Genomic DNA, 576,716 nt, shown 5'->3' with positions numbered 1-576,716 from the left:
AGGCATATGGGTGGGCTTTATATATACGAATAGTTAATAACCATTATATTCATACAACCAAGTACGACCAGGAACCAATGTATTTCAATTGTATTACAACTTATTTGTAAGTATGAAGTTCTTGGTGTGCTAACCTTTTTTTTGTTAGCATTTATGATAAACTATGATTAAAAATTGTATGCGTATGTACAATATTATTTTGTACACGAATAAATAATGCCAATACATATATAAATTCAAATGACATTTAGTTTATCATTAATACAAGCCATAGAAGTTTCACATTAAGATGACTCATTTTATGAGTCAACTTATGAAGCCCTATCAAACTACGAAGACTTAGGTCTATTTTCATTCTGTTTTTAATTAATCTTGAAATTGGTACAACAGATAAACGCAATATACATTCATGGAATGTATTATTAGATTATAAATTTTGTCCATACGTATAAAAATACTTAAATCGTGTTGTTACTATTAGCTACATTATTACTTACGATCAAAAATTTCTTTCCAAACTATATTATTAATATCTAAAATGTTTTCTTTATCAATCTGAACAAAAATTCCATTTTCATTTTTGCGTCTCAATAAAGCCACGTACAACTGACCATGAGAAAATAAAAGTTTTTTCAAGTATAATCACACATTATCAAAACTTTGACATTGAGACTTGTTTATAGTCATAGCCCATGCTACTACTAATGGGAATTGTTTTCTATACAAAATAAAAGGTAACGATGAAGTATTTCCAGTATTTAATGTGATTCTTGGAATAAAAACTTTATTACCCATTTTTTTTCCGTAACTATTTCGCCTTCTACCTCATACTCCAACAATTTAGTAATTCGCAATCGTGTACTGTTACATAATCCATCTGATATACTCAAACTTTGGATGAACATTACTATCGTACCTATTTTTAATTCAGGTTCACGGGGGGGCAAGCCTTCACGAATATTGTATAACATTTTAATGATAAAATTTGTATTAATATCATCTTATTTTTCAACACCTTTATAGGTTGTTGTATCAATGTTGTAATAAGTTTTAGTTTCTTTATTCAAATTACTAAAAATCTTATTGCTTAAAAAAAATATATTCATTATGTAATGTTAGTCTAACGTTATTACCAAAACAGTTGCTGTAATTACCTAATATTTTGGTACAGACATCATCTCTTGTCCAGGATTTAAGAATGTTCAATGTTTTTATGTCCCCTTCTCCTATTTTTAACAATAATTTAAAAATTTCTTTATCACTAGAAAAAATATTATTTCGTTATAGAAAAATTTCGAAGGAGTTTTATCAAACTTATAATTTAATAGTTTCTTCTATTATCATAGTTCTATAACAATTTTTTACAACTGTTAGGATTTGTTGAAAATCTCCTCCTTATACTATTAGTTTATTACCAAAGCCAAGTTTTATCTTACACAAGTGTCTCAACGTACTATCAACGATTTCTAGAGCGTTTTCCGAAATCATAGAAGCCTTGTCCCGTATAATTAAATAAACTTCCTTAACTTTTTTTTTAGTTTCAAATTCTTTAAATACACTCTCAATATTATCTAAGTCTAGAGGTAAACGGAAAGTTCTATGACTAGTCATACCTTTTGGTAGTAGTAGGGCGTCTCAGCCACAGCGACCAGTTTCGTGCTCAAGACGAAAGCAGGCCATCGTCCCAAGGAACATCTTTTCCTGCGCACGCGCGAGCCAACTCACACACCCACTGCTGGTGCCCTACAGCTGAGGGAGAAGAGTCGCGCGGCGCTATACATTCTTTCTTCTACTTAGAGCTCTCGACGTGAGCAGAGCGAAAAAGCCCTTTTGTACATAACAAAATAAATTCTTTTGTGTTCTTATGATTAAATCTGTCGCGTGTGCTTATTTCCCCTCGTGCTCCTTTTCTTGTGTAACAATACATCCCACAAGTGGTGACCCCTCGAACTGTTTTATTCATCGTGAGTGCAAGTTCGCGATGAAAAGTTGAGCCAAGGCGAGAATAAACTCTTCACGCACCGACATCTTTTAACGCTCTCCCGCTCGCCACGTGGGCAAGACGTCGTCGCCAGAAGGCTACATCCCGCCGTCAAGAGGTCGGCGCTCGCCAGTGCCAACGTCTCGGGCAGCAGGGCCAGTGAAAAGGGCACGGCCCCACCCTGGAACCGAACTACGACCACGCGCAAAGCCCAACGTCGTTACACGGGCCGCAACGTCTCGTGCCCGCCTGAGTCCCTATGTGCCCACCTCGCCGCCATTACAAGAGTTGGGTGGCATCCAACCACGCTCTCCATTAACAACGGAATTTACGTGGCAGGACACGGAAGCGACAGTCGAGCAGACGTCTCCTGTCCACTCCTGGCAAGCGCCAGCACACACCACTCCAACGCGCCCGGCTGACGCGCGTGAACCACGAGACGTGCTGCGAAGCAGGCTTTTCGCTGACCTCTACCCGGACGCGTACGCTGCCGTTGCCCTCGCTGCCGCGGCGGCCGACAGGTCAAGCGACTCTCCCGAGTCATCCCCAGACGTACACAGAGACGAAAAGCGCCACGCAGCAACCGTTGCCGTTGACCACGTTCCGGCTAACGACAACATTACACACAGCAACCCGCCCGCGCCCAGCCCAGTCCTTTCAGACTCCCGCGTCAACTCCAGCGCTAGACTCATGACCACCATGGAACTACTTCCGTTTTGGCCTAAGCACCCTGCCACATGGTTCACGCAGGCCGAGCTCATCTTCGCGAACAACAACACCACCTCCGAAGATGTGAAGTACGCTCAGGTCGTCAAAGCGTTGGGGCCAATCATCGTCGACGGGCTGTCGGACATCCTCGCAGCACCACCAGCAGAAAACAGGTACGAAGACCTTAAGAAACACGTCCTTGCAAGGTTCTCTGACTCCAAGGACCAACAGCTGCACAAGCTGTTCTCTGGACTGTCACTGGGCAAAAAGAAGCCCTCACAGCTGTACCGCGAGATGAAAAGCCTCGCTGGCAACAGCCTCACAGACGACAGCTTGAGGGTCAAGTGGCTGGACCTGCTACCTGCAGAGGCGCAACCTTTCTTGCGCATCTTTAAATCCACGTCACTTGACGAACTACTACAGGCCGCAGATGAACTCGTCTGCAACTCTTCGTTCTTGCGAACAAATCACACCTCCGCAGGTGTCTCGCCTGTCTCCTCAGGATACGCCTCGCCTGTCCCGCCACACCAACTGCACAACGAGATACTGCTCCAGGAAATCGCCGCGCTCAAGGCGATAATCACGCAGCTCTCTACAACCAACAAACAATTGCTCGAACTGCTCAAAAACAACAAGGGCAACGGAGGTGCCAGAGGCCGGGACAGGTCGCGCAGTGGAGGACAAAACCAGCCCCCAGGTGCTCACACCTGGTGCTACTTCCACAGGAAGTTCGGCGTCAACGCCTACTCCTGCAAGAAGCCCTGCACCTTCGTGGTACAAACCACCCAACCAACGGGAAACGCTTAGGGCTGCCTCCAACGCAGACGGTGGAGGTCACCCTTCCAACAGGGGAAGCCCGTCTGCTTATCAGGGACCACCACCTCAAGGTCGACTTCCTACTCGACTCCGGATCCGTAGTGTCGATCCTGCCCCGGCCGCCAAATTTCAGCCAGGCCCAACGAGAGGCATTGACCCTGTATGCGGCCAACCACTCGCCCATACACACTTACGGCAGCTGGAAGATCAACCTCAACCTGGGCCTACGTCGAAACTTCCAATGGGAGTTTATCATCGCCGACGTTGCCCAGGCTATCATCGAAGCCGACTTCTTGGCAGAACACGGTCTGCTCCCAGATCTCAAACACAAGTGGCTCATCGACCCGCTCACAGGTTTGGCTGTCCAGGGCATCCTGTGCGACACCAACCTGCACTTGATTGCGACAATCGAACAACTGGGACCAGACGACCCTGACGTTGCCAGCCTCTACTCGTCCTTGCTGCACGAATTCGCCGACGTCTTCGCGTGCAGCAGCGCACCAGCGGTTAGCAACCGCCTCCCAGTCCAACATCGGATCATCACCTGCGGCCAACCAGTCTTCGAGCGCCCTCGACACCTCATCGGTGAGCGACTAGCAGCGGCCAAAGCTGCTATCGCCGAGCTCCAAGACCAAGGAGTCGTCAGGCCGTCCAGCAGCCAGTGGGCTAGTCCACTGCACCTCGTGCCCAAGGCCAACAACTCCTGGCGCGTCACCGGCGACTATCGCCGCCTCAACAGCATAACAGTACCAGACAGGTACCCCCTCCCGATCATCGAGGACATGCTACAAGAGAGCCAAGGTCAGGTTTTTACGGTCATCGACCTACACAAAGCTTTTTACCAGGTGCCCATCGCCAGCGGAGACGTAAAGAAGACGGCCGTCACGACCCCCTTCGGCCTCTTCGAGTTCCTCGGCACGTCACTCGGCCTCAGAAACGCCGCGCAAACAATGCAGCGCACGATGGACCAGCTGCTGCGCAAGCTTCCCTTCGTTAAGGCCTACATCGACGACATCCTCGTCGCGTCACAGACGCACGAAGAGCACCTTCAGCACCTCCGCCAGCTGTTTACCGTCTTGAAGCATGCAGGCTTCAAGGTAAACCTGGCGAAATGCACTTTCGGCAAACCTCAGGTCATCTACTTGGGCTACCAGGTTTCGTCAGAAGGTTGCCGGCCACCAACAGCGAAGGTAGAAGCCATCAAAGTTTTTCCCAAGCCAACCACAGCGTCCGAACTTCGACGGTTCCTGGGAGTAATAAATTACTACCGCAGGTGTGTCCCCCACGCCGCGGAACTGCAGGCGCCTCTCAACGAGCTGCTCAAGGGCCTACCAAAAAAAGCTAAGCTTAAATGGACCACACCAGCATCCCAGGCGTTCGACAAATGCATGGCCAGCGTCATTGACGCCACTTGCACAACATTCCTGGCCCCAGACGCCCCCTTGGCGCTCCGCACGGACGCCTCGAGCACAGCCATTGGCGCGGCTTTGGAGCAGCTTCAACTGGATGAGTCGTGGCGTCCTCTGGGATTCTTCTCACACAAGCTAGACCCCACGCAGGCCAGGTACAGCACGTACGACAGAGAGCTCCTAGCAATCTACGCCTCTGTTAAGCATTTCGAGAGGATACTAGAGGGCCGCCCATTCACCATCTTCACGGATCACCGGCCCATCACCTTCGCTGCCTTTCAACCAGCACCCAAGGCTTCACCTAGACAAGCGCGTTACCTTGAATATATTCTCAGGTTTAACTCACGCCTGGTCTACGCTAAAGGTGAAGACAATGTCGTGGCTGATGCTCTCTCCCGGCCGCAAGACGACCCCGAGACACCGCTCCTTGAAGCTTCAACACTAGCTGCGAAACCAATCGAAGTAGCGACCACCGACGTCGCCCCAACGACTCAGCTGCAGACACCAGTCGCCACCGTCGCAATGCCCTCGATCCTCAGCCCAGCCGTCATCGCCCAAAAGCAGGCGCACGATGCAGAGCTCCTCGACCTGCTAGGCAACCCAACGAACAACTTGGTACTCCAACAACTCAACATTGAGGGCCACTACGTCTATGGAGACATCACGTAAGGCGTGGTGCGGCCGTACCTACCGGCGTCTCTACGGCGCACAGCCTTCGACGTTGTGCACGCTCTCGCACACCCCAGCGGCAAAGCCACGGCCCGCACCCTGAGTCAGAAGTTTGTCTGGCCAGGAGTGCGCAAAAACGCCTTAGCCTGGGCTAAAACTTGCGAAGCCTGCCAGCGCTCCAAAATTAGTCGCCACAACCGATCAGCGCTAGGCAGATTCACCGAGCCCGACAACCGCCTAGAACATGTCCACATTGACATCATCAAGATGCCTCTCGTCGCAGGCATGCAGTACTGCCTTACGATCATTGATCGGTTCACTCAAAGCCTTTTTCGATCACTGGATCAGTTTCTTCGGAACCCCGCTCTTCATCACCTCAGACCGTGGCGCCCAATTTGAGTCGAGCCTCTTTAAGGAACTGGCCCAGATAATCGGCACAAAGCTGTACCACACAACCTCGTATCACCCGCAGTCCAATGGCATGGTGGAGAGGTTCCACAGGACCCTCAAAGCAGCCCTGCGCTGCTGCCCGCAGTCTTGGCTAGACTGCCTCCCGACTGTGCTCCTGGGACTCCGCACAGCATACAAAATGGACCTGCAAGCCTCCCCAGTGGAAATGCTCCTCGGATTCTCACCCAGAATCCCAGGGGAGTTCTTCACCACCGAGGCAGTCCAGGCCAACCAGTCTACGTTCGCGCGGAGCTTGCGACAACTCCTCAGAGCCATCAGACCAGTGCCTGCCTTGAATCACTCAGCCCAGCACCCGTTCTGCTTCAAAGATCTGTCTACCTGCTCGCATGTCTTCAAGCGTGTCGACAGAATCTCAAAGCCACTGGAACCACCCTACACCGGCCCACATCGCGTTATTCGCCGTCTCAATGAGCGCAACTACGTCCTCGACACCAATGGCAAAGAAGACGTGGTGTCCACGGACACGCTCAAGCCGGCATACATGGAACAAGCTGACTCCTTCCTCGAGCAGCCCACAGCGCCAAGCACAGCTGCTCAGCCGTCACCACAACCCCTGCCGCCTGCACCCAACACCGCAGCTCAGCCGGAAGCGCCCAGCGCCGCTGATCAGCCCTCGCCGCAACCGACGTCCACCCCAACTGCCCAAGCCGCCCAGTCTTCAGCAACTCGCCATGTCTCGTTCCCGGCTCTTACGCCGGTCACTGGGGAGGGAGTGGATGTGGCGTCTCAGCCACAGCGACCAGTTTCGTGCTCAAGACGAAAGCAGGCCATCGTCCCAAGGAACATCTTTTCCTGCGCACGCGCAAGCCAACTCACACGTCCACTGCCGGTGCCCTACAGCTGAGGGAGAAGAGTCGCGCGGCGCTATACATTCTTTCTTCTACTTAGAGCTCTCGACGTGAGCAGAGCGAAAAAGCCCTTTTGTACATAACGAAATAAAGTCTTTTGTATTCTTATGATTAAATCTGTCGCGTGTGCTTATTTCCCCTCGTGCTCCTTTTCTTGTGAAACAATACATCCCACAGTAGTACAGAGGCAATTCCTGTCCAAGCCATTAAAAAAATATTCTTACCTCTAGAAAGAAAGTAATAAATGAGTGTTTTATATAAATAGTTTTCTTAAATCCTCCAGGACCATCTATGAAATATACTTTTTCATCTTGTTTACAAATAGTTAAAAAATTTTTTTGATCAAGATTTAAATTTATATTCATTGTACAAAACATTTTTTACTAAAAGATATTTCCTCAGTATTGCAATTTTGTATTTAGTTGCTAATGGTTGATGTCGATAAAGTGAAAGACTCAAATCAGTTACCTTTCGAAACTAAAATTTGATCTATACGTTATAAAGTACAATTATTATTATCATTATCGAAGTCATTCGTAAAATGTTTTTATATGCATTCCATATTTTATCTCCTTGAGTGTTTTCTGAAATCAAAAACTAAGCAAAAAATTGTCTTTACTGATATAGAAACAAAATAGTTATTGCTTCTTTAAAAATATTATCAATTTCAGAATTATTTCAATTTAATTCATTGCAATTGCAGTATTCCTGAAATTTTTGTATGTTATTTTATTAGGTTTTTTAACATCTTCAAATGATGTAGCCCCATGTAATTTATATAAAATAAGTGTAAAAAAAGCACTCATAATCTTTTAGAGGTTCTCTGTTTAGTCTATCTACAGCTATATTTTTTATTGTGATTTTCCTTTTTTTCCAAATTTTCAGTTTATTGTCGAAAATGTAATGTCCTGGAATGTTGACATATTTTAGTGATTTAGCATAATCGTCTATTTTATTTAATTCAAACCAAGCTACAAGGGGTGTTTCATAATTTTTTAGTACGCTTCTGATATTACGTTCTTTAATTATGAGTTTTTGTTTATTTTCAAGACGAACAGCTAGATTAACAACTGCATGACTTCTACCACAAATTGGATATTCTTGAAGTCTCCAAACTGCTTACATATCTAGCATCTACGTTACTACTTATTTTATCTCATAATTCTTCATGTAGTTTTTTTGATTTTCCTATTTTAGTGTATGCTCTGTCACTACCTTTATGTATGTAGTTATAAATATATTTTATGCTTTGTATTGATAAAAAAAGTCCCCACACCCCCATTCAAACAAAAATACATGTTCACGCTCTGACTTCCGTTACCGAGCGAAAATATAGTGTTGAGTAGTGTTGAGGTGTAATCCACAATAACGGAGAGTAAGAAAGTTAATTACCAGAGGGCAGCATGTGTTTGTAAAGTACTATATCATACCGCTGGCATATGTATATTTCATACGACGCCAAGAAACGACTTGAAATTAAATTAAACTATAGCTTGCTGAATTAAGAATTACACACCCGTTAGTTGTGTAAGTGATTAATGCCAGAGTTTAATCTGATGAGGTTTTTTACTATGCCAATAAAGATAGCTTATACGTGCATAGTAGTGCAGAGCAGTTATACGCACCATTCGTCAGAATGGTTGTAAAATGTAAAAAAAATTATCTTATTTTTTATATAATTTCTACCAATTTAATAAATAAAGTTTTGGCCTTTCTCAGCTACTGTCCGCTACTCCTAAGCTGCACGATACTATTTATCCAACAGTGAAGTATTTAACCAATTCAAAAGTTGGGGGATTAACGCATGAAGCGTGCAAGGGGCATGGCCCCACCAGTATATATATATATATCTTGCCTCGCAGTGTGCTCCACACAAGCTTTTACACGAGTTTCGGTTAGAATATTCGTAATCTTAAATAATTATACAGACAGCAATGTAACTTAGCGTTAAAATAAATCTGCACATGCACATGCCATTGTTGCGGAACGTATATCTTATTCGTGCTCTGTAATGTGCAAGTCCTCAATAGCTAAGTTGGCTGAGCATCTCAGTGTTATGAAATGGTTTATCATATTGATCCGTTAATGTCTTGAACTTTTAATTATTTTAATTTTAATTTATAAGTTAATTTTGTATTTAAATAATTTTTTAAATCTTGTTAGCAAGTAAAAAGAAAAGGTTGCGTAAATGGAATTTAAATAAAAGTATAATGTGGTAATTTATAACATATTCTGATCACAATCTTACTTCAACATGTAAAAGTAAGAAATTTATATATTATTTTTTACATTTTGCTACACAATCGACGTTATCTTCACCTATAATCCCGTCTAGATTTTTAAAATATATTTAATGTTTGTATGCACTATAACACTTATCACTTTCATACACCGAGGTTTTTAAAGATAATGTCTTGATAAACCATTCTTGTAGTAAGTATGCTTTTTGTAATGCACAAAATAGCTGTTTCTTTCGAAATACTGTTGTGCATGTGTAAGACATATGAGTAAAGGGTTATTGGTTTCTTCTAAGGAAGAACAAATTATTGACAAATCATAAACTTTACGTGCTAAGAGTGAACTAACGTAATTGGCTTAACCATCACCACGCACATAAAATCTTTTGCGATTTTTAGCAAGAGTAGCAAGATGATACTTAAAATCGTTTATTGTAATTTCACCATCCTACCACTCAATACCATGTACTTCCAGCGTCTGATGATTATAACATAATTTCACATTTTGCGATGGTTGATTGCAAGCGCAAGGTGGCTTCATGATCAAATGCCAAGAATGTTTTCTTGTAATAATACCATTGCAACTTCTTTTGGTATGTAAGTTTAATCCGCACCACAAAAGTCTTGGATATCTATGATGTAATCCATGATGTTAAGAACTACTGCACTTTTTTATAACTTTTATTTTCAGAAAAATATTTTTTATTTGATAAGTATCTATTGGTTGTGATTTTTTTCAAACATAAAAACAGTAATTTATCTTTTTCTCCTCGTCTTTGCCGTTGACTAGAAGCTTCTTCTTATCTTTGCTGTTGCTCACAGCGATTTTCCACAGTGCAAAGAACTGAGGAAAAATATGTTGAGCAACCACTATTTATAACTTCTCTTTATCAAAGCTACTGGCATCTTCCCATTCAATTTGAAAATGCAACTTTTTCATTTTCTTATCATTGTGAATGGCACGCATGGATTTCTACGAACCATTATGGTGTGAGCATACGCTTGCCAAAGATAGTAGCCCAAATGGTGAATAGTCCGACATATCAGTAACCTGAAAGTTAAATCGTTCCAGCCATTTCTCCTTTATTTCACCGATCACAAAAATATTTGAAGCATCTTTAAGATTCTATTGAATTACGTTGCAATTTCTGAGTAGTTTATATTACCTGATTGCCAATCTAGTCCATGATAGTTGAGCTCGAGCCATAAATTCAATCGTTTGTATTCATCACTTAATTTACGCCAAGAAAATAGTGGTTTGAAGAGAAAAACACATGGCTCAACATTGTCATCAAGCGAAAGAGTTGCCAACTCTTTTAACACATAATCATTACCAGGCTTCTTGAAGCCCTGCATGTCTACTACGTACTCCATCACGATAAAGACTAACTTGAATGACTGATGCTGAAGTATTTTAATCTCCAGTCAAGTCTAAACAAGTTTTTTTACGTCTCCATTCACAGGATTGTATTAAACTGTACAATAGTGTAAAATTAGACGATAGGCAGCTGTTCCTAGTGGGAAATTATCTTTTGACTCAAATTCTAAACGCACATTGACTGGCGCGCTTTTCAAAGCTTCATTTTGTTTTGAGCAGTCAATAACGATGAGGGGCATGTATGTAATAAAACTTTTTTTTACTATGCATGAGTTCTATTTCTTTACTATAGTATGAATTTTAAAAATTGTAAGCATACTGTACAGTAATGCAAACTAATTGCTATCAATATCGAGTTAATAGGAGTAGAGTATCACTACGAGCAAGTCGTTAGAGAACTTGGTTTCTGGTCCACAGATCGATAACCTGTTATACGTAGTTCTGTAGGTAAACTATTAATTATTCTATTAATCACTCAACGACCTTTTTTCGGTGAATGATCATCACTGTTCAAGAGCTTGATTGCAAATGATGCTCAAATTATAAAAACACTCTATTTATAACTTGAACAATCAGTTGTACGTGAGTTATTGCACAGTCAACATGAGTTTTATTGAGCAAAAAATAAAATTTTCCGTTGCAAATTTTGACACACTTGTTAAGCAAGACAACAAAGTAAAACGTCATGGGGATCTACTCCCCGACACTATTAGACTGCTACTACACTGTTTTTTGTGGCCCTTGAATCTGTGAAAAAACAAATAGCTTACTCAGTGTGATAACACATCCTAATGGATTTAGATTTGAAAATATATACGTTTACCCAAAATCACTGAATTAGCCGAAATATAAGTTTTTGAAGGAGCTATTAGAACCTATTAAGGATATTCATTTTTTTTCATTCAGTAAGCATGAAACTGTAATAGCGCTAATTCACTAATTTAATTTAATTTGTTGAGAATATTTAGACAGGATGATATGAATTTAAAACACATTTATCACGATTACGTAAATACAGACATCACTTTTGCAAAATTTAAAAACTTATGCATAAAATGTTGGAAAAACGGAAAATGAGTTTATCGTAATAGGTAAGGATAAAAGGATGGATTTTAAGAAGGGTATACATAGGAAAGGGTTTGATTGTTTCGCTATAAATATAACGCACACATCTTAAAACTATTTTAGTCTTTCAATATTCAGCGAATAGTCAACGTGTTTGAATTTCATGAAGAATAAGTTCTTCAACAGATTGAAAAATTTAGAGAAGCTATAAGGCATAATCATAGTTTGTTGAAATATAAAGATCAAATTTTGACAAAGCCATTGGTGAAACATTTACACCAATCATCGATCTGCTTCCAGAAATCCTTGAAGAAAGCAAGAGGAAAATTACTTCTCAAGTGTCTATACCTCTAGTTGATCAAAAAAAGTAAGATAAACGCATGCAGAAAAGAAAAAAAAATGCTCATTAATCTCCACTGTTACAGTAATCCATTATTTATGATAGTGACGCTGATTTTTCTGGTGACGATGCTACCAATCCACCCAAGTACACTATCCAAACTCACACGTCTTAAACACCTATGAGCCATAGCACTGATGACGTCAATGTTTCTCTGGTTAGAACTTCAGGAGGCTACACCACACTAGTTAAGTATGATGACACTAAACATGATTTATTTGATAATATTAAGTTGTATCTTCAAATATTGGATCAAAATAAATTGGACCAAATAGATCAAATTTATGGAATACGAAAAGAGAATGGAATTTATGCGCTAGGAAGTTCAAAAATGAGTTTTGATAATAATCAAATTCAAATAAATGGTAAAAAATATCCTATAACGGTTAGATTGACAGAGCTGCTTACTAGAAAATGTTTTAATAAAAATCTTATCACGAATAAGGATTTAATAAATTATCATCTTCTTTTAGAAACTTCAAGCGTACATAGAAAAAAAATTGACAAAAGTGCAAGTGTACGAAATCAGAATAGTAAAAAATTTAATAAAGTAAATGTGTCAATGTTTGATAAGGTGGTTGCAAAAAAACTAGACAATTCATTACCACAACTAAAAATTACACGTTTAAATACGCAGACAGACTATGCATATTTGGATTATCCCAATGAGCTAGTTGATCGCCTTCGACTGTTAATTGCTGAGAGATGAGCTGGTAACCCTAGCCACACAAATAGAATTCATCCGATTATCAAGGAGTTGCAAGAAGGTGGTATTGTATATTAAGCTGATACTAAATTTTGACGTTAATATCCACATGAGCGTTGACGTATACCGACGTAAGTTGGGTATAACTGAGGGTGGCGGTGTTTGAGGCCATTCGAGCATCTGATACGGACTTACTTCAGATGGCCAGTGTGATTTGAATAACAAGAAGTTGTGCAATGTTTCAAAACCAATACAGCTTTAGGATGCAGTAAATTATGCTTATTGGGATAAAAGACTTCAAATTATTGTTGAAAAATTTGACAATATTCGAACTGTCACAAAGAACTTTAAAAAGAATTTCCATTCATTTGGGCATTGAAAAAAACTGTTAATCTAGAAACTAAAAATATAGAGGGGGCTGTTCAGGAACTTCACAAGCCCGCTAGACGTAACTATCTTCGTCGAAAATTCAACGTGCGTGGCTTATATGAGACTTGGCAAGCAGATATTGTTGAGATGCAACTCTATTCTCGTGAAAATAGAGGCTATAGATATATGCTTACTGTCATCGATATATTTTCCAAGTATGCATGGGCTGTGCTAGTAAATAATAAAACTGGTGAAAATGTAATGGCAGCTATGAAATCTATATAAGTTGAAGGACGAGTACCAAAAAATCTACAAACCAATCGTGGAAAAGAATTTTACAACTAAAATTGTCAAAGTCTTATGCAAAAGTACAAAATTAATTTATACTCTACATATAGTAATCTTAAAGCATCGATATATGAGCGATTTAATTTTACTCTAAGACATGCTATGTGAAAAAAATTTAGCTTGTGGGGTAGTTATAAGTGTATCGAAATCTTACCCGAGTTAGTTACAGCATATAATAATCACAAACACCGAACGATTGCGATGAAACATAAGGAGGTGTCAGCTGCTAATAAAAATAGGTTTCAAAAAAATTTATATTCGTAGCAAAAGTAGAAGTGAAACATAAATTTAAAGTGGGTGATAAAGTTTGAGTGAGTAATTCTAAGTAAGTTTTTGAAAAGGGGCATACACCTAATTCGTTGAATAAGGTGTTTACTATTGTGAGAGTGGCACCTACGAAGCCACCACTACACCATTTGACGGACTTCCAAAAGCAGCTAATCTCTGGGGGCTTCTACGAGCAGGAATTGCAGAAGACTATGTATCCAGATATTTACCTTATTGAAAAAATTCTCCATCGACGTGGAAATAAAATTTTTGTCAAGTGATTGGGCTTTGACAAAACTCAAGACAAAGTCAAGCAACCTATCATATAACTATCTTTTTCAAAGAAATCTGCTGATACACGTTCTGGTAAAAATATTTGAAATTCTCCTCGTTACTCCACAGTAAATTTCTCGCTAAATTTGGTTATCACTTTCTTCAGCTTTGTTACCATTAAGCTTTCGCCTACTGGTAACTTGCTAATTTTTTCGGTTAAGAGAAATTCTCCACTGACTAATTTATTTAGTGTTGCCAAATCTGCCATCAATAGATTCAATAATAATGTGAATCAAGAAAGAACTAAATTATTTGTACAAGCTCATTAACAAAGTGTTTTTTCATAATGATAGAGAAACAGAAACAAAAAAACATTCCTTAGAATGAAACAAATGCAATATTTTACTGGGGCAAAAATGCACAACTTATAACAAATTGAAAGAAAAAAAAATTATAGTGAATGGTTTAATTAAGGCTATAAAAATTATTAATAATAAAACGAAATTATAATATACCTCAAAACTAAGGTTTGGTTCTTAAAAAAAATTTTTTCTGACAGTTCTGCCAACTCTGTACTTCTTTCGCAACTTCTTCCCTGCTTCTGCACACTTTCTTAATCACGAACTGATACTGCCGTCGATTTTGGATGATGATTGACGTTCTTAATTATACTGATCTCTTAAGGCTGCAGCTTTCCTTTATGCAGGAAATCCCTTACCACTTCGAGTGATTTTGTTACAGTCCGCTAATCTACATCTATCTCTTTTTTACTTAATATTTCTGTATGATTTTTACTCCCTTTTTTTTCCATACTTTATTGGTTGGATTGCATTGCTCTCCAGATATTAATAAGTCAGTCATATGGACTAACTCACTTTGTCTTATGATTTGTGCTTTATTTTGTTGTAGTCATGTATACATTTAACTTGTTGCTGCACGTATTCTTCATCTGTTTTTTTTTTAAATTTCTAGATTATTTCATTGCTCAATATTTTCCTCTTAATTAGTTATTTCTTCGTAATTTTCCTTCACTATCCTCTCTTTTTTTCCTATCCACTATTTTATAATGTCCCCAAGGTTTTTTATCTGTAGAAGTCATAAAAATATATCGCTTATCATCGTGGAAACTGAGAGCAGTTTTATTTTGCTTCACTGTATAAACTTCATGATGGCGAGATCTAATATTCAATTTGTCTCGCCCAATACATTTACTTATATCATGCAAGCAATTAATATAATCTTCAAATTCAACAGTAGCTAAATTTATAAGAAGATTCGAAACAACAAGTATCTCAAGGGAAATCAAGTTAAAACTAAAGGAAATTAGCAAACATTGAGAGTTAAACGTAACAAGTATTTTTGTTGTGGATAAATAGTCCATGTAGCGTCAAATTGTATATACCTTCGGTATGTTTGTATATACCTTATAGCTCAGTTCACTATAATATAAAAAAAAATCTTAAGTATGTATCTCATATATCGACGTGTGCGTGGAAGACTATCACAGCGTGACGTCACCCCATTCAAAATAACACGGTGTGACGTCACCCAGTGAAAGTCTTCCACGCGCACATCGATATGTAACCATACGGAACATTTTATTTGCATATGGAAAATCGATCGCAACTTCATTAAATTTATAGAGAACTATTAGTATCAATGAAAAACAATATTAATTACAATAATGCTTACAAGATGACGCATTTAGTAAGAGTGAGGATTACTTCAGTGATAATTTGTAGTTAATTTAGGACTATGTATATTAACAATAAGATAAAATTACCTACGTTGACTTTACATGTTGAAACTGTTGTAATTAAATTTACAATTGACACAGGTTCAGTAATTGCAGTGATATCTAAAAATTTTTATTTGGAAAATTTAGCTCACTATTCTTAGTTAAGATCGTCTTTCCACTGGGAAAAAAAATATACAAGCGTAGTGATGCGGCTGTTAGGCACCGTTAATATGACTGTAACTTATTACAGAAATTTTTTCAGATTAAAATTATTTGTATTGCGATAAAAAAGACCACAGATTATGGGTCAAGATTGGCTGTAAAAATTGGGCATGATTTGAAACGATAGCAATTTGGGTGGTTTTTGTATAAATTATATCGATGAAGTGTCATTAAAGTCAGAGTTATCGGAAGTTTTTTCTAGCAATCTGAGGTAATAACATGTTAAAAAGCTTGAAATCTTATAAAAGAAAAATGCCACACTGATTTTATAAAAAGCTTACACTGTACCATATGAGTTAAAAGAGTTAGCTACTGAGATCGAAGGGTGAACGAAGAAATATTAACACCAGTGAAATTAACCAAATGGGCTACTTCTATTATTTTTATTTCTAAAAGAAATGCCCCAATGAGAATTTGTGATAATTTTAAGTCACATTGAACTTTTTTATAAAAGTAGACAGACACCTGATACGTTGCGTTCAAGATGCTCTAGCAACCTGACGAGGCTATGTAGTAAAGTCTAAATTGTATCTAAAGCAAGCGTATTAACAAATTGAGCTTGATGCCGTATCACAAGCCCTAACAACCATTGAATTTTTGTTCATAAATGATTTACGACCCACTTATAGAAACTATCCAGTGTTCAAAATCGTTTGTAAATAAGTTGAAATTGATTGACTAAACGTTATCAGTGATAAATTAAAAGTTTTCAAATATAAGCTGTCAGAATCGTCATTAGAAAATAAGTGTATTTGGCAGGACCATCAGTTAGTTGTACCAAAATCCTTGCATAATATGATTTTATACAAATTACATAATAGTCAAATGGATAAAGCTAAGATTAAAGTACTGGCACAACTGTAGGAGTGGTGGTCCGGTAGGGATACAGATATTGAAAACTTAAGAAAAGGTGTAAATCATGCTAATGACACGGTGGCAATCCGTGTAAGGTTTAACTGCATGTCTAGGAATGGACAGATTTCCCGAGTATACGTATTTGTGTAAAAGGTTTAGGACTGATTCAAATCTCTGTATACTTAATGTAGTTGTTTGAAAAGTATTTATCGTGGGGCTTGCCCGTTTCAATAGTTACGGATAACGGCTTGGCTTATATTCTGAATAAATTTTGAGAGTTTTTACGCAAGAATAAGTTACTTATTACTTAGTCACCTCATTTGATCCTGCGAGCAACGGTACTAATTTTGTTTGAAGGTGCCAAAAAATAAAAAGCCATACCCAAATATCTTTTTTATTGCTGATTGACTTTGCAGATTCAAACGAGAGTAGCAGAGCTACAAATCAGTAAAAAATTTTTAAATAGATTTAATTTATTAAAACTAAATATTGCACGTTTTGAATTGAGTAAACAGGATGCTCGGAAAAAATATTTTCCAGGAATCAGGGATCATACTCCTAAAATAAATGATAATGTCATGGCAGAGCATGTAAGGCATAGTTATTGGGTGACAGCTGAGGCTTCAGATAGAGTAACTCTAGTTACTTATACGGTAAGAACAGAGAATAACTTCTGCAGAAAAAATATGTAGATCAACTGAATTTTTCACTGCTACACCATGTCGGATGAGAATGTTACACTAAACCATTCTTGCTGAACCAGCTGTTTATAATTCCGAGGACAATTCAGTTGCAACTCATAAAAGTACAGTTAAGTTGCCATTCGAGAAATCCATCGTTGTAAACTCTTCAGCAATAACTAAAGATAGTTAAGGGAATGTGTTGGAAAAAGTGAAACCACCTGACATTACTGAACTGCTAAGGCGTTTTCAGCGCAAATTCAAGTCAGTTGACCGATTAAATTATAACTGAAGTCATTCAAAATGACATTTTCCTTCTTAAAGAAAAATTATTGGAGAATATGTGAGGATCACCATGCAGTGGCAATAACGAGCGTCAATACTGTTACGAGCTAGCAAGTGCAAGTCTCTTAAAATTTGAGCGCAACCTTACGCAGAGCCTGGCGTAGCCGTCTCACCGTCACTCGCTTTACCCAAATAAATTTGCCATTATAAGTCATAATAAGCGTGTGCTTTAGATAAGCATGATTATTTCTTTACTTCAATATATTGCACAAGTCTTGTTCAGTAATGAGCAAATATAGCGTGCCCTATGTTGAGTTTTATCTTATTTTCCAGCTGTCTGTAAGTCATGTGATCCGAATATCTACCGCTTATAGACGCTTCATGTTCTTTTCCTCACTTCTGTCTATCACAACAGTTCATGAGTTAGCCATGGAGAGGTTTTTTAGAAATAAACACTGAGTACAAGATATGAGCATCATAGAATTGCGTCAGTGACTCAGTAAAAAAAACTAACTTTTCAATCTACCCTGCTAAGACGATAAATCACACCCCAATTTACTCACTTCAGATCATTATTAAAAAGATCAGGGTCAAACCATCGAAACGAGTAGCACGTAGTAGTATGCTACATTTGCTGGAGTAGCTCAAGCAACAGACATTCCAGCAGCAAGTCGTACAGGAAATGACAGGATAAAATGGACTGATACTCTGCAAAGAATTGACACATATATAACCGATAGTTTAGTTTAAGATAGCAGTGTGATAAGTGAAAAAAACCTTAAACAGTTCAAGACCACAGGTCATCAAGGTCATCTTTATTACCACAAAATATTAATATTTTTTCTTATATTCAACCATCGATTATTTATAACAGCCTAAACTTTCTCAGCTCTGAGTAATTGCATGATTTACAATCAAATACATTTGGCTTATTCATGCCCTCAGCTTTGTTGCCCAAGCATTAAGTCAAACTTATCCCAAAAATTATTTATAATAACCCAATATGCGGACAGTAACGTATCAATTTCAGTCCAGGTGAAGTACCTTACTAATATACAAGGCAAAGTAGCTAAAACCGTTGTAATCGCTATCCGCGAAGACTACTGAACCGACTTTGCTGAAATTTTGCATATTGGTTCTTGATGATTTCGAGATGGTTTTCGTATAGTTTCTTTCTTAAAAAATTAATAATAATAGCGATGAATAAACTCAAAATTTTTCTAAAATAAACCAGCTTTGCGCTTTAGTTCAGTAGGATTCGCTAGGTGATGTCAATGTAAAATTGAAGCCACGTGCAATCAAAGATAGTAAAAACTGGTTATAAGATGCCCCATTAAATTGTCGATTACCGTAGTCGTTCATTGGCAGTAAACCAAGAACAAAGTTCCTAATCGTGCAGCTGAGCATTCCGGCTACAGATAGCACTCATCTTTCATGAACAAGCGAAATGAATCGGTTTTTATCCTGGATCGTCAAGATAACCGAGTGCCATAGAAAAATAGGCGTTGGGAATGTCAACGCCTCCGGGGAAATACCAGCAGATGTATTCAACCAGAGCACAACCTGCTCCAACACTTTAGAGTTTAGTGGCTGTTTAACCATCCAGTCTGGTACTGTCAGGCAATTTCCTACTTCAAATGCAAGCAAGGAAAGACAGCACTGAAAAGTACGGGCACAACGGTCTCCTTGTTAGTGGTCATCCCAACGGCATACGAGTGAATCTATATACTTACAGTGAATCTATTCTTCACACCCACTTTCCTGACTAAGGATAAGTGGTTGGTTATCCGGGAAAAGACCTGAAGACGAGATATTCTCTGATCAGCGGCGTACTTCTCTCCACTACGGTCTCCGTACACAGAGACTCTAAGGATAAGAGTCGAGGTACCCGCAGCTGGCTCTCCATCACCAACAATGATAATAAGGAATAACTGGAAATTTCACCAGTGGCCCTTTTCAAGGCCATTATAAGTATTTACGTTTCCAACTTAACCATCAATCTCACCAGTTATTTTAAGGCTCGCCTAAGTTTAAATTACCTTGCCAACAAATACATTTTACTACCATTTCCATGAACGATTCGTCGACATAAAGGCTATGTAAAGCCGGCCACTATTAAACCAAATCCGTTATTTACTCGCAGTCATCACGAGCGGAGTTGTTCATCGCAAGGCTGGGATTCTCGGTGACCGACGACCCTATATTGCCCTCTTGACTCTGAGCATTCAACCAGGAATCACCAATCTTCTCCAAGGTCTGCGCTAGGATAATCTAACAGCCATGAAGAAAGAATAAACTTGAGATCACGGGACAGTCTCAAACGGGCAAGCGTCACGAACCAATCCCTCCCCCTTAGATCACCAAAATAACTAAGTCTGCAAAAAAAAAGGTGCTTTAGACTGCAACATCTTTGACGTTATACCAAGAGACGTTGGAAAGGAGCTCTAAAACTACCTCCAAAGCCTTAAACGTTGTAGTTTTTCTCCCGATCAGTGTGGTACTACATTAACAGGCCAGAGAAGATCATCCTTAGGTATAGAGGTTTGCTGGAAACCACAGTCAAGAAAGAGTTTACTTTAGAAGCTCACTGGTCCTTTTTAGGGTCATCAGACGTCAAACTACTTCACTAACAAATATGTAACAACCTAATAGAGTTGGGAAAAATAGCTTTTAGGGCTCACAAAAGTCCTAACTATGCCAAAAGTCACAAGAAGTCGAATTGGAATTAAAACTTGCAAATGCATCTAATGAATACAATTTTGGGCATCAAAAAAATGATGCTGAACACTTGTCGAGATTAAAGCAGCATGCAAATTAATAAATAAAGAATTAATTGAGTGAGAGATGAGCTTCTCACTGTAACCCTCATAGTAATCTCTTGAATCTTTCAGATTTTTGAATAGGTAGAATATGTATTTGTATTTTTGTGACAATAAAAAATGTAAAGAATAAGCTACAGAACTTTGCTGCTGTAGTAATAAAGTTGTGACATAAGAGAAGAAATTTTGTTTAATTACATATTTCTTGTAAGTTCTAAGTCTTTACATATTTAAAATAGCCCTGTTCATGGATTATGCGGGAGAAACTACAAATCAACGGCCTTTTAGGGCCAACAAATATTTTGTGGCATAAGGAATACACGGTACTTTTTAGCGTGATTACATTTTTTCACTTTTTACAGCTTTTTACTTGACCAGTTAAACTGTATAGATTTCGAACAAATATGTTTTTTATAAGAAGATTTTGTTTCTGAGAAGAGTCAGAATTAGATAAAAAATTTTTAACTAAAAACGTTTTACATTACATTTCAACAGTCTGTGGTATTCCATTTAGTGAGTCTTGGGCAAAGCCAAGTAAACTATATACACACCACAGGCAGAAGTAAAGAATGCTTAGATATCATGTTTATAACCCTTGGCTGTACCTCGGGTGACATTACGAACGTAGTTTGGAATATTCTTTCTTCAGGCACCCTAAATGCGTAAATAGCTGATTATTTTATACTTTAAAAAAGTTGGTTTATTAATGATCAAACTACTAGTACACCCAACATTTATTATTTTTCTCATAGACAATTAAAAAACAGTTGGTTCAGTTTCAACTAAGATCTTCTTACCTTATAAACTGTGTTATTACTATTTATACCTATAAGAAAGGTCGATATGTAATTTATCTAGTATCTATATTTGTAGCTGATTCCTATTTACCCATTAATTAATATTGTTATTTCTTAAAATTGCAAAACGGCTTATTCATAACCACTGTCTGCTTTTCCAGAAATTGTTATCATTATATAGTATTGTTCAGTTTTGTACCTGAATATTTGCCGACAAACCTTTTCTAAATTCAAATTGCGTCACGTTTGTTATTCTTGTATTAAAGTTGAAGTAATTTTCCGATCATACGCCTTTATCATCGCGTACATTTGCAATGCCCAAGAGACCGTTTTACCTTTACTCTTGTACCTTTATTTATCAATGTACTAGAATTTCTACTTTAACTTTTGTCTCTATAAATATTGCTCTGCGAGCATAGTATGTTAGTTAGCGCGCCGCGGCGGCAGAGAAAGCTTTTCTCCGCTTGCCTTCACTTGAGCACATTTTCATAATTTAAGCACTGTAAATATATTGTAAATATTTTTATTGCACATTTGCGTTATATTTATTTTCCGCCGTAAACCACTTCCACCTCTACACGACTGAACTGGATTGGGAGCAGCATAAAACCCCTTCCCTCGTGAACATTTTTGGTAGCAGAGCGTGGTTCCAGGGACCGACGGTCAGTGCAGGAGTGGATATGTGCTAGTGCTCAGTGAAGCCTTGAATTTTGCCTTGACCATTTGATGCCGTGTAGGTGAACGCGCTCTCGCGAAGCTGCAGTAGTGAGTAATTTAAGGAATCAGAGTGTGTGAATGCTCTCCGTGCTTGAATTTGCCAAGGCGGGCGGTCGTTAGCTGCCAACACTCAGCCCTATTATCAAGCGCTTCATCGCGACATCGACTGCGTCATGGCAGACGTCAAGGAACTCAAAATTTTACTTAAGCGTTAACAGGAGTTGTACAAAAGCATTAGCAATGCTTACGAAAACCTCAAGAAGCGCGGCAAGGATAAGTTCACTCGTGCAATCATCGAGAGCCGTATACAGCAACTACGAATAAACTGGGATGACTTCAAGGACACTCATCTCAGGATTCTCAACATTGCTCCAGACGATACTAAGGACATCGGCTATTTCGATGAAAACAGCTACGAAATCGCCGAAGAAGCTTACCTCGATTCGGCAGCTAATTTGGCTGAACAGCTCGGAAAACTTCCTGCATCGCCCGCATCAGACCCAGCTCCTGTTCCACCAGCTAACTCTCGCAACCTGCCGTCCATTGCTGTGCCCACATTTTCCGGACATTTCAACGACTGGCTCGAGTTTAAGGATCTGTTCTCTGCGATCATAGTCAACGATTCTCGACTTTCCAACGTCGAGAAGCTTCAGCACCTCAAGACGCATGTGCAAGGCGAGGCGGCTGAATTGTTGAGGACGATCCAGGTAATCGACGCCAACTTCGAGGCTGCATGGAAAAAGTTGGAGGATCATTATGCAAACAAGCGGCGCTTGGTTGCCGCGCTAACTCGCGATTTGCTAGCCGCGCCGGCTGTAAGCAACGAATCGCCGCTCGAACTCAAGGCATTGCTCAGTGGCACTGTAAATGCCTTGGCTGCACTTAAACAGCTTCAGCGTCCGACGGACCAGTGGGATGACTTGGTGGTCGCTGTTACAGCTCGGAAACTCGACGCTCGAACTTTCCGAGAATGGGAGTCATCGCTCAGCAGTACCCACGAGCCTCCTGCACTTGAAACGCTCGTGCGTTTCATTGAACAACGCATCTCGATGCTCGAGATCGTCGCGTCTTCTACAGAGAAGGCAACACGGAAGAAGGACAAGACGGCGTCTTCTACTTCGCACGAATATGCCGCCTTTACGGAGAAATGCCGCTTTTGCCAAGGTGAGCATTTCATACTACGCTGTGCCGATTTCAAAGCAAAATCGCCACATGAACGCAAACAGTTTGTTGAGGCCAAGAACATGTGCTATAATTGCCTTGGTGCTCACAAACTCGCAAGCTGCAAATCAAGCAAACGATGCCTAACTTGCAACGGGCATCACCATACGCTGCTGCACGAGAATCCTGCCACTACAGTGCATCTTGCATCTTCTGCATGGCCTGCTACACTCACGAAAGGGAGTCGCGTATCCTGTCATTGGATGGCATCGCCAGACTCTTTAAACACTACGCTGTTGCCTACTGCGCTCGTCCGAATTCAAGGCCCGGACGGACGCACACTCATCGCTCGTGCCATGCTCGACAACTGCTCTCAGCGATCCTTTGTTGCAAAGAGCCTGCTAAGTAAACTTCGCCAGGAATATGAAGAGGCCAGCATGGAGGTCATTGGCATCGGAGGCATCAAGACTCCGCGAGTTCATGGAAAAACTTACCTTACTCTCGCCTCCATGGTTAGCGACGGGAAGCTTACGTGCGAAGCTCTAGTGCTCTCGCTCATATCCAGCTACAGGTCAGGAAACTTCAAGCTTCCAGGCGACTGGAAGTATCTACAGGGTTTGGAGCTTGCAGACGACTTTCGAGCCGATCTGACGGAAATCGAGTTGCTGCTAGGAGCTGATGTGCTTCCACGAGTTCTTCAAGAGGGCTTACGCATCGGACTACCTGGGACACCCATGGCCCAGCGCACCATATTCGGCTGGACGCTTTCCGGTCCATTACATTATTGACATTTTCAAAATACAGACTCTAAGTTTGTTTTACATAAGTGCAGTGCTAGTTGTTAATACTCCGTTTACCCCGAACCGTAGTATGGCGGGCGGTATGTTCAGTTTTGTACCTGAATATTTGCCGACAAACCTTTTCTAAATTCAAATTGCGTCACGTTTGTTATTCTTGTATTAAAGTTGAAGTAATTTTCCGATCATACGCCTTTATCATCGCGTACATTTGCAATGCCCAAGAGACCGTTTTACCTTTACTCTTGTACCTTTATTTATCAATGTACTAGAATTTCTACTTTAACTTTTGTCTCTATAAATATTGCTCTGCGAGCATAGTATGTTAGTTAGCGCGCCGCGGCGGCAGAGAAAGCTTCTCTCCGCTTGCCTTCACTTGAGCACATTTTCATAATTTAAGCACTGTAAATATATTGTAAATATTTTTATTGCACATTTGCGTTATATTTATTTTCCGCCGTAAACCACTTCCACCTCTACACGACTGAACTGGATTGGGAGCAGCATAAAACCCCTTCCCTCGTGAACAGTATATTATGTTACTAAGGCAAAAAGTACAAACATGAGCGACCGAAGAACGTAGTTGTAGTATGTTTGTACCCAACTAGCGTAAATGGGGAGATTTCCCTCAACCTTTCCAGTGCCACTACAAGCGGCCCACTTGTGTGCTTAACACAACACTTTTACTGCGTTATTTTGGCATCAAAACATTTATAAAAAAATAACAACGATATTAATTCTTAAGCCTTTTTACCTAAGCTTTTGAATGGCAATAATTGTTTTGATAATTTTTTCTTACCTAACCTCGAAAAATTAGAATTAAAATTGAAAATCGATTTTCAGCATAATGTTCACTATTAGAATTTTTGTCTACAGCACAGATCAAACATTAAGGTCTTTCACTTCGATATAGATTATAAGAAAAAAGGTGTTTTTCTAAATCTACGAATAATGGAAGGTGAAGCAAAACAGTACAGTGAAGACTCAGAGTAAGAATGTATTAGTATCGACAACATAGAGTTGCAGCCCTACGAGACTAAACTCGTAAGTGACTACATAGAAGGCCGTGAAGTACTTTTGTGAGAAAAATGGATCTGCGGTACGTGTGGAGACTTAATATCATCTTGTTAATAAAGTTCTAGTAACGAGCTTAAAACACTGATCTTCAGAGAAGTTCAATATCAAAATAAATTTGGGAGATTCTAGGGTGGTTACGAAAAATATAGACAATGACTTATCTACAAGGCTGTTTTCTAAAGAGTGCAGTCAGTGTGTCATTTTAAAAGATAAGGTTTTAGGGACGTTACACAACTTAGCACTGGAGAGTCATAGTCTCTATGAACTAACATCATCGGCACCTGGAGTGTTTTTTGTTTACAATACTATGCATACTTGTAATATATATTAAAAAAAAAAATTTTTTGTTTTTGTTAATCCATAAGATCTTTATACTATCTACAGTATGTAATGAGTGTCAGTGACGGAATATGGTTGTAGAACGATTAATGACTTTAATAGACAGGATGTCATCGTGTACTGTAGAAAAATTAAGGATTTGGCAGCGTTTTCCTAATAATAGCAAACTAAGGTTAGCAAGCTGTTGCTTAACTCTTATTAATGCTGATTTTTTGGATGTGGGAGCACATATCATGTACACTTATTGTGATTGATGTAGGAAATGGGTGGCTGGCCGTCAGTAAGGGTTGCCATAGCCGTATAATATGATAAACGTGTAAGATTGTGTAAATTATATTTTTCTGTAATCAAACAATTGCTGTATGTATATACAAAAAGTTATGTTACTACGATTTTAATTTTAATTTTTTTCGCTTTTTATTTCTGGTGTGCATCCTAGTAAGATACTTAGCAGATAGTATACAACTCTCGTAGATTATGGTAGTCGTTTGGACAATGCATTTTGATCCATCGCATTCTCATTTGTGACAGCTGTATTGGTTCTCTAATATGCAGAAGTGAATGCAGTTTTGAGGTTTTGAACATAGTTTGTTATAACTAGTGCAATTGGATAGGCTATTTAGATTTTTAATATGGCAGTCCTTGGTTTTGGGGTTAAATCTAAAGCCTTTTAATATTTCTAATATTTAGTTGTCACTATAACTTATCTGTAGTATAAAAAAATAGTTACCTTTTTTCTAGAATCGTTGAGGTACATCTTAATGGGTAAGGGGGTTTGAAAACTGTGAAAAGTTGGAATTGTTTGATTGGTGTGGTAGGTAATACGTGTTTATATGGGGTAATATTTGTTAGTATTGTACATTTGATGCTATTAAAATTACTCATACCTGGTATATATGCTCCTAGAAGATCTTGTAAATGCTTAACTATTCATTCGATGTTTTGATTAGTAGCCGTATATCTAATTTAAGGATTCATTAGGGTAAACCTTACGTTTGATGATGTATAGCGATATTAAAAAGGGTATTTCTGTAAATATACTAATTATGATTATTGTTATTACAGTTATCTTGGTGGTTCGTGTCCATTTCTTGATATAAGGTATAGTGAGGTTTTTAAAAACAACTGGTTCCGTAAAAACAGTATATGAATAGCTATATCGTCGTTGAGGGTTGCCATAACTGTATTATCTAATAAAGTTATAGAATTATGTTTAAATCATACTTTTCTATTATGAAACAATCACTGCATTTATATATATGGGTGATGCTGCTGTAACTGGCTCAGATCGTGTGCGGTACTCATACTCACGTGCCATAATGAAATCCAAAACTTTAAGAACGTGAAATTGTGTTAAATGTTGTCTATGACTCTCCAGTGCTAAGTTGTGAAACGTCCCTAAAACTTTATCTTTTAAAATGACACACTGACTGCACTCTTTAGAAAACAGCCTTGTAGATGAGTCGTTGTCTATATTTTTCGTAACCACCCTAGAATCTCCCAAATTTATTTTGATATTGAACTTCTCTGAAGATCAGTGTTTTAAGCTCGTTACTAGAACTTTATTAACAAGATGATATTAAGTCTCCACACGTACCACAGATCCATTTTTCTCATAAAAGTACTTCACTGCCTTCTATGCAGTCACTTACGAGTTTAGTCTCGTAGGGCTGCAACTCTATGTTGCCGATACTAATACATTCTTAATCTGAGTCTTCACTGTACTGTTTTGCTTCACCTTCCATTATTCGTAGATTTCGAAAAACACCTTTTTTCTTATAATCTATATCGAAGTGTCAACTTTACTTGCCATATTATCTTATACCAATATATTGATCCCTTCATCGAGATAATTGATCATTTAGAGTCAAATTTTCCATTCCAACCCATGTCCACAACTCAATTTCACTCATAAAAACTTTTATCGGTAAACAATAAGGCTTATGTGCCACTTTGGCGTATAAGCATTATATATTCTAGCTATTGTTAATAAGATTTATACCTTAGTCACACCAATAATTGACAAAGATGAGTGAGCTTTCACTGTATACATTTTGTCCGCACATTTGCACCATAATCGCGGTTTTAACAAAAGTCAGTTCAAACTAGTAACTTTTTGGATTGGAAATGCTAACCAATGATCACTCTTAAAGTATAGGACTAAAATGAATAAATGCTTACGACAGTAGTACCTGAAGTTGTTACCTCTCGAATAGCCAGGCTCTTTTTTTTGTGTATTTCGCGCGTACAAACATTTCGTTTCCGTTTCGACCTCCCTTGGAATAACCACTCGGTGTGTGTGTAAAGATACGCAAACTATAGTTTCTTATTGCATTGGAGGCTAGTAAATAAAGTATGGGTGGACAAGTCATTGTAATACGTCTATGAGTCGTACGAGCACATCAACCATTGAAAATTCTATTCCGAACTTTTCCATTCCGATCCTACCTCACCTCTAAGTGTCGTTTTTTTTATTTTAGAGCAATCAATCTCTGCTAAACTTTTTTTTCATCACTGTTGGGCTAAAAGACAAGACACATGTCTCGGGGTTTCATCCAATTGGCCCTTTTTCGCTACATAAATGCAAAAACGAAGGTGCTGCTTCCAACGTTGGTAGCCAAGTAGTACACCTCATTAGGTGTCTTTGTCTGAGCTTAAATAAAAGCAAAAACATAGTTCCAATAATAAAAGTAAAAATCTTTGAATTTTATGCCCCGAATGAAAAGTTATAGTGATTTTATCAATACTGTTAAATTTTAGCGAAAATCACATTATTAGCGATATTAACGTTCTAATTAAAACAGCTGTTACTTTAGAATGAAGGCACAGAATCAAACAAAAATTTTTTTCAACTAATAGGTCTTGATGCCACCTTTCATTTAAGCCTAGTAAAAATACTTGAACTGTTGAAAAAGCTTAGCTACACGTGCTAGAAAGTGACAAAATTTTTTGAAAACTGATGAAAGCTGACTTTCGTACGACTTTTATTTTGCTCGTCTATACGGTTATATATTGTGAGCACATTTTTTTTTATACCTTACATATAAATTATATCATGTAACTAATTAACTTATATCATTTTTTAGCCAAAAACTTACTTGCACATTTTCATGAAAAAATATGATTTATGCCAATAGCTCGTGGTGTTCAAAGTACATGATACTTTATACTTATTTAAATTTTTCTAGAAAATACTATGCAAAGTGGATTTGTTATACTTTTTTGCTTGGATAGTAGCCAGTCTGCAGATACTATTTTGAAATTGATCCATATTATTTTATAGTTTATAATAGCTGTTATTTATTTGTGTTCTACTACTAGTCCTTATTTTGATTGTGTCCTACTATTGGGTCTTTTACCTTAGTGTTTCTTGCTAATACTATTCATAGGTCTTGAAAAGGGTCGATGTAGTTCGACGAAATGTCACTCTCTTTTAACCAAGTTTGTTTTTACTTATTTCATTAACTTAACTCGAAGCAAGATGTAGAAGGTTATGATTTTTTACATTACCAAAGTCCTCCTTCTTTATCTTTTTTAGCTGAGGGTATTATATAATTAGCATTTAACTTATCAAAAAGGAAAACATAAATACCTGTAACGGTAAGTAAGATTGATGGTGTACATAAAAATTACTTTTAAGCATCTATGAGATAACTTCCTATCATGATGATATATCCTTGTCTGGTAGAGCACTAGGGTTGAAAGTACAAAACCCGAGTTTCAATAATAGTTGTCACATGATGTTTTCCTCCTACGCCAAGTATTTGTATTGCGATTACATTTGCTACTGAAAATAACTATCCTTCAGTTCTTTCAAATGCATCCAATGGGGTGTAGTTTTTGACATTAGGTAGATGCTGTGTGTATTCATTATTTTCTTATTGAGTTGATTAAGTAAGGTGAATTTACAAATGTCGTAATTGTTGGCTTTATAAATTGGATGTTTGTATCTGCAGATGTTGAGGTAACCGTACCGAGTAGGTGGTGTCATGCGTCATCTCTTGTCATGCGTGACTGATGGGTCAGAAAATTAAGGTTGAATGAATGTTGCTGGGCCAGTTTCTGATTGGGTCCTTGGAAGTGGATGCATCTTGTATAATAAACGCAGAAGCTTATTTAGTAGTGTAACTTATACCTTTACAAAAAATCGGTTTTGCTTTAATGCCAAAGGCAATATTTTTGTTTTTGTTAGTTCATCTGTTCTCACACAGTTGATACAGATCTTTCATTTGTATTATTACAGTTTAAAGGTGTATGGTAAGGATAAGTGCTGAATGAAGATAGAATATTCTAGCAGAGCGTATAATATTCAGTAATTTTTTAAGGTCTTGTTATGTAAATGAAAAACTACTTCTAAATCGTTGATGAATATTATGAGTTATATGGTGTGTTTTTGTTGGTCCCAGTAAACTATTGAGATTAGGTGATCTTGAAGTACAGTGAGCGTATTATTCGTTTAATCTTTTCATTTTTTTTCCGTTATATTTTAAGAGCTATGCTCAACAATGTAAAAGCTGCTTTTGACCACGAATGCCAACTTTTTTTATTGATTGCAAGAGGATATCTGTTTTTTACTGTCAAAGTTGGCTGCTTGTCTTCGCTCTTGACTACCTCTAGCACATCTTTGAGTTCCTTGTATAATAGGTCTAATTAAGATAGGCATTTGTTCATGCTAAAGTCTAGATAATGATAAAAAATGCCTAGTCCGTAATTATGTAGTAAATGAGCCATTCCTAAATCATTGATGGTTTTTATGATATTGGCTTTAGTCCTGATTCATTTAGGATTAGTTGCACGTAAAAGCCAGTTCCAGCTACTCAAAGAGTTAGTAAGATTGAGTTGTTAAAGAGAGTAGTTCTCATCATCTTGCTTTTCTGTTACAAAATAATTTATTTGATAGGATGGTTTTGTTTCATCTAGATGTACAAGGATTCTTGCATATTTTTTCCAACGACACTATACCTATCTAGTATAACTATTAGCTTATAGAGTCTAATGTATATCTTAACTAATTTATTGGTATGGGGTTTATTTAGAGAAAATATTAGGTCTTCAAGTTGAAAGGAGGATTGTTTAATTTTTTGTTATGATATTTTTTTATAATGATATTTAAGACTTCAACGATTTCCTGACTTTAAATATTGATGTCAATTTTTAAACAACCTTTCCAACTAGGTCAGATGCTTCATAAGAAAGGAGTATTTTAGGAGCCCAAAACATAATTATCTCGTGCCTTACCAATCCGTTGGCTACAGTATCTGTCTTCATGTTTGGTTTTACTATAGCTATGCAATATGAAAAATTAGTGAGATTATTTTGTACGCGTTGTATGTGATTATTACCATTTGGAGTAAGGGATAATGGTCCAACTATGCCTATTGAGGGTTCAAGGGGTGTATCAACAATAATTATGAGCTTTTTTTTTAATTTAAGCTTTTCCGAGCTTTTAGAATTTTCCACGATGTCTTATATATTCAGTTGCATCGTCTTCATGCCAGGCTAGTGAAATTTTTCCTTGATACATTGGCACATTTTTATGATGCAGCAATGGCCACTACTCATGCTATCATGATTTTGTTATATTATTCAAACGTGAAAATTACTAGGCAGTTTTAGTTGCAGATCAGTAACATATAGGGATAGTACAGTCATATTCATGTAAGTGCTTCTTTAGTAAATCGTGGAGCGTACTACAGATAATTTTACCTGCAACCTTTCAGAAAAACGTACATTTAAAACTTTATATTGATCAATAATTTGGGCTTTATTTGATAGTATACTTTTGAGATCTTAAAACAACGATTTTTTTTTTAAATATTCATTCATGAGAATTTCACTAAATGTTTAATCATTCGTTTTAAAGATTTTTCAATCATTTTTTTTAGGGTTGGAATTGATAACAGATGTTTGTCAATAATATCTACTCTAAGCAAAAACCTTGATGGTGGCGCCAAAAATTCTCAACTTGCTGATGTGAAATATAATATGTTATCATTGGTATCTAAGACAGATTATTTTGTAAGGCAAATCTGTATTCTATCACTGGGTTTCTTCATAAACTCGGCATGAAAGAGGTTTGGAAGAAAAGTTTCTAAAGTATTTTGCTTCGATAGAAAAAGATAGGGACCTTCATTTGGCTTAGTTTTCAGTTCATCGCTAAGGTTTTACATGAATCAAAGGAGCAATAGGATTTGTTATACGCCCGTTGGTGAGCGTCGTTTCTTGTTTATTCTACCAATATTTGTTAGATGATGATTTTCGGAGTGAGGCCTTTTCTTTTACTTAAGGGCTTTTTTGTTAACTCCTTTTTGGTGCTATTCCTGTATTAATTTCTTGTGTGCTGCAGATAAGAGATCCATGTTCTGTAAGACTAGAAAAATCACTTAATCTTTGTCTTAGACTTAGTGTTTGATTGGCTAGGTCATCTACAGTATGAGACAAGCTAGAGCTTATTTCTAAGATGGATTATTTAACTAAAATGCTTGTTGAAGACTTTATTGGTGGTGCTGTTATTGTAGTAGATTCAATTAGTTTTTTAGAAGAAGGATCTGTTGACAGACTTCTAAAAGTAATGTTTATTTGTTCATTATTTGGTCTGATTATTCTAATTTTAACTGTTTCTTAATTTTTTTTAAGTTTTAGTTGTAATGTTACCCTTAATGGACAATTAGGACTTGACTTTGGAGTCCAATAATCACCAAGCCTCTATTCTTTCGGCTGTGCTTACTCCAGATGTGTCAGAATCACGGAGGCTTGAAGCAACCAAGTTTCATATGAAGATTGCTCTTGCTTTGGTAGTAACCTTTAAAAGTAACTTTAATTTTTGTTTGAATAATGTGGATGATGTTGGTGAGGCTACAGCTTTTAATAATACAGGATTACGAGGTAGGATATCTGCATCAACGTTTAGGCGTACAGGTTTTAGCAAAAAGTGACTTCTACGGCCAAAAACTCAAATTATTTCAGTATTATTGATAAATAAAAAACACTTTTAGGCAAGTCAGCATTAGCAATTACAAACCGAACAGTTTTTCATTGTATTCAGTAATAAAATACGCTCTTAAGCGAGCAAGCATTGGCGATAAGCGACTTCACTATATTTAAGTATTGTTCATAACAAAAGTTTTGTTCTTAAGTGAGCAAGCATTATTGGTAAAAAAGCCAACTGTATTTTTGTATTATTAAGGAATGAAAAGTTTTTTCAGTTGATCTTGCATGATTAATCAGTGATATATTTGTTATTTTACAGTTATTTTATACACAAATACTTTTTCAATCAAATAATCGTTGATGATTAGCAATCTGAATGTTCTTCAGTGTAGATTGTCAGTTGATGAAATGTATCTTTATGCAAGCAAGTATTGGCAGTTAGCAACTCAACTGTTTTTTAGTATAGTTAATAAATAAATTGGTCCCTAAGCAAGCAATATAACTGTTACAAGTATTATAATATTAAAAAATTTACATGTGCCCGAACAAGCAATGGTGATTAGAAAACTGAAGGTTTTTGTATCGGGCTGTCTATGCGATGTAAACACTAAGTAATTTAATGCTATTTAGTAGTGGTCGATGTGATAAAATTACTGGAATATGCACAAAGAAGCATTATGCACACTGTGATACGAAAGACGTAGATATGTGTGGGTGGATTTGAAATTAATACAAGCTTGTTATAATCAATTGACAAATTTATTTAGACTAAAAGTTTGAAGATCCATTTAAATTTAACTATTGTTAGGAAGTCCCATGAAAAATAATCTGTATCTATTATATATTAGCTGTTCCTTTATAAAAACAATACAGGTGTGCAGCTTTTAAAATATCAAATTCATATGAATTTGTATCATAATAAGATCAACGGACTTGTATTTGTATTTTTTTAATTAATTAACACACTTTAAATAACCACTTTAATTAAACCGTATTCTGTATACTATTCCATGTAAAGACCAGTTAATTTAACGACGCCAAAACCAGCCAATTTATTCCGAACTTTGCATGAAAATCTCTAGGCATTATCTAACAAACATAATTTTATACTTAACTTAACACACACATGCACGCACACGTGCACTTATGGTTAAGACCAGTTGCAGACTAACTTTTTACAACTGTAAGACGGTATAACTTGTTATTTAATAGAGTTAAGCTTCTAATATGTATATAATATACTTTCTGTTACTAAGTAACAGTAAGTCACTGATCATTTCCATCATGTAGACAGCAATTTTAAAGAACAGTTTGATTAATAATCACTGACGTTTGCTACCCTAAGAATATATTTTATTTATTAATATTACAAAAAAACTATTGGCTTTCTCATCCCCAATGCTTGCTTGCCTAAGAGCATATTTTATTTATCAATAATACTAAAAAACTATTGGGTTTCTTATCACTAATGCTTTTTCACTTAAGATCACGTTTTATTTTCTAATAATAAAAAAACAATTTCGTTTCTTACCAACAATGCATGGTCATCTAAGAGCTCGTACATTTATTAACAATACTAAAAATGATCAAATTTCGAATCCCCTATGCTTGCTTGAATAATAGCTCATTTTATTTATTAATAATACTAAAAACTGTTGGGTATTTAATCGCCGATGCTTGTTAACCTGAGAGCTTATTTTAATTATCAAGAATATTGAAAAACTGTTGGGTTTCTGATTGCAAATGCTTACATGCCTAAGAACGTATTTTATTTATAAATGATACTAAAAAACTATAAGGTATCTATCACTACTGCTTACACGCCTATCATCGTATGTTATCGATTGATAATACAATAAAAATGGTAGGTTTCTAATCGCTGATACAGGCTCACCTAAGAGCTTATTTTAATTATTAAAAATATGTAACAAACTGTTTGGTTTCTAATCGCTTACGCTTGCTCACTTAAGCACCAATTTCACTTATTAATAATACTGAAATCTGTTATGCTTCTAATGGCTGATGCTTACTTGCGTAAAAGAACATTTGTTTATTTACAATACAAAGAAACTATCAGGTTTTGAATCACCAATACTTACTCGTCTTAGATTGTATTTTATTATTTATTTATTAATACTAAAAAACTACAGTGTTACTAATCACCAATGCTTCTTTGCCTTTTAGCTTGTTTAATTTATTAATAGTAGTTAAAAAATATTGGATTTCGAATGCCTTATGCTCACTTGCCTAAAAGCCTATTTTATTTATTAATAATACTGTAATCTGCTGGGTTCCTGACCGCTGATGCATACTCGCCTAAGAGCTTGTTTAATTTATTAATAATACTAAAAAACAGTTGGGTTTCTAATCACCGATGCCTGCTCGTCCAAGAATTCATTTTAATAATAAATACACTAAGTAACTGTTGGGTTCTTAACCACCACCATTAATACTATTAATAAATAATACTAAAAATCAGTTGGGTTGCAAATTGCTGATGATTGCTCGTCTAAAAATACATTTTGTTAACGTGCTGCGTAATAATTTTGTAATTTAAACATATATACAGTAAAAATTGAAATTTTTTGGAAGGTAAAAATAATAGAATTGCTTAGCTAATCGAGTTATTAATACGATTTTCATGCTTATTTAAAAATAAACTATTTTGAGGCAGATTTTTATTTAAACTTGTTTGTATAATACAATAGGAAATTTTGAAGTTAAAAGTAGAAAAGAGAGAAGTTAAAAGTCTTAGAGAGAAACTGAAAGTAGAGAAAGAGTATAGAGAGAACTGAGTCTGTGACGAAAAAGTCAAGGTACAGTATGTTCTCTATCCCACCATCGAACTTTATTTTCTTGTGCACTCACTTTACTCCTGCTAACTCTCCTTGCTCTGAATCTGCTCACAACTTCTCTTGGTCACTCTTTATTCTCTCATATATGTTTCGTTGTTCTCTTAACAACTCTTTCATTTTGATGTCACGCTTTCTTTATTCTGTAATTACGTTACTTAGTTGTGAGAACTAAGAGAGCTTAAGACAGTATCATAGAAAAAACTTAAAAGTTTCCAGAGTGTGCTTAAAGAAATTGAGGAGTGATTTCACTATTTTACGTACAGTTCACATTCATTATGTTTTTTACATACGAATACATCAACGTTGTACATCATATACGGTAGATTTTATTTAACCGTAAGGTGGATAGGTATTTTCAACGACAGTCTTCAAGCTAAAAGAAGTGTTAACATCAGTCTCTCTTTCTCTTCCTATTTTATTTCTTGGAACAATCACAACGTGAGCATAGATGCGTGAGTCTTTTTTTTACAACTCAAAATAACCATTGTAATGTTATCTTATAAGTCATTGGATGTGACACAAAGTATCCGTCACATTAATAGTATTTAGAAGAAAGTAGTGATTTATCTCATGACACGTTTATTAGTCAAAGGTATCAATGTAGCTTGATTTCCGTATTATTCTTATTTTTAATGGATACTAATTTTGTATCCTGTACTTCATTTGATCTGCGTGCAAATATTATTTAAAATTAAAAAAGCCGTGTGAACATACTTGTGCTATTCAGGTCATACTACCCTTGGCATCAAATAAATTCAGTTAAAATCAAATGAAATCTCTCTTCTTCTCTGTCTCTCTCTCTCTTTTTCTTTTCTCTCTCTTTTTCTTTCTCTTTCTCCTTCTATTTTTCTGAGCATCATTTAATTTTTTTAGTGTTTTATCTACTTTTTTCTCTTTACTTCCTTTACAATCAAACGTGGCTTCAACACAAGTTCCAAACAAATTTTTTTTTTATTATTCCTTACTCTACCTGTTAGATACGCTGAGACTCTTTTTAATAAAAACTTTTTTCCGAAGTATAAATACCTGCTGATATTTTTTATGTATGTATTAGTATTATATTTTTTTTCAATTAGCTTACACTTATTAGTAATATTAATCAAAATATTAATTTCATCGATGTTCAAGGTCTCAGTTAGAATATTACCTGAAATTTCTCTAAAAAACTTTTAAATGAGTTTTTTTGGTTTTGGCTACCACTTCTTACAGTGTACAAATATTAACTTTTATACCTCTAGGAGAAGATTGCTGATCTATTTCTAGTTGCATAGAACATGCTTCTTGAGATGACTTTGATGAAAATGTACAATGTACTTGCACTTTTATCTAAAACAGTCTTATAAGTAAATTCATGCAAAAAAATTGAATGATTAATTAAACGATGGTTTTTTGCATTTTTATGATTGGGCTACACACTATTTCATAAACAACTACTGTAATTCATATTTGCATACATTCTGAATTAGATTTATGGATTAGAGTGCTGTTTTAACCTTGTGTAAGATTGTGATAGAAAAATAATTTTAAATTTTATTAGATTTTTTCTGACAATTCGCTACTAAACAATAGTATTTTTTACATGGTCCATTTAAGGAATCGCAAAAGTAAGCCCTATCATTGTCCTGTATACCATTAGTACTTAAACTATCTGAGGTTCTGACACGTAGTTTAGTTGATTCTATTTCTGTATCTATTGTTATCCTGACATGCATTTGTCAAAGATATGACCGTGGTTATCTAATTAAATAGCTAATATTCACAAAATGCTTTTAATGCATTATAAACTGATGGACTTAAACAATGGCGAAATAGCATTATGCAGTAAATCCATTGGTAATGTCCCAACCAACTACTGTGTGCTTAATTGCTTGAATACAGACTGTGATTGTAAGATTGAATCATTAACTGAATACGGTACTAATTTCAGCAAGTTCGTTTTTGTTAATATTTACTTCAGGATTGATCGTGATCTTAGTAGCCACTACCAAATTATTCAAATCATAAATAAGGTTAGGTGCTGACTCTTCAGGGTAAAAAGGATTTTCATGTGGATCAGACTCATATCCTCTCTGAACTTTTTGCATTTATTTTGATGTAACAACATCTAACAAGTTTTTTAATAACCCTTGATTTTTTTTATGTTAACAGTATTATTTTTTTACCTGTAATCTTACAAGAACAGTCTTGTATTCAGTTTTCCGAAGGTAGAACAAAGTAGTGTCCACGGGTTGAAAAAAATGTGCAGAGTTTCGGTACATTTGAATAAACTCAATCTTATTCTTGACGCAACATTTATATAATAGAAAAGTTGTATGGGATGAGTGACCATCAAGGTATAATACTACCAGAAACTCAACTTCTTTCATAAGTTAGATTTTTATAAATGTAAGTGATTCTCGTTGGTCAAACCAATTAACTAATATCCACGATATAACGATAGAACGAATTTATCTTATCCTTAATAAACAATAAAAAATGTGTATTGTAGAGTAAGAAACAATATTTGATAGCATCACACGGATGATATAAGAACTTGATCGACCACTTGATGAATATTTAAAGCTTCCCAATTTGTAAACGATACTAAAATTAAGTTTAGTGAAAAGACAATATTTTTAAAGCTGGGAGAAACTAATGATCCAAACTTGGATGTTACTTATAAATTGCTTATTTAAAACGTGCTTTTCACAGAGAAATTAACACTTGTCTGAATTTTGTATAACCCCCATTAAAAGATAAATTTTTTTTTATTTCACTATTAATGGAAATATAGAAATCTCTTTTGTTATTACGTTTTCTATTTCACAAGCGTTTAATTTTGAGCTTTAAGTTTCTTTGTGATTGGTCCCAATAAAATAGTATGTTACGTAATACAATGCAGATAAAGATGGTTTGAGTTTTTATATGCTTTCTGCATGCTGCATGTGATGATATGTTACTGATTCACTGTTAAAATAAATTTTGAGTAGTTAAACTTACTCCGATAGTATGCATTTGATTTGTCAGTCGATCCTATATGACAACTCATTGAAAATATTGTGTTGTACATCCATAACAATGGAGTAAAGAACGTCTTTTTTTTTTTTTTTTGCTTTTGCCCACAGTATAGTACACTTAACTTTCTGATTATAAGCATATTTTGAGGTATAAAAAACGAAAACACTAATATATATTTAATAATGAATATGTTCGAGAGCATAGTATAAACATATTAATGCTCTGCTACTTAATAAAAAAACCTTTTAGTACCATACTATTACAAATACTTCAAGTTCATGTAGACCATTAATAAAACCTATTGACAATGATGATTTCATCAGGAAAAGAAATTATTAATTGTATTTCACATTGCGTGCAGCCAATATGTAGCTATAAATGTGAGTACAGAAACATAATAATTATTCAAGAAGCTTTTTGCTTTGTGGGAAAATAAATACAAAAAAGATTACTGCTCGTAGAAGATAACACCAAAAGTATTATTTCTCATGTTTACTGTAAAAATAAATAGTTTCGGCAATATTCTATGAAAAATGCTCATAAGGTTTGATAGCTTGCACAAAAATTCCAACTAGTCGTAACGACATAATTGTAAGCAAAATTACATAGCTTTTAGGAGAATAAACATGGGAAAATTTTCAAGTTTTAATGGCTTAAACAAAACTTTTGATGAGGTGAAGTGTAATAATTAAAGGCGAAATTACATAGTTTTTAGGCGAAATAATACGAGAAAAAGTGTTAGTTTCGATAGCTTAAATAAAACTTTTGATATGGCAATACAATAAAATTTTAGTCAAAATGGCATAGTTTTTAGGCGAAATGTCATGAGACAAGATTTATAAGTTACAATAGCTTGAACAAAATTCCTAAGTAGGCGGAAAGTCACAACTTTAGACATAATGACATAGTACTTAGGCAAAATATCATAAGAAAAAGCTTATAAGTTTTGCTAGTTTGATCAATATTTTTGATTAGTCGAAATGTTATGAATATTAGTCAAAGTGACATAGATTTTAGGCAATATGTCAAAAATTAGACGTTACGACATGCATTAAGCGATCTGACAATTAGGCAAAATATCAACACTTCAATTGCTCTAAGTGGATGACCACTTACAATGTGTTCTAGAAAAGTATCGCCTAAAACGGGCGCTATGCACTTGAGCCCATCTACTGATAAGAATGACAGAAAAAAGTTTCAGTTGAGCCCAACTAATCGACAAAATAAGTTGCAGTTGAGCCCACCAAAAGATGAAAGTATCTAGATGAATTTGGTGTGTAATAATGTAAGTAAACATTAAAAATTCACCTTTCAAAAATACTTTTAATATTGTAATACAGTTACATGTCATTTGTCAAATATACATACGTATTTGTTCATAACAAAATAAATAATATACGTCGATAAGTATATTTGCTCACTGTCAACATTACACATTACTTCTGTAATAAGGAGAAACGCTCTTCACAAAAGTAAACAAATCCATTTTTCCTTTATTATATTCTTCTCTTGCTAATGCTAATCTAGCGTAGGGAAGAATCTCGCTCGCACTAGCTGTACGACGTTCAGGACGATCAGACTTTCAAATTTTAATTATATTTTCCTCTTGTAGCTCTAGTAAAGTATCGGGAAAGAGAAAAATGTTTGGATGTTCGTTGTAAAACACGTCATTAAAATGCGAGTGAAATGACTCGCATGTATTTGTAGTTCGTTCTGTGGTAATGTTCGCAGATGCCCATAATTTTGGAGGATACAACGCGGATGCTTCTAAATATGTTTCTGCTAAATGTATGAGGAAAGTGTCAATCTCTCGAATTACTACTTCCGAAGCACGAGTCATCAAAACATCAATAAAAGCTGTCTCGACTTCGTGTGGATCGAGAAACGGTAGACCAAAACACCAACGTAGCCAAAACCCCGCCTCCGATTTTTCATCACGGTACATAGTCGAGAGACCTACAGACTATTAAATTCATTTCAAATTAGAGTCGCTAATGCAATATTAGGCCTTACTTATATTAATACACAATTTACCAAGAGCCTGGATTTTTCTTGTCCACGATTGCGTGACATAAATTTTTTGGTAAAGTCGGCAAAAGCGACCGTCGACTTCGCCACATATTATACTTAATATTTTGTAAATCCTCTGGCTCTAACGACTCTTTAATGGAATCAGGCACTGTCTTACCTCGAATCGCAGAACAAAAAATTTTCGTAGGCCTCGTAGAAATATCATCACACGCTTTTCTTTTGCACGAATTCGAAAGGAATTGCACATGGAGATTTTTGTATTTTTGTTGGGCTCGTGATCATGCGATACCGATGTTTTTAGAAGTGTTTCACCGGTAACATCTGTGAGTATTGCCATTTTACAAAAGTTTTTTGTGCATCGCCACTTCTGTCCGGTTTCAATTAGGCGTGCTTTTTTAAATTTAAACTTTTTAAACACTAACAGTGGCTTCTCTTTACTACTTAGCATTGTAATCAACGACATGATAGACACAATATGATGTTTATTCACGCAACGTCAATACGCAACTGATTTTATTTACGAACAATGGTAATTTGGTCGCGCATTCGTTCTGTGATTCGACTAAGGTGCGTAACTATTTATTCTCTATATAACTTTGATTGTACATTCATATATGTACACATGTAGGTATACATCAATCTTATTACGGCCCTGATGTAAAACGAGTATCTATGAAATACATAATATTACGTTTCGACGGGCTCAACTGTAACAGCAATCTGGGCTCAAGTGCTATGCAGAAAAGATCGTTATAATGGGTTCAACTACAACATTTTCAATCACATAGGCTCAAGTGCAATCGGCTCCCAAAAACACAACGAAATATACGATGACAGACTGATACATAATGTTATTGATACTAGGGTGTGCTCAACGTTCCCATCCACGTAGTTCAATAAATGCTGGCTCAATTAATCTAAGTGAATAATCAAGTTTTTAGGTTAACAAAGTTTTTTGCGTGGCTATACTTAAAAAATTACTTCGGTGTACACTCGGTCAAAACTAACCCATCTTCTTATAATAAGGCATCATAGATTGTTGCCAATTCTTTACAAGATGGTTCTTTACAAATATTATTTTTTTTTTTTAGTTTACTACTCTCATTCTTATGTTATATTTTACTTTATTGTTACAATCTTTTTTTTTTTAAACAGTACCAAGTTAAAAAGTTACTATCATGAACCATACTTACCATCTGCTCTGGCCAGTTGGACAAGACTGACGATAGATTTGTACTCAACAAACAAATTTTTTTTAATTCTGCCAAAAATTCAAATATTTTAAAAAAATCATAAAAATATCAAATAAAGGTTAGAAAAAAAGCTTAATTCAAGGTCCGGAGTTGTTGTTTATTATAAAACGTTTTTAACGTTACATTATAATTAAGGCTTGATTTGCAGTTTCCTCAGACGTTTGTATTGACCTGCTAGACATAAGTTACCAGGTAAAAAAATTACTATTATTTAAAAAATATACAACTAGCAACAAGATTCTCAATTAGTGTAGGCAAGCTGCAGGGAAAGCAACTTACTCTTTATAATAATTCATTTTTTCATACAACATTAATGATAAATTCTTTCTATTACTTCATTAGTCAGATCAAATAGATAACAAACTAATTTTCATTTTGTAGCACTTGTATCTGTTGTTTGCTTTTGGTAGTTATATTAATGTTGTAAAGAGGACTTTTAAGAACGTACACTGAGATTCGTAATTCCATCCATATATTTCACACCTATTACTCTTAAGTATAAAATAAGATACTACATTATTGCAAGTAAAATTGTTGATAAGTCATCGAAAAGAAGACAACTGGAGCAAAGACTCCTCATAAGACAGATTCGCAGTAAAGAATATCAGATAAGTATCATTCATCATTGGGATCCAAAAATTTATACCAAAACAGTTTGCATGAATTTATGTATTATTTTTTTATTGCGTATGATTTGCATGAGTCTACGGAGTGAATAAACGCACAGCCTTTTGGTACCTTAATAGTTGAGCAAATAATTAGAAAACAAAAGGTTGTGAGTTTGATTCACACTTTGGAAAGATATTTTTCTAATTCTTGCTTATTTCTTGAAAATTTCTTTAAAACAAAATTAATAAAATTTCATTACGATCTTAAAAATGTTTGTTAGCAAAACAAACTTAGATGGACTGAAAGTGCTTGGTTAAAAATACGTGTACAGCACCTCTATCTAGATGAGCCTATTTATATCACGATAAATGTATCAAAAACTCAGAAAGAAAATTGCTTGTATACCCTCTCAAGTAATTATGAAACATCTTAAGTGTATCTTATTACATTTGACATTGTTTGATTTACTCGGTATTTAATGCATTTATTGAGTAAATAGATAATTGATACAGGACGCTGATGCTTAGCTGCTGAGATCAGCGGAGCTGTGTATTATACAATGAGTGATAATCCTATCAAACAAAACTACAATGATGGGTGTATCGCTTTTACTGAAGGATTTCTTCTTCCACTGCGTAAAACCTGTCCATTGATTTTCAAGAACAGTGGCATGCTGTGAGACCGTTACAGCAACAGGGTAATAGAGTGGCAGTAGGGGCAAGATACAAATCGCATAACCCGTCTGCCTCGTTTCGTAAACGATTTCAATTGCCGCTTGCCAGATTGGGCCGGAGTTCCAGTTCGATTTCCATGGGGTCAGTGTCATCAGGATCGAAGAGATAAACTGACAGCAGAGAAAGCTTGCTAACATTGCGAAGATGTTCCCATACATTCCGGGACCGGTATGAGCAAAAACTATGCTATCTAACGGCCAGGAGCCGCTCAGCTGTAGAAGAGTGGCATCCACTACAGCTCCGATGACATTGACCTGAAAATTGCGGTGTGAGGTTTCCACTTAGATCGTTGCTGGAGCGTGTTGAAATATTCATAGTTCTAACGGCTCCAAAACCGATCTCGAATGCTGCGAACGAGATTTCAGTGAGTCAGCTGATCCAGCCCTGTGGAGGAGTGGTATCGATGATGCAGTTCAGCAGACTGCCAACAAAAAAATGCTCGGGAGTGAGGACATCAATGTCATCAAGGCTGCCAGTCAATCGTGTAAGGGGGCAGCTATTGAAAACCACTCTGATGCGGATTAATGACATGACGCGGATGACGCTTCATGGACTTCACATTTACTCCCTACAGTCCACCAAAGTGTGGTGCCAGGAAGGGGAGATTAAAGTGCCATTTGATTCTTTGCTCTTGCTAATACCTCGACCTTTGGCCAACAAGATGTTGAAGGAGCCTGCATAATAAAACCAGTGCAAGAGAAGGCACAAGCAGGTGTGATCCGCTCAACTGGCAGAGGTCTTAGGTGTTGCATTGCGGGCCGTGCCCAGAGCCATGTGCAGACAATGCTTCCCTTCGAAAAACTCTTCAGATGTCGCTGCCCGCCAAAAATTTATGCCTTTCGAACAATGTAAGCACTGGTAACACGAAAGCCTCCATGTAGTGATTAGGCATGGGTCCAGTGAATAACCAACCAGTAGATGTGCGTGGCTTTTTCATGGTTCAATCTGATGAGGCTGAAAAGCCTGGCAACCTCAGATAGCCACGAGTCTAGAGGACCCGCGAGCCATAGTGGACCCTTCCACCAGATGCGCATACGATTGAGCGTGGACAGTTTTGTTTCCCGTGACGCCATGCCCATTTAAATCCGTTGGGGCGTGCCCCCACAGGCAGGAAGGCAGCAGCTCTTGGATTTGAGCCACATGGTTATTGACCAGCAAGTTGTTGGTGGGCTCTGACGATCAGAGCCAATGGAGCACGATCTGAGAGTCGCTCCAGACACCACTACCCTCAGTGAGGGCGGAATATTCCTGGCAGCTATGCACAGCAGTTTTGCAGCAAGCAGAGTGGCCCGCAGCTTTACTAGAGTACTGTATCGCTTGGACTAAGGTATTCTTCTTCTTATGATATCTGACCGTTCATTGTCAGCCGTAGTAGCACGCCATGCCACCGTTACGGTATCGGGGGGAGGGGGGGGGGTGGGCGACTACAGGCGCAAGATACAAATCGCACAGATACTATAAGGATTCTTTATTACTTTATTTCTCTTAGATATGAAAATTTGCTTCAAACAAAATCAAACTTTTTTTTTACTATGATGAAAAATATGTCATCAGTGTACCAAAACTGACTTGAAAATTAATTTTTTTTTTTTCATGTAATACCTACAATATTGTTAGGTGACAACATATATATGTATTAATTTTTTTTTCTTTTTCCTAACGATAAAATTTCAAGATTCCATAAAAAGTCGTGCTTAATAAAAGTCGTCCCTTAACAAAGTTGACTGTGTACATTGTGGCACTTAAAAGTGTCAAGGGCAATACACCACTAGCATATACGTATAACTCCTGCAGAGGCAAACGGCATATATGCTGCAGTTTAAGCATAACCATATATACATTGTTGTTGTATAAGGCATTTTCATCACTTACTATCCCTACACCCCTAATAGCTCCCCCTTAGAAGATCCCCCTTCCCCAATCATGTGTTTGTTCTTTAATTCTTCCTTAGTTTTTGATCTAATAAAGTAAGGTCTTACCTCCTCAAACTCCTTTCTGCTTCCGTTTACCTCTCCTGCATTATCTCCAACTCCAACTTAGCCACCCTCTCCACCTTACTCTCAGCTTACCATCAAACAATTAGAGCTTTGCACAATTTGGCGCCCAGCCTCCAAACCATTCTTACAGAGACAAAAATGTACAACATACTTTTGTAACCCATGGAAAAAAATTTACCTAGTTAATCGCTTCTTAATGTAATTACAATCTTTTCCATAGCTAACACATGATTTAATCACAGTAAACTTGTACAATGTACACTAAAAAATTTTTTGTCTGGATGCTCGAGGTAGCTCTTTATAAATCTTGTTCAATACATTGATCTAATAAAAAACTTCTCACATTCAATACAATTGTACTTTTTTCTGTGTCGTATTCTACTTTGTGTAAGATATAATTCATATAAATCGATGAATTAGGGTAAGCCTTATTGACAAATATTCCTTTTTTTACCGTATCATTCCTAGAATTTATCTGTTATCCTGAAAGATAAAATATCCTATAAAAAAATTTTTAAGACAAAATTTCAAACTGTGCTATTAACATCAACTATTTTCTGAGTTCACAGGATTAATTAGTTAAGTCACATAAAGCTTTACACTTTTTATTTTAAATAGTGTAGATTTTTCTAGACTGCAATTCAAATTATTTTTAATGTCAAGTTCAGTTTAAAATCAAAATGTAATGTTTTTATCAATTTTCTAAGTGTTACATCCACCCGCTTTCCGATGGTCTCCCTACAGCCCCCACAGCACCTCACATAACGAGGGAAAATTCTCTTTATTTCTCTGTGAACTTAAGGCAAAAATAATTAGTTAAAGCCCCCATGCACAACCCACTACCCTCACGGCCACCCTCCTGAGTTGAACGCCCCCCCCCCCCCACACCATCCTCTCCAGAAAATAAGGTAAATTTTTTTCAATTTCCCCTTTATTTTGAGAATCTTAACATTTTAAATCTCCTCTACACCACTCACTACGCTCCACAAAAGCATATAATATTTTCAGAAAACAATATAACTATCCAGTTTTCTGATGAACCCTATACCTAACCATGGTCTACCTATACCTCACCCTCGCTTAATACGGAAAAGCCATCCGTGATTTTAATCCAACAACAAATGTATAAAACTCCCCCATACACTGCTTAAAATTTTAGGTGTCTCTTTAAAATCCTTCCAAAGCTCTCAGCCCCCCCCCACAAAAACTTAAAATGTATTACAAAGATACTTTATCATAGGGTCCATATGAGTTACTTACCCCCACAGCCCCTCCATACCCCCACTTTAAGTTAAAATTTTTCGCAAAATGACTTCATCATAGAGTCAAGAGGTAATGCCACATCACCCTTTATCAAAAAATAAGATTTTTTCTTAGAGACCTGTTATTTTTATATTTGTCTACACGTCACCTCCACTGTTTAATAATTAAATTTGATGATGATTAAAAATTGATTTAACAACAGTAGTTTATAAGATGGAAAGTCTTGATAGTATATTGCATTAAATTACGCTGAATTTTTTCTATGTCATATACTTATTTTAATAGATATTTCTACATCCCCCACTCGTACACTTTGTTTTAAAAAGTCTGATCTACTATTTTTTAATTCCTACCATAAAATAAGGTAAAAAATACAATTTTTTTGTTGAATTGATTCTTCTGTATATTGCAGAGTATCCTGTTTCAGTCCACCATAATTATACCTTTATTTTAGTTGTCACCTGACGTCATCTGAAATTGTATGGTCTCATAGATATTGTTACTTGTAACATCATAATTTATATTTACCTTATAGAACTAAAAAAAAACTTTTTATCTATTATTTTCACACCACCAATGAGGGAAACAGACAGGCACACTGACTTTTTTGGTTGTAATTATATATCTATAAGAATGTAAATTTTTTCACATAATACATATAAGTATGCGGTATTGTGTACACCTACGTTCAATGATTCAAAATTTATATCGTGATGTAATAATAACAACCGTGGAAGTCATCGCTAATCAGTCTTAAACACAACCTTCAAGAAGGCCGTTGGAAGAAAAATACTAAAACATATGGCATTTACGTTCTTCTATTTATTGTTCTAATCTATCTACTACATCTGTATACACGTAGACAAAATTTTTATTAGTACGTATTTGCCTATTGTTATCAATATTTTGAGGAAATTACTTTTATTATTTCCAATAAAATTTTCAACAAGGTTACTTTTTGTTGATAGATTCAACAAAAAAAGGAAAATGAGAAAATCTTTTATTTTTCTAATTAATTTGAAATACTAGAAATAACAAATTCTTGCGTTGAATACACAGCGGAGGCAGAGCCCCACGTGTACATGTATACATATGCGTCTGACACTATTATTTTCATTTTATTGCAAAAACATCTCGTCAATCCCTCTAAAAATTGAGTACGATATTAGTTTTCTCATATTGCGTGATGCAAAAAAAAAAAAATTGGACAAGTTCTACTAACTTCTTTCTCATAGATTTTATTTTAATGTGACTTTTCATAAGGTTACGTGTTCAGTTAAAGTTTTATTAACATTTAATATCTGAAAAAAGGTGTTGTGAAACGATCTTAAATTTTGCATGTGATTTTCTAACATCATAATGAATATCCTGTTAAAATTTTAGGAATATTCTACATTAAACGCTATGTGTTATGAATGTCCTTATGTTGGTCCATGATCTTCTTCAAGCTGGAGAAATAAGTGCTTTTTTAATTTATTGCTTTAAGCTCTCCACTTATAAATAATGAAATTTCGAAATTCTGTTCATAAAATGATATCTTTCAATACGTTTTATGATATACTATATGAAAACAATTAGCCTATTTTTTTTTTTTTTTTCTTAAGGTTCAAACATAGTCAAAATTATTGAAAATTTTTTTGCAACGGACAGTATTAAAAGTGAAACTAAGAAAGATGCCCGTGTATTTTCTATAGCCTTGTATTGTTTGGTTCAGCATGATTCAGTGAAATAGAAAATGGTAACTGTGACCATACACCATCTAGAGAAAATCTAGCGTCCTACATAAGTATCAGGTCATAATAAATACGTTAAATGTGTATTACAACTTAAGTTTATTACAACAGCCCTTGACAGCGTTACTCGTAGATTATGCATACTACCCTGAACAGCTTCACTGAAAGATTGTGGAGATACGTTAGACAGTCAGTAATAAGAACCTAACTTCTCCCTTAAAAATTTTATAACGACAACCTGCAACATCACAAACGTCTTTATAAGATTTTATTCTTTCTCTTCAGCGTGGAAAGAGGTATACGGTCGTCAACCCGGAAAATTAATTTGCTCCCCCTTGCGAGAATATATACAAATATATATATTAGCTTACTTTCGTTGCCTAGCAAAATCACCAAAAGCATAATCCTCATCCATCTAACCAAGTCTTATCTCTCCAACAGATTTATTCTCTCTTTCACACCAGCCTGATTACATGCAAGACTCTCCAAGGCTTCATACTCTGACTTACCCTTTTAATTTTTTTATCACAATATAGCCCAGGATAAAGACATCAACACGTATGTCCAAGCAAATGACGTTGGAGTCAGCAGTACGTCAAAATAACACTCTCAGTGCACTACCCTACAAAATGAGTATGAAGTTTATTACTCTCCACAACTGGTATCATCTGTATAAACTTGTCGTCAACGAAGTAAAGACTATAACCATGCTCATTTTCTGATAAAATTAAAGAAGAAGCACCAGAAAGTAAGGGTTAACGGAGTAACGATTGACTGGAGCTACACTACCAAGTATCTTGGTGTCGCGCTAGATCAGCGACTACTGTGCGCTCAGTATATTAACAGCACTTGTGACAAGATAGAGAGTGCCTTTGAGCGACTATAATCGTTTTTTAATAACAAAGTTGTCTGCCAGAAGACCAAGCAGCAAATTTTTAACACTATCATTGGAAGCATTAGCACCTACGGGGTTCAAACTTGGGGCGCTGCAAGAAAAAATCGAGTAAAGGGCATCCAAGGCCACATCATTAAAATACTTCGCTCAGTTTTTGTATTCTCTGGTACATTAACAGTACACTCTAGGTTTTTCATTCCTTATGCTTTTTTTTGGATGCATTTCTATGATTCGCTAAATAATCACGACTTCAATTCACACGAGAAGCACTCAATCTGCTCACTAAACCCGTTACGGCCTTGACACAATTTCAACACTCACAAAAAATCGCAAGTACGTTTTCAAATACATAAGACACATCAGACTCACATGACACACTAACACTTACAGCATACTTAGTTCCTCTAACTCTATTCCAGCGCAAGCAAAGTTTAGAGCTTTACTTAGATGAATTAGTGCTCTCCTCCCAACCCTTTAAGAGCAAGCTGGCCTCCGAAATTCTTCGTCATTTTTCATTATTTTCCAGTTTTTTACTGTCTCTTTTGTCTTTTAGAGGGAGTAGTCCTCAATGCGTGGAGGTTAGTAAATTTGTAAAAATCCACGTAAATCTAATACTACAGCTGATGAAAAGTTAAAATATGGTTAATTAATACGACACTTACGGTAAAAATTCAAATCAATATTGGAAAACACAACATTCACTGTGAAATATTTTATTACAACAGCATTTTTAAAGAACCCTAGATTAAGATCTAGGGTAAGAATTTTTTTCAAGTGGATAATTTAACTGCTATAAGCAAGTTGTGATCGGAAGGTGCTAAAAATATATACGATATATTTTAAGAACAAATTGGAAAGTATCAAGAACTTTTAAGGCAACATGGTAAAAAATGTTATGACTGGCTTTTGTACACTGCTTTTTCCAATTTATTTTTTTGCTGAAAGAATTACGATATCCCTATGAGAATAACCTTTAACAGATGTTAAAGGTTTAGGTAACTTTAACATATTACAATCAATCACATGAACTAGTAACTGAGATTAGTAACAGGCAATAAAAAATTTGTTAAAATTACACAGTTGAAGCGTAAAAAATGAATACTGTTTCTTACTTTAATTATGCTTTCTTTTTTTATGTACTCATGTCATTTTAACAAAAATCATCTATACTTATGCATAAATAGCTATTATAATATAAAACACGCCATTAAATAAATTGCAAATCGCTTACACGTTTAGGATGCAAAACTACGATGTCTGGTTTTTTTTGTTTCATAAGACAGCTCTTGCATAATCTGTTGCTATTACACAAGAATACCACAAACAGTTTTGCAAGAGACATTTTCTAACTTGTAAGGTTATAAAACTGATTTCACACCACACCTAGCCCGATACTAATTCATAAGAATAAAAAATATAAAATTCTTGTAATCTTTTTCCTTGTATGCATTTTTAAATAATTGTGTGCGATTTTAAATATTCTTATATACATATACATTCTGATTCATTACTTAAATTTGGAACGGTATGTTGGCATCGAACACGTATAGAAGCTATCCAAACAAACGAAAAACATTTAACGTACACGGTAGTTGTCTTCCAAAATATAAGTATCAAAGGTATGAATTGCAACTTTTGTACATTTAAGAGTTCTTATCATTAGTTCGCCAGAAAATTAGAAAAAATCTGGAAAGGTATGTTATAAGTATACGATAAAGCCACCTTATTTCGTTTGAATCACCGTACATGTTTAGTTAAGAATGATAAGTTGTGGTTTATTACCAATAACCCAAAAGCTTACATCTGTAAAACCATACTATAAAATAAAAACTTGATGTTTTAAAATTGATTTTAAAACTTTGCGAGTCAAAAGATGTATGTTACAAAACTGTTGCTGGTTTTCACTGGGTAATAATTACTTATACAAAAGATATCATGTAAAACATAAGACAGGACACCGTATTTTGTATTTTAAATGAGCAAGAAATTTGCAGTTTATTAGATCATGTATTTTATATTATGATTACTAGTATTACATAAGTATAATTGTATTTTTTTTATAAGACAGTATAAATACAGGATGGAAAATTGCATTTATTTGTTTTCTTTTTTTTACTTTAACCAAGTAATCGCAAGAAATTCGTTATCGTTTACTACTTATTACAATTAATAACTCATGTAATTAATTCTAACATGTGAAACTTGCTTAGGTATTTACATTCTTTGAAAGTCCAAATTTTCAATCTAAATTGAATCCCAATAAGATACATATCTTTAATTTATTTTGAGTTTGCAGTTATCACAGATTTTGATCTGTTTTAAATGCTTGATTTAGGTTTCAAAATGTATTTAAAGTAGACTCAGTTCACCCATAAATAGTTAACTAAATAAGCTCGAATCAACAATGTTTTTAAAAAAAATGAAATGCTAGCGACAGTGTTTGATAAAAAATTATAATAAAAATTCATTCTCTTAAGTGAACAAGAATGGAGCTTAAATATGTGTAATACTCTTGGTAAAAAAAATGCAGTGAAATGGATTTTTACTGAGCCCACGTTTAATTAAAAGTAGTTTACATCGTCTAATGCAGTTTCTAGTATCAAATTTTTATCCAATTACTAATTCTTCAAGTTTCTTTAATGTACAGTTTTTAGCATTGTTTCTATTAAAAGAAACACTATAAGATTTTATATTTTACAAAATAACTGAAGCTGTGAGATGATTTTATTTATTTTTAATATACTAATAATGTACAGACCTATAAAAACGTACCATTGGCAACAATGAGGCTGATAACTCCCACTTTAATCAGCTAGACATTGTTGTGTTGACACCTACCGTAAAATATTATCAACTTCTTATGTAAAAATAGTATCAATCGATAAAATTTATGTGTTTTAGATAAAGTTTATAAAAAACTAAGTTTTGATGCTTAGCATTTACGTTTCTTAATTTTTTTATTCGACTTTTGTAATTTTTATTCAAGGTGTTCATAATTAATATTTTTAACATGCCATCTTCCTTACATGTATGATGTATGAACCACTTAAACGTTTATTAGTCCCTTCATTTGGTTAAACATGGTGCACTTTCTTAAAGTGAGAGACAACACACTAGAGATGCAAGAATTTTTCATTTTGCTATATGGGTGTGTAATGTACACTATACAGAATCCTAATTGATTCTTTGATAGTTTTTAACACATCGTATAAATATTACTAAGTCAATTCAAAAATTTAATTAAAAACATTTTTTTTTATTTTACTGAACTATTTACAATAATTACTTACGAACGCAAGCATACCAAATTTTTCATACGGTATATTCTGTTGCCACTCTATGACAGGTTTGGCAATGCGAAATAGTTCATCATCATATCCCCAAAGAAAATCTCCGGCTGAAACTTTAATAAATGCCTTAGCTTGGATAGTAGATAGGATTGCAGTCAATGATACTTGAGTTAGAAAACTCATATCTCTTGAAAAAGCCATTGCAGTGAATAATGGAATATTAGGTACAGTTATAACTTCATGGTCAGAATGGCCACTCTCCCAATGATAACTTCGCATTTCTTGATAAGTAATTGTCCCATCTAGGCCTATTTCTGGATTTACTCTGGTTAAATATTCTCTGTAAATATACGGCCCAACTTCTTCTACGTACAGTTTACTTACTTTCTCAGCTTCAAAATCATCTACATTTGTATAATTGAATAATCGAACACGATAAACGGCATGAACTTTTGGCCGTTGCCACCATTCAAAGCTCAAAGTTCCATTTTTCAATTTTAAGTTTGAAATTATCGAATAATTATAAAAGTTTGTAAACCAAAATACAATACATAATCCAGCACTAGATATTAGCAAAAACAACAAAATCCAAATGATCCAATTACGTATTTTAAGATGCATGTCTTTCAAGCTATAGTTTGATTCTTTTATACATTTTTTTTTATCAAAGCTTGATTCTGGTGGCATCACTGCAACGAAGTTTAATTAGCAATTATATGATAAGAAAGAGTTTACATTAACACCTTAAGATAAAGCTCTTGTTCTAAAACAATTATTTTAAAAGTTGTAAATGTTTTATATATAAGTTATTTACTTTCTTTACCAGATATTTTTATGATAAAAAATTATTGGATAAAAAAATTGGTACAATCCAAAAAATGTTCTTAATTTTTACTACAAGTCGAATACTTAAGTTCAAGAAAAATAATAAATGTTTGATACATATGTGTAGTACATAATGTAATACACAACTTGCTGAATGATTCAAGACTTCTCTTGACTGAGAAAAAATATTTTCCATTCCGTATAATCCTAATCATATTGATAACTTTAATCTTTTTTATCGCATTCCAGTTAGTTTGACCTCATATGCTACACATATGTAGGCTTAGATGAAGTAATGTTTATATTTAACATTAATAAAGTACCATTTTAAAAATACTCTATTATAGAGCTGAAACAAATTAAAAGTTTTGTCATTTTTTTTCAATTTCAGATTTTTGTGAAGATTTTGTTCATTACAAATAAAGAAATCTTCAAAATTAGACACGGTGTTGATTTTAAAAAGTATGAATCGTAGAAAAATTTTGTATGAACGTGTTTTGTGTCTATTCAAGTCCCTAATGTAATTCATGCAAAAAGTAACTTTTTTTAGAAAAAAATCTATAGTTAATAAATAAGTTGTTACCACTATTGTAGATAAGTAGTTAAAAATGCATCAAAATTTGACATTTTATTTGCATGAATTAATTTTCGTTTTAGATAGCGATATTAACTTATTCAAAAATATGTGCGTGATTAGGAAGTACAAAAATTTTACTAAGATTCTTTAAAGTCTACTGTAACAAGAAAAATGTTACCGTATTTTATTTTTCTAAAGTTAGACGCATGTCACATAAGGTACGGAAAATGTATATCCTAGCTTAATAATCGATTTTTGTGCTCTTAGTGTTTAGGTAAAGTAATTAAGTTATTAATATTTTGAAATCTTTTAAAATGTCTACAATTTTTGTGAGTTCTACGATGCAAAGTTGTTAAGTATAACTAGTTATATTAGATAGTTATAAAAAAGAATAGTAACCAAGGGAATCAGTAAATTGAAAACTCAACATAATGAAAAACTAAATCTGTCAACAATCATATCTGTTTCAATGCCAACTATCTTTCGAAAAAAAGGAAAATGGTTTATCTAACTTTTTTAAATTTATGGCAGGCTCCTTTAATAGTAAAAGCTGCAATAATTAAATGAGCTTTTAATTTCAAGAAGTTGCAATCTACAGATAGATAGACCAGATAGACCAACTACAGTCCAAGACTAAAATTTACAATAACGATATAAAAGTTTATGGCACACATACAATCGTAAGTAGAATGATATTCATCGAAATTTCTATCTTTAACTTTCTATAAAGAGGTGCTGCACAATTATTTCATTTGAAAAAATAAATTGATTACATAGCTTCCCTTCAATGAAAGAAAACGAATACTTCTGTCCTCACTAGCAGAATCAGATACTTCAATTGTAAAGTAGTACATGTTATTTAAATGCAATCTAAGCATTTCGCTTACTAAGAATTTTGCATTTTGAGGTTATGTTGACAAATGTTCCATAAGAAATTCTGACTTCATGAACAGAAGTTGCGTTTGTTGGACTTAAAATAAAATACTCTCATCATCAAAAATCAATTACATTTCTAAGTATTTCAAAACTTTTTTTTTAATATGATCTAAGACCACAGTAATCTCTTTCGACATTTTTTAAACAAGACAATACAAAATTAAAAACAGTTTGCTTATGTTATTCTAAAAATATCTTAAATTTTCGTTCTATGTTACTGGAAAATGTTAAAGATAGTCTGGATATTACTTAGTTTCTTATTTGGCCAATTGTATCTCGTTTTACTTTACTACACCATGTACCTAGTTGATAGCTATTTTATTGGATGTTTTACCATACTTAGTCTCATCAGTTTCGATCAGTTAAAGTATTACAGATGTTTGAAATAAGACACTCTTGTACACTACATCACATATTTACTTTTCAAGAATGACTGTGCTATGTTTTAGTTGAAGAGGTAAAAAAATTTAAATTCATAAGCTTGTTTGGTTAAGAAACTTTATGTCACGCTGCTCTACGGCACGTATTTTTAGCATTTTTGACAAGATTGCTTACAACTCCAAAAAAAAGCTGATACGACTTCCTTTTCCTTGAGTATAACCCTGGTTAATTTGTGGTGGTAACAATCGGCTAAGAATATTATCTGTACCGAGGAAACTCTAAGATTAGAAACCAACACACAAACAATGATTGTGTTTATATGTCAGAGGGCGGGTTCGTTGCCCTGTGTAAAAGAACGAAATTGCTCAGATTGCCAATTATATACAATACTTAAAAAATAATTATTATCAAGTCTCAAAATTTATCTGTTGGATAATCAATTAACTCCTGCACCATATACAGAAATTGTTTATTGATTATTACTTTATTGAATTCTCCTGAATACTCCCCTAATTTAATTAATTTAATAATTTAATATCTTTTTCAACTTATTCCATATTTTTCTAATCTAATATCTTTTTTATTTTATTCCTGTCCCTTTTTGGGGTCCAGATAATATTCTCAGTTTATATAAACGATTTTAAATCTTAACAGCTATTTTTCTAGTTTTTATCTTAAACTATAAAAAGGAACTCGCAATCTTACGTGGAGGGGAAGGTTTGCTTAAATAAGTACAATCAATTTTTTTTTAATTATCTTATATTTATTCAATCATATGATTCTAAGGAAATTATATCTTTAATTTTTCATGTATTAATTGTATTTGAGTAATCGCAATTATTTACGTTAATAATAAAAAAAAGTATATAATTTACTCGATAATTAACTTAAAATTTATCCGCCCTTTTAATAGAGAATTTTACATCAATGACAATTTGAATTTTTCCCTCCTTAATATCTCTGCTTAAACACGTTAGGTTAGACTAATACGAATTTTTATTACAACCACGGAGAGTTAGTGTTAGGTAACTACCTATCCTACTCAGTCACGTAAGGTTAGGTCGTTCTCAGGGCCCTTGGGTGTCTTGAGCACTGCTCAAGTCGTCAACCCAGGAACTTCGCCTAAGAACGTGGTCGCTAACCCTAGTGCCTCGACTACTTAGGGATGCGTCGTCTCCACGCTTAAAGTGGTCGAGCACCGAAAGTCCAAGTAGATACCGGTTAGTGGAAGTGTTACCTGTTGGTGGTGTACAAACTTACTTTTCAGCTATCAGCCTTCGTACTTCGTCTCTTTCTCTCCCTTTGTGCTCGTCGCGGTATTATACCGGTGCACGGGAAAATTCCAGGTCTGGGTGAGCAACGGAGTTTCCGCGTCCCAGGCTCGCTGGAAGAGGACTAATTAGGCATTGCGCACTGGTGCCTTTTATGCTAACGTTATTTCCTTTTTAGTAGCAGGTTTTTCCTTCTTTGGGTGAACGCGCTCTAGCGTTTTCTTAACGTACTCGACGCATATTCCCCGCGCGCGGCGTTCAAATTTGAGTTTTCAAATAGTAATTTTTTATGAAATGAAATGTATGTATGTTTAAAAAAAAATGTGTACTACTGAATTGTCTATGAGACGGATTTTTTATTACAAGAAAATATAATAAATAGAAGAATATAAATATAATGTAAAGCGTGTATTATAAATTCTAGGTAAAAGAAGTGCCCCCTTGCACTGACTACCTTGGGGTCCTAAGGTATTTATTTGTATAGAACTTCCCAAGCCTTATTGCTACATGTTACTTCTTACTTAACACTTACTGTAATTTTTGTTTTCGGACAACTAATGAAAAAAAAATTGCTTTCTTAATAATTATTCGTTGCAGTAAGTTCTCAGATATTGTTTATTGAAAAGCAAGAATAAGGAAGTGTCAAAAGATAAAAATTAAAACTTGTAAAATTCTTAATTAATAGGCACTTTAAAGTCTCAATTTAGTCATCTTTTTTTGGAATTACAAACAATGATGTTGAGAAAAAAAAAGCTTAAACATACTGCTAAAACACGTTTTGCAGCACAGTACAGCATAAGACTATTTCACTAAGCTGATTCTTCAATTTTTTTTTTTAACATTTTGATGTAAAATTTTGTGTCACTTTCTGGAAAGATAAATACATTACACAAAATTGTAAAATTTCTGATTTTTTAAAATACAATCACAGTTCTTCTATCAAGGTTTTAATTTTTTTTCGTTAATAATCCAGTCTTACATAATTTGGACAAAAACGTGAGAATCTGGACATCTAAGAAATGTTTGCTAAAATTGTCTGCCTGATTCGTTGAATATCTTTTGAGTGTAACTTGGTAATAAAATGTTCGTACTATAAACGATAAGGTACTGGAACCTCTTTAAGAAAAGGAAAAAAAAGAGATGAGAAATATTTTGGTTCTCTCATGAATAAATCAAGCTCAAAAGCAGCGGAAAGATATGAGACTTTAAAGCAGAAAATGAAAACTCCGATGCTAAATAACGATGTTACTCAAATAATGTCAGATAAACATTAATATTAATCGATATTTATACTATTAAGATTTTCTGTACAAAGCAAAAAAGCCATTTTATTTATAACATGACAATAATATACAAATTCTTGCAAGATGTGGCAACGAAAACTCCTGAAAAACTCATTATCTCCAGCTAATCATTGGATAAGATTAAAAATTTATTTAATCAATAAGGAGTCGGTGTTCTAAGAAAAAACGTAAATACTCTCTAATGTCGATGATTGAGTGATAATCTAATGGGTCAATTAAAGCTCTAATTAAATACTTCAATAAGTACCTAAGCAATGGCTTTAATAGAAGCTTAAATCATCTAGTATGTCATTACTAAAGCATTAACATAGTCATGCGTTCCTAAAACTGCTGAGATCAAGAGCTATCCAACGTCAGTCTTAATGCTTAAGACAATAGTTTCACTATAAAATTAGTTGTGAGAGAAATGTTTTCTCTTTGAACTTTCCAACATAGGTATCACCAGGTAAAACAAATCAGCTGATCTATAGAAACAGAGTATATAGTGTAATTAAAGCTATAACTATTATTACTAAGCATATGTTTTACCTTACAATATTTAAGAAAGCCAAATGAATGTCTGAAACTTATAGATTATGAAAAAGTTGTATTTTACTAGACTTTTTCGAGAGTTGTAAGAGCGTCTTCATTCAGTTAGTTAAATCAGTGCTATGTGTTTAGTATATATATATATATATATATATATATATATATATATATATATATATATATATATATATACAAATCCCCTTTCCCACAGTTTGTTTTGTCAGATACCGGTCATGTACATGTACAGATATTGTCACAGATGTAGATTGGCTCACCCAAGCAGGCACCTCTGTATTGGAATACCAGCACACAACTACCCGGTCGAAAATTTCACCAGGCTGCCTCGGTAGTTAGAGGGGGCCTAGATAGGCTGCCTAGGTAGGCCCAAGGTAGGTTTTGTAACGGTGGAATTGGTAAGAACTATGTAGGAAGCTTAGCTAGGTATCTACCATCTCACTCTTTCATATGCTGTAGCTGCAGCTACAATATATAGGTACAACTGATGCGAATGACAGCCATTTTGGAGCAGTGTGCGTGTGATAATTAACTGACATGTTAAAGGTTCTTTATTGAAGAGTTAAAAAGATTTTTTTTTTGTAAAATAAGTGAGACAGTAAAACGATCATTGTCATCAGGTAAGGAAAGGGTCAAGAGATATCGTGCTTTAAAACGTGCAATTGCAAAGGAGGAAGAAAAAGACATAAATGGCTCCAAAATTCGTGCAAATTATGATGGGAGTATATAAGCTATAGCGATTCCGGCCCAGGTGGACTCCAGTCACCAGGCGATTTCGGCCCACTCCCTCTCCGCGGCAAGTGGCCCCTCTTTTCGGGTGGAGTGGTCCCTGCTGCAGCCAATGGGCGAGCAGGAGCTGTGGCTTCCTCACATTCCTTGTGCGTGCGCTGCTTGAGGTTGCGTGCGCCAGCTGAAGTGCTGCTTGAGTTTGCGCGTGCTGTTTGAGTTTATGCGCAATGTGCATGAGCACCTGTAGCGCCGCGTGGGCCAGCTGGTGACGTGCAACGCAGTTTGAGTTGGCGCGCGATGCAATGTGCGTAAACCGTCTGCAGCGCTGATTTGCGCGTGCTGTTTGAATGTGCGAAACCATGTGCAGCTTGTGCACGTGGTAGTTATATGCATACAAAACTTTTTTTGTGTTAGCGAGCGCGTTGCATGATAATGTAGGATGTGGAGTGGTAGGGGAATAATTGTTAAACATTTTTTGTTTCATTTTTAAAATCAGTTTATATTAAATGAAAAATGTACATGATTTACAAAACGATTTTGTTCAACATGTTGTTCTTAAAATAGATAAAAATTTGGCGGAAAAAATTTATCAGTATTATTTATATTAAGCGCTTCGCTTAACCAACCACGTCGTAGCCGGTCATCCATGTAGGCTGTTGCTTTTGTCGGAGAAGGCGTTGATATGCTGCATAATATAAATCGCTGTCTTGCTTTGATGACTTAATTGATATGCTAGTCAGAAACCATTATTTTAATAAATGTACTTTGTGTAGGGCACAAAATAGTTTTTTCTTTTTAAAATGGTTTTGTCCGTGTGTAAGGCATACAGGAGAAGAGAATTTGTCTTCAAAATCTTTGAAAGTACGATGCATTTAGGACAAATCGTGAACTTCACGTGTCAGGATTGAACTTATGAACTTAGCTTCATCACTTCCGTAAGTATAAATTCTTTTCAGGATTTTGGCAATAGTTATTAGATGATACTTTAAGTTATTTGAAGTAACATCACTTTCAAACCATTCGATTCCATGGACTTCTACCGTCTGGTTATTATTATGATTTTTTATATCAGACGGTAAATCATTAAAATTGCAAGGTGGCTTAATTATCCAATGGCCAACAACGTTTCCTTGCAAGGACACCACTTAAAATTATTTCGGTATGAAGTGTCTGTCAGCATTATAAAAGCGGTAGATACTAATGATGAGATCCATGATGTGTTTTGAAATTGTGAATATTAAAGTTAAAAATTATTTTTTAAACATATTCTTTATTTGACAAGGCTCTCTTTTTCACCGTTGCTGTTACTACTTGTGTCACACGGGTAAAACTGAGTGAATAATAATATACAACCTGTATTTATAACTTTTCTTTATCGGAGCTAGTGACATCTGCCCACCCACAGCGATGCGTAAGATTGCGCAATCTCTCTCCATGAGCAAGTATGAGATGTAGCTTTACTTCTTTCCGAGTGCCTGAGCAGCTCTTGTGATTATAATCGGTCAGTTGAATAGCTTAGAAGCACAACTTTATTTTTAAAAATTATTTTTACATCTTATTTTTGAATTATAATTAACATTTTCTAACAGTTCTTTATTATTATTGGCAAAAAAATTTTTAATGAGGAAAAACTACTTTATACATCGAACTAAGCACATTTTTTTCATTTAATTTTAAATATATCCAATCCCTTATTGCAGAAACATTTCTGATAGCACATAAAGAGTTAATGTTAAAGGCATGGTATTTGCATGGCAAATAGGCTTCGTTAAGTTTTGCAAGCGCTGGGCATCCGTACTCCTCAATATTAACGACTCTAAAAGTGTAGAAAACATGAATGACTTGCACTTTTATTATATTTTATCATGTGTGCATATATACATACTTGCATGTTAGTATTTCTTCCAGGTATTTTTTTTTTTCAAGACCCTTGACGAAAACCGTTTCCGCGTCAACAAGTTCAGTTTTAAATACATTAAGCGCTCTTTCATAAGGAATGTTTCCGACATTCCAGCTTATACTATGGAAATTTGTTATCAACCAACGATTTTGTTTCTTGTCCGCATGTGATCAATTTTTTCACGCGAAAGGCGGCTTAAGCACTATTACAACTGCCATGGAATCCCTATTTTTCCCAAGTTCGACATATGAAATTTCTTTAAAAAGAAATTTTTTATTCGTAGTCTTAAAACCCTGGATATCTACAATATACTCCATCAGTAAAAGAGAAATATACCTTCTTCGGTCGAGGGTATACAAACAAATAAATATAGCGTTAATGTACATTACACTAAATACTCAATAAAGAATCCCGATCCTTTTATGAGAATTGAGCATAACTCTTTACCTCAATACGTCTTAAATAGATTTTTACTGTATATATTTTATTGACGTGCGTGTTATACTTTGAAAACCTAAGAATAGAGCAAGTCGAAAGCGACCTATTAAAGAAAATGATGTAGATGATTTTCGTGACAAAAAAAAAAAAAAAAATACCAAAGTCTTCAATTGGCGAAAAATCACGTCAAAGAAAAATTATTCGTAGTAGCAATAGCAGCAGCTGCAGCAGTAGTAGCAGCAGTAGTTGTAGTAGTGATAGTAGTGATAGTATAAATCCTTAAAATTAAGTAAATTTAAATATAAATTAAAAAAGCTCATTTTCATGTAATCTGTGAGCAAGTAAACTTGCAGTTTCAAGTTAGCTATGGCAACAGTACAATATTTTAAAGATGTGGCTCACCAGCTATGGAAAACATATCAGCAAACTATAAATAGATATGATGCTGCTCATATCTAAATTCAGTTAGATAGCAGTCTTACAGTTCTAAAGGATAGTGATTTTTTTTTTAGTAAAAAAAAATGACTTATCAACTTCTGAATTGCAAAAATTTCAATCAGCGATAGCTTTACTAAAAACTTTAATACAACTACTTTATGATCGCTTAAAAATAGTGGAAGCAGCAAAAACATTTATTAAGGAGTCTGAAGTTTTTGTATCAGACAGGGATCGTGACGTTGAGGCAGCAGTTACAGCATTTAAAAATGAACCTGAAGTGTTTAAACTAGAAAATAATGTATAATTCGCGTCAACTAGCAAGTTTGAAAATAACTTCACAAAATACGTTCAAGGTGAAGGTATAGCTGCAGGGTCATCTACATCAGCAGTAATACCGTCAACAACAACACTTCTAGTTGCTGAGAACAATAAAACAATAAGTCTCGAAGATGTTGATATTGCTTTCGAAAAACGAATCATGACAGCATTGATTGTTAATTTAAAACATTTAGATTTGAGAAATTTTTTTAAAGATGCAAGGAAGCAGTTTTTTGACCAAATACAACAGTCTCTGAGCAAACATGAAGCACTAAAAGTTAACACAGTGTTGTCATCTGAATATGTTACAGTAAAAGATAACATTGAAAGTGCCGATATAAGATTCTTTAACACAAAGTCACAATCCATTTATCAAACAACTGATTTAGATGATTGGTTTGATAAGAATGTGCAACAACCGATTGAGCAAAGTATGGATGACTTTGAAGATGCTGGTTCTGGCTGGTTTTTACATTCAATATTAAATTTAGTCATCAACATCAACAAATTGAATCATATGCGAGGTAGTTCATTTATAGATTTACCAGATTACATTTTAAAAAAATGCTTGGGTAAATATTGTTAACACGAACTATCAATGCTTTGAAGGGGCTACTTTATCAGCATTGCATCCAGTAAATAAAAATGCAAATTGTGTCTCAAATTATAGAAGATACGAAAACGAGTTAAATGTTAATGATATTGAGTTCCCGGTTAGCCCTAAAAAAATTTAGCAATTTGAAAAACAAAATAATGTTTCAGTTAATTTATATTTTTTTTTAAAAAAAGGTAATACTTATAATGTTTGTCCTAGTTATTTATCAGGAAACAAAAAAGAAAATAATGTTAACCTTTTACTTGTTGAAGATTTTTATATTGATGATGAGGAGGATGATAATACAATTAATATTGAGAACGATTTAAATACCGAGTATAAATATCATTATGTTTGGATTAAAAATTTGTCACGTTTAATACGCAAACAGTTGTCTGAACATCAACATGCCGCAAACATATGTGACCGATGCCTTCATTACTTTTGGTCTAAAGATAAATTGAAAGCCCATGAAGAAGATTGCAAAAATATGAATGGTTGCAAAATTATTCTACCTCAAAAAGAGAAGAATAAGCACATACTTGAATTTAAAAATTTTACATACAAGAACCGAGTACCTTTTGTTGTTTATGCGGACTTTGAATGTTTATTGGAATCTGTTGAAAAAAATCGTGCGTATCAACATCATGTAGCATATAGTATTGGATATTATATCAAATGCAGTTATAATGATAGTCAGAGTATAAAAGTTATAGACAAAATTATGTAAATCATGATGAGACACCTGCTGAATGGTTTGTCAATATTCTTTACCTTCTTGCTTTAAAACTGGAAGAATTGTGTAAAAATCCTATCAAGATGATTGATTTGACAACAGCAGAAAAGATGAAAAATCATGATTCACGAACGATACCGATAATTTTTCATAACTTAAGCGGTTATGATTCTCATTTGTTTATTAAAGAACTCGCGATTAACTTCCCAGGAAGAGTTCAACTTTTACCTCAGACAGAAGAAAAGTATATTTCTTTTACAAAATATGTTTAAGGAACTGATATTAATCTACGATTCATAGATACCTTCAAATTTATGCCGTCATTTCTCGACAAACTGTCATCATATTTAGATGAAATGAAAATTATCGAAAGTGCATTCTCAAATGATGATAACTACGATATGAATCAAATAAACTTATTAAAAAAGAAAGGAATATTCCCGTATGATTATATATCCTCGTTTGAAAAACTAGAGGAAAAAAAGATACCAACAAAACAAGATTTTTATAGTAGCTTATAGAGCATGCTAAAAGTATCTGGAATACTTTTAACATTCAAACACTTGGGCAGTATTCAGATTTATACTTGAAGACTGATGTGCTACTACTTGCCGAAGTTTTCGAAAATTTTCGAAACAATTGTCTCGAAGCATATGAATTAGATCCGGCTTATCATTATACAACACCTGGCTTAACTTAGGATGCCATGTTGAAGTATGCAAAGGTTTGAAAATATTTTTTAAATTATAATTCATTATAAAATAATAATAATATTAATGATGATAATTGATTTAATGTGAAACTTGAATTATTAACTGATGTTGATATGCTTATGCTTATTGAGCGTGGCATACGAGGTGGCATCAGTCAATGTTGTAATCGCTATGCTAAAGCAAATAATGCATACATGGAAGAAGGCAAACGCGATGATATGGATGAAAAATATCTAACGTATTAAGATGTCAATAATTTGTATGGTTGGGCCATGATGCAACCATTGCATTACGCTGGTTTCAAATTGATTTAAAATATTAATCCAACAGGTATTTTGAATGTAGAATATGATGCTAAAATCGGGTATATACTCGAAGTAGATCTTACTTACCCCAAAACTCTCCATAACGCACACAAGGATTTGCCATTCTGTGCTGAGCACATGACACCTCCAGGATCCAAACAAAAAAAATTGTTGACTACTCTGTACGACAAAAAACGATATGTAATACACTATCGGGCACTCAAGCAAGCTGTGAGTGATGGTCTCCGTATAACAAAAATTTTTAGAGCCATACAGTTTCATCAAAGTTCCTGGTTAAAAACATACATTGACTTAAATAGTCAAAAACGTCAAAATGCAAAAAATGACTTTAAGAATATGTTGTACAAATTATTTAATAATGCAGTATGTGAAAAAACAATGGAAAATGATCGCAAGCGAATTGATGTTAAACTTATCAACAAGCAGGCAAGAAGATTTGGGGCAGATGCATATATTTCACGTCCCAGTTTTTATAGTTGTGACATATTTGACGAGCAGCTTGTCGCTATACAATTAATGTGCACTGATATTTTTATTAAAAAACCAATACACATAGAATTAAGTGTCTTGGACCTGTCCAAAACACTTGTTCATCAATTTTATTATGATTTTATGAGAAATAAAATTGGGGATCAGTGAAAACTGTTGTATACCGACACTGATAGTCTTATTCTACAATATGATGCGTGAGAATATCAGAGAATTTGACACGTGGGACTATCCTATCAACAATGACTTCAATATGCCTTGTGAAAACAAAAAAATTGTTATGAAAGATGAATGCAATGGTAATATTATGTTGGAATTTGTAGGATTGTGAAGTAAAATGTATAACGTGAAAATTCAAAATCAAAAACTATTTAAAAAAGCTAAAGATGTTAAAAACTCCATTGTAGGAGCTACGATAACCTTTGAAGATTACATCAAGTGTCTGACTGAAAATTCTAGCATCACTCGAGAGCAGAAAATTATTAGATCGCGTCATCATCAACTATTCACTGAAAAAGAAACGAAAATTGCTTTAAGTGCACACGACGATAAACGATTTTTGCAACCTGGTTGTACCGATACTCTACCATGGGGTCATTATAGCATAGTGGGAGATGAATCATTCAATAAGAGGGAAATATCGATAGAAGGGGTAGCCATTCAGGTAGGAGAAGCTGCAAGGACTGGTCCTGTATTGGATCCCTCAAAAATAGACAGAACACTAGCAGATGAGCCTACAGTGGAGGGGTCAGTACCATATAAGGAGTCGTCTCGACCAGGCAAGCTCATTCTACACCTCAGCAGAGGTCCAAGTAAGGTTAAACTCAATCAACAGAAGCTGACATCACCTTTAAGTGAACCACCTCGTAAAAACCTGAATACAGTCAAGGTAACATATTTTTTAAATTATATATTTGTTTTATTTTTTAATTTTTTTTTCTTATAGTAAATATTTGTGCATATTCACACAGCATATGTAATGTTTAAATAATTTATGCTAACTTTCATGTTTTTTTTTTTTTTTTGATTGTTAAAAATGGATCTTGCAACACTCAACAAAATCACTAACAGTGATTTTCTCCCAACGAAAAAACTTTCCGAATTGATTCCTGACTAAAACTACATGGTGTCAAAACTAAAAAAAACTTATACTAAATTTAGACCCAAGATAGTTGCAGAACTTGCCGATCAATTTCAAATTTTTCTGCAGACTAGAACAAATGCAGCTTTGTTTGAAAACGAAGAATTCTATAATGAATTATTGGATGCTGTAAATAAATTTAAATTATTTATTGTATACAATGAAATACACATTATATTTTCTTATGTGTGATGTAAAAAAGTAAAAAATAAAAATTACAATTGTTTCTAAAATTTGAGAATTTATTTGAACATTCTTCCTATGTAACATTTTCATTCTTACTTGATACATACTACAATCTTATAATTTTTTAACTTAAAGTAATTTAAATATCTTAGTTATTTATTCGTCCAACTATTGTGAGTATTGTCAAAACCCAACCATATAACAAAAACTCGATTGCCACGCCTTTAAAGGATCTTCTCCATGAGGTTTGCATCAGGATGTTTTGTTTTCTGCAGTTCTTGCTCGTAGAAACCTCCAGAAATAGGTTGATCTTGATAATCTTTCAGACGATATGTCGTTGGATTTGTTGCTGCTACTCGCGTGATTGTAAATATTTCTGTCGACCAATTTGGTGTATAACCTTTTTCGAATGCTTGTTTTGTCTTGCTCACACGTACGTTATCACCAATTTTAAATTTTATCTCACTGCTATTTTCACATTTTTTAAAAAATTTTTTCAAGACTTGAACTTCATTTTCAGCAGTAACGTCTTTCGGTTCCAAACGAATTGTTCAATGCTTCCTATTGTTATATAATTTAACTAACGTTTGTATTAAATTTAACCACTTATAATTGCCTTGCAAACTAAATTTTTTCGACATCAAATCTTTTAAAGTACGGTTGCATCGCTCGCTCATTGAAGCTTTAAGGTTGCTGTAAGTTGAGTATAAATTTATTTTATATTATTTAATGAGATTTTAAAAGTTTGCAATATAGAATTCTTTGCCACGATCAGTTTGCATGTTTATTGGTACCCGTCCTTTTTTTAATATCGAATGCATTGCTGCAGTTACTTCTTCACCAGTTTTTTTTTTGATAGGTACAGCCCATGCGTACTTGGAGAAAATATCTATCACAGTAAGCATATACCAATATCCTTTGTTTTCTAAAGCGAAAGGCTGCATTTCTACAAGGTCTGCTTGCCAAGTCTCATCTAAACCACGTATGTTGAATTTTCGGCGAGGATGATTACACTTTGCTGCCTTATGTAGTTTCTCAACGATTTGCTCCATGTATTAATTGTCTAGGTTTAGATTTTCTGAGTCAGCTTGAATAAATGGGAATTTTTTTTGTAAGTTGAATATAAAAATTCGAAAGCTATCTATTTCTTCTTCAAGCTTTTAAATTACTTAAATCAAGTGAGCATAATTTACTGCATCTTGAGGCTGTTTCGGTGTTCCAGTATTGCACAGTCTTTCATTATTCAAGTCATACTGCTCATCTGTTATAAGTTTATATTCAATACCAGGAGGACCTCAGCCACCACTTCCGGTCCTATCCAATTTTCGGCCGAATACATCAAAACTCATTTTGAGGCTGAAGAAATATTTACACATATACATCAATATATACATATCCTTCCTCGCAAAGCTCTTCGATGATAAATAAAATTTCATTGTCAAGACTTGTATTTCCTGCTGACTTTTCAGCTGTTTATAAGCGTAAACGATCTACTAACTCATTAGGATCATCTTAATATATATAATCTACTTGTTGCGTTAATTGAGCAGTTTTATGATAAGGTAGCAACGAGCTGCCTTTTTTGCCGGTCATGATATCGAACATTGGAGCGATAATTTTATTGAACTTATTACTATTATGGGTTCGTATAGCTCCGGTTTTCTTAAACCCTTTCCTATAAACATTTGAAGTTTGTAATATTATGTAGTATTTTTCAAAATCCTCCCGTGTCAACAGAGACTCATTAGAATGCTTTTTGATAAGTAGCTCCATTATTCCAGGAGTCATTGGAAAATTTAAATCATTTATTTTGATACGATTATTTTCAAAGTCTATTTGCGAATCACCAAGCTTGTACATCGCATTTTCTTTTCGTACTCCATACTTCCAATCTAATAAATCTTTCTGATTTTCATCAAGTATTTGTAAATAAAAATTATTTCATGAATTCTTACTAATTTGCACTGAATCAACTGATTGATTCTGAATAGTATTATTTATATCTGTATCATCATCACTTTCACTAATGGCAGACTTGAATACTATATCACTTTCACTAAACTTTTCTCTGTCTTTTGGATGCTTTTCTTTATTAACTTTATTATTTCCTTCATCGTTTTTATTATGAAAATAATTATGAGTAACAGAATTACTACTGTTATTTTTTCGTTTTTTTGTTTCGGCAACAATTTCCATTAGAAGTTCTGTAATTGGTTTAAAAGTTTCACTAAGCACTTTTTCAGCCTCATTTTTCCCAAACTTCATTCGTCTGTACTTTTTTCTAACAAACTCACGTGCCTTTACTTACTGATGTAGAACGTCTTTCTCTTGTTTATACATAATGATAATCATGCTGACGATGATGATAATGAGGTTTCATTCAATGTCTTGCGACTGACTGTAATGATTGCAATAGGTATGTCCTTAATGTACAGCAAAATTATCAAAACCTTTTCTGTAGCAACCATTATTCATTATTTATCTTCGTTTATAACAACAAATCCATGTTTATCATCATTCTAGCAATTGGAGCATAAATTTTTAAATTGAATGTATGGCATGTCGGAGTTTACATGATCATTATACACATGCTTTAAATTGACTTCATCTTGACGGAATAAAACCAAAAAATTAACGTTATCCCTTACAAGATGCTTTGGGACTTCAGCATATAACTGACAAAGATAGAAGCAGTCAACATTTTTGTGTCTACCCATACAGAAAAAGGCCTTTACATTGTCTTGTTTTTCACAAGCTATATCATCAAAAATCATCATAGAATTTGGTAAAGCATCATCGGGCAAAAGTACAGTCTTATGTTCGCTGAAAGGTAAGTATTTTACACCCTCTATAGGCTCCAATAAATCTTTTAAAAACTTGTGTTTTGGCTGATGCAGCGATTTAGAATACTCATACACATTTTCAAACTTAACACCATTGGAATGCACGATTAAAGCCAAAAAGCTATTAGTTTTACCACAATTAGATGGACCGCAAAATACTGCGATAATATTGTCGAGGAGTAGTTCACCATGTCGATTTAAACGCTTTTCTTGTTTGACAATAGCGTCGAAATTCGGAACTTGTAATTTTATGGATTGTTCTTTGAATTTCATGTCTACTCCGTATGAAGGATGAGTGACAACCTTTTAATGGAATAGTATAACGCTTTTATATTTCGAGCTCCTTGTTGTAACGAATTCGTCCCCTATAAATACATTATTTGTTTTCTCAAACGCTTAGTCATAATTCAACCTATATAGACTAATCATCATCATGTATCATCATGATCATGCATCGTAAGAGAGGACGAGGTCTTGTAAATAAAATCATAAATTCTTTACCAGTAGAGATTTATTTGCCTGGATATCAGTATTGTGGGCCTAGTACTAAGCTTGCTTAGCGTCTTGCTAGAGGAGATCCAGGAGTTAATCCACTGGACGCCATGTATAAAGAGCATGATATAGCATACTCAAAAAATCGACAAGATTTAAAAGCCAGACGCGAAGCAGATAAAATTTAAGCTGATAAGGCTTGGCAAAGAGTTAAAGATTCAGATTTAAGTATTGGTGAAAAAGCAGCAGCTACCTTTGTGACTGGCGCTATGAAGCTTAAAAGTAAATTTGATATGGGGCTAAAGAAGGAGAAGAAGAAGAAGAAGAAACATTGTATTAACAAAAGGAAAAGAAAAAAGAGTAGCTTAAAAAAACAAGGTAGTGCTTTAAGTGCAATTATTAAAGCTGCTTCGCAAGACATATATACCAATAGCAAAAAAAGCTCAAGATGTTATTAGTAGTACTTTGAAAGGTGCTCGTACTGCTGTTAAAAAATTTGGTGGTAGAAAGATTGTTCCAATTCCCCGCATCTTACGCCTTTCTCCTCAGGTTGGCGGAGCTCTTCCTCTGATACCCTGGTTTGCTGGTTTGAGTGCAACAGGTGCTATAGCCAATGGAATAGCAGGAATTATTTGAAGCATCAATGCTACTAAGTCAGCCAAAAAGAAGCTAGCTGAGAGTCAGAGACATAATAAAATCATGGAAGCTATTGCCCTCTAGAAAGGTCTTTATCTAAGACCTTATAAAACTGGATTAGAATTCTATTTAAATCCGTACGTTGGAAAAGGTTTAAGGAAAAAAAAAAAAAAAAAAAAAAAAAAAGTTCAAAGCAGTCAAATTACCTGATCGAGCTCTGACCAACATAGATTTAATGAAATATTCTAAAATCTTAAAAATCCCACGTTTTCATGGGGTATTCATGAGACACAACTTATCTGCTGATGGCCCGCGGTTTTCTGAAACAGCTATAGTAAATCTTGATGATAAAAATGGACCTGGAACTCACTGGGTGGCTTATCGAAAACGTGATCATAATGTTATATATTTTGACAGTTTTGGAGATCTTCAGCCACCTATCGACTTAATGTTATATTTAAAAGTTAATAAGGTGAAATATAATGACAAGCGTTATCAAAAATTTAGCTCCTACAACTGCGTTCATTTGTGATTAAAGTTTCTTTCAAAACAAATATAACTTTCTTACATCAAGAGAAACCTCTTAGTTATACTTTGACAACGATAGAAGAAACATTAACATTAAGCCTTTCTGGTAATTCTTCTGTTTGAGAAGCACAGTATTTTCCACCTACTGAATTATCGCCAAAACACAGCTACGTTCTTGGCTTAGTAGAACTTTTGTCATTCAACTCAATTCCAAATATTGATGAAAATTGTAATAAATTTTACGTTGACAATCAAGTTATTGTACTACCAATCGGTAGTTATGAAATCGAAGATATTAAGTCATTTTTAATTGAAGTATTACAACCTCGCAACATAACTCTTCATATTACGCCAAACAATAATACGCTTTGAAGTGTTATCAAGTGCAGCCATACCATTGACTTTAGACCTAAGGATTCTATAGGTCGTCTATTAGGTTTTACTCAGCGAGTTCTTAACAATAAGACCACTCATATTTCAGACTTACCTGTAGCTATTCCAAAGATAAACGCATTAAGAGTTGAATGTAACATTACGAGATGAGCTTACATAAATAGCAACAAAGTGTACACGATTCATGAATTTTTTCCAGCAGTACCACCAGGATATAAAATTATTGAAATTCCTTTACAAATAATTTTTTTATCGATTATTTGACGTATTATTGATCATATTTAAGTACGTACAGTAGATCAGGACGGTAATTAAGTTAATTTTTGTGGTGGAGTCATGACTGTAAGATTGCATATAAGACCCTTTTCATAATGGGTATCATTAATAATTAATCAAATCATATAGGTAGCTCAATATGCACTCCAGCACTCAGTCAATGACGAGCTCTCAAACCGTTGAGATGTCAGAATAAACAGTCCATAAAAGCATGGAGACATCTAAGAAGACACACGGAAAGACCTTTTTCATTGAAAATCCCCTACTTCAATATTTGATCACAAGAAAAACTAGAAAAACGTTATATTTATTGCTTACTTACACAGAAATTTTTAGTCTCACCTTCAGTGATCTTAAATTATCTACTGAGTATACTGATTTTAGGACATCAGTACGACTAATTATTGGTGGTGGTACGGTTTTTTCCCTTACCATCAGTAGCTGTGAAAAGTAGATGCACCCAGTCAGTGTATACGACGTACTATAGTGCGCAGAGCAGTGCTTATTATATATTTTTTTCTCGTGGTATGCAATTTTCATGCAGGTATGTTATTTAAATAAGAACTGATAGTAACTGTTACGAATTACAACTCATTGAAACTTACAGCTGAAAAAAATTGTTATAAATTATTACTAACTGTTTATAAAAATTAATTACTGTCGCTGTATGACGTAATAAATTTGTATTTTTGAAATTAATTTTCGCAAAAAAGAAGCAAAATAAATACTAATCTTTAAAAAAAAAATACTCTTTCAGTCTCAAATTGGGACTTTATTATTTTTTATTGTTAGTTTTTATTTGTTGCCTTTATTTATAAATAATCAAATATATGAGGTCATGCTTGCTTTATCAATACCTTTACATTTCTGTAATTATAGAATTTCGACATTGTATCATGTGAAGACACAGACAAACACAATCAGCTATAGTATGTGTGTGTAGCTATAGCACGAACACATGTTCATACTGTCACTTTTAAATGCATACATACATGCGTGCGTGCGCGCACACACACACACGCGCGCGCGCGAGCGCATACGTGTGTGTGTAGTAAGCCTCTTAAAATCTGACACTGATATATTAGGATTATGCCTCTACCACGTGACCTCAGTATATATATGACTAATATAGAGGAGAAATAACACAGGTCTTACGGGAGGAATCTTGTTTTTATTTTTTTTTTCCCACTTAAAAAGATATTGAGCTAAAAAAGGTTGTTAATTCCATGTTACTGACATTATGATAGTTACGTAGTTATTTTTTTCCATTGGTGAATTCGTTTATGAAGGTTGAAACAGCGTTTTGAACGTATACGGAGTGCCGTTAACCCTTCTTTGAGCTATTTGTTTACTTCTGAGCACTAGCAACAGAAGCAGCAGTAGCGCTACAAAGTAGGGTTAACGGTACTCCGTATACGTTTAAAACGCTGTTTCAACCTTCATAAACGAATTCACCAAAGGAAAAAAATAACTACGTAACTCTCATAATGTCAGTAACATTAAATTGACGACCTTTTTTAGCTCAATATCTTTTTAAGTGCGAAAAAAAAAATAAAAACAAGATTCCTCCCGTAAGACCGGTGTTATTTCTCCTCCATATTAGTCATTTATATACTGAGGTCACGTGGTAGAGGCATCATCTCAATACTTGGAGAGTAAATAAACAGTACTTAACATTAAAATAATATAACCTAATAGTAGAAGAAGACTAACGTATTTGAGTGTAGGTTTTAAGTAGACCTGGTACGGAAAAAATCCTTACCAAGCTTTGACAAACACATAACTTCATGTGGTAGAGGATTTTTAGTAAGACAATAGTAAGAAAATACCGTACCTAGCATTAATATAATCTTATTTGCCAGTAAAAGAAGACTTTACATGTCTGATATTTTCAAGCGTAGGTTTTACATGGACCTGGTACGGGAAAAAACCTTACCAAGCTATTTAAAACTCGTAACTGAATGTAGTAGAGGATTTTCAATGAAAAAGGTCTTTCCGTGCAGCCAACACGTCAAAAATTAGCTCATCCAAACATTCAGTTTATAAAAAGTCTCGGTTTAAAAATAAGAAACCCTGGTGGAAAATAAGTTAAGTTCTTTTTTGTTGTATAAAAAATGGACGAGATTCTAAGTATTCAGTCTCCAGTCACATTTGATGAGTCTATTGTTCACTATAAGATTCATGCTCATCAGCCGTATGCATCTTCAACATATGGTAACAGCGATGAAATTCGAATTTCAATTCAACATCAAGATTTGTATCTTTTACCTTCCAGAAGTTCTTTATATGTTAATGGAAGATTGGTCAAAGCAGATGGAAATACAGCAGTAACAAATACTGTTTTGATAAATAACGCAATCTGCTACTTATTTGAAGAAATAAGATATGAGATAAATGCCATACAGATTGACAAGTGCAAAAATGTTGGATTAACAACCCTTATGAAAAATTAGTTATCACCTCGTCCTGATCAAAAATATATGATAAACGCTGGCTTGGTGGTGGAGAAGAAGCTGATGATCTTACTAATGATAATGGCTAATTTGATATCATGCTTCCACTGAATATGATTTTGGGTTTTGCTGGAGACTATCGTAAAATAGTTGTAAATGTAAAACATGAGCTTATACTTACAAGAGCAAGAAACGATATAAATGCCGTGTTGCAAACTCCAGTTAATGCTAATGCTGCTGATTCCGCGGCCGTAGAAACTTGGGAAGACTTTAAATTAGTAATATTGAAGCTTGAGTGGCTTATGCCATATGTGGTAATGTCAGATTCTCATAAAATTCGTTTATTAAATTATCTGCAAAAAGACAACTTTATACCTATGAGTTTTCGAACTTGGGAATGATATGAGTATCCCCTGTTACCAAGCACATCCAAACATATATGGACAGTTAAAACATCAAATCAGTTGGAAAAGCCACGTTACGTTATTTTAGCATTTTAAACCAACCGTAAAAATCAGAAAAATGTAAGCGCTAGTATGTTTGATCACTGCAACATAAGAAATGTGAAACTCTACTTAAATTTACAATATTATTCTTATGGTGATCTGAATCTTGATATAACACGTAATCGGTATGCATTGCTATATCATACGTATGCTAATTTTCAAAATTCATACTATGGCAATGATTGTACACCTTCACTGGGAAAACAGCACTTTCTCAATCGAATACCTTTAATCGTTGTCGATTGTTCGAAACAAAACGAGTCATTGAAAAATGCTCCAGTAGATGTAAGGCTAGAATGTGAGTCGCATACAAATTTTCCTGCCTATACGTCAGCTTATTGCTTAATTTTGCACAACCGTATCGTTCAATACAGTTCAATGAGTGGCAATGTCTAAAAACTTGTGTAGATATAAAAATGATTAAGGGCTTTGCTAGCATCAGTTTATTTTCAACCACAATGGATAAAGGTCGGAGCAACAGCTGGAGTAAAGAAGAAGCAGAAAACAAACGACGAGAAGTAGAGTGGAAAAAATTTATGAGAAGAAACGAGAAGAAAGACATAAAAGTTGATGAAATGAAATCTGTGGAAAAATCGAAAGATAAGGACTGTAAGATTGTTTGAAAATTAATGTGTTTATTAAGCTTTACTTTAATCAATATGTCACATAAACCGTGTACGAGTAATTTGACAACTAATGTTAAGTATCAAAAAATATCAACAAAGGATGATGAGAATAGAAATAAGAAATCCGTGCTGAAAGAGTTTGTCGATAAATGTTCAACCAACAAAGGATCTTATCCTTAAAATGAAGGTTACGAAAAAATATTTTTTAAAATTAAATTTAATATTATAATAGCGGAAGATGAAGTATTTTGTGAACATGCAAGGTTTCCAGAAACCGAGTAATGATTATGTGCTCAAAGAATTGTCTATCCTTTCGCTCAATACTAACTATGCAGAAGCACAAGTATTTCTTTCCAAAGCACCCTCTACCTTGCGAAAATTGCCACAAAAGTGTAAACATAAAAATTTTTACCTTGAACTTTGCTATCACGGACTAATCTGGGACGCAGGAAAAACTGAGTTTACGGCGATTGAAATTATTTTAGGGAAGAATCTTAAAAATTCTACAAAAACAAATGTCATTTGAGTTTAAAAAAAAAAGTCGCTTGAAAGATTTGGTTTAAAGGTCACTGATATGAGAAACTATCCACTGTTCGAACTTCTAAGATTGGTTACTACTTGCACACATCACAACGGGGCCTACAAATTCATGTGTACTCTACATAATGTGAAGCGAATGAAAAAAATTTACTTTAATATAGAATGGAGTGATGTTGATGATGATGACGATAATAATATAGAGCTGTAAGAATGCATTGTATTGTATTTTAAGAACAGCATATTTAACAAAACAGTTTTGTAAATCATGTACATTTTTCATTTAAAATAAACTGATTTCAAAAATAAAACAACAAATGTGTAACAATTATTTCCCTACCACTCCACATGCTACATTATGATGCAACGCGCTCGCTAACACAAAAAAAGTTTTGTATGCATATAACTACCACGTGCACAAGCTGCACATGGTTTCGCACATTCAAACAGCGCGCGCAAATCAGAGTTGCAGACGACTTACGCACATTGCATCGCGCACCAACTCAAACTGTGTTGCACGTCACCAGCTGGCGCACGTGGCACTACAGGCGCTAATGCACATTGCGCATAAACTCAAACAGCGCGCGCAAACTCAAGCAGCACTGCAGCTGGCGCACGCAACCTCAAGCAGCGCATGCACAAGGAATGCGAGAAAGCCACAGCTCCTGCTTGCCCATTGGCTGCAGCAGGGACCACTCCACCCGAAAAGAAGGGCCGCTCGCCGTAGAGAGGGAGTAAGCCGAAATCGCCTGGCGACTCAAGCCCACCTGGGCTGGAATCGCCATAGCTTATCTACTGATGGGTTATTGAGTTATTGGGTCAAAATAAAAATCCTGAGGGCTAAAACATTTGAAATATTCTCACAGTTTTATTAAGTTGACACTATTTTTTTTCTACTGTTTTTTTTTACATTGTAAAAATAATTAATTTAAAAAAAAAAAAGTTACCATTGTTGTAAGACATACTATTTTTTATTATCTTACTCCAAGAACTCATTTCTTGAAGTACAGTATATTACGCACACCTAGTGAGCGAGGTTAAGGAGCAGAGCAAAACATATTCTTGAAGCATTTTGGTTGGGGTTTGCGGAAAATATACTCTAGAGAGGTTGCCTAGGTAGGGATAAGCTAAGCCTCGTTACATCACGCCATCTGCCTCTATACTTTTGCCTTGCTAGGACCTCGCTAGGCTAGCTAGGCTGCCTAGGTAGGCACAAGCTAGACCCATGCTAAGCTTTCCGATCAGGTTACTGCAATACTGCATCTAAGAGTGTAATCAATATAGACGTACTTTGTGGTGGTCGTGGATCAGTGATTATTAACGTCTCGTAAATCCTTAGTTAATGAGTTCTCGCACTACTGAAGATTCTTTGCTTACGATAAATAAACTGAACTTATAGTTCTGACTTGGCTATTATAATAAGAATGCTGTTGCATCTCAGGAGATACTCTTACAAAACACGCTTTTTTCCATAATCTATTAGCACTAGTAAAAGATCGTATAATACTACGAGTGTCCTGCAAGTAATATAATGTGCCAAAAAGAAACAAAGATTAAGTTTATTCAGATTCTGGTTTTCTAGTTTTGCCAGTCTGAAGATTCAATTCAGAGCAAATAATTGATTGCTAATTAATCAGAGTATAGGAATAAAAAAAATGTCAATGTAACTGTTAGAATATAAGTAAATTTATATTAAATATGTAACTAGTGACATCTATTATACGGAATAAGCACTATCAGAGTTGGCTGCGATGGTAAAAAGTTTGCTGCCAACCGTAACCTTCAGAGCGCTTCTTTATCAGCGCCACTGCCAGCCAAGCTGTGAACTATCGCTGTTAACTATATATAGATATGTGCACGTGCGTACATCAGCGATAGTTCACAGCTTGGCTGGCAAGTGGCGCTGATAAAGAAGTGCTCTAAAGGTTGTGGTCGGCATCAAACTTTTGACCATCGCGGCCAACACTGAGCACTATGTGTGCAAGATGATATGTATATGTAACTTGTACAGTAATACAAGAAAGGCAGACAGGACATGGCCGTTGCCACGCACGCATGCTCTTGTAGAGTATCTCTCAATATCAAGATAAAAGATCTTGTAATCTTGATTTATCTTTATTTCTGTAGTTAACTATATTAAATTAAGTGTGAACAAGTGTTATACTATTGATCCACTGCCTCCTATAACATGTATTTAACATGGTAGCCGAGTTCATGGTTAGGACTTTTTGATTTTCACTTGTTGCTTCAGTGGCTCGTGATAATTAACTCCTACGGATTCAAGTGAAAGTGTCAATCCAACACTTACCAAAATTAAAGGATAGGGTCAATCTAACAATAACTAAAAATTTAAGAAAGAGTTTCGTAAAAATAATGAGAAAAATACTTATGGTAAAGAAAATTCTAGAAGATTCGGACAAACAAGAAGAAGCCAAAATGGCGGATGAAGTGATAACTCCGGTGTTTGATGAACAGATTTTGAGTGTTGAAAAAGAAGAATCTTGATAACTTTAAAATTGAAGAAATGCGACGTAGTAGCAACAAGAGCCATGATAAGGACAAATAAAGAAGAAGAGTGGATTGAAAAGGACTTGAAGGTGGTCAACGTAATATATAGTGGAAGTTCAAACTATCAGTTATAACTTGTAAAAAACAAAAAAACGGCGTACGAAATAATGAAGAAACAAAATGAGTTCAAAGTATCAATTAATGAGGTTAAAAGTGCTGGTGCAAATGTGACGGAAAAAAAATAAGCTACGTCACAAAAATGCTTGCTTGTTCATGAAATTATATTGGTGATTTAAATAATGTGTTAAAAGAATCTGATCAAACACTTTAATACGTGAAAAGTAAAATAAAAACTCGGTGTAGATCTTAGAGGACCCCCAGGAGAAGTGAAACTTCCAACTAGTGAGTTATTGAACTCAGTAATTTGGAATTCGTGTCGTGTTAGGTACATTTTTTACAAATTTTATAATTTGAATAGTATGTATTTAAAAAAAAAACAAGAAGATTACTTTCATTTATTTGATTTATTTTATACGTTGTCACACTATCATAATTACAGTTTTTAGGGACTGATGGTGCGAAATTTAAATTTGAAATAAAATGCTGTGGTTTATCAATTTACTTCATTATAATATGATTTTTACTTGGGTTTTAATGTTATAAAATAATATAAATTTCAATATTGCCGTTCACAAACGAAATCAAGGCGTGCGTACCTTGACATCATTTTAGTTATAATTGTGATAACAAGAAAAACCAGATATGTGGCACTCAGGGACTGCCAGGGTAAAGCTATTGCATAGCATTTTTCATCAACTTGTGCAATTATAATTATTTATTTATTTTTTATGCATGCAGTACTTTTTTTTCTGTGATATTAATTCAAGTTACACTTTTTGCCGTCAATATCAGTAGACCATGCAATTAAACTTTTTTTAGCGGATAAATATTATTTATTAAGCCACAAAAAAGTTTGGATGAAACAATTTTTAATCACTGCATTATAAAAACTTAAAGTAAATTAATGATCACAGTGATATAAAAATGCTATTTAATTTATCATGTATACTACTCAAACGGAATATTAATTAACCATTAATTGATCAACTATCAGCGTGAATTTTAATTTTCCCATTGATCGGGTTACGGGATTACCGAACTTATCACATTTACATTCTGTTTATAAGGATTTCTATTTTTAAATTTCGTGACGCCCGATTTCAGCACGCCCCCTACTCAGTAACGCCTGGCATTAGTTTCAGTGACGGTACACTTATACGGGCACGTTTAGTTTTCTTCCGCAGTCGAGAACACTGATACTCTCTCTGCTCAGCATTAATGTGTATTACCGATACACAAAAAACATAGGTACTAAATAGTACACGTGCTTGGTATAATAGTTTCTATTATATACATAATAAAGAATGGGTATACATCTTTACTTATACATGTATGTGTATATATATATAGTGTGTGTGTGTGCGCGTGCGTGCATGTGTGACTGTGCGTCTGTGTCTATGTGTATGAAAGAGAGCTGCTTTTTAGATCACTTATTTTAATATAAAAAATTTAGGTTGTTTTTATAGCAGAATTATATGTAAATTAAAAAAAAAATACTACATTTGTGATAGTAATTAAATGTATCTATAAAGGGTGTATTCCGTTATTGTCTCGAGACTCACAAAGGAAATCGGAACGCTCCGATATTTTCTCGCGAAACTAAAATGGAGCGCTCCGAAACCTACGATTGCGAGAGCGCCGACCGGTCCCGTTGATGGCAGCGCTCCCAAAAGTGCGACTATGTAGCGCAAAATTCAAATTGGCTGTATGGTGCAAAACGCAAAAAACCAGATACCTCAGCCCCTAGCTATTTAACCAAATAACCCAATCAGTAATAACACAAGCGCCTTATAACTCGATGACCTACAGCGCTTACTGGCCACTCTGTTGAGTAGTAAAATATTAATTAATAACATGATTGTGTTATTAATTAAGATTTAATTGTTGAGTAGAGTGGCGAATAAGCGCCCTGGGTCATCGGGTTATAGGCGCTTGTGTTATTACTGATTGGATTATTTGGTTAAATAGCTAGGGGTTCAGCTATCTGGTTTTTTGAGTTTTGCACCATACAGCCAATTTAAATTTTGTGCTACATATTCGCACTTTACACTTTCGGGAGCCTTGCGCGCAGCGCTGCCATCAACGCGACCGGTCAGCGTCTGACTCAGCGCTCTCGCAATCGTAGGTTTCAGAACGCTCCATTTTAGTTTCGCGAGAAAATGTTGGAGCGTTCCGATTTCCTTCGCGAGTCTCGAGACAATAACGGAATAACCCAAAGAGAACTCACTTATTTTCTTTCACTATTTTTTCATCACTTCCTTCATTAATGAATGCACTTCAGTTATTTATATGTAAAACATTTTATACACAAATTTTACGCGTACATATATTCACCAGCAAACTGCTACTCACTGTTGTACATAGGTACATCCATGTGTACATATATTATATACCTACATGTATACTTACGGGGTGCACATGCGGTGAGTGTGGCATTATAAAGATATGATAGATACCTACATGTATACTTACGGGGTGCACATGCGGTGAGTGTGGCATTATAAAGATATGATAGATACCTATACACCTATATAGTTTCTCACAAACAGCTGCTTACGTATTCGTCTGATTTTGGAGCAGCTCGTATAGATCCATGCAAGCTTCGTACAGTCGTTCCATATACATACACGTTAAGCGAACACTCGGCTGAGCTACGTGATAGGTGAAGTAGGGGGTGTTAGGTTTCATTTTTGTTACGGAATTTCTTGATTCGGTCGCCGCGCTCAAAGCCTACGATAAAAGCTACGCAATGGTTAAAAAAAAAAAAATTTTAATAAGTTATTGTGCCACCCTCTGAGTCTCTACCAATTAAAAATACACTTAACATATTTCTTAAATGACAATTTTTCTAATATAACTTTTTATCGTAGAGCCCTATTTGACTTATACTTATGACATCCAAATAAATTTTTAATGACAAAAGCTATGCTCTTTTTACGTATTTCCAAAGTCACACATTTTTACTTTTGTATACAAATTGAAGCCCCAAATGGTTGCAAAATAATAATATTTAATATTTACCGGCACCAGCTTTACAGGTCTCCTATACAAAGAGAGTTTCTATATACATGCACACATACATACACACATTCCGACTTTCTGCTTTATAATAAATTGGTTTCTAAATAAGTATATATCTATTTCTGTAGACACGTGCACTTGCGCTTGCTCTTTCTCTAACTTTCTTCTCCTCTTCCCACCACACATCAACTCTAATACGCATGCATGCTACTCCCGTGCCCCACTTACCACTCTTTCCTCGCCTCCAAGAAGCGGATGGGCTCTTATGCGTTGCATCAGCCAGTTTTACTCATCACTAGAATTCCAGTACGTGGCTATAGAAGTTTCCCTTAAAAAATATTTGAATTAAAAGAAAAGGAAGATGGAAGCAAAAACAGCTCAAGTACATTTGAAACTAAAAAAAAAAAAAGCTTGTTTCAAGTGCGGAAAATATGGACACTTCAAGACACAATATACGATAACAAATGTAAGCGATAATTCATGGAAGCAAGGTGGTGTGCAGCAGCAACGAGGCTCGCGACAATAACAACAGCAGTGGCAACATCGTGGCGGCCGAGGCCGAGGTAGTGGAGCCGATAGAGGCTTTAGTTTACATCGTCGAGGAGGCGGTTGGCAGCAAAATAATCCAAGGCATCCAAATGAAGACGGTAACGTTAGTAGTTTTAATGCGGGATTAGAGGAAGCACCTACTGAGTCGTGTGATGAAGTAACCAGCTGTGCTAGTGAGATTTAATGGTTGCTCTAAAGCGCATAGATAAAAATGCATAATTCACGATTTGATGATGACAGATCAAGGGGAAAAGATATTTTAGAAATTGTTTATCCCGATTTCAATGGACCTCATAGTACTACTGGTTCGAATGGCGAAAAATATGTTATGAGTTTTATCGATGATTACAATAAACCAGTTAAAGTGTATTGTATTAAATTAAAAAATAAAGTATACAATTGTTTAATTGAGTATGTCAAATTAATTTAAAGTAAGATAAAGATGTGATAATGGAAAGAAATATATATATATATAAAGTATATCTATTGAACCATCTTCACCTCATGCACATAATGTACAAAATAAATGCTAAATGGTACGGTAGAAAAATATAAGAGGGATATTATGGATGTGTCTAGATTTTTATAAAAAAAAAGTAAGGATTCATAAAAGATTTTGGCCAGAAATCGTTAAAACATCATCTTATTTGAAAAATAGAATTATTACTAATACTCTTGAAAATAATAAAATACCTTCTACAATTTTGTTTTAAAAAAAGCCTAGTATAAAATATTTTAAAATTAATGGAAGTAGAGTTTTTGTGACAATACTAGAAAAAAAAAAAAATTTTAAATGGAAAAAAAACCTTAGAAATTTTTTTAGGTTATGAAAATGTTGGTCATAAAGTTCTGATAAATAATAAAATAGTAGTTGCAAGACACATTGACACCATCGAAGATTTCACAGATTGTGTTGGATTAAAATCAGAAAATAACACGGTAAAGATAAGTTTAAATAAAAACAAAGTTAAAAACATAAATGGCAATTAAAATACAAACGGTAATGATAAAAATAAAAGTTTTAGTTTAAGACAGTCAACTAGGTATAGGAAAGAACCTGATATATACATAGAAGAAGACTTTGTGTATAGTTCTATTATTTATGTTAATTATACAAATGCTACGACACCTAATTTTTATAATGATGCAATGAGTAGTAATGAGTCTGAAATTTGGGAAAAACCGATGGATAGAGAGATAGATTGTTCTTTTAACAATAGAATTTGGATTTCTATAAATAAGCCAATTGATGAAAAAACTCAATATTTCAAATGGGCTTAAACTAAAAAGGCTAACGATAATTTTAAAGCTAGGTAGGTCGTAAGAGAATACTGGCAAAATGATTGAATCAATGATATTTACTAACCAGTTGCAATAATGCAAACTTTAAAAATGTTACTTTCTTATTGTTGTCAAAATGATTTAATTAATAAACACATGGATGTCAAAATGGCGTTTTTACATGGAAAGGCAAAATCTGAAGTATATAATCCTATGGAACAAAATTTTAAGTTAGGAGCAGCGCAATCAGTGTGAGTGATGATGTTAAGCTTAGAAACTTAACTGGAGCTTTTTTGTACGTAAGTGCGGGAACTACACTTGACGTTAGCTTTAGTGTAATTTGTTCAAGTAGATTTCTAAATAATCATGATAAAATACATTTTAAATATACATTTTTGAGGATTTTAAAATAATTATTTTTAACATATGATTAACAATTAGTTTATGAATAAAGTAGTAGTTATAATATTATTAGTTGCTTTGTTAATATTGATTGAGCTGACGATATAATTAATAGAAAATCAACGACAGGCTTTGTAATAAGAATGAATGAAAATATAATTTATTGAAAGTCCAGAAAACAGAAAAGTGTTACAAAATCATCAGCAGAAGCTGAGTTTGCAGCGTTGTCTGATTGCGTGAGTAAATTAAAAGTTATAAAAGATTTATTGCTTGATTGGAACATTAAAGTTTGCAATCAATTTAAAATGTATGAAGATAATTTTGATGCAATAAGTAAAGCTAGGTTTAAAAATTTTACTAAAAAGTCAAAATACATTGAAACTCATTGTCACTATATAAACAAAAGTTATTGGTTATTGGTTTCAGATAAAACCTCTTCTAGTTTTATTTCCATCCTGTATTTCAAATTCTACTAGTACCTTTAATGAACTTTGTTGTGTCTATTGACACTTTTTCAAATATTCTATTAGTGTGTCAGTAAGAACTAATGATTCCTTTTTTTATATTCATTAAATAATCTTTTCTTAGCATTTTGTACACTGACGGATGCTGTTCCGCATTTTTGGCCAAAAAAATCTTTCTTTGATTATATGGCACTTTATCTACGTAGCAAATAATTGGTTGTACAAGGATCTTATCAATTACTGTTAATAATATATCTGTTATCTATGTAGGTTCCCATTTATCTGTAGAATTTTTCCTTTAAAAAAATTGGGACGTCTAAAGATCCCCCCTCGTTAATACTTTTTTAAGCGATTTAAAAGCTGCCATAATATTTCTGGAACTTATTAACTAAGCAGATATTTTAGTGATGACTTTTAAAAAGATATTACGTCTTTTGTAGGTTGTTACTTTTATTTGGTCTACTTTTAGTTTTTTTGATTTTAAGTTACGGAAGTCAAGCACACCTTTCTCTAAGAAACCGTGAGACAAACGTGACTCACTGGCATTCACTGCTAACAAAGTGAACTGATTATCGCTTTTACTAGCATGTGTAAGATAACATCTACTAGTCATTACATTTGTTTATCATCTTTTACCTATTTGTATCCTCGAGATAATCTGTACTGCTGTCCCTACTTATGTTTACAGACACGTTCCTATTTTCTTGTTCATATCAATTAATCAGTTAAAAAGGATGTAAGCCTGACAATAGCATGAAGTTGGGTACAACACTTTAACTAAGTGGTTCTCTCTTTTATAGTTTTCTTGTGGTTAACTATGTTTTTGAGATTTCTCAAAGATTGTTCTGTTATCTGATCTAGCTAAGGTGCCTTAGACCGGCAGTGAAAAAAATTGTCTGTGTCCGGATACTAGAGATTAAATAGATTTCTCTGTGAATATATAAGGTTACTGATAAAGTTCCACCTGCTATATGTTTAAGTAAAATTTCATTTTCATCTAATGAGGATTCAAAATTTGCAGTATATCTGTGGCGTCTTACATCTTTCGCGCTTTAGGCTCTACTCACCAGGTGGCCAAGCCCCTAATAGTTTGCTCCCGTCAAGTGGCGAAATTCCCGCACGATTCATATATAAGCGCGATCGAGTCAGTCTAGCCCACACTTCCTCTGTGTCTTAGGCAGGGAGCACGTCATCAGCCTTACTGATGAGTCCTGGCGTGCTCCCGGGACGAAACACTTTTTTCTCTCTTATAGACAACCCCACACGATTTCTATATCTTGTATGAAGTCATTAAACGTATCAAGATTGTAATTATCCATTTCATTTAAGATACCATAAATTTTAAGGTCCGGCTTATCTCAACCAGAAAATCTCATTTTAGAAAGAAAATCCTAACTTCTTTTTTATGGCATTTATGTCAAGTTTTATAATTTTTGGTGAGTAGCATTATCTTTTCTTTCATAATTTTTATTTTTAGAAACGCTAATTTTATCATGTAACGTAACTGCCATTTTTACAGCTGAGTTTTTTGTACCAGAGTCTGTGTCAACGGTCAAGTCTGTTTCACTTATTTCTTTTCGTAATCTGCTCTTTTGTGGATCGTATACTAGTTAACGTTAATCTTCTCTTCAGGAGAATTTAGTGTGACTTGAGTCATTTTCTAAGAACATGCTTTTTTAAGGTTGCACCAACATGTATCATCTTTCTTGAAGGCAAAATTGATTTTTGCTAACTATTCTGTGATTTATTTTCATTAATTGCATTTTTAATAATTAAGTTGCTGTTTTATTAAATTGACAAAGCTGTTTGTTAATTCAAAGTTGTTTATGTATCTGAAAAATGGACTTTTAGAAAGTATGAATCTCGTGATGTTGTAATAAAGTGCTTTTTGAATACACTTGATAAAACCAGTACTAACGGTTTCCATACAGACACTGTTTCTTGACTTATCCTTTGAGTGATGGAACTATATTCTAATTTTGGTCATTCTTTATTTGCTATTAAGCCAACGGGGCGTTCTAGATCTCTGGTTATTACTGCTGCTTTCGTACGTATGTGGTCATAGATATTAGTTTTTGTACTTGTCCTACCTATTTTTAAAATGATTCCACTCTAACTAGTTGAAAAGTAGTAAATTGAGATGTGCCTGATCTTTTCTTTTGTTGCTATGTCCCTCCTTTTCATTTATCTTTCGATCTTTTTCGTTCTAGCATCATTTTCCTTAGTAAAGATACTTTATTTTTTATATCGTTTACTGTATATAAAAATAGTCCTACGGTATTTGCATCTGCATTTACACAGAATTTTCTAGATTTACACTAGAAAGTAAGATTATAATCTGTAATCGTATTAAAGATTGTCTTGAATTTAATTAAGGGGTTCATGGTCAGCTACGAGGATAATTTTGTTCCTTGGTAAGTAAGAGCAGAGATGACACATTCCATATAGAGCTGTTAGAAATTTTTTTTAATCGTAGTATATTTTATTTCAGCTCCATTCAAAGTTCTTAAAAAGAAAGCTACAGGATGACTAAATCCATTTTTTTCACCTAATATCACTCCAATAGAATAGTCAGATGCACCGTCAATTTGAAAGTTTGACTGAAAACATACAATTGAATTAAAGGTTTTTTGTATTTTTGTTATATAGTGAATTTAAAGAATTGTCTGTACAAATGATTAAAAAAACATACTTGTAATTAAATCTCTCAACATATGCAAGTGGAAAGCTTTAAAAGCTATTGTTTTTAAAGAGTGAGGAACACTTGCTGGTTGGAGAAGGAGACTACAGTTGAACGTAGAAGTCAGTCACATTTTTCCACGCACTTCAGGAACTCTACTGTATTTGGTTTATTTATTGTAACTCGACTTTTCTTTCAAAAATTTTTGTCCAATCGTCTACTATTTATAATAGAAAATTTACTAACAACAATATTTAAAATTATCAAATATGACGTCCAATGGCAGTTGGTTAATCATCAAAAACAACGTCTAATGGCGGCACTGTCATGTTTTTGTGTTCATCAGAAACAAAAACAACATTTTGGCCGTTTGGACGACGCCGTGGCCCTTATCAGGTACGAATAGCTATGAATTATAAAAAATGTTTTTTACAATACAAATTTTAATCACATACAACAAACTTAAGTTAAGTTGACCTCTAACAAAAGGAATGTAAAATTGTCATGGGGTCAGAATTTCATGTTGGGCTGCTGTTAATGATAACAACCAGTACATATTTGATGATTTTAAGTATTGATCTTTGTCAATTTTTTATGAAGAATAGTAGATGATTGTTTGTGGAAAGGCTGTTTCCATTGCGAGCTAAGCCCAGACTACGTCGAGAGCAGATCCTGGGAACAGATATTTGCAAGTTCTAATTAAAAGCAACATTTATTTAAAATCGATTGGTTTGTACATTTGCTGACTGAATGAAACATTCAGCTCAGCAGTGGCGCTTGCTTTGACTGACTGTGCTACACAGAGCATGGCATATATATATATATGTGCGTTTATGCGAATATTCGAGAATATTTAGTTTGCAGATAACAACGTTTGAATAGATTAAAAGGTATAAATCTCATTTGAAGTATATATGTATGAATGTATAAATGTAGCACTGTCTCTAGAGTATTGTTTTAATCCAAGTAACGTAATGTATGAAAGATAAGATAACAAATCCGAATGAGTAACAGTCATTTAAAAAGTCGGGCAATATTGTATAGCAAATAGAAAATAATACATTTCACGGCACATTTTTGCATAAGTTCACTTTAAACTGAACATAACACCCGCCTATTATGATTGAGCAAGGCGAAATCAGAATACATAGTATATGAGTCACAATAATACACTTGTTTGCACTTTTATACCACTAACAATGATTCTTGCCATTATGGCACTACTGTTTAAACATGCAATAGATCAGATAGCGTCCAGCCAAAAATGGTATACTGCGCCATAGGCGTTCCTGGGCGTAGGCCTTCTTGTAATATTCGAGGAAGTACATCAGCACCCAGCAGTATTTCGACTTTTGACGGGCTTTCCCGAAAGTCGTCAGCCAAACTTAAACCTTGCAGGTATCTCCAGTCGCTCGACAGCTGGTGCACTCCCCATCTATAATTACTGACAAGCGAGAGAATCAGTGTATTGAAAGTGAGCGTTGCGTTCTCGCTGAAGATAGATGTAATGGTAAGTCAAGCTTGTCCATGCACTTGTGAACCCTTGGCGCCACCAACATCAGTGATCTCGTGATTTTTTGATTGGTATGGTAGTTCAAGCCTTTTGGAACGAAAAATTGCTGTTAGTAATCATCAAGCATAGCACGTGATACGTACGTACGTCTATCAGGACCTTGCGTTTTTAACAGAGCAGTAGGTAAAAGTGTAGTGTTACCTGAAAATACACTCCAGTTGCAGGATAAACGATTACCTTTAGCGAGAGCTGCAGGCCAAGCTAAAATTGCGAGGTGCGTTGCAGTTAAAAGATTATCATGCAGCATTAAAGGATGTTTGCTATTGTATGTTTGGCATCTCTTGAGCGATTTGCAGTTATCAAGTTTGTGCACCTTGAGGCAATTGTAGCAAAGGCCCTTAACGTCAACTACCTGTTTACGTTCTTGCGGTCCGTCAAATCATCAACCGTTTCAGACGCTGGCATAAAGCGATACCTATCCCAAACCAGCAAACAACTACAGTAGCCAAGGCCCTCATCGACAGATGGATCTCCCAATATGGAACTCCACTCACGATCACCACCGATCAGGAAGCTCAATATAAGTCGGCACTATTTAAGGAACTCTCAAGCTCCTGGGCATCTCCAGGATACAGACAATGCCATACCACCCGCAGTCTAACGACTTGGTAGAGCACACTCATCGGACAATCAAGGCTACCCTCATGTGTCGACTAGACCAGCCCTGGCCCGAGACACTGCCACTAGTCCTGCTCAGCCTACGCATATCCTACAAGGAGGATCTTCAGGCGTCTCCTGCCGAGATGCTATACGGCACGACGCTGAGCATCCGCACCGCCTGCACGGTTTTCGTCCTCTCCAGAGCCTATACCATGACCGACGCCAATCGCCTCCAAGAAAACGGTTTCGTTAAGCCCGTCTTAGGTTAGGATGGATAAGGGTTACTTTCTTATTGATTAGTAATTTATAATCAAAATTCTTATTCTTATAATTCTGGGATATTACCAATTTTAACAAATCGAATCAGGGATATTATAGTTATAATATCTATCAGACTAATAATAATTTATGGATCTTGAAATTTTATAAAATTTAAATTTTGATGATAAAATATTATTAATTTTAGTTATAATTAAAGCTTTTACTAAAAGAGCTCAGTTTCCTTTTTGCTCATGACTTTCAGCTGCTATAGCAGCCCCTACTCCGGTATCATCATTATTCCATTTATCAACTTTGGTAACAGCAGAAATTTATATTTTGATTCAATTTTATAACTTAATACATAAAAATAAAATATTATTATTTTATATTATTGTTACTGGGATATAACTATAATATTAGCTGGAATATCTGCAAATTTTTAAAATGATTTAAAGATAATTATTGCTTATTCTACATTATCTCAGTTAGGATTAATGTTAGTAATTTACGGAATAAAATTTCATCTTTTAACTTATTTTTATTTAATTATTTATGCAATGTTTAAATCTATAATATTCACATGTTCTTGAATTATTATTAATTCAATAAGTAATTGTCAGGATACTCGTTTTAAAAGAAATTAAATAAATTAAATACCTATAACTATTATAATAATGGTAATTTCTGATTTTTTTTATGTGGAATGCCATTTTTTTCTGGGTTTTATTGTCAAGATTTAATCTAAGGAAAAATTTTTATAAATAATTTTTTTTTATTTTATATTACATATTGATTATTAAAACTATGTTTTTATTTATTGATTTATTTCATACTCCGTCCCTTACGGGTTTGGAGGAGTTCCGTAACATTTCGTACATTTAATACATACTTAATCTACGCTATGTAATATATTCACTTTTGCTTCAACTGTTCTTAATATTCTACTTTGTATTTTTTTTTAAATAATATTGAAATAAAACAAATTTAAAATTCAATACGTCCAATAGGTATACAAGCGAACGTCGATACACTTTAATCATTGCATCAATAGGCGCATATGTATAGATGGCGGTACTCTTCATACAAGCACTCTCTATTACCATCCATACATGCCCTTTCTCAATATATAAAATATAGAAATAACTTGACAATACAAATCCACATAATTTCTTTTTCAAGAAATTTTCCTTTGGAGAAAATAATTCAGAACGAGAAAAAATCCTCCCCGGGTGCGGATCGAACACACAACCTCCTGTTTACTAGACAGTTGCTCTACCACTTAAGCTACCGAGGAGCTGTGCATTCACTCGCACCGTAAGTTTAGATAAGTTCTCGTTTTCAATTCTTAAGCTGTCTTTCACCTAAGCTCGATAATGTAGGCATGTGACTCTAATGATTGTTGGTAAATTAGAATTCAATACGTCCAATAGGTATACAAGCGAACGTCGATACACTTTAATCATTGCATCAATAGGCGCATATGTATAGAGTACCGCCATCTATACATATGGGCCTATTGATGCAATGATAAAAGTGTATCGATGATCTTGTATTTCCCATCTAGCTTTTCCATGAAATATCTTCTCCACTCTTCTACTGTTAACTTTTTTGATATTTCTCTGCTTCGTTTTTTCCTGTACTTGTTTATATATTTCCACACTTTGCCTTCTGATGTTGCATTTTTTATCTCTTCTTCTTCTAATCTTTCAAACCTTTTCTTTTTTGCCTCACACCAGTTCCTATACTCTCTTTTTTTATCTATGTAATAACTTCTTTCTATTTTCTTTTTCCTGCACCTTTCCATTATTCTTCTTAAATCCTTCTTCTTCTCCTTCCATTCTTTACCGTGCCATTTTTTATCCCCTATCTTCCACACTCTACACTGTTTTTCCACCTTAGGTATTGCACTATCTATTTTTTCTTTCAATTCACTCCATCTTTCTTCAATCTCTTTTCCCTTCTGCTTCCAGTCTTTACACCTTTCTCCATACTGATCAATCAATTCTTGAGTCCAATCCCTCCTTGCCTTTATTCTCTCTTCTTTCTCTACAATTCCTACCTCTATTTCCTTTTCTAGGTATACTTATAGCGGCATATGATCTGATTCCGTTCTTTGTCCTATCTTCATTTCCTTAATCTGATCTAACGCTTCTTGACATCCTATTGCGTAATCTATTACCGACTCTCCTCTGCTACCAACGTATGTGAAGTCTCCTTCTTCTCCTTTTTGCCCATTTACTATGCTCCATCCTTCTTCTGTTATTTCTTTTATTAGTCTTCTACCTTCCTCATTGATCTTTTCGTCTTTCGACTTTCTTAACCTTACGTCCTTGTCGTCACTATCACTCTCACTATCACTTTCATTAATCCAACCTCCTTCTCTCCCAGTTCTTGCATTCCAGTCTCCTAGTATAAGTACGCATCCACTTTCCTTCGTTTTTACTTTTTCCTTTATAATTCCCATCGTCTCTGCTACATTTTGACTATATACTCCTATGATCTTCCAGTTCTGATTTCCGTGTTTAATCTCCTGCATTACTATATTATCGCTCCATACTTCATGATTTCTACTCTCCAATTTTTTGCTTATTCCTAATATTACTCCTCCTTTCGCTCTACCTTTTTTATGCTCTCTAGTCGCTGCTATACACTTCCACTCGTAGCTTTTTGGCAACTCTTTTTCTACATTAGTCCACTTGTCCTTTTCCAACCATGTCTCTACTAACATTATCACATCAAATTCACCTAAATACTTCCACACTTCACTGTCCTTATTTAGCACTCCCGCAATGTTCCACGCACAAACACTAACATTTCTTTTTTTCACTCTCTCCTCCTCTACATCTTCTTGTTCTCTTCATTCTTGGCTCCATTTTCTTTCCTCTGTAAAATCTCCTTTCCTTTCATTAAATCTAAGCCATTTACCATCGATCAAAATCTTCATATATCCAACTTCTGTATTTTTTCCTTTGTTCCTCTGCTCTTTTGACTTGTTTAAAATAAATCTTTGGATCTCTTTTTCTCTCTCTGTTAGATCGCTTTCTATGTAAACTCCTCTCTCCAGATGTCTTTTATTCCTCATTACTTCTTCTTTCATTTCTTTACTTGCCAGCCTTACTACCACCAACTTCCTCACATTTTGCCTAGCGTTTACACTTATCACTTTAGCCTTCTCTATCTTGACTTTTATTTATATCTTTTGTTCAATATGTTCTTCGACCTTCTTCTCCAGATTCTCTTCTTTAATATTTGCTCCTTTTATAACAATGTTCGGTCTCCTTTTCTCTCTCTCAGCTTTTTCTGTTTCCCATTCCAACTTGCTTATTCTTTCTTCTAACGCCTTTTTTTCTTCTGTCCACTGTTGCCTTTCTTTTATACACATCTGTTTTCCTTCGTTCCAATCTTCTTCTCTTCTTTCTAGACTACTAATCATGCTGTCCAACTTCCTTTCCAACCTGCTCATCTTATCGTTTAATTCTTTATTCTCCCGATTTTCTTTTGTAAAATCCAATAGAGTCTGTTCCTTTAATTTTGTATTTGTATTATTTCTTGTATTTATACTTGCTACAGGCGGCTTTCCAGCCATTTTTAAATTTTGCCGATAATGCAGTTTTCTACTTTACTGACATCAACTTCTACCGACTAGAAATTATATTTGCCAGCCTTACTCAACAAAGAAGTGATGTTCCTTACTGACCTCAATATTGCTTTTTTTCTTTTTCAGGGATCTTTCTTATCTACGTCTCAGATTACCTCTTTTATCGACCTCTTTCTCCAATTGCCACTTCTTTCTTTCTGTTATATCTTTTCTAACCTCACTTTCTTTCAAACTTCACTGCACTTTTTCTTTTTTTATTACCACTTCAACACTGTTTTTCTGTCCTCTTGTCTCTCGTTTTTCCGCTCTGTTAATGCCTTTCTTTATTATTTCCTATTCTTACTACCCACTCCTTACTTGCCTTACGCGTGTTCTCTTTACCCTGACACTACCACACTAATCTCACTTCATCCTTTCAATTTTTCATAATTATTCACTTTACCCTTTTTTCTCTGCTGCTTCTTCACTTTTTACACTTCCTCGTACTTTTTATTTCTTTTATTTTTACTTTCATTACTTTTTAATTACTCTTTCCTACGGAGCACTCTCTCGACACGTCCGCACTCTCTCGCATGCACAACGGAACTCCTAGAACTGTGTTAACAATTATATATTCTATTCGATTAATTTTTAATTTAATAAATAAAAAATTAATTTTTTAAGTTATTTTAACTGTAATGACAGGAAAATTATAAATTTTTCTATAATAATCTTAATAATTAATTCAATTATTTTTTAAAAATGTTTTTTTAATAATTTTTATGATTATTGAAAAAAATTTTTAATAATATTTTAAAAAATTGAGATTTTAATTTTACGTTTAGTTTCATCAATCTTAAGATTAAATTTATTTAAGTCTAAACATATTAAAAATAATTTTATAATATTTTTTTTTTTTTAATATATTTTGTGTATTATTTTAACTTTTATTTAAATTTTCTTTCATTAAAAATAATGAGAAAATATTATTTTTTAATTGATAAAGAAATAATTAATATCATTTTCGAAAATTTAATGATTAAAATTTTGAGATTAAAAAATTTTAAAATTCATTTAAATAATTTAATAATAAATTAAATAATAATAATTAGATTATTTATTTTATTGATAGTAATAATTTAAATTAAAATAGCTTACATCAAAATTTAATAATGAAAACATTAAGAAAATATTGATGTTTTTAAATATTTAAGAAGATTAATTTTTTTTTATATTGAAAATGTGTTTTCAAATATTAAACTATACCAATGAATAAAAACATGATGATTTCAAACTAATCATACAAATGTTGAAATATTATATTTTATTTTTGGAATATGATCTTGAGTTTTAGGTTTAAGATTAAGAATTTTAGTTCGATTGGAGTAAGGGAACCCAGGATCTTTAATTGGTAATGATTAAATTTATAATTCCTCAGTTACAGCTCATTTTTTTATTATAATTTTTGTTTGTTGTTCTTGTTATAATAGAAGGATTTGGAAATCATTTAATTTCTATGATTATAGAAATTCCTGACATAGCTTTTCCTCGAATAAATTATATGAAATTTCGATTGTTACCCCCTAGGATTATATTATTAATTTATAGAATATTTGTTGAATCTGGTACAGAAAGAGGTTGAACTGTTTACCCTCCTTTATCTTCAAATTTTTCGCATATAGGCCTTTCAGTAGATTTGTTAATTTTTTCTTTACACATTGCAGGGGGTTCTTCAAATACAGGATCTATTAATTTTATTTCAACAATTTGAAATATAAAAATTTTAAAGTTAGAAATACTGCCTTTATTTGCTTGAGCAATATTTGTAACAGCAATTTTATTGCTATTATCTTTACCTGTGTTAGCAGGAGCAATCACTATATTACTATTTGATCATAATATTAATACTTCATTTTTTGATCTAGTAGGAGAAGGGGACCCAGTATTATATCAACATAAATTTTAATTTTTTAGTTATCCAGAAGTTTATATTTTAATTCTCCCAGGATTTGGATTAATTTCACATAGAATTTGTAATGAAAGAATAACAAAAGAAGTATTTGGAATTATAGGAATAATTTATGCTACAATTTCTATTGGGTTGTTAGGATTTATTGTTTAAGCTCACCATATTTACTATTGGGATTGATGTAGATACACGAGCATATTTTACCTCTGCAACTATAACTATTGCTATTCCTACTGGAATTGAAATTTTTAGATGTCTAGCATCATTAAATGAAATAAAACCTAAATTAAATATTACAAATTTATGATTATTAGGATTTATTTTTTTATTTACTCTTGGGGCTCTAACAGGAATTATACTTGCTAATTCTTCTATTGATATTGTTCTTCATGGTACTTATTATGTAGTAGCTCATTTTCATTATGTATTATCGATAGAAGCTGTATTTGCTATTTTTGGAAGATTTATTTATTGATACCCCATAATATTTGGGACTTTAATAAATAAAATAATTCAAAAAATTTAATTTTTTTTAATATTCTTAGGAGTGAATATAACTTTTTTCCCTCAGCATTTTTTAGGATTAAGAAGAATGCCGCAACGACATAGAGATTACCCTGATTCTTATATATGTTGAAATATAGTTTCTTCAATTATATCCTTAATTTCATTAATAAGAACTTTAATTTTTTTTTATATTATTTGAGAAAGATTTATAAGAATACGTTCAATTTTATTTATAAAAATCTCTAACAACCCAATTAATTGAATATTTTCTTATCCTCCTGGATCCCACTATTTCTATAAAATCTCAAAAATTTCTATTTAACCAAATTAAATTTTTAATTTGGCAGATTAGTGCAACAAATTTAAGATTTAATTATATAAATTATTAAACTTCTAGAAATAATTAAATTTTAATCAATTTTTTTATCAATTTCTTCATGAGCAAATATAATATTTCAAGATTCTAATTCTTTCATTATAGAAAATTTAATTATATTTCATGACCATGCAATGATTAATATTGTAGTAATTACAATTTTAATCATACATATATTAACTTTCATATTATTAAATAAGTTTTTTAATAAATTTACATTTGAAGATCATTTAAATGAAATTATTTAAACTATTGTTCCAATTGTTTCAAAATTTTTTTAGCAATTCCATCTTTAAAAATTTCACATTTAAGAGACGAAATCTTTAACTTATATTTATCAATTAAAGTTTTAGGACATCAATGATACTGATCATATGAATATTCAGATTTTAAAGATTTAATATTTGATTCTCTTATAATTTCTTACATCGAATATTTTAATCTCCGATTATAAGATGTTGATAATTTACTAGTAGTTCCAATAAATTTAAATTTACGATTGATAAATAGATCTATGGATGTAATTCACTCATTTACTGTCCCAAGATTAGAAATATAAGTTGATGCAATTCCAGGAAATTTAAATCAAATTGGAATAAATCTAAACCGACCAGAATTATTTTATGGGCAATGCTCAGAAATTTTTGGGGTTAATCATAGATTTATACCTCTTGTATTAGAATCAAATACATTTAAAAATTGTATTAAATGAATTAATTCTAATTAATATTTTATTCAAAGTAATATTGACTATTTATGATTTAAAAAATCATTTCTTCAAAATTAGGACATCAAATGAATAAAAATTTAGTAAATTTATAGCAAAATTTGTCAAATTTAAATGATTAATTAATTAAACAATTTTTAATCCCTCACATAAGACCTATAATATGACTATCATTAAATTAATATTTTTCAATTTTATTCATACGAATAATAATTATTATTTTTAATGTTATTTATTTTAATGTTATAAAAAACTCTAATAATAATTGTCCTAAGATTAATTTTTCTATTAAATGATAAGCAATTAATTTTCAATTTTTGATTCTTCTTTATCTGTAAATTACTTAATAAATTAAATAAGAAGAATTTATATTCTTTTGTTTATTCCTATAATTTATTGATTTATTACTTCTCAAATAAATTGAATTTTCAATAATATGAATAATATTTTAACCAATGAATTTAAAATATTAAATAAAAAATTTAATTTTCTAAATTTATTAATTTCAATCAAATTATTTATAGTAATTTTATTTAATGATTATATAGGAATATTTCCTTATGCTTTTACTAGATCAAGACATTTAGTAATAAGAATATCATTATCATTACGATTATGATTATCTTTTATATTATTTGGGTAAATTAAAAATACTAATCATATGTTTATTTATTTGGTTCCTAAAGGACCACCAAATATTTTAATGCCTTTTATTGTAATTGTAGAGTCTTTAAGCCATATTATTCGATTTGGAACATTGAGAGTTCGGTTATCTGCTAATATAGTTGCTGGGCATTTGTTAAAAACTTTAATTTCTTTAACTGGTTCTTCATTAACAATAATATTCTTAATTATTATACGAATGAGACAAAGATGATTAATTATTTTAGAATTAAGTGTTTCAATAGTTCAAGCTTACGTATTTTCAGTATTAAGAGTTCTATATAGAAAAGAATCAAATTATAAAAAAACATTATTTCAACCTTTTCATGTAGTTACTTAAAGTCCTTGACCTAATTGAATATAATTTAGAATTTTTAATTTATTGATTATATATTTTTATTGATTTAACTTTATAGAATATGGATTAATTTTTTTTAAGCTTAATTCTATCCGTTATTGTCGCATATCAATGATGACGAAATGTAATTCGAGAAAGAATGTATCAAGTAATGTATCATGTATCATACACTCAAAGTATTAAAAGGACTATAATTAGGAATAATTTTATTTATTATTTCTGAAATTTTCTTTTTTATTAGAATTTTTTGATGCTATTTGCATATATTTTTATCCCCAAGAATTGAAATTGAAGAAAATTGACCCCCCAAAAATATTGTTATATTTAATCCTTATAGAATTCCTTTATTAAATAGAATAACTTTTTTATTTCCTGGAATCTCAATGACATCATGTCATCATTTATTAAATGATATAAACTTTAAACAAAGAAAATAAAGATTAATAATTGCTATTTCTTTAGGGCTGATTTTCTCTTTATTTTAATTAACAGAATATATATCTGCTTATTTTACTTTAAAAAATTCAGTTTTCGGGTAAATTTTTTTTATATCAACAGGATTCCATGGGTTTCATGTTCTAAGTGGGAACCATTTTTTTATTAGTTAATTTTTTCTAAATGAGTATTAAAAATTTTCAAAAACTCTCTATTTCGGATTTGAGGCTGCTGCATGATATTGACATATTGATGATGGAGTTCAATTATTTTTATATATTTTAGTTTATTTTTGATCTTATTAAATTAATTTAAATAGTATAATTGAGAACATTTAATTTTCAATTAAAAAGTTTAAATTTCCACGTAAATAATAATAAAAATAATTCTATTATTATTTTCAACCATATTAATTACTATACTAATATTAAGATTAAATTTTATTTTATCAAAAAAAAATTAAAAGATTATGAAAAACTATCAAAGTTTAAATGTGGTTCGACTTAAATTCTCATAATCGATTACAATTTTCGTTAAAATTTTATTTAATCTCGATCATTTTTTAAATTTTTGATATTGAAATTGCAATTGTTTGACTATTTTTATTTATTAATTTTTAAAATTATTATTATTATTCAATTTATCTTGTTAATTTTTTTTCCTTTATTTCAATTTTAGGGTTATATTTAAAATAAATTGAGTGAGCTGTATTTTGATTCAAATAAATAAATGAGTCTAATAAATTAGACTTTAATTCCGACTTAGGATTTTGATAACACTTATCCATTTATTGAATTATCTAATAATTTATTTAAAATATTAAATTGCAAATTTAAATAAGTTATTTTTTAATAATTAAGATTTAAAGATGTCAATAATTTAGTATTCATATAGTAAATTGAAAATTTAAATATCTTAATATCCTAAATAATATATGAAATATAATAAATTATTTTATTAAATTCCAAAAATTTCAATGTATAAAACAATTTTGTATACAATAATAATGAAATTAAATTATCAATAAATTTACAATTTATTTGCTTTAATTAGCTACATTATAAATTGAAAATAAAATCTCATTAAAATTTTTGACAATAATTGTCCTCTACTTTCTTTTCAATTAATAATGAAATTAATTTAATAATAATTAAATATTTAATTCTATCGAAAGAATCTTTAAATAAGGCTTTGCAATCAATTTTCAGATATTATTTTTGTTTTTTTATCCCTATAATATTTTTTCTGATTTTTTAAATTTTTTTTTCTAAATCATCTCTTGTTATAGTAATAGTGATAGAGTTAAATTTTTTTATGTTTTATTATATCCATCTATATATTTAATAAAATAAATATAAAAATTTTTATAAATTATTTTTTAATCTTATCATTTAACTCTTGCTTATTTTTATTCTCATCACTATTTATAATTAATTTACATTTTCTTAATAAAAAAATATTATCAGTTTTAATAGTGGAAATAATAATAAAAATAGTAAAATTTGGATAATTTTTATTTCATTTTATAAGTTTATTACTTTAAATATATACACAAATTTTTATATTTTTAATTCAAATTTTTCTTTTAGAATAGTAAGTACGAAACTTTCTAATTGATTATTCTATTATTTATTGTTTATAATTTTATCATTAGACATAATTCCTTCTTTCACAGGATTTATTGATGAATAAACACTAATAAACAATTTTTCTAAAGTTAGATCAATTTACTTATAAAAATTTAGAATAGTTATTTTTTTACTTAAATTTTTTTTTTATATACGAATTATTTATTATTTTTCTATAATATATTTGTATTCAATAAATTTAAATTTTAAATTTAATAATTTTAAAGTATTTAATGGTAATAATTTAAATTTAATATTCTTATTTATATGAATATTTATTTTTATTTATAAAATTATTTATAATTTTAAGTTGAATTAAACTTAAAACCTTTCAAGTTTTAAACATATTTATTAAATATAGATTTTATGAATGAAAATTTTCAATTCTATTATTAAAATATTTTTCTCAATAAAATAATTAAATACAATTTAATTATGATTATTAATTCAACTTAAAATTTAGTAAATTTATATTAAATTTAATATTCATCTCGTTTTTAATAAATATAGTATACATTTCACAATTTTTTTATTGAACAAATATTTCCAGATAGAATCCTACCCCAACGTTGACTACCTGGGAATATTTAATATGGAGACATTGATGACATACCTTGTAGGTGGAATAATCAATCTTTTGTAGTATACATTTCACAATTTCTTTATTAAATAAATATTTCCATCTAAAATCCTATTCTAACTTTGATTACCTGGGAATGTTTTGCGACTCATCAAGTTGTGGAATGACAGCTGGAAGAGAATACATTACTACGATCTGTTTGGCACTATTGTCGTTATCATTTAACTCCTCTGCAGCCTCAAGATGCGTTGGGTGAGAAGGATTAGAAAGTGAATTTTGTCTCTAGTAAATTATATCTTAATCATTCTCCAGCTATGTACATGATGTACTGAAAAAGTTTTGTTTTCATATAGATACATTGTCAATGTTTAAGATTATAAATGCCATATGTTTTGAATATCAGCAAGTATGTATATGTTAACTAAAGATGACTTATGTGGACAATTATATGAACAGCAATATTAATTACTAGTTTTAACAGAAGATTTCCGTAAATTTGTATCAGTAATTAAAAATAGTAACAAATGTATAAGAATATCTGAAACAATGAAATTATCATATTCATAGTCACGTTTTAATATTTCCCTATTAAAAATAAGTAAACGGTTAATAGATAAGAGTTTTTTAAAAATGTTGTCAAACATTGAAAATGGAAATATCGAGAATTTTGATAATACTAAAAATTGCAATACTGAGATTTATGCTTAAGAATACTCAAAAAATTTATTTAATCCAAACATCAATAGTGCAGAAACTACGATACATAATGAATTCACTTACTTTTAAAATAACAAAATTTTAAGTACTATAAAAGAAAATATTGTTACATGTTATGGGGTGGGCACTACTACTTTCTTAAGTATTCATAAATCTGACGATAACACATGCATTTATTGTTCAATAGATGTCTTCAATTATATAAAAGAAAACCACCACATAAATCAAATTTAAGAATAAGAGCAATAGTAATGTTTCTAAGGAACAGCCGCATCGATTAGAAACATCATCAGACTCCTCCTCAGGGGTTCGTCCTAACGTCATACCGACAGAGGAGCTATTTTCCAGGTCTACTCCTACATCTAACAGTAAACAGCTAGTTATCTGGAAAATGATCTGAAGACGAGATATTTTTCAGCCGTCAGTGACCGGCGTAACTGTCTCCAGCATGATCTCCATTCGCAAAGACTCCGAGGGTAAGAATCCAGCTAAACGACGCTGGCTCTCCATCATTGAGAATAATAATAAAAAATGACTGAAAATATTACTACTGGCCCTTTTCAGGAATATTGTAAATATTTACGTTCCCTAATTAACCACCAACCTCGTCGGTTATTTTTAGGACTATCGAACGTTAAACTACTCTGCCGACAAATTTATTTTCACTACCATTTCCGGCAACGATTTGTCGACTTAAAAATGACTATAAGGCTGGCCATTATTAAACTAAGCTAGTCATTTACAGGCAGACGTCACGAGCAGAGTTGTTTGTCACGAGGTTGGGAGCCCAGGCTACCGACGGCCATACTTTAGGCTCTCGACTCTAAGCATTTGACCAGAAATCACCAAACCTCTCTAAGGTCTGCGCTGGGCGAACCCAACAGTGAAGCTATGAAGAAAAAAAAGATCACCAAAACGACTGAGATCTACAGAAAAGAAGGTGCTTTAGACACCAACATCTCCAGCGTAATACGAGGAAATACTAGGAAAGACATTCATACAACCAGTGGTATACAAGCGAATGTGATACATCTAAATCATTGTATCAAGAGGTGCATATGCATAGATGGCGGCACTTTTAATACAAGCACTCTATATCCTCCATATATGCCCTTTTTTTCAATATCCAATAAACTTAAAACTTATAATATCAAATCACATTAATTCTTCTTGAAGAACATTTTCTTAAGAAATAAATAAGAATGACAAAAATATCCTCCCTGGGTGCAGATCGAATACACAACCTTCTGTTTACTAGACAGTTGCTCTACCAGTTGAGCTACCGAGGAGCTGTACATTCACTCGCACCGTAAGTTAAGATTCTCATTCTTAATTTTCAGAGCTTTCTTTCACCAAAACCCGACAAAAAAGTTATGTGACTCTAATGCTTGTCGGTAAATTAGAAATTTATACTACCAAATATTTTTCCTTATTCTTATTTATTTAGAAGAAAATTTTTTTTAGAAGAATTATTAAGAAGAATCTATGCATATGCACCTCTTGATATAATGATTTAGATGTATCAACATTCGCTTGTATACCATTGGTCGTATGAATTTCTAATTTACCGACAAGCATTAGGGTCACATAACTATATTGCGAGAGAGTTCTACAATTAGCTCTAACGTTTTAGACGTTGTAGTTTTTCTCCCGTTCACTCTGGTGCTACAACAGCAGGCCAAAAAAGATCACCCTGAGGTATCCAGGCAGTCACGTTTGCTGAAAACTTCAGTAAGTAAGAGCTTAGCTCATCAGTACTTTTTAGGGCCATTGAACGATTAACTACCTCGCCAAAAAATATATTACAATTCAACAAAGTTGAAAAAAAACAGCCTTTAGGGCTCAAAAAAGTTGTAACAATGCCTATAGTCGCAAGAGTGCAGACTGGAAGGAAAATTTCAAATGCTTTAAATGTATACAATTCTAGGCGTCAAGTAACTGACACAGAACATTTATTGAGGTTGAATCAGCAGCGTCAAAATTGACATATAAAGAATTCATTACGGTAGAGATCTGCTTTTCATTATAATCCTGACAGTAATTGTTTGGTAAAACACTTTACTAGATGTGGTACAAGAGGGTTAATTACAGCGTGAGAGGCGTCGTGAGTGTAAGCGGGACAAACGTCCGGTCGTCTCGGAGAGCAGTGCTCAAGTGCCCGAACGCAGAGGCGGCTCCCGGCAAGGCGGAAGCCCGTGAGCATGGCGGAAGTGCACGCAGCGCCTCGCTCGGCTGTCGCGCTCGGGCGCGAAACCAAACAATCCGCCCGCTTCGATCCTGGATCGAAGAACTACGTGCCGCCCGCCAAACCAGGGTCAATCGGGGAGTCTTCTGGAGGCAGCGGAGCCGCGGGAGGCGCTGACACAGGAAGCAAGACCATCTTGGTGATGGATCGCTCGTACACGCCAGTCACCGTCTTGAGGGCAGCAGCGCGGACAAAGCCGTCGGCTCCCGGGTGGACGCTGATTACACGGCCGATCGGCCATCGGCCGCTGGACTGCAGAAGTGTAGCGTCGAGGAGGACGACCATATAGCCAACGATGAAGTTCCGGCGAGGAGTAGTCCATTTTGACCGCTGTTGGAGTGTGTTGAGGTATTCTCGGCTCCAGCGGGACCAAAACTGGGCGTGGACCCCCCGAACGAGCTCGCAGTGGGCGAGCAATTCCAAGCTCTCCGCAGAGGGGCCGGGCAAAACGATGGAGTTAAGAGGGCCACCGACGAGGAAGTGCCCTGGGGTAAGAATATCGAGGTCTCCAGTGTCTCCAGATGGCGGTGTCAGTGGTCGGCTATTTAAGACCATCTCGATGCCAACGAGCACCGTGGCGGCGGCCTCTTACAAGCCACCGAAGTGAGGAGCATCCGGTGGAATGAACTTCTAAGCAATTCCTTGATCGGCGAGAGAGCCCGCGACCAATTCCCAGTCCAGTTTGGCTGTCAGCAAGGCATCGCGCAGCTCAACATCAGCGCGGCGAAAGCAAGTCGCGTTGTCGCTCCATATCTCGCCGGGCCGACCGCACCGTCCAGCGGATCGGTGGAGGGCGCCCAAGAAGGACGCAGCTGAGAGATCGCCGACCAGCTCCAGGTGCAGGGCCTTGGTGGCGAGGCACACAAAAACGGCGATGTAGCCTTTCGTGGTCTGGACTCCTCGTCCTCTGGCGAAGAGTACATAGAAAGGGCCGGCGTAGCCCACTCTGGAGCAGGCAAAGGCACGAGAAGGGGAGACTCGGGGCGACAGCAGTGGGGCCATGAGTTAAGTCGCCGGTCGCGCTCGCAGCCGGATGCAGACGACGCACCTGCGAAGGTGAGCCTTGATCCACCGGGGCCCACTGAGGAGCCAAGCGCGCTTACAGACCAAGGCACTGGTGACACGGTATCCACCGTGTAGCACCCGAGAGTGCGCCCAGGCGATGACCATGAAAGCGAGGGAAAAGCTGCCGCTGAGGATCGGCGGGTGCCACTCCTCGTAAGTCAGCGGCGAATGCTCAAGCCAACCACCGACGCGCAGAATCCCATCGTCATCAAGGAAGGCTGCTAACGGCACCAAGGGGTTTGTCTTCCGCAGACGTTTGCCCCGTCGAAGACACTGGAGGTCAACCGAGAATGACCTCACCTGGCTGAGACGTACACACGCGAGAAAAGCGTCGTGGAGTTCGGTTGGCGTAAGAGGTTAAGTCACCGAAAGCACGGGGCCCCTGCCCAAGCGGCTCCGGACGAATGGACGAATGCGTACGAGGAAGCTTAGTAGCATGCGTGAGTTGGAGAATTGCTCGAAGTAGCTGGCGTCGAGCTGCTGCACTACGCAGCAGATTGATGAATGCTGGTTCGGTGCGGGGAGCGGGTCTAGGGGCCACGAGTCGACGTCCTCGGCGAGCCAAGCGGGGCCCTCCCACCAAGTGTGCTGTGAGCAGAGGTCGGTCATATCGGCACCTCTGGTCGCGAGGTCGGCTGGATTTGACTGGGTCGGCACGTATCGCCAGACGCTCGACGGCAGGGTTTCCTGGATTTGGGCGAAATAGTTGTCAATCAGCACGTTGTTGGTTGGCCTGTCTGAACGCAGCCAGTGCAGAACGATCTGTGAGTCGCACCATGCGGGACAGCGGTCGACAGGTACGCGTAGCTCGTCGGCAGCAGCCCGCAGGAGCTTGGCGGCAATCAGTGCAGCGCGGAGCTCAAGGCGCGGAATCGTCATGCGCGCGATTGTCTCTGGCACCGGCTTGAGCGAGAAAATCGGTGAGAGCTTCGTCCGAGCCAGAAGAATGTGGCAGAGCGCCGGCCCAGTCTCGGACGCGAGGCGAGAGTAGATGACGGCTGCCATCACGCGGCGACTGGCGTCCGAAAAGCCGTGCAGGTGAAGCTCGGAAGAAGGCCCGACTCCGATCCAGCTCGGCAAGGTGAAGGTGGAGATGGCCTGAAGCTCGGCGATAAATGCCGCCCATCGGCGAGTCATAAAAATCAGGGCAGGCTCGTCCCAGCCTAGTCTGGCGCGCCAGAGATCCTAGAGCAAGAGCTTGGCATTCAACACGATCGGCGCGAGCCAGCCGCACGGGTCAAACAGACCCGCGAGCGCCGCGAGCATCGTCCGCTTTGTGCTCTGCGGCTGGAGTGGTGGAGGCGTCAACTAAAAGCAGTCCGATGGTGGATCCCACTTGACCCCGAGCTCGCTGACGAGGCCTTCAGCGCTGAGCTGCTCACAGGTCGGACGTAAGCGGACGTCCTCAGGCAGATCGTCGAGCAGCTCGCGGAAATTGGCCACCCACTTCCACAGGGGAAAGCCGCCGGCCTTCATGAGCCCGCTCGCGGAGGCGCCGAGCCGCGGTGACATCGTCGGCCCCGGAGAGAAAGTCGTCGGCGTAGCGGTCACACAGGGCGGCTGACACAGCTTCGGGCCAGTTGTGGCCTTCATCCTGGCATAGCTGTTGGAGAGTACGCAGCGACAGGTGAGGCGAGCACGACTCGCCGTAAGTCACAGTGAGCAGCTGGTAGTGGGTTGGAGGCTGGCTGGGATTGGCAGCCCAGACGATCCGCTGCAGGTCGACGTCACGGTAGTCGATTCAAATCTGCCGGAACATCATGCGGATGTCGCTGCAGAAGGCGATGCGGTGCCGCTGCCAGCGCATGAGCATTGATGGGAGCGCGGCTTGGAGTCTGGGTCCAGCGTGGACGACGTCATTCAAGCTGTGGCCACTAAAAGTCGGGTTGGACGCGTTGAAGACTACTCGGAGCTTGCGCCCGCGATTGTCATGCTGCCAGATGCCATGATGATGGATGTAGTTGACGGGCCCAGCTGTAGCTGCAAGCTCAGCACTGGTGAGCGGGCGCCTGTGGCCCATCGCGAGATAGTCAGCCATGAATCGACTGTACTCCACAGCCATGTCAGGGCTTCGCCGAAGCCGGCGTTGCAGGGCTGCCAAGGAGGCCTTTTCACTCTGAAGACTGTCGCCAAGAAGAAGCGAACCACTGCCCTTCAGCGGGAGGCGCACGATGTACCGTCCGTCCACGGCACGTCGGTGGTCTGCGAACGCACGCTCGCACTCGATGTCCTCATCTGAGCAGCGGTGAGCCTGAGGAAGATCCTCCATCTCCCAGAAACGCTGTAGCAGAGCGGTCAGCTCATTATGCCAAGGCGAAGCCACGTCGGATTGAACGGCTGCACAGACGGCTGACGTACCTGGAGCGAGCCCAACGGCACGGCCTGCCAATACCCAGCCGAAGACTGTGCGCTGTTAAACGATTTCTCCTCGTTGAGTGTAGCCGGGTCGTAGCAGCAAGTGGTAGTAGTCGGCGCCGATGAGGAGGTCAACGCGTTGTGGCGTGCCAAACGAGGGATCAGCGAGGCCCTCGCAGTCAGCCCACTGCCGGATCGCCTCGAGGTGCATCGGGGTGGAGGGGGATACCAGGCCGAGCCTGGGCAAACACAGCGCTGTCAGCGCGACCGGTGGTGCGGGCCCTGGAAGCTCGAGGCGGAGATGGGCCCGGACTCTAGACCGGACGGAGGACTCGCCGCCAACGCCGAAGATGCTGGCTTCGATGGTTTCTAGTCGTGCGTCGACCAGGCGCGCGAGAGTCGCAGAGATGACGGTGACCTCGGAGCACGCGTCGATCAGCGCTCGGGCCGGAACTCGACGACCAGGAGGACCACTCAGATGGACGAGGGCGGTCGGAAGCATGGCTAGTCACGCTTGAGGTGACGCGTCAGTCGAGTGCTCTCTCGATGAAGAGGTGGGCGGGTCCGTGCGAGGCTGCTTCGATGATGTAGAGCCGTCGGGCTGCCACGAGCGGCGGCAACGGGCGCCGTCGTGCAGTGATGCTGCTTTTGGCAATATTGGCAAGCCGACCGGGAGGGGCAGTACTTCACAGCGTACCCGGGTCAGAGGCAATTGAAGCACAGCCGTGCCTGGTAGACGAGCTCTCTCCGTGCGCGTACATCAAGCCCCTGGAACTGCGCACAACGCCCGGGATAATGGCCCTTGTGGCACGCCGGGCACGACGGCGTATTGTTGCTCGTGTCGAGGGCGTGGTAATTACGTCCTGATGTCGAGGAGTTCGAGCGTGCGGCTGTTCCGCTGAAGGGACGTGCGGGCTGCGAGGCTTCGACAGAGCTGGCGGCGCGGCAACGGCGCAGAAGAAAGTCGGTCAAGGTGGCGAATGTGGCGGCGTCAACCTCGGAGCCGGAAACGGTACTCTCCAACCATTGGAGCTTTTCCTCCCATGCACGCCTCGTCGCTGGATCCATGCTCGTCATTCCACACGAGACAAACCAATCGTCCCAGCCAGCTACGGGACGACCTAAGGCGCGAAGCTGGTCGCGATGTTTCTCCAGAGTGTCTAAGAGGCTCTGCAACCCATGGGCGGACTCGTCTCCGAGTGGCTTGATGTTCCGCAGGGCTGTGACATGGTCGTGGACGAGAAGGCGGCTGTGTTCGTAGCGCGCTTCAAGCAGAGCCCATGCCGTAGAGTAATTGGCCTCGGCTACCTGGACTGTATCGAGGGCCGTCTTAGCGTCCCCCTGAGCGAGCGACTTCAAATAGAACAGGCGCTCGACGTTGGTGAGTTGGCAGTCCTCGTGGATCAGCGCTCGGAAGAGATCACGGACGCTCTCCCAGTCTTCTCGTCTCCCGGAAAAGTTCGGAATGCTGATTCTCGGCAAGCGAGGCCCACGGCCCGAAGCTGGGTTTTCTGGGCCCGGAAATGGCCCAGGAGGGAGAGGTGCCAGCGCCAGGGAGTCTCTTGCGTCATAGAGGCAAGACCGTGCGTCGAGGTAGTGCGCTTCCACGTCAGCGTACAGCTGAGCCAACCGAGACGCCTTTTCCGGTAGCGGAGCTTCAATGAGCTTCAGATGGTTGACTTGGAAATCGCCCCAATATCCACCGAGCAATTCTAACCTTGCTTCTACCATGCCCGAGCTCCAGCGGGCTGGCTCCATCTTATGAATGGTGCGGGCCAGGTGGCCAACAACCTCGGCAAGAGCCGACTGAGCACTGAACAGCGCAGTCGAACCTTCGTCCATTCTAAAACATTAGTATTCGACGCTTGAGCGGAATATGCCACCGAGCCACAGCTGGCGGTGTTAGGGGGGTCGACAATTCGTGTCAAATTGGCAGGCAACGCGCTTGAGTCAGGCAAGATGGCCGCCACGGCCGACAAGGAGGCCGTCAGCGGATCATTGCAACAATGGCGGCTTGGTGAAGCCGGGCCACGTCTATACCACTCGTTAACTTTGGCCGTCAGCGACAATGCCTGCTTGCCGCCGTGGCTGGGCCAAATGACTGGACCGCGAGCTCTGTCAGCCGCGGCAGTCCCTCACAACATTTTACGCGTGCAGGGTGACACGGCTTCGACATTGCCGTGGCCGAACGACTGGTGCCGGGCCACGGGCACTATGGCAACCGCGGCGGCCATGATCGCGCTTTATTTGTCACTTATACTTACATTTCTTTGAATAATGTGGAACCACCGGCTGTCCTCTGGGCTGCTGGTCGCTGATTATCTTCACGAAATCCGGCTCTCAAAGGACCAATGTTTAGTGGAATACGTCGGGTGAGAGTAAAATGCTTTATTCAATGGTTTACAGGAGGGCTGATTACAGCGTGAGAGGCGTCGTGAGCGTGAGCGGGACAGGCGTCCAGTCGTCTCGGAGAGCGGTGCTCAAGTGCCCGAACGCAGAGGTGGCTCCCGGCAAGGCGGAAGCCCGTGAGCATGGCGGAAGTGCACACAGTGCCTCACTCGGCTGTCGCGCTCGGGCACGAAACCAAACATTTATGCTAACGGAGATCACGCTGCTCGCCATTCAAGGTTCATACATGTAAACAATAAAAACTTGATTTTATACAAAGAGAAATTGCACATTTTTTAAAAATTTTTTGAAGAGGGTAACAAAAATTTTCATATGAATTCAAGAAATTTTTCTCTTTTTAATTTTGTTATCTACGTAATTAGTTTAGGTTCAAGATTTTAATTTTTCATAAATTTTAATTGATACGTATCTTAAAGTCGTTGAAAGCCACTTTTCTTTCTAGGGATTTAGACAAATACAATATCTATAGCATTAGACAGTCTTATCTCTCATTATTAAAAAGATAGTAGTCAAGAATAGCAATCTTTTTCATTTCGATACTTACAAAAATAATTCTCTACAGTTTACAAATAGATTTTTAAAGCTATGTAAGGAAATTTTGTTCACAATCACTGACAAGGGTGATGAGACAATCGTCATTCAAAAGTCAGTTTACATCAAAAAAGTAGAGAAGAATTTGACAATAGAGTTTTTTAGGACACAATTTACAAGAAAACCTTCTTAAAGATTACTTAATGCAACTAAGAGTCTAAACTCCAAATGGCATTCTTTACGTATTATTAATGGTGTACACGATACCAAGCCTTTTGTTAATAACTTGAGTAGTAGCTGTTTACTTTCAAAGCTAGAATTAGTTATTTAAATAGATTGCAAGAAAAGAATCATTTAGATAATCACGGTGAAATTGTTCAGATTTCTATTCAATACCAAGAATTATACTTCCTTGTGTTTCAGAATTGAAATCACTGGTTAGGCGAATCTATTTGAGATTTTAACTTAACGTTGTTTTCGCATCTTTAAATAAGCTCACTGATTTGATGGACTGGGAAAATTCGTTACGAAGAAGGAAGATGAGTCTCATGTTTTTTATAGAACTAATTGCAAATATTGTAGTGTTTGCTTCGTTGATCAGAGTAAACGTCAGCTCTATGGCCGTTTACGTCAACACATTAGATGTGTTCACAATAATGATAAGAGATCTGTCATTGCCGTGTATTGTTACTTTGAGAACCATCAATTTTAATTGCCGTAATTTTAGACAAAGAAAGTTTGCTAAAATAATTTTTAACTCGAATTGTAATAACAATGTCAATCGAAAACGTGATGTTAGTAAATGACACTCTCAATTAAAAGTTTTATAAAGAGAGTAAGGAATAAACTACGCTGAATTATTTGTGACATCTGCACATGTAAATGACGTAATATACGTTTTGTAATATTTACTATGATCATTCTTACGTTTTTATATTTTTTTATACATAAACCTTAAAGCTTAGTATAGTTCACAGATGATTTCTGTGACTGTGATATAACTTCAACTTTTTCACATTTTTGACTGAGTATTATCTATGTATGTTTCAAAAAGGTGACTTATGCAGCCTCTACGTGCTTTAAAGACATATGTAAGTAACACAGTAGAATCACGTGGACGTCCGTATAGTTATCCCCCCCTTGCATATGATTATCCACATAAGTCACTTTTTCTAAATACACACACACACACACACACACACACACACACACACACATATATATATATATATATATATATATATATATATATATATATATATATATATATGTACATACTAGTGAGGCTCCGCCCCCCTGCACGCTCCAACTCCCTAATTTTTGAATCAGTTAAATAATTTGTTTTTTCAGTTGCTTTTCGAAGTTAAAAAAATGAACAAATCTTTATAAAGTGGTTTAAGAGTCGAAACAGAAGAAGTGTCAATTCAATAACTACCTTTTTTAAAATTTTAAGACAATTTTGTGTCTCGTTTCCAATTGCAGAAAATATCCAAGAAGATAAAATTTAAAAAACATTTTTAATCATTTTATTGTTAACATAGTGTTTCCGGAAAAAAAGGTCTAACAGGTTCTTTTTATTTCACTTTAGCATCTTTGTATGGAATTCAAATAAGGCCTAATATAAAGTACAGATGAGAATATTCAAAGAAGTTATAAAAATGAAAAAATGGTTGTTATACTCTCTGGCCGTAATGAATCTGTCTGATCGCAAATCGAGATTTTTAAAATTATACGAGGAAACAGATAAAACTTTTTTATTAATGACACAGGAGGTACAGGAAAAGCATTTATTTGTAGAACTTTCATATATATTTTTTTATTTCTCGTGGAAAAATGTTTAATTTATGGCATGGACTGGTATAGCACCAATATTTCTTGCAAATGGAATGACTAGTCATGGGACATTTCGTTTACGATTAGGCTTTAACAGTCACATTTTAACATGTAAAAAGTTCATTCTTGGAATTTGAATCTAAAAAAAAAAAATTAAAGAAGTAGATTTAATTTTATATGACGAGGCATCTATGACCCCCAAAAAAGCGTTAGAAATAGTTGAAACAACATTACGTGATTTATGCGATACGAATATCCATTTTGTTGATAAATCAATTGCTTCAGGAGGAGATTTCAGACGGATTCTTTCAGTTTTGAAAAATAGTAATAGGAGCATAATTATACAAAAGAGTATTAAATCATTATATCTTTGGTCGTTGTTTCGTATTTTAAAACGTCATATCATCTATATTCGTTCAATTCACAAAACATTATCAAAATTATAATCAAATATTAGACAAGGAAAAATAAAATTGTTTCAAGAACCAGGTAAATGAAAGCAACTGATGTTTATCCAGATATTTCTGGTAAAGATATCATCTTTTCAATAAGTAGCATTATACTCACTTCTCATAACGAATATACTTACTTTTTGGATAGTAAAATTTTAAATCCTGTAAAAGTAGAAATGAAAACATTTTACAGCATAGATCATGATACTAACAAGTGTTGATAAATCTCATAATGATATTGACATAAATTTTCCAATTAAATTTCTAAACAATATTCGTAAAGGCTTACCACCGCATGAGCTTAAATTAAAAATTGGAGCAATTGTTATATTGGTATAAAATTTAAGTATAGTTGATGGCTTACGTAACGGTACAAGATAACAAATTACAAAATTATTTTAATACAATACTGAAGCAAAAATAATAACTGGAAAAAGAGTGGATAGAGAGTTTTTCACACAAAATAACACTTAATACAGTAAATTCATGATCATTACCTTTTATTTTATACAGAAAACAATTTTCTTTAGTCCAAGCTTTTTTAATGACTATCAATAGATCTCCAGGTCGAAGTTTTAATAATACTCGGTTATATTCTAAAAAATCATTGTTTTCACATCGTCAATTATACGTCGCGTTATCAGGATGCAAAAATGAAAATGGAATTTAGATTGAACTTGAACGTAATAATAATTTTAAAATAGAAACTCCAAGAAAATATTGTTTAGAAAGAAATTGTAAATGTTAACTTATCGAAGAAAAAAAAAATTTTATTTCTTGACATCAGGAAAAGTATAAAATTGTCCGAAACATTCTTGCGTAGTTTATTTAAAAAATAAATGAATGTATTTAATCAACGAGACTATTATTTAAATATTAAAAATATTATTTAAAATATTGCTTCATATCAATGAACGTTATTTGACATACTTCTATAAATATGATTTCCATTTTTCACGGTAAAGAGGGCTACAAGCAAGGTCTATGGTTTAAATATTCTTTAAGATTATTTGTTGTTATTAATTAAGTATAAAAATGTAACGTCACGTTTTTCTACATTTTTTATAATGCAGTTAATAAGCTTTCAGAAAATTCAAGAAAAAAAACCAGCGCACTATAACACTACCTCAACGGTGGTGTGGAAATATGTTAATGTGCTAGAAATCGGGGGCTTTCTCAAAACTGTAAGGAGAGTTTAGACATAAGGTGCAAATAGTCATATAACTAGAATTTTGATTCTCTTGCAAAACTGTTGCTGGTAAATTGTGTGAAAAATAGCAGTTATCTTTAAAAGCGTCTGAATAACCGTTAAAAATAACAAAAACTGTTATAAAATTTTGAAACATAGTATACCACTTACTGCGACTATTTATAATTACTATTACCCACCACTTTGAAAATTTATTGCAACTTTCACACTAAGCATAGGTAAATTAATATTTTCTTAAAATATTTTTCGCAATAGTATGCGGAAAATAGGTGTTTTCCGCAATGGTATTAAAGTGGAAAATCGATTTTTCGACATAGTGTGCGACACAGGTGTGCGGCAAACACCTTTGCCGCACAGAGCGCGGAAAATGTTTTGCCACACACCGGAAAACATTTTGCTACACACTGGAAATCAAAATTCTTACCTATTTTGTACCTATTTTTCTCACACATTGCGAAAAAACTTGTACGCAACTCGTGCGGGACGATTTCCCGCACTCGTGTGATAGACTCGCACTCGTGGCCGGTGACGGTAACTCATACCTTGCGATCACACTCGTGCTACGCACTCGTGTGCTCAACTGGTACTCGTTTCTGTCAACTCCGGGCTCTCGTGTGAGTCAATCACTACTCGTGCGGGAAATCATCTTTTCCGCACTTGTTACATAAATAACTATTGAAGAGGCTTTTGTTGTAATCCTTTTTTGTCATTTAAGAAAATTTCTTGCTTAGTTTTTACTTTAAGATAACATTCAATGTAATAAAATTTAAATTAAGTACAACAAACATCACACGAAAGATTTTGATAAAAATAAAAACAATCGTGCACTTTTACGTATTATTAAAAACCTGTAACTAAGAAATAAAGGAAAGCTTCTCATCACGTGAGCTGTATTCAATGTTTGACATAATAGTTATGTTAATCGAAAATCTAAGTATGTCAAATGGTTTGTGCAACGGTACAAGGTTCAAAATAACTAAATTATTTGAGTATAATATTAAAGCTCAGATAATGACGGGAGAGGAAATTTAATGTGTTACAATAGTAATAAATATTTAATTGAAAAGTTAAAAAAGCAAATTGTTTTGACAAATATATTTTTTTAAGTTTTTTATTTACATTATAAATGATTCTTACTTGTGATAGCAGTGAGCTATAGGAGTTTTTAGGGGTTGTCTATAAATGCTGTGGAGGTGCTGTGGGGGGGGGGGCTGACGAAAAATCTTGTTAGGTAGAAATAGGGGGAGGGAGAGGGCTGTAGAAGATATGCGAGGTACTGTGGGGGAGTGAAGAATGCCTTATTCAAAGAGCTATATTATGTAAAAAATAAATAAATTTTAGACACACATACAAGGATATCAGTTCTGATAGTGCACACAAATGCAACAAAATGAGCTATGAAACACCTGTTTCAAGTTAAACTCGAGTACATCAAGTTAAACTCGAGTACATCATGAATTTTTCACTTTTTTCTTCATTTTACATTATTGGGCAGAACAGTTTTGCACAAATTCTACTGGCATTGTAAATCACATTTTAAAAAAGCCTTTTTTTGCCTCCTCATATTCTGTACAAAAAATTGGACAGCTCGCACTGCCGGTTTTTTACTATGTGTCACCTGTTGAACGAAGTATTTATTCACTATGAGCCATATCTCTACTGGCAGGGGACATATTTCATATTGACTTTGCTCAAGTTCTTTTTGTTTTTTTATGACTTCCATTTTAAAGTCTTTATGTCATCCTGTCTAGTATTGTATCTGATTTTTTAAGTTGTACTTTAGACTTTTGATTACTATTGTCAATAACATAATGAAAAAATTTTCATTTTACTTATTCTTTGACAATGGAATCTAGTTCCCACTTTTTTTATTTAACATTATGTTTAGCAGTAACCACTTTTCTCTGACTGGCCACTTAATTTATCATGTCTCATCATCTTAAGGTAAACAATATACTGTCATCACGATATATAACCTAACAAACTTCATGCGTGTATTTTTATTCAGTTTAAAGCGTTAATTTATTTTAAAAAATCAAGAGGGTCATACAAAAAACAAGGATTACGTCACATGCTGATTTCAAGTCGTCATGCGCAAGATAATGGTCAGATGAAGCAATTCAATTGAATCCAATTTGTCAAGCTTGTAAGAAAAACACTACAGGCTGTGCTGTATCCTCTTAGGATAAACTACAGATTTAGGAATGGTTAAAAACTACAGAATATAATAACTGCTCAAACTCCATATAAAATCTTCAATGGATATATTATACAGAGGAAAAGTATTGAATATTCTAATTGATCGCCAATTATTATAATTTACCGAAAACTGTTAGGAATAAGGAAATAGATTAAGTTAAAGTTAAGCACACTATAATAAAGATGAATGGATTAATATAAAGTACAACACCGGTGATAATGCATAAGTAAAAGCTAACATTATATCTGCAGGCTAGTCTTAAAAGTGGAAATACCAATAGTTCTACAAAATCTATCATTACAGCTAACATCGAACTTAGAATACGGCAAGGATGTAAAATAGAGAACAAAAACAAAATTCATGAAGTCAAAAAGTCTTCTGGAATGTATAAAGATCCCTTGACAGATTACAGCGATGTAAAACCGAATGTTGAAGTACTTAATGTATCAAAGAAAATAATTTGAATATGTTTAAAGCATGTATCAATACCGTTGCAAAAAAAAAACATCTGCCTTTTGGCATACGAGAATGTGAAAGTGATACGAATCTGCACGGAGAAAGTTCGAATGAATACTAAGTAGGTGAATACAGGAAATATAATTTTTTGATTACAGTCAATTGAAATCAAGATTTTTTGAGTAAGTGATTCATTTTCTGTACCCTCGCCCCTTTGCGACGTGGTGAATTGGAGATACATCCTAACACGTCACAGAGCTCTTGTCACCGGTAATAAGTGGCGAGAGTCTCGTGGGTAGCCATCTCTCTCTCTCTCTCTCTCTCTTGCATGTGGCTTGCTGAAGAGTACAAAATGCCGGTATCAGGCCCAGAGGCCATAGCAGTAAGAGTAACTATAGAGCTTGGTCTGACTCCCTTTCCGTTCGTCCTATACTCGTACCTTGAGCTTGTGTGTGTGTACAATGGTAAGAGAATGTATCTGTGAACGGCAGCTATTGATGTGTCGGTGTCCTGGGAGCTGGCGTAGTACTGTGTGGGCTGATAGTGTGTGTTGGGCCACATAGTATACGGTGCGCCTACGCGGCGAGACAAGGACAGACACTTGAGCTCGCTGCGAGGCTGGCACCAGAGTATCACAGCGCGGGCTGAGCAGACTCTCGCCTGCCAAATTACCGTAAGGAAGCGAAGCCGAAGCCTCAGTGTCCTATACACACACACACAAGCTAGCCCTCACACGGTTATCCAGGTTCGTCGGTGCCTTCGACGCCCGTAGCATCGCTCGGAGCATCACCGAGTATTCCATCGGAGCAATATTCTCTAACGTGAATACATATAGTGTTAGTGCTTTCTATCAAGTGCATAAAAGTGGTCGTTCCTAATTACCCTTTATGGATGCCATATAGAGTAAGCCCGAGTCCCCTACCGATAGTTACCAGGTAAACGACATTACTAGATATTAATTGGTGACAACAGCAAGCCACTACTCAGGAATCGTCGCCTTTGTGGTGTGCCGCATCTTTAGTGTAATCTCAATTACCGTTATCAACATAAATAGATAAGCAGTTAGTAGTCAAGTGTGTCTTGTTATCGTGTCTCGTCTTGAGCGGCGCCGAGTGCAGCTGTGACAGAGTGATGCCTCCGTGTTCGATTACTAAGTGCTTCTGAATAAAGTAAAAGGCTATCGAATTGCATTGCTGTACTGCACTACCTGTTGCTGCAATCGGTGTTGCACAATACTGGCTGTACCTGGTCTTTTTCCAACCCAGTCAACTAAACGTTGCACGGCATAACGTAAATAAAAGCATTAAAGGTAAAGTAATAATCACCACACGTTAGTCGCTATCCCCGGCTAACGTGTTACATCTTATATAAAATATATCCATTAATAGAAAACCTAATAATGTCTTAATTTCTTTAATATTGAATTCCCGATAGCAACAAAAATAAGATGTTCAAAATGACATATTTTCTGAAAAACTTATGTATGTATGTATAGAGATACAAAAAACAAAAACAAAATTGAATTACACGAGGCGAACAAATAATAAAAGTTCCTACATTAAAAAAAAATCGGTCAATAGATACTTAAAATATGACAAAGTACTCACAAACACTCACACTTTAATTCGTAGGGTCAGGAAATATATTTACAGTACGTTATCCTGATGTGTGATTTTCTGTCCATCATGAGGCTTCTTATGTAATAATGACAACAAAGCACTGTCAAAGCTTAATTTCTGGAAATCGTGTGTTTTAAATATAAGTTGAATTATTTCTTATTTATAAATAAGCTTACAAGTGAAGCTAAACACTGAAATTAAAAAAAAAAAAACAAAACAATTAACACGCGGCACTGGTGATTTTATTTTAGTGTTTGAAAAATAAAGTGGCATTAAATGCAAGCATAATTTTCACTGATAAAGGCCAATTTTTAAAAGTAAATGGTGTTAATTTGTTCAGCTCCCTTCCCGAAAGGAGAAGTAGGGTACCCTATTGTTAAAAATATTGTCTCTGCATAGGTAAAAGATATTTACTATTATTGATCTAGATTGATTTACGTATTGTAACGGAAAATTATAAGAAAAATACTGTAACGAAAACTTCAACAGCTCTTGTGGAACAAGAGTATCTTATGTATAGTACTGAACAGGATACGTAGTTTTACATTTTTATTACTACGTTTCCTTCTTAATTGTTCTTGAGCACTCGTCATGAACATCCATTAATATGCACTAATTGTACACTTTTTTACACAACGTCACCAGTGACACTTGAGTAAAAGGCGATCTTTTTTGCAACAAGGAGGCCGCTGCACTGGTTTACACAAATTTCAGTTTTTAATAGAAACTAAAAAAGACAACGCTGTCTTTTACCAGGGAGCACCAAGTACACAAGGTCACAAGGACCATATATGAAGAGGACCGATACATAAAAATCTTTTGTGCGAGGGCCATCAAAACCATCAGTACTGGCAGCTGTATCGACAAAAGAACATACATTGTTATCATGCGACCACACAGAGGTAGTGATGGACCAGGCTATCCCTTGTAGTAATGCATGCAGAAGGCTAGAGGAGACAATTTCAGAAAAAGGACGTAACAGGCTGCTAAGCACTGAAAATAAGGCGAGCGACGTAAGCACTGTCAGCTTTTTCAGTTATAACATCAAGGTGGATCTGGAGTACATCAGGAGGAAAAGAACGGAGCTGAATACTAAGCAATCAAAGAAGTATTTTGTTGTCACAATACTTGAGCTGGTAATTAAAAATATGGTGAAAGTGGTAACAACAACATACACAAAAATAGGGATGCCGATTGAAGAAGGCATAAAAGTAGTTTGGTACCTACTGCATAAGTTCAAGGAAAACTGTAAAGCGACAAAAAATCTCTTCGAACAATCTGATAATGATTTTATAAGCAAGACGAACAAGATCAGAAAAAAGGAAAAAGATTACATGCTCGATTAAATTCAGGTCTGTAAAAGTGTTCTGGCGACAAGCAGAATAGAAATCCCGAAGCTCTGACGGAGGACCCTAATCCACTTCCGAAATAAGAGAAAAGGCCAGGGAGAACTAGAAGTTTTTTTCTAAAATAATAATAGACGGCAGTGAGAGCGTCAAATAAGATGATGCTAAAAATAAGAGGAAAAAATGTTTGCTATGCTCACAAAATGGCAGAGCTTCACCGAGGTCCTAAAAAATGGGGTCCGATTTCAAGGTAGAAGAGACTGATATTACAGTAAAAGAAGTCATCACATTTAATAAAGGAGATCTCCTCCTAAAAGTTAGAGAAGTAAAGAATAGAAAGGCCCTAGTCAACAGTCTAGCCAAGACCGTTGAAGGGCTAGGATCAGTAAAAAGCAAAAAAGGGTCACATAAAGTCTCAAAGAACAAAAGCGGAACACCTTATATGGAACCAAGCTGCGCTGACTTACTTAAGTCAACAAAAATGGGAAGCAACGGGAATCGATGTGCCAGCAAAACAGAAAATGACCAGACAAAGGAAAGAGAAGACAACATCACTATGATGATGACACCCATTTGAAAGGTTACGTCATGTCAGCGGCCAACACTCTGTGGCCCCGGCTTAAAGTTTTACTGCGAAAGTGGATCCCGAGTCAAGTATCCCAGGAGATAGGCCTTGCTAGTTAAGTGGGTTCAATCTGTATCGCCACTAAAATTATAGTAAAAAACGACATCTTAGGTAGGCTGCAAGTACCATACAGAAAGGTAGTTCGTTCTTCCTTCTATTGTGTATAAAATAATTTGGGACGACCTCAGATAAAAAAATTATAATTTTAACATAATGATAATTCAATAATAAAAGAAACACTAGTTGTAATAATGATAATAATAAAAATAATGGTAATAGTTAGATACAATACCTTTGCTTAAAATGTACAATAGTAGTAACGATAACAGTTTACTTGTTTAATTTACTCTATCATTATTAATTCATATTATTAAAAAAAAAGGAGATTGGAAAACAAAAAATGTCTGATCACATATAACTGACCAAGCAGTTATGCATTTTTCCAGATGTCAATACTGTGCAGAACTTCTGACTGACTTAATTGATTCGTAAAGCGCTTAAATCAATGTATTAATTATTTATCCAACACTTTTTCTGGAGCCAACAGAATTATACAGAATCTGCATACATTATAAGTATTTATAAATATGAATAATTATACCTACCAGTTAACTATTAGTGATCAATTAGTATCTGACAGGCTTAACTTTTTAATATACTTACTAAATACAGTGAAAGAAGTTTTTACTACTAAATAATATAAAAAATCATTGATAGGAATGTCCTTTAATACACGGTTACATAAAAATTCTCATACACTATTAGTTATATTTAAATATGTTGACTTCTTACGTACAATACATTAGTCATCTAAGGTTATTATTTCAACAGAGGTATCAACACATGATTTTTTCATTTTAGTTTCACTGGACTGTTTGTCTACCAACTTACGGTTTGATTTTTTAGACACTGAAATGTTGTGCGTATTCGAAATACTCATTGATTGAGGTAAAGTTGATATTCTTGGCTTCTTAATTATTTCATTAGCATACTTTTTTGTATGCTCTGTTTGTGGGATAATCTCTAAATGGGAATGTTGTTGCAGATGAGATAGCACAGAAAAAGCCTGGTTTTTATCTGTATTTTCTAAGATTCTTGCTGGTTGGTGTGAGCTATAGATTTTTGATTTCGATTTTTGTACAGTGGATAACTCTTTCAATCGTTCAGAAAATGTTTCATCTACTGTGACCATCTTACCTCTTAGAGGTAATGGATAGGTACTAGTTTCTGTTTGTTCTGTAATTATATTTGGTGAGGGATTTCTGACTGATGATCTTTCCACCAAATTAATAACTTTAGAAGATAGATGAGGGCGTTGAATTTGTTTTTTAAGTTTATGCTGTAATGAAATTGTCCTTTCTTTATCTGTGCTTGTAGACCATTCGCTTGTCGACCCAACGTGTACTGATTCAGGAAAAACACTTTGATCTCCTCTATTGTTCTTAAATGTTTTTGCAGTTATATATGTTTCGTTACATGGCAATGAACCTGTCATACTCCTTTTATTAACATTAGATATAGAACGTTTCTGACTAGGCATAATTTTGACCCTTTTTGAGGAACAAATTGTCACACGTGGAATGCTGGTTTTTTCACTATCAGTATTCAAACTTTTGATGCGTTCATCGCTCAAACTATTCACAGGGCTCACAACAGGCGTTATTGATATACCAGGTCTTTCTTTCATACGATCAAAATTAATTTTTGGCTTGTAGATACTTGGTTCATGAGTCACTGAATGACTGGAAATAACATTTGTGTAATTCATACTTGAACTTGAAACAGTTAAATTATTTTGGTATTGTTGTAAGATATTCTGGTATATTTCTACTTGATTAAAATAATTAATTGCTGTGTCCATTACATTGACTCCGAAATTTGATCCAAGCATAGAACTTAAGATGTTTGCTTCAATAAATGCACTACTTGAGTATAAATTATCCGTTAAATACTTGGGATCACATATAAGTGTAGTTTCAGATAATGACGGTTTTATTTCCATTTGATTATTCAACACCTTTGATTTATAGTTCGATGTCTGTTGGGATTTGGTAGTAACAGATGTTTGAACTTGGTTTGAAATTTCATAACTAAATATCTTTTGTGTCTTTTGTTCTTCATTGATAGTCAATGCATCCTTTGTTGCATTGATGTTACCATTGAGGATCTATGACAGAATTTAAATTTTATTGTTATTATTTATTATTATTAAAACAATGTATAACATATAAATAATTAAAAAAATAAATAATTACACATACATTCAGTGGAATAAATGCATTTGTCTCATGTGGAACTCTTGCAACATTTTCAGCAGCGATTGTTTTACTTCCTCGAAGTTTTATTCGACAGAACTCTTTTGCCAAATCAAATACATTTCCCTGAATTTTTTGGTTCTGAACCATAAAGTAATAATGAGAGCGTTAATAAAAAGCATTTGGCATTAAAAAAAAAGTGTAAAAAACTGACCAGATTTCCTGTATATTGGACGTATGCATCTTCTAATATTTTTTGGACTTTTGGTAGTTCTGACACACGATACTCTGGTATATTCTTCATGTAATGGTATGTGTGGTAAATATCAAGCAGAGTATTTGTGTGATCACTTAGGGTAGTATAATGGTTTGTAGAAGATATTTTTTGTATACTTTGTGTTTTTATTCTGTTTCTTAAACATTGCAGACACAGAGTCAATGCTTGGACTGATAGTTGTTCTCTTTCTTTATCTCTTAAGTATTTTCTAAAATAAAAAAAAAACTTGAAATAAGATACCATTTACATTAATATATAATATTAACAAAACGTACTTGTCAGCATCAGGTGACTTTCGTAATTGCATGCACACCTCAAACAACATTTTACTGTCATTTGTTTCGTTTAAAACTTGCATTAGAAGCAAAACACACTTAGACATATGTGAAGCAAAACTTCCTGGTCTATCGATTTCATGGATCGGAATTCGCCAAATTCCCTATCAAAATAAGAAGTTCAATATAAAAAATTACAACTGTGTATTTTATACTCACATTAAAAAAATTCGTATTTTTTCTTTCAGCAAAAAGACCTTGAATCTTCTTGTTTTGATGAAACTGACAAGTATAAGTTCCTAATAAGAGCTGTTTGCATTTTAAAATGCTGCGGTTAGTTTTATTATTAAAATAAAAATATGCTAGACGATAAACAGATTTGTAGTGTTCTGGAAATCGCAAAGCACAATTTTCCAATCCTGCCACACAATACTTAATCAGTTGACATATTTCTTGATCCAATGCATACGAATCTATAAAAAATTTACCCAAATATATTAATGAATCTACACATAGATGTACATAGAGTAACAAATTGAAAATATTTATGACTATGTTAACAAGCTTATTGTATCGTAAATTTTTAAAACACATTTTTTTTTTTATTCTCATACAAAATTTCAAAAAAAAAGTGTTCAAAATGTATAACTGCCTACAGAAAGAACAAACATATTATAGTTTTATTGTTACTGCATATAAAAATAAAAATTATGTATGTACATATTATTTATACTATATACATATATAATATAGTTACTTGTGTGAGGCATTCAATATATACCCCCAAAACCCCCAACACCTCCCCTCAGACCACCTCCTGAACCCCACAAATAAGCTAAAATTCAACCGTTTCCACCGTTAAATTGAAATTCATCACTTTTTCTTAGAACCCTCCCACAACCCCCCACACAATTTTTCTTGTCCCCACACAGCCTTTCCACACCATATTTCTTATCCCCTTACAGCCTTTTCTATTAGGTATAAATCACCCCTGTTTACAATATATTTATACTTAGTTGTAGAAATGATTATTCATTTTTTTTCCTCACCATCGAGGAGGAAAATAGATGGACTTTATACATAATAATGAAATATTATATTCATGTTTTATTATGTAATAACATAAATAAATAATATACTGAAAATCGTCATATAATTATCATTAAATTGTTTTCACTTACTAATAAGTATAAGGTTCTCGGTGCATTCAACATTTTTTATTTAACTAGTATTTTAAAACGATGTAACATTCATTATTTCTTACATGTAAGTATATGGTACAACTACATATATAAAATAAAATGTTACATAATTAAAAGATAATTCATAATAACCATAGAAGTATAGCCTAATTTAGTAAGTTTAAGTAAATAACTTATTAGATTCAGCTACATCATAACCACAAAGAGACAGAACTCCCTGAACCCAATTTTAAATTAGGAACATATTTATAATATATATATATATATATATATATATATATATATATATATATATATATGTATGTATATATATATATACTTATTTTACGTATATTATTAATTTATACGATTTTATAATGTATCAATAATTTATGTTTATTTATATATGTTATCCTAATTGAAATAACCCATCTGTCCCTTACTTATTCCTTCGACATATACAAGTGATGAAATAATTATTGTTGGATTTTAATTTTATAAATCAATAAACCAAAACTTAATTTTGTAATTGCAATTTAAAATATTGAAAATGATAAAATCAACCAAACATTTTTAAAACAGCTATAATTTTTTTAATAACGTGTATACAAAGCTTTTATATTATTATAAATTTCGATTACAAAATTAGACATTTTTTGTACTAAAAAATAAAAAATTAAATTTTTTTAACGACAAAGTATCATCATAAAAAAAGAATGCATTATGTTATGTATACTTGTTAAATGACGAAATATTAATAAATAACATTACTGTTTATTTATTGCCATAAATATTTCCAAATTATCTATAAAAATTATCGAGTAAAGTCAATTATTTATGTAAACATCTCTTTCCAAACAATATTTTCTATTTCTGTATTTTCTTGTCTGTATACTTAAATAAAATCAATTATTTTTATTCTTGCATCTTAATAAAGCCACATATAATTGACTATGAGAAAATAAGGATTTTCTTAAATACAAACCTACTTTATCGAAATTTTTACTTTTAAATTTGTTTATTGTCATAGCAAACACCACAAAGATTAGGAATAATTTACGATACAAAATAATAGGTAATGTTAAGGTGTTTCCAGTGACTGAAGTTATTCTTGGAATGAAAACTCCATTTTCAATCTTTTCTCCAGTTATTATTTCTTTTTCTATATTATGCTGTAATATATTCGTAATTCGTAAGCGTATTCCATTTCACAGTCCATCTGATATACTTAAATATAACTGTCAGATTTATTAACTCTTTTATTAGTTAAGTTATCTATACAATAGTAAGTTTTTATTTCTGCAGTTAATTTTTTAATAAAGAGTGACTTAAAAAATACCCCGTTTTTGCAACCTCGAAAATCGTCCCAAATTGTTAATCAAATCATGATTTATCATTTAAACATTTACCTGATAAATTCTTAAGAGGGGATCAGCTTTGGTTTCTTAGATATAGGAGGTAGAAGATATTGAAATATTACTAATGACCGTATAAATCAGGTTTACAGTGAGTCTCACAAAATAAAAAGTGCTTTCGCGTAGCTTACTAAACCACTATATTATTATGTTTTTTGGGTCGCTGATTCCGAATCCGAGGTCAGATGACCTTCTTAACGGATGGTTCAAGGTTATTTGAAGGTCAAATCTGAATAAAATCCCCAAATCTAGAATATACTAGAATCCAACACTGATTCTCATAGCTGCAACTTTCGCAATCGCGTATAGTACATAATTCTAATTTACAATTAATTATAGATTTATCGAAAGCAAACGATTGCAATCATCACAGCTCAAGATGAACTTGATTATAATGAATATTATATTGGTCGAGGAATGTGTCTCGTTGATTTTTTGTGTATAGGACTTAATTTTATCATTGAAATTCATTTAGTCGTCTCTTTAATTTTCTGTATACAGACCTTAATGTTATTATTCAGAATCCTTTTGAGTTAAAGTCAATAACTAGTGTATTAGATAATTTGAGTCTCAGCTTCTCTATATCTGACTTTGAGAACAATTTTATACAGAAATGTGTATTTATTAAGATCCATAATCTTTTTTCATATGAGAGTTAATCTTATGGGCTCCTGAGATACATTCTTAAAGTAATTAAAGCTAACCTGTTAAATGTATAAATTATACTACTAATAAGTATTAACTATACATACAGGTACTGTAGTCAAAGACTTTTGTCTTTTTGTTGTAATTAACTAATCATCCTTTGCAGACTGTGCTACGACCGTGTTCAAAGAAATCCTGGCATTCAAACTTACTCTACATTGCCAGATCTGCCCATTTATAGAAAAGGCTTGAGCTCACATAATCGATGTACATTTGGGTGTAAGAACCCATCAAAATAATTACTGTCCCTAGCAATAAACGTGGGCTCTTTTTAATGAATTATAAGTCCCTTGTTGAGTCTAATGCCCATATGTGCTCTGAACATTTCAATGATGTCGATTGTTGACCTTTAGTGAAACAAATATTTGAAGAAATATCACCGACGGAGCAAAAGTTTGTAAGCGATATCATGTTCGAATACTATCAGAACCAAAATAAAAATGTAGGTAGTACATTCGATATCAATACACTTGAGACTATGGCAGGTGGGCCTTTTAAGTCTTTTTTCGGATTTGAAAAAAATAAATTTAATAAAATATGTGAATTCACTAAGAACTGTGAATCAAAAGATGTAGCTATTCTTTTGTGTAAAATTCGCACTGCACTTTCACATGAACAATTGGCTTATCTCTTTGGATACTAGAGTATTTCATCAATTTCTAACCATTTAGAAAAAGCTAGAAATGATTTAATTCAAAATTTGGTTCCTTACTTTCTCAATATTCTTAATCGTAAGACCATAATAGTTAATAATACTCCATTGGAAAGAGAATTGTTTGATATACCTGAAGATAAAAGCTGTATTATTTTTGATGCCACTTATCGGATAGCTCAAAAATCAAAAAACTTCGCTGGTCAAAAGCAGTTGTGGAGTGAGCAAAAGATATTGCCACTTGTTAAACCCATGGTGGGATGAACGCCAAACAGATCCATACTATTTGTCTTGGGTCCTTTTAATGCGAACCATAACGATGCACAGATTTTAAATGATTGCTTTCAAAGATATCATGAGCTATTATCCGTGCTTCATAAAAATGATGTTGTCTTAGTCGATAATAGATTTAGAGATGTAATGGACTTTTTAAGAGATGAAAAAAAGCTTAGAGCATATATACCTGGAGCTGGAGAACGCGATACGTTTGAAGCTAATCTAGCCAGATTTGTTACTAAGGTGCGATGGATGATTGAGCAAGTATTTGGGCGACTTAAAAAAAAAAAATTCAAATTGCTTGCTGTATCAGCTCATAATGCCACACTGTCCTATGACTTCGATTACCTGTTAATTGCTTGCGCGTTACTTAATTTATTCCACAAACCAATTCTATCTGATAATAAATATAAAAATGTTGGGGATACTATGAAATCAAAATTCAATGTACCGAATAAATTGAAAGTAGTTGTCACTGATCTTAATCTTTCTCAACAAAGAGTTCTATTCAATGACACTGCTTTCACTTCTTTGGATAACGAAGGAAATAATTCGCTAATGCAGTTTCCTTAGCTTTCATTGGCGAATTTGTATGAAGTTTGCCTAGGCCCTTATCAATTAAAAAATGCCATGTCACACTATCCCGAACATGTGGCGGAAGATATATATTTAGTACAAAAATTCAATCCTAATGCAAAACATAGATTTGCAGGCTTGGATTTTTCTAAGTAAGGCCTTAACGTTATCAATCCACTGCTCTTGAAAGTACATATGAAATCTCGCTATAGAAGTGAAAAAAGCCATTATATTTTTGTACTTATTGATCGAGCTAAGAGAGGTGGACTAGCTATCGTCGAATATTTTTGCACATGTTAGAGTGGTTCAGTTCAGTTGGATGCTGCAGCCACATTGCTACTATTATATGGTACTTGGGATACGGTCAATATAATGTCATAAGGGTTCCTAACCCAGATATATTGAATGTCTCTAAAACTATAGAAAAATAAATTTTTGCAGTTTATGACGTTAAAATAATATTTTGTTCTGATTATTTCTAAATGGATTATTGATTAGGCGTATTGAATTTTGCACACCTGACCTCAGATGCGTGATCAGCGACTATAACATCATTGGAGATCCAATTTTAAGGAATGTTAAAAGTTGTTAGTTCCCCCTTTCCCAATTTCTAATGATAATTCTGAAAATTCCTTATCGTGAAAACGAGTATTGATTTCTAATTTAAAAATTTGGAATTAGGCCCACAAAAATGAAGATTTGATAGTTTGTTCAATTATAATTTTTCTACTACCGTTTTTATTACTGGGAGAAGTTGAAAAAAATCACCTCATTTAATGATTAATTTATTTCCAAAACATTTATTAGTATTACATGAATCTATTAACGTTCTGTCAATTATTTCCAGCCCTTTATTTGGAATCGTTGGAGCTTCATCCCAAATAATTAAAAAAATTTCTCTTAATTTTTGTTCATCAGACTCAAATTCTAAAAAAGCACTCTCTACATTATTAAGATCTAAAGGAAGTCTAAGAGTTCTATAACTTGTCATTTTCTTTGGAAGCAAAATTGATGTTATGCCAGTTCATGCTATGAACATTTTTTTACTTTAAGAAATAATAAATTAAACTAACGTTTTATGTAAATAAGTTTTTCCCGAACCTCTCAAACTATCTATAATGAAAATATCATTTTTTTGTTTGCAAATAATATGAAATATTTTTTTCTGGTCATTATTTTAGCTTCAATACATCGAGTTAAACATTTTTTTCCTGTAACGTATTTTTACATCTAAATATTTTATTATTTTTCACTTTTTTTTTTTTTTGTAGGTAAACTAAAGCATTTACATGATTCATCTTCTGATTCTCATATTTGCTCAATATGTAAAAGAGCTGAACTCTTATTATTATCAGGCATACACTCCGTAAAAATTCTTTGTGTTTATTCCATATTTCATCACTTTAAACGTTTGCTAAAATTAAAAACCAAGCAAAAATCGTCTTCATTAATGTGAAAACATAACAGCAATGGCATCTTTAAAAATGTCATCTATTTTTTCATGATTGTCTATTAAACCCATTGCAATTGAAGTATCTTTCAAAGTTTCATTTGCTATACCTTTACATGTTCTAATATCTTCGAAGGATATTGAAACAGTTACTTTTTTTAATACTAGCACCCCCCTTCCCCCGTCGCGGCTTTACCTGAGACTCGCTGAATGGAGCACATGTATGTTGATGCATAATATAGAACGTTTTTAGTAAAAAATTTTACAAGTATTTTTGATACTTCTTAAAACAAAAAGCTTCTTATGGAAAACATCGTTAAGAGGAAAAAAATGTTATGATGCTGAAAAGTGCCGTACATTCCTTACCTCATAAGAAAGGTATTGGCCCTGAAAAGGGCCGTTGATTTGTACTTATTAACGTTGTAATGTAATAAAGTGTTAGTTGTTGAAGCTGCAAAGGTAAAAATATAGTGTAAAATTATATTTTCAGTTACTAAACTTCATTATATATAATATCTCTAGTTTTATTTCTAGAAGGAATTAAAACAGTCTGATGCGTCGATTACCAGTTTTTAAAAGCCGGACATTCAGTTGTCTATGTGGAAAACAGTTTGATCGTAAGCCTACACCCACAAAATTATAAGTCTGTCCTTGCAACTTGTTAATGGTCATGGCAAAAAAAACTTGGACAGGAAACTGCAAACGCTTGAACTAAAAAGATAAATTAGTTGGTATCATCTAAATTCTTGGAATAAAAGCTATTTATTCTAATGCTGGACCTGTCAAAATAGTAGCTTCTAGAACATTATTTTGCAAAGTTTCAATTTGCAGTCTAATTCCATTACACAGGTCCAGGGGTTAAAGATTACGTAGTAGCATAGTCGAAGCTCCAACTTTTAAATTCAACTTCTGGGGTAGAAATCCTGATGGAGTTAGGGAGCTTAAAAATTTCTTAGGATAATTAACAACATCATCAGTTACGAAACCTGAATCAATAGAAAGGTACTTTCGAGAATCAGCTACAATCTTTTGAAGAATACTGTTCCTAATTTCCTCTGCTGTAAAATTTTTCGGTGAAATTATCGCTCTCTCATATAACTATTAGTATGATTTGTTTGAAAAATTTTCAATGTCCGGGTGGACTTTAGAAATAAAATTATGGACAGTTGTAACCACTTTTCCAATGGATCGATCTAGGGTGATAAAACCGTTTTCATTTTGTATCATGCCATCGCCAATTTTAACAGCTGTGTTGGGAATTCCGTGTTTCCTCCACAAAGATGTGCTCTTACATTAGTACATAAATGAAGAGACTTTACATAATACCAGATAAATGATGATTCAAAACAGGCATGAATAATATCAGCTTTAGTTCCTCTCGGAATTACTGGTAACTGCTAAAATCACTAACAAAAACAAATGCAATGCCCCCCATTAGTTTCTGGTTTGATCTTAAATCTTGCGATGTGTTTTTAATTGCTTCAATGTGAGCACTGTGACTCATTGTGCACTCATCCTATACAATACGTGTTGTATCTTGAAGAATTTTTCTAAGTGGACCATTTCTGCGTATCAAGCACGTGTAACCTTCTCCAGAAAAAACACATAATGGGAGTTTGAAAGTTGAGTGAGCTGTTCTACCTCTACTCGAGAGAGTGGCAGCAATGCCAGAAGATACGACAGCAAGGGACAGTTTTCGAGTTGATCTGCTTGGGCCAACGTAAGAGTAATTAGGAAAATTTTTTCAGTACATCCAGGAGCATTCAGGAAAAAGACTTTTTCACTACTATTTCAGACACTATCAATCATACGATCAAAAGCCTATTGTTGGTCTGAAACTAACTTTGGAAGATTTTGCTCAACATAATTATGTAAATAATTATAATCATAACTACGTCTGATGAAATGCTCAAAAGGATCATAAGTACAGAGTTCACTTTGAACCGGTGAATTGAGCCCAAATACAGTCAAATTTTTTTCTGAAAGAGAGATGATCTTGTTTTTAACTCTAATTAAACTTCTGTTTAACATTTCTTCACAGAATTAGATTTCCAAATCGCTGAGTTGAATTCGTCTGGAGTGAAAAATATCTTCGTATAATTGTTGTTTAAGCATATCCCACAAAATTTGAGGTTGCAATAGCTCACAAAAAACTAAAATAATTGCAAATAAGTCACGTTATTTAGATAGATTTTTAGACAAAGCAGCAACTGCGAGTGTTTTTTCCATTGATCATCATTTTCCAATAAACCAAGTGCGTAGCAGGCAGCTCTAAAAATTGCGTAAGTAACACCATCAACGGTTTTCAAGTACTCAAACGAAGTTGGGCCTCGAACATATTACAGTAAAATTTTAAGATGGAAACACTCCGACTGTGTGGCATGAATCGTATAAGCTCTAACTATGGCTGAATCTTTTTTTACTCTTGGCCAGCCTGGAACATCTTTTCCTTGTATTCTTTTTACAAATTTGTTATGATCCCATCGGTAATAGGCGGCAACTTCGGAGTACAAAAGAGTTTTAGCAAAATCATCTATTACGCAAAGTTCAAAAAACACAATCAACGTTGTTTTTCCCCGATTTTCGAGAATCTGTTGGATGTTTTACTGATTGATGTAAGCTCTGATAATTTTCAAGGTGAACATCTAAATGGAAGACTGTAGGATACCGTGCATGAATCTCAAAATCAAAAAAATGCCAAAATCCCGCAGAGGAACTAATGTAGCATCCATTTGCATAGTTTGAAATTTCGTCAATATTTTCAACTGAAAAAGTAGCACGATCTGATCCTTTGTTGATGTATTTGCCAATATATTTAATTGCTTGCACTGAGTGACGAAATTCCACGTTAATGTGTGCATTAAAACATCGAGATAAGACGGGTGAGTACGGTACAACCCAACGGTTATCAATGTGTATATCTTTACCACGATTTTTAATTACTGAACTATGACCTTCATCTGCAGAAGCTCTTCTATGATAGGTCGGGTAGCCGTCATCTGCAGTTAGGCTTTCTCTAACATAACTCCGAAGATACATTTTGTACACATTCCATAATCCATACATGGTAAAGCCATTTTGAATTCGACGCAAGGTTCATGAACCATATTTTTTGAAATAATATTAAATAGCAAGAGATCTTGTTGAGAAGCTGGCAATTCAGCTAAAATAATTGTATCTATTCTATCCGGCTGAATTTTTGTTTTAAGCCATAAAAGTATGTGCACATGAGGTAGGCCTCGTTTTTTCAATTCAACACTATAGATCCAAGCATCAACTTCGCCGTATATTGCTTTCTTAGTGAGGAAATCTATAAGTTACCTTAATTTTAAGTGGAAGACCCTTGAAACAATGTCATGCCTGTCTGAAGGTTTTCGATTTTTGGGTAATTTATTTTTCATTTCCAACCACTCAGGGTTACATGTATAGGTAAAAAATAAACATGGACGCCTAAATGCACGTACGTAGGCCATTGAATCGTAAGTTTTTGCATCCACATATCGCGGTGAGCCAGTGAATGAGGATGATAAAATTGCAGGCTGTCCGATACTGGAGGGTTTAATGTTACTATCATTATTTATTGTATCTCGTAGATAAATGTCAATTTTAGCACGATCAGCAACAAATTGATTGAGTATGTTTTTATCATGAAGTAGATAATTTGTACAATCATTTTTCAACATAAGCCTATGAGAGTAGAATTGCACGCAAGAAACAGTTTTGTTCGGAAGACTGTGAAGTAGTATATCAACAGAATATTCATTTTCTCCGAAAACAAACATAAAATGATATTGCAAGGAGTCGTATAATCGGTGGAGCTCAGAACTCGCTCCAACCGTCTATGACGACCATGTAGAATAATGTCTCTAGCGCCTTTTTCCTCGTCAACTTTTAGTGCAGCAACTTTGTTTACTCTAAGCGCATTGTATCGTCCTCAATGCTCCCCAACATGGGTTCAGTCGACATGAATAGTCAATTTCAACTTTTCCAGTTCATCTAGTATTCAAAAATCATAATTGGATTTAAAATTTCTTATAAGAGGATTGCAACCATGCATAATTTTTAGTAATGATTCAAGCAAAGTTTTTTTTTAGGGCATTATCTGACCGAATAGAAATTTGTTCTGCTTCAGACATGAAATAGATTTGTAAGCACTGTAGACTTTTGTTCTGTTTAGGAAGTAAGCTGCCTATTAAGTGGTATACTTGATCTTGAATTTTAAAAGTTGGCATAAAGTTTCCTTCTCTGATCTCTTTTCCTCTAAACGATGTTATTTGAAATTTAGTATTGTAACGTCTGACAATATAAAGGTAATGTTTTGATAGGAGAGTTCGTCTATCAACAGACACCTCACCAATTCTGGAGGGTTTTCCAATGGATCAAGAGAAACTTTACCACCAGAATAACAAAGCCCTGGAGCTTTATTTTTTCATTTCTTAGCGCCACAATGAGAACAAAGACAGACGATTTCACTAATTTGAATTGCTGGAAGATTCAGGTCATCAATATTAGGGTTGTAATAGAAAGCGGATCTGTCACTTAAATGGTTATTCATTCGTCGATTTTGCCACTGCTGTTCTGATCTCGATGAATATTCTATATCAGTTCTATAGACTGTATCTCAAATAATTTGAAAAGTTATTTTGAATCATGATGTAAAAATAAATAAAAATTGTTGTGTCAGCCATTCCCCATGTAATAATGGATAAAAATGTATTTCGTTCGGCCAGTAAGACAGTCTGTAGAAATAATATTGTAACACAAATCGTTTTTCACTCTTATTCAAGTAATTTTCAAAATAACCAGTACTCCATCCTAAATCACCCAAGGGAAAAAATAATGGAAACACCATAGGATCAGTAAAACGAGATAGTTTACTTAAAAATGTTTGTTTAGGATAATTACCAGGTAATTCTTTTGGGTACACAAAGATCCAAGTTTTCTGGAACTCCAAAGTTTGAAACTTCAATAGCACCGCATTTTGCAATCAATGGTTAATTGTATGTATGTTTTTGCTGGCTAGTTTTTCCAAAAAAATTCATTTTACAATTAAGCACATCTTCTACATTTATGATTTGCTGTAAATGTAACTTTTTTGCTGTAGGATTGTCCTTTATAATGTTTGTCAAAATTTCAATATGTTTATTAAGAATCTTACTATCATTAATAGATTTTAACCATTAGATCAATAGCAATTTCATGATCATATACATATAAAGTAGATTTTTTTTTTATTTTTCATTAAAATCGGAGTTCAATGTGTTTTGAGCAACATGAAAATTTTGTTATTGAATTTCAATATTATATATACCTTTTTCTTTTTTTGGAAAGTGTTTTCTGAAGAAAAATGACACCATGAGTAGATTTTATAATATTTTATTACATATATTAATAAAATATAATATAGGCGTAAAATTTCAAATGTTTATTTTTTTAACTTAGTAAGAATACTGAAATCAATAAATTTTCAAACTTGCGGTTTCTTAATATTCCGAGAGAATGCAGTAAAAATAATGTAAATGAATTTTGAGTAATTCAAGATTTACGAAAATAAACTTTCATCTTTCCACGCCGAGGGTTGGCATGCGAAGCACGCAGAGGGACAAAGCCCTACTTGTGTATACAATATAATATACTTATTTTTTACAAAGTTATTAACATTAAATATTTATCTCTTGTTCCTCTCTTTCTTTTGCATTCTGCTTGGCTTCGCCTGGTATTTTTTTTATCTTCGACCCACTGTCTGATTTTTTTGCAGATATTTGTAAGAAACTCATACATTGCATACAACGCTAACCTCTGTGATTTTTAATACCTCTTTCATCTTTTGCTTTGTATATAAGATATATGTAAAAACATTTTATGTAAAATCTCTGCTCATTTTACTCGTGAATTTAATTGTAGTTCTTTTACAAATTTTACTACAATGTCATCTTTCTTAGCTGCCTTTTTGTTTTTCACCTTTTTGGATGAATAAACTACTTCTTACGCTTGTCTTGTTAAATATTAGGAATAGTTTTTTATTTTTTCTGTTAGTTATTTTCCTAAAGATTGCTTAGAATATTCTTCCTATTTGTCTTTCTCCATACTTTTAGTACTTTTCTAGGCCCAAAAGGTCTTTTGGCACTCCAAAATTTTCGAGTTCCTTTATTATCACAAATTTTTTCTTTTTTTCATCCTATCTCTTTTCATTTAATTCATTTTTTTTTTATTTTTATAGTTTTCCTTATCTCTCCTAATTTTTGACTTAAACCATTTTTTAAATGACCACCTAACAATTTCTTTTTGTCCACTGTACTTTTTTCCAATAACTTGTATGACCCACTTTACTTACATTTCTTTTTATATCAAAATTTTTTGCTACCTCCAAGATATCCTAAGTTAAAAAGTTTCACCTATCTTTCTGTTTTTTTTTTTCTTTTCTACACGTTTGCTCTTCTATCTATGGCACTTTTCAAATTGTTTTATTTTCCCTACTTCAGTTCAAGTATCGATTGCCCGTTTTTTGTAACTCTATTCTGATTTCGAATACATTACGATTCCTAGCCTAATATATTTAGTATATCACTTTTATTACCTTTATTAAATTGTAACACCCTATTTTTTGCCTTTATTGTGTGTAATCTTATCTTTGGACGCTCTAATTGCTGTATCGCTATTTGCGTTTCTTCGAAATAAATTATCTATTTTCTCCTTAAAATTTCATTAGATCACTATATTTCTTTTTAGTTTATGAAAACTACTTTAGACCCTTCAAACAACATGATTTTTTTTGTGGTACAACCCTTATGACCCAGCGTCGTGCCCAAAATGTCCCACAACAGCTATTATGTTCCACTTACACTGGCTCACTGTCAATGAGTAACTGTAATGCCCCCAAGGAGCCACTAATAGAGTCCCCCCGCAAGCCACCAATCCCTCCGCAAACCCCAGACAACCAACTGATTCACCCGAGAACGGCACTTAATACACCTCGTGATTCAAGCTATTCCTACGCAAATATCACGCTGCTACTATCACGCAACCCTTGTTGGCCAATATTCTAAAATGAGGGGCACAGAAACGCGTAGCTCTCACTGTCTCATGAACTTTGAATCAAACGAACTGTATACGTTAATATTCTCACAACTTTCCTGTTCCTCTAGACTCCTGGTTCTGGATGTTGACTCCAGTTCCAGTCTGCTAACGACCCATGCATCAACCCGATCACACCAAGTCGATGAAGACTCCACAGCTTTCTTTTCAGTCAAGGAGATTCTTAGAAGAAAGCCAGAACAAATCACGAGCCACAACAAAAACCAATGCTCCCAACTATAGGCAGAATTTTCTAATTGCCTAACCAAGGGAAAAACGAAGCCAACCCAAAAAAAACGCAACTGCTTGACCTTGGCTACTTTTCCTTGCTCGATACTTTGGGTAAAATCCCTACCAGCAACACTCGATCGATCCCCTGCTGTCGACCAACGATTACCGATTGTTTAATCACGTACTAGCGCTTACGTTAACTTATTTAAGTAGCCCTTAACCTTTGTTAGCTTATTTACTTAATCCACAAATTATACCATTGCTATCATTAACCTCGTCCTCATATTTCAGGTGATTTCATTTTACCAAGAGTGGAAGCACTGCCACAAGTAACCTTCTTGCTAACGACCAATAAACCATAACTTTCATGCTAGACTTACGTCAGCAATGCTTAACGAACGCACACGCACAATTCAGACCTGGAAGGAATCACACCATCCCAGCCATCTCATAAACATAAGGAGCAAGGATTTTGTGAAACCTGACTATTGACCTAGAACCATAAATGATCTTTTCAAATCCCTGCAATATTTCTATTGATATTTTGAATAGTCAACACTCCAAAAGTATCGGTAAAGTCTCTTTGAGCTTTGTCGAGTGAGCTATTGAAATTAGTGTAAGCAAACAAGATAAAAATTACCCATAATTGATGAAAATTCAGACTAGGCAACAACAAAAATTTCTTTTAATAGATCTTGAGCCCAACGAAAAACGTAACCACTTTTGGACAGAAAAAAATGTCAGCAATAGGTCCAAAACAAATGGTAAAAGTACTTTAAACATGTTTTTCGCTTCTACTGGAAAAGCTGTAATTTGGACAAATAATCGGCCTTGCTGTTTTTCCGCAAATTACCAAAAAGTGCCAATTTCACCCTGTTTTTTGGTAGTTCGTAACTAGAGTTCTAATTACTATTTTGTCTTCAAATTTGCGAAAAAATAGCAAAGCTGACTAGGTCAATCAGGACTCATTTTGTTCATCTTAAAATTGCGCTTTTTATTGTGGGAAACGTTTTTTTCCGAATAACAGTTTGCATGGATATTGACCGTGGGCAATATCCATATGGCAGATTCTCTAGGATAACGGCTTTCATGACGTCATGGCGGGCACAAACAGTATGTGCCTTACGATGCAGGGACTCAGAACCCCGTATTGGCAGCTGTTCAGGATGAGAAAGCGGGCCCGCAGGCGTCGTCATCAAGCGACTGCAGCTATATATATATCGGTGGGTAACTTGTTATAATTACAGTATCCTTTGTCAATACAGGGTGTGATGGTATCTCTATTAAATAAATTGTATTCGTACAAGGTATAAATTGTTGTGTTGCAAGGTATATGCAAAAACGTTACCATAATGCAATAGCAATAATATTAAAATTCAGAAAATTTGATTTATTGATTACTATTACGTAGAGTCCAAAACGAAAAGAAATGAAGAAATTTTTGAAAAATTTTTCTAAAGGTACTCGTCTTGATGATATACCCAATAATAATTTTAGATTATGTCATACAAAACTAAAATCCATATTTGATGATATAAGCAAGCCAAATATTTTCGAAAAAGTTATTTCGTATGCTTACACACCCAAATTTTGAAAAAATCCTACCAGGTTCACATTGTTATAACATTCTATCCTAAAGATGAATTAATTATTTACTACTACAGACATTGACAACCATATTTCGGCAGAAATTTTACTTGATTTATACATGAACATTCATACAAGAGTATCCATCGCAAATCACACATTTGTATAGAACATGTCATCATGAATGAAAATAGTAAACAAATTATTAAGACCAATGTAAATTTCTAGAATCAACACAAATGTATTATGTGAATAAAGTAATCACCAAAATGATAATTTTACTGTGTACTATTTGGTATTTTTATCATATAGTCATAACTTATGATTAATACTTGATTTGCTTTTAACAAGTACCATGAAGGGTATCAGAAGGGGGCTGGAAGAAGGCACTTAAAATGTGACAGGGGCCTGAGGGGATGAGGAAGGTCTTTATTTTCGTCAAATATTTATTATTGGGTCAATTTGAGGAATAAATTTTCATTTTTTTTTCCTTATTTTGAGGGGGGGCTGAAGAAAACATTAAAAATTTTGGGGGAATATAAGGGTAATTGAGGGGGGTTGGCGACAGCATTTGGTCTTACAACTATATTATACAAGATAAATACTAGTGGATCTCCCCCTCCCACGAGCTTTACATGACAGTCCCCCATAAACAGATTAAAATTTTGAGTTAAAAACTTTTGCAAAAAGTTAACCTTTTTGGTTTTTCGTTATTTTACTAACTAATACTATATTATTTTAATCATTATTATAATAAATAATACATTTCAAAAATTTTTTAAGAACTGTATTTCTTTTTCATTTCGTTACATAAAACCTAATTATTTCATGTTCACTTTATTCGCCTAAAAATATTTTTTAACGTTATTATAATTGTGTATGGTTATTTTTGGAATTAAATATTATCTTAAATGTGTTTCTCAATTTCAACAACTTATCACCACTTTTTCAATAAATTTTGTAGTATGGCATTTAATGAAAATGATTACGTAATATTAGTCCTTCAATAAAATTACTTTTTAGGCTAGACCAATGGATAGAAGTGCCTTATAATTTTGTCAGAGCAAACAGTGTAACCACTTGTAATGTCGAGAAAAAGTGCATCATATCTATTTAAAAAATAATTATCTTATTAACTATTTATGAAAGTCAACACGCGCAAACATCATTAAGTATTCATAGTACACGAGCATTGAACCATTTAAGTACGGCCACAAATGACCAAACAAAGCAGCAGCATATTGCGCAATCTAGTTACCTTATGCAAAAACGGTGCACCTACTTGATGATACTTTGTACCCTGGGAACGGTGCGTTAAATATATTAGCAGTGAGGAAAAGCCATAAAATTGAGGAATGAAACCAAAACCATCAAATAACCTTCAGCGATTTTTCATTGGATAGACCGATTTTTACCATTCAAATAGGTACTGACTTTATTTGCCGAGAGAATTATAAGCGCGATAATATCGGAACCAACTGACTGAGAAAACTAGGATAATTCGTGAACACGATGATTTCAAAATAATATAATAGCTGGGTAAAAGTATTAGAAGAAAACTATTATGGCATTGTTTTTAAAACATTTGATGAATAGTATTTTGACTCAGGGATGTAAGAAAAAGTTAACATTCATTAATTTGTAAAAAAAAAGTACGTCCACTATTATTTTTAAATACATATACGTCAAGAAAATAGACAAAAGAAAAATGGGTTTTTTTAATTTAGATGAATAATTTATTATTAAGTATTAATTTCTTGGCGCATTCCATTTTTTTGCGTTTCTATTTCTCTGAAACAATGTTACATTTATTATTTATCACATATATTTAAGTAACATAATGCAATGCTGTAAGCAAAGAAAAACATTACATTATTATTAAAAAAGATTACTGAGATAAGTCAACTTTATAATTACTAACGTATTATTTAAGAAACGTTGTTTGTTAATATTATAACATAAATAAACATGAATATGTATAAAGCTTATATATTTGCCTTTTTATAAGCGTGAAAAAGTAATTTAGAAGAATCATCACTTTACTTACATATGAATTATTGATACTTAGTATTTAAAAAAGTAGTAAAATGGTTGTAAGAGAATAAGAAAAATAACATGAGGGCTGTAGAGATTTTCAGGCAACAATAAAAATATCAATTTATAGTTGAAAAAAGTTAAATTTCACATTATATGCAGGGGGGCTGTGGGAGCAGTCAGAAAGCTATCGACAGATCGTATGGGGGCTGGGGCATCTTGTTATGTTGTATTTAAATCATTTCGTGATTCCTAATCAAGTAGTATCACATGTACCGTCTGATGTAATTTCTTAATAGCATTCCTATTTTACTTTTTTTTAAACTGAGTTTATGGTAAAAATCTACGGATACTATACAACATATCTCTTTAACAATCCATATAAATATTATAGTCTAACTTATCAACTCCTGACTACAATGCGTTAAAATCGGTGTAATAAGTTTCATTTCTCCTGTTAATATTAAAAGAATTATGTTATTTGAGAAACTGGTATACTTATAATGCGATGTAACTATAACTCTATCAGTCAAACAACTTTTTCAATCAGTAAATATTTTAAAATATACGATAATTAATTTCTGTTTTTATCCATAAAAATAGTTTTTACCCGTTAATAATTATTTAATAGTTTCTTTGATATAAAATCTTTTACATCTGTTCTATATAAAAAGTAAAATTTGACAAAAATACTTTACTAAAATAATTAACTTCTTCCGGTAATTTTTTGTTATCGTTTCTAAATGCTAAGAAAAAAGCTTTCTATATTGTTTCAGACTAAAAGAAGTATGGAAGTTCAATGAGTTGTTACCCATTTTGAGAGCAATACTGATGTTATGTCATCCAAGATGTTGCGTATGCAACGATGTTTAATTTTGAAATTTCTAAGAAATAAGTCATTAAATAAATTAATCATAATACCTGACTATGTGAATTTATGTCGCAAAGAGAGTAAGATCCCAGGGATCAGGCGTCACTCTCTTAATTCACACTTACATATTCGAAGTTCACAAAATCTTACTGCTATCAAGTCAATAAAAAACCTAATAGACAGAAAAAACCTTTCAGCAAAAAATCTGGTTTTTACATTCTAATCATACAAAATGATAAAGTAGAAGTTTAAATGTGGCAACCAAAAATGAAACAAACGTATATAATTAAATAGGGCATAACAACGGTATAATGAAACTACCATTTTTTTTAAAGTCTGAATATAGCTTATAACAAGATCAACGCATTTGACATACTCAACTGTTTCAACTGATCCACAAAACAAAAGCTATTGGCGAATATTTTTTGCCTTGAGATATAAAGGTAAGACTTGATGTTTTATGTAAATAAGTTTTTCTCTAATCTTCAGAAAAATGAATAAAAAAGATCTCAACATTTTTTTCGCAAATTGTATAAAATCCTTTTTTTGATGATCATTAAAATTCATATACAATGAGTCCAACATTTCTTTGATAAAAGATAATTCTCTGTTAATAAAATTTTGTGTGTCTTTGATTTGTTTCGGTATAGGTAAATTGAAACATTTACATGATTCATTTTCTTATTCTAACATTCAGTTTATGTAAAGGAGAGCATAATTGACTTTATTATCAACGAAATATTTTGTAGCATTTTTTATATTTATTTTGTGTGTTATTACCTTGAATGTATTTTCAGATTAAAAAGAACAAAAAATTGTCTTAAATATACAGTAAACCTAAAAGAAATGGCTTTTCTAAAAGTATTCTCAATTCGAGAATCACAATTGATTAAATTTGTTGCGGTTGCAGTATTTTTAAACGTCTTGTATTACTCTCTTTATATGTTGAATGTCTTTAAAGCATGTAGCAACATTTATTTTGTCTAAAACAACTTTATTTTTCCTCGATATTTAATTGACTCATTAAGGTAAGAATTATGTGTCTATCAATTAGAATTATTAGATTTTGAAATTTTTCATATGATTAAGTAATTAAAATGTTTTTGAATTAAGAAAATTAATTTAATCAATAACAAAGTTATGTCTTATCTGATGATTTAATAAATTTAGAAAAGCCAGAAATAGTTAATTTTACAAATAGTATAAATAAAAAAATTTTTAATTCGCATTGACAACGTTTATACTATTTAAAATTTTCTTAACTTAACTTACTTCCATGGTCATTGGTTAGCCGCTGCTTGCGCGCACGCAATTGCAAGATCTTACAAGGTTGACCGCAACGTTGTTCCTAATCCTACACGAGAGCACTCGTAGCGATGACAATAATTAGGCTCCTGCTTTTAACGTCAGATTCCAAGTCAACGGTCCTTTCTTTGTTGTTTCTCTTCGATTTAATTTTTAGGCGAGTTTACAGTGGCCTAGTTTTCTCGAACTTTTCTCACACAACTTCATCACCGAACTTAGTCTTACATTTGCTTAAATTGCACGCTTTTAACACATAGCGTAATCACCGAACTAACTCTCACATCCGCTTAAAAGACGCAACTGAACTCACTCTCCAACTTTTATAGTTATTTTGGAGCTTTTGATGAAAGAGAAAAGGCGAATATTGTTATGTGCAAGGAGTTTTTATACTCTTGAGTTTAAGGAAGACGCGTCAGGTTGGAGATCCGAACGACCAATCAAAGCTTAACCTAATTACTCTCGACTGACGCGAACACAGTCGTGGTGCAATAATTTCACTGTAATTGATGGTTAAAACTACTAATCTTTCGGAGTTTGCATTGAGTACAGGTTGCTGTTGAAATTGTGTATGATGTTTCTTGTATATCTACGCAGTAAAGAATATTAAAATTATTGAGTATTTACATTCTTGGATGTACCACTGCGAATTGATGTAGTAAGATGAGCGATTTATAAGATTGTTTGAGGTTGCACGCGTAGTTCGTGTTTTGCGACGGTTGCTTGTTTCAAAAGAAGTAAGTTATATGTCACGCGATTGCAGAATTAGGTATACCGCTCGATGGTTCTAGATTGCTTGAAAACGAAACTGAAGTAATAAATATTAAGTATACGACATGGAATGTCACAATGCAATATTTTTAAATGTCTACATCATTTATTCATTGTGCAAAAAAATCATAATGGCTTTATTACATTCAAGCTGTTAGTTGCGTTTGATAGTATTATACAATGTTCATAAGTATTTTTATCGAATACAAATTTTTGTTTTTTACCAAAGTAGAGAGCTATATTATTTAATTGAATTAACAACTATATGACATTTAAAACGAATTCTAAATTTTTGTAGTGCTCAAGCTGCTTTTATTAAACCTAAATGTATGGCAATAATACAACTAATATTTTATTTTTATATTTCTGGTCCTTTTCTCTTCAATTTTTGAATTCTGATGTTTGCTCCATTACTGCTCATAAATATGGAGTCATTTATATATATAATGCTTTAGTCAAACGCACAAAATTTAAGGTTAATATAGCATTCATATTGCCTCAATAAAAATTTCATAATAAAGTATAACCATTTATTGATCTACTAAAACATCTTCTGTCTAAGTTTTATAAGTACGTTTATCAGACATGTTATTTATTCTTTTATATTGCGGGAAACTGTCTGTTTGGAATGTAGTTTAAAGTGTAGTACGTTTGTAAAAGCTTTTGAAAACTTTTCCCTATCCATCTAACTAGAATAATCTTTACGAGGACAACGATCCGTATGAGAAACGTCAAGCGTATGTTTAATGACTGATTTTGTAAAATCAACATTACCGAAAGAAATTTTAGCAGAAGTAAGTGTATAAATTTATGTAGGTGTAGTATTTCTTAACCATATGTAGAGTTATTGAAATGTGTGCATGAGGTAGACTACGTTCTCAAAAGTTAATTGTATAAACGTACGGCAATTTTCACCAAAAACATAATTGTTAATATCATTTTAAATTGATAATAACTCAAATAAAACAATCTTACTGTTATATTTCAAATATCATTCGGAGTAGTGCTTTTTAAAAATTTGGATAAAAGTAACTTTAATTTTTGCTATTTATGATAACACGTTACTAATATAAATAATTCCGGCTTACTGCATTTTTTCATTATAGCTATTGCATCCTAATAGTGCTTCTGCATACATCTTAGATTTTAAATATATTTAGAATTTATAAATAAAATACATTCCTGATCTTTTTCCCAGATTAATAAATAAATAAATTATAAATTTCTCCTATGTATCACATGCTTTTTTTGCGTCTTGAAAAACGTGGTAAAATATAAAAGAAAATGAGCTAAAAAAAATATTTATGAATTCATAAGGTCGGTAAAGGCCGGTAGGGTATTTTGGTAAGAAAAAACATACAAGTCTGAATGACGAAGACAACATTTGCATTCAATGACAATGTTTTTAATATACGTGTGACTACCTAGCTGTATTCACTAATATTCATACATGTATGTATTAGTTTATTTCCAAAGTTCATTTTTTAACGTAGTTTGTTAAAAAGTCATATGTATACATGTACATGTATAAGTAGGTGTCGTCGTTTCAGCAAGATAGTAGAGTGCCAGTAAGATTCCACTAAAATAATGTGGTGAGATGTAGGGGTGAGTGGTGGTGGTTAAGAAAAATTTGGCGTGAGGCAGTAGGGCCGTATGTGAGGGGCTGTGAAGTGCTGTGAGGTTTTTTGAGTAGTAGTAAGTATAAAAAAAGGAGGCTAAACCAAAATAAGGGAGAAAAAGACAGAATTTTAGTTGTCTCGTAGGGGGAGGGGGCATTGAGAGCTAACAGGGTATTTGGGGGGGGGAGTCGCAGGGATTTTTCAGGGTCTGTATTAGATTTTAGGGGTTTGTGTAGAATGCTTGAAACAAATAACTATATGATATAGGTATACATGTACTTTGTGTGCACACCCTAACGGGTTAGTACACTTTAATACAAATAAGAGGTATAAATATATACATACATACACTTATATATGTATATATACATATAGACACTCATGTATACTAGTGGGACTTTGCCACCCTGCGCGCTTTGCGCGCCAACCCCCCATTAATAAATCATAATCCTTCACATAGACTTTGAGGTAGGAGGCAAAAAGTCTTGAATCAAAAAAATAAATTTTGTTTCAAATAAAAAATTATGAATTTTGTAAGTAATCATAATAATTACATACAAAATGTAATAAATAACACCTAGATAAGTTAACTATGCTTATCATAAAAGCTTTAGTTGGTCTGGGGTAAACTAAAGAACGGTTTGTAATAGACGTAAATAAAATATGATTATATAACTGATCATATTATATATTAAAATAATAAAAAACATTTTACGCAGACAATGGCAGTGCATTAAGACACAAAAAAAATTGAGTGGGGGTCATTGGGAAAGGGAGGCTCGATCTAATATTGATAAGGTTAAAAACACAGAGAAATAAGATACTTTTAAATTGTGGGTAAGCAGTAGGGTGATAGTAAGGGGTCTTTTAAGTAGTAAGGAGTTGTATAAAATGCTTTACACATTCAACACATTTAATGATGTGAATTATGAAACTTGAAACTTGCTAGTAAAATATTCTATAATTGTTATAATATTAATAGATATTAGACATTTATTATCAAATACTTCTATGTATATGGTTATAATCTATAATGTACATCTGTTTGCCTCCTGGTCAGTGTGAAAAAATATAATGTATAAAAAAGTAAGGCTTGAGGTCATATTATATAGTCAAGTTATGAAAAAAATCAAACGCAAACAATAAAAGTGCATTGCAAACATATGTGAGAGGCAGTGGGGAGCAGTGAGCGTAAAGAAAAATTGTGTTGGGGACAATTAAGAGGCGATGAAGGGCAGTTGGGGGCGGTGGGGACAGAGGAGTCATCCAAATTCTTATTGGGTTAAAAACATGTAGAAATAAGACAAATTTTTCCTTAATTTGTGGGGGCAGTGAAGAGGTAGTGGGGTGATCTTTTGGGGGGAAGCGGTAGAAGGGCAGTGGGGGGGGGGTTATGTGGAATTCCCCACATGCTTAACTCTATAATATAGGAGGATAAATATGTAATACAAATTGACTTATGCGGACTCCACGTGCTTTTAGAATGTACATCAATAACATTGACAAGTTATGTGGACCGTCTGCATAAGTACGATTTTGTCCTCATAATAACTTTTTTTTAACTTATGATGTCTGCATAAGGCACCACCTAATAAAGATACATATATATGTACATATATATCTGTGTTAATTGAAAATATTCATCAGTCCATCCAACTATATTGTTCACAGACTATGAACTTCAGACTTACTGCACCCTTCCTGAAATTTACAACGTTAGTTGGTGTACCTAAACGTATATATTTTACAATATATACGTGTCTATCGTTATCTCTCGTCCACTCGACACCATAGGCTTGTGCATATAGATGGGCATGTACGTAAATCCAAGCGTGTGTTCTACAAATGATATTCATGGCTAAAGTCTTGCCTCACCAATCAGCTCACCTCTACTTGAATCTATATATTTTCTCTACAACACGAGATATTTGCAATCGCAACGCGGCTTTTCGTTGCAGTGTATTGTGTCCCTCTTTTTCTGACCCCAGGGAAAACATTATCCTTATTCTTAACGCTAGAGCAAGCGCGCGAGAGCCAGGGCGTCGACAACAATCCATTTTGTCGATTTTTACGCCAAGCTTATGATTTTGAGTATACCTGCGTATTTACGTGTTTTGATTATCAGTCACTTGACTGTTTTGTTTGTATAGTTAAAGAAACAAGGAAACAACAAGTAAAATCGCTTACAGGAAAAACACCATTTGCGATAAACGTAGCATATAGTATACCTGCACCAACTCCACCATCTTCTTTTCTTTTTTCTTTCTTCAAAAAATTACCGTCGTAGTCATTAAGACACCGTGTATAAATCAATTTCCATGGTACAAAAAACGCGCTGCAAGTTGTTGCACTCGGTTATTTGGCTCCCATCAGCATGGCTTTTCTCTCCAATAGTACTCGCTTGTGTTGTTCCATTGCATTCCAATTGCCATGGATCACTTTTTGTTGCAAACTGTGAGTACTGGTGAAATTAAAAGCTGTTTTTTTTTTTTTTTTTTTTTTTAAATCTTAGCGGAGACGTACTGTTTCACTGTATTCTTGAAAACCACCGAGGTCCTTTTAATTCGTGAAATAATCACCAATTTGCGTTCTATGCATGATTCTCATTTATTGGCGTACCTGTATACAACAAACACTATGTTTTATCGCAAACCAACTATGAAAAGTATGTTTAAAAAGGATATACAGCTTCTCTAGCTCAATCTTTTAAATGAGCAAAAAAAAAACACGTAACGCTTTCATCCTCGAAAAATCGGCAAACAGCCGTTTCCACGACGACAATAGACCCAACTACAAAACAACAGTATCGAACATACACTAAAAAAAAAGGGTAGCAAAAAAAAAGGTGAAGCCCAACAAAACTTTCCTCGCACATGTACATCCGATGATGCACATAATAGGCAAACACGAGTATACCAACTCGGCTCGACTTTCGCATCGTCAGCGATGTCCACCAAAGCGAGTCTTTCTTTCTCGCTCTCTCTCTCTAAACAGCAGTAGATGGTGGCATTAACGGCCAGCGATAGGTATATACACACAGCCAGCCGATTGGCTGCGAAACTTTCGCCGTGGTAGAACCAGCTCACATACTGTTGCTGCAGGCATTTACGCATCTGGTATATAATGTCGTATAGGTATAGAGGTAGTGAGCAAACAACGAAAGTGCGTATGGCATAGATGACCCGAGAGAGAGACAGAGAGAAAGAGAGAGAGAGAGAGACACGTTGGTATGGGCTGGCACATCCTGGCACTCCCTCAGAGAAAAAAAAGGAGGACGAGGCGTAGTATACGGGCTATAGGAGGGACGCAACTCTGCCTCTTGTTCTGTCACTCGACGCTTCTCTATCGTTCTCTCTTTTTTACTGCCACCGAGCGCAGTTGTGACGTGTGTGTGTATTTGTGTATACATGTACGCATCACATTGCGACAACGACTACATATTTATTGCATGTATCACATGTGTAAGTATTCGTCACAGTCCACTATTTGCATAGGAAGAGCATATCCTGCAACGAGCAAAGTGCAGTGGTGGCTCGATTGCTGCCAGTGGGTACTTAAATATGTACAACAACAATTTGTGCCCTACATGCGCACGGGGCAAAAGGAGAACATTTATTTTGCCACACTTGGAGGACTAAAGTCTGCGTTTTGCCATCCCTGCAGAGACTTATATGTCAGGCATAAGATGAGCATCTAAAATGAAAAAATTACAAGACAGATCAAAGAGTTCATAGTAAGGGATGTGATGCATAGTTTAAGAAAACTTTTTACAATCATTTGCATCAACGAAAAAACGTAACAAAAAACGTGCGATTTACATCCAACCTCCTCAACGTGTACGTATAAGTGACATCTTACAACTCTGAGTTTGATTAAATCTACAGTTGACATATTAGCCACTAGGACAATTTCTCGCCTATGAAAAACCGTGTCCACTTTACGGAAAAACTCTTGTACCATAGACGAGCGCTTCACGACCATTGCACTGCACGTAGAGGAACCTTAATTTCGCCTTTTCGCGGATCTTCCTGACAAAAGGAGAAATATGTAAAAGGAAGCTTTTAGTCCCACTGCTTTTCCAAAGCACAAGTAGGAAAAAACTGAATGCAGTCCCAGAAAAGGCACCTTTGATACCCCAAGAAACCTTGTCCCGCCTACATACTGCCTAGATTTTTCCCCAAAGTGCACAAAAGCTTCGAGAGGCTGTTGTACGGTACGCTTTTATGGTCACTTTCGCCATCTCTCAAGTTTTAGTTCTTTCGCACATAGCTGTATCATTTAACTGACTGTCCGTTTCACAAGCTTGTTTTTTTTCTTCGCCTAGTATAAACGGGCCAAAGGAACTTTGCGTTCACATTGTTAATGATTTGTGGAATAATTAACAAACGCTGCACCGAGATGTCGTCAAAATTAATGTCGCTTCAAACATTCCCCTTTATGTAGCTGCTACAGTGATAACGTGAACTCAAATGGGCTGAAAAATCTTTGCGTCAGAGTATACAGGACTCTCTGCAGAAATACATACCCTCTTACTTTATTCCGGATCAACGAGATGACTGTATGTGTCTCGAAAATAATTATACAAACAACACGCTGAGATTCTGAGCGAACACCCATGTGGATATAAAATTGTTTGTAGTCGGCGGTGCGTGTTTATTATAGGTATCTAGGTAAGATAGATGTGATGTGCGAGTCTCACGCTCTACTTTGGTGCTCTTTTTTTTATACTCGTGTACGTACAGTTGGGATTATACTGTAGGTAAATTATAAGTTATAGGTACAGCGACGTCGTCGAAGATAGGGATGATTCAATGATTTAGAAACTTTTCGGTTTGGGAGTTTTAGGTCCCGATAGTGTTGGCTATATTTATATATACATAGGTCATAAAGAACCGAGGGTGATAACGACAATTTACTGGAGCTCTGGTTCTCCGATCAAAGACAGTATACAGAGGGACAAAAAAAAAGAGCAAAAGAAATGGCTTTGCAGCTTCAATTTGGGTACCTATACTTAATTAACAAATAAATTCATGACCAAGAACGTTCTTACCATTATTATGCACAAAGAGAATAAAACATTAACTATCAAAATAAATCTTCAAAATGCATTTATTATCTACGATAAAGAATCACAAGTGTATTTCAATATAAATATAAGTTTATTGCGCTTTCGTTTCAATTTTTGAAGTGAAAACTTCTTATGGCACGTTGGGCACTTTTGTGGGTGAGCATTTTCAGCCGTTCTCACGACAGACGAGATTTTACACAGATATACTCCGCGTGTATATGTATACTGTAGGCGCTCTTTGCATGGGCATTCGTTCGTGCTCTCGCGACAGACGGGATTACATACCTATATGTATACTCAGAGTGTATAGGTATGCGAGAGCGCTGCATGCTATACGCAGCAGCGTATTATTCATTTATTCCACGCTCACAATTTATGCTTGATCGCACATAGCGCCGCTGCCTGGATCTCACCGCGAACTACTTGGCGCGAGAATTCAAATTCAAAATCGTATGATTTTTTCAGCGGACAGTAGGCGCAGAAATTCAAATTCGAAAGAAATCTTTGTATGTATTGGCTAATTAATGCCTAAAAATATTGGATAATGTTGTATGATTACATACATAAATAGTATACCAAGAATTCTTTCGAATTTGAATTTCCGCGCCTACTGTCTGTTGAAAAAATCATACGATTTTGAATTCGAATTCTCGCGCGAAGTAGTTCTCGGTGGGATCCAGTCAGCGGCGCTATGTGCGATCAAGTGTATTTATATATTAACCAACATGAAATCCGGGCACTTGCGAGAAGGTCGAGTTAACTGGTTAGATACCTAGCGGATGGTTGGAAAAGGACGGAGAGCCGAAGTGTACATGTGTGTGAGAGGGTCCCCACACAAGCATGAACTGTGAGCGTAGAATAATGCTCAGACCAACGCTGATACGCAGTCTTTGCATGGGCATTCGTTCGTGCCCTCGTGACAGACGAGATTGAGAGTTTTTTATATTTATTTGTAAATGAATTTTAAATGGAAAATTTATTTATTTAAATATTTCATTTGACTTGTGTTGCTGCTATGGTATTGTGTTCAAAAAATTGATAAATTTTGTATTTACTATTTATTAATATTTACTTATTTAAATAAAACCACTTCCTTTAAATATAGTTTCTATATTATAATACATCATGTCCATTCAAAAAGTGCCCACATTGCTTTGATAAACTTGATTTTTTATATACAATTTCTCATGTCGCGAGCGCACCTAAAAATGCTCACCCAAAAAAGTGCCCAACGCGCCATAAGTTCAAGTTTTCACTTCTGCCTGCACTCCCGGAGTGCTACTTGTTTATTTTATCGGACTTAAATTAAAAAAGGGTACAAATGTTTCTCTATACAAGACAAGATACTCAATAAATTTTCAAGACAAGACGAGACGTCCCGAAAAAAATTCTCGTCTCGCACAAGCTGCGTATATATAAAATAACTAAAAATAAAAAAACCACACCACGAACGCAAAATCAACCTAATCCTCCCTCAATACTCTTAACTCACTTATTTATTATTTTTTTTTTTCTTAATCATCCTCTCGTTTAAAGCTCGTCAGTGGCTTCACGTGCGCGCGTTTGTATGTATACACTCCCGACACTAAGCGAGCACGGCCATCTGACCTCAATCGAAATTCGGTCGATCGATCGACTTCCTCCCCCCCTTTCGCCTCTCTCGCGCATTAATCTATTCTGGGCTGATGCGTCGTCCACTCGCTTTTCCAGGATATCAACGTAATGGCGCTCCTCCCGTTTTTCAACCTCTCCCCTCTGCTCCGTCCCTACTGGCTTTATATCTAGTTATTTTGTGTCTCCTGTAATCTATATCCTTCTTTTTTTTCCCTTCATGACGCGAGTAAGGCTGTACAGCGTTTGAACGAAATTTATACTCTCCCTTAATGCTCGATAAACAATAGTATTGTACGGAGGTTGTCATTTATTTGTCATTAAAATGATTCCGAAATACTTTCTGCTCAAGGTCGAACACCATCACTGCTCAGCTTCTGCATTAGTAACTTTTACGTAGAAAAAAAGAATAATACGTCACGTCACGGAACCCCGTCAAAATTTTACTTTGAGCGCATGCCAAGCTTACGAACTACAAGTATATATAGTATTACAAGTGACAGTTAATACTTGCATTATTTGCGCTGGTGTATAAGTACTTTAACCAATGTAGATCAATCCTTCGCAACTGTACCGCGGCTTCTTGAACAAACGAGCTTTGGGGATTAGGACAAAAAAGAAACCTTCCTAATACTCATCCCCAAAGCTCGTATTAAACATACCTAAATTGAAAAATCGGCGTCCACATGTGCCACTCACCCTTGTCTCATCGTCCCCAGTTTCGTTTAAGGCGCAACTCCTTGAAAAATTATCTCAGACGTAAATTAAGTAGACACATCCAAAACAATCTTTTGTACACTCAGTTTATATATATACATATACACATACGTAGATTTTTCTTAGCACGCAGCTTTTATACGTAAGTAATATTAGACAACGTGCATCCACGAGTCATGGACTACAAATTCCTCGATTGCGTCACTCGCACGTGCCACCGTTACTATGCGTATACACATTTAGGAGCCTCGTTTCCTCAAACAATATATTTATATATATAGATATGTATACATACACACATATGTATATGTATACATATTTTATTCTTTCTATTTATACCTTAAATCTATGTATACTTACTGTACGTAATTTTTCTATATATTTATCTGAGGGCCAGACATGGCATAGCCCCAAGGCCTCAATACAGCTTAATCAAATCAAATCAAATCAAATCAACACACACACACTTTCTCTCAAACACACACACACACGTGTGGGTGTGGTTGTGTGGGAGTGTTCATGCAAAGGTGACTTATGCGAACAATTACATGTACAAGAGGATAATTATAAGGACAAAAGAGTCTTGTGCGGACGTCCGCATAATTCCACCATTTTATATATATGTAAAAAGCACAAAAAGTCTACGTAAGTCACTGTCTATAAACACACATCTATCCATCCATCCATCCACACACACACACACACATACACACACACCTTTATGTAAGGTGACTTACGAGGACTTAACGTGCTTTAAAAATATATACTAACAACATCGAAAAGTTATAAGGACAGTCCGCATAAGAACAATTTTGTGCTCATGATAACATTTTTTCACATAATAATGTCCGAATAAGTTACCATCCATATAAATATGTATATGTTTATACGTAGTGACTTAAGCGGACTTTACGTGCTTCTAACATATTTATTAATAACATGGTAGAATTCTGCGGACATCCACATAATTCCACTTTTGTCTTCATAATAACCCTTACATGCACGTGATTGTCCGCATAAGTCACTATTCATAAACATACATTTATATATATATATATATATATATATATATATATATATATATATATATATATGTCAAGAAAATTATGAAGTCAAAACTGGAATTAAGCGGACGTCCGCATAATTCTACCATGTTAGTGATATATATTCTAAAAGCACGTAAAGTCCACGTAAGTTACTTTCTATGAACACACACACACGCACGCACGCACGCACTCACACTAGTAACAGCAGTAAGTTGCTTGTGTTGCCGCTTATTTATTTAAAGTTTAATCAACCTATTTAAATTAAGTTAAATTAAACTAGTAAAAAGAAAAAAAACTGACTTAGGGTGAGTTTAGCAGTTTAAAATCGAACTATACTTTTTCACCCTCCTTCCTCCACGCTTTGTGCGCTGGCTCTTCATCACCAGATCATAGTTAAGGCCAAAAAAATTGTATTTGATGTGCTCATCTTTCATTCGCTAAAATTTTAGAGCAATACGCAAATGTTAAGAGCTAAATATATTAACTTTCTTATTAAAATAACTATGGAAGATTAAAACAAATTTTCTCTTCGGGAAAAGAATAACCTATGATTATACTATAGAATTCCAAAAATGTGGTTCACCATATGCACATCTTCTTGTAACAGTACAACCTGACAATAAAATAATTTTACCTGAATATATTAATGAAATAACATCAGCTAAAATACCTTCAAATATTGAGAAACTTGCCAAATAGGTTATTAAACACTTGCTTTACGGTCCTCTCACTAAAAAAAACCTATGTTTAAATACATTGAACAACATACATATTAAAAATTTTCCTAAACCATTGGCTAACATAATATTGTTTAAAAAAATGGTTATCCGGAACATATTCGAGAAAATAATTATTTGGATAATCACGTATATAAAAGTAATGATAAACATAAAACTACAGTTGATAATGGTAAAACCGTGTGATAGAGTTTTGTTAATAAAATATAGATGCCACATAAACGTTAAATATTGTGCATCTATTTAAAGCATAAAATACATATACGACTACATTCACAAAGGTTGTGATAGAGCTTTCATTCAATTTAAAATTAAGTAATTCTAATCATAAAATCCTAGACAAGATAAGAAACTATGTTGATGGTAGATATTTAAGTCCCATGGAAGCAACATAAAGATAACAATAATACTAAATTCCTAGTAGAAGTAACAAGGTTGTGAATGTTGTTGTTGACCTTCATGGGACACGTGAAGTCATGGCAAACGCATCTAACAGCTTGGATTAAGTTAAATATAATTGATAGTTTTACGAAATCGTTGAAGAATCTGAATACCTTAATAAACTATATTTTTAATAATCCACTGAAAATTTGGGTAGAAAGAAAAATGAAAATAAAAAATACTGCAATCGGTAGATTTAATACAGTATCATTAAAAGATCGTAAGCTACTCTTTTTTAAATTATTATTATTAAATAATAAAAAAAACAGCAACTTTATTTTGAGATTTAAAAACATTTAAAGATATAAAGTATAAAACATTCAAAGATACTGCGATTGCCATGGATTTAATCAAGTATGACTCACAGATTGACTATATTATCGAAGAAGCTAGTACTTGCATGCTTTTTCATTAATTAAGAAAATTTCATGAAAGGTTTATAATATTAGAGAATATACAAGGTGATCAAATTTGGAATCAGCACAAAAACTTTTTTTGTAAAGATGTTTTTCAAAACAAAGAAAACTATGTTCTTCTGCACATCAACAACATTTTTAAACTTAAAGATAGATCATGTAAATTATTTAATTTACTTGTACCGTTTGAAATTAACCTACAAAACAATAATAAGGCAAAAGAAGTTGCAATCTGTAAACGTACGTTTGCCGTTTTGGTTTCTACAGTAATTTACTGTCAGCACTTTGGCTAAAAGTTGTGCCACCGTCTTGTGTTCCTTGTTACATGAGGTGGCGTCATCACATCAGTGTTATTCTTTGAAGCATCGCCTTCCTACTATGGAATCTAGTAATGACCCTGACTTATTCGCATTATTGAAGAATCATATTTATATCAATTTTATGTATGTTTTGAAATTGGTACGTAGAAAATATGGTTATAATGTTGGAAAGCTTTTACATTTATTTTACAATTTAAGCTACGATTTGGAGTGTGCAAGAAAGAGATGTAAGTTCTTGTCGTTATGTAAAACTTACAGTATTATACCTAGTCATTTGCATAATAGTACAAAGTCTAGTGACCACTTGTATTTTCATAGTAAAACCCAAAAATCATCACTAAGCCGTGTAACTTCAGACTTTAAGATTAAAATTTTGAAATTGGATATTAAGGAGGCTTGGGCGTTTGGTGTCGTATCTTTTGAGGGGCCCCTGTGGGGTACTTGTCATACAATTGATTCTTTGTAATATTTTTTTATAATCATTTTGATTATACACATGTGTGAACAAAGTAGCAATAATATGCGGAAAAGTCATTGGGAAAATCGATATTAAAAAATTTATTAGTTTTCTTAAGGTACCTTGTGTAAAGATGACGGCCCTGCCACGATAAAGCTGACAACACTGTACTCTCTTTGTCTCATCTGCTATTATGTACCTATACTTGTGTTAGACTTAAATTTTCCTGCTTGTATGTTTATGAATGTACAGCGCATGCGCACTTACAGTACCTGAACAAAACAATTCTCATGTTCGATGTTTTCCTCGCTATTTTCTCAAAATTTAACGTGTTGATCCTATTCTTTTTTTTAAATAATAGATTCTTTATACTTTAAAGTACATGTACCAATTTAATGTGTGGGCTCACAGCTTTTTATTGCGGTACGGTAGTCTATTGAATTTCGGGTTCAAAATCGCCCAAGCCTCCTTAATGACTTATACATACATACAAATTTTGTTATCAAAGATCTCGATCACTTAAAGAGAAAATTATTAAATTATATTGATTATGAGCAGTTCAAATTATTAGAAAATTATTTCTTTCATAAAATTATTATAAAAACAAAAAAATTAGATTATGATTTGAATAAAAAATTGACTTAGTTTTATGTTGACAGACACAATATTTATATAAATTTTAACAATAAGTTTACAAAAAATAATAACCATCTGAAAGATTTTGAATTGACTTTTGACAAACATAATATAAAAATATCTGATATTGATACTATAAAAAATACTTGGATAAAAAATATTACTAATACCGTTATTCCTACAGATGTTATTAGCACACTTCAATTAGGAAAACAATTTAACTTTTGGTCTGAGATCGATAATAAATATGCTTTAGAAACTTTCAAAGCATTAAATAATGGAAAGTTTTGCAGTGATAAAATTAGAGACAAAATTCTTAACATGGTGTGTAATGTCAAAAACAATAGTAATAACAAAAAGTTAAGTGAGATTGATTGTTTGTTAAAATTAAATATTAGCAATACTTATAAATTTTTTAAAGAAAACAGAAAATTGTTAGTATTCAGTACAGATAAAGGGAGTGCCCGTGTCATTATTACAAAAGATATGTATACACAAAAGGTTGAAGAATGTCTCTTTGATAATTTGTTGTACCAAAAAATTCAAAAAGATCCTATAAAAAAATTGGAAAAAGATGCTGACAGTCTATAAAGATACTTAAATGAGCAAAATATTTTTGACACGTCAAAACCCCTGTTTAACATCGTTTCCGGTAAAACAAATTTGTCTAGATGTTATGGCCTTATAAAATTACATAAACCTAATTTTCTATTTCGAATAATTGTTTCAGCTATTGGTTCGCCGGTTTATAATGTATCAAAGATTTTCTCAGATTTTTTAATAAAAAATATACCGACTTCTAAATATAATTTAAAAAATAGTTTGCAGTTAAAGGATTCTCTTACAAATTTCATTGTTCCCCCCAATTACACCTTTATCAGCTTAGATGTTACAGCTCTATTTAATAATATATGTTTCGATGCTGTTAAAATGGCCATTGAAAAGTTTTGGCATCACATACACAATAAAATTAATTTATTCCTAACAGATTTTTTTAATGTTATAGAATTTATAATGAACAACAATTATTTTCAATTTAAAAACAACTTTTATTTGCAAAGGAGGGGCTCTGCTATGGGAAGTCCTATCAGTCCTGTCCTTGCAGACATAGTCATGAGAGACCTTGAAACTGCATGTCTTAATTTGTGTCCTTTTAATTTTCCAGTTTATTTCCGTTACGTTGATGACATTTTACTGTGTGTTCCTGTTGATAAAGCTGAATACGTTTTGAATGTTTTTAATAGTTATAGTCATTTTTTGAATTTTACTATTAAAAAATCTGAGAATAATACTATAAACTTCCTTGATATGACTATCGTAGCCAATAACGATTCGTCCATTTCTACTAATGGGTTTAGAAAAGACACTCATTCTGGTTCATACTTAAATTTTTATTCACATTATCCTATTTCACAGAAAAAAGCAATTGTTTCACATTTAGTAGATAAAAATTACAAACTTTCTTCACCTGAATATTTTTTAAACAATTTCAAATATATTTATACAGTATTGCTAGCAAATAACTATCCTTTAGATTTTATCGAAAGTTGTATGAAGAAAGGATTATATTTTTTAAAGTCCATTAATAATAGTCAAAATAATATTACTCCTGTTAATAATGCTATTGGCTCATTAGTTATACCTTATTGCCGTGAGTTAGATTATAAGTTAAGTGTATTTTGTTCAAAAAGTTTTATTAATGTTATTTTTAAGAGTAGTAATAAATTGCTGTTTAATAGAATGTATGGAAAAGACATATTGAAAAAGTTGAATAATCTTAAATGAGCACAAAAGTGACATAAAACATAAACGTGAAATGTCTGCCTTATATCAACATCACTTAGACACATGGTACTCTTTTAATTTTAGTGACAACGAAATCAACATCATAGATATAGAACAGAATTATTATAAGAGATTATTGTCTGAGATGATTTTTATTGAAAAGACAAACAATTTCAATAGAATGTTAGACTGTAATAATTTAAATAAAGTTTTGAAACGGTATATACACTTATTACTTAAGTAAATTAATATTTGTGTTTTTATATCCTTTATTGTTATTTGAATTTACCGCGCGTTTTCACTGTATAGATTGAATACATATGTAATACATGTTGGTTTTGTCTATATATGTATGTAAAATTTGTATTTGATAATTTGAAGATGTAAGGTCAGTCAACTATGTGCCCTCGTTGGGTACTGACGTTGTTTGAATCTTCGAACAAAATAATATTTTTGTTAGTCTCTAATTTGTAACTGTATTTAAAATTGTTTATTATTGTTCTTAGTTTTTAAAATGTTATTAGATAAGATAACGTGGATGTATTGTTACCTCAAGTTAATTTATTTCGTGTATATTTTATAAAATTAGGACTTGAAAAGGCTCCTACCCAAAGAGGAGAGAAACATCGTCAGGGGATATAATAAAAAATTATATACAACAGCAATAGCCATTGGTTTTATTATTTGATAAATTTTGTTTTGCTCGCTGTTGTTGGAGTCATAAACATGATAATTGTTTGATTGTATTTATGATTAAGGCTTTACTAGTATTAGTAAATAAACTAACAACATCTAGACCAATAAGAGTGTAACCAGGTGAAATGACAATAATTTTCAATTTGTTTTTTGATTTCTAACTTTTTTTTATGTGTGATATAAGTATGCGTGCATGCTTCGATAGAAATGTAAGTTTTAGTTTTTATAAGCTTAGTTGTGTTCAGAGAAAATTAAAGAGCAGTAAATCGAAGTGCAAATTTTTAATTAAATGCAAGACTTATGACGTTTTTCCGAGACATATCACACAATGTACTAACAAACTTAAATATGTTACTTTCTTTAGTTTCCAATCAAACGTTAAACATAAATTAGCCATTTGTAAATTACATAAGCTAATTTGAAATAACAGAATTTCAGACTTTTACACAAAAACTAATTTAAAAAAAAAATTAAATAAAACAAATTGAGAACAAAGGATTCAGTCATGGCTGTGAATCTTATATCATAAATTTATTCATTGATTTTAACGAATTAAAATTCAATGGCATATTTGAAGAATATCGTTATAAGTTAGATAGAAAGTTCGATGCCCTTTTCTCACATGAAATATCCAAGCGCATAGGTGTATACAACACACTTTCAGCTGCGAGTGTCAGTGACCCTGGTCCTGTATGATGCCCTAAATTTGTCAACAATGAAGGCATAAGTGAAATAAAACAGAACTGGCTATGTAACCTTTTTAACACACCGCTACCAGATTGTGTCTCAAGCATATAAGAGTTGGGCAGTAAATTTAATAATAGACATAGTGTATCTACTCGTTTTTCTTTAAATCATAGAATTTTCCAAGACAATTTGAAGCGACCACGAGTATTCCTTGAAAATAATAAACACATTTCATTTACTAAAGCGGACAAAAGTAATGTCACTGTTGTTATTGATAAAAAAACTTATATTATTGAAGTAGAAAAATAATCAAGTGATAATGAATATTATTTACAGCTAAAAAATAATCCTTTAAATTATTTAATTACAGATACAAAGAATTTTGTAAGCAAGTGGGATCAATGCGGTTTTTTTGATGGATTAAATAACTCTAATGAAGAAATTGAAAAAAAATTTATCTAAATGCTACAGAATAATGAAAATACACAAAGAAGACTTTTATAACCGTATCATTATCTTAACATTAAATGCACTAACTTATGGTTTTTCTAAACTTCTTTCTGATTTTTTTATTTAAAATATTCCGCTGGCAAAACCGCACATTAAAAATAGTTATGAATCGAAAAATAAATTAAAAAATATTATTATTTCACTTAGTTATAATCTTATTAGTCTAGATGTAGGTAGTTTATTTACTAATGCTAGTGTAGCCTTACTTATAAATGCAACTAAACATTTTTGGAAATTCTTAAATAGTAAAATTAATGTTTCTTACAATGAACTATGCACAAGTGTATTTTTGATTTTGAATTCGACTTTTTTCTATTTCAACAACAAATTTTATCAACAAGTTTTCAGCTCTCCAATGGACAGTCCCTGTAGTCCGGTGCTGTGAGATCTTGTATTGCATTTGCTTCAAATTTCATGCTTAGAGAAGTTATGTTTTGATGTTCCATGGCATGTACGGTATGTGGATGATATTCTTATATGTGTGCCTACTAAATATATCGACTATACTAAAAACTTTTTTAATAGCTATTGTCCAGAATCACAATTCAATGTTGAGACATGTAATAACAACAGCATTAGTTTCTTGGATTTTGAAATAATCATTCAACAAAATAACGCAGTGCTAACTAGTTGGTACCAAAAACCCACACACTCAGGCCGATACTTGAATTTTCTCTCCCACATTCCAATACAACATAAAATAGGTATCATTTACACATTAGTAAACTTTTCCATTAAATTAGCAGACACTCCATTTCATAACTATAATTCAAAATTAATCAATAAATTTTTACTAGCTAACAACTTTCCTCAAAAATTTATTGATAAATTTTCAAACAAAATAATAAATACCTTAAAAAACATAAGCATGATTGAAAAAATTTAACCAAGCCATTAGATGAAAATAATGTCGTTTGCCATATATTATTTGCGGATTGCAACTGCTGCTATATGGGTTAAACATCGAAAGCTATGAAATTAAGAATGGCAGAACACAAAAGAGACATAGAGAAAAAAAGCATACATCTGCACTATCACAACATAGCATTGAATTTACACATAACTTTAATTTCGATGAAATAAAAATTTCAAACACAGAACAAAATTATAAAAAAAGCACCTGTTTTCCGAAATATTAAATATACGTTATTTCAATAATAATATTAATAGACAACAAGATACAGAAAAATTGAAAGATTGTTACAAGTCTCTATTTAAGTCAATTAAGAAAGGAGGCTAACTATGTACATGACTTGAGGGCTTCTTTCATTTATGGTATTAGAAAAACATGATCTGTTTACGTATGCCTCACGAGGAACTGCTTGCAATTCTTATTTGATTGTATTCCGTGTATATACTATGTCATTTGTGTATGTGTAAGGTATAAAAGCAACTGAACTTGAAACTCTGACTACTTTACAATTTTACATCTCTTTCGTAAGAGTCAGAGGTATGTTATACACTTTAGTTAGTTTGCATTTAGTGTACTTACGAAAATTTGTATTTAAAAAATTTTGTATTACTTGTAGATTTTTGTACCTGATGAGGGCCACGATATTGTCTAAACGGCTGAAACGTCGTCTTATATCTTAGTAAATACAAAGTTTAACAGTACCAGCATTGGATGTTGTTGTGAATTATTTACTAACTGTCATTGGACGTCTTATTTCAAAATTAAAAGTAGCTTGCTAACAGAGTTTAAATGGAATTGCTGTGCTTCCACCAGGGACGAGGATAGAGGAAGAGAAATGGGAGGTATAATTTCGGTAGTCCGAAAGTCATAGAAGTTAAGGAGGGAAATAATTGAATAATGGGGCAAAGGTTCAGTGTAAGAGGAGTTGAAAACAAAGAAAGTTAATTGGAGATATGTGAGAGTCTATAACCAGAACACGAAGGAAACGTTAAAGATACTGGAATAAAAACTAGACATAGAAGAAGAAAGTCACTTGCTAGTTGGGAGGGGGGTGTGAGAAAATTCGGAGGAAGTTGGCATCTGGGAAGAAGAAGAGAAGTTTAACCGCATAATAAAGGAGAAAGTCAACGGCTCGAGAAAATCAGATAATAAAACAATTAACACAGTGGGGAGGATACTAATAATCGGGCGAGAAAAGAAGGAATGGTTTATTATAAATGACAGTTAAGGTGAGACAGGAAGCTTCGCGCAAGTGGATGCAAAAATAGAGTCAGTCATAGACTACGTCACAGCGGATGAAGAGGCCATGGATGGCATAGAAAAGATGAAAATAGATTTGGTAAGGGTGTATATTTCAACCACATATCGTTAGTGCTGGAGCAAAATGGAGTAAGGATGACTAACCAAGAAAGAGAAAAATATACAGAAAACGAAGAACAACAGTGGATAGAGAAGAGGATATGGACAGAAGAGCTAAGGGAAAAATTTTTAATAGAGTGTAAGGTCTGGATACCGAAAGCGATGACAAATGAGGAAAGGTGGATCGACATAAAAAATACAGTGAAAATGGTAGTGCTAAAAGTGAGAAGTAATATTAAAAAGTGGTGTCTAGAGAAAAGGCCATGAAAGGATCGAGTGTTGACATGCAAAAAAAAAGCTAAGAGATGGGTCAGGAGTTGGAAACTCAAGAAGTTTTCAAGAATAGAGTATATTAAAACAAGAAATAAATGCGAAAGATAGTGCAAATAAAAGAAAAAAGAATTTAATAAACAAGAGTCACATAAGACTAAAAATATAAAGACAAAACCTTAAGCTTGAAAATATATAAACAAATTTAGATAGAAAAGAGAGCGAGTAGATAACAATATCAGTATGCAGAGCTAGGAAAAGCACTTCATGGAAAAACTGGAAGCGACCTACAAAAACAGTGAGACACACTTTTACATCCACAAAGAGCACCTAATAAAAGAGAGGGACGAGACATCTAGAAAGGAATCAATCAAATAAATCATAAACTTAAAGCTAAGAGAAGCACCAGGAGAAGATGAAACTTACAAAGTCTGCAAAAATTTGTCAATGGAGGTAGGAGTAGCGCTGTGGTAATTGTACAAGCAAATATGGAAAGGTGAAGGTATCCTAAATTGCTGGAGAAAGGGAGTAATTACATCAATAAACAAAGAAGGAGTGAAAGAGGAGGTACAAGATTATAAAGCCGTGACGTGGACGTCATGGACGCAGTTTTTGTATTGAACCATATAGTGGACAGAAAAATAGAAAGAAAAGGAGGAAAGCTTTTCTGCTCCGTCACAGATTTGAAAGAAGCCTTGAATAGAGGGGATAGATAAGTACTACGTAAAGAGCTACAAAGAGCAGAAGTAAGTGTAAACTTAAGATCAAGAACTACGGGAACATACACCAAGACAAGAAGCAGAATTCAAGTAGGAGAAAAGAGGTCACAGCCCTTCTGGATGACCAAAGGTCTGAGACAAGAATGCTCACTCAGCCCAACGCTATTCACTTCATATGTAAGAGGCCTAAAAGAACACTTGAAAAAAAAAGTAACAGGATGGGCAAGAGTGGGAAAGATCTAGATCTGGTGTAAAAATGCCAGTTTTTTTATGATTATTTGTAACAAAAAAGTTAATATATTTGCCTTACCGGCAGTGTAAAAATAATGTATGAGAGAAGAAAATCTGGTAAGTCCAATAAATAAAACAATTAAAAAGCCATACGTAGAGTGACTGTCTTTATTTCAGTGAAAAACCATTGAAGCTTCGCCCCTCAAGGAAGCCTCTTAAAGACATATCGACCGCCCATCCTTGGAATACCCAATGCACCCATAATAATACTTATGATAGAAACAACGTAATAACAATGCTAATAATGATAACGTAACCATAAGGACAAATATACTTGATGTTAATTATTGATAACGTGTACCCTCAGGCGACCGAGCATTGTCACTTTGTAAACTTACTGTTGGTTAGTAGTATTAAGTGAACAAAATGTGCTTATAAGCGACAAACTGTAAATAAAAGTTATCTATTAAAAAGTTCTTATACTTAATTGACAAAATATATCCTTAGGCAAGGTAAAATCAGCAATTAGTAACTCTGTTACTTTTGAGAATTCTTAATTTATATGTGTCCTTAGGCAAGCAATCATCGGCGATTTTAAGCTGCAGTGTATTTCAGTATATTAAATTGACAAAGTATATCTTTGGGCAAGCAAAAATTGGCATTAAAAATCTAACTAGTTCTTGTTATTATTATTTATTGATAAAATGTGCCTTTAGGTGAACAAGCATCGGCAGTTGAAAACTGAACTATTTTTTAGTATTATTTATTAACAAAATGTGCCCTTAGATCAGTGATCATTAAAAATTAAAAACTATACTGAATTTAAGTACAGTTGATTAACAAAATACATCTAAGGGCAAGCAAGCATCAGTGATTAGCAAGTCGATTGTTTTAAGTATTATTTATTCGTAAAATGTACCTGTAGACAGATCAGCATCGGTAATAGACAATCCAACTATTCTTCAGAATTATTTCTTAATAAAATGTTCAGTTTAGCGAGCAAGCAGCGGCGATTATTAACTTATATGTGTTTTAGTATAGTAAACTACCAAAATATATTTTCGGACTAGCAAGCATCAGCGATTGACGAGTGGACTGTTTTTAGTATTATTGATTTATAAAAATTTGCTCTTAATTGAGAAAGCATCAGCAGTTAGAAACAAAACTGTTCTGCAGTATTATTTATTTATAAAAATTTGCTCTTAATTGAGGAAGCATCAGCGGTTAGAAATAAAACTGCTTTTTAGTATTATTTAAAATAAGAATTTACTAAAAAATATCCTCAGAAGAGCAAGCTTGAGCGATAAAAAATCTAGTTTTATCGCAGTTTTTATTGTCAATGCTTGCTTTAATAAGAACATATATTATTAATATTATTCAAAAATACTAAAAAGCGATTGCGATTGTAATCACCTACGCTTTTTCGCGCGATGATACAGTTTGTGGACTAACTATACTTAAAAAACTGTTAAGTTCCTATTCACCGATGCTTCTTTTCTAAAGGCATATCATACTATAAAACTATTAGATGTTCAATCACCAATGCTTGCTAAGCTAAAATCACATTTTATTAATAAATAATACCTAAAAATAATTAGCTCTTTAAGCACTAATGCTTGCATGCCTAAGTTCTGACTTTTTTACTAAATAATACTAAAAAAAAGTTAGATTTCTTTTTGCTAATGCTTTTCGCCTATGGGCTTATTTTATCAAAAAATCATACTAAAAAATGTTGTGTTTTCATCACTGATGCTTGCTAGCTTCAGGGCACGTTTTGTTGATAAATAATACAAAAAACCGTTGGTGTTTCTAATCACCTTAGTAAGCTTTTTCTCTAAGGGCACATTTTACAAATTAACAATTCTAAAAACCGGTGGGTTTCTAATTGCCAATACTTGCTCGGCTAAAGGCCCATTTTGTTGATAAATAATACTAAAAAATGTTAAGTTGTTAATTGCTTATACTTGCTTGCCTAAAGTTACGTTCTATTCATAAAGAATACTTTAAAAACTGTTGGGTTTTCTATCACCGATTCTTGTTCACCTAAGGACACATTATAAAAATAAATAGTACCAAAAAAAAGGATTTATTATTGCTAATAGACATAAGACTGTTATTTAAGTGAGATTTTAATATCAAATCAGGCTGACGTATGAGCTAGTACACTAAAATATAATTTCATTCTTTTGTTATAAGATGGAAAATGAAACAACACAAAAAATAATTCATCAACACAAATTAATACTTTTTAATAGCGTTGTTTCTTGTGTTGGTACTGAAACTTAAAGAATTAATTATGTTACTTATTTTAATTAATAGGAATTCGTTTGAAAAAAAAACATTGCAAGATTTTTAAATCTTAAAGAAAAATTTCAACCATTAAAGATGTTTAAATATTTTGTTTAATTTAATAAAGTAAAAAAAAATTTTTAAATAAAACATGTGCACGATTCGGAAATTCTAAAAACATGATTAACATGGGATGGAATAGGTATTGGACTGTAACGTAAGTGATATTTAGATCTCATATCACGACTGTCATGTCAGCCATTAATACACCAAAATTTTTTTCTGATACTACCTTCAAAACTACGTTAAAAGTAAGATAGATGAATAGAAATTAAAATAATTTAAAAAAAATCCTTAATTAACTTGTATGAATACGATTTTGTAGAGCAATATTTTTTTTTCATCACTTAAATTTCAAGGTTAAATCGTGCGTTTTAAGTAAACGGAAGGGAAACTTTTTTAAGTTAAATGTGTGCAAGATGTGTGCAATAAACTTATCGTAAAATTATACATATTGATTAACATTTTGAATTGTACAAGATTTAATCGTTATTCAAATCATTTAAATCATGTGGACAGCCCACTGCCACCAGATACGTATGCAGTTATGTATCAGTTTTGATCCAGATAAAATGTAAAATTATATACACACAAATAATCGCCATTTTTTTTTTTTTTTTTAATGTTTCACATAGCAACCGACTTTGTAGTGTAACAAATTAATTAACCAAAATTACATGAAATAGCTGTAGCAAGGGTAAGAGTGCCAGATTGCTATTAATTTAAACTCAATTAAAACAACGTCAAGGTTGAAAGTAAGAAAAAAATATACAAACGATTATTAGTAATATAGAACTGGAAAGCAGTGAAAGTGAACAAAAAAGCAAAAATTAATAGTTGATTAAAAATAGTAATACCACTAGTCTAATAAGTTCATTATTTTTCATAATTCTTTGTTTTCACGCAACGGCTAAGAAAAAAAGAACTGTGATTACTACGAGCGAAATAAATGATCACCAAAATTTCAGTGTAAAAGAAAATTTAAAGAGCTGTAATAAGAAATAATACTACTAGTAGATTTTACCTTCTGTTTTTTTAAGCCAAAATCTTATTTGTCCATCGCGGTAACAAAAAAAGGAAACTGTAACAAATCTCATTATCAAGTCGGTGCTTCACGTTGAATAAAAATAACAAAATTTACCAAGTGCTTATTACGAGGTCGTTTTATCGGCCATCTTGGCTTCTTTTTGCGGTCTTCTCGGGTGACGAGGCTGACGCGGTCAACGCGCCGGCGCGTAGCTCGTACGCACACACACACACACATATAGCCATATCTCTTTCTCTCTTTCCTTTATTCGTTTGCCGTCGGGTGCGAGGCACTGCGAGCGAGTCCATTGTTTATTTTGGGGACTCACTGCTGCTCGTACTTTGGTCGTCGTCAGCGTATTCTGCTGCTTGCCTCTGCAGGCTATTGTGATAACACCGCTGCTACTGCTCGTGCTTTAGTCGTCGTCAGCGTGTGCTGCTGCCTGTCTCTGCAGGCTATTGTGCCAACACCGCTGCTGCTGCTGGCTCCACGGGTCCTTTCGTCGTCAGCGTGTGCTGCTGCCTGTCTCTGCAGGCTATTGTGACAACACTGCTGCTACTGCTCGTGCTTTGGTCGTCTTCAGCGTGTGCTGCTGCCTGTCTCTGCAGGCTATTGAGTCGGCACCGCTGCTGTCAAGTCCTGCAGGTCTTTCGAACTCAAAATAACTACGAATACTTGGTCCTGTTTACACGGTTTGTAAAATTGTATATTTTTGGTTTGTAACATCAGTTCCTTATAGTTTTTCGTTTTTTTTGTTTACTGATTGACTTGAATATATTTTTGCGAATTCAACTTTATGTGAGCACGTGTAAAAATTAAGAACACTACCGTCGTTTAGTGTTATTGTTGAATTAGTTAGCCTTTGTCTGACTCAAGTTTGGCTACGGTGCGCGGTTTGTATTTATTTATTGAATATTTATTACTTAAATTGAAATTTACCTTATCAAAATGGATAACCTTTATGAGGTACAACTTAAACTGTTTAACAAAATAAAAGGTTCCTTTACGAACTTTAAGAAACTTGGCCAGGTAAAAATGACCAGGGTCAGGCTGACTCTAGGCTTCAACAACTCAGAGATTCTTTTGATTATTTTAAATTCACTTATAATGATATTATGAATATAAAACCTTTACCCACAACTCATAATTATTTCGAAAATGAGTGCTATAAAGTGAAAGAGGATACTTTTTATTCATTTCAGGGTGATTTTAACGATTTTTTTAATTCGCTCAATGATTATTCGAATCCAACAGGCACCTTACCTCCTCCCAATGCCAATGCAAGTTTGTTTCAGAGTTTCTCTTTTTTACCTTTAATAGACTTGCCATCTTTTGATGGTGATTTTGCTAGTTAGGAAAATTTTCGCGATGTTTATAGGGCTATAGTCCATAGGAAGCAAGAATTACCAGCTATTATTAAATATCAACATCTTAGGGCGCATCTAATGGGTGAAGCTTCAGACCTCATTTAAAATATACCCTTGTCTGAAGAGAGTTATATACAGGCCTGGGATACCATAACCCGGTATTATGACAATAAACGTCGTCTCATTGATACGTATACAACTACTATTCTCAGTTTTCAAGCTATGAGAGGCAGTTCTTGCTCTGAAATGAAGCGCATATCTAAGGAGATGATAAGTTCTGTTGATTCCTTAATATCTTTAGAGAGAGCAGTAGGAGGTGCTGACATATTTATCGCTCTTGTAGTTAGTAGATTTGATTTTCAAACGAACAAGGATTGGCAAAAAATGTTAGGTAGTAGCAGTAATCCTTCTCCTCTAGGTCAACTACGAGACTTCATTTCGGCACAAATCATTACAATGGAATCGTTTCCTTGTAAACCTGTAAATAAGATTGTAAATATTCGCGCAACTACTCCGTTTAAAAATATGGGATCTTCAAGTAGTAAGCCTATATCTGGTATTACTGCACATCAGACAGTTGTTTCAGATTCCATTGTTTACCAATTTCGTCATCAAAAACATCATCTTGTCTCTTGTGATTCATTTAAATCACAGAAGTGGAGCGATAAATGGAAATTTCTGAAGTCCCATCGTCTCTGTGTTAATTGTTTTGGTCCTCACCTTAACCGGAAGTGCTCTGTTAATAATAAGTGCTCACACTGCAACCAAAAGCATCATACCATTATGCACAGAGGGAAAAAGTCCAGCTCTACATCTGTCTCTGCTAAAAATGAGCAAACAAAATCTGTAAATAACTTGACGAACTCTTTTACTGTACAAAACCAAGCTCAGATTTCTTCAGAGTCTAGTGTGAATGTACAGTCATGTAGTAGTAATAAAATCGTCTCACCCAAGGTGCTTTTAGCTACTGCTCGTGTTTTCGTGTATGCCACTGATGGATCTCGCATATTGGTACGAGCTCTTATTGATCAGTGCTCACAGAGTTGTCTTATTACTAAATCTCTCTGTGATATGCTGCATTTGAAACCGAGATCAGTTAGTACGACTCTGTCAGGAGTGGGTGGACTGATTTCCATGGACGCTAGTAAATCAGTTGCTTTCAAATTTAGGTCTCATTTTGAGTCTGGTTTTGAGCACCTTGTTGATGCGTTAGTCGTGCCAAAAATTTCTTCCTACCAACCACCTCTAGGTAGTCGTTTGGCAAATTTAGATTATGGGAAGGATGTAATTCTAGCAGATCCAGAAATTTACAGTTTAGATAAAATTGATATTTTGTTAAATGCATCTGTCCATGCAATCATTATCGGTCAGGAAGTTCGCAAATTAGCCCCTGACTACCCAGTTGCCTCTGCTTTGCAAATTGGTTGGTTGTTATCGGGTCAGATGCCCTTTGGTTCAGGATCCAACTTGTCACAAAAATCAAATATTATGGTTGTAAAGTCTCTATAAATGTAAATAGTTCAATGCCTTCTGTAAATAGTCTTGTAAATAGTTCTGAGTCTTTTTATGTGACTCTATTAACTCGTTGTTCCAAGTGGGAACGGTTGCTAAGAGTAACAGCATATTGCCTTCGTTTTACATACTGTTGTTTACATAAAGTTAAACAAAGGAATTCATATTTACCTATAGCTGGAAATCTTAAGCCCCCTTTACAGGCTATTTTGCAGTTTATTGACTTGTATTCTTTTATTGAAGTTGACTCGATTCACCTTTCAACATCAGAAATTGATTGTGCTAGACTGTGTCTAGTTTATCAGCATCAGATTGAGTAGAGCCTTACTTAATGATGATTCCTCTGAGCTTGATCCTCTTACTCCTGCTCATTTTTTGATCATGAGGTCTTCATTTCTTGTGCCAGAACCCGATATTTCTTCTGAAAAGGTATCGCCACTTAAACGCTGGAAGCTAGTGACACAATCTCTCCAAGTCTTCTGGAAAAGGTGGTCACTTGAATACCTTTCCACTTTACAAAGTCGTTGCAAGTGGTTGAATCCTCAACGCTCGGTTAAGTCTGGTGATCTCGTGCTCATAAAAAACGAGTCTTCTCCACCTGATAAATGGCCTTTAGGCATGGTTGTTGAAGTCTATAAGGATGCCAAGTCTCTCGTCAGAGTCGCCAAGATTAGAACCGTTTCATCTAGTTTTGTAAGGCCAATACACAAACTAATATTATTGCGTACCGTATCTGAACTTTAGTCAGGACACAATAATAATTAGTCTTATTTAGATCAATTTATTTTCTTTTTATTTACTATTATGATTATTAAATCTCATATCTAAAAGTCACAAACCATGCGAAAATAAATACAAAATTATCAGTAATTTGTTTATTATGTTTTTTTATTTTATTTTTCGAATTATTTGCTATTGTACGTGGAAAGCGTTCCACTGCTTTATTCACACGGTACTTAATTGTATATTATTCCATCCGCCTGTCCACCAACCTTGGGACTGTGTAAAACATCAGTATTACTGATTGTTACCAGCTGAATGTCTTTATATTAAAAAAAAAAACTTTCATTATTTCGAATTTTTGTAAGTGAAATGCGATTCACCCTTTTGTCCTTCTAAGACTTGTTATTGATATACATTTGTCACACTTCTGTCTATCAACCTTGGGACTATGTGCAACATCAGTAACATTGTACTGATGTAAATAGAAAATTTAGTTTATGAGATTTGAAATCTCGCGCTTTAGGATATTCTCTTACCTATAAGGGCCAATCATAAGCGTGCGCGCGTCTATTAATACACCAATGGACTCTGTTTATACTTACCTTTGTCCAGCAGCTTGCTGCTGCTGCGGTTATCGTTAGTCAGCCTCAAACGCCCTTTTCGGTAAGTCACTTTGCACTCGTGTTATAATTTTCACGTGTATCGTTTTATGTAAGATTTTTGTAACGAAAACGATTCACAATTTCGATTGACACGTAATTTCTCAGTCTGACTCAAAAATTAGTTCTGCCTTTTTTTTATCTTGCATGTAAGCAAGTATTATGGCTTGTTAAAGTAAAATAAAGTAGAGAGATTGTTTTTTATAATAAACGGCTAAAGTGTTTAAAAGTGTGTTGCGCATTTATTATTGTGGCCTTTTATTACATCCGTTTTCACGCTCCCCCAAATCCGGCGTGCGATACAAAAAATATACAGTTTACTATCTTACTGAGTTTCAATTTTGAACACATTGATTCCGATTGAGTTCGTCCTCGCAAGTCCACCCCCTCCCCCAATCATACAGTCCACTACAAGGCATCAAAATTAAACAATATTTTTTAGTGGAATTAACGTAAGACATACATGTAATGATAGATTTGAGTAGTAAACAATAAAAGAAATAAATTATTTGTTTAAAAAAGTATTATTAACCAACTACGCTTAAATTTTTTCCAAACAGAAATCAGTTGTAAGGCTGAGTAAAGTGAAAAAAAATAATTTACAATATTTAATTCATTAGAGCTCTGCCTCCTCCATGCTCTGTGCGCCAAACTTATGTTATGTACTGAATTCAATATTAAAAATTATTTTTTTTTACTTCGCTCAGTCGTAAAACTGATTTCTGTTTGGAAAAAAATGTAATCATATATATATATATATATATATATATATATATATATATATATATATATATATATATATACACATACTAATAAACCAAAATGCATATGTAGAACATTACTAATGAAAAGGTGTGTTGTCATTACTCATTTAACTTAACAATTAACAGAAAAATTTTGTGCAAATCCTTAATTTATAACAGAAAATTATATTTAAAAAACTTACTCGACTGTAAACAAAGATTTGTTCTATAACTGGGACATACGATCTTACGTAAAAGGAACTGATTAAAGTTTCAGAAAATTCCCAGAAAACAATTAACATGGGACATGCCTAATATAACAAATTAAGTATTTTACACGAAATTGCAATTCATTTAAGACAACATAATGCACAAATACCTATTTTGGTAAAGTATACGTCTGCGTTAGTAACAGTTTCAAAATCGTATGTTGTCACATGCTTAATTTTTGGTCAAGTTACATTGTGATTAAGGAATATGGTAAATTTTATTTGTTCAGATTTTCTTTGATACTGAAAAGCTTACAAATCTATCAATGAAATGTGTGGTTCCCACAATGTGTTAAGTCTTTGTTTGATTAAAAGTGATAAAGAGTATCGGTAGGTTTTTTAAAAATCTATTTGTAACGTAACAACGATGAATACACAAGGGATCCTAAATATAAGTAAATAAATAATGTTATAAAATGTTGTTTAAAATTATGTTCATATGATGTAACGAAAAAAAAAAAAAAAAAAAAATTAAAATTTAATTCAATGATCAATAAAACAGTTTTTAAGGTAATCAATCTTCGCTAATAAAGTATAATTACCACTTAACACTTGAAAATTGTGCATGTAGAAAAATAATTAATACATCAATGATATTAAAATTCGCATGTAGTTGCTAATTCATAAAAACTGAACACGTATTAGAAAAAACGGGAACCTGGAAGAAAGTCAAAAAGTCTTTTTTTTTTTTTTTTTTTTTAATTGTTAACTTATCTCAACGGTGCAGTATTGCAAAAACCTCAGACACAGACAAGTACAGCTAGTAATTGCTCAGAAAGCTTATAAAACAACACCTGTCACATTACATAAGAAAATTTGCATTTAAAGTAAACTAAGAAAGACTCTAGAAGAGCTAAAGTTTAAAAATGCAGTAACTTAAATAAGAAATGCTCACTGCACTGCACGAATCTTGAAAGTAGTAAAGAAGTCATTATGACATCATTTGTAAAAATATTCAGCACAAGTATAATATTTTTGGATATCGTCTGTAATATGAGTTGCTACACTTGAAGTTTTAGTTAGTTTCGTACCGGTAACCATTACTCAAGCTAGTGTCGTTTTATATTTCTTTTCCCTTGAGCTGTACTAAACGTTTTTTATAAAGAATTGTCTAGAATAAAAGCTACGAAATTTTTATATATTTGTACAACAAAGAGGAGCACGTGCAGAAAAAATGTGTTGTTAAACAATATTTCAAAAAAAAAAAAAAGAAATGTCTGTTTATACTTAAGTGAATCATTAATTGTTTGAATAGTAAAAATAAGTAGCATTCACAAATCAACTTATTTTATATCTGCAAACTCTCTTCACTTGCTCCTTTGTCATCAAATAATATTTAGACTTAATTTTGGTAATGTGGAGCATAACTATTTATTCATAATTAAATTACATAACTCAATATTTCGCTGTCCCTCTGACAGCCTATTCAGGATTAATATTCTACAATCATACAGAATAAAGAATAAAACTTAGTGGAAATTTAATACATAATATTTATAAATACAATATACCATGCAGATGCCAAGACAACACGCATTATGAACACCTATGGTGCCTATTACTTCGTCCACATATCGCAACTCTTTAATTAGTTCTAATAACAGTCAAGTTCTATAAAATTTAGTTATAAACATAAGAATCTTTTTAGAAAAGTCACATTCAGACCACACTGAAAAGTAAAATATAATAGCGAATCAAGATCGGTACACATACTTATTTTACGTGACACAGAAAACAAAGAGCCCTGAAGGCGGCACCACCAAGGATGTAGAAAGTTATGTGGAATTGTAAACAACTTATTTATAACAAATATGAGAATTTCTAGTGTGTTTAATATAAAAATTTACTCTTGTAACCTATGATTTTATATTCATTTTATTTTTGATTTGACAGAGAAAGTTTTTATAAGAATTGTTAAGTTTTTGTATATCTAGTTGTCTATTAACATTGTTATTATTGAATGTTATAAAAATCATTTCAGGAAATTTGCATTTGTACCTATTAGGCTCTTAATCAAGAATCACTTTTCTCTCGGATTCGAAGTACTGCGAGCAATGTATACAATGACAGTAGGGACCAACCTTTCGTCTTTATTTTTTTTGTAACGTTTGTGTTCACGCAACCGTACACGTAGGTGCCTCTTATTTTGGCCAATGTAGCACACTCCGCACCCGCATGTTATCTTATAAGACTATGCCACTTCTGTATAACCTTTTCATTGGCCAGGTGCATGTTTTACTCTATCTGTCTTTGCGCTACTATTACACTGAAAACACACAGCACTTTCTTACACCCATATTTCATAAACGTTTAAATAATAGAAATCACAATAATCATGTTTTATTGTACGTATTTATATTTCTTTTTGCCTTCTGCTACTGAGAGTGTGCTCTGGATCAAAAAATAACGAGGCCTTGTTAATATATTGTTACATTCAAACATTTTACAACCGTTTTTGGCACCACATAGTTTATTTTTTTACATTTCTGTAACTGCAATTTCATAATATCAATGCCATGTATGCATACGTCATGATAACATCTGTAAATTAGACGAAATACTGTTATTCTTTCCTTACTTAAGGAAAAATGACAGTAATTTGGTACCCCAGGTTTCCTATTTTCGCCCCTACGCACGCTGGTGTCGAGTCATCTATCCCCTCCCATCACTAGCATCTGGCCAATAGAGTCTTTCCTAAATCTGATAATATGAGTTAAGTTACCCGAACCCGTATAGACCACCCATATGTTGTTTTTGACAAGGCCTTACGAAAAGTTGTCTCCTTTTTGTATTAAACACACTAGAAATTCTGATGTTTGTTATAATTAGATTATTTACAATTCCACACAACTTTCTACATCCTTGGCGGTGACGCCTTCAGGGCGCCTCGTTCTCTGTGTCACGTATAATAAGTATGTGTACCGATCTTGATTGACTATTATATTTTACTTGTCAGCGTGGTCTGAGTATGACTTTTCTAAAAAGATTGTTATGTTTATAACTTAATTTTTAAGAACTTGACTGTTATTAGAACTAATTAAAATGTTGCGATATGTGGACGAAGTAATAGGCGCCATAGGTGTCCATAATGCGTGTTGTCTTGGCACCTGCATGGTATATTGTATGCGTCATACTGTATGTATTTTGTTTATCTAAGTTGCATTAAACTTCCACTAAGTTTTATTCTTTATTCTGAATGATTGTAGAGTATTAATCCTGAAGAGGCTGTCAGTAGGAGAGCGAAATATTGAATTATGTAATTTAATTATGAATTAATAGTCATGCTCCACATTACTAAGATTGAGTCTAAATATTAACCTATTTTATATCATCATAAGAATAAAGGGTCAAACTGTTGTGCAAATACATACAGCTGGATTGTACAGAGACAAGCAAATTGCATTAGTCAGCTGCATCAAAAGTTGTTTAACTTGAAGCTTGTATACTTCATGAGTAGCATAATCTAACTGATAATAATATATTTTGTACTAAAGATGGATACAAAGCATAAGTCGCGGTTTCACGTTATTATTTTTTAAGTTTGTGTAAACAGGATCTTATACATACAAATCTAAACTATAAGCTAAAGGTATACTCCACTTCGTAAGAACTTCTTTTATTAAAAAAAAATATTAAGCAATGGAAAAATCCAAATTTTGAACTGGTTTCACAGTCAAAAAAATAAGGCAATCAGTTGTTGTGTGGTTAGTGTGTAGTTAACTTTACACTTTTTTAACATTCTGGATATTACTTGTATAATTGGTATATCGACATAAAAATTTATTACAAAGGATACATTACCTTCATTGTCTATGATCTTTTTTTTTTCTGTATCACTCTCTAGTGACTCAGTCTCACTATCACTAGAACTGGAACTGTTAGAAGAATCATCACTTGTACTAGTATTTCCACTACTAAAAGAAGTGGACTCCGATGAAGTTGTATGTGATGTAGTACTTTCATGAGAACCTCTTCGATAATATACGTTTTTAACGTTGTTTCTTATATTTTCAAGATTAACTGTACATTTTTCGTTTAGCTAGAATTTCATTAATTTTATTTTTTTTAAATGTATTCGGAAGGAAAACTAATACGGTACTCTCTTAATTAAGATTACAAAATAATTTAAAAAATAAAATGTATGTAACTAGTAATAATAAAAAAACATGCATTCATATGGTGTAAATAAATTATCACTACATAATCCCAGATCTTAAACTAACTATGACTTTTAATAAAAATTTCGATAACTAGTTTCCAAAAAACAGGCGATTTAGATCAAAAGTTAAATGTATATCGTAGTTTAAAAAAACGTGAGTAAATGCAGAAAATACCATTCTTAAGAGAAAAAATTAAAGTAAAAAAAAATTCTGCTAAAAACGGGTGCAACAGTTACAGAAACGAAATGAGTCATAACATTACTGAATTGGTTAAAATTTGTACAAGTTGCAGTCGTATCTACTTCAAATAAAATTTTGGCAAATTTTAAAAAACTTTGTGAAGTACATCTGATATTTTATTCGTTACATGAAAATCAGACTCTAGTTTTAAGAAATTAAAATTTGTTTTTGATCAAAATTTTTAGGCAATGTTAAAAACGACGAGGATTACATCTTTAATTTTTTCTGCCGTTAACATGCATGTTCAACTGACGTTACGAATTTTTCAAACGAACATACAATGAAGTAAAATATTATGATTGACTTATTTTATAAGAGTATACTACTTTCTTACAATCTTCTGTAATTTGTTTGCTAAAAATTAATTTTTTTCATTAAAAGTCATATTTCCACAAATATTGGAACTTAGGTGGAAATTTTTAGAAACCAACTCTTTTAATCTAAAATATATAAAAAATTTTAGGATAACTACAGCAATTAAGATGCAATACAAATACATTTTTATTTTCTAACATTATTTAATTGACTACGCAAAAGAATTAAAGGGTGACCTTCCAATTAGATGACGGAAAAAGTAAGTTAACTATGAAAGAGGATCATTTAAGATTCATAAAGTGTGAGCAGTTAAAAAAAAATTGTAAGAAGATTTCCCGGTGAAAATCTTATGAAAGAAAAATACAACTAAGATAGTCCAATTTAATAATCATTGTGTTACAACATTATTAAATTGAAATATTACTTTAAGTATAATCAACATCAATTTGCTAGCTGAAGCTTTATATATTAGTATGCAAATTGCAAAAAAATAAAATAAAATATTTTAAGCTATTAAAATTAGTAAAATCTGAAGCTAATATCATTGTGGGTATTGTCTGTTTGAGCCAACTATCAACTACTATAATAGCTGAGATTTAAAGTTTTCATTGTATTTTCTTTCGAAGAGTTTTTTTTTTATGTCTAACAAATCAACAATGTGAGAAATCTTTGTATCAATTGCAGAGATTCTAAAATTTTACTATTTAGTCGATCGTTGCCTGTATACAGAGATTACACCAAAGAAAAGAGGAATGTGCACCGTCTAAGCGAGTTTTTTTAATAAGAAACTTTATAATAAAATTCATTTATCTTAATTTAGAGTGTATTTAAGCCTTATAGTAAAATGTTTGGATTTTAACAGAAATTTAGAAAAATGTTATTAACTATAAAATCAAATTTTTTATGAATCAAAATCATTTAAGAACACGTTATTTTTGGCAGCACATGAAAATTTTTTATGTTTCTTAAGAAAACCTAGCAATCCAGTTGTACCAGAATTTTTAATATTTCTCTAAGTATATACTTAAAATAATGAAGTTTTGTAATGATTTTTAGTACATGCTACCGTCATTTTAGATCAAGTGTTCATTTTGGAAGAATAATTTATAGTCCCATAGAACAGTAGATATGATCATTTGATAAAGAATAAATTCAAACATTATGTTAGATTATGATTGTACACATACAAGTCATGTAAGGACATTGTTTTACTCGCTAATACCATAACACTTTTCTTCATTAATGTTTCTTTACTCTTTTTTCTTGATGACCACAGTAGCGCATTAAATAAGTTTTGTTGATTTCAAAAGCACAATAAAATACTTAATTTTTTTTCTGTACTAAGAAACCTTTTGTAACAGCAAAGAGATAAAATAAATTATTTTATCTCTGAGCTGGGAAGTCCATGTTAACTTCAGATGCATCTGTAAAGAGGGAGTAACACTATTTTCGAAAAGCAGTTAAAAATATTCTTTTGTTAAAAAACAACGTTAGGGAAAAGAGGTAACAAGGAGTTCAGATGTACAGAGCTTAGCTTATGGACAAATTCATGCGATTAGATAATATAGAAAAACATTTAACAAATAAGAATTTCTTAAAAGTAATTTAATAATTAAATAAATACTAAATAATATCATTTCTACTAACTTCGATCCAATTGAAATATCATGCAAAGAAATTGTTATATTACCATATGAGATCTTTTATCAGACTTTTCAGATCCTTCTAATGCTTTTTTGTCATAAGAATTGAAAGATTTCCATTTCTCTCCTTCTGTTTTGTAATGATCTGTGTGGTTAATAGGATTTTCGCTTAAATAGTGCAGTTTTTTCTTTTTTTCTTCAGGTTCATAAGTTGTAATTCCAGCATCTTTAAGTTTCAGTTTGCTGTCTTTTTTTTGTTTTTCAGAATCTGGTTTTTCTGCAGAGACTATTGCACAAACTTTTGTTATAATTTCGTCAGTCAGCGTAACAACATCTTGCATAAGGTCAATGTGTAATATATCATTAGAGTTCAACCTATTCAAATCATTTATTGTGCATGACCTAGTGTTACTAAATTTTTTTTTATTGCTAGGACACGATAATGAAATAGCATTTAATTTATCACCTTTTGATAAATTTAAATTACTGCCCTTATTATCGATTGAGTTTTCATCAAATTTCAAGCCGTTGCTTGCAAATGGAGACTGCAAGCAGTTTTTAAGATTACCCTCAAGAATAATGGCTAGAGATTTCTTAAGACTTTTACCTTCGTGTTGCTCTAAATATTTTAAAATACTAGCATGAATCCTGTAGTATACTTCTAAGGCCTCAACTGCTAAATTTTGAGGATTTTTATGAATTATCCTCTTTGGATACTGAGCTTCAATTTCATATAATAATTGACTAGCCTGCAATAAGAAAAAAATTATTAGAATTTAAACACAACAATCCAAGACCATAATTATAAAATTACAGCAAAATCAAAACTAATAAAAAGAGTAACATTATGAAAATTGTACATGTGAAAGAGCATCGAGTCATTTATCACGTACTACTTCAACTGACGTGTGCCCCCAACGTCTCTACTGATATTCTTAAGGTGTTTGAGCTTTCGAAATAGTTTTGAAAAAAGAGATATCATATTTATTATTCTATTATTCTATCTTGTTTCCTTTCTCTCACTTACGTACAATCCCACACAAAAAACTGTTGTCTAAGCTATTAGTAAGGATTAAAATAGTCATATGGCTTTATCTCCACTATCACAAAGGTAAATAATTTATTCACAGAAGCACTTTCTTAAGTCGTATACTTTGGCATACTTTACTATCAAAATACGAGTAATAAATGCTTCCATGTGAGACAACCGTATCCAAACTAGTCTGAATAAAGTTTACTCAGGACTTAACCAAACTTTAGATAATAATATTACCAGTGACAAAGTTAAAATGTCTTAGGTGATAGAGTTATGTAGTTGTCAATAATTTTGATTTAAGATTGTTCTTTAAGCTTTTATAGTTTTCTAAAATTTTCTTGAATGAAATGTGCAATACCTATTTAGAGCGTAAAGTAATACTGTAAATTAATTTGTACCTTACAAAATATAAATTTAAATGTATTAAAACAGTAGAATGAATAGTAGAATAGAATAAAAGCAGAATAGATAGTAAGACTTGGCTGATAACAAAAGTTTTAGAGAACAGAAAAAATGCAGCTACTCAATTACAAACTTAAAAAAGACTTTTTCTATAGACATTTAACGCTGCAAATGAAAAAAAAAAATTTTCCAAGCAAAATTTATTGGATTTTGAAGTATGGTCCGTTATATTAGATCCATCATTTTTAATTTTTAACTTCGATTCAAGATTTCGAGGCAGCACTGCTGAATGATAAGTATTTTAAAGAAAGAATTCCAAAAGTGTAAGAGAAAAATGCTTAATACGGTTATTTTTACCTTAATCGCCATCTAGCGCTAAAACTTGCATCATGCTCACTATAAACTAAAACTTTTATAAAAAGAAATGCAAAAAGCTATAAAAAAAATTTTTTTTTGAACGGGAAATTCCAGCTGAAAAATTCATTTAAACTTTTTTACCTCAAAATAAATGTTTCAACCAGCTCAAAAACACTTTTTAAAATATTTTCAAACGATTCAGCGTGGAAAAATAAGCATCATAATGTACTTTCTGAAGCGAAAACTTCTTTAGGTGCGTTAGACAATTTTGGATGAAAAAAAACACTTGGTTTTGTGTCCAATCGCTCTCATTAAAAAGCAAGGCAATGCCTGCAGAGAGTAGTGTGTGAAAAAAAATAAAGTGTTGGCGACAAGGGTTCAGAGTAGAGGGGAAGTCTGCTCTGTATTGGCCAGCCGTAAAAAAGAAGAGAATAGCTTGGTGGCACGGCGAAGTGTGGCAAAAGATGGTAGTATGGGTATGCATATGGCTTAAGTACTCTCTCCTTGTCTAACGGCAGCTGCTGCGCAGTGCGCATAGTGCGTATTTAAATTTCGATTCACACCGCATTTGTACGGGTTAATGGCGTACGTAACTATCGAGTCAGATAATCAGGTACCAAGCTACCAAGATAACTTTTAACTATGTGTAACTACGTACTATATTGGTATACATCTTTTTGCCATGTGTCGATGTGTATACTGTAAACTGTATACAGTTCATGTTACTACAGTATTACTGTATAAGTGTAAAGTGTAGATCAAATAGTATTAATTACCCATGCAAGTCCAATTGCGTATAAGGATTCCAAACGGTCACGTGACTCACGAAATATATATAGTCAGTTGGAGTAAAAAAAAGTTTTAAGCTAATATGAAAAAATTTATTAAAAAAACAGTTCGCAGTCATGGGACTGCCGACAGAAGTGAAAACTTGAAACCATGAGTTATATTTTTACTTAAGTTCTGAAATGAATAAGTATCCAAATTATTTACTGTTTTGGAAACAAGTATTCTAAAATTATGGCATTTATATAATCACATGAGTCATGATAAGACATATGATAATATGCATATCTCCTCTTAAACATATTTTAAATAATGAATCATAAATGATATTGAAATGTAATCTTGGTAGTTTAGAGCATGACTATTTATTATATAAATATAAACAACCAAGTTTGCATTTCAATATTATTTGATGATAAGAAATTAAGTGAGTGGAGTCTATAGATAGGGATAATATATTATAAAGTTTATTACATGATAATACAGGTATTTCTAAAGCAGGAAATTCTGAAAATTATGCAATTTGTCATGAAAATATTTGTTTTAAATTTTACTACAACAGATACTAAGGAATAAGAAAAAATTTGTTGAAAAACTTAGACAATTTACGTCCAATAGAGGCTTATTGTCATTTTTTAATAAATTCATTTTGAGTCCTCGACATGCAATTTATAAATATTTGAATTAATTTTCCAGCAGAAACCCTAAATACTTACGTGAAAGAAAATAATGTTTCGATTGTTTTTCTTTTAAATAATTGAGTTTTCTGAGAAAGCGATTAAATAATTTGTAGAAAACTAGTTAACTACTACTGATAAATTTGTTAAAAAAAGAGAGTAAGATAATTAAACTCGCAATTAAATATTAAATTATACCTTTATAATTTAAAATAATTTTAATCTAATGTAAGATATTACAAAGCATAATTTTATTAATAACAAAGAGTAATGACGTGACGACAGGGAATCGCAAATATGTATGTGTGTGCGTATGTGTATGCTCAACAGCTTATAGTAACTTACTAGTCACATATATATATACCACGAATTGACGCGCACGTGTGCAACTCATTGGGATTCCAAGAGGTCACGTGACTCTAGCGATATATATGTAGTAACTTGTATATATATATATATATATATATATATATATATATATATATATATATATATATATATATATATATTCTATGTTATATAGTTAACTCAGTGGGGCATTCCACGCAAACTTCCCACCGGCCCCCATTTTCCCCCCGCCGCCCCCCCCCCCACCAACTCCCCACAAAATAAGGTAAAAATCCGTTATTTTCTTGCTTATTTTGACATATCATAGTATTCCTCAAAACCCCCAACAGCACCCCACCGACCCCCCGCACAATTTTTCATGGTCGCCCACCGCCCCACCACAAAATTTTATATGAATAGTATAGAAGTATGGTATAAGTCTTTATTCAAGCCAGGGGGTTCAACCACGTATGGCTTCATGGGATAATAATAATGTATGTTTTAATATTTAATCAAATAGTTACAGATTACTGCACCATACTATAATCAGCTAAACTTAAATACAATTAATTGTATTTTGATTTACTGGATCCCTTGGTTTCTTTGTAAGCATAAAGTTTTTAATGGGATGACTTTTTTTGTTAGCATTTTGTGACGTTACATTTTGCCAGCCCTGTCAATGTGTTTAAGTCTATTACCACATTCCTACCAAATCACATGGAAATATTGTATAGTATTTTTTCTAAAAACATCCCACATTCCCCCACCTACCCCCTATGGCCCTCCCACTGACCCCCACGAATTTTTTCATGGCCCCCACCGCCTCCCCACACCACTTTTTTGAAACCTGACCGTAATCATACCGTCTTTACCTATCTTTAGACAAAACTGTCTTATTGCCAAGATTTATTTCATCGTCAAGAAGAAATTTAAAGTCATAAATTGATTCATAGAGGGTTGTTGCGCAAAACATCATTATTTATAGAACTAAGTTCGTTTAAAAACCAATTTATATGGAGTTAACAATATTTTGAAACCAAATAATACATACACATATATTGGTGCGCATAATTATTACATCATCATCACTTGTATAGTCCATTATTACACAATTTTTCTTTTTACGTACATAAACTTAAGTTAAATTTAGAGTATCATTAATATAAACAATGAAAGTTTCGCATCACTTTATAAGTCATCTTATAAAGCCTCATGAAACCACGCAGACTTACGTCCATTTCTATTTTGTTTTAAATTAATGCTGAAATTGGTACAATAGATGAACACGATATACATTCATGATATGTTATATTAATTAATAAATTTTACCTACACATAAAAAAATAATAATAAAATTATGTTACGAATATTAGATACATTATTATATTTAAAAATTTCTTTCCAAACTATATATTGAATCCCTAAACTGTTTTCTCTATCGACTTGAACAAAAATTTCACTTTTATATTTGCATCTTGATAAAGCCACGTATAATTGACCATGAGAAAATATTGGTTTTTTCAAGTATAATCCCATATTATCAAAATTTTGACTTTGAGACTTATTCATAGTCATAGCAAATGCTACAACTAATAGGACTTGTTTTCTGTGTGGAATAAAAGGTAATGATGAAGTATTTTCAGTATTTAATGTAATTCTTGGAATGAAAACTTTATTACTAATTTTTTCTCCCGTTACTATTTCGCTTTCTACGTTATACTTCAGTAATTTAGTAATTCGCAATCGTGTACCGATACATATCGTAATCCGTTTGATATACTCAAATTTCGAATTAACGTTACTATTGTACCTATTTTTAATTTAAGTTCATGAGGTGGCAAGCCTTTACGAATGTTGTTTAACATTTCTACGGGAAAATTTATATGAATATTATCATCTGATTTATCAACACCTCTATATGTTGCAGTATCGATGCTGTAATAAGTTTTAGTTTCCCCGTGTAATTTACTTAAAATCTTATTAATTAAAAAAAAAGTATATTCATTATGTGAAGTTAGTATGACGTTATTGTCAAAACAGTTGCTGTAATTACCAAATATGTTGGTACAGACATCATCTGTTATCCAGGATTTAGGAAAATTAAATGTTTCTATGTCCCCTTCTCCAATTGTATTACACAAGTCTCTCAACGTTCTATCAACGATTTCTAAAGCTTTTTTCGGAATCATAGAAGCCTCGTCCCATATTATTAAATCAACTTTCGTTAATTTTTTTTTTTCAGTTTCAAATTCTAAAAATACACTTTTAATATTATCTAAGTCAAGAGGTAAACGATGTTCTATGACTGGTCATACCTTCTGGTAGCAATACAGATGCAATTCCTATCCAAGCCATTGACAAAATATTTTTACCTCTAGAAATAAAGTAATAAATGAGTGTCTTATATAAGTAGGTTTTTTCGGATCCACCAGGACCATCTATGAAATATACTTTTTCATCTTGTTTACAAATAGTTTTAAAAATTTTTCTTTGATCTTCATTTAAATTTGTGTGCACAACATCGAACATTTTTTTACTGAAAGATATTTCCTCAATATTGCAATTATTTATATAGTTTCTAATGGTTGGTGTCGGTAAAATAAAAGACTCACATGATTTACCTTCTGATGCCAAAATTTGATTAATATGAAGAAGAGCACAATTATTATTATCATTATCGAAGTCTTCAGTGAAATATTTTTTATATTTATTCAATATTTTATCTCCTTGAGTGTTTTCTGAAATCAAAAACCAAGCAAAAAATTGTCTAAACTGGTATGGAAACATAATTGTTATGGCTTCTTTAAAAATATTGTCGATTTCAGAATCATGTTCAATTAAACCCATAGCAATTGCAGCACCCTGAAATTTTTTTATGTTATTCCATTATGTTTTTTAACGTCTTCAAACGATGTAGCCCCATGTAATTTATTTAAAATAAGTTTTCAAAGAAAGCGTTTATAATCTTTTGTAGATACTATGTTTAATCTACCTATAGCAATATTTTTCAGTGTAACTTTTCTTTTTTTCAAATTTTAAGTTTATTGTCAAAAATGTAATGTTCTGGAATGTTAACATATTTTAGTGATTTTGCAAAATCATCTACTTTATTTAATTCAAACCAAGCTGTAAGGGGTGTTTGATAATGTTTTATTACATTTTTGATAGTATTTTCTTTAAATATGAGTTTTTGTTTATTTTCAAGATAAACAGCTAGATTTACAACTGTATGACTTCAACCACCAGTTTTTTTATTTTAGATAATAACTTGAATGTTTCAAGATAACTTGATGTATCAGGAATCACAAATTCCTACTACAAATTTGACGTGGTGACGTCAAATTTTTCGTATTCCAATATATATCATTTTCCAACAATTATTTTACTGTGTAACTGAAAAAGTTAAGAATAAATAAGGATAAATACACAAAAATTGTAAAAATGTATTTCTTATAAAATATTCGGAACTTGGGGGGTTGGCGCGCAGTGCGCGCAGGGGGGCGTTAGCCCCACTCGTATATATATATATATAATAGTTTTTTTTTAATTATAGTGCTTTACGTCCGGCTCCTGTAAAGGGCACTTCTTAGGGCACTTAGCACTTGGGAGAAGGACGGAAAGGGGGATGGGAGGCCTCCCATTACTGGGAGGGGAGTAGAGGAAAATTAGGCAATTTCGCTGCGAGAAGGTCGCCTACACCCTCCTTAAGGAGCATTGCATGGTAAAAAAGCACATGTGAAAATTTATAGAGGTACTTGATCGAAAAAATCGCACTGGCCGGAAACTGAACCACGGTCTCTCGCGCGCTGACCCACGACGTAGCCAACTGAGCCACTGCGCGATTTTATTATATAGTTATCCCAGCGGGGCATTCTACACGATCCCTCTACAGCCTCCCCACATGCCCCTCACAAAATAAGGTAAAAACCCGTCATTTTCTCTCTTATTTTGACACATTGCAGTTTTTTTCGAAACCCCCAACAGCCCCTCACGCATTTTTCGTGGCCCCCCACCCCCTTGCCAGTCCCGCTACTTTTAGAGAACCTAACAGGGATCATACAGTCTTTCTCGGATCTTGATGAGTATACAGACATGTACGCGTCGTATATGGATTTATCTATCATTTTTAATCTGCTTCATTATTAAATTACTTTAAGACTATCTAAACTATCTCATCACCAAGAAAAAATTTAAAATCATAAATAATTATAGGGGTTCGTTGCGCACAGCGTCATTATTATTATGTATTAAATTATAAAGTTAACTGTTATATTGTATAGTTAACTGTGTGGGGCATTCCAAGCAACTTATCACCATATAAAATCATTTATATTGAAAGTTAAAGGACTATATATTTATTTATGTTTTACTCAAAGTCATTCAATGAATATATAATTTAATATGTTATAAAAATAATATGTCATATAGATTTCATCTACATATTATAGATATGCAATAATATCCACTTGATGATAATTTTCTCTGATTATTTCGCACTGAGGCACTCGTATTTTCTAGCATTTACGACCTTGCAACTAATTAACTTTTAATCTGTATAGTGGTTAAATATAACAATAGTAACGACGCATTACATTACCGTTGTTACTATATATGTCAATGACGGCTAGTCGGTACCAAATGAAACTCGATATCATCGAAAGCCCGTCGTAATATTATCATCCCTCAAAACATTGGCTGCAGAAAGCTGCAGTGCAACGTCGACCTTTTAGCTGTTTTCGATTGCAGACAAGAAGCTGGAAATTACTCAGATTTTGACCGAACAGTTAGTCAAATTCATTTGTTTCGCTATCAAATAGTCAATGGAACGCGAAAAGTAAGCTACTCTTGTAAAATACCCCCAAAAATTATTGGTTTTTTTTGCATCAATACCATTACCACGACTCGTCAGAAATTCGAAACCACCAGGTGGATGAAAATAAAAATTTGCACTAGAGTTTCCCACCCCCTGTGAGTACAAGTCTCAACTTTTGACCCCTAATCCAAAAAATCGTGGATGAGAGAGAACCAAATTAGTATTCCTAACGATATGCCGAATTAACGATATTACGAAGGAATTTTAGCTGAAATAATTGCATCAATTTGTTCATGTGTAATAATTTTTTTATCAGGACGCAAAGTTATAAGAAGGTGTGCATAAGGTAGACCACATTTTTAGAATTCCGATGGTATAAACATATGCTAATACTTCACTGAATATATATTATTTTTAATGATTTCATCCAAAACTGACATTAATTTTAAGTAAAATAGTCAAACAGTTATGTTTGAAATATTATTTGGTCTTGTATTTTTAAGAAATTTTAATGAAATTAACTGTATTTCTTTCCATTAAGGATTGCATGTTACTATTATAAATAAATCTGGTGTACCTCATTTCCTTCTTACAGACATTGCATCTTGATAATGTTTTTACATACATCTTGGACTTCTAATGTATGTAGATGGGAGTATAAAAAGAATTCCAATTTTTTCCTTTGTCTCAAAATGTTTAGAAATTTTGGATGCACTATTAAAAACTGCGTCTAATTAACGTTAATAACATTCAATTTCTAATTTTTTTCATTATATCTTCGATAACTCAAACGCTTGTATTTAATCACAATGTAAGAATAAAAATAAAACTGTTGTGTCAGCCGTCTCCAATACAATAATGGATTAAAACGTATTTCGTTTGGTCTGTAAGACAGTCTGTAGGAATAATATAATAATAGTTAGCTTCTATTTCTTATTTAATTAATTTTCAGGCTAATTAGTACTCCATCCTAAATCCCCTAGAGGAAAAAATAATAGAAACACCACGGGATCAATAAAATAAAATTGTTTATTTAAAAATGTTTCTCTATGACGATTATCGGGTAATTCTTTTGAGTATACACAAAGATCGAAGCTTTCTAAAAGTCCAGAGCTCAAAATTATAATAGCACTACATGTTGCAGTCAATGGTTTATTGAATGTATGTTTTTTCAGGGCAGTTTTTCTTAAAAAAATCATTCTACAATTTAGAAGCTTTTGTATATTTATAATTTGATGTAAATGTAACTTTTTTGCTATTGAATTGTCCTTTATTATGTTAGTCAAAGTTAAGATATTTTTTTTAAGAATCTTACTATTAATTATAGATTTTAGCCTTAGATCAATAGCAATTTTATTATTACCATACATATGTATATACACGTGACTATTTTTTGGTTTCTCATTAGGATCACAATTAAACGTGTTTTACGCAACATTGAAAGTTTTTCCTTGAAATTTACTATTTTATATGCCTTTTCTTTATTGGGTTTTTTCCCTACTTTTAAAAGATGTAAAACTGAGCACACTATTGTAATACCTGATAAGTATTCTAAAAGTTTCATCATAAAGTAAAAGTACTTTTAATTATAAATTATATTTACTTAACGGACTAAGACGAACTTTTCTCTTTCGACAACACGTTTACTTTTTCCTTTCTTTTGGCCGAACTACTGCTGAATACTACATAGACTTATAACTCATTTTACCATAAAACCCAGGATTTATTGATAAATCATTATTTTCATTTAGAATACATCCAAAATTCGATTTAAATTTTCATTATTAAATGTATTATTTATTATTTGTACTCAGATTTTTTTCTTGTTTCAGATTAAATTTATATAAGATTTCGTAGTTTTCTTTCAATACCACCATAACACAATCACTTAAATATGCCAGAATCCACAGTTTCTGAAAATTGAATATTCAATTTTAAATAATATGAACAATCACCAAAATTTAACACGTTTATAGAATTTTTAACAACAATTGCAATCAGTAGATTTATTATATCCGCAAAAACTTTGTATTTCAATTGACGAACCATAAATTTCTGATTTAATCAATATTTGAAAATAATTTTAAGAACTCTTACATTTTTGAAATATTTATTCCCAAAAATAAAGTTAAAATAAAAATTCATTTTCTTCCGAATATTTAAAACCATCATTAATCTTGTTTTAAAATTAAAATAGTCCTTACTATACAAAAAAAGAGAAACAATTTTATTGTTGAATAAGTATCCATTCCCATGTTTTTGATGTAAACTAGTATCTAATGAGTTTTTAAATTGTTAGGTTTAGTACGATAAACTATTAAGTTATTATAAGATTTTTGTGTTTGTTTAATGTTTAACGTCTTTTAATGTTTTTCTGAATAATAATTATCTATTATATTATATGATTTATCAGAAAATTTTTTTATTAAATTTGTGTCTTTAAGTTATAGTATTGTTAAGTAATTGGTTTAAATTTCTTTTTTTATTAAAACTTTTCAATTATGACGACAAATTTCTTTTTGTTTTCTAAATGAATTTCGTAAGATATCATCAATTAAATTTTTTGTTAGATTTTCAAAATCGTACAAATCATAATAACTAGAATTATTAATTCTATGAAAAAATTGATTAAGTATTGATTAGTATTTGAATTTTCAGTTGTATAAGTATTGTTATTAAGGAAATTAACCATAACGTAAACATTAATTGAATCTGAGAAGCTGTGAATTTCAATACTAATTCCATTTGTCCTGTTTTTGACGTTATCTTAACATAATTCATTTAAAAATGTTGATTTAAGTATATTTTGAAGAAAAATAAAACCATGAAAAAATTTTATAATATTTTAATAAATAAGTCAATATAAATAGAGTATGGACATAAAAATTTCAAATATTAATTCTTATACTTGGTAATGAATAATAAACAAACTTATTATTACATTGCTGGTTTTTAAATACCTTAAAAAAATGCAATAGAAGTAATATAAATAAATTTCAAGTAATTTAATAAGTACAAGAATAAACTTTTATCTTCAGACGCCAAGGGATGGCAATAAAAAAGGTTCTTATTTTTTTTTTTTTTTTTTTTTATAATCTTTCATCGAAAAGTAACCTAATCAAAAATATTGGCACATTAAATTTAAAGATAAAATATTCAAGTATTAGAATTTTTATAATTTAGAAGTTAGTCAGATAATCAAAAACACGAAAAAATTAGAAATACTTTTGACAAATTAATTACTTATTTTTTCATTTTTTTTACCGGGTTACAATGACAGCTCTTAAACCAAATCACCAGGGCCATCCACCCACAACCTATGTGTGGGGGTGTATTGCCGCACCCATTTTCCAACCCTTCTACTAATATGTTATACCAAATCCATGGGTACAATGCGAATATCTCTGGTGAAATATCTTGCAAGTCAAGCTGGCATTTTCTGCACCAATAGTGCATGGAATCCATTCGCCTTTTCCCAGAGAGAACTCCATAATTCAGGTCGTCCACTCCTCGCTGGTTAAGCTGGCGCTCTCTGCCGAAGCATCTGATCCAGACTAATAAGCATCCCCGGAGAAGCCCCATGTTTCAGGGAAGGTGGGCGATCCCTACCTGGCGCATCGGATCCACTAACTCCTACCTTAAGCCCTAACACTGTTTCGCATTAACCCAGGCCCGTAGACCTGTGAGGTATGGAAAAAACTCTGCAATTACTCTGAAGGAAACTTTCACGAAAAAACCCGCTCCGAAACAGCCGGTGTTAAATGAAAATTTCCCGATGAAAACAATTTTTGAAAAAATCTGCATTTACCGGGAATCAAACCCACGACCACTAGAACAGCGTTTTATCAGTAACAAGTACGCTTATTACTTAGCCAACGCCGCTTAAATTAATTTGTTTTGTACAAAGTGACTTAAAAATTATTAATTGTGTTTTTTTTAATGAATTTTTAGTGCGTCATTTAAAAAAATAAGTAGCAGGATTTGCACTTGAAAAGAAATAAAGAGATGAAAACAATTTTTGGCTTGCAAGACAGATTAAATTTTAGATATGTGTTCTTTAACGTAGCTCTTTACCTTTTTAATGTTGAGCCAATGCAATCATACTAAAATCCATGGTAAAATAAAACTCAAAGAATCCACAGTTTAAAATGTCACTCTAATAAAATGGAGAAAGTACAAAATTGCATAGTAAAAAAAAAAGATATTACATGTTTAAGTCCAAACCAAAGGTTAATATTGATATGTAAGATAGCGGATTTATATCTACACGTATAATCATCGAACTGGCAAATCGATGTTTTTAGGTGTGATAGTCAGATGTCGCACAAACACATAGTCTAGGGGTAATGGAGGATATAAAAGAAAAAACAATACGAGTGGTAATTACAATTGTATAATCCATTTAAGTGACATAAAAATTCCTGTTAATAATTTAATGGTTGTTTCTTATCATAAGTACTTATTAAAAAAATATAACTGTCACATAAATGTAGAATATTGTGCTACTATCTAAAGTATTAAATACACTTTCTATAACATTCACATCTTTAGTAACAGGGTTTTTTATAAATGAGAAAGAGAAAAGAAATTTGAAAATCCTGACATAAAAGATAAAATAAGCCAATAAGTTGATGGAAGTTACTTAAGTCCCATGGAAGTAGCATTGAAACTTCAATAATTTTCTCTTTACGGTAGAAGTCATTGAGTCTACCATTGGCCAGTTCATTTAGAAAATAAACAAGCAATTATTTTCAAAGAAAACAAGGTAGAGGAATCAATTTATTATTAGAAAACTCCTTTGACATCATGGTTTGATTTGAACAAAAAAGATAATTTCGCAAAATTTATAAAGTACGTATAAAGTAAATTTATAAAATTTTGAAATATGGCTCATTTGATAATAAAGTAAAAAAATAAAAAAAACTAAAATATTTCCAAAAAAATTTCACCATATTTAAAGTAAATGTTGTTACTCCAAAAGATCAAAAAAGGTTTTACTAAGAATTAATACTTAACAAAGTTAGGAGGTAAAATATCATTTTTTGACTTGAAAACTTTTGATAATACTATTTGAGATACGTTTAAAAAAACAGCTATAACTATAGCATTAGTAGAAAATGATTGACAGATTAACCACATTATTAACGAAGCTAGTAATGTGGTATTACCATTTTAAATACGTAATTTTTTATGGTACATTATATCCGAAATTAAAAAAAAAAATACGATTCGGCTAAAATATAAAAAAACTTTCGTTGAAGTTTGTAAGCATAAAAAAAACAGCTCTTTGAGATTTAATAAAATTTTCAATTCTAATAAGAAATTTTGCGTGAACTTTGGTTTATCAGAAACAATCACACATACAGCAGAAAATTCTATTAATGACATAACTGAAAATAAAGTTTACAAATAAAAATTCTGGGAAATGTTTTTAAAGTTAAATAAAATTGAAAACAAAATTTTTTCATAGAAGTTCCTGGTGGTTTTGGTACAACTTTATTATATGAAACATTGATATATTATTTTATTTCAATAAAAAGAAAAATTTTATCTATGGCTTAGACAGGTATAGCTTTGATTTTATTACCAAAAGGAATGATATGGCACCGAAGTTTACTGTTGAATTTAAATTCAACCGAAAGTGCTGTTTTACAGTTAGAATCTAATAAAAAAAAATTACGTGAAGTTGATGTCATAATTTGGGACGAAGCTTCTATGATACCAATAAAGCCTTAGAAATAGTTGACATAAAAGATTTGTATAATACAAACACACCGTTTGAAAACAAATAAGTAATTTAAGGAGGTGATTTTAGTCAAATTCTACATGTAGTTAAATATGGTAATAAACTAAGCATAATGTAAGAGACTATTAAATACTCAAAAATTTGGAACATATTTCAAATTTTACATTTAAAAACAAATATTAGATCGATAGTTAATAAAATTTTTGTCGTTTTTATTGGATATTAAGAATGAAAAAATAAATAGTTTTAAAAAAAGTGAACAGTTGAAAACTAACGATGCATGTTCAAAAATTCTTAAGCATGTTAATATTTCTTTGATAAATAGTATAATATTAAAGTCTCATAATAAATACTTTTATTTTTGTTCTTATTTTTTGAACAACAAAAATTTATAAAACATGAAAGTAGAAAGAATAACTTATAATAGCATAGACCATGCTACTCATGAAAAAGTTGATAGGACAGATGATAATGTTTACATAAATTTTCCAATAGAATTTTTAAATAATATGCGAGGATTTTCACCACACGAATTGAATTTGCAAATTGATACTTCAGTTATGTTTATAAGAAACTTAAGTATTTCCGATGGCTTTTATAATGGTACAAGGTGAAAAATAACAAAATTATTCAAATATCACATAAAAGCAGAAATAATTACAGGTGACAAAAAAGGATGTCAAGTTGTTATACCAAAAATAACATTAAGTACAAGTAGTTCATCATCACTTCCGATTTTGTATTAGTTTTTTCGATGACTAATAACAAATTTATATGTTGCCCTTTCGAGATGTAAAAATTCAAGTAATGTCTGTAGCGTCTCACATCTCTCGCGCTTCAGGCCCTACTCGTCAGGTGGCCAAGCCCCTAATAGTTCGCTCCCGTCAAGCGGCGAAATTCACGCACGGCGGCAACGCACCCCGCACCACACGATTCGCTCATCGCACAACTCGTTCACGCACGGCGGCAACGCGCCCCGCATCTCTCGCAACGGAGCGTGGAAGACCCGGAGATCCAACGAGACTCTCAACTCACTTTCTTAGCATCTCTCTCCCTCTCATGCCTTCACACCCTCGACTTTCATATCGTCACTTCCTCCCGTTACACAATCGTCGTGACTAGGCGGGGAGTGATGTGGCCCCTAACATCTCTTGCACTTCAGGCTCTACTCACCAGGTGGCCAAGCCTCTAATAGTTCGCTCCCGTCAAGCAGCGAAATTCCCACACGATTCATATATAAGCGCGATCGAGTCAGTCTAAGCCCCACACCTCTTCTGTGTCTAAGGCAGGGAGCACGTCATCAGCCTTACTGATGAGTCACATCGAAAATTATCATGCGTTTGCGATACTTGTAAAATTGTATTTATCTAAAAACAAAATTATATTAGACATCAAAAGGAACACAGTTTATAAATAACAAATATATGTATATACTGTAATAAAAAATTTAAGAGATCAACACATCAAATAGATATGTGAAAATTCACAGTAAATATAAAATTAAACAAACTTGTACAAAATGGGAAAAAGGATTTTCAAGGTTAGAAAACTTAAAAAAAAGTATGGAAATTCACAATTTATAAATTTATAATGTGCATCGTTTTCGAAATAAACTACTATTTTGGTACAAGAATAGTTTGTTTTTCTTTATTATTTTAGGATATTATTATAAAAAAAGTGAGATGGAGGAGAATGGAGGGGGATGAGTGGGGGACGCGTGGAGGATAGAGGGGGATAAAGAGGGATGTCATTGAATAAATAAAACAGCAAGAAAATAAACGAATAACAAGGTATTTTGAGGACGATGGGTGGGGGATAGAGGATGGTAAGAAGCTTAATACACTTAAAATAACTATATAAAATAGGAAGATATATTTATGTAAGATCACGTGTGCAGCTTTACGTGCTATTAAGATATATAATAGTTAACATTTAAAAGTTATGTGGACAGTCACGAAAGTACGAAATTGTCCTCCTAATGAGACTTGGGATACCTTTCCCGAATGACATCCATTTAAGTCACCTTTGTTCAACACATACACACGCACGTACACACCCACCCACACACATGTATGTGAAACAAAAAAATAGTTGAGCTATGGTACTTAGCACAAGTTGTAGCTTGCCCAAAGATTAACAAACAATTTTCTTCAGGAGAACTTAGTAAAATGTTACCAATGTCGAAAAATAGTGTAGATTGGTAACCGTGGCTATGACTGTTGGAACATAATATTTCGAGACTAATTTTTATATTTTTCAATTGAACATTAAAGTAACATTTCTTACAACTGTACTGTATTTACGAAGTTGCTAGTCCATGTTTAATAAGGAAGCAGACAACGTTTTTAAATAACTCTAATAATTAATAAGCAATAGATTTACAAAAAAAATATCTTAAATTTTCCCTGCTAAGATACGATAAAATGTTTACCATAATAAGATAAAAGTAATAGTGTGCATTTGGGTTCATCATTCATTAATATTTTAAATAACTTTTAATTTTTAAGCTATTAGTGAGAATGGCTTAAAAATTATTGTCACGATTGGCGAATTTATACTCTTAAATAAAAAATAAGAAAAAAACAGTGAACAGTATTAGCTTGGGTACCCAGGCATGAAGTTATACTTGTATAAAATTATATTGTAAACATGTATAAATGGAAATATACCTTCTATAAAACGATATTGTGTTTAAATTCAAGTTTGGGAAAAAAGTAGTAAACTAAAAAAATTCGTTTGACATTAACAATTTTTTAATTGAATTAATTTATAATCAAACCTAATTAATTAACGAATAGTAAACGAATATTTATATATTAATATCAAGTTACAAACAGTACTATAATATGTAGTAACTAAATTTCTTGTATCAGGACCTCTTATAGCTCAGTGAATAAGGGATTCGGTTTGTGTACAGGAGACCGCTAGTTCAACTTTCAAGTTAAGTGTGTTTCAGTAAGACCGTCAAGTAGCAGTATAAAGAGGGAGGTGGGGTAAAGATGAAATTAAGTAAAAAATTCACTCCATTTAGGTATATTCTCAAGGTCGAAATTCAGAAATCGTTGATTAACTCTCGAGCATGACGCACTTATAGAAGTCTAACTTCAAAAAACAGAACATTGTGCAATATGAAACAAATTTACCAAAGTGATTTTAACAATAACGAAAAATAACCTATGCTTCAAATTGTTGTAAATTGTCTAAATTGTTATTTATTGTTTGTTATTTACTAATTGGGCTTTACAGTTACTCAACGCATGAATATACAACAATCGAGGTCCATAAGTCAAATCAATACAATCTTAATAATCACGATCATAAAACTACAACACTAGGCCAGTCTAATAATCAAACTGTATTTAGTTTTTTTTTTTTTTTTTTTTTTTTTTTTTTTTTTAACAATTTTTAAATAAGCTGAGTTCATTGCATTTTAGCATCTGTATCATGTCACTACATTTTGTATCTTATACAGTGTAACGTAAGAACGTCCTCTTTGAACTCCATATCAATTGTGCCACCACCTTCAGCGGTACGAAGATATGAACAAACACAAAGTTCTACAACTTTTTTAAGCTGGAGATGTTATTATCATGTGAGTTTTGTCATAAGAAAAATTTATTATTAAATTTAAAAAAAAGATTTCATTTCACTATAAATTCATCCAAAAAATCTGATACTGTTACTCTCCTAATAACAAGATAACTTCGAATTTCAGGGCAATGAGCTAGTCTTACATTATGAGTATAGTAATGAGTGATTTTACATGTTTTATTGTCAACTCTGTGGATAGACATGTAACTAATTCTAAAATAACAGTTAAATATAGGGTTTTTCAGAAAACAATGCATAATGTTCGTTACTAAGATAAATTGTTGCATTAAACACATGAGATTTCTACAAAAAAGTAAAGCCATTTCTTGTTCTAAACAGAATATAATGATGGGTAGTTGATTAACTAATGTCGGACCACCACTACCGATGAAAGTGATTCTAATAATATCTCTTTTTGTTTATCTAAAGAAGAATATGACAATGACAGTTGACCTTGCATATTGCAACTCTTAAAATTCGTGACGAAGTCGCAGCGTCAAGCATACGCACGCAAATGTCTGGCTGTAGTAAGCCCATAAGCTTTAGGCTTAAGTGCCTGTGTGTGTGTGCTCTGGGCGTTCGGCTAATGCTTCTCAGGCTATGAGTCGTGCGCTCATGCTCAATGAGTGACGCTGACGGGCTGACGGGACTAAAGCATGGGAGGTGTGGCTTATTGGTTGGTTGTGGGTAGGTTGCTCATGACAGCGCAGAGCCATCACTGTTGATGAAGTAGAACATTCTAAAAATGTGAGGACCAGACCGATGGAGGTGCCGGTACGATTTAACGGTCAAATCATTATGCCAATAAGGGATAAGAAATGATTAAATAATCAAAAGAATAATAAATCAATAAGAAATCGCTGATCGACGGTACTTGATTGATTGAGAGTTGCTGGTAGGAGATTTCCAAGGTATTGAGCAAGGAGAAGTAGCTGGCCTTGGGCATTTGAGTAGAGTTGGGTGTAATGGAGGGAGGGGGCTGCGAGAGTCATCACAAGAGCAAGGCCGTAGCTGACATCCAAGACCAAGAGTCCTAAGAAGCTGGAAAGAAGTGAAGACATCAGTGAGTACGATTCATGTTTTTGTACAGCAACTGTAGCATGCGCAAGGTGCATGAGACAGTGAGGGCAGCGTGTTTTCTGTCCTTCTCTATAGGTTAGTGGCTCTCTGTGGTCACGTGTTAGTGGCTATGCAACGTAGCTAACGGTGACTCAAGTCTTGAGGCACACTCCGTGCCCCCCTGGAGTGAACCAGGTAGTGGCTACGGGTTAGTGGTTAGTGGCTCCAAAGTTCACGGGTAGTGGCTTCTCGAAAGCATTGTAGTGGCTCGTTGCGGGCATTATAGTGGTTTTTTAAAGGTGAGCCAGTGGTATTAGGAAAAATTAACAGTTGTTCACACTTTGAGCTACGACGCCAGGTCACGGCAGTAGTACTAGAAGGGCCAGAGCTGCACAGTTACCTGTAGAGCGTTTTGCTTATGTGCATGTACCTAGATAGCCGGGTACAAGGTTACAAACTAAATGGCAGTTTAATAGATAAGTAGTGTTACACTGATTATATGCCTTGTATTTGTAGGGATGTTGGCTTTTTGATCCTATTGTTTTCTGAGCTCGTCAAAATACTTGTGTAACTTCGTCAAAATGGAAGAGACATCATCTTCCTGGACTGTAATGACAAATCTTGTTATTCTATTATTCTTCGCTTCACATAGAACAGGTTCAATTTTTGGAGGCTTCCAATTGTACTTCCAACTACTTCGTGAATGGGGCGTATGTTGTTAAATAATGCTGTACTAATTAGTTATGTGGCCAGTAAGCCCCCACAGTTGTTCGATGATTGGTACATATATTATTTTTAATTTTATTTATTTACGGAGTGGCTTGTAAAAGCCTTGGTTTCCTTCGTGATTGAAAATCGTGGTATAAACGAATGAATTAATGAGTAATGAAGTAGCCTGTAACCACACCTCATACTAAAACATACTAATTTATCAACATATTATTTATCAACACAATATGTTAAGATAAGTATAGAATTAGTGGATTAAATTTCTCATTTTGTAGGGTTGTTGCAGGTTTATTTTTAATGCATGGGTGGAATTTGGCGTATCTAATGGTGAGTAAAATTTCAATCCTATCAAGTAGCTAAAAGAAAACAGTGTATTCAACATGTGGTGTATCTACAGTGTGCTTTATTTTTTTGGTCAACACGGAGTAACATACTCCGAACACTTCTTATAGGATAATTGTTTGAACTTAGCTATTAATGCCACGCTCAGGCTATTTTTTTATGCTCGAAGAGGAAGCTGTGACGGCTGTCACATAAAGAACACACATTAGCTCTTAGTTTTTTTTTTTTTTTTTTTTTTATAAATTTGCTATTGCAAAGCTAATATTTTGTAGACATTAACACAAAAGAATTAAAAAAAATAAATGCTAAATTAAAAAAAGAAGCCGTGTGTCTCTCCAAAAAATTTCAAATTTGTTGGTGTATTATGGTTGTTCTACTCGACACGCACACAATCAAAATTCGTTACTTTATGTTTTTTCGGGTAATAAAAATGTATTTACGTAGAAAATGTATTTGCGCAATATAAATAAGTTCTGGCCTTGGAAACATAGGTCAAAGCCATAGGTATCAGAAAATGTGTAAGCAAAAGTATGTAAGTATGTTCTAAGAACATTTTTAAAAACAATAATTATTTCAGATTCTGATATTCCTTTTTTTTCCAAAAATAAATACCAATTTAAGTAGTGTATTTATTTTTAGATTTTATTATAAACGAGTACATATAGCCTCGGTACAGTAAAACACATTACTACATTATATTGGTACACATGCCGTATTGATTACATGATACAATTATGGGTTACATGTTCACATTGTTGGATATTACAGTTGTGGTTTCGTTGGTACGGTAATAATGTCACTTAGACCATCTCAAGAGCAAATGATCTAAGTGGTAGGCCATTATTGCTGCGAGAAGTCGCCCATGCCTTCACGAGGAGCATTGCGTAAAAAACCACATGCTCGGGAGTGTCGCACTGGCCAAGAATTGAACCTGCAGTCTCCCGCGTACCGTCCCACAAACCAGCCAACCGAGCCACCACGCGCTCCTGATATTTCTTTTGTGATAGTAAGGAGATCATCTTTTAGTTTACTTATTTGTAAATATATCATTATATTCAATATTATTGTATTAAGTAATGCATTCGACATTTTTTCGGATTCAATAATGCGCCCTACATGAAAGATTTTCCCACACTCAATAAACTGTCTGCTTGATGGGAAACAGTTTTGTAGTAAATATACTTCTTCTAGCTGTATGAAGATCTATAGAGATCTAATTTTAATTGCGTAACCTACAAAAATAATACTATTTGAATTATATCCTACACTACTTGGAATAAGAAGTGCTACAAAAAATGCATGATTTTAATTGCATTGTTACGTCCGAACTTTTATAAGTAAAGGGCGGAACTCGTAGATTCGTTCTACAAACAAACAAATTTAATTTTTGTTTGTCAGGAGTCAGCCATCGCATCGGCCCAAAGGCCTTATATGCTTTAACTTACAGCAATCTTTTTTTTGTCATGGTTGACTCGGCGTAGTGGTGTTAAAATTCATTGAGCGATGTGTATGAAGTGCTGTACGCTGAGCTGGCGTTGACTCACTGTTAGAATTCATGTCGTATGTCATACAGTAGTAGCGTATTTCATTCGTCTTTTTATCTCACGTTTTTGTTAAGGTCTTTGTCATACAGTGTCTATTTTATTTTTCCTTGATATTCAATTTATTCATTAAGGTAAGAATTATGTGCCAATCAGTTACAATTATTAGATCTTAAAATATTTCATATAACTCAGTAATTAGACTGTTGTTAATTTAAGAAAGGAAATTTAATCAACAACCAAGTAATGTCTTATCTAATGATTTAATAAATTTAGAAAAGCTACAAATAGTTAATTCTACAAATAGTATAGATAATAAAGTTTCAGATTCGCATTCACAATGTTATAGAATTGATAGTTTTCTTAACTTAACTTACTTCTATGATCATTGGTTAGCTACTGCTTACGCGCACACAGTCACAAGATCTTACAACGTTGACCGCAATGATGTTCCTAATCCTACGCGAGAGCACTTGTGGCGATGATAATAATTAGGCTTCTGCTTTTAACGTCAGAACCCAAGTCAACGGTCCTTTCTTTCTTGTTCCTCCTCGATTCACTTTTCAGGCGAGTTTACAGTGGCCTGATTTGCTCGAGCTTTTCTCACACAGCTTAGTCACCGAATTAAGTCTCACGTCTCACATCCACTTTAAAGACGCAACAGAAGTTACTCTCTAACCTTTATGGGTTATTTGGAGCACTTGATGAAAGAGAAAAGGCGAATATTGTTATGAGCGAGGAGTTTTTATACTCTTGCGTTTAAGGAGGACGCATCAAGTGTAGGATCTGAACAACCAATCAGAGCTCAACCTAATTATCCTCGACTGACACAAGCACAGTCATGGTGCAATGATTTCACAGTAATTGATGGTTAAAACTGCTGATCTTTCGGATTTTACATTAAGTACAAGTTGCTGTCGAAATTGTGTATGATATTTATTGTGTACATCCACAGTAAAAAATGTTGAAATTGTTGATTAACCACATTATTTGGTGTACTGATGCGAATTGATTTTGTAAGATGAGCGTTTTATAAGATTGTTTGAGGTTGCACGCGTAGTTTGAGTTTTGCGACGGTAGCTTGTTTCAGAAGACGTAAGTTATATGTAACGCGATCGCAGAATCAGGTATACCGCTCGATGGCTCGAGACCGCTAAGCTTTTGCTTTTTATAATTTAAAAATGAAACTTTGTGATTCGAAGTAAAAAATATTAAGCATGTTATATGGGATTCTACAGCATAACCAAAAAAAAAAAAAAAAATATATTAATTATATCTTACACTACTTGGGGTAAGAATAAATACAAAAATTAGTTATAATCTTGTATATTTATAACAAAACAATAAATTTTAGTCAAATTACGCAATACAATTGAATATATGCAATATGGATGGTATCGATTACATGCATGGTACAGTTGATAAGGGCCTTCTCTCCTAGCTTCACATATTTTCCACGAGGGTGCGTACTACCAGAGTTTCAATCCGAATTCCAATAGGATTCAAAAAAAATGAATAATAATCGCGATTATGGTTATCAATTTGAGAGTTTTAAGAATACTAATGTTAATATTTAATTAATAATAATATTCTAACAATTACTTTTTTTTTTTTTTTTTTTTATCGGGTTACTGCGACAGCCTATTGGCTCAGTCACCGGGGCCACCCACTCACCACCTATGTGTGGGGGTGTATTGCCACACCCATTAAATCTTCTCTTTTAATTGATACCATAAAAATCATAGCATGGGCACAGTGGAAGTATCTCCGGTGTAACACACTTTGTCAGTTAAGCTGACACTCTCTGCACCGGGGGGAAGTGCATCGGGTCAACTCGCCACTGTGTAGCCTGGGTCCGAAGCATCGAAACCAGGCTAATCAGCATCCCCGGAGAAGCCCCATGTTTCAGGGACCACTCCTCGCCGGCAAGGACGGCGATCCCTGCCTGGCATCGGGCCCACTAATCCCTACCTATTAGGCCCTAACACTGTTTCGCATTCACCCAGGCCCGAAGACCTGTGGAGCAAGGAAAAAACCCTGGAATTACTCTGAAGGAAAATTTCACGGAAAAACCCGCCCCGAAACAGCCGGGGTTACATAGGAACTTTTTCCGGTGAAAACAGTTTTTGAAAAAATCTGCACTCACTGGGAATTGAATCCACGACCCCTAGAACAGCGTTGTATCAGTAGCAAGCACGCTTACCACTAGAAGCCAACGCCACTCCTATTCTAACAATTATTATTTTTCAATCAGTATGGCGATATCAAAAAAATTTTCTCTAATTTTCAAACAACTGATGTACCTTAATCGACTGCTAGATTAAATAACATTCTGTATGAAGTGGGAAGCACTATACTTTACTTAGGTATAGACAATAGGAATTTATATATATATTTATGTGTATATATATATATATATATATTATACTTATGTATTGCACCAAAATAACACGTGGGTTGAAGTCAATATTAGTTATTAAAAAAATGACATGGTCAAAAAGAGCTAAAAATTCTTAATCATTTTCTTTAGAGACTATGTAATAAATTTTATGCGTGTAAAATTCTGTCTTCCTCTCTCCAGCTTTTATCAACCATGCGGTCCAAAAAATTGGGTCTTCAGCCACACTACCCCGCAAAGTTAGTGACCTTCTAGGACTTCCACGACACTTTCCCTCAATACCACGGTCTGCCACCATGTTCGTCTACCTATTCAAGGCGAACGTTTCAAATTTTATAATCCATGTCCATGTACTACAACTGTACATGTATAGTGAAAGTTTAAGCACGCGCTTTAAGAAAGTAGCTGAATATGGCAGCAGACCGCGGTGATAGAAGAAGGTGATGTGATACTCCTAGAGGATCACTAAGCAAAATTTGATAGAAAAGCTACCCCTATTCAAGCTGTAAACTAATCAGTGGTAAAAGTAATGGGTACACAGAGATTAGTTTAGGGCTTAATTTGTGGTAACGTTGGATTACAGGCTCTCTATGTAGATGCACTCTGAAATAATCTGTGGAGTTGAAGTATTTAAGTATAGATTGAAGGACAGTTAAGAGCACAGATAAACATTCTTATTTAATATTTATTCAGCTTCATTACAGTGGCTTTCATACTAGCCTCTTCCACACATGTACATATAAGTTTGTGAAGCACTATTACTGTCTTTTAGTGGTTACGAGGCGAAAAGCGAGGTCTGAGAGAACTCTGTTTCACCATGCTGTTGTAACGTAACTGGCTTGAACTTTTTAGGCTTTTCATCTCCCTTTCTCTCAAACACAAGTATCTGCCAGATCTTGCTCTCCTATTTTCGTCACCTGGGCTGAATTGCAGCGTAGGAGTTGGTTGGAAAGCCATACCACCGACCAATGTCACTTTTATTAACAGAAGGCGATGTTTGTGCCACAAAAAATTCTGGGCTCAAATTTTTGACCATAGAGGCCAACGCTATAAGATACTTCCTCATTTATTCCATATTAACTTTAAACAATCGATTTAATACCTACATTTGTGTGTTGTTGTAAAAAAAGTATAATGTTTATCAGTCCTTACGTGGGAACTATGGCTCATATGATAACAAACTATTTGCACAATATTAAATATCTAAATTACAGACAAGTTTGTTAATTGTTAATTTTTTCCAAAATAATCAAGATTTCAGTGTCGAGTAGCTGTTTAAGGAATGAGATTTATCTGAATTTATGGAGCAAGAATACATACCCCCTAGTAGCTCAAGGTTAAAGCTACTGTCTGATGAACAAATACTTGTGTGTTAAATTTGCAGCCAAAAAAGGTTTTTATTATGTTTACTTAAACCTTTTTTTAAATCTCTTTTTAATTAATAAATTTATATTTTTAATCTTGCAAATACTTTGTTACCAAAAAAAATTTATATTAGGAGTGCTTTATTCAAAATACCTGTACAGTACCTTAATTTTTACTCAAATCTAATGGGCTTAATCAAATTAAAATTATAGTAAAAAAGCTGCGTAGTGTTACTATTGTATAGCTAGTTTTAACTTTGGCGGAAGACCTCCATAATAATAGCAGAATAAACTAAATAGGGGGAACAATTTAACCATCTTAACAGTGTGAAAGTAAAATGATAATAGAATACTCTCACAGCTAAAGGGTACTTAAGGCTTATATTCTTATGCAAGGCATTGATACAATGTTTAATGTATTAAAGATGCTCAATACTTTACAAGACATCAATATTTGTCAATGGCTTAACATGAGTCTACTCCTAAAACGAGCGGAAGCTTGTTATAAGTTAAGAATATCTTATCCGTTTTGGTCTGATAGAGAGGGTATACAAAAAAGTGTAGCCAAATATGCCATATTCAGGAGTGTATGGGCAGTAGAAGTGGAAAAAACGAAAACAAAAATTTACACGCATAGATGTACACATTACTGCTTGGCTTGTTATTTTCCTACATAGCCTTAAAAATGGCAAAGCCAATCCATGGCTTTCGAGCGCTTTAATAATCGGATAAGTAAGTACAAACTTTCATTTTTTCTAATAAAGATTATGTAAAGCATGCACGTATTGTGGTGCTCATTATCATTATATCTGACAGCTTAAAGTGGTTAAAAACGAAATACTGTACAGTCAAAATACATTGAGTCCTTGAAGTGTCTGTCAAGTCTGCCCTTTTCTCTCACCAAGCGCTCCTCTCTCGCTCATGTATACAATGAATAGATTTTCTTTGGGTACGTTTTTTTGTACTCGGTTGGTTGGTTGATTGCTCAGCCTATTATGCCACTCTGTTCCTTTACATGTCCCAGATTCTAGATTAGTTCTACGGCTGAACAGAACTACACAGAAAAGGATGGTTATAAGCTACGATAAGACTTGTAGATTCATCTACAATTGTTTATAATCGTCAATTGCGATGTATAACTATGTATATAATCTTGCTGGAATTCAAATATGCTCTGCATAACTAACTCTTCTTACAAAAGGATATAAGCTTTGCTCCACTATACAACTGCAATCTAAAGTCTAAAACACCTAAAAGAACCGAGTGGCATGATGGCCTGACTAAACGACCAACCGTCCGAACACAAAAAAAAAACGTATCCTTTGATACTTTCAGAAGTGAGCTTTTTGCCTTCTAGTATATGGTTTACAGAATCAATCACATGGCACTTCTTAAATATCAACACAACTCTACCAGAATTAAATATGACAAAAATACTTTAAACCCTCGGGCTTAAGCTTTTGATCCAAGCGGATGAATTCTATAAATTTCCATGTTAAATCAGAATGGCACTGACTATACAGTGCACCTAGGTATACTTAAAGAAGTTATTAACAGCATAAGAGACTTCACACGCAAATGCAATAAGAAAAGAAAATAAGTTAACAATGAAAATATTCAAATAAATAAGCAGAATAATGCATTAATGTATATTATTTTCTTGAAAAAAAGTCTTTTAGCTGGATGTATAGCATAGTAAATTTATACATCATTTTACTTTTTTCCACTGATATTTCTCTTATTTCCATTATTTCTTTGATCTTTGCTCTTATCACATTTGCATGTAAATGCTCTAAGCAACTGTATTCGCCATTTTTACTTTTAACTGGAAGTCATAAAAATGTGGATACATAGGGTAGGTTTGGTTCTCACCGTTTATTCGCTCTGTCTGTTCATTTAGTTCGTACAGTTCGCTCATATCCGTGACTTGTAAAGTGATTTCTGTCGTTTTGTATTTCTTTGTTTGTGTCATCAATTTCGAGATAGCCTCTGAGGATCATAGTAGTTACAAAGGTTCTAAATAGTCGCTTCTTCTATTCACATGTGAGGTTATTAAAAAGCAGACGTCACGTTCTACAAACGTAAGAAACAACTAAAGAGAAAAAATCATACAATCAAAATGAACAAAGCAATTAAGCCGAACGAAAGAACGATAATAATATAATCAAACGTGCTTATTGTTTACTCAGTCCGTTGTGATATTAGAGGATATACTACTGGAAGTAGCATAGAAATGCTTTATAGCGTGACGAGGCAGAACGTAGTTCAGCAGTAGATATTTCTCTTTAGCTGAAACACGATTAATAGAGATGTTTCGTTTCATCCGTGTCAATAAATCGCTTTTCAAGTAGAGTGATGTAACTGCTATGCGTCATCAATTACGTTCCAGTTGAAGAGGTAGCTATTACTAAAACTTGGTCTGCCTCGTCACTTTTTGAAGCATTGTTAGGATTCCTCCCGTGGTATATGCTCCAAGATTATGGCTTAATTGATGCACCTAGCCTGAGGCAATGTACTGTATCTCTATGGTTTATCCCGATCACTGCAGTGAAATTTTCATTAACAGTAGCGCTGATATTGGTTGTGATGTAGTGGATGAAACATAAAGTATAAATGTATAAGAAAATGGACCTGTATGGGATAGAGAGGTACTCAGCATATGCTAGTGTTAGAATTATCAACGTTAAAAATATGCTGCAGGGCACTACCCATACTCCCATTGTTAGGTAAGAGTCAATGTTTGCACACACATATGAGCTAACATGGGAAAGTACGTGCAAACGGATCTTTGTATTGTAGAGCCTACAAGTGTAAACAGTTACAAGTCGATAGTATGTAAAGCAAGCGAACTGTTTCAGAATCAGTCTGTGTGTAACAGCCAATTAGCGTGAGCATACAATAAAAAGTATTTAATATGCGGACAGTACAGTTACATACTAACAGTCTTTTTTCCTTAGTTAATGCCCAAGCAAATACACAACAAAATGTCAACAAGAATGGGATTCTCATAAGTGCGAGTGATCAACAGTACAATCTACGATACATACAAATACAATCATAACAACAACTATCACGTACGAACAGTCTCCATGATAATACGTGGAGCCCTTTGTTCTGGAAACCATAGAATGGTACAGATGGCTACAGAGACTGCAAGGAGTTCTTACAATTATGAAGCTAACACTAGAAGAAAGGGTGTAGCATCTACTATATAGGCGAGACCGTATTTGATAATTTGTGCAACAATAACGGCTCGAAAAGTCCTTAAGAAAAATAATATGACACTCTGGAACAAAATTAAAGGAGTTACACACCCCAGCCATACTCAAGATCACGGAAAATTTCAAATTTTAAAGCAGGAGGCAGTTACCAGGAGAAGATACACAAAGTTATGCAAAATCATCCATGGTGATACATTTACATTTATTACGGATTACAGACCACTTACACAAATTTTTGTCAAAACCAAGAATTTCCATGTTACAGTGCAATAAGAATGCAACATTACGCAATTTTTTTGCAGAGTTTTGAATACAATATTATAGTATAAGAGTCAGAAAATAATGGCAACGCAGATAGACTATCAAGATAACCTATAAGTAAAACGGAAAAAACATTGGTACCATTAATTTATTTTATATTAGTACTTTAAGGACTCAATCCACGTAAATTTACTTTAGAACAAGCTGAACAGATGCCAAAACATCAAGTTGTAATAACGGAGGAATTATGAAATGTAATTTTACAAGAAAGACATAACAGTCATGGGGGATTAGAAAAATAAAAAGTCTAGCTCAAGAGCACTGCTAATGATCAGCGCAAAAACTAAATCTATTTGTGTGCAGGACAAATCTACAAGTTCTCCCCTTCACTCAGAAGTGCAGACGTAAAAAATTAGCATTTTTTGTGGGTGTTAAGTGACGACTTGCGTTGACAAATAGCTTTTTTATTTAATTATATTTTATTCCCAATCTATTCCCGATGATAAAATTTTAAGACTCTTAAAAGAGTCATACTTAACGAAAGTTGTCACCTAACAAAGCTGACCGTGTACTTCGTGGCTTTCGAAAGTGTCAAGTAACAACCGAAGCGAGCAACGAATCCTAAACATATAAAGTTAGCAAGTACCAGCCCCATAGCGTGTAAGACAAAAAGTTTCAACTAAAGCTTCACGCATGGTACATTTCTTCGCGCGGCATTTTACTTAGTAGCCCACTGCCACTTATCGAGGACAGTATTCAATTATACAAGTAACTTGCTAAACATTTCTGTTAAAGAGTGACTTATTGTTCTTTTTTTTTCTTAATCGCTTTGTACGATTAATATGTACCAAATAGAAAATCAATTAATTAAAAACAAATCGAATAAAGTAAGAGTGAGTAAAATTATTCAACTAATTTACCCGAAGAGGCTATAAATAGAGAAAAAGACACCAGACGTCGGATTGACACTAACGGAGTATGATACACAAAAAAAGCGATATCTTAACTTACATTTTACAACCATGGAAAATAAAACTAGTAATTTGATCTTTTATTATTTTAAAACATTCATATATATTAAAAGTCACATTTTACTAAGGAAAGTAAACAACCGAATAGTTGGACGTACTGCTGATCTCACGGCCCGTCAGAAAGCGGAGACTTAAGTCCACAAACATCCAGTTATTACTGGATGATAATGTTAAATAATTACGATTAAGTATTTAACAAAAATTGGTAGCAGAGTTCATGGCCTCTAGCTATTTCTTTGTTTATTATATGTTATCTTACTACTATTTTAAAAAAAACAATAAATACCATTTAAAGAAGCATGTTTATGAATGATTCATAACACCCCATACAGTACATTGTGCGCGGACACGTATATGCTGTGCCTTTGCGGAGAGCATGGTGTATGCGATATTTTGTTATAATGTAAAAAACAAAAGTAAATAAAAAATAATAAATATAATACTACATTAATAAATAAACGGAAAAAAAACAAGAAATACTTGTCGTAAAAATAGCAAGAAAAAAATAAGAAAATATTGTGTTTTAAATAACAGTAGAAAAATAAAAATTATTGATCTGCTGTACTACACATACAGGTATACTTTTTGACATTAGATCTACTAACTAAAGTGGTCTATAAATCCTACCTTGAATCTGCTCATCAAAGCGATTTGTTTTCTTAGTCCTGCTTCAATAGCGGACATTCTTAGTTCAGAATCTGCTGGTTAGAGCGATCTTTTCCTAATTAACAAGAACACGATAACACAGTGATAGATGAAAAAAAAAAAAACAAATAAAAAAAAAATTATAAATAAAGATTTTAAATCCAAATAATACCAGCACATAATTTCTTTAATGTAGACAAATAATGAGAAAAACAAACGAAGTGGCAAAAAACTTTACTTACAAAAACTATTAACCGAAAAAAATTTTCTAGAGGAAAAATTAGATTTTATTAATAATTAATTACAACATAACTATAACTCTAAGACATTAAACACTAATTTACTAAAAAAAAAGGTCAAAACAAAAGTAGTATATAAGCTACAGAAAAATAATTTTTATAATTCAGAAATTAACGTTCAGCAGAAATGCAATAATTTGTAAATTCGATCAAATACACAAATTGATAAATTATTTGTTTTCGCGAAAAAAGAGTTTTTTAAGACCCTCAAGAACGTATAAATCCATAGGCTAAAGATCACTTCTATGCACACAAATATAAGAAATTTATTATATTATCACACAAATATAAAATATTTTATTAATAAAATATTTAAGCGTGGACCGTCGTGCTTCCTCCTGACTTAAAGGGGAAAAAGTGTCGAGTTATGTTACATACTCTCTCTCGTGCAGAAAGAGCTGTCAATTTTACATCACGCACTAGACGATACTCGCGTAATAATGTGGATATATAGCCACACATGACATGTAAGAAATCCCTACACCGTATTATCTCTTCCAAGCTTAAAGCAGAGGGTACCACAAACGCGCGCTTAATTGCACTATCTTGCTTCAGTTTCTAGACATTAGACATTGTACACTATTCGTTACGTCGGGTGGCGTACGTTTGTAAAACTAACTGCAATTTTGATATATATGCATGTGCCAAAGCAAAATTTATACTGGATATATATATGTATATGTCTTCCTATTTTATACAGTCAACTCAGTGGGGCAATTTACACAAACCTCCCACCACCCCCCATTTGCCCCCCAACGCCCCTCCCACAAAATAGGGTAAAAATCCATTATTTTCTTGCTTATTTTGACATATCGCAGTTTTTCTCAAAACCCCCACCAACCCCTCACAGCCTCCCACCGACCCCCACGCATTTTTTCATAGCCCCCCACCGCCCCCCCACAAAATATTATATGTAGAGTAAAGAAAAATAGTATAAGTATTTATTCAAGCAAGGGGGTTCAACCACGTATGGCTTCATAGAATAATAACAATGTATGTTTTAATATTTAATAAAATAGTGACAGATAAGTGCACAATACTATAATCAGCTAAACTTAAATACAATTATTTGTATTTCAACTTATTTGATCCAATGGTTTTTTTGTAAGCATAAAGTTTTTGGTGGGCTGACTTTTTTTGTTAGTATTTTGTAACGTTGCATTTTGCCAGCCTTGTCAATGTGTTAAAGTCTATTACCACATTCCTACCAAATCACATGGAAATATTGTATAGTATTTTTTCTCGGAACATCCCACATCTCCCCACCTACCCCCTATGGCCCTCTTACCAACCCCCAAGAATTTTTTCATGGCATAATTATTATATTATCATTACTTATATAGCCCTTTAATACACAATTCTTCTTTTTACGTACATAAACTTAAGTTAAATTTAGAGTATCATTAATATAAACAATGAAAGTTTCGCATCACTTTATGAGTCATCTTATAAAGCCTGATTAAACCACGAAGACTTACGTCCTTTTCTATTCTGTTTTTAATTAATGCTAAAATTGGTACAATAGATGAACACAATAAACATTCAGGATATGTATTATAAATTGATAAATTTTACCTATACATAAAAAAATAATAATTAAATCATGTAACGAATATTAGATACATTGTAATATTAGAAAATTTCTTTTCAAACTATATTTCCAATCCCTAAACTGTTTTCTCTATCGACTTGAACAAAAATCCCATTTTTATTTTTGCATCTTGATAAAGCCACGTATAATTAACCATAAAAAAATAAAGGTTTTTTTAAGTATAATATAAAGTATTATCTCACATTATCAAAACTTTGACCTTGAGACTTATTTATAGTCATAGCAATTGCTACAACTGATGGGAATTGTTTTCTATATACAATAAAAGGTAATGATAAAGTATTTCCAGTATTTAATGTTATTCTTGGAATGAAAACTTTATTACCAATTATTTCTCCCGTTACTATTTCGACTTCTACGTTATATTTCAGTAATTTAGTGATTCGCAATCGTGTACCGTTACATAATTTGTCTGATATACACAAATTTCGAATTAACCTTACTATTGTACCTACTTTTAATTTCAGTTTATGAGGTGGCAAGCCTTCACAAATGTTGTTTAACATTTCAACAGGAAAATTTATATAAATATTGTCATCTGATTTATCAACACCTTTATATGTTGCAGTACCGATGCTGTAATAAGTTTTAGTTTCCCTATGTAATTTACTTAAAATCTAATTGTTTGAAAGAAAAGTATATTTTATATGTGAAGTTAGTATCACGTTATTGTCAAAACAGTTGCTGTAATTACCAAATATTTTGGTACAGACATCATCTGTTATCCAGGATTTAGGAATGTTAAATGTTTCTGTGTCCCCTTTTCCAACTCTTAACAATAATTTTGAAAATTCGTTATTACTAAAATGGATATTATTTTGGTATCTCAAAATTTTGAAGAAGTTCCATAAAAATGATAATTTAATAGTTTCTTCTAGTATCATAGTTCTATAACCATTTTTTATAACTAGAAGGATTTGTCGAGAATCTCCTCCTAATACTATTAATTTATCACCAAAGCAAAGTTTTGTATTACACAAGTCTCTCAACGTTCTATCAACGATTTTTAGAGCTTTTTTCGGAATCATAGAAGCCTCGTTTCATATTATTAAATCAGCTTCCTTTAATTTTTTTTTTCAGTTTTAAATTCTAAAAATACACTTTCAATATTATCTAAGTCTAGAGTTAAACGAAAAGTTCTATGACTGGTCATACTTTTTGGTATAAATACATATGCAATTTCTGTCCAAGCCATTGACAAAATATTTTTACCTCTAGAAATAAAATAATAAATGAGTGTCTTATATAAGTAGGTTTTTCTGGATCAACCAGGACCATCTATAAAATATACTTTTTTATATTGTTCACAAATAGTTTTAAAAATATTTCTTTGATCTTCATTTAAGTTTGTGTACATTATATCGAACATTTTTTTACTCAAAGATATTTTCTCAATATTGCAATTATTCATATCGTTGCTATTGGTTGGTATTGGTAAACTAAAAGACTCACATGATTTATTTTCCGATACCAAAATTTGATTAATATGTAGAAGAGCACAATTATTATTATCATTATCAAAGTCTTCCGTAAAATATTTTTTATATTTATTCCATATTTTATCCCCTTGAATGTTTTCTGAAATCAAAAACCAAGCAAAAAATTGTTTTAACTGGTATGGAAACATAATTGTCATGACTTCTTCAAAAATATTGTCGATTTTAGAATCATGTTCTATCAAACCCATTGCAATTGCAGCATCCCTGAAATTTTTATATGTTATTCCATTATGTTTTTTAACGTCTTCAAACGATGTAGTCCCATGTAATTTATTTAAAATAAGTTTTTTAAATTTGAAAAATAAAAAAGTGAAGAATAAATAAGAATAAATACACAAAAATTGTAAAAATGTATTTCTCATAAAATATTTAAAAGTTGGGGGGTTGGCGCGCAGTTCGCGCGGGGGGCGTGAGCCCCACTAGTATATATGTATATTTGTAAAAACTTATCAAAAAAAAAAATTTTTTTCTTTATTATTCATATTCATGTATGTGTAGCATTTCGAATGTATAATTATCGATATTATTTATATTTGTATGTATTGAATTATTTCTTTATCCCTTATTTTTTTTATGACCCCTGGAAAGAGCCTTATGAAATGTTCTTCTGAATTAAATAAACAAAATAAAATATAATAATACATTTCGTTTTTTCTCTTGAACGTGATTAAATCTATATAAAGAAAGAAAAATAAGATAGAATATAGTATGAGAAAAAAAAAACACGCACACAACCTTAATTACACAACAAAGGTAATAATTAAACAGTAAAAAGGGTATAGAAAGAAGATAAGCAAGCTGATGCTAAAACTCAGCTGCAGAAAGTGCGCGAAGCAAGGCCAATCAGTAAGCGAATATTATGAGCATGTAAACCTACTGCTGAGCGATGCTGTAAAGGCCTTAATGGAAGATAAGGGCAACACATACAACGTTAATATGATAACCCCTATAAAAAACATGGTGCTAGACATAGTCATAAAAGAACTACCACCTATAATAAGCCAGCAGATAGATGAGATAGATGCGAAAAAACCTACTTCCGTAACCGACGCCTACGATGATGCGTTAAGATTGGAAAGCCGTATAAGAGTGGGTATACTTCCAGACACACGATACCAAGGACTACCTCGTAATCATTAAAAAATTATTTAAATAACTTATGTCAACATCAGAATAGCTACCCTGATCAGCCATTCTTATGACATCAAATAGGAAAAGTTAATAAATAACAGATCGACAATCAGAATTATGAAGCTAATAGGCAGTATGATAATTATCAGAATGATAATAGGTAATATTAACCATAAAGTAATGGACATAAATACCATAGAAATTATCAGAATCAGGAAAGAGATCGAAATTTTTGAAATCATTCGAGGAACTCTAAATATTATAAGAATAATTTTGGACGATACAATAACGAAAATCCTAACGATTATTATGTTCAAAGAAATGCTAATCTTAACCCTAGGAACAATCACAGATACCGAGGCAGAGGTAAAAATAATAATAGATACCCCCAAAATGATAATAATAATAATAATCATTTTAACCATTAAAGTTTCAATCCTAATTATCAGAATCAGAATTTTCAAAATCAGTACCAACCAGAAGATGACCTTTTGCCGCATCATTCAAACTCTTAGGCAGCTCAACCCAATCGTCGTTCGAAGGTGATCCCTCACAGACAGAATTCAACCTCTACACCGAATGTTTTAGCACAAGTAGTGAACATAGCAACACAATCAAAACCGTTCACATCGGTACGTGCCAGGGACTTGGCGTAGACGACAAGCCGATAAGCATAAGCTCGATAAAGAAACCTATTTTTAGGTTGTTTATAAGAAATCTGATAGTCACGGAAATCTAAAATGAAGGGTTATAATTGATTTTCAATAACTTAATAAAAAGAATCCATTGTCTAATATTGTAAATATTATGGACCAGCTGGGGTGATCCCTATATGTTTCAGTTTTTGATTTAGCAAGTGGATTTCCACAAATTCCTATGACTGAATATGATACGGGCATTACCAATACAGGCAGATGCCCGAAGGTTTGAAAAATGCACCTGCCGAATTTCAACGACTAATGGATTTATTGAGTATTGAAATGCTAGTGTACTTGGATTATATTATTAGTTACGCAAAAGATTTATTAGATCACGACCATAAAGTTAGATTACTTTTTAATCGGTTAAGATCAGCAAATATAGTACTCCAGCCAGATAAAGCTAAATTTAAGCGAAAAGAAAAAATATTTATTGAGCATACAGTAAGTCAACGAGGAATTGTACCAGACCTAAAAAAAATACGGGTCGTTAGAAAATTTTCCCAACCAAAAACTGTGAAAAATATAAGTTAATTTTTAGGACTAGCAGGATACTATAGACGTTTTATTGGAAAATTTTCGTAAATAGCCGAGCCATTATCAAATTTATTAAAAAAGGGAAAGAAATTTGAATGGACTGACGTGCAAGAAAAGAGTTTTCGAATACTAAAAGACCATCTATGTCGAAAGCCTACTTAAAATTTCCCAACTTTAGTAAATCATTTAATTTGACGACAGATGCCTCTAACTACGCTATAGAAGCAGTATAAAGTCAAGAAAAAGATGAATATGACTATACTGTCACTTATCTTTTAAGTACTCTAAATTAAGCTAAAATAAATTATTCTACGACTGAAAAGGGATGCTTAGCTGCACTATATGCAATGCATCATTTTCGTTTGTATTTATTAGTAAATAAATTCGTTTTTGTAGCTGATCATGAGTCATTACATAAGATGCATACAAGAAAAGATTCGGGTCAGCATTGGATGCGCTGGATGTTTAGATTTACCGATTAATTACACTTTTCAAAAAAAGGCAGCAAAACTCAATGGCAATACTGATGCATTATCTAAAAACACAGAAGGAGGATTTCTGAATGCAGAAAACAATATAAATAATGGATTACCATTATTCAGAGTGATGATGATGGGTCGAAAGAAAACAGAGGAAAAGAAAAAAAATAGAGTAACAAGGCCAGAGAAAAGGAATAGTGGAAACATCCAATTTGAGGACGATATAACCTAAAGCATTGCCAACAACCTTGAAGAAGACAGTAGAAGTAGCAAAACCTAGAAGTATAACAAGATTAGAAACAAACGCACCTAAATTGGCCAGGAGCCCTGGACGACCCCATAGTTTCAAACGAACAAGAAGCAGCCAAAGTAAAATCATAGTGTAATTGCTCAAAGGACTCGAACAAAAACATTTCCACAATCACGGACATCATGTACATCTAGACCGAGTATATTATGAAATGTCATTCAAAAACATCAAAAGATTATAGATTATTAGGAGTAAATTTTTCAAAATCAGTAGCATCAACATCACACGCTAGCGATACAAATGAAAAAACTGTCAGAACAAAACCTAATAGTTCCAAAAATGATAAAACAATAAAATTACTTGACAGAGATATTATTAACCTTGGCGTATTGTCAAGGACAGTTATATTTTCCAAAAACGATCCGGGTAATACTGAAGAATTGACAGGAAAAGATACACTGCCACTAGTATTTGACCCTAGACACAGTAAATTACGAGAAGAATTGATTGAAACGGAAGTAGACTCCAATACAAATACTGACCCATGCTTGGACGCGACAAATACTGAAATCTCCGTTACATCCATTTTACTAAGCGGAGGTTCAAACGTTAACGTTTTAAAAGACCAACCTTAAACCATAACAAGTAATATCGATAAGAACACTTATCAAGAAATACAAATGATAACAAAAAAAATTTAACCAAAGTCATCAAAAATAATTGGACAAGTCTAACAACGATGATGAACCCGAGTAAGCTGATATGAATTTCTTATCAGTAACCGGATTTTCTGACATAGAAAAGCCGGATCCTGAAATTCAGGACATATTCATCATAATGAACATCTAGAATTCCGATAATTTTGAACGTACTGAAATAGTGCTACATCCCAAGTTGATATAAATTATATTAATACTAAAAGCTATCCATACATCAAATTCAGATAAGACGTAATGTAAATATAAAGCAACCTCATAAGACAAGAGGAGCTCATACGTCATTTGTATAGGTGTGTGTAACAGCTGTAAGGTAAATGTTCAATAATATGCTGACATATGGTACAGCCAGTCCCCTTGTAATAATGAACGTATGTATTAAAATCGTATTGTATGTATGAATAAATCAATCGTATTATATGTATGAATAAACAATTTACTTGTGCACTGATTGTCCACTTCTAATAACAGCAATTTTAAAATTTTTAACAAACACTCTATTTCATTAGATTCAAAATTGATTGTAAAATCTCCAGAAGGAATAATTTCAAAATTTGTAAACTAACGGTCACAATTAAACTTGTATTTAGCATTCTTGTATTGCTGATGCAAGCTGTCATCATCACTGACCCAAAAAACTCAATCGCACTTGTCAGAAAAATGCAATTGGTACTGTTGTATTGTTATTTCCTAATACATGAAATCATAACATGTAACATCATCGTGCAAGCCTACTGTTTTGCTGTCAACGTGATCTGCAAGGACATCACTCATTGGTTGATTTAATTAAACCAAAGGCCTCTTTTACTTGCTCTGACGCTATAGAAACTCACGATCACGAAAAAAAATCGCTATTTTTACGTCCGTCACCTGTTCTTTAACGTTTTAGTCTACTTTCGACTCTCACGACTCACGAGTACCTTATACACGTAAGGCTTAACGTGTTGGCTGAGGCAACTCAGGTGCAGTTCGAGAGTGTCAATAAACCACTTTTAAGTAACTACTGGGAATTACTGCACAGAGCATTAAGGAACTCTAAGGCAGCAGTACCAACAGTCAGTGATAGATCTAAGTTTTTGATCAGTAGTATAATTAATATTGAAATTTGTTTATTGATGTGAATGGATTGTACCATAGAGAATGCCTGTTTTAAATTGTTGTTATAAGAACTTTTTAAATTGAACATTGATAAAAATCATCCGTCTTACTTAAAAAATTGTTTTTCCTTGAATAAAAAAAAACAAATAAAAGTCACGAGCTGAATCCTAAGAGACCCAGGAATAACATTAAAATAAAACGGTTAGGACCATCCTTCAAACAAATCGGGTCATAACAAATTGGCAAACCTTGTGCGTTTTTCGAATCTTAGTTTTGATAAAAAAAAAAAAAAAAAAAAAATTACTATTATTTATTAAATGAATTAAGTATGAATAAATAAGAGGAAAAAAATTAATAAAAATTCCTGGAAATAGTGGAGAAAACTCGTCAGTGGACAACTATCTTATACAACAGTTTTTGAATATATTATAAGGATTAAGTACGACTAATTCATTATTGTGCAAAAATCAAGAATCTTAACACATACTTTTTTATGACGGATACTCAACTCTCTTAAAAGACTTTTTACAAGATGTAGAAAATGGACGAACTCTAATAACAGCCACTTAAGAACTAATGTACCTTCGCACAGTTATTTCTAGACTTAAAGCCAAAGCTCGAGAGAGTTTAGTAGGTTTTATATTTGCAACAATTAACCAGATTAAAAAACCTCAAACTTACCCTAACAGCCCTTTTGACTAAATTGAATAATGACAAATTCAAGACAACACAAAAACCATAACCTGAAAAATTAGCACTACAAAAGTTTATCAATGGTTTACCTGACTCGTGGAAATTAACTATAGCACTCTCGAAACCCGAAGATATCCACGAAGCTTTAGAAGCTATTTTACGTACTAAACGCATTTGTCGACCAGTATTCAATCAGGCCAAGGACGTTTACAAGGCCATGCCCACGACTTCTACTACTACGACTCCTGAATCTTCGGTACCGAACGTTACCAAAATTCCTGTTCCTGTCTCTACTCAGTTCGACCACCAAAAAAAATTCGCCAGCGTTAATGACCCATTGACCCACAATAAAAATTATTTTCCGCATGCCTACGATAAAAATGATGTCAAGATGACTCAACCAAAATTGGACGAGTATGGTCGAAAAATTGTACATCCCGCACTTAGCTACGCACCTCAACGACAATTAAGTACTTCGCCACCACCCTGAAATAATAAACCTCATTACTATTATAACCCTCTAAATTTCCAAGAATTTCCATATTTTCAACCACCACCCTTTTATTCAACTTACTACCCACAAATGTATTATCCCTATCTTCATACTCAAGGCTATACTTACCATCAACAAGCTCTATTTTAATACTACAACCAAAAACGATACCAAAATTATAACCAAGAACGATATCGAGACTCTAACCCTAACTCTCCAAAAAAATGAGAACGAAACTCGCCGGTTAGACGCGATAGTGAGTTTGAATCTAATGACGCATACGAAATCAATAATGGCAATGAAATCTACAGAGCCTTCCACGCAAGAACAATAGGAAATTCACCAGCAGTTAAGTTAAGTTGCAAAACATTTCGGAAAGATTCAGAAATTTTTATATTAGATTTAGGGGCAAAAGTAAATGTCATCAGTCATCATGCATTAAGGAATGGGACAGAAATTAATTATGATGTTGAAATTGAATTGAAAAGAATAGCTGAACAGTGAATATAGACTCTAGGTACCGTAACGGTAAATTCATTTGATACAAATCACGAATTTCATGTTATGAGTCTAGAACTGCCAATAAATAATGTATATGTTTTAGGGGATCCGTTCTTTACACAAGAAAACGCTAGAATCGATTATGGATTAAATGCATTAATAGTAGCAAGCAAACCAATCAAACCTGTACCCTTTCTATACCAAGATAATAGAATCAACACTATAAAATTAATAAAAAAACAAGAAAAACCCTAAGATTGAAAACTAAACATAATTTCGAATCAACTTTTGAAAAATTTATTTTTTCATTTTACGATGAAGATAAGTGAAAACTATTTATTATAATTCTCAAGGATTTAAATTCAATAAAAACAGAAGTTATAGTTTACCAGACAGAACAAGAGTAGCTATTAAATCACCTACTAGAAACAAGATTACCAGCCATGCTTATCTTCGTGAAATTACTACCGTACCCGAAGTGTATATAGGCGAGGCAGTAGTAGATTGTAAAGAAGGTCACTGTTATACAATAGCTATAAACACAAGAGATAAGCCGACAAAAACAGAAATACCCGCGCAAGAACTTGAGCTTTTTGATATCATAAAATCTAAAGACTTTTTCGACATTGACTTCGAAGAAAACAATTTAAAGGAAATAAAAGATTGCATTAAATTTATTATGGATAAGATAAAAAAAACCTTATCACTCAAAAGCTAGTCTATAAGAAATAATAAAAATTGTAGAAAAATATGCTCACTTATTTTACATTCCAGGCAACCCGGCTCCTCGAACTTCTATTATGACACATGAAATAATAGTACAAAAAGATACAGATTAGTAATAGATTACCGTAAACTAAACAAAAAAACCATCCTTGATGCTCATCCACTACCAAACATTCCTGAAATGTTAGAGCAAATCAGAGGCTTTATTGTTTCTCCGTTTTTGACTTAGCCAGTAAATTCCATCAAATAGAAGCTGACCTTGTAGATAGACATAAAACTACTTTTAGTACATCTAACGGTCGTTATAAATACGTAGGGATGCCACTTAGACTATGCAATGCACCTGCAACATTTTAACAACTAATTAACGTAATTTAATCAGGACTGCAAGGCATTGAGATATTTATATTTCTTGATGACATAATTGTATGTTCAAAAACTTTATGAGATCACGTGACAAAAATTACTTATTTATTTTGAAAACTTTCGAAATCACAGTTAAAATTACAACTTAACAAATGTGAATAGTTAATGCCCGAAGTAATTTATTAAGGACATAAAATAGGAAGCTACAGAGTCAAACCAGATTCAACAGGATCAGAAGCTATTGAAAAATTTCCGAAACCAAAAAATCTTACGAATGTTAGACAATTTTAAGGATTAGCGAACTATGACCGTTCTTTTGTAAAAAATTTTGCAGGAATTGCAGAGCCTTTAACGTCTTTGTTAAGAAAAGGAAAGAAATTTGAGTGGACAGATACTCAGCAAAAAAGCTTTGAAGAGTTCAGAAAAATATTATGCAAAGCACATTTGTTAGCTTACTTAGATTTTAATAAGCCATTCATACTAACAACAGACGCGTTTAATATAGCTATTGGGGCAGTATTAAGAACTGATTGGGAAAAGACCGCCCAATTGCGTATATGCCAAAAACTCTAAATAACGCAAAAAAATTATTCTACAACAGAAAAAGAATGCTTAGCAGTAGTTGTAGCAGTCCAATATTTTTGACATTTCTTATACGGCAGGAAATTTACGGTTTAAGAAGACCATGAACAACTATCCTAAATTAAATCTATCAAAGATCCTATGAGTAGGCTACATAGATGGAGAGGAAAATTTAAAGGTTGTAGCTATACTTGTAAGTACAAACCTGGTAGACTAAATACAAACGCGGACGTCTTAACAAGATATCTAATATAATGGAATGGAGACAAAAGTGATAAATATAATTCTTCGGTTGAAGAAATATCATTAAAAGCTCGTTTGCTCCTATAAAACCTAAACAAACTAAAACTTTAATAGGTCGCCAAAATCTGTCAAAAATCAATCAACCTTCTTCCAATACCATTGAAAGCATACATTTACCACTTAAAGTAAAAAAAAACTAACCTAGAAATATACTTTTTAAAGTACCTCGGGGTATGTAAGGCGGTTAAGATTAGTAAACATGGTAGTTTAGCCAGATAAAGTTAAATTATTGCGAAATAAAGCAATATTTCTTAGGCGTGTCATAAGTCTACGAGGAACTAAACCATACCCTAAAAAAATACAAACCATTAGAAAATTTTTTTAACGTAAATCTATGAAGAACAATAGACTATTTATAAGGTTAGCAGCATACTTTGGACGTTGTATAAAAGAATTTTTTTAAATAGCAAGGCCGTTATCAGAACTATTAAAAAAGAGAAGAAAATGTAAGTGGGCCAAAGTGCAAGAAAAGTGTTCTCGAACACTAAAAGACCATCTATGTCAAAAGCCTATTTGACGATTTCCTGACTGTAGTAAATTATGTAAGTTAAATTTAGAATCATATGACTACGCTATTGGAGCCGTATTAAGTCAAAAAAAGTGTTTGACCATCTTATCGCCTCTCAAGAACCATAAATGAAGCAGAAACATATTATTCCACGATTGAAATGTAATACCTGGCTACATTATACGCTAAGCATCATCTTTTCCTAATTAATAGGAAATGAATTAGTTCTTAAAGCCGACTATAAGCTATTAAATCGGATGCACACTAAAAAAATCCAGGACAGCGCTTAAAGCACTGCATGTTTAAATTTACCGATTATTATTATACCTTTAGATAAAAGCCAGGAAAACTCAATACCAATGCAAATGCATTATCTAGACTATTACTGAGACTATTTTTGTATGCAGAAAACAATGTAAGAAACGAGTTACCATTTTTAAGAGTGATGATGAAGGGTCGAAAAAAAAAAGAAAAATGAAAAATAGAACTATAAAGTTAGAGAAAGGAAAATATTAGAAAATCTGATTTAACGACTATTGATGTTTAACCATTACCAAGAACTTTGAAGGAGGCATTAGAATTACTAAAAACCAAATTCATGACCAATTCAGGAACTTACGTTTACCTGAAGGTCCCGGATGACCCCTTGGTTCAAAAACAATCATGGAACTACCAAAATTATATCATAGGGTGAATGCTGCAAGTACTCGAACAAAAACATGCTCAGAGCCACCAACATCATCTGCATCTCAACTAAATATATCAAGGAATGTCACTGAACATACATTGAAAAATTCTAGCGCAGTAAAAATGAATTTTTCAGAATCAATGGCCTCAACATTAATCGCTAGTCTTACGAATACAGAAGTTACCGAAACAAAACCAAATAGTTCTGATAATAAAGAAATGCCACAATAACCAGTGCGAGGTATAATTAATTCATATAATTAAAATAAAATAAATTAATATAAAAATTAATCGTGGCACATCATGAAGGACAAGTATCATTTCTGCAAACGATCCTAGTAATACTGAAAAATCTTCGGGAAAAGATACACAACTACTTGTGTATGACCCTAGATAAAGTGAAATATGACTGAAACAGAAATAGACTCAAATAACGATATCGATTCAGACTCAGACGCGACTAATATTGAAATCTCCGTTACACCTATTTCGCTTAATAAACGTTTAAATGACAACGTTTTTAAAGACCAACAAAAAACTACGACAAGTAATATTGATAACATTACTTATCAAGAAATACAAATTTAAACAAAGAAATTCAATTTAAGTTTTTAAGAATATTTGAATGCTACTAAGAATGACGATGAACCTGAACTAGCTAATACAAACTTTATATGAATAATTAAATTTTCTGATAAAAATAAGCCAGATCCTGAAATTAAAGACATATTGAACAAAATGGACCCTTAGGACCACGATAATTTAAATGATTCTGTATTAGATAACAAAAATGCAAATAAATCAAGATGAGCAACAGTCTTTGTACCCCTATTTTATAAAGGTTATAGTTTACGAAAATATAGGGAGAGTTAGAAACAATTAATTACTTTTCGTACTTAGGAAAATACGCCCTTAAGTTCTTGTACACCAATGCAAACGAATACGGCTACCACTGCAAAAAAGCAGACGATCTGAATCACCTTTTTTTGCAACAAATAACAGAAAAAATCTGGAATAACTTGAATGACACTAACAACAAACAAAGTGCAATAAAAATAAACTAATAAATCAAAGTACTGTACCTGATTTCATGCTTCTATCAGCGTATAAATAACCGTTTCAACAAATTAATTAGGCCCAAAAAACATATGGAAAAGTGTACATTAGCCTTAGTGATAGAAGTATTACTAACAATTATAAGAACGTACAGAAGGAAAATCTAATTAACATTGCAACTACCACCAGATGTTGCCTTATATACAAAACAAATAATATAGTTCATTATATTAGCAAAAGTTGTCAACCAGTAATAGCTGTCTTAGGACTGTTCAGGTTAAACGATGTTCTGGACTAATTGTTTGGAATTAAAAAAACTAAAAGTAGGCCGAATGTTAACAACGTCTTATAAAGCACATAATATACTGTCAATCGTTATTAGTGAAAAACGTAAATATTAAATAACTTCAGAAGGGCTCACAAATGCTTTTAAATTTCTTAAAAAAATAGTATTGAGGAAAAATCTTAAATCTATCTGTATTGTTAGAAGAGGAGATCTTACACGCCAATAAGAACCTGAATCAATAACAAAAATGTTATTGACAACATTTGATAGAATGCCTCTACAAATTACGGTCTGTTAAGGTCAGGTTGATTAAAAAAAATCCAAGAACGTTATGGAATAATATAAACGCTACATAACAGCCTTTTTAGAGGACATAAAAGAATAATCCAAACTCATCGGAATTGATTGGCCAGGCATGAGACATCTCATCCTCAATTACATCTAATAATGCAGTTAGCGTCAAGAAAAAAAAAATAAAAACATGTAAATACAAAATAACCCCTAGTACTTACAGGTACACTTATTGAAGCTTTTGATAAAGTTTTCCGTAATACTGTCGGTAAATCGAGAATGACACCACATGGTAATAACCTCTTGCTAGAAATACAGTGCAATTTGACTAAGGACATTATATCAGTCTCTGTACCAGGTATAACATCAAGCACGATTGTCAATGCACTCGTACAAAATCAAATATTAATTTACGGTGTGCCTACAGCAATTTGATTAGACAGATATTCATGTCTAATTTATTGGAACAACTTATGAGAACCCTTAGAGTCAGTCATCTAACTACATCAGCATATCATTTCTAAACAAATAGTTCACTAGAGCTAAGCCATGCTGCCCTAGCTGACTTTATAAAAACTTGCTCTAAAACTTATGACTGAGATAATTGAGCCAAATTTTAAGCTTTTATATGAAAAATGAGTATACCTGCAACACTAAACGTCCTATGAACTAGTATTTAGTAGAGTAGCAAGATTTTTTCTAAAGACACCTAAATATGTAGTATTACGAACTTATCCATTGTATTTGCAAGATCTCATTAAACGACTTTAAAAAATGAAAATTAAGGTAAAAAATCAACAAATGAAAATTCAAATACAAGAAATAACTAGATATCATAAAAAAATTAGGCCTTTAATTGTAAAGCCAGGAGAACGTGTAAGTAAAAAAAATGCGTTTCTATCAATTCAGTTTCTATATAATGAACCCCTAAAAGAAAGAGCAGTTTGGTAAGAAAAAAATATATTATTTGAGGAAATAAATTGTAAAACGATACGTAAGCACACATATAAGTTGAAACTAGTTTTCCATTAATAGTATCCTTGTAAGAATCATATTCTTCAAGTGTTTCAGAAAAGAACTTTGATGCGAACTTTGTTAACCGTCTTAATTATAATAGTACCTGAAGATTGCGCAGATTTAAATAATGCCAATCATGACAACTACAATATTGCATTACTATTAATGAACTCTGCAATAAACAATGAACAAATTGGTATGATAAACATGAAAAAAACTACCTAAAAAAAAGTAATATGGCTTGCTCTTAATAAATTTAAATTAGAACACTCATTCACTTAAGGTTTCAATTAAACCTTTTAACTTTGTGTTGTACAATTTATTTTTTGTATTTTAACTGATTATATAAAATTGGATCTTTTAAACTTAAAGATAATAAGATTAAGAAATCTTAAAGCAAAAGTATTAAATAATAAATACTTTAAGAACCCGTGCGAGAGATAACGTTTTTCCACCTTCTAGCATGAGAACGGAAAGATAAACACTTTTTGCAATTACTAAAAGTATGACTAAAGGACTCTTTGGCTTAGTTACAAAAGACAATATCGATGTTATAAACACCAACACCAGTAATAAGCATGTCGATCAAACCAAACATATTAGATTGTACGCCATGAGTATAATTTTCAACAAGTTCCTAACGTATTGACTTCAGGACGAAATTTTACTCATGACAGATATCTGATACATTTATCAACTTATACTTGAAAAACTGAAGTAACCTTAGATCATATAACTTGTTCTTATGAAGATCTGATTGACATTTTGAACACTCTACAGAGAGGTCTAATGCATTCAAAGTTATTTTCTTTAAAAATTTTAAGAACCATTAATTTTAAGATGTAAAGAACCCAGCAGAGAACCTAGAATTTGTTGATCTACAAGAGAATCTTTTTGCTGGAAAAATAAGCACTGTAAGCGAATTAGAAATTAAGCATCAAGATCATATAACCACGGTAACATTACGTTTTAGACCCGTACATTAAACCCCTTATCATATATAATCTTTATAGACTACATCCAGTCATGATACCTCAACCTGGGCAAAGTGATTTGCCCACATAAAATCATCATACTATTACTTAGCAGTAGCAGCAGACCATCATTTATATTAACCATTTAGCGAAGTTACGTTGAACCAATGTGAAGAAACAGTATATAGTTATGTATGTTCAGCTGTGGAACCATTAAAAGGACTTTACTCTATAACTGAATGAGATTTTTATCTCATTACGACCTGGATCATAAGTGTTTGAACACTGTAAAATAATGTTTACACAGATAACAGAAAGTCAATGAATGTACTTTTTAGCTGATAACTTATAATTGTTCTCGACATTTTACGAAGAACAATGAAGAATTATCTGCTGTTATATATATATATATATATATATATATATATATATATATATATATATATATATATATATATATAAATGATGGGTGCACGCGAAAAACACATGAACTAACCTCAAGTAGTAAACATAAGATCATCACTCAGAGACAATTTATCTATCAGCTAGATGTTTAAATGAACTTGGACTCGACTGTTTTACATAAGCGCGTAAGAAACACCTGTGTCTTTCATGACGGTATCAAATCGATTCGAGAACTTAATTTTAATGAACAAACATGGACAAGTACAGAATTAAATGTATAAAACATAATATACCAAATTGAGAAAATACGAACCCAGTAACGGGAGAAAAAAAATAGATCCAGAGTAATTTAATACTACTATTCTTTTCAGGCTTTATGATGAACTTAAGCTCTGACATTAAAATAACAATACAGGCCAAAATTGACATGGATCACCTTCAACATAAAGTTATTGAACAATTAGAAACCGAAGAAAACATTAAAGAAACGCATTTAGTTTCGAATCTACACATTCATACACAGCAAACTGTAACTGTTACTGATACTAACGACTCATTTATTAAAAAATCTGGCAAAACACTTAATAAAAGAAAAGAAATTTTGACACATTCTGCTTTCGAGATAACATCCATCACTGGTCAAGCAGAGAAGATTTTTTCAAGATCACCAAAAGGTAAAAAAAATGAAACACCAAGTATTTATCTAAGAGACTTGTGTGTCTTTTACCATGGGATATAGAAAAGAGGAAAAGAGAAAAATTTTTCTTTAACCACTTCTCTCTATTGAAAACCCTAGAATATTGTTGTGCCGTTAGACATTGACAAAGAAGACTGCCTCTGAAAGTGAAAGTGCTATTTTAGCATTGCAGAATGATAAATCTAAATGTCCCACAAAGTACGCTAAAACCATTAAAAAGAGTGCAAAATACAAAATGAAACAAAAATGAACTCATTGCTTTTATCAACAACATGTTAGGTTAATGACATATCTAAGACACATTATTATATGCAGAAGAGAACGATTACAACAGACTTTGGAAATAAGGTGAACTTTTAATAAACATAGCAATTAAATCTTAAGTTGTATGTGTCGTAGTTTTAACTTGAAACTATTCATTTATAAAAACTAACGATTCCGATGCACAAACCTGAGTATGACTCTTATTCACTAAGATTCATATGCAGAATAAACTTTAACAACATGATTTTACGTGTTAAATATGTACATACACATACACACTTATTTAATTAAGCGCATACAATGATTATCAATTTTATTTACAGAAACAAAATTATTAAGGACAATCAAGACACAAAAATAGTCGAAGTAATGGTTGATGGACGCTGAATTAGCATATAATAGCGGGAAAGTAACACCTGACTAATGTTAAAGGAAATTCTCAAAACTTTCGGAGTAGTTTGTTTCATAGAACAGAAACCCTGTGCTATCAGTTACTTGAGTTACGAGGCGATCTCTTGTGTACTACAAGAGATGGAAAAAGCGAGATAGCAACTTACAGTTGTGCCAAGATTATAAGTGCTAATTGATGTCGAATCTCGAGTATCGGACGAGAGTACTAAACTGACCACAACTGTAGAAAACCCTGCAGATGGTCATGGAGAAGGAACAGCTCCAATATTATGATGTGTAAGAGCAAATCATAATGAAAAGAAGATAAGTATGATTACAAAAAAAAATTCTACAGTGTCATTTGTGCTTAGAAACTTTTTCAACACAAATATAAAATTAATCATATCTATTTGTTATCCAAATAACAAAAAGCGGGAGGATGTTATCCTCCTTCACATAAGATATAAAATGCTGCGTAAGTGCAAGACATACGACACACAATAGTATATTGCATAACTCAGCAGCCAAAAAGTTTGAAAATAGAAAAATCAGAGAACACAAGTACTAATACACATATGGAGAACAAAAATAGATCAATGCACCCGATTCAAAAACATGAGTGGTGAAATGCCCTTCTTCATAAATTAATGGCCAAAGTGCCAGTAATGATAACATCAAAGAAATGGACGAGGTTTATGGTGACATTTGGCTCGTTAAACGATGTAAGATACTATCCATCAGATAATGAATGGAATGATGGAAAAACCATGTACATAGTGTTTGCTACGTATGGGAATAAGGATTTAAATATGAGAGTCCATGACGAACTTGAAATTCATGGAGTGTGATATTCAGTAAGTTATAATCGTGAAAAATCGAAAACGATAATCCATACTTCGTGTAGAAATATTTTATATAATGCAGATATTACAGTTCATAGCCTTTTACGCCAATTACAACGAAATATGCAGAAAACTTGTCACATATACAAAATGAGCCTCATCATAGTAAAATACAATTAGCACTACACATTATGTCTTGAAACTGATGTCACAACAAATCTCGAAGTATTAAAGGAATTACCTATAGGACAACAAAAAAAGATAGATAATCAAATAACCTTGATAACCCAAGAATGTAAAACGACAAAAAAGCCCTATTAGTAGACAGAAGTATAATATAGGTGATGATTTGCAAAAATAAATTTATTTTTCTTTTTCTCAATGATCAAATTTTAAGAATCTCAAGAGTCATCCTTAACGAAGATCATCCTTTAATAAAGCTGACTGTGTACTTTGTGACCCTCAGAAGTCTCAAGTGACAACCAAAGCAAGCTGATAAGCCTAAACGGACAAAGTCAGCAAGTGCCGGCCTTATAATAAGGATGACAAAGAAGTTTTGACTAAAATTTGGTGCAAGGTGCATTTCTTCTAGCAGCGTTTTAGCTAGTTGCTTTTTACTGTTCATCGAGTGTTGACTAATTTTTGATTAATTTCGTCAGATGTGCCACTTATCAATTAATTATCTGGAACCTGATACCTTTTATTATTATTATTGTAAGTGTAATAGAGTCTAAATGAACATATAGCAAATGGAGTTTAATTTATGTTAAGTAATAACAAAATTGCACCTAACCGATAAGTAAATCAATAAATATATATGAGAAAAACAAAAATAATAACAGGACATAATAATTATATTGTAAAGGAAGACCAAACAGGTATGTAAATTTCTAAGGGAAAAAAATTAACGTAAATTAATTTAATATCTATGTACCTTTGTACACATATAGTCGCTCCCTCTTTTTTTACTTTTCTTAACTTGTAAAAACCTAATAGATGAACTGTCTGATGGTCCTATAGCCTGAAAAAAGCATTAGACTGCAGTCCATAGCCTTCAGTTTTTAAGTATAGGCAAATGATAATCATAGTCATTAAACATGTATACTATTAAATAAAGCAACTACAACTAAACTGACAGAATATGGCCATCTGGAACACAGAAAGTAGTCATATCTTTAACATTGTCACAGCTTTTTTTGATTTTATAATCAGACCGTAATAAGACATTTTTTTATACATTGTGTAATCTACCTTAAAATAAAAGTAGTAGATAAATTTAAAAAAAAACAATTAATCTTGTTAGATTGTTAAGTTTGTAAATCTAAACTTAACCACAAAATCCAGATAATGGAAAATCATTTTTTCTACTAAAAAACATTCTTTTATCATCGCTAAATAAACTCCTAGAATTACAAGTAGTTATCAACTCTTTTAATCGATGTATTTCAAAATTTTTAAATGGCTTTTGATTTTTTTTAAATATATTCATGTCGTTTTAACTGTTTTTAACTTTTTTGATGTCGACTTTTTTATATTCATGATTTTTCTTAGAAAACTGCTATCATTTTTTAAATATATTTAATACATGTGTACCTGCCCCCTGCACTTTTTACTCGCAAACCCCCCACAGCTCGAATTTTAAATGATAGTCTACAATTACTGTACGTGAAATAGTTACGTATGTGGCATTTGAATTTTCTGTAATGCTACATGCTTCATAAATCTATATGAATCTTCAATGATCAATTAAATTTTGTTTAGTTTTAAACAGCTAACATAAAGTTTACAGGAAGTATAAATGAAAATATGTCAATTATACTCATTTTTTTTAAAGTAATTGTAGGCTAACAGCTATCCCAACAATAACAATGAGAGATATAACATTGAATCTATAAATCATTATAACTTTTTTAAGTATGTGACTTTTTTAAGTAAGTAATTTAAAATGTTGTGAAGGGGTTTTTTGAGGAATGACAAATGTTAAAATTTCGAATTGTTTTCAAAAATTGGTACTGTTATAGTGTTGCATCTAGCTGCCGTTGGATTTAGAAATTTTTTTTTTTTTTATTCTTTGTACATTGAACATAAATTTTGTAATTCAGTCATAAAGGATATATTAGTAATGTATAACTTATGCTTACAATTTTTTTTCTACAGGACTCTCCTTTAAATTTTATTTTAAAACTTTAACTTGATTTTTGATCATTTTTTTGTTTTATACAGATATCTTTGAAATTGTTGTAATAATATCATAAATGTATAACTAACTTATTACTATGACCCTCCAAAGCAAAATTAAGTTATATGACAAACTGAACCTTGTTATTGAAAATTATACAAATGCTTTTTTCTCGTAACACACATGCTTTAAAGATTCTAGAACAAAACAAATCATTTAAGAATTTAATTAACCATTTAAGTGTTCCATCATTAAAAAACAGCTGCCTAATGTGCCATCGTATTGACCAGAAGTAATTTGCTTCTTGCAGTAATTCAAAACAACGCCATTTAAAGGGGAAAAGTTGTCGAGGCCGACTAACAAGAATACACAGAATCTTATGGACAATGATCTGTTACAAGCGTTCATTTCAACAGTAATGTATATTTATCAACTGACGTCATTTTTTTAGGTGTTGAGTAGACTTTCCAGCCGAAACATACCTACTTCACAATACCTTATTAAAAGGAATTTTTTTTTCTCTCATGGGTGTATTTTAATATTGTAAGTATTGCGATTCCTCTCGAGTATCAATTTATTTCAAAAAGTACTTTCAAATCAGCACATGCAAATTATCGATAAACATCTTATCACCTGGTTCAAAATTTCAATACTAGTTGGATTACCAACTCGTTAATTACATGCAACATACACAGTTATTTGATTTGTGTCAACCGATCTATGAGGGAGTTGACGATACTGCATGAAAATTAGAAAATCATGTTTATCATAATGACTATAATATAAATGATAATCGTAACAAAAATAATAACGACAATAACTACAAAACTATTTTTTTAAACTAATTTTTAACATTTATTTTTTCATCTAGTTTTTATAATATTAATGAATCACAAGATCTTAATAATAATGTGTTTTAATTTTTAGTTTTATCTAACGAATAATGTACACCTTAATATGAATATTCTTAGCTTTTTTGTTTTTTTTTATTAGCATTTTTTTTTTTTTTTTTTTTAAATCATTTTCTGGCATTTATAACATAAAAAAAAAATTATTTCAAGTATTTTTTTTCCAAACTTTCAAAAAACCTTCATCTTCATAAGTCATCAAACAGTATTAATAATAAGAAGCGATTAGAGCTTAAAGAAAAGTTGTCAGATTACTGATTTTTCTTTTAAATAAACAATACACTAAAGTAAATAGATCGTTATCCAAGAAATTTAAATTTTATTAGAAGTTTTTGGGTCTAAAAGAAATACTAATATTTATAGAAGTTACTAAACTTCTTCTGTATAAAGTATAGTATTAATTTATTTCCATGTGCAGATTTACAATAGTCGTTTCACATTCTCCTCTACAAGTTACCCTGTCTGAACTCCAAATTCATAATATACAAATAACTTTTAATTTTTAATTTTGCACAGTTTATATTTTTTCTACAATTGGCACTGTCTTAACATGTAACTCTAACATTGAAGTTCACAATAAATTTCATAATTATCAATTTTATATTCATACTTTAAAGACATTTTTTTTTTAAGTTTGACAGTACAGCTAATTTTTCCATTTTTTATCTTTATATTAAACTCTTAGACTATAAATTACTTTACATACAAGAAAAAAATTTTTTTTCTTTTAATTTATTTAAAAATTAACTTGCCCATTCTATCTTTTTCTCTTTTGAAACAAATTAAATTAGTTTGAACTCAGTTCTGGACTTGCTAGATTGTCAAACTCTCTACAATATAAGCACATTCCTTTGCTTATCTTTCCTTTTAGTAGTTCCCATATACTCAGAGTAGACTCTATAATTTTTTACCTCATGTTTGATTCCTCCTTTTTGTGTTGAGTAAATTCTGTCAGTCTCCCATCATTTGTGCCTTTTGGCTTCAATTAAGCACCTATCTAAAATGTTTGCTAATTCTGCTATCTATACATCTAGTAAACCTTTCAGGAATTTGATTATTACCCCATCTTCTCCTGCTGCCTTACTGTTTTTTATTTTTTTCAAAGCAGCCCATACATCTACTCTTGCTATTTTCCTATTCAAGTCTCTTAGCTCTTCTTCCTCTTCTGCAACCCTTACTATTGATTTTTCGAATCTTTGTGTTTCTTTTACTCTTTCATCTTTTGCTTCTTAATTCTTAAAATGATCTACCCATTTGTTCTTGTAAATTTTATCATGCTTTTCTTGTTTTCTTTGGCTTAAAAACATTTACAGCCTTCTAAAAATTACTTATGTCTCTGCTTTTCTCAATTACACTTGACTTTTCTTTTTTCCCGTCAAACTAACTCAAGTTTTTTTCTTTTGGACTTTATCTCTTCTTCTCAATGTTTTTGCTCTTTTACCCTCCCCCCGTTTTTTCACTATCATTTTTAACTCCTTAGCTACCTCCCAAATATTTTTGCATAAAAAATCCCTCCTTTCTTGCAAACCTTTACCCTGTGATACTATGAATATTTTTTTTTCTTTTTTCTTTTTCCTTCATTAAATTTTTGTACGTAACAGCTTTTTCATTTTTCCATCTTAATCTCTCCTTAACTTCTCCATCCCTTCCTTTATTTTTCATTTCTTGGTTTGTCTGACTTTTTTTGTTCTATCTCAAAATACAACTTATACGTAAATGGTCGGTTTCTAATCTGAGTAATACTTGTAACTCATTAACCAAACTACCATTATCTTTGTCTAACTCTAGCACTATGTCAAAAATAAAGTTTTTTCCTTCCCTAGTATAGGTTGTTTTTCCCTCTCAATCTTTTTCTGCATTTCCGTTTTTTACAATAAAGCCAAATTTATCACAGAAATTCAGTAACAGCCCCTCTTTATGATTTACCATGGTGTCTTCTGAACTTTTATTTCTTTATTCATAGCCTATTCATACCTATTCTCGCATTTAAGTCTCCGATTATCGAAGCATTCTCATTCTGTTATCTCAAACTAAAACGTACGATCGCAAAAGTTAAAGAGGGCGCGTGTGTAGACCGAGGGGCTCTATACATACACACATACCTGTATGCATAGACAGATACATACATACAACGCTTGCGATCATTTCTACCATACAATACTCCCACTGAGAAATATGCGAATCATTTAAAACTAAGGCCAATGAAACTTCTTTAATATTCAAAGGATTTTACTGATAATGCCTGAGTTGGAATATCTGCTTATTAATCATTAGAATATACGAACTCAATAATAAATAATTCATTAGTGTAATTTTCTCGAATCAATAATTATTTGATATCGCTATGTTTAGTACGATAATGGTAACGTAAGTCTTTCATGATTTCTATTGCACTTTGGTCATCGACGTACAATGTAGCTTTTTTGACTTCATATGATATGTCTTTAATAAATCGTTCTGCCCAAATAATTTCTTAAGCTGCAGTACACGCAGCTATAAATTCAGACTCTGTATTCAAAAGAGCAACGGTATTCTGTTTATGCAAGCACCATTATAGTGAGATACATATTATAAAAAACGGATTTTTGCGTTACATGATCGCTCGCATAGTCAGCATAGCTGAACACTAATATTTTCGTAAATTAAGCCATATCCTAATGTTCCTTTTATACATTTTTTATAATACGTTCAATCGCATTGCAGTGAAGTTTTGATGGATTTTCGGCAAAACGGCTTAGAGCTCCCACTGCAAATGCGATGTCTTGACGTGTAATCGTTGCTTAAAACACCAAACTTTCGATTGCCTCTTTATATGGTATATTCACACTGCCTTTACCATTATTTACGAAAATTAAAGTAAAACTATTGAGATCAGCTGGTACACGTACCCTATTTGTATTTGTGAACTTATTACATCCCAAGTTGATACAGACGAATTATATTATAACTAAAAGCTATCCGTCCGTCAAATGCAAATAAGACGCATTGTGAATATAAAGCAAGCTCATAAGACAAGAGGAGCTCATACGTCATTAGTATGTGTGTGTGTGTGTAACAGCTGTAAGGTAAATGTTCAATAATATGCTGACATATGGTGCAGCCAGCCTCTTTGTAAAAATGCACGTATGTATTGAAATGGTATTATATGTACGAATGAATAAATTGTATTGTATGTATTAATAAATAATTTACTTGCGCATTAATTGTCCTTTTCCAATAACACCAATTTTTCAAATCGTAACCAACACACTACTTCATTGTATTTTAAATTTAATGTAAAATCCTCAGAAGCATTAATTTCGAAATTTGTAAACTTACTGTCACAATTAAACTTATATTTGGCGTTCTTACATTGCTGATGTGAGCTGTCATCATCACTGACCCAAAAAACTCAATCGCACTTGTCAGAAAAATGCTATCGGTACTATTGTATTGTTATTTCCTAATATATGAAATCATAACATGTAACATTATCGTGCAAGCTTACTGTTTTGCTGTCAACGCGATTTGCAAGGACATCGCTCATTGGTTGATATAATTAAACCAAAGGCTTCTTTTACTTGCTCTGACGCTATAGAAACTCACCATCAAGAGAAAAAATGGCTATTTTTACGTCCGTTACCTGTTCTCTAAGGTTTTAGTCTATTTTTGACTCCTGCGACTCGTGAATCCCTTATACACGTAAGGCATAACTTGTTGGCTGAGGCAACTCAGCTGCAGTTCGGGAGTATCAATAATATCAGACTACACTAAGGAGCGAGGTACATCGAAAGAGGCCCGCCGAAAGTGGTTCTGGCAATAGCAGAGAAAGCAGAAACCGCAACACGTTACAGGCCACGAACTCATTCGTGTAATTAAAGTGATCACTGGGAATTACTGCACGAAGCATTAGGGAACTCCGAAGTAGCAGTAACAACAGTCAGTGATAGATGTAAGTTCTTTATCACTAATATAATTAATACAATAATCCATGATGTAATCTGTATGGACTGTATTAAGGACAATATCTGTTTTTCATGGTTGGAATAAAAGAATGAAAAATATAACATTAATTAAAACTATCCTTATTATTCAAATAATTATTATCACTTGACTAAAAAAACAAATAAAGCTCACGAGATGAATCCTACGAGACCTACGAATAATATTAAAATAAAACGGTTAAGACCATACTTTAAGCAAGTCCGGTCAAAACGAACTAAATTTACTTACAAATTTTTTTGCATACGTTTTTTGATGAACAAGAATTGATTGATCAGGCAAAAAATCAAATTCAATTCCGAAGAACATTTTTAAATCGCTTATTTTATATATCGAAATCACTTTCAAGATATTTGAGTAATTCATGTACTTTTTCATCATTGTTAGAAGCAACGACTCTATCTTTAACATAAATGATTAAAACTAATTGATCTCCTGGTCCTTTGCTTGTAAAAACACAAGGATCTGCACTGGTAGGATATAAATTAAATCTTTTAAAACAATCAACAAATTTTGTGTTCCAGCACCTAGCCGATTGCTTCAATCAATATAAGCTTTTTCTTTATAGACAAACCTTATTCGTACCATCTTCCAAGCCTTTGGGTTGTTTCATGTAAATTGTTTCTCCTAAGTTGCCGTTTAAAAATGCTGATTTGACATCCAATTGTTTTGTATAAATATTCTGCGAGGAAATCACAGCTAGAAAAGTATGAATCAAATTACATCGCACTTTAGGGCTTAATACATCTTTTTTGTCAATATCTCTTTTTTTAAGATACTCTTTTATAACAAGCCTAGCTTTAAAATTTTGATCTCCACATGTGGAGTTGTTTTTCATTTTATACACCCAAGGATTTTATAAAATTTTAGCATTGGAAGAAGCATGTACTAAAATCTAAGTTTTATTTTAATTGAAAGCTAAAATTTCTTCATTTACAGCTACCTTCCAAGCATCTGAATTTTTACTTTTCATCACTTCATCGTAATCACTGGGTTCTATGTGCGTGATAAATAGTTCATTGATATTTTCTGAATTAAAAGTATAATCATATACTTCGTACAGAATTTGGTTAGGCACGCTTATTTTTCTACTTCTATTTAAAGAGTAAGGTGAATGACCTAATTATAAAACACTTGATAAACATGTTTTCGATATAATAATTAATTTAAAGCAAACAAATGCTTTAATTATTTTTTTTTTTATTGCCTTTGTCACTGTCTTTGAAAATGAACGAAAATTTTTTCCGGTGATAAATATTTAATTATTTCTATGAATTATGGAAAAAGCTTAATAAAAGTAGTGACAGAGTCTACGAAACAGCACTTTTATATCACGTATCACATCGAGGCAGATCGCCAAAAAGCTGGCAAAAATTTAATTCTTCAAGTTTTGAATTTGCCATTTTTTGTGATGTTTACTTCTTCTTGATACTCAAGAGCATATAAATCAGTAAGAACTATAACCCAAAAAAACTTAGTCTTAAATGTACGCAGCTTCCAAGTAAGAGAATTTTGCTTTAACCGAATGTTTTCGATTTTTTATGTGATTTTTGTTTTTTCAATTGATTGTAAAATTTTTCGGTTGAATTTAACTATTAGTTTTTTGTTATTTTTTTTTTACATTATTATATATGATATAGAGTCGATTTTCTTATTGACTTATGAAAATAAATAAGTCTTAAGGTATTTAGTATTTTGAAAAAACGGTATATTTATGCAAGTATTTAAAGAAAAAGCAGAAAATCGAAAAGGTTTTTCTCGAGTTTTCACGGGCTCTCTAGCGATTTCATATACCTGAACATACCTAAAAAGTCAATGCATCAAAAAATCTTGCTCATAATTACCCCTCTTTAAATAACATGAAAAATAATTTCTTAAGTAAGCGCAATAGTCCGAGGGCTAGGTCTTTTATGGTGTACAACCAGTCTGTACCCGATAAATAAAGATTTTTTTAGATTCTTTTTTAGGGTATATTTTTACACAGAATCCGAATTGATAATTCACAATTTGTTTAAAGTGGCACAATTTTTCTAAAACGTAATTGATTAAACAATTATCAAAATATTTAAAAAATTAAAATTTTAGTTTCAAACTTTTTTATAAGAATGTGGCATACATTAAGAAGAAAATGTCTCTTGTAATTTTTTTTGTAAAAAGCTTATAGAAAAAGTTTTAAATCTTTGAAGTCCCTAATCGGGTATTTTTCATCAACTGTAATTGTTAATTCCTTTTGATAGAAGTATTGTACATAAAAGTATCAAGAGGACATTTCTACTTTAAATTAATTAATAAATCAAAAACGTAAGTTTTTCAAAGTATAAATAACAATTTTCTATATTTGATAAAATAATTGCCTTTTTTTAACAACCACGTACCTAAACTGACACCACGCTACTGGGTATAACCATGTAACTTCAAATTTCGCGCTGTTTGATTGGATTAGAACTTGCAAAGGTAAGATGCAGTTGCATAGTGCAAAAAAAAAATCTATTAATAATCTGCTATGATTTTATTGTTATATGTAAACTAATATTGTCTTGTCTATTGTAAATTTTCCGCGCACATAAATACTATTTAACGATAAACAAAATGTAACGGTCTAAACTCCATTATGCTTACCTAAAGATCACTGAAAAATCAATTGCCAAAAAGAAAGTCGAAATTAAACAGATATTAATAGATAATTTTAATGCTCCTAACGACTATTTTACAAGAAAAACTCTTTAGGATAAACTAAGCTCAAGATTTTACAAGAGATACAGTCAAAAATGGAATGCATTAAAACGTAATAATAATCGATTTTTGTTAAAAAGCAAGATTAGTAAAATACCGGAATAGATCTTACATTTGACAGCCACCCACGTGTGTTTAATTTAATCTCTCAATATAACACGCATTTATTGTTATCATGATTAAATCATAGTAAACAAAGAAAACGCAAAAAGAGGAATAAAATCAAAGGCATTTAGCTAAAGTTCTGATCGTGGTAAAAAACGGAAAACAAAATCTCTTCATAGTTCAAATAGTGTAAACGCCTTAACAACTGCAGCATCAATGGCCTTACGTTCTGATGAAAATAACGCTGCTGCAAAAATGTTAAAGGAAACCACAGAAGTCTCACTAATCTTAATTTTAAACTTTATACGTGTCGGGAAAAAATTATATCATCTACTTACCTGTACTGTAATAACTTATCAACAAAAAATTATTTCTGACTTTCAATTTTGATTTTTTTAATACACATATAGAAAAATATCATTAAGAGGTCACGGACGTAAAAATAGCCATTTGTTCTCTTGGTAGTTAGTTTCTACAGCGTCAGAGCAAGTAAAAGAGGCCTTTGGTTTAATTATATCAACCAATGAGCGATGTCCTTACAAATCGCGTTGACAGCAAAGCAGTAGGCTTGCATGATGATGTTACATGTTATGATTTCATGTATTAGGAAATAACAATACAATAGTACCAATTGCATTTTTCTCACAAGTGCGATTGAGTTTTTTGGGTCAGTGATAATGACAGCTCGCATCAGCAATATAAGAACGCCAAATACAAGTTTGATTGTGACAGTAAGCTTACAAATTTCGAAATTAATGCTTCTGGAGATGTTACAATCCGTTTTGAATACAATGAAGTAGTGTGTTGGTTACGATTTGAAAAATCGGTGTTATTGGAAAAGGACAATTAATGCGCAAGTAAATTATTTATTAATACATACAGTACAATTTATTCATTCGTACATATAATACCATTTCAATACATACGTGCATTCTTACAAAGAGACTGGCTGTACCATATGTCAGCATATTATTAAACATTTACTTGCAGCTGTTACACACACACACATACAAATGACGTATGAGCTCCTCTTGTCTTATGAGCTTGCTTTATATTCACAATACGTCTTAATTGCATTTGACAGACGGATAGCTTTTAGTTATAATATAATTCGTCTGTATTAACTTGGGATGTAATAAGTTTACAAATACAAATAGCGTACGTGTACCAGCTGATCTCAATAGTTCTACTTTAATTATCGTAAATAATGGTGGAGGTACTTTAAATATAGCATATAAGAGGCAATCGGAAGTTTAGTGTTTTAAGCAACAATTACACGTCAAGACATCGCATTTGCAGTGAAAGCTCTAAGCCATTTAGCCGGAAATCCATCAAAACTTCACTGCAATGCGATTAAACGTATTATAAAAATTATATAAAAGGAACATTAGGATATGGCTTAATTTACGAAAATATTAGTGTTTAGCATTGCTAACTATGCGAGCGATCATGTAACGCAAAAGTATGTTTTTTATAATATATATCTCACTACAATGGTGCTTGCATAAACAGAATACCGTTGCTCTTTCAAATACAGAGTCTGAATTTATAGCTGCGTGTACTGCAGCTTAAGAAATTATTTAGGCAGAACGATTTATTAAAGACATATCATATGATGTCAAAAAAGCTACATTCTACGTCGATGACCAAAGTGCAATAGAAATCATGAAAGACTTACGTTACCATTGTCACACCAAACATAGCGATAACAAATAATCATTTATTCGAGAAAATTACACTAATGAATTATTTATTATTGAGTACGTATATTCTAATCATCAACAAGCAGATATTCCAACTCAGGCATTACCAGTAAAATCCTTTGAATATTTAAGAAGTTTCATTGGCCTTAGTTTTAAATGATTCGCATATTTCTCAGTGGGAGTATTGTATGGTATAAATTATCGCGAGCGCTGTATGTATGTATCTGTCTATGCATACAGGTATGTGTGTATATGTAGAGCCCCTCGGTCTACACACGCGCCTTCTTTAACTTTTGCGTGCGTACGTTCTTGTTTGAGATAACAGAATAAGAATGCTTCGATAATCGGAGACTTAAATGCAAGAATAAGTAGAAATATGCTATGAATAAAAAAAAAAAATTCAGAAGACACCATAAAAAATCATAAAGAGAGGCTTTTACTAAATTTTTGTGATAAATTTGGCTTTATTGTAAAAAACGGAAATGCAGAAAAAATTGAGAGGGAAAAACAACCTGTACTAGGGAAGGAAAAAACTATATTTTTGACATAGTGCTACAGTTAGAGAAAGATAATGTTATAATCAAAACATTCGGCCTACTTTTAGTTTTTTTTAATTCCAAATAATTAGTCCAGAACATCGTTTAACCTGAACAGTTCTAAGACAGCTATTACTGGTTGACAACTTTTACTAATAAAATAAACTATATTATTTGTTTTGTATATAAGCCAACTTCTGGTGGTAGTTGCAATGTTGATTAGATTTTCCCTCTGTACGTTCTTATAATTGTTAGTAATACTTCTATCACTAAGGCTAATGTACACTTTTTCATATTGTTTTAAGGCCTAATTAATTTGTTAAAACGGGTATTTATACGCTGATAGAAGCATGAATTCAGGTACAGTACTTTAATTTATTAGCTTATTTTTATTGCACTTTGTTTGCTGTTAGTGTCATTCAAGTTATTCCAGATTTTTTCTGTTATTTGTTGCAAAAAAAGGTGATTTAGATCGTCTGCTTTTTTGCAGTAGTAGCCGTATTCGTTTGCATTGGTGTACAAGAACTTAAGGGCGTATTTTCCTAATTACGAGAAGTAATTAATTGTTTCTTACTCTCCCTAAATTTTCGTAAACTATAACCTTTATAAAATAGGGGTACAAAGACTGTTGCTCATCTTGATATATTTGCATTTTTGTTATCTAATACAGAATCATTTAAATTATCGTGGTCCTAAGGGTCCATTTCGTTCAATATGTCTTTAATTTCAGGATCTGGCTTAACTTCATCAGAAAATTTAATCATTGATATAAAGTCTGTATCAGCTAGTTCAGGTTCATCGTCATTTTTAGTTGCATTCAAATATTCTTAAAAACTTTAATTGAATTTCTTTGTTTTAATTTGTATTTCTTGATAAGTAATGTTATCAATATTACTTGTCGTAGTTTTTTGTTGTTCTTTAAGAACGTCGTCATTTAAATGTTTATGAAGCGAAATAGGTGTAACGGAGATTTCAATATTAGTCGCGTCTGAGTCTGAATCGATATCGGTATATGAGTCTATTTCTGTTTCAGTCAGTTCCTGTCATATTTTACTACATCTAGGGTCATACACAAGTAGTTGTGTATCTTTTCCCGAAGATTTTTCAGTATTACTAGGATCGTTTGCAGAAATGATACTTGTCCTTAATGATGTGCCACGATTGATTTTTTTATTAATTAATTTTATTTTAATTATATTAATTAATTATACCTCGCACTGCTTATTGTAGCATTTGATTATTATCAGAACTATTTGGTTTTGTTTCGGTAACTTCTGTATTTGTGAGACTAGCGATTGATGTTGAGGCCATTGATTCTGAAAAATTTATTTTTACTGCACCAGAATTTCTTGATATATTTAGTTAAGATGCGGATGATATTAGTGGCTCTGAGTATGTTTTTGTTCGAGTACTTGCAGCAATCACCCTATGATATCATTTTGGTAGTTCCATGATTGTTTTTGAACCAAGGGGTCATCCGGGACCCTTAGGTAAACGTAAGTTTCTGAATTGGTCATGAATTTAGTTTTCAGTAATTCTAATGCCTCCTTCAAAGTTCTTGGTAATGGTTAAACATCAATAGTCGTTAAATCAGATTTTCTAATATTTTCCTTTCTCTAACTTTATAGTTCTATTTTTTATTTTTCTTTTTTTTTTCGACCCTTCATTATCACTCTTAAAAATGGTAACCCGTTATTTATATTGTTTTCTGCATACAAAAATAGTCTTAGTAATAGTCTAGATAATGCATTTGCATTGGTATTGAATTTTCCTGGCTTCTATCTAAAGTTAAAATAATAATCGGTAAATTTAAACATGCAGTGCATTAAGCACTGTCCTGGATTTTTTTAGTGTGCATCTAATTTAATAGCTCATAGTCAGCTACAAGAACTAATTTATTTCCTAATAATTAGGAAAAGATGATGCTTAGCGTATAATGTAGCCAGGTATTACATTTCAATCGTGGAATAATATGTTTTTGTTTATTTATAGTTCTTGAGAGGCGATAGGATTGTCAAACACTTTTTTGGAATCAATACTGCTCTAATAGCGTAGTCATATGATTCTCAATTTAACTTACATGATTTACTACAGCCAGGAAATTGTCAAATAGGCTCTTGACATAGATGGTCTTTTAGTGTTCAAGAACACTTTTCTCGCACTTTGGCCCACTTACATTTCCTTCCCTTTTTTAATAGTTCTGATAACGGCTTTGTTATTTAAAAAAAATCTTTAATACAACGTCTAAAGTATGCTGCTAACCTTATAAATAGTCTATTGTTCTTGATAGATTTATGTTAATAAAATTTTCTAATGGTTTGTATCTATTAGGGTTTGGTTTAGTTCCCCGTAGACTCACGACACGCCTAAGAAATATTGCTTTATTTCGCAATAATTCAACTTTATCTGGTCAAACTACCATGTTCACTAATTTTAACCTATCAAGAAGTAATATAACTTTACTGTTATAATCTACTTAATTTTTTGCATTATTAATATTACCTACATACACTAACATTTTAACATGCAATAAACCTCTTGTAATGCCCATTACGTATTATAAAAGCTGTTTCATAATTATTATGTTCAGCCATTTAAATTTATTGAAATCCACGCGACAAAGTGAAAAATATATGGATCACCCCAACTGGTCCATAATATTTTCGATGCTAGACAATGGATATGCATCACTAATAGTCTTTTTATTAAGTTATCTACAATCAATGATTACCCTTCATCTTGGGTTTCCATAACTATTAGATTTCCTAGACACAACCTAGAGAGGTTAATTAATCGGCGATGATAAGGGCTCAATTATTCCGTCATAAAATTTTTTTGCTACATGTTTTTCTAAAACTTTTTTATTTAACGGTGGGTGACGATATTATTAAGTGTTAATAGGGATGTTATATTCTGTCGGGATTTTATGTGCAACAAAATTTGTTAGGGGTAAAGAGTATCCCAGCTACGAAAATATTTTTGGAAATTTAGAAATCAATTGATAAATTCGGTCTCGTTTTTCCAGGTTTAAGAGACCAGTACGCACAAGTGCTTTAAGGTCGTTTTTTTTTTTTTTTTTTTTTTTTTTTTTTTTTTTTTTTTTTTTTTTTTTTTTTTTTGCACTTTGGAGAAGGAAGGGAAGAGGGATGGGAGGCCTCCTATTACTGGGAGGGGGGTAGGGGGAAATTAGGCAATTATGCTGCGAGGAGCTCGCCTAAACTCTCCTCGAGGAGCATCGCGTGGTGAAAAAGTACATGTGAAAAATCACAGATGTACTTGCCCGAAAAGTCGCACTGGCCGGGAATCAAACCACGGTCTCCCGCGTGCCAATCCACGACCTAGCCGACTGAGCCACCGCGCGCTCTTGTCGTTTATTCTATTTTGTTAATTTTTTACATGTGGTCTCTCATATTCATTACTAGTATCGAGATCGAATTCCAGTGTTATGTATTTAAAGGGTAGAATTTCTCTAGGATCTATTTTACTTGTAACACATCGTCATGTCCTACGTGGACTCGTGGCAAGTATCTTTCAGTTAAGTTGGTATAAATTAAATTAATTTTTACTATTCGACGTGTTTGAGCCTTAATCGTATATTTCGGTAATTTATAAGTGTGTTTTTGTCCCTCATTAAGGCAATGTTCTTCCACACTAGAAGTCTTTTTATGATGGTTAATGGCATAGGGACAGAATGTATTTTGGTTATCTGATTAATTTTTTTCGCTGTGTATGCCGAGTGCACTTTGTTTTTTTGTTAGAATTAAGGGTAGTAGCTAAAAGTTAATTCTCTGCGCTTGATTTTTTAACTTTATTGCCATCTGTTTTTTTTTGTCTTCTTTAAATTACTCCATTTTTTCAGAGGTTCTAAAAAGGAATGGGATTTATGACGTTGTAACGTCAGAGTCACACATTTGAACCCCTTTTTCTTTTCGTTATTAATTATTCAGGGCAATGACTAAAATATATTTGATGATCGCTAAAATTTAAACGTTTAGAACTAGATGTCTCTGACTACGCAGCTCTGTAAACTATGTACAAATACAAAAGGATAAGCCATTGTGAAGACAGAGACACCCTTTTAGTATCTGTCCAGAACAGCGTAACTCCGCTCATGCCTTTTGGACTATAAATTATAAAGTTAATCATCGCCTTAAAACTGCGATGTCAACAGACAGGAACAAATGTTTATGTAAAAAAAGGGGTTACTAATTTGTAATAGACTGTAGAAACACCCAATTGGAGCTAATCCAGTTTAAACAATCAGATTTTTATCATTATTCTTCCAACAGCTTAATTCACCTTAATTGTTTGTACGAATCATTCCATCCTCAGATTTACAAATTCCGATATAAAAATGGTACTTATTCAAACTTTGTAAGGGAAAGCTAAATGCAACAAGATAAGAAATGAAAGACGCTCCGCTTTCTAACGATGCAAGCAAGACAGTGGAAACTTGAAGAAGTCTTGATTGAAGAACTAACCATCGACGTTTTCCTGTCAAACTTCATAGACAGCAAGATGTTGGAACCATATAAAAGGCCATGCGTTTGGGAAAGAAATCAGAGATCTTGTCTGAAGACAATCTCTCTTTTTTTTCTTTTCTTTCATTTTCTATGATCATTCAATCCGTAAAATTAGGTGCGATTTCGTAATCTTACAATAGAATTCATAAAACTACTCGTACTAGCGAACTAGAGTAATGGCCAACGGGACCCCATGATCTAAGTTCCTCTCTAATATATGTGTGGCTAAGCTTCGAAACTATCTAACCCTAACCAACGGCAATACAGTGGAAAGCTCGAACGCACATACAGGACGTCGTAGTGGAGAAGGAGCTCACCTCTTTGCCTACTATAACTGTTGTTGTTTGATCATCATCTTCATGTATACATTACTGCTAAGATAGCTCAATCCCATGCAAAAGACAAACCCAACGGGAAGCCGGATAGTGTACACGTGACAGAAGCAGTGTAGCACATACTTCTGATTAAAACATAAGTATCAACCACAGTACCTTTACTCGATTGCAACAGTATTCTTTAATCCTTATAATTTTTTAAGCTATTAGGCGCAAGCTCAGGCCTAAAAGTCATTATACTTGAGTTGCGTCCTTCCAATATAACAACGTCATCATCTAATACTATGGCATCATGATAATACGATAATGTGGCTCGTTATTCTCTACTAAGGTTTTGACGTAACAGACACAATGGGTCTTATTTTATCAAGTTCATGGCAGCACCATCATCAAGCATAAGTTAAATAAAGCGATTTATCCCTTTCAGAACAAACAAACTTATGCTTGCAGGCTCGTCATCTACGCCAAGTCCCTTGCATGAACCGATATGGACTGTTTTGATTCTGTTGCTATATTTATTTATTATTTGCACTGAAACATTTAGTGTAGGTATTGAATTTAGTCTTTGAGGGCTCATATTCAAACAATGTGAGGGTGAGCTACCTAAGAGTTTAAATAATAAGGAAAACAGTCATTCCCTGGTTGGTACTGATTTCGGAAATAATGCTTAAAATTCTTTTGGTTATAATTATCATGATTATAATTTTAGGGATATCTATTATAATTCTGACCTTTTTCCCGATATCCGTGATAATTTAAAGAATTACAGTTAGCATTTCATTAAGTATAAAAATCGTTAGGATTTTTGTTGTTATATCTTTTAAAATTATTCTGACAAAAATTGAGTTCCTTGACTGAATCTCAAAATTTCGATCCTCCCCTAGTTCTGATAATGTCCTCGGTGATTCTACCTATCGCTATGTTGTTAATATTGTCTATTATTATTTTTCTAGTAATTATTGTACTCTCTATTAGCATTTCGATTTTAATTGTTAATTTGGCATTCGTTAACTTGTCCTATTCAAAGCGATTAGAATGGCTGATCGCAATACCTATTCTGCTGTTGATATAATTTATTTAAATTATTTCTAAGATCACTGCAAGGTAATCCTTGGTATTGTGTGTCAAGAATTGTATCCACTCTCATTTTGCTTCCCAATCTCAATGCATAATTGAAGGCATCTGCTAGGGTATCAGGTTCTTTTGCATCTTTCTGCTGGCTTATTATAGGTGCTAAATTTTTTATAAACATGTCCAGCATCATGTCCCTTATTGGGATCATCATATTCGCGTTGTATATATTGCTCTTATCTTTAATCAGAGCCTTTTTAACAACGCTTAGCAGTAGGTCTACATGGTCATAATGTTCGCCCAGCGATCGGCATTGTCGTTGATGCACTTTCTGTAGCTAAGTTTGATGGTAAGCAACGGTTTTTTCTGTCACATATATTTTAAAAAAATGTGTTATAAATTCCTTAAGGTTTTCGAAGTCTTGGCTGCTTACGTTTATACGTCCATCACCTGTAAAATTTCGTAAAACTATCTTTTTCTATAGATTTATTTGATCGTCTTTTACCCAACCATCTTTTTTCTTAATATGTTTAATTTAGTCCTTGAGCAAAATATTATCTCATCCTTAATGAAAATACATTTGATTGCATATTACAGCGAGAACTTGGCATTAAGAGACTCTATCAGCGTTGTAGCTACTGTCATATCCACATCATCTTGGTTATCATGTTTTTTGACCATTTTTAACGTTTAGTTATTATCTTTATTAAAGAGTTTATTTAGTGTTATTTTCTTACTTACTTTTATACTATATTATATCTGCAAGTGTAACATCTGAATAAAATTTACAGGAGTTTAACTACTTTCTCTTGCTTTAATTATATTTTCCAACTTTGGGCGTTTTTGAGGGTCAGGTGTGTCCTCGGTAGGAAGAAAAGGATTCGCCACATAAGTGTCATCGCTTCGTGGCTACCTTACGTCCTTTGGGCCCTACTTTGCAAGTCGCTCAGGCCAGAAAATAGCCCCGGAGACGACGGCACTTATCCGATGAAAACTACTATTTCTTACCATGGGCACAAAGTGCAACTGTCGGTTTGCGCTCTCGGATCACACTTTGCACCCTTATAATCACTTTGGGCCCACGAGTAGAAAAGTTTTTTACGCCCTTCGGGCCCAAAGTACTTTTCTGCCCTAAAGCCTCAAGTGATTGACTAGGCACAAAGTGTGCCCACTGGCGCAAAATTACACTGTGCGCCCTCGGTATGAAAAACATTATACGCGACTTAAGCACCAACCTACAATAAGCGCACCCTTTGGAAGCTTATGTTTGTACTTTTTTCTCTTGTGACGTAATGTACCATTTATCATGTTGAAAAAAAAAAAATTTATTTATTTTTATTTCATTTTATTTTATCCATTTGTCTCAATCAAATATTTCATTAAATTCTTGCCATGCATTATAGAAGACACGAAGAATAAAGAAACAAAGAAATAGTAAGATACACACACGCACACAACCGTATACATATGTATATAATATACATGTATGTAGTAACATTTTTTATTTGAAATTCAGTTTATTGTGCCAAGAGCATCTCACCTGAATGGCAATTTTGAAAACACAAACTATTTATATTTGTATTGACCTTGGGTCAAATGCTTTCACCCATTAAAATTTAAGCATCTTACAATATTTTAATTGCATCATGCATTTTACATTGTAAACTTGTGTATTAAGGGTATATTAAGACGACTAATTTCTTATTTCTTTAGAATTATTAAGTAAACAATTTTATTTTATTCTTTTGTTAGTTAAACATATTTATTTTCTCGTTTAATGATTAATGTATTTTTTTTTTATATTTACAAAACACCACATATAGTATGCTTTTTGCAAAGGCACAGCATATACACACTTGCGCACACTGCACTGCATGGGGCGTTCTACGTTATTTATTTACATGTTTCTTTGAAATGTGTTTATTTTTTTTTTTAAATAATAATAAGGGAACGTAGCATGAATAAACAAATATTTAGTAACCACAGCTATGCTCTGATATCATTTATATCAAGTATGCTGCCCTGTGGTTTATTAAGGGGATATGTAAATGGGAGCACATAACGCCCGTCTATAAAAAGTACTCTATCCTTAGATTTAAAGATGGTATTGGCTATATGATCATCTGCCTTTTTGCCTCCATTCTGTACACTAGTGTTTTATCTTATTTGTGAGAGTTCTTCCAGTTAAGACCCGATCGCACCACCTTGGCTACAAGCACCAGCTCTCTTGATTTGGTTGTCTCCTGGGCTCGAACTGAACTGTATAAATTCAGCCTTACTATGCAAGCAGCTAGGCTGTTAAATGATACCCTCCCTACGATACTTACTAAATATGCATCCAGCTCATTTCAAAGCAATCTTATTATGCACTTCAAGTGGCAGCATCCTCACCTCTCACACTAGCTTTAACTGTCAGTGTCCTAGCGTTCTGCTGTTTAGCGATCTGGTACTTTTTATGTGTCCACTTTTGGTTAAGCTTATTGATACTTCGTTTTTAGTTTTATTTTATTTATTTTTTTTTTAATTTAATTATTTTTGTTATTGGTTCAATTATTTTTAGTTACTTCTTCTTTTTAAAAGAAACATGGCAGATAGTAACATTAAATGTTAATAAACAATACTGCTTGTTAAATTTTTATGTACTATTAAATTTTTTATTAATGGTAAGTGTATGTTTAATTCAAGCTTATATTGCGTGAAAGATATAATTTCTTCTTTATGTGCGATCTTTTTTAAACCTATTCTGTATTTTTAAATATATATTGATGATGTAATAGTATGTATACCTAATAATAAAGCTGACAATACTTTAAATATTCTTCCTTTTTTTCAAACATATTTCATTTACAATAGAAAAACTAAAATGAAATTTTCTTAACTTTTAAATTCATACATTATATTGAAATAATACAGAAAATGTGACTACCAATTAGTTTAAAAAAAAATGGGCATAAAAATATTTATTAAAGTTTGTTTTTCACATTCTTCTGCGTTACAAGCGATTGGTATCATTTAGCTACTAATTGACCGAGCTATTAATCTTGCTAATTTTCTTTTCCCCAAAAAACTTTTTTTTTAAGTCGTTGTTATTTTACAGGCAAATAATTATTTGAGGAAAGTTGTAGACAAATATGTCAGACTATAATTAAACTAGATTAAGTACAATTCAGCAAACTTTGAATGAATAAAAAAGTTTGAGTTAACACAAAAAAAATAACACACTAAAGCAGTACATAAAAAGTCATAATTGGGTCGTAAAAAAAATTTTCAACAAACATCATTATAAACTTCTTTTTAATTATTTGAGCAAATTTGAAAATATTAATAATCAAGGTAGAGATAATATTGATGACCTAGAAAAGATGATTACTGTTAATTCTTCTAAGTGTAAACATTATGGTTAATGCTATGAAGGCCAAAGTAATAAAAAATTTCCGTAAAGAATTGCAAAACATAAAAAAGTTTCAGCAGCTTTTATGCACATCAAAAATAGCAATTACGCCTATGATTTAGACTCGGTGCGAGTAGTGGACTGAATATCTTTTTTATTAAAGATTGGTGACACAAATAGCGGAAAGAAGAAAACTTTATTATCTAAATACAATCAGAGATACAAATAACTTAAGCAAATTTTAGAAATATTTTGTAAAACACTAAGTTAAAGTTAAAGAATAGTTCTTGATATCATACTAATAACGTAAAACTTTCAAAGTCACGCTTTTTTGTACTTTTTTCTTGTGTACTACGTGTTGTGTATTATCTTAATAATTGTACCCTAACATTACACGTATAAATTTCATATTTTTTCTCCTAGTAAATTTTTTGCTTTATTTTACTGTCTAAGAAAATACTGATCAGTAAGGTTAATATGATGACATTTTCACTTGTTTTTGTTTGATTGAGTAATCTTAAAAGAACTTTTAATGTGCAGTCGAAGCATTGGCAACAACAAAAGAAAAATAAAATTTTGGAAACCATTGCTCTCTAACTCGACTATTATCTTCTTTACATTTTAATTTTTCGTTTTGCTACATGCTTACAGAATCTGTATGAATCTATTTTTATGAATCAAATTTTGTTTAGTTTTTAACGATCATCATAATGCTTACAGTGAGCATAAATGATTATATGTTAATGACACATGATTTTTTTCAGTATTTGTTATCCAACCATAGCATTCCAATAAAAAAAATAAGAGAGATATGAGTAGATCTACAAATTGTGATAACTTACTGATTTGTTATTTAAAATATTGTTTTTAATTTCTTTGGGGCATTACAAATATTAAAGTTGCACCTTATTCAACTGTCATCACTTAAATTTTTTATCTTTTTTCTTATCCTGTGTACGTAAAAAATATATTTTGTAGTTTCATAACAATTGTGCGTTCACAATTCATAATAACTATCAGATTCACCTTTAAAATTTATTTTAAAATTTTAATGTGATTTTTATCTACTGTCTGTATAATGTTAATACTTTTTTTATGGCCATAATTTTTTCAGGAATATATATTCCTAACTTTTCGTTTAGGTAAAATATTCAATATTTTCATAAGTTCATATTAGAGGGCTAAAGCTAAGGGCGTCGTAGTGGCCCTTTTTATGAATATACATATACATATATAAACATACTATACAATCTGCTACTACCAGATTATAACTGAATATATAAACATAATAATAATGTTACACTATATTTATTGTATCATACAAATTTATCATTTTTATAAGAAAAAACAAAAAACTTAGCACTAAAATTTAGAACTTACAAATTACGTGAAAATGTTAATCGTTTGTTATTTTTAATGATAGATACTATTTATAGAACTATTTTTTTAACTTATTGATGTAAGCACTTCTTAAAATTTTATTAGTTGTTTTTTATAAGAATGATTTAATTTTATATTATTTGTTATGTAGGAAATGCTTAAAAAATTCAGTGATAAATTTGTTAATTTTTTTTTTTTTAAAGCAATGTTCTAAGTTTTAGCTGTTTTCACTTTGCACCCCCACAATTTTTTCTTCCCTTCCGTAGCTCGATAGAAACTTTTGTTCGTTTTGTTGCTTTTTTTTTATTATTTTTTGACATTTATTGCATCAAAATTATTTTTTCTTTTGAATTTTTCCGTGAATCACTATTTCATGTTCATTCGTATAAGTCATAAGACAGTATTAGTATAAGAAAGTGAAGAAACCTGGAAAATTTTTTTTCAGATTATTGACTTTTCTTCGTCCGTCAGCAATACGCTAAAATTTATCAAAAATTGTTTTTCAAAATCGAATGTAACTGCATATTTTACGTATTGTATATATATATTTATATAAATAAAGTTTTTCATATGATACATATATTTAAATAATTGTTCTTCTACTTAACTTGATCTTTTAGTTGATTCACAATGTAAATGTTGTGCTCGCGGTAGTATTTAAAGGAGTCACGTTTAACAAATAAAGATTAGAAATACGTAACACAAAAATAATTAAATATTTAGTAATTTTTTCTATTTTTCAAACGAATTCTAGCTACAGTTTATATGATGGAGTCTTGCAAGTAAAATACTCTGAAGGAATTGCCGATACTGTAAATTGCACGTTCAGTCTCAACAAATTATTGTTTTTTATTGATTAAAAAAATTGTTTTAATTGAGTTTTTTAGTAGTTTGAAATCTTTATAAGAAATACATTCGTTTAAATAAATTGTTTTAAACACAAGTAATGCTTCAGAGAAGATTTTTAACATAGTTATATCTAAGTTATAATACAGATAAAGATACACTATTTTAACCAAGACTCTAAGTGCCTTGAGTTTCCTGCTATGGAGTTCTTGTACGTATAAAAGCTATGTAAGTTATTTATATACTTTCTTAAACCAAAGTTCATTCTTCTGTGTCCAAACAAGCATATCTTCGATAATTTCCCTTAATTTAAAATAAGTAAGACTGAAAAAAAAAAATGTATTTATAACGCTAAATTATGAATTAAACATGATATTGAACGAATCAAAAAGAATAGACGTAGCAGTAGTTTAAATGTACAAGTTATCGTTTCTCCATTCAATTTTAGGCTTTAATTATTCTTTAATAAAAGAAGACTGCTTACTGGAACCAGGAATGGTGACGGCGGGCAGAACAAAAACGCCGCGAGGCTCACGGTCCGCCTTCCCCAAAGTACCATTCTACAAAGTGGAAGAGGACCAAGAGAGGCACGCAGGCGACCAGTGTCCCGACGGTTATCCCAACTCTGCTTCCAGCTAGAAAGGACTTCTATGTCTGAGTCGTTCTCCAGCCTCAGCCCCAGACCCCTCTGGCAAACTTGTTCCCCAGAATGCTCCGGGAGCAAACCCGTCCCCCTCGTTAGAGATAGATATAGATATAGGTAGACTAAGAGGCAAGCATGTCAACTACTAAGCCATGAAATTTCTGTTCCTACAAATATACTGATAGAAACTATCATACTAACCACAATTTTTAATTAAAAAATCCTTACTGAAAATTGTAAAGCATAATAATACTTATTAAAATTTAAAACAATGACACGAGAAAAAAGAGATTTATATAAAATATAATTTTTTAAAGTCACATTCGAAAACATGTAAACATCACTGTTATGAGATTTAGTTTGAAAAAGCAAGGCAATCAAGTAACATAGTTAATTTTAAAGTATAGTTACTTTACATTCTTGTATGACTGTTTATTTAACTCGTATGTAACGCAAAAAGAGCACTACATGTAATTAACTACTGCTTACAGAAGTAATCTCGTTTGTATAAAAGAAAAAGTTATGCAGTTTCTTAAAATTCTTATCATCTTATTAATCAGAATTAAGGTATCTGCAATACTACTGACCATAATTAACATCACCATAGTTTATTACTTATAGTTCCAATTGAACCGGTCAACATTTAAATATAAATGTTATGATTAAAAATAAACCATACATACGTTTGAATAATATTTCAAAAAATTTGGAGGTTCCTCTTTCTTTTTTTCTGCAATTTTAGCTAACATGTATTGATACAGCCATCTTTCATCTTGTGGTTCATCAATAGCTTGACCGGTCAAATAAACGAGTTCAGCAGTTAAAAAGCAATCTCTTGATTCATCAAGCATTTCTTCTTTCTGGGTTTCAAAAGTTTTAAATTTTTCCATGCTCAAGGAATCACTTTCTTGTTTTAATAAGCGTGAACAAAAAGAATGAACAGTATATAAGAAATGTCCAAATTCAGTCCATATAGTTACATGTAACGGTGATAATTTTACTGCTTGCTGATAACTTCGTCGGGATATTTTAGCTTTCATCAGATATTTTTCTTCATTTCTAAAACAAATATAATTCAAAATTAATTTCACTACAAACAGTGGCACAAAGAAAAATATATTATATAGACACGCGTTATTTTCTAAAATGCCAATTATAAAAAACTTAGAACATATTAACCAAGATTTTAAGTGTCCAAAAAGAAAACCACTAAAGCTTCAGCGACAAATGCAGAAGAAAGTTGTACCTTCAATTTTGTTAATAAGTGTGCTTTGTGTTAAAAGAGTAACTCTTTTCAACTACAATTTTGCTGCCTTGCATTGTATGTACAATTTTTGATCTACGTCTGTATTATTATGCAACTCTTTTACTCTACTGACCTAAAAACATTAACGTTTAAGACATTAAGTGCTGCTAAAATTTTTTGTACTTGGTAAAACTGATGTCAACAAAACAATATGTTAACACAATTTTTTCTTCTGCAATAATTTGTATTAAAACTGGTATATTTAATTTCGTACGTGATGGTACCACACTGTGTTATGTTATCATCCACTGATAAGAAAAAAAAAAAAAAAAACTAATTTAACTTTATATTTTAAAACAAGGATCACTCAAAAAACCATGGGGGCTAAAAATAATAAAGGGTTGCTGCAGAAAAAAAAATGAAATATCTCTTTCTCGTTTAATATAATGAAGGCAGGTGACATTTTTTAAATTTTTATAAAGAAGCTGAAAGAAAGTCAAAATGCCAACGTCTGTGAAACAGTAGACAAAGATTGTTTTTTTTTTATACTGAAAAAACTAAGATCGAATCGAATTCCAAAAAAACTAGTTTGTTAAGTTAGTATATAGGCATACAATCAAGTTGTAACCGTGTAGATCGGTTACACGCGCCCAAAAACTTCAATATGAATCCGAAAGATAGAGGAGTAGGCGAATAAGAATAAGAGCGAGAGAGAGAACAAGAGAGACAGAAAACTATGAGAATATTAGGTGAAGAAGGAGAGTATCAGGAGATACAATATATGGTCGCCGCGGGTAACAAAAGAAAAGGAGAACAATAGATGGAAAGGGAGATTTGATTACGAGAAAGGTAGAGGGGAGATGAGTCATTTTTCTTGGAGATAGGCTCCGCAGGACAAGCAGGAGTCAGTGATTCTTCAACAATTTTGAGGCCAAGAACTCTGGGAGATTAGCGAGGCAGCTCACGATCATTTCGGTTTAGCCAAGGCCGCGAGATAGTGCAGCAAACTAGGGCGACGTTAGCATAGCTCGTCCCCGCCTCGACGTAGTGACAACTACGGACCTTTGGATGCTGTCGGCCATCACGAAGCTCCAAGGCAAATTATCCCAAGGATGATATATATATATATATGTATATCCACCAGCCCCATGAATTTGCGAAGATTCACACTAAAACGACAGTGCAGTTAGCGGTGATTGAGATCATCGTCGGAAGAGAAGAAGCCTAACATCAATCAATAATAAAATTCGAGGTATGCAGATTAGCGCTAGCAAAGTTCTCTCTCTCAAGCGTCTATAAACAAAATACACGCGATTATAAGCTAACTTTCTTTGTATTACGAAATTATTTTTGTTTTGTTACATTCAATAATAAATGCAGACCAGTGGGCGAAATTAGCCTACAATGTTGTTATTAATAATCGATCGGTCTATCATTAGATTTATTCCCTCAACATAATTCACCTGCAAGTTTAAATTTATATAAGTTGTTTTGCTCACTTAGATGTTGGAGGTAAGATTGTTATATTGTGATTAAATCTTTATTTACAAAAACGATGATAAATTCATTTAAGAAATTAGTTGGATGTGATCTAAGCTGTCAGTTACATCTGAAAATTTTGAAAAGTCTTTGATGGCCACCGTAGAAGCCAAGCATTTTTGGGAGCCACGAAGGACAGTTGCAAATGGCGCTCGACGAAACAATTCACATTAAAATTTTTTTTTTTCTTGTAAATCGTATAAATTTTTCCCATATCAATAGAACCATATTAACTGTAGATTTTTTTTCTGTTTCTTATTCCCAGTAAAGTACAATTAAATTTGTGTAGTGAGCATAAGTTGAGGATTTAAAATGAAGTAAGAAAATTCTAAATAAATAAAGTTAAATTGAATGGACGAATAAAATAGAAAATTATACAATAATACAGAAAGCTATGAAAAAAAAAAAAAAAAATTTCATTTTTTCTTCAAGATGCGAGCATACTTGTGAACAAGTATATTTTTGGATTTCAAAGAACGTGACTCAGATTTTTCGTTACGAAGAAGGCCTTGAAGTGCCAAAGTGCGTGCCGTTAAATCTTTCCCTGTATTATTTCCCTTGGTAACAAGTACAGATTGAAATCAAAACAAAGCTAACTGTTGTTTTCGTTCTCACTTCGGGTGCTCATGGAAAATTTAAGCGACAAGGTTTGCGAACGTGTGAATACATTTTATAAGGAATTAACGAGGGAAGGGATTGAAAGCACGCTAAGAGAATATCAGTTAGTAGTCGAGGGAGAATTGAAGGAAAAATTTAGTCAATTATCACGTTTCATACAAGGTGAATCTGTATATGAAGATTTCATGCAAGGGGAATTTGACAAAAGAGAATTTGAAAGCCGTCGATCAATCTTATTACAGTCTTTCTTTGATAGATTAAAAATACATGATTCAAATATTACGAAGCGTAAGAATAAACTAAGTCACGAAGGGTTAACTAATTTATCTAATTTAAATAACAAATCCAACATGAATCAAGACAACGAGCAAATTAAATATATAATAATGATAAGCCCAGATGGCGAGGAAATAAAACTACCCGAAGAGTTAGTAACGAAATTTGCAACCGTTCCAGATGTAGACAGAGATGACTTAGCAAGACAATCGTTAAATATAAACATTCGGAAAGAAAATGAAAATATTGAAAATAAAAGGGACAAACCGCGTGATATAGCTAAAGTAGTTTCTGCATGGAATATTAAGTTTCACGGTAAAAACGACGAAGATGTTGAGGATTTTCTGACAAGTGTAGAAGAGCATAGATTAATGTCAGCTTTGTCAGAAGAAGAATTAGTGAGAGCAATTCCAACTTTACTTAAAGAAAACGCAATTAAACTTTATAGAAGTAAAAGTAAAAATTGGCTAACAAGGGAGGACGTTACAACAGGCTTGCGCGCGAGATATTTAGGTAAATATCATTCAGAAAGAATAGAAGATAAAATACGAGCACGTTTCCAAGGCCCAACAGAAAATGTCGAAGACTATATAGCGGATATGGAGGCGATGTATAATAGAATGAGCGATCCGCCCTGCGAGCTGAAAAGAGTTGATAGAATTTTCTGTAATATGAAGCCCGAATTTCACCCATTAATATGCAGTTACGTGGACTGCGGATTAAATATATTCAGAAGGAAAGCAATCGAGATAGGCGATGCATTTAACGTGAATAAATTTACAAAAAGTTCAAATAAAACAGCGATAGCGTCAGTAGAAGTAAACACGGTTGATGAAAACAAAAAACTTTTCAATGATATGAAACAAGCAATTAAAAATTCGTTACTTCAAGAATTACGATCCGAATTTAAATCCGCAAATAATAATAAGCCTGACAATAATCATAATAATTTTGGACAGAATAGAAATTTTCAAAATCAGAACAACAATAACTATCAAAGTAGAGGATATAACAATAATTATAGAGGTAGGCAATCCGGCCCACCCAATGCTCGAAATAATTCGGTGATATTTACAAATTCAAATTTGAATAACAATGATAATAATAATAGTCGCTATAATAACAATACAAATTACAATAATCAGAGGCAAAATCAGCCGTATAATAATGGGAGGAATAATTATAACCAGTATAGGGGAAATTCAAGACAAAATCACCAAGAAAATCAAAGTCAGAATCAAAACCAGGGCCAAAACCAAAATCACCGCCAAAATCTTAATCAAAATCAAAATCAGAATCAAAATCGAAATGCAAATAATTTCAGTAACTCTAACAGTAGGAACGCTAATAACGAGTCTAGTAGAAATAATAATAATAATAATCAAAATCGAACGAACGGACAGGGAAACGAAGCGAAAGCCGAGTAAAAGAGACGGATACGTCGGCTTCAAGAACGAAGGTCTCACAACACGGAAATAATATAAACAAGTCACCCGAAAATCTTATTATTACGCGTATTTATACAATGCCAGATCCAAGTAGACCAGCGGAATATTCCAGATACTGGCTCGAAGTCAAGGTTGAAAAACATATGTTGACAGCTCTTGTAGATACGGGTTCTGCGCGCACAGTTCTAGGCGGTAATATGACGAATTTAGTAGAAAGCATAGGCAAATTAAAACCTTCTGTATACGATTGGGCCGAGGTCGCGAACGGTTCAGCGATACAGGTTGAGGGTGAAATTTCCACTTTAATAGACATTAAAGGTATAAAAAAAGTGGTACCCATTTTAATAATACCTGAAATACCTATTGATTTTATTATTGGCTTAGACACTTTGCGTAAATTTTCTATGATTATAAATACGGGTGATAATTCGTTTTCGTTGGTAGATCAGAGACATAAACAAAAGCATTCATTTCAATTAAGTGCTTTGCGTCCAGTAGAAGAAAATATTTTGATCAATAGTATAGGTTTAGTAAAAATTAAAGAATGTGAAAAGAAGTTAATCGATGATTTAGTAAAAAAATGGCTACCCGATGATCAAAATGAGAATGAAATTTTGCCGGCAACAAATTTAAGCGAGCACAAAATAGAGCTCTTAGAAAAAGTTAAGCCAATAAAGCAACGATACAGAGCAGTATCAGATAAGTTGGAAAAGATTCAACAAGACGAATTAGATAAATTAATCAAAGCCGATGTCGTTGAAAAATCGAAAAATCCGTGGAATAATCCGGTCGTAATGATAAGAAAGAAAGACGGTTCTTATCGCACTTGTATTGATTTCCGCGTTGTAAATAAATTAATCAAAAAAGACGCTTACCCGCTTCCATACATGGAAGTAATTCTGAGAAAGTTAAGAAATGCCCGGTATATATCATCAATAGATTTAAAATCGGCGTATTATCAGATTCAGCTAGAAAAAGAGTCACGTGAAATTACCGCGTTTAAGATTCCCGGTCGAGGACTATGGCAATACAAACGAGTGCCTATGGGTTTATCGAGCTCAGGTGCAGCTTTTCAAAGGCTATTAGAAGAGGTAATTGGTGATTTAGAACCACACGTGTACAACTATCTAGATGATCTTATTATTGTAACAGAAACATTAAGAAAACATGTAGAAGTATTAGAAGAAATTTTCCGTAGAATAAAAAAAGCTCGTCTTACAGTAAATCAAAAAAAAAGCTAATTCGGACGGTCAAGCATAAAATTTTTAGGTTTTATCGTTAGCGAAAACGGCATATCAGTCGACGAAGAAAAAATAGAGGCGATTCGGAATTATCCTAAACCGCAAACATTGCGACAGCTGCGCAGGTTTACGGGAATGGCCTCATGGTATAGAAGATTTTTGAAAGATCACGCAAAATTAGTAGAACCATTAATAAAATTAACTAGAAAAAACGAAAAATTTTTTTGGGGAAAAGAACAAGAGGAATCCTTTATAACAATCAAAAATTTGTTGTGCGAAGCACCAATGTTACATATGCCTGATCCGAACAGCGAGTTTTCCGTTCAAACAGATGCTAGTGATACAGGTCTTGGGGCCGTATTAACACAATGCATAAATAAAGTGGAAAGAGTAATATGTTACGCGAGCAGAGGTCTTAAAAAGAATGAATTAGTTTTTAGCACGACAGAAAAGGAATGCTTAGCAGTAAAGTGGGCCGTAGAAAAATTCAGACCGTATATTAAAGGAACGTCTTTTACGGTAATTACGGATCATAGCGCACTCAAATGGCTATTTAGCAAAAAAGATCCAGTTGGTAGGCTAGGACGATGGGCTCAGGATTTAATGGCGTATGATTTCAAAGTAATTCACAGGAAGGGATCGAATAATGTAGTTCCTGACGCACTTTCCCGCATATACGAAACCAAAGAGAATTTATCAATATGCTCAATAAAATTTACAAACGAAATACAAGATACGTGGTATAAAAAACGGTTCCATCAAATTAAATCTCATCCGCGTAGATATCGCGATTGGAAAATTATTGGGAATAAAATATACAAATACCAGCCAGACGAAGAGATAAATGAGATTATAGAAGATTTAGATGCGTGGAAATTAATAATCCCAAAAGAAAATCGAAAAAACATTCTAATAGAAAACCATAATGAACCAAACGCAGCCCATGCAGGCGTTGAAAAAACTTATAAGAGAATAGCGTTATGTTATTATTGGCCTGGAATGTATAAAGATGTTGCTACGTTTGTAAAAGAATGTTTAGTGTGCCAACAATGTAAATCCGATCAAAAAGGGCAAGTAGGTTTAATGGGCACGCGGGAAACAGAGCGACCGTGGCAAACAGTTGCGATAGACTTGATGGGAGAATTACCTAAGAGCAAAGCAGGTTTTAAATATTTATTAGTAATACAAGATTTATTCTCACGTTTCATTTTTTGTATTTCTCTTAGAAATAAAACAAGCACGGCAGTTGAAAAAGCGGTTAAAAACACGTTATGTACTTTAATAGGTGTACCCAATACTATTATATCCGATAACGGTAAAGAATTCATTAATGAGAAATTCGAATTGTTTTTGAAAGAGAATTCAATAAGACACGAACGAATACCTGCATACCATCCACAAGCAGACCTCGTTGAACGCGTAATGAAAGATATCAAAACGAAAATATCTGCGTATATATCAGAGAATCACAAAGAATGGGATAAACACATTTATCAATTTCAATTTTCGTTTAACACAAGCGTTCACAGTACAACTGGAAAAACCCCTTCATTTTTAGTTTTCGGTCAAGAGTTTAAGCTTCCTAAACATTGGAAACGAAAAATCGAAAATAGCGATCAGGGGGAACAAGACGCAAGCGATTCAACGGAAACGCGAATGCGGTACAATACGCGTAGCCGCGCTAAACAATCACGAAAAAACAACGAAAGAAAAGACGAAACAACAGTTAAGCAAACACAAATACCTAAAAAAAAAATAGAAAACTGGTCAAATCGAATGAATAAAATGAAACATATTCATGATAGTGTATTACCAAAAATTGATAGAGAGAAGGATAAACAAGAAAAATATTACAATCAAAATAAAAGAACAATTGATTTTTAAGTCGGCTAATATGTCTGGAGGAAAAATAAAATTTTATCGTCATCAAAAAAAAATATAAGTGCTAAACTAGCACCCAAATTTATCGGTCCATTCAAAATAATCAGAAAAGTTAATAAAAATATAGTACTACTGGATGAGAAAGACAAAAAGAAATCTAGCTCTTGTCACATAAGCGATTTAAAAAAATTTGTAGGAGAAACGCCCAAATAAAAAAAAAAAAAAAAAAAAAAAAAATTTGCGATTAAGATAAAATGTAAAATTTTTTTTTTGGCGTATTTAATATTAACATTGGAAAAACGAGATACTATAATTTTTTTAATAGTGCATTTTAAATTTTATTGATATAGTAAAAGTGTAATAATTGCGTAACATATCATAAGAAAAACAAGTAAAAAAAAAAAAAAAGACAGACATTATAATAATGAATAAGGAAAATAAATAAGTGACTATAGACAAAGTGAATATTATGGTAACACGAAAACAAAGTGAAGTAAATTTGAGTGGAAAGTGAAATTGAAGTTACGTATAGTTTTAAGAATTAGTCTTTAAGTATTGTTTTGCAAAACAAGAGCGTTTAGTAATAAGTATAGATTATAAATAGATATAAATATATGTAGAGAAGTGATTGCGCCGACCATATCATTAACCTCCTACGTTCGGTACTAACCGGGGGGGTGTTGTAACCGTGTAGATCGGTTACACGCGCCCAAAAACTTCAATATGAATCCGAAAGATAGAGGAGTAGGCGAATAAGAATAAGAGCGAGAGAGAGAACAAGAGAGACAGAAAACTATGAGAATATTAGGTGAAGAAGGAGAGTATCAGGAGATACAATATATGGTCGCCGCGGGTAACAAAAGAAAAGGAGAACAATAGATGGAAAGGGAGATTTGATTACGAGAAAGGTAGAGGGGAGATGAGTCATTTTTCTTGGAGATAGGCTCCACAGGACAAGCAGGAGTCAGTGATTCTTCAACAATTTTGAGGCCAAGAACTCTGGGAGATTAGCGAGGCAGCTCACGATCATTTCGGTTTAGCCAAGGCCGCGAGATAGTGCAGCAAACTAGGGCGACGTTAGCATAGCTCGTCCCCGCCTCGACGTAGTGACAACTACGGACCTTTGGATGCTGTCGGCCATCACGAAGCTCCAAAGCAAATTATCCCAAGGATGATATATATATATATATGTATATCCACCAGCCCCATGAATTTGCGAAGATTCACACTAAAACGACAGTGCAGTTAGCGGTGATTGAGATCATCGTCGGAAGAGAAGAAGCCTAACATCAATCAATAATAAAATTCGAGGTATGCAGATTAGCGCTAGCAAAGTTCTCTCTGTCAAGCGTCTATAAACAAAATACACGCGATTATAAGCTAACTTTCTTTGTATTACGAAATTATTTTTGTTTTGTTACATTCAATAATAAATGCAGACCAGTGGGCGAAATTAGCCTACAATGTTGTTATTAATAATCGATCGGTCTATCATTAGATTTATTCCCTCAACATAATTCACCTGCAAGTTTAAATTCATATAAGTTGTTTTGCTCACTTAAATGTTGGAGGTAAGATTGTTATATTGTGATTAAATCTTTATTTACAAAAACGATGATAAATTCATTTAAGAAATTAGTTGAATGTGATCTAAGCTGTCAGTTACATCTGAAAATTTTGAAAAGTCTTTGATGGCCACCGTAGAAGCCAAGCATTTTTGGAAGCCACGAAGGACAGTTGCAAAGTTAAAAAAATAAAAAATAGAAAATAAATTTTTTTTTTTTAATGCCAACCTCAATGGGCTCACTCAATCAACAAAAAACCACTAAGTAAAGAAATTACTTTCCAGAATTAATATTGTTACAAAGTTCTGACAGTTCTAACTTTACATAAATTAAAAAGAAATAAAATACGATTAATTGCAGGATCAGAATAAAATACAGATAATCAATACAACATTGACGAATACTCACGTTTTTCTAAGTTTCATGTACATGTCAGCCAGCACCACTATGATTTTGACAAGCAATATTATTACGGTAACAACTTAACTTATAGTAGCCAATGCTAAAACTAACTTTCTCTTCCAAACGTATAACCGATAATATAATCCGAAAGTATAACTATGCAAGCGGCAGCACAACATGAAAACTGAGCCTATAGGCATATGCATCAGGTCAGACTAATTGTCATGAAACTATTGTAGTATTTATAATCAAGCTGAGCGATCAGTGGCTCAGTCGGATAGGTCATAGGTCAGCACACCAGGGACCACGGCTCGATTCCCAACCAATGCGACTTTTTAAAGCAAGTACCACTGTGAATTTTCACATGTGCTCTTTCACCATGCAATGCTCCTCGCGGAGGGTTAAGGTGACCTCACAGAAAAATTTTCCGATTTCCCCCTACCCCCTCCCAGTAATGGGAAGCCCCCTATCCCTCTTCCCTTCTTTTTTCTAAGTACTAAGTGCCCAGAGTCGTGCCCTCTTTAGAAGCCGGATATAAAGCACTATAATAAAAAAAAAAAAATTATGATCAAGCATATCCACATACATCACACTCACACTCACGTGCACGCTCACACACACATAAATTTTAACTATACACGCATGCACGCACGTACGTAAAAAAATGCATATACGAGACTTCTTATATTATACAGTAATTTGTGTAGGTCTTTCCACAAATGCTTCAGCCACCCCTACTTCAACCACCACAGCTAACCTAAGAAAATCCCCACAGCCTCACCAAACAAGAAAAAATTTAATACATTTCGCCGCTGTTTTAATCGATTAAAATTTCTAATTAAACCCCTCACCTACCCTCTACCATCCTCAACCCATACGATTTCCTTGTTCCTCCGCATACCGTCACCACCCCCCTCATATACTATCTTTCTTACCATCTGTGTTCTGAGTCAATACATACATACATACACGCACACACACACAAAAATTAAATAGTGTATATATATAATGTATGTGTGTATGCATGTATATATATATATACAAATCAAAAATTTTCTACAAATAGTATTTGTTAGTATTTTTTTCTTACAAAACGATAAAAATATATTAAGTATTTCAGAGGGTAGTAGTCACCATTATTTTTAAGATGAGAGGTTTCAATCTGAGATTTCATAAAGAACGGCGTAATGAAATTTTTTTTTTTTCAACTTCTTTTTCATCTCCATTCATTGTATGTTCGGTTTATGATAGGTGCTGACTTGGAACAGGCACAAAATAGTGCCCAAACATAAAAATACACAGTTTCACCACTATGTTTTGGCATGAAAAAGTGTTAAATAAGAAATTGTTTTACACTTTAAGGTTTTTGGGGTCGCTAATTACGAATCCTAGGTCCGATTTATAAAATTCAGAATAGTGGATCGGATACGGCAACCAACATTTTTCAAGACTTAGAATTTCTAAATTTTAAAAAGTACTATCAAATTATAAGCAAAAATTTACGTTTAAAACATATTTTTCAAAATTTTCTTTATCATCTTACGGATACAAATACATTAATTAAAAGGAAAGTTTTCTATTAACTACATCTACACTAAGTAAACGAAAAAAAATTTTCAAAAAAACATAAAAAACTTACATTATTATTACTTGTAGTTTTGAGAGTCGCTAATTACGAATCCGAGTTTCAAACTTAGAAATGGTGAATCTGATATAGCGATCAACATCTTTTAAATTTTCTAGTTTCTAAAGTTAAATAATCCTATCTGTTATTACGAAAAGTTTCATATTAATCGTTTTTCAAATAAATAATCAAAGCAGACGTATTCAAGAAAAGCATTTATCAGCTTTTTTTTCTCTTTGATACACGTATGTATAACGGATAATTCGGATCATTTGTCGTTGGACATGCGAGACCTATAAGTCTGAAACAATTGTTGTCATACTTACAGTGAAAGCAGGAGAATCCAAAAAAAAAGATTATGTTCCTACTTGATCAATACATTATTTAATTCGAATATAACCTTTTTATTTATTGTGTAATTAATTCTCTGTTTACTAAGTTACTGTATTAAACGTTTGAGGTATTGGTTATTCCTTTATTGAATCAATGATTTTTTAAAGTTATGTATGAGAAAATTTCCATTATACTCGTAGTATTATACACTCACCACACATGTACTACATTGACCATTGAGTACTACACTTAAATTATGTTCAGTACTATCTCGTATTAAGAAACATTCTAAAGTGATGCCATTGACGCTCACGCACCCCTGGTATGTTGAAGTGCGTCTCCTATCTACAAATGGTTTTCCTATCTTTTTGTTTGTATTGTTGCCATATTGTTTTTTACTTTTCTTGTACACAGGATTAATTTTATTGAATGCTTTTTGCGACGCATACGCAAGTAGTTTTGAAAGTTTCTTGAGTTTGTGCTTCTGATAGTTGCATACGATAATGTCAAGCTGTACAACAAAAGTGCATTATGATAGATGCTGCAATCCATTCAAACTGGATTTTTATGTGAAACAAAGAGCTTACTTGAACCATCATAAGCTGCAAAAAAAGGATTTCCTTATGAAAGTAATACCCATTATCTGCATCGGACGTCCAAAGAGAATTTAACAAAGATTTTCAGAATTTTGCTTCTCTGTCTGAAGGGAACAAAGTAATTTTATTTTTGTGGGTGTGTGTAATATGTAAATAACATCAATGTGTAATTTAATGCAAAACTAAAGACTTTTGATAAGGTTTAAAATAATATACATTTTCAATTGAAATAATTTAGTTAATCGGTGAATCTATACTTTTCTTAAAAGTAAAACAAGATTCAAAATAAGTTAAAAAATATGTGATGATTTGCTTCGTAATTAGTTTATTCATCCTACTAATAACAAGTATGATCAACAACATTATTAACAAAAAAAACGATTTGAAAGATACTTTGAAATGGTTGGTGAATATTTTTATGTTCTAGTATTTTTTACATTCAAACACTTTAAAAAAAATTTGCAAAAGTTTCAATTGAGGGACATTATGCAGTAGTAGGGCTCCACCTTGAAATGACTGCACAAATTTTTTTTCACTGTTGCAGGATTGTATAATGTAGAAATAAGAAGTTGAAAGAGGGGGAAGCATATTTTAAAGGGTATTGTATATATTATGATAATATTGTTTCACTATTAAATTATATATTACTTATGTGCGCATGTGCCAGGATGCAAACAGGGACTGATTTATGCACATGTACTCACACTTTACAGCACTGACATCATCAGAGTCTGGTCAAGCCCTGCATGGTTTATGCACACGTAGGAAAAATAATTTAGCGATAACGATAAATACGTATAAAATAAAAGTAAATAAAAGTAAGTGTAGTCATTAAAAATAATTGAAATTGGAATCAATAAAAACAAATAAACCTAAAAATGTCTTTCATTACACTGAAATTTTTATTTTTCATAAAAGAAAATAAACCAATATCGTCAAAAAATTTCAAGATACATTTCACGACAATTCATTTTCAACACAAGGTGGAGCTCTACATCTGCATATTTAACCAGTTTGTTACTAAACAAAAGTTTATACTATTTTAAACATGATTAACATGCTGTTCACGGCATCTAAATACTTTATAATTCCGTAGATATGAAATTGCATTCAATATAAACCATGAAATTTGTTATTTATTTACTATAATTATTAATTAAGCTACGCGAAAGTTGAAAAATTATTAAAATTAAAAAATTATTGTAAAATACTTGAATTCATGTTCATTCATTGCGATAATTGTTGGTTATTTAATTATTATACTTCAAAATAAAAAATTACTACGTAAAATTACTCTTTTTAAGTGCGTACAGAGTACATATTTGACTTGTTTAGAATTATTTAATTAGTGTGCATATTACTGATATCTAAATTATATTGATATATAATTTTTTAATGCTAAATGTACATTTACTAGTTTTCTTGCAAAAAAAAAATTGTTCTAAAAATCTTAAGTGGGATATCAGGTGAGATTTAGAAAAGAGTTGTATTTACACTTATAAAAAATTCATTTATTGTATTCGTATACTATGGATATTGTTACTGCATTCACAGAAACTTTCCAATTCTATATTGGGGATTCAGAATTGACAATTAGTATTAATAATTTTATAGAAAAAAGTATGGAGGATCCTAAATTATGAGTACCTATAAATCTAGTAATTGATGAATTACAATTTATAGATCATATCGAAATAATGTGCCGTGACAAAGAATGATAAATCATGATCTGAGAAGCAAAATTATAAAATATTTGGTCTTACATTAGAAAAATAGACAAAATGAGCGATTAAATATCATTTTTAACTTTTTACTACAATTGCTACATTAAGGCTGCACTCCACACACCTTTATTCTTATTTTGTCTTCCTTCTCCTCTTGTTTTTTTCTTTTCAAGTCCACGTTTTTATATTAACCTAAACACCATTCATGTACATATATGCCAAGCACAGTAGCTAGTACTTAACGACGCACGTTTAAGGATAGCCTGAGTGAGATAACGACGCAAGACCTGGTCTACATCTCCTTTCCTCCTTATGCGTTAACAAATTAATCCGTATCATTCGGTGAAATTCCTTTTCTTCTGTGCCTAAGCTATTCGTAAAAAAGGTGACGTAGTTAAAGTTGACGCTCGAGCTAGAATGTTTGGTTCATATAATGGCCAACGTTTACTCAATAAAATTTAACAACAGCATGCTGCACCTCTATCCTTCTCTTTTCTTGGCACTCTTACAATATCAAGAGCCGGCTTGCCAAAAAATTACGTTGACTGTAACCTATTTTTGACGAGCAAACGCTGGAAAAAGTATCGGTGCCATATGATATTCCTTGGTAAGTAAGCATTACCCTAAAACCAACCAACGTGTATGTAAGGAGACAAAAAATAAACAGAAAGTCATACTGTCTTCCTACCACGAGATGATGCAGATTAATTTTATGAACTTATGTAAGTCTCATTGCCTCTGGACATTGTGGCGATCATAAGGAGGCAAAATTTTCGTCTACATAACCCCATGGCTTCCTTTGCAAGCAGTCAGTCCCATTCATTTGATGGTCAGGCCAGCTTCGGTGTACACCTAAGGTAGTAGCCAGACTAGATACATAACCTGGAGAATACGGTCCAAGCATTCAATGGTCAGGCCAGCTTGGGTGTATATCTAAATCAGTAGCCAGACTAGTATACTCACGACCTGGAGGGCCCAGTCAGTACATAAAGGTGACCTGGAGAGTCTGGTCAATCCGTTTTGATTCAAATTCAATCCAGCCACCCAGATCTTCCCTCGAAAACTACTTTTGTACCCTTTTTTAAGCACCTCCCATAGTTTTTTTGCGTAAAACCTATTGTTGCGTGCAATTTTTTATGGTGGCCAGGCAAGTTGTGAAATTAAAAATTAACTCAACAAACAATTGACGTATTAGCGCAGCATTGTGTGCCAGTTGGTGTAAATGCCGACAGCCAAGCAACTAGCTTGTTTTTTTAAAAATTGATAACAAAGTTTCAACACTACGTTAAGTGCCAGTTGGTATAAATGCCGACGGCCAAGCAACTAGCTTTTTTTTTTTAAATTTATCTTTAGCGCTATGTCGTGTGTCACTTAATAAAAATGCTAGTGTCCAAATGGCTAGCTTAGTTTAAAAGAGAAACAACTGGGAAATTTCAAATAAATGCCTGGTTACGTCATATTACATATGAGAATGAAAATAAAAGCATATGAATTAGAAATTGTCTGTCATTTAAAAATAATTATTTGTTTTGTAAAAATATTTTTAAACATGCAGTTTGCTTATAACTATAGATTATCTAAACAAATACTAAATTAATTGAAAGTAATTTGACTAAAAATAAAGCTAATAGTTATACCTACTGATTTATACATTAGCTGTATTGATTCTTAGTATATTATTTAAAAACGCAACTTTAATAATAATTAATATACATCGATTTTCAATGTCAATCTCGAGTAAACTAACATACTTCTGTAATCTCATGAATGAAAAATAAATTGTCATAGTACAAATTTTGAAATGTACAATAGTGTTAAAAATTGTTACCTAAATGTCTTAATAATAATCAACCATTAACTTATGAAAGCATAGTATTTAAAAGAATGTTTTACTATTATCCTTTTATTCTACTGAAAAGTTTAAGTGAAGATGTCACTGATCTTGTCAAATCATTTTATGTTAGAGGTGATGTTTTTTTACAAGCACGAGTGTCATTGTTTAAAAATGTTTTCAAACACGAGATGGTACTACACTCGACTAAAGTTTAGTACTCCAATATCAATGTAGTACACGTATATTATAAGTATCACACTATTTGTATAATGGAGACTTGATATACATAACTTTAAAAAAATCATTGATTCAAAAACGCAACCTATTACTTCTATAATTTAAAGAACCAGTCCATTTCTAACCTAACCCTTTAACGTACAGCCATACATGAAAATGTTATTTTTTATTGAGTATGGAGATTATGTATTTTTGATATCGTTAAATCCAAAACACTCAAAAACACTATAAAGTCCACCAAAATCATAGGAAAAAAAAAATATATTTTGGTCTAGGGGTCCAACTGTGTATAATGTATGTTTATTGGTTAGCTAAATTCAAATTTAAGATCAGTTTTACCCCAACATTTACGGATTTTAACCTAACCTCAAATACACTCCAAAATTTTCCAAAATCATAGGAAAAAAAGAAAATATTTTGGTCTAGGGGTCTAACTATGTATATTATACGTTTTTTGGGGCTTTTGACCTCACGTAAAAAAAAATTTAAAAAACTACTAACATTCTTTATTATGATGATCTGAAACTATTTCAAACCTAAAACCTGGTATTTTATGAAATCTAACATTAAATGTGTAACTTGAAAACCCTTATGTCCCAAGATTGAACTATTAGGCCTAATTCCTCATTAAAATAACGATGCAGTATTGCTTATTCTCTCATTATGAAATCTTTTGTAACTCAGATTTTACAAATCATAGTTAGATAACAGTATATATCAAACAATACTTTCTCTGTGTGTCTGAATCCAGAGCACCTCCTCGCGTTGACAGCGGGGTACGGAGCAGGCCAGCACGTCATTTGGGTGAGTCACAGAGTGAGTAATTTACGATGCAGGGTGTCGCATACCCAGAATTAGTGGCTGGTCAGGGTGCGAAAGTAGGTTCGCTGGCGTCGTCATCAAGCGACCGCAGCTTAACATTGGTTACGGTCTTGGCTAGTGATAAGTTTAGAGTAACGAGACAAATCAATTTTAACAGAACATAATTGTTAATCTGAGTGCAATCTATTGAGTTGTGTATGCTCAAAATTTGATAAAAGTTCTCCGCGAAAAGTTATCAACGATGGTATTCGAAGAACTTACAAAGACATTTTTGGTTTTGGTATGGTTGATATAAAGATAAGAAATTAGGCTCCCAATATTATCTGTAACTGATGTAGAATAATGTTCTTCATGTGGGAAGAGAAAAAAAAACAATAAGAACATGAGGGTTTCTGTTACAACGATTTGGAAACGTCCTTCAGGTGAAAATGATTATTTCTGCTGTTGCAATTAAATCCCGGGGTACAACAAAAGTAACAAAACCAGAAATTGTGTAAATTTAGGTTCTATCTATTGAAGCTTTAGTATTAGCTATAGGAAAGAATAGAAGTACTTCTGATTCTAGTCATATGCATCCACATGAAATAACTGATAAAACGAAAGTTGACGAACAAGTAGATATAGAAGACGAAGGATCGTTCAAGATAAAATTAATAGTTCTATGGATGACGATAATTACAGCCCAAGCTCCAAAAAGCCAAAACTAATATCGCAAGTCAAGTTGAACGATTTTGTAAGAAATATAGGATTACTAAAGGATGATTCCAAGTTTCTAGCATCCTGTCTCAAAAAGCAGAATGTGTTGGAGCCAAAAACAAGTTATTTTTTATAGGAACAGAGAGGTACAGTGCTGTCAGTTTTTCACAAAAGATTAAAGTCATTCTCTTGTTTATTGTACAGACATAAAAGGTCTTATCAATGAATTGAAACCTAACATAGAGATGAATCTTAGACACTTTAGTGAAGAACAGAGAGAATGTTTTCACCAATATATAAAAGTCATGAAAACACGGTATCAGAGCCGGTGAAATGTTAACATGATGGCTAATTACTGTGGGACGCTAAACAGAGCATCAACGAAAAATCGGAAACAAAATCGTTCTTCGTTAAACGTATCATTCGAGAATGGTATAACTCGATGTAGCTCCAAAAAAATGATGACTAATTAACTTAATAAACTTGTGCATTGACTTATTACATATATTTAACCATACAAATTTGCTTTTTTCTATATTTATGTTTATACATTATTTTATTTTTTATTTATACTCATTTATTTATATTTTTATGTATTCATACGTCTTTACAAAGCTTTCATGGCTGTATGATGTACAAAATCCGATCACGCAACTTCCTTGCGATGTATATTAAGTACTGCTAATGCTGACGTTTCCACAAAAATTATAGTTATACGAACCCCTATAACTTTTGAGAATATTTAGTGTAAATTTCGTAAGATCTACGCCCTTAATAGTTTTGTATTGATAGAGTGAAAGTTACTTTTTTAGTATTTCAAACAGGAATATAGAATTGTAAAAATTTATAAAAACGGGGCTTAAAGAATTTTAAAGATATATATTTAATGTAAGATTTGATAAGTTATTTGCTTTCAGATTTTGAATAGCTTAGGATGATCATGATCAAGGAAATCAGTAGTTTTTAAAGTATTTCTGGACGTTAGGTCAAAATCCTGACGTGTAACGTGTTGAAGTGTAAGTGATCTTTTTTTAATTGAAATTTTTTTTTCCTATGATTTTACTAGATTTTGGAATGTTTTTGTGGTTAGGTCTAAATCCTGTTGTGCTGGGGTAAAACTGACCTTGGATTTGGATTCAGTGACCCCATAAAAACGTAGAATGTACATAATCAGACCACCAGATAAAAGAAAAATTATTTTTTGTATGGCTGTATCATTATTCATGCATATTTATGTTATTGTATGAAGTAAAATTTAGTTTTTCTACCCTTATTTCAACGAAATAAATGATAAAATAAAACAATTTTATGAAATGAATATTAGGACCGTTATTTTCTAACATGTGTAAAAAGCTACTATTATCATACATTTTGTTGTTAAAAAAAAAAACTTAAACAATATTTAGTGTTTTTAGAATGATTTTAATTAATATAATTAGTTCATTCTGTTTTACTTACATCTCTTAAGTTAAAGCTCTGTCAACTGATTTTAAGTTTTTTTTTTTAAATCGGTCGAAACAAAATCTCAAAAATATATGACCTTCTGAAAGCAATACTATGTTATGCGAGACTAAGGCTTGAAAAAAGTTTTTTTTACGTTGAGAAACAAAATATTAAATGATTAAAGAAGAATTATTGTTTAATTTTGCCTTCGGTTTAAAACCGAAGATTATAGACTACAGTTTCACGCTCGTTCAAAGGCTGCGGGACAGCAGATAGTCCAACTATTTGCTCGTTTGTATATTAGGGAAAGAAAAAACAAAAACAAAAGAAGTATTAGGCTACGTCAAATATAAATGCCCACATACCTTTTCTTTCCTTTTTTGATTTTATATGATTCTTTACTGCTGCTTCTTTTAGTATTATCGATTTTTTTTTGAAATTCAACTAATAAAATATTCTGTACAATCTGCTATACTTCTTCTTTTTTTATTTAATTTCACGATAAATTACAATAAACTTATCAAGCAGTTATAACAACTTAGATAGAAATATTGAACTGATAGTTAAGAACTACACTCGATGAGCAATAGGAAGCTACTAACTAAAATGCCGCGCAAAGAAATGCACCTTGCGCTAAGCTTTAGTTAAAACTTCTATGTCTTACATGTTATGGGGGTGGTACTTGCTGACTTCATGTGTTTAAGCTTCGTGGCTCGCTTCGGTTGTCACTTGACACTTTCAAGAGCCACGAAGTACACAGTCAGCTTTGTTAGGTGACGAATTTCGTTAACTTTGACTCTTTTAAGTCTTAAAATTTTATCATTGAGGAAATAAATATGTTATTAAATTAAATAAAAAACAAAGATTTTTTTTTATTCACGCAAGTCGTCACTTAACATAAATTAATGTTTTCTACCGTAAAGTTCTTTCTAATTCTCCGGATCATTGACAAAGAAAATTTTATTATGTAATTAACATATAGAATGAAATATTTTCTTTTGATATTTGTACAAATTCATGTCAAAAAACTAAAACATTGCTTTTTTAACAGATATTTCTCTGTCAAAAGACTTTTGAGCATAATCAATTCATTTCGATATAGGTAAATTAAAGCTTTTACATCATGTATCTTCTGATTTAATGATTGGGTTAATTTTTAGAAAATTAAAAGTATCTTTATTATTAACCAAATCTTTTTTATGTTTCAATTTAAATCGGTGAAATATTCTTTATGTTTAGTAAGTATGTTCTGAAGCTGAAAACTATGGACAAAATTGTCTTAACTAATAAGAAATCATAACAGTTATTGCTTATTTGTAAAATTGATAAATTTAAGAACTATTCCTGGTTACACCCACTGCAATTGCAGTATCAACAGCAGAAGCGCTGACACTTTTTTAATGTGGGTTTGCACGGTAATTTTTTTTTCTTGTGTAGATTGTTGTTAAAAGAATTTTTTTTCTAATATTGGGTATTATTTCTGGCGTTAAAAACTGTTGACTGACACAATGATGCATGTTCTTTACCTAACATAATTTCTTTCCAAGTACAACATATTCCTAACAATAGGAAAAAACGCGATAAGTAAATAAAAAATAACAAAGCAAAGAATTACTTACCAATCGATCAGAGTAAGTTTTATTCGCCTAAAAAATAGTATTAAAATTATCTTAAATAAAAAATTAATATATAAAAGTCATCACCTAATACCTTTCCCGTCTCAAATTATTTTGTTCGGAAAGCTTAGTAAAAGTAATCTGAGTAAGTGTAAAATCAATTTATGGTGATTGTAAAAACTGAAAAACCCTTATGAAAAAATACCTCGAAAATTTTCAAAAAAATTCAAACTTTTTACTCTTCCCTTCTCAAAACCATCGTCGTCCCTAGTGAAAATTATAGCAGAATTCGTAGCCTAAGTTTAAGGCATATAAAGTAAATATGTTAATATCAAAAGGTAATGTAATGTTATGAAATGTAACATCTTATCCCATTAATAAAAAAAGCAAATTCTCAAAAAACGTTGTAATAGCTAACAAAAAAACTACACATCCGATTTTGCTAAAATTTTGCATACTGATTTTTGACACTTCCTAGATGGTTATCAAATAATTCTTGCGTTAAAAATATTAAAAACAATAGCTATAAATAATCTTAGTTTTGCAAAAATATGCTAGCTTTTTACTTAAGTGCGGAACGATCCACTAGGTGGCGTCGAAGTAAAATCAAAGCTACCTGCAATTAACATAAGTGAATCTGGTTATAATCCTCGAATAGATTGTCGATTACCATAGCCGTTCACCAGCGGTACATCAAGAGCAGAGTTGTTAGTCATGCAGCTGGAAATTTCAGCTATCGACAACAACCTTCTCCAATGAACTAAGTGAATCACGTCGAATTCCACCCGGAACCACCAAGATTACTAAGTGCCACAAAAAAATAGGCGTTGTGAAGGCCACCATCTTCGGTATAATACCAAAGACGTCCAGACAATCTGCTTTAATATTTCAGGGATCCGTGATTGTTTCTCCTGCCGATCTAGTGCTACCTGAACATATTTTGCTGTAACAGTCAAACAGGTACAACAAGCCTGAAAAGATCGGGCACTTACATCATCTGAAAATTTCTTCATCCTTTTCCTTTGTTTCGTCCCAATGGTATGCCCACAGAGGAGGTATCCTCCAAGGCCACTTCTCCAACAAACAGTGGACGATTAGTTATCTGGAGAACAACGCGAAGACAAGATTTTCTTCGACTAGTGGCGTAACTCCCTCTTGCATGGTCTCCAAACGCACAGACTCTCTGCTTAGAAGCTACCTACAGCCAAATCTCCATGATTGAGAATAATGGTAAGGAATGACTGAAAGTATCACTTCTGGTTCTTATTAGGTCCATTCTAAATATTTACGCTTTCTATTTCACCATCTTTCTCATCGGTTCTTCTAAAATCCATCCAACAGTTAAGTACCTTGCAGAGATGTCCCAACTACCAACAACCCTGCATTACCCTCTGGACTCAGCATTGAACCAGAAATCATCGATCCTCTCCAAAGTCCATGCTAAATGGCTCTAACAGTAAAGCTATAAAGAAAAACTGAATTTGATTAAACGAGACAGTCTCCAAACAGGCAAGCATCACAAACCAATCTCTCCACCTTAGATTACCAACATGTCTCAGCTCTGGAAAAAAAGTAAAGTGCTTTTGACCCCATCGTGTCCAGTGCGGGCATAATACCATGGGACGTTGTGAAATAGTTCTATAACTAGCTCCAATACAAAAGCGGCGTTAGCTTAGAGATAAGCGTGTTTATTACTGATACAACGTCGTTCTAGGGGTAGTGAGTTTGATTCCCGCTGAGTGCAGATTTTTTCAAAAACTTTCATCACCAGAAAAAGTTCCTATGCAACCCTGGCCGTTTCGAGGCAGGTTTTTCCGTGGAATTTTCTTTCAGAGTAATCCCAGAGATTTTTCTACGCCCCACAGGTTTTCGGACCGGGGTAAATGCGTAACAGTGTTAGGGCTATAGGTAGAGATTAGTAGATCAAATGCACCGGACGGGGATCGGTGGTCTTACCAGCAAGGAGTGGTCCCAGAAGTATGGGGCTTCTCCGAGGATACTAATTAGCCTGGATCTGATACTATCGCAGAGAGCGCTGGCTTACGTATCGAGGAATGGATATCCTGAATTACGGAATCTTTTCTGGGGGAAGGCTACACAGTGGCGAATGGACCCGATGCACCACTGGTGCAGAGAGTGTCAGCTTAACCAGCATGGTATTTCACCGCAGATATTTCCACTGCGCCCATTGTATAACATAGGTATCATATTAACTAAGATATTGGTAAATGGTTGTGTCATTCAACTTCCACACATAGGTGGTGAGAGGGTGGTCCCGTTGACTAGGCCGATAGGCCGTCATGGTAACCCGGTAAAAAAAACTAGCTCCAACGCTTCAGAAGTCTTAGTTTTCCATCCGATCAGTCTAATGCTACAACACAGCAGGCCCGAGAAAATCATCCTGAGGTATCCAGGCAGTCACGTTTGCTAGAAACTTCGGTCAAGAAAGAGTTCGGCTAAGTAGTCCTTTTTAGGGCCATCGGACGTCGAACTACCTTGTCAACAAATACAGCCAACTCCACAAAATTGACAAAAAAACAGCCTTTAGGCTCAAAAAAGTTTCAACGATGCGTACAGTCACAAGAGGACAAATTAAAAGGAAAACTTCAAATGCTTTATTCGTGTACAATTTTAGGCATCAAGAAACTGAGCAGGATTTTTATTGAGATTAAAATAGCAGCGTCAAAATCGACTTATAATGAATCCATTAAGTAAAGCATCATTTTCATTTTGTTGATAATCCTATAGAAAATTTCATTAAATTATTATCTTAAATAATTAGAAAATAAAACTTATAAAAATTTTCAACTATCAGAGACACACATAATATACGAATGATAAAACGGATAATTTAAAAGAAATGTCTTTTTATAAAAAAAATGTTTAATTCTAGTTATTCATAGTTAAACTACGATCAAAAATATATTTTCAAAGCAATGTATGAAGAGAGCATAAAATTTTTTTAACGATGGTCTAGAAGGATCAGGTAAAACATCCTTATGTTAAACAATCATGAACTGTTTTATTTCCGAGGGATGTATTTTGTCCTTTTCTTCAGTTTAACCGATGATGGCACTTTTGTAATTAAAGTACGATTGAAGACACTGGAGGTTTAAGTTCGCTGAATTGATTAAGTTTTTTCTCAATTATTTTTATTGTTTGGTTATGCGATAGACTACTGTGAGCCACCTATCTTCAGCCCAATTAATATTTTTACATGACACATGTGCCAGAATTGCATGATCTCTGGTTTGTGTTTTTTTTTAAAAAACAAATATCCTTCACTGGATATTTATGCTTAAGAAACTGCATTAAATATGCAGCGTTACAAGGTTCATGAATAAGAACACTAATTTTTTCCTTATTGCGATGTACTGTTATAAATCTTAATATACGTGTGTTTTCTTCAGTGTAGTCAGCTGTGGTTATTCTAGGTACTTTAGACTCATCTTTTTTTAGTATCTCTAACATAGGCATCATTTTTAATACATTACCACTCAATTCAAAGTTATCTTATTGTTACGAACAGAAATCCTGTTCGGAGAGTAAGCGGAACAGTGCGGATCTCAAAATTATCTTGTACACGAACGAGCGACTAGGGACCAGTGGGGGGGCCAGATAGGGTCTAGCATTTGCGTTAATGTGGGAGCGGAGGGCCGCTAATCAGGGTATCGTTAATTCGTTACTTGTTGTCACGCCAACCAAAGTGTATTCATGCAATCCCATGCCCTAAAGTGGCTTGACTCTGATGAGGATTTAAAATATCTCGGTAGGAACGTCAAGAACGACTACGCCGTCCAGGCAGTAGGTGCTCTGTCTTAGCAGTATAAGTAATAAATCGATTACAATTTCGGACACAGACACTGGTCGCAGTCGGTCGTTCGTCCTATGTATAATTCAAGTGTATGCGTATATTAAAACGCTGGCGCCGACACTCAGGATAGCATGTATATACCTATAGGTATAGGCGTATGAGATAAAGAGAGAGAGCGTGAGCATAGGGTCGCGGTGGTGCGAAGAGGGAGCTCGCGGCGTGCGGGTGGGACAACTCAGTACTGTGTGAACCGCAGAGATAGGTAGGTGTCGGCGTCTGGCCTCTTTGTATTTTCTTTCAATAAAGCCAACATTGTCTTAATTCTTGTTTGTCTTCTTCGTTTGAATCTGACTCCGTCTTCCTCGTTTCGTCGTCAACAAATGGTGCCAAAACCCGGGACCACATGGGATAGATAGGTAGTTTAAGATCGAACAACGACGAAATGAAAAGGCAGTTGGGCAACCAGGAGAACGCGGGAGGCTAGCTTGACGACGCCATCTTGTCTGCCAAGCGGCCGACAACGATCGCGGACAAGCTGCAACGACTGCTGCAGGAGCGGGGAGACCCACTGTGCAACTTTGTTGGTCAAGGCGGCGAAGTCAGCGACACGGACGATGACCTCGAGGAGGAAGTTTGCCAGCACCAAGTCCTTGGAGGCCGGCCAGTCGCCGAGTCAACATGCCTCGCCCAAAGGGCTGAAGCAGATAACCAAAAGTTGTTCGAGCAACTGACCGGCGTGTACGAAGCGACTTTGCGTGTGCTACAAGACCGTTCGAGCGCGGAAAATGAATCACGATTATTGACGCGATTGAACGATGCGAAGTCGTTGCCTGTGTTTTCCGGAAATGCCTTAGAATGGCAGCATTTCAAGCAAGTGTACGAATCGAGCACTGCAGCGGCAGGCTTTACTGATTCAGAGAACGTCGCGCGTTTATTCACGTCAGTGCAAGATGAGGCAAGAAAAGTCGTTAGCGGGCTGCTCGCGACTAGGCGAGGCGCGGACGTCGTGATGAAAACGCTCGCCCTCCATTTTGGGAACGTGCATGTAATAGCGGCTAAAATAACGCAAGACCTGTATGATCTGCCGCCTTTAGCAAGTGGTAAAGTTACCGTCCCTCAGTTCGCGTCGAGTTTATGCAATGCGGTTGTGGCCTTTGACAGCCTGAATTTAAAAGGCCATTTGTATAGCCCTGATCTCGTCAGGAACGTAGGGGAAAAGTTACCCACGGTATTCCAATACTCGTATAATCGTTATGTTGCCAAACACCCAAGCGAGAAAACTGAGCTCAAGCGGCTAGCGGAATTCTTACATCGCGAAGCGGAAATGGCAGTATCAGGCGGATTGTTTGGCCTTCGGTCCACCGAACCACGTTATGCCAGCGAGGAAAAACTTCCCCGAGCACCTCGACAACAACGAGTAATGGCGACTGTACGCTTCGATGAAGAAGACAACGCTAATCTCCCCGAAAAATCTCCCGCATGTGCCGTATGCCAGCGTGACAACCACGACATGGCGGATTGCCTCGAATTTGCGCGCGAGTCTATCGGGCGGCGATGTTTGTTGGCGAAACGTATGGGTCAATGCTATAAGTGTTTGGGAGGGGGGCACCTGCAGGGGGCATGCAAAGCAGCTCGGTGCGTCCATTGTGCGGGTCCTCACCATGCGTTGTTGCACCGTGCAAAGGCCAACCAAGCAGACAGGGGTCGGTCGAAGGCGCAGACGAACATGCAGCATGGCAAACCGGAGAACGTGTTGCCGACGTTGTAACTAGCACGTCCTTACGCTCTATTAAAAATATTACCCGTGACAGTTAAAGGACCTTCACGCGCAATCGATACGTATGCATTTTTAGATGACGGGTCCACGATAACCATGATTACCGAAGAGTTGGCCAAGCGGATCGGGTTGCGCGGAAAGCGCGAAATCATACATTTTCAGGGGGTGAAGAGAAGCGTCGATGAGGCTACCACGTGCCAGCGCGTGTCCTTCACCATAGAGGGCGTGGTTGATAAGTTACCGATAACAGACGCGTTAGCAGTATCATCAATCGCTTTACCGACGCAGACGTTACCACGCAAGCTGGTCCGAAAATTAAGCATCGAAGTAGGCGTATTTGTCCAACCTTACGAGAACGCGACGCCGGCGATCTTGATTGGCCAAGACAATTGGGACTTGCTGCTAAGCCGTGAGACGCGCCGAATACCGAAGTTGGGAATTGCCGCTGATTTGACACAGTTGGGATGGGTAGTGCATGGTCAAGCGCGCAACGACGCACGTAACAACAGCCGAAAGAGCGATCACGAGCAGGCGTTAGTGGCAAGTGTGTATGAGCGTTGCGGGGTGTGCGAAAGGAACGATGGCGCGCTTAACCAAGCAGTGCGCGAATTTTTTCGGTTGGAAAGCCTGGGAGTGCGCGAAGTGGAGCGAGTCAATCCAGCACAGGTGCGCGCGATCGAAACGTTGCAGCGGACGAACCGACCGTTAAAAACGGGTTAGGAGACCGGGCTTTTGTGGCGTAGCGACACAATCCCTAGTGCCAATAGTCGCTCAACGGCGCTGAAGCGGCTGTATAACGTCGAGCGACGATTAGATCGAGACGCTGATTATGCACGCTTGTACGATGCGGAAATGCACCGTCTCGTCAGAAAAGGTTACGTATGCGAAGTAACCGCGAGAGTTTGGTACCTTCCCCATTTTGGCGTAGCCAACGCGTCAAAGCCTGAGAGAGTGAGACTAGTCTTTGGCGCGGCGGCTGGGACGGAAGGGCTGAGTTTGAATGACCAACTCGATGCAGGTCCTGATCTTCTGCAGTCCCTTCCCAGCGTGTTAATACGCTTTCACCAGTACGCCGTAGCCTGCAAATTCGATGTAAAGGACATGTTCCACAGAGTGCGATTGCGTCCGGAGGACCGCGGCACGGTAAGATTCGTCTGGCGCGGGTCAGACCGAGATAAATACCCGCAAACTTATGAAATGACGCGACTAACATTCAGCGCGAAGTCTTTTCCGTGTAGCGTGCAGTACGTAAAAAGCGCTAACGCACAACAATTCGCGTCAAGCCACCCCAAGGCAGCGCGTAGCATTGTCGTAAATTCCTATGTCGATGACTATCTCGTAAGCCAGCCAACCCTCAAAGAGCTACAGACCTTATCCCGTGACGTCGCGATGATCAACCGGTTTGTGGATTTCGACATGCACGGCTGGGCATGTAATGCGGACTTGCGTGTCCCAGAGGCGCAAGAGGCTACACTGGGACTGCGAGAGCAGTCCATGACTCTGGGCAACAAAGAGATCGAACGCGTGCTCAGCATGAAATGGGAGCCCGCAATCGACTCTTTAAGTTTCCTGCTGGGGTTGAAAAATGTACTAACAAAGTTATTAACGGGGCAAGCGCGACCCACGAAGCGTGAGTACTTGCGATTTATGATGTCCACATACGTCCCGTTGGGTTTGCTCGGACCGTACACGCTTAAATCAAAGCTGATATTACAGGCTATCTGGCACACTGGAATCGGGTGGGACGCAACTCTGCGGGACGAGGAACACGAAGAATGGCTGACGTGGCTTGGAGTGGTAAAAGGGTTGGGAACGTTGCGCATCGCGCGGTGTATCACTCCAAAAGGAGCGAAGATCAGGGTCGCGCAGCTGCACGCGTTCGGAGACGCAAGTCTACGAGCGTACGCGGCATGCGTTTATTTACGATGCGAAACAACGGACGGCCGGGTGAACGTCACCTTAATAATGGCAAAATCTCGAGTTGAGCCGGACAAAAAGATTTATCTCCCTCGGCTAGAGCTACAAGCGGCACTATTAGCGTCGCGCTTGATAAAAACGGTTCAGGCCGAAATCGAAATTCCGTATTCGCGCCCTATATTATGGTCCGACTCACACAGAGAGTTGGTTTCCTGTAAGTATACAGTGAACGAAATTTGTACACCTACAGATGGCGTGCCGTCCTCACGAAATAGAGTGAATGTCCAGCGTACACTGAGATTTCTCGTGCATGCGCCCTACTACTGCGCGCTCGTCTGTGTTCACTGAGATTCCTCATGCATGCACCCTACTACTGCGCGATCGTCTATGTTCACTTGGATTTTTCGTGCCAACGACTGTGTTCACTGAGATTTCTCGTAAACGCTGTAAAATACTGTTGGCACGTATCATCGTTTTTTGTGAATCTTACGTATCTCGTATTTTCATTCGTTTGCACTATAAAATATAAAAAATTATGGGCTATTGTTACGAATAAAATTCATAAAAATTCAATCACAAAAATTTATTAAAAAATACAAAATTATACGTTAACTTGAACACATACTTGAACAAAAAAATTCACATATAATCTTTCTGTTTTATGATCGACTAAACTCATGAATAACTATTCGGGCTCACTACTTCACTAACTACGTCATTGCGTGTACGAGAAATCTCAGTGAACACAGTCGTTGGCACGAAAAATCCGAGTGAACACAGACGAGAGCCCAGTAGTATAGGGTGCATGCATGAGGAATCTCAGTGAACACAGACGAGCGCGCAGTAGTAGGGCGCATGCACGAGAAATCTCAGTGTACGATGGACATTCACTCTATTTCGTGAGGACGGCACGCCATCTGTAGGTGTACGAATTTTGTTCACTGTATACTTACAGGAAACCAACTCTCTGTGCACGCACGGTGCTGCATTGGATCCACCGAGACCCTCGCGTCCGACAGGTTTTCGTCACCCACCGCTTAGGGGAAATCTCCAAGCTTACCACGGGTACGACTTGGAGGTGGGTTCCGTCCAAACGAAACCCTGCCGATCTTGCTACGCGAGGGAATCCGATGGGCGAGCTCGATGAGAAAAAATGGTTTAACGGCCCCAATTTTTTAAAATTATCCGAGGCCAAGTGGACGTTGGATTGAACGCTGTCAAATGCGGAAAGACAAATTTTGGAGGCCACGGAGAGGCGAGTCGAACAGGTCACCGCCGTGCCCGCCGTTCAAGCGTATACTCCTCTAATAGCGCGACTGTTAGGTTGGGAAGGGCGAATCGTTGCAGCGCAAAGAATTCGATGGATGTACTTAAAATGGGCAGGGCGAGCGCCGATCATGGATCCAGGGCGCGAGCGACGGTTAGCGAAAGAGTATGTCTGGCGGGTCGCGCAAACGGATAGTTTTGCACGAGAACTTGCAGCTACAGAACGAAAAATGAAATTACCGCGCGATACGCTCCGTTCATCGACGCTCGTGGCCCCTTGCGCATTCGAGGACGAGTGACGCGGCTTCAAGGGGCCGAATTCAACCGCTCGAGCGATGCACATCAAAATCGCGTACGATTTATCAACGAGCTCGGCGATAATGGCGCTTCTGCGAATGGCAGCGCACCGAGGCTGCCCCGCGGTATTGTATAGTGATAACGGCATTAACTTCCGTGGAGCATGTGCGGAACTTCAATCGGAGGTAGCCAAGCTAAAAAAAGATCGGATGAAACGTTTCGCGTTGGCGAATGGTTTGCAGTGGCATTTTAATCCCCCAGACGCTCCCCACATGGGAGGCGCTTGGGAGCGGCTAGTCTATTCCACCGAATCCGCGCTTCACGCGGTGCTTCAAGACCAGGTTCCCTCCGGCAAAAGTTCTACGTACAGTTCTTGCCGAAGCGGAGCACACGATCAACTCAAGACCACTCACCCATGTGTCCGTGGACCCTGGGGATGCGGAGGCGCTGACTCGGAACCATTTTTTAATTGGCACATCGTCAGGAGCCGTCAATTTCGCGGTTTACAAAGAACCCCATCCATGTACTAGAAAAGACTACGAGCGGGCGCGCGTCTTATTGGATCTGTTTTAGTGGCGCTGGATAAAGGAATACCCGCGAACACTGCAGGCGCAGAACAAATGGCGTCAAACCACCGACCCGATTGAGCGTGGTGACGTTGTGCTCATCGTGAGCATGCAGAAGTAGAGTACAAGAAAGCGGGGGCGGCCGGTTTTTGTACGGTGGGGAGTGTTGCGAACAGGAATCCTGTTTGGAAAGTAAGCGGAACAATGCGGACCTCAAAATTATCTTGTACACGAACGAGCGACTAGGGACCAGTGGGGGGGCCAGATAGGGTCGAGCATTTGTGTAAATGTGGGAGCAGAGGGCCGCTAATCAGGGTATCGTAAAGTCGTTATTTGCTGTCACGCCAACTAAAGTGTATTTATGCAATCCCGTGCCCTAAAGTGGCTTGACTCTGATGAGGATTTAAAATATCTGGGTAGGAACGTCAAAAACGACTACGCCGTTCAGGTGGTAGGTGCTCTGTCTCAGCAGTATAAGTAATAAATCGATATGACAGAGTTACAGAAATGGTGGGCAAATTTGATCACTTAGCCGAGAAACTTATAACAAAATTTGGAACAACGGTGGACATAATATACTTGGCGAGTCGGGGAACGACACATATACCAGATGCGGCATTGAGAGCGATTTTTGAAGCAAAAATTTTGGCAGAGCAGCTGAGACCAGATCTACAGTTCCTAGTAAGAGAAAATACAACTACAGAAGAGAAAATTGGAGACATCTTAGAAGTAACGACCATGGTATTGAACGGCACAATAATATATTACATACGGATCCCACTGGTTAAGAAAGAAAATTTGGACCTTCTTAAGATATCGTTATTCCAAGTGGAACAAAAAGGCTTGAATACTACGGATTTAGCGGCATACTTGCAGCCAACATACGAATACATAGAAAGCAGTGTTAGTGAGAGAAGATTTACGTCAATACCGCAAGAGGTGATAAAAATATGTAAAAGAGTACGAAGAACATGAATATGCACACAAATGGAGCCAACACAGAAGGTCAAAGAGGACCACCCCTGTTAAATACGTATCATATTGAGGATTGCAGTGAAAAAACCAGAAGAATATCTGATAATATTCGCCAAGTTAGAGGGCACATTTTGGACACGTCTCCATGCTAAAAACCAACATGCCTTTACCACCACGAGAAAGGACAAAGTCCACATACAGTGTGAACACACCGAATATAAGACACTGAAGGTGGTGGATTCTGGGGTGATCAGCTTAGCAAGAGACTACATAGCTCAAGCATTGGATACAAGACTGGATCCAGGACAAGAGGAAGGTGAAAATCGCTTAATGAAGCTTGAAAGCGCGAACCTAAACTTGAAAGATATAACACAAAAGGTGAAAGGGACTGAAGGAGGTATGTTATTGGAATTAATAGAAGCAGTGATAAAAAGAGATGGACTACAGGAGCTCGATTACCAGGAGCACGGACTTGATGATAGGATAAAAACAGGTACAAAACTTGCGCATATACTCCAACGGGCACACGAGTTAGTACAAACAAAAAAGGAATTCTCAAATTGAAAGGAATACGCACTGATGGCAGCGGAAATAGCACTCGGAGTGGCAGCCAGATCCTTTGAATTTTTAAAATGGGGGGGTCCAATAATATTTAAAGGTTTGAGAATGATTGCAGGGGGACAGGAGAGGAATCGCGGGAACACCAACTCGGTACTACAAGACTTGTCAACTCAGAGGGCCATGGTTAACGCACGAAAGGTACAAATTCTACTAGGTGAGCAGGTAGGATCAGAAGGCAGAAGACAACCAGCTCAGTTAACAACCAATCCACGATGATCATTGAGGTCGACGATGTAATGAAAAGGGTTATGCATAAGATGTGTACAGATTTAGAAAAAAAATAAAAATAAAATTAAAAAAAATAAATAAAAATGAGAAAAATAAAAAAAAACTAATAAATAATAACCATACAAAGAATATAATTTTACAACAATAATGTAAAGAGAGCAGTGCGAACAAAAACAATTATGTATACACAAATAACTTAGAATTCACAGACAACATGATACAAATATACTCGCACACACAAACCAGTATGGCCATCGAGGACGATGACCACGTGGCCTCGGGCATGTGACATACAGTATCTAGAGCCTTTACAAGTTCACGCCCAAGACTCACTTCTCACGGCGCATGAGCAGCGAACACAGAGTATAATGAACACCTTTTGGCAGCGGGCCCGAGCGTTATCAGCTCTCCCCCCACTTTCTCTCCGATCAGCCTCCGAACCTAACACCTCGCACGCAACTGCTCTCACTTTGATCAACGAATAAACGGATACATAACTTTTTTTCAGGTATATTCTATCCTCTTACACTCCCAAGCTCCATGATTCCCACGTAACACTCTGGCTACCTGTACTGCATGTGGTAAAGCATGGAGGGGGTATGGCTTAGCTTCGAAGCAATGCACCGCTCGCAGGTTCGCTCTCTCCTTATTACTTACTCTTACAGTATATGCTAAAAATACCATTGTTATACTCAGCTGGATACTCGGGCTTCAGTTATGTGACTATGAAACCATACACATACACACGCACACACACACACACGCGCGCGCGCACACACACATACACACACACACACACACACACAAAAGAGAGCTACATTTAAAAATATTTAACATGAGAAGTTACATGAAATTTAAACTGTATTCCGCAAATGCTGCCAGCACTTAAGTTACGTAGATTATGGTATCGCCGCATGGTCAGGCAGCGCTACTGTCAACCTATACTAACCAGCGGTAAGCAACAAAATAAATGACGAAAATTGTTGGAACTCATTATTCCCATACGTACTATGTAATATCAATATATGTTTATGTATAATCAGTGGTGTTCGATTCGTAACAATAAATTTTTTTCGAAATTTACGTGTTCTTCGGTTATTTTTGCTATATAAAGCTTTAACTTATTAATTCCAAAAGACGAAAATTGTTAAAACTCATTACTTTCATAAACACTAAGTAATATTAATAAATTTCTATGCGTTATCAGTAGCGTTTAGCCAGTTGTTATAAGATTTCCTTGAATTGCCGTACTTTTCCGTTATTTTCACGACATAACACTCGAAATTAATAATTCCAAAAGACGAAAGATGTTAAAACTTATTACTTTTATACTACTAAGGAACATCAATAAATGTCTCTACATTATTAATGGCGTGCAGACTGTGATAATGAATTTTTCCTAAATTTCCGTATTTCTCGGTCTGTTTTGCGACAGAACATATGAAATTTATAATTCCCGAAGACGAAAATTGTTGGAACTGGTAACTTTTACATGTATTAAGTAATGATTATAAGTTTCTTTGCATTATCAGGGGCGCCCAGCCAGTGATTATAAATTTTTCTCAAATTTCCGTATTTTTCGGTCATTTTTGCGGTATAACACTCAAAATTAATATTTTTGGAAGACGGAAATTGTTGAAACTTATTTCTATTATATGTACTCAATAGTATTAGCGTACGTTTAGGCAATTTTAGTAGCGTGGAGCTTGAAATATCAGATTTCTGTGAAATGTAGGAATTTTTTTGTCTGTATTTTTATGACGAACTAAATAAACTTTTATTTTTTTAATTACTTTAGTAGTTTGAAAGGCCGAAGCGCATGTTTTACGCTCATACATTCGAATTAATCTTTAAACTCTTATATTTTGATAATGGTACATTTCTATGATTTAAAAATTGACGGAAGCTTTTCTCATTATTTGTTGAAGCGCTTATTTTAATTGAAAAAATAAACAAATTATTTTTTTTCTTATTTCGTTGCACGCAACGTTGCAAACGTTGTCAGAGTCATTCGATAAGTCTATATTTTTTAATCAGTCAACTGTCAGAGGCAACTCAGAAAGCTCGAAATCAATTCTTAAAAAAATTGTATTTTAAATTGCAAGAAAAAACTACAGAGAGAAAATAACAAAAGATGTCAATAACCAAATTTTTAAAACAAACGACTAATTCATTTTAAATAGAAGACCAATTTTTGGAAAACCCTTAAAATCGTTATCAAAGGACGTTGTATGATTATTAAAACCTTCATTAATTTTTGCACATTAAAGTATTTTGGCTTAATTTACATAAAACTTGAGAAGCGAAGTTAACTTAAATGATTTTGAGGCAAAATCAGAAAATGAAGAATATTTGTTTTAAAATTTATCACTTAAGTATTAACTTTTTAATATTTTAATTTATTGTCATTATCAAACTTATTAACTTATTTTTGCGTAAGACTTTAATAAAATTGTACACAAAAAATAGTAATTTAAAATTGTTATCAGATAGCTTTTAATAGACGTTTTTACCATATTGTATCCACCATTTTTAAATGTCCAATTATAAGTCTACTTTTGTGTTAAGTAACTACAAATCCTCCTAAAAAAACAGTTTGGTTTAAAGTACTTGTCTTTATCAAATTTTGTCCAGATTGGTTAAGTAGAAGATTGTTAAGTAAAAGATATTTATTCAAAAATAAAAATGTAAAGCTCAGTCCTGCTGGAAAATTGTTAGGTTTTGGCATCAAGTAATTGATTTAGGTATTGCAAAACTTTCAAAATAACATCACTAACAATATAAAGGTATTGTGAGAACCCAATTTTCAGTGGAACATTTTCAGAATCCAAGCAACTGCAATTTTTCTCAAAAATGCTGGGTTTGTTGACATATTTTCACAAATATTTTAATATTCAGAGCTAGTAAAAAAAATTTTGCAGGAGTGTTTTTACGTCTTTAATCAGCTTAAAGATAAAACTTATATAAAATAGAAATCCTAAATTTGTCATATGTAAATTAAGATGAAACTTATACTTTTAATTCAACATTCATGAAAAAATACAAAATGTTGATGATTTTTACTGTCAACTAAAACATAAGTAGTCCAAAGTACGTACAACTTAAATACCAAGTTTCGTTGAGATGGATTCGATAGTTTTTATATAATTCATTATGCAATTTTTAAAAAATTTGATTCAATACTGCAGCTTTTAACATGATTTATAAAAGCTCAAAAATTTCTTACATAAGTTTTATAAGCTTTATGGTACTTCAGCATCATTAAAAAAAATTTTTTTATTTTTAAAATTATTGTGATTTTTTATATTCATTGTTAAACATGTAGTTCTGATCTCAGTTGTTTCCATTATTTCTTAAGGGTCAGTGCATAAGCATACGAGCAGAAATTAGTACGTAAATTCATTCAGTTTTTAATTAATAAGTTAATTATCAGTGCCAACTTCATGCAATAAAATGATTAATTTTAATTTAAACCACCCTCAATTTTTTGAGATTAATACGGTGTGCGGTTTAGTTGATCGAGCTTATCTTTTATCTGATAAATCCTACCTCAGGAAGCATATTCTCATAGCTAAGAGGAATTTTATACGATAATTACTATACAGAACGTTTTATACAAAAATACATCGAGAAAAGACTTTGCCACATAAAAAATACTAACACTGATAATAATAACTTATCAAATGAAAATTTACATGCTGAAAAAAAATTTCTATTATTTACAACCCATTACTTTTTAAGTTTTATTCAAAAACATTAAAAATATTAGACATACAATTTGACTCTATTATTCAAGATAAGTTGGACAATATCATCAATATTATTCACGATAAAATTGATCATCTCGATCAAACCAACTTTGCGTATCATTTCGCTTGCGATTCTTGCTCTGCATCATATGTAGGTAAAACAAAGAGAGTATTAAAACAACGCTTGAATAAACATAAAAGTACATCAAAGTACATAGTTTGCAAAGAAAAATGAATTTGTCATCACTTCATAAATGCGTTAATGTAATCATAATTTTAATTTTTTTGAAACCAAAATTTTAGACCATGAACCAAAGAGATAAAAAAATTTGTATAAGGAATGTTACACATACACTCCAATAAGCACACAATTGGTCGAAAAGAGGACACCTACTTTCTCTACAATATATATAAAAATTTTGTGAGTGATCTCTCTTCATTCTACATTGTGGATATGTACGCGTGTTCTCTACATTCATTAGAAGCGTACAGTTATAGACTATATTCACACACGTATGTACACACATGTTTGACACTTACATTATTCGTTTCAGTTGACTAACAGTCTGTAACGATTGCCATAACGATATAGACGTGAGTAATCATTTAATTTTAAAAAATATTGATACTTCTATTCCATATTTAACTAGTTGGAGGTATATGTTGGATTTATGTTCAGCCACACACACAATATAATTATTTCAAAAAATTAAATAGTTAATCACGTCTATCACGTTATGACGATCGTAACAGACTGTTGGTCAACTGAAACGAATTAAGTACTAACCCCAACCCTCAAGAAATCATGTTTTCATTTTTTTTATTTATTTATTGTTTTAATTAATGTCTTAGTATTGAATGACATAACTAGATGGATTTATGAAAAAATTCTACCACATTTAGATGTGCACAAAGCTCACGATTAAGAACAATTTGGGCTGTTGTAAGCTTAAATATCTTTATAATCATCAAAGTTATCAGCCTTTAGAGTTTGTAAGTGATTGCTCCGAGTGTATCCATAGCATTGTAAAACAAAACAGTTCATCCCTACCTTTGAAGGCCTACTATACTTGTATAACTTATGTATAGATTGTTGTACTGCAGCTAAAATAAGGACTGGTGCTCTACAACTAAATTGTGTTACAGTACTTCAAATTTGATCTAGTTTAAGCAATCGCATTATCTCGGCTTTCAGAGCACGTATTTGGCTGATCTTTAGAGCAACTCTCATTATAACAGCAAAAAATTTATTTGGAACTAACAACGAGCATTTTCATAGTCTATTTGTTGAAAACAATATCAACTAACGGTTAATTATTTGAAACCAACAAAAATTTTAAACTTTTCAAATGTTTTAACTACTACAAGTCCGAACGTATAAAGTAGAACTGTTAAAAACAGAATTATGAGAATGTCCTACCAGTAAAAAGAAGAAAAAAGTTTAAATCGCACATAAGCTACAAGAATCAGGCACAGATCAGTGGGAAATCTGCATTCTAAAAAAATGCATATGCACGAAACGTATTTTGGAACCCACAGCGCGCAAAAGTCAGTGCATTCTAATGTTTTCAAATTTCTATTGTTTTTTAAAATCATTATCATTTGTTGATATTGTTATAAAAAACCTGTGGAATGTTGTTTCTAACGTAAGAACCAAAAAAAAATAATTACCGACGTTGTTCAAAGTATTTTTTCAAATTTCTTAAGACAATTGTTACTGCAGAAGAAATTTTTCGCTCTGATCAATACAGTTATTCTTATCTCAAAACGCTACGATAACTTGAAAAAAAAAAATTTCAATACGTGCTTCACATACCGAAATAATGCAGTTTTAAAACCTAGACTAGATTCAAAGTGATCAATCATATTCTCGTCGTGGAGCACCAGTCTTCATCTCAGCTACAATAAAATTATCCATGCACAAACTTTCTTAATTTTTTTTACAAATAAAAACTGATGCATGTTGTACACAAGCACTACAAGGAAGGTAGGTATTAAAAAATATGGATGAACTTTTTATTATAAAATAACATGAATACAATCGTTGCAAACCCAACAAAATTTGAAGCTCGATAACTTTGTTTATAATAAAGATATTAAAACTTAAAGAAGCTCAAATTGTTTGTAATCGTGATCTCTATGCATATATAAAATGTAAGAAAAGTATTTCTTAAATTCACCGAGTTAAGCAATTTTTAGAAAAGCCGTAATTTAAAAAAAACTAATTAATACCATTTATAAGAAACGAAAGAAAATTTTTTTAAGATACCGAAGTATCAAATAGGTTGTAGAACTAGTGTAAAAAATTTGGGACGTATGTGAAAATACGTTGCAAGCCATAACGTTGAACTTAATTTTTTCAAAATTGTTAATTACATAATCTATTTTGCAAAATTGTAAAACCGATCTTAACGACATTTAATACGGAAGTTTCCGTAATTTAGACTGATTTAATCTGAATTTATAGTAAAAACAAGCCAGATGTATTTTTTCTAGAGCGTTGAAGTTTAAGTACGTTTTTTTTTGCAGTTTTATCTAATTCTGCAATCGAAAAATTAAAATTTTATGATTTTTATGAGATTCATATTATAAGCTCATTGAAAGACAAAAAAAGCACCCTCTGCAACATTTTTCCTACTAGTTCTGAATATTAAAATAATCGTCCTAATTCGCCAAAAAACACGGCATTTTTGGAAAATTTTGCAGTTCTTTAATTCTTTTTCTTTTTTTTTTCATTTTCACACGAATGTAGGTTGGCACCAAGCCTGCAAATTGTTTAAATATTACAGAATGAATTTAATATCTAACTCAATTACATCACGTTAAAACCGAAGCTCCATGGTTCGCACGAAAGACTCGCATATTAGGGAAAAAGAGGGTAATTGCGGAAAAAAAACTAGGTATGTAGAGGTTATAGACGTATGATACGAAAAAAGTATGGGGTGTATGTGAAATATTAATACTACTACTGGTGCTGCTGCTATTGACACTGGAGGTGGTGATGGTTTCTTTGGAATCCGGTGTGTGTGTATATACTATGTAAGTTGCTGCATACCCCCAAACATCACGATTGGCATCTTTAAGGAGCGGCTTGCCAAACTTGAGGTTGCCGTTCGCGTGTGCGGAGAAGTGGTGACATAGTCCTATCCAGTGACTTTAACTCCAAGGCCAGCGCTTGAAGGGGGGCCGAGAACCAACTTAAATGGGTGGGTGGTGCTATAAATGGCCACAAGGCTGGATCTCATCGTCTTGAACTCCAGTAGTGCAGCAACATTCAGACAACCCAGCAACCAGGGCATGATTATCTACCTTACACTGGCGTCGTCACAAATGGCGGCGTGGGTGTCTGACTGGCAGATTCTGGAGAACTTCACAGCTAGTTACCACCAGTATGTCATCTTCGTAGTTAGCAAGGGCCATGGTGCAAGCTCCCAGAAAATAATTCAAAAACACGTCACCAGATGGAACGTAGCGAAGCTCAACAGAGACTCAGTGCGGGAGGCCATGGTAAGCGCACCCTCTCCTATTAATTGAAACAAGATCACAAATGCAGCAGAGGTCAAAGCTCTCGCGAAACGTGTCAAGGAGAGGTGTGAAACGTGCATGCCCAAAATTAACACCAGGCAGGGATAGCATTCATGCTACAAATGGATCGAGAAAACCTACGCGGAGAGGCACAGCACCTATGCGATCTTGAACAGCAAAATAGAAGTCACCAAGAGACGGAGGTGGCTATTGCAACGTACAAGGAAGTAAAGAAGGTCTTAGATGGGGCGATGAAGGTGAGAAAGAACCGATGCTGGCACGAACTCATCGCTGAGGTGGATAGAGACACGTGGAGACTGGAATACCAGATCACGATAAAAAGACTGCGTGGCTCAGGCCCGATGATTTACCCGTGATAAACTAAGATCGATGGTCTCGGAGACGCCAGGTCGCAAGGTCTCTGGTCCAGACGGGATACCTACCGAAATTCACGAGTTCATGGCTACAGAAACATACCACGCCTTGCTAGACATGATTATGATGCTCCTTTTTAAAGACAAGAAAAAAAACCTCCCTTCTGGTCCTCTCAGATAATCAGTATGGGTTTAGAAGGGAACGTGATGAGAGAGGCATGGAAACCCTGACATAAGACGAGATAGCATTGCATGTCAAAGCAAGACCCCAAGAGGATATCTACCACAGAATCTGGTGGGCAGTTGCGATAGTATCAGTGAGGCTTCGGGATTACAGTTTCAAACTAGCGATCCAAAAGACAAAGATGGTAGTCTTTGCCAGACAAGAATGGTTCGAGAAGGGGGGACTTCCACTTTAATGTTGCTGGTTAGACTAGTTGCGCAAGCTCGGTGGTGCGCTACCTAGAAATGTGGGTCGACTCTAGGCTAACTTTGTGGAAGCACATCAAAAAAGCAGCCGACAAAGCCGGAAGGATTGCGAGAGCGCTTGTACGAATAATGACCAATGTTGTGAGCCCACGAGAAGCCAAAAGATGGCTTCTTGCGTATGCCCTCAACTCATACAGCTGTATGGTGAGGAGGCATGGGCAGATGCACTGGAAAAACGGGACGTTCGAGAGCGTCTCACTATGGTACAACAAATCACATCCCTGAAAATTACGTGCCCCTAACACTCGGTCTTCTCCACCGCAATCATGGTGACGGCATAAACGATACTCATTGTGTTCCTTGAACTGGAGTGACGAAAGAAATTTTTATGCTTCAGTGACAAAAGTGACGGCAACAGGCAGGAGGAAACCATGACAACACGGCAACATGAATAAGATCGGGCTGGTGTGGGTAGGTGGACGCACCAGCTAATACTGGAATTGCGACCATGGGTGAAGTAAGGGCACAGATATGTCAATTTTTACCTTACCTAGTTCTTATATGGGCATGGCAACTTTAATGCTTATCTTCATCACGTGAAATTAATAGCATCACCTAGATGCACTTTACTGCCCAGCGTTGGATAATACCATCGAACACATATTTTTTGTGTGCAAGAGATGGCACCATAAGGGCCAGCATTTCACAGACAGGCACGGTGCGGACCTCACTCCCAAAAATATTATCTCTGAGATGCTTCGCACCGAAGCAGATTTGAGGGCTGTAAATAGCTACGGCTGGTCGGTCGTCTGTCGGAAAAAAAAGAAAGCCGTCCCACAGGGTGCAGGCGTTGCCGAGGAAGCTTTCTGAGGCAACAAGGTTCTCACAGAAAGATAATAAATATATATTGCAGACCCACACGGTGCTAAGTACACTTACTTATCAGCTGGGGGGAACCTCAAACGTTCAGTAGTGCTTGGAAAGATTGCAGCTTTCAAAGAAGCGCTAGAAAAGGTTGTTGGTCCACGGAAACTCTTAGTCCTTTCCAGGACTCAGAAGGATTGGCACCTCTAGCAACTTGTGGCAAGCTTGCTCGCTAATGCTGTGAGATACGATAATCTCCCTGGAGGCTTTAATAAGGAGTAATGCTAACACAGTTACAGGGTGAAACTGGAGGAACGCGGCATGGGGGGAGGTGAGTGGGTATGAATACTATTACTACAACTACTACGACTACTACAACTACTGCTACTACTCCCGGCTGGAACTTTTAAGCTAGTTTCTCTATACCAGGCGCTTTCCCAGGTGGCCGATAGGGGCACCCTCTTAAGATCTGAGGTGAAACCGGTCAGTTAGGGCGGCTATTTGCGGTGGCGGTGAGGGGCATAGATAGGGAGGCATGCGCAGCACGGCGTTGGCATGCGTGTCTGTATCTTTGTTGACGTAAGCATTGTGCTCTCTGTCTTCATTGATGTGGATGCGGGAGCCAGCGCTGCTTGTGCTTTTTGCTTTCTGCAGCCGCCGCGCGCCGTAGATGACACATTAATGCTTGTTGCGGGCCAACAAAAACTAGCACCCCGTCGTGTATAGAAGTAAGCGGTGGTTATAACGTTCTTCTCAGATACATGTATTACACTCTCACTAAACAACACACAGATTCACTCACTAGTTGTTTCGGTTTGCGCTAGGCAGGATCTCTCTCTGGATGGTGTGGGGGGCCTGGCAGCTGGTGAAGCCAGACGATGAGGCTTAGGTAAGTCTGGGTAACCGCCATTGATATGGCTGCATGCCTCATAAACAAAAAAGACATGGTGGGCTGATTAATCTAGACTTAGTACCACTGAAGAGGCTACATGGCGGCACTTTAAGTGGCTTTTATACGCCAGCTCGTTTGGTCGGATTGTCTGCGCCGGTCGTGGGATTGTATACCTGCTGCCCGTCTTGCTGGGATGACTGTAGTGTACCAATATATACATACACTAAACCCAATCACTACTCTTAAACTTCCTACACAACGCCAGGATAGTCTTCACGGGTGAGACTGAGGAAAAGTGGAAACTCCCAGCCGGCGTGAGCAAGTAGCACCTATCTTCAGCAACGAATTGGGCTGCTGTACTGATTTTAACCATTTTCAGATGTTTATTTTCGGAAAGAAGGGGAGTGTTGACTTTCACCGGCCAACACGATCTCAAGAAGAACAAAAAATGAAGAACATCAATGTCAAACATGAACCCCAGGCGGTTACTTTTCCGAGGAAATCCGCTGGCAGTTCCAATTCAGTGCAAGCCCGGGTGACTGCTGCTAGCCCCACAGATTCTGAGGGGGGGGGGGCAAAGACGTGTCTCACGGCCAACAGAGACTGTTAAATGTTCAATGGCCTTTTCTTACAGATGAAGTCTTTGAAGTATAGGCAGTGATATCAGCAAGGGTAGTAATGTGACGGTCTTCAGCATCCAGACTCAAAATAAGCTTGAATCGATGGAAAAAAATGATTCTGAGTTCAAAGTGAAGTCACAGCGGGAGATTAAACAAGTTCAATCGACAACAAGAGAGATTGAAGAGACGCTGAAAGCAATTACTGATAAGTACGGAATACGGCAAACGCTGTAAAAAATGGTCTTAACGCTGCGCTTAAACACATGGAAGTAGCAGAGGTAATGAGAAAAGGCGCACTTTTGAATGAAAAAATGTTCATAAACAGTTGGAAGGATTGCTTCAAACCGCTAAAAATTAGGAAACAAAGGCGAGATAATTTCCGACGACATGGTTACAAAAAAACCCTGAACACTGCCCTTAAAAAAATGGAGCGAGTTAAAAGAAACAGAAGCCCACCAGACAGCTCCGAAAAACGCCAACAATTCATATTTTAAAAAAAAAGGAAAAAAAAAAAAAAAGAAAATAGGCAGAAGCCAACAGGAAGAGGTTCTTCTGAACGACAAAAAAGACCAGAAGAAGAGAGTAGACCCAACAACAACAGCACTGGTGAAGATGGCCGAAGGACAGACCTTTGCTAATGTGCTGAAGTCAATAAAGGCGAACTTTGACCCTGACAAGGCCAATGCCGCAGTTAAAAGTGTTGTTACAAGAAGGAAAGGAGACACACTGATAAAAGCCAAAGGTGTAGAGGATGCGATTGCATTCTCACAACAAATTAAAAAGTCGGTAGCTGGAGAGGAAACTATCAAAATGAACACGAAAAAAGTGATACTAGAGGTCCAAGATCCGGACGCTATTGTCGAGGAAGACGAGGTTAAAGAGGCTTTTGTCAAGACTTTTGGACTAGATAGCTAAAAGCCTAAAGGAGCTCTCTTAAAATCAAACATTAGAGGACAGAGGCTGGCGTTGATAACAGTAGTCGAAGCAACTGATAGACAAGCAGAGAATGAAGGCAGATTAAGAGCTGGCTTCATAAGCTGCCAAATCCAACGAAGAATCGAAGTAACAAGATGTTACTAATGCCTGATTTACAGACATGTCTTAGGCAACTGTAAAGAAGAAAGGAGGTCCAAGCTTTGCTTCCGGTGAGGAAGCTGCAACCACCGGAAAAAAGAAGTTCAGTGTTTTCTCTGTCCAATGACGGACAACAAGCACGAAGCCAGCAGTGGGAGCTGTTGAGGAAAGCGCTAGAAGAAACTAGAAAAAGGCTCAAGCAGGGCGCAAATAAGGCGGAAAGGCCTTGCGTAGAAAGGTGGGCTAATGTGGACCTACGCTGCTCTAAGTACTTGTACCTATCAGCAAGGAAAAGCATCAAGCTTATAGTGGTGCTTGCTAAGTTTGCTAACTTGCCTACTATGGAGCACTAGACAGGGTGCTGGTCCTCAGGGACTCTGAGTTCTTTTCAGGACTCGAGAGGATTCGCACCTTTAGCAAATGGTGACGAGCTTGCTCGTTAATGTTGTGAGACTCGATGGTCTCCCCACCGAGTCCCACACTATCGCTGTCCCTGAGGTGTGTCTCAATGCATTTCCCCTCCCTCTACAAAAAAAAACTACTGTTACTGCGACTGCTGCTGCTGCTGCTGCTGCTGCTGCTGCTACTACTACTACTACTTTATAAATAATAAATATATAGAATAAGAGAAAGGTGGTGTTTTTTAGCTCCGTACTTATTACTGTGAGAGATTCGAACTATTAGCGTTATTAATATTGTTGAACATTTGACGGAATTCAATTTTTTGCCATAAATTTATATAGATTTATGAGGTATGTTGTATTACAAAAAAATTGAAAGTTATATACAATTCTATTTAATCAATTAAGTTGTGTGACTCTTATTTTAAGATGTAACAATGCGAGCCATGGGAACTTTATTTTCATCGGCAATACCATGACCCACTTGGTTTTAGTAAACTCACATGTATTGTTTTTTTTAAGCAATATGGTGCGTATTTTATAGTTTTTATTTAATTTAAAAAAGTAATTCATAGCTATAGACAGTAAAAAATTTTCATGTTTTTTATAAACTAAGGCATACGATTTTCGAAGCCTTATTTTCTTGCATACAATTAAAAACACGTTATAATAATAAAATAAACACATTTCGTTGGTTTAAATTTTCTGAATCGAAGATTGAATATTACTTTTTGTTAAGCCACAGCATCACACAGTTCTACAGTTAAATGGAATTCTAGCATATTATTACAACAATTCTGATTGATTATGTATTTGTTAATATTCTGTTAAACATTTGTACTGGAAATAAACTCAAGGGCTACATCTATGCGAAAAAAATGAGAATTAGATTATTACTTACATATCAGGATAAAAATTATTTAACCATGTTTCCATCTGAGTACTAGTTGACATGGCTAAGCCGGCCCAAGAGTTAAGTTCTTCTGGGTGTAAACATAAGTCTAACATGTAATATTTTATTGCATTTTCCCACGACTGATTTGATGAGGCTTTGAAATAATGATCAGCAATGAGGTAATATATGTATGATATGCCATTGCCAATTATTTTTTCTACTCTTGGAATATCTCCTCGATTTCCAAGTAAAAAGGCATTCATATCTTCTAGTTTGTAAAATGGGTCACTATCCGATGGAACTAAATGACATATTTTTTTAAACAAGACAACTGTGTCTAAATTTATAGAATCATTTTTTCTTGATACAAATGATGGAAAATTTACTGGTTTATAAAACTCGAACAATAATTGACTTTTCTCCCATGTTAGGGCTATAGTAGTTTTAACATGCTCATCAAGGTATCTAGGTTTTGATCGTATACCACTAATAAACTTTGATGGATGCCCATACAAACAAAAAATTACTTGTTCTAGAGGCTGTCTCAATTTTTCTTTAATGTGGGAAAACGGTGGAAAGTTTAATTTTGGGACGAGTAATTCCATTATAAAAAGTAATAGTTTCCCATTTTTCATACAGCACAATCCATGTCGACCCAAAAATTTATGAGCTTTGAGCAAAATTACAATAGATGCTGGAATATCTTCATTGTCTTCATCTTCATTCTCCTCAGATACTTTAAAAAGAGCAGTAGACTGTAGTTCATTTTTAGTTACTGATGTAGTTTTTGCTCGACGTTTATCATCTTCACTAAAAGAAGTAAAATATTAATACAATCGTGATTATTCAAATACTTTTTTTACTTACAATTGAAGGATATGGTGTAATAAGATCCATGGTAAAACGGTGTCAATAGGTATATTAAAACTTCTTCCAAGTAAATCTAATTGATGACAAAGAATATGAATCAAATTTTGCACTAAACGAGTTCTTTGGTTGAAAGGCAAATATTTCACTGCAAAAAATAAGCTTAGTTGAATTTTATTTATTTTTATAGCATTTATTATATAAATTAGAGCTCTTATGTTTTAATTACTAGTTAAAAAAAAAAAAAAAATAAAAAAATAAAGTGCAGTTAAGTAAAAACTAAATATTTTTGTCATTTAGTAATAATAGAGTTAGCTTGGTGGTGATTATACTAGACTCGAAAGCGACGCTCCTAAAAAAGTTGGCTCTCTGCTTGAGATTTTCGATTTTTTTCAATTTGCTGTACGTAATTCCATTACAAAAATTAATTGCACATAAAAATCTCAACTCTGTTATAAATGCATGTATTAAAAAAATTTTAACTGTACAGATATTAAAACAAAAAATAAATGCAGCACTTTGAGTAAAATGCACAAAAAATTTCGCATAAAATTGAAAAATGCATGATTGTGGTGAGTGAGTGTTATTTGTAGTTAAAATAAAATCACAGAACTGTTACGATATACTTAGAAGTCCTGTAAAATGCATTTAAATAAGAAGCCTGTTAATTTATCATGTACTATAATAGTGACTCTCAAATGTATAAAGTTACATGAGAGTCAGACAAAGTTTATTTAAAAGTCACAATTATACTTCTGTCTTACTTTTTGTATACTTATCGAATAAGAACTCAAAAACTTGTTTATTAATCTCCGAATTTCATATCTTATCACTACATGTGACTGTGTGTCATAGTAAAAAACAGTAGATAGATACATAAAACTTTTTTGTTTTAACGGTATCTAACTTAATTATGTTTAGGTAATCTCTCCCTCATGTATCTGTACCTCTTCCAAAGACTAGTTATTGACAACCAAATTAAAATTTCTTTACCTCCCTTGACTCACTGTAGCCCGACTCTACCTGTTTGTCTTTCATCTTTTTTTTTCTAAGTAAAGTTTTCTTAACTTAAATTTTAAAAGAAAGAACACTACGACTATTTAGTTTTACACCTAAAAACTTATGTTCACTTAAGTAATGAATTTTTTTTTCTTCACTGGGTTACCACGACAGTCTACTGGCCTAGTCACTGTGATCGCCCAGTCACAATCTATGTGTGGGGGTGTATTGACACACCGATCCCTTAATTAATATCGTACCTATCATATCATGGGCACATTGGGAATGTCTCCGATAAAACACCTCGCACGTTAAGCTGAACATCCCACTCGCCACTAAGCACCTTTTTCCTGAAATTCCTGAAAAAGACTCCATATTTTAGGACGTCCACTCCTCACCGGTCAAGCTGGCACTCTTTGCCAAAGCATCAGATCCAGGCTAATTAGCATCCCCACAGAGGTTCTTTGTTTCAGGGTTAGTCTATTGCCTAGAGACAGAAGAAATACGATTAAATCTTATGTTTCGTAGAAAAGAAAGAATTGGTCATTCCCCTACAGAACTTCCCGAGGAAAAAGGAAAAAATAGTTTAGTCAAAATCAGAAGTCAGCATCTCTTATTTATTCAACAATTTATAAACAAACCCCAATTTTTTATTTAGTTTTTCGGTTACATCTTAAGTTTTGTTAAAGGCATTTCACGACCGTCAATAACTTTGTTATCAAATTTTCTATTAATTGGATACTTTTTCAAATCCATTATTTATTGTTAATAAGACATTAATGGCAAAAAATTGCAAAAGAAATCATTTCACACCAAAAAACTTTCGATTAACGTAGAAAAAAAATATTATATCAATTTGAAGGTAACTGTAAGAAAATATTGATTGTAATTTGCAAAACAAAAAGCTATTTGTAACATTGCAAAATAATTACTAGTTTTGTACAAATTGATATTTTTTGAGTAAAACTTTGAAGTGTTTTTGAAAACTTCATGGTCGGTTTATCAACATTTTCCTGCAGTAAGAACATTGCTTTAAATTTTAATAACAATAATAAAAAAAAATTGTTTTTTGTAAATTTTTACATTTTTTTATAAAAATATTATTTTGCAACTGAAACAATTGCGAATGTCTCCGTCAATTTTACATGCTTCTTTTCCCAACAAACGTGAGTGCCTTTCCCTTATGAACACGAATTTATTTTTAAAAAATGCTCTAGCTCACTCTGAAGCCAAAATACAAAAAATAAGAGTTTTTTGCAAGAACGGACTGATAATTAAATTTAGTATAGCAAAAAAATTTGTGTATCATCTTCATGTATTTCCGCATCACACTATAGAAGCGCATTATCAACTTCATTAAAAAAAAAGCTCAAAAAAAAATTTTAAAAGTAGCATTGTAACAGCCAGGGCAGCTCAGCGCTCTCATCTGTACCCCTCACTAGGTGGCCCACCAGATGCAGTGCGCTCAGGGCAACAACGCGGGCTGCAGATGGCGTTTGAATTCAATGACTTGTTATACACAACTATATAGTAACAAATATAATGTAATGATATTGTTGCATAACATGTTTAAGTAACAAATTACAAACAAAAACTTATCGGGATACAAAATTCATAAGTTCAAATTTTCGTGTACATTAAATTTCAGCTTTTTTGGTACATAAAAATTATGCTTTTAAAGGGGATCTATTTTTGCAATAACTATCATCTGTATCACTATCTGTTGCACTCTCCATTATAGCATACATACAGCCGTCAACATTTTAAAGCAGGGACAGGGACCGAAACACACGTTTCGCTCAGTTTTGATAAATTATTAAAACCAAAACGTATATTCAATATGGTTTCATTTCTTAACAACCAAGCAAAGGAGTTATTTAATTTTGTTTTGTTTTTTAGTCACTAAACAAAAACGTACTTCAGAAGAAAACACTTTAGGTTTTTTTTGTCTCTTGATAATGAAACAAAAGTTAAACGGAGTTCAGTTTCGTTCCTTACACACGAAACAAAATATAATGAGAATTAAATTCGGTTTTAATAAACGAAACATAAGTAGACATACTTATGTTTCATTGTACTTGATTTCCAAAAAACCATAACATTACTCAAAATTTGTTTCGATTTTTTTTAACGAAACAAAAACTTATAGTAAGAAGATATAGTTTCATTCCTATTTTATTTTTATAATATAAAAAACTGGCACTCTAGGAAGACAGAAGTTAAAACTTTAAGAATAACGTAGGCATTTTTGAATAGTCAGGATGTATTTTTTGTAGGAAATACTTTTTACGCGTTGCTGGGCTGGGCAGTGCCCTAAAAAACCGCAAGAGGGGTGTCGGGAACCCCGACACAAGCAAAACTGCTTTACATGTGTGGCGACGAAACATCCGACATCAATGCTTTCAGTAAATTCAGCGGATACACTTATAAACATGTCAAAGGACACATACATACACACACATGTATATATGTTCCAAATATCTAACAATTTATTAGCAAAGATGTCAGGAAAGATTAAGTTCTGAAATAAAATAAGTGTACAAAATGAATTTATAAAAAATAGTATAAACTATATACACGGTACATGCAGCTGCCAAAGCAGAAATTTTAGGTAGGCGACCAGTAGGGCCTGCTAAGGCTCCCTCTTTAGCCTACTGAGGTTCTACGTTGACAGCGTCAGAGGGCATTTGGTAGGCCCTAAGTAGGCTGTCTTAATCGACGTGACCTAACCACTTTCAATTTATAAATATAGATATGTCTATATAAGAATACATATTGTATTATAATTAAACTAAAGTCCTGCTTCACATAGAAGAAATTATTTTCAATTCCTTCATACATTAGATTTTAAATGAATAAAGGAGTGAGTGTAACCTTTGAAATATCACTCACTGTTAATTGAAAATTAACAATATAAGTGTATGATTTGTGTGAGTTAACTCTTAAGTACTTTTTAATATAAATCAAGTAATAAATACAAATTAACTGCTCACACTGCAACTTACTTTTTTTTTGTACGAAAACACATTGACTTAATTGAATGACAGATGAACTTGACTTGATAGCAGACAACTGAATTACAGTATACAAACTGTTGCATATAAAAGATTTTTAATGTAAGTATGGTTTTTAAGTAGTTTTCGACACATAAATTCTTTGAAGCAATAAAAATTGCTTATATAACCGGTACTTTGAAAAACTTGTTTTGTTTAAAACAAATTTAATGACGACTGATATTGTCATTCTCATGTTTATGAGAAATCTCATTAATCATGTCAATAGCAATGAATATTAATACTAGTCACTTGTGTACTTATATATAATTTTAGGCTACAGTTAACACTGTAACTATAGCTGATATAACTATGTATACAATGTGTAAGGTAAGATAAAGGTAGCTTATGAAGACTGCTTAATAAGTATCTCACGGAAGTTCCCTGACGCGCCTAGGTGTGCCCTCAGTAGACTACCTAAGTAGGGCCTCACGAAATAGAAAGGTGACGAACTGTCATTTCTGACTAGGTGCATGTATAAGTATATACACGATGTTGTATACAAAGTCAACGAAAGATCAGCTGAGATGGGCCCTCGGGATGGCAAAATTCAATCGCTTCCGAGATCATACAACTGACTCTGGATACAGTGGCAGTGCAGCAGCAGTAACAGCAGCTCTAAAGATATGAATACACACACGTTATGCTGCTACGACAGCTGAGTAAAGTGGGGGAAGCATGTCAACCTATAGATTTTCTCCAGTGCTTTACTTAAAGTAAGTCACGGGACACTTTGGAATGAAGTCCCTACCGTATGCAGGGTTTAGACTGATAGAATTAGATTTCACACCATTGAAAAAAAAATTAATTCCTATAAGCGAATAAAAAATTGGATTAGCGAGATAAAAGTGGTAGAAATTGCTACAACCAAAAACGAACCTCTGAATTTGTCAGCAAAGTTTCCAAAAAAAATGGTAAAAGTGCCAAAAGTTCCAAGAGCCGGAGACAGTAATGGATGGAAAAAAAGTTTAATACAAAAACGATGCACCTTTCCAAGCCACTCAAAAGTAGCTTTGTTGAAATTAATTTCATTTAATAGTTTTTTTGCAAATTGCAAAAAACCGCAAATTTGGCCATTTTTTGAAAAATTCATAACTCAGTCCCATTTGGATATGAAAAGCTGAAAATTTGAAACGACTTTCTTTTCGTAGTCCTTAACATATGCTCCAAATTTCAAGATGATACAATTAATAGTTATTGTAAACCGTCGTGTTGAAGAAAAAATGGTCCCTTCGAAAAATGGCTCTAAAAAAGTTTTGAGACTACTTACGGCCATTTTTCAAACGCGCTGCTCTTCGTCAAGAGTTAGTGTTCAACATGCTAAAATTTCATAATCCCATCTTGTTTAGCAGTACTGTTAAAATTGCATCGAAAAACAGTGATTTTCGCAGGAGGCCGTCGGCGGCGCGTGGTGGGGCAAGCCACCGAATTAGGCCACGCCCACTTCCTCGCTGAGCGCTCGGCGCACTTTCGAGCGTGTAGGTTTAAAATGACTACGCGTTGTAAGACCAACGATATCTCCGGAACTAAGCATCAGAAATTAATGTTTTTTTTAAATCTGGGGTAGCTTTCAATAATAATGAGATTTCAGTAAAATGTGATTTGAGATAAAAAGTATTTGTGTAGGATGTTATGTAATTATTTCATAAACCCTTCGGCGAAATATATCGATTTTATCACGTGTCTTTTCGACATTTAACGAAACATTAGTCATCATAAGTGGGAAGCTATTAAAGTACGTGTCGAAAAACGCATTATGAAACTTATTTTCTGTATGTACAAATTAATATTTTTATAATCATTATAATAATGATTATAATAGTAATAATAATAATTATTATTATTTATTGCAATGCTGACAATAATTATGACATACATACAGTCAGGAAATGAATATATGTAATATCTATTACAAAAGTACTAAAATTTGCAACAACTAGTAGAATAATTTTCAGAAGTACCGTTTTTCTATGATTACTATTATTTTTATTAATATGTCGATACGCGCACTCTCAATATTATAGAAAGCTACCCCAGATTAAACAAATAAAATCAATTTCTGATGCTTAGTTCCAGAGATATCGTTGGTTTACAACGCGTAGTCATTTTAAACCTACACGCTTGAAAGTGCACCGAGCGCTCAGCGAGGAAGTGGGCGTGGCCTTATTCGGCGGCTTGCCCCACCACGCGCCGCCGACGGCCTCCTGCGAAAATCACTGTTTTTCGATGCAATTTTAACAGTACTTCTAAACAAAAAGGGATTATGAAATTTCAGCATGTTGAACACTAACTCTTGACGAAGAGCAGCGCGTTTGAAAAATGGCCGTAAGTAGTCTCAAAACTTTTTTAGAGCCATTTTTCGAGACCATTTTTTCTTTAACACGACGGTTTGCAAAAACTGTTAATTGTATCATCTTAAAAATTTGGAGCATATGTTAAGGACTACGAAAAAAACGTTAAATCAAATTTTCAGCTTTTCATTTCCAAATGGGACTGAGTTCTGAATTTTTCAAAAAACGGCCAAGTTTGCGGTTTTTTGCAATTTACAAAAAAACTATTAGGTGATTTTGGCACTTTTACCATTTTTTTTGGGTACTTTGCTGACAAATTCAGAGGTTCGTTTTTGGTTGCAGCAATTTCTATCAGTTTCATCTCGCTAATCTAATTTTTTATTCGCTTACAGGAATTAATTTTTTGAAAAGTCTAATTCTATCAGTCTAGTTAGCATAACTTATCATCTACGTGCCACGCGCTTATTTTTTCTACCCCACCTTTTTCTATTATTTTGTTTATTAATGCAATAAAAATATACATGTATACTCATAAATTCATTTGCCATGTATATATTTGCTAGCGGCTTAGCCTGAGACTCACTGAATGGAACACCACAGTGTGTTGACACATAGTGTAGAACGTTTTTAGAGGGGTAGTGTCACAATGTATAGTCAATGTGTGTTTTGAAATACATTATGTATTTCAAAAAAGACAAGTGAAAATAAATGTGGCAATGCCACACAAGGCGAAAACCCTCTACATATCTATACGTATAAGTATAGTATAGTATAGTATAGTATAAGTCTTTATTTCAGCCAGGGGGTACAACCACGTATGGCTTCAAGGGATTATTACAATGTATGTATTAAAAATAAAATATAAACAATTAGTTAATACAAGTTAGTACGCAAATTAATAGGTAAATACATAAAGAATGTGAATACATTTGAGTTAACAATTAGTGTTTAAAAGAAAGAACAAAAGAGAAAAATTAATTAAACAATTTCATTCAAAGATAAGAATTAGAAGTTTATAATCTAGGCAGAAATCTGGTATTCAGTATCCCACTCACTCTTGTCTTGGTTTAGGAGAAACGCAAATAGGAGAGTTTTAAAGCTATTTATTTTAGATGCGTGAAATACAGTTTGATGAAGTTTATTTATGAAAATCGATGATTGAACAGCAAAGGATCGTCTCATAGATTCAGTTCTGGAGTAAGGTAAAATGAGATAATCCATGGGAAAACGAGTAGACCGTCTAAGATCTGTAAAATTAGATGTTAATCGATAAAGGGACATAATATATGATGGACATTCATGCGCTAAAATGTGCAAGCGAATCAAAGACAGACAGCACAGTGCTGGAGAAATTACAGATAAGAGAGTCGAGATTGATTTGCGTGCTATCTGTCACATCCAATGGCTCTAGAAATGGAAAATGAAAGTTTGAGAAAGCTTTTGTAAGTTCAGTTGTTAAAACATTTAGGTTTATTTTATTGAAATTACGTGCGAAAAATTTTTTGATATACGGGTGTGGTTTGAACAAGGACAAGGTGAGCTCGATAAAATCATGGCCGGCTATGAAAGGTGAATCAGATTTTGAGTAATTGAGGACGGCATCAGAGCTATGGACAATAAACAGATCAAGCCAGGTGTGTGTAAAATAATCATAGCGAGGGGAATGGTGTGTGGGTTCTGATTGCACTAAAAACAGTGAATAGGAAGCTATGTATGATTTAAAAGATCGAGTAAGTATAAGTATAGATACGTTCAGAAGTTATATTGTACGTCAACATTGAGTTGGTGATGAAATCTACGTTGCAACATTTACATCTTCACGGATCTTAAAATACCCACTTTTGATTTATAACTAAACAACGGTAAAGCTACAGGTGATTTTCTTGAAATATGATGATTTAAACAGACTATTTTACATGATATTTGAATTTTAGCAAAGTCTAAAAGTTTTTTGAATTACTATCTATAAAATACTTTTTTCCCAATAAGAGTACGTGTTGAATACGTATTTAATTTCTCCAAAACCGTAGAGATAGCGTGTCTGAAATTTTAATATGTTTTTCTACCTATAATTGTTAGCTTATACAAATTTTTTCAAGGCGTTCTTAAATTTTTAGATTTGGGGACACCACCCCCTTCATTAAAAATTTTACATCTATTTCTGACACTTCTCAGAAGAAAAATCTTCTTACTAAAAACATGTTTGTTTGGAATCCATGTAGTTTATTTTGGCAAATAATAAGCAGTATAAAGTGAAAAAAATTTAATTATGCTAGAAAGTACCGTGTGCTTCTTACGCCATAAAATAATTCTTGTCCCTTACGTGCCGTTGATTTGCATTAATGATAGACAATGTCTTTAAGAAGAGGACTGGATTCACTGCTATAATGGACGCATTTCTGGAACAGAAGAAATCTTCTTAGCACGTCTATTAACAGCTGCTATTGTCATTTGAGAATTTTGAGTTTCACAATCATCTAAACTTTCGTTCGGTCTTCTAGATGACACTTACTTTGCGGCAGTTGTCTTGCGAGACAATCTCGATTTTGGCATTTTGTATTTTATGTATATTAATTATACGAATAAAAATAACAAAATACCTTATAGTTTCAATGGAGGAGAAGCTAAAAAAACAAAAAAAAAACTGCCAAATAATAGGACTATTTTCTATCTGTATTATATAGTTGTATTGACGAAAGTGAGTCTCAGCTCCCCCCCACTGCCCCTCAGCTTCCCCTTGCTCCCCCTCCACCTCCCCCCAATAAAATACTTATTTATCTAATGTTTTACCATCACAAATGTTAAAAAATATACGCAATTTAGTACCTAAGTCGTACCTCGTTTTTAGGGTTTTTTAAGTAACTGATCATAGGTCTCCCTCTGTCTATTCGCTTCCCCTTACTCACTATGTGTCTCTAAAGTACCATTGTTTGTTTAACTTGATTTAACTTTAACATTTCAAATCTCTTTCTGGTCCATGTCTACTTTACCCAAATATAAAATTTTTGATTACTTGAGGACTTTATTAAGTAAAAGACAGAATTCAGAAGGAGGTATTATTAAATAGACGAACACAATTAAGCTTTTAAAACAATAATTCATTCTGTTAGCTTAATGTTGTGACATTTTATGTGTCATTCTAACCCATCTATTCTTTTAAAACCCTTTCCACATTTTTCACATATTTGTTTTTCATGGTTTTTATGAATTAACATACGTCTGTTTTAATGTGACGATCTTTAAAGTAACATATTTTTGAATTACTAAAAAATTTCTAGCTAAACAGTATTTTCAATTTCTGATTTATTCTCAGATGCAAATTGAATAAAAATTCTTTTTGGATGCTTACATCTTAATAAAGCAACGTATAATTGTCCGTAAGAGAAAAAAGGTTTTTTAATATACAATCCTGAAAAATAAAAACTCTGTTTTTCTGATTTTTTAATAAATATAGAACATGCTAATACGAAGGGAAACTGTTTTCTACAGCAGACAAAAGGTAATGATAATAAGATGCCAGTATTCAATGTTATTCTAGGAATATAAACTTTGCTTTTTTTCTCCCATAATTATTTCTGCTTCTATGTTATACTTAAATAATTTTGTTATTTTTAATCTTGTGCCTCTACAGAGACCGTCTGATATACTTAAAGTTCTTATTAACACTACTATAGCATTCATTTTTAATGTCAATTCGTGTGTTAAATTCAATTTCAATGAAAGACCCTCTCTAATATTAGTTTGAAATACTATTGGAAAATAAATATTTATGGTAATTTAATTGTATTAAGTTAATCATATGTTTTATCAACTCCTTTGTGAGTCACGTATTCTGCTGTTGTGAACTAATTTTCAGCTTGCATTGATAAATACACAAGTAATGTCGTTAATTTGTCTGCTCAATCTGTTAGTGGGGGGTTGGCGCGCGGAGCACGCAGGGGGCGTTAGCCCCACTAGTGTATGTATATATATATCAAGATTTCTTGCACACCACATACGCTCAGAAACGATCAAAATTATATAAGGTATAAGATTTTAAGAGATGTGTTATTACTCGACGATGACTATATGCTGATGTGCGTGTCACACGTTACTGAAGCCTACTACGAACTTTTACTGGTTAAAGTTACTCCATAAAATTTATTGCGGAAGCGGCTCAGTTAATTTAAAGTAGCATTCAAAACATAACCACTTACCCTCTAGTGGTCAAAAGTTAAAATTTCTTTTAAGAGCTGTTCTGCAGTTGGTTTTTATAAGAAGCATAAGCAAATTTATATTGAAGTTATCAATAATTTTAATAGCCTATGAGACATTAGAAGTTGTAACTGAACTTCTGTCAAAATTTGGGATTGACCGGTTCAGTATTTTTTAAGATTTTTGCGAGTATACAACGAAAAGCCGTCTCTTTATCTAACAGTAAGATTTTTTCGCTATTAAAAGATTGCACTTATTGGCAGTTTGGTAGCTAAGAATAACAAATATTTATTTTTGACTTATCTTGCTTTTCCTCTAAAATATCGTTTTTTTTTCATTTTTTTTAGTTTATGCTGTAAAATAATTAAATAATAGATTCTAAATGTATATCATAATTTTCTAATCATTCAATACTTTTTTACAATTTTAATAATTAATTTTTTTTCTTTTTTTTTTGTTTTGTATTTTTAGCCTGCTTTTTTCGGAGTTGCAAGTTGTTAATATTTGACTCACCCAAAAAGTGCACCACGCGCTTAAAGAAGTTATCATTTAAAAAATGGAATTATATAATTTTCAAGATTATTAAAACTGTCAACGTGATGAATTATGTAGAACTATTCAAGAGTCTGTATCTGTCATGCATGGCTTGAACTAAACACTTTACGCATAAGCTACGCCTGTAATTCTCATATGATGTAAGCTAGCATCATACAGTGTACTTGTTTCGATAAATACTATCAACAGAATAAATTCACAATGTTACTATATGAATCCATGCGTTTTATGCAGCATTTAACTTATAAAATTGAAGTATAAATGGTATTTATGCTGTACATACTTGATTTCTTGATTGATAGAAGTTGTCACTATACCTATCAGTATACTTTTTTTACATTATAGTGCTAAACTTTCACCTTTAATAAAGGGCACTACTCTGGGCATTGAGCCCTTAGAAAAAAGAAAGGAAGATAAATGGGAGGCTTTCCTTTACTGAGAAGTGGGTAGAGGAAAATTAGGCAATTTTGCTGCGAGAAGCTTGTCTACTCTTTTCTCGAGGAACATTACGTGGTGAATAAGCACATGTGAAAATTCACAAAGGTACTTGCCCGAAAAAGTCGCACTGGCCAGGAATTGATTTGCTATCTCTCGCGTGCCGACCCACGACCTAGCCGGCTAAGCCACCACGCGCTCTATAAGTTGAGATATAGCAACTGCACGGGACATGAGACTCTCATGATGAGAAAGAGAGAGAAAAAAAGAAATGTGCGTGCCGGACTCCTGCTAGACTGTCAGTACCAGTTTCACCGTTGCCGGTCGCACAGCGGTAGTTGTGCCCGCGAAAGCAAAAATATGTAAGTACACAGAGGCATACCTGCATTGCTACCAAAATAATATACCAATATCAAAAGCGTAACGGGACTTAAAGCTTATATACTTATATACCTACAGCTACAGCGTGATAGAACGTGAAGTTTAGACGTGACAGACTCGTGGTTTGACCCCCTCTCCCCATCTGAAAAAGCCCAACGTGCCTAAAAATGTTTTTACTTCAAAAAAAATAGAACTTATTTTATGTATAGATAGTGTACTTATGCCCAAACGCCACATTTTTTGAATAAATAAAAAGAAATAGATAGCATGGTTGAATACCTGACAACAAACAACTTTTATTTTATTTAAGTTTATCGTGAATAAAAAAATGCCAAAAATATAAGATTGGTTTCATCAGGTGAACTATAACTCTGTAGTTTTGTTTTGCTTCGTTTTATTCTCATCAATGAGTGTTTATACATATACATTTATATCTCTATATTGTAAAGTTGTATAGACAAACATGAGTCACAGCCTCCCACTTTTTCTCCCGCTGTCTCTTAATTACCAATCACCACCTCTTTACCTCCCCCTAAGAATCACGTAATTATTTGCTTTCTCTAACAGGATTATTAACTTAACGAAAATTGGATTAGGTTCCTCTGCTACTTCTCAGCTCTCTCTCTACTCTCCTTCTACTTCCTCTTAAATATTATTATTATTATTATTATTATTATTAAGCTTTAAGGGTGTTTTTAATCACTAACTATTTAGTTATGCCTCATTCACGCCCTGCCTTAATACCAGCTTTTAAAAAAAAACTATACTGTATGTTTCACCAAAAGTTTTTCTAGAAATTTTTAAATGAACTACTGTATTTCTTGCTCAATAACTGGATTATTTAAAAAATTTTTTTCATCTGCCATATAAGCTCTTAAGCACGATATTTTATACATTGTTATAATTTAAGACGATTTTTAAAAATTTCAGGTGTGAATACTAATTTCTTACGTTAAATTCTTTTGAGCAAACTTTTCGATGTATTATATTTTGAGCCACAGTATTTACAGGTGAAAAAAAAGGCAACATCACGGTAGTCAAATTTTTTTTCCTAACCACGAGTTTTTTCTTTGGAAAGTAACTATTGTGATGTGTCTTACTCGCTTAGCTATAAGCAGAAAGACGCGGCACATAACTATTTTCCTTTAGGGCTAAATGGATAAAGCGCATAGTTGGCACTAGAATAAGTATGAATGAGCAAGATTAATATTTTAACGCACAGTTGCTGTTTATATTTTTACACAACTCAATATAATGAGTACATAAAACTACACTGCTTAACTATCCGACCTGGACTAACTTTATGCAGCATTAGCCCTGCTGGTGCAAATTCGACAGTTGCTGATCAGCACAATGCATTTACGCGATAGAGATAGGATACACAGGAGTAGGACTACCTTACTGGCGCAGTGGTGATATGTTGACGGTAACACTGGATGCAAGCACCAGGAGATCCGATCGGCAGGTGTCGGCACTTGGACCTAACTGTCCTTGGCAGCGTGCGTGAGAGGGTTATTGCAGCAGCCCCCAGTCGTTAACAAGTAGTCGTTGCCGCGTCTCCTGTTGTCACTTGGTGCCGTAAAATACTATTAACAGCAATTTGCACACACGCCCGTGAAAACGCACGACGACTATGTTTACCTCCTAATTACACGTCCTGACGGCAAGCAGACCAGAACGAAAGTATCTCTCTTGCCAGCTCGCCGATTCGTGCTATCTTCGTATCCTAAGTACCTGCATGTGTTAGTATACACACACACACACACACACACACACACACACACCAACTGCTGCGCACAGTCAAGAGCTGGCCTTGATACCCATAGTAAAGATGGGTGTCGGTATATGGGCCTTGGATAAGGTAGGATTAGTGTGCATTGTACCGCCTCTCCTCTTGCATGCTACTGTTAAGAATACACTTGTACCGTGACGTGGATTTACCACGTCACACTATATATAACTTTAGTTACTACAAATACAAGAAAGTTTCTCTACTAAAACATGTCAAAAAAAAGGAACTTTAGTTCAGTTTCAAAAAATGTCTTAAAAGAGAAAGAAAACGTTTTTCTACACTGCAGTATGATAAGAAAGGTTTATTTTTTAAAAATATTTTTTTAATTCATTCTTTTTTCAGATTTTCGCAATTTTCACAATTATTTATGTATATAAAAACGTAGCCCTTTATATTTACACTGCCACAATACTAGTATGAGGCATGCCTCAATTCTACACAATAAAGTAGAAAATTCCACTACTGTCGAAATCTGGTCGCCAACTACACGCTTCAAATGATGCTTAGCGGATCTGACTGCTAATTCCCATAAACCCCTAAAATGTGGAGCAGAAGCCGGAATAAAGTGCCACTGTGTACCTGATTCACCTAATTCATAGGGAAAATTAGGGTCCTGACTACGTTCTACCAACATTCTTTTTAACTCAGTATCAGCACCGATGAAATTCGTGCCATGATCACTGAATAAATCTGTGCAGTGGCCACGTCTAGAAATAAATCTGCGAAAGGCAGCTATAAAGGCCTCCTTTGTATAATCCTCCACAACTTCAAGATGTACTGCACGAGTTGACATGCAGATGAAAACTGCAATGTAACCCTTGAAAGTTCCTTTACCCTTGTGTTTTGTCAAGCGTATTGGAAAGGGGCCAGCATAATCGATCCCTGATTTTTGAAAAGGAGAACTCTGAGTAACACGAGAACAAGGCAAGTCTCCCATTAACTGAGATTGTGATTTAGACTTATATCTTTTACAAGTGATGCAACGAGTAAGCTCAGCTCTTACAGTCCGTGTACCACTTACAATCCAGTACGTTTGACGGAGTGTAATGATCGTCAACTGCACTCCACCATGTAAAGTTAATCTGTGATAATAGTCAATGAGCATAAATAACAACTGATCTCTATCTGTTAGTATCAAGGGATACTTGGCATCATCATCAAGTAAGGCTCTACTCAATCTACCCCCAAATTTTATCAATCCACAGTTTATAAACGGCGTAAGATTAAGCAAACGGCTAGATCGAAGTAGTGGTAAGCTATCTTCTAAACTACGATCTTGAATTTGAGTTAGTACCTTGAACTTAGCGGAAAAGTGGTATTGTTGATGCTGATAAACTAGACACAGTCTAGCACAATCAATTTCTGATGTTAAAAGGTGAATCGAGTCAACTTTAATAAAAGAATACAAGTCAATAAGCTGCAAACTAGCCTGTAAAGGGGGCTTAAGATTTTCAGCTATAGGTAAATATGAATTCTTTTGTTTAACCTTATGTGAACAACGGTATGTAAAACAAAGGCAATATGCTGTTACTCTTAGCAACCGTTCCCACTTGGAACAACGAGTTAATAGAGTCATATAAAAGGACTCAGAACTATTTACAAGACTATTTACAGAAGGCATTGAACTATTTACATTTATAGAGGTTGGAGAAATCGTTTCTACTCCAAACTCTGGATGGTAAGGGTGCAATTCATGAAGAATCTTAGGGCCCTGAAACCATAATATTTGATTCAGCAATTGGCCCAGAAGAACACCTCTAGAAGCTACATCAGCTGGATTTTGCTTTGACGTGATGTAATGCCACTTAGCATATGAAGTCAAGTCATGAATTTTTTAATACCTATTAGCTATGAAAACTGGCCATTTGGAAGGAAGTCCATTGAGCCAATATAGTACATTCCTAGAATCGGACCACATGTGAACTGGCACTTCTTTCAATGAATTAACATCAACGAAATGACTAACTACTGTGGATAACAATTCTGCAGCACGTAGCTCTAGTCTTGGAATACTTAGCGTTTTGATCGGAGCTACTTTCGTTTTGGCTAATTGAAGATGAACAAAAATCTCACCCTCGCGTACAACGCGTAAATAAACAGCCACTGCATAGGCGTTTTTAGAAGCGTCGGCAAAACCATGAAGTTCGAGAGATTCACAATCTAGTGAAAAATGATTCCATCCAGGTATTCGAACTTCGTTCAACAAAGGTGTTTCATTTAACCAATCAGTCCAGGTTTTAACCAAATCAGGTGACAGAGAATTATCCCAAGACACTTGCAACAACCAAAGAGATTGAAATAGTATTTGAGCAAAAATTATCGTTGGAGCCAACCAGCCTAAAGGGTCAAAAAATTTTGACAACTGCGCTAATAAAGTACGTTTGGTCCAGCGAACGGGTGTGTCAACGTTTACTATAACGCAAAATCGAAACTCGTCAATACTAGGATTCCAATGTTAGCCTAAAACAGAAACAATTGGTTCATCATCGCTTAGGATCTTTGGCTTACTAGATAAGTGGCTTTTTGGTAACTCAGCTATTAACTCAGATAAATTGGCTGACCATTTTCTCAGTGGAAATTGACCTAATTCACACAATTAAATCAGTTGCCGACATTGAATCTTAGCATCTCCTAACGTATAGCTACCAGACAAACAATCATCTATATAGAAGTCTTCACGAAGAACTTGAGCAGCTATAGAATGAGATTCAGTGTAATCCTTGGCAAGTTGCCTTAAAACACGTGTGGCCAAGTAAGGTGAACTTGTCAAACGATATTTAACAGTGTTTGAGACGTAAGATCGAATAGGTAAAGATGCATTAGGTCTCCGTAAAATGGCCTGAAACTCATGATCATCTTACCACTAGAAGATCCCATATTTTTAAAAGGAGTAGTTGCGCGAATATTTACAATATTATTTACAGGTTTACAAGGAAACGATTCCATTGTAATGATTTGTGCCAAAATTAAGTCTCGTAGTTGACCTAAAGAAGGAGGATCACTGCTACTACCTAACATTTTTTGCCAATCTTTGTTCGCTTGAAAATCAAATCTACCAACTACAAAAGCGATAAATATGTCAGCATCTCCTACTGCTCTCTCTAAAGATATCAAGGAATCAACAGAACTTATCATCTCCTTAGATATACGCTTCATTTCAGAGCAAGAACTGCCTCTCATAGCTTGACAACTGAGAATAGTAGTTGTATACGTTGTTCAGTTTTGTACCTGAATATTTGCCGACAAACCTTTTCTAAATTCAAATTGCGTCACGTTTGTTATTCTTGTATTAAAGTTGAAGTAATTTTCCGATCATACGACTTTATCATCGCGTACATTTGCAATGCCCAAGAGACCGTTTTACCTTTACTCTTGTACCTTTATTTATCAATGTACTAGAATTTCTACTTTAACTTTTGTCTCTATAAATATTGCTCTGCGAGCATAGTATGTTAGTTAGCGCGCCGCGGCGGCAGAGAAAGCTTCTCTCCGCTTGCCTTCACTTGAGCACATTTTCATAATTTAAGCACTGTAAATATATTGTAAATATTTTTATTGCACATTTGCGTTATATTTATTTTCCGCCGTAAACCACTTCCACCTCTACACGACTGAACTGGATTGGGAGCAGCATAAAACCCCTTCCCTCGTGAACATTTTTGGTAGCAGAGCGTGGTTCCAGGGACCGACGGTCAGTGCAGGAGTGGATATGTGCTAGTGCTCAGTGAAGCCTTGAATTTTGCCTTGACCATTTGATGCCGTGTAGGTGAACGCGCTCTCGCGAAGCTGCAGTAGTGAGTCATTTAAGGAATCAGAGTGTGTGCATGCTCTCCGTGCTTGAATTTGCCAAGGCGGGCGGTCGTTAGCTGCCAACACTCAGCCCTATTATCAAGCGCTTCATCGCGACATCGACTGCGTCATGGCAGACGTCAAGGAACTCAAAATTTTACTTAAGCGTTAACAGGAGTTGTACAAAAGCATTAGCAATGCTTACGAAAACCTCAAGAAGCGCGGCAAGGATAAGTTCACTCGTGCAATCATCGAGAGCCGTATACAGCAACTACGAATAAACTGGGATGACTTCAAGGACACTCATCTCAGGATTCTCAAAATTGCTCCAGACGATACTAAGGACATCGGCTATTTCGATGAAAACAGCTACGAAATCACCGAAGAAGCTTACCTCGATTCGGCAGCTAATTTGGCTGAACAGCTCGAAAAACTTCCTGCATCGCCCGCATCAGACCCAGCTCCTGTTCCACCAGCTAACTCTCGCAACCTGCCGTCCATTGCTGTGCCCACATTTTCCGGACATTTCAACGACTGGCTCGAGTTTAAGGATCTGTTCTCTGCGATCATAGTCAACGATTCTCGACTTTCCAACGTCGAGAAGCTTCAGCACCTCAAGACGCATGTGCAAGGCAAGGCGGCTGAATTGTTGAGGACGATCCAGGTAATCGACGCCAACTTCGAGGCTGCATGGAAAAGGTTGGAGAATCATTATGCAAACAAGCGGCGCTTGGTTGCCGCACTAACTCGCGATTTGCTAGCCGCGCCGGCTGTAAGCAACGAATCGCCGCTCGAACTCAAGGCATTGCTCAGTAGCACTGTAAATGCCTTGGCTGCACTTAAACAGCTTAAGCGTCCGACGGACCAGTGGGATGACTTGGTGGTCGCTGTTACAGCTCGGAAACTCGACGCTCGAACATTCCGAGAATGGGAGTCATCGCTCAGCAGTACCCACGAGCCTCCTGCACTTGAAACGCTCGTGCGTTTCATTGAACAACGCATCTCGATGCTCGAGATCGTCGCGTCTTCTACAGAGAAGGCAACACGGAAGAAGGACAAGACGGCGTCTTCTACTTCGCACGCATATACCGCCTTTACGGAGAAATGCCGCTTTTGCCAAGGTGAGCATTTCATACTACGCTGTGCCGATTTCAAAGCAAAATCGCCACATGAACGCAAACAGTTTGTTGAGGCCAAGAACATGTGCTATAATTGCCTTGGTGCTCACAAACTCGCAAGCTGCAAATCAAGCAAACGATGCCTAACTTGCAACGGGCATCACCATACGCTGCTGCACGAGAATCCTGCCACTACAGTGCATCTTGCATCTTCTGCATGGCCTGCTACACTCACGAAAGGGAGTCGCGTATCCTGTCATTGGATGGCATCGCCAGACTCTTCAAACACTACGCTGTTGCCTACTGCGCTCGTCCGAATTCAAGGCCCGGACGGACGCACACTCATCGCTCGTGCCATGCTCGACAACTGCTCTCAGCGATCCTTTGTTGCAAAGAGCCTGCTAAGTAAACTTCGCCAGGAATATGAAGAGGCCAGCATGGAGGTCATTGGCATCGGTGGCATCAAGACTCCGCGAGTTCATGGAAAAACTTACCTTACTCTCGCCTCCATGGTTAGCGACGGGAAGCTCACGTGCGAAGCTCTAGTGCTCTCGCTCATATCCAGCTACAGGTCAGAAAACTTCAAGCTTCCAGGCGACTGGAAGTATCTACAGGGCTTAGAGCTTGCAGACGACTTTCGAGCCGATCTGACGGAAATCGAGTTGCTGCTAGGAGCTGATGTGCTTCCACGAGTTCTTCAAGAGGGCTTACGCATCGGACTACCTGGGACACCCATGGCCCAGCGCACCATATTCGGCTGGACGCTTTCCGGTCCATTACATTATTGACATTTTCAAAATACAGACTTTAAGTTTGTTTTACATAAGTGCAGTGCTAATTGTTAATACTCCGTTTACCCCGAACCGTAGTATGGCGGGCGGTATGTTCAGTTTTGTACCTGAATATTTGCCGACAAACCTTTTCTAAATTCAAATTGCGTCACGTTTGTTATTCTTGTATTAAAGTTGAAGTAATTTTCCGATCATACGACTTTATCATCGCGTACATTTGCAATGCCCAAGAGACCGTTTTACCTTTACTCTTGTACCTTTATTTATCAATGTACTAGAATTTCTACTTTAACTTTTGTCTCTATAAATATTGCTCTGCGAGCATAGTATGTTAGTTAGCGCGCCGCGGCGGCAGAGAAAGCTTCTCTCCGCTTGCCTTCACTTGAGCACATTTTCATAATTTAAGCACTGTAAATATATTGTAAATATTTTTATTGCACATTTGCGTTATATTTATTTTCCGCCGTAAACCACTTCCACCTCTACACGACTGAACTGGATTGGGAGCAGCATAAAACCCCTTCCCTCGTGAACATACGTATTAATGAGACGACGTTTATTATCATAATACCGGGTTATGGTATCCCAGGCCTGTATATAACTCTCTTCAGACAAGGGTATATTTTAAATGAAGTCTGAAGCTTCACTCTTTAGATGCGCCCTAAGATGTTGATATTTAATAATAGCTGGTAATTCTTGCTTTCTATGGACTATAGCCCTATGAACATCGCGAAAATTCTCCCAACTAGCAAAATCACCATCAAAAGATGGCAAGTCTATTAAAGGTAAAAAAGAGAAACTCTGAAACAAACTTGCATTGGCATTGGGAGAAGGTAAGGTGCCTGTTGGATTCGAATAATCATTGAGCGAATTGAAAAAATCGTTAAAATCACCCTGAAATGAATAAAAAGTATCCTCTTTCACTTTATAGCACTCATTTTTGAAATAATTATGAGTTGTGGGTAAAGGTTTTATATTCATAATATCATCATAAGTAGATTTAAAATAATCAAAAGAATCTCTGAGTTGTTGAAGCCTAGAGTCAGCCTGACCCTGGTCATTTTTACCTGGCCAAGTTTCTTAAAGTTCGTAACGGAACCTTTTATTTTGTTAAACAGTTTAACTTGTACTTCATAAAGGTTATCCATTTTGATAAGGTAAATTTTAATTTGAGTAATAAATATTCAATAAATAAATACAAACCACGCACCGTAGTCAAATTTGAGTCAGACAAAAGCTAACTAATTCAACAATAACGCTAAACGACGGTAGTGTTCTTAATTTTTACAAGTGCTTACATAAAATTAAATTCGCAAAAACATATTCAAGTCAATCGGTAAACAAAAAAACGAAAAACTACAAGGAACTGATAATACATACCACAAATATACAATTTTACAAACCGTGTAAACAGGACCAAGTATTCGTAGTTATGTTGAGTTCGAAAGACCTGCAGTACTTGACAGCAGCGATGCTGACTCAGTAGCCTGTATAAGTTGGCAGTAGCACACGATGAAGATGAAAGGACCCGTGGAGCCAGCAGCAGCAGCGGTGTTGTCTTAATAGCCTGCAGAGGCAGGCAGCAGCATACGCTGACGACGACCAAAGCACGAGCAGTAGCAGCGGTGTTGTAACAATAGCCTACAGAAGCAGGAAGCAGCACACGCTGACGACAACTTAAGTACAAGCAGCAGCAGCGGTGTTATCACATTAGCCTGCAGAGGCAGGCAGCAGCACACGCTGAAGATGAAAGGACCTGTGGAGCCAGCAGCAGCAGCGGTGTTGTCTTAATAGCCTGCAGAGGCAGGCAGCAGCACACGCTGACGACGACCAGAGCACGAGCAGCAGCAGCAGCGGTGTTGTCACAATAGCCTGCGGAGGCAGGCAGCAGCACACGCTGAAGATGAAAGGACCCGTTGAGCCAGCAGCAGCAGTGGTGTTGTCTCAATAGCCTGCAGAGGCAGGCAGCAGCCCACACTAAAAACGACCAAAGCACGAGCAGTAGCAGCGGTGTTGTCACAATAGCCTACAGAGGCAGGCAGCAGCACACGCTGAAGATGAAAGGACCCGTGTAGCCAGCAGCAGCAGCGGTGTTGTCTTAATAGCCTGCAGAGGCAGGCAGCAGCACACGCTAACGACGACCAAAGCACGAGCAGTAGCAGCGGTGTTGTCACAATAGCCTGCAGAGGCAGGCAGCAGCACACGCTGACGACGACCAGAGCACGAGCAGCAGCAGCAGCGGTGTTGTCACAATAGCCTGCGGAGGCAGGCAGCAGCACACGCTGAAGATGAAAGGACCCCTGGAGCCAGCAGCAGCAGCGGTGTTGTCTCAATAGCCTGCAGAGGCAGGCAGCAGCACACGCTGACGACGACCAAAGTACGAGCAGCAGTGAGTCCCCTACATAAACAATGGACTCGCTTGCACCCGACGACAAACGAACAAAGAAAAGAGAGAAAGAGATATGTCTGTGTGTGTGTGTGAGTGTGTGTGTGTGCGTACGGACTACGCACCGGCACGTCGACCGCGTCAGCCTCGTCACCCGAGAAGACCGCAAAAAGAAGCCAAGATGGCCGATAAAACGACCATGTGTCTTACACACAAGGAAAATGTCCTGCACCTATATTTCACCTCCCCAAATCAATAATCAATGCACAACACACTTTTAAACACTTGAACTGTTTATTATAAAAAAACAATCTCTCTGTTCAATTTTACTTTAACATGTCATAATGCTTGCTTACTTGCAAGATAAAAAAAGGAAGAACTAATTTATGAGTCAGACGGAGAAATTACGTGTCAATCGAAAATGTGAATCGTTTTTTGTTACAGAAATCTTACATAAAAACGATACACGTGAAAATTATAAACACGAGCGCAAAGCGACTTACCGAAAAGGGCGTTTGAGGCTGACTGACGATAACCGCAGCAGCAGCAAGCTGCTGGACAAAGGTAAGTATAAACAGAGTCTATTGGTGTTTTAATAGACGCGTGCACGCTTATGATTGGCCCTTATAGGTAAGAGAATATCCTAAAGCGCGAGATTTCAAATTTCATAAACTAAGTTTTCTATTTACATCAGTGTAATGTTACTGATGTTTCACACTTTATATACGTGGCATCACTTGATATTACATCCTGAAACAACAGATGACTGTCCAATGAGAAGTTCATATATAAAAAAAGCTATTTCTTGGATTTTTCACTTTCACTTGTTACCTGTGACTGCAATAATAGAATTAGTTGTCTTCTTATGATAAGGTACGCACACTTACAATATACCAAAGTGAAAAATTAACCTGAATGTGTGACTTTTTCAAATAATCAATGAAGAAGTCTTTATTGACATTATCTTATAATAAAGTCAATATAGAAGAGGACTCTTTAAGACGTAAAAAATAATCACATCAGTTATATCTATCTATTTTCTTGAATTTTTGACAAAAATTCAAAACGGACAAAGATTTTTTTGGTTTCTTTTTCAATTCTCTCTCAGAGTAGATTATTTTACTCCTGAAAATATTTTAGATAGCGTCTTCGCAAAGAATTTTGTATTATAATGAGTATGTCAAAAGTAGGGAGAGAACAAGAATTGGTTGATGATGTAGCTTCTAAAATATTGCAGAAACTTTTCTGGCCTACTATCCGAATGATTTGTATGAATAGTAGTGTTTATCACGTTCCCGTGATATTTTATTAGTGTTTCAAAAGTTTTACAGTCCTAAACACAAGTAGATATTTTGACATCCGAGCACTATATCTTATGCGCTCGAACAATTTAATAATAAGCTTTCAGAGGTAGTTAATTTTATTTTTCTTAAAAGTTCCAGAAGCGAAGTAAATTCTATCTTTTTTTATAGAAAAAAAATTTTTCATTCATATAAAATATGCTAATATAAAATCCATATAACTTATATCTGTGGTAATTTAATTAATTTTAATACCGACAAACAGTATTTGTTTTGCACGCTGGTGTAGGGTTTGTTTATCGATGAACGAAACGATTGGCGTTAGCGATGTGTTATTAGTAAATTATTTGTACACATATTTATATACCTAGTGTTATAAGTAAATCATATATATATATATATACACCTTTTCGACTATGGCACTTTTTAAGCTGAGCTGAATACCATACACATACTTAATTAGTGTTGTGATTAAATGTTAGTGGCTGCGGGGAGGGGGACAATAGAGTACCTATGAGTTGTACAAAGGCTTAATTCGCAGCGTTAGTCCACGCAACGCTTGATTTTCAACCAGTTGATTTTATGATGCTGCATACTTATGCATACGTAAACACTACCTATATAGGCTATTTAAAGAGTACAGTATATACATATATGGTTGATTCCACCGTAACTTACTTAGACTGTGTCCTCGTCTATCTTGTGCGTATTTAGTGCTATACGTCTGGCTCCAAATGAGAGGACTACTCTGGACACTGAGCACTTAGGAGAAGGAAGGGAAGAGAGATGGAAGGCCTTCCATTACTGAGAGAGGGGTAGGGAGATTTAGGCAATTTTGCTGCAAGGAAGTCACCCTTCTCCTCCTCAAGGAGTATTCCGTGGTGAAAAAGCAAATGTGAAAATTCACAGAGGTAGTTGCCCGAAACAGTCGCACTGGCCGGGAATCGAACCACGGTCTCCCGCGAGCTAACCCACGACCTAGCAGATTGAGCCACCGCACGCTATGTACCATGTTTACGTGCACGTTTTATATGTCCATGGTGTTTAGTACCAGAGTTTTAAAGTCCCAAGGGTGTTATCACGTAACTTTTTTTGGCTGTATGATCCTGTATTATAGAATAGGCTGATATACTGAAAAGGAGTTACGCAATCCAGCATGATAAGCGTACTACAAGCGCTGCTTGGGTAGTTAAAACTGCAACTGTAACTTGTTCCTTTTATATTATTTTGAGATTTTTGCAGGCTTCATGGTAATTGCAGTGTTGTCTGTATTTTATTCTGTCAGCCTAATTGATTGTTTACTTTGATTTATTACCTAATTTATTGTATTTGTGCAGTTAAAAATCATAGTTAACACCTAATACAAGCTGAACTCTAATTATCACGAAGTCTACCAAAATTTCAAAACAATGTGAATATAGCAGGCTATAATTCCATTTTCAACCACCAGAGCAGCGCTAGCAATACAGTTATGCTGAATACCCCACTAAAGGTCACAGTAGCCACCTGTTGGGAATATGCCTGTACCACGTAATATGATGATACATTTATGATTACTACAGGAAAAGTAGTACAGGGTTTACGAGAGAAATTAAGTTTTTTTTCCACGGTGAAAAAGTGACTAACACAAAAAATTGTTGGAGTTCGTATTCCTAAAATTATGAGAATTAGGTTATTTTTTTCATGTGATGAAATTGCTTATTGAGGCCAAAAACAGCGTTTTAAAGTTAAGAAGTACAGTTTATCCTAACATCAAGCTGTTTTTTTACTTGTTGAACAGGTGCAACAGCGACAGCAGCAGCAGCAGAGACGATACGCACAATGTTAAGTTAACTGTACTTTGTACCGTAGAAAAGATGTTTTCGGCCTTAATAAATGATTTTATCATATAAAAAAAGACCACATAACTTTCACAGTGTTGAAAATATACTCTAAATAAACTCAAGTTTAGCTTATGGACATCTAAACTTTACAAATAGCAAAAAATTGTCTATATTAGTTCATTAATAAATAAATAATCAAAAATTATAACTTAAAAACGTGCATACATAATTTACTACAACAATATATACGTTGGTCTGCACATACGACTTATAGAAAAAGTCATACAGAATATGGCTTCGAACTTCGGCCAATAAGATTCCGCCTGCGACACAAGCACGCCGCTTAGCCACACGGCTATAATGAAATGGTACACATCAAGAATTGTCTACGTATCGTACCAATAGTTTGATTTATTTTAATTCATATCATAAAATTGACTTCATAATTTTTCTAAAAAAATTTTCATGTAAATGTATTCAGTTACAATTAATGGTATGTGAAACATTATTTTCTTAGTGTATTGTCAAGCATATGATCTACAATAAACGTTTTCATCACGTTAAATTTGCCAATTTTAGGTGTACATTTATTGTTTGACGTACGATTAATCATAACTATATACATTAACGTACAATTTTTTTTACAAAAATTATAAAGTTAATTTTATAATATACATTGAAATAAACTATAGTGTTGATACGATACGTAGACAATTCTCGATATAAACTATCTCATCACAACCATGTGGTTAAGCGTGCTTGTGTCGCACTCGGAATCTCTGTGGCTGAAGTTCGAGACCATACTCTGTACGACTTTTTTCATAAGTCGTATGTGCAGACTAAGTAAGATATTGACGTGATAAATATATATGTATATTTCTGGTAAAAAATGACGAGCTTTCACAGCCCGAAAAAATCGAGAGGCGAGGACAGGAAAGTACACAATGAGAAGGCCCGACATGTACAGTGTATAAAACAGACAATCTTTATTTAACTACAAGACATTAACATGTGCGAGAATGTTTGTTAAGATCAACCGTGGTCCACAGGACGTAGCATGTGCTGTCGATGCGTGAGCCAGTGCCAAACTGTCGTATGCTTCAATCGGTCGAAAGAGTGATTCTAGTGGTTTTCAGGAGGAGGCACCAAAATACGGTCTTGTATGGGTTATGTGTTGGCCTTTAGTTGGCACTTTCTAGCAGACCCATAGCTGCCGTGTTAAAAGCCTTAAGAGGAAGGTTTCTAGGACGAAGAATCAACACCTTATTAACATAACTAAAATTGGTTTTTATTCACTAGGTTAATATTACAATGCTTCTTGTTAGAAGCTGTACAGATGTGCTCACAATGGCAATCGAGAGACGGCGCAGCTTGTCGAAGCAAGGACCGAGAGACGCATGAGCAGTAAGCGCAGAGAGAGGGGAAGCCTCTACTCTAATCTGACGGGATAGAGTCCCCACACTTGCTGTCACGAAGACCGAACGTGGAATCAAATGCTGCTTTCGACGGTGCGTCGTGTTGGAAGGCGCGGTGGCCTGCGTTATATATATGTTCTTAAATTATAAATTTTTAATAATTTTATATTATTTAATAATTACAAAAAAACGTTTGCTAATTGTAAAGTTTGAATAAACATTAGTTAAACTTGAATCAAATATTTTAGAAAAAATCGAAATTTGGGATTTTTTCATTGCTCATGTTTAGCTAACGTCTGGCTAAACTTGAACTTTGGTGAAAGTTTAACCAAATGTAAAAATTTTTACGCAGAGCCTTTATGATGAATATTTGGAAAGCTTAATGTTTACAGATAATAAGTCAAAAATTACTTGAAAATATTAGAAAATATAAGTATTTCTGCTTTGATGTATATTTATTTAAAAATTTCGATACTTAAAACGATTGAAGCAAGTTCTTAACTTAAGTGTCCAAAATCACCTGACCAGGCTTGAAAGTGGTGTGTAGTGTTATACTGTACGATTTTCTCAACATATATTGATCAGTGTAGACGGTATCATCCGTGTGATAACAGTAAAACTGAGGGCCTAAGGTATTTTTAAACAATTTTTAAAAAACTCGAAATTGTATATGATTTCTTGTTTTTTTTTCTACTTATTCAAAAATACTTCAGGCCCTTAGTTTTACTGTTATCATACAGATGATACCATCTGTACTGATCGATATATGTTGAAAAAATCTGACTTTTAACTAATTTTTATTCATTATTTGTGAAAAATTTACAGATGTACTTTACAGCTATATTTATAGCTGAATTTTATACATTATTATAACTGTTTTATAGATAGTGATAGCTATAATTATAGCTATAAATTATAGGCATATTAATAGCTATAAATTTTTGACCGAGATATAGATTATAATTTTACTATTTTGCAAAGCTGAGTATTAACTTTAGAAAGTACAATTTATTAATATTTTATAGAAGCCTTAAAAGTTATTTGAATACTTAATTCTTATTTAACACATAAAACTTTTCTACATTTTTTTTTTTTTTCAAAGTATATTTAGAGGGTTACAATAACAATAATTAGCAAAGGGACTTTTTTAAGTGTAATAGAGAAAACACAAGCAATTCAGCCGCATTAAATGAGCTTATCTAAATACAGGACGAGAATACAAAAAAAAAGTGCTTTTTTAGTGCATAGAGCGTACAGTCTGAAGCGTTTTAATAACCATACAATTAATTAACTCAGTGATTGACTCTTAAGAGTACGGAATAATTATGTTTTAAATGCTTCAGTTTATAGTATTCTGATTAATTAAATACCTGACTACCGAACGTAGTCACTGGGTTGTTGGCACTTCTGTTAAAGAATAAGCAATGCATAACATAAATTCAAGAAACAGGTTATTATATTTTTAGGGCTTATATTAATCAATAGTTTCTACAGTAACTATTAACTCTAAATTGCATAGATTTATTTGGTTTTGGGTGTTTTAGTTATAACTAATGAACTGAATTACATTCAAGGGAAATATTTTTGTAGGTACTGAGCGTTTTTTAAACCAATACACAGTAATTACAACGATGAACTTGTGAGACTTCTAGGAAGTTGAGTTTTGAGCGTTTATGTTAATAAACACTTAAATATTAGAACTTCCGATCTATGTCTAAAGAAAAAATCATTTTGTTACGAGATCAGCACTTTGGGCAAAAAAACAAGATTCAGCATTTACAAGGTACTTAAAAGTGAAGATATTAGTAATCTGTAGAAGTAAGTTTTTGTTTTTATAAGCATTTACAAAAAATCTGAAATTACAGAAGCCAAGCTCTTTCGTATAGTTAGCATTCATGGAGTTATTGCTACTGTAACTGTCGGTTCCCCCTTGAAAAAAAACATTTTTTGTGCATAAAACAAATGATTGAACCGTGAATGTTAATGAGAGAGGACGGGGTGTAAGAGAATTTACATTATAAGAACATATCCGTCTATAACATATGCGGTGACTTACGTGCTGATAAAATCTCCATGTTTCTGTTATGATTTATCAATACAGAATTTCATCACGAATCTTTACTACTTTGCTAACGCCTTGTTCAAGTATACCTATACATCTAGTTTTCGTAGCACATTTTCAATATTACACGATTGGTTTCTTAGGAGTATATTGTATAAAATACACTGACATGTTGAAAATTGTAGCAGAAGAGAGATGTCAATAAACAAAGTCAGTGTCCCTCTGTAGTGCATGTACTATATGACTCAGGTAGTACGGGTAATAGTGATACATTTTTTTTTTTTTTATTCAAGTATGCTAATCTACGAAATATGAACACTGGCTTGAGATACACAAGCACGAAAATTAGTGAGATAGATGAAAACCGACCAATAAAAAAACAAGTCACGTTGCGCACACATTGTGGAAAGCTTCTAAACACTGTAAGTGTATATTATACTGTTATGTTAACGGTTAAAACTGCTGCTCTCCTTATCGCTGATTTTATACATAGCTAATGACCCTTCTTTTTTTCAGCAATGAATACGAGAGGTGTGACGGTGTTCAGTCATCATTCATGGAGAGAAATGCGAGAGCTTGCTGAGGAGGACATTGTATACTCACTTGTCTCGAGCACTAATGAAATTCTGTCCCCGATAAATCACACGATACATCCATGTATCATCTTATACACGAGTAAATGAGGGAGCGCACACGCAAGTCGTAGTATGGTTGCGTTAAGTACATACAGTAATATACCAGAATGCCTTTCAGGGATCACATGAGTTCGTGCCGCAGCAGAATAGCAAGGAAGCCGTGGATTAGATAAAAAGAATAGTGTAATCAAGTTATTAAATGTTCATAAACACCATACATATTTGTCATGTCTACGGACGTCGATACATGCAGTCGTGCAGACAGCTGAATTTATAGGTGTCTATTTACATGAATATTTGTTATAAGCCTAATTCAGGTGGCACTGCTAAGTGGGAGTAATTGTTCCTCACTGAGATCGCCAGATTGCATGAAGCCTTATGGAAAATTTTTTTAATCAATTGAAAAAAATTTAACTGAGAAAGAATTGACCGAAGAAACCACAGATTTGAGTGTATATTATGCTAGAGAACAGTTGTAAATTTTGTTTGGGGTTGTCATGTGTACTATAAGATTGGAAAAAATAAAAACATTATTGCAACTACACAACATGTATGTGTGCCTATATATGCTTGCACTTGTGTAAAGTATAAAAGACACGAGTAGTCCAGGGAAAAATTATATTAATGTGTAAAAGTTAACGTAACCTGCCATTTATATTTATGTTTATTGAACCCTGTGTTGTAACAAATGGATGAATGCAAGCTGTATTTGCGTCTTTTAAGCTTTACACTAGAAAAAAGCATGTAGGTACACTTAAATATGTTGTTTTAACATAGTCGCAATCCATGTTTTTATTTTTTTCAATCTTGTAGGATATGAGACAACATCTAACAAAATCAATCTTAATAATCTTTTTTTCAGTTCATTAGAAAAATTTCCTATAAGGCTCCGTGAATTCTGGTGATCTTAGCAAGAAACAACTACCCTCACTAGGCGGCGTCACCTGAATTAGGCGCATAGCGAATAGTGTTCAAGAACACTCGATCCTCCCACTCTTTTCATCAAATTAAAAAAGACTGTGCACATTTGACAACCTTGACTTTTGGCTGCCTTTTGATTCTTTAATGACTCGATCTTATGGCACTTTTGCACTTTCCACATTGCAAGGAGAACTCCCTTACAGTAAGTGCTCGTTTTTTCTTTCCCTATGTTTGTGTGTTGACACTTAGCTGGAACTCTGGTAATGTGCCAGTTAACTGTAAGGACCCCACTACCTCCATTTTTTTCTCATCTCTCGGTGTGTTTAGTACCAACAGCATAAAATTGTCAACTGTTACCTTCAATAGACGATAAATTCATGTAGGGTAATCCACTTAAACTCTGATGGACAAAAAATAGTTTTGATCTAAACCAATAGAACAAAAAATTTTGTTTTATACAATTTAATACTCTAAAAATAGTACATTGACAGAAAATATGACTACTGCGATTGTTGCATGTTTGTGTTCAAGTAGCAAACAGTGCTTTTCGTACCTAGGGCACAAAGTGTGCCCACACACCTGGACTTTCTGCCCACTAGAAAGGCTCTGCCACATTTTTTATCCAAGGTACGAAAATTTCAGGTAATTTATAAATTTGTTAAAAGCACGAAAAAACATCAAACACAAAAAAAGTAAATTTTCATTTTTTTAAATAATTTACAAAGCATAGATTTACCTACTTAACGAATTTTTTTAAAAAAATAGTTTTTTTATTCGATGGACTCTTGAACAATAGAATTCAGGTAATAGTTTTTTCAGAATCGTTTTTGTACACTATTAGAGGAAATAGCAGTATGCGTAGCAGTGCGGCTATTGACAATGCTTAGCTATAGCTAAGAGCGACGCAGACGGATTCACTGAGCACTGTTTGCAGTCATGCCTAGTAGAGCTGTCCCGACTGATTTTCACTTTAACACTGCTAGCCTTACTCGTACGTATGTTTATAAGAAGTTAACTACGTCCCGAACTTTTTATGACCACGGTTAATTCTTTTCATGTACGTACACTCAGTGGAACTCTGTTCTGTCCCGGACCCCATTTCGGAACTATGGCGTGAAGTACTGTTCAATAATAGGGTCCAGGACAGAACAAAGTTCCACTGGCTGTACGTACAAACATCAGTACGTACATTGATACATAGACTCATACATACTTACAAACATACATACATGCGCACATACACTTATACTTCTAAAAGACATACATGATACATACATATTTCATCACAAACAAACAAACGCTAATATTATTTTATCTATTGAAGTGAAACTTCTCAGGTTGGGCTGCAAACAGCCACGTGAGGGGAAACGCGTTAAGAAAAAAACGTAGCTACCCACCCTGCGGCCCAAGCCCTTTCCTCAATCTTCTCTCTTAAATACTCCCTCCCGCTTCTCTTCTCTCTCTCTCTCGAGTGTACGCCAGGCGCTCCCTTCCCCTCACGCTGCTACTGCACCTATATATACACATATATCATAGGTATGTGGTGTGTATATTTTTACGCTACGACTAAACCGATGCGCTTGCTCAAGCTGAGGTATAGGTATGGAGAAAAGATGAAGAAAAAGAAAAACAGGTATACATACATATACTAAAGGCAAAGTATACGTATGTATATTGTATACGTATATACGTATTGCATGCCAATCATTACATGCATGTATGTAAAAAAACGTGTATAAAGTATTAAGTATGTATAATACAATGAACTAAAATATCTTCAAACAAAATTCACCAACCAATTTTAAAATTAGTGACATGGTCGTCCATTTTCATTTATAGAGAAAGAAGAGATTAGAAACTGATACGACCAATGATTGATGCTCTCCCTAAAAATTAACGATTCAAAACGTCTAGAATTAGCATTCAGAATTGAATGATACTAGAAGCAAAAAGGGTCGAATTTAAACTAACGTTTTTTCTGCGATGCTCGTGTATAATAATAGTTATTGCGACACAGTAACCCATCAGAACAAACCCTCGATATCTTGAGTGAATTTCTGAATAGAGCCACTGTGCCGCCGCACAATGGGCAAAAACAAGTGAAAAAGCACGCAAAAAAAAAAATCTTTTTTCTTAATGTTGTAATGTTTATTATTTTTTCTAGATATGTTAAATAATAAGAAATAAAAAAATATTTTAGAAGAAAATGTATGTAAACTCAATAAATAACAAGAGCTTATAAGAAAATTAATATAAAAAAAGGTTTTTAAGTACAGCTTTTTAATACCACGTATGAACTTTCTTTTCATAGTCTATCCAATATTCGTGATTAAGACGAATAAATTTTTGTATTATTTTGTTGAAAAGTCTACTAGGTGTTGTAAAAATTTGAAAGTTTCATGTAACTAAATAAAAATCTAGTTCACTAAAAGTGCTTCCATCAGCTGCTTTTTTAAATGAATACGTTTAAACGTGTTTGTACAAGATAATTTAGTTATTGATTATGTGTAAAAATTACGAGCGTAACCGAGGCACTAGACTTATTACGGCTCCGAATCATGGTCCTCATCCCAATAATCATTATTTTTTATTTTATTGAAATTCAAACAGTCCTACCAAAACTTTCCTTTTTTCAGGATTACCGCAACAGCTCTTACGCCTAGTCGCCGGGGCAACCCACTCACCACCTATGTGTGGGGGTGTATTGAGGCACCCATTTCTAACCCTTTCACTAGTGTCATACCTAATTTATGGGCACAGTGTGAGTATATCCTGTGAAATACCTTGCCAGTTGAGCTGACATTCTCTGCACCGATGGTGCATAGGATCCATTCACCACTGTGTAGTCTTTCCCGGAAAGGACTCCATATTTTAGGACGTTCACTTCCCCCTGGTTAAGCCAGCGCTCTCTGCCAAAGCATCGGATCCAGGCTAATTAGCATCCCCGAAGAAGCCCCATGTTTCAGGGACCACTCCTCACCAGTAAGGCCGGCGATCTTTGCCTCGCGCCTCGGATCCGCTAATCCCTACCGATAGCCCTAACACTGTTTCGCATTCACCCAGGCCCAAAGACTTGTGGGGCAAAAAAAACCCTCGGATTGAAGGAAAACTCCACGAAAACCCGCCCCAAAACAGCTGGGGTTACATAGGAACTTTTCTCGATGAAAATTGTTTTGGAAAAAATCTGCATTAACCGAGAATCGAACCCACGACCCCTAGAACAGTGTTGTATCAGTTACAAGGACGCTTACCACTAAGCCAACGACGCTCCAACTAAAACTTTACTTATTGTCTATAGATATAATCCATTTCGTTGTACTACGTAAGTAACTAGTTAATAGTTATCAAAGTATTGTGAGTGGTCAACTGCTTAGATGTACTGTTTATAACGGGTAAGGCTAATGTTTTATTCCATGTCTTAGCTAAAATTTTATCAAAAAATTGCTGAAGAGCGAATGATGATTGTTGTTACGATTGTTGTTTAATAACTAACCTTGTGTTCTTAATTACGGTTTTTGTTAAAAACTCACTTTCAGAGTGTAACAAACGATATTATTATGAAAAATATCTAATATAAAAACTGGATGAAGAAGTTCTGACTAAAGTTAATAAAATAGAGCAACATGCACATCAAAATGGATTGGAAGAAAAACACGATGCAGCAGAACTTTTTATTAAAAACTTAAGAATGCGTTGGAGCAACTCAAGAAGAATACGTGAATAGTTCAAAAAAAACAATAACAACTGGTAAGATTCTCCATGGTATGTGTCGAAAAAGAGATAGTCCATCGAAGGAGGCCACGTTAAAACTCCATTTACAGATTTGAGCAAGTCACAAAAACGAGGGCGAACTGCAGGTTAGTAAGATCAAAAGATTTCATCTATACGTACTTAAAACTCAATTTTAGCAAAATATAATTTATTATTAGCATGTAATTTAAAAATTTTTTATTAGATTGACGTTAAGAAGAAAGTTATATATTATCATTCGCTACTTCGAGTGTCTTAAAAAAAGATGGAAAAATAAGAGTCGCTACATTACTAAACAAATCACTCAAATCTCCAGACAGAGCAACTAAAAATTTGAACTCGTATCAAAATACATCCAATAGTTCAATAATTTTATTATGTGTAGGGCAAATGTCTGAAGAATCATTGTAACATTGCAACAAAAAATTGAAGGTCTACAAAAGTAGTTTCGGTAGACAAAGTTCCAGAAAACAGAATTTAGAAGATATTTTTGATCGATTTCTTTCAATATCTGATCCCTATATATGCCACTTAAGATCGCGCAATGAAAAAAAAAAAGAAATCTATTGCCTTACCTGGAAAAGTGATAAACTAACTTGAGTGCTCATTAATAGAACAAGACTAATCAAGTACCATAATGTCAAAAATACGACTCATTAAATACAACTGTTGATAGTAATTTTGTCTATATTGTACACAATATTCCTTATTTTTTTATTACTAAATTTATAGTGTTTTTTACTAGTTACTCAAAACTAAATTAATGTACGAGTGTGAAAAAAAAACCAGGTGAGGGTCTCGGGACCCCCGCCAGAAGTGAAACTTCTAACTTAATCATATTAAACTTGGTCTTACAGAAACTAAGAAAATTAGATTACAGCTAATTTTAATAGGTCTTTAGGCATCTGATAATTAAATAGTAAAAATTTTATTATTATTACGTATTCAAGCACGCACGTGCATAAAATACATGGACTTATGTAATATGTGATTCGAAAATTTTAAGCAAAACGATGTTTACTATGATATACGTATTAATATATGTACGAAATTTTCACCACAGTGCCCCGAAAAAAGGTACTTTTGTCCAGTTACGCAGGACAAAAATTTCTTTTATGTAAAATTACTATTCGTGCATTTGATATGTACAATCAATTCTTGTTAGAATCATTGCATCGACAAATTAAAAAATTGAATTTTTGCTACTCTAAAAGTAAAAAAAATTCACTTTATATTATTGAAATTAAAGAAAACAAAAAACATATAGGTTTTTTTTATTGTAATATAATAAATTTTCATTTAATTCATTTTCTATTACTTTTAACAATTTAATATTACAATTTACACGTTCTTGTAACTAATTTCTACTAACCTCAAAATTGATAGCAAGAATATAGGTTTTGGTCACGTGACAATTATTCTTATAATGCATGATAAATAATAGAATATAGATTAATTATAGCTATGATACGTACGATGTAGCTTTGCCTTTGAGATATGACTTGTTATTTTTAAAATTATTACAATTGTTTGTATGAATCCATGTAACATATATTCTTGCACTTCAACAATTATTTTCTATATGTAGAATTATTTTTGGCCTATCTGGCTTCCTTTTCAAAGTGTGGCTTTTTTCCGAATTTTAAGAGGTTACGTTGTGACAAAAATTATTCAAAGATTTTGTAAATTTCCATACTAATTTTTCAAATACGGCATACTTAGAAAAGAATATTTTTTTATCCGTTATTTTCAAGATTCAGTCACAAAAAGATATAATTAAGGTTATGTTTGTGCATAGTCCAACCCCTCTATATTTTTGCAACCTAATCATGTTGTTCTTCTCTGAAAAAAAACGTAAAAATTGTTATTTTTAGCCAATTTTTCTTGCTTTTCGAGATACAGCGTTTTTTCTTGTTTTCAAAAGTAAGGTTGTATAAAATATGTTTAATACTTTATGCGCGTTTTTTATATATATGTATACATATGAACATGTATGTAATGACCAGGACGTAAAACTCATATATATATATATATATATATATATATATATATATATATACACATACGTATACTTTGCCTCTAGTATATGTACAGCTGTTGTTTTTCTCTCCTATTCCCTTTTTCTCGATAGCTATACCTCAGCTTGAGCAAGCGCATCGATTTAGTGTTTATTCGTAATACTCGTAATAAAGAAACATATATACTAAGAAACCTATAATATATGTATACATATTTATTATAGGTATAGTAGCAGCGTGAGGGGAGGGAAGCAAGTGGCGTATATGCAAGAGAAAGAGAGACAGAGCAGTACACGTAGAGTGGCGCATGCTGCGTAAGAGAGAGACGGAGCGGGAGGAAGTGTATAAGAGAGGAAATTAAGGAGAGGGCTTGGGCCGCAGGGTGGATGGCTACGTTTTTTTGTAACGCATTTTCCCTCACGCAGCTGTTCGCAGCTCAACATAAGAAGTTTCACTTCAACAATATTTTTAAACTTATACATTACAAAAATTAATCGGAAAATATGTGTGCGCGCTTTTTTCACTATTTTTGCCCATTGTGCGCCGTGTGCTTCTTATAAAAAGGGGTATCCCTTTCGCTTACACCTAAACTGGAGAGACTTTCCGGGCAAGCCAACGTATGTTTCCATCCTCACATTTTCTTACCAATTGACGGCTATGATTGCCTAAACCCTTTTTGCGGTTGTATTTTATTGTATTAATTATTAATAAGCGGATAAACTGAAAGGGTATTCAATCTTTTTACTTCAATTCTATATTTTAATTTGCATTGTTATAAGTAAAAGGAGTCAGTTTACGGTTAAATAATAAAAAGATGGATATAGCTATCTTATTTATTTCTATGGTTAATAACATAAACAAGGGCCTTTGCATAAAAAAATGCAATTTTGTACACAATATCATACGTAAGATTTTTTCTCAAAGTCTCCTGTTTTACAATATCATGTGCTACAATTTTTTCGTAAATACTTTGCGGACTGTTATCATTCAAATTACTTACTTTATTTTTTACATCGTTTGGTGTATGGTAATCAATTTGCGCTTCATGCACACTACTACCTTTTCTGAAATAAAGTCTATTAATTCCTGCGCTACGATAGGCATAGAATCTGATATTTCGCTGAACGAGTGTAAGTTACAATTAATGCAACGTACAATAAATTTGTGTAAATACTTAAACGTTACTTCTTTCCACACTAAACTTGAATGATACTTCTTTGCAGCTCTCTTGTCTTTACATTGTCGTCTTATATCTTTAATCTCTATGGCTTTTACCTTATAGCTCATCGTAAGCTTCGAGGACCAGTTGTATCCGTAAATCTTGATATCTTGCAAGTTACTGTCATCCATCGTAAAGTATTTCTCAATGTCAGAAAAGGCTAATTTTAACTTGCTCCAACTAGAAACTGTAGAAGAAATTCCTTCAAAATATATGCCCAAAAGACGAACGATAGGTTCCCAATCGTGGTCCAACAATTTTTCGTATTCAAGCCCAACAATCATTTTTTCATCAAATGATTTGTTCAAATCGTAAAGCTTGCAGATAATCTGAGGGCGTAATGATTGTTAATGCTTCCTTCAGGCTAACAGATACAAAGCTTCTATCTTTCAGATTCTCTTTTTCACAAGATCCATATCCTCCTCGTTACGATGTATTAACTGTCGGATGATTGACCAGAGACTGACAGCTGCTTTTTGTTGAGGCATAAATGTATGCTACTCATTGTTTGAAAATGCGGGAGTAGTAAAAACGCTTGTAGCTGGTAAATCACGTTTGAGCTTGTCAAAACTATACCACCTAGCAGTTTAAATGGTATTACTTGAAAAACAAGTAGAAACGCCAAAGCACAAAATGCTGACTGTAATTTTTTTTTACAAAACATTCAGAGGTAAGCTTGTAAAATACTGACATTTTTATCACTTAAAATTTATAACAGTCCGTAGCTACATTTGTTGAAATGCGCAGACTACGAATTATAAGCATAAAATCACAATGATACATAACAAAAGCCTTAATTTTATATCAACGACATTTTACTAAAACTATTTAATAAGTATTTTATCGGACATCCACCACTACCCGATTCAACGTTTATATTTCTTTTGTTCTATCTCAACAAAATAAAAGATCTCGCAATTTCGTCATTTTTTTTTAAATCATCGGACAAATCGTCAAAAAATTTTCTGAAAACCAATCCATTACTGATGTAAAACAGAAACATTGAACAAATATTATACGGTGTATAAGGTTGTACACTACAGCTATCAAAATAAAAGCCATTACCTTGTTCATTAGCGTACATAATAACCCAATAAGTATCTGGCTTTGTATGATTGTCAGTGTTTATCACAAGTGTTGTCAATTTTGTCCACACCCATGGAATCTGAAGTGCCGGAAATACACCCACAGTATGCAAAAGGATTTGCCAGAGAGGTAATGCAGTATCTGTAGACTGTCCATGGTTAATTTATGTTGTTTTTTATGATTTGTTGTTAAAATTGTGTTCACAGTAACGATAATTTAATTTGCAAACATTATTCAAAGCATATCGATATTTTCTATGATCTGGCTTCAATGCATGGTGTATGCAGTACCCCTCCGTTGATAAAGCTTTGAAAGGCAGACAATCAATCTCGTATTCCAAATCTATAAAGTAACAATTCGTAATTTTGTGCAAACCATACTACTTTTCATAACTTCTGACGTTAACTTTGCGTGTGTTTCTTCTAATATAATTTAGAGTTTTGAAAATCACTTTTCAAGGTACTTTACCCTCGAAGAAATCAATTCCATGTATACGTCGGAATAACCAAATATTTCGTCGTTACGTCTTTTTACTCAATTTTTGCAAGCGATAAGAAGATATTACTACCTAATGTGCGGAAAAGTCATTGTTCAATGCAATGGCAGCAATTTCTTTTGGCATCATTACGTCTTTTTTCACCCTGAAATACTAAATGTCTACTACGAGGTCCATTGCGATTTATGAATAGTTGAGCGTAGAAACAGAAACTAAACCAAGAGATGATTGTCGCACCTAGCAGTAATTGTAAGTGTATGTAGTTAGTGGTGCCATCTAGCCACCTAAGTCAACCATGATTTGATGCGACGCATCAATTTCGAGAATATTCTCGTACTCGGCATACACTATACAGTTAACAGTAAAACTTGGAGCGTCGAAAAATCAGATGTCCGATTTAATGCTACAGTGTTGAATCAGGTTCCAATAAGAACATTTCTTCGCCGATAAATTTAGTGTTAAACCAAAAGCAAAGAGATAGTAACCGTTGTGGTTAAATAAATAAAATAATTAATTATTACTCGTGGGTATAAAGTCATTCTACTTGCGTCTTGGTCAGTATAGAAAAATGTATGAAAGTATGTATATAAAAGTATGTACAAGGTCAGTGGAGGGCATTGGGGTGGACTATTAAAAAAAAAAGATACAAGTCAAAATAACGGAAAAGACGACCGCATATATTTAAAATGTTAGTAACATTTAAAGGATAAAAATTAAGGTCTATAATCATCAGTAGAGTATTAGTTAGATTCTGCAAAAGTATAAACAATATTGGAACTTATTACCATAATTTGTTTTAAGATGAGGAATAAAACTTTTTTGACCTTATAGAATGAATAACTACAAAAAATTGAAAATAATATAAACATTACCATTACTATATAATTGTTACAATTATCTTACCCATGTACATAAAGCAAAGTCACTAAAACCGTTGTAATCGAGAACCACGGAAACTACTAAACCGATTTTGCTAAAATTTTGCATAACGATTCTTGACACTTTCTAGATGGTTTTATTATGGTTTTTATCTTGAAAAATTTAATAAAAATAGCAATAAATAAGCTCAAAGTTTTGTAAAAATACGCCAGCTTTTTACTTAAGTTCAGTAGGATCCGCTAGGGGGCGTCAACATAAAATCGAAGCTACCTGCAACAAAATTAAATAAGTGTGGTTATGATACGCTGGAGTGTCGCTAAAATTTCTGCAATCGTCTACTGGCAGTTCATTGAGCTGCATCTAGAATGTAGATGATAGTCTTGCAGCTGGGTATCCCGGTTACCGATGACGCTCTTCTCCAATGGGCAAGTGATCTAGGTCTACTTTTACCCTGAACCTCTAGGATTGACGAGTGCCACCAATAAAAAATGTATTCCAACCGATGATGTCTCAGGCGGAATACCAGGAGACGTGTCTAGCCAGAGCACATCCTTTTCCTGTTCCAACACTTCAGAGTTATGTGGCCATACCACAATTTGGCCTGGTGCCATCAGAGAATTTTTTCACTACAAATGTAAGCCAGGGAAGACAGCCCTGAAGAGTACGGGCAGCCAGAACTGACAACTTTTTAGTGGTCGTTCCAACGGCATACCTACAGAGACGGTATTTTCCAGGCCCACTTTCCCGACTAACGATGAGCGGTTGGTTATCCGGGGAACGATCTAAAGACGAGACATATTTTGGTCAGCGGCGTATCTCCCTCATGTACGGTCTCCGTACACACACTTCGAGGGTAAGAGTCAAGCTACCAATAGCTGGCTCTCCATCATCAAGAATCATAATAAGAAATAACTAGAAATTTTACCACTGGCCCTATTCGGGGGCTTTTCAAGTATTAACGTTCTCTACTTAACCATTAATCTCATCGGTTCTTTCAAGGACCACCTAAGTTTAAACTACTTTGCCAACAAATACACTTTTACTAAAATTTCTGAAAATATTATTCGTCGACTAAAAAACTACATAAAGCAGGCCACTATTAAATCAAGTCAATTATTCACTGGCAGACTTCACGAGCAGAGTTGTTCGTCGCAAGGTTGGGAGCCCCGGTGACCGACGACCCTATATTAGCCTCTCGACTCTAAGCATTCAACCAGGAATCACCAATCGTCTCCAAGGTCTGCACTAGACGAACTTAACAGCTATGAAGGAAAAAAAAACTTGAGCCAACGGAAGTATCTCATGGGCAAGCATCACGAACCAATATCTACTAATCTCTCCACCATGGATCATCAAAACAACTGAGTCTGCAAAAAAAGGTGCTTTAGACACCAACGTCTTCGACCTTATAACAGGAGACGTTGGGAAAGAGCACTACAACTAGCCTTAAAGCTTCGGACTTTGTAATTTTTCTCCCGATTAGTCTGAATTTTCAACAGAAGGCCAGAGAAGATCACTCTGAGATATCCAGGCAGTTACACTTGCTGTAAACTTTAGTCAAGAAAGAGTTTACTTAAGAAGCTCACGGGTCTTTTTTACGGCAATCGGACGTAGAACTACCTTGCCAACAAATATATTAGAACTTAACAAAGTTGACAGAAAATAGCCATTACGGGTCACAAAAGTCGCAAGACGATGAATTGGAAGGAAAACTTCAAATGTATCTAATGAATATAATTTCAGGCTTCAAGAAACTGACACAGAAAATTTATTGAGATTGGAACAGCAGCCTCAAAATCGACAAATTAAGAATCCTTTACGTGAGAGATCAGCTTTTCATTTTACCCTCACAGTAATCTCTTAAATCTTTACAGATCTAAATTCAGATTTTTAAATAAGAAGAAAATATATTTGAATTTATGTGGCAATAAAAAATGTAGAGATTAAGCTCTAGAACTTTGTTGCTCTGGTAATAAAGTTGTGAGATAAGAGAAAAAAAATTTTTTTAACATGTATTTTTGGGAGTTTAAAATCTTAACATCTTGAAAAAAAAGCCCTTTCCGTAAATTACACGGGAGAAACTGCAAATCAACCGCTGCTTATGGCCAACGATTACTTCATGGCATAAGGAACGCACGGTATTTTTCAGCATAGTTATATTTTTTTTAATTTTTACAGCTTATTATTTCACCAAATAAACTATATGAATTGCGAACAAATATGTTTTTAGTAAGAACATTTTTGTTCTGAGAAGTGTCAGGAATAAATGTAAAATTTTTAACTGGAAACGTTTCACATTACGTGTCAACACACAACGGTGTTCCATTGAGTAAGTCTCGGGCGAAGCCGAGGCGGGGGGGGGCCACTAGTTTACGTTTCAAGAGTAAAAAAATCTTATATCTAACCTTTTTCCACGAAAATATTGTGGGGGCGGTGTGAGGTTAAGAAGAAATCGGTGAGGTAAAGAAAATATATAGTGAGGCTGTTGGGGGTCTGAAAAAAGTGAGCTAAGCTGAAATAAGGGAGAAAACGACGGAGTTTTACCTTACTATGAGGAGGAGGGTCAATGCGGGCCTGTGGTAGGTTTGTATGGAATTCCCTACACAAACAACTATACAATTTAGGAATACATGTACATACTTACAGTACCTCGTACTATCCACAATTCTACAAGCTACTGCTAAAAAGCTAAAAAATGGAAAACACAGAACCTAACCAACTACACACATTGTAGAGGGTATCATGTTGAAAACTTTAAATAATCGATTTTTTTCTACACTTGACAAGCTGGAATTAATTAGATGGTGATGTGTTCAAACGTATTTTTAGGCATCCTAACTGGTTAGACCATGTATACAGTCTTTTGGTTTAAAGTGCAATAAATAAGTATCTGCAAAAAATTATTTTTTTATAAATAGGTATCGTATAGGTACATTCATTTAAGTTTTTTTATACAACTAGCAACCACAAAGCCAGGATAAAAGGACTTAGCACTATATTAATCAGTGCCTTATAAAGAATACTAACTTACGACTACTTTAAGTCGTTAAAATTACTTGTAAAAATTTCGGAGCATGGGATACATGATAAGCTTATTACAATTCAAATAAATTAAATAAAACCATAAAATTAGTTTTTAAGTTTTAATCTATGTTTTATAAAAAAGATTATAATATAATATGCAGTATACATTTAAACTTTTTCTTAACACGCACAAAACCAGAAGTTTTTTTTTCTTGTAGATTAGTTTGAAGGTCTAGAGCTCACGACTCCTCAAATTTGATCGGCTAGAAAGCTAGCAGGCTTACTACTTAGCTATCCAAGCTTTTAGTAATTAATAACAATAATAATAATGATAACAATAATAATAATAATAATAATAATAATAATAGTAACAATAATTATAATAAAAAGTGATGAGATAGAAGTAACTGGACACGAGGTAGTAATATACCTTAAACAAATGTGATATAATTAAGCATGCAACCAACACATCCATTATAGTATACTAAAGCAAGTCATATTAATATCTACGTTGCATATTATAAGAAAAGTAGAAAGAATGACCATAAAGATAGTATGTAGTATGTAAACCATAGTAGTTAATAACAAAATGCGTTAACTATTTTTTCTGTTTCCTTTACTATAGTCTTTCATAAAAAAGCCTTACCCAATAAGAGATTTCTGCATCAGTTTGTTTGGGGCTAATTTGAGATTTCACGAAACAAAACTAAAGCCAAGACTCAGAAGAAACCTCGTACTCAATCCAATAATTGTCCAAATCTAAAAATTTCTGATACTTAACTAGTACATGAGTGGCAATTTTCGTTGACGTATCGGAAAAAAATTTCATTATCTATGACCTACATGTATTACACCACAGGACTAGGAATTATTCAAGACTTAGGGAACAAGTTTTTTTGTTACAGAATTTGTTGTCAAATTTAACGTATAATTCAAATCTTTTTCTTTATACAGCAGACGTAGGGCAAATAATCTATTGTGCGGATAATCTATCAGAAAAAACAGGGACTCAAAAAATACTAAAATCGTTTTGATTTATCGTATAAACAATATTACATAACACAAACATGTCACGCTACAGCTCCTTTACCTGTAAAAAAAAGAAAAGGAGGAGGGAGAGGTACTGAAGCCAAGGATACTCGCCTCGTACGTCTCCTCGGTCTTCCGTCCTCCAGATTTCCGTTCCTGAAATGAAAGGGGCGTTTGTGCATTTTCTCTCTCTCTTCCCGGGGAACGAAATAAATAAGGGGAGGAAGCACAATTACTTTAAGAAATTTGTTTATTCACTTCTACCAATTTACATAAAGCTTTAATTGGATGGCACTTCAGCGGTTACGCCTCGCTGTACCAGCGACGAGCGCGCGTCTCGGGTCCTATGGCCAGAAAGGGCCTCCTCCCTATCACACCTGGCTCTTGTCACTCGTACACCCACACACGCTTACTCTCACAAGCACGTCCCTCTTCTGACTCTACTATATTCTCTCTCTTTCTCCCCTTACACTCTTTTCCTCGTCCGTTTTGGTGGCCGCACACTAGGTCACGATACTCGAGCTTCTATCCCTCTCTCTTTCTCTCTGTTCTTCACCGTTATCCCTTTCGTTATATGTCTTGGGTTTCTCTCTCACTCTCTCTTTCTCCCTTCCTCTCGACTACACCCTTCCACCTTACACACCTTGGACGGAGACGCGCGAGCACTTTCAGTGGCACCCCCGAGCATGCACCTGCGATTTTCTCGTACCCTTGTACACTCTCTCTCTCGCTCCCTTACACACGTTTACTCTCTCTCTCTCTCTCTCTCTCTCTCTCTCTATCTCCTTTTCTCTTGTTCTTTCTACCCTATCATCTACTCCTGGACCGTGTCCGATGTCCTACCGGCGCTCGCGAGCCCTAGCACGACCCACGAAACAACAAAAAGAAGGGGAGGGGGGGGAAACACACTATTTCGCGCCTTCTCGCAACTCGTTCTCGTGTTATGTCGGCGTCCCGCTGGTGCTCGAGCTGCCTGGAGGTTCTTGGCTGATGGTCGTCGTTTCTCTTTCTCTCGTCCTGAACCTCTGCCTCTCTCTCTGGGTGGCCGCCGACCCTGAGCGCGGATACAGCAGCTAAGCCTCTTTCTCTCTTGCTCGTCCTAGCTTCTCTTTCTGTCTCTCTCTCTCTCTCTCTCTCTCTCTCTCTCTCTGCTCAAAAAAAAAACTTTCGCTCGAACCTCTGCTCACGTTGGCTCTCGACTCGAGACTGGATCAGCTTGTCTCACCGCAACTGCAACGCCTACGTCTGCAGCCCTTTTTTTCTCTTTTTCTCTCATACCCGATAGCTGCCGCCACTGCCCAGAGTTGCACGCGCGACTACTCGTGCTAACTCTCCGCTGTTGCTGCTGTGTCTGACGCCGCAACGTCCTCTTCTCTTTTTCCAGGGAGCCAAAACAGAAAAACAATTCTAGGAAGGTAAGCCTATGCCAGTGTGACGTCATACGCGTTGCGTCAGCGAAAGCAGTGCGAGCATGGAGGCTGGATTTGTCTCGTTACAAACAGTACCACAATAATTTTACTCTGCTATAAAAATTTGAGTTAAAAATAAAACCACCGTTATAGACGATGACACCACGGCAACGAACGTGTTACATACGATGTACATGACGCATTGGACGTGGTCACCTCGTCACCGTCATAATCACGCGATAGAGGAGGGTTATTTTATACTAGTTTTGTAATAATTAATTATCTCCTATTTAAAAGAAAAATCCTAATAGAACCCACAAGTTGCTGAGATTCAAGACCATTGCCTGTACAGTTTGTTCCATAAGCCGAATATACACTTCTCTTGTACATGGTTTGAATAATAAATGTTATAATATTTGAATATGAATTTTTGATTTTTTTTAATATTTGCATTATTAAAGAAAAATTTAGGTCATTCGTGTTGCAAAGTTTAGATAAACATTAGTTAAATTTGAGTCAATTATTTCAGCAAAAACCCAAGTTGGGGATTTTCTCACTGACCATGCCGCGCTTATGTTTAGCCTAACATAAATTTTCGCAAAAATTTAGAAAAACTTGTAATTTTCTAGAAAACCGATGACTTACATTTGTATTTCAACCATGATTCAACACTTTGGAAACAATACAAAATAATAAATCTTCTTTTTGATTTTAGTAATAAATTCACACTGAATCTGCAACAAATTTTCACTATGCCAATATTAAAAGTACGTACATGCATAGTAAGACAACAATGGAGGACCTCCAAAGACAGTATTAAAATGGCTAAAATAAAAATAAAAAAAACATTTTAAACGTACTTCCATAAGAGATGGCGAAAAAGCTTATTAATACAAGAAGTCTATAACACTCATAATACTTTATGCTGATGGTAATGAAAGCAGATTTTTAAGTTGTTTTTTTTTCAACATTTTTAAAAATTGTTTTGTAAGGTTCTTCTTCAAGTTTATGAACGACTTCACACAAATGATTCTTTCATTGTATTCTGCTGTATTATACGTTCAATAATTATGTCAAATAAGAAATCACATCTTTTTACGTTAAACAATCACTAATCAACAAAAAAATTAAAATAGTAAGTATTAGAAAGAAAAATCAATTTTGTGATGCTATAAAGTAATGAAATTATTTGTAACTGAGTACTATTAAGATGGAAAAAAGAGAAAAAATGCTTAAAGCAATAAAGTAATGTGTGGGTGCGCTCAGGTTAAACTCGTTCGGTTCAGTCTAGCAGGGTAAAAGAGCAGGGACACGATGTGGTGAAAAAACAGAACACAAACACTTAAAGCCATATGATTAAGTTTATTACTTTAAACTCATCTTGTCTAGTTTTTTAATATTACACTTTTTTACACGCAACGGCTTGTTAGATTCGTAAAAGCTTGCAAGCTCGTAAATACATCAGAACCGTTCGACTGCCAGACGAAGGGAAGTAAAGGTACGGTGCAGCTCTTATTATTATTGTCGTTGCGATGAAAAGCCGCGCAGCAGTTATCTATTAATTTTAGATCTGCTGCGCACCGAGGAAAGGTGCAAAGCTCGCAACTTAGAGAACCCAAGAGTCAATTTAGGAGCGATCTCAATAGTAACTTTTCGATATATTATTTTAGATATTCGTAATTTTTGTCAAAATTTATGAGTTATCTCACAACTGATAAGAATTTAACTGCATTATCATTTTTGCATAATTCATTGTTATTAAGATTTTTTTTTATTTTAGTTAAGTATTTTTCTTAACAAGCTTTAATTATATTTAAATTATGGAAATGATAAGCTTTGTCCTTTTTTGCGACCATAATTCATTATTCTCTGTATTTTCTTGATATTTGGGACTCATAATTTAAAGATATTTTGTTTCACGTAAGATGCTTTTTAAACAAGAATACCCTACTTACTAAGGTTTATTAAATCATGGAGTAAGACGATTTAAATGCATGTCAACTAACTTTAAATACGTAGTATAGTTACGAAAGACAGGTCAGTTTCCTTTTTGTGACACACACACGCGCGCTCACGCGCTCACTCGTATTTATATATCTAGAATATACGCAGCGAACCATTGACTTAAGTATAAGCCCAAAATGAACATTAGTCTAAAAATTCATCCATTGCCAAAACTACACGCAACATAGTATAAATACTAAAATTCGATGTCAACAGTGGCAACATCGAAAATTATAAAGTATAATCGTACAGTCCATACATTTAAAGTCTTGATGTAGCATCACTGTTGATAATTCTAGCTGTAAGAAAAATTTACATCTAAATCTCGAAAGAAATATTTTAGGTATGTACTGCTCATTTTCACAGTTAACAATACGGGTAAGCGTAGCAGGTTATTATAAGTCACGGCATAATCGAACAGCACATATCCAACATATTTATTTCGAGATTTGGGATGTAAATTTTTGTTACATCTAAAATTAATAAGTTTAGTGGTGCTACATTAGGACTATTGATGTATGCAGTGTCTACTTCAAGATGCTTGATGTCAGCAATATTTACATCAGATTTCAGTGTGTGTACTATCTGGCGTATGGATATAAGATAATTACTAAGACAAATGTATTGGGTTCTAAAAGAATCATTTGAGCCGTGTGACACTAAAACGTTTATATCTACAAGACAACTGGTTAAATATTACTGGCTCTACAAAATCCTGTTAATTTTAAATAATCTTAATAACAGATCGCAATAATTTGTTTTGAGTATGTAACTAAAACTCAAAGAAGTTTTACAACTAATGTACTTGCTAAACATATATATTTTAATAAATCTTATTTAGATAAATCAGTAACTTACCTACGAAGACATCAATCTCTTTAATGCATGTATTTAATTTATCCAGCGAGTGAAGTATAACTTGCAACCATTTTTGATTATCTTCTTCGTCTGCATTTAAGCTAAGGAAGTCTAAATAATAATGCCATGCTTCATTCAGACATACTTCCGCCCATACGAAGCAATCCTAAAAAATAATCTTTTTTTAAACTAAGATAAACATATTATTGTGCATCTTAGTTTACTGAGAACTTTTGAACATGAAAACCAATAAACGTCACAAAGAAAGACATTTATTATCCAATAATAAGTATAATTATTCTATGTATTACTAATGTTTCTGCGTACTTAGGTAACTGTAAGCCAATAATTCAACAGAAGAATATTTAATGTCATAATTATTGTTAGTGTAGCTAATATTATGAATTCAGTTGATAAGTTATGTTGATATGATCATTTGTAAATTAATTAAAAGCATACTAAGAAATACAAAAACGTTAAAAGGTAATGCTAGTGTGTTAGGTAGACATGTAAAATCTACTAAGGCAAATCTAAAAAACCATGCAATATCAAATTTTTTATAAAGAATTTCATCGAAATAATTACGATCAATACGTACATGTAGCGTTTCTCAAAATATTTTTTTTGACCTTATTATTCTCAACGTCCAGAATTTTTATGTTAATGAAATTAAAAAGTTGTGTCATAGTTTTTATGTCAAACTCATTCCAACTTAATGTTTGAGTATGTACAATTGCTTTTATGATTGTTTGTTCTTTTCTTAAGATTCCTAAAAGACTGCTGGATGCAACGCGCTTTATTACTGCTAAAATTTAGTCAATAAGCTATACTATTAATATTATTAAAATCCTTTGGAAAAAAGAAAATTTACTTACGTAATAAAATATTCTTCTGAAAGGTATTAGTGATTTTTTGTGATAGTATTTTTTTGGTTTAAAGTTATTTTAACTACCGATTTATATGTTTTTCATGATCTTTTTCAAATACTAATTATTTATTAATAAAGAAGATAATTATTAGCCATTAGGGATGACTTCAAAGTATCAACGTTTCTTTGGTTGAATTCCAGTCCGATAATTTGATACTATAGTCAACTAACGTTTACACTATTACTTTTTTTGAAGCAAAAGGCAATAAAAGTAAAAAGTTAAGCAATGGCCCAAATAGGCTGATTTTCAGTACCATTCATTAATTATTGAGTTATTTTAAATAACCAGCTTACAAACAAGGCTATAAACTTGATCCTTTTCTTCGACTTCTACTGTTAATTGTAAGATATTATTTAATTTGTTACAAAAAAATTAGATATTATTCAAAAAGTGTATTTGAACGCAAGTTCAGATACCAAAAACATAACAATAGTGAGAACATACTTAACGATAAAAATTTTCAAAAAGTTTTTTTCAGACGTCTCATCCCCAAGTCCAGTAAGAAAGAACTGGCAGGTCTGTTTGCAACTGATGATCCAAGGGTTGAGTTCTGATATTTTTTATTAAATCAAAAGAATGTTTCGTTAAACACTAGTAAGACTTCTTTACTAAATTATGCAAAAAAAATCATTTATTTCACCATGATAATGTTTTCAATAGGCGATAAACGCCTTTATGATAATGTTTTTAAAATTTTTAGAGAAGAAGCAAACAACATCTTAACTTATTCAATTGTCCATAGATCTTGTAAACGTATCTTACTAGTTTTAAACACAACATTCTTTCAATTTCACAATTATATTTATCATCAATCTTTTGGATTAACTATGGGCGTTCATTATGCTAATGATACCTTTAATTGCGTTCCGTAATACTTAAATAACTGTACATTAAACATTTTTAATGAATTGGACAATGACTTACTATATATATAACATGAGTTTGTGACGGTGTATGTGTGAGAGGGGGCGCCTGGAGGTATTGGTCAGGCCGCGAGAGAATCGGCGGTAAGACGATGACGCCATGGTGGCAAATAGTGGGGAAGAGGCGAGCGTTAGGAGAAAAGAAGGAAAAAGAAAGTAGTCGTCGAATGTACCCAAGAGAGAAGGGTCCTCGTCCTAATTATCGAGTCGAAGAGGTTGGCACCGCCGTCCATCCGACCCGTAACCGGCAAGTCCGCACAACACCGTTGTCTGGGAGCATTGTCTGGTGAGAGCCAAGGCCACTTCCAAAAGAAGACGGAAGAAAGGCCGAGCCGAGAGGTGTCCCGAGCAGTGCCCCCCAACCTGCTCAAAAGAAAAACCGGACCTCGCCAACGTGCTGCCCCAACCAGGGCAGGCCGGAGAAGGGTACGAGAGGAAACGCGCCAGCGGGGCGCTAAACACCGTCGAGCCATCTTCTAACATCGAGCCTAACACGCCGATTTCCACGGGACCGCCTTCCAGGTCACCCTCCTCAAACTTGATCGTGACATGAGCGTAAGCCTCCGACGTTCTTAAAATTTAAATATTCGAAAAGCATTAAGGGACGCGAGAGCCAAGACTACGGTCGGCCTTGTAAATTCGTTTTATTTCTATACATTGTTTTTTATTAAGTTTTGGCGGCCAAATGCGTAAATCGCCTAAGCCTCAGTCGAACAAATGGCAACTCTATTGTAAAAGTTTATGTTTCAAATGAATAAATGAGTTTAAGAAATTCATTATCATCCCTCTATTCTGTACAGCCCTGTTTCTCCCCTTTTATCAAATTTGATTAAAAGAATACATAATCATATATATTCACCCACATTTGATACCTTGACTATATATAACTGTTTCAAGTTGCAAGAATAATCAATTTATAGTTCTTGATTGGAAGTTAATGATCCAAAACAACAACTCAATAATTACTAAATGGTAATAAAAACCAATTGTTGCTTAAATTTTCATACTAACCATCCTTTGCTTTAGAAATTTTAAGATTTTACACGTTAGTCAAGTACATTAATTAATTAATTTTTAAGATTTATGTAATTATTAACAACATAAACGTTGCAAGACTAAGTTTTAGAGTGAATACATGTACAGATTTAGAAAAATCGAAAAATAGGCTCAACTGTGTTCTCCTTTCGTAGTGTGGTGAGCTTATATGATAAAACTGAGTATAAAAGTAGTCACAATAAGTCAGGTCACACAGAAAAAATGTTGACAAGTAATGTAAAAATTAAGAATCAGGGATCTAGCCATAGTAAAGCGTAAAATGACGCAAGATATTATTTAACCAAGAGTACACAGCAAAGTCAAGAAAAAAGAGGAAACCAGTAGACAGTGGATGCTTGGGAACCTAAGCAAAAAGTTATACGTTTATAAAATTATATGGCAAATAATACAATTATCAATATATGTATACGTCGTATGAAACGATTTTATGTACAAAGGTAGTGCAATTATCGTTGGAATAAGAATATCTACGTTAGTTGGGTGTGGTTTAAATAAATACTTTAATATTTAATAACAGAACAATTTTAATCAATATTTCATGGCACAGTACAATATGAAAAATATGGCGGCTGGCTAGTACAAGACTGTGATCTTTCTTCGAATCTTCCGATGGTTTCAAAAAAACTTCGTAAGAAAATAAGAAATACCCTTATTAAATAGCAGAGAGTTCAACTGTACCCTCTTTTATACGTATAATTTTAAAAATTGACAGTTTGACATGTATCCTTATAAAAAATCACTTAAAATTGCATTTATAAGGTTTGTATAAACCCTCCTCCCTTTTTTTTATGAAAGATCACTTTTAGATAAACCTGTTTCATTTTCAAATAGATCTATAATTGTTTATATTTTTTTTAATAACACAAAAAAGAAGGGGTTAAGTATGCGTAAAAGCGTGTATGTAAGTTTATCCTTATAAGAAAAATAATTTTCAGAGTTGCAGGATATATTTGCGGTCCTCCTACCTCTATAAATTTTGGGAAAAATTGTGAATGAAGAAAACGCTATAAGAATCAATTATTGTATTTATACAGTACGAAAACGTTGTTTTTTTTTTATTTACGTTAATTCTGAAGCAACATGAAAAATTGTATAAACAACAATTTATTTGCTTTAAAAGTAATAAATTAATAAGAAATAAAGAAATATTTCAAATTTTTAAAAAAAACATGTACCAAAAAAATTTATTTTATTTAATAACTTATTTATTTAATGTTAAATGAAACTAAATGAATGAGCCCACAATAAATGAAAATTTCCATTGAAAATAAGTTACGAACTGTAAAATAAAATGAAGTAATCAATTTTCCATTGTCAGGCCCGCTCATAGCAGAGTGGGTAAGGGGCGCTCAGTGTTTAATAGGACAGGGGTTCAAATCTCTTTGTAAACTGTTCAACTTTCGTTACACTTTTTCTCAAGGTCACCAATCTGAAATCTTCGATTTACTCCGTAGAGCAGAACGCACCTATAGAAGTATAACTTCAAAAATAAGGCCATTTCAACGCATTTCATGCTAGATTGTTAGTGGGAATCATCAACGCAGCCGCGCCAACGACTTTAGCCACAGACGTCAGTGTCGCAAAATGACATTTCTGCACATAATATACATTCACATACCGTTACCATATGCAAGATGAAGCAAAAGGGTCAGGTCAAATAGTTCAGGATCTTGTGCATCGTTTCTGTTTTTCATAAATACTTATTAAAGAAATATATTATAGAAAATGTTAAATAATATTGTAGATTTATTATTTTCTACCGAATCTCGAACTAGACCACTGATTTACAATTTCTAAATTATTAAAAATAAAACTTGTTTTCAGTTCAAAAAAATTTTCATACTTTTAGTTGAAGACAAGATACAAATTAACGATGAATAAAAATGTTGCTTAACATCGTGTTCGTCCTAGCCCATCAGTTTTATCCTGCATTCACCAATGATAAATAAATAAATACTATACACAAAAATTGGATTCTGCTGCACCGTCATCTGTGGCTAAAATGGTTGTCATACCCATAATGATGAGATTTACTAACGGTCTGTGACACAACGTACTATATAGATGTAATGACAAAAGTAAGTCTCAACTTCACCCCTATTGCTCCTCAACTTCTACAAAATTAACACAGTAACTTACTTATTTTAACCCAATTGTATTTTGCAATTTCAATTAGCAACTTTATTTTCAACTAACATAACGTCAGTGTACTTAGCACAATACTAGACCCTTATAGCCATTTGAAGAACTGTTTTTTCAAACACAAACATTAATGAACGTATTTATAAACATTCATAACTTCTAACCCCTCACATTTCTACTACTAAACTCTCGCTCTTTCCATTAATTCATAAATATTTAGATTATTTTCGAAGTTCTCACTTCTTCGGTAGGTCACATGTGATGCACCCCGTTTTTTTTAGTCAAGCATTTCTGTCATAATGGCATGTTTCAAAAAATTTAATGTGATTTTGTTTTTATTTGGTTTTAGTGCATGGTAATAAAAAGGATGATAGACTAATAAGCAGTGCACTAGATTAAAACCAACAAACATACACGTGTCGTTATTAGGCTACTTATATTATTTTATGATCTTTTTATCAAAACTTTTTTTTAATGACATCAATGTTATTTTTATATTAAAACACTAAGTTTTATTTAAATTTCTAACTTAAATAGTAGCTATTGATCTTACTTCTTTGCAGTGCAAGGATTAAGTGATAATATATAACAAAGAAAGTTAATTATCATCAATTACTTATAATCAAATTAGTTAAGACATCACGCGAAAATTATTTCTTTTTTAAAAAGTATTTGACCTAATTAGGCTGTACATACAATATTCATAATGACAATAATCTCAAATTTGCATAAGTTTTACTTTTATTGTAAAATAGTTTTTTATGTATGTACATTACAATAAAATGTATATTTTTGATCACCGATTTCTCTACTATTTCTCTAATGTGAATTATAAATGCTCTTTTTCCATTTCACTAAATATGTTCCGATTGTTGAGCAATTTGTTGTAGTCAAGAAAGAAAATGAAAATGATTGATGCTGTGAAGGTAAAATTACATTACCATCTTTGGCTTAAAAATAACACGCATGTAGCAGCCACTAAATAAGTGCTTGTACCTCCTCCGTTTTATTTGCCCGAATTTCGGATTCTTGCCAATCAATAATCAAATAACCCTTCCTATCCCCTCGATAACACTATCCAACTTTCCTCTCCACTACCTCCTGAATTACTGATTTATGTACACGATGGCAGTGGTGGAGACGGCAAAATAAGTTTATAATGTCGAGATACATGTGTATATACATAAACACACACATATATAAATATATATACATACACATACATATAGGGAACTATGTGTGGACATGAGACCCTATGTTCGCCAAAATTTGTTAAGGATTTGTAAGTTGTTTAAGATCGCAAAAGTTAACTTGAAACATCTAGCTTTTTATGCCGAGTGGAATAATGTGATTATCTAATATAGCGTAGCCAATATGGGAGTTGAAAGTGGTAAACACAACTCAAAAACAGCACTTTTACTTAATTTACATGTTTTCAAGGTATTAAAAAAAAGTTTTAAAAGGCCAATGCAACTGACTTCCTATTTCCGGATACAAATGTAATCTTTTTTGTTGCTTAACGTACAACTATTGGTCCCTAACCTAAAAATATTCTTTGAAATGTCGTTTTCCCATTATTTATAAATACAAATCCCCTATTATAAATACAAACTAGTAATAGTGACAAACTTATTTTACAACCTTACAAAAAATTTATATTAAATATTGACTATATTATATGCCAAAAAGAAAAATTTTAATGTAGTAAGAAACAACCGAATCATTATCATCACTCAATGTGGCATACCAGTAGTAGATCGAGGACTACCGCACAATGATTAATAAAGTAATTTTCATTATTGCTTTTTTATCCCTTTTTAAGTTACCTAGGTATCGTTATCGCTTATTGTATTCTACTCTTCATACTCTTTAATTTAATACCTATTTCAAGGAGGTTGTAAGAGAAAAGATAATCCTCAATTCCGTGTCAGTCCCAGCGAAATGCAGGGAATGTGCCTTGCCAGAGCACAATTTGCTCTAGCAGCTGGGGGTTCGATGGCCATTTTTCTAACCATCCTGGAGCGACCAGAGCAGACTTTTTTACAACGCTAGCACGAGAAAGCAACCCTGAGGAGTTTAGGCAGCCACAACGGCCTCCTACTCAGTGTTCATCCAAACAGCATACCCACAGAAAAGATATTCTCCAAATCCACTTTTATGACTAACAATGAGCAGTTAGTTATCCGAGGAACAAACCGAACACGAGATATTTTCTAGCCAGTGGCGTAACTCCCTACAGCACAGTCTCCGTACGCAGGGACTCCGAGGGTAAAAATCAAGCTACCCGCAGCTAGCTCTCCATCATCAAGAATAGTAATAATAAATGGCTGGAAGTATCACCACTGGTCCTTAAGGGCAATTAAAAGTATTTACGTTCCCTTCTTAACCATCAATCTTTTCGGTTCTTTAACAGGCCACCTAAGGTTAAACTACCTCGCCAACATACATTTTTACTACCATTTCTGGCAACGATCCGTGGGCTTCAAGACCACATGAAGCATGCCACTATTGAACCAAGTCTGTCATTCACTGGCAGACGTCACGAGCAGAGTTGTTTGTCACAAGGCTGGAGACCCCAGTGACCGACGACCGTATATTACCCTCTCAAGGCATTCAACCAGGAATCAAGGATCCTCTCCGAGATCTGCGCTGGGCAAACCTAACAGCTATGAAGAAAGAATAAACTTTAGCAAACGGGACAGTCTCTAACGGGCCAGCATCATGAACCAATCCTTCATCCTTAGATCACCAAAATAACTGAGTCTGCAAAAGAAAAGAGCTTTAGACACCAACGTCTTCGGCGTAATAGCCGGAGAGGTTGGTAAAGAACTATAAAACTAGCTCCAAGGCCTTAGACATTGTAGTTTTTTTCTTAATCAGTCTGATGCTACAATGACAGGCTAGAACAAATACTTTCAACTAATGCGTATTAAACTATTTTAGTTATGTTGAGTATGAATACTCTTTTTTTTGACCATTTATGAATGCTCTTATTAATCAACAGTTTGTTACAATTAAGAAAAAAGTTTTAAATAATTGTTGTTGAGGAGGTGAAATAATGTTACTACATCTAGGTTAATACAAAAAACGAATTTAGCAGCTACTATTTAATGATAGAAAACTTTGACAGTTTATTGAGATTTATTAAAAATTATTTGATTTTGCAGCATTTAATCCGAAGCGATTGCAAAAAAACCAAACTGTAATTTAAACTAACAAAGCAAAAATCGTCACAATTATTCTTTTACTTGAACAAAGTCAGTTTTATTTTTATAACAATAATACAGTTAAAAAATAATGTCAACATTCAACAAAAAAAAAAATTATATTAAATATTTAAAAATAGAAAAAAAATGTCGGGTGGAAGAGAATTGCAGCTTATTATTATCAATTACAAAAGTATATTAACTAAAAAAATAAAAAACTTATTTTCTCTGCAAAATAAAAAATTTTAAAAAATTAATTAATAAAACATAACTTAATGGCAACCTAATGCAGCCAAATTATTGTATTATAATCTACAACGACTAATAAATTTAACATTTGTAATTTATGAATAAAAAAGCCAAACAATATTCCATATCAGCCGCACTCAAATAAGTTATTATGATTTCTAGATTAAATCGTATTTATCTCAGTGTTTTCTTTAGAATATCTGGCCAATACCACAAACATTTCACAAAATATCACTGTAATAAAAATATTATAATTCATAAGCATTGCGATTATTGTATTTACTGTTAAAAACTAAATAAAACGTTAACTATTAATAAACATGTGTATTATATAGTATATTAATGTATATACATTATATATTAAGTGATACTTAAAAATAACGTTTTCGGTGCGCTAAGTTTTTTATTGATAATCTGGGTGATGAACTGTGTACAAAATATAAATTTTTTATTTATCTATGTATGACACGATACTTATTCATACATTAATTCAAACAACTATTAATTATACTGTACTACAAACCGCTAAAATATTGCCACATAAGGATTTCAACTTACAGAACTGCTTATTTATTGTTAGACGTATGCATGTATATAAAGAAGTTTGAAAGTTCATTGTATTTTTAGTAAAGTATAATAAAATAAAAAAAGTCTCCTCTTTTAAAAGATAAAAAATAAACAACACGTATAGAAAACTTGAAGCAAAAGATTTATTTAAAAACTGTTCTCTTATCCCGATCGAAATTTGGCTAAAGGGGAGAGAATGACTAATACCAAGTATATAATTAAATCTGAGGATAAAATAGCATCGCTAAAAGCTTCGTATACTATAACAGAAGAAATATGATCAAGAAAACATACAATAATAAGAGATACATCTGAACAGTTTCTTATTATTTTACGTATAGCAAGCATGAACTGTCTCATAATAACCGAATAGATAATATTTTTTATGCAACCACTTTAGATACCGCGTAAAAAGCATAAAATAATAAATATTGTGGGGGTTTCCGCGCAAAGCGTACAAAAACATGGAACCTTTGAAGGACAGATAAATACGTGTGCGTATATGTTATCGTAAAGTCTACGTAAGTCATATATATAGTTGTAAGAGCAGGCCTTTACACACCAGTCCCCGGCGCCCCCCTCAGTCCCTCCTCCACCCCCAAAATCCCCCAAACAATAAGAAAAAATTAGATTACTGTCAATAATGTTTTATGCAAAAAATTATAGCCAAAGACCCACTAAGCCCCCCCTGGGCCCCACAGCCCCCACACACAACTTTTGAAGCCTCCCCCAGGACCCCTTTACAGCCACCTCCCCCTCAACAAAATAAGGGAAAATTCCGTTAAGTTCACCGTTATTTTGACCCATTAAACATTTCCCTTTTTTTTGTAAGGCCCTTTACACCCCCTTCCTCCTAACCACCGCCCATTTTTAAGTGTACCCCACCCCACCTCCAATCCTTGCACCCCCACACTATATATTACCAATCCAGCACCCCTTGCAATACAAAGGATAATTCTACAGATTTATATCAGCTCAGTCTATAGTCTATAGTACATCGATAGGCTATTGTATACACAAACTAAACATGAGCTGAAACTAGCTGTAGCTAGCAATCGCAATCGGCAGCTCCTACAAATTACAGTAAACTAGCTCTTAGCTGTTTCCAGTCATCTATTTTTTCCACACCTCCCAAAAGGCAAATAAATCGGTTTTATACTTGGTAATAACGAGTACAAAATACATTAAATACATTCATTTTTTTATATAAACATTGATAAGTATGAAATCTGAGGAGCGTTGACCTTTTATTTGTTTGTAGTACTTCTATTTTACGGAGAGTTTTAAATCATTAGAAGTAATCGTATGGCATGATATGATCGCAAATATTAATTAAAACTCAAGGAGTAAATAAATAATATAAACCATAGAAGTTATCACCAGTAGCCTTATAAAACAACGAAGAGAAAAAACTCCCTGATGTTCGATTAAAAAAAAAATAAAAAAAAATAACCATCAATATATCTAGTAATTAAATAATAGTTCATTCATACTTCTATGCATTTTCTTCCAATTTATTTCTCTTAAAAAAACCTGTCTTTCTTAAGCCTACTACTATTTATGTAAGCAAATTTTAAAAAAACCTACGTAATGCGTGGAAGTTTTTATTTTATACATAACTCTAACTTTCTCTAAGATAAGATTTTTACTACAGAATCTTGAAATTTGATTATTTTAAATTATTGTTTTTTAATACGTATACGAAGTCATCACAAAAATGAACCAATTTTGCTAAAGAACATTGAAAGATGGATTTTATTTTAAAAAATGTTATGAATAGTTATACTTAATCAAAATTTAAACTTTTATGATTTCTAACAAAATTTCAACATTATAAAACATAAACTCATCATGTTATATGCTACTACTAAATAATGTTGTTTTAATGTCTGTGATAATTTCCCATTCGTTAATTTTTTTCTTTTCATAAAGTGTACTTTCGCTTAATCGAAAATTTCTCCCCAAACAACATTTTCTGATTTTGAATTATTTTTAAGTTTAATTTGCATAAATATCCCTTCTATGGTTTTGCATCTTAATACGTATAGTTGCTAATGAGAAAAAACGGGATTTTTTAAGTATATATCGACTTTATCGAAACTTTTCCCTTAAGGGTTGTTAACTGTCATAGCGAATGCCAAGACTAAAGAAAATTGCTTTCTGTAAAGTATGAAAGGTAACGACGAGGTATTATATTACCTGTATTTAAATTGATTTTCGGTATAAATACTTCATTATAAAGTTTTTCTCCTGTGATAATTCCAGCTTCAATATTATACTTAAATAATTTTCTAATGTTGATTTTTGTGCTGTTGCACAAACCGTCTCCTATACACAAATTTCATATCAATATAACTATTGCTCTAATTTCAAAATCTTAATTCATGCTGTAGCAAACCTTTACAAATATTGTTTAATATTTCAATAGGGAAGCTTATAGAAATGTTATCATCCGATTTATCGACACCTTTGTACGTGGTATGATCCATGCTACAAAAAGTTGTCGTACTTCTTTTCATTAGATTTAAAATTTTGTAACTTAAAAAGAAGTGTATTTATTATAGGAAGTTAGAATAACGACTGACAATTTTTAGTACATATTTAAACATACATCATTAACTTTTCATTTTTTAGGAATGATCAGTGATTTTAATTTTCCGTCTTCAATTTCTAAAAGCAATTTAGAAAAATTTCTTCGACTTAAAGAATGTTTGTGTTCAATTCTAAAATATTAAAAGAACTTCAAAAAAATTATGACTTTATAGTTTTATATATAATTGTACTTCTATTACCATTTTTGTAACAAGAAGTGTTTGACGAAAATCTCTTCCTAAAATTATTGACTTATTTCCAAAATGTATATGAGGTGTATTTAAAAAGTAACGAGAATTTTTTAATTTCGCCGGTTTGGAGAGTCCACCTGTATACAATTTTTTTTATTATGATGGTACACATGACCCTGAAGTACGATAAAATTTTCAGCAATATTCACTGCTTACTTTTTCAGTGGCAGCCGCTAACGTTGGACATGTTTTTCGAGTACAGCGATTTTCGTTTGTGAAAAAAATGGATCAAATAAATTGTATTCAATTTGGTGTGAAAAATGAAATAAAGTGTAGTGAAGTTTGTAAAATGTCAACAAAGGCATATAGTAAGTCTGCTATGAGTAAAGCAAGGATTTACTAGTGGTATAAGTGTTTCCAAGATGGCCGCGAAAACGTTGATGATGACAAACGACCCGGACGCCCAAGCACACCAACAACGGATGAAAACGTGAAAAAAATGGCATAGTGCATCATGAATTCTTGCCACAAGGTCAAACAATCAATAAGGAGCATAACCTACAAGTTCAACGCCGTTTGCGTGAAGCAATCCGAAAAAACTCCCGGATTTGTGGCAAAACAATTCATGGCTTTTGCACCCCGATAATGCACCTGCTCACACTTCATTGCTTGTTCGTGGATTTTTAGCCAAAAACAAATCTGTAACGATGCCTCAGCCTCCATATTCGCCAGATATGGCTCCATGTGACTTTTTTCTATTTCCAAAAATAAAGAGAACATTTAAAGGCCGTCGTTTTACAAGCATAGATGACATTTAAAGCGAATCGCTGAAAGAGCAAGAAGCTATTACATAGATCGAGTTTCAAAAGTGTTTCGAGGATTGGAAAAAGCGTTGGCACAAGTGCATCATATTCGAGGAGGATTATTTTGAAGAGGATAAAATAGATATTGATGAATAAAAAAATTTTTTTTCATAAAACGAAATTTCTCGTTATTTTTTGAACACACCTCGTACGTGTGTTGCATAAATCACGCAAAGTTCTGCCTACTATCTTTAAAGCTTTTTTTTCGGAATCATGAAGCCTCATCCTAAATCATCAAATCGATTTTACATAATTTTTTGTTTCAGATTCAATTTTGAACAATGCAGGCTCAATATTATTTATATCCAAAAGTAAGCGAAAAGTTCTCCGACTGGTCATACTTTTCGGTTGTTGTACTAACACAATGCCAGACCATGCCACTGACAAATTTTTTTTTCTTTGTAATATGAAGAATAAATTTATGTTTCATATAAAAAAGTTGTTCTTGATTCTTCAGAAAAATGTATAAAATAAATCATCTTAACATTCTTACGTACAATTTTAACAATCTTTCATTGTTCATTGTTCAGCTGAGCGAGCATCAAATCGAACGTATGTTTACATAATGCAACTTCTTCTGCGTCATCTTTGTTATGTAGGTCAATTTTAAACGGTACAGGTGAATTAATGATTAAAATTATTTGTCTTTAAGTTTAAAAATTTTGTTGATGTGCAGAAAAACATCAATTTTAAAAAGTTTTTATATTTGTTCCAAATTTTATCATCTTATATATTCTCTAATATTAAAAACCATGCAAATAACTTTCTTAACTAATGAGGAAGCATGCAAGTCCTAGCTTTTCAAAAAATGTAGTAAGTCTGTGAGTCATACTCGATTAAACTCATGGCAATCGCAGTATCTTTGAATGTTTTATATTTTATGTGTCTTCAAACTTTCAAATAGAGTTGCTCTATTTTTTTTATTTAATAATTATTTAAAAAAGAGTTGTTTATGATCGTTTGATGATATTGTATTTAATCTACCTGTTGCATTATTTTTTATTTTTCTTTTTCTTTTCACCCAAATTTTTCGTTAATTATTATAAATATAGTTTTCTGAGGCATTAGAATGCTTCAAAGATTTTGAAAAATTATTAATTTAATTTAACTCAAACCAAGCTGCTAGATGAGTTTGCCATTTCTTTATTATATTCTTAATTTTTTTCTTTGAAAATTAATTTTTGTTCATTTTAAAGGTGCACAGCAAGATTTACAACCTTGTGACCATAAATTGGATATTCTTGTAATCTTTGTGCTACTTATATAGGACTGAAATATCCGCTATCAACATAGTTTTTTATTTTATTTAGAATTCCACCTAATCTTCTCATTTTACTTAATCTTAAATTGAAGTAAAGAATTCCTTTATTAATGTAGTTGTATATCTGTTTAATGCTTTGGATAGATGCACAATATTCAACGTTTATATGGCATCTATATTTCATTAACAAAATTTTATTACACGGTACTACCATTGTCAACTGTTATTTAATGTTTATTTTATTTATTTATTTTTAGACCTTTGTCCAACTTCGTTGGACTATAAGTCGGGTTTGGCGTATACATCTTTTTGTTCTTCCCTACTAAAATCTTATACTAGTAAATTTCAATTACAAAAAAACATGAATCTTCTTTAACTTTACGAAAAAAAAATTATAAAAACAAAGAAAAACTATTTTATCTATTAAAAAAAATGCGATCAAAAAGATTATAAAAAAAACAAAAAAAATCGCAATACAAAAAACGACTACAACTTTAGTTTTATTTTACTTATTTTATTATCATTATTTCCGTTAGTGTCCTCTATAAAGTCTTTATAATCACTAGAATTACTTATTAATTTGACTTATTACATATTACCCTTTCCACAACCCTTGAACCATGTGATTCTTGCTTCATTATTTAACACAATTTCACACAAGGGCTCTTACCACACACCTACCTTGATTTTGTCACTTTACTTTATGCTTTGATACTCTTGAATCTGCCACACAAACCCATTTTTAATTTCTTGCTGTTAAGACAAAGGCACTAGAACTTTTCACTTTCACTATTTCTCTTCTCTACAGCTTATCTTTTCCTGGTGAGTTCGCCCCTCCTCTATTCCTCCGTAACTGTCGACTGGAAGGAGCTCTTCTCGTACGTCTCCCTCATTTTAAACTTAAAATCTTTTATTCCTCTCTCAAACTCTTCTACCTTATTCTTTATCTCCGTCTACTCTTCCTCGTTTTTTTTCCATCGTTGTTTTTCTGCACCAAGTCTTTATTTTATTCAACGTTTCTCTCAGCTCTGCCCTCTCTTCATCTTTTCTTCTTTTTCTTACCTTCATTTCTTCTAGGCTTTTCTAAACTTCTGCCATTTTCTTTTCCATTTCTACACACCTGACTGAAACTGTACATGGTGCGCCCTTTATGTGGAAAATTTCCTACTGGTTACTCGGCATCTTCTCCCAGACTTCTTTCAGCCACCTGTCGTTTAACCTTTTGCTCTCTATTTCTACTATCTTTGTCTTTTCCAGTAGTGTGTAGTTTGACGTATTTTTGTCTAATTCCAGAATCCACTTAACATACCTTCTCCTAGTGCTGTTCATGCCATCTTCTAATTTCCATCCCTATACTTTAGCTCCATATGGTGCAGTACTCTCCACCAGTGATCCAAACATAAACTTTCTTCTTCTGTAGTTAGTCTTAAATAGTCTTTCTCCTACGCGCTAAGTGCTCTTCATTGCAATTACTGCCGTTCTTTTTCTCTCTTTTAAATGTGTTTCTGCTCTACCATTTTTCTGCAAGGTGTATCCCAAGTAATTAATTTCCTTAACTTCCTCAATTTCTTTGCCCTCCCAGTACCATTTCCTTCTGTTTACTCCTTTCCTGCTTCTTTTGAAGACTAAAATTTTTGTCTTCTCTACACTTAGTTTCATTTTCTTCTTCTCTAGAATTTTTCTTTAATCTTTTGAGCATCTCTTTGAGGTCCTCCTCGTGTTCCGCAATTAAAATTATGTCAGCCGCATACATTTTCAACCATATCTTGCTCTTTCCCACTTTTGCCCCTCCGGTTACGTTTTTCCTTAAGTGTTCTTCGAAGCCTCTTACCTATACGTTGAATAGCGTGGGGCTGAGTGGGCATCCTTATCACAGACCTTTGGACGTCCAGAATGACTGTGACCTCTCTTCTCCTAGCTGAACCTTGCTTCATGTCTCAGTGTACGTTTCCAAAATTCTTGCTCTGAGATTCACACTCACTTCGGCTCTTTCTAGCTCCTTACTTAGTTTTTCTTTATCCACCCTATTAAAGGCCTCCTTCAAATCTGCAAAGCAGCAGAACAGCTTACCTCCTTATTTTCTATTTTTCTATCCACTATGTGGTTCAACACGAAGACTGCGAACTCAAAAACCCCCTTTCCACTCCGGAAGCTAAACTGATTCTAGCCCAGTTTATTTTCCACTTCCTTGATCAGTCTTTTGTTTAGTGTGCTTGCATATATTTTATATTATGTGTCCATTAACGTCACACCTCTGTAATTCTGTACTTCTTCTTTCGCCCTTTTTTTATATTGGTATAGTAACCCCTTCCCTCCATTAATTCGGGATACCTTAACCTCTCCATGTTCACTTGTACAGTTCCCACAGGGCTAATCCTACCTCGATTGGCATTTACTTCCATACTTCATTTTCAATTCCGTCTTCTCCTAGTGCTTTTTTTAGCTTTAAGTTTACGATCTATTTAATTGATTCCTCTTTAGATGTCTCGTCCCTCTCTTTTAATTGGTGCTTTTTCTGGATGTGAAAGTGTATCTCACTCTTTTTATAGGTCACTTCCAGTTTTTCCATGAAGTGCTTTTCCTAGCTCTGCATACTGATATTTTTATTTACTTTTTCTTTTTTCTTTCTGAGTTTATTTACATGCTCCCAAGCATCTTTTGTTCTCATTTCTTATTTTAACAAACATTCGTCTTGAAATCTTCTTGAAATTCTTGCTTCTAATCCTTCTTTTAGCTTTTTTTTCCAAGATTCCTATACTCAACCCTTCCATGGCCTTTCCCCCAGACCCTATTTTTTGATATTATTTCTTTTTGGTACTGCCCTTTCCACTTTGCTTCTTATGGCGATCCATCTTTCCTCGTTCGACACCGCCTCTGGTAACCAACCTTTACATTCTGTTATAAGCTTCTCCTTTAGCTTTTCTGTCTATATCCTCTTCTCTATCCACTATTGCACTTCATTTTCTGTATGATTATCTTTTTCTTGTTTTTTTATTCTTGCTTCCTTTCGCTCCAGCTCTAGCGGCATGTGGTCTGAATTTATATTCTCACCTATTCCCATATTCTTATTGTCATCTACGGCCTCTTGATTCTCTATAATATAGTCAATGACTGACTCTCCTTTTGCGTTCACGTGTGTGAAACTCCCTCTCTCACCTTTACTGCCATTGACTATAAACCGTCTCCTCTTTTCTAATCAATTTATTAGTATCCTCCTATCTGTGTTTATTGTTTTATCATCTGATTTTCTCAAGCCGTAGATTTTCTCTTTTATTATATCGTTGTACTCCTCTCGTTCCCAGATGCAGCCTTCCTCCACCGTCCTTGCATTTCAATCTTCCCTGATTAGCAGGTATCCTTCTTCCTCTATGTCTAATTTATCTTTCATTATCCAAAGCGTTTCTTCCGTGTTCTGGTTATAGACTTTCACGAATCTCCAGTTTACTTCCTCTATTTTTATCTTCTCGTAAACTAAACTTTTGCCCCACTCCTTCTGCACTACTTCTCTCTGTTCCTTTTCCCTTTCGTTTTCTCTTTCTAGCTATTCCGTTTGTTTCTACGTTCCCCTTCATTGAACTCACTTTTTCGTTCGTCCCAGGGGTGCCATTTTTTGTCCACTAGCACTATTCAGTATCCAACTCTCGTCACCTTTTCCCTCTTTCTCCACTCTCTGGCCCATTGTCTGACTTTCATCTGGATTATCCTTTCTTTTGAGTAAGGTCGTCTTTCAAGTACACCTCTCTTACTTGATTTTTTTTCTTCTGCATCACTTGCCTTTTAGTTTCCCAATCACGTAGCTTCACCAGGATAATTTTCTTTTTTGTTTCTATCTCCTTTAATTGTAGCCTTTAGGCCCTGCATTAACATTCCTAGCTAATCGTTTAACTGCTTTTTAACCTCCTACAACGTCTTTTCTTCCCTAATTTTCAGTCCTTTTATGACTATATTTAGTTTTCTGCTTTCTCTATCTTTCCTCTTCTGCTCTTCTTTTAGTCTTTGCAGTCTCTCATTTATTTGTTCCTTGTCCATTAGCCACTTCTCCCTGTCCTCCTCTCATTGCTTTTCTATCTTTTCCAGTCTTCCTTTGTATTCGTTTCTCAGATCCTTGATGTCATCCTTCGTTTCTTGTGTATCCTCTTTCACGCTTCTTACCACCTTGTAAACATTTCCTAGCTTCTCCTTTATTTCTAACAAGGTATTAGTTAGTTTATCTTTCACCGCTTTATCCATTTCTTCAACCTTTTTTGCATCGCTAACCTTTAGCTTGAATTTCTTCTTTCTTCCTTAGCTAATTTAGCATATCCTAGCTGCCTCTCTTTTTCTTGATACTTCCGTTTGAGGTTGTGGTTACCAACTCTTCCCCTGCTTGTCCACTTTTCACTTTCTTTTGCTTACCACCTGAGATTTCTCTTTTTTCTTGTGCTTCTTTGTTTTCACAGGCTTCTTTTGCCTCATTCTTTCTTTACTTCTCCCTACTTATTTAAGTACTGCCCTATCTTTGTGAGCCCCGATGTGCTCTCTACCGCGGTTAGCGCTAAACTCTAATTTTCTGTTCATTTTTAGTCTTATATACTCGATTACTCAAAATATTATTTTTCTTGATACGTTTGGGATAACGATTTTTTAACGATGTTATGTTAGCAAATGGTTTAGGAAAATTTTTGATACATCTGTTATTAGATGTATTCGAACATAAGCTTTTTTATTGTGAGGACTGTAAAGAATGTGTCTAATAACCAATTTAGCCAGTTTCTTGTAATTTAAAGGTATTTTAGCTGTGTAATTTTATTAATATGTTAAGGTAAAATTTTTTTATTGTTAGGTTGTAGAGTTGTAAAAAAATGATCATATGGTGAACTAAGTTTTTGAAATTTTATAGTACAATCATAGTTTATTACTTTTCCGAAGAGAATAATTATTTCAAATCCCAAATAATTATTCTAATAAGAAAGTAAATACATTCAGGTCTTAACATTTGCGTATCGCTCTGAAATCTCAGTGAAGGAAAGGTGAGCGCATCAAATACAATATTTTTGAACTTAACCATGATATGGTAATGGAGAGTCAGCGGACGAAGGGCACAGGAGGGTGAAAAAAGTACAGTTATAAGATTTTAAATCTTCTAAGCTCACCTTAAGTCAGTTTTTCTTCTTTTACCAGTTTAATTTAACCAAATAAAAATAGGTTGATTAACCTTTAATTAAAAAAGTGGCAACACAAGCACCTTTAACTAAGCTACTCACTGCTGATACTATATTATTACTCTGTTAATGGGGGGTTGGCACGCGGTGCGCGCAACGAGTAAAGCCCCACTAGCACACACACACACACACACATATGTTTGCCCTTCTCCACGCTTTGTGCATCTACCCCCAATACTCTATTTTAAAATAAGTGTTGTGTGATTTCGTAAAACAACTTTATTTTTAGTCTTAAATTGTGAGTCACGTGATTTCATACTTGAGAAAGTAACTTATAGTGCATGTAAGTATTTCGTTCTACAATATACTATATAGAGCATTATTTTAATAGCAAATAATAAGATAATACTGGTTGAATATCTACAATTTGTATACTTAATGTATCTCAGATCTAATACGCTAAGCATGAATCTTGAATAGATCCTATTCTAATGATACTTTTTACTCAGGATAGTATAATAAAGAAATGCAGATGCTTTACTTAAAGATTAAATCAAACGATACTAGTCCAGTATACATTGAACAAAATAAAGAAATACAGTCAAAACTTTTAATGCACAGTAATCAGGTCTCAGGTCTTTACCGTAATTAACTAACACAACGAGTTTCAGCTTTTTGGCAATCCAAGAAACTTCTCTTACACCTAATAAACTTATCGTTAATAATGAAAAAGTACTTATTTAATGATTATTTGAGGCTTTTATCTTATTTATACATAATGACACAATCAGAAGATGACACGATCTCGCCAAGATACTTTCAAATGTCTTGCACCTAAGAAACTTTAACCGGTTAACAAAAAAATGAACGAATCTTATTTTTTGTAATCTAAGGGGATTTCTATGCGATTGTACTAGTTTTTTGCTACACCAATCAATAGATTTCAAACAAAATCTCATCGTTTTCTTAATATTACATAATAAAAAAATTTTTAACTTTTGGTACCTAATTTCAGCGTTGATTCAGCACTGATGTTTTTAATGGAGGTTACCACATCATATAGTTATTTAATATACCATTTACCAATTCTCCTAATACTACATTTGAAGTCCATAGCCATTAGCATGTTATAGGCATCATCAACAAATAAAGATAGACTGCTCATTCCAACCATACGATTTGTAAGTATACAAACGATGTTATTTGTAAAAGTTGACCGTAACATAGGTTTTGTTCCTTATGTTACCCTGAATAGAAGGATCATCACTTTCGAATCCATACCTAAATGGATTAAGTCGACTACTTACTATGAACGAATCTCGTTGTGGTGGCACCATTAATACCGTAAGAGTATAAGACCTGATCCCGAATAAAAATTGAAAGAAGGCTAAAATCGGGGCCAAGCTTGGCTGCCACGTTACCTACATTAAACACAACTTAAGCCCATGAGAGTAAGAGAGGTCTCTTCAGTGCTACTTCTGTATGTCTCTCTTTCACTCTCATGGGCTTAGGTCATTCTATATTGCTTATTACATGATACATGTGATCACAACCTAATGCTTACAAATACTATGGATCCGGAATGGATTATAATCATATAAAACGACTGAGGCTAATTTCCATCCAGGTAATTGCATATGACAATGGTAGAAATTGCACAGATGACAATATAGATATAAATGTTCCAATTGAAACTCTTAATAATATTCATAAAGGCTTACCACTACATGTTTTGAATTGAAAAGTGGGTGCATTTGTTATGTTAATGGAAAATTAAGTATATTTAATAAATTGTGCTATGGAACTAGCATTCGCATAGCTTAATTATTTAAATATAATATTAAAGCGAGAGAGCAGTCGTAGATTAGTTAGCCACTCAAATCCTAGGCCATGCAAAAGGGTGCCACGGGGGTCACACCTCACGGACGCCCTTGGTAGGGGCGGGACCAGTTGGAAAGTGAAGGGTCATAAGGGTGTTAAGAGGAATGGATACTACCGCAAGGCGACTTGAATGAGTGCGGACCTTGAATGAGTGGGAAAGAATTGTGGAGACGAGGAGCGGAGAAGAGGAATAATAAAAAGGGGTTAAATGAAAAAAAGGGGAGTAAAGGTTACGGCATAACTGGGTACTGGGGACTGGGGACTTAGGATCAACACCTTCTACACAACGGTAGTAGAGGTTGCCCGTGAAAATCAACTTGAGTGGTGTACGGGTGAAAAAATATAACTCTTAAACAAGAATAATAACTAGAGATAAATCGGGCAACAAAGTTTCTATACGAAAAACCACATTGAATTTGGTAAATAATTCATCTTAACCGTTCATATAGTACAGAAAACAATTTCCTTCAATTTTAGCTTTTTCTATGACAATTAATAAATCACAGGGCCAAAGTTTTAAATAATTAGGTTTAGTAAGGTGTATACAGAGTTTCTGAATAGAACAGATGAAACAATAAATATATCGATCCCAGTAGTAGACTTAATGGAGTGCGAGATTATTAGAACAGCTGAAATAGCTGACACCGATGGGGACGACGAAAAAGCATCAGGTTAAGTTTTAATATGAATATTAAGAAAAAATGAGGGATTTGAGAAAGGGACAAAGTCACTTAGACAGTGTAAGGATAAGATAAATCATATAAACAAAAATGAAAAAAAAGTAAAATATAAGGGTAAAAGTAAGCATGGCAGTGACGTCGATAATAACTACGAAAACGTTCGAGGGATCACAATCGAGAGATATTAATTAGCAGAAAAGTAAGAGTAGACGAGATAGTTAAAACAGTTAATTTGTAGAGTTGTAACGAAAAAAATAAGAAACTCGTGTGAAAACTTATAGAATTCAATCCATACGTATTGGAATTCAAGACAGAGCCTCTAAAAGCATCGTAAATGTAAAAATCCAAAACAGCGAGAAGATACAGGTATCATCCAGCCATAAAGAAGCAGATAAGAATATAGATAGACAAGCAGCTCGAACAAAGCATAACAGAGCCATCTAAATCACTGTATAGTTTGAACATATAGATCATGCCAAAACACGCTGGACTGAACAGTAAGAAACGCTGGCACATAGTAGCAGACTTTAGGTAGTTAAATAAGATAACAATAAGCAGCTGCCATCCACTTCCATTTTAGAGCAATATACTCAAACATTAGGCATCAGCACGCCACATAATAGTTGTTGACTTAAAACGAAGGCTTTTTCAAATCAAGATACATAAAAACGACCCCCATTTCTGAACTACATGGGCGTTATCAGAATGAAGTAATTCATATGGGTTGTACTTACTTGATAAATACCTTCATAAATGCCATGACTTGGGCACTAGCAGATTTGCAGGGACACGAGATAAGAGGTTTATCTTACCGATATAATAGCGTTTGCTTCTAACCTTAAAGAACACTGAAAATGATTTATTAAGCTCTTACAACGGTTGTCTAAAGTAAACCTAACAATTGAGTCAAAGAAATACCAATTTCCAAAAAGTAAAGCAAAAGTTTTAGGGCATATCGTGAGAAATGGCCAAATCAAAACCGACCTTCAAACGATGAAAGCTGCAAAAAAATATCCAAAGCCTACAAATGCAAAAAAAATGAAACAATTTCTTGGAATCATTGGATATTATAGAAGATTTATTAAAAATTATGCAAAAATTGAACAACAACTCTCCAAACTCTTAAAAAAAGAAACAGAGTTTAAATAGAAAGCGTAGCAGGAGCTCACTTATAATAAACTCATTGATGCATTACATGAAAAACTCGTACTAGCAGCACCAGATTAAAAAAATCCATTTTAGTAACAACAGGTGCCTGTGATTACGCAATAGGGATAATTCCGAGCCAAGGAGAAATTAGAAAGAATGGACCATGCGAGTACGCCATATGTTGCCTTCGTGAGAGAAAACTGCGCTATTCTACTTATGATAAAGAGCTGTTAGCTATAGTATTTGCAAAAGAGTAGCTTAGGCTATATTTATTTGGACCAAAATTTTCAGCCATTACTGACCATAAGCCGTTCAAACACTATCATACTTCAAAAAAATCCGATATAAGATTTGATAGATTAAAGGCAAAGATGAGCGGCTAAGAGTTTGACGTAATGTATCGCCCAGCTAATTCAAACAGAGCACAGGATGTGCTCTTTCAAAATACAGTAATAGAAAAAGGATCCGGAACTTTTGCACCGAAGATTGTATGAACAGCAAAAAAGCAAGTGATAAAGGGATGTTGCGACGTGACTGTACCATCGGCACAAATATTTAAAGGACGGACAAGAAGTGAGAAAAATATAAATAGAAAAGATACGAAATGGCAGATATAAATATTCGATTTAGACGATTCAAATAATAAGGTTAAAGAAAGAAGCCCCACATATTTCCCTGGGTGTGGTTAGTAATTCAGATAAGTTAACTATCAGTAAGCACAGCGATGCAGACTTAAAATCAGAGTGGCCGGTGTTTTGTACAAAAGTAGTGTAGATCCCAGAAGAGAATAAAAGGAAAAATATTCCAATAGAACCTTCAAGAAATGATAAAAAACAAATTTTATCACAGGGCTCAACTTATGTGAATATTTAGAGGCATATGTTGATTAAAACGGTAAACGGGACGAATTCATGACTTAATAAATGTTTGCATATAATAGATCCGAGCATGAGAGCACAGCAAACACGTTGTACAAGTTACTCTTTGGGTAGAAAGCTCATATTCCTTTGAGCTTTAGACATTTAGAAACATATCAAACGAACGGCAAATGCTTTAAACAGATTACGGATACTCTTACACTAATGCAAACAAAAGCAGTGTTGAAACAAATGCAAATCAAGTGTAGATCAAAATATTTTTATGATCAAAATAATATTAAATTTGTTGTATTCTCTGATGATAGGAAGCTGAAAACAAAATTTTTTATGGAGGGAGAAATAGTGTGTGTCTTAAAAGAGCTTCAAAAGAAAAATATGAAAATAATTATCAAGGCACATACGAAATAAAAGAGTTACATTGCAAAAGTCTTGATGTCAAGTAACAAAGAAACGACGAAGTGAGAGTAGTGCTAGTAGACAAAATTAAAAAAGCATGTGTCTTAAAGGTGCAAAATGAAGATAGTGAGAGAGATCTAAATTAAAGCATAGAGTGCAACAAGGGAAGAGAGAGGAACAAGGAAAATAAAGAAATACGTAGCTAGCCCGGGAATAAGCGTGACTTACGCAGTTGCCGAAGTCCAAGCACATGTTCAATACGAGAATGTACGTGAAGCGTGAGGGACAGAATTTGTAGAATGCATACTTACGCAGACAAACATTAAATTTTGGATTGGCCTATTTCTGCGAATAGAATAGGAGTCAGAAACACGAGACAAATTGTTAGTATAAATATGACAAACGGACAAGGATTATAAGGTTTCTATCTAATTTTTGCGGCCCCAGACAGGCCACAAAATTTTTTTCACGGTACGCAGTAAAACAAAAGAAGGATTTTTCTTTACTTATTAACTACCAAAAAGGAAATACATAAATGTAAAGGATTAGAACAAGAAAAGGCAATGATAACAAGCAGTCCATATAACAATAGGTGATTAAAAGAACAAAAAAAATATTTTCGTTGTATGAAAGAATTACGCGTGTAATTCCCTCTCGATAATATATACATGTAAATATATATGTATGGATTTTACGTATTTTTTTTATATTTGTTGTATTCTCTGTTAATTGGATTGAGTGTTAGGTAATTATATGCATGCCAAAAGGTTCCCACTGCAGGACGTCCCCCAGGCTTAAGTATTGTAGTGCTTAACGGGTCGACAGCACTTGCTCCTATCTCCTGTGTACACCATGGTTTGGTAAGTTCTCTGTTTGTTTTTACTACGTGTTTGCTCTTTTCTCTTCTTTATTCTTTTTTACATCATTTTTTTTCGATATGTATTTTTTAGGGTTTCGATTTCTCTCTTTTTACCCAGATGGCCCTCCGACGCATTGCCACTGCCACCGATGCGCTACCTCTATTGCAGCGGGGATTGGCTCTTGCGAGATGCACTGCCATGCGGGGTTGCCGTTCCTTGGCGACGTACAAGAGAAGAACAGATTTTTTCTCCTACCTCACATTGGGAAAGTATAGTGGCTGAACTACCACAATGGAAGAGAGGTCCTGATACTCGTTTGCCGTCGGCTGTAGCTGCTATGCCACCACTCTGGTAAAAATTTCTGGTTTGTTAGAGATTTTCAACTTTGCATCATTATCTTGATTAAAGGTTGTGATAGTACCTAATTAGACTTGTCACCCCTAAAGCTATACATAGACGTTCCTCTTGGTACAATTATAGTCTTTGATATTCTGATGAAAAAAACTGATCAAATAAATTTTTATTATAATCTTAAATATATCCTGCTTTATATACGGTATCAGTTGTCATGACAGATTTCAATTTGCCTATAATGTGTTATTTTAAGAATAGAATGAACAGTAAACTAATAAAAAAGTTTTAAAAACTCATAGTTTGTCCATGATTTTCAATTCAAAAGTTTATTCAAGTACTGTTAGTTGATAGACTCATTAAGCCTCCCTGCTTCAATAAACATCCACTTGAATCACACACCTGGCAAAGTATTACTGGCTTTTTTTGTTAATTGTGCTCCTGCATGATACTTTATCTTCAATACATTCAATCGTCAGATAACTTCAAAAAAGTTTGTTTGACCGATGTCAATGGTGAGACTCGTCAACCCTACCTGATTCGACAATCATCGACTAAATAGACACATCTAGCTAAGTTTCATAAATAAAATTTGATGATTGTGTTCATATACTTAGTTTTTGAACAAAATGAATAACTTAAACACAAAGAATTATGAATAAGCACAATCATAAAAAAATCTTAGTACTATGGACCGGCTTAGAGTGAATGTTTGTCGAAGCAGGTAGGATAGACGAGTCTTAGAGTAATAGTCAGAAAAACTTGGCCCAATTTTCTGAAAATATTAAATGACTCGAAATCAAACTACCAGCAAAAGCTCAGTTAGAAAAAATAGCCAGTAGTACTCAGCCAGTTGTGTAATTTCAGTGGATATTTATCAAAGCAAGTAAGCTTGACGATCCTCCCCACTGACAGTACTCAAACTTAATAAAATTTTCTAAAAACTTTAGATAACTCAAAGGTAGACAATTATGCAGGAGCACAGATAGCAACAATCTAATAAGCCAATAATAATTCACCAGGTGTGTACTTTTAGTACATGTCTGTCGCACACTAATTCACACAAAACATGTAAGATGTAAGTATTGATTTGTATAAGAACAGATAGATGAGTGTACGTGTATGTGGGACTGAGTGTACCATTACTTACTGGACGTAGGGTATGTAAGTATTTCAATGAAACACAGGACAAACATAAAAGAGGCAAACAGTACTGTTGTTGACCCCTGATAGTGATTGACAGCAACTTTTATTTTTAAATGGGGCCTGTATATATGTACAAATTACACAGAGGGTCTATCACTCTAAGGGTGTCAAAAACTGTATCGTTTACTCGATAGACCTCACAGCTTTTGATATTATCTCTGTTTTTCCTGTCACTAAAATAATTTTTTGGCAGTATAAGCTAGGACTAAAGTATACTTTTTATGAATGTAAAACTTAGCCACATTCTTTCTTATCTACGTAAATGCCTATACCTCTAGAGATGTGTGCCAAGACATATTGTATTATATCTATATTATTAAATAGCAAAAATATAGATTACCAATTACTTCAGTATAAACGTTGGCAGATATACGCAAATGCAGCAACTATAATGATTTTAAAACTTGAAAAAATGTGAAGCGTGGATCAAGAATTTCAAAGATCATAACTGCGGCGTTGTCCGGTGCCTAACTGATGACTACTTTCCGCTCCCCGACCCCCACTCCTGTTTTGATAAATCTAAGAGGCAATAGTCAAAAAGCCAAGGCCGTTTTGCGTTTATTCCAAAAATACGAGTTATGCATTTATACTACCTACAGCCTTACACTTATTGTACCAGCGTTGTACGTCAGCTTCATAGCATGCTGCGCAGTGGGTGGAAAATAGAAAAAAAGGTCAAAATTAAAGATTCACGTGAGTTTGACCAAAACGAAATTTGTAAATTGGTATGGATTCCCTAAATTATAGTGGATAATTTCAGCTACCGCTTTTTCGGTTAAGTACCTCATGGTATTGTCAGTAGTTAATACCATACCAATAACCCAATAAGCTCCAAATTTTTGTTAAAATTCGCTTAAAAGGCACAAAAATGATATTTTACGAATATTTTTCATTATAAACGTATGGAAATCAGTATTCAGTATTGAAAAAAGCAGTAGCTATAATTATCCGATATCATTTCAGGAATCCACATCAATTTACAGATTCCATTTTTGTCAAAAAATTACGTTAAACTTTAATTTTTACCACTTTTTTATTATTTTCTGTCAACTGTGGGACGGACTGTAGAAGCACAGAAAAATTAAAAAATTCGTTTATTAATAAGTGAGCCAATAAAAAAAATATTAAAAAATTAATAAGACACAAAACAAAAATTTTTTTATAGTTTTTTAAAATATAAGGACCTATACGGTAACAGGGCTTGGAATATCAACTCAAAATCATAGGTACTATTTGCACAGATTTTTCTTGTCAGCCCATCACCTTGTCTTTCACTCTATCTACCGTGCAAGCTAGTAAAATGTACTACACTGCACACTCCTTTGTTGTTAAAAAATTTTTCCGCTTGCCTCAATAACGATACAACTTCACTTAAATATTAATATAACGCGCCATACGATATTCATGAATTGTAATGTAAAAGTACTCGATAGAAATAAGTGTGTTAGTTCGATGCCGAAAAAGTTTTAGGTATCACGGATAAGCCACGTAATGACTACTATTTGGTTGTGAGACTACTGTGCTGTGTAATAACAGGTTATTCACAGATAAAGCGGTGCAGGTGTAATTTTTCTTAACACTATTAATAGTTTTAAAAAATAGTTTAGATTAGATCGGAAATAATCTTCTTTGGTATGGTATGGATTTAAGTAAAGCTCGGAATAAACTCCATCATCGTGGCCCCACATCCAAGTAAAATTTTTCCCCTGATCTCCACACCCATAAGGACTGATGATTCAGATTGCTCTATCCTCATCCTTACCAGAGAATAAGACCAGAGTATCGGAAGAATCAGCAATGGACGCTCCGGAGAGACACCGACAATAAAGGTCACTAGCACACGCCGCTAATTATTGTAGAAAATCGTGGTCAAGCTTGATTATGGAGGGGTACCTACGCTTCTCAACCATGCATCAACGGAAATTTTTATACATTCCTCACTTCTGCTTGACCGAGAAAAGATCACAGCATACCACAGAAGTGTGACTTGGTGTGTGATGACAACATTACAAACCATCGTAACGTCCACTCCATCTTACAGAACTAGGGAAAACAGTTCCAATTCAGCTTCTTCATAGCACAAAACTTAAGAAATCAAAAAGTATGGGACCTAACGATACTGTATTTTAAAAATCTTACGTTCACACCCTTTAAAGCTTCTGCAGGAGTACGTCAAGAAAACTGGAAAACAACGTCAGACACCATACAGCATTAGATTTGAGTCAAGCCACACAAATCTTTTTGCCTCACACTGTATCCTTGTTCAGAGACATGCAAGATGTTTATCAAGGAACGGGTCAAAGAGATGCTGGCAAGAGCCATCATTGAGCATCATTTTTACCTTACAGTTTAACAGCTCTCCAATCATTACTGCCCAAGAAAAACAGCACATTTCGTTTCGCATGGATTGTGGGCGACTAAATTTCATCACCGAAGATACATCACAGTATGTAACCCATATACATCATGTGATAGAAGATATTGGCGCTGCAGTCTGTTTTTTTAAGCTCGGCTTCAAAATCGATTATTGGCAAATCACTATGGCACCAAACTTAATACAGTAAACTGCCTTAACTACCCACTCTAGCATCTATTACCAATTTCAGGACATGCCATTTGCCCTTAATACGAGCAGCTGGCTTTAAACGTACGTATTTGGCTATTCTGACATGACCACACCCTTAACTGACAGTGCTAAGCTTAATCACAGCAACGAACAAAAATGCTTCGTCTGTAACATTAAAAAATATCGGCATTTCCTAGAGGATCGACCATTTATTCTAAGCATCAACAACGAAGGGCTCACCTGGCTGCAAACTGCGAATCCAGAAGAAACATCTGACAACCTGGACCATACGAAGGATACTCCCACCAATAAACTTTCAAGCAACACCATCCGCTCTTATATGATGCAGAACCAATATACCTTCTTTGCTAAATAAGATCCACCCACAAGGCCCTTCACTCTATTTACAAATCCAACCAATCTCGAAGGCTCTAGAATAGTTCTGTACCAGCTTCCCATAGAAGCGAGACAGTCCCTATCCTGTGGCAGCCCACGTATCCAGAGACGTTTACTAAACTACGCGTTTCTTAACTAAGACTCGCCCGTACAGAGGAGACTAATCGCCACCCATGCTTGAACGCCTGCTTTGGCACAACAGCATCAGCAGCATGACCTCTTATAAATACTTGTCTTTAAGACCCACGCACCAACCCTACGTCAGACAGTAGGAATGGCTCAAACTAACCTACTAGGCTAAATCATCTCAAGTCAGTTCAGACAAGTGCCTTAAGTGCCAGTAGGACCACACAGATGCCTAAATAAAGCTCCAGTTTCTAACCAATGTTATAACGTACGGCCATGTAAACAAAAGTGAAGGAAAGTTCAATAAGCCTTAATGACAAAGATACTCAATAAAATAGTATGCGTCTGAGTGTACATAAAACCATGGATCTTTGTCAATAAAGTGTGGATAAATGAATGATCACACAAATCAATAACAAGAATGATACCTAATTCGATTGGTGTAGCTTTGCCATTGCTCCAAAAAAAATGTTACAAAATCTTTAAAACACGGATGATTCTGACCATCTGACATGTTATTTCATTAATTATTCATCATTACAACAAACACTGACTGTTAATAACTATCGATTTTATTTCAAACTTCACACCTAAATTCAATTTTAAACGTCATGCCTAATAGTATTACCTACCGTTCGCTAGATCGTGACCACTTACTGCAAGTCATAAAACGGCTTTCACTGTATATGATGTAATGCACGACTGCTGTAAAAAGATCCTCGGTGGATTACCCTATATTTAATTTATCACTTGATCTTCGCTCGGTCAGCGATCCACGACTAATACGACAATGACTGAAGCAGTACAAATTTAATAAATACAACTGTACAACAAAACAATATCCTTGCTGTGTTTTCGCTCTCACTCCTTATTTTTTTAAATTTCCTTCTCCTATTATCTAATAACTGACAGAATACAAAATTAATTATGCTGGCGACTAGCCTATCTTGCCTGCTGTGTATGATCACCCACGTCCACTCTCCTACCAGCTTACACCACAACTCACAGTCCCCTCATCACTTTTTTATCTTAATAGTCGACTCCATACCTCCAAGAATAACTTAAGCCTTCGCTAAGTCTCTAATTTATATTGAAAGAAAATATGATACCTAACCTCTTGAAAGTTCGACACTGTCTCCAGCGGCCGAGCCACTCAACTCGAGCTGCTACCGCAGGGCAAAGTATGAATAAACCCCCGTGGACACAGGCTTGTCACTCAACTCAACTTTTTGCAACGAGTCCAGCGCTTTACTCGTGAGCTCCACTCTTTAAATCAGCGTTTATATTTAGATTTTATTTAAATAAATTAATGATTGTATGTGTATATAAAACTTTCATCTTTGTATTATTTAACTTTCAATTAAATTATATGAATAGCAGTATGTGAGATAGCGACAAGGTTAGTGCAGTCTCTTAGTTTTCCCTCACCACTGTTTACTTTTTCGTATCGCTGAGGTAATGAGCTGATCTCTAGGACTGTGCGAACTGGGGTGATCCTCTTGGTAAGGAGTTAGCGAGCCAGCGGATCTTCAGGGTTATACGAACTGAAAATGCACGATTTTCAATTTTTAATAGATTTCTGGTTCTCAGATCGATATTTATAGTTTTTTTAGTACTCGTCACAAAGTTGGTACCATGAGTTACAGTATCTTTATCTAAATGGGGTGCTTAGTACCCTTGAAATCCCGCTGCTACAAAGTATATTGACCACAATGACAATGGCCCAGAAAATAGGATGTGTGAAATGATTTGCTGGTATAGCTCTACGCAGTAATGAAGCCATCGAAGGCACGCTGTTTTGCAAGGTAGCGCTAGGATGTAATGATGATGCCGTAGTGTGTCTGACAACAAGTTGATGTTATCCTCGTCAAAGTCAGAAAGCTTTTATACTTAGGCATAGGAAGATATGAGTATTATCACCCCTAGGACGTCTGACTGACCTGCGATTAGGACATGGTTCCCAGCGTTCCAGCTTTCAACACTTTTATCACTTATTACAACTCTCTTTTTTCACGTAATCCTGGAATTTCTTGTAGATCCAACGACCATAAATTTTCTGGAGATCTAAATAAGTTCTGCTATATTTGTGCAGATTGTGTTGAAAATGCTACAGATAAGAATATAACAGATCGAATTAAGCATTTATACGAGAAAAGTTTTGATATTAAAATTCTGCAGCTAAACGAAAAATGAATCCCTAGTGTCACTTGTAGCTCATAATATAATACGATTAACCATTTGGAAAAACACCAAAACAAAGATAGACTGAAGTTTTTGACTCCAACACTATGGAACAAACCGTTAAGTATCAGTCATTGTTACTTCTGTGAAAAAATTGTAGAAGGTCTGAAAAAATACAGAAGGATAAAATTGTATATGCTTCAGTTAAAAGTGTCTAAAAACCTAAAGAAATATTAACTTAAGGTTCACAAGTTTTAGAGATCCAAAATAGTTTAACTAGCAGATTAGATGGCATGAAAGAGAATGTTTCTTCAGAAAATGAAACTGAAATAGATTTTGAAAAAAAAAAAGATTCATGACAATAGTACCGATTTGTGTGGTAAAATAAATGAGGAAAGTGATACTAGTAGCTTCATTATTTGCATCATAATTGAATGCTATAAATATGCTGACGAAAGGTACAAATGTTTTAGTGTATCAAAATCGAGAAGAAAGCTTTCAAAAATATAGCACAAAAGAGAAAAATTTGTAGTACTGTATAGATGTTAAGGAATTTATTAATGAATTTAAATAAAAATTTTACAAAACCAATTAATAAAGTTTATTTGTTGACTCCTTAAAGCGGAGTCTAAAAACCACCCTCTCCATAATACGAAAAAGTATGCTCCTTTGCCGTTAGCTCATCCCACTATGCTGAAAGAAGATTATTCTAACTAAAAAACGGTTTTAAGGAAAATTAAATATGAAGAACATAAGTAGCAAGTTTGTGAGGACCTCAGCATTTTATCTACGTTATTAGGTCAGCAGCCTGGGTTTACTAAGCAACCATGTTATGTATGCATGTTTGATGTTGAGGACAGAAAAATTCACTATAAATAAAAAAATTGGCTTCAAGGACATCTTTCAAGCCTGGAAAACAAAATGTAGTTAATACAGCTCTCGTTGAACCACATAAGATTTTGATTTCTCTTCTACAAATCAAACGTTGATTGATGAAACAATTTGTCACAGCTTTAAATAAAGATAAATGCTTTGAATATTTGGGTCAAGTATTCAGTCATACAAATAATACTTAATTATAGAAAGGTATATTTGACGGATCTAAAATAAGAAGTTTGTTTAAAGACTGAGACTTAGTGAAAAAAATGAATAATGTAAAGAAAGAAGCTTGGTTAATATTTACAGATGCATCAACGAAATTTTGAGATAACACAAAAATTCCAGAATTCAAAAGTACAGTAGCAAAATTATAAAAAACTGCGATAATTTAGGATGTCTAATGAATTTAAGCTTTATTTCATGGATTCACACCTTTATGAATTTCCAGAAAATTTTCGTAAGGAGCAAGGAAAAAAATTCTACCAGGATTCAAAGAAATTTGAACGATGCATTCACGGGCAGTGAAGAGTGATTATGTTTGCAGATTATTGCTGGAAGCTAAAACTGTAAACTACAAGGAGGGTAAAAGAAGACGAAGGAGCCAATTGCATCAATTATTCGATGACAAACATAAGCACAAAAAATAAAAACATTTAGTTGGTTGTATAGCTAACTTTTAGGTTTTTTAAATAATGTCAGAATCAAATTGAAAAACTTCAAAAATTTATAGCAGACTAATATTCAACATCAACAACTACAAAAAATAGTTAAATGAGACCCTCAACACAGAAAAGCATTAGCTCCTTTGGAACATCATTAGCAATAGTAAAATATGCTCTGGTTTTTCCAAATTTGCCCAGAGGATAGGGGTTAACAGTACAATTATTGACACTTTAAGGTAGTGATTGACCTCTGTATAATTTGAATATCTATATATAAAGGCTCTATTTAAAAATGCATCTGGCTGTCAATCACTATCAGGGGGTCAACACTGTACCCATTACCCCTACGTGAGAAGCTCAATTTTTTTGCAGAATTGTATTTAGCAAAAAACAATACATCATAAAAATTTTAGTCGCACCTTAAAAAACCGTCTATAAAAGACCTTTGCAGGTCACATAGCGAAAATAAGGAATTTTTAGGTTTTTTCGATTGTTTTCGAAAACGCAGGTCAACAAAAAACAAAGATGTAACTAATTATTTAAATATACTTTTCCAACGTATGTATTTTTATAAAACATGGATTTACAAAAAAACAAGGGTTTTCCAGTTTTCTTTTGAGAAAACTGTACTTTTTACTGCAGATTTGTTATCAGTCAGAAAAATATGATAAAAAAGTATACTTGGAGCATTTGCATACACCACGTATTCCTTTTTTTTTTTTTTTTTTTTCGAAAAAACTTGACAACTTTTTGTTAAGAATAAGGAATTCACCGGTTTCTTCAAGTTTTCTTAAAAATTAACTGGGAAACGTATATTTTTTGAAACAGATTCGTGTTTAGAATAAAAAGTACGATGGACAAGAGTAGTCAGACACACCATTTTTTTGTGGACCTGTGAATTGTATAAAAATATCATTAGCAGTAAAAATAATAGTGATAACGACGTCAATAACGACAAAGACGACAAAAACGACGAAGACGAGAATTCAAAGAAAGTATTCAAAATTCGAATCACTTTTAAGACGTCATGATCGTATTACATTTTTCATAAAATAAATTTTAAAATGCATGAACAATTCTCCTTGCTCTTCATTGAAATCTCTAAGATTTTCTGGAAAAGAGTCCAGGTGAATGTCGAGGAAAACTAGTTTGAGATTTATGAGACATCCTAATTTTCGGAAACTCTTAATCATGTTCTTCACAATTTTTTGATATTACTAACTCTTAATGTTTCCAAGGAAATTTTCCACGACATCTTTGAAACCAAGCTATGCTGCTTTTTTAGTAGCGGTCATAATAGTAGCAAAAATTTTATCTCTCAATAAACTACTGGTCTGTGGTCTATTAAATATACCTTGTAGGACTTGAGCATCCGACAACTTAGGAAAAGCACGCTTGATATATCCAAAGAACGGACATTCCTTGTCTAGAGCCTTAACAAACTGTTTTATCAATCCTAATTTAATATGTAAAGGAGGCAGAAGAATTTAACTCGGCTCAGCTAATGGCTGCTTTGTGGCATTCTTTGAACTAGGCTGTAGAGATATTCTAGGTGTCCATTCCTTCTTAACGCAATGGTTTTATTAATCTCAATTATTATATTCACAGAAGACACATAGATACTTGATAAATCCTGACTGCTGACCCAGAATCAGTGATAAAATTTTCAAATCCTCGCAAATCAACCATTTGTGCTCTTCATAACTAGGTTTTCTCAATACTATTGTTATGTTTGTATATTTTTCTTTCAATACAGTAGAGTGAGCAACTGGAATTTGAACGCATTTATTGGAATTGTACAATAAGACACCCTTGAGACTTCTTGCAGAGAAGTCTATGAACACCCGCTACTTATCAAATTTAAAAGCAGCTGCTTTTAGTTTATTAATTAACCCTACTTTATCACGACAATAAACTAGATTAAAGTCTTGAGTAAAGAAACTCCTGTACTCTTCATCTCTATAACGATAAAACGTCACTTTGGTTGTTTGGGTCAACATATTTCTTAATTTCAAATCTGAGGCCAGTAACTCAGCTGACTTTTTGGATAAACCCAAGTGCCTTATTGATTTATTGAGATTTTCTTGAGAATACTTTACATTTTTCTCAGATTTTTGGTCGTGTGGAATGAAGTCGTCTTCAGAATTTTCTTCTTCATTTTTTTTTTCTTTTTCTTCGCTTCATTTATCGTTGTCTATTTTATCTTGCATTTCGTCATAAGAATTCGTGCTCTTTTTGGAATTTTCTGTAACATTAAATCCTTGTAAGTTAGTGACAAGCTTCTCACTTGTGAAACCATCACTATTTCTCTCTGATGCAAAAATAGTTCTCATAATCGTTGAATTGTCGGGATAATCGATTCAGTCATTTCTTATTATGCTTAATGACGAAAAATCAGCCGTAAATCATTGAGGTCACAAATCAGGGCTTGCATTCTATAAACGGCGCAGATCAGAACTTGACTCTCATCTTCAGAGTCTCTGCGTACGGAGAGCGTGCTGGAGGGTATGTCACTGACAGTGTAAGACTATTACCCCACTGCCCAAATTTCTCATGGTTGCTTTCCCTGGTTCATGGTTGAGATTTGGCTAAAGCTGGTTGTGATTTGGCCAGACATCTCGCAGTATCACGCTGGAGATGATAACGTTTAGAACGCCTTTTTTCGTATCTGCTGGTCTTCTTGGCGATCCAGGGTCGAAATCAGCGGAGGTCGTTTGCCCATTAGAAACTATCAACTATTTTTCAACATTTCTTGCAACCATACATGTATGAAGAAGCAGTTGGAATATGTAATGTATTTATGCAATGAGAACAGCGTGGCGCTGTAGCACAGTTGACTGTTGATCTGATTGACACGCAGAGTACAAAGATTTAAAATCTCTAACGATGTACAAAATCTTCTTCATAGAATAATAAATATTATTGTTTCTTAATCATTAGTAGATGATACTACGTAATTCATATAAAACATAAAAAAATTATCAACAACAGGCGTAAAAATTTTAAAGTGAAATTAGACTCAAGAAGCTCTAAAATCGAAAAGTATCAAGTAGAAACTTTCAAGATGAAATATCGAAAAAATATATGTAACCGTGTGACGCGTTACCAAATGCCACATAATTTTAAGCAGTTGAAAAATTTACGCATTCCAAATACAAGTGCAAATGTTAGTGAGAATTAAATAGAAGAGACTTTTTAACGTCAAAGCCTTGTACAAAGAGAAAAAGATAATTATAGTAGCTGTTTGTACATCACTAAATACTTCTGTTTACAAAACAATTAAATTCATCGACAAATAACTATTAATGTATACTGGCGAGGGTTCTGCAATACTTAAAAATACTACAATAAGATTTCTATAATGGTGAGCGGAGATTTTAATGATAACTATTCTTCCGAAACTGTTGTACCGTTAATTCAACTTTTGAAGGAGAAATTTAACATTAATATGAGTAGTAACCCATTGCGATTGACCACTAAATATAATAAAACCATCGATGCCGCCTAAGCTCGTTATAAAGAGAAAGTCAAATCGTTGATTTCTATTTTACATTTTTTGTACTAAAAGCCTATAGTTACTACTGTTAAAAGCCAAAAGGAGTTTTTACTATCAATAACAGATTGTCATGATACATGAGTATCCATAAATTTCATATTTTTTAAGTAAAATAATGTTTTAATAAGCAACTACCAAATAACTACATTATTTAAAAAACGAGTTTCTTGTTAAAAAATCTGGATAAAGCTTCGCTTCTTCCATGGGTCCCGTGACCCATACATTGTTTTTCGTAATTTTAAAATTGGTTGAGTAAGTTTTACGGTCAGCAGCTGCAACGTTTTGTAGAACTTTGATTTATATATTAGTAAGATATGATAATGCAGAATATACTGGTCATACATACATTTTTCGTTGACGAAAACAGATTATTTATTCAAATAGACAAATAATCGAAATTTATACATAAAAGTACTATCTAAATTATAATTTGGATAGCAACAACTTTTGGTTCATGAAGTTTGAAATTCGATTCAGGTAGGCAGTATCCCAGAAATTAAGATTCTATATACGAATTAAACATACCACACTGGTGCGGTACTTGATAAGGTGGTTCGGACAGAGGGATATAGGAGGATAATAAGTACAATGGTGATTAATCAAAAGAGACGTACATCATAGTAAAATACAATGAACAAACGCAAACCCCAAATTAAAAAAGATGAATATCAATGAGTCGTCGCGCAAGCTTGATGCTAAATAAGCTAAATAACGTTACTTGAGGTCCCTTAAGTAAATCAGAAGACGACTTTATAACTCGGGCCGATGTTTCTAGAACTATTCTTTGATGAAAACCCCGAGTTAATACGACGAAGCAAGAAATCTATTAATGATTATAATACTCAAACCAAAGATAATAACAAAGAATTCCGCACAGTAGTCTGTTGTATGTAATGGATACGTATCCGAAATACAAATATAAATTGAACTTGTACGTAGCCTTGTGACACTGACGCAAGACAGCAAACTTTGTGCCTCCAAAGAATTTTTTAATCCAGTTTTAATACTTCAAACTCGAAAGAAGAGAGAAATGCAAAATAACATCGAACAAAAAAAAATAAAGTACCAACTTTATACAGATGTATATCCAGGAGTCCCCACAAATGACTCGCAGGTATGACGCACTCGGAGAGGGGACGACAAGGCACTGACGCGTATGGGACAAAGAACTTCTCGTCGTTACGGATATATACAAACGAAAATCACTAAAAACGAATGCACGAGAGCTAAATTGTAATCAGCAAACTGATAACGAATATCCAACCACCTTTTGTAAATCTCTTTCTACCTGAGATTAAGGTCAAGGTGAGACCACTCTCCAATTAACAATTAGACAATTAGATAATTTACGTCCCTTTTCTCTGTGGTCGCAAGACCAGCAAAACCCGTGTCTCAACAAAAGTAGAGACTTACCCGTTTTCCTATCGTGGCCGACCAATGACCCACTCCCCAGCTTAGTAAGCAAAAAACTAAAACTCTCACTCTCTTCGACCCATATCCCAACCAGTAATGCCAGACGGTACTGCAAAATCGCACATGCGCAGAAGAGCTTCATGCTCATTGGCCAGTACATCAGCGCGCCACCTAAAGTAGTCCCCACCAGAGCTATCTCTCTAGTCTCCCCACTTCAGCTTCCCCCCTATGGTTAACCCAAGCCTCCCATTACAGCTTATATACTACCTCTGTGCAAATCAGGGGTGAGCTGTTGATAGCTGAGTGGGAAAGCGCTCACAATAATTTGTTCATTTTTCCTTCGAATCGCAGCTGTGTATTTTTTTTTTTGCATACATAATTTAATTACATACAAGCTAAATACGTACATGTAATAATTTATAAAAAAAACTCTATTGATTTATATATTAAAGTGAGTATGGACGAGGTAAAATTTACACATTTAATTAATTACGTTGACTAAAAGCAATAATTATTTTTTGATCATTTTTTTATTTATAAAGTATGAAATTCAGAAATCGAGATACTTCATGCTCTATACGTAATAAGTACTTTGATAAACTTATTTAAGGAAAAATGTAAACGCAACGAAGTACCTCAATAACAAAAATGTCATACGTGCAGTTACGCTGAATGTTCGTAAAATAAAGAGAATCGTCTACTGTTGAAGCACGCCAAGCGCAACGCGAGACAACAAATTTTGCGCGATCGATTACACAAATTTACTACTCCATATCAAATTTTGCAAATCTATTTTTAACCTAATAATAAATAATAATAATGTTAAAAAAATATGGTTACTTTTTTCACACATTTTCACAGTTTTTTCCATTTTCATAAAACATATAAAAAAGAGCATGTATCTAAAAGAATTTATCAGAATTTTAATTTATCCATTTACAAGAATGACACTGATTAGAAAAAAACTCTTGTATGTAATATTAGGTTAAATGCAAAAAAATGTGTATTTTTTTAATCACCATGGGTTAAAAAAATTACACAGTTTCTACACTACCCTTGAGGTACTGTCTGTAGCGCATTAGGTTGTTTCGGTTACACGTATATACGAGTTTTACATGAATACTCACATGTTAAGCTTAAGCGTTAAAAAATTACGTAATAATTGTATGACAAGATTTTGCTTTATTTATTCTTGATATACGTGTAACGTTGGTACCTTCGCTGATAGCGATATTATAACCATTTTTGTTAGTTAAATTAATGCGAAATTAAAGCCATGCATTATGCGCGTAAAATAAATCTACTGAGATTAATAGATAAATATATTGTGACTAAAACTTATACAAATTTGCCGAATTGAAAAAATCAAAGTGTTGGTCCGTTGGTTGAAAATCTAGATTTGTGATACGTCGCGCTCCACAGACTAATCGCAAAAAACACCGTGCAATAAGTAATTTTATACCAGTCTTGTTACCTTTCTCATCTTTAAGCTCAGTAACGTCAGAAAAAGCTCTTTTTGCTTCCGCATTGGAATGCGGAAGAGAAAAAACTGCTGCCACTAGTGATTTTAATGATGGGAAGCTTAAGACATCGCCGTTTGTAACTGTAAAACTTTTTTTCATAATTCTCTGACGTTACATTTTAATAAGCTCTCGCGCTGTGAAGGTTCGAAAGATGAAGGCAATGTTCTCCATTTAAAAGCTATAGATTGGTAATCTAAATTTAGAAGATATTTGTTTAAACAATACACATCCGTTCAATAACCATTTCTTACTGAATTTAAAGCCACCGATGGCTCTACAAAAATTCGTAGCTTCAAAAACTCATTGTGTTCTAAAAATCGTTTTTTCATTTCCTCTACCGAATTAATGTAAAAATTTAAACAGTCTTCGCGTACCTCGTTGGCATGATCCATCGACATTTCAGCAATAATTTCCACGGCGTAAGGTCCGTAATAAATGTCTTGGCATTTTTTTATTTGATTGCAAACGGCAAAATCGGTTCAAAACAGAAGATCTAATGATTTTTTAGTAAAAAAATTAAACCCAATTTGTTTTATAATTTTTTAAATCGACCAATGAAGATTGTGAATCATTATATCTTTACTTTGAAAAACTGCACTGAAAGAGTTAAAAAATTGTAATACAATGCTCATAAATAAAATGTCAAATTTAATTTGCGGATCACGTAAAGAAGTCAAATCTTTTTGAACAAAAATCAAAACTTTTTGAGCATTTGAAACTTTGTCATCGTTTGCGTCAGCTACGTTTATTGATTTAGTCTTATTAGATTTAAATTCTTGATCAAATACTCCTGACGTAAAATAATCAATTAAAGCGGGATAATCGATTTAAACTCTATTATAACATTTTTGCGCTTCTAGCCAACGCGTACCCAAAAACTTTTCTAGTTTATTTTGCGGTAAGTGACAAAATTTAAGACATTCGCGAAGCTCTTCGAAACGTTTCGAAATATGTGCAAAGTAATTCTCAATTGCTATAAGTAACTCTTCAACCGATGTTGGGATATTGCTGCTACTATGTTTCGCAACCAATGCAGAGAAGTGGAAAATGCAATTAAGCAAAATTAATATTGGTACTTTATCTCTTAAATACTTTAGAAAGCCATTATTTTTATCAGTCATAACACTCGCATTATCGCAAGCTAGGCCACCTAAATTTTTAAACGGAATACGATTGTCATTCAAAAATTTCTCAAAAGCTAAACACAAATCTAAAGTAGATGCTTGTAAAGGATTCAATTCTGAAAGTTCTAACGAACGTTGCACTACTTTACCCATTTTAAATCATCATAATACTGAACAGAAATGCACAAAAGCTTAGAATTACTTATATCTGTACTTTCATCGACAAGTACTAAAAAAGGAACATTATTTAATATCTGAATTACACTCTTGAATTCACACGGATACAAAATTTTTTTCATCACATTACCTGCTTTTGTTCTTTTGATTTGTATATTTTGCACTACCTCTGGACCAATCGCTACTTTTTTTAACATAGGCACTAATGTATCAACTAATTGAATCGCGACATTTTCCTCGGCAACGAAAAAAGCAACGTTCATTTTGGAAACTAGCGTTTTATTTTTTAAAGAATCCCCGGCCGGTGTGACGGATACAAAAGTCCCCCAATTTTTTGGCACGTTAACGCTATCACGATGTAATCCACTCCTATCATGCCGATACAGATCGGATTTATGATAAAATGAATAATTTTGTTTGCAATGTATGCATTTAAAAGTTTGAGTTTGTGTCGCGTGTTTGAAAATAGAATCTTTCAATTCTGGATCGCGCGACCAATCTAGCTGCCACAGTAAGCATTTTTTTGGGAACAACACTTTTATCTATCTCACTTTGACGTTTACCTGCTACTTTCAACAACATTAAAAAAAAAAACGAGGAAAAAATGTCGAATTAAATACTAACACGAATAACGAAATTTTCCGTCCAAGCGATGCAATTAATGTAGTATATAAGTCGACCGACCGCATGTGATATACAAGTTGAAACAGTGAAAAAACAAAGCACTAGCAGAATAAGCACTAACAAAACAGAGTAACGATACTTTTATGACACATGCTATTAATTAGTTCATTCGTACAAAACACAAACCACCACTATAAATAGCAAAAACATAAAGCACTAATACAAAACGTGAGAAGTAATAGAAACAATAGACAAGAAGTCAATTACATGTGCACGATCTTTTGCAAACTCAGCAAGAGTGCAAGCCCCAAAAGAGTGCAAAAAAAAAAACAGTAGCGTCCAGTAACCCAAAAATAATGTAAACAAACAATATCTAGTACTACTGTAAGACCAATGTTGATCATGCGCATACAAAGCCGTGGTGAATGAACGTATCTATAGATATTTGATAAATCCTTATTTAACCTCAACTAAAACCGATTGTTTCGAATTTAGAAATAAATGAATGCGTGAACGTAACTTCTTAACGCTTAAGCTTAACATGTTAGTATTTATGTAAAACACTAATGTATGTGTAATCGAAACAACCTAACGCACTACAGACAGGACCTCAAGGGTAGTGTGGATACTGCCTAATTTTTTAATCTCATGGTGATTGAAAAAATATACATTTTTTGCATTTAACCTACTATTACATACAAAAATTTTTTTTCAATCTGTGTTTCATTCTTGTAAATGAATAAATTAAAATTCTGATAAATTCTGTCAGATACATGCTCTTTTTTCTGTGTTTTATAAAAATGGAAAAAAATTTGTTGTCTCGCATTGGGCTTGGCATGCTTCAACAGTAAACGATTCTCTTTATTTTACGAACATTTAGCGTAACTGCACGTATTACATTTTTGTTATTGAGGTACTTCATTGCGTTTATATTTTTCCTTAAATAAGTATATCAAAGTACGTATAGTATCATATTACGTATAGAGCATGACGTATCTCGACTTTCGAAATTCGTACTTTAGATATAAAAAAATTATCAAAAAATAATTATTGCTTCTAGTCGATATAATTAATTAAATATGTAAATTTCACCTCGTTCATACTTACTTTAATGTATAAATCAGTAGAAATTTTTTATAAATTATTACAAATATGTATTTAGCTTGTATGTAATTGAATTATACGTGTGCAAAAAGAAAAAAGACAACGCAGCTGAGATTCGAAGGAAAAATGCGAGCGCTTTCCCACTCAGTTATCAACAGCTTACCCCTGATTTGCACAGAGGTAGTATATAAGCTGTAATGGGAGGCTTGGGTTAATCATAGGGGGAAAGCTGAAGTGGAGAAGCTGGAGGGAGAGCTGAGGCGGGGACTACTTTAGGCGGCGCGCTGCTGTACTGGGAAATGAGCATGAAGCTCTTCTGCGCATGTGCAACTTTGCAGTACCGTCTGGCATCTCTGAATTCCCCAACCTCCACGCCTCTGAATTTTTGCGGCCCTTCCTCTCATATTTTCTCCCACCATGTGCCAAATGTGTATCCCTCTCCTTTGAACGCAACAAATGTTTAATTTTTTAATGAATTTTAAAATCAGAATATTTACATACATGGAGACTCCCAGAGTACTAGCCCCACTAGTAAACAAGCTGTATTCCGAGGAACAGCAAGCTGAATGGCATCATTTTTGTCAGTATTTTTAGTGGTGTCTTTACTATGACAATAAATCATTACATCGGACATGTAGGATGAAAATGATATAATTAGTTCAAATATATATGTATATATATATATATATATATATATATGTATATATATGTATATATGTTATTGAAGATAACATAGATTGACTCATAAATTTTTAAAGAAAAATATTATTTGAATGATTTTATTGCGATCAAGCTTTGATATACCATAAAAATAAAAAATGTTTTTTAAAGAAATTAAATACCTCAAACTGTTGGAGTTTGCACAAACTTTCTAAAAGTATTCGTAAATATTCATCACGTTCCAATGGTTTTTCTTTACTTAACACAAACTGATTTAATTCTTTTGAAAAGAAAAATGTGTCTTTTAAAATGCAAACAAGTTCTTCATAGTTTTTTTCTTGGTATAGATACCTTATCTTGTAAAATTTCTCGCTCCTGAAAGAAAATTGTGAACGTTATAAAAATGACATAAGCTTCAATATAAAATTAAAACGCAAACAAGTACCTTATTATCGATAACAGCATACGCTTAATGGTTTTTTGGCTTATGATAGAGTTAACTTTACAATTACACAGATCAATCGAAGATTTAAATGACACAGATTGCCACTTTTGCATGTACTGTAACAACTAGAAAATTATGTGAATAAATTAGATATAAAAAGTATTACAAATATTTTCAGTTGTTAAGACATATTACTAAATATTAAAAAGATGTGACGAAATTATAAATTATGGGATGAATTGAACAAATTCCATACTTATGTTTCTAATAATTAATATTTTTTTTCAAAAATAACGTAAAAAAGTAAAAAAATGTACATTGACAAGCTCTATCACAGTTGAAACTAGATATTGAAAAATGCTATTTTCTATTACTTAAAAAACGATATATGTTCTTCTTACTGTATCGTAAAAAAGATTTCTCTCTGACTCTAATTAATAAGTGTATCCAGCACGTCCACGTAGAAATATTTTTCTAAAAATAAGTTAAACGGAAGCTTACATTTAGTTTGAATAGTAGAATGTGTAACTTTGTAGAAACTAAACAGCTCCAAATCTAAAAAGCTCTGTCACTTTATTATTTAACTTATACATACAAATGTAAGTGCGGTGCCCAGTTTTCAAAGCAATGAAAGAACTACAATTTCTCGAAACAAATGAGTATTGGATGTATTTTTCATCTAACTAAAAAATGGAATTCATAAATTCGTTCTGAAAAAAAACTCAATATTCATTTACCAGGGACGAATCATGATCTCAAAGGCCTTATTTTTTACTACAGCATCCTGCATAGAGTTACCTACTACTACTACTGCTGCTGCCTGCTGCTCCACGGTATTCCTAACCTTGTCGAAGACCATACTGCTTACAGCCTAGGTCAGGTAAAGGGGCTTTATACTGACGGTATACCATTCCACCGTGTGTAGATGTAAGCAGTGGCTATAACATTCTTCTCAGATGTGACGATCGTTTACAAATCAGACAGATTTTGGCAAAAATTGACTTCCATACTATCGATTCAGCTAAAAATTTTTTACGTGTTCTATATGAAAAAAAACCATATTTTTTTTTTTTTTTATTGAGTCAATTTTATAAAAAATAATAGGGATCGTAAATTTGATAATTTAATGACTTTTGGCTCAGAGACTAACTTTAAAAAATTCATAACCCTAGTTCTAATTAGGCTAGAATCTATTTTTTTTTTCATTTTACGAATAAAAAAATGAGCTTGAAGAAAAGAATTGTGACACAAATAATTATGAACAATTTCATATTGTTATAAACAATTGAAATGTTTAAATCGTTTATAACAATTTTGTCACCCTCGTAACTAGTTTTTACTGTTACCATCGTATTCAACAACGAATTTTCTATCGAAAACGTATTTTTGTTTACTGGGGAAGCAATTATTTCTATTGGAAATTAATCAATTCATGTAGTGCGGTATGTCTTATCGAAGGGCGCATTCTATCGCATGTCTCATTTTCTTACTTCACATCGTTTTTTTCTGATATAAATTATTATTTGACCGCATTCTATCGCGCGCCTCATTTTCTTACTTTACATCGTTTTTTCTGGTATAAATTATTATTTGAAATTTCCAAATAAATAATACTGATTAGCGAATAAAATTAATAAATAAATAAATGGAAAAAATCAACGAATAAGAAACATAATGGTAGCAAATAAATACGCTTATTTATTAGGATTAAAATACAATATTATGAGTCAGTTAGTTTTCCGTTCTAAATTATACTGTTCAAAATTTATAGTCACTCTTATACTATGGATACTTTACTATACTATATTTATATTATTCGTGTATAGTTTTTGTTTATTTAAAAATTTTAATAATATTTTTTTTAAGCAGTAAGAATCGCTTTTCATCCAATTCTTAAGCAAAAGTAGGAACAATAAAATGATACAGCAAAGTGTCTTTTATCTCTAATGCTTTTTAAAAATGCGTTGAAAATCTTGTTCCTTCTTTTTCAAAGTCATTGCTAGTCGATTAGGGACACGTTATATTTGGTAGAGCTTCAAACGCCCAGTTAAACAACTCTATTAGTGTGCTGATAGGATTATTTACTTTCTGAAGACTAGCTCTAGTAACAAGTCATTTTAATGTTCCACCTACTCCACCACATGGTCCTTTACCATGTGAGGTTGGAAAAAAGTGCCACTTAGCTGCTATTCCAAAATCATCTATATAATAAGTAAGATTTATAAATTTTTTTTTGTTTTTATATTGTCCACTTGTACCATCAGCAAAATATACTATTTTATTTATAACTTTTAAATTTGTTATGATAAATTCTACGAGTTGTCTTTGAAAGAGAAAAACAGCAATAGTATTGTGACGTAAGAATTCAGAAATAGAAACAAAGTTTTCGTTTTTAACTTATGTTTATCATCTTTATCATAAATTAAAAAAGTGTTGTATGTATTGTTTACCTGATCATATTCTAATGGATACTTTAAAGAGAATTTTGAATCATAAAGGCATAATTTTCAGAAAAATCACAAATCATAACGCACTCATTTTTTATTAACTTTCTTTTTGTTTCACTTAAAAACTCTTGATCAATTGACCAAAAAAAAATAAAGCAGTAATTTACTCCAACCGTTATTTAAAAACTCTGAAAATTCATTAACACTAGATAATAATATTTACAATTAAGTTCTTTCAATTGTAACCCATTGTTTGTATTTAATACTGTCCATTAATTTTTCTTAAAAATTCTGTTCTAACTACTCCATAAAATTATTTATACCAGGACACTTAGCGCACGATCTCACATTACAGTTAGCTGATTGCACATAACACACCAACGGATCCAAATAATCATGATAATTTTTTATAGGTCGTTGTAAATCAGCTGTGATTGACTTTAAATTTCTTCCATCTGGTAATAACTTAACATTTTTATGCATTGGATAACCACAACCTGAGTGAGTACTAGGTAGCTCCTGCTAATACACAATGTTTTGGTCGTAAGCTAGCAAACTTTGAAAAAGATCATTTTATTGCTGGATGGCTGATTTTGACTGACTTGTACAATTCTTATGTATTATTTGAAATTAAGCGCTTATGCAACTGTATTTTTTTCTGTCTACTTTGTCTACTTTAACAGAGGCATAATCTTTCTGGCCTGGCATTAATTGAGTGTAATCATCAGACTGATAAATGGTAGTTATAGTATTAACAGTAACTACTTTTCAAGATGGATGGTTTTTAGGATTCAGATTGCTTAATAGTCCTTTCTCTTTGGCATCGGTTTTGGCAACAGATATCATGTGTCAGGTAGCGATAGTAAAACTAAGCAGAATTTTTTCATAATACTAATATCTGGAAATAGTTAAAATTCTAATTTTATAAGTTCTGTCTTGACTAGTATTAAAAGTTTCTTGTAAGGTTCTTAAAATTTTTGTATCATCACTATCGTAATCAGCATCATCTGGATCATCGTCAGTGAAATTTAAAACTTTTTGCTCAATTACTCCTGTAATTTTTTTAGCTTTCTCCTCTGAATATCTTTTTTGCGTCAATTTTCGTTTTTTTATAGGTGAAGATCCTAAGAAACTCAATTCTTTGCTTAACTGTTCCACACAATCATTCGTTATTCTTGTACTTTCTCCGGAAAGCCCTGAAGTTCCTACGCTACCAATAAAAACATCTGACTCTTAATTTGGTGATTCTTCATTATATTCTGACTGTGTACAAAAAGCGCCGTAGTAGCAATATTACCGGAAAATTAATAATTTATTTACTAAGTATATTCTCTATAAGTAGGGGGGTTTACTGGTTAAACGACTGAGAGAAGCTTAGGGCTGCTGTTATCTATGTTGTGCTATTTAGTCACGTATCAAGTGGAATTAACATGAACGCTATTAATATAATATAGTTACGTACCATTTTATCTTGGTCACTACTACTCTTTGCACCATTTCCCTCTTTATTGTTATAGTTGCGTCAACGACAAGTATCGCAAATTCTTTGTTGTAATAACTCCGTAGTTGTTAGCATATTTAATGCACGTAGCAAATTTTTTTTCACTTTTCTCAATTGTATTATTTTTCATTTAGGATGAAGTCAGTGCGAATGCTTGTGCTTTCTAATTTTAGTAATACTTTTTTAGGCACCCTTATTATTCTTATTAACACTTTGCCGAAAGGCACACTATAGCTTAGACACACAGGTTGACACTTAAAAACAAATAAATTCAAAATGAATACTCGTAGGCACGGTGAAGAATGAGCAGGTAGGTAATAAGCTTTATTTAACTGACTTTATAGCTACACGTATTCGTAATAAGATTTAAAAGATATAAATCATTGAAAACGACTGTATTGTAATAGGTAACGTAGGCAAAAGTTAGGTATGACTCATACAAAAGTTAGTCGATAAGCTTTCTGTATCAATAATATCATAAAGACCCCTAAATACTAAAAACAATTTAAAATAAAATTCAGTAACTAACTATTCTTAAGCATTTGTTAGAAACTAATAAAAACAATTAATCATTTGTATTATAAAGAAAAGCGAAGTAGTACTATATCGCAGTTGAGTAGAATAAACATCTTACATTGACGACACTCTGCGATTATTGTTTAATATTTGACTTGATAAGGACTACCTTGGAGTAGTCGAAACGTCGTTTTTCAAATAAAGTCAATTTGAACAGCATAGCCCTTAGTACTTGTCATTATTTATTGAAAAAAGTGACACCATAGGTCCAAGGCCTGAATGCTATTGTAGAGGAAGATGAGGTGAAAGAGGCTTTCTCTAGGACTTTTGGACTTTTGAGCCAAGAGCCAGAAGTAGCTCTCTTAAAAACAAATGCCAGAGGACAGAGGCTGGCGTTGATAACGGTGGACGAAACAACTGCTAGACAAGCAGAGGAGGAAGGCAGGTTACGAGTCGGCTTTGTAAGCTGCCGAATCCGAAGAAGAGTTGAAGTAACAAGATGTTACAAATGCCTGGGATATGGATACGTCTCAGGCAAGTGTAAAAAAGAAAACAGATCCAAGCTTTACTTGCGGTGTGGAAGCTCAAACCACCGGAAAAAAGAGTGTCCATGCCCAGCACCGTGCTTCTTTTGCCCAACGACGGACCACAAGCACGAAGCAGGCAGTGGGAGCTGCCCGTCATTTACGCATTAGAAGAGGCCATGAGAAAGGCCCAGTCTGGATGAAAATAAGGCAAAGGAGGCAAAGGGGCCTTGCGTTGGAAGGCAGGCCTAATGTGGACCCACGCTGCTCTGGGTACTTTTACTTATCAGCAAGGGAAAGCATCAAGCTTATAGTGCTGCTTGCTAGGTCAGCTGCCTAGTATGGAGCGCTAGACAGGGTGCTGGTCCTTAGTGACCTCAAGTCCTTTTTAGGACTCGAGAGGATTGGCACCTCTAGCAAATGGTGGCGAGTTAGCTCGTTAATACTGTGAGACGCGATGGTCTCCCTGGTGGCTCCACCCAGAAGTGATGCTAACGCGGTTCCGGGATGGAACAAAAGCCACGCGGCACAGGGGGGTTTAGTGGGTATGGGTGGTCTAATGAAAAAATTCACCGAGTCCTACACTACCGCTGTCTCTGTGATATGCCTCAATGCATTTTCCCTCCTTCCACAAAAAAAAAAAAAAAAAAAAAACTACTACGACTACTACAAAAAGAAGTCCCAAAAAATTAACGAACAAGTAATCCACTTAGAAGGAGATGAGCTTTTCATCACAACTCTAACAGTAATAACTTAAGTTTTTAAGCTTTTCAAATACGTAGAATAAAGTTGTATTTTTTGTGGCACTAAAAAATGGGGATTAGGCTCCACAACTTTGTAAGTTTTGTAAAAGAGTTTTGAAATTGGAAAAAAGTTAATAATTATACATTTTTCGTTATTTTCAAGTATTTACAGTTTTAACAAATAGCCTTTTTCATTTATTATAACGTAAGAATGAATTAACGACCCTTTAGGACCAACGACTGTTTTATGGTGTAAATAACGCACAGTACTTTCCAGAATCATTACATTTTTTAAAAACTTTTTAAATCTTATCATTTGATCTAATAAACTGCATGAGTTCCAAACAAGCATGCTTTTATTAAGAAGGTTTTGTTCTGAAAAGTTTCAAAAATAGACTGAAAATCTTCAACTGAAAACGTTGTACGTAACTTGTGAGATCAGTAAACGTAACATAAGATTAATGAGAACCACGTAAGATATGTATAATAGATGTATAAATATAGTAATGTATTAAGGCATGAAACAACGTTAATACAGAAAACAGAACTTCAATTAAATACATGTCATGAAGGGAATGAATGAACATAGTTGGAATTAAGAATTTAAGTGACTTTATAATACAGTTCTGTTCTGTATATTAACGTGGCCGTTTGCCATAATTCATTACTATAGTTACATTACATTGCACCATACATTTATATTACGGACCGTATGCACATTTCATAAATTTTACTTTTTTTACGCAGTATAATTTTTTATCTAAGAATGTTTATCAACTTATATGGGGTTACATTATTCTTGTGAGTAATACACATATTTAGCAAAGTTCTGAACACGCAAAATGAGAGCCTGATCATTACATAAAATTTATACGCATGTATGGCCCTACTAATGTTAATACTACGGTGTGTAGCCATTTTTTTAGTAAGGAGTTATGTGGTCTTTTCGTCGATTGCCGTTATCAGAAGAGTGCCGAAAAACTCCACCCCCTCATACAGAAGAAAACGCATCTTAATGCTTACTTCGTTTCTTAATATACTCTATAGGTATATTTTCTATTTAATGTTTATCAGATTTGTCTTTTGCGGATTTTTTATCAGAATTTGCACACTAAATAATCATTTACAAACAACATGAGTACTTTCCTTGTCAAAATTATTCGCACCTAATTTATTTGTGCTTTCTTGTTAATAATGTAGTACTGTACTTGAAAGTTTATCTTTTCTGCAAGGAATGTGGTTAAGTATTTTTTAAACAATTTTTTTGTAAACAATTTCGTCAAAGTTGATTTTTTGATCTGAAAAAAATATTTCCATATTTTTTGGTCCATTTGAAACAAAAAACTAATCAGGATAAATACACCTGAACCTCACAGTTTTCGAATAATAAATTCTAGAAGTTTCAAAAAATCTCTTTTTTTTTCTTTTTTTTTTCATTTTTTTCAATTTTCAGGGCTCCACGAGACCAATAAATAAAAATATTTTTATACGTTACAACACACCTACATTACCTATCAATTTTTCTCTACAATCTCAAAAAAAAATCTCGAAAAATTTAGTGGTAAAATTGTTTTCTTCTTATAAACGTTCAACGCAGTTCAGCAGGCGTAGTGGTGTGAGTGTATACCTTTATATGTTTACGACACGCTACTGAGCAACAAATTGTAAGCACGGATATATAGGTGTACAATCACACCAGCATGCCCGCTGAAACGCCCTAACTGTTGATAGCAAAAAACGATTTTGACACTTAATTTTTCGACATTTTTTTTGGAGATTGTAGAGAAAGATTGATAGTTAATGTTTGTGTGTTGTAACATATAAAAATTTCTTTAGTTAGTAGTCTCGTGGAGCCCTAAAAATAAAAAAAAATGCATTTTTCGAAACTTAAGGGATTTATTACTTGAAAACTGTTGGACTTAGGTACATACATCCCACTTAGTTTCTTATTCCGTATGTGCCAAACAATACAAAAATATTTTTTGCAGATCAAATAACTAACTTTGACAAAATTGTTTATAGAAAAAGTATTTTAACAATACCTGACCATTTCTGGTCAACAAGATGAACTTTCAGGTACAGTACCACATTCTTAACAAAAAAGCACAAAAACATGGGGTGGGAATAACGTTTTCCGGTTTATCATTGGAAGCTTGTTCACTAACTACTTAGCCATCCGAGATCTTTTTTATACAAATAATCAATGAGATTATTGTGTTTGTTGCACTTTTAATACAGTTAAATAAATTGCTATGTTAAACATTGTAGGAAATTAATGTAGTTAAGGTCTATTGACTGTATAGAGCCATGTATTTTTGCAACTGCTTTTCAATTATAGTCAAATCACCTCTAATGTGTCATAAAAACAAATTGTTTCATAACTTATTCTAACTATAAATTTTCTGAAACATAATTTTTTTGTGCTTTAGAAAAAAATCCCTGATGCGGAGAACCACTAAGAATCTGAAAAAATATTGTTTTAGTTTTTATTATTATTATTTTTATTATTGATATTATTTTCATTTTTTTAACTACTATCTTTCAATAATTTTTTTTTAATTCTTTTTTTTTCTGATAACAAATCAGTTTTGTGACAAGCGGTTGTGGCTCCGTAGGTTTAGAGCTGATAGAGAGATGTGAGAGATCGACTAGCAGTCAATTCAAAAAATAAATCTGGCAGAAATTTTCTTATGATTCACGCGATTGGTTATACACTACAGTGATACCCTGGCTTTGTGAATACACAGTTACACAGGGAACCCTACTTTGGAAAGTTGGAAAAATAGGAAAAAAATGAAAGAGTTGGTTGGTTGATTTAGGTTGGCTTTATTCATTATTTCACTAATCTCTCAGAAATTACCAAACTTTTACTGTTTAAGTTTTTTTTCTCAGGCAGGTTTTTTTTGCATTTTTTGTGAATAATGTCAAAAAATACTGCTATTTAAAAGAGCCCAAGAAAACTAAAAAAATTTTAAGTCATGTTCTTGCGTTTTGTATGGTTAACTTTGTTAAACATTTAGAGAAAAACACATTGAGCGTGACTTATAAATTTGTACAAGTTTTATTTGATTCTGATCACAATTACTTTGTACACTAAGAAAAACTAGAGCGTCTACTGTCTTACACGTACAGTCGTTAGGCAAACTATTTAGATGTGTAAGTACTCTTTATACGTATTAGTGCATTTAATAAAAGGATCGACCATATAACTTTAACAAGATTATTTTAATAAGATAGTATACGTATTAAATATATCATGTTTTTTATGGTATATATATGCACGAAAGTTCGCCATATTTGTTTCATGTAGCAATTTGAACCACCACTACCTCTAGAAAAGATGTCGATACTAATTAAAAAAAATACATAGCCTTACATTAACAATGATTTATTATAACCAGAGTTTATTTTAACAATAATGTATCTTTTATAATGTAAATTAGTTTTTTTAGTCCTAAGTATCATGTTGTCAACAAAAAAATACTTTTATTATAACTTCATAAAAAATAAAGTAAATCTCCGCTATGAAATGCATATAATGTACTATTGGACATTATAAATATTGCTTTTTAGTGTGCTGACTTAAAAGTATACTTCAAAATAAATTGATATTGGAGGAAAACCACAATACTTAGTCGAGAAATGCAAGCATGTGAGGAGACAAAAAAATTGTATCAATACACTTTTATGTAGGTATTTTTTAGCTCGGAAGAATACTTCCCACCTATAGAAATTACGTTTGTTGTTAAAGATACATTATTGTTAAAATAAACGCTTGTAAAAAGATCACTGTCCATAAGAGGCTGTGTGTTTTTGTTAGTTAGTAGCAATATTTTCCTTGGAGGTGGTGCTATTTCAAATTCCTGCACGAAGCGAATAAGCTCGAAGAGTCTTTTTAGGGTGATTCATTATCCTTTACTATCCGTCCATGTGACATTCAATTATCACACCTGAAACGTTAAAGGATCAATATGTATACCTATAAATATAAATCCGCTCATTTACGTGCAGAGGTTAGCCTCTAGTTTCGGACTTTCAACATGTCATTGTTTTTTTCGCTCAGCAACCTTGGACATTCGCAATTTTGTGAGAAAGAAATTTATTTAAACAACTTATTCCTAGTTTTTGTGGAATAAGGCTTAACTTTCAGCCTAAAAACTAAAAACTTTTGTAAAAAAAGTAAACTGCTTGATAAGGCCAATGCCAAAGTTTCGAATTTCGAATGTGTGTTTTTTTTTTTTTTTTTGGTCAGCAAAATGCTTTGAAACTTGAACAGTACATCCGTTGAGTGATAATGAACAATGAATTTCTATTTGAGTGCAATAGCTCGACTTTCACCAAGTCGATAAGCCACTTCAAGTTTCACAAGAACATAATTTATTGACCTCTGCCGATATTTAAAAAAATATAGGGGAGGGAAGGGCAGACTGACACCCTAACTTTAGTTGCACATTGCACTAAGAGACTGTAAATATGCAATTATTAAAAAATAAAAATGAATAGAAGCAACTGTTTAAAATCAGTAGACGTGAAAGAATAATTTTTCTTTTAATCATTATTAACAGAAAAAAATTTCTTAAAATAGGTTTAAGAACTGCTCCACTAACCCCATCGGAGGGCACGAGGTGGCATAGGATAGGGTACGCGTAGCAAGGTGGTTATGAAGCGCTAAGTGTATTAAGTATTTTCATGATAAAACTAATGTTATTTTTTGCAAAATAAAATAATTGAAAATTTTCTGATTAGGCAACTTTAGATTTTTCTGTTAGTGGACAATTCCACAGAATAAAGTTCACATAGTTTTTTTTAACTTTTATGAATTAACAAATACAATGACGTCATGTATTTAATGCATGTATATTAAATACTATTAAATAATTATAGAACTAATACACACACACACACACACACACACACACACACACACACATTAAACACTACAATGGAGTGAGAAATAAAGCAAAGTATATATGTACACACACATGTATATATACATATATATAAATATGTACATATGTACGTATGTATGTATGTATATATGTTATAAAACTGTCATGTATTAACATGTTATAATTTTTATAGACACACTTGATACAATTTACCAAGTGTAATCAACTACGTAAATCACTGAACATTGCAAGTCAGCACTCAAAGCATCTTGTATTGTTTACGTACGGATAAGGTTAGGTATGAAATAAGCAGATGATCCACGTAGCTGAATTACGAGATTTATGGCTGTTTACCGTGCTACGCCTGCCCTACCCGAGGTGCCACGCCTGCCCTATTCTAATACAATTTTATATTATTTATTGCGATAATTACATAAACTTTTGAATGAAAAAAATTGTTAGACGAGAAAGTTAAGGACCTGAGCTATCAACTTGACCTATTTTCGTTTACAAAATAAAGCACTTTTGATCTGCTTCAAGCTATTGAGAAATGAAGGAAACCTTTCTTCAGTACACTATATTAAAAAATTATAAAATAAATAGAAAACGTTGTTGTATGATATTGAAACCCAGAGGATAATAGTAAGAGCCTTTTTTACTTAATTTCTATAAAAATTTTATTTTTAAAATGCATGAATATTATTATCATCAAGGTGCCACGCTTCGCAGCCCTGCTCAACGTGCCCTTCCCTCCCCTATTTTACTGAATGATTAATTTTCTTTTTTATTTATTAAATATTTTTTCCTTTTCTTATATTTACTATAGCAATTTTCATCATAATTTTAGTTAGATATTATAATGCAGGTGCACATCTAGTTAAATAACAGTTACACAGAAATAAGGTGTAATATTCTTTATGGAAGTTTGCTAAAGTCAACTAAGTAAAAAATAGTTTTGCAAAACTTAACTGTGAACATCAATAAATACTTTCCTAAGACTTAGAATGATTAGGAAAAAGCTTATTTTTTTAAAAATGACTAAAATAAAATTTCTAATTTCTTGTACCTAAAAATAATTGTTGGCATGTACGACTTTTCAATAGGCAGTATATATAGTGTGTAAGACAGCGCCTCAGGCAAGGTGATACTTGCGGGCCCTATAGTCAGTACAGTGTAAGCTACCGTGCCCTCTACACCTCTCGTCAGCTCTCTTTATTGTATTTGTCCGTTTTGTCAGTAATAAATCTGTAAACTGTATCAAGTCAGTTGTGTTTTACGTCGGTCGGCAGTCTAATTAAATAAACTTTTTGTCTAATCTGAAAATACTCGTTTTCATTTCGCGCACCCCCTTTACTCACACCTCTTCAATAATAATACTTTTCAAAATATTCTAATTTGACTGAAAAATAAAGCAAAGTACTTTGTATGTCCATTTGGTAAGTAAGTAAATTGTGGATCCGATGATTTTAAACGGGCATTTCAATAGGTTTCAATATGCGTTTATAGACTGATGATTCAACGAAGAAGAATATAATTTTCAATATCTTAATGTGTGATACTCAAAAATCAATAAATTATTCAAGTAAAATACAAAAATAGTGAGTAAAATAAGTATTAATAAAAGCATGAATATCCATGAGCAGCCAAAAGTTATTATACATAGTATGGTAGAATTAGTATTTTGGCCCACAAAATTCTGCTAACTCAAAAAAAAATGTGGTTATATTCTAAATACATAGTAACAAGTTGACACAGATTTTAACAAGTAGAGATGTCAGCAAAAGCCCCAAAAAAATGGAAAAAATGGCCAAAACATGTTTTTCGCGTCTATAAGACAACTGAAGAATCGTACAAAAAACAGTATTGGGTAAAAAGATGCGCAATTTAAATACAAACAAAATAAACAGCATTGAGTTTTAATCGGTTGAGCCGTTTTTTCGCCAATCGCAAAAAACTGCCATTTTTAGTCATTACAAGTTATGCCACCCCTAAAAGTTATTTTGCGCATATTACCGTTGCTACAAAAAAACGATATACCAAGTGCAATTTTGAAATAAAAAAATATATAACTACATTGTTGATTAATAATAAAAAATATAATAGCAAAAAAAAAATAAAACATATTTTTACTGATCAAAAAATTTTTTCAAAAAAATGAATTTTTTTGTATTCAAATATAGTGACTTTACTAATTATTGTTAATAATAAGATTAGTTACTTAGATAATACTTGATTGTCCTGAACAATATCAAACAACAATGGCACGTTTAAAAACGGAAAAACAGGAATGGTAGGTAATAAAAATCTGTTAATTTTAATTTAATAGGTCCTCTTTTTCTTTGCAGGAAGTTATAATTATGCGCAATCGTAATATTGTTATGAGCTACGCCAATTAAAATAAAAAATCATCTATTCATCTCATTTCGTTACCGACACATCATTACTTTTTATGCACCTTTTCGTTTTGAACGCATTTGCTCAAAACCTACGGAGCATACATCGGGGAAAGTAGGTGTGACCTCCAGCGGCGCGGCGGCTCGCTGAGTCACCGATTCTACTAGCCGGGGAGCAAAAAGACCGTTTTTTGCGATCGATATTTAAGATACTTGTAATCAATAATAATAAACAGCATTTTAGGTTCTTGTAGAGTAAACATAGACAAAAAGAAATACGTTTGAAAAATGTATCTATGTTGGCTAACAACTTTTTATGGCCATTTTTCGAAAGGACCTTTTTTCGATTTTTGCTGCGGTTCGCGGAAAGTTTCCAACCGATCTTGCTGTAACTTAGTACATATGTTAAGAGTTATCATATCTACCTTAATTTGAAATAACAGCTCTTAAAATTATATAGAACATGAGTTATTAAGTATTTAAAAAATGACTAAAAATGGCACTTTTTTGCGATTTGCGAAAAAAGGGCTCATCTGATTAAAACTCAACGTTGCTAATTTTGTTCGTATTAAAATTGCGCATCTTTTTTACTGTACGATTTTTCGGTTGATTTTAGACGCAAAAAACATGTTTTGGTCATTTTTGCCATTTTTTTGGGGCTTTTGCTGACATCTCTACTTGTTAAATTCTATGCCAATTTATTACAATGTATTTAAACTATTACCATATTTTTTTCGAGTTAGTCAGAATTTTGTAAATATCGATAAGATTTCAAGCTAATTCTACCATACTTATATGTAAAAGGAACAGCACGATACAGATTCCATTTTTCTAAAGAAAGGTTGAGCCAGGAACAACAGTAAATTTTACTTTTGTCAATGTTAAAATATAAATAATAATTGGTAACAAATCTGGGTATCTTGAACTCTTTTTCTAACATATTCTTCATCTGTATTTATTCATTTTCTTATGGATTTATGTACATGATGGTGCGTTTTACAGCGTTAGGTAAAGATTAATCAAGTATACTTAGACATAATAAACTTGATTTACACTCTTTGAGTTTACCTTAGCTGGTAAGTATCATATTATTATTAGATAGTAAGTTATATTTAACATCAAAAGAACCGTGATTACATAGAATGATTACATGGAAAATAATTTTTATAATTACGCGCTCAGTGACAATTATAACAATGATCATTTTCAGCAACAGAAGATTAGTTACGTTTATTATCAGCGTTAGGAAATCATTAGTAATAGCCAGAATTAACAATGAAAAGACCAAGGTATACAGTTTACAAATTATTCGCAAGATTCTTGAATGAATAAGACTCGTGCAAAGAATAAATTTTTCGAAATTCAATTCAAATTCCAACAATAATCGACATGCACCCTAAACGTCAGGCATTTCAAATAGAGAATAAAATAATCAAGTAACAAACCAATATAGATAATTGATACTTGAAAACACGTATACAAAGCTTAAAGAGATATAAGAGATCAAAAGTGGTACTCCACGGTTAACACAGACCATAAAAAAACTTGTTAGTGAGTCGTGTAAAGCAAGCATTCTGAGAAGAAATACACTAACTGCAAGTGCGCACCGATGCAATATTTACAAAATATAGCTTTCTAAGACGAAGACAGAAGAGACAAGCCCTTTCACTCACCTAAAATAAATGTGGTTGAGGGGGGGGGGGCTAAGACCTCCCCTCTTCAGAAAACATGAACAGCCTCAACTAAAAAACGGCGGAGAAAAATTCTACGCCAACACAAGGGTTCAAATTTTTATTTTACAAGAGGACAATGTTATTCCTAGCATACCCATAGAAAAAAGGAATCCAGTTTAAATTGTTGGTATTAATTATGAACTGCGTAGTACTTTAGGTATGGTAAAGATACTGCAAAATAGCCTTGTGTGATAATATGTAGTCCCGAGCACCTTACTAATAGACGTGGTAGGTTTTATAGAATGGTATATCTTTAAGTCACATATAAGCCGCATAAGTGCTGCGGAAAATATATTAGATTAAAGAGAACTTTAAATAAACTTTGTTGAACAATAGATGTTTGAGATTTTTTACAGATCGAAGCAAGTAATATGCTTGTTGGATGAGTTCCTTGATAATTAAAAAAAAATGGAATACAGGACATTATTTATAAATTTTGTAGCCACGATGCAGAATACATTAGTACGCTAAATAAAACAACTGTAGTTGAGTATGAGCCTGTACTCACCACATTTGATTCAGACAACCTGTTCATAGAAACGACGAACGCTTCGAACTACGCGATAGAAGCGATGTTAGGTGTAAATAAGCCTTACACTGTTTTCGAGGGAGAAAACTACGTTATCCTACATATGATAAAAAATTGTTAACGATAGTATTTGCTAAAGAACAGCCTGGGTTATATTTGTTAGGCTATAAATTTACAGTCATAGCAGATCATGGATCGTGTAATCTATCACACATTTAAAGAAAACAGGCATCTGATTAACAGCTTGACAGTAGACATAAAATGCTACAAATTTAGCATCATACATCGCCTAAGAATTTCCATTGGAGTACCTGATGCACTTTCAACATCCAGTACTTAAGGGAGAAGACGTGAACCCTGAACGATTACGTAAAAACTGTGTTAGCTTGTTGACAAACAATAAAAGGAAGAACTAACTAACCCCGATGGATCATCGGCATCTTTAATTGAAATACGCAGCACTCTTAGGATAAGGATTCAAAGCGGTTGCACGAAAGTAAACATTCAATTATTGGCTTCCAATGACTCAAACAATAAAATACAAAAAAAAACATTATCACACTTATTTTACGAAGTAAAGCTAGGTATAAGTATATATGGATAGTTTGATGGTGAAACTGACTCTGAGTTGGAGGAAAATTCAAAATGAAGGAAAGCAGCTTCTCAACTAGAAAAAATCACAAGAAATACAACTCCTAAGGAGAAACAGCCAAACGCTAACAAATAACTCCCCAACACTGGAGAGACAAACAAACAATGGAACAATAGCAAGCTACTTTAGGTCTTTCGACCCTAAATCGGTGAAAAAAGGCATTGTTATAAATATGATAGACACAATTTTTAAACTCTATGATAGTAAGTTTAATAACTAAGAACATTATGTACATGCAACGTGTGTTGTCTGAAAACTGTTACCCAGAAGACTCTGTTACAAAAATAAAAAAAAAAAGATTTAAAAGATTCTATTACAGTAAAATGAATCAACAAACTTCTATTCTAGAACCCAAAAAACCACTCATAATTATACCCTACCATCTAATTATTGTTTCTAAATGTAATAATTTCTTGAAATCCAAAAATTTCAGGGTAATTAACAGTGTTCATAACAAATTATCTTTAATTACAAGATTGGGAGAAGATACCTTAGAAACAGGACAACAAACATACGTTGTATACTCGATTAAATGTCAAATATGTAATAAAATCTATATAGGCCAAAGTTCACGAAAACTTACTACCAGATAAAAATAATATGAGGGACTTTATGAAAAGAAATCTGAAAAATTGGTTCTTTTTCTACACGCGAGACAATATAACCATAGTTTTGACTTTAATATTAACAAAAATAACAAAAATATTAAAATAATAGGTACTGAACAAAACCAACTACATAGAGAAATCATAGAAATGTTAAACATTTTTTACTTTGACCATAACATCAATAAAAAAAGTGACTTAGATAAATTATCTAATACGTATAAGTATACCATATCTCAGTTTAAAAAGAAACAACCAAATAATAGTATCTTAAGTTAAAACTATCACAAACATATTAACTTCTACTTATATATTCATTAAAACTAAATCTACGCACACACCCTTATACACAGTTCCATTAATAGCTAAATAATCAAACTCGACCTCTCAATGTATACATGTATATGTAGACCTCGTATCTTGTAATCTCATTGCTCGTATGTTTGTCAGTGTGAACAGTTTACCTTCAGCGTATTATTACAAAGAGTTTTCCCGTGTATTGATGACATGGTTTCTGTATAAAATATAATTGTTCGTCTATATTGCGTGAGGTTTTTACGTAAAAAAGAGAGTAGAGAGTTATATTTTATGTATAATAAGCTAATATGTGTGTCAATCTCTTTACAGTATTGAAAAAGTCTTCAAGATGAGACGAAATATTGACTAATATATGAATAAAAAGTTTTGCTTAATAAAACGAAGAGGTGTTCTATTGTGGAAGTCAACCGTAAATAACAGCAAGCTAATCTATTGACGTCCGCAATTTTTAATATATGCACACTAGATGGGCAACAAAAACGACTAGACAACTTTCTCTTCCTTTCTGTACAATACTGGCATGCTCTTTGAATCGTCTAGAAAACCTAGGTAATTTACATTCGACAAACTCTGATACTTTCTCTTCTTACGTACTCTTCGCGGGAGTCACACTACCCAGCGTTTCGTGCACTAAGCCTAGAAATCTATACTCACACTTACTTTCTCTTCATGTTTTTTGTTTAATATTATAACCTGAAAATTCACATACGTATTCTTAAGACCTTATTAAACAATGTTGTACGAAGAAACATAAAAATTTGTAAAATTTGTAACAGACTTTCTTTGACTGAATGTGCGAGTTGCATGCTTTTAGGTAAGAAATATTTGCTCATGTAATATAATGTTTTGGATTATCAGATTAATACTGCTGTTACATAGACACTATGAGGTACGTGTGCAATTTTTTTCAAATCATTTCATGTTTTTATCTCCGAGTACGGGATAGTTGAGCATGTTATGCCACATTACAATTATCCCTACATGGGCTTGTCCACTGATAGCGGGCCACCTTGCACGCAATGGACTTTTTTCGCCCGAACACGCTGTGTTCAACTCGCTCATGATAGCTGGGAGTTAGCTAAAAAAATAATGAAAAAATACAAATCCGCATATTTTGGTCTGCTCCTTTGGATAGTGATATTTATTTTTTTTCAAAACCGGCGCATGTACATTTAGAAAGTGAATGCTGCGAAGTATCAGTTAAGAGTGGGAAAAAATTTCCTCCACTGCTAGACAAAAAAAAAAAAAAACAGATAAAAAGATACATCAAAATAAACGCAGATATTAGTCGTACGTGGTTGTACCTCCTGGCTGAAATAAAGACTTATACTATACTATACTATATTATCACAGCGACGGTCCTGAGTTTGATTCATGTGCAACTCGACATTATTACTGAACTTCAATGAATAAGTATGTATATTAATATTTTAACATTTTCACGTATTGCGCTTTAGTTTTAGCTGATGGGGAATCGTTCCCTCATTTCAAAGGTGAATTCATTGTAGTTTTACGGGTTTAGCCTGATCGTCTTGTTTGAGACCCCTTCACATACCCCTCGTCGTCTTTTCCATCCCTTTCAAAAAATTGATTATTTTCTCCTATGTTGTACGTAACAAATCATTTTTCTAAAATCTAAGGAGATGCCTCAGAGGCGCCACTAGGGTGTCCATGAGCGTCCGAGTTTTGCTTTTACTAAAGATGTATAAGATTATTGTAATTAAAAATTAAAAATATGGTATTATTATTTGTCATTTTTCGACTTGTACTCGTATATAGGTTAAGCATTACAGGGAGCGCTGCGGACAGATATGCGTACGCTGCCTCGAGGACGTCGACTGGTGTGTCCAAGAATATCCAAATTTAGTTGTTGGGTAGCACGGGGGGGGGGGGGGGCACTGTGGGTAGATGTAAGTACGCTACCTTGGAGATATCGACCAACCTACTTACTACTGGCTTTAGCTGTTTGAAAAATTTTAAAATGCTAAATTCAGTAATACATATGCTTTTGACATTAAATTGAAAATAAAATAAAATCAAAATTAAAATGTAATAAAATTTAGGCTTCACCACATGTATAACATTCTTATACCCAAGTCCTTAGTATTTTACGCATCCTCTTATTTGTGGTCCCTTTTTGGAGATCTGCCTAACTCAAGTAGACCTCTTAGTTTATGTTATTTCCCTTTTTTTTCTCTACATAAACACGCTACTATTTTTTGTGACTTTTTACAGACGTTTTATGCAATTTTTTTATGTAATGACGTGTGAAATTTCTAATTATATGTACATAATTTGGTGTATTTTAGAAAATTTGGCAAGAGAACAGAACATTGATAATTCTTTAATAAAGCATGAATGGCCAGATAATAAATAGTGTATTTTTTTTTACTATTATTTATTATTATAGGATTAATTTTATTAGTAAACAGCTTTTACGTTATGTATAAAGTCAATTTGTACATCCATATTTATAAATTATTTCAACTTAAAAGAACTTTTGACATAACAACAAAGACAAAAACTTAGCAGCCTTATCAAATTTGGTGAAGACAGTAAGAAATAGTTAATTAGCAAGTGGAAACAAAAGTCAAAATAGAAATTTAAATTTAAAAATCGAAAATAACGCTAGCCACGTAATTCTGAAAGCTTCTGTTTTAAGGTTACTTTTTTTATAATGCTTTACCGAATTTTTTAGGTTTTTTACAAAAAAAAAATTTCTTTAAAAAAAAACTTTTCGGTTGGCGTAGAATGCTCTGTATATAAATGAGCTAATGTGCATGCATACACTTTTATCTTTATAAATTATGATGTGTAAATGATGTAAATTACTTAAACACGTTTAAAACAATTTATAAACTTACCAGCATCCTTTTCTCATAAAAAATGCAGTTTTCATAGGTTTTGCACATATGTATGTATATATATATCGGATGGCTACACCTATGAAGAAACCGTATTCTTGTAGGTTATGCTTGCAAGAAAGAATTTGGCCTGAATACATTTCGGTAATGCCACCGTAACTGTCTCAGATTCAGTTTAAAATTTTTGATTTTTCGAATTGAACTTTATAAATATTTTATGGATGATTATTGCTTGTCAGTACATACAAGACAATTATCTACAATGAATTCGCTACAAACTATTAGTGTCAAAACTTATACAGCTTTTATGATTTTGGGTGGGGGCCGAAACTGACCTATTTGTAAAAAATACTTATAATTCGTTTTTTAACTGTTAAAGTCTCGAAAAAAATTTGTATGGATACATTTTTAAATGTTAATACCAATAAAATTATTTTTGAATGGTTGATTATTTTTTTTACAATTGGAACTTAATATTTTAAAGTTTCAAATTAAAATATTAAGACTGCAACTACATAAAAAATATTTAATTTTTACTATCATAAAAAAAATTTTCCTACTATAACTTATTGTAAAAAAATAGTTTTTTATTATTAATTCTAGTAATAGTTAACATTTCATATAAATATGATGAATATTTTAATATTCAAACACATTATTTTTCATCAACTATTAATTTGTTCCTACACTAAATTATAATTATTTGACTTAAAAGTAGAGTTTGATGAGATTTATGGTAAAAAACACTTATTTACTCTATAAATATAGTCAGCTTCCATTTTAGTGGCTTTGAGTACTCTGCTATTCCACCTCAAACTCAATGCGACCAAATCACTGACTATTTTATTTAAATTTTTTAATGTATCATCATCCTGATTTTTTTGGTTTTTCTTTCAACACTGTTACCGAGCAACACACAACAAAAGTCTCAAAACTATGTGAAGAATAAATGATCTCATTCAATGATCAGAAGTTGAATTTTTAATGACTGAACACCAAAAAATGTAAAGAAACTTAACTACAATTGATTATCAATTTCATAGGGTCGGAACTGACAGGGTCAGAAATGATATTTGAAGCTTTAAAGCTCTCGGATTGTCTGTGAACAAGACACACCGACTTTTCCGCTTATACAATACCTGTCATCACCAGATAGTATAAGAAAGTACAGGTTATTACTTGTTCAAGTAAACCTAGTGGTTGCTCTAGGGGAGGGTCGGAACTGACTCAAGTATTTGTACACACGAAAAGCGAGAAATGATTCACTCACCAGTCCCGGCGATTTTAATTTTTAGCAGCAATGGCCAGTGCACTTTTCAAGTGCTAGTATGTAATTCGGAAAATGACCGTGAAGGGACGTTGCAGAACTCAACTGAGCGTTTTTCAAATCTATTTATATGCTTATCATAATATTCATATAAATTGAGGGACAAAAATAATGCATAATACGTTCTTACTTATTTGCTAAAAGCATATGTAATTTTAGTATAAATATAATCTTTGATAACTCAAGTTTATAATGTATGTGCACAAATTCCGAACAAAAGCTTTGTTTTGGTATACCAGAGTCTTTTGTTTGAAAAGTTGAGTGTTGGACAGGGGTTGGAACTGACATTTTGAGGTTATTTTTGCAATTATCTTCGTGAAAGGGACAAGAAATTAATTACATCTGTAATTAATCAAGAATTAATAACATTCAACGTGTCTCGGCACTGCAAATATAATTAATTTCAGTTTCAAAACGTTGGACGAACTCTGGACATAATTTGAGCCAGTTACGGCGAAATCACTCATATAGATTAGGTAAAAATTTGTGCAACGCAAAAATCTTGATATTTTTTTGGGTTCTTTGAAGCACTGTGCGACGGTTTCGTGACCCTGACCCATAGCAACAATATTTTTGTTTCCAATGAACCTCTTACTCTTATATTGAATCAACTGAATCACTAAGGAAAAATATTAAGAAAAGTATAAAGAAAAAGTCGACGAACTTTAAGCAGGTGTATGTGCAGGCGCCTCTATGAGTATCACGTACCTATGACGCACTTGGAGAGGGAACGGAAGGCACCACCAAAACAAAAACTAAATGACAGAGAAAAAAAATCACTTGCCAAGTGCACACACAAGAGCGAATTTGATGGCAGCAAATTGGCACCAGATACCTGACTTTTTTGAAGTCTGTCTCCACTTAGGACTAAGGCCAAGGTGGGATCAATCTCCAATGGAGAATTTGTATGTACCAGAATTCAGCCAACTGATACTTTCTGTCACTAAAGTAATCTCAATTGAATAATTATATCAATAATAATGTTTTCTATAAATAACAAGAGTATTAAGAAATAAAATATTTTTTGAGCGTGTTTTGCAGGCTTTTTTCAACTCGATAACACGTGACTATAACGTTAGTTTTTTATCAGATCCTTAGCAAACTGTAAACAAACAGCTGGGTTTGTTATTATTTGCATTTCAATATTTTTTGTTATGAATTCTGGTTTTGCCAAAGCAACTTCGGAAAATCTAGCGAAGATAAATTTAGATGTACTGTTAAAGTTTTTCTCGTCTGACTGTTATAAGAGTACAGAAACGCGTGGAATAAAGAGTCTGAGGTGAGTACTGATATTATCGTATTTCTCCTATTTTTTAATCAATTCTTGCATTTCAAATATTTCATTGGTAACAAGTTTTTTCATCATAAAAATTCCCAGACAATTTTTTCAACGGATCCATGCGAAAGAGTTATGGAGATAAGGCAATCGGATATGTACAAGTAAAACGTCAACAATCAGAGTGTATAGTGATGGCAAAAGTATGACCTGAGCACAAAGTGAGAAATAAAAATTACTTAGTTTGCGTAGTCATAGATTCAGTGACTGAGAATATAACAAAAGCTGAGTGCCAAGACTGCACTGTTTCACAGGGTGGTTGCAAACATAAAACGATAGTCGTAGCTTGGCTCCACTGAAGATCTGAGGAACCAGCACCAACTATCATAGAATGTTACTGGAAAAAATCCGTTCTTTCTGGAGTTGGGACTGCAATAAAGAACAAAGAAATTAAAGATGAGATTGTTAAGTATTTGGGAATAGATTATATTCACAAAAAAAAATGATCAAAGTTTTTTGAGATCCATTTTAGAGCACTTAAGTTCAACTAATTTTGACAGTCATATTATATAGTTTTTTTCATCCTAATAATATTCAGAAGTTATTTTTAAATTATCAATATGTGCATTAAATAGGAGGCAGAGCAAGAACTACTGATTTTAATAACTACTGAGCAGAATTTTTGACTGATTAAAGCTGTGTACTTGCATCCACCATAACTGACCAGTAAGCTGACAGTGAAGCTTGATTTGAATTGAGATAAGGACGTATAACAGCCTCAAGAATTAATGAAGCTGCTCACTGTATAACTAGTGATGTTTTTTTAGTCCAAAAACAGTTGGAACAAGTAACGTTAAGACTCCTGCCATGCAAAAAGGTAAAAATCTGCAAAGTAATGTTCTGACTGTACTTTCCAAAGAATTAAAAGTAAGATTTGAGGAAAGCGAAATAAGAAAGACTAGACTCATATAAAACAAAAAATACCCCATGCTTGGGGCTTCACCTGGTGATCTTACAAACAAGGCTGTTATTGAAATTAAATGTCTGAATAGGGAAGAGACATTAGAGAATTATTACAACAAGATCCAGGAAAAAATTGTTGATATGAAGTGTTAGATACGAATTGAAACGTAATGATTTTTATTATGTGCAAGGTGTCATGAAAAAAAAAACTTTTTCTGCAAGTAACGTGTATTAATTATTTGTTTTTACACGTACAAAATTTTTAAAAAAACTGTAATCTAATTTGAAAACTGTTCAATCACAGGGCTTTGTGAGTCAACTAAACCTGCTACGATAATCTTTGCTAAGTCAATGCAATTTAAAGAATTAATATCCACTCTGGAATGAATGTCCAAAAAAGCATATTTCCTAATACGGTTTATCACTCTCTCAACGTGTATTCTCAGACTTGCTATTTCCTTCGTTAAAATGACATCTTCTTTACTAAGCTTTACATTCTGTTGTACACTAGGAAGCCTTACTACCATACAATTTTTTGCAAGGCCGTATCAATATGCGTAAAACCTTTATCATTAAGAATTTTTTTATTTCTTGGTAGCATATTAAGGTAACCACAATTTCCAACAATCGATGTATTACTACTTCTTCCACAAACTCCTTTGGACATAAATATTAACAAACCATCAGAACTTACTGCGATTAAAAAAATTTTGTCGTATTGCACTTCTTGTAGTCTGACCATATTAGTGCCTGCAAAACACTATTCGATGGCTTCTCTATTTCTACTTCAAAACAATCAATTATTTTGTGAATGTCAGAGTAATTGTATCTGAACTGCCTGGGTGGATTAAAATTTAAATGCTTATTATTTGGTCAAACAACCAACTGTTTAAAATATTCTACAAGTAAATGAAAATTTTTACTAAAAAATTCTACTAGTCTGACTCTCCGATGAACCAAACTCACTTGTTGAAGTGTTAAATGATAAATTAATTCTAATGTTTTTCAAACAATATAAATGTCTCTAACCTTTAAAGACGACGCTTTCTGTAAAAGTTCAATGACAAACATACACTACTTATCATACCTCATAATAACAACGGATTGTTTTCCATTAAAATCTTTCTACACTGTAAGAAATTCTGTCCTTTAAGAGCTGCCCTTGATGTTGTTTATCATTGTTAGAATCTGTAGTTCCAGTGCTGGAATTGTAAATAGAATTGTTTCCTGATACATTACTACTACTACTTAAACTATCGCTTGAAATGTAGTTGCTATTCTTTGACTGAACAGTGCTTGAGACAGAATTGGATATCATCAAATTACAGCTCACTCCAACATTACCTAATTTTGACTTCACTTGAACACCTTTACAAGCAGATTTTGGTTTTACTTGCACATAATTATGCTGAATTTCATACTCACTCTGGCAATACTGATCTTTGTTTGACGTTAAACTTACAGACGCCAATTTAAAATGCAGGTCACGGTCAGTCGTAAAAGTTTGTAAGTTTTATTTATCATTGTATGTATTGTTTTAAATGAATGCTCACATCAAAATAATCTTTGGAACAATAACTGACTTTTCTTAATTTTCCATCTAGACACCCTATCGCTTCACACAAAGCTTTTCTTTTCAAAGGATTCCTTGGTACACTAACAAAAACTTTTGGTGAAATTTTTACTGCCGTGTTTTTATATATAAGGATTAAATTCAATTTTTTTTTCAGTTTATCGTAACAAATAAGATTTTAGAACTGTACTTTAAAATTCAGAGTATACCATCGGATGTAAACAATCAGAAGAGATTATGCTTTTGTATATATAAATATGTACATCAGCACGGACCCAAAGATGAGTATATAATGGTGTGTTCGCTATCGAAGACGTATATTGCAGAATCGAACACACCCTTCAAAATTGGGAAAAGCTGACGTCACGTCACGTGATATCAATTCGAATGGTATTTGAAAGTTAAATTAATTATTTCATATTTATTTTAACACTAAAAAAAACTGTTCGCCAGAATCACTTAAAACTTTATATGCTACATTAAAAATAATCGTTACAAAAAACAAGCAAGTTTTCTATTGATAATTAAGAAACTTCTGCTTTACATTCTTCATCTCAAAGGTCGAAAAACCCGAAGATCCCCGCCTCGGTGCCGCACCTACCAGCTGACCCGCTGGCCAATTCCCTAAACGAACAGTGACTCTCTCGTCCTTATCATCTCATGCTCAAGACCTCAGTGACTCTGAATTTTCGCGGCCCCTTCTCTCAAAACTACTCCTACCGTCTACTGAGTTCCTATTTCTCTCATAAGCACGCAATTCAATTTCCCTACGTTCGAAAAAGTCCCAACGTAAAGAGCATAAACACATGGAAGCTTCCAGTTTATTATATGTTAAGAGAACACTTAGTAGATGTTTATAATTTACACCATCTACTTAAGTTTTTAAATTTTATTTATTAAAACTGTACCTACCAGTTAAAAACACATTTTTCTATTATATTTTTTTCATGCGTCTATTATTAGACTACGTATGTTAAAATATTAGCGGAACTATACATTCATATATATATAATTGTGAAAATGTACGTGAATGGAACAGCAACATACATAAACAATTGAATATTTGTTCCATTTATTGTTTTTATAAAGTATATTCTACAACTAAACAGTCAATTTTTTAATTATATATGGTACAAGAGAATTAAGAGAGAGAGAATCCAAACAATTTTTTAACTGGTTCAATTAATTAAATAACCATATTCCACTTATTTTATAAAAATTAGTTAAGAATTTACTAAGATTTAGAAATTATCCATGATCAATAATCCGATGGATGAGAAAGTTAATAAATACACACAAATTTATTTATGATTCACAAAGAGTCTTTTCAGTCCATCGTTCGTTTTTCAACAACTAGCCAACATATTTACGAAATGTTTCTATAATTATTTTCTCGCGTACATGAGCCTGATAAGACTGGAGCAAATGGCCAGCAAAACTTTGTTAAATAAAGAAGCAGTGAATCCTAAGTACATTAGAGTATGTATTTATTAATTCTCTGTCAAATGGCCCCACACAGTCTCTGATCACGAACATTTTCTAAATCGTATCAGAGAGCACTGATAAATTTTTAGTACAAAATTTACTAAGATATTCAAATTTCAGCTAAATATGAAATTTTTTACGTTATGTTGGGCCGATGTAAATCTGCATGTCTACTTTATTTTCAAGTTAGATGACCATACGTTTAAGTTACTCCAAACGCTGTATCAAACATCGAAGATATTTTTATTAAGTTTAAAGGCATCAATAAATCTCATTTTACCGTTTATAGTATTTTTTGAGGTTATGTTGCATTTCATTAAAGAAGGAGTGTTGCACGATGAAGCTTATAGGGTTACTTCAAATTTTAAAAGAAAAGGGTCACAACCGGTGAATGCTTAAGGAGCAGGAAGATTTTCCAACCACAATAGTACTTTTCTTTCCTTTGTGACCCGCTCAGTGTTCACATCCACGGATGTTACTATCGATTACCCATACAGTCAAATAAACTCTGTCAAAAAGCTTAGCAACCACGGCAAAAGACCGCTCCGTAGCAGCTCAAGGTTAGCGTCAAAATGGTTTATCAGCTGATTTAGTCGATTCGATCGCTAATCAAGCTCTTTTTCGCTGCAACGCCACCACTGCTACAGCTGAAATACGAGAAACTATTTAGTTCCTTTTTTTTCATGTCTTAGTAACAATCCAAAGTCACTTTTCTTGGAAAATTATTTGTGTTCTATTAAGCAATAACGTGAAAAAATTCATTGCAACCTTTGTGCTAACGTTGATTATTTACATAACATTCGCCACAACGCTGTCTGTATTAGATATATATTCATATAACCAAATAAGTAGAGTATTATTGCTTGATACTCCCTTCCTCAAATGATCAATGTATTGAAAAAGGCCTTCATTTTTCTATCATTTTTTATCGATGACTTTCAATTTTTTTATTTTTTTTTTTTTGGGGGGGGGGGGTAAGAAAAATGTTTTAAGAAAAATATTTTTAATTTTTTAAAAAGATTTTTCTGAAAGCAAATTTCGACAACCATCATCATCGCTCTACGAATAAGAAGTGATGAAGTTTGATGAACTTAGCACTGGACCCATTTTTCCGGTTAGTTGTTGAAGCGTTTAACGTCGAAAAAGAAATGATCGAATAAGAGACCACAGTCATACTTCGGTTGACTGAGCGTTCCTTCTCCTTTTACTTAACTATCATAGGCTACGAGACGTCTGTTGTCGTAAAATAATTGAGGCATTACAACATAAAAAGCATCCATAGACTTACTGCGCAATCGTGTGTTTTTAACCAAATGGGTAACTTGCATTCACAGTTACAAATCTACTTTACCTGTAAACTTGTTTGCGATTTTTTATTTCAGGTTGCGTTATCACATCATAAAAAGTAATTCACCGTATAGCATAATTGGACAAGGTGATTCCTGATAAATCCGATACAAGAAATTTGTGAAGTATGTCAAAATTAATTTATTGATTGCTTATATAATTCAATTTAATATGCTTCACCTTACAGTCAAGCTCTTTATCGCTATTAGATTTTTTGTATCTGGACGCGTAAGACTTTGGTCCATCAGATTTAAATAAGGTTGTGTATGTGTACAATATGTATGTACTAACATCTTTAGTGGACAAATTGTACATTAGATAACCAAGAAGTATACCGAGAGGAAAATTAGGTTTTTCGTCTTAACTCAGATAAAAACAGAATCCGTGTCATCATGAAGTGCACGCAGTCTCAATGCTCGTAAGTAGCTAAACAATTTTAACAGAGCTTGGACCATAACAAAAGCAACTATTACTACTCTAGTTGACGCAGTTGATAATAAAATCTTTATCTTATAACTCCAGTTTACGTACAACGTATCATCATTAACACCAAAAGAACCGTTAACATCTATTTCTGTACTAGTATGTAATTCCATCAATCTTTCAGCGTTCGTTGCGTCTTTTTTTTTTTTTTTTTTAATTCTTGTGTTGACCAAATTTACTCCGCAAAGAATTCAGATATAACTTAGCAACAGATCTTGATCCAGGATAAAAATTTATTTTACTTTTATCCAGGTCTAACCCTTTAGGTCTCTATTATTTCACCAGCATACGTATCCTCGTCTTCATTTGTACTACACTAAGGGAAAAATCAGAGGCCTGTAATTTTTGCTTAAAAAACTCACCAATGTAGTTCGCAAATAAACTTTTTTCTTTAGTTTCTTGATTAAATCGTATTATTCTATACTACCATGTTTCATTAACAGTTTTTACTACACAGACTTCTCGTACAGTTATTTTGATATCGTTAAATACCTATGCCATCATTGTGCAAACAATTTTCTTGAATCATATTTTCACAGCATGTACAACATAGCAGTAAAACTAACTTGTGCATTTTCACTGATAATGCAGCATAGTATAAGCTTTGCGGTAGAAATACTTGACACATAATTTAACCGCTTACATGGGATAAGTCATTGATGTCTCCAAAAATTCTTTGACACTCTTTGAGTCTTACGTATATCATTGGGCAACCGATGAAAAAGTTACCACGTTTGCATGTATACGGGCATAATAAACAAACGTCGGCGTACTTGAGTAATTTAAAAATGCGTCCATCGGAATACGCATCAGGTGTGTTGAGAGGCTTTCGTATCTAATAATCTTTATTTTCATGAAAAAAATCTTGAAGTTCCTCCTTACAATGAAATTTTTCATTAAAAATACATTCCTACTTTATGGATTAGCTGATAATCGTATGCTGCCTTTTTTTTACTGATGGCACAGGTTCTCTCGCATCTTTCATCCACTGTATCAAGAGTTATCAAAGACGAAACTCTGTTAATTCTAAAACATCATAAACAAGCATGCCAGAAAAAATCGTAAGACTGTAATACCGTACTTCGACAGTTATCCACACTAAATTGTTAAGCACATTGACCGTCAATAAGGATACCTTCTGATAATCGTTTCTCTTTGCATCGTCCAACATGTTCTATGAGTCGATCGACAACACAATCCTCCAACCAAAACGACCTCTTCAGCTTTTCTTCAGATTAATCATTTACTAATAAATAACATCTTCTTGGTATAATAACAATTTAGTTTTTCCTCAAAAATTTCATCTTGTAGACAAGTATACATGTCAAGCTATCCCTTCTCTGTCCAGCTATCTGTATTTCCCTTTGAAATTCGTATGCAAAATCGTTTGCTACTTGTTTATTGTACCATTTCAAAAAATTGTCTCTTTCTTGTGCAGACATACTATTGGGCGAATAAGCATCTAACGGTGGAAGAGGACCTATGTATAATTAATTTTCAGTCTACTACAAAAATTTCATTTTTTCCCCTCCAGTAAATGATTTTTTAAACAACCCTTTGTCAAAGTAGTCTTCAGAAGAGTTTTTATTGATGAGCGATCGATTGTATGAGTCACATTTTTGAGAGTCACCATTTATTGCGCTCTATTGTGATTGCAAACATCTTTAACATTTATTAAAGCATCTATGATCTTCAACGCACTAAAAACTTTTGTTACATGATATACAGTACCCTGTACTTCCATTCGTGCGGATTGAATTTAGAATCAGTTCGAAATATTGTTGACGTATACCATTGTATAAAAGAGGATGACCACGACCAAAATTTTGTAAAGATTATACGATAATGGCTGCTTTACAAGCAGTATAATGGAACAATGAATTTGATTGAAACCGCATTTTGTTTTCGGTACTCTAACTTTTGCCTCTCTAACTAAGTCTTTAGTTACTTTTTTTTTGTTAGGCCATATTCACGTCTTATAAAGTTCTAATATTTATGCAACCTACCTACATACTTGCTTCTTGATAAAGTGAGCATAGACTGCCACCAAAGCTCCCGAAAGGCAAAGGTTTTCTAGTTCCTAACAGTGAATACACACCCCTTCTTTACCGTATATTTTCTCAATTGTATACGGCCACTCTCTCTAGTACCAGTTACGATTGCACATGTCATAGACATTGTGTAACTGATTTCGAAGTTGTTAGTACTTTGCACAGTGCAGAACAACATTTCTCACAAATGATCAATACTAATTGAAGATTCATGATTTTATCTCTCTGACTTTATTATTACAATGAAGTCGTCAGGTTTACTTTGACTAATGAGCTGTCCACGTTAATCATTCATACACTCTTCTAGCCAAGCAGATTCAGTGACGTTCAGAAAAGGTCTTCACATGTGTCTACGCATTTTTGTCCTTCAAAGTTAAAACTACTCAAACTTTTAACAACCCCAGACTCGAGAACAAAGAGTAAACGCTCTCTTTCTCCATACTGTAAATAAAAATCTATAAAGATGTTTATAAAAAATTAACATAAGAAATATTTTTATGTAAAAGTGAAATTAATTTTAAATATGATTATTGGATGAGTGATGTAAGCCATTTTTCTACTTACCACCATCTTCAACGTCCTCGTGTACAATTTCGTTGACTGTACTCGTCAACGGTTTTCGTTTACCACTAAATTATTTACCAGAGTCACGATCATATTATTTAAACAAAATAGACAGTTTACTCTATTCTTTAAATAAATTTTTATCTCTCATAGCTGCGTTGACACATTTTACAATGAGCTCATCTCCAGTAGTGTCGTTATGTACCACGACATAAACGGTGAAAACTTACCTGTCCCGTCGATTTTCTTTGAAAATTTTGGTTATTTGATTGGAATACATTGTTCATATAGTAACAAACATTGTGTATTATTTTCAGCAGGGCCTTCGTTTTGGATTTTGTGTTGTGAGAGCCAGAACTCGGAGCCTGTGCGTTTTTGATATGCGCGTATGGTAGAGAATGGATAGAAATATACCTACCCCGTCGATTTTTCTAGATGTATGAATTTAATTTTATTCTTTATATAATAATTAACAATGCTTTTCATTTTTAGCGGGGCTTTTGCTGAGCTTTAGGAATAAATTTTACATTTATTTTTAACAGCTAACATACGTATGTATCAGTGATGCCATACGGGATGGCATTCCCCTCAAAGCAGAGTTCAGTACTCAAGAGACCCGCAAGCTATAGGCTGGCGCAACTACAGTACAGCTCAATAAAATCTCTACCCCAGTTCCCCTACTCCTATACTCTTCCTTTCCATGTGATGTGCATGGTTACCGCAAGCCTACTTAACAGCTTATACATTACATCTCTACCCCATTAGTCATATTATGCCGTAGCCGAGTAGGCAGCGTAACTTATACTTATGCTGGCCATACCTTCGAATTTTATCATTGTGAATTTTTTTTTTTTTTGTTATTATTTTTTAATAATTACGTTTAAATATCACGTGATTTCCGGAAAAGACGATAAGACATTACTAATGGTATTGCGTCAGTGTCTGAAGGCCGCTCTTGTATAGTTGTATAGTTTAGTAAGGTTGGTTAAATAAACGAAACGCTAGCGTGAGTTAGTCGTCATCGTCTACTCGAGTCAGTAACAACATAATTGGGTGTGCTACCCAAGAGACGTCTTTACGGCTATAGTATTGTCGTAACGCTATTATATAAGCCCTAGGAAGTCAAAGGTATCATCTCAGTAGCAAGTGCTGCTAAGTCAAAGTTAACCGGCAAGGCGTCGTCGTTAATTCACGGTTCGTCAAGAATAGGGCTTGAAATGGAGGATAGTGATAAGGTGTGCGGCCTAAAATGAATAAAACTTTACTTCCAGTAACAAATTAGGTGTATAGCCCAAGGAATCTCGTCACTATAATTACTAAGGTGTACAACAATTCGGCAAGTTAAAACTAGTGTGTGATTAATCTTGCGAGAAAATCAGTGCTTAAACCATAATTAACATTTTTTTTGACAGTTAAATACTAGTTCAATTATTATAATTTAGAACAAGAAAGTTAAAATTAACAAGTGATATTACAAACTTAAAGACTATATGAACACTAGTTTATATTATGTTGTATAAACCATATTATTAATAGAAGACAGTTCATTTGATTAACCTAAAATTAAGGACATTAATGTTTTCGAAACTCAGTTAAATATAAGTAATTTTTCTTTTGCATTATTTAAATAAACCGTTTCATTTTAAGTGAAGGTGCTACGTTTAATTCCCGTCGAACTAATGCTCCTCTCCTCTACACCCAGCAGATAAACAAAATTAATACAGTCCACTACAGTAATATGATAATTTTTTCAGACTTTTGTAAATTTAAACAAACTACCATTTAAATTTGTTGATTAAAATAAACGGTTACAAAAAGTACATTAATTATTAATTAATTTGGAATGCATTTAGTTTTATGCACGTTGTACTGTTGTATACTTTTTTGTAAGGCTTTTAATAATAACAGGTAAAATAAAAAATTTTATGTAATTTTTTTTTTTTTTATTTAATTAGACAATAATAATAATTATTAAAAAATAAAATAATCGTATGCACGAAATGCAAATGCCAGTTTGCGCCCTTGAAATAATTTCTGCCAATGAGCAGCAAATAATCGAAGTAGTACTTTGCGCCTTGGGTAAAAAAAAAAAAAAAAAATACACAACGTCAATACAAACTAGTGGCATAATTTACTATATTAGACAGATTTCCATACTACCTTGAGGTACTGCCTGTAGCACGCTAGATTGTTTCAGTTACAAGTACACCAAATTTTTTAACCATACTTGATACGTTTGGCTAAAATAACTGATTATCTTTAAATACTGACGCAAATGTTAATAAAGATATACTTATAACGTAGGTACCTTCACCAAGAGCCATATTTTAACTTTATCCACCACCGTATTTATGACAAAAACATGCGCATGCAACATGCAATAGAAAATATTAACCATCACCAAAAAAGAGTGAAGGGATCGTTTCAGTTATAAACAGAAGCAGAATTGAAAATATCGAAGTTTTTCTCCGTTGGTTCAAAATCAATGTAAGTAACACCCCGAGCTTTACCAAGTGAAAGCAAAAAACATCGTGCATTAAGTAAACCTACACCGGTCTTGTTACCATTGACATCAAGGTCAGTAACGTCAGAAAATGTTCTTTTCGGTTCGGCATTAGAATTTGGAAGAGAAAAAACTGATGTCACTAATAACTTCAAGGATGAAAAGATTAAGACACCTCCAATAGTCGTATTGAATATAATCGTCTAAAACTCTTTAACTGATGATTTTAATAATTCATCACGTTTTAGAGGGTCAAAGAAAAACTATAATTTTATCCATTCCGCAGCTATTTTTGTGTATCGGATTTCGGAAATTATTTTGATGATTACTGAAATAATTTTATTGTTTACCTCCCTACTACAGATAATAAAATTCGAATTTATAGTCCAAAAATATTGCTACATAGAATTTTGACAATCAATTAAATATCTCAAGATTTACAGGAGACGGTAATTATTAAATTTATTGCCAATATTTCGCAAGAAAAACTTGTCGTATAATTTTTATAGTTGATAATAGAAGACATTTTAGTGAAATCTCCTATGGCTTAGTAGTCAGCGTGCTAGCCTTCTAGCCGGAAAAACTCGAAGGGTCTTAAGTTTAGACTCCGTCAAAAATGATAAAGATTTTTTTCTGGGGCTTTTTCGATGGGTTAAGTACTAAGGATGCCAAAAATCACGTATCCGATTTTGAAATAAAGCGCTGCTGGTCTTCATCCTCACAGCGAATACCTAATAATCTTACTACAATATAATATTACATAATACGTAACTATTATTTTAAGACACAAAGTTATCAAAAAAATTAATATGTAAACAAAATTTATAAAATGTGGCTTACGCAGATACCATGTGCTTTTGAGATATGTACTACTAACATTGAAAAGTTATCCAGACTATCTGCATAAGTACGATTTGGTCCTTATAATAACCATTGAAGGCAGTTTCGATCAACCTAAATTAAAAAATTATACTGTGATTTGCGTAGAGCTTACTACAATTATTGTTATATTTTAAATTATTTAAATTCCAACTTAGCATGGTAAAGGAGCTTGCGACGGTATTGGTGGGTGTGTAAAAAGGAGTGCGTACCGTGCAAGCTTGCAAGATATTACAATCATCACAACGTAAAAAATGTATGGCTGGGCTTCTAATTATTTAAAAAAAAAATCGAGTTCGGTTTTTGCTCTAAAAAAGATTACGAAGATCATAAAGATAAATTGGTACAACGCTTTTCTACAGCTAAAACCATCAAAGGCACTCGGAAATATCATGGTTATAAGCCATTCGATATTAATAATTTAGAGCATGAGATTATTTCGAATCAGGTTAAAAGTATTGTGTTAAAATTTGTAAACAATTTTGTTATTTTTCATTTGTATTGTAAATATTAAAAAAATAAATATAAATTACAAATTATACGTTGTGCTATGCAAAAACGAGTGGACTAGCAGTCACAGGCACGCGGGAAGTTACGATCGTGCGAGCGCGCTAGCGTTTCAATGCTAATAACTTTTTGTCTATTTAAGTGCTCAAAAATTTTATTTCAGATAAGAATAGCTTATGAAATCACGAATAAGTTGAAAAAAAAGATTTTCATACCGATTGCCGAAATCACTTAAAACTTCACTAGTTATTAATTGATTTGTTATTACCATTATGAATTTTTTTCAAGAAATTTTTTAAGGGTTTTATTTACTGTGCATTAATGAAAATTCGTTGAAATTTTTGTCCATTTTCATCAATTTGCTCTCGAGATATGGCTATTCAAACAAAAAGTCATACAAAAGTTGAATTGTTTATAACATTGATAAAAAGTCGAATTTAAAAAAAATGAAAAATACATATTTTTGTATTATGTACGTGAACAAAATCATCCAAGATTCGACTTAATTCAGACAACTTGGTTTTGAGTGGCCCACTTAAGAAAATCTGACTCATTACACAAGTATTTACAATGGTGGAATTACCAAACCTGCTCTCCAGCCCAAGCAAGTAAAAAGTTTGGTACGTAAGCACACGATCTTTTAAAAACTAATAGAGCCAAACAATAACAAAAACAATAAGATGTTCCTAATACTAAGCAATGATGTAATGCTTGTATCGGTCCTATGTAAAAAACTTATTACTTTTCTGAAAATAATTGTACACAATATAATATGAATTTTGAAACATTTCGATACTAGTTTATGTAACACGATTTTGCAGTTCCAAATTTTCTATAAGTTCCTAATCATAGGTCTTATTAACCTGCTATATATACCATCTGCAAAATTTTTTTATTTTGTATCAGTTTAATCGTATATAGTAAAAAAACAAACTGTGTAGGTATAAAGTACTCAAAGTTAAACCAGTGAAGGCTCAAATAATTAAATAATTTTCTTGAGAACACGGATGATTGCGATCAAAAATTTTTGTGAAACTAATTTAATTTTTATGATGTATATGATACGGTCAAGGCGGTAAGGTTACTTATTACACCAATCAAGGTTAATTAGTTAATATGCTAAGAAAAAAATTAAAATGTAAATCTACAGTGGAAAAGGGTTATCTATTGTTCCGATAGATATTTATTAATCCAACTTGTCTTACTATTCATTGGAAAAGTGTACCAGAGTTTTAAGGTTATATGGTGATAACGCAGTTTTAATTCCTTAAGGTCAGATCAACGTGAAAGTTGACTATTTAGGCAGGAAGGCTAAATTTACATTTATTAGAGTAAATGAAAAATAACAGTTATGTTCACTAAGTAAATATGTTATGAAGAAATTAAGAATATTTGTAGGTAGATTAAAAGATGTTCAAATTTTTAAATTAGGTTTTCATAAGCTGATTGAAAAACATGTTCATCATTTTGATAGAAAGTAAGGCAAATATATGGGAGAAAAAATTTAACAAAAGTTGAAAGAATAAGTTAAGCCAATTTTTAAAAACCATGCGCAATCTTTTTCGCTTTTTAAAACAAAGTAGAGCAAGAACTTAACGAATTGGAAAAAAATATTTGTGCTGATTTTGAAGACTAATAAGGACATTAATAAGTATTGAGAAGATTTTAATTATTCGATTCCTAGAGTTGAAGAGATGTCTGCTGTGCTATAAAACCAACTTGAACTAACCAAGGACACAAAAAAAATTGTTAACGCGGAGCACGTACCGAGGCGTGTACTTTATAAATAGGTTACCATTCGGCAATAAGCCAGCCTGATGCATCTGTCTACAAATGATGGGAAAAATTGTACAGGGTGTGCCTGGTTGTAAAAATTGTTTCAATGATATTATTCTTACAGGCAAAGATAAAGCCGATCATTTAATCAATTAAGAATTAGTTTTGAACAGGCTACAATCACTATGCATTAAATTAAAATGAGGTTAATTTAAATTGATAAGAAAGAGTATAAAGTACCCAGTTCACATGATGTATGAAGAAAACATTCATAAAAATTCAAATAAGAGAGAAGCTGTTGTAAATACATCAAGGAAGCATGATGAATCACTGTGCGAAGTTTATACCAAATTTAGCAACGATAATGAATCCATTGTATAAATTATTACAAAAAGATTCCAAGTTTGTATGGTAAAATAATGCCAGAAGGCTTTTGAAATATTAAAAAATGAATTATTTCCTGATAGGGTCTTCGTTTATTTCAATCCAAATCTACAGTTAAAACTTACCTGTGATGCATCTGATGTAGTTATAGGTACAAGTTCATTGCATGTATATAAAATTGGTGACATCAAACCAATTATTTTTTCATCTAGAACGTTCTTGAAAACAGGAATGAATTATTGTGTCAAGAGGCGATGGTAAATAATTAGGCTGATAATAAATTTCATTAATATCATCAATACCTTAAAGAAAATTATTTTATCTAAGAATCCGATTACAAGTCATTGCTAGCATTGTTTGAAGAAAAAAAAGGGAATTCTCTAGATGTCAGCAGGGAGACTGCAAAAATGGGCTTGTTTTTAAAGCAATTTTAATTGTTCGTTACAGCGAACGAAAGATGGTTGGACAGACAGCTATTGCGTTCACCTTTAAAAAATGATAGCTGTATGAAAGAGATCAAATTTGATTATTTTAATAACAAAACTTAAAAATATTAATTAAAATGTTGATAATTCATCAAGTTTAAACGTTAATGAGTAAGCAAAACGCATAGTCAGAAGACCAGATCATTACTAGTAACGTACCTATTATGAAATACTCGTAGATGACTTTTAAGATTTTCTTTTACTTTGCATTGCTTAACATGGATCATACATAAATTTGTTTTTATCTTACCAGTTCAAGTGTGCACAAAGAATTCTTCGGTTCACCTTGATATAAAAAAAGGTTCGCCTTCAACCATAATAGTCTAACTAAAAATTTAATATTTTTTTGGTCTTGTACATACATCCAGGTATTATGAAAAAGTATACAGCCTAAGTCTGCCGCAGGTAAGCCAATTCCTGTTGTGTTTAAGCTACAATTATAAAAGTATAAAAGATTTTTATATAAACACCAAATCTTACTCCAAAAAAAAACACTTGAGTTAAGAAAAAATTGTTTTCTTACGTAAAATGTGGTGAGGCCGAGTTGTTAGTAAATAACCATTTGTCAGTATAAAGCTCACAAAATAATAAGATTGTATGAAAACTGATTTTGAGTACATTATTACTAACACACTCAGAATATGTTGCGGAAACCGGAACGTGTTGCCTACAAATGACAATAATACATCTCAAATATACAATTAAAAAATAAACACAATCTTTATTTCACGTTACATTTTTAACTTCTCACCTTACGATTAAATACAGTTGAATAAATATACTAGATAAATCATCAGGCCATTTTAAACTCCATTTTGGGGATAACGATTCAAGATAATGCAAAATAAGTGTTACTATATTCAGTTTTTCAGTACGTCTTTTTAAAAAATCATCAACGTCCAACATTTCCTGTTTTGATTGAAAATATTTAACAGGAGATCTGGAATAAAATTAAATGTAATAATTTTCAAAAATCAATGTAATGATTTTTGTTACATAATAAACAATAAAGTATTGACTTATTTGGCTACTTTTTGCTTTAAATAATGTTTCAATATAAAAAAAAATAATTGAAAGCTTATGAGACTACTGTTATTAAATTTTTAAAATAAAAACTATATGGAAACAATCTAGGAAGTGCCAAGAATCAGTATGCAAAATTTAAGCAAAATCGGTTAAGTAGTTTTCAAGGTTAGCGATTACAACGGTTTTTGCGATTTTGCTTTAAATGTTAGCAAGATGATAACAGATATCTATATGATAAGAATATAAATCTCGAAGAAGACAGAGAAAACTAATTTTCATAACAGTATAATAACCGTTTTGAAAGTTTTAATTGAATGTTTTCAAAAGTGTGCTAACAAATACTTTTAACAGATAGAGTTTGTGTATAAACATCGTATATCGGGCGATAAAAATAGCTAAACGGCGGGATGACATTTCTTACGATATTTCACATTATTTATTAAATTTGTTAACGATAAAGAATAGATATCTTTCAAAAACCATACATTAAAAAAGTTAGGAACACCTTTAAATAAACAAAAGACATATCGAGTAGTATGCCATTCGAAGATATTGTGAGATTGAACAATTTGGGACATAAATTATTAAAATCAGTTCAAAATAGTTTAAAATATTTGAAATATAACGCCAAAAAATCAAAAATTTTACTGTTTTTGCTCTGTCAAAAACATTTTTGCAGCTATAAAATTCAGCAAATTGTGTCTTTCATACGAATAAAACAACATAGATTATTTTTTAAATAAATATTTTCAACTTTTTGAGAGAATGTCTTTTTGTATTTAAAAATGTCAGATGTTTAATTAAACCTTATGCAGAGGTCATCTGAGAGGGACCAACAGAGACTCGTTTGTTGTTGTTGTTGTTGTAACGTAAGGCTTATGAATTCCCTGATACCATAACAATTTTCACAATTTTTCATGAACAATGTAGTCTTCATAAGAGTGGAACTTTTTTCAGTACAGCTATTAATAAATATCTCTGTAAAATGTTGAAAAGCCAAGATAATTTTTCTAGTTGGTTTTTACCCCACTGATTTATTTATCAATATTGACATTTAAAATTTGGACAGTAGCGAGTTTCATACTTGAACAACAATATCCTGTATTTTGTTTTATAAAATACTATGTTTTTTCGGTCTTGCTTTCATGTTTATGAACGACCATAAAATCAAGTCAGGAAGACATGTTTGTCATTTTTCATTAGAATTTTTTCGATCGAACGACTTCAAATTGACACCTTAAGAAAAAAATTTGGTTGCGATGGGGGATGCTCTGGAAAGCGTTGTGGGTACTCTAAACATGGCTTTGAGTATACAGAACTTTGTTTTTCTAACTGCGGAGAAACCTGTGAGATATTTTTAGAAAAATTTAAGTTGGTGTCATGCTAATAAAAAACGCATTTTTACCAAGTGTTACGTGGGGTTTACGGTGCGGGAATAAATAGTAGGCTGACTTATAGTTAACTTGTGCTTTATTGCAATTACTTACATTCGAGGAAAGTTGTGCGTGTCTTAATCTCGCGGGCCCGGTCCTCCCGCGCTCGTGTCTCTAGCTGATCTCCTTTTTACTCTGTTCCTTAGCTCTCCTTTTCGTATTATTTCTCTCCTTATTCCCGTACCTTTCGGACCCAAATCTTAATTCCAGCTTCATTCATGTGTGAAAATACTTAAGCGATTCGTGGTCTGTTACGACTGTAAATTTACGACCAAAGAAATATGGCCTAAATTGCTCTTTGGCATACACTATTGCCAACAATTCCTTATCGTAGGTTGGGTATCGTGATCCACTGCCTTTCAAGCATCTTGACGCATATTTACAAGGGTGATCTTTACCTATCTCTCCCTGGCTTAAAATTGCTCTGATGGCGTAGTCAGATGCGTCGGTTGTTACGATGAAGGGTTCATTCATATCTATGGCTATCAATACTGGCTAACTGCAAAAACCTTTTTCAAGTTCCATAAACGCATGTTCTTGTTCTTTTTTCCATTTAAATTTGGCTGTTTTTCTAGTAAGCTTTGAAAGAGGTTGGGCTGTTTTTGCGTAACCTTTGATGAAGCGTCGATAGTACTCTGCTAGCCCGAGAAATTATTTTATTTTTCTCGCATTTGTCGGTTTAGGAAAACTTCTTACTACTTCAATTTTTTCTGGATTTGTTTTGATCTGGCCATTGCCTACAATATGACCGAGCACTTTTGCTTCCTTCTTAAGAAATTAGCATTTTCTCGGTTTTATTGTGAGGTTTGCTTCGGCTAACCGTTTTAAGAGCCGTTTGGATCTTATCTCATGTTGTTCCAAGTTTTCAGCGAATACCATGATGTCGTCCATATATACCTCTATCTCACGTCCTTGTAGGCCCACTAGTCCTAGTTTTATCACTCACATAAATGTACTTCGGAAGTCTATGCATCCCATCAGCATTCGTTTATATTGGTAATGTCCGTTTGGTCCTAAGAACGCAGATTTATGAGCATCCTCCTCGTTAATTTCTACTTGGAAAAACCCGCTCTTCAAATCTTCGTTTGATCCCACGTTTTTCGCGACAATCCACATATTCGAGTAATATTGGGATGTCGAGGGTTCAATTATTTGTTGTTGTAGTAGCTTGTCTATTTCTATTTGCATTTTCTCGTTTAGTTTTATTGGATAACGTACCCTTTTAGCAACGATTGGTTTCTCTGTTGACGTTGTTATTCTATGTTTAAGTAAGTTAGTAGCCTTTAGTGGCTCGCCGTCTTGGATAAATATGAAAGGATTGTACTCTGTAAGGTTCCAGATGTGGTCTAGTTCCTCCGTATTACAGCCGGATGTATCGACAATTTCCATTATTTTGCTTATTCGAGCCACTACATCCGATTTCTTAAAATCTTCGGAAGTTTTAATGTCGCTTTTTACATTGTACTTATTTTTACCGCTTATAGCACTTTTTCTTTTATAACTTCATTATCTTCTTTATTTTTATCTGAATTTTTAGTGTTAAAAATCCCGATCATTGCTTTGTTCAACCCTTCAGCGTCGTCCCCAGCGATGCTGAATGATTCCGCCCCTTCTCTTGTTTCAGATTCGAAAACATCTACCTCTGGTACTGGCACGTCAATTTTTTGTCTGTTATGTTCATAATTTCCACATGTATTTTTGAGTTTTTGTTGTCTCCTATAAAATTTACAAATAAGATTTTCTTCTTTATGACCCAGCCGACTTCTATGTGACTGCTGTTATCTTTTATACGCGGAAATATTATTTTCCTCGACTTCACGGGGATTTTAAAATGTTCTGGTTTTAGTAATGGAATTCTGATGCCTTTTAGTTCTAAACAATTATATTTAAAGCTTATGAGGCCATTATATGATTTAAACGCGTCCCAGCCAATTATGTCCTCCATCTCTATCGGAAAGGTATCTGGGACTACATGCAGATTCATTATGATACCGTTAAGAGATATTTTAGTGGTCCCTAACGTGCAGCGTGCTCCACGCGTGACGCCAGTTATTAGGACTTTTTCTCTGCTCTCTATATGCGTGTCTGTAGTGAGACAGCATTCTTATATAATTGATACTTCAGCACCAGTATCCGCCAAAAATTTTGCGCTATATGATTGCAGTTGATTGCTGCTTGATATTACTGATGGTGGCGTTCTTCCAGTACTCATAATATTTATCCAGCGGATAGATAGTTTCATGTTCTGCTTGATATTTTCTCCGGCAGCTAAAGGGCTAGTAGTCATAGGTTCTATTTCAACTCTTCTTTCTTCAAAAATATTTTCAGCCACTCGAGGAGCCTGCTCAGGATTTGTTTCTCCAATGTGTGTTTTGTCTGATCCTGTTGGCTCCTTCTCGCCCTTGGCTGCCTCAGTCTTATTCTTACGCTCTATCTCTCTTTCTATTCTCAGGGCCCACTCAGCGCTTGGGGAGCACGACGAACGTCCTGCGAGTTTAAATGTTCCGTACTATGCGTAAATATTTTTCCATCAGGTGCATCATTTGTTCTATTCGAAGATCCTCTGTCATCATAATTTTCATCCCTATTATAATTTTTGTTATAGTTGTAATTGCCTCTATAATTATTTATTGTAGTTATCGTGCTGATTATTGTAATTGCTGTTGTTATTTCTTGGGTAATCAACGTTTCTGTTGTAGTTGTTATATCTGTTGTGACCCGCATTATTATAGGGGTTCCTTCTATAATCATTGTTATAGTTTTGGTTATACGTATTAGAGGGGTATTTATAATTATTCCGGTAGTTGAAATTTCCTTCCGTATTTTCCCTGTTGTACGGTATTGGCAAAATTAAATTAAAAATAACACTCTACGACTCAGACACGACACTACTTCCTAGTTAACGACAGGCATTGAAAGATAGCGCTGAAAAAGAAGGCATAAAGCAATACACGTACGGGATACAATCGCATTATAACTACAGGGTACCATGCCTTAGTCCAAAAACATTGGGCGGATCTATTGTAGCCGCGCTGAAAATGGAAAGCGACTTCAGCTTACGTGAGATAATGCCAGAACGAATCGAAGCTCCAATATGCCTAGCGAGAACAGAAACAACAGATACGGACGATCGTGCGCGTACCCAAGAGCAAGCAGAAGCATGCAAAATGACACAAAAAGGTAAAACAGCTGAGGATCATCAATATTGCTTGAATTGCAATGAATACGGGAAGCAAGCTACAAAATTATGTATGAAACTGGTAGCAGACGCGACGAATAAAAAAATTCGAAACCCGGACATAAAAGCAAATGACCTACTAGCGCAGACAGTACAAGATAAACAAAATGTAAGAGTTAAAGATTGCGCTTACTGCAAACGCAGGGGCCACGATTCAAGCGAATTTCGCACACTAGTAAGAGACGTAGAGAGTGGGAGAATAAATCAGAGCTACGGACGAGAACAATTCAACAAGCCAACGGAGGCGCACGCACGCATAGCTATATGCTATCGTACGTAACACAAGTTTTAGGGCTGTAAAAATTTTTAGTACGGAGTAACAAAATAATGAGATTTTTTATTTTTCTAGCATTTTATTTTCATCATATTAAACAATCATGAACCGACTTGAGTAACTCAGGTCCCAGATTGTTCGTTTTAACATTATATACAAGTATTCAAACTACATTTCCAATGAATGAAATATTTTTAATGGAAAGAAAACAGAAATATTTCTTCGAAATAAATATTTCTAATGGTCAAATAAATCAAATTAAGTATGTGAAATACTGTAAGGAATCTCATTCAAAACCAGCCTATTATTATATTTAATGATCTAATTCTATGGGGTTAATAGTAACCAAAACTGCTTAAAATACATCAGTAATAGTGGCAAACTTTCACTCTACAACACTTTCATGGATTCTGTGTTAAAAATTGTTGCATTAAAAGTTACAAAAAAAAAAAAATAATAATAATAATAATAATAGTAAGGCTTACGTCTAATCATAAGATGGCAGACAAATTTAACAAGTGCTAGTAGCTTGACTTTCTCACTAAATGTATTCTTACCTCAAAATTCAGCGTAAGCCTACGAATAAAGCTTGTGAGCCTGAAGTTTATAATAGTGCTATGACAGTATTTATTCACTTTCAGATTCAGAATTCTTCATAATAAAGGATTTTTTATTGTATTTTGTAAGTCTCTGATCACAGGTAAATAGTTATCAGAACTAGAATACTTTTTAGTAATGGTTACACATACTGTTACATCTAGTTTCAGCTTTATGTATACATGCATGCTTTACAATTGCCTTTTTCCCCGTTTTCTCCCTCAACGGTACTTTTCGTAACGCCATCTCTGCAAGTATCAGATATTTAATATCATTTTATCTATTACCTATCGGTTTGTATACAATGTATGTACCTAAATCAAAATTACAAAGAGGAAAACGCTTAACCTGCACAGTGTTTTGATTATAACTTTTTTACATCTAAATGGCTCCTCAGCTCTTTGTTCTTATACATTATTTGTCACGTGGAAAAGAGTAACGTATTCCCTACGTTACACCATTAAATCATTTACTTAAAAGTGCACAATTTTATGACACAGGAGTTTAAAACATGGACAGTAAATGTGAGTAATTTGTATTGTAGTAAGAACTAACGTAAACAAAACCGTCAAAACCAAAAATCAAACAGTTTGTATTCCATCTACAATTTTGATTTAGGTACATACATTGTATGATTGTATACATGCCAATGTATGAGATGATATCAAGTATGTGATACTTGCAGAGATCGCGTTACAGTCGAGATTACGATTGGAACACAATTGGGATACGAATACGATTAATTCAAACGCAACCGATAAAACTATAAAAATATGAATTGAAATGTAATATTTTGTAGTTATTATACAAAAATTTTACTAACAGAATATCAGAAAAACAATCCTGCCATATCGTGTTATTTCTATTGATATTAATGTAGTACGAAAAAAAGGGTAAGGAAATAACAATCGGCACCATGTGTATAAGAGTGGAAATTAACATTTTTTTGCGTCGTATTTTGCTTTATCGAAAGATATTGCTTTTGTATATCCCAAAACATGGGCAAAAATCTAAAAAAAAATTTTTTGATTCGACTTATCCGTGTCTCAATGAAAAAATTTTTCTTATGGTACTTGCGTGTTAAATGTGATATAAATTATTTATTCCCTACGAAGACCATGAAAAACACTGAAGTGCAAGTCCATATTATGTACTTTCATATATTTTTTCTTCTAAGTATAATTACACTATTACTTTTAACTAAATGTTGTATCGACTGAAAACGTCAATGAGTAAAAACTCGCAAAAAAAAATGCGATAATGCTTGATGTACCAATAATATTGATAATAAAAACCATGAAAACCATAAAAAATGTAGTTTTAAAAACATGAATTCCTATGTAATTATTTTCTTCTGAATCCGATGTTACGATCAGTTTTTAAGACAGCATTGACTGAAAAGATATGTAAATGAGAAAACTAGCGAAAAAATGGAATTATGCACTATATACAAATATTTAATATAAAAATCCATTAAAAAATCATTAATACATCAGTTCCAAAAGTAACATAGTTCGTAAGATACTTTTACAATATACATTATCATTTATCAGTTTCATTTTTCATTTAATTTCTTTTGAATTACCATAAAAATTTTAATATATTGATAGGTACACATTCACATTTAACCTTCCGTTAAAAATAGTTGAATCAGCATTCTAAAATAAAAGTAAGAAAATTTTGTATCAAACATTACTGTACTTGTTTATAATTATTCACATGCTATAAGAGCTATTTATTTACTCTTTTATTAACTCTATTGTAATGCCTTTTTAAGCAACTTTTCTTGAAAATTTTCTTCCACAATATTTACACAGTTCATTGGGCTCCGAGTTATGTACATGTAAATGAGGCCGTAAATATGTTGCTTTTTTAAATTTTCGGTCACAAATAAACCAACGTATAATTTTACCATACGTATGCTCTCATACGTGGCGTACACTGTAAAAAATGCTGTAGTAAAATCACTATGCTCAGCATAGATAAAGTAAAGACCAATGCTCAGCATAGGGATTTTACCATCGGTTCGTAAAATGTTTTTCCTGCACAGTAAAATTAAATGTCAAGATAGTAATTTTCAGCGAAGCCAAAATCATCAGAAATTTTTTGCGATCGCGTAGTAATTTTACTATCCCAAGCGTAAAAGTCATATCTTGGATATAAAAAGCACTATTGTACTGTTCATCGTTCCATTTTCACTAAAAGGGTTATGTTACTATTTCGTCACATTACAGACACATCTTCACACACAATTGAGAAACGTGATGATTTGTAGAGATCCAAAATATTTAGCTATTGGTCTACTAAGGTGTATACCCACGATGTCATGAAATGATACATAATCTCAAAAGTGTTTACTTTCTAGAATGCTTTCACTATATATACAACGTACCTAATACTTGCTGATTACAAATTTGTAAGGGCACTGATGATAAATTTACTTTTAATCCTCATCACAATTATTGATTATTGTGCGAGAGCGCGAAGCACGAATCGTAAATTAGGTAGAAATACATGTACATTAATGTAGTCAATGCGAGATTCCCTTACCCACATAAGGAGGAATAGCTGCATGTAATTTAAAAACTAGATATTACTTTTACTATCTAGTGTTATTTGGATCACTGTACTTTTACCATCGGAGCGCAATGTTACTATCATCTTGTATTTTTCCGAGGAATGTTAAAAGTATTTTCACGATCGGAACGTAGAATCTCCATTGTCATGTAATTTTAATAGCCAATTGTATTTATCATGCAGCTAGTAAAATTGATATGCTGAGTATAGGTCTCACTGTTACCTATTGTTGAAAGTGGCCTTTGGGGGTGGGCGACTTTGAACAAGGGGGTGTAGTTGGAAGAGATCGGAGTCACTCTCAAGTGTCTCAAGCCTTTCCTGTAGGTTAAACAACGATGGTGGTACTATGTCCGATGTTGTTGGTGTAGTGGCTCCGTTTGATTCCTCGGAATCCGACTCATAGGAGAGATGTGGCGTTTGAGCAGTAATGCGTAGAGGCCTTGATGGGTTGGTCGCCAGGTTGACCAATGGAGGTGACTACTGCATATCCCTGGGAGATATAATCGTCGATTTGTTGGTCTGGGGTCAACTGTCTCCACTCCTGAGTTACAGGGGGGGAGGTCATGAGCACCCAGAAACGAAGATAGGACTTAGGAAGAGGTTTTGGTGGAAAAGAAGTTGTAAAAAAATTGTCTTGTATTGATACAGTGATATTTATTGAATATGTACTTTAAGCAATTTTGAGTGGCATAGGAGATATGCAATACACGTATTTGCATATCTCGGATCGATACCATCAGTCGTCGCACAGTCCTTCTTATATACTTTACTTCGCTTTCTTACTTGCGATTTTGGTCGCCACCTGGCGAGCGATAGGTGGTACTATCAAGTACTAGTTGGAAGTCAGTGCTGCGCGCGAAAGTTCAAAATTCAAATTTATGTTAAACGATCGAATTTAAAGAAAATAGTTATTTAAATATATAATAATTATTAAAATAATACCCCAGATGGTAACACTATGTTGAGCATATTAATTTTGATAGCGGATAGTAATATCAATACATTGCTAGTTAAATTACGATGCTCAAGACATAGTTTTCGCTACCAGATATCATAATCACTGTGCTCAGGATAGTAAAAAAAGTTACTATCTGCTAGTGATTTTACTACAGCATTTCTTACAGTGTATGTAATGTTTTTTGTTATAACTATATTGCATACACTACTTTAAAAAAATTTTTTGTTGTATTTTTTTTAAATTTCTAATTTTTTTTAGTTCCAAAAACATACAGGCAATATTCACACTTAAGTAAGCTTACTGTCACAAAATTATTAAAGAAATAGTTAAAATTTGGGATTTTTTTCACTCAATATTTTACACTATAAGAAAACATTTCTACTAATCAATCTTATTACAGAAAGTGCTCTTTTCAAATGATGTATTGTAACATTAAACGCTATAAAAAAAAAAAATTTCAACATAATCTTGAGAGACCATTTTTTTTACTACTATTAGGTTTACTACAAAAAAAAAAAAAAAAAAATGAAAAATAAAAAATAAAAACGTAACGCATTGCAGCAGTTTTTTAAAAATAAATAAACTCATTTGATTCTTACGAAATCTTAGAATTATTTACATAGATTAAATCATACTATTTAGATTTATATCTTTCAATAAAATTACATGAAACAATGTATAATTATTTCATAATCAAGCAATTTTTTAAAGATTTAAATTAATTTAAGTTTACTAATAAAAAAAAAACAATTGTAATTGCTGTTCGTCAATTTCTGTGAGCAAAACTCATATATTGGGAATATGCCTGTACCACGTGACATGGCAATATATGTATTCAGAGTGTCTACCAGGCTTAGGAGAAGAATTTTTAGGCTATTTTAAGGATATTTAAGAATACAAATATAATTTTTTAAGAATAAAATTATGAATAATGTTTTTTGTACAGTTATAGTTTTATTTTTACAAAATAATAATAAAACTTATTACACATTGAAATAATAAACGTTTCATACATTTAAAATAAAATTTTATCAAAAAATAATCATATTTATACTAAACTTAATTTTGTTTGGTTGATTTTAATACGTTTTTCAGTTTTTCTTCTTCTAATTTAAGATTTTTTGTTTTTTCTTTTGCTAATCACGCAAGTTCCAACTTCTTTAATTCGATTAATTCTAATTTTTTATTGGCTTCTGCCAGTTCGAATTTTTTTTTTCCTCTTCTCTTTCTTTTAAATCATCTTTTCGTTGTAATAATAATGAGCTTTGTAATCTAATATCATTTTGTCAGTTATGTTCATATTCTTGACGCCTTCGGCACTTTCAGTAACATTATATGTACAACTTTGTGCTATTACACTGTTTTCCGTCAGATTCTCGACCAAAAACTCACGATTAACAGAAAAACTTTGTTCAATGCTTTAATTTTCGTGAAACAAAATAAGAATATTTTTAGAAAAGTTTTGAAGTTTATTTAATGATTTTTCTAGAATAAATATTTCCAGTAAAAACACGTCTAATCGAAGACGTTTTTTATCAAAATTTTCTAACTTCATTTGAACATTGTCAGTAGCTACAAACGTGCAAAATTCTCTTTTTACGAAATCAGCATCAAGCGCATTCATCCAATTTTTCTCGACTAATATTTCTAAAGTAGCCCTTAATCTTGATTCAAAAGTTTTCTCTTTTAACATAATGCTTGGATTTAAACAGCTGACTCCCTCAACAAGTTTGAATTTAAGAAGACTTTTGAGCATTAATTTTTTGCAAATGTGAATTATAAATAAGCGACAGTCCTGTTTAAACTTTAGAATATCGATTTCTTTCATACCTTTTACATTTTTCAATGAAACTCTAGCTGCAAATCCAATATCAAAAGCTTTCGCTGTAATTAAATTGTTTTTATCATTTAAGTCGATACTTATCAATTTTTTAACAGTGGTAGCTTGGTCTAAGACTCTTGTAACAAAGATTCAAGATACCAAAGATTTCATCATATCATGCAAATCATCAAATATAGAAGGTAATAAGGGTGAATTACTCTGATAAAACTTAAAAAAAATTTCCAATTCGGAAGTGATATTTATCATAAAACTAAGTTTTGTTTCTAATAATTTATTTTGCGTAAATTCAACAATAATTTTATAATAATCAGATGGAGGCAGTTTTTGTTTAATAGCTGTTTTAAACACTTTTAAATAAGGGATCATAGTTTTGGGTCTTTCCATGACGCTAGAATTCTCTAACCAGCGAACTGAACAAAATTTTAATCGAAATAGCATTGAATTTGTAAAATGAGTATAACCAGCTCGTCAAGCTGAAACTTTTTTAAATAATTAATACAGTGCTGCTGAACAGCTATGTAGCCGCCAGTTTATTTTGTATGCTCCACAACCTATGTGAAAAAAGCAAATACCTATATCTAAAATTTCGGATTCATTAAAACAGTCTTTTGAATATACTTTTAGGTCACTGATAATTTTTAAATTTACATTTGGACCATCCATAGACACGTGAATTATTCTCTCCATGTCAAGTCCATTTTGTTTTATTCCAGTAGAGAAAGCTAGTAATACGTCTTTTGCCTTTGCATGTCCCAAAAACGAAGAAGTTAAATAGCGTGTACTTACTTGATCTTCTTTCCAAAAACGAGCAATAATATCCATCTGCCCTTTTTGGACTACTTTGTTTAAGCTTTCATCGAAAGAAACTGAATAAACTTTATATTTCTTGACTTCACCAGCAAGTTCTTTTTGAAAGTGAGGCCCAAGGCCGTAAGTCACAATGTAGCTAAGCTTGTCTTTCCCAATGCTAAAATTATTTGCTATTTTGCTATCAGGAAACATATCTGCAAAGCTTTCAGATATAACAAAAAAAAATCGTAATGATGACTTCGTGTAAATCTTGTTGAGCGTCCAAATTATCTCTGCCTTAAGAGTTTGTTCTTTTATAAAAAAATCTGAAAAAGTAGTCGAATGTACAATATTTTGATTTTCTTTCGACACTTGATCAGTTGAGTTTTTAGTTGTATCCTTGTTTTCATTGACAGCTGTACCAGTTCCATATGTCTTATCCAAAGCAAGCGGTTGCGTAGTTTTTTTTAGCGATGGCATTACCTTGATTTTTTTCCCTTTGCATGTGCTCTTAAAGCAGATACTCCCATCATTCCAAGTGAAAATTCACACGCACACACATTGCAGCCTACTTAAGTATCAACTTTGCATTTTTTTAGCCAAAAGAATTCTGGATAACGTGTTTTGTCTAGCCATTTAATTTGAAAATGACATTTTCCTTTCATTCTGGTAGTTAGAGATATATTTCTAGCTTGACTCTAAATAAAAATCTGTTGGGTGAATGAATATTTATAAGAATTTTTGGAACAAAATTTTTTAATTATATTATAAAATTATATTATCTAAATAATCATATCACCTGAAACTTGGACACCGTAAAAAACTAACGAGAATCTTGATTTGTCAATGTTATTGAATAATTTACTTTAGTGATACGTGGATGTACCAATTAACCCTAAGGAATTAGAAGCTGTAACAATAAATTTTTCAATATAAAATTTACATTGATAAAAGTCAATTTTCTCTCTTCGAATGAAAATAAGTCATTTGTAAAATGTTAACAAGCATGAGTTCGACAAACAAAAACAATGAAAAAAAACGTAAACACTAAGTATCTTATCTTTCATCCGGTAATCTCTCTCGCAAAAGTGATGGGAAGGATTCTAGTGAGCACTTGTTTTCAAATTAACTCCTGAATGTGTATTTTTTAGCTAGAGTAGTAGATCAGTTAATTACATGTGTCTTTCTTAAAGATTAAAAAAAAGAAAAAGAGGTGGCTAGTCAAACCACCAACAAACAGAAATAAAACACTAGAGGTCCTTTTACCAGAGATGAGTAGAGAGATTGCTAACACCAATGCTACGATGCGAGACGACTTTTTGGCACTGATCGGAGCACCTCGCCAGGGCTAGCCGTCGAACCGGGCGCACATCTTACTACTCGTATCGAACAGCATGCAACTACGATAAGAGAAGCGGATTCACGTGGACACGATCATATAGATGTTTACTATAACTATGTATGTAGCTAAGCGCACAGACGAAGCAAGCGATTATACGAGGTTTTCTCTCTTTTGACTGTAACCACAGTATGTGCTATGAATAATATATTCTACTGACTCTTGCTTTCGCTCTTTTTTCTTTTTCCCCTACTTTTATTACTTATTTTTAAATCCAGTATTATTTTGAAAAAATGTTCAGCTATTTTTTTAAGGATGGCAGTTCAGTTATAATTCCTTATTTATTATTTTTCCTCATAATTGTTATCAACTGTAGGACAAGTTCCGAAGGTTATTAATGAATATAAATGGCTTTCAGATACCTAAGGACCGAAGTTTCGGTAGCTAAGTTGCTTGATGCTTATGCCGCCACTCGAATTGTTTTACTATCACGAGATCGATTCCAACTTTCTGCAAATTTTTATTTTTTTTAATGCAGTTCATCGTTTTATTTAAATTTATAGATAATGTTGTCAACTTCTTTTTTTCAAATTATAAACATCTATTGTAAAAGTTGATAAACAAGAATTTTTTAAAAAATTTGGCATGTTTCTCAGGCATAACGAATTTTTCAAAATATATTGTTAATTTGTTAAAAAAAAAAAGAAACTATAACTGATCAGGGTGATGGCGAATAATAAAGATTTTATTTTTTAAATTAAAGCGTTAAGAGCGGTGTTTTTTGGTAATTACGTATTTTAAAGATTTTCATGGATAATTAACTATCGTACAAAATATTATTAATCGAAGCAGCTTAATCATTTCCTTAAAAGGAAGTTTTCTTGTGCCTTCAGTTTTGTTCTCTCATTTGTTAATTGCGTGTTTTTAACGATTTAAATTTTAACCTGCAGTAATTGCAGTAGATAGGCACTGATGTGATTTTTTACATTTTACAACAAAAGACGCAATTCAAAATGTTTAGGCAGTTTTGTACATGTTTTTTTGTGCCTTCAGATTTTTTCTCTCTTAATGTATTAGATGTTTATAATTTCTTCTAAGTTTTAAGATGTATGAATTACACTTACATCTTAAAAATTTATTTTATTATTATGAAACTGCGAAATGGCCTTGCCAACGAGAAGTATCAACTTACTGAATTATTAAATAGATTTAGTATAAAAATATATTTATTTCAACGTATAAAAATAAAAGAAAAAGAAAAGTTGACGACATTATCTATGAATTTAAATAAAACATAAATAAAAGAAATTTAAACAAAACGATGAACTGCATTAAAAAAAAAAACAATCTGCAGAAAGTTGGAATCGATCCCGTGATAGTAAAACGATTCGAGTGGCAGCATAAGCATCAAGCAACTTAGCTACCGAGACTTCGGTCCTTCGGAATCTGAAAGCCATTTATATCCATTTATAACCTTCGGAGCTTGTCCTACAGTTTATAACAATTATAACAAAAAATAATAAATTAGGGATTATAACTGAACTGCCATCCTTAAAAAAATAGCTGAACATTTTTTCCAAATAATACTGAATTTTGAAATAAGTATTAAAAGTAGGGGAAAAAGAAAAAGAGCGAGAGCAAAAATCAGTTTGATATATTTACGATATACTTGGTTGCAGTAAAAAAAACTCGTGTCATCGCTTGCTTTGGCTGTGCGCTCAGATATATAGCTATAGTCAACATTTCCACTCCTCGTCTCGTAGACACACATTCGGTATACCCCTTCCACGTCTCTCCAAAATGTGCAACTATATAACCATTTCCACACAAATCCACTCCTCTTTTCGTAGGCGCATGCTGTCCGATACGAGTAGTAAGATGTTCGCCCCGTTCAACAGCTGGCCGCAGCGGGGCGCTCCGATCAGTGCCAAAAAGTCGTCTCGCATTGTAGAATTGGCGTTAGCAATCTCTCTACTCATCTCTGTTTTTACTGTACGATAAATAAAATTACTAACACTTAAGTAAATTAAACACTTATTCGTAAATCAACTGAGACTACAAACTACACCAACAAAACTTTTTGTTAATCTGGTTCTTACCTGTATTAACGTAGATTTCCGCAAATGTTGTTAGTTTTGAAAGTCATACGCTTGCATAAACTTGTTTTCTTCATGGGTACACTACACGAGTGATACGATGGAGCATATAAAGCCAGCAAACTCAATAACCATGTACAATGGATGCAACAATAAATAGGTACGTTTGGAATAAATAAAAACCTAAGTGCACCCAGTAACTTGTTTCCGTTCAGATATTGACACAGCCGGCAGTCCGGCACACGGCATTATTACACTGTCAAAAGTCAGAAGTGACAACATAGTACACCACGCTGTACAACTGCAGCATACTTTGGCGGGAGAATTTCAGTGCTATCAATCAACCATGAATGATGCAATGCCATGGTGTAATTATACAGTAATACAAACGCTGGCACCCTTCTGATTGGCTCAAGCTTATTCCACCACTGCAATTGGTGGATATTTTCCATCGGTAAGAACACACTTCTACCTTTTCCTTGGATCATGTTATGAACTTTGCTACGTTAATTGGCGCAAAAGTACAAATCAATTTAATATTTAACAAACATTTTTAATGTAAAAATATGTATAAAAATGCATCGCTTCTCTTGAAATGAAACTAAGGATAATTTTAGACGATTTTAGGGATAAAAAAAAAGGATATTTCAAGGCTTCAAAGATTTTCAGGACCTAGGAGACTCCCTCAATACTTACATGCACACACATATATACACACACGCACATATATATATATACATATGTACTAATCGGGCTCTGCCCCCTGCACACTCCACGCGCCAAGCCCTCCCCCTTTTATTGGGTTATAAATGTGATTGTTTCAAAATAAGGTTTGTATTAATATTTTTTGAAGCCTTAAAAAATGATAAAATTAATTGTTAGTATCAAAAAAACATGTTGAAGTATATTTTACAGAATTCAGAAGACTATGGCATTATTCAAAAATACTCGGAGATAAATTTTCTACGCTGGCGAATGATAACTGGTCTGCTTTTAAGGAAATATGAAAAACAAGCTGCTAGTTTCAAATCAAAGTGGTAAAGTTTATAAAGACAGAGAGATGTGCCCTTGACTTTTAGTTGGTGAGCTTTATTATTTCTTCTAGTGGCTCCCTTTTTTAAATGAGCTGTCTATCCTGTATGTGTCAATAAATATTTCTAAGCTCTTATACTTGTATATGCCTCCTGCGCGATCTGCGCACCAATCCCCGTAATTGCAAATTAAATTTACAAAGTATGGAAAAAAACCCAAATTATATTAATTGCTACTTAAAATTTATAAATGTGTAATGTGTATTGATCATAATTAATTACATGAATTTTTAACATTCACTTTTTATTTTCCCTGACTAATAACAGCTATTTCTATGGGATAAGTAAAACACGATTTACAAAACAATATAATTTTTGAAGAAGCATGTAACGTTATGCTGCCTTTTCAACTACGAAAAATTTTCGCATGTTTTATTATGTCTGAAAATTTTTTTGGTAATATTATTTGGAACAAATACAAAAAATATTTCATTGAAGATCGTAAAGATGATCAAAATAAAGCTCTTTTACATTCAAACGAAATTTTTAATCCTGAAAATATGTTCTGTGAAGATTTTAGTTTGCCAGAACCAATAGAAGCGATGAAAAAAAATATTGATACTGACAATGATGAAAGAATATTTTGTAAGCATAAATTCCATGAAATGTTTTTACTCAGTCAAATGACTCAGTCATGATCAACGTTGAATTTTTCAAGAAATAATAAAATTTGAAGAATGACCACTTACAGAAGTTTCAGACATCATTTAGACTTAAGCACTATAGAAAGTGCATTCTTCCAGCTTGAGCCAGATAAACAAAAATTACGTAATGTAGAAGTAATAATTTGGGATGAAGCTTCTATGTTACCGAAAAAAGCAATAGAAATCGTTGATAGGACTTTTAAATATTCATCTAGTAGTAATAAACCTTTTGGAAATAAAATAATAATTTTAGGTGGAGACTTTCGAAAAATTGTCCCAGTAGTAAAAAACGGAAGCAAAATTAGTATTTTTCAAGAAACCAAAAAATTTTCCATTTTTTGGCCTTGACTTAATATTTTTTATTTAAAAAATAATTAACGTTCAATTGATAAAGAATTTTCTTCAGTGCTACTGGATATAGGAGAAGGCAAAATTAAAACTTTTATAATTCCTTAGACATGGAAAACAAATGATGTATGTTCTAAAATTTTCAATAATGACGATGATTCTTTTATAAATAAAGCTATATTAACATCTCACAAGAATACACTTATTTTTTTAACAAAAAAATTTTAAATAATATGGTAGGAACATTAGTAACGTATTATAGTATTGATGAAGCAACTCACAAAGGAGTAGATAAATCAGACTATAATATTTATATTAATTTCCCTACAGAATATTTAAATAGTATCAAAGTAGGTCTTCCTCCACATGAATTGAATTTTAAAATTAACGCTATTGTTATGCTGATATTAAACATATCTGAAGGACTTTGCAATGGTACAAGATTACGAATTACAAAATTATTTAATTAAAACATTGAAGCTGAAATAATCACAGGTGAAAAAAAAGGAAATAAAGTCTTTATTCCAAGAATAACATAACAAACAAACAATTCTTCTTCGCTACCATTTATATTGTACAGAAAACAATTTACATTTACCTTAGCTTCTTCTATGACTATCGATAAATCTCAAGGTCAAAGTTTTGATGCCTTAGGAGTATACCTTCGAAAACCATTATTTTCTCATGGGCAATTATAAATTGCATTGTCTAGATGTAGAAACCCAAAAAAATTTTCATCCCAATTGAATCAGAAAACAAATTGAAATTAAAAATGTTGTTTGTAATAAAATTTTAGAGTAACAAAAAAACTATTCTATAGTTCATTACTATTTTTCTACTTTCTTGCAAATTTTATCTTTCATTAAAAAAGCAAATTTCAGTACCGTCTAGTACCCAGATTTATGTAATCATAAACAATCCTTTTTTTGTAATATGTTTTCAGATACACCATGATGGATGCAAAATTTCATCAGTGTGACAAATGTAACTCAAAATTTTCAAATCAAGAGTGTCCATCATCGGACGAAAAAATTCACAAAAAAAATTTTTTTGTATGTGATCTGTGTAGCATTATAATAATAGACAAGAAAAACTATTTGCGTCACACAAAGAAATGCCAAAACATTGAGAGAAACTTAAAATGTAGTAAATGCGGAAAATGTTTCAAAAGAAATTATCAGTTACAGAGACATTTTAAAAGTCATGGAAAAAAAGTTCAAAAAAAATTTGTCAAAATTGTGGGGAAGGTTATGTAAGAGCAGAGCACTTAAAAAGACATTTTTGAGTATGTAATTAAAATAAACATCGTAAGTAAGATAATTGTAACAAAATTTTTTGTTATGGTCAAATAAAATTTAATGTGAAAATTAGACCACTTGTAACAGTTAATAAAGGCTTTACGAATATATTTACATTATACATGGGGAAGCTGGGGGGAGTCGAAAGGGGAGCTGGGGGGGGAGCAGGGAGGAGCAAGCAAAAAAGTAGGATTACTCAAAAAATGCAAGAAAATGAAAAATTAACCACCTTATTTGGGGGGGAGGTGGGGGAGCAAAACCTTGCTTTAACTCTCACGACTATATAATATAGGAAGATATATATATATATATATATATCACACTGAGAGGAAAAGTAGTGTAGGTCTTATCGGAGGCATTAGGTTTTTATTGTTATTCGTGATGGAAACGGTGTTAAATACAAATAGTTATTGGATTATATATTCTTAACATTATGAGAGTTAGGTTGTTATTTTTTTCATACGATGAAATCGTTTATTAATGCCGTAAACAGCGTTTAGAAGGTACGAAGTACAGTTAACCTACATTCAGCTATTCATTCCTGCTGCTGCTGCTGCTGTCACTGTTGCACCTGCTCAGAGGTAAACAACCAGCTTGATGTTAGATCAAACTGTACTTCGCACCTTAAAGACGCTGTTTACGGCCTTTATAATCGATTTTCTTTCATGAAAAAAATATCAACTTACCTTCGATAATGTTAAAAAACATAAATTCGAATAACTGTATGTGTTGAACGCTGTTTCTACGTCAAAAAAAAAAAAAAAAACTAAATATCCCCCATAAGGCATGTACTGCTTTTCCTCTTACAATCAGTGTGATATGTATGTCGCAATATCACATGGTACAGACATATTCCCAGCAGCCACTTTAGGGGCATTTAAATTACATTGTTTATTTTTTGAATGATTTGTTCTATGATTAATGCAGCTTTAGATGAATGCAGAAAAAAGCAGCATTGCTGTAAGATAAATAGTAAAATTATGTTTAACTTTTTGAAACGTAAAAAAATAATGTAAGTTACCTGTTAAAGAAGCCACAAAAATGACTAGAAATAGGAACAAAAAAGTAATTACAAAAAGCAACACAAACATGTTTATAAACATAACAGAGCAAACTACTATTTACTTTTCGAGAAGAAAAACAACACAAGATAGAAACCAAGATAACAAAGAATAAAAAAAAAAATAAGGAAGTACGCAAGAGATAGTAGTAAACTGATTAAAGAGTAATACAAGTGTTAAAAACAGGAGAAACTTATTGTAGAAAAAGTTAAAAAGTTAGAACGGGAAAGAGAAAACAATGGAAAAAATTTAAGACAAATTATCGTGAATAAAGGTTCACACATCCAAAATTAAGTCTAAAAAAAATTGAAGAATCTATTAAATTGGAAATAAATTTGAGTATCAGAAAAAAATGTAGCAAATAAACAAAAAATTAACTATCATTTGTTAGCTTAATTGTAGTGGCGGTTATAAATCAGTTAAGTGTGATAATAGCACCAAGTGTTAATTATACTGCAAGTTAAAAGAATAGTCTTTCTCCTTAAATCATTAAGCCAACAAAAGCTCATACAATGCTCAAATAAGACACATTTAGGTACAAGTTAGGAAGAAATATTAGTGAAACTTATAACTTTGTCATGATAAGACTTAAAAGGCTTAACACAAAATAAATATGTTAGTTAAAACTAACGAAAGTGCTTTTATGACACAAAAATGTAAATTTCAAAGTGTCAAGAATTATACATTTAGAGTTACACACAGCAATAAAGATACCCTGATGATAAATATGTAAAGAATTAGATGGAACAAAATAAATTCTGAATATTTGTTATCTTCTTTTCCAAACAAGTCAAAACTAATAGTGTGCAATAAAACCTGTCTGACTAGTTATTCAGCGAGATATATTAACATTAGGGGTTTTAAATGTGCTCAAACAAAAATGAAATGAACAAAGCTAATGGAGTTTTCATGTATATTAATCAATCCATTAAGCATAACTTTAGTAGTAGAATGCTATAGGCAAGGATGATCAGTATCAAAATCTATCTAAAAAGTACATTCTTAGAGATTTCTGGAATCTACAGATGCTTCGACTACAAAAAAAATCACTCTGTTTATAATTTAGAAGTGTTAAGAATTTAATTCTTTATAATTTCTTGAAAGAGGAATGTAACTACTACAGTGAGACCAAGTACTAAGAAACCGAGTGCTAGTTCCTGCATTGATCAAGTATTCTATGTAGTTTTTGTTGTGGCACATGCACGTTTCTTTAGAGAGTCATTTATTTATACCCAGTGCTTACATTAGTTAAAAATAATAAAAGTGCCTAAAGCATTAAGTAATCGTAAGAGGAACTCTAGGCACTGCTAGAAATTTTAACGAGAATACGGACATTAACATTGTAGACATTGGTACAGCCATTTTATCAGTACTGGAATTAATTGAATACTGTACACACTTTTCAATTAAAACTTTCACTTTAAAACACACTCTATTGTTAACGGTCAAAAAATTTAGAATCAGCGATTTATTTCAATGTTTGAAAAATGCTAAAAAAATAAATAGTAAGAATCAAAAAGCTAAAGAAGTCTTATATCACTTCTAATTTTATTAAATCACATAAAAAAAGAAATAAATTATACAGAGCCTGAAGAGGAAATATCAATGAGAATGAGCTACTTGTTAAATATAAGAGTTATAGTGCAATACTACAAAAAAAAAAAAAAAAAATATCAGTCAGAACAAAAGATAAATCCTACAGAAAAAAATCACATACAAAGATATTGATTCCAAAAAATAGTCTACTGATTAAATACAGAGCAAAGAAGAGAAAGAGAAATCACAAAAATAATTGGTTTTAACAAATATTTTTTCACCATTGCTAGAAAGACAGTTAATTCAATCATTAAACCTATTTTAAAGCGCTCTAACTGAGAAAAAGATTGAGTATGCAAGTTTCCTCTTTCTCAAATAGACCAGACGACGGGGACGAAATAATATGAAAACGTGCATTTTCCAGGCGGTAGCAATGTTTCAATTGATTCTTATGTATTTTTTGCCGTAGAATACGATTATCGTTGCCCGTACTTTGTAAAAGTTGTGCTTCATTTTTTAATTTAACAATTTGTGAAAAAAAATGATTTTTTTTTACATTTTCCTTTATATCTCCTTTCCTGTGCATTTTTAGCATTATGTATGTATAAAGTTTTTCGTTCCTTACTTAATTATCTACATAATAAGATCTGGTGCGATATGCTAAGTGCCATTGTTAACCTGCAAATTGTGTTGTAAGTTGAAAAAGTGCGTTTTTTTTCAACATTCAATATCTCAACAATTAAAATACCTAGGAGCTTGAAATTATCAAAAAATGTTGCTATTACTAATATAAATAACTGCGACAAATTCCAAAACGATCGCTTATTAACTTTTAGAGTTATTAACGATCAAATATTTTTTTGAAGCTTAATTGCATAAGGCGCCAAAGTTGCTGTGATCGTCTAATTTTGATCCAACTGGTCTCAAAAATTCAAAAAACTATTCAAATTTCATATCCTGTTTGAATTTTTGAAAAAAGTTAATTAGAACCTATTTTATAGCGATTTGTTTAACACTAGTAGTTTTATCCACACGTATAAAACTATATAACTTTTGCAAAAATCAATATTGATGATTCTCGTTTGCACAACTTTGAAGCTGGTATTTTTTTATAAATTTGAAAAAAAAAAGTTGTCCTTGCATGCACGGGAGCCGAGATAATTTTTTGTTGTTGAAAAATTCGTGTAGACGTATTATACGTCGTATAGTGGTCAGGTTCGGAGGGATTTAAGTTTAATACTTGTACTTTCAATAAAAAAATATATTGTACCTGCAGCGCATCAAATAGTATAAAATAACAATTGTCGAAGTTGACCGTGCGAGAGCCCAGCGCGCCGGCCGACGTGTGCTGCAGAGGTGGGGGGAGCGACTGCGGTGGCGGCGGCTCTCCGAGCGCAGCTCGGCAACAAGAGAGCAAGTGGTTTCAAATCATTCATTCTTGTTAAAATATCATTTTCTCAGCTTCCTCTGCACGTACAAAAATCCTTAAGGAATGGATTTGGGGTAGCTTGACGATATATTATCGATGGTTATTACTATTTGTATGGACGATTAAGGTTTTCGTCTTAAATTTAAAGGTTATGTTTAACATTAATTAAGAAATTTTTTTTAATTATATCTAAAATAATGTAATGATGATTATATTATATGTTACACAATATTTACGTGTTATCGTAATGAACTTGCAGAAAAAATTCGATTAACAGTTAAAAATGTTAATGAGTTTGTAATATACACAACATTATGTTACGGAAAATAACGGAAAAAATTTTTAATTTATTATGTTTTTTATTTCTAAATATAAAATTGATACAAGTATAAAAAATATAATTATTATAAAAATCATAGGCGTCCGCGCTTTAATGGCCTTTCATTGGTATCTACATTCTCATCGTCACTACTGCTCTCTTCTTCATCTTCCGCACATGATACATTATAATTAAGGCATTCTCCTTCATCATTGTTTTGTATATCTTTGATGACATGAATATTATTATAATCATCATCATCATCGATATCATCATGAACAAATACACTCACCTCGATGTTGGAGCAGTTTTTACCCTCACAATTACCACAAAACTCGGAACAGCGCAGGCCCTGAACGAGAATCATCAATATTGATTTTTGCAAAAGTTATATGGTTTTATACGTGTGTATAAAACTACTAGTGTTGAACAAATCGCTATAAAATAGGTTCTAATTGACTTTTTTTAAAAATTCAAACATGATGTTAAATTTGAATAGTTTTTTGAATTTTGAGACCAGTTGGATCAAAATTAGACGATCACAGCAACTTAGGCGCATTATGCAATTAAGCTTTGAAAAAAATTTTGATCGTTAATAACTCTAAAAGTTAAAAAGCGATCGTTTTGGAATTTGGTGCAGTTATTTATATTAGTAATAGCAACATTTTCCAAGAATTTTAAGCTCCAAGGTATTTTAATTGTTGAGATATTGAATGTTAAAAAAAACGCACTTTTTCAACTTACAACACAATTTGCAGGTTAACAATGGCACTTGGGATATCGCACCAGATCTCATTTTGTAGATAATTAAGTAAGGAACGAAAAACTATATGCATACATGATGCTAAAAATGCACAGGAAAGGAGATATAAAGGAAAATGTAAAAAAAAATCATTTTTTTTTCACAAATTGTTAAATTAAAAAATGAAGCACAATTTTTACAAAGTACGGGTAACGATAATTGTATTCTACGGTAAAAAATACATAAAAATCAATCGGAACATTGCTACCACCCGGAAAATGCAGGCAAAAATCTCCGTCGTCTGGTCTAAAAGCCTTGTCATTAATATAAAACATTCTGAGTTAAATTCACTGAACTATCAGAATAAAATTACAATGTAATTTGTCCACAGTATTTATCTAATAAGAACAAATTAACTTTTTTTTTAAATTGACTTAAGTTATGATGTTGTGACTTATATTATCATTATAATTACTAACTAACGTGAGTAATTATGTAAAAAATGCTTGAATTAATAATCTAAGCTGATCACAGTGAGTCGCTTGATATTGCAAAAGCTTTGAATTGTATTAATTATAAAAAATGATTTTACAAGCTGAAAAAAAAGTATGAAAGAGATAAAGGACATAAATGTAAGGAACTGTTTATTAGAAGTGCTTTCAGGATTGAAAGGGGTTGGAACAAGTAAATTTCATCCCAGCAGGAGTGCCTTAACCAGGGCAAAATAAATATCAATGAATAAATAAATTTTATTAACAAAATTGAAATTCGCTTCAATTTAAAATGAAGCGCACTTTATGTACTGCAATCATTAATACATTGCGAAATTTCATCGTACTTAATTTTTTTCACAAATACCATCACTTAATTGTTTACAAAATTCTTTATTACTGCCTTTGTAAATGTAAAAAAACATCAAGTTATAAAAATATTGCAAACAATATATTTTATTTCTTGTCACATTACATTCTAAGAACAGAATAAATACACCTCAAAAAAAAAAAAAAACTATTTTCAATAAATGAACAACGTGTAAACTAACTCTCAAAACAAATAAATAAATTGATAAACAATTTTTCTTTGAGAAAACATTGAAAAAGAATTGTGGTAAAGAATCTAGTAATTGTAGCGACTACTCTATTATTGTTAATAAAGTAAAAATACCCCTGAAGAGATACGTACAGAACATTCATAAGAAGTTTGAAGTATATTTGAGACTTTATTTACAAATGACGTAATAGATGTAATTTAGTGAAATTTTAAAAGTCAATTGCTCTCATTAAAAAAATTAAGACAAAATTCGTTATCATGTCAAAAATACGTTATACTTTAGGCTTATTGTATCTCCTAAGAAACCACGATGATTTGTAGTCACACACAAGTTATAGAGTAGTAAGAAATAAAAACATAGGTTTTAAAACACATAAGATTAAGGATTTCAAATACTATAAAAAACCAGCTTAAAACAATGCAAAACTTGGTTCAAACTCATTATAATTAATTTTGATGAATCAATACGTTAACAACTTAAAATACTATATTCTTAACAAACAACTTTAAGTTAAGACAAAACAAAAAAATTAATAATTATAAAAATAATATTCTAAAGAAAATTACGATTCATGGATGATTAAGACAATTTTTGCGTAGTTCTTAACCATAGAAAACATTGGAGGTAATAAAAAAATATGCTATAAATGTAATTAAATAGGCACAAACAGTTCTATAACCATGATACAAATACTATACAAATTTTACTATCATAAAATAAATCATGACAATTATCTAATTTGATGATACTACATTAGAATCGATGTAAAAAGAAAAAATAATTAAAATTTTGTTCTGAGAACAAATGTTAAATTTCGTGTACATTAATTTAAATTATGATGATTAGAATCTTAAATCCTGTATGCACAAGAAATAATAAAATTTATATCACGACTAGTCTCAGAGGGTTGTAAAAAATTTATTTGTAAAAGACGTTAATTCATTATTTGATATATTAAGGCACAACAATTTTTTCAATTACTTGTACAGATATTGAATATAGGTAGGTCTTTTCACTTCTGTTTTAACTAAAGAACTGCTAAAATCGTATTTTTAGAATTCGAAATAAGGAAAAAAAATTAAATTGAAGTTAATTTAAGTGGTAGAGATAAAACACCAAAAATATCTATAATTAATCAACAAAATCTAAGCAACCTTTGTTATAAAGAACAATAATTAGTCAATAAATAAATGGCTTCGGAAAGAGAATTCTAGAAAATTCAGTTAAGTATCGAAAACAGTAATAGAAATATGTAAAAAAAAGCAACTACTTAATCATTATTTTCATTGAAATACTTTCAAAAATCAAAGTAGAAACGTAATACCAAGCTTTTGTTAAGAATATAATAAGCAAATTTTTTGATGTTCAAGTCCAACAAGATTTATTTAGTACTAATAACTATTTGCGCAAGACCATAACTTGTACATAAAAAAAATTGACATGCATTATTCCAAAGGATAATTGTTTTGTTTATATACATATACTAGTGGGGTTTTGCCCCCTGCACGCGGTGTGCGCCAACCACCCATTAACAGAGTAATAATATAGTATTAGCAGTAAGTTGCTTAGTAAGAGGAGCTCATGTTGCCACTTATTAATTTAGAAGTTAATTAATCTATTTTAAATTGGGTAATTTAAGCTGGTAAAAAAAGAAAAACTTACTAAGGTTGAGCTTAGCAGATTTAAAATCATAATTTGATGCCCTCACCTTTCATGCGCTGAAATTTCAGAGGGATACGCGAATGTTAAGAGCTAAATATGTTTACTTCTTTACTGAAATAACTATTTGGGATGAAAGATATATATTCTCTTTGGAAAAGTAATAACCTATGTTTATACTATAGAATTTCAAAAACGTGGTACACCACACGCATGTCTTCTCGTAAAACTACAACCCACTAATAAAATAATTTTACCTGAACATATTAAAATACCTTCAAATAATAAGAAACTTGTCAAATTGGTTAGTAAACACATGCTCCACGGTCCTCACACTAAAACAGCTTATGTTTGAATACATTCAATAAAAAATGTATCAAAAATTTTCCTAAACCATTTGCTGATATGACATCATTAAAAAAATGGCTATCCCGAATATATCAATAAAAATAATATTTTGGGTAAGCACAAAAAGAAACATAAAATTACAGTTGACAATGGTTGTACCAAATAATAGTATTTTGTTAGTAAATTACAGATGCCACATAAACGTTAAATATAGTGCATCTATTCAAAGCATAAATTACATATACGACTATATTCATAAAGGTAGTAATAAAGCATGTATTAAAATCTAAGATTAAGTAATTCTGATGATGAAATTCTAAATAAAATAAAAAACTATATTGATGGTAGATGTTTCAGTCCTATAAAAGCAACATGGAGATGACAAGAATATCCAGTTTATAATTGGAGTCACAAGGTTGTAAATCTTGGTATGCACCTTGAGAATAAACATAAATTAATTTTTGAAAAAAATAAAACTGAATAGATAATAGGGGAATAGCAAACGCATTTAACAGCTTGGTTAAAGTTAAATAAAGTAGATAACGTTGCAAAATATTTTAAGCATCTTAATACCCCAGTGAACTATATTTTTAATAATCAACTAAAAATTTGTGTGTAAAAAAAAAGGAAAATAGAAAATGCTGCAATAGGTAGATTAAATACAGTATTATTCAAAATCATAAGCGGTTCTTTTTTAAATTAACATGAAATGAAAAAAATGGAGCAACTTAATTAGATGATTTAAAAACACATAAAGATAAAAAATATAAAATATTTAGATATGGCGTTTGCCATGGGTTTAATCGAGTATGATTCACAGATTGACTATATTTTCCAAATAGCTAGTACGTGCATGATTCCTCATTGATTAGGGAAATTATTTACATAGTTCTTAATATAAGAGAATATACAAGATAATAAAATTTTGAATGAGTATAGAAAATTTTTTTGTGAAGATTTCATTCAGAAAAAAAAAAATTATGCTCTTCTGCACATGAATGAGATTTTTAAACTTAAAGATAAATCATTTAAATGATTTAATTTACCTGTACCATTTAAAATTGACCTACAAAAAAATGATGACGCAGAAGAAGTTGCATTCTGTAAACATACATTCGATTCAATGTATGCTCAGCTAAACAATAAACAAAAAAATGTTTTTAAAATTGCATGCAAAAACGTTAAAAAGATTTATTTTATACATGGTCCTGAAGGATCAGAAAGAACCTTTTTATATAAAATATTAATTTATTACTTCATATCACAAAGAAAAAAAATTTGGTCAACGGCATGGACTGGCATTGCATCAGTACTACTACCAAAAGGTATGACCAGTCATAGAACTTTTCGCTCAACTTTGGATTCAAATAATGTACGTAAAATTGATTTGATAATTTGGAATGATGCTTCTATGATTCTAAAAAAAGCTTTAGAGATAGTTGACAGAACTTTGCGTGATATATGCAGCACACATATACATTTTGGAAATAAATTAATAATTTTAGGAAGAGATTTCCGTCAAAAACATCCTGTTATAAGAGTGGTAATAGAAGTATGGTTATATTAGAAACTATTAAGTCACCATTTCTTTGAAGTTCTTTTTATTTTTTAAAATTAAACACAAAAATTCGTTCGGTTAATAAAAATATTTCTTAATTACTTCTAGAAATTGGAGAGGAAAAATTAAAATCATTGATCATTCCTGAAAAATGGGACGTCAGTGATGCTTTTTTAAATATTTAGTAAAAATAACCAATCTTTAATACACAGTGTTATTTTGACTTTTCATAATGAATACACTTTTTTTTTAATGAAAAAATTTTAAATCTAATGAAAGTAAATGCAACTTATTGCAGCATGGATCATGCCACGTACAAGGGTGTGAATAAATCAGATGATAACATTTACATTAATTTTCCTATTATAATAATCATCAGTATTCGTGAAGGCTTGCCACCGCATAAACTGAACTTAAAAGATAGAGCAATAGTTGTATAAATAAGAAATTTATGTATAGCAGACGATTTGTGCAACGGCACACGAATAAGGATTATAAATTTTTTTAAGTATAATATTGAAGCTGAAATTATTACAGGAAAATAACTTGGAAATGGAGTATTTATACCGGAAATCACTTCAAACATGGGTAATACATCATCGTTTCCTTTAATACTTTACAGAAAGCAATTTTCTTTCGTCTTAGCATTCACTATGACAATTAACAAATCTAAAGGGGACAGTTTTAATAAAGCCGGTATATAATTGAAAAAGCCTATATTTTTTCATGGACAACTATACGTATCGTTATTAAGATGCATAACTGAAGATGGTATATTTTTGCAAATTAAACGTGAAAATAATTTGGAATCAGAAAATGTTGTTTGGAAAGAAATTTTTCATTAAGAGAAAGGACACTTCTGAAAAAGAAAAAAGAAATTGACGAATTAAAAGTTATTACATGAATTCAAACACATTTTTTAGTAGTAGCATATGACATGATATGTTTGTATTTCATTATGTTACAATTTTGTGAGAAATTATCGAAGTTTAAATTTTTATTCACAATAAATTTATACAACATCTTCATAAATAAGATTCTTCTTTCAAAGTTCTTTAGCAAAATTAGTTTAAGTTTGTGATTACTCCGTATACGTATTAAAAAATAATAATTTAAAAGAATCAAATTTTGAGATTCTGTACTAAAAATCTAATATTATGAAAGTTAGAGTTAAGTATAAAATAAAAACTTTTACGTATTTTACAGTTGTTTTATAATTCATGTACATAAAAAATAGTAGGCTTATGACAGACGGATTTTTTAAGGAAAAAAAAAATTATACGCGGACGCATAGAAGTATGAATTAACTATCATTTAATTACTATATTTATTACTGGTTATTCTTTCTTCCTTTAAATCGAACTCCAGGGAGTTCTGTCTTTTCGTGGTTTTATAAGGCTTCTGGCGATGACTATCACAGTTTCTATTTTTTCTTTACTACTTGAGTTTCAATAAATTTGTGTGATTATATCATGTCATACGATTACACGTAATTATTGAAAACTCAATGTAAAAAAGAAATACTACAAACAAAACAAAAATCAACCGGCTTAAGATCTTACACTCATCAATATTTATATAAAGTAATAACTAAATTTGATGTTTTTTGTACTCGTTGTTACTAAGTATGAGATCAATCTATTTGCCTCCAGGGCGGTGTGGAAAAAATAGATAACTATGTACAGCTAAGAGCTCGTTAACCATAAGTTATAGGAGCTGCCGCTTGCGATTACTGGCTACAGCTACAGCTCATGTACAGTTTATGTAATAGCCTATTGATGTAGTATAGACTGAGATGCTACAAATCTGTAGAACTATATCTCATATTGCAAAGGGTGCTGGATCGGTAACATTCAGTGTGAGGGGGCGAGGGGGCACCTAAAAATGTGCGGGGGGCTGCGGAGGGGCTTGCAAAAGAATAAGGAAGTTTTTTAATGGGTCAAAATAACGGGGAAATTACTGAAATTTTCCCTTATTTTCTAGGGGGCTGCGGGGGGGTCGTGAGGAGCTTTGAAAATTGTTTGGAGGGCAGCGGAGGGAGGGGGCTCAGTTGGTCTTTAGCTATTATTTTGTTGGGTTAAAATATCATTGATAGTAACCGAATTTTCCCTCGTTTTGCAGGGGGGTTGTGGGGGGGATGTGGTAGGAGGTAGTGCGGAAAGCCCCGCCCTTACAACTATATATATACACACACGTATATATCTTTTTGTATTATACAATTAATTTTAAGGGCAGGGCTTTCCACACTACCTCCTACCACATCCCCCCCACAACCCCCCTGCAAAACGAGGGAAAATTCGGTTACTATCAATGATATTTTAACCCAACAAAATAATAGTTAAAGACCTAATGACTAAATAATAGCTATATATATATATACACTAGTAGCTACGAATGATAGTTCGTAATTAACTACCACGGCTGTAAGTGATAGTAATAAAACTTCTGATTTTATTTAAAAAGTTTTTAAGATGCTCTATTTCTCAACGAGAAGCTGGTTTTGTCAGCTACATTTCTCGTACCAAAACTCAAGATACGTTGTTTTGCGTCTCCTAAGAAAACCAATTTTCGGGAGCAAAATTTTTTTTATCTTATTTTTACGCTTTTATTGTTCATGATTTTTTTCTGTTGCTACTGCTTTTTATAACTGCAGCCTAAATTAATAAGATGATTCATGAACGGACATATAAGGACGCACCGACAAGAGTTGTTAGTGATTTGTAAAATCTGTGTAATAAACACAGACGGGGTCTGTCATCAACGATTGACGTTCTACTGCTAAATAATGCTTACAACGCCGAGTTGGTAATGTTTAATGTGATCGTTCTCTTTCTACGAAATGTTAGTGAGTGGATGTATGTGTGTGTGTGTGTGTGCAGGCCCTATCCTCCTGTTCATTTGAAAGTTGAAGTATAGACTCTGGAACAGAAATAATCATCATTGTCCAAGAGGATGAAGATCTTATTCTCATATGCAGATGAAAATATTATTTTTGTAATTTTTCTGTCAATTCCGGTAGGTATTATCATTTTTCATTTATTTATATTTTAAATTTGTTGTTGGTCATAGTGAAATAATTGTATTAGTCTATTGTTCATTTACAGTTTTTCTTAAATCTGATTACCTCTTACTACCTATCTCTAACTAATTAAGTTATTGCAAAACGGAACACAGTGATTTTTTTTATTTTTTAGTTAAAGATTTCAATATTTTCGAAAAATTGAAAATTTCTAACGGTATAAACGTAGAAAATACTTAAGAGCCCACTGGCTTTATGAGCACGTACGATAGATGTTTCTTTTAGCCGAGTAATTTTTAAAATAGGCTTTACAAGTAGCATACAGGACTGTCATGTTTTATTATTACTAGACTCACTGTCAGAGATTGAGTTGTTGGAGCAACTACTGCTTCTGTTGCTGCTGCATGACCCCCCCCCCCCTTTATAATCTATGGAATCCTTAACGGTATTTATTTAATGAGAATCTGCAAGGTTACGCGATAAAGCATCAGCATTTCAGTTCAAACGTCCAGGTTTGTACTTATAGCTATATTTGTACCCACGATGTTTCACTCTCCATCGATTAAGTCGACTCATGGGATCTATCACTGATTCGATCCATATCGAAGGCTCGTATTCTCTATAAACTGTAAATTTTTGTCCGTATAAATAGTGTCAAAAATATTGTATGGTAGCTATTACTGCTAAATACTATTTTTTAGTAGGGGAGTAATTTCATTGGCATTTATTGAGAGTGCGAGACATTTAGGCTACAGAGTGGTCTTCTCCTGGTTCTCCTTGACTTAAAACAGCAGCAAGAGCTAACTTGGGCGCATCGGTAGTTGCGTAATCCAAGCGAATTTTTGCGTCGATTCGTAACCGTTGACGAAACTTGGGTCCACCACTACACTCCTGAAACTAAAGAACAGTCTAAACAGTGGATTGGACCAGGGGAACCAACTCCAAAGAAGGCAAAAACAATTTTTTCGGCGAACAAGGTTATGGCTACTGTTTTTTGGGATGCAAGAGGTATTATATACATTGATTACCTTGAAAAGGGTAAAACTATCACTGGTCAATACTACGCAGACTTATTGCAACGTTTGAGCCACGAAGTAAAAATTGAACGACCTCATCTGGCGAAGAAAAAAATCTTGTTTCATCACGATAACGCGCCAGCGCACACGTCAATCGTTGCGATGGCTAAAATCAACGATCTGAAGTTTGAATTGATGCCGCACCCTCCCTACTTTTCAGACCTAGCCCTGAGTGACTATTATCTGTTCCCTAACCTCAAAAAATGGCTTGGCGGTAAGAGATTTGCGGACAATGAAGAAGTAATCGAAGCTGTAAATGGGTATTTTGAGGAGCTTGACGAATCAGTCTATAGAGATGGCATTACTAGACTAGAACACCACTATGAGAAATGTATCAGCCTTGGAGGAAATTATGTTAAGAAATTTAAAAAAAAAATTCTTAAAAACGTTTTTTTTCTTGGCCAGGCCGGAAACTTATCAATCCACCCTCGTAAATGCTCTTTCGAGATGAACACATGCAAGTACCGGGGCTCCACACAGGACTGATTTTAATTTTTCAAAGCTCTCTTTTTCAGTGTTAGTCTAACCGAATTTTCGACTTATCCATAAAATTACGGTTCAAGGTTCTGAAATTCCAACATAATTTTTTATGAATAGTCTATAATATTCTGTAAGTCCTAAAAATTCTCAAATTTTTGTGCAATTTGTTAGTATTGGAAAATTTTTAACCACTGTAAGTTTCTTGAGGTAAAGTTTTACTCCATAACCACCTATTTTATGACCTAAATATATCACTATAGGGGTTAAGAATTTGCATTTATCAGGCTGAAATTTTCAATCAACTTCAGATAGTCTACTAAATAATTTTTTTACTTTGACTTCATATTCTTCTACAATCTTAGCACATATTGTAATATCATTTAAGGTGTCATAAGAGTGTTTTCTTATACTTCAACAAATTCGTCCCCAGGTCATTAAAGATTTCTCTTGTCCCTTTTACCGAATTTGTCCCTATAATAATAATATTTTTTCCGTCACACTTTTCATTGTAAGTCCAAAGATACACTTTTTATAAGCTTACAACGATCGATTTCTTTTCGTTTATATTTCATTATTTCATCTCTTAAAAATTTTTCTTTCTGGAGAATTTTTTCTGATTGTTCACCAACACTTCTCATTTCAATATACACTTCAGTTTGTATGCCAGTTATTACTTCCACAAAAGTAAACAAACTTGGATTAGGAGTGTTAATCATACTGTTTATGTAAGAGTGAAATGACTCACAATTATTTGTTGTTCTGCGCAGAGACGATGAATATTTTGCCCACATACGTAGTGGGTACGGCGAATCTTTCATAATATAAAATCTTTTATGATTCAACTGTATAAACATACTCATTGTTGTGAGTAATGTGTGTGTTAAGTATCAATATTCAATACCTTCTGTTAACAACAGGCTGCTATTTACGGGGATAAATTCCGTATTTTTTTCAAATTACGCGGGGACAAATTCAGTACTAGATAAGAGAACTCTCTTATGACCCAGGGACGAATTCGGCGAGTAATAAAATGATGCACTTACGATGGGGACAAATTCGGGTAGGCCCTGTTTTCTACACTATAGTAAGTTTTAGTCCCTGCAATTAATTTTTTTTAGAATTATCTGATTTAAGTAATAGGTGTACTTTTTATACAATGTTAGTATAACACTGTTTATCAAACAATTGTAAATATCAAAATATATTTGAGAACATACAGCCTTTAATATTCAATTTTTAGGAATATAAAGAAATTCTATTTCCCCTTCTCCGTTTTTCCATCATAATTTTGAAAATCTTTTGTTGGTCAAACTAATATGGATTTCTAGTTAAAAAATAAAGAATTAGTTTCGTAAAAAAAATATTTGGTAGTTTGTTCGATTATAGTTCTTCTATTAACACTTTTTATCATTGAGAGAATTTGACGAAAATCACCTCCGAAAACAATTAAATATTCAAATATTTTTCAGTATCACATAAATCTCGTAATTGTTCGTAACTTATGATAGTTCACTTAGTTAAATTCAATTATCTCGCGTATGGTTAGTTACGACTGATTATGAGCCAATTCCAAAGCGACACGTTGTATTCTGTTATCCAATCAGATTTTCCTTCCTGTAAAGTGAGCGGCAGATCACTGCGAAAGAGCGTCTAGCCTTCTAGTCAGTTCGCTTCCGATCGTTGAGCCCTTAACACTAATTTTAGGCATAGTAATAGATACAAACGTCATTCGTCAAGCCGCTTTATCTCATTTTTGGATTGTACACTCGTAACGCGTAGGGATTATAATTATTTGTTAGCTTTTTGTAATGGTTTTTTTCTCTAAAATTAGAAAATTGACGGTGTGAAAAGAAAGCAAAGATGTACTTGAGAATTAGTGCTTGAACGGAAATGAAGTTATATTTCTATTAAAAGTGTCTCCTATTAAGGTTTACACATTTTTGACTAATTATTTCTCATACGAATCCTTTAAATAAGTAATAATACATAATATATAATTAACTTTACGTGGAACTTTTATTACGGTCGTTAAATGTCATTAGGACCTCTAAAAAAATTACTTTAATATTCAAAACCCCGTATTTTAAACTTAAAAAAGGGTCAGGCTTGGATTTGTATTGTACATTTTTAATTATTTGTAACAACCTCAAATTTTTGAAAATTTCTTTTAATGGGGCGCCATGCCCAAAAAAAAAAAAAAATCGATTTTTTGCACGAAAAACGACTAAAATTCATTGTTTCGCAATACTCCGATATTTTTTTTTTGTTTTTGAGGCTCTATAATGATTTGAAAAAAGTAATGTAATTCGTATTACGTGTGCATATATACAAATCCATGCGTGTATACATCATACTTGTGTACACACACGCGCGCGTGCACACACACACATATACAGCATGATATGTAACGGTGGCATTTCCCGAGAACCGCGTGAAGAGCGATTTTTTCTGACGCGAAACCCGTTGGAATTAATTTTTTAGGGCGAATAGCTTTTAAATGGGAGCCGATTGAAAATACGTTCCAAACTACCCCTAAATGGGGTTGGAAAGCTATAGTGTGCCCGCATGAACTCGCGACGTTGCCGCATTGTTATTGGAGCTTAGTCGGTAAGCAGTAAGAACTATATCCATGTGCGCACGCAAGAGCGTCAGCTACTGCTGGTAACTTGAAGGTTGGATATAAAAATTTTTACCTTAAGGTAAATATTGTCTGCTCATTATGTTGTCAGTTGTTTATCCATCACGCGCTTACTGTCTTTCTCACTCTCATGTTGGACACAAACATCTTTAAATTTTTATACTTAAGTAATGTTACCTCGAATGAAAGTAAAATACCATATCAGTAGGGATTTTTCCACTCTACACGATAGTATTTTTGCAAAAATAGTCAAGCTCTCGGTCAAAAATATTGTTGTTAGGTATGTCTTGCCTACGTTCCCGGGTATGTCGTCTGTACACGATTTAGAACGAGTCCATTCATAAATTGCAATAATCAAGTACCCGGGAAGTACCCGCCAAGTGCCCGGGAAGTACCCAGCAAGTGCCTGGGAAGTACCTGCCAAGTACCCGAGGAAGTGCCCGGGAAGTACCCGAGGAAATTCCCAGAAAGTACCCGCCAAGTACCTGGGAAGTGCCTGGGTAGTACCCATAAAGTGCCCGGGAAGTACCCTAGGAAGTACCCAAAAAAGTGCCCAGGAAGTACCCGCCAAGTGCCCCGGAAGTCCCCGCCTAGTACAATACAGTCGGGTACTTCCCGGGCACTTCCTTGGGTACTTCTCGGGCACTTCCCGGGCACTTTCCAGGTACTTGGCGGGTACTTCCCGGGCACTTGGCGGGTACTTCCCGGGCACTTCCTCGGGTACTTCCCGGGTACTTGGCGGGTACTTTCCGGGCACTTGGCGGGTACTTCCCGGGTACTTGATTATTGCAATTTATGAATGGACTCGTTCTAAATCGTGTACAGACGACATACCCGGGAACGTAAGCAAGACATACCTAACAACAATATTTTTGACCAAGAGCTTGACTATTTTTGCAAAATTACTATTGTGTAGAGTGGAAAAATCCCTACTGATATGGTATTTTACTTTTATTCGAGGTAACATTACTTAAGTATAAAAATTTGAAGATGTTTTTGTCCAACATGAGAGTGAGAAAGACAGTAAGCGCGTGATGGATAAACAACTGACAACATAATGAGCAGACAATATTTACCTTAAGGTAAAAATTTTTACATCCAACCTTCAAGTTACCAGCAGTAGCTGACGATCTTGCGTGCGCACATGGATATAGTTCTCACTGCTTACCGACTAAGCTCCAATAACAATGCGGCAACGTCGCGAGTTCATGCGGGCACACTATAGCTTTCCAACCCCATTTAGGGGTAGTTTGGAACGTATTTTCAATCGGCTCCCATTTAAAAGCTATTCGCCTTAAAAAATTAGTTCCAACGGGTTTCGCGTCAGAAAAAATCGCTCTACACGCAGTTCTCGGGAAATGCCACCGTTACATATCATGCATATGGCGCACGAGATTTAGCCTACTGCCCATGTAGAGGCACTACTCGGTACCTGCGTGCTTCCCTCCGTCCAAGTGCATGTGAGTGATACGACTGTAACAACCGTGTATATAAAAGCAAATAATCAGTGACTGTGTGCTAGCCTTGGTAAAGCAGATGTATTATGTAAACGATCTAGATCGCAGTCGAGCATTGTATTGAACATAAGTAATTTTGTTTCTGAGATTCCTGATACACGAAATCCACATAGCGTTACCGTAAGTACTGGTTGTAGTCAAAGGAATCGGGAGCACGTCTGTTGCGTCGCGTCGCGTTGTCCTACAAATTTAAGAGCATAGGTTCATGAGCCTCTAAACATATAATTTAATTCATTTTTTGCAAAGTATTTTGGCAAGTGCACCATTTTTGTTGTTCTTTTTAACACAATAATTATTTAGCTTAACTTTCATTTTTCGGACTCTATTTCTGATTATTTTACTTATTAACGTCACATCATCTGGTATATCTCTTCATGCGATCACAGTAATTCAGTCATCTAAGCACCGAGACACGATTCCGAGTGCTCGGGTTGGACTCTCAGTCTGTCATTCGACAAATTTAACACCTCCGATTTCTAAGTGTTGCACTAGCTTGCGAGTAACTGTGATCGTCGGTTTAGAAGCCACGTAAAATATAAAAAATAATATGGTATATCCAGCACATCTAAAAAGTATCTCTTTCTTTCTCTATTTCTCTACATTAAGTACAACGCATGCATTCACTTAAGTATTGTATTGGGGCTAATTCGGTTCAAAAGACTAGTACTTTACTCGTTTCAGCTATTAAAAATACATACAATGATTAATTACTTATTAAAAATTGTAATTAACTCACTATGTAAATGCTTTGTCTCGAAAAATCTTAGTAAACTGATGTTCGAGCTATACAACCTAATTAAAGCGTAATGTCTACTAGCGTGGTGTCAGTTTAGGTGTTTGATTGTTTTTTACGTTAATTAACTCTTCCTCTCATCGTTTTTTTAAATGAAATTTTCGTATGGAATAATTACATCAGATAAATTGGCTATTGTTACAAGTATTACATACTTACAAATAATGGATTTACTAACCATTTATTTAAATAGTTTGCGGACAATAATATATTATTCTACCACTAAAAAATAAAAAAAATCATAATTAAATAGCCTAATACAGAAATTTCAGACAAACTTTGTAAGATTAAATATTGTGAAACTGCATTAAAAAGTAATGTAAGTTAATCTCTACCAGTCCAAAATTTGTTAATTTTCACATATACAATGCCTTTGCGTACTCAAGCAAGCAGAAAGCTAGCATTCGTACATGAGAATTGTCTAAAGATTAGGCATTAATTATAACCTATAAAATTATTTTATAAAACTATTTTTATTTTGATGATAGAAATAACTTTCTAAAGTGTACACGAGGCTTATTCTTATCTACGAATTATGATTTTCAATGTTCATTTGTTTTAAAACTGATTTAATTTAATTGATATCATTGAGTACATAGTTTATTTTACTTTTTTTTACAATATATATGTATACGTATAAAAGAGGAAGATTTAAAAAATCTGTTTTTTTTAATTTATTTTTTTTTTTACCATGCGGCTAGGAAAACGTGATGTTGAATACAATGGGTGAAGCTGCACAGAAGAAGCAGAAAGAGAGCAATTTAAGGTGTATGCCCTGTAATAGTTTTATTTGGAACACAAGAGATACTATCAAACGGATTATTGATCGCGAGGATGCAGCACAATTTCCTAGAGATTATGATTTCCATGTACAGTTTGGAGATAAGATTTGTTTTAAATGTAGAAGCCAGTTAAGGCTCAAGGCAAGTTTAACACAGAAAGGACATTCAACAGGTAAGTTACTCATAAATTTTAAAATCAAATTTTTTTTTTTCAATATTATATTTTATATAATTTCAGAAAGATCATCAGAATCCATTGTCTCTCATGCTACAACACATCGAAACTCGCTAAGTTCAGTGAATAATACAAGCAATGATTTTAATCAAACAGCTAGACTCGTCGATAGATAATGACGCAGAAATTCTTTAGTTTAACACTTCCACTGTACATAGCGTAGCATTTAGATCAAGGAGTAGGGGTTTAAGATGATCTACTTGTTTTTTCTAGATCAAATTATCCTCTGTTTTTACAGTTAAAATAACTGTACTCGTTTTATCTAAAACATGCCTTATATTTTTGCCATAACACTGTTATTTATTTTTAAATTAATATCCATATTTCCTAAAAAACATTTTTTCTATACTTTTCGTTTATTCGATACAGAGAACGCTATATTTAATTTCAATAAATTGAAACTATTAAAAAATTTCCTGTTGATTTGTAGCTCTACAAGAGATACTCCTGTTGTAATGTGCGAAGTCAATTGGTAATTAAGGTAGTAGTTGACCCACGGTAACGCATGCGCAGTAGACGTCATACAGACAGAAAAATCCTTAGCGGATGTACATACACATGCACAAGTACTGTATGCAAGTAGGTCGAAAAATATCTGGCAACGTCGCATCTTGATCCAGAAGAAGTGTAAATATTGAGTGTAATGTTAACAATTATAAGTAAAACGAAATGAATCAGTTACGAGAGTCAAAGAGTAGGTTTACCAAAACATCAAAGATGGCGCAAAAAAGACGAGCTTCCGTTGTTCAAGTTAACATGAAAAAGCAAAAACTGGCAGTAGAAAGCAAAACTGTAGAAAAAAAAAGTTTAAGTGCGAAGGATGGCGACTAGTAAATGTACAGAATCTGGGAAAAAACTTGAAGTGTAGTGAATGCAACGAGCTGTTGGATTTTGAACAAGTGAGTAAAGAACATCGCTGTGGCTTGGATAGTACTTTTATCGTCAATTGTGATAAATGTCACAAATTAAACTCAATCAACTTTGGAACGGTGACAAATATGGAAAACCAGAAGTACCATGATGCAAACAGTATGGCAGTGCTTGGTGAGTATTTTATGATTTTATCAAAACGTCCAGTAACATTAGTATTTTTTGAATTACTGTTGAAAACAGCTGTGTTATTGTTTTAAATTACCTAACATCTAATCCCTGTTGTCGTTTGCAGGTGCTGTCTACTCGGGCATAGGCTGTACCGCCTTGAAAAAACTGTTTGCTTGCTTGGATATGCCAGCTATTACAAAAAACACGTACAGAAGATATAAAGATTTGGTCGGCAAATGTATCGAGAATGTAGCTAGAGATTCTTGTAGAGAAGCCGCTAAAGAAGAACGATTTGTAGTTGTTAAAAATGTAGAACTGATTTGCAAAAAGCTGTAAGCTAAATTTCCGATCTTTTTTTAATTTTCGATCGATTTTTGTTTTTATTTCAAGCTACTTATACAGTCAAGTTACAATTTTATTAAATTACTTTTCAATAACAAATGATTTTTGATTTTATTTTTTTTTTTATTGTCAAATCGTGTTTTTACAATTTGAAGCTATCTTTATAGTGAACTCACGAATTTTTTTTTTTAATTTTTTAATTATTTTTTTATGTTATAAATTGATAAAACCCGTAATGCTACGATATTATTGATGAGGAACATTTTAAAATCACAAATATTTTCATTACGATTCATAGAAAGTGTAAATATACCTGTACTACATTTATGCTGTGTGTAATATTCACTCTAATGCTGATATAATACTAATCTTTTTTTTTAATACAAACATTTTTTTTTTGCCTATTCATACATATACTTTTCCTCTTCTTCCTTACTAGGCCTCCAGAAATTATTGATGATATACACCCAAACCTAGATATTCTTCGAGAATGTGCTGCAGAAATAGCTTCGTCATCAGGAACTTGCAGCGCTGAAGAAGGTTTGAAAAGGTTTGATGAAAAATTGGGAAGTGTTATAAATATAATAATTTCCCATGACATGGGGTAGAGCAAACACGGGAATGGTCGTAGTTATGATAGACTAAATGGATATGGTACTATCATCAGATTTATAAAAATTTTGGACTACGCTACATGTAACCGAAAGTGCTATGCCTGCGACCTTGGCCGTGACAAAAACGACCATGTATGTCACGAAAACTTTAAGGGTAGCACAAAGGCCATGGAAGCATTTGCTGGAGCTGCATTAATAAATAATAGTACTTTTTGGAAAGACACTGGATTATCCTTTCGGGTAATAAACGAAGATAGTACGACTATGGCTGCTGTACAAAAGAAAAATTCTAAAAAGTTTATAAACTTTGCGATTAAAATCATTTAATCAAAAATTTCGGAAAACAGTTACATGGTATAAAAAATAATTTCTCTGAATTAAAAAACGGGGCCAGAGTTATTGTGAACATACAAAAGTTGTTTTCACACGCTGTAGCTCAGAATACTGGCGATAGAGTCGAGATCGCGAAAGTATTACGAAGTATTTCGGATCACTTATTTGATAGTCACGAGAACTGCAGAAACTGGTGCCATCGCTCGAAAAATTCTTAAGGTCAGACGATAAAATTAAAAGATCAAAGTTTCGTAACGAACTGCGAAATTTATTTAATAATTATGCGAATAGCTCAAGTAAGTTTTCTATGAAAGCTTCTAGTCAAGGTAACGAAAGCGTTAATAATATGATTGCACACAAGGCACCTAAAAACATTTGCTATAGCCAAACTGCATCGGCATACTATAGAGTTGCAAGCGCAGTTTGTTGTAAAAATATGGGAGAAAGTTCTTTGATAAGTATTAAAAAAATAACTACAACTTACAGGTGGCACAAATACGGTCACATGTGCTCGTAAATATGATGCAGCAAGAAAAAACGAAGCTCTTAAAGCTAAAAGTAAGGAGAAAAAAAGTAACAGACTTGAATTACCAAAAAAGAGAGACTTATTAAGAAAAAGTAAGGAACGTTTTGAGGGAGTTACTTATAAAAGTAATTGCGGTACTGATTTTGAGACCGAACCCCAATCAGGAACAAATGTAAGAGATTTTAACTATTCTACTGTTTATTTCGATCTTGAGACAGACGAATGACTGATGATGTACTGCACATTGCAGCAAAATATGATGATCAAGAGTTCAACATTTACGTAACTCCTACCTAAAATATTCCTTTAAATGCATCTAAGGTAACAGGATTAACAAACGTATGGGGAGAACTCTTTTTAAACAACAAAAAAGTATTGACAGTAGATGTAAAAGAAGCTTTGATTTTCTTTAATAAGTTCTTAAATGAATCAAATGCTATTAATTTATTACTCGCTCATAACACAATATTTGACATTCCTCGAGTGTTGCAAGTTATTGTAGGTAATAATTTGAGTAAGGAATTTAACACTATTCTTGAATTTACTGATACTCTACCTATATTTAGAAAACACTTCTACGATGATAGTGACAGAAAAGGTCCAGGAAAAATGAAGCTTCAAGTGTTAGCTCATAATTTACTTGAAAATGAATCTTATTCTCATTTTCATGAAGCACTGTACGACGTACAAGTATTAAAAAACATAATCAATCACATTGATAAAAATATTGAATTGATATAATGTTATAAGTCATATGAACAATGTTTAATGAATTTAAAACAAAATTTAACCATCGCTAATTTTTCTGATTGCTCAAGTCCTCTCAAATCTATTGTTTCTCGTAGTTTATTACTTAAATTAGCCAAGTACAGTATGAGCTACCAATACTTAAAAGAGATTTATAAAGAAGGAGGTGAGATAGAAGTTAGTAGAATACTGTCTAAAAAACTTGTAACTGGATAATCAAAAATAACAAAAAATAGAAAATCGTTGGAAAAAATTGTTAAAGAGTTAAAAAAAAGTTATGGTTGTTTAAATAACATTTTTCGCTCGAACTTGTTTCTCACACTTAATTACAAAAAAATTTCTATTAAAAAAAAAGATTATTTTTTTTATTGAAATTAATAAATAATGAGATGTTATACTCTTACATTCAAATTTACCACGTAAAGCAAAACTGCGGCGTTGCCGATCGCCTAAAACAGCGTCTGCTACGAACGCCTAGCTGTCGGCATTCAGTGAAAATTTTAATCTTTTAATCAAGATTATTTAACAACCATACGGCTGAGTATATTCGTTTTTGGATATGTGCTGTACTTTATTATTTTACGTCATGTGTTGGTTTTTTGTAAAGATTCGTCGTTTTTTGACTGAGTAATTAGTGTTTACGTTGCTCTTTGAGTTATTTTTCCTATATCACACGTACTGTAACTCTGAACTTTGGGAAGCAATATTTTCGTTTCGGCACCTATGAGCCTTCTGAAATTTTAACAGAAGATCAAAAATAGTTCAGAGAATACACGTTTAAAATTTGAAGATATTTTGCCGTCTCGCCATTTCATCAACTACTACCTTAAAAAGATATTTAGATGTGGCTTTTTGTCTTTTGTCACTTACACACAAAATTATCTTAAACTTATTTTTAAACGTTTCAACTGCGTTCTCCGCTGCACCGTTGCTCGCAGGATGATATGGCACAATGAAGTCATGAGTAACATTCTTCTTGCATAAAAACTCGCGAAATTTCCTCACAATAGAATCCGGACCATTATCCGTAACTTTATAAACGGTTGAGACCCATGATGAAAAATATTCTTTAAACGCCAAGATTGTAGATTAAGCCATAATGTCATATATCTCTTTTATATATACCTACTTAAAATACTACTATATATTATATTAAATACTACTATATATTATAACCTACTAAAAATAATTAAGTTCATAGAGCTCTAAATTGTACAGAAGAAATCCACATGATAATGTACATTAGAGAAATCCAGCCATTTTCAGACATACAGTTTAACAATTGGTGGATGGCCAAAGCCTTTTTTACTGACAATCAGTGGTTAAACTTTTCGTACGTAAGAGCATTTTCTTAGTAAAGTTACAATATATCCCATACAAACTGATCATGCAGATGACTATTGAGTTCTGCTAAAAAATTATAATGCTATGCTAATTTGAGCAAAATTCACTAATCTCTTCTTTGATGTATTACCTCTTCTTTAATTTGAATTGCTTAGTTATTTAACTAGCTACTAGCTGTAAATGTTTCAAAGCGAACTTGTTCAGCATGCATAGATTTCTTAACAAGGCGTAACCTTGTGTTACCAAGCAATATCAAGAATAGGGCTACATTCTTAGTTTTGTTTACCAAATTAGCTCATAAATAGAACTCCTAAAGCTCAATCCATACCTTCCAGCTATCTTCTATGTCGTTAGACAGTTCCATGGTTCCAACTATGCTTTACTTAGCCATTGCAGTGAGTTATATTTTTAACTCGTCAATTTCACTATACAATTTATATCAATTGCTGTTACACCTTTTTTACTACATTATTGAAATCCATATTATTTTATTTTTTTAATACAATTATTTTGTAAGAATTAGATATTTTGTATAAAAATATAAGTTGACGAAATCTTAATTATAAAAAAAAGTAAATTAATAAAAAAGTCCAAATATAAGGAGGATTACAGAAAATTGTAAGCGAAACACCAAGTTTGAGATCTGAGACTAACAAAAAATAATATGATTTTTCTTTATCTTACAATAAATCCAGATAAAACCTAACATCATTTTTTATTTGAAAATTTAAAAGTATGCATCAAATTGATTTGTTACGTAAATGTTACAAATTAATTAATTATTGGAAACTAAGTATATTGTCTTGATCGGTAAAGTGAGAAACTTATCTAAACAGAAAATCATCTTCTGCTGTTTCTTTGTTAGATAGTATTAAATGCTTATGTTTAGTTGCTATGACCAGACTTGTTCAGAGTACGGTTCAAAATTGTTCTTTTTCATAGTGTCGTTCGTATGACTTGTAATATTTAGCTTGTGAGCTGTATTTGTTATTTCTAATTGGGTTGAAAGTTTTAATTAAAATAATATGGATGAAATTTATCAGTGTATTATTTTATAAAACCTAATTAAAATAATTTATTCTTTTAATACAATTTGTTAGATCACACTAAAAAGGTTTAGTATTAATTACATTACTGATAGCTAACTAACATTTATCACTAATAGTTGATACTGCTACTTCAGAGTTTATTCGTAATTTATGCAGTATTTTTTAGCGGTTCTTTAAGTTACACAAATGAATTCATGACCAGAAAGGAAGTTGTTCCAGTTTCTTTGGTACTCATGGGTCGCAGAAGTCAAGAGTTTATTAAAACTGTAGAGGACAGGTGACATACGTAAAAAAAATAATTTTTTCTCTTGATGAAACATTTTATAGCACCGAAATCAGTAAAAGAGGCCTCTAATTGAATTAGGTCAACCAATGAGTGATGCTCTTGCAAAACCGCGTTGACTACAAAACAGTAGTTTGAAATGATGTTGATTCATGATTTCATGTATCAAGAAATAATAATCCAATAGTACGAATCGCATTTTCCTGAAAAATGCGATTAAGATTTTGGACCAGTGATGCAAGCTCGCATCAGCAACAAAAGAGTCATAAGCTACAAGTTTAAATGTGACTTATATATTTACAAATTTGGCAACAAATTCTTTTTTTAATTTTATAATCCATTTTACATAAAATCAAACAGTTTGTTAATCATAATTTTAGAAGTGATATACATTATCAGAAGTTGACAATCATTGCGCAAATAATCAATTCATTCATACATACAACACAATTTATGCATAAATACATACATACATCGTACAATTGCAACACATACATCCATTTTAACAACGAGGCTGGCTGCATCATATGCCAGCATAATATGACGCAAGTTTATACTAACAGTAGAGACGTTGTTATACTTATGTATACGATAATGACGTTTACAAGTCACTGGATGCATAAGCGAATATGCACGTAAAAAATGAACCTTAAAGTTAATACAGACATATGGGTCATTCTACAAAAATTGGCATATTTCAACAGCTGGAATGGACAAATGGGTAGTTAATTGTAAAAATATGTTTTTCTTATTGTCGGTGACCAAAATAAGCTTTAATTTTTGGAGCCCTGCTGAATCTGCACGAGGTAAATGACTACGACGACTTTCTTATTTTATTTCAGAAACACAGAAACGTTATGAGATCATGAAAAAAATTATTATAATTGAGATAACGTCAATGTCCATAAATATTTGACTTTGTTCTTACATTTATATTATGTTCTTATCACTAACACATATACAAGTCACTATTTAAGTAGCTAATCCAGCATTTAACAAAGATACAACGCCCAACCAGATAGTAATTTAAAAAAAATAAAATTAACCCTGTCTCACAAAGATACGACATAAGATGATTTTCTTGAGTAACCTTTTGTCTTTTAACTTTGTATTAAGGTAATCTAATAATAAAATACAACGCATTATTTTATCAATAAAAACTACAGCAAATGAAATTTACGAGATAAGCATTTTTATTAAGTATACATTTTTTTTTTATTATAGTGCTCTACGTCCAGCTTCTTTTAATAAGGATACTACTATGGGCACTTAGCATTTGGGAAAGGGACAAGGAAAAGGATGAAAGGCCTCGCACTACAAGAAGGGGTAGGTGGAAATAAGGCAATTTTTGCTGCTAGAAAGTCGCCTAATCCCTCCTCAAGGAGCATTGCGTGGTGAAAAAGCACACGTAAAAATTCACAGAGGTACTTGCCCGAAAAAGTCGCACTGGCCGAGAATCGAACAACGGTCTCCCGCATGCCGATCCACGATCTAGCCGACTGAGCCACCGCGCGCTCGTTAAGTATTCATGATGCCTTTACTTCATTAGTTATTATTTTTTTCTAACATAACCAAACTTCAAACATGTTTTACAAGCAGGGTAAGTTTTGTATACTATTGTTTAGAGTTTTTTGGCATTCTCTGTAAAATGACGTTTAGTTTCTCAAATTATATACATAACTAACTATTTCAAAATTAAAACTGATAATTTTTTTACAAAAATAAACTTTTTTTAATATCAGTGCAGAGATAGTTAAGATTTTCCACCTTATTGACAAGGTCGATTGGATTTTGAAGATGCATAACATAGTTTATACGATGACTAGATATTTTGTTGAAAAAAGAGTTGACGACTTCGTACGTTCAAAACAAAAAAAAATAAGCCCAAGTTTGAGTTGATTGAACAAACAGTCACAAAGAAAAACGGGAACAACAATTTCAAATGAGCAATAGAAAATTATTTCTCTTATTTTTCTCATTTAATTATTTATCGATTGACTCTTACTTCGTACTAATTTATTACTCAAAATACGAAAAATCCTTGTCATTTCTTAGTTATGCGAGAAAATAGCTTTTCATTCAATGATTAATGTTTAAAAGGTATAATGTAGTCGATAAGTCTGGAATTTTCATGTATGATTCAGATTAGATACAGTGAGCAACGTTTATTTACATGAAAAATAATTTAAGCCTAAATTCAAGTTGATCTATTAAAAACTTGATAATCAACAAAATCAAATTTAGGTCTGAGTTGGACCTTGAAGTACCAGGAATCGCTAACATTTTATTTTCCGATAGAATAACTGATCGTTCAAAAAACAGTGTGATGAATCTGTAAAATCAAATCAACCTCATTGATAAGGTAGAAAACTTCAACTATTTTCTGACTGCTGTAAAAGTTATGTTTAAAAGTAAGTAAATAAATACTAATTTAATGTTAACTTAAAAATATTAACAAATAAAGAGAGCTTAGTAGTTAGTGTGCTAGCCTCTTAGCCGGAGATATTCGAGAGGTCATGGGTTTGAATCTTGTCAAAAATTATTGAGATTTTTTTCTCGGTCTTTTCCGATAGGATGAGTATCCAGGATACCGAAACACCACTTATCCAAATTTTAAAACGAATAGTGGATTTTTTCTAGTTATGTCTGGACCTCCAGGGGCTTCCTTTGCGAAGGAGAGCCAACACCTGGCCAGCTCATCGAGTAAAAGTCACTGTTGGTTATAAAAAGGTCGGTACAACGAGTTTACATGATTTATTGGAAAAATATCTTTCCATTAAACTTGATAATAGCTAGGGTGTGCTTAAGACAATCGCTGCACCCTGTAAATAGTATCCAGTAGGATGGATGACCAAGTCGTTTGAGGGGAACTTTGCAAGGGGCCCGCATGAAAGACTCGCATACTTAGGGAAATTAATGATATTTACGGGAAAAAAGAACAAAGCTGAGGGACATAAGATACGTAAAAACCCTGTAATGGGTATACGTTGGAACAATAATACTACTACTAATAACCAATTAACATAGTAAAAAATATTCCATATGCTGTACAGTAACAATCAATTTATGATAATCCATTCCTTATGTATTGTCAAAATGTCTATATTTTAAGAGCACTAGAACTTCGAGAGGTCATTAAATTTTACGATTCACTTTAATTCTCTTTGATTTACTTTTACTATCATACTACAAGAATTGTTATGGCAACATGTTTTATAGTATAACATAGTGTGCTGAAGATGAGAACAACATTATTACGTACATTACATTCTTTTCATTAAGAGTGGTTGATTCTTGAAAAATCATTAATTTTTACTCCAATGATTATTCAACTCTTTATGTGCCATAAGTATTATCAAATTACGATTTTTACGTGCATTCCAGTGTTATTTATGTAAGTTATAATAATGTCGTATATTTTTTGTTCAATCATCTTTTTACTACTTTTAATATTATCGTACAACCTCTTTTTAACATTGGATATCAAATCAGAAGTTAGAAGTTACTTGGGTATGAAGTTATTATACTCTTATAAGTTATTATACTCTTTTGAGACAATTTATAAATGTAGACATATACTAACATACCAATCTTTCCATTAGGTATACATAGGTAAGATAATCGGTGAACACTATAAGAAATACAGTGTTCACAGTTTACACATTTATAAAAGACAAACATACATAAAAAGGTGCATGTTTTTCGAACAAGTACCTTTATGAAATTTACAAGCTCCACTGTAGGCAGACCAGCACACAAGCTAGACGACTAAATCAAGTCACCATTCACTTTAGTGCGCCTCAAATCTCACAAAATCACACGGAAAACCTCATGCTTGATAGCTTAGAAATGCTAGCTACAGACAGGGCCTGTTCAACATTTTCATTAGTATTTCCCCTTAAAAAAAAAAATTCTTGTCCACTCTTTCACGGATGACCCCAACACCGCCATCACTCACACGCAATTACAAGTTCATTCCTAAAGACTAACTATTGTAAAAAGAGAAATAAATTGTTTGTATGTGGGCAAAAATCTCGAAAAATGTTGAACCCATCGAACCCAAATTATAAAACATGGTTGACTATCATGTTTTAACATGTCATGGGCTATAATAAATAGCAATAACATAATAATCACCAAATGCATAAAGTTGGCTACCAAATCTCCCAGCGATTGTTAGTGGTTTCTATAAATATTGACTGCGAACAGTTATTTTTTCATACATACCAAAAATTCAATGTTATTTATGGAGTAATTAAAAATCACAACTCACAACTCACAATCAGTTGGCATAGCTAACGTATCACTATGTAAACTCACTATTCGTAATGTCAGTTACTGTAATAGCTTACAAAAAGGCACTTTTCCTACTTACGACATCATTTGCACAGCGATCAAAAAGTGATGACAAGAATTTAACAGTTATTCAGCTTCCAAATTTATGTACTGGTATTATAGTAAAAGATAAAATTTTAAATACTGCTTTGTTTAACCGTTGTTCAAAATTGGAGCTTGTGATGAGTCGTGCCTTGCTCACCTTGCAGTCAGCAGCAAGACACGGCACATATAAATTATTCTTTATTATGACTTACTATAGGGCTAAGCGGATAGGAGAGATAGCTGGCAATCAGTATACATACATGGGCGAGGTTAACATTTAAGCATTTATTTGCATTTATTAATAACTCAAAACTTATTAGTATTTCTATACAATGTTTACTCTGCCCAACTATCCGACTTGGCCTGACTTTATACAATCTCAGCCCTGCAGGTGCAGGTTCGGCAGTTGCTGCTCGGCACAATGCTTGTCTACGGTAGGGACGGGATAAATAGGAAATAGGCCTACCGTTCTTTTGTTAAAGCCGGGGTCTCTCTGTAGCACTATCCTCGGGCACCGATAGGTCCGACGAGCAGGGGTTGGCACTCGAACCCAGCAGTTCTTGACAGCGTGTGTGTGAAGGTCGTAGTGGCAGTCCGGGTAGCCGACAGGTAGCCGTTGCTGTGCGTCTCCGGTGGCCGCTCGGTACAAACCACAGTCGTATCTTGCACACACACCCATAGAACTATATAACGCTGCAAAGCCTTCGGATTATACGTCCCAGCGGGACGCAGACAAGATGGAGAGTGCCTTTCTTGTCGCCCTGCCGATTCGTGCTCCCTGATACTGTAGCTACCTGCCTTGCGCACGCACACCCACCGCTGCACACAGTCAAGGGCTGGCAGTGCTGCCTATAGTAGGGATAAGTGAAGGGATAGGTCGGTAAAAGGGCCGTGGGTGGGGTAGTGTTGCTGTGCATAGTGCCACCTCTCCTCTTGTCTGCTACTACGACATACCTTCCTACCGTGACGTCGGTTTACCACGTCACAAGCTATAAGGAAAACTGAACTGTATATTTTAGATTTTATCCAGATATCCTGTTAATATGGGTTAAGAGGAGGTAAAGATGGTGCACATGATGTTACGCTACGTAAAAAAAAACACTTTAATTTATTTATTTCACACAACCCTTCAATGATGCTCATGATTTTTTCATGTGCTTTGAGTTTAATTTTTATGTTAACAAATTGTAATCTTATCGTGTTCTTTAACACTCGAATAGTTATTTAAATGTTTCATTCAACACTACTACCAGTGGCCAATTATATGGTAAAATATTTAATTTGGACAGAAAAAAAAAATTAATACCATTACTACCACTTGAGCTACCGAGGAGCCGTGCATTCAGTTGCACCGTAGATATAAATGTATCAATATTGCTTGTATACCTCTTAAAGTTATATTGAATTTTTGACGTATCAAGAAGCATTAGTATCATTTTCTAATATACCTATTAAAATCGAGCTCAAAATAAATAAGAATGGCAACTTCTATAAACCTACGGTGTATGTGACAGCACGGCTCCTCGGTTGCTTGAGTTGTAGAGCAACTGTTTAACTGTTTAACTATGTAAATGTTTCGTTCAGCACTACTACCAGTAGCCAATTATATGGAAAAATATTTAATTTGGACAGAAAAAAAAAAATTAATATATCAAGTATTTACATACAAGAAGCAGGTAAAGTAGAGGGAGAAATCTTTAGTGTGCATTCTATATACGACCGTCAGCAAATGTTCTAAACAATATCATATAGAGAGCGAGCAAAAGCCCTTCGGGGGTTACTTGTATATAACACACACAGTAGTTAAAAAAGTAGTCAAAGTACTTAAGCACTACACTCATATACTTTTACACTGAACTTAGTTCATATACATTGGTTCTGGCACTAGCTAAATTTTGAGCATCAGCTACTTGAGAAATTTCTCCTCTTCACATACCTTTGAGAGTAAGCTAGATTCTACAATTCTTCATACTTCCTATTACTTTCTATTTATTTTCACGTTAAAGAGCTGCGTGTTTCCTATGATAACATCATTAACTTTGAAATCCAATATGACTCTAAGAGGTATACAAGCAATATTGATGTATTTATCATTGTATCAGTTGGAGCATATGGGGCGTTTCATGCGAAACGTCCCAGGCCCGCCACGCGATCGCTAAAAGTCACTGTTTTCAGCTCATTTTCTCGGCTTTATGCCTATCCTAAAAAAATGTTGCAAATAGCATTTTCGATGTATTTTTCAGTCAGCTTTACGATGGTATGGTTAGTTTTCTGAAAAAATTTCATTATCACTAAAAAAAAACACAAAACATGCTATATCTCGAAAAAGGCATTTTGAATATATTTTTTGATAGGCTAGATGAAAATTTGAGGTTTTTTTACATTGATGACGTCTTTTTGCACAGTGTGCTCTCACTGAAAAATTTGAGTAAAATAGTACCAAAGAGTAGACGTTCAACTGTCTGAACGCGTGCCAAAGGCCGGCGCCACGCCGCGCGCCGCTTAAGTTAACTAATATTCTTAGTTTTGTAACATTTAATTATTTATTTAACAACGAAGTATGCTTATACGTTATCACTTAATATAGTAATGTAGAATTAAAATAGAATCTTAGATTTTTTTGTTTTAAACTTATTCTTGAAGACATAGATCTGGAACATATAAAGCAGAATACTGAACTGCCTCTTAAAAATTACCACGACTGTATTAAAGCAGTAACTCTATTGAAAAATGTTTCGCAGGTGCAGAATGTCTAGATTGTCCTAATATGTCCACGTTACATCCACATCTTCTTGAATGTTTTGAAAAACATAATATTTTTTAAATCAAATATGAATCGTGATTTTAAACAGATAGATGTACCATTGTTACACAATCTTTGAATTCTCATGATTTCGTTGACTTACGAGGATAAAAATTATTAAAACTCAAAACTCATGATGAGTTTGCTACGGAATAATCACTTTTTACTAATCAACTGAAAAAAGATGTTAAAAGTGGAGAATTCAATGTAACTTGTAATTTTTCGGCAAATTATACGTTTTTTATACAGAATTTAACCCGATCTTTTCATTGCAACAATATCCAAGCTTCCATTTTTACAGTTGTAATTTATTATGAAGAAAGAAATGAGCTTAAACACATAAGTATTGCTGTTATTTCCGATAACCTAAATTATTATACAATTGCTGTATGTAAGTATTAAAAAAATAAAATAAATTAATTGAAATTCAACTTTGAAAAGTGTGAAGTAAAGAAAATTTTTTATATAACAAATGAGGCCAGTCAACATTTCAAAAATAAAAGCAATTTGACAAACATACTTTTCCGCAAAAAAGATTTTAAAATTGATTGTGAATGGCATTTTTTGCTACTGCTCATGAAAACTTGTACGACTGGGTAAAGAATTATTGCAAGGAAACAAAAGTTTTTTACTTAAGTAAAGAGTCGTATGGAAAATGTAAAATTAAACTCAAATCTTGATTTAATGAAGCAACATTAATACCAGGTACTTTGCAATTTTATGCTGCGATTGCAATCAGTGATGAAACATTGAAATTTAAAAAAAACATCTATGAGCTCTGAGTATCAACTTTCTCCAAAATAAAATAATAAAACCAAAAAGCCTACATCTCAAACTTCTAAAACTAAAAAGTAATACAAAATATTTCAGTGAGAGCACACTGTGCAGAAAGACGTTTTCAATGTAAAAAAACCTCAAATTTTCATCTAGCCTATCAAAAAATATATATTCAAAATGCCTTTTTCGAGATATAGCATGTTTTGTGTTTTATTTTAGTGATAATGAAATTTTTTCAGAAAACTAACCATACCATCGTAAAGCTGACTGAAAAATACATCGAAAATGCTATTTGCAACATTTTTTTAGAATAGGCATAAAGCCGAGAAAATGAGCTGAAAACAGTGACTTTTAGCGATCGCGTGGCGGGCCTGGGACGTTTCGCATGAAACGCCCCATATGCTCCAACTGATACAATGATAAATACATCAATATTGCTTGTATACCTCTTAGAGTCATATTGGATTTCAAAGTCAATGATGTTATCATAGAAAACACGCAGCTCTTTAACGTGAAAATAAATTGAAAGTAATAGGAAGTATGAAGAATTGTAGAATCTAGCTTACTCTCAAAGGTATGTGAAGAGGAGAAATTTCTCAAGTAGCTGATGCTCAAAATTTAGCTAGTGCCAGAACCAATGTATATAAACTAAATTCAGTGTAACTGTATGTGAGTGTAGTGCTTAAGTACTTTGACTACTTTTTTAACTACTCTGTGTTTTATATACAAGTAACCCCCGAAGGGCTTTTGCTCGCTCTCTATATATTGTTTAGAACATTTGCTGACGGTCGTATATAGAATGCACACTAAAGATTTCTCCCTCTACTTTACCTGCTTCTTGTATGTAAATACTTGATATATTAATTTTTTTTTTTCTGTCCAAATTAAATATTTTTCCATATAATTGGCTACTGGTAGTAGTGCTGAACGAAACATTTACATAGTTAAACAGTTAAACAGTTGCTCTACAACTCAAGCAACCGAGGAGCCGTGCTTTCACATACACCGTAGGTTAATAGAAGTTGCCCTTCTTATTTATTTTGAGCTCGATTTTAATAGGTATATTAGAAAATGATACTAATGCTTCTTGATACGTCAAAAATCCAATATAACTTTAAGAGGTATACAAACAATATTGATACATTTATATCTACGGTGCAACTGAATGCACGGCTCCTCGGTAGCTCAAGTGGTAGAGCAACTATCTAGTAAACAGGAGGTTATGTATTCGATCTGCACCCAGGGAGAATATTTTTCTCATTCTCTTATTTTTCTGAATATTTTTTTTTTTCATTTCTTAAGAAAATTTGTGAATTTTGACTATCGATCTTTAGTACATTTACCATCAAAAAAAGAGCCTGGATGGTTTTAAGAGTGCTTTTATAGAAGCGGCACCATGTACATATACGCCAACTGATACAATAATAAATGTATCAATATTGCTTGTATACCTCTTAAAGTCATATTGGATTTCTGACTCATCAACAAGCATTAGAATCATTTTCTAATATACCTATCATTGACTTTGTTTGCATTGTCAAATACTGTTTTCTATATTTGATAATGTAAAAAAAACTCAGGTATCGGAAGGAAAACATCTCCATCAAATCAAAGTTGCTATGTTAGGGTGGAATCAGCCAATAATAAGTTCTTATTTTCGGCTTATTCAGTTCAACTGATTTAAGAGTGACATCAGAGACAAAAAATTAGGTATGATTTTTTACTTATATCTTAACTGAGTAACCTTTTATATTTTAATTTTCATTTCTTTGCCATACCTAAGACCTTGTTAGTCCTGATATCTTCCTTCCTAACAAACCTTACTATCCCCCTTATACCTTTCTTTCTACTCTTAACTTAAACTCCCAAACAGCAGCCTATTTCCCCTCCAAAGCGCTTATACAGCGTACCTTCAGTCTGAAGTGAAAGTTTATGTCACTATAGCACCCACTTCTTACAACAGCTTCTGGTAAGAGCCTTTTCTTCGTGCCATCTCCCCACATCTTTCTCTATTGACCTGTTATTAGTAGTTAACTCTATTCTAGCTGTGATACGTAAAAATTAATTGTTTAGTGTAAGGAAAGGACGAAAGAAACAGATGTATAAATTGCTTATAATTCATCATATCAGGTTCAATTTTGTTTCATACTGATCATTAAACATACACCATGACTGAAAATTAAGCAAAACAAAGCATGAGTGGGCAAGAAGTAATAAAACCATATGTTGTAGCGTATTGCTGGAATATTGAGGACGCCTAGTCACACTTAAATTATCCTTCAGGGCTACATTGTAAGTTTTACTACTCCCTTACACAAGTAATGAAAAGCGACAGTTTAGAAAACTCAAAGAGTCTAACCAATGAAAAAAAACTTGAAGCACGTACAGAAAGTGTATTATGTTATAACAAATAAGTTTAATAAAGAGTGTTGCCTTACAACCTATTAGTAAAATGTTTTATGTACTACTAGATAAAAAATAATGAATGAAATTAAAATCTTACTTTATGTGAAAACTAAGTAACATACAGTTTCAAATCAAATGGACGTACTTACCTTTCAGCAGAGTTTGGTTTCAGAATGTTTTCATCATTGCTGTCAAAATCAATGTGATTTACATTTTTATTCACTGGAAACGCTTCGAAAGCGTCTAACGCATCATATGAATTTTTCCACGACTCATCTTCAGTAAATTTAATGTTGTTTGGTCTGTAATGGATAAGTTTTATTTCAATTATGCTGTGAAATATTTTTTCGCTTAATCATATCAAGCAAGTTAGGAAGAAATACAATTCACCATTAGTAAAATTCAAAAAAAATATGTATTCATTCATTTGTTCATTTATATATCAATTAATAGGGCCTAATGACCCAATTACAAAAGTATACGGAAAAGGATAGATAAACCGCTGAGTACAAAGCTGTATATTTAAAAATTTATAATTAATTGACATTTATAATAATTAACACTATATATATATGTGCTGGTAAAATTTGAAATTACTCGTAACTAGTACAAATTTTGAATAAAATAACAAAATAAATTATCAGTAAAATTAAATAATAGAAGGATAAAAAAAAGTTCAGAAAGAATGGTATTAACAATTGCACATCGCTCAGTAACTCTAAAAAGACCAACAGAAAGTAATTGGGTCAATGTATGATTTAGCCGTTTAGGATGAAAAACGATGAAACGAAGGTTAGATTTGAATTGATGTATGCTAATTGTATCTGGTAAGTGTTGAATTATCGAGTTAAAAAGTTGTTTAAGCCGTGATAAGGGTAAGTAATATAGATAACTGCTAGAGTATGTAAATTCGGTAAAAATTCAAGGATTTTTAGGCTGTGATGAAGATTTTCAGGCTGTGATGAAGATTTTTAGATAAAAAGAGGGTAGAGAGTTCTGTATAATTAACACAATTATATGTTATTTGAAAGATAACCGGAAATACTAATATTTCTATACGTATTAAATAGACTCTAATAAAAATTTTGATAAAAAAGGTGCGTAGTCATAATCAAAATATGACAAAGGATTATTTTACACTTTCTATCATAAATGGTAAAACCACTAAAAAGCTCCAGGGAAACGTAACATCAAGATCAGATTGCAAAATAGAGGAGTCTGTGGTTGTGTTAATTTTACAGAAAAGCTTAATATTATTGGCATAAAGTGAACATGGGGGAATTGAGATTGGTGTTGAGAGACAGTTTATGGCTAGCGAAGGTTATAATGAGTCAAGGTGTCATCCTAGTGGTACACCATAAGAGGCAATAAACTTGTAAGAAATAGACTTAGAGAGTGTGACCATTAACCTTCTGTTAGCTAGAAAATTTGTGACAGTAGAACAGCTTCCGATAAATCCGTGTATCTGGTGACAGATAAAAGGGGAAACTGATGCAGAGAGTTGTTGATGCACTAGATAATCAAAAAGCTTCGATATGGTTTTAGTTCGAACTATTAGTCTATAATTGGTGATTAATGTTAAATCAACTGATTTATAAATTCGGTAGACATAGGAAGATTTACAAACATCAGGGAAAATGATATCATTGAACGATCTGAAAAAAAATGCGAGGGGCTGAGATAAGTGGTAACTGCAATTTATGACGAAAGGTGCTGGGATGAGGTCAGAACCAGAGAGATTAGAAGATTTACGATGCAAAATAGTGGAGGAGATTAGATAAGAAGAGAAAGAAATGGCATCGTAGGTTGTCTCATGTGATAGAATGGTGGGAGGAAAGGATAAGTTGTTGAAGAAAGATTAAAAGTGTAAAGCGAACAATTAACACTTCTCCTATGAATAATTCTCGGTACAATATTCTGGGCTGCCTCATACATTCTGCACGGAGTCTTTTAAAGGCGGTATAGTCTTAGGATAAATTCATCAATTTCAATAAGAGGTGGGCTATTTTCTTTATACGGACATGTTTAAGCAACTCGTAAGATAACTATACAGGAGATTTGAAGCTGGAAACATGACGTACTTATGTAAACCTACCTATGATGCCGTACATAACATGACAGAAACAATTAATACAATTATCAATATTTTCATCATAGGAGAGACTATGCCAGTCAATGTTCTCCAAAGCACTGCAGATTTCAGGATTACTTGCATCAGCTTTTTAACACGAGGTAGTATTAATATAAAAACATGCATTGAAGTCTAATATAATGAAAGCCCTACGTATGTAGTGCCAATCCGTAGGAAGAATTTCCTCTGATGTATCAACAATATTAATTGACTAAGTGGGGGTACCAAAAAAGTCCAGTATGGAGGTATCTCAGCATAGGTGTAAACAGCTACTGAAGATCAAGAATATTGCATGTATGAAGGAAACGAGTAGCAGCGAGGCAACGATCTGATGTGATGTAGTCTGTAGTGTCCAATTGTAATGAATAAAGAGTCCAAGAGACGTGAGCCTGATTGAAGTTGCTATATTTAATAAACTTTCAAGAAGAATGTATATTATAGATTTTCTTGATCAGATCACATAACTTAATGTAGATTGAAGATGGAGACGTTGGTGATGTATAAGCAGCAAACACAATGTCATCAAAACAAACATGCTTGATCTTTATGACACATTCAATGTTAACGTTTATGGCTACTCTGTTTCATGTAATACGTTTACTGACATTAACAAATACACTACTGCCACGCCTGTTGGACGATTTTACTTCTTGTCTATATTGCCTGTAAATCAAGTAATTATTGAGTGAAAGTTCAGAGTCAAGGGTATGTGGTTTTAGTCAGGTTATAGTAAATATACTTATATCTAGAACTACTGTTACTAAAGGTAACGTGATTTCAAGTAAAAAAAGTTCATCGTACAATAATCGCACATTTTGGTAGCAAATATAAATTTTATCAGAGTTTACTTTGTTGTAAGCAAAAAAGCTGAGGCGATTGGTCATAAATTATAGTAGGGGTACTATTAACATATTTGATTTATTTCTTCTGTGATGGATTTAAATCGTTGTGCCTCTTTACTTGGTAGGCCAGTGATAACAGGTGTGCACGTTGCTCTTTAGTTTCATCGGTAGAGACTAGAATACCAGATGGTAATCTAGCTCTATATGAAAGGAAGTACCTTACTATATATTCGCTGCCCTGCGAGACTAAAAGCAGTCTTGGTTTACCTGAAGTAGGGATCTTGCCTAGTCATAAGATGTTATTAAATGTAGTGATGCTCACATTCTCAAGAAGTCTCGTGATAGAGGTAGCATCCAGTTCCATGTCTGGTGAAGGTTTAGCGACATTAAATAAAAAGGCATTAGATAATCTTCAGATTCTTTTCTGAATCTAACGAGGTCGAAAATTGGAGGGAGTAGTTGGAGGACCAGATGAGGAAGATTTCTCTAAAGTCTATTGTCTACGTCCCACACCAAAGTCAACAAAGACTCAAGTTTCTTCATACCCTCATTCACTGTCTCGATCTTGGAAGTCAGTGCTTACAATCTTGTTGTCTAGTGTCACGATCTTAGAAAGCATGAAGATAGTAGTCCCCTCGATAAGCTTTTTTACATTATCTAGTGTAGTAGGTTCAATATTGCAGAATTACATTCTATACAAGATAGTATTGCGGTTAAACGAGTGGTAACGATTCACATATTTGTTGTAAATAGACTGAATTTTAAACGAAATAGCGTCTACAGTTCAGGAAATATTTCTACAAATGCAGACAAGATCAATCACATCTCTTATAATAAATGTATATGTAACATGTGAGCATTATCTACTATTGGCTCATATTCTAAGTGGTACTATAACTCAAAATTTAAAAAGTTATAGAATCTACGTTACTCACTTGGTAATTTTAATCTTTAGAATAAAAAAGTATTTGTATTGTTCACCTTTTAATCTAAGGACTACATGACTTTTAATACTTGTCAAATTTTTTTAAAACATATTATAGTACCAAGTGCGTAGAACGCAAATAAATTTCCTGTATTCTAGGAATCGAAAGTTTCCGAGCTGCGATAGTAAAACTCCTTTTAATACAACGCCAAAAAAAAAAGATTTTCACATGCCCTTACGAGAGCACTATAATGCTCAATTTTCAACTAATCATCGTTTTTTAAGAAAAAAATGCATAAGGGTTACTTGAAGTAAATAGATCCATCTACGAATCCATGTTAAGTACAGTTGCCTTATATCTACTAAAGTTGTAAAAAATGGAACGGTTAACTTATACATTCAATGAAACATTGAGCCTAGAACAACTGAAACTGAAAAATTAAGTCACATGGCAAGAACAATGTTACAAAAAAAGTACCACAATTCATGAATACTATCATACACAATACTTAACAATCGTACGAGAAGTTTTTTTCTACATACGTATTCTATTAGTGAAATTTTGAATATTCTATTTTGGGCAAAGATTAGAGCTACTAAAAGAGGTCACTTATAATTCTTATCCTCAAACATGCGGGGACAGCTATGGCGGTACGGTTGGTATAAAATTCCATACTAAAATTTTGGAAAAAAAGTTTTTAACAGTATAATCCCCGAAATTTTATTTTGCTTATATATCGAGTGTACACATGGCTGGGCATCGTCCTTTTTCAATCACTTTAAAAAACAATTTTTTTGGGAAATATACTGCGATATATGAGCTCAAAAATTCATTATCGATCCTCATGTAAACAAAGCACTTGATAAAATTTGTTTATATCAAAAACACTCCACTCTATTTTTAAAGAAGAAAAAAAATACGATGAAAAAAATATGAAAAGAAATTAGAATATCATTTTTATTACACGTTTCTTTCCTTTTTGCTTATTTATTAAATACAACGTAATATGATGGCTTATAAAGTGACAAATATAATTAGCTTCAGGATTTATTAACACAGCGCTATTTTCATTTTAAATTTAAGATGATAAATTGTGATGAACAAGATTAATTGCTCATGCTTACTATGTCTGACTCTCTAGTTGAAATGTAAACTTCTTATTTCATAAGCTTTTAAGTGTCTGTATCAAATGTGTGTGTGTGTGCGTGCGTGCGTGTGTGCGTGCGTACGTGCGTGTGTACATGCGCGTGTACGAAGTGTTCTTGACGGCGGCAAAAAAACTGTAAGGTTAAAACTTTTTCTACACGCGCACATATATATACACACAAACGACCGCCTCTGCATACTATAATACACCTTTTCTAGTTATGGCAGCAACGAAAAAATCGCCAATGACGAATAAATAAATTATTAACTTGTGGCTTGGTATATTTAATAATAAAATAAAATGGAGGCGATACAAGTAGCAATAGGAAAATTGCATAGATATAGTATTGCTATTACGACCATACATAAATCTTAATAATGAAATAACATGTCTCACATGTTAAAACCACAGAAAGTCAATTTAGGCAAAATGTTTGTATAAAATAAGATCTAAGATGAAACATGTAACACTTGAGTATTGCATGGTAAATTTTTATGTTTGAAACAGATGAACAAAAAATATTGACTACTCAATGTTAATAGTACTACAAAATATAAAAGAAAAAAGTTATTATAAATTTTCGTTTAATAATAATAGTTAGTTTAAAAAACCTTGTGAAAAAGTATTCTTTATCATGTAAGAACTGACTATATAAACATTTTTTTAAACATTTTTCTGACTCTCTTTTATTTTCTTTAATTTTATTTTTTTTTTTTTTTGTTGTTGTTTATTTCATTTATTTTTAGTTTTTTTTCTATAAAAGGCGATAACGAAAAGCAAAAGTGTTCTTTTTCAGCAAGCCTTAAAGGCAGAAGTCCACTGCTTACCCACACCTGGAACTCTCTTATACAGCGGTAGACCCCGTGATCCAATTTTCTTTGATAAGAATTTTATCGTCCCTTAAAAAAAATGTAAAAACTTTTTTCATTAAAGAAATAAGAAGTATACTTATTAGAACAAAATATCTTAAATTAAAAAAAAAATGTTATTTTTTTTTTTTTTAATCTATGAAGTAAGAATTTGAATTAACCAATGTAGGTATTACAGAGATTAATAGATTTTTTCACAAGTCATTCAAGCTTTAATAAGAATTACCATGATTCTTTTTTTTTTTTTTTTTTCTTTTGCATTAATATAAATGAAACTGGCAACACAAGCGAATTTGCTATTCTACAGTAGGCAACATACCCGCCCTCCAACATAAAGTTACAAACATTAACTGTGTGTTGGATTCTGATCTGCAGTGAGATAAATAAAATTCTTTTAAATTTTTAAAACCACCAACTGACCAGGTTTATACTTTATGTAAGTTTATATTTAATTCTTTTTGTGGATGACTTATTAATCTGTTGTTAAAATAATAAACCATTGGATTGGGTTAAAAAATTATTATTTAAAAGGTTTGATATGAAAGATTTGAAAGAAATAAAAACTTATTTAGGTATTATCATCAGCTATGACTATGAAAATGGAAAAATGACTTGATCATAAAAACTATATTGAAACACTAGCAAAGACATATGATATAATAAATTTCAAACTGTATGTAACTCCTGCAGAACACAATGTAAAACTGGAACATGCGCAATCAGCATATGATAAAATTAAATAGAAAAATTTAATTGGAGCTTTTTTATAAATTAGTTCAGGAACTAGACCTGATATTAGTTTTTATTTAGATATGAGTTTATTTAAGTAGATTTGAAAATTGTTAAGATAGTGTCTTTATAAATATGCTCAGATAATTTTAAAATATTTGTACTAAAAACAAGATTTTAAATTAATTTTTGAAATATGATATTATAGATTGCTATGCTGATGCCCATTGGGCAGGAGATATTAATGATAGAAAACCGACAACAGATTATGTTATACAAATGTATGAAAATGTAATTCATTGGAAATCTAAGAAGCAGAATAGTGTAACAAAATCCTCGACATCTGCTGAATTTGTAGCGTTGTCTAGGTGTGAAAGTGAATTGAAAGTTGTAAAAGATTTTTCACTGGATTCTAATGTTAAAGTTAATGATCCAATTGCTATAAATTAAGATAATTCTGGAGCCATAAGTATATATAGGTTTAGAAATTTTATTAAAAAGTCGAAATTCATTAAAACTCATTATCACTTTGTAAACGAAAGTTATGCGAAACACGAAACTGATATTGTAAAAGTTGACTTAAAAAAAAATATAGCAGAAATTTTAACCAAAGCTTTAGGTAGAAATAAATTCGAAAGATTTTGAAATATGTTTAATGTAAAGTAGTCATAGACACCAAAATTAAGACTGTATTATAAATTTAAGGAGGCGTATTAGAATATCAATAAATTATATTTGATATTTCAATAGTGATATCGATTATGCAGCATTAACACTGTGAGTGCAAGAATATATATATATATTATTATATATATATATATATATATGGGACGTTCTTTGTCAAACGAAACAAAGATCTGCCTACAATCTTTAAATCGTAAACAATGTCTTATGGGCGCAAACTATAGCTTAATTAGTAGGCTTTCTTTTGCCGTCTGGCTTTATTCCAAAATTCAAATATTTCTCATTTAAAATAATTTTGGACCTTCAAAAATTCATATTAAGACTTACTAATATGTATTTTCCATCACTTATCACAAATCTATACTTATTTTTGATACAGTACAACACTAATCCTTCCTAACCTCAAAAAACTTCGAAAAAATGTAGTTTTGCGTAGTTTTTTCAATGTTTTGCACGTCAAAAACCTCTAAAAAAATAATTATCAAATGTATTTTTCATACCGAATCAGAAACCCACACTCAATTTTAGTCTGACATATCGCTGAATCTTCCTAACCTTAAAAAACTTCGAGATCAAGCAGTTTTGCGTGGTTTTTGACCGTTTTGCACGTCGAAAAAATCTTAAAAAATAATTATCAGGTGTATTTTTCATACTAAATCATGAATCGACATTGTATTTTAGTCTAGCATATCGCTGAACCTTCCTAACCTCAAAGAACTTCGAAATAAATCAGTTTTGCGTAGTTTTTTGATTGTTTTGCACGTCAAAAAATTCTTAAAAAATAATTATCCTGTGAATTTCTTATACCAAAACATGAATCGATACTTTATTTTAGTCCAACATATCGCTGAATGTTCCTAACTTCAAAAAAGTTCAGATAAATCAGTTTTCCGTAGGTTTTGATAGTATTATGCGTTAAGAAAATCTTTAAAAAAAACCATCAATAATTTTTCATACAATGATCGAAAATATCTATCACTTTTCATTGCACTAATTACTGATTTTCCCAACCTCAAAAAAATTTGAAACAAAGCAATTATACTTTATTTTTGGTTGTTAAGAATGTGAAACAATTTAACACAAATAGCAAATTTTTTTATTTTCACTGCTGAATCAAAACACAAATGTATATTTTATAGGTAATATCGCTGTTTGTCACTAACCTTCAAACACATTTCAATTAAGACATTTTCCTTGGTTTCAAACCATTTTCGACCGTTCTATTATCCGTATCGTATAAAGTAAAATCTAATGAACTGATACATATCTATTTAAAGAACAAAAGAAATATCATTTGAGAAATATATTCATGATGTTGAAGAAATGATTATAATACAACAAAAGTTTATGATTTAAAAAAAAAATTAAAGGACAAAAAATATAATATCAGGAAAGTTTTTGCCGAGTAATTGACAGCGGTTTTTGTTTCCTCAGCAATATTTGGTTATTTATAAAACTTCAGTTGCACTCGAGTACCTAAATCCAGTCAGGGTATTCTTGGATAAGACCTCAAAAGCGTGAGCTTTAGAAGTTTGTCGTACTGCAGTTGCTAAAGAAAATCTTTTTGCTAGTTTTCTAGATGTTTTATTGTAATCTGGTTTAGTGTAGTGGAAAAATGTGATATTAAAAAATTTGTTTTTCACCCAGTTGAAAAAATGATTAGAATTTAGAATAGCTTTATTTCCTTTATCTTGTAAGCTAGCACGTGTTGCACTATTAAAAAACTTACTTGGTCAGGCGCAGTTGGTAGGAAACTAAAATAAATCCAACTTATACGTAAATATTTGCGCAGATAATTTAAGTACAGGTAAATATATTACGCAGCGCTTTGTACAGATAAAAGTACTTATGGCATAAAAAAAACAAGTGAAATGCAATTAACTGCTTAGTTTGACGCAAAAAGAAAGTCGTGCAGTGCCCACCTAGAGAGAGAGAGAGAGAAATACTCAGGCGTACCTTACTTCTCAACCATCCTTCTGCTTACTGGCTGCTAAAGCTCTTACACACACACACACACACACACACACACACACACACACACACACACATATATATATATATATATATATATATATATATATATATATATATACTAGTGCGGCTCTGCCCCCCTGGGCACTACGAGCGCCAACCCCACCCCTTTTATTGTGTTATAAATATAATTTTTTCAAAATAAGGTTTGTATTGATATTTTTTGAAGCCTTAAAAAATGATGAAATTAATTGTTGGTATAAAAATAACATGTTAAAGTATATTTTACAGAATTCGGAAGACTATGGCATTATTCAAAAATACTCGGGAATGAATTTTCTACGCTGGGGAATGATTACTGGTCTGCTTTTAAGGAAATATGAAAATCAAGCTGCTAATTTCAAATAAATGTGGTAAAGTTTATATAGACGGAGAGATGTGCCCTTGACTTTTTGTTGGTGAGCTTTATTATTTCTTCTACTGGTCCCCTTTTTTAAATGAGCTGTCTATCCTGTATGTGTCAATAGATATTTTTAAGCTCTTATATTTGTATATGCCCCCTGCGCGCTCTGCGCACCAATCCCCGTAATTGCAAATTAGATTTACAAAGTATGAAAAAAAACCCGAATTATATAAATTGCTACTTAAAATTTATATGTAAAAAAATGTATATTGATCATAATTAATTACATAAATTTTTAACAACTACTTTTTATTTTCCCTGACTAATAACAGCTATTTCTATGGGATAAGTAGAACACGATTTTCAAAACGATATAATTTTTGAAGAAGCATGTTACGTTATGCTGCCTTTTCAACTACGAAAATTTTTCGCATGGTTTATTATGTATGGAAATTTTTTTGGTAATATTATTTGGAACAAATACAAAAAATTTTACATCAAAGATTGTAAAGATAATCGAAATAAAGCTCTTTTACATTTAAATGAAACTTTTAATTTTGAAAATACGTCTTGTTAAGATTTTAGTTTACCAGAACCAACAGAAACAATAAAAAAAAATATTGATACTGACAATAATGATAAAATATTTTGAAATCGTAAATTCCATAACATGTTTTTACAACTCAGTCATGATCAACGTCGAATTTTTCAAGAAATAATAGAATTAAAAAAAAAAAATTTTTTCATCAATGGTCCTGGTGGATCTGGAAAAACTTTTCTATACAAAACGTTAATTTATTATTTCATATCAATCGAAAAAAAAATTCTTACAATGGCATGGACAGGTATTGCTTCTGTTCTGCTCCCAAAGGGGATGACCACTTACAGATCTTTCAGACTTCCGTTAGACTTAAGCACTACAGAAAGTGCATTCTTCCAGTTTGAGCCAGATGAAATTACGTAATGTAGAAGTAATTACTTGGAATGAAGCTTCTATGATACAGAAAGAAGCGTGAGAAATCGTTGATAGGACTTTAAAAGATTTGTCTAGTAGTAATAAACCTTTTGGGAATAAAATAATAATTTAAGGTGGAGACTTTCGTCAAATTCTCCCAGTAGTAAAAAACCGAAGCAAAATTACTATCGTTCAAGAAACTATAAAATTTCTCAATTTTTGGTCTTTATTTAATATTTTTTATTTAAAAAATAATATACGTTCAATTGATGTAAAATTTTTTTTATTTCTACTGGATATAGGAAAAGGCAAAATTAAAACTTTCATAATTCCTCAGACATGGAAAACAAATGATGTATGTTCTGAAAATTTTAATGATGATGATGATTCTTTCAGAAGTAAAGCAATAATAACATCCCACAATAAATACACTCATTTTTTGAACAAAAAAATTTTAAATAATATGGTAGGAACATGAGTAACGTACTATAGTATTGATAAAGCAACTCACAAAGGAGTAGATAAAGCAGACGATAATAGTTATATTAATTTCCCTACAGAATATTTAAATAGTATTAAAGAAGATCTTCCTCCACATGAATTGAATTTGAAAATTAACGCTATTGTTATGTTGATACGGAACTTAAACATATCTGAAGGAATTTTCAATGGTACAAAATTACGAATTACATAATTATTTAAATACAACATCGAAGCTGAAATAATCACAGGTGAAAAAAAAGAAATAAAGTCTTCATTCCAAGTATAACACTACAAACAAACAATTCTTCTTCGCTACCATTTACATTGTACAGAAAACAATTTTTATTCACCTTAGCTTTTTCTATGACTATCAATATATTTCATCCAAATTGAATCAGAAAACAAATTTAAAATAAAAAATAGTGTTTGGAAAGAAATTTTGGAGTAACAAAAAAACTATTCTATAGTTCATTACTATTTTTATACTTTCTTGCAAATTCTATCTTTTATCAAAAAAGCGAATTTCAGTACCATCTAGTACTCAGATTTATGTAATCATAAACAATCCGTTTGTAATATGTTTTCAGCTACACCATCATGGATGCAAAATTTTATTAGTGTGACAAATGTAACTCAAAATTTTCAATTTAAGAGTGTCTATCTTCGCACGAAAAAATTCACAAAAAAAAATTTTTTGTATGTGATCTGTGTAGCATTATAATATTAGACAAGAAAAACTATTTGCGTCACACAAAGGAATGCCAAAACATTGAAAGAGATTTTAAGTGTATTAAATGCGAAAAAAGTTTCAAGAGACATTATGACTTACAGAGATATTTAAAAAATCATGAAAAAAACGTTCAAAAAAATATTTGTCAAAGTTGTGGAAAAGGTTACGTAAGAGCAGAGCACCTAAAAAGACATTTTAGAGTATTTAATCAAAATAAAAATCGTCAGTAACATAATTGTAACAAAATTTTTTGTTATGGTCAAATAAAATTTAATGTGAAAATTAGACCACTTGTAACAGTTAATAAAGGCTTTACGAATATATTTACATTATACATGGGGAAGCTGGGAGGGAGTCGGGAGGGGAGGTGGGGGGGAGCGAGGGGGAGCAAGCAAAAAAGTAGGTTTACTCAAAAAATGCAAGAAAATGAAAGAATAACTACCTTATTTGGGGGGGGAGCAGGGGGGAGCAAAACCTCGCTCTAACTCTTACGACTATATAATTTAGGACGATATATATACACACACAAGAGGGGCTTTGTCTCTTTGTGCACTTTGCACGCCTAACCCCCAGAAGAAACAAAAGACCAATCAATTTAATCTTTAATTAAATTTCTGAGCAATGGGATCAATTAATTATACTTTACAAATTGATGACATATTAAAAAAAGCTAGTATTGTCATGTTACCATATCAATTTCGAAAATTTTAGCTTGGTTTCTAATTTCAAACAATATACAAGGTGATAAAATTTGAGTAAACTATTGTCCCTGACAGTGAAGGTTTTATTGATAATAGTCACAAGCGTGCTCTTTTACACAAAAATTAAATTTTTAATTGAAAGATCAATCTTGTAAATCGTGCAGTTTACCGATTTCTGTAAATATTCAATTAAAGTAAAATGATAATCTTAAGAAAATTGCATTTCGTACATTTCGTACACGGAATGTTTTCATATAATAACGATAAACTGAATCAAGGTCTGATAAAATTTTTAAAACAATATGTGAAAAATAGAATTATCATTATTTATGGTCCTGTTGGTTCAAGAAAAGCATTTCCATGCGAAACTTCAATACATAGCTTTATTTTTCTTATTAAACAAATGTTATCGATGGCATGGACTCGTGTTGCCTTAATATTACTTTCTAAAGGAATAACTAGTCACAAAACTTTTCTTTTACCTTTAGATTTAAATAATATTGACGAATTGAAATCAGGAAAAAAAAGTAGATTTAATAATTTAGGATGAGGCTTTAATGATCACAAACAAAGCATAAGAAACAGTCAACAGAACTTTTCGTGATTTATGTAATATAGACATACATTATGAAACAAATTAATAATTTTAGGAGGAAAGTTCTTTCAAATTCTGACAGCTTTGAAAAAAAATATTAAAAGTAGTATTGTAGCCATAAGTATTCAATCATTGTTAATTTGGTTATATTATGATACAGTAAAATAAGGTATTAAGATTTGCAATAATCACCCAAAATTACTATGATTATTGTTAGAATTCCAAAAAATTTTAAACAACATAATTCTTAATCATTTCCCAAAAGAAATAAACACTAACTATAGCATTAATCATAGAACTTATAAAGAGATAAATAAGTCTGACGACTTTATCTGACTAATATACAAAGCAAAGTCGTAAAAACGGTTGTTATATCTATTCACAAAAACTACTTAGCCAATCGAGCTGAAATGTAGCATACTAATTCTGAGCGCTTCCTTTATAATTTTATTCTAGTATTTATCTTGAAAAAATAAATAACAGCAATAAATAAGCTAAAAAATTTGCAACAATTCGCTAGCTTTTTGTTTTCGTACAGTAGGATCCGTAAGGTGGCGTAAAAATGAAATCGAAGCTACCTGCTACCATAGTAAGTGGATCTGGTTATAATATCCCCAAGAAAATTATTAAATACCATAAGCATTTACCAGCATTACATCATGAATAGAGATGAGAGCCTAGCAGCTGGGTATCCCGGCTACCAAAGACACTTTTCTACAATGGACAAATGACTTACGTTGAATTCCATCCCAAATCTCCAAGTTTAACAAGTGCCAAGAATAAAGGGCGTTCTAAACGCTCAAGTTTCCGGCGTAATACCAAGAGACGTCTAGCCAGAGCACAATCTGTTTTAACAATGTAGGGTTTAGTGGCTGTTCTTGCTATCGATCAGGTGCTATAAGAGCAAATTTTGCTCCTACAGCAAATAAGGAAAAATAAGCCTGAGGATTTCGAGCAGCAACAATGGCTAAGAGTTTAATAAGCCTCCTCTTTAGTGGTTCATCTCAACGGAATACCTGCAGAGAAGGTATTCTCCAGACCCACTTTCCTGACTTAGATTGCAGGAAATAATTTTTCAACTATATATTTTTTTCAATTTTAAATACGTACAGTTTTCACAAATGGCCCATTTCATTTATTATAACGTGAGAAAGTCCAATTGAACGGCCCTTGAAAGCCAACAATTATTTAATGGTGTAAACGCACAGTACTTTAGGACAGTACAGTACAGTACTTTACAGCATTATTTCTTACAAAAATGTTGTTAATAAGAAGCTTAGTTGTTCCAAAAAAGGTCAAGAATAGATCGAAAAATTTTAACTGAAAACTTTTTACATTGTATATCACCACACTGCAGTGCTCCATTCAGTGAGTCTCGGGCGAAGCCAAGACAAAGGGGCCACTAGTATTTACATAAATTTGTTAGTTTAGGTTTTTAATGATATTCGTGAAGGTTTGCCACCTTGTGAGCTAAATTTAAAAATTAAAGCGATCATAATGGTGATCAAAAATAAAAGAACTGCTGACAGTTAACGTAATAGCACAAAATTACAAATGACAAAATTATTTTAATGTAGCATTGCAGCTGAAATTGAAAGTGGTGAAAAAATTGAAAAAAAAGTTTTGATTCTAAAGATAACTTCGAATGCTGGAAATACATCTTTATTACCCTTCGTTTTCTATCAAATGGAATTTCCTTTAGTATTCGGTTTCTGAATAATAAAGAAGAAATAGGAAATTATGTTTTGGAAGAACTTTTCTTCATTTCATACAATTATAATCAGTAAAAAAATTTTCTAAATAATTTTATTCTCCTTTTTTTTAACAATATTTTGAAGATGCAAATGTAAAACAAAAAATTTCTTGTCACAGTAAAAATTTTAAACTCCTAATTCAGTTAATAATGACAAATTTTTTGGTCCAGTTTATGAAATGCTTGAAAAAAACAAAGGGAACGAAATAATTTAGCACACTTTACTGAATTATTTAAAAAGCTTTTTTGTGAATATTCGATGTTTAAATAGTTTATAAATTGCATATTGTTTACTATAATAAAAAGTCACTTGCAGGACATTAGCATAGGTGGTATGGAAATTTGCTGAATATTTTATTTATGTGAATTGTACATCATGATTTCATTTGAGATAGCAGAGAAACGTAGAAAATTATTTTAAGAAAGTTTGTACCTGCTGTGTAGAGCATTAGAAAGTTTTTTAAAATTAAGACCTCATTATAACGAGGGAAAATATCATCTGATTATGTAGGGAATCGGAAGCAGCTTATGGATGGGTTCTTCTAAAAGTTCAGCGAGGCAGTGGTAAGCCTGTGGATTTTTCGGAAAGTTGTGGTGCTCTGTGCGGGCCTTCGGGGTTTTCTTAAGAACTGTGGGGGGTTAGTGTAGAATTGCCTCTATTCTTATCTGTTACCAAGACGTATGACAAGTCCCATAATTTTTAGACTACCTTTAGATTAAATTAACAATCAAATAGCATTTTTTGAACGTGACTAAAAAAAAAAAAAAAAAAAAAAATTGAGAGAACTAGATATCATAATATGGAATAAAGTGTCAATGATTCCATCGAAACCTTTAGAAATAGTGAAATAGTGGATTGAACACTAAAACACTTTGTGATAATGATTTACATTTTGGAGGAAAAACAATAATGTTGAGCAGACATTTCAGACAAATATTACCATTGTTAAAAAATAACTTCAAATCAGCTTTTATATAAAAAACAATAAGGTACTCTTATTTATGGAAACTCTCAAATATTTTGAAATGAAAAAAAAAAAATATCACCAAATAAAAAATTATTCACATTTTCATTAGATATAGGAAAAGGTAAAATTAATTCGTTAACAATACCATATAAATAAAAAACGAAGGACTTCCGCAGAAAAATTTTTGATAAACAAATATTTCTTTCATAAATTAGGTTATTTTAACTTCACATAACGAATACGCCTAATTATTAAACATTAAAGTACTAAGCACTACGAAAGGAACTGCTATATCTTACTACAGTATTAATAATGCAACAGCACAAGGAACATATGAATCTGACAAAAATATAAAGTAAATTTTTCAAACTAAAGTTTCAATCGCAATTTATGGAGGCTTACCTTGTTATGAGATAAAATTTTTAAAAAATTTAGTCGTAATGTTAATAAGAAATTAAGTATAATAGACGAATTATGTAATAAAACTCGTTTACACACAACAAAATTATATAAAACTAAAAATGAAGCTAAAATCATTACAGGTAAAAACAAAGGACAAACAGTATTTATACCTAAAATCACTAAATACTGGGGATCATTTTTGTTTACCTTTTACTTTACTTGGAAAACAATTTCCATGAATTTTGGCTTTTTCCATGGCAATAAATAGATCACAGGGAAAATGTTGAGATTCTATTAAATTATGTTTTAAAAAAAACCTTTATTTTCCCATGGCCAATTATTTGAAGCTTTATTCTCATGCACAAATACAAAAAATTTTTATTTAAAATGATTCTAAACATGATCAAAGAAAAAAACAATTGGATGGCAGAAAATTTTTAAAATCTAGCAATATTTGTAATAAATACCGACGTCTTGATCATAACCATAGTATTAGACATTAATATATTTAAAAAAGTACAACTGACATAAGAATATCTATTGTAAAACGTATTATAGCTGTAAGATATTATAAGCTATTTTATTTTCAGACATAGAGATTTAAAATCTAAGTATTGCATGTTAAGATTTAAAGATTACTCTGTAGTAGTAGGCGAAAGCTTTTTCCAGACAGTTTCATAGATATTTGTCATACAGCAGACATAGATATATGTCATACGGCTGGCGCCGGGGGCGTGGCCGGGGACCGTTTTTCTTCGGGGTCACGTGACGGGAGAGGCAGAGAAACGGACCAATAACCCAATACAAGTTTCGCGCGTAATTTAAAAATATAATTACCGACAGAACCCAGTACGAGTTTCGTGCGTAATTTAAAAATATTATTACCGACATAACCCAGTACGAGTTTGGCACGTAATTTAAATATAATTACGGACGTTGGTCGGTAACAATAATTTTTGCACGTGACCCAATAAGCCGAAAAAGGTGCGCGTAGTTTAAATGTTGCTAGGATGGTAACAACAATTTTTTCCTCGCAGAGAAAAGATGTTACTGACATTGCTTGGTCGGTAATTTTTTTTTTTTTTAGCAGAGTGAAAATTAAGGGGGTTCCCCCGATTATTAGCTGTGAAAATCCATTAATTCAAAAGTGCGAAAATACGGCTATTGCTACTACCATTTTTCTTGCTAAAAATTTAAAATTATTATGAAGGTTAAGGGAGTGGGTGGTGAGCGAGGTTTTTTGAATAAAAACAATTCCAATTTATTTAATACATATACTGTAAAAAAGCACACTTAAGGTTTACATATGAGTTAATATAAATTAAAAAAAAAATGTGCTATTCTATGATTGCTCTTAGGTTTGCTAGTTTGAGTACATATGTTGTTTACAATGCGATTATTTTTAAAATTCTTACGTCTAGTGATACGATTAAAAAGGTTACAGCTATTTTATCGTTGGTGAGAGTATCTTATGGAAAAAATGAACAAAACATGCCTAAAGAATAGCTGTTACACATTAAAAATAGAAAATCAATACAAAAATGTCCGCAAATGCTAGAATTAATAATTTGAAGCTGTTGTACATTCCAATGATAAGTAACACAATTTCATTTTAGTCTATCAATATGCTGGGGTACCATGGGAGGCAGACCATAAGTGTCAAAGTACACTCCATGACCTTCAATATCGACATATATAGCTTTTTTTTATATTATAGTGCTCTACGTCCGACTCCTTTAATAAGGGCACTACTATGGGCACTTAGCACTTGGGAGAAGAAAGGGATGAGGGATGGGAGGCCTCCCATTACTGGGAGGGGGTAGGGGAAAATTAGGCAATTATGCTGCGAGGAGGTCGCCTAAACCCTCCTCGAGAAGCATTGCGTGGTGAAAAGGCACATGTGAAAAATCACAGAAGTACTTGCCCGTAAAGTCGCACTGGCCGGGAATTGAACCACGATCTCCCACGTGCCAATCCACGACCTAGCCGACTGAGCCACCGCGTGCTCGACATCTATAGCTACCCAATGCGTGCCCGGCTTAGAACTTTCATCGGTGTTAACTATGAGAGCGCACGGTCTCGCCCAAATAAAAGGTAGCTGATCCGAAGGGAATACTTCTGTCGTCGCTGCATGCATACTGCAAAGAGATCTACGTAGTTGCAACGAGTCCATAATAAACGATGTATTAATTTTTATGAGTTGAAATCCACAACTACTTGACGATTTGAGTCAATTTCCAATATGTTGTCAAATACAGCATATAAAACACAATTTATAGTTGTGAGCTGTCTCAAAGCGTACTTCTATTTATACTGTACCATTCTTTACTCAATTCCAATGACCTGCAAAATGCGCCGAAAGATCGGGCGTAAGATCAAATGCAAACAGACAATACCCATTGGGATAGTTTTTCCTGTGGATACTATTTCCCTCATTCATGTAATAGATCCCGGTCCCCGAAAATAAAGTATGATATGCTTCCACGTACATACGTGTGCTTCCTGTAAAATTCGGTTGTAGCGGCTTACTTGGGAGTTGTACACCATCAACGTACAACGACAAAAAATTTATAAAATAATTTTGAAAGTTGAAAGGATTCATCTTTCGATCCCCTTTGAAGGCTTTGTTGTCAACAAAACCTAAAATGATTCTTTTCGGAAGTTGTCCGAGGATAACATTATCTAAAGAGTCGCCATTTATACCGCTATGTAGGGTAAAAGATTTGACTTCAACGTGCGTAATTGGATATTTTGCCGTAGTGTTTGCCAGAGTTTTTGCGTGGGCAATCAAAACTGTAGGGCTAACTTTCACTCGCCGAACGAGAAGTGTAGCCTCGCTAATGCTGACGGAATAATTTTTCGTTGAAGCATCCATGAGACAAAAAGCATCTTTTGCACGCACTAGACGTAAACGAACTTCGACGCCATTTAATAATAATTTATCCTGATTGAATACGTCACAATGTAAATGACCCATTAGGTTTACGGTCTTTTCATCTTTTAAATATTCTTGACGCTTAGTAAGAACTGAATTTTTTTTCGAACCAGGTAATTCGTCCATTTCACCAGCAATATTTGTTTCCCACAGATTTGTCAAAAATGCGCTGATTTTGCAGCAGGACCGTAATTTAAAAGAGTTTCAATGTATGCTCTGTATGGGTAAGTATTATTTGGAGGAGTTACGAGTTTTTGATTAAAATAAACGTCGACCTGGTTAAATATCGAGTGTAAAAAATTGTTCACTGGAGCTACAAGCGCATCCCCATCCTTGTCGTAAGATGTTAATTTGACATTCACTCTGAGAATCGTATGGGCCAAGTCGATATAATCCTCGTTTTGAGAACTGATAACGAATTCTATGGGACTCTCGTCGCTTAACGACGAAACAGGTTTGTAATGCACCCATTGATTAGTTTTTAATGCTGTCTGCGTGAGAGGAACGGAAAATAAATCCAACTCGCTCTTCAGACAAGGATCCGTATGACTATATAGGAAAGACATGATTATCCAAAAATATCTACAGGTCTTGATTTTTCATTTTTTACTGAATTTTTTGTTTTACGACAAACTTTATTTACTTTTCTGTTTGGTTTTTTCTTCTTACTATTTTTCTTACGCGCACCTATTTTTCGTTTAGCTACTTTCGATCGACCTTTTCTTTTCTTTTTTTTCGCACTTTTTAATGAGATGTTTTCACCACCGCTTCTACGTCGAGACTGTGCTCTTTTTTTACATGGTAAAGCATTATATCTCGATCCTTCCATCAAATTCACAATTTTTTCTGTAGCTTTACGTTTTAAATTTTCACCGGATTCATTCATCCGATTCTTAAATGCGTTTTTTAAAGGTATATTGGTCTCTCCAACATCGTTTATAATATTCACTCCCGCTCGTAGAGCTTCTTTTCTAACGACACGAGCACCTCTGACTATGTAGGGCATAGCACTCCGAAATAGTCCAGTGAAAAAAGAGCCTAATCCGTGCCCTCTCTGTCTATATGACCTCGCAAACACATGCTTGACTCCTCTTCCAACCCCGTGCTGTGTGATACCCCTCGTAAAAAAACCATTTCGTAACGATTCGCTTAAAAGAAAACTTTCCTAAAATGTAACGCCACCGTCAGTGTCCTAAACTCAAATGATATCGGTTTACCAAATTGATCTCTTATATCTATATCAATAGTATGAAATCTATTATTAAGGAGGGTTGAGTAGACTGGTGGAGTATACCTATTGACAATTGTGCTCCCGAAATGAATTTCCTGAGCGGCTAAATTTACTATCTTTAGCAAGGGTGCAAACGTATCACCAACAATACACGGTTCACAAATATTAGAATAGATAAAAAGTTGATCAGGTACAGCTCTTGATTAAAGCTTGCAGGCTGTTTACCGTGAAACAATAACCTGTAATCACCTTTTATTTCGGCACGGTCACGCCCGATCTTGGTCAGCCCTTCCTCGAACCTAATAATACGTTTCACTATAGTGGACAAAACAGGGATTTTTCCACACGTTCTTGTACGTCCAGGTCCTGTTATTGGAAAACCAATTAATACAAACCCACCTCGATGATCATAAATTAGCTGCTGATATTTCTTATCTTTATGACAATATTCCAACCATTTTCTATTTATTTCCTCGCATAAACTATGTACAGAGTCATAGATACCATGTTGAATACAACATTTTTTTTTTTCACCTGGCTCGCTTATCATTGCCTCTTCTCGCCAAACATGCAAAACAGTGTATGGTACGTGAATCTCGGAAATTCTTACCTCCCATTTACCGCCTAGCTCGATTTCAGGGGGTAACTGTGTAGAAAAATTTGTTGTTGTGTTGCTCGGAAAATATTTCATATTACTGTAACTAGGTAAAGTAATCGTAAACTCGTTATGATGCATGGTTTTTTAATTCCCTCGAATTTACCCACAAATTATATTTTTCAGGATATCCTATCCAACTAACAAAGTGTTGTTTATTTTTTTCTTTTCCTCTGGTTTTCAAGATCTTGTCAATTTTGTGCTCCTGCTCGCTGACACGCTTCTTGTAAACAGGGTTGAGTTCTTGAGAGTAAAAAAATCCCTCAATTTTTTCACCACCTAAATCGTTGAGCTCATACACATGTAAATTTTATCTTTTCGAAATTCGAGTAATTTTAAATATCTCTTCACTCCAATTTTTTACTTCACCTTTTTCAAACACATTTTCATCACGGCTTATGCGTACATAATCACCTACTTTATGTTTATCTTTACTTTTACTGTGACTATGTTTTGCGCGAGGTTTTCTCGAATTGACTAAATTTTGTCTTGCTACATGTGCATTATATATTGTTACGCTGCTAGGTGTTAACTTTGTTGTAGAGTGGGGGTATTATTGTAACCACTAATTAGATCTTGTAAAACGTCTACGAAACGGTGTGTATTTTTGTATGTAAAATAACTGTACATACGCTCTTTAAACGTTCAAATGACGCGCTCTACTACGGCCGCTTTAACGTCAGGGTTTTTGGCAACTCGAAATTTTATAGCACTGTCTTTCAAAAAGCACTGAAATTCACTGCCTAAAAATTCAGTCCCTCGATCCGTTTGTAACATAAAGGGCAAGCGAGATTGACTGTTTTCAAGAATTTTTTTAAAACCTGCTGTTACATTATGGCACATTTTATCTTTTAAAGGTTGCACCCATGCAAATTTGCCTAATACATCAATTACAATTAAAATAAAAGACACTCCGTCGTTGTAGTTTTTTAATGACGTCAGTTGAATGAGATCTGCTTCCCAAAATTCATCTCTATCATTAACATCGTAAAACAACCGTGGAAACTTTCATTGAATAGATTTATGTAAAGTATAAGCATCATGTTTTTGCAGCCACTCTTTGATTTACTCGGGGAAGATTTTGTTTTTATTTACTCTTATTAAATTGCGGACCCCAGAAAATGCTGCTTCATGGTTAGGAGTAAAATATTGTTTCTCTAGCACATTCATTATTTATTAATATCGTAACCAGCTTTTAACACCGCTTGATTTTGGTGTAGATGAATCGTGTACAGTTTTTTCCAAAGGTAATGAAAAAGTCTCGTGTTCAAACGTTTCTTCGTCTTCTCCAAGCGACTTTGTGTTACTGGTCCCATCCAACAGCAAGCTTGAACTGTCGCAATCTACGATTTTTAAGAGGTCTGTATTCCCCACGAGTTCTTAAGGAGTGTTTATCTCCCGAAGTACTTTAGCAAAAATTTTTCGCCCCACCGATTTAACAATTTTCCTTCACCTTGCAGCATCATTAATTAAATCGATAATATTCGACCTATGAATTTTTTTATCTTTATAAATTACTGTACCTGTACTATTCCACTTAATATTGTTTTTGTATTCTTTTAAATGTTTTAAAAGCAGCATAGATTTTTGTTGGTACACTATAGGTACAGTACTGACAATCGTTTCTTCGCTCATTCCATAATTATCTGTATTAGTAGTGATATTCTTAACTTCGTTTTCAGCAATCTGCATTAGCTCACGCTTTTCATCGATAAAGTATAAATACCTGTGTAAAACTCTTAAGTATTCCTTCAATTTATCGTATTTATTGCTATACGAATTTGAATCTAGAATTTTTTTCATCGAGTCGTCTAATCGACTCAAGTTATCTCCGGCTGTCTGTGTGGTGTGTAAAATGGAATGTGTGAAAAAATTATTTGCGGCTGTAGGAGTAGAAGGGCCGGGGTTTCCCCCTACGGTAGTGCTTTCTCTTTTTATTCTTTCGAGTTGGTCTTTAGACAGTAAAATCATTTTTTTCCCTCTTTCCATCTTATTATTTTTACAATATTCTTGATAATATTTCACTCAGAATAGGTTGTAATATTGACGATAAAAAACCGTTACCTTTTTGAACTATAATTTACCTCTTTTTTTCCCACGAATGTTTACCTCTACTCTTAGCGATCAATTGTCGTAAAATGCTTTTAAACTTTTTTTAACTTTTTTTTTTTACTGTTTTTCAGAGAAACAACACCTTTGAGAACGTTTAAAACACACTCGCACAAGCAGTTGATTTATTTTTGTCTCCTTTTTGTAACAATGCAGCTCTCTGTTCTCTGTTTAGATGAGTGAGAGCTTCTAAAATCGCAATGTACCGTCCCTCGAACGGAGTTTCGCGAGACTCGTCTGCACGAAGAGGGGGTTGTTTAAAACGCCCGTTTTTTGATGTTGATGGCTTCATAGTCAAAAGAAAACTGAGAGCTGAGGGTTACTACTAACTATTTTATCTGTTAATTCAACCCAGATACGCAAATGCACTCGTAGCATATTTTGGCAGGTAAACATATTGATACTCGTCGTCGGGAAATATACTTGCACGGAATCTTAACTCATCCAAAGTGTCTTGCTTGCAATCAATCATAAGATAACCATGACCTTTAGCTGTTGCGTCTTGATACGTCTCTAGTACAAATTTTGGATTTTCTGGATATATCTACCTCGCCAAATATTACATTTGCGCACGATCACGAGCGTTTTTAAACACTATGACATACGACGCGTTCAGACTTATGTCTCGCGAATGAGTTGACTTGTGAAAAATATTTTGCGTTATAAACATTACACTAATATTTTTATGATGACTCCCTTTTGTAAAAAGATCTACCACAACATGATTCGACGACTCGCGCATCAGATCATCAAAAATTAAAAACTTTTCAAGATGGGGATCGTTTGAATAATCAGAAGGTTTTGGCAGTCCCTCGCAAAATTCAATTTTCTGTCCATTTTTCAAAAAATTTGCACTTTTATAACCATCCTGCCACTCTGCATAGTAAAATAAAATACTGTCAAACGTTGAGCTAGACATTTGTTCTAAATTATGTTCTAAAATCTTTTAACGAAAACTGTTTTTCCACAGCCGGTTGGACCGCAAATCATGCTTGTCCAGGGGTGTTGCCATCGGGTATCCATTATGACTATATTTTTTATACTAATTATAGTTTCAAAAGTTTGTAAGTTAAATACTTTTCCGAAAAGCATACCAACATACTATTCGGTGGAGACCGCAACGCTACGGTGTCGTAGCTAATACTTAAAATTTTATATATATATATATATATATATATATATATATATATATATATATATATATATATATATATGTATGTATGTATGTATATATATATACCCCTATAAATGTATAAATCTACGCATGGATTGCCTCTATGTGTGAGCGTCAGCTGGTTTGTCTCTACATACACGTCAAACGTCACGCTCTGCTTGTCTCAACTACTCCCTTGGGGATAATGGAACCAGCATACAGCGGAAAAACATTACCTGTCTTGGTATCTATCTATGCAAATGATTGACTAGCATATTTTTATTACTTACAAGATAGTTGTAGTACCTTATTCGAATTTTGGAAGATGCAAGTCCTAAATGGTTCAGTTGGTCAATGATTTCATTCGTATGGAACGTTGATTCAATTCGAACTCTTCAGGACTTGCATATTATTTTTTTTTTTTTAATTTTCTTTTCCATTCTTTCATATATGTTACTATTTCCTTAATATTTGTACGTATAGAATTTTTTTTTTAAATAAATTTCTGCTGGGGTAGTACTCTAAAAAAGCAAAAAATATGAGTTATACGGTTTTTTTTTGCAATAACTTTTTGAAAACGTACAATAAAAAATATTAGTTTCATTTTTTTTATTATTACTGACACTGGCTACAACGTCTGGATATCCGGGGAACGATGGTAGCGGACTTGGACGTTTTGACATTTACTTGTATCGATACCACTGCAACTTTTTTAGGTATAAAATGTCTGTCAGAGTCGTAAAAACCTTGGATATCTACGACGAAATTTATGATGGTGAACCACTACACTTTCTTGTAATGTTTATTCTCTGGACCAAATTTTTGGTTACTGAAGAATCGATCGGTTGTGAATTTTTTCACCGATAAAAATAGCGATTTTTTTTTTTTCCTCGTCCTCCTCCCTTTTTAGGAGAGGGGTCTTCTCTTCTATAGTACCCTTTTCCTTTTTGATAATTGCTAAAATCGTTAAATACTAATTAAAAACAGGTTGCAGCATGCATTTACAATATTTTTTTTAACCGAATGTAGTGACATCTTCCTTACACGTTTGAGAAAATCATCATTAATGCGGATATATGTGTAACTGTATAAGAACCACTCCCCCCCCCTCTCTCTCTCTCTCTCTTCATCTTAAGAAAGCCTTTCAAAAATATCATTAAAATAATCATGCAATGAGTAAAAAAGATTAATGAAACAAGTGACTCACCTTTTCACAGATACAACTATCGTAGTTTCTTCTTTTACAGAGTTGGTATATGTATGTGTAAAATATTTAATTAGGGAAAAAGTAAATGGTTTCAATTTTTTTCAAGTACAACACTATTTATTTAAAAATTTACCTCACAATTTCTTTACATTATCAAATTTCACAATATGCATATTTGTTATATTTTTACAAAATTATTACAATCTATTTTGTCACCATCTTTTTTTTTTTTTTTTACAAATGCACACCAACAGACGCACACCACTCATTTCGACAGTCATCATCTAGCACAGCTATTACAAAAATATCTGTTATGGTGTTTGTATTTATAATAAATAAAGTTTCAGCAATCGTTATACTTTCAAATTTCTGAATATTATCGTGATTTTCCTCAGAACCATGATAATTTATTACAGTTGAAGTTATGAATTGTCCGATAAATTTTATGTGAAATAACATATTTGCATACTGTACATTTTTTTATATAATTGTCTATAGACGAGTATCTTCATTTTATTTTTTAATTCTAACAGTGTGTGAAATAATGAGTGCCACGATAAACCTTGCAATGTCTGGCGAAAAGTTGGAAAGACAACTTACAAACGCTTTCAAAACATGAACATTTTTTTGATGAAGAGCAGTATTTTTGAATAGTACGCGAGAGATCTTCAACAAACAAATTAAAGTATTAAATTAGTTTACTTAAATAATATAAATAAAAACAAAAATTCTTAGAATTCATTTTCTAATCTTAGTCGACGTCTATGTTTAATTACGTCAACCCATCGGTTGTAATGTTTTCTTTTTATTAAATGACCGTTGCGGCATTTATAAATTACACCGATATCACGATGCTCATCATTCAAACGTCGAACTTTGTGAAACTGGATTTTTATAATTCGGTTTGTATCGATTATGTGTAATAGATCTGCTGTTAAAATATTTGAAAAATCATGCACGTCTAATACCTTATTACATGGTACAGTGTTTAACTCATCGTCGAAGTCCAAATTTTCAAAAGGTTTTTAAAATTTCCATATAACACTCGACTCATTAAAATAGCCCAATACTATTACATATTCAAACGACATTCCAAGCAAATCATACCTAAACAGTGTCTCATACATTTCACGATAGACTCTGATTTCTTTATCAGCTTTAAGTTTAATTATAGTATGTAAAAGGGAGTGCCATGCTAAACCTCCTAATGAAGATTTATGGGGGGGATAGTACTTGCATGTTGGCACTCGACAATAGTACAGATGGCAATCACAATTTTCGTCAGCACAGACTTTTTTGATCGCGCATACTGTATCTATAATAAAAATAATTTAATTGTTTATTTTTTCTTCTTATAACCGAAAGGATATGATAAGGTTTTCGAGATAAACCACCGCTTTTTTAAAACTATCGCGCATATTTTTTCTTCATTACGCGTTATCACTTCATGTATATCAGACTTTCTAATCATCGAATTTTTAATTTTGATTATGTTATCTGATTCTACATTATTATTTTCATTCCATCGATCGACCATTGTTACTATAAAATCGAAATTTATTTTTAACGAGTTTTCGTAATTTAATTTAATGCCCTTGACTTGGCAAACATCGTGAAAGCTTATACAGACCCCCAGTAGCTGTTCGCACACGATACGCATGAAATTTAGGACCTCCTAAAATGAAGCTCTCTATATACGATCCTTCACCATACATTTCTAATTCGTCCGCTAACTGTCCTAATAACGAACCAGTGGGTGGTTGATATTCACTGAGATTTTCGTCATTACCAGTAAATATCACCGAATCTGTATCATAGTACAAAACTCTTCGATCGAGTTTTTATAAGTATGAAAGTAGTTTGAAGCGCGCTTGAGCTGTCGTATAAGCCGCTATAGCAACGTTTGTACACGGGTAAGAAAGTGACGCTTCCTCTTTATATCGCCACGTTACGTACATAACACTATCATTCGCCGGTAGACAATTTTCTACATACTTTTCACCATCGCATAACACCTTTACTAACTCTTTATAATCATTAACTACACATTACTAGTTTGAGGTACATTTCCCCGCTGACCGAATTTTCCCCAAAATGAATTTAAACATAATTTTGCCACAGATCGCAACCCAGGATTTTTTTTAATGTTGTCAATATCTAACTTAACGCCTTCCTTATGTTCATAATTATTGATGTATTCTAATTTATCTTTTTCAGTTTTAACTGTACAGGGCCGACCACTTGCTTCTTTCTTAATTTTTAAAAAAGTGTTTATATACTTTGTAAATAAACCACCGCTTTGGGAAACGGGCTCATATTTAACAACTTCATATTGCCAAATGACATTAATTTATAATAATTTATATCCTAATTCTAGAGCTTTCTTGATTTCTACGGATACCCATGTACCGGATAATGCCCAATCCGACTCTAAATCGTGAATAAATTCGCCCTGAAAGTTTGTTGCCATACACGTGCGACATGATCCGAGCAGTAAACGACTATTCATTTTTGTAGGGAGTATGGGGTGAAATAAATTCCGTGGTGGTAAAATTGTACATTTTACTAAGCCTTCAACATTTTCTTTAAAATTTTTAAAATTTTTTCCTGATAATTTCAAACAGTCATTGCCTGTATAAATTTTTGGATGGTTTAGTGGAAATGTCCCTGTTTTACAAATATAAGGGTATAGTGAGCAAACATCTAAATATTTTATCCTTTCGCTATCTTTAACCGTATAATGAGTAACAATATTACCTGTACGACCGCCGTAAAAAGCATCTCGAGGGTTTAAAGTACAAATTTCAGCAATTGGGTGATTTTTTATATACTCTAAATACTCGTTATTATTTTTTATGAATTCATCAAAATCATGCTCCCATATCTCAATTAGTTCATAGCCGTATTCTTTTATTTTTAAACTTGTTTTCATAGTATTTTTGTAGCGTTCGGTAAAAGTTTCGTTATTATTTAATTTTTGATATCGATCGTTAGGGAAACAACGGATACAACCGTGAAAATAACATCCGTGAAACTGAAACACAGTTTCTTTTGAATAATTTTTTTCTACACAAGGTTTTAAGTAACCATCAACGACAGGGCCTTCTATTAATCGGTATTCTCGCGATCTACCTGCATGAATGATCTCTACTTTCCTTACTTTTTCTTCCCACAAAAGCCAGTGGATGCATTTTTTAGAAAGTTTTCCTGCGTGTGTATATCCAGTTGCGGAAATAATACCGATTGTATCTTTTTTTAAAGTTTTTTCTATATAGAACGGAACACGCACTCGCTATTGTCACGCTTTCAACAGAAAAGTCTACTTTTCCAACTTGCATGAAAATTTTTTGAAAAGCCGTGCAAGCTTCGCGTAATATTTTAACATCTTGCACACAATATTCAACAAGTTCTTTTTTAAAATCAAACTGCGCGTTTACGTTTAAAGTTACTTTATCGTACCATTCTAAGAACTCTGCGCGATCACGGATGCTCATAAAATCTGGTGCGTAGCAGCGCGAATCGGGATAAGGGCCTTTGTAATTTTTGTCGTTGGTAACGAATAAATGTGGAAAATACCCTTTTTTTACATTTCCTGCTAGACTAAACGTTTTAGGTAAATCAGCCAATTTCATAGGTAAATAATTTAAACTATCTATAAACTTAGTTTTTCCTAATGACATACAAATGATATTATGCCCATTAAGAATAATCTCGGGGGTACCTTTTTTATTTTCTGCTATATATTTTAATATACATTGACCATAAAAAGCCTTAGAAATATGTGCTACACAAATAAATAAAGCGAAAGTTATACTTTTAAATCTTACTGCAAAATCGACAAAGTTTTTTAGACACTCTTCCCCCTCAAAAATAAGCTGTTTAACACCACAGAGAGGGCAAACCACGTGGACATTTTCTTCTTCTACTTCGTCTATATATGCATAGCATCGTACTAGTACCACACAAAGGATTGGTATGTGTACTCGCGTGTCGGCAGTATCATGTAATTTTGTGTCTTGTGTCATTTCAAAATCGTAACATATAGAACAATTCTTCTTATTATTTAATTTATAATTTTATGTAATAGGCTGCATGCTACATAGCGTGTTAAGCGCATGAACACTTTTACACTCTTTGCAATATTTTTTTCCGCAATCATGCTTACCTTTCGATAAATTTATAAATCTATCAAAGGTATTACATATTTTTATTGTTTCGCAAATGGTTTTTTTCGCGTGTTTAGGAGATTTTGTTCTCGAAAGAGAACCTTCAGCTTTATGATTATTAAAACATTTTCGACTATAAAATTTTCGCCCCACAATCCGTGCATAGTATTTTTTTTAAAGTTATTTATGTTACTGCAATTAGGATTTTCATTGCATGCAGAACAGACAGATACACATTCATGACTTCCTATACAACTGTATGATTTGTTACACGTAATGCAAAAATAACTCGACTTTACACCTAACATATTTTTAATTAGATTATAGTGACCAATATTGTCGTAATACATTATATTTATTGATAAAGAACAACTATCCACCACATCGTTATCATTACCATCATAAATTGAAAAAGATTCATCGCCAAAAGTGACGTAATCAAATATCCGAATACGCATATTATGTTGTTTAAAATACAGTTGAAATTTAAAAAACTCTGCATATCCATACCCTTGCTCATTATTTATATCAATGTCACACTCTCGCATTAGTTTAATAGCCTCTGATTTTTGTTCATTTTCTGTTTTTATCTTTTCCCATTGTCGGGCTCACGCGCGCGAGAAACTTTTTGCTGTCAAAACTTTACCATACACAAGAGCCCTAGCTAAACATAGGTTATCCCTATTATTTATCACTAAGACGCCTTTTTTACTTAAACTATTTATAACATCTTCCGGAGCACCCCACCCTTGAGGTAATTTAACATAAGTCACCTCAACTACTAACGTTTTCGCGATGTCAATTATTCGCTTACTCTGTTCAATTTTTTCGCAGAGGCCCCAGATATCTTGAAAATTAATTTGATTTATAAATTTGAAATATATACCAGCCAATCCTTCAGTTAACGCGTCAGAATGCAAGTCGATACCTACAAGATAATTACTCGTAGAGTAATATTTTTTAATAACACTAATAAGTTCCTGAAATCCGTTTTTAACCCATTCCAAAGTATTTGCTACATCCGTAGGTTTGGTAATTTTAAATCTCATATTGCGACACGTTGTTTTAAAAGATTTGATGAATTTTTCTCTATCGCTTTCTAGTATGATATATTTCATACCTCTCGTTATGTCCGGTTCACCCTCGGTCTTCACGGCGACGCTTGCAACACCTCTTCCATGTTGATGTTCACGAGGCTGCTGCTCCTGAGGTTGTTCAATAGGAGTACTCTCATTCCTATCGACTCCATCTGTAAGATGAAAAAAGGTAATTGGAATAGTATTTAAGACTTTTGAGAAATATAAATATAAAATTTTATTTTTAAATTTACCTGTGTTGGTGTAGTGCATCGTAGTTATTCCCGACGGACCGGGTGTGGGTTCGGACATCTCTTCCTGCGAGCGGTCAGCCTGATTTTCTAAACGTTATTGTAAAATAAATATAATTGAAAAGATGAAATGAATGATGGAAAAAAACATGTCCATAAAGATTTTAATTTATCTGCAGATATTTTTTTCTTCTTGTAAGAAAGACCCTCCTCCCCCGACGGTCTAGGCATACTATCGTCTAAGGAGTCCTCCAGCTTTGTCTTTAGGGTGTCGTCGACGTTTGGAAGATTTTCACCATCTTCAAAACATATTTTGCCAACTAAAAAAAAGATTCCGTTTAATTTTTATCATCATGCAAAATTTTACAAGTATAAAAAATTTCTTAAATTGGTATCACTTACCACTTCTATCGTACGCCTCGTACATTTTCTTCAACTTCGCGATGTTCCTAGCTTCAGACGGTAGACATTCTACTACAGTCTGTATAGCTATAGGACTACGTACCAGATGAAGGGGGTATAAGACGACAGCGTGCACATCCTCCAGGTAAACGGTGAAAAGCTCCTGCAATACTCCTCTTAACTCGTTAATGGAGTATAAAGGCAGCTTATAACTAAACCACTTGTCAGGGTACGCTTTACGCGAATCTTCCGACACGATACTCGCGTATCGTACACATAAACGCACTACCTCGAACAACGCTGTGATATTAGATGCTTCCATTTTTTTCCGGTTTTTTTATTTTTTATTTTACGGTGTAGCTAGCACAAACTTTTATCACGTTGTAGAGAGACACCGAAATAACTAACTAAAACACTGTAGCTAGCAAAAACTTGCAACACCCCGTAGAGATACACTGATACAAAATATAAACAAGTTCAAGCAACGGAAAAAATATACTGTATAAGACTTTAAAGTTAATGGAAAACGTACAAGATTTCGAACAAGATGTAACACGTAAAAGATTTCGTAAAAGATGTAACGCGTAAAGTAATAGTAGCGTATCAGCAAGAAAAATGTAATACGGCTGAGAGTGTCGGATAAAGACTGATTTTCTTTTACAATTTCTTTTTTTTCCTATCGACTTCTATATTTTCTCTCCTCCCTTTTTTGCCAAAAATTTTGGCCAACATATAATAAATGTAAAAGGTGTACTCACTCACATAGGTACACTTTAGTCATACCCTGGAAAATTATACAGTTACGGTATGATTCACTTCCACAGTGGTTACTTACCCTTCTTCATATTTTGAAAAAGATTAAAATTATTGCAGCCGAGGGACAATTGCTTACATCCGCTGTCGTCACTTACTTTTCTCTACAGCCGTTTGCAAATATTTTCCCGGTGACTAAACAAGAGCGTTTTTCGGGCTTGAGCATGTTTTTCCCACAGCATTTTATATGATAAAATAAGGGTATTCGATCTCTGCTTATGAATCACATATTGCCAAAAATTTGAGTGAGAGGGACAATTGCTTACTTCCACCGTGGTTACTTACCCTTCTTCATATTTTGAAAAGGCATAAAATTATTACAGCTGAGGGACAACTGCTCACATCCGCTGTCGTCACTTACTTTTCTCTACAGCCGTTTGCAGATATTTTCCCGGTGACTAAACAAAAGCGTTTTTCGGGTTTAAGCATGTTTTTCCCACAGCATTTTGTATGATAAAATAAGGGTATACTATCTCTGCTTATGAATCACATATTGCCAAAATTTGAGTGGGGAGGGTTGCGCCGCATGAAAAAATTTTGGGAGCGGAGAGTGCAACCACTATACAAGTTTTCAAGCGCAAGGGTTTCACTTTTCTATAGACCCGTTAGTCTTCCTTGCAGCTTAGATAACGGCTGACATAGATAATTTTTGCAGCCCCTGCAAAATTTTGTCGATAAACAGATTTTTTTAAATTTAACTGTGTCGTACGCAACTGTAAAAAATGGCTCGTGTTGAATCAAGACAAACGCGTTTCTTATCGCGTGATACCTCTAAACATTTATCAGATTTTATTAATTCTATAGAAAATCAAAAGGACAGTGAAAGTGCTATAATATCCACGGCAAAGGTGTTACAACATTCGTATCCACTCAACAAGACGGGTACGAAAAAAATCGTCGTGGGCCTTTACTATAATGTACATCGCCAGTGTTCCGAGCCTTTGTTGCAGCTTTCCTAATGTCAGTTTACAGGAAGTTTAATTATAAATTCACATGTATGGAGTGAGTCGAAAGATTATTTTGCTTCTATAGATAATTACTTTACAGATAAAAACATCGATCAAGTGGAACGCATACAAGTTGGTAATATCGAGTTGATATTCACATCATCTTATGGAATAAAAGCAGTGATCTTTGATAAAAATGAAATTAACGATGGACAAGACGGAAATAAGAAGAAAAAAAAACGTACGGTTCAACCGTTATCATGCAACACTGTACCTTTTTAGGACTCACTCAAGCTGTCATATGTGTGGATGACAGACTACGTCGTATCGAGGGTGCAGCAACGTTAGTTAATAAGTGCAAAAAGTTTATGGTGAATGAATCAACTGTTTCACTACAAAGTATTATTCTAGTGAATAAAATCAGTGTATCAAATTTGGATGAACTGATTAAAGAACATTACTCAACTCTACGAAAAATGTTAAAGGAAATCTTTGTTCTGCAATTGATAGTTTCTTTTTAGAATAAAATTTTGACATGGTATTCTTAGAGTTAACTACGTACTGTTTAAAAATATTTCTAAACGACATACATTTTAAATTAAATAGAATTAATAATGCTGTAGAATATTGAAACAAAACTATTTTGAAAATTTTTACATCGCTTCTAAACTTATAAATATTATTAGTTAAGTGTGTTTTTATACAATATATGTATTAAATAAATTTGAATTGTTTTTATTCAAGAAACCTCGCTCACCACTCACTCCCTTAACCTTCATAATAATTTCAAATTTTTAGCAAGAAAAATGGTAGTAGCGTCAGCCATATTTTCGCACTTTTGAATTCATGGATTTTCACAGCTGATAATCGGGGGAACCCCCTTAATTTTCACTCCGCTAAAAAGAAAAAAATTACCGACCAAGCAATGTCGGTAACATCTTTTCTCTGCAAGGAAAAAATTGTTGTTACCATCCTAGCAATATAACATTTAAACTACGCGCGCCTTTTTCGGCTTATTGGGTCACGTGCAAAAATTATTGTTACCGACCAATGTCGGTAATTATATTTAAATTACGCGCGAAACTCGTACTGGGTTATGTCGGTAATTAGATTTTTAAATTACGCGCGAAACTCGTGTTGGATTATTGGTCCATTCCCCCGCCTCTTCCGTCACGTGACCCCGGGGAAAAACGGTCCCCGGCCACGCCCCCGGCGCCAACCGTATGACATATATCTATGTCTGCCGTATGACATATATCTATGAAACTGTCTGGAAAAAGCTTCCTCTTACTACTCTCTGTAGTAACAGAACATATAAAAATTCATAAGAAAAAAAATCATACATGTTACCTTTTTGGAAAAATAATTAAACATGAAAAAAAACACTGAAAGAAGCACAAATTTAAAAATCAATTCATATAACACCTGCAACAACAGTTACAAAAGAGTTTATTGCTTACAAAAGCACTGCTTCACACACGAAAAAGTCATCAACAAAAATATTTGTCGGCAATGTGGAAGAGGAGGTAGAGGCTTGTATAAAAGTTTCTCTACAAAGACATTTGAATTTACAAAAATTCAAATAAGTAATTTTTAAACAACAAACTTTGTCAATTTAATGAATGCCTTTAAATAAATGCATTAAACAGTTTTGAAATATAAATATACACGTACCATTCAAAAACTCATTGGTTTATATGATATTTTATTTCCAGACAACATTGTTCATTGGGCAAGGGATAAAGTGTGAGGCAGTGTAGGGAAGCGGTGGGATAGCGTGGGGATGGGGTGGGGCAGCGCGGGGAAGGAGTAGGACAGCATGGGTAAGGGTAGGGAAGCGTGGGGAAGCAAATTTTAGATTGGAATGATAACAACTATATAATATATGAAGATGTACGAGTATGTTTATAAGGTACAAAAAAAACTGGGAAAGTCGGTAGGTAAGGTATAAAAATAACTAACCGAAACTTGACTATCAGCTGATAATATTATATGAGTGAAACCATGAGGATTTGTGATGTATATTAAATTTAAAGTAGGTCGTCGTGATATAGTTTTAAAATGACCCGCTCCTGTTGTGTTTCTACATGTAAACATCATAACTACGAGTGACGTAAAATATTCATTCAAAATAGTCTAAATATTCATACATTTGTAGCAAACATTTTTGGCCAAATTGTTTATACTTTGCTGGTGCAAATAAAGTCGTAATATTACAGAAAGATGCTGTTCTCAGTGTTTTTCATGGATAAGTTCCAACCCAGTAATTACCAGTAATACATGTAAATATGCTCGTTGTTAAAAAAATTTTTTAAAAGGAAAAATTTGTTGCTCGTGGTGTTGCAATTTCAACAAACTATAAAGACAGCATGGATGTTCAAAACTCAAAAAAAAACCGCAAACTCAAAAAAAGAGTACCCAGGTCGACTTTTTAAAGGACTTTTTCAGCGAAAATATACGTAGATCGTTACCTTCACATTCTACTGAAACGTAAGAATACCAGAAAAAATGTTTTCTCTACACAGTGTCTTACCACACACAATTAATTACATATTTTTTATTTAGGGCATTGGCAACGAGATCATCGAAACCAACACTAGTTATTCTGATTTGCCAGAAAGTATGTCAACAATAAACAATTTGAAAAGGCAAAGGTAATAATTAACATTTCATGGAAAAAATGGTGTCACCCACAAATAGTATAATTTATTCTTTGAACACTTTTGAACAGTACTACCCCCGGCCAACGTCAACAAAACTCATCAAATGAGCTTGTGTCAATGGAAGAAAAGCATAAAGAGTGTTGATTCATTGTTACGTCATTTAAAACATAATAATGATTTAGGAGAGACAATTTATGATTTATTAAAAGTAAGTGATTTGTAAGTAGCAGTTCCAGAAACAACTGTCTGCGCACTCACGAAATAACATATATGATTGACAAAAAACTGTGTCATAAAAATATAGCAATAAAATTTATACCCTAAAGAAAAAAAGTAAAGGGTATTTCCGAATCCATCTATTTTCACAAGCTTTCAGTGTTTTAAAAAGCGTTCAATGAGTTTTACGATTTTGTGTACCTATTACTTGTTTTTTTATTTTAAGTATCATGTACGAATAGATTGCAGATACAGTATGTACTATGACTGATTTTTTAATGCTACTAGTAACCTCATGAACTTTTTTTTTCTTTGTTTTCATCAAATATAATAAATCAACTTTGGCTGATTAGATTTATTAAAAATAATAAACGTATATCATGGATGTTTATACATTGTTTAGTAGATACATAGTAGATATTATGGACGCATACGACTTACATCAGAGAGCAAAAATGTAAAGAAAGCATGTAAACTGGACAAAAAATTAAAACAACGTGCACTTAGCCACACAGGCCTTAAGCGAGAATGTTAGTACTGCGTTACTGTACCTACAAAATTTTCTCAATTTCGTAGAGTATGCACGTACTGATGGTACAGCCAGATTTTGCTTAATTATTTATGAATGAAGCTTTTGACATTTTAAACTGCAGACAAAAATTTAAAGTAAACAAATCCGAAAGCTCTATCGATTCTTTTAACTTACATAAAAGATTTGTTAAAATAAATACAATTATTATTTACTACCGGCCCCCCGTCTCGGGTTCGCCCGAGACTTACTAAATGGAACACCGTCGTGTATTGACGTGTTATGTAAAACGTTTTCAGTTAGAAATTTTACAAATAATCCTGACACTTCTCAGAAAAAAGATCTTATTAAAAACATATTTGTTCGCAATCCATACAGTTTATTTGGTTAAATAATAAGCTGCATAAATTTAAAAAATAATAATTATGCTGAAAAGTACCGTGCGTTCCTTCTGCCATAAGATAATCGTTGGCCATTAGGAGCCGTTGATTTGCAGTTTCTTCCGTATAATTTAAGAAAAGGGCTATTTTTGAAAACTTTTAAGATTTTAAACTCCCAAAAAATGTATATTAAAAAAAAATTTTTTTCTCTCATCTCACAACTTTATTACCAGAGCAACAAAGTCCTGAAGATTCATCTCTACAGTTTTTATCGCCACAAAAATACAAATACATTTTCTACTTATTTAAAAATCTGAAAGATTCAGGAGATAACTGTGAGGGTACAATGAAAAGCTGATCTTTCGCGTAATGGATTCTGTATTTGTCGATTTTGAAGCTGCTGTTTCAATCTCGATAAATTTTTTGCGTCAGTTTCTAAACGCCCAAAATTGTATTCAAAGATATATTTGAAGTTTTCCATCCAATTCACCCTCTTGCGACTTTTGGCATGCTAAAGATTTTTGTGACCCTTAAAGGCTGTATTCTGTCAATTTTATTTAGTTCTAATGTATTTTTTGTTGGCAATGTAGTTCAACGTCCGACGGCCCCACAAAAGACCGGTGAGCTTTTTAAGTAAACTCTTTCTTGACTAAGGTTTCCAGCAAACGTGATTGCCTCTATACCTTAGGGTGATCTTCTCTGGCCTGTTGTTGCAGTACCACACTGACCAGGAAAAAAACTACAACTTTTGAAGCTTTGGAGCTAGTTGTAGAGCTCTTTTCCAACGTCTCCTGGTATAACGTCGAAGACGTTGGTGTCTCCTTCTTTATGTGCAGACTCAGTTGTTTTGGTGATCTAAGGTGGAGAGGTTGGTTTGTGATGCTTGCCCGTTGGAAACTGTCCCATTGGCTCACATTTTTTATTTTTTCTTCATAGCTATTAGGTTCTCCTAGCACAGACCTTAGAGGATCGGTGATTCCTGGTTGAATGCTTAGAGTCAAGAGGGTAATATAGGGTCGTCACTGGGTTCCCAGCCTTGCGACGAGCAACTCTGCTCGTGACGTCTGCCAGTGAATGACTGACTTGGTTTTATAGTGGCCGGCTTTACATAGTCTTTTAGTTGACGAGTCGTCTCCGGAAATCGTAGTAAAAATGTATTTTTTGGCAAGGTAGTTTAAACTTAGGAGGCCTGATAAAAGAACCGATGAGATTGATGATTGAGTAGGGAACGTAAATACTTACAATGGCCCTGAAAAGGGCCAGTGGTGAAACTTCGAGCGATATCTTATTATTATTTCTGATGATAAAGATCTGGCTACAGGTAGCTTGACTCTTACCCTCGAAGTCTCTGTGTACGGAGACCGTGATGTAGGAAGGTACACCGCTGATTAAAGAATATATCTCGTCTTCGGGTCGTCCCCCGGATAACCAACCTCTCATTGTTAGTCGGGAAAACGGGCCTAGAGAGTACCTTCTCTGTGAGTATGCCGTTGGGAACGACCACTGAGAAGGAAGTTGTTGTGGCTGCCTGTGCTCCTCAGGGCTGTTTTCCCTGGATTACATTTTTAGTTGTAAATTCTCTGACGGCACGGTACCAGGCGGGATGGTGGAACGGCCACATTAATTAGAAGACAATTGATACAGCTGCTCCTTAAGGCGGTCGTGGCTGAGCGGTCAGCATAAATGATCGCAAATCCTTAGTTGAAGGGTTTGAACCCCTAAAAACCGGAGCATTTTACTATAATATTTCAGACACTTTAGTCCATTTATTTAACAAATCGGAATTACCTGCTCCCCATCTACATGAGAATCTCTAAAGCTTGTTCCGTAACAAGCGTAATTTGGTGTTGGAAGGTGGGATGTAGCTTGGGATATCACCTAAGGCGGTCGAGTTGGTAATTCGTGCAATAAATTAACTCGGATGTGCGCCGGATATATCCATCACCGACTGCGAAGAAATCTTTAGTACTTCAGGTGACCGATAAAGAAAACTACGTCTTCTGGTCAGTCTGTACACTAAAAAAGCTACTTTTTCACGAGACGATATTGAGGTGAGAAGACAGTACGACGATGATACGAGAATATAGCCTGTCGAGGGACACCAAGACACATGCGAGAAACAGACTAATTAACAGTTGTCTAATTTAGAGAAACAATAATTAGCTGGCAACGTAGCAAGAGGTGTCATCGGGGACGATGACCCATGAACTGGCAAGGTATCACGGACGTGGCTTGGTTCAGTCAAGCCAGCACCCGTGTGTTGGCACATCGACGTACAACCAACGACACAACAGTGCCCTTAAGAGTGCAATTACTACAGCCACTCTCGATGGCGGTCGGGGCTGAGCGGTCAACGTAAAGTTTCGCGAATCCTTAATTGACGGGTTCGAGCCCCTGCTTCGCATTTTTTGCGGAGCATTTTACTACAATAGTTCGGACTCTTAAATCCTTTTATTTGATAAATCAGAATTACCAGCTCCCCACCTACACGAGAATCCCTGAGCTTGTTTGGTAACAATACATATCAATAAACAAAGCATTAAATTATAACATTATCGTAAATCACTAGGTATGACGGGGCAGTTACTAAGCATCTTAATTATCACTAAAGTCTAAGCTGATAACAGAACATTCATCACCAAATAACATGGGGTACTTACTGGCCACCTTATTAAAGTAATTATTGGTCGGTAAGCGGTCCACAGTACCTAGCAATTGTCGCTTGTGTTATTACTTAATGCTTGATTAATTCAATCATTAGCCAATAAGCACCCCGTGATATCAAGTGATTGACATTAATGTTATAAACTAACGATTCAGTAGTTGATCTGTAAAAAAATTGTTAAAAAGGCTTTTGTCTGTTTGTTAAACTTCTCGTTTCACTCTTCAGTATAGAATAAATGTGTGAATTTGTACAAAGGTACATGACCAACCAAGAGCTGGGTGAAGAGCAAGTAAAAACTCCAAAATATCGGTGAGTAATCTTGAGAAACGTTTCGTTGGGCTTAACACCAACCACGTCAGGCTTGGTATTTTTTGTTGTACCGATCGACGCCGGCTTAGTACACTTTAGTGTACCTCTGTAAAAAAGGTTTTTTTTTTAATTTAAAGACTCTCTTCTGAGTCCAAAAATCTGAAAAGGCTCTTTCTTGACTTTTATTCTGTATTAAAGATTTAGACAAAAAATGGACTGTATGATATAATTAACGCTGGATATACAGTAGGGGAAAGGGGGAAAATGGGAATGTTTATTGTCATGACAAAGTCGTCTCTTACTATAAATAATACACTGAACTCAATGTTTTACGAAAAATTAATATATTTTAATATTAATTAACTCCTCTTTCAACTTCTTGAAAAAATAAAACGCTTAGTTTTAAGTACTTGTTATATTAAATTAAAACTAGAACGACTTATAGCGATGCGTATAGCTTAGCGAGCAGACGTGAACTGGCGTTCGGAGCGCCAGAGCCTCGAAATCGTAAATGGGCGCACGCACATACATTCATACAAGGGCACACATATAATCTTACTCTCTCTTACTCGAGGGCAGTAGTCAGCGGACTACTTTACGTAAGCTTACGATCGCGAATGTTCTTGAATATCCAACATTCTCCCCGATTTTGCTCAACCGAAAGGGGAGCAACAAGATAAATTGAAAATCTATGATTCAAAACTGACAGAAATCAATCAAACAATAGTTAGAAATAGATAACCATTACAATAAAAGCTCAAAGAAATATTCAAAATAAAATAAAATAAACAACAATTGATCGCTAGCTTTACAATTAGTTAAGTTAAACGCAAATTCACAAAACTCTTAAAAAATAAGGCTTAGGTACTACGATAAGATAACGCCTTCTCTTTTACAAATTATTCATCATTCGCGGGCAAAAGAATGAGTTTAGTCACTAGTCATTTGAGAGTCGCAAAGGCTAAGTGAAGTTTAACGACGCGGACCAAACCATCTCTGCCAGGAAACACCTCTGAAACTCGAGCTAACGGCCAATGGCCTGGAGAAGTATTTTCCTTCTTAACGAGTACAAGATCATTTTCCATCAATCATCTGCGAGGCTGACGCCATTTAATTCGAGTCAATATTTGTTGTAAATACTTGGAAGACCAGCACCACCAGAACTGCTAGACCACTTAAGTTAGAAGTTTCCACCAAGAGATTTTTACGTCGGTTAAATCAGGCTCAATTGAGAGAAACGATGGCCGCATAATAAGAAAATGCGCAGGAGTAAGGGGTAGAAGATTCTCGGGGGGTCAGTCAAGGGAGTAATGGGCCTAGAGTTGAGACACGCTTCTACTTGACAAAGCAAGGTGGAGTAATCTATGACCGTCAGAATTTGACTACCTATAATTCATCTCAAATGATGCTTGACCGACTTGACAGCAGACTCCTATAATCTGCGGAAATGTAGGGCAGCCAGAGGGTTAAAAACCCACCTGGTACCACGACGAGCTAAATCATTAAAAAATGGTTCAGATTGGACTGTCACCTTAACTTTCTCAATTAGCTTTTTAAGCGCGCCAATGAAGTTCTTGCCTTAATCACTAAATGTTTCGGAACATTGGCCTCGCCAGGCGGTCAATCTGCTAAACGCAGCGATAAAACTCTCTGTATGATAACTCTCAACAAGTTCGAAGTATACAGTGAAAGTTGAACAACACTTTAATAAAGCTATATAACCCTTAAGAGATCCTCTCCCTCTCGCCTTAGACAACCGAACAGGAAAAGGCCCAGCGTGATCCACGCCATATCGAGAAAACGGAAAAGCGGGAACGGCTCGAGCTTCAGGTAAATCAGCCGTCTGTTGAGTAAGTCTTGGGGCCGTCTTGGGGCCGAGTATCGACGGCACGTAAAACAGTGAGAAACGATAGAACGAACAGATTGCTTACCTCAAAGTACCCAAAACTTTTGTCTTAATGTAGTGAGTGTGAGTATCGCTTTCTCGGTTTATTGGTCCTGAGCAGTCTCAAAGATCTCATACTCTTGTTTAAAATACAACATCTGATAATACCGAATGAGAATAAACTCAGCATTTTTCAACTCGTCAGAACATAAAACGAGGCTTTCGGTCTCAAGAAAACTGCGAGTTCGCAATTGAGAAAGGCGAGGATTGAAAGCTGTTGCATTCTTTGACGATCGTCGATAAAGCATGAGATGATGAACTTTCAAACAGAACCTTATACAATAAGCGGTAACGCGTAAGAGTTTGTGTAAATTACTAAACTTCAAATATAATGGCCAGAATTGATGAGTTTCGTAACGAGTCGTAGCTTGGCAAGATTCTTGATCTTGTGGCCTAGTTGTTAGTTCGGGGTAAGACAATATCTTCTCGTGAAGGTGTAACGAACCTTGAAACCAAGTGTCACTACATGACAATTGAGATGGTAACACTCCTCGAGAATCTATGTCAGCAGAATTTCCCCTTCCAGGGACGTGATGCCAATACGCTTAGGGTAAAGAAGTATGTATAGCACTGCAACGATTGGCGACAAACGTAGGCCACTTAGAAGGCTGAGTACTCAACCCATGAATCACGTCCTTGAAATCCGACCAAAGATGCACAAAATCAAACTTAATCGATGAGGTATCAAGACGGTACTTAGCAAGATTGACAAGCAAGTGCGCAGCGTTGAGCTCCAACTTAGGTACACTAAGTGTTTTTAGCGGAACCACTTTCGATTTAGATGCGAGGAACGAAACAAAAAATTGATTCTCCTAAACAATTCGGCAATACAGTACAGCGGCGCAAGCAACCTTGGAAGCATCTGCACAACCGTGTAATTCTAGATTGACGAACTTAGGAGGATAAAAGTTCAAACGAGTGATTGAGATAGACTTATCTTATCCATTTCTCTAGGCCAATAGATCCAGCGTTTTAAAATTTCACAAGGAATCTCTGCGTCCTAGTTCATCTGCGCTAGCCACAGGTCTTGCATAATAATTTTAGCATAAATAATTATAGGAGCTAGCCAACTAAGTGGATCAAACAATTTTGCAGTAGTTGATAGAATGGAGCGTTTGGTCCAAGTTTGATTAAGGGAGCATTAATCTTATAACGAAAAACATCTTCTTTAGGGTACCAAAAAAATCCTAATACAGATACCGAAGCTTTAAAGTCAGACATTCAATGAGGATTAGTGCTGAGCAGATGTGGCGGCAGGCCATATAATACATTAGGCTCGTTAGACGCCCATTTCCAAAGAAAGTTAGGATTTTCAGTTTTAAATGTATAAATTAAAGTAAAGTACCCAGTAGTTGGACATTTTTGACAGTTGAAACTTTCTTAGCTGATTTATAAAAAACTAACAAAAAATGATGTTCAAAAAAACATAGCATTAATTATTGTAAATTTTTTTAATTTGTTAAAAAAAAAAATATTAGGTTAATAAACAAAGAAAAAAATTAATATCAAAGAAAAATCATCAAGACCCAGTATCTGGACACCAGTGTCCAGGTACAGGGACCAGCATGAGACTTGGGACCAGTAGTTGGATTCCCCGTGTAAATTAAATGAAAAGGAGGTTAGAGTGGACCTTATTTCAAAATGCTTCCTTACATCTCTCAGCTAGTCAATGATTATAATCTTTTTCACTACATTGTATAGTTTTTGGTGATCATTCAACTTAATTTTAGTTTTTAACAGTAACATTATCATGTTATATTCAGTAAGAATCAACAATTTTAAGTGATTTTTACTGTCCAAGTATTAGGTATAGGAAAAATCTTATGTTATCGAATGGAAGCTATTCTTGGACAGAGTTATTTATATTTTTCGATGTGTTTAACTCTGATAAACTCAATAAAAATTATAATAATATACATTTTGCAAAGGTAACTTTAGTTAGAAAATAACTTGAACGTTCTATGCGCAACTATAAATTATAATTTTTGGCGATTTTTTTTGGTGTCCAAGTACTGAGTATAGGAACACTCCTATGTTACTAAAGGGATCTATTTTTGGACAGCAATCTTACATGCTTCGCATTTAAAACATTTTTTTTTACGTAAAAACGAAATCGTAGATTACGACACTACGCCGGAAAGTTGAAGTTTATGACTGCGAGGTTATGACGGGCGAGGCCATCATAAGTCGCATGCCATCGACTTAAACTGTCCGGCCGATTATCGTGTAGTACTTTTCTCCTTCCCCTAGCCGAAAGTACGTTTTTAACTAATAATACCAGTACATACAGCATCCGTTGATATGTATAGGTATTAAGGATGTATGCGCAACCAGTGTGAGCTAACGAGCTGACAGCTCGTTGCTCGATTATGCTTGCTGCTGTGCTGCCGTGCATGTGTGTGTTGAAGCCCGCCAACCCTTCGACGGCCGAGCCGAAGGCAAGGCCTTGCAGGTCGGAGGTAGACGTCAAAAAGCACATGCACAATTTAACAAAATGAAAAATGAAGTCATAGGAATAGACACAAAATCACAAAGAAAATAAAATATGACCATCTAAATTTTATTGAACTACGAAAACAAGTTTTTATTTTTTTATTATTTAACATAAATAATGATTTATTATTTATTAACTACGGAGGATCGTCGTTGTATTTTTTTGTTACTTTTTTTTATTTTGTCACTGTACGACATCCTTAACTATCTCGTAATTTGTAAACACACAATTCTATAAAATACTGCTGCAACACTAAACTTAGGTTAATTGGTCTCGACTCGAAACGAAAAAAGTCGTGTCTTGACTGTAAACAAAAGAGACTCTTTCTTGCCAAGCAGACCGACCAGGAGGCACGTACTTTTGGCTACACGGAGAAATTCTGTCACAGCTAAAAGCGGTGCAGTGCTGCTGGCGAAAACAGCGTGCGTGGTGGGAGCACAAAACAACGTACGCAGGCAGCTAGAAAACTGATGCGAGCCGCGCACATGATTTTGAGCTGCAGCTGCACACCGTTTTTCCGTGCATGCCATCGGCTTTTTCGGCTTTTTTTCTGCGAGCATAACGATGCTTAAATATACATCTATATAAATATTTTAATTTTTTATGTCAATGAAAATGAGTTACATATATTGTTTTTTTTAATGAAGTGTACTTATTTTAATGAAAAAATAATTCATTTTATTAATCATAAATTGTGTCTAGTATACACTAAAAATACATCTTTTTTTAACATAATACAAGGAGTTTGCGATGACAACATAGTATACTTAATTAATTTATGGTCGTCCGAATTGGAATTAACTGTAAAAGCAAAATAATGAGAGTCAAACCCAATAATGTTATATTCCACATAACTAAAATAAATGTCATCATCAACGCAATAAATATTATAAATTTCCCCAAATGTTGGACCGTTATTATCTGTACCAACGACAATCACTGTTCCTTTTTTATAAGTAAAATCATTAACAGTAACACTATTAAGCGCACATTTTTTTGTATTTTTTTATTTATTTTTTTTTTTTTTATTTATTTCATACTCCGTCCCTTACGGGTTTGGAGGGGTTCCGTAACATTTTGTACATTTAATATATACTTAATCTACGCTATATACTGCATTCATTTTTACTTTAACTGTTCTTAATATCTACTTTGTCTTTTTTATAATAAAATTGAAATAAAACAAATTTAATATCACTACAATTCCAATTCTACAAAACTCAATTCTCAAACTTCAAAATTAAACACATGCCTATCAAAAATTCAACAATTTACAACTTACATTATCAAAAATTATCAAAATTTCCTATATTTAATTCAGTAAACAAATTTTCTAATACTACTTAACTATCAAAAATTTCAAAAATTAACAACTCTTTTCTTTAAATTGTCCATATATTTTTTGTATTCTTCATTCTTCCTTGCATTTCATTTTCTCTCTTCTTTCTTGTCCTACTAATCCTTCTTCTCTCTTTACTACCTTAACTTTCTGCATACTTTCTTTTATCTTTTAGATCTTTTCTGACTCCTTCCTTTTTCTGATTACTTTTTTTAGCACTTCTATCTCTTTTGCATCGTGGCTTAGTATTTTTTCCATTTCTTCTTCATTTCTCGTATCTCCGCAAATATTTAGTATGTGTCTAAGATCTTCTTCCTCCTCCTTGCATAATCTACACTTTTTATCCTCCTCTCCTTTCCAGTATTCTCTACTTCTGCATTCATTTCCGCATCTAAACCTTGCTACTAACTTTCTATCCTTTAATGGCATATCCTTTTTCAAGTATTCTGGTTCCTCTTCTGTTCTTATACCTTTATATGTTCTGTTGTACCGTGAATTCTCTATCTTTTCCATTCTCTTCTCTTTTTCTTTTCTTTCCTTGTTCATTAATATTTTTTCTCTTACTTCCTCCCTAAATTCTACTCCTTTCATAAATCTTGTTTCTTTTACTTTCTCTTCCCGTAGTAATTCAGCTCTCTTTTTTGAATCCTTTCCTATTCTCTCTCTTTCCTTGTCCTTGTCCTTTTCTCTTATGCATTCTTTTACTAATTTTATGTCTGACTCCCTAATTTTCTCTTCAAACTTTAACGCTCTCCTTAACGCTTTTATACTCATCCTTTCTAATCTGCACTCCTCTTCCACTATATAATTTGGTGTATTGCTGTCTAATCCTAATATCCATTTCATATATCTTCTCTGTATACTTTCTAGTCTTTCTTCTTCTTCCCAGCCCCACACTTCCGCACCAAATAGCGCTATACTTTCTACTAGGGCTGTAAATAATTTTCTTCTTCTTTTGTAGCTATTCTTAAATATTCTTTCTCCTATGCTCCATGCATTTTTCATAGCTATCACTGCTTTTCTTTTCCTTTCTTCTATATGCCTATCGTTTCTCCCATTTTTCTGTAGTATATATCCTAAATATCTTATTTCATTTACTTCTTCTAATTCCTTACTCCCCCACTTCCATCTTCTATCATTCCTCTTTCTTTTTTCGAACACTAAAATTTTCGTTTTTTCCTCACTTAAAATCATCTTCTTTTTATTTGTGTACTTTTTGAATCTTTTTAACATCTCTTTCAATTCTTCTTCTCTATCTGCTATTAATACTATATCATCCGCGTAAGATAGACTCCATACTTTTTCATTACCAACTCTGCATCCTCCCACCTGCCCTTTCTTTAATTCCTGCTCCAGATCCGCTAAGTACACGTTAAACAGCGTCGGGCTCAGTGGGCAGCCTTGCCTCACACCTTTCTCTGTCCAAAATTCCTTGGATTCCTCTTCTCCAACTTTAACTACATTTCTCGTTTCTTTATAAATATCCATAATCCTATTTCTTAGCTTTTCACTCACTTCCATTTCTATTAATCTTTCTTTTAAAACTTTCCTATCCACTCGATCAAATGCTTCCTTTAAATCAATAAAACATGTAAATAATTTTCCTCTTTTTTTGCTTAATTTTTCCTCAACAATGTGTTTCAATGTATATATAGCTTCTATTACTCCTCTCTTTTCTCTAAAACCAAACTGACTTTCTGATAATTTACCTTCGATTTCCTTTTTTAATATCTCATTTAACATACTCGCATAAATCTTATAAGCTGTACATGTCAATGTAACTCCTCTATAATTTTCTAACATATCTTTATCACCTTTTTTGTGAATCAAACAAATCGTACCTTGTCTCCACTGATCCGGTAATTCTCCTTTTTCCCATACTTTTTTCAGCAATTCCCACAGAGCTGCATCCACTTCTCCTGGCATGTACTTCCATACTTCATTTTCCAGCTTATCTTCTCCTGGTGCTTTTCCTACTTTTAATCTGGCTATCTGCCTCTCGAACTCTTCCTTGCTCATTTCTTCCTGATCCTCTGCATTTGTTCTTGCCTCATCCTTTCTTGTCTCTTCCCTCACAATTCCTTCTTCATTCTTCCCATCTAACTTTTCCATAAAATACCTTCTCCACTCTTCTACTGTGAACTTTTTGGATATTTCTCTCCTTCGTTTTTTCCTGTACTTGTTTATATATTTCCACACTTCGCCTTCCGATGTTGCCTTTTTTATCTCTTCTTCTTCTAATCCTATACTCTCTTTTTTTATCTATGTAATAACTTCTTTCTATTTTCTTTTTCCTCCACCTTTTCATTATTCTTCTTAAATCCTTCTTCTTCTCCTTCCATTCTTTATCGTGCCATTTTTTATCCCCCATCTTCCACACTCTACACTGTTTTTCCACCTTAGGTACTGCACTATCTATTTTTTCTTTCAATTCACTCCATCTTTCTTCAATCTCTTTTCCCTTTCTCTCCCAGTCTTTACACCGTTCTCCATACTGATCAATCAATTCTTGAGTCCAATCCCTCCTTGCCTTTGTTCTCTCTTCTTTCTCTACAATTCCTACCTCTACTTCCTTTTCTAGGTATACTTCTAGCGGCATATGATCTGATTCCGTTCTTTGTCCTATCTTCATTTCCTTAATCTGATCTAACGCTTCTTGACATCCTATTGCGTAATCTATTACCGACTCTCCTCTGCTACCAACGTATGTGAATTCTCCTTCTTCTCCTTTTTGCCCATTTACTATACACCATCCTTCTTCTGTTATTTCTTTTATTAGTCTTCTACCTTCCTCATTGATCTTTTCGTCTTTCGACTTTCTTAACCTTACGTCCTTGTCGTCACTATTACTCTCACTATCACTTTCATTAATCCAACCTCCTTCTCTCCCAGTTCTTGCATTCCAGTCTCCTAGTATAAGTACGCATCCACTTTCCTTCGTTTTTACTTTTTCCTTTATAATTCCCATCGTCTCTGCTACATTTTGACTATATACTCCTATGATCTTCCAGTTCTGATTTCCGTGTTTAATCTCCTGCATTACTATATTATCGCTCCATACTTCATGATTTCTACTCTCCAATTTTTTGCTTATTCCTAATATTACTCCTCCTTTCGCTCTACCTTTTTTATGCTCTCTAGTCGCTGTTATACACTTCCACTCATAGCTTTTTGGCAACTCACTTTCTACATTAGTCCACTTGTCCTTTTCCAACCATGTCTCTACTAACATTATCACATCAAACTCACTTAAATACTTCCACACTTCACTGTCCTTATGTAGCACTCCCGCAATGTTCCACGCACAAACACTAACATTTCTTCTTCTCACTCCCTCCTCCTCTACATCTTCTTGTTCTCTTCATTCTTGGCTCCTTCTTCTTTCCTCTGTAAAATCTCCTTTCCTTTCATCAAATCTAAGCCATTTACCATCGATTAAAATCTTCATATATCCAACTTTTGTATTTTTTCCTTTGTTCCTCTGCTCTTTTGACTTGTTTAAAATAAATCTTTGGATCTCTCTTTCTCTCTCTGTTAAATCGCTTTCTATGTAAACTCCTCTCTCCAGATGTTTTTTATTTCTCATTACTTCTTCTTTCATTTCTTTACTTGCCAGCCTTACTACCACCAACTTCCTCACATTTTTCCCAGCGTTTACACTTATCACTTTGGCCTTCTCTATCTTGACTTTTATTTTTATCTTTTGTTCAATATACTCTTCGACCTTCTTCTCCAGATTCTCTCCTTCAATATTTGCTCCTTTTATAACAATGTTCGGTCTCCTTTTCTCTCTCTCAGCTTTTTCTGTTTCCCATTCCAACTTGCTTATTCTTTCTTCTAACGCCTTCTTTTCTTCTATCCACTGTTGCCTTTCTTTTATCCACATCTGCTTTTCCTCTTTCCAATTTTCTTCTCTTCTTTCTAGACTACTAATCATGCTGTCCAACTTCCTTTCCAACCTGCTCATCTTCTCGTCTAATTCTTTATTCTCCTGATTTTCTTTTGTAAAATTCAATAGAGTCTGTTCCTTTAATTTTGTACTTGTATTATTTCTTGTATTCATACTTGCTGTAGGCGGCTTTCCTGTCATTTTTAAATTTTGCCGATAATGCAGTTTTCTTCTTTACCGACAACCTACTTCTATCTGTCAAAAATTCTATTTACCGGCCTTACTCGACAAAGTAGTGATCTTCCTTACCGACCTCACAATTGTTTTTTGTTTTTTTTCAGGGACCTTCCTTATCTACCTCTCAGATTACCCCTTTTATCGACCTCTTTCTCCAATTGCCGCTTCTTTCTTCCTGTAATATCTTTTCTAACCTCACTTTCTTTCGAACTTCACTGCACTTTTTCTTTTACTATCACCACTTTCACCTGTTTTCCTGTCCTCTTGTCTCTCGTTTTTCCGCTCACTAATACCTTTCTTTATTATCCCCTATTCTTACTACCCACTCCTTACTTGCCTTACACGTGTTCTCTTTACCCAGACACTACCACACTAATCTCACTTCATCCTTTCAAACTTTCATAATTATTCACTTTACACTTTTTTCTCTGCTGCTTCTTCACTTTTTACACTTCCTCGTACTTTTATTTCTTTTAATTTTCACTTTCATTACTTTTTAATTACTCTTTCCTACGGAGCGCTCTCTCGACACGTCCGCACTCTCTCGCATGCACAACGGAACTCTACATTTTTCTGTACATTCAGGGAATATGTGACCAAGAAAGAGATCACTAATTTTTTTTCCATAAAATATGTAGTATTCTTTGTAAGGATAACAATGAAAACATATTTGACTTAGTTCATGTCTGATATCTATTGTTTTAAAATTTTGACGTGAGAAGACGAATTCTGAACAATTTTTTTAATACGCCTGTGTTTTTATTCGAATCTTAAAGTAGATAATCTAACTAATGAGCCATTTTTTCGAGTAATCTTGCATAGTGTATCAAGTTGTGGAATTTTAATGTTAAATCACCAAATAATTTCACGTAAAATTCGTGATGCTCAGTAATAGTCATTTGCAATTGAGCTATATGCCATTTGTTTAGCATTGGAGACATTACAATGTTAATAATTTTTCGAAATTTTGTATACAGGCTCCAATATTTATTTCCCCGAGGAACTTTATCTCCAATAAAAACAGATAGATATCGAGTTACAAATAAGGTTTCTCATGCAGACATTTTGAGCTTTGCATTATTTTTTAAATAATCTAGAGATACTGGAGGTGGGGTGTTTGATGACTCAAAATCTAATTTTATGCTTAGCATTTGTAAATTAAAAAATTCCATTGAAAATAGTTTTTCTTTAACAACAAATTTTAATAAGATTTTTGCAACAACTTTACTACAGACACCTTCCAGTAAATCATGAGCCAAATCAACAGATTAATCATCAATGCAATGCACATCTTGGGAATTAAAAACACAAGGTGATTGGATCTCAGTATCTTTGCTGTTTAAATTCAAAACATCTTTTTCATATTTATATACTGTACGAAGTAATAATGTGGATTCTTTAACCAGTGATTTTATTTGATTTGGATTTGCGTAGCACATTCGACAGCAGACAGTTCTAAAGAACGACTGCACAAAACCAAACAAAGAGTTAAAAGCCAAGTTATCGGCGACAAAAGAACCAATTACAAAATATATCGTATACGGCTGGCCATCAACATTTATCTGGATACCGGAGTTTCGCAATCTATTAATATCTTGTATAAGAGCATTAAAAATTACTGCATTTCCGTACTGTTTCTTATGGGTGGTACTGAATACGTCAGATATTATAATGCTTTCCAACTTTGATAAAAAATGAGGTGGTAAACATGGGATTGTCACGTACATAACTCCTACCTCATTTTTCACTGCGTGAGATCCAAGCGCATTCGCAGTTTCAACATCATCATGATAAATTACAAGAGGCAGTACTATCCCATTTTTATCAACACTCTTTAACTTATTTTTTCAGCGTGATCCTTGAATGTAGTTTAATAGAATTTGTACATTCATTTTCTAGAAATTGAATGTATGAAACCATAGCCTTAAAAAGATTTGGAATTTGTAAAAATTTCCTTAAAGACTCTTCAAGAGGCAAGTGAAGCATTTGTATACTTTGATTTTTAATTTTTGTTATATTATTATGTCTATGGTAAACAGGTTTTTCTGCTATTGTTAGTAATTGAGGCTCCTTGAAAAATTCATACTTTTCGTATATGCTTAGTCTTTTTTCTTCTGTATTGTAATTTTGAAAAGGATTTTCGTATTTTTTAAAAGTCTTGTAAATCTCTTTGCAAATTTCTTCACTTATAGCCATGTCTACATTTTTTATCAAACTTTTTAACAAAAATGAATTGTAAACATTACTTATTAAATTTTCAACACTATCAACAATAAATTTTACATCACTTCTGTTAAATCTTACATTTTTGTACAGCTTACTCGTGAAAAATAAAATATGATTATCCAAATTCATTTTTTTCTTTTTTTAATACAACAAATTTCTACAAATCTATATGGTATCAAAATAAGTAATAAATATTCAGACAAAACTTTGGAACTCAGTCTCTATTCAGTTCTACAAATAGCTCATTAATTAAGCGACTAGCAACAATTCGCTTTTTTTTTCATGCAATACAAATGTTTTTGAAAAAAACTCCAAACATGTGGACATCCCACAGGATAATCAAAGCATAAAGTGTGAAGCAATTTATACAAAAAATCTAAAGCTTCAATAACCGTCTGAGAATCGTAAATTGTATCACCAATCACGGTATGGTAACAAGAAAATGCATCAGTAGGGCCACTAACAATTAAAAATCCTTGTTCTGGTGATATATCAAATTGTTTTAACTTGTTGGTCATAAGAGTTATGAGATCGTTTATTTGTGCATAATCCTAAAACAAGGGAAATACTGTCAAATATCAGTTTAAGAATTCATGAACATAAATATTATATTTTACCTGTATATGATGGATAAGCGATTCTCTTATTTCCAATTTCGTTGGTCTCCAATTTTTGTATTTAAATGAATACTTTAATAGTTCTAGTAGTAGGTGTGAAGCAAGAACTGATTTAGTTTCTAAAATTTTATGTTGCGGTAAGAATAATTAAAAACGAGTAAAATGAATTCGTAAAAAAATCAAATACCATTGTTACCCACAGAAAATGTACTAAAAATTTCTTTTACTTGCGTACAGTCAGTAATTTTTAAACTTGTTACGTTTCTCACATCAGCACGTTTTCCTGAGCTATTTTTAGTGTCGCAGATACTGCCACAAACTTTCGTCGCCATCTTAATAATTTTATTTCTCAAATTTGGCCATTCGATAACTGATTTGTTCGAATCTGCATCACCATATCTCTTCGTAAAATCAAAGGAAATCTGTATAATACAAATCACTAATTGAAAATTACCGTTATTTCTACGAAATATATTTTACAGTTATAATTTTTACCAGAATTGGCGCATATTTTGAAAGCAAAACTTAATATTTTTGTAATATCTCTGGACCATTGCAATTTTCAAAACCGCTACCTTTTCTGTAACTGTACGAACTTTTCCAAACCTCTAAAATTCGGTTGTCTTTTGAATCATCATTCAAGTCAGGTTTTTTATATAAAATTGATAAATCTACCTCTGTAAATGACACAAAATTCATTTTTTTATATTATTATGTATTTTTTAAAACGCTGAAAATTGCTGAAACAATTTTTTTCACACAAAGAAGTAAATACTGATATCATTACTTACCAACGGTACTTTTGATGGCCCGTTTTTTTGTTTTGAAATTACATTCAATACCACTTTTGCTAATAATGTCTCTGAGTTTCATATAACTATGATACAAAACACCAGTAGCATGTACCCTTACATTACCGTTACTTTTAGTAAAACCGTTATTCTCTAAAATATAAGGTGGCTCATAGTACACATTTGTATGTTCTTTGTTAAAAATTTCAACAATTTCAGAAGCTAACTCTTGAAATCGGAAACCGTTTATACTATTGAAAAAAGGGTATACTTTAATTAAACGTTAAATAAAGCATACCAAAAAAATTTTCCAGACATGCATTATAACTATAGAACGTGACATTTAAAAATCATAACGACATTAAAATATATTTATCTTACGAATATGGATCAGGAGACTCCTCCGATTTTTTAAATTCATGTTCAATTATTAATTTACCCAAGGATTTTCTAAATATATAAATATCTTGAGTCTCAGCATACTTAAACAGTATTAAATTTCCTACGAGACTATGACTAGAATTAAGTAGTTGAAAGAGTAGCTTAGGAACTAAAAAAAAAAATTTATACACATATTGCAATAAAATATTATGAAAATAAACTTATTCAACAAAATTAAATATTTACTTCGACTATAATACGAATTAATCAACTTAAATTTTTCTGTTACATCACTGCTTTGTTGTATTTTAATAATACTATCATTTTTCAAACTTTAATTCATAATTGACTGTGTCTCTCATACTACTAAAAGTGATCGGACTTTCCGGATTTTGCGATAACATATTGTTTTGAATGGTCAGAAGCGACTGATTTTGAAAGCTTGGATTCGATTTGAGTACACATGATTTTCTACCAATTTCTGACAAAAAATTTTCTTCAACACTGCTTTGTGAATCATGTGGAGAGATACTCCTGCAATCAGCATTGAGTTTATTTTGCTCTGGCGTATTACTAAATTTTCTACTTTCTAACTTTTCGCCATTATTCAATTCAGAGTCATTCAACGTTTTTTGTCTCTTAAAAGGTGAAACGGAATTATTTTCTTTACATTCAGATTTATTTATGTTTACAGTGTTGCAATGAAAGTTCTGAAATTTTCTTTCTGCCTTTCATTGTCTGGAATTAGTTCATCTACATCACTATTTCTGAGGGTAATAAATTTTTCTGCAGTAACACCGAAAATATTTTTTGTACTTGCGTAAAAACAGTGTACGTAAAAAATGTTTCACATGCTGTAGCATCAAAATCGAATACGAATTTTTTTCATAGAAGTAAGGTTAACACGTGTTTGTAGGCTGTAACTCTCGAGCACTATGTTTTATGATTGTTAGCAATCACTTTCACGCACGAGTCAGCTAATATGCCATAAATCATTGTTTTTAATCCTTTATGATTAATCTTTCTCGATCGTAGATTTACGTGTACACTTGCCTACGAAATAATAGCTTAATTCGTTAAAGTTCCTAATCTCCAAGATAGTTTTCACCAGCGGATCCATTATATATTTATAAGAAGTGCGAACACATCACAATTCCTGAGACTGGTGCATAAAATTATTTAAATAATATATAAATAACGTAACCGTGAGAATACATAACAAATATGTCAGCACACTGAGGATAAAAAGCCGATGGCATGCACGAAAAAACGGCATGCAGCTGCAGCTCGAAATCATGTGCGCGGATTGGATCAGTTTTCTAGCTGCCTGCGCACGTTGATTTGCCCCCCTACCATGCAGGCTGTTTTTGTCCGCAGCACTGCACCGTCTTTTGCCCTTAGCGAATTTCTCTGTGTAGGAGAGGGAGAAAAAGAGTTTTAAACATAAATTTTTTTATTAGGCATTATTATACATTGATGGATTGTAAATAAATTTTTTTTCCTATTTGAAAACGTCTTCTATTCGAAAATGTTAATTATATTGGACTTTCTAACTACTGGTGCTATTTTTATTTCTGTCCAACTACTGAGTACTTTACCTTATGTTCAACTCCTTAAAAGTTATTTAAGTATTATAGAATCATGGAATGGACTTGCTAACAAGAAGTATTAAAGTAACAATATTTATTATAATATATCCGAAAAAAAATGTTGACACATATATATTTTTAAACGAAACATAAAATAAATGATTGTAAAACGATCCACGAAGCGGCCACGGCATAAGCCTTATCCATCTTAGCTATCCTAAGAACACGGGGATTTACTTTCGAAGTCACATATGTTCATAGATATCCTCCAGAGCTTTAGAGGGATTGAATTAGCTGAAATGTCGGTAATTTTTTATAAAATTCAACACAGACTAGCACGAAAAAAATAAGTTGTAGAGAATTATACAATGCCAATCGATTGTAATAAAATCAAACAAAAAATATTTTCCACCAAGGCTTAAAAAAATGGCAAAAATAGTAAAACAATATTTTTAGCGTCAGAAACGAAAAAGAAGCCTTAAAATTACCTAGCCACACTAGTCGAGCCACACTCCTGTTGCCATGTCGTAAGCATTTTCTTCTGTCTGTTGCTATCGCTTTCGTCGCTGACACCTTCACGTCGTACAGCAGTATGGACAGGGATTAGTAGGGAGATTGCTGGCTGCAATGCTATGGAGTATGCCCACTTTTTTTCACTGGTTCAAGCGCCTAGTCCTGGCAAAGCGCCGAACCAGGCGCCCATTTTTTTTAAATTAAGAAGCATGGTAGTGGTACAGCAATCAAAAGTACAGCAATATCATCATCCTCCCTACTGATCTCGGTCCATACTACTGTTCGACGCGAAGGTGTCAGCGACGAAAGTGATAGCAATAGACAGAAGAAAACGCTGACGACATGGCCACAGGAGTGGGGTCTAGCTAGCGTGGGTGGGTGGACACAACGGCAGATGTATATCTGCATCCGTGCATGGAGAGAGGGCACATAGAAGTTAATTACTACCTAACCCCATTCCTCTCCGGGCATGGCCAGTTTAATGTCAATCGCTGTCACGTAGTAGTCATAGCATCCTCCACATGAGCTTACTGCCCGGCGTTGGATTATACCGTTTAACACACATTTTTTTGTTTGAAATATGGCACCGTGAGTGTAAGCAGTTAGCGAACAGACTCAGTGCGGCGTCTACGCCAATGGCACTTTAGTGACGAAATCTACAGTTTTGCTTTATAAAAAAATGCTACAAGATGTTACAAGAAATTTGTAAATACAAAAGTAACAGCAGATTATGAAGAAAAGTTTAAAATAAGTAATAACCATTAGGATAGTACTTGCATAAAAATCAAGTTTTTTCCAAAAAAGTGAGTCTTATATTAATGATCATTAGCATTTCTATTTGGTTCAAAAATTTGAACCGCTAAGAAACGATTGAATATTTTAAAAAAGTTATTTTATATCAACAAGTTATTTGAATGCACTTTTTGAAGAATTTACAGTTATCTTTTCTAGTTCTCTAACTCTGCCCGACTACTGCATTAATCTGGTTCCAAAAGTACCCAAATCCTCTGTCAATTTATAAGTTTCTAAGGCGTTTGTAGTACCATTAAAACTTGAGACTGATAACTACATTTTAGTTTCCAAAGCTCTACTTACTGTTGGTTAACTAATTTGTTTCCTAACATCTAACTAATACACGTTAATAAATTATTTATTTAATTGAATATTGTTTACAACTTTAAAAACTTCATTTTTTGAAAGCAGCACTCCTCCTTCACCACTCTTTATTTGTCACCCACTAACTGTGATGGAAGTCCTTAAAATATCGCATCATAGAGGGTATTTCTACATATCTACATTAATGTACACTTTTTACTGTTTTTTGCGTACATTTTGCAAGTTACGTTAAGTAAAAAGGAAATCAGTATAAATGAAATATTTTAAAATCCGAATCTTTGAAATGGATTTATAACTTAAGTTTTTGAACCAATAATTTCCATGTGTAGAAGCAGGATATTTTGTACCTATCACTCTATTACTGTAACATAAATACAAATCCACGCAGCGTGCCGAAATCGTGCTAAGAACTCGCACACACTTGTGAACAGTCAGGTTCTGATTGGCCAAGCGTTTGCGCGTCGTTCGAACGTCCGAAACTCGAAGACACAGCGCGCAAAGACCGAAAACATAAAATCCAAATACCTAATCTCCCATAACCCACTGCGTTAAAAGTTTTTTATGCTTTTTTGAGTGAAATACGAGTTGTATCTTATCTCAAGTAAACAATCTCAATTAACAAATCAAAATTACTGTTATTTAAATAACATTTTACCCATAATCGCTTAGATCCCAAGCAGCATATTCTCAGTATTCACTGCGCTCGCTTCTCTGCAGCTTTATATGCTGAAAAAATCAACAAAATCCCAAGCCAGTATTCCTTAACGACCCAACGCACTCGCTTGTCCGTGCTTTTGTTTAGTACCTAATTAAACAAAATCCCAAGCAGCTTATCCTAAGTCATCCAATGCAATCGTATACCTGGATTGATTAGGAATTCAAACATGAACAAAAACACAAAAAGCTAATTTCTAGAGTCCTGCCACGCTTGCAAGCCCACGCTAAAAAGCTTTTCTTCAATAATCAAGGAAAATTGAAATATCTAAGTAAGTGCAATTAATACAAAATTAAAATGTAAATGGAATCAACAAAAGCATAAACAAGTAAAGGTTAAGCTCTGGTACATACTATAAATGTATGTAAGTTTTAAGGTTTACACGGAGAAATTCTGTCCCAGCTAAAAGCGGTGCAGTGCTGCTTGCAAAAACAGCATGTATGGTGGGAGCGCAACACGACGTGCGCAGACAGCAAAAAAAAAACGGTGCGAACATGCACGTAATTTTGAACTGCAGATGCACACTTTTCTCCCATGCAAGCCACTGGAACTTCGACTGAGTGGCTCCAGTATAGTTTGACACTTATTTATTAATGCTTTTTTATTATAAATGTTAATTTATCTATGTAAATTGTTTGCATACATGCATATAAGTTCCATAGTTAGGCATTAATAAAAAAGTGTCGAACTATACCGGAGCCACTCAGTCGAAATTCCAGTGGCTTGCACGGGAAAAGAGCGTGCATCTGCAGCTCAAAATCACGTGCGTGTTCGTACCCTTTTTTTTGCTGTCTGCACACGTTGTTTTACGCTCCCACCACACACGCTGTTTTCTCCAGCAGCACTGCACCACCTTTAGCTGTGACAGAATTTCTCCATGTACGGATCATATTGAATGTTAACTCAGTTGGGTGCACATTCTGTTATGGACCCGAAGATCATGGGATTAAGACTAGGAGTCAAAATTTTTTTTTTTTCATTTCATATTTCAAAGTATCTTGACATTTATTTATTTATAAATAATTATGGATATTTATTTATTTATAAATTATTGAGTGCAGTAAAGAATGCATGAACAAAAACTTGCTCCCTTAAGCAAATGTGCAAGGCTCACTTATTTTTAAATACGCTCTTTAATCTACGTTTAAAGTAATTTATTGCTAGCTACCCAATACATTCCACTGCCTGAATTTTTGACCATTTCATTAATCAACAAAATTTCAAGCTTAGCCACGTTTTTTTTTATCTAATGAGTATTACAAGATTTCAGAGTTTCATCCCAAGTAATTTTAAGCAATTGCTTCACTGCGCTTTTCTTTACTTGATAAGTACTTAAAAATTTTGGAGCCTCATCCTAACTAATTTCGAGCGCTCGCTTTTGCACCTTCATGTATCCAACAAGTTTTTAAAAATTCAATAGCTTCATCTCCAGCAATTTTGAGCGCTCGCTTGTGTGCGTTGCGATTTACAAAATCATAATTTTAAATATTGAGAGCCACACACCGAGATACTGTAAGCGCTCGTTCGTGGGCGCTTTTATTAATTCTATCCATACATTTATTATTAATATGATTACAACTAAATTATTTATTAAAATAAAAAATTTATTATAAGGTTATCATTTAATATGACAGATGTGTTAATTTTATTTCATGTTTGTTAATGTTTATCTCATTTTTTTATGTTATTATTGATTAGACAGGTTTCCACACCACCCGAGAGGTACTGTGTGAGGCACGTTGGATTTTTATTGAAACTGTTGTGTTTGTTGATGAAGTGTTACAGTAAAAAAAGTAGAGTGTTGATATTCGAATGATAACAAATTAACTAAAATGTTTTGTTTATAAAAAAGTCTAACTTTCTTAATCTACACATTAGTTTTAATGGTAGACTTCTCTTGCCATGAGACCTTTTTCATATTTTTCTTATTTCTAATTTTTTGGTTACTTTACATTAATAATGTTATTTTTAGTAAGTAATTTTTCAATATCTAGCAATTATTCTCTAACTAAAAAAATCTCGAAGCCATTAAACCACTGAAACTTACTGTAAAAATACTGTCTCCTTTATGGAATAAGAACTTATTTTGAAATATAAGTATAATTAAGTGGGTAGAAAATCCACTTAGAGTACATATTAGGACTATTTAAGTTATCAAAATGGTTTTGCGTTATTACCAAGTTTTCGCAATCAATATTATACACCTTTGCATATGACTTTCAGAAGCATTGCCCATTACGTAAGGTTATACTAATTTTGTTACTTTTTTCATCCTTAATTCCATTTACAGCAAAAAAAAATTCGCTTAGGTTCCGCGTTCGACTGAGGTATAGCCAAAATTCGTTTTACTAAAGAAGTTAACGCGGGTTAAAGACACTCATTTGCTTGATTTTTTTAATTCTTAATTTTACTGCAAACAGTTTCTGTATCAAAATTTATTAATAAATTCTTTTCTTGTTCGTTAAAATTTGTAAAAATATCACGCCACTCCACGACAATAGTTTCTGCATTCAAAAATGGAAAATACTTCAAAACAATACTATTTGAATCTGGATGTCGTTAAAGTCCCGTTTTATTTAATACTACCTGTGGATGAAGAATCTAAATATTTGAAAATATCGTCATTTTGAAAAAAACGTTTTTTTATTTTAATGAAACCGCGAACGTAAAAATTCTTGCAATTACTCTTTACATTTTTAACCTCTTCTTTCATTAACTTTTCCGATATTTCCAAACACAAAGATCCCAGATACATTTTTTTTGAGGACACCAGATTTTTAGTTACATCAAAATCCGGTAAAAAAATATTTTTTATTACATTAAAATTTGTGAAATTCGCTGCAAGTTGCATTAATAATTTTTCTATAAATTCATGAATCTAGTGTGTTTTGTAAGCCTTAGATTGAAAGGCTGCATTAAAAGAATTAAAGAAATTCAAGGTAAAATGCAAAAAACTCACGAAGGCTATTACAGAATGATTATGCAGTGAATTTAATATTTTTTCCGGCTCACTTTTAGTACACCACAGGCATGTTTATTGAAATATTTTTACTGAAAAAAAAAATAAAATAAAAGCTGACCACATAGAAAGAAGACAATCATAACATTTAAAAGCTTCAAGCCATCGCGTTCCCAAAAACTTGAGTGCTTCATTGTCAGGCAAATTTAAATATCCTAAATTCTTCGATATTTTCACGGTGCGCTTTGGACTTTTTGATAAATAAGAGTACACGCTGTGAGCAAGTTCTTCTATTTCCTTCGGAAGCATACTACAACAATTTTTTGCGATGATCGCGGCCGAGTGGCAAATACAATTGTGGACAATCAAATGAGGAACATAATTACGAAGATACTTTTAAAAGCCGTTATGTTTACCGACCATAACACTAGCGTTATCACACGAGAGAGCAACTAAATTTTTCATGTTAATTGGATTATCATCAAAGAATTTTTTAAATGCGAGAAACAGCTCTTGTGCACTACCTTTCTGAGCATCGATTTCAATTAAAAACTTTATAGTGGGCTTTTTGTTTATCAGCCACGTGTTTAACAAGCCAATCTTTCAATACCAGATCACGTAACCAGTCTTCCTGGAACGCAACAGCCGACCGTTTTTTGTTGTTTTTCCCGTTGCGATATTCTTTGGTCGTTTGTTATTGTTTGTGACATCGTCAAGGTTAGAAACAAAAGTATTAAGAAAAATCACGAAGAAAAGTATTACGATAAAAAAAAGGGTTATAAAATCATCAAGAAATTCATAGCAATACACTTTCTGCTATCAACAAAAACAAGTTAGATTACAAACTTACAAACGGAGGTTACGAAAAATTACGTAGAGAAGTAGAATATACAGACAATGCTTTAAATGTTTACACGACCCAGAAAAACTCCTACGCACACCACACACGTACGTGTGTGTTTTTAACACACTTTCATACAAAAATTAACCAAATACCTTTTAAAACTGCAAGAAGCACGAAGATGCAGCTGCTTCCAAAGAAATCCAGGTAAGAAAGAGATATGTGCATAGCTGTTTGCTACGCTTTAACGTGTCTTGACAGTTGACACGTAACTGTATGATGATTTTAAACTTATAGGTTTTTAAAAACTTGCAAGAAATATCTCCGTTAAATAAGTAGTAAAAAAGCTGCACATTTATAAAATAATAAGCAAATTCTCACGGTCCATCAGATCAATCATCGCATTTTGTAAGTATCAAAAAACAATTCAATAAGGTAAAAGTACTAGTTACTGGCCACTTAGTAGCTGTTATCAAAAGAACATCATATATTTTAAACAGCTTTTAAAACTTTCACTTCTGTTAGGTATCATTTGAAAGCTATGAATGTATTTTAAACAATACGATAAATAGAAGTCGTATATCCAACCGTAGGCAATAATAATTTATAATAATCTGAGTATGTCAGATGCTTCAGTACATGGCCTTAATTCAACAGCAATTAAACATAACTGACAACAATGTTGTATATTGAATAACATTTTTAAATACAGAAATAAAAATGCTGCCGTCGTCCAACTTAGTATTTTTCATCCATAATAATAAACAAGTCATCTGATTTAACGAATGATTATCGACATTATAATTCATTTAAGATACTGATTAACTAAATAAAAGTGCACACAAGCGAGTGCTTACAGTATCTCGGTGTGTGGCTCTCAATAATTAAAATTATGATTTTATAAATCACAGCGCACACAAGCGAGAGCTCAAAATTACTGGAGATGAAGCTATTGAATTTTTAAATACTTGTTGGATACATGAAAGCGCACAAGCGAGCGCTCGAAATTACTGGGATGAGGCTCCAAAATTTTCAAGTAATTATAAAGTTAATAAAAGCGCAGTAAAGCGAGCGCTTCAAATTACTTAGGATGAAACTCTTGAATCTTACAATACTTATTAGATAAAAAAAACGTGGCTAACCTTGAAATTTTGTTGATTAATGAAATGGTCCAAAATTCGGGCAGTGGGATGTATTGGGTAGCTAGCAATAAATTACTTTAAACGTACATTAATGACCATATTTAAAAATAAGTAAGCTTTGCGTATTTGCTGAAGAGAGTGAGTTTTTTATTCATGCATTCTTTACTGCACTCAACAATTTATAAATAAATAAATATCAATAATTATTTATAAATACATGTCAAGATACTTTACAATATGAAATGAAAAAAAGAAAAAAAATTTTGACTCCTATTCTTGAACCCATGATCTTTGGATCCATAACATCACGCGCATCCAACTGAGTTAACACTTAAAATGATCCGTATACCTTAAAACTTACTTATATTTATAGTATGTACCAGAGCTTAACCTTTACTTGTTTATGCTTTTGTTGATTCCATTTACATTTTAATTTTTTATTAATTGCACTTACTTGGATATTTCAGTTTTCCTTGATTATTGAAGAAAAGCTTTTTAGCGTGGGCTTGCAAGCGCGGCAGGACTATAGAAATTAGCTTTTTGTGTTTTCGTTTATGTTTAAATTCATAATGAATCCCAGTATACGATTGCATTGGATAACTAAGGATGAGCTGCTTGGGATTTTGTTTAATTAGGTACTAAACAAAAGCACGGACAAGCGAGTGCGTTGGGTCGTTAAGGAATACTGGCTTGGGATTTTGTTGGTTTTTTACGCAAATAAAACTGCAGAGAAGCGAGCGCAGTGAATGCTGAGAATATGCTGCCTGAGATTCAAGCGATGATAGGTAGGATGTTATTCAAATAACAGTAATTTTATTTTGTTAACTGAGATTGTTTACTTGAGATAAGATACAACTCGTATTTTACTCTAAAAAGCATAAAAAACTTTTAATGCAATGATCAGCTAATCAGGAGGCTGGGAACAAGCGACCTTCTATATTGGATTTTCCACCAATGGGCGTTGAGAGCGCGTTGTTCAACTACTGCTGCACGTAAACAAGAGTAGAGGGTAAAAAATTTCATCGATGTATAAAATAATTAAAACTTGTAAGGTGCACATCTTTATATATAAATATAATTTTATAAAATCGTCTGATTATTTGTCAAATATACAATGAACACAGTATATTAAATATTTTAACGAACAAATTTTACAACTTTTTTTTTCATAAGAATTTCTAATATAAGAAATTAGTTTTTTTGTTTATTTCTGGCAATCTAAATTACGTTATCGTACATACGAGGCTTTTAATTTAATACTGCTTTTCAAGGTTAGTTGTATTTATTTTTAGCAATAAAGTGTAAGTAGTTGAACAGCGCGCTCTCTACGCTCATTGGTAGAAAAATCCAAAACGGAAGGTCACTTGTTCCAAGCCTCCTGATTGGCTGATTAGTTCGGTGGCTGAAGAGCCCACCTTTTGTATTTATTACAACATGATAAGGTCGATGTTCCAGTACTCTATCATATCCCGATAGTCATTTGATTGATTTTTTCAGTATAAATTTTTAACACATAGATAAACAGCGAAGTTATTCAGACACTAAACAATTATTTTTTCGATACAAATTCACTTATATACCCAATTAAAGATATAGCAAAGACTTCTAAAAGAAAAAGTGACTGACTACAGGGACATTTTATCTGCTGAAGTGACCGAGTAGTGGGACATCGACCTACAAAGGTAAAAACTTACCATTTCACGAGCACTTCGCAATGGCTATAGACATTCAGAAAATGCTGTAAAACTTGTTTGCTCAAGTAAACTTTATTTTTTATTTTTTAAACTGTGTTAAAATTTTTTTTAATAATAGCTTCTTTATCGATATACTGGGGTGCAGCTATTAAAAAGTTTATAAATGTACAAAATATAAAAGAATTTTCGGATACTACCCATGCACTTATTGACCTGATTTTGAAGATACATCATTTTTAATGAATAGGCTCCGTATGTCTAGAAATTTTCGTCTACAGTAATATAAAAAAATGTTTTCAAGACTTGGCCCTGTTAATAATAAAAGACTAACAAATATGTATATACAACTGTGAGACCGAAATGCAACAACTCCAATCAATTTCCACATTGAATAAAGTTATAATTCGATTTCTTTTATATGCTTTAATTTTAACGCACAATTATTCTTCATTTAGCTTTAATTAAATATTCGTAAACTTACTCTTAAAATATCTCGTTGTATAATCATCTATATGACGTAATAAAATAAGCCTCGACGGTTCTTCACGTTAATTCTAATAACAAACAATATGCTTAATACTATATTCATGAAAAATACTATTTGTTTACACATATTTGAATGAAATACTTTGTTCCAAGTTATTTTTCAGTGAAAGAAAACCATTACATGGAGAATTTGTTCCATTTAAATATTTCCAAATGTTTACATGTTAAAACAGTGGGCATTGGACTTAAACTTTTTCTGTTGAAATCTGCGTGGACTGCAAAATACTTGTCGCGACTTTTCCAACTGCCTAATTTAGTATACTGATACATCTGATTGGATTAAGAAAAGTAAAGTTTAGAACATCACATCATTCTACGTTAAATTAAAAAATTTAAATAAAAACAATCCTTTGACCTATTTTTGGATGTAGCTTACAACAGCGTACTTTTTGAAGTACGATATTAGACTAAAATAATAAAATACCATCGCAAGTGGTTTGTTTAAAAAATGAAAAATCGTCTTTAATTTAATTATTTTATTTTATTTTTTTTTTTTACGGGGTTACCGCGACAGCGTACTGGCCTAGTCGCCGGGGTCACCCACTCACCACCAATGTGTGAGGGTGTATTGCCGCACCCACTTTCCAACCCTATTACTGATGTTATACGTAATCCATGGGCACAGTGCGAGTATTTCCGGTAAAACACCTTGCTAGTTAAGCTGACACTTTCCTCGGAGAGGACTACATACTTCAGGACATCCACTCCTCGCCGGTTAAGCTGGCGCTCTCTGCCGAAGCATCGGATCCGGGCTAATTAGCATTCCCGGAGAAGCCCCATGTTTCAGGAACCACTCCTCGCCGGTAAGGCCCGCGATCCCTGCCTGGCGCATCGGATCCGCTAACTCTTACTTATAGCCCTAACACTGTTTCGCATTCACCCAGGCCCGAAGACCTGTGGGGACAGGAAAAAGCCCTGGAATTACTCTGAAGGAAAATTCCACGAAAAAACCCGCCCCGAAACAGCCGAGGTTCCATAGGAACTTTTCCTGATGAAAACAGTTTTTGAAAAAATCTGCATTCACCAAGAATCGAACCCACGACCCCTAGAACAGCGTTGTATCAGTAACAAGCACGCTTACTACTGAGCCAACACAGTTTTATTAAGTTGTCTTTTGTTTATTACACTTTTGCTGGTCTACTTATTAATATTATTACTTACAGTAAGTCAGGCGGAAAAATTTCTCTCAAAGTTTCTTCTAAAATAGCCCCATCACTTTCATAATCTTTTTTTATAGGTGTTCTTATTCTAGATGAACGTTTTGAACTGCCACTCCATGCCCACTGGGTTAAGAAACATAATGAACTTCTTCGACGTTTTTTTCCTTTATTTGCTTTATCTTTTTCTGTAAAATTGTCACAATTTATATGAAACTTAATTTCACCACTAAATATGATATTGCTTAAATTAAAAAAAAAACATTTCATAAGTACCTGATTCTTTTCTGTCAGTTGCATTTTCTTTTGTATAACAAACGGAATCACTTGTTTGGATCTTTCTAAGGCTTGAATTGTTGTCTGGAATTGACCGAAATTTTTTTCTATTAGAATGAATAACATCTGCAGAAAATCTCATTTCTTGTGAATCGGTGGTTGAATGTGACAAATCACAGTCCTCAAACTTTAATCCTACTGAGTTTGGAGAAAACACATCGACCTCACTTTCTTGTAATTTTCCTACATTTTGATTGACTTCATTATGACTAGTTGTAGTTATATGAGGTAAATGTGAATCTAAACTTAAGAATTGAAATTCGACAGAATAATTTAAATTACGGTTTTTGTCAACCATGTTATTATAGGTATCTAGTAAAGTTTTTCCTAACTCTACCCAAGAATATTCTTTCATTGATTTAACTCTGATTGGGTCAATTTTAAAATTTCCGGATTTATTAAATTTCTTAAGCCATTGTTTGTGGATATCATCAACTTCATCCATCAAAGTACTTCTCAAATGTAAATTGAACTGATCACAAACAGATAGTTTCAATGATTTAATATTGTTATAATGTATGTAACAACGTCCGTAGAAAGAAGAATCACTCATTATTTTTTGATAAAAAATTAGTCCCTTATAATATGATGGATCCTTTTTTAATGCTAGGAAAATATAAAAAAGACAACTTATATAGTCAGGAATGGCAAACAAAATAGTAATAATTTTGTCTAAACATGGCCAATGGTTTGTGTTACGCTTGAGACCTTGTGCAAAAGCAAAACAACTAAGTTCTAAATCATACATCCTACAAGCTGTTTGGCCAATTTTGTACCAAAGCGTAACATCTGTATCATCTAACTTTGATGCTTCCCAATAATGGCACAAAGCATTGGGATATTCTTCCAATTTATTGTAAATATTCGCAATATTTTTGTAGCAAGAATACTTCAAAGAAAGCATTGGTCGGCATGCTCCTTCATAAAATAGAGGCTTTAGAACTTTTTCTAAAAGCTCTGTATTAACAAGATCTTGAAAAGTAGATAAAGCATCTTTGAAGTTTTTATCTACCAATAATTTTAGAGCCTTATTGTATTCGTTCATGACTATCTGTTCCTAAAAGTAAACAGCTTTCTCAAGTACTACAAACAAGGAATATTTTGCATTCTAATTGCCATGTTATTTGAATAAATAAACAAACTTACTTGCGCTTCTGTTGAAATTATGTTATTAAAAGAATCATCGACATCATTTGTCGATGCTTCATTTAGAGCTTTAATTTTCATCATTGTTTATCACAAATTTTTATCATACGGTCTTTTGGAGCTATACCAGATTGTACAATGCACATTAATGTGGATACTGTCAAACACAGAATGCAAGGTGACAGTGTTAAATGTAAATCACTGTAGTCCGTATTCTATGGCTGCAGTCACATGGAGACCGTAAAGCCGTAAAGGCCGAGGGCCGAGGTCACATGGAGAGATGGAGGTCATGGAGAGCGTAAAGTCGTAAAGGCCGCGGTGCAAGATAAGATAGATGGTACGAAGAACCACCTCTATGCTTTGTGCGGTCCCGGTCTGTCGCAGGAGCTATTCACATAGACATTTTTTGCTCATTTCATTGTGAACGTTCATGGGTGTAATCCGCAATCGCTGCCAGCAGTTACATATGTAAGACGTGACAACGTTGCGTGGTTGGGAGCGCTACTGTCGATTTACTGGTGATGTGATCCGCAATATCGCCAGCAGTAAAGCAGACAACGTCGGTCTACTTGCTCTTTTTCGTGACATTTTCTGATTGTAAGCAAAGCATATTGTGCTAGACGTAAACAAACACGCAAACCAAAAAAAATAGTTTCAAGTGCCAAAAAGAAAAATGGAAATAACAGCTTTACTGCTAGCGGGATTCCGCGGGATCACAGCGAAAATGTCACGAAAAAGAGTAAGTAGACCAACGTTGTCGGCTTTACTGCTGGCGGGATTGCGGATCACATCACCAGTAAATCGACAGAAGCGCCTCCAACCACGCAACGTTGTCACGTCTTACATATGTAACTGCTGGCGGCGATTGCGGATTACACCCCATATTGGAAAGGGAGTTCCACTGCTCCGCTAAACTCAAATTGAGTGAACAGACTGAACAGACCTATACTGTGTTCTCTGTCAGTCAACATCTTAGAGAATATATAGGTCAACATATAGTTGCGAGTCGCAACAAACTATTGTTTACATACAGCATTAACCTAACCTAACGTGTACAACTGCGCATCGCGTACGGTCAGGGACGATCGGGGACGATCGGAGAAGAGCACTTGTTCACTTTCGTCTCCCACTCGCCCAGACTGTCCCCGACCGTCCCTGGATTGTAAGGTGAACGAATCTTATGATTTTGAGGAACGTGGGACCGGAGAATACAGACATATTTGATTCCTTATTTCCTTGGCACAATTTTTTTTTCAGAAACGATAAGTTTTCAAAAGAATTGTGTGTTGGATAAATATGTCATATGTTGTCTGAATAGAGAAAAAAAACCGAAAATATTTTGACAACCGTAAACTTTGCTAGTCTTACCCCTAAAAATGTCTGGAGAGATCATAGTTGATGCTTTGCCTTATATTGATCAAGGATATGATGATCCTGGTATTCGACAAGCGGTAAGCAAATCAGTTTACATTAAAATTTCACACATTTTCTCTTATTAACCTAAAGAAAAAACGAAAAGGATAATGCCGTAATTTTACAGGCTGTTGAAATGGTAGAAGAAGAAATAAGACGTTTTCGACCAACGAAAAACTATTTGGAAAAAATTCCTATTTTAAATGTTACTTTGTTTGAAACAGAAGTTTTGCGACATGAATTTGATCGATTGCAGAATCGCCTACCAATGGAAGTTTTGAGCATGAAACGTTATGAGCTTCCTCCACCTCCAGCAGGAAAATTGAATGATCTTGCAGCTTGGCATGAAAGTGTTGAAAATAGTTGTGCACAATTAGAGCATCAAGCAACTCGGTCAGTATGTTGGTTCTGGGGGAGAATTTATGTATCAAGTATCACTAAGGGTATTTCTTCTGTTGATTAATAGTAGAGTAACAGTAGTACAGTCAAATTTTTTGAATCCATAGTCGTTTTTTTACATTTGTTAGGAATGTCATTTTTATTTTTTCATTTATCAAGTATTAATTAAAACAAGCTAATGGGTCAACATCAGTTGCTTGGATAAAAAAATTTTTTACATGGTAAAACTATGTAAAAAAAAGTTGTGGTTGCAAATAATCCCGCATTAGATTGGAAATTGAGTGATTTCTAGATTATAAGAAAAATAATATCTTTAACTCCAGAAGTACAAAGTATTGGCTAAAAAATAAAATGCATGACTACAAAAAATGCCATTATTGTTAACAGTCTTGTCAAAACTATTTAAAAATTGAAAATCTATGCACTTCACATCGTGCCCAACACGAAGATTTGAAACTATGACCTCATGGTTTTACACATCTGAAAATCATGGAGGAGTACTTTCAAGTGTAGTATATAAATAATTAAGTGAAATTTAAATGTATTGCAAAGTATTTTTTGTGCACTTTTGCACCAAAAAGTTTACTTTTTTCTGTTCTTAACTGGTGAAATGCTATTACAATCTAAGCCTTTCATTCCAAATCACTAAAAAATACAATATTTATGATAATTAGTTACAAAGCATAAAATATATTTAACAATGCTTTTATACTTATTAAGAATAATGGCTGTGTCTATTCGCACCTTATATTCACGTACATGCATGCACATTATTAAAGAATAATTCAACAATTGTATGTGTGATAAAATTGATAATTGCAATTAGTTTGTACAATACTTTGTAATTTTAATATATACTTCATTATCTTCAGAATAACTGTCTAAGTTCAAAGGATTATATCGTTACAATAATACATGTTATTGTTCTACAGGATTTGCAATTTAGAACTGATGATAGTATATGGTTGTGAAGCTTGGAAAACATATTTGAAATTATTGACTAAGTCAGTTTCAAGCTTGCAAAAACAGATTCAAGTTTATAAGAAACTAATTCAACAAGTTAATTGGCATAGAAAATCTCTTCAAACACAAGGAGGCGAGAAATTACGAGCTTTTGAAGCAGAATGGGTGGCACTGGTATCAAAAAATTATCAAATTGAGCAAGCGTGTGTTTATGTAGAAAATAGCATGATAACCTTAAGTATGCAATAAATTATCCAAGTTAGTTATTAATAACGTTCGTGACATGGTCTCAACTTAGATATAAATATTTTTTCGTGAGACCCCACCTAGAAAAAGGACGAGAAAAAGGACGATGGAACTCTATGTGTAATGACTTCGAAAAAGCCACTCATATGGCATTACGTGTGACTTTACACAAGGTGATTTTTTTTTTTTCTGTTTATTGGCTTTCGTAATATTTACATATCGCCAGATACAAAGTATTTAGATACATTTAGTATAATTTTAAAATATAAATTTGAGTGTGTACATCGTGTGTTGTACACTTTGTCAAATTATAAATCCCTGCTTACGGAAGTCGCGCAAATTATTGTGTGACAAATTGCTCGATTTATTGCGTAATTTACCATGCAATAAGTCGCGTGACATTTTCGAGCAAAAGATCGCGCTAGTTATAACATGATTCGTAATTTAGGTAAGGCAGTGTATTCGCTCCGAGCCGATGCAGAGGTTGCGCCCCCTCTAGCCAAAATCAGGCAAAATTTCTTGCATGTAAATAAACGGTTTAGAACATATGTACATGCGTACAGCTGCTTGTGATTGGCACTTGGCAGGCTAGAGAGAGAACGACGATCCTCTCCTGCTGTCTTATTCAGCCAATCACAAGCAGCTATACGCATGTATATATGTTCTCAACCGTTTGTTTACATGCAAGAAATTTTGCCTAATTTTGGCTAGAGGGGGCGCAACCTCTGCATCGGCTCGGATCGAATAGGGGCCACCAACCGTGGGCCGTGTACGGTACACGGTGCACGTTACACGGCTACCCTGCTAGGGAAATTTCTGAAGGACGGTACACGGTACACGGCGATTTCTGCTAGGGGGCTTGCTGCCTTGCTGGACGACCGTGCGCCGTGCACCGTGCATGGTCCACGGTAAACGGTGCTCTGATAGGGGAAATTATTGATCACCGTGGACTGTTAACGTAAGACGGTCAACGGTTAACGGGTTGATGAATCCGTTCACGATAGGTACAAAGGGGTTTATTGACACGAGCACTAGGTCTAGGACTGGAGCAGTGCTCAGTACATTGTGCTCACCGCTGAACACACGTATATGGGTACGTTTTGTTTGTAGTCGGACTCACACATATCCTCGCACAATCGTACAGTATTGCGCTCTGGAATAACTGGAATGGAGGAATGAACGTGCGATGCGCCCATAGCAAAATAGTACAGCAGTTATCCAAGTCCATGTGTGGATATAATAATGAGCGTCATCAACCTCAGCATACAATCAGTTTTATCAGTTTTTATTAACATGTTTTTTTTTTTTCAAATCTTATAAGTTTCATTAATACTGATTGATTGATTTCATTTAATATAATGGCTTTAAATAAAATATATATTTTCTTACATTTTTTCTCAATAGTTTATTTGTAAATATGTACGGCTTGTGTGCAATGCGCATGTTATAGAGGGACATTCTAGTTACTAGGTAAATCCAAAATAAAAGTAAATCTCTTAAGATCCACCCCGTGAAACTAATGCAATCGTAAGACCAAAAGGTACCGACAATACTGTTATTGGCTTGCAAAAAAAAAAAAACACCTAAAGTTATATTCGAAAAACGTGAAAACATTGACAAAATGTGTGCTATGTTGAGCTGGATGAATCTATGTGAAAATGTCAAAGAAAACATAATTGCTGGTAAATATTTTTTAACTGTGGCTGACATTAAAAATTTTAAAGAAAAAATTCAACACTTTTTGGACCCGGTTGTTGATATAGAAATTATCAAAAACTATATGCAAAAAAATGCGTTCAAAAATTTTAAGAAAACAGTCGACGAATTAAATAAAAAAGATAAGTATACTTGTGGCTCATGTAATAAAAATTTAACTGATCCGACAATTATGTGCGATAGTTGTATACTCTGAATTGTAGCACAGGGGTCTTATGCTACCCCAATGACTGCGTCTAAGTGACGAAGCCATCTAATTTATTAATCAACTGATGAAGAGGGAAACCGCGAAGCAAATACAAAATACAAATAAGAAAACGCGAGACAAGCAACACTATGATGCGACCAAGTTTCTAAATTTAAGGGCAACAATTTAACAGCTAAATTATTAAATTACTTTTACTATAAATGGAAAGAATTATTTATGGAGCACTTACGTTAATAACAAAGGATAGGATATGTGGGGTTGAACTAAATAAAAAACACTACTTATGAGCCACTGGTGAAGATATTATTTGTGGCTCAAGGGAGGAAACTCTTGCGAGAAAACCCCCTAAGAGGAAAAAACGACCGATACAAACTTGAATACAACAAGAATTACAACCTGGTTTGAATTGATGTGTAGATGTGTAGGTGTAAATGTGTGAGAGTGTGCAGGTAAGTGCGCGTCCGCACTGATCTCCTCCTCGTCTTCGTACCACGGTTCCGCGAGTGCGGATGTTCGCCGTGGGTGCTCACAGCACGTGGTGAAAGTTAACGCGGCACGCGGATGTAAGTTAAATTCGGACGAACAAGAAGAATTAATGCAGAAACACGTTAATGCGTCGCGGTGCAACGAACAACTTCTCGAAAAAACTCAAACGAGCAAAATTTATCCTAGACAAGCTACGTACACGATTTCTCAGAAAACAACTAAAGACCGCTCTGTACAGAAGCAAGTATCGGACTGGACGAGGCCTACCGAATTTTCCCAGAAGAGACGCCCTTTCTCTCTCCCTCGACCCCCCTCCCCTTACTAATGATGCGCGCCAATTAGCGGAGGTGTTATTCTTCTCGAGTGTCAATTCAGGAGCCAGGACACGAACAACGCCGAAGATAAACGATGTATACTAATAAGTCGGTTTTGAAGGGAGAAAGCGAACGAGAAACTAGAGCATAATAATAAACGCGCGCAACGAATGTATAAAAGTAAAATGATTTAAGTGTAGTTCAATGTATTGATGAGGACGGACGTGCTGTGAGCTTCGATGCTCCTCCGCTCACGTGGCGGTACTCGATTTAGTCGCGTTCGACTAAACATACTCTGGTATCATTACTCATGCCGTAAAATTCAGAATGCTCCGAAGGAGGACTGGTTCTGTCCTTACTGTACAAAGATTTTTTTAAATAATAACAGCTACTACTATTAATAAAAAACTATACTCTAAAATCATCACTATACATGTAAAAGAATAACTTCATCAAGAACTTATTACAAGTAACCTATTATTTTTTTATATTTATGCAAAAAATGTGTCAACAACAAGCTGTAAATCAATGTTCCATAACTTTTGTACTTAAGTATATTATAAACTATTTACAAATAAACTATTGAGAAAAAATGTAAGAATATATATATTTTATTTAAAGCCATTATATTAAATGAAATCAATCAATCAGTATTAATGAAACTTATAAGATTTGAAAAAAAAAAAACGTGTCTATAAAAACTGATAAAACTGATTGTATGCTGAGGTTGATGACGCTCATTATTATATCCATACGTGGACTTGGATAACTGCTGTACTATTTTGCTATGGGCGCATCGCACGTTCATTCCTCCATTCCAGTTATTCCAGAGCGCAATACTGTACGATTGTGCGAGGATATGTGTGAGTCCGACTACAAACAAAACGTACCCATATACGTGTGTTCAGCGGTGAGCACAATGTACTGAGCACTGCTCCAGTCCTAGACCTAGTGCTCGTGTCAATAAACCCCTTTGTACCTATCGTGAACGGATTCATCAACCCGTTAACCGTTGACCGTCTTCCGTTTACAGTCCACAGTGATCAATAATTTCACCTATCAGAGCACCGTTTACCGTGGACCATGCACGGTGCACGGCGCACGGTCGTCCAGCAAGCCCCCTAGCAGAAATCGCCGTGTACCGTGTACCGTCCTTCAGAAATTTCCGTAGCAGGGTAGCCGTGTAACGTGCACCGTGTACCGTACACGGCCCACGGTTGGTGGCCCCTATATACTGCCTTGTAATCGTGAGATTTTTCTAAATACGTAGCTTATTGAATATATTTAAATAATTTTGGTTGTAATTACGATAAAGGTAACGTTGATAATGAATTAAATAATGATGAAAACTTTTATTTTGGTCAAATAATTGTACAATTTATTAAAATAGACATTATACAACATTTTCGACGAATAAGAAGTTTTAACACAATTACCTTTAATTTTTAATCAACACTTTTATTAGTCAATAATTAAGTTGAATAGCAAATAAAATAAATATTTATATTAAATAAAATTTTAAAAACTAACTACTGGAACCAAGCAAAAAGCGAGAGAACGATTAGCGAACGATTTTCTAACGAATTTATAATTTTAATGAAAAAAGTTGTCGCCTGACCTTCCAAAAAAGCTGATTATGCTACAAGCAGTAAAAGTTATACGACACAAAATCTGATATTTAAGAGCCACTGCAAAGGCATTGAGTAAGACCGAAAAAAATTCACGCAGGAAACTTGAATACAGTGCTAAATAATCTTTGAGTAAGTGTTTTATAATTGTATTTTTCTTATAGATAACAATTTTTTTATAGTTGTATTTTTTTGAATATTTTTTTTTCTCGACGGTTGATATATTTATACGATTTGTACAAAACCTTTGAATTCTAAGGTGGTTCTTTCATGAAATGATTATATGAAAAGAATAGCATGAAATCTTGAGGAATCATTTATTGAGTTATAATACACTATCCCCCAAAATTTCAGAGTAGGCTGATGAATATAAACGCAAGAATGTGATACGTCAAAATTAAATTCTTAACATGTGCTTTTATAGCATGTAGCCTAGTTATTTATTTACTGAACGTAATTAAGTAAAAAATTGACACAATAAAGCTTGTGTAATTCCAAATATACTTCTATCTCAAAATATATGTGTTCACGGACTTCATCAAAAGATAATAAAGAAAACACAGGCATACATTTTCATTTCCCATGTTGAAAGCATAGATAAGCATCCACTGCTGGTATTTAAGCGCGAATTTTAGATAATCATTCCGACGAACTTCTGTATCGTATATTATCATCTAGGATTTTGAATCAGTACTTAATTTGCCTCAATAAACAGTGTTCACAAGTAATCGGTTAAAATTTGAGCAGCATTAATAATTATCAACTTGACAATCGTACCTTTAACTCGGGAGTCATGGAAGTACCACCTTAATATATAGTGTAAATGGTAGTAACTTAGTAAGTACAACTGAAAGATAATGTAAAACCTACGGAAGCTCCTATCCGCCATCTATAGGCAAGCTGCTTGCTTTCCTCAAAATAGGCAATGCAACTGTGGGGACCTTCCGACTTCCGTCCCTCGCTCCGACATAGTCGGCATCAAAGGCTGTACTCCGCAAATGCTGCCAGCAGTTAAGTTACGTAGGTCGTGGTTCGTGGTAACGCCGCGCCGCATGGTCGGGCGGCGCTAGCGTCAACCTGTACTAACTGTCGGTGGGTTCCGCATGTCAACAAACTCCGAAATATCGGATGGCATGTGAGCGAAAACAGTAAAAAATATCGGAGTTTGTTGACATGCGGAACCCACCGACAGTTAGTACAGGTTGACGCTAGCGCCGCCCGACCACGCGGCGTTACCGTGACCTACGCAACTTAACTGCTGGTAGCATTTGCGGAATACAGCCAGATTAGTAGGGAGATTCCTGACTGCCATGCTACGGAGTGTGCCCACTTTTTTCCAGTGGTTCGAGCGCCCCGCCGCGGCCAAGCGGCCAAACCAGGCGCATATTTTTTTTTTTTATTTGAAAAGCACAGTAGGGGTATGAGAAGAGTGGATTTGCGTGGAAATGTCCATATAGGCGCACATTTTGGAGACGCGTGGAAGGGGTATACCGAATGTGCGCCTACGAGGAGAGGAGTGGAAATGTCGGCTATATAGCTGTATATATCTGAACGCACAGCCAAAGCAAGCGACGACACTAGTTTTTCTTTTTTGAGAGTCTTTTGACTCTGCAACCGAGTACATGCTATGTATATATTTAACTGACTTGCTCTCGCTCTGGCTTCAATGTTATCCATAAATCTTATTTAATTAAATCGTGGAACTAAATGCTCATTAATTATATACACAGAGTTTTGATTTCAATACAATATGTTTTAACTCTCCCGTACTCTTAAAATTCCCAAATCTATTTATGTTTTCAAAAAATTAACCACTAATTTATTAATTTCACACATCCTAACTTCTGTAAACTGTAGGACAAGCTCCGGAGGATATCCATGAACATATGTGACTTCGAAAGAGATACGTCCCGTCCTTCGGATAGCTAAGATAGATAAGGCTTCTGCCCCTTTGAAGATTGTTTTGCACTTCAGATGAGATATTTTTTTTATCCAATGTATCATTTTGTCTTCATTTCTTTTATTTATGTTTCGTTTATATATATATATATATATTAATAAATATGTAGTCAACATTTTTTTTTTCGGATACATCAAAACAAATTAAATTAATATTGTTACTTTGATACAAGGCAATTCTATAATTTTATAATACTAAAATAACTTTTAAGGATTTTAACATAATTTGTGTATTTTAAAACTCTTAAGAAATTGTGAACATCCTATTTACGACAAAAAAAAGCCGCCCGTTTACTGCTATTTACTTAATGTTGAAATTTTAATCAGTAAATGAATTTGATGAACACAAAATAAAATAGTTTTGTAAATATTTTAAAATTGTTTGCAAATCTTTAATAAGGTGTAATACTTTTATTTATTCTTAGACAGCCAGTAGAACAATAATGAATGAAACAGTTCGATAAATAAGTAATAAAATTTATTCGGCAAGATTCTGAGACTAAACATTTTTTATAATACCGCAGTATTTTGTTAAAAAAAAAAAAAAAATGAATTACCTTTAAGGGTGATGATTGTAATGAACATATTTTTAGGCTGTAGATTATAAAGGAAGTTTAATCATTTATATTGAATGCAGGAAAAGCATCGTAATACTTTTAACAATGATACAATCGGTCGAGTGCAAGAAAGAGTCTTTTTAGAGTAAAAGTCAAGAAAGAGCCTTTTTAAATTTTCGGGCAAAATGAAGTCCTCTTAAACTAAAAGAAAAAGCCTTTTTATACAGAGGTACACTCGCACTGAGGTGTTAGCGTCGATTGGTATGATTAAGCCTAACGAATCATCGCTCAAGATTATTCTTTGTTGAGTTCTTATTTGCTCCTCACCCAGCTCTCGGTTGGTCTCGTACCCCTGTACGAATCCACACATTTATTCTATACTGGAGAGCAAAACGAGGAGTTCAGCAATAAGATATCAATGCCTTTTTAACTAATTTGCTTACTTCTATTTTAAGGTAGTAATGTATATATTTTTATAGATCAATTATACATATACACACATAAATGTAGTACCAACTTAAAATCGGATAAATAAAAATTAAAGGCTCTTTCTTATTTTCAGTTTGAAAAGGCTCTTTTACGCCTATTACTCTGAGAAGAGTCTTTATTATGCTAACGTGATAAATTATTTAGAATCAGGAATTGTGAGAACTAAAAAAATTTTTTAACTACGAATTTTTATATTAGTAAAAACTGAGTCTGGATTGCACTGTCAAAAATTTTGGATCTATTTCTGCTAGCAAAAACTTCGATTAAGTTACGGGGATGTTGTGATATTTCATTGTTTTAAGAAATTTCAGAAAAAATTTGTATAGGTATGTTTCAGTATCATAAATAACATATTAAAATTTCAAAGAGCCTAGATACACCATTTTTTAAAAATAAAATCGCGAAGTTGGCCACTTATACACATGCTTTTAGATGGACTTGTCGGAAAATGAACGTTTTTACTCATAACGTTTGAAATTTTCTTAAGAATCTTTTAAAAAATTAATATGTTAGGGTTTATAATAGTTGAAATGAGTATGCTATAATTGGGGAAGCCTAGCTTCACCATTTTTAAAATACAACAGTTTAAAGTCCAGTTACAATGTTACTAGAATACCTATGTAGTGGTATAGTCTGAGACAAAAGTTAGGTTAATTTGTTGTTTTAACCTTTGTGTTTACTTTCCTGGGCATTTTTCTGGTCTATACATCTGATTTGCAAATTATTTACCTGTTTTGTTAAGAATAATCACAACAAAGACGTTTTTAATACGAAAATTCAATTTTGAAGTTGACTTTACCACGACAACCCCCTTAAAATAGTTTCAACATATAAGTTTGTAGTGCCAACTCTTTAAAAAATCTACAGTTATCTGAAAAAATTGACCAATTATTTATCCTAGTTTTCCATTTTTTTTTAAATCACGAAGTATATTCAAACTACTGTTTTCTGTATTTAAGTGCTTACTTCTTTATGATAAATTAATTTAGCTATCGTTCTCGTAAATTAATATGTAGAACTATGAAAACGGCATTTTAAAGGTTTTAGTTAAGCTACTCGTCGTGAGAATTCCGCGAGCTTTTAAATAAAAGCAACCTGTGTCACGTGGTTGAAAATACCGACAATACGACTATGCTAATATCACTACAAAAAAAATTAGCTGCCTTGCGTTGTATGGCTAGAGGTGTTTTTTAATGGTCCATCTTATCAACTACAAACAATTGGATAAATTTATGCAAATCATTGTGTGTTGCAAAAAATGTAAAATTAATTGACCGATTGCGAGAATTAAAAGTGCAATTTAAATTGTAAAATTCTAATATTTTTTATAGTTATTAATGTATAAAAATGTACATAGTACCACCTTCAAAACAGAGAAAAAAAAATTTTTGTTACCTGTATATGATTAACGAGCTGTCGAAAAATTTTGGTAACTATTTCTGAAAAATTACAATAATAATTTATTGTAGGTAAAAAGGTTTATTGTTTATTCACAATACAACTTTTTTTTTCTTAATCCATACTCCAAATTACAAGTAGTTGTAACTAATATGTCTTGAATAAAAAAAGCTTTGTTCAGTCTCTGTAAGACTCTTTAATTTAAAAGACACACTATTTATAATGACTAGAGAATCTGCTTTAATGTTTGTATATATATGTAGAACGAATTTTGTCAATGCAGTAACCACAAGGTATTTATAAAGAATATAAATATAAGCTAAGAAATATAATATACATACGTAGATAAATATTCACGTATGATTGGATGTAAGTTGTACTTTACAGGTAATAATCATATTTGATAATAATCGTAGTAAAAGTATGAGTTTTCTTCTGCCTTCGGCATTTTTTTGTCGTAAATAGGATGTTCATAATTTCTTAGGAGTTTTAAAACGCACAAATTATGTTCAAATCCTTAAAAGTTATATTAGTATTATAAAATTATGGAATTGCCTTGCTAACAAGAAGTATCAAATTTACAATATTTATTTTGATGTATCCAAAAAAAATTTTGACGACACATATATATTTTTTAACAAAGCATAAATAAAAGAAATGCATAAATAAAAGAAATGAAGACAAAATAATAAATTGAATAAAAAAAGAAAGAAAAAAAATCTACCACGATGTAGATTTGAACCCCTAAAGGGTTTAACTTATAAGTGCAAAACAATCCAGGAAGTGGCATAAGCCCTATCCATCTTTGCTATCCGAAGAACACGTAAATTACCTTTCGAAGTCACATATGTTCATGGATATCCTCCGGAGCTTGTCCTACAGTTCACAGCAGTTAGGAGGTGTAAAATTAATAAATCAATGGTTAAAGCTGTACTGAAAACCTTAAAAAATAGTTGAAGCTATATATTTTTTAAGACCATAAATGAATTTGGGAATTTTAAAAGTACGGGAGAGTGAAAAAATTATGTATTAAAATCAAAAGTCTGTGCAAATAATTAATGAGCATTTAGTTCCACGATTTTATTCAATAAGTATTATAGATAATATTGAAGCCTGAGCGAGAGCAAGTCAAATAAATATACATAGCATATACTCGGTTACAGAGTCAAAAGACTCAAAAGAGAGAAACTCGTGTCGTCGCTTGCTTTGGCTGTGCGCTCAGCTGTACAGCTGACATTTCCAGTCCTCTCCTCGTGCGCGCACATTCGGTATACCCCTTCCACGCGTCTCCAAGATATGCGCCTACATGGACATTTCCACGCGAATCCACTCCTCTCGTACCTCTCTATCGCGCTTAAAAAAATGTGCGCCTGGTTAAGCCGCTTAGCCGGGAGGGGGGGGCTTGAACCACCGGAAAAAAGTGGGCACACTCTTTAGCATGGCAGTCAGTAGCAATCTTCCTTCTAAAATCTGCCAGTGGACAGAGGGTGCCTGGGTACCCAAGTATGAAGTTATACTTCTATAAAATTATTTTATAATTTTGAGTATAAAAGATACCTTGTATAAAACAATATTGGGTTTTTTTGACAGATATTATTTAAATGGTAAACGTATATTTAAATAGCATAAAAAATACCTACAAAATTGCAGCTCGTTTGACTGTACCATTATTCTATACATGTTACATTTTGAAAAATCGATATTTAACATGTAACCTTATGAAAAAGAAACGTTAAATGGCATTGATATGATTTGAAAGAATCTCCTAATATCCTAGCTACAAAAGATGACTTTTAGACAAACCTATCGAATTTTCAAACAGACCCATCAGTCGGTTTTCAAATGTGTAACACTGTTTCTTCATCTGCAAATAAAGAAAGGTGCCGACACAGCGTTTCCAAATCTCGATCATGTTCGTCACCTTTGTCCCTTTCACCTCTTGGGTTTCTTCTCCTGAAAAAGGGGGATTGGCGCGGGAGTTCTCTTGTTTTTCGGGGAGAACTATTAATTCAACACACAAACAAATACCTTCAACTATTTCTTTATTTAATCACTTACACTAATACACAGTATCTCGATACACCATACACTACACTACAACGGTTCACCTCGTCCCCTGGACTGCGCTGCAGCGACTCCGACTCGCACCACACGAGCCGCGAGCGCACGTCCACCACGTCCTGCTCGTCCTAAATATATTACACTACTATGCACACACTCACACTTTGCCCCTAATCTCCCACACTACTATACTCTCTCTCTTTCTCTCTCTCTCTCTCTCACCGAGGAAGGCGGCGTGGGTGCTTGCATACGAGATTCTTTCAAGACCACCATTCTGGCGAGCTCAAACCCCGACTTTGATAATACACCTGAATTTCTTATTCTTGAAACTTCCATAGCATCGCACAAAACCGTATTAGCCACAGTCTACCGCCACCCCACTGCTGCCCTCCCTCACCAGTTCTTCGACACACTCTCAGACCATCTTCCCGCCTACTTAAACATTATCATCACAGACGACTTCAATATCAACATGCTCACTTTCTCATTCTCATCACAGTTTCTTACCACTAAAATCACCGAAAATTCACTCTATTTAGTTCCCTCTAAGCCAACTCACCATGCCTTCTACCGCAACAACCCATCGCATACCTGGGTCGACATCTTCATCATCAAAGATCCCTCTGCGCTCATTTATTACCAAAAGTCATCCTCACTCTGCATCGCTGGGCATGATTGGATTGTAGTCGCCCTTCGCTTTATTCAGGTCCCACGCATCACAAAAATCATCCCATCACGCGACCTCAAACACATAAATACTGAACTACTCTCGTCTCACATCTTTGCCTCTCTCGCATCACTTACTTCACCTTGTACCTCTATCAATCCTCAGTCGCTGGACATCCTTACAGCACATTTTTTGACAGTTCTGCTGGATGCTTTTGACAATTTTGCCCCTATCAAACGAATCACTCTGTCGTCTCAGAAAGCCCTGAGTCGCTCCACAAATTAGAAACTTGATGTCGTCTCGAGATCAAGCCTATCGGAACGCCCGGCAATCAGGACTGCCATCTGACATTGATCGTCACCGCTACCTCCGCAGAAAGGTCTCGAATAGCCTTTCAACATCCAAAAACACGTACTATGCACATCTCATTGACTCAGCTTCAAACCTAAAAGACAAATGTTGAGCTCTTCGCAATCTCAACTTCACTGGCACCTCACAACCTTCCCCGCACAGCTCTTCGCCCCAAACAGTCTCATTGACACTTTAACCACAGCCTCGCAACCACCGCTCACCTCAAACAATCTAAACTCACTACTCGTCAGCATTCCACCACTAAATCCCCCTCCCCCCCTATTTACTTTCAAACCTACATCTTCAGACGAAATTCATCAATCTATCCTCTCATCCACAACAAAGGCAATAGGTCATGATGGTCTCACCAACAAAATGCTTCGCCTCTCGCTTCTCCTCATCTTACCATTCCTCACTTTTCTTTTGAAAAGCCTCATTCAACACTCCCATTTTTCCAACATGTGGAAGAGGGTCCTCATCCTCCCCTTGGCCAAGGTACGACAACACACTTCACCAGCAGCCACCCGCATTATAGCCTCTCTTTGCGAAATTTCCAAAATCTTTGAACACGTCTTATTTCGTCAGCTCTCAGAACACATATCTAATTTCAACCAGCTAAACATCCTCGTCAAGCAGGTTCCAGGAAGAGGTATACAGCACTCAGTCCGCCCTTCTTGGTGTGACTAAGGATATACGAGAGGCAATAAATTGTCAGGAAGTCACCATCCTGGTTCTCCTTGACTTCTCAAAAGCCTTTGACACGGTACCTCACCTGAAGCTACTAAATGAGCTTAGACGCCTTAACTTCTGCAATAGTGCCCTCACCCTCCTTCATAGTTGTCTGCGCGATCGTCATCAGGCCATTGGGGGAAAGGGGGGAACGGGAAGGCCGTCTGTCTGGCGCCCAGCTCCGGCGGGCGTCCCCCAGGGTAGCGTCCTTGGCCCTCTCCTTTTCTCACTCTACATCAACAACCTCCCAGCCTCCCTTGCACACTCCATCCACATGATCTACGCCGACGACACACAAATTTATCTTCACTGCTCATTCGCTACCATAAACCAAAGCATAGCTCGCTTGAATCGTGATCTTCAGGCTGTTGCATCTTGGGCCCGCCAAAACGGCCTTGAGTTGAACCCGGCTGAGCCCAAGGCCATGATTCTTGGCAGCCTTGCTTACATTTCCCATCTTAATCCTTCATCTCTCATCCCCATTTACATCCACGGTGTCAAAATCATTCTCGTAGAGAGTGTGTCGAACCTGGGAGTCATTTTCACCCCCACTCTCTATTGGGCCCCACAAATTAACAGGATCACTTAGCAAGTGCATCATGCACTGCGCTCTCTTAGATTCCATAGGCACGCTTTATCTCGTGGCCTACGTAAATCGCTTGCTGGGACCCTAGTTTTTCTCACTTGGATTATGCCTCGTTGTCTTCTTCGGATTGGACTCCACCCGTGACTTAAAAATGCAAAGGGCCATCAATGCCTGTGTTCATTTTGTGATAGGCACCATACCGCGCATCGCTTATGTTATACCATGGAGATAAGACCTGGGTTGGCTGTCTGCCCGGAGTAGACGTGAATACCATCTGGGGTGCCTTGCGTTCAACATCATCCGACATCAATGCCCAGCCCAGCCTACCTTGCAAGTCCATTTTGTCCCACCGCTCAAACAGCCTTAAACCAACGTACCCTACGCCGTCCTCAACCCATCCTCATAGTACCTCCATCCCGCACCCGAGCACGTGATGACCCTTTTTACATCCAAGCTTCCGATGTTATTAACTTTCTTGCTCCCATCAACCTTGCCGATTACCCATACCAGTCTTTCAAATCCTTACTCCATGATACCCTTCTTCAGCGCGATTGAAACGAAGTTGCCAAGTGGAACGAGCGTGTAAAGCAAGAAGGTATAATGATAATCTAGCGCATTGCTGCAGGCCCTGTACTCTGCCACTTGGCAGCGTAGGCGGCCTGGTAATGAGATTCTATGATTCAAATATTCTAACCACCACCATCCTGTCCCTCAGTAGCTGCCTATCCTGCGCTTTCTGTATTCCATAAACTCTGTCAAGCGTCACCCACATTATCTTTTTTTCCGTACTTTCATTCCAACTTACCATACGTCATTACTATAGCACTATTCACCAACTTTGTTACGCGTCATTCCCAATCTCACGAGCACCTATCCCACGCTTCATCCTCTCTTTATGACCTCTCCACTACTTTCTTCATCTCATCCTACTAGTCCTCTAATGCCTTCTTAATATTTCACACAGCCCTTTTTGATATCTTTTATTTTAGTATTACATTAGCCTTTTTTATCTATATTCGCCTTATCATTACTGTTTTTGCATTTTCAATTTTACTTGCCAATTTTGTTTTTTCGCTTATCTTTCCTTATTAACTTTACCTTTTGTTTTTTTATTGTTCTCTGTAGCATTAGATTTAAATACTTGCTTACATCTGTAGTTCTTAAGCTTTAATTATAAGTTTGCCAGCAACCATGTAATTGAACTTTGGCCAGATGGAGATCTTCCCCAAGGCATAATAAACTTCTAAACACTCTAAACACACACTCTCTCTCTCTCTCTCTCTCAGCTTGACGATATTTTCTTTCTCTTTCTCTCTCAACTCTGCTATCTACCCTCACACACGACAAAACGCGTGAACAATGGCAGCACTCCCAAACATGCACCTCGCGGTCTCTCGTACACCTCGTCTCATCAACCCACACACTACACTCTCTCTCTCACTATCTTCGCTATACTCTTTCTCTCTCTAGCCTCACCTCCTGGTCAAACGTCGGCGAGTCCAGCCCAGCGCGATGTCGTCCAGGGTCCTCGAGCGGGTCGTTCGTCCTTCGGCTTCACTCCTTCTCTTGTCTCTCTCTCTCTCTCTCTCTCTTACCCTCTTCTTCTTGTCTCAGCGGCTTCCGTTGTCCTCGACCTGGAGACCTCGTTGTCCTAGGAGAACACAGCAGCTGTTAGACTTCTCTCACACTTCTCTCTCTTCTCTTAACACTCTACGCACCTTCTCAAAAACTCTCTCAACTCTCTCTCTCTTTCTCTCTCTCTCTCTCTCTCTCTCTCTCTCGCGGTGAGTGTGACTGGACGTGCTTCTTGTGTGCTCCCTCAGGTCTGTACTTTTTGAGTCACACTGTCGTGCACTGTACTAAATTTGTTGCAGATTCTTTTGCCGGTAGGCTCATGCACTTCTTCTGAGCAATAAACTACGGGCTTCATTAAACAAATTGAGCCACGGTAAGCTTGAGTCTGCTACGAAAGCCTTTGGGGGTGAGGAAACTTTTCCGCTCTCGTCTCACCGACCTGCACAGGTGCCAAGCTCTTCGGACCAGCTGATTGGCCCAATTTGACCAATTTCACGACCCACGTCCACCAACTTGATATGGGTACTCACAACTCTAGCTACTGACTGCTGAGTCCCCGGCGCCTGCGCAGAGACTTTCACTTACGTTTTGCCAGAACACCTACTTGAAAATCGTGAAAACTGAGAAAGTTTTCAAAATCTGCCGCCCGAGAGTATACGCTGCACCAAACTGCACGCTTAACACACTAAATGCCTGCCCGATCGTCAAATTGCACTACACACACTACCCTACATCTTGCCTGCTGTGTAAATGACGCAACCTGTCATTATCGTCTGTCGCCTGATGCCTCACTCTAACAAATAAACAGTACTGCTGCGTGGCTGGCCCTGCCGTGTGGCTGCAATACACCATCTGACCACTACGTCTCAGCGTTCGCCTAGTTTTACTGTATCTTATTTTATTTTATTTTGCGTCTAATATCTCTACTCTTTAATTATACTCTTTGCGTTCGCCTATACTTATACCTATACACTAGTTTTATTTTTCCACGATTGTATGATTGACTGTTAATCCAATTTGTAACATTTGTAAACTGCCTATTTTAGTGACACACACCAGGGCTGTCTTCACGCAGTACTCGGGGCTGTTCCACTCATTCTGCAGTGTCGCCCAAAGTCAACAATCGTTGGTGTGCTAAGTGCTGCATTTCTCAACCGTTTCTGCGCATGAGTTACTCCCCAGCAATACCAAGCTTACCCACAACTAGTACCAATCCCTCTGCCCCTGCCTGTGCCACCCCTCTGACCTCTTCGATTTTCCCAACATCTGCCGCAAAACGCTTCATCTCGCCCCACTCTCCACTATCATCACAGACCACCAAAGCCCCCAGGATCATTAACTTTTCCAGCTCCTCGATCTCACCTGACTCGCACCGCACCACGGACTCTTCTCAAATGCCTTATAGCCCATAAAACACCTCATTAAATGCACCTCCATTTACTATGACCACCACATTGCCGCTTGACACCCCGGCATGGTTTAGTAGCGATTTTGCGATCAATACCAGCAACAACTGCGAGCTAATGACCGCGATCAACAGCCATGAGTCCCGTCTCAGCGCCCTTGAAGCCAGGGCGTCGACATCTGACACAATGGAGATCCGATTTATTGGCTTTCCGCCTTCACCAGCAGAGCGATATCGTCTCCTCGTGGTTAGAGTCCTGGAGGCCATTGAGCTGCCGGACTGTGCGAACTTGATTGTTCGGATTAGACCATGGATTGGTAAGGCCCCCACCCCCACCCGGGCCGCTTCTGCAGCTGTCACCCCGGCAACAGGAGCTACACAGCCATTCTCACTGGTGGCTGGATTCGCCACGGCTCGGGTTCGCGATCTGATAGTCTCGCAGTCCTACCGCTTGAGGAGCGTCAGGGGCCGGGACCTGTTTGATGCGGGGGAGAAATACACCCATCTTTTGTCACCCTCTATGGCCTGCACCGCTTCACAGTCTTTTGCTTAAGGCTCGTGAGGCCCAGCGTCGCCTCAATTACTTACCTCCAGTGGTTCGCGATCTGCAGGTCTTCATGCGGCCAAGTCGCACGGCAGACCTTATGCCCATCTCATCGGAGGCGGACCTTGCTCGCCTGTTGCCGCAAGCACCTGAACTACGCCAATGACTAGCTTCTATACAATCGCCCGCCTTCAATAGTCAAAACACAAACTCCATTCTCATCATCCACACCAACATAAATCGGTTAACTCATGCACACCACACCCAACTCAAGCTTCTAGTTGCTGACAGATCGCCCGACGTCATTGCTGTCATAGAAATCCTTTCTCACACCCGATACCCCGGATGCAGTCGTTGGCCTTGAGGGCTACTCGTTGTATCATTTCGACAGGGCGGGGAAGGAGGGGGGAGGCGTTGGTGCCTACATTTGGGATACGTTCAAAATGTTCATTCTTGCAAATTCAGTTCCAGACTTTGATAACACACCAGAATTTCTCATACTTGAATTATTCATAGCTGCCCACAAAACACTCATAGCCATAGTTTATCGTCGCTCATCCACCGCTCTACCACACAAGTTTTTTATCACACTTTCCGACCATCTGCCTGCATACTCAAACATCATCATTGGTGACTTTAACATAAACATGCTCACGTCATCCATCTCATCTCAGTTTCTAGCCACAAAAATTACCGAAAATTCACTCTATCTCGTTCCATCAAATCCGACACACCACGCCTTTTATCGCAATAATCCATCTCACACCTGGATAGACATCTCCATCATTAGAGACCCCTCTGCACTCATCCACCATCAACACTCCGCATCAGCATTCATCGCCGGTCATAACTGGATCGAAGTCGCGACTTGCAATCCACATGAGAAAAATAATTAGTAGTTTTACTGCACACATTAGCGTTCCTCTCACTTCTCTGAACTTATCTCTCGGTAACTAAGTGAAGAACGTCCGTAAGTCAAAAAATGAATTTAATCACGAATGGAAAAATTGTAAGAAAAAAAAAATGCAATAAAAATTAATTATTAAACTTGTACAGTACAAACAAACTTTTTTTTAATTTTTGAAAATTTTGACAAACTATAAGAAGTTGTGTAAACAATTATTTATTAACTGTAAGCGTAAGAAAATAAATAGATAGGAATAAATATTTATTAATACATTGAAAAGGTGCTTTGCTTAAATATACTAATTTCCAAGTTTTCGAAAAAACAATTAAAAAAAAAAAATTATTCTATTAAGTAAATTATTGATTAATTTAATTTATAACTAAACCAAATGAATTAATATACGTTAAATGAAAATTTATATGAAAAACAAGTTACGAACAACACCGTAACATGCAGGAATCGTATTTCCTATATTGGGACTGTTCGTAGCAGAGTGGGTAAGGGTGTAAGATGTGTCTTTTGCATACTGATACACTGCAATTCAGTGATGCCAGACAGGACGGCATTACCCTCAAAGCAGAGTTCAATACTCTAGAGACTCACGAGCTATTCGCTATGAGCCTATGTCAGGTGGCGCAGTCGAGTGAGAGAAATTATCTTGCGTACAGCTTAAAGGACACAAGTAATCCACGGAAACGTAATACAAATTTGTAAAAATTAACCTAACCTGTCATTAGGATTTACTTTTATTGAACTCTGAGTAGTAAGAAATAGATAAATGTTAGCAGTACTTTGTGTTTATCGAGCTCCACACAAGTGCAAGCATGTATATGCTCAGTGTTATCACAGTCACAATTCATGTTTTTATTGTTTCCAATCTCGTAGTACACATGACGACACCAAACTAAATTTATTACTGTACACTGGCATAATACACACTCAAATCATTGATTCATTTGGTCAATCCACTCTTAACAACCGTTTTTTAAATTTATTTAAACAAATTCCTGTAAGGACCCATGCATACTGGCGATCTTAGCAAGGGACAATTTCCCTCACTCGACGGCGCCACCTGACATAGGCGCATAGCGAATAGGATGGCGCTAATAGAGTACAGCTCGAAAGAGACTCTTTACATCAGCTTTACACAGCTCATTACATCTGTACCTCCTCATACACAACATGCCGTAGCCGAGTGGCTTGATTGTTAAATAACATTCAATTTATTACAAATGAGAAGACTGGGATCTACTCAGTCATTTATAATACAAGCGCTTGTTTATTAACTAACATCACAATAAATTAAAATGGGTAAGGCTTTTCTCAGTCAAAAATTATTAGCTATTATTTTAACTATAAATTATAGCTGTATTTACAGCTATAATCAGCTATATGTATAAATAATAGCTATAATTGACTACAAAAAGCTATAATCATGTACAAATAACAACTATCAAAAGTAGCTGTTACAGCTATAAATTTCAAGCAAATTTTAATTAACAGAATTTATTCATTATTTTTTTTTTTTTAAGGTGTATCAACCAAATAAGATGATATTATTCGTATAATAACATTAAAAGCTGGAGGTTTAAGTATTTTTGAACAATAAACGAAAAAAATTTTAACAGTAACATTTTTTTGTTTCTTCGTTTATTACTTAAAAATACTTGAACCCCCCACTTTTAGTGTTATTATACGGATATAATCTTGTTTGGTTGATATACCTTACAAAAAAAAGATTATTGAATAAATTTTGTTAATTAAAATTCGCTAGAAATTTATAGCTATAAACAGCTACTTTTTACACTTGTTATTTGTACATGATTGTAGCTACATTGTAGTCAATTATAGCTATTGTTGTAACTGATTATAGCTGTAAATGCAGCTATAATTTAGAGTTAAAATAATAACTAATAATTGTTGACTGAGTTAAGCGTATTGGATGCATTTTACAGCTCAAAGCCAAATCTCAAGTAACTTGAAGCACTCGCTTTTATTAATCATTGTAAACAGATATAATATTATATTATAACTCTATGTTACATTTAAATTTTGCAAAAAGCAGTGAAAAAACGTATCCGCTTCGGCCAGGAGTCGAACCTGGGCCTCCTCCTTCCCGGGAAGGCGCGTTAACCAACTTCGCCACCGAAGCCTTAGCGGGCACCCTTCTCTACTCATCTGCTTAGGCGTGTCAAACGCCGATATCATAGATATGCAAGCAGAGCAGTGGAGAAGGGTGTCCGCCAAGGCTTCGGTGGCAAAGTTGGTTAACGCGCCTTCCCGGCAAGGAGGCCCAGGTTCGACTTCTGACCAAAGCGGAGACCTTTTTTCACTGCTTTGTAATTTTAATTGACAAAGTTTTTTTCGCACTCCAGCGATTTTCACTATAAAAATAAGCGCAACGTTTCTATGAATTAAAATATTTAAAAAAAAATATAGATATCACAATTCAGATGGGGGAGGTCAATATATAATAACTTATCTGATTACATATAATACTTACCCATCGAGTAATAACATCAATATCTATGATATCGGCGTTCGAACTAAGACACGCCTAAGCAGAGCAGTGGAGAAAGGTTATTGGAGTTAGCTTTTATACATGCAAGCTGTCTTATACATAGTTAGTTATTAATAAATAAATAAATATCTTAATACATAGAAATACAAAATACAAAAAAAACAAATAAATAAATAAAAAGTAATTCCGAGAGTCTCGAACTCACTACTTTTGGGTCTAAAACTAAATGCGTATTCGATTGAGCTAACACACTACACATATGTTAGAAACAAAAATTTTCATATGTTCATAGTATGTAACGTAGCTTAACCTTTACTTGGGTATGCTTTCATTGATTAAGTTTTATTCTAAACTTAGCATAAGTTGTACTACCTTAGATGTTTCACTTTTCCTCAATTTTAAAGAAGAGCTTGTAAGTGTGCAAAGTTTTAAGAAATAAACAAAAGTGCAGACAAGCGAGCACATTGGGTCATTGGGGGTTAGCTGTTTGGGATTTGGATTATTTGGAAATAAATAAATCTGCAGGCAACCAAGCGCATTAGGTTATTGGGGATTAGCTATTTGTGGTTAATTTATTTAGTAAATAGGTATAATGTTATTAAAATACCAGTAACTTTATTGGGTTAATTAAAATTAACTTCTTGCAATTAGGTTCAAAGCGCATTATATATTAAATAGCGTTTAGATAATAATAAATTAGTAAAAAAACCTACATCGCAAAAAATTTGAGCTCACACATTTTTTAATCAAATTCTGAACTGACACCGTCTTGAATCAAACCTTGAGCTGACTCCTTCTTCTTAACCGTCGACATAATTATATTAAATTTGTTAACTTACATTTCAATGTTTTTGATGTTTATTAATTTAACGAATTTGTTTCGTTTGATAAAAAAACCTTTTAAGCACGATATGTCTTTAAAATCTTATAGTTTCGTGCTTCTTTATAATATTTATAAATTTCTAAATGTGCTTTTTTGTGGGCACTTCAATTCATGTTATGAATAATTGTATTTTCTAACGGCTAATTGTTAGTAATGCGTTGTGCTTGCTTACATGAACTTTTGTTGATAGAATTCTTACACTTTCAATTATGCATTTTATCTCCAGTAAAATAATATGCTTTGGTGACTACATTTATTTCGATGAAAACAATGATCATGAAACGTTTCGAATAAATAGTTATGTTAAGTAAGTAAGGGGTTACGTATTATGGGAAAAAAATGATTGCACACTTATTTTGATTTTTGTTATAAACTGTGACGTGGTAGCTAAAGCTATCACGTCACTGTATACCTATATTTCGGGGCAAGTCATCGGCGGCTACCGAGTCCTAGAAAAACATATATATCTTCTATATGTAAATCTATAACACATTACTTAATGTGTGTTCTCGGTGCCGCGGACTACGAGCCAGAGGAGAGAGAAGGACCGAAGACCAGAGAATGGATTGAAAGTGTGTGTGGTATGATTGGGTGAGCATGTGTGCAAGGTAGAGAAGGAGAGAGAGGCGAGGGCTCGCGACACGTCAGAGAGGTGTGAGCACCGAGCGGCCGCGTCAATTCCTTAGTTTTGGAAACCTCCAAAAATTTACCGGTTTTTAGGCGTGTTGGAGATTTTTCGTATAGACGGGAGGGGCGCGCGCATCTGTCGAAGTGCACTGCCATAACGAGTCAGTACCGCGAGAGCCATCAGAGAGAGCAGAGTCAAGCAGCCACGAGAGAGAGAGAAAATAGAATAGTGACGAGTATCCGCGAGACAACAACGCAAGAATCTTTAGAGCAGAGTAGACAAAACAGAAGTATTGGTGAGAGATAGGGAAGTGATAGGGCTGAGGAAGAGATCGACGAGAGCGGGGTCAAGATCGGGTGTAACGAGAGAGCAGCTGAGGCTAGGGAAAAGAAGAATTTGCGAGAGACCATCGGGCAAGAACAACGGAGATCGCCCAAGGCCGAGAGCACGGCCGAGCCGTCACGACGAGTGAGACGAGTTCCAGGTAGTCGTACCCTGCAAGGATAACCAGGAGGTAAGTGTGCTGTAAATAGTGCACCGGGTAGTATACGGGATAGTGTTGGGACGATCCGAGCGGGCGCGGGTGAGTGTGTGTAGGCGTAAAAAGGGGGTATAGTCGTGGATAGTGGTGGTGTAAGGGTGTAGGGCACTAGAGAAAGGTCGAGAGATAAGAGGTGTGAGTGGGATTGTGTGCGAGCGTGTGTGTGTGAAGGAGAGATTTAGGTACGGGTCACCGCCAACCGGATAAAGGTTAAGGCCGGCGGAAGACGACCAGGAGTCGCTCAACCCAGGACATCTACCTCGAGGACATTGGAACTATATATACATATATTTATACAGAGAGAGAGAGAGAGAGAGTGAGAGGTGGGACTTGTACAGAGTAGAGAAGGGAGAATAAATAGCGCATGCGCTGTGAAAGTGAAACCAGGGAGTTATTGTTTTTGTGTATTTGGTGCCCCAAAGTCCCCTTCTAGTTTCCTTTTCAGGAGTGTTCGGCGTTCCTGAGCCGAGCACCGGCGGAGAACTCCCGGAGGTGAGGAATCCAGTAGAGAGGGACGAGAAGGAGTAAGTAAGCGAGTTTTGTGAGGGAATTCGGGACGGCGGTTTTTCCGGCCGAAAAATTCTTGTCACAAAAGTTTCTGTTAAAAATATTACCTTAATATATATGTTTAATAAATGTCTCGTCATTCATATTTAGTAAAAAATATAATTTTTCAAATGTTAGTAGTTAATAAGGTTGCTAGAAAAATAATTTTCTTATAATTGAAAATCAATGTGTACACTTATTTGCTTATTTGTTTCGTAATTTGATACCTATTAATTTGAGCAGTTGTTCATGCTTAATAAACGTTGAAAAAAATATATTTTAATCATGAATATCATGATAACCAAAAAAAAAATATCTCAGACTCAGAAAATTGACCCCACGATCTTTGCGACGAAAAGTAAGAGTTCTACCTACCACTCTGCTATAAGCGAACAAATATGTCACGACAATATGATTACATACGTTAATTGGCCTACCCCTGCACTTATGGTGACGTCTGGACCTTACTTCGATTGTAATATTAACTTACTTATTTGAAAGCTAAAATTGATTATTTATTTTGACAATATTATTTTTATATACATACAAAATCGTTTACATATGAAATACGTATTTACAAAAGTGAAAATTTTTGCAATCTGGCAACACTGTTGTATAAAATGAACAACTAAGAAAATATGGTTTGTTCGTAAGTGTTAAGCGAAATAAGATAAAATAAATTCAACACCATGTCAAGTAAAACAGGATTGCTTCTACAATCAAAGTTCTGGTAAAGCTGTAAGCTGTTACCCGGAAAGCCCGAATTCGAGACTCAATCACTGCATTTTTTTCGACATATTTTAATATTCTTCTTTAATTTAGAGAATACCTTATGAATTCTTTAAGAACTTTATTATTAGGACATAACTTGTTGA

General features: G+C 33.8%; 6 protein-coding genes and 1 non-coding gene across 8 annotated transcripts in view; 1 reads left to right on the top strand and 6 right to left on the bottom strand.

The window, feature by feature from the left end:
• The window catches only part of LOC106636405 (lysosome membrane protein 2), a 319,399-nt gene extending 266,983 nt beyond the window's left edge, over nucleotides 1–52,416 (bottom strand). Inside the window, exons 1-2 of the mRNA XM_014348793.3 lie at nucleotides 52,404–52,416; nucleotides 52,020–52,344 (exon numbers count right to left, since the gene is read on the bottom strand). Coding sequence (XP_014204279.2) covers nucleotides 52,020–52,298 — 279 coding nt within the window. The 5' untranslated portion in view covers nucleotides 52,299–52,344; nucleotides 52,404–52,416. The remainder of the gene's footprint in view (nucleotides 1–52,019; nucleotides 52,345–52,403) is intronic.
• Nucleotides 52,417–103,026: 50,610 nt separating this feature from the next.
• LOC149374407 (uncharacterized) lies at nucleotides 103,027–103,398 on the bottom strand. The gene has a single exon (XM_089593697.1). It carries the CDS (start codon nucleotides 103,396–103,398, stop codon nucleotides 103,027–103,029), a length of 372 nt encoding a protein of 123 aa, XP_089449823.1.
• A 3-nt stretch (nucleotides 103,399–103,401) lies between these two features.
• Nucleotides 103,402–104,598, bottom strand: LOC149374406 (uncharacterized). The gene is made up of 2 exons (XM_089593696.1): nucleotides 103,882–104,598; nucleotides 103,402–103,761 (listed from the first exon to the last, which is right to left on the bottom strand). The coding sequence occupies exons 1-2, from the start codon at nucleotides 104,596–104,598 to the stop codon at nucleotides 103,402–103,404; spliced, it is 1,077 nt and encodes a 358-aa protein (XP_089449822.1).
• A 604-nt stretch (nucleotides 104,599–105,202) lies between these two features.
• Nucleotides 105,203–105,730, bottom strand: LOC149374405 (uncharacterized). The gene has a single exon (XM_089593695.1). It carries the CDS (start codon nucleotides 105,728–105,730, stop codon nucleotides 105,203–105,205), a length of 528 nt encoding a protein of 175 aa, XP_089449821.1.
• A 13,477-nt stretch (nucleotides 105,731–119,207) lies between these two features.
• On the bottom strand, nucleotides 119,208–550,327 carry LOC106636407 (calcineurin-binding protein cabin-1). Its single transcript, XM_089593628.1, has 20 exons — nucleotides 550,122–550,327; nucleotides 548,916–550,032; nucleotides 548,644–548,827; nucleotides 482,602–482,754; nucleotides 426,765–426,953; nucleotides 426,537–426,680; nucleotides 426,264–426,444; nucleotides 388,697–388,821; nucleotides 388,434–388,626; nucleotides 344,740–344,905; nucleotides 297,027–297,174; nucleotides 296,166–296,969; nucleotides 251,418–251,793; nucleotides 176,722–177,423; nucleotides 174,118–174,355; nucleotides 121,524–121,777; nucleotides 121,305–121,468; nucleotides 120,967–121,237; nucleotides 120,759–120,893; nucleotides 119,208–120,664 (listed from the first exon to the last, which is right to left on the bottom strand). Exons 1-20 carry the CDS (start codon nucleotides 550,203–550,205, stop codon nucleotides 119,300–119,302), a joined length of 6,993 nt encoding a protein of 2,330 aa, XP_089449754.1. The 5' UTR covers nucleotides 550,206–550,327; the 3' UTR covers nucleotides 119,208–119,299.
• A 926-nt stretch (nucleotides 550,328–551,253) lies between these two features.
• On the top strand, nucleotides 551,254–553,173 carry BCAS2 (BCAS2 pre-mRNA processing factor). Of its 2 annotated transcripts, XM_089593851.1 has the most exons (4): nucleotides 551,274–551,288; nucleotides 551,379–551,572; nucleotides 551,662–551,927; nucleotides 552,866–553,173. In XM_089593851.1, exons 2-4 carry the CDS (start codon nucleotides 551,498–551,500, stop codon nucleotides 553,143–553,145), a joined length of 621 nt encoding a protein of 206 aa, XP_089449977.1. In that variant the 5' UTR covers nucleotides 551,274–551,288; nucleotides 551,379–551,497; the 3' UTR covers nucleotides 553,146–553,173. The 2 variants fall into 2 exon arrangements, with proteins under 2 accessions (XP_014204281.1, XP_089449977.1); XM_014348795.2 differs by having other exon boundaries at nucleotides 551,254–551,572.
• A 19,628-nt stretch (nucleotides 553,174–572,801) lies between these two features.
• TRNAP-GGG (transfer RNA proline (anticodon GGG)) lies at nucleotides 572,802–572,874 on the bottom strand. Its single transcript has one exon. It is a non-coding gene; the product is annotated as a tRNA-Pro (tRNA).
• Between the last annotated feature and the right edge of the window lie 3,842 nt (nucleotides 572,875–576,716).

This window comes from Copidosoma floridanum, unplaced genomic scaffold (genome assembly GCF_036245765.1).
Source record: "Copidosoma floridanum isolate Cflo_tuat_1 unplaced genomic scaffold, Cflo_Japanese_pri ptg000020l, whole genome shotgun sequence".
Taxonomy (NCBI): domain Eukaryota; kingdom Metazoa; phylum Arthropoda; class Insecta; order Hymenoptera; family Encyrtidae; genus Copidosoma; species Copidosoma floridanum.
Note: the sequence above shows the minus strand (reverse complement) of the source record. Positions and strands in the feature narration are given on the sequence as shown.

Coding starts and splice junctions, on each gene's coding strand:
- LOC149374407 (XM_089593697.1), bottom strand. CDS start 103,398: ATGGCCCCACTGCTGTCGCCCCGAGTCTCCCCTTCTCGTGCCTTTGCC.
- LOC149374406 (XM_089593696.1), bottom strand. CDS start 104,598: ATGACTCGCCGATGGGCGGCATTTATCGCCGAGCTTCAGGCCATCTCC. Junction 103,762..103,881: donor GCATGCTACTAAGCTTCCTC/GTACGCATTCGT, acceptor CGTCTCAGCCAG/GTGAGGTCATTCTCGGTTGA.
- LOC149374405 (XM_089593695.1), bottom strand. CDS start 105,730: ATGGAGGATCTTCCTCAGGCTCACCGCTGCTCAGATGAGGACATCGAG.
- LOC106636407 (XM_089593628.1), bottom strand. CDS start 550,205: ATGATGAAAATTAAAGCTCTAAATGAAGCATCGACAAATGATGTCGAT. Junction 388,627..388,696: donor ATGCTGTTATCGATAATAAG/GTACTTGTTTGC, acceptor ATTTTCTTTCAG/GAGCGAGAAATTTTACAAGA. Junction 120,894..120,966: donor TCCAATATACAGGAAATCTG/GTCAGTTTTTTA, acceptor TTTATGGTTCAG/AACCAAAAAATTCAGGGAAA.
- BCAS2 (XM_014348795.2), top strand. CDS start 551,498: ATGTCTGGAGAGATCATAGTTGATGCTTTGCCTTATATTGATCAAGGA. Junction 551,573..551,661: donor ATCCTGGTATTCGACAAGCG/GTAAGCAAATCA, acceptor GTAATTTTACAG/GCTGTTGAAATGGTAGAAGA. Junction 551,928..552,865: donor TTAGAGCATCAAGCAACTCG/GTCAGTATGTTG, acceptor ATTGTTCTACAG/GATTTGCAATTTAGAACTGA.